At 47.6% G+C, this 539,775-nt stretch overlaps 13 protein-coding genes and 2 long non-coding RNA genes across 26 annotated transcripts in view; 7 read left to right on the top strand and 8 right to left on the bottom strand.

The window, feature by feature from the left end:
- Window positions 1-42,882, bottom strand: part of LOC144153045 (uncharacterized) — a 59,040-nt gene extending 16,158 nt beyond the window's left edge. For 4 of the 8 annotated variants that reach the window (XR_013319280.1, XR_013319281.1, XR_013319282.1 and 1 more), the window contains exons 1-10: window positions 42,659-42,882; window positions 38,877-39,020; window positions 36,314-36,429; window positions 26,474-26,563; window positions 20,910-21,148; window positions 20,392-20,633; window positions 12,730-12,950; window positions 10,596-10,723; window positions 9,469-9,649; window positions 8,482-8,559 (exon numbers count right to left, since the gene is read on the bottom strand). Coding sequence is in view for 1 of the 8 variants with exons in the window: in XM_077684679.1 (XP_077540805.1) it covers window positions 8,482-8,559; window positions 20,392-20,490 (177 nt within the window). In the remaining 7 variants the exon portion in view is untranslated. Of the gene's footprint in view, window positions 1-8,481; window positions 8,560-9,468; window positions 9,650-10,595; window positions 10,724-12,729; window positions 12,951-20,391; window positions 20,634-20,909; window positions 21,149-26,473; window positions 26,564-36,313; window positions 36,430-38,876; window positions 39,021-41,277; window positions 41,441-42,658 lie in introns of all 8 variants that reach the window. The other 4 variants (XR_013319285.1, XR_013319286.1, XM_077684679.1 and 1 more) reach the window with 2 other exon arrangements.
- A 10,666-nt stretch (window positions 42,883-53,548) lies between these two features.
- On the bottom strand, window positions 53,549-126,267 carry LOC144152251 (uncharacterized). Of its 3 annotated transcripts, none has more exons than XM_077683485.1 (10): window positions 126,023-126,267; window positions 89,098-89,169; window positions 81,854-82,219; window positions 78,175-79,282; window positions 70,919-70,983; window positions 68,760-69,089; window positions 64,328-67,087; window positions 62,077-62,178; window positions 56,964-57,068; window positions 53,549-55,478 (listed from the first exon to the last, which is right to left on the bottom strand). In XM_077683485.1, the coding sequence occupies exons 1-10, from the start codon at window positions 126,044-126,046 to the stop codon at window positions 55,113-55,115; spliced, it is 5,298 nt and encodes a 1,765-aa protein (XP_077539611.1). In that variant the 5' UTR covers window positions 126,047-126,267; the 3' UTR covers window positions 53,549-55,112. The 3 variants fall into 3 exon arrangements, with proteins under 3 accessions (XP_077539611.1, XP_077539610.1, XP_077539609.1); XM_077683484.1 differs by lacking the exon at window positions 126,023-126,267 and adding an exon at window positions 115,342-116,136 and having other exon boundaries at window positions 53,549-55,475; XM_077683483.1 differs by lacking the exon at window positions 126,023-126,267 and adding an exon at window positions 115,342-116,132.
- On the top strand, window positions 62,065-315,690 carry LOC144152252 (uncharacterized). The gene is made up of 4 exons (XM_077683486.1): window positions 62,065-62,198; window positions 311,933-312,043; window positions 313,656-314,015; window positions 314,602-315,690. The coding sequence occupies exons 2-4, from the start codon at window positions 312,035-312,037 to the stop codon at window positions 315,424-315,426; spliced, it is 1,194 nt and encodes a 397-aa protein (XP_077539612.1). The 5' UTR covers window positions 62,065-62,198; window positions 311,933-312,034; the 3' UTR covers window positions 315,427-315,690.
- Window positions 200,039-230,281, bottom strand: LOC144152253 (uncharacterized). Its single transcript, XM_077683487.1, has 3 exons — window positions 230,144-230,281; window positions 223,784-224,046; window positions 200,039-200,901 (listed from the first exon to the last, which is right to left on the bottom strand). Exons 1-3 carry the CDS (start codon window positions 230,264-230,266, stop codon window positions 200,676-200,678), a joined length of 612 nt encoding a protein of 203 aa, XP_077539613.1. The 5' UTR covers window positions 230,267-230,281; the 3' UTR covers window positions 200,039-200,675.
- Window positions 315,691-326,984: 11,294 nt separating the features above from the next.
- Window positions 326,985-330,313, top strand: LOC144152542 (uncharacterized). Its single transcript, XM_077683837.1, has 3 exons — window positions 326,985-326,993; window positions 328,471-328,938; window positions 329,521-330,313. The coding sequence occupies exons 1-3, from the start codon at window positions 326,985-326,987 to the stop codon at window positions 330,148-330,150; spliced, it is 1,107 nt and encodes a 368-aa protein (XP_077539963.1). The 3' UTR covers window positions 330,151-330,313.
- A 2,712-nt stretch (window positions 330,314-333,025) lies between these two features.
- On the bottom strand, window positions 333,026-334,992 carry LOC144152697 (kelch-like protein 10). The gene has a single exon (XM_077684100.1). The coding sequence runs from the start codon at window positions 334,919-334,921 to the stop codon at window positions 333,041-333,043; it is 1,881 nt and encodes a 626-aa protein (XP_077540226.1). The 5' UTR covers window positions 334,922-334,992; the 3' UTR covers window positions 333,026-333,040.
- A 10,065-nt stretch (window positions 334,993-345,057) lies between these two features.
- LOC144152541 (uncharacterized) lies at window positions 345,058-347,575 on the top strand. The gene is made up of 3 exons (XM_077683836.1): window positions 345,058-345,066; window positions 345,854-346,096; window positions 346,526-347,575. The coding sequence occupies exons 1-3, from the start codon at window positions 345,058-345,060 to the stop codon at window positions 347,030-347,032; spliced, it is 759 nt and encodes a 252-aa protein (XP_077539962.1). The 3' UTR covers window positions 347,033-347,575.
- Window positions 347,576-357,613: 10,038 nt separating this feature from the next.
- Window positions 357,614-369,193, top strand: LOC144152540 (uncharacterized). Its single transcript, XM_077683834.1, has 4 exons — window positions 357,614-357,970; window positions 368,026-368,134; window positions 368,219-368,274; window positions 368,546-369,193. Exons 1-4 carry the CDS (start codon window positions 357,614-357,616, stop codon window positions 369,056-369,058), a joined length of 1,035 nt encoding a protein of 344 aa, XP_077539960.1. The 3' UTR covers window positions 369,059-369,193.
- A 3,331-nt stretch (window positions 369,194-372,524) lies between these two features.
- LOC144151675 (uncharacterized) lies at window positions 372,525-377,639 on the top strand. Its single transcript, XM_077682789.1, has 4 exons — window positions 372,525-372,676; window positions 373,384-373,464; window positions 375,453-375,742; window positions 377,176-377,639. Exons 1-4 carry the CDS (start codon window positions 372,551-372,553, stop codon window positions 377,315-377,317), a joined length of 639 nt encoding a protein of 212 aa, XP_077538915.1. The 5' UTR covers window positions 372,525-372,550; the 3' UTR covers window positions 377,318-377,639.
- A 13,371-nt stretch (window positions 377,640-391,010) lies between these two features.
- Chico (insulin receptor substrate 1 chico) lies at window positions 391,011-425,225 on the bottom strand. 2 transcript variants are annotated; one of them, XM_077683295.1, is made up of 14 exons: window positions 424,936-425,225; window positions 419,647-419,781; window positions 417,937-418,252; window positions 412,666-412,814; window positions 412,353-412,495; window positions 410,999-411,211; window positions 408,914-409,012; window positions 408,157-408,228; window positions 407,333-407,439; window positions 406,838-406,978; window positions 406,126-406,398; window positions 401,118-401,233; window positions 398,244-398,330; window positions 391,011-395,560 (listed from the first exon to the last, which is right to left on the bottom strand). In XM_077683295.1, the coding sequence occupies exons 2-14, from the start codon at window positions 419,746-419,748 to the stop codon at window positions 393,980-393,982; spliced, it is 3,399 nt and encodes a 1,132-aa protein (XP_077539421.1). In that variant the 5' UTR covers window positions 419,749-419,781; window positions 424,936-425,225; the 3' UTR covers window positions 391,011-393,979. The 2 variants fall into 2 exon arrangements, with proteins under 2 accessions (XP_077539421.1, XP_077539422.1); XM_077683296.1 differs by lacking the exon at window positions 408,914-409,012 and having other exon boundaries at window positions 424,936-425,222.
- Window positions 425,226-426,072: 847 nt separating this feature from the next.
- On the bottom strand, window positions 426,073-435,743 carry LOC144151978 (uncharacterized). The gene is made up of 4 exons (XR_013319024.1): window positions 435,231-435,743; window positions 434,616-434,754; window positions 432,218-432,297; window positions 426,073-430,814 (listed from the first exon to the last, which is right to left on the bottom strand). It is a non-coding gene; the product is annotated as an uncharacterized LOC144151978 (long non-coding RNA).
- A 281-nt stretch (window positions 435,744-436,024) lies between these two features.
- Window positions 436,025-475,252, top strand: Asap (ArfGAP domain of ASAP). The gene is made up of 28 exons (XM_077683184.1): window positions 436,025-436,476; window positions 437,230-437,302; window positions 439,350-439,436; window positions 439,700-439,761; window positions 440,297-440,371; window positions 440,510-440,559; window positions 441,566-441,641; window positions 441,722-441,775; window positions 442,716-442,801; window positions 442,898-443,060; window positions 444,144-444,308; window positions 445,148-445,195; window positions 445,271-445,310; window positions 445,382-445,430; window positions 447,117-447,295; window positions 448,663-448,796; window positions 449,393-449,481; window positions 450,671-450,851; window positions 453,062-453,150; window positions 453,898-454,081; window positions 454,443-454,559; window positions 455,104-455,233; window positions 461,972-462,217; window positions 464,009-464,054; window positions 464,453-464,526; window positions 466,040-466,278; window positions 471,265-471,309; window positions 472,359-475,252. Exons 1-28 carry the CDS (start codon window positions 436,351-436,353, stop codon window positions 472,578-472,580), a joined length of 3,129 nt encoding a protein of 1,042 aa, XP_077539310.1. The 5' UTR covers window positions 436,025-436,350; the 3' UTR covers window positions 472,581-475,252.
- Window positions 475,253-480,932: 5,680 nt separating this feature from the next.
- On the top strand, window positions 480,933-495,505 carry LOC144151999 (ecdysone 20-monooxygenase-like). Its single transcript, XM_077683185.1, has 9 exons — window positions 480,933-481,682; window positions 483,096-483,333; window positions 485,406-485,599; window positions 486,721-486,922; window positions 487,078-487,240; window positions 487,362-487,504; window positions 488,678-488,756; window positions 491,197-491,397; window positions 493,612-495,505. The coding sequence occupies exons 1-9, from the start codon at window positions 481,481-481,483 to the stop codon at window positions 493,720-493,722; spliced, it is 1,533 nt and encodes a 510-aa protein (XP_077539311.1). The 5' UTR covers window positions 480,933-481,480; the 3' UTR covers window positions 493,723-495,505.
- Window positions 495,506-499,909: 4,404 nt separating this feature from the next.
- On the bottom strand, window positions 499,910-510,069 carry LOC144151711 (uncharacterized). Its single transcript, XR_013318946.1, has 5 exons — window positions 509,876-510,069; window positions 508,167-508,234; window positions 507,069-507,564; window positions 505,180-505,476; window positions 499,910-500,256 (listed from the first exon to the last, which is right to left on the bottom strand). It is a non-coding gene; the product is annotated as an uncharacterized LOC144151711 (long non-coding RNA).
- A 16,628-nt stretch (window positions 510,070-526,697) lies between these two features.
- On the bottom strand, window positions 526,698-531,227 carry LOC144151786 (uncharacterized). Of its 2 annotated transcripts, none has more exons than XM_077682921.1 (5): window positions 531,027-531,227; window positions 529,303-529,433; window positions 528,912-529,213; window positions 528,093-528,273; window positions 526,698-527,015 (listed from the first exon to the last, which is right to left on the bottom strand). In XM_077682921.1, exons 1-5 carry the CDS (start codon window positions 531,094-531,096, stop codon window positions 526,881-526,883), a joined length of 819 nt encoding a protein of 272 aa, XP_077539047.1. In that variant the 5' UTR covers window positions 531,097-531,227; the 3' UTR covers window positions 526,698-526,880. The 2 variants fall into 2 exon arrangements, with proteins under 2 accessions (XP_077539047.1, XP_077539046.1); XM_077682920.1 differs by having other exon boundaries at window positions 526,698-527,018; window positions 531,027-531,224.
- Window positions 531,228-539,775: the final 8,548 nt, after the last annotated feature.

The raw sequence follows: 539,775 nt of genomic DNA, 5'->3' as shown, positions 1-539,775 counted from the left end.
CGCCCGCTTACGCTCACTCACGCTCATTAACAACCGCCACTAATTCGCATTACAACTCGCTTTGTTCCTTTGCAGAACGGGAATTTAATTTTAACTTCGCTTTGTTTGTAAACCAGATAAATCGTTCCATTTTGTGGAGACCTTAAAGGGACCCTGCAACACTTGCCATCGACTACTAGTAATGTATTTTGGGATAAAGTCTATTGTCCCAGAAATCTCCTCCCGCAAGAATTATGAAAATCTGTTCACAATTAACGAAACTACGCGCGATGAGAAATCGCGCATAATCGTTCCCTCTCAACTCGACCGCGTACAACGCAACGAAAGCTGCGCGCTCTCTCCCGGAGAGGGGGGCGGCTCGCGGCGTTCTCTTCGGCGGCCTTCGATATATCACATGCCGGGTAGTTTTCTCCTTTTCTCCGCAACGCGGAGAGGCCTATTTCCGGTCTGGTGCCACAAAAAAGCAGGCATGGGTGCCTGCTCGCAAGTGCGCGCTCGGGCTGATAGGGCGTTTTTGAAGCAATAAACGTTTGTAGTCGAGTGGTCCCGTTGAAAGGGAAGTGTTGAGCTCATCACTCAAACTCCGCGCGCACTCAAAACACAAAATAAACGGCAAAACTGTGCCTACAGGTTCAGGCATAGAAGAGGTTCGTACACAGCGATGACGACAACGGAAATGGGAGAATCTAGCCGCGAAGTTGACCAGTGACAGCCGATCGGGCAGCCATGGCCTATGTGACGTCCCTCGGGCCATGCATAATGAGGACAACTGAAGAGAGAGCGGTTGGTTTTTCCGCGTCTTTCACATCGATTTGCGCGCTCACCGCTTCACGTGCACGTGTAATATTTGGCTCAGGTATTCCTCGCAGTGTAATCTAAACGTCGCGCATGTTTACTGGCACTGCTCAAAGAGTGTTGCAGGGTCCCTTTAAATGTGGCCATATTGACACCGACACCACAGTGATGTCGTTTCATGAAGCGAAAAGGAAATTCGGTGTTTTAAGAGCTTCACATTGGCTATGGGGCGTGCCCCATAACAATCGCTAACTCCGAAAAACTTGATTCAACTGACAAAAAATCAAACCGTTCGAGAATTAAAACTCGAAGCTTTCTCCCGTGCAAACTGAGTCAAAGCCTCAGTTTAAAATCCAAACGGATTCAACAGTGTCGAAATGGCGCATTCGGATAGACGTCGGCTTCATATCGCGGGGGACCCAAGCGCAATTCGCACCATGGGAAAGGTTTTTTTCTTGAGGCGCTTCATGTGCCTTCGCTTATCATCATCATTGCTTTGTGAAACCCACTATAAAGTTCGCTTTCCTGCGGTGCTTTTTACTCAGACGCCGACGCCACCAGTGAGGAATGGAAAGCTTCATTTCAAAAATGGCGAAGCTTGCATTAGGTCGTGAAAGGCTTGAACCACATCGAGCTGGGTGATTTCTTTCTATGAAAGCATTGATTGACCCACTAATACGCATTGCATTAGGTTCGAAATTATTTATTTACATGTTGCCAGAATGCAATCCGGGAGTTGTTTTCGAGATGTGCGATTTATGACTCTTCGAAGCACCCAAAGGTAGTCGTGCGTACTTGGATTAGGTCTGAAGCCGGTTAGCGATGGATGAAACCAACCAGTGCGCTCGAGATGGAACTGAAGTCGGTTGTTAATTAATCGGTCGATGACCTTGCACATGATAGGAGTTAGTGAAATAGGTCGCAGATTTTCAGGTTTTCGCTGGCGTCTTTACTAGGCTTCGTGATGGGATGAATGATGGTCGTCTTCAAGTGCTCGTGGACTTGTCCCGTTTCCCATGATTCGTTGACAACACTCAGAAGGACTTCATGGCCGTGCGTTGGCAGATTGCGGAGATCTTGCCAAGTGATTTTATCATGGCCTGGAGCGGATCTAGATTTGCCTTGAGCGATGGCAACGTGAAGTTCTCCCAGGGTAAAAGGAGTGTTGAGTTCGTCTAGAGGGTGTGGTATGTCTATGTCGGAAAGAGATTTTAGTGCCGTTTTATCCTTCGCAGCATGCGGAAAGAGAGACTTGATAATAGTTTCTTCTACGTCGTAATAGTCAGACTGCAGTCTCATTTGTCAATGATAGGAAGCTTTGTTTTCCCAGGGTAAAATGAGTGTTGAGTTCGTCTAGAGGGTGTGGTATGTCTATGTCGGGAAGAGATTTTAGTGCCGTTTTATCCTTCGTAGCATGCGGAAAGAGAGTCTTGATAATAGTTTCTTCTACGTCATAATAGTCAGACTGCAGTCTCATTTGTCAATGATAGGAAGCTTTGCTTTACCGCAAAGACTGCGAAAGATGCCCCATTATAAGTGAAAAAGGCCTCTCCCTCGTGCCGGAGCCGATGGCAAAGATTTTGCCAGTTTTCACTTTGTAATGTCTTTTGGTAATCGTTGATTTTCTTGTATAGTCGTTTCAGTTTAATGAGGTCAGGGTGACGTTTGCCACGTTCTTGATACTACCTGGTGGGACATTGAGCCGTTCGGAGCAACCCATGCTTATGGATATCTGGGTTGTCAACCTCAACAGTGCCGATGACTGATTCGGTAGGAGATGTACGAGCATCAGAGACGTTATGTATAAACACATTAAAGAAGTCAGCACGAGTGAATCCAACCTTGCCTTTGATAGCTTTCCATGCTCTCGCTTGCAACGCGTGGGCGAACTATGTACACTTCGGGGAACAAAGTAGGGCAGTAAGCGGGATGCGTATTGACCGTCTTGACATTGCTTTTGGCGTCACTCGCGAAGTGCTGTGAATGCATATTCTTGTGCCGCCTTTTGGTATCCATTCAGTGCCGTGAACCGTGAATGGCGCTAAAAAAAAGGTTACTGCTGATAAAACAATAGTGGCGGAAGCGGTAATACATTGTGTTATGCCACTACTACGACGGCATGCGCTATCACAGCGCGTGATATGTATGAACACTGAAAGCAAACGTTTTAGTTTTACGGGCCTTCGTGCCTGCGCTGCGCATAAACGGTAATCGTACTCATAAGTTTACTCCTTCTACTGACAAAAAATGTCATGACTTTTTTTATTTCCTTGACTTTTCTTACTGCTACAATCATTTCTTGCGACGCTTATTCTCCCACGGCTGCCCGAGCGAGAAACCTGTACAGAACGATGGCATGCTGCCTTTCGCGATTGTGTATGCCCTTCGCGCAGCAGTAGCGGCGCTGCCACTAATTCTTTCCTGCAGCCTTTTGATCCTTTCAGACCCTGCAACTTGCAATTATAACTATGTTTCTTAAAAAACTTCCGCAACACAACGTCGAACCGCACGCAGCGCGTGTGTTTTTACGTGCGCTGAACGTCCGGTCGCGACATCCACGACCCAGAGTTTCTAAGCGGCGGCGAGAGGCGGCGCTGGAGTCGCGTGCAAACTGCAGTGTCCGGTGCGAACGCGGGTTTTCTTCGGCGGCATACCGGGCATACGTCGCGTTGGCGATCGCGGAGGCGGCGATGTGGCGGCGGCGGTAGCGACCTGCACTTTCTCGTTTCTGCCGCGCAACAGATTGCCGCGCCGTCCGGGCGCCTGGTTGTAGCTTACGAGGGCTCTCCTACTTAGGTTGGCTTCCGAACAAATGCCGCCAACATCTCCTAAAGTTATTCTCTTTCTCTTTATGTATGGAGGGAGGTGGGGGCGCACAGTTTATCGTGTACGACTGCGCGCTGTGCTGACCTGCAGGCCTTCGGCGACCGTCAACAAAGTCCCGGGCAAAGACGTCCGTGTGTCTAGACGGGGGGGACAGTATTGCAAAGGAGTATTGGGGGGGGGGGGGGGGGGGGGGGGGGGAGGGGGGAGGGAGGAGGCGAGGATAAACGGCGCGCCAGCCAGCCCGTATGCGCGAACAAGCGCTGTTTCGAATATGCGTCGGTGTCGCCGACTACGAGAAAAGGAAAACAAAAAAAGCAAAGGGTGGGGAGAAAGCAGGCGCCGGCACCGAGGTAAAAAAAAAGAAAACTTCGTAGAGCGAAAGTGGTGGTGGGATCCCCCACTACAGATACCAACGGCATAGAAGCGCGGTTACGCGAAGAATGGACCCAAACTTAGGACATAATTGCAGTACGCGCGTTGCGCAGAAATGTACCGTGCTTTTGATCAGTTGAGCCATGTTAAAAATACTGCTTTACTGTTAAATTTGAGGTTGTGAAGGAATTATAGTACAGCGTGACGTCGTTATAACAAAAGCGTGTAGGAAGCTGCCAGATAATTCTAAGCGTGCAGCTGTGGCAAAACTGCAAAACAAGAAAATGTTTGTTGAACTTGCACAGTGCTTGCGATATATTAAACATTTAAAATTCTAATATTTGTACAGTAGAAAGATCTAAACAAAATAACAACTTTGCGGCCGCTGCAAATATTTTACTTTCTTAATGTGTCTTTTTTATGCTGTCCGTTTCTTTACCGATTTCAACAACTGATTTTTTACCTCTTACGCAACCTTTTCTTTACCCTCTGGTATTCTTTAAGAAAACGTGTAGTGAAAAGTTGAGTTTTATCTGCGCCATAACTGAACTTGCTTGTGTATATCTTTTTTTCTTTTTCGTCCATACTGCACGTGTTTGAAATTGAACGGTTTGGTTCATATTTTGCTTTATACTGTCATTTTACTACCAACTATTATTGCATTAACAATATAATTTGCCAATAGGTTTTCCATTTATTTGCATTTTTAAAAACAAATCCTTTCGTTTTTAAGCGAAGCTTTCTTTGCCTGGCTGATGGAGACCGTTTGCGAAAACGCACTGCAGGAAAGCCAACGTTTTGACGATGATGATCATGGCGGGTGAAGTGAAAGGAGTTTGAACCCCAGCGATCAAAATTGAAACCCCCAACGATCAAAATGCACGCCTCAAAAGCTTCGCGTTTCAACCTTATTTGTCGTTAGACAAATAGACAAGCGGCGCCAGCCTGCCGCACAGGAGCACAGCTTGATCCTAAACTACGCCGTCACGTGTTCATTTGGAAAGTTTCCGCGAAATAAGGGGAAGGACGGGAGGGAGGATCGGATTCACTAACACCCCTAAAAAAGCTACGCTTGAGAGTACTGACACTTCGTGCACCAGGAAGCGTCTGGGGCCATTTTGTTTCTGTCTGTCGTGCTGCCACCTCTTCCAACGAAACTGCTGCTGGTTGTGACGGGCAGAGTGCGACCGGGCGCTCTAGCGTCCGCGCTGTAGAGTAAAAGAGAAAGCAGAGGCGCCCAAAAACAAAATGGCTGCGCTAATGTGTAAATAATTATCACGTGGTGCCGACCGACCAATGAAAATGCTGGCGGCACACAACAATCAGAGAAAAGAGTGCCGCTACTCTAAAAGCCTTTATTTAGTAACGTTAGAATTAACCGGGCAGTCGGCACCATAGCACCGCACATTTCACGAGTGCACCCGCCACTCACGAGTGGCGAGCGGGGCTCACTACTTGCGAGTAGTGAGTGCACTCGCACTCGTGAATGGTGAGAGCACTCGCACTCGTGAGTGGTGAGTGGGGCTCACCGCGAGTGGAACTTGCACTCGTGAGTGGTGAGCGGGACTCGCCGCGAGTGGCACTCGCACTCGCGAGTGGCGAGTGGCGCTCGCCGCGAGTGGCACTCGCACTCGTGAGTGGTGAGCGGGGCTCGCCGCGAGTGGAACTCGCACTCGCGAGTGGCGAGTGGCGCTCGCCGCGAGTGGCTCTCGCACTCGCGAGTGGTGAGCGGGGCTCGTCGCGAGTGGAACTCGCACTCGCGAGTGGCGACTGGCGCTCGCCGCGAGTGGCACTCGCACTCGCGAGTGGTGAGTGGCGCTCGCCGCGAGTGGAACTCGCACTCGCGAGTGGCGTTCGCCGCGAGTGGCACTCGCACTCGCGAGTGGCGAGTGGGGCTCGCCGCGAGTGGCACTCGCACTCACTCGCACTCGCACTCACCAGCCCACAACGACGGCGAGGCTCACTCACCACTCACTCATGAGTGGTGAGTGGGGGGTGTGTGAGTGCACTCGTGAGTGAGTTTGCCGACCTATGCCATCGAGTGCTAAGTTTGATTGTACCATGCGAAATTCTGCACGCTCATTCTGTTTATTTTGACGAAATATTTGACATACGCTTGCCCAATATATGCGTATTGCGATGCACACAGAGTACTTAGTGACTCTGCACGCACACGACGATGAAGAAAAGAACCAACTAGCCCAGGTTCAAACCTTAGATCCGTGTAGTTAGTTTCCAAAATGGGAAAAGAAGAACTTTAGTGCGCAGTCAGTCTTCAAAATGTTTTCCCAGAACTCTACTAACACTAGTGTTCACCAACTATATACACTGCCTTGGTGAAGCTTTTGCACTGCAGGGGAACAGCTAGGCACCTCATGGTCGGACAGCTCCTCTTGTCACTCCGTGGGCAAGTGCGCTCCGTTTGGGATCCCCTCATCCGTAGACGCTGCCTTTTTCTTTTTCAGAAATCGCCGCCAAGTCTGCTTCCTCATCGAGTAGCTAGGAAGGTTGGGTAACTCTTTCGTTACAACGGAAAATTGACAGATTTTTAGGGGTCTAAGATAACATTTTTTCTGTGCTAAACATATTGGTTAGGAACATATAGCAGTGACATAAAATGCAAATGATTTAATGTCCTTTCTAACAACACCAGATTTAATAATTTTTTCATAAATAATGAATGCGAAAAAATGATCAAATTCAAAATTTTTGTTCAGTCGTCGAAGAAAATAGAAAAAAAAGAAGTTGTACATAGCAAACCACCAGTAGCACGAAAAATTTAGAATATACATTTTGTAGGTAAACATTTCAAAAACCCGTCCTAGAAAAAAAATTTTTTTGCTCAGTACAATTTGCCAAATATCAAAGAAAATGCTAGCATGCAAGGTGCCCGTGCCTTGTGGTGAAGCTCAACCTTTATTTAAAATTTCGCAACTTTGGATGATTTTCTGGGAGAAATTTAGTGGTTTGACATTACTAAAGCCACCAATTAGTCCCCACAGGACGTAAAAACACCTTGTCAATGATTACGGCCAGCGCAAGATTCAAGGCAAGCAAGCGATGCGAAAAAATCTACTTGGAGTTTAAAACGAAACTCTGCGGTGGATGCTTGGGGACGCTCTGATCGTCACTTATCAGTCAGAACTTTCGTTTGCAGTTTAATATCATCTACTGAATCACTATGGTAGCCCTGATTGCAGGAATAATGTGCAATGTTCTAGAATCATGCCCAGCAAGCTTTTACCAAGCAGCCATCACGCTATGAAGAGAGTTCAGCACTATGAGCCTCCTACATTGGAGCGCCAATTAACGTTTTCGAAAAGAAACTATAAAGCTTGTTCAGGACTCAGAATAGGCAGTTCTACTAAGCAGCAAAACTAGAACTCCGGAAATACCCTCGTACGGAAATGAAACTGGCCGATGAAAAGCTGGAGGTGTTCAAGGCCGACTGGAAGCGCTCTCCTCGTCTGAACTGATATCCATGACTTGATATTATCTTTCGACTTTCAGCTGAAACTGTTATAGCAGAAGTAAGGCATGAGTGGAGTGGAATCACCAGTGCCATGTATTTTTCAAGGAGCAGTAGCGGGCGACGGAGGTGCTATGACGAATCGGCTTGAGGTTGTGTAACTGCGTAGTAGCGCCAAATATAAATTTTGCAACGCAAAAACGAAATCGAAACTGCTGGAAACTGGCTGAAAATGCCAGATCCACTTGTCAGACACGCGAGAGACGTTCAGAAATAAGCTGTGACAGAATAAAGCTACCCTTTCTCCGAACCATAATGTGCACCGCGAACAATATAGGAAGGACATGCTTGGAAACCGAAACCAAAACAAGCGGCACTATCACCATTAGAACCAGCGGAATGTGGCGCAAAAACCGTGCCTGGAAAGCAAAATAATGAATTCACAAAGAAAAAAAGCAAAAACGCTGATGATGAAAGTGTGTTCACGCATTCTAGCGTGAGTTTAGCGAAGCAATGTTTGATACCTGGTGTCGTTTTCATGTAATTATCACATCTCAATGCTGTCTGATTACAAAGCCGAGAACATAATTTAGTATTTTACATCCTAGGAGCCCTTTGATAAAAAAATATTGAGGGTAATGCTGCATAACCCCAATTGATATGCTTTTTTGTCATGTGCAGTAGCCACGTCCCCTTTCGCGAAAACATGCGCACCTAACCTGGCTTTTTAAACGTCGTCAAAAATCTCAATGTCGCCGGAGCGGGAAAATTTAAACTAATTCTAAAAGCGCAGTGCCTAGCTAACCACTGGGGCGCATTAGGTGTACGAGAAACTACTACTACATGTTGAAATCGGCAATACAAAGCTTCAGTCACCGGTGATCGATTTGAATAGGTGCTGTAACGAAAGAGTTAACGGGAAATGCTCAGTGAGCCCGGTCGACCTGAATGACTTTACCATTAATGACATGCCTATACGTCTTCGCAATGACTTCTTCGAGAAAATGAAGGTCACATACCTTGCTCGTTTTGCTCAGCTCTTTGTCCGCGCGGGGAATCGCTCCTTTCCATTGGCTGAGAAGCTCCGTGTCCGATGGCTGCACAAAAAAGTGACTCTTCTGAGTGTTGCTTCTGCATCTGCTCATAAAGCCAGGTGCAAAGTACAGTGGCATTGCGGTAAGCCAGTTTCATCAAACAAAACACAGCGTGTTTAAAAGAGCCACAAAATCCTCGATGAAATTGGCACTGCTCAATAGCACCAAAAACCGAACGCACTGAAAGGGCATGGTTGGCACACAAAGTCAAGACAAAAGCAAACAAAAGGAAGAAAGTTGTACAGCAGACACGCAACTGCGGCACAACTTTGAGCTCAGCCGACTGGCACACGCGCATGTGCTCTTCTGCAAGAGTGGACTCAAAAGAACCACACAAGAGGAAAAAAATTTCATTGTGTCTTCTGTTTGCTGTAGCTGTTTGCTTTCGAAAATGTGCACAATTACCAGTTGTGTGTGCCCACCCATACATGCACGACAAATGTGCACAGCGCTTAACTAGCAAAAGTGCTTTTTGCTTTCCTGCTCCACTCGAAAGGAAAAGCATAACCGAAACTGCAAGTGAGCGTCGGGATGCCAGCACGCAAGAAAAGTTCGGTACGCTAGAACCGAGAACAGGTACAGAGAAGAATCAGCACCACATGAGAACGTCGACTTGCCAGAGCACGCGTGCAACGTTGGACAGGCCCTGGCAATGCACGCAAACGCAGTGCATATGCAAGAAAAAACAACGTAAGGAAAATATAACACAACATGCAGCAAAAAAATTGGCTGGCGATTATGATACTCCCTAATGCGATATTTGGACGCAGCTGTTTAGCTGTTTTGACTATGCAAAATATGTTGAGGCAAAGAATCTCAGATGACCATATTTGTATGGTTATAGAAAACTTGTATTTGCAGTGACTGACGAAGCACATGAACCGGTTGCCTCACTCATTGTTTAGCACTCACTCAGGGTTCTGGTGTTGGCAGTGCTGGGCCTCCGCTCTGGCAGCTCGTTCAGCTGCAGCGGCAGCTGACGAAGTGCACGACTGGTTGCCTCACTCTCAGTTCAGCACTCCCTCCTCATGGCTGTAGTGCGCTGAGGCAGCACTCACTCATGGGTTCTCTCGACAGCAGCCATAGTGAGCCTCTGCGTCGGCAATGAGAAGTGTGTCTCAGGAAGGGACTGCAAACACCGTCTTAAGCGAACGCACGTCATCGTCATGTGCACGCCCCCCTTACATTTTCGCCAAGTGTCGCATACTTGGGAACAGCATACTGCACCCCCCAACCCTGCTTACTTTCAGAGAAGCTTCTCACACCGCCACAGCGAACCTCTTTCCCCTCCCAAATTTGCGACAGCCTCCTCCTTTGCTTTCTTTCACTCTTCGGTCTTGCCATCATTCTCTCGACAGAAACGCGGCTCGGCCCAGAGACGGGCCAAAGGGCTGCGCCCTAAAAAAGTATGCGACATAAGTACGTGATTTTTTTCGCTCTTGGACTCCTTCACCCTCAAGCAAATGCCGGTAACCGCCTCCCGTAGTGTACCGCCCCGTCATCTCGAGTTGTGACCAGCTCTGGCTGCTTAATGAAAAAAAAAAAAAAAAAAAAAAACTGTTCTCCGAAGTTTCTTCGCATTCTGTTGCCGCTATTCCAGTCTACAATTTATTTGAACCGGGCCACATTATGCAAGCAGTAATGCATGTACACCTAGTGATTTGAGAGGTGGCTAAAATATCAAGAACGGCCACATTTTAAATGGATTTTCACGCAGCAGTGGCTGTCAAGTGTGCACACAAATTCGCTCGCCATGCAAATCACACAAATTCATTGCATCACGAATGATACTTTTTCAGAGCTGTGTGCAACATCTGCTTTCTTTATGCTAGACATCGCGTATAAAAAAATGAAATTGTTCCTCCGGTTAAAGGTAACCAAAAATCCCAGATAAATTAGGCAGTTTTGTACTCAGATTTGAATTGTATGTTTTCTAGTTCTATTGTGTTAGCATTAACAATTTTCGTGTTTTTTGTTCATTATTTCGCTTTGCTTTACTGATAGTTTTTTGCAAGAGGATATTTTCTCATTCTACTTACAGTTGTACACTTTGTAAAGGCATAAGCACGTGCCCCATGCACGATGCATGTACCCAGCCTCCTCAGACGCATCACTGCTTTAAGTGGGCTTGACAATCTCGTACAGCCAGCTGTGAGGGAGGTCGGCACTGCACCAAGCCCAGCACATGAAAGAAAGCATGTTGACGGAGTCACGAGATTCTTTTTTCGCCCGCGGCTGCAGTGCTCAATAGCACCACAAGCCGAATGCACTGAAAAGGCAAGGTTCTCACACAAAGGCAAAAACAAACGCAAGCGAAAAGAAGAAATTCGTAGAGCAGACGCGCAACTACACCGCGGCCGCAACTCTGAGCTAGCGGACCCGCACACGCTGTCATTGCTGCCGTCGTAGCTGCCGACACCGTGCAACTCGTGACTGCAGCACCCTCTCAGCGCCTAAGACAAAGTCGTGCCTGCCCGGAAAGGCACAGTTCCAAAACTAAAAAAGTATCTGTAATTGTTGGCCATGCTAGTGCCTGTTCAGTGAAACGTCACAAATAAAAACAGAGAATGTGGCTTTCTCATTCAGAAGGCTGTAAAAGGCTCAACGCTTCCTGGTTCTGCGGCGACACTTTTTGATAAACATGCAAATAAGAAAAGCACATAGAGGAAGAAATGGAAAAGCAGCAGACATGATGTAGTGCATAGCACAAAGATGCATCTGGAACACATGAGTTCAGTCGCCTAGAGCTTTAGGGTGAACAAAATATTGCAACATGTTTTCAGCAGTGTTGTTGCCTTCATTTAAGAGTCTGGCGTCCCTAATTTTAATAAAGATCAACCACGGTATTTTTATTTTTATTCTTTTATCTATGGCAGAATTGCAAAACTTCCTTTTTACTACTTACCGTATTTACACGATTGTAGGTCGACCCTTTTTTTTTTTTTTTCAAATTTGATAATCTAATGTTGGGGGGTTGACTTAGAATCGAAATCGAACAGTGTACCGCTAGTAACGGCAAGCGAAACGAGAAATCAGGGGTGCTACGAGGTGGGGATAGCTTTGCACCCTTGTTTCCATGGTTAAGGTCAAAGCATAGCGTATTAATTTACCATTGCATACATTCTGGTGTCAATAATGGTTGAAAGTTGGCGTTCCCGATCTGTGCCCTTTGTCCACCGTACTCTGAGCGACTAACCATTGCGTTTGGAAGTGTACTGAACAATGTGATGTGATTGTGGCTACATTAGCGCCGTGCATTGAATCAAGGGATTTGCTAAAACCTATTTTGTTTATTAGAGACGAACAAAACCTTCTAAGAAAATCACGAGCGGCCGCTTCTGTCAGCCGTCATGATTGTTTTGGTATTGCAAGGCAGTGGTGGCCGCTGCCGGTTGCTTCGATGGTTGTCATCTCGCAGCGAATGCGTTATAATTGAGAATAAAGCTGTTCGCTCAACCCACAATGCATGTTTACTCAGCGTGCTTATACAAAAGCTTTTCTTTATAACATCTACTGCGCGCACCACGATCACAAGGCTCTTGTGAGAGCATCGATCATAGATGGAAGAGCCTCCGAATGGGGCTATTGGTAGTTGACGGAAGAGCTTCTCTTTGTGATACGATTATAGGCGGCGCTCACTTTTTTTTTTTTGCTGGGGGGGAGGTGCAATTTGGGGGGGGGGGGGGGTCGAACTACATTCGCGTTGACTTACAATCGTGTAAATACGGTACTGTCACTCTGATCTAGTTTGTCGTTTTAAACAAATTTTACACTGAACTCTTATGCCTTGTGTGCAAAGCCCAAAAGTTAAAAAAAAATTGCAGCCACCAGAAACCAGAAACCCGCCGTCACCCATTTTTTTTTTCCTTGCGAGGTACACGCTATTGCCTGGCTTGTGCATAATTCATACAAATAAAACTACAAACAAGAATTCGCAGGTTAATGCAGTTGCTTCGAAAGGCTGTCACGTCATCAAATTCACGCAATGGTCCCATTTTATACAAACGTGTTTATATTAATTAAGCTTTTTTGTTGGGCAGTTCATTCTACCAAGAGCAGGCAATATGTAACCGTGATCTCAGAACCGTTTGTTTTTATAACATAGCTACACTTTTAAAATCCATGCATGCATCTCGAAGTGCCACATCGAAGCATTTGTGAAAACCTACATACCTGTAATGAATGACATGTGAAGGGATGCAGCTCCTTCACTCGTAGCTGTCAGTCCAAAGTTTGTACGTCTGTGCACAGACAGAAGTGTGGTCCTTTCTTGAGTAGGTCTTTTGCAGCTGTTTTCATGCACCTATGAACGTCAGAGATAGCTCCTCAGGCAAGTATTGTGCAATTGGGGAGATCTTCCATTGAGGTGACCTTGTTGCTTCACCAAGAAGTTACTTGAAAAAAAGAAAAACGAAAGTTAGACTTTCTGACAATAGATAATAGTTCATAACATTTCTGTACATTCATAATGTCCAAAATACATTAGTCCATCTTTTCCAAATGGGTCACACGTCAGTCAGATGTAATACTCGTGCCACACGTACACGAAAAATGACCTTAAGCGCTTAATGCCTTAAGTTTTATAGCCATTAATTCGCTGCTACACGCAAAAATCTAATGCCATTCACTATAATGTCATTTTTGGTTTAAAGGGACACTGAAGTGATATGTAAACATTGCGGGATTACTAGCGCAAATTGTAGTCCGGAGTCCCCGGGCCATGTTTCGACCATTCTGGGCGCGTTTACGTGGTTTTATTTAGTAGAAAAATTAATTCGAAAATGCTGTCCTCCTCTCTTTACGCTCACCCATTTTTTGTGGCGTTTTCGTGTGACGTCGGGAGGAGCCGAGCTCGCAATTGGCTGCGCTGCTGCACGGCTCCCTGGCCTTCAGACAGAGTCAGTTGGCCCAGCGTTTCGTCCGCCGGCCGCCGACGGGTCGCCGCAATTCGTTCACTCAGTTGAAACGAAGCCAGGACACGTTTGTGAATGGAAGAATGTGCCTTTCTTTACTTGGTTAGTTTCTACACTGTATCTAGCTCCAAGTCAAGGTCACTTCACACAAGTGCTGCACAAGTGCACATGCGACGCTTCGTTGACTGGTACGCCAGTACGAAAATATAAGACCTCCTGAAGGCGGGAGAAGAGTCAACGAAGTCAATATAGGTACTAAGGAAATAAAATCAACTGATAGTTCTACCGTACAGCGTAAAACTAGGGTGCGGGAAGCACTTTTTTGCGCTGGGCGAACAAGCACAGCGGCCAGCAGCACGACTACGCATCTGCGAACGCTTTTCCGTCTAATAAATGCAATTGCTAGACGTGAGATATTGTGGAAACTTGGGGGATGGTTACTGCACGAGCGCAAAAGAACAAATAGTCACCTAAGCTGCTTGGAATGCTAAAACTAAATAAAAGTGTAAACTGGTTATACATTATATACCTTACATTTCCAAGTACGGCAGAGCTCGCCTGTGGCCGAGTGGTTTGGAGCGCTAGGTATGTCATCGCAAGTGTTTTGCAAGTCACAAGTTCGAATCCCCGCAGGTACGTACTTTTTTTTTTTTCAACTTTTTCGTTTTTCGTTGATGTTTTCAGTAGTGCCACTGATGAACGGTGATTTGGAGCAATTTTTGTATCAGCAAATTATTAATTTTGGAGCAATTTGGAGCACCTAAATGCCAGTTTTGGAGCACCTTGGAGCAACTAAACATCAACTGCTAGATGTGTCCAAAGCATCTCTCAACACTAAAAATTGACCAGTATCGTCCAGTAATTGATGTGGAGGTCGTCATGGAATGCGCTTCAAGGTGCTTTTCCCACATGCGATCACAAATGGACGGCACAGCTCAAGAATAATCGTCTTCTTGTCCCTACTAGGGGAAGTCTTTTTTCAAGGAGTCACTGAAAACGCTTCATAGTTGGCAGGCTCGAACATGCATTAAAAATAGCTTTCACAGTCAGCTCTCCCAATAGCCCAAGAATAGCGAAATAGCCAATAAAGAAAAGTTCTACAACCACAAGAAAAAGAAGCCATATTTGGCTCTTTATAGCCCAACCTGTCATTCCTGGGGCAATGGGATTTTTTTTTTCCACTTATTTCGAAACAGTCGCTAGAAGTCGACAGAAGTTTGATGCAATTAAATCCCCTAAGTATCCACACAATAGCAAAAATGCGACAAAACATAATTTGCAAGGTATTTAGTTCCTTTCTGGTGTGGATAAAAGACAACATGCAACACGATAATGAATATTGAAAGGCTTCGACAAACCTGCCTAGCAAAAAAACAACGCGCCTCTCGCGCCTCTTCTCTAGTTTATTACCGTATTTACTCACGTAATCCTCGCACTCGCGTAATCCTCGCACCCCTAATGTGAGCCAGCAAAACTTGGATTTTTTGGTTCCTCACATAATCCTCGCACCCCCAACTTTGCAGCGGCGAAAGTTGCCTGCTCGCGAAACCCGCATGGTGCACGCGCTCTCCAACACGCGCCCTCCCCCGCCGCCTCTCTGTTCGGCGGAGAGCGCTGTGTATTCAAGGCCATCCAGGCGCCCTAACAACCTGCATGGCTACTCCCTAACAGGCGCCCTAACACGCTACTCACACTGTCCTTGAGCCGGTTCGCGTGCGCGCACCTAGACGGCGTTCGCGCAGCCCGCTGTCGTGTCGTCGTGTCGCCGTCGTGGTCCCGTAGTTGAGCAGCAGCAGTCAGTGAGTCACTCGCGTCAGTGGTGGATAGCTCGCTGCCATTATGAGAACTTTTTGATCGCTTTGTTTTATGCTTGGTGCCGATCTGTTTGTTTTGTGCTTGGTGCCGTTTCACCATGGGGAAGAACGCCAGCTACACTGCCGCTTTCAAATTGAAAGCGATAGAGTACGCGATCGAACACGGCAACCGCGCCGCAGGCAGGCACTTCGGTGTGCCTGGCGGCAATTTCATGATCGCTGATCAACGGGAGACTGTTTACAATAAGATAAAAAGAAATAGCTGCTGTTGGCAACACTGAGCTTACATATACAAAAAACTACCGCTACATTTAGCGGGATTGGCAGAAGGCAAATTGGCAACACTGTGCACCGGATTTTTTTCCCCCCGCATAATTCTCGCACCCCTAACTTCACATTGACTTTTCCGAAAAAAAAAGTGCGAGGATTATGCGAGTAAATACGGTAATTGTTGAGGCAAGCCCTCGTGTTTTACTTTTTTATTTTATTAGATGCAGGCGCTTGCTATCAGTCCTCGTGCGCATTTCCAAGCTAGCTGAAAATGTGCACGAGAAATGCGCATGGAGCACTTTTGCATGCGATTCGTGCGCGTCGGCGTTGCGCGTGCGATTTTTTCACGCCCGCATGCGGCAGTTTCTACCACGCTCAGAAAATGACGCGCGTCGCGCGCGGCAGTGGGAGGAGCCTGGCGACTTGCGCCAATGGGGAGGCGCGTGCCTCATGGCGGCTGTTTTGAAGCGCTCGAGACAGCCCGGTCACGGCCGGCTGGCTCCGTCGGCGGTTTTTAGGCTTACCACCCCGGCAGGTATTGCATGGACGTTTTCACTAGCGACGCGGATGATGTTTTATAGTACCGATTTCGCCCACATTATAAACTCCTTTACCACACAAGCAACTTCATGCGCGCCTTGAGCGGTGTTTTAGAGAGCGCTTAAAAGTGGTCGCTCGAGCTCCCCACACCACTTCGCGGCCGAAGCCGCCGCCATGTTGCCGCGCCGCGCGCAGCGTGCGGGTGCTTACGCGGCGCGTTTTCGCAAGCAGAAAACACTCCATGAGGTTCGTGCTTTAGAGAGACTGGCTGTTTTTCACGGCGCGCTTCACTTGCGGCGGTCCCCTCCGCGAGCCCAACAAGCGAAGCGAGAGCTTGCAGCCGACCGCATCACGCATGCCGCGAAACGGCGCTCCCGCTGGCTCTCGGAGCGGAGAGGGCTGGCAATAAACGCCACCTAAAACTACCTATAGTTTATAGCAGAAATTATTGGAAACCACAACAAGAAGGAAAGTTTTTACCCGCGGTACGCCAGCGCTGCAATGACTTGCTAGACGAAAACACTGTATCGGCGGTACAGTGACAGCGCCAACCAAACTCACCGCGGAAAACACGATTACGGGTGCGAGGGAGTTCCACGTTATCAACCCGATTTAGTTATACATGTCTAGAGACCACTGTGAAGTAGGGCTTGTAACAGGCTGCACGCGATTGGCGCGACACAAATTTTGGCGCACTTTTGGCGCACTTGCTTGCAAAATAGTGGTTTTTTATCAGGATGGCGCAGGATACCTCATTTGGCGCAAAGTGGCGCATTTGGCGCAGGAGTGGGAGCACTGTACAGTTTTCTATACTGAGTTCACCTTTTTTTGGGCCGCAACGTTCATTGCTCCACGAACTAGTTCACAGAACGCGCGCAGGCTGGCACTGGCACGCTAGCGAGTTGTCGTTGGCGTGCTGTTGCCATAAGCACCGACTGCTTGCGGGCGGTGGGCACAGGCCAGAATCAACAGACCCTTGGCCTGGTGCGAACACGCTTTTTACGATACAGGCATGAGTGAGGCCAGCTCCAAATATGGGGGAAAAGCGCATGGCATTTGAGCGTCTGCGGGGACGCGGAGGTCGTTCATGCACTGCGTAGGCCTCGGCTAGTGAATGCTACGATTCCAAGCCGTCCTGGGAGGCTTATCTTATGCATTTTACAGTCGACAACATGGCAGAAGCGCGGTACAATGATTACTGAGATATTGAGAATGCCCATCCAACAATGCCATCGGTTGTGTTTTACAGAACCGAAACTGAAACCGAAACTTGTTTGATTGCTAACCTTGGGTATCGTCCAATCACGGTGCCCCCTCCTCCCAACGTCACAGCCTTAGTTGGTGCGGCCACCGCAAACCGCGCATGGTAGTTTTTCTTCTTTCGTGCTTTGTAAAATAATTACCGATTTGTCAACCGGATAAACAATGAAAAGTGTGCTAATTTGAGCCAGTCTACGCAGTACAAGCAAATACGGGAGCTTGACAAATTCACTTCAGTGTCCCTTTAAGGAGTTGCGCACAACTCATTCACCTTCACGAACGCCTGCAATGTGCCTACTCTGGAACGCGATGAGCACCTAATGAAACCGACGAAAACTCTCACAGGGGTGAGACAGCCCAAACAGATTTGGGAGCAGTTTTCAGAGCAGCAAAATTTCGATTTTGGAGCAGAAGAATCTTGATTTGGAGCAGTTAGGGACATTTAATACTTCGTCTTGTGAGCTTAAAAAATCATTATTTCAGCAATTTGCAGGGTCAAGTGCACATTTCAATCAGTTTTGAATACACAGAACACTGAAACAGCCTTACCTGAAAGAGTTTTTAGGAGTATCATAAAGTACTAACTGCACTACCTATTTCCTAACTGGTGATATTGTATTGCGGCTGCACGCAACACTGACAACAAAACTGCCGTTAACATTAGAGAGTTTTAGCAGTCCGTCTGTTCTGTTGGTTACTTTGTTACCGGGTTGACCAGGACCGGTCTGCGCCTGCGTGCGCGGAACGGCGAGGAGGTGCGGACAAGGCGAAGGCAGGCCCGCGGAACTAATCCCCCTACCGCTACGAATGCCCAAGTGCCCAGACGAGTCCCGGTCAGCACGGTAACTACGTACACGATGGAACAGACGGACTGCTAAAACTCTTATCAAATTTAAGGGCTCCGCAATTGTGGCATTTTTTTGCCGTTTTAATGCTAAAATTATTATTTTTGTAATCCCAGGCTGCGTTGTACGAACCACTGTAGTCACGGCAACAGTTGAGCAACTTCGAGCTAACGGTCGCATAGCCCAACCAGCCTACCTGTTTCAGTCCCCGGGGCGCAGGTTCACCCTATGGTCATTTGAGTAGCGTTACTGTTTAGCCACCTAGATTTTGGCATTAAATTTCACTTTGCATACATCAAGTGTTATAGTCACGTTCTATGGCAACCGTGTAGTCCTGCAGCTATTGGGCGCAGCCTGAACAGGTCGCGGCGCCGCAGCACAGCCCGCAACTTTCGTATCGACCGTCCCATCCCCGAGGCTTGCGATCGCGCTTGGAAGCACAGCAGCACCTCAGCATTTTATAACACCACAACGAGCCAAAAAATTGACTTTACGACTCGATTATAGCCGCGCGCACCGCGTTTCGCACGCAAGGACAAACCACGCCGAAGTTGTAGGCCCCACATTTCAATGAACTTTTTTTTCGAGTCGCGAGCTTCCCGGAATCTGGCACCAATCTCAAACCATATCCCCGCGTTAACGTCCCTTTTCAGAGCCACAACAGATAAAATGAATAGTCTGGAACCCAGCTGATAGCGCAAAATAAACCAGGGAAACTATCAGCGATGCGCACTGAGCGCGTTGGTAGCAGCCAGATCAGGTGGCAGCCATGTTTGTTGCCACAGCGATGCCTAATCGAGGCCGTTTCAGCGAACCCGGACGGAAGGCGAATCGAGTTTTAGAAGCTATCGCTTGCTTCGTTTCAGTCTTTCTATTTGTGCCATTTCTGTGTTTGCGATTGACCGACGATAAAAGCGGTGACTGGGATGCGGGAGGCTTTCGTCCCCGCCGAAACTGACATGAGCATCAAAATCCGTGCCGTTGAGGCTCTTCTGGAGCAGTTTGGCGCAATTTTCGCCATTTTCGTGCTTTTGGAGCAGCTTGGCGCAGGAAAATGGAATTGTATCAAAAAGGCGCAATATGCGCAGCTGTCTCACCCCTGCTCTCAGCACCAGAGTGTTGACGCTGAAACGTAGCTGAACTTCGAAATAAGATGATTTTTTGTGCCCTCTTGGTGGCGAAGTTCTGGAGAATACCAAGTTCGCTAAAACAGCGGCAAAAGGCGGCACGTCATCGTTCTGAATATTTCAGATTTGGCTGCTGCTGGCAGGTGACAGCAGCTGCTGAAGCCACTTTTAGAAATGGCTCTCATCATTTTTTAGAAAACACCATTTCTCACACAACGTTTTCTTTCACAAAAAACACTCAAAAGTCGTTTGGTTGTATTCCTTAAAAAGTGTGCCCTTAGTAACCTCAAGCGCAGTTTTCGAACATGCTAAGCCAACTAGCCCAATTCCTTACCTTGCTGATTTTTAACCCTTGTAAGACGTTTCTCTCCATGTTAAAAACTTCTAAACTGTGAATGCATTTCTCTTTTTGGTCATTATCAACATCAAGCCTAACACATTTAACGCCTTCGCGATTTCGCGTTAGCAAGGCCCGCCCAAATAATGTCTTTCGGTATTTTAAGGCCTTAAACACTTAATGTCATTTTTCGTGTACGTGTGTCACGGGTATAAAACTGGCGAATCCATCAGTTTTTTGGGGCCCTACATAAACATAAGTTTAGACTTGGTAACAATTAATTTTTAATTACCTTTTTATCTCTCTTGCCCTTTGTAATTTTCCCAAATAAATGCTGGGTGCAAATAAGCAATATAAATGTACGGCACTGGCCTGCTATGGGGTGAATTACACATAAAGCCATACCTTTTTAGGACTTTTCCAACACCAAGTTACAACTGCTCAAATGTAGTTTATGTTACAACATGAACAATTAAACCGGTAACTGACAATGAGACAGCAAGAGAATACTATGCATATGGAAATGGTGAAGATTAAAATGCAGTACTCAATTCAGTGAACGGCATGCAAAGAAACTAAGTGCGAGCCACGATAGATATGATAAATATGTCCATTACCCCGTGCAAGGCAATTTGTTTTAAAAGTAGCAGGATTTTTTAGTTGGAACATGCACCGATATGGAAGAAACCTGAACGTAAAATTTAGCTTCCCTGTAATTGTTCACATTACCTGAAGCCCGGCTCCGTTTACGAGGTTGAGTGGAAGCAGGCTTCTCGCACGCCAAAGAACAAATCTCTCGCTAGTACGTTTTTTTGTTGCTTGAGCCATGCGGTCTTCGCCCCAGTGAGAAAAACCTTTTCAAGTTGTTACCCATCGGCTTCTTCTTTTCGCTGTGAACCTTATGGGCCTCAGTTAGGTGCCTCTGGAAGTCGCTGGTGCTCACCCCAGCAGCATAATGTGTCACGCTACGTCTGCCGAGAGGAAATGGAATTAGATGCCCATCAGAGCACATCCCAATTAGCACACACAATCGATAGGTGTTCCTTTTTTTCACAATTAAATTACTTTTACCAGAAGTGCTACAACGCAATAGAATTCACAGCTCCGCGTCTCCCTAGCGGCAGTGTGCGGTATGGATGCAAATACTCCAGAAGAACAGGCGCCTTGTCTAGCAGCTACAATGGCACGCCACCAGTCTACAAGTTAAGAAGCGTTCAAATGAGCAAAGTGGTAAAAATGGCACTTACTCCCGGAATGGTGTCTCCTCATCTTTGTGCCTCGCAGCCTCCAGGCATAGGGCGCAGAACTGCTAGTCTCCAATGGTCCTTTGTTTACAGTCCTTGATGCAGACAAGGTCGCCAAAGTGTTTCCTCCAAACATCACTGGTCCACCCGCCTTTCCGGTTGAATGATGCCCTCAATTAGCTCACTGGCTCCTTAAAAACATCAGCCGAATCCATCATAAGTTGCTGTCCAAGATGTTGTCTCTGAAAAAAATTAATTTGCCAGTGAGTTGTCGCAAATAATTATAAAGTCCCGGTGAAGCACGACAGGCGGTGAAGTCCGATAGAGGTGATCGTAGCGGGGACTCCGCGCCAATGAGGGCTATGTAACTGCCATATATGTATATACCATGTTTACTTGATTCTAAGCACCCCCTTTTCTCCACGATCGCGATGCCCAAAGTGAGCGGGGTGCTTAGATTCGAAAAACATAAATTACCCTCCGCACACACATTTTTTGCGGTGGCATCTCGACACATGGGCGCAAGGAATAATGTTCCATTTGGCAAGCATTCAAGAGAAAAATTTGTACAGACAGTGAACCCACTCCTTACGTCTGATACTCAGTCACTTTCACTACCGCTTGGGTCCGTTTAGTTCGTAATTGAACACTTCATAAATGACCTGGTGCATAGTTCTCCAAAAAAGGGCCATCGTTTTGAAATGACACGGTAGCGCCATAAAAATGCATGTGTTCTTGGGCTGGGGTGTTGCTTTGAGGGCCGGGAAAAGGGGGAAAAGCACACAGAGCAGCACTGTAGCAAGGGCACAAAGTGACGCGCACTGCCCCCCATCTTTTTGATTGATTGATTGTAGGGTTTAGCGCGCCGACGCAACGCAGGCGATGAGGCGTGCTGTAGTGGAGGGCTCCGGATTAATTTTGACCACCTGGGGATCTTTAACGTGCGCCGAAATATCGTACACACGGGCGTGTTTGCTTTTCGCCTCCATCAGAAAAGTGGCCGCCGCGGCCGGGAATCGAACCTGCGACCTCGTGCTCAGCAGCGCAACGCCTTAGCCACTGAGCCACCGCGGCGGGTTGCCCCCCATCTTTTGGCTGGTGACTTTGCTCCCTTGCTACAGTGCTCCTCTGTGCGCTTTTCCACCTTTTCCACATGGATTTGCATGGCGCTACCGTGCCGTTTCAAAACGACGCCCCCTTTTCGGAGAATTCAGCCCTTGGTGATGTCAACTTGGACCCGCTAACCCGCGTCCGAAATCCACTTGGCGATGGTTGCTTAGAAAAAGGGGGTGCTAAGATTCGCATGCAGAATTTTTTCCAGAATTTTATTTTGAAAGTAGGGGAGGGTGCTTAGAATCGCAATACGGTGTGTATATACACTGCGAAGAAAAATTTGGCATCCACCTCAATCGTACAGCTACAAGGGAAAGCTGTACAGCTTTCTCATTAACTTCGAAGTTAAAGGAGTACTGACACGAAATTTTTATGTTACGTTTTTTTCGCTGCTATGCGTGCCTACCAGCCCACTAATCATAGAATGACAGATTAGGCGGTCGAGCGCAGCGTAAACATTCATTTACGGCGTCGTTTATTCGTGCCAGTTTCGGTTTCGACAAAAAAACGCTGAGCGGCCGCCATGACAGCATGTATCACATGGCGTCACCATTCTTGCCGTATCGCTGCCTCTCTGGAAGCGCGCGCGAGCGAGCGCACGCGCGCGCCCAGATCGGCTGAGGTCTTCGCCGTCCCCACAGGCCCGGGCAGCTGACGTCAGTCCCAAAACCATGACGTGTACACACGCCCGAGCAGCGCGCGCCAACCACAGCCAGCGCGTCGGCTTCGTCACGGGAGACCCGACGTCGGCAGTTTGGGGCACGTAGCAGATGATGTCACGTCGGCCCGCTCCTCTGGGCTTTCTCGTGCGGGCGAAGATTAAAATGGATTTTAAATATGTTTCGCTGAACGGTTGCTGTTGAAACTTGCTGGGAGATATCTCCTGATAAAAAGGAAGTGTTTTACATAGTTATCTCAGCTTTGAAATTTCGTGTCAGTACTCCTTTAAAGAAAAATTTTTCCTGGTCCAGGATTCGAACCTGAGACCACCACCTAACCGGGGCAGTCGCTCTACCAACTGAGCTAACCAGGAGGCTAGCCATTTGTACCGCGAGAGCAAATCGATCAACAACTCAAAGTGATAGACAGTTGTTAATCGACCAAATTTAGGGGAAATCGCCAAGGTTGAGTAAGTTTCTGTGAAGAAAAATGTGACATCACAGAAACTTACTCCACTTTGGAGATTTCCCCTAAAGGTGGTCGGTATATACACTGGTGACATCAGCTGGGACAAGCAAGGTCAGCACTTGCGCTTTCCTACAAAGTCCCCTTCCAGTGCTTTTTCGTCCCTCTTATAAAAAGACTTCCTTCAAATGTTGCGTGCTTTTTCACAGCATCATCCCAGGTATTCTAAACTACTGTGTTCTTTCTTTTCAAATGCAGCTTCAGTTGGGCCAATTGTAAGATGGCAATGCTTACTCACGTTGTCTTATCTTTCTTTTCTTTTATGCACGTTTCTTATATGCCTCATATAAATGAAATGTGATCCACGTCTTTAGGCTGTTGATGATGATTATTATGACTGCCATACTCAGGCCCACTGCAGGGCAAAGGCCTCTCCCAATGACTTCCAACAGCTACTGCCCTGCGCCGCTCGAGTCCACCGTTTGCCACAGAATTTCCGTATTTCATCCCTCCATCGGGTTAATGGCCTTCCCCTTCTTCTAGACCCATCATCTCTTGGTATCCACTCCGTTACCCTAATTGTCCACCAGTTGTCAGTTCGTTTCAACACATGGCCAGCCCAAGTCCATTTCTTGTTCTTTACTTGAACTATGGTATCTTCTACTCGAGTTTGTTCCCTGATCCAGGAAACTAATTTCCTGTCCCTAAGTGTTACTCCTATCATTATTCGTTCTATGGCCCATTGAGCCGATCTAAGCTTGCTTTCCAGTTGTTCAGTAAGGCGCCAAGTTTCAGCTCTGTATGTTATCACCGGCAGTGTGCACTAGTTGAATGTTTTTCTTTTGCATGATAGAGGTAGCTTACTTTTCATTATTTGAGAGTGCCTGCTGAGTGCTCCCCAGCCCCTACCTACCTATTCTGCGTCAAATTTGTCCCTCGTGGTTGTGGTCAGCACAAACCATCTGTCCAAGGTAGCTATATTCTTAAAGTTCTTCTAGCGCTTCGTTTCCTAAGCTGGAGAGGGCGCTTTCGGCATGCTTATTCTCATTACTTTAGATTTATTCATATACATTTTTAGCCCCAAGGACGTGCTTTCTGGTTGTAGTTCCTCAAGCATTTTTTGCAAGTGTTCAGCAGTCTCACTCAGCAATAGTATGTCGTCTGCAAATCTCAAATGACTCAAGTATTCTCTGTTTATCCCTAATCCTGTGTTTTCCCAGTCAAGCTTTCTGAACACCCCCTCCAGACATGCTGTGAACAGTGTTGGCGAGATGGTGTCCCCGTCTTACTCCCTTTCGGATCAGGAATTTATCGCTTTGCTTGTGAAGTGTTATCTTGCCCCCCCATCCCTTATGTGTGCCGTCTAGAAGTCTTATGTAGGTGTCTTCTACTCCCTGGTCCTTTAATGCTTTTAGCACGGCTGCAGATTGTACTGAGTCAAACGCTTTCTCATAGCCTATAAATGCCATGTGAAGTGGTTTAGTGTCTTCTGCAGATTTTTCTGCCACTTGATTGACAACATGGATGTCATCCATGATTGAGTACACTTTCCTAAACCCAGCCTGCTCTCTGGTTTGTTGGGAATCCAGGTTGTCTCCAATGCGGTTAACTAATACTTTGGTAAACAGCTTGTAAACAACCGGGAGTAGGCTGATGGGTCTGCAGTTCTTAAGGTCTTTGGTATCTCAATGAGATGTAAACTGTACTCTAATGAAGGCAAGTCCTGCAGCCGATACGTGAGTAAACATCTTTGTTATTGTTCTTGCCATGTCTCCCACTATTTGCTTATAGTGAATATACAGTGGAGCCCAAGTTACACAGCCCCGGGTTTTACAACCCGAGTTTTACGACAAACTAGTCAAGACACAGCAAAGCCCCCGCAAAAAAAATGCATTAAAAACCTCGGTTTTCGACGCATTTTCATGCCTGACCCACGTTATCCGGCGACCCATGGGAAGCACTATCCGACGACTCATGCGAAGTGCGAAACCGATCAACGAACAAAATCAAAGTGCCACGGGCCTGTTAAGCGTGAAACACATGGGGCGTTTTCTGCTCGCGAAAACGCGCCGCGCACACCACAGACGCACTGACACTGCCGCGAAACCACCCGCATGCTGTGCGCGGCGCGGCCGGCACCGGCAACATGGTGGCGGCTTCAACCGTGAAGTGGTGTCGGGAGCTCGAGCGACCGCTTCTATCTCTATAATGCCGTCCAAGGCACGCACGAAGTTGCCTGTGCGGTAAAGGAGCTTATAATGTAGGCGAAAACGGTACTATAAGACATCACCCGCGCCGCTAGTGAAAGCGCACATGCAATATCTGCCGGGGTGCTAAGCCTAAACATTTCCAGCGGAGCCAGCCAACTGTCTCGAGCGCTTCGAAACTGCCGCCATGAGGCGCGCGCCTCCCCATGGGCACAAGTCGTCAGGCTCCTCCCACTGCTGCGCTCGACGCACATCATTTTCTGAGCAAGGCAGAAGCTGCCGCGCGCGCGGAATCGTCGACACGGGTGTCAAAAAATTGCATGCGCCGAATCGCGTGCAAAAACGCGCCATGCGGTTCATGCTTTACACAGACGTTGAGCCCACTCAATCGGTTCTCTCCGGCAAAGCTTTCTTCTCCATCTCCTCCTTTGTTTCTATTCTCTCCAGCTCCTCTGCACAACTGTTTTCCCCTCTCCTCGCTGGTGTCTCCTTTTGTTGCGCAGCAGTCACGAAGCCAGTGTGCAGGTGTTCATTTCTCCCACTCAGCAGTAAATCGCCAATGATGTCATGCTGACGAGCTTAGGCTTCCACATGTTTGTCATGATCCTGTGTGCCATGATTCGCACTGGCTGGCGGGAATCGTGGCAGTGGACTGTGGTACAAGGTTTGTTTAGATACAGCATGTTTGTCATATGCACTGCATTATTCTTTTTGCATTTACTTTTTCAGTGATTTGGGTTTCCGAGCCCTGCAAATCATTAGTATGTAGTTTACATTCAAGTTTCTAGCAAATCCGTCACGCGAAACTATAAGTTTCTTGCAAATCCGTTACGCGAAACTATATTTATAGGCAAAACTGTATTCATAGGCGTGAAACTGTAATTAGCACCACAGCAAACATTCCTCCTTGGTCAGGATGTTTATAATAGTGTTTTTGTTCCCATTGGTTTATTCATTAGAATTCATTACAAGCACTAACGGTAAGCTTATAGCTCAAACGACAAGGACATTAAACACAAAATGCTGTGGTATATGTCTTTTATCATCTAATTGTGCTCCAGGACTACTATTCAGCAACAGCCAACCAACCAAAGTGAGAGTTTTGCAGAAAAAACAACTAACCTTGACTCTTGTGGTCAGTCTTGAAAATACAGGACAGCAGGCGACAAGGCTCGCTGGATTACTCAGCGGCTGACATCTGCAACATGCGAGCTGTGGAGAAACATAGCATTAATCAGACATTCCCTCCAGACCTAGCCCAAGCTGACTAGGAGTCACTTCTACAAATCTGCTGTTCCACAGGATGGAACAGGATGCACTGCCATTGTTTCAACCACCTGCCCATCATCCTTCTTAGCAAATGTTACAAATCACCTGTGCTGCGAAAATTAATGTGTTCAAATGTTTTTTTTTTTCATGTGAATCCACCGATTATGTAATACCCCCCTACCCCCCAGTGGGGTACTTAAGGAAATAAAAATGAAATGAAACAGCAAATTTGTAGAAACACACATAAAGGGTGTTTCTCTCTGCAATAGTCCAGTTGGCACTCCGATGTTTCACATAGTTATACCTAGAGTTTCACAGTGATGTGATTGCACCGAGTCATTTTGGAGCAGCTTTTGGAGCAGCCAAAAGTAGGTTTTGCAGCAGCAAAATCGGCTTTTGGAGCAGCCAGAACGAGCATTAAGATTTGAGAAATATTGCTAGAAGGGGAGCAAAACAATCGAGAGGAGCCCCAAAAGCAGCATCCTGGGCACACAGAAATGTTTAAACAAGAAAAATTCCTTCGGTGCAGACGAGTTTTTGCCGCACAGATGTCTTTTAGCAGTAACTATGAAATGCCTCAAAACAAGCACCAAAAGGGCATGCGAGTGTGTACATGCATTCACTGCATGTGCCAACAGATCAAGAAAGAACTTGAAGTTTTATTTAAAAAATGACTATCGGGGTAGCATTCCAATTGATAGGCTACAGAAATTTTCGTAAAACCATAATGAATGGAACACAGTGACACGCGACAGAATGTACTGAGTGCATTTTATGTAAAAGCTTCTAGCGCCCAGCCTAAATGTCTGTTTCTCTCCGGGTTCCCAAGACGGAATCGCATGCTACATGTCCTCTCCGACCTCTACACTCGCTTTCCAATTCGCAGGGTACTACGTTTGCAACAGCAGCAACTCTCTGGCTTTTTTGAGCGGTAAGACTGTCTTCATGAAGCACCCACCCAGCTTGTGAAAGACCGTCACCTATGATGATCATTGAGTAGGTGGACCAACGGCTAACTTATTTGAAATGAAGATTGGCCAACTTGTTTGAAATGAAGACAAAAAAAATCAGTGAAAACGTCGACCACATTCTTCACGAAGAGTAGCACTGCAGTTTCATCATAAAATGCTTTCCTGAAGAACCCCTGTAGCGTTCCTCCTGAACGAAATGTTCAGTCAGGCAAGATCACTTTCTTGGAAGCTCAAAACTGTTCCATGAACCGGCTTACAGCCGGTCCCAAATTAAGCCGTTTTGAACTTTCGTCCCTTTCCTGCTAGCTACCCTTGCAATGCCCTCTCCATCTCGGCCCCTCTGAGTTAGTCACGTGAACTCCTGCCAAGCTTTCATCATCATCACCACCACCAGCCTATCCACGCCCACTGCAGGGCAAAGGCCTCTCCCATTAATCTCCAATTATCCCCATCCTAAGCTAACTCGCCAGGCTTTATTGAAAATTAGACACCGTCACTCGAGATCCCCACACCGCTTCGCGGCCGAAGCCGCCGCCATGTTGCCGCCGCCGGCCCCGCCGCGCGCAGCGTGCGGGTGTTCCTCAGCAGCGTCAGCGCCCCTGTGGCTTGCGCGGCACGTTTTCGTGAGCAGAAAGCACTCCAACATTCCCTCCTCTTCAACGCTCGTGGCGTAAAGAGCACGCCACATAGAGGAAGCCCTGCGAAACGAAGCTTCGGCGCAAGATTGGCGCAGATTGCTTGAAACCAAAGTCTTTGTAGCAGGATGTAGCAGGATTTACCTCTCGGCGCAGTTAGGCGCAATTGGCGCAGCTATCACATCACTGGTTTTAATATACACCAGTTGAAAAACTCCGCTTCAGAATCTGGGCGGCACGGGCACCCTTGCTTTGTTGAAACTGAGGGGCAAGTGTATTGGTACGGCACCTAGAGGGACAACCAGTGAAATTCACTAAACATTTACTTAATAACACAACTTAATACCCCTGTCACGCAAGCACTTTCAATCCGGATCGAAGTGAAGCGCGATTGACTTTTCGAGCGCGCTCGATGCACCACCACTGCTACAAGGCACGTTTCAATTCCGATTGAGAAGTCACACCACTACTGGTTGCACTCGCGTACGCCAGACGGCGCCGAACATGTACTTCGCGGCTGCCGTCTGGTAACTTTGCGCGGTCGCAGGTATACCTAACAATATAAATGTTACTGCACACTTATTTGGGTAACAATTTGTGGCGTTGGTTGAAGTTGTCACCTTCTGTGCCATTACTCAGCGAAGACAAGAGTATCGCCGCTTTCATTCAATCGCGCTTCGAAACCTCAATAGCGCTCAGGGAACCAGGATTGAGTTAGAGCCAGATTGGGCTCGATCCCGATTGAAACTGTCGTGTAGCAGCGCCCGATCCGGATTGAGCTTGATCCGGATCAACTCAATCGTGATTGAAAGTGCCCGTGTGACAGGTATATAATAAAATAAAGCTTGCTTTTAAAATTAGGAAACATTAAACTACTAGGTAATGTTTACTTATGTTTCCTCGGTTTCCTGCGGTACTGTATACCAGAAGATGGAGGTGTGTCATGCAGGGGACGAACCAATGCAGCACATGGGTCTTTCTTCAATGAAAAAAAATGTATGGAGCGCTGGCGTTCCTCGACAAACTCATGTAGCAGTCACCACCACTTAGAAGATTTTTAACCAAACTCAACAGTTATTCACGGTGTTTTATAAAACTTGATGCCATACAATGTAGTCATAAGAATATTTAAAGCAACAAATAAGGATGAATTTCACAAACAGCACTTGTGAAGCCAATTGGTAAGCAGCGGCCACCAGGGGCACTGCTTACAACAGGAGCTCCCCAGCAGCAATGTTCATCGCAAACTGAACCCCCCTCCTGATCAGCCCTGGACGACACACCTCACTTTTCTAGTACACCCTACCTATGCACTGGTTTTAAATACACGAGGCCTATCGGGAGTTTCACAACAGGTTTATATTCAGAGGTGAGACAGCCCAAGCAGATTTGGGAGCAGTTATTGGAGCAGCGAAATGTCAATTTCGAGCAAAAAGAACCTTGATTTGGGGCAGGTAACAACATTTAATACGCTGTATTATGAAGTTAAAAAAAAAAAAACATTTTCAGCAATTTTGGGGGACACTTTTCAATCAGTTTTTAAAATGCACAACACTGAAACAGCCTTTTGCGAAAGTGTTTTTTTTTTAAGTATTACAAAGTACTAAATGCACTGCCTTTTTTCTAACTTCTTTTGCTGTGTTGAGGCTGTACACAACATTGACAAGAAAACTGCCACGAACGTTATCACATTTAAAGGCTCCGCATCGCGAGATGCCTTTTTTACCATTTGAATGCTGAACTTGATATTTTTGTAATCCGAGGCTCCGTTGTGCGAACAAGTGTATAGTCACGGCAAAAGTTGTGTAAAGCAAGGTGACGGACGTTGCGCCCCACCAGAGAGAGAGAGAAAAGACTTTATTGACTAATAACGGTCCGGTGGCGCCGATGGCATCATCCGGGCCAGCCCTAGGAGCTTCAGGTCAGGCGTCCGGCGCTCGGCCCCAAGGGGCTCGCGCCGCCTACCCGCTGCCTCTCCAGGGCCTCCCGGACGCACTGGACGACTAATTTCTGGGTGTTGTAGTCTGACGAGGTGATAGCTCTTCGCACTGTCACTGGTAGCTGTCGGATGCTTGAGGGTGCGGGGTCTTGGGGTGTGCACTGTAGTATGTGGGCCAGCGTGCCGCGAGTGGCGCGGCAGACGGTACACGCGGATGTCTCGTAGATTGCGGGGGCTATGTGGCGGCCCAGTACTGGTGTGAGCACAGAGTCTGTCTGTATTTGGCGATAGAGGGTCCCCTCGCTTCGAGTGAGGTTGGGGTGTGGGGCCGGGAACCGTCTCCTGGTGTCTCGGTACCACCGTAGTATGGTGCCATAGTCTTCTAGTGGTGTAGGTAGCAAGTAGGGCGCATCTTCATGGGATCTCCGTCCGGGATTCAGGGGCATGGGGGGAGACCTCGCCTGGGGGGCCACCCGACTGGTGAGTTCGCGAGCGGCCCGGTCCGCAGTGATGTTGCGGTTGCGGGCGCGGTCTACCCCGGGGGCCTGCTCCTCGTGTGCAGGGAACCATTGCAGTCTCAAGGGTCGGGTGGTAGAGCCTGGAGCGTTGCCCGTTTCAATCCCTGAGGTGCACATTCACCCCTTAGTAATTTGAGTAGCGTGTAACTAGGGTATGTTTAGCCACCTCACTTGTGGCCTTAAACTTAACTCCACATATATCAACCGTTATCACTCGTGTGCTATGGTAACCAGTCCTGCTATCGGGCACTGCCTGAAGAAATAGTGATGATGCAGCGCAGGCCGCAACTTGCGTGATGATCATTCTATTCCCAAGGCTCGCGATCTCACTGTCAAGCACAGCTACAACTCAGCGTTTTATAATACTGCAATGAGTCAAAAAGTTCAGTTCACGAAACCCAATTATAGACGCATGCACCGCATTTCGCACTCAAGGACAAACAACGTTGAAGTCGTAGACCATACATTTCAATTAGCTTCTTTCGAGCCGTGCAACTTCCGGTAATCTGGTACCAATCTCAAACATCATCCCCGTGTTAACGTCACTGTTCCGTACCACAACTTATAGAATGAATAGGCCGGAACACAACTGGCAGTGTAAAATAAACTAAAGAAAATATCAACAAAGCGCACTGAGCACCTAAGTACGCAGTAGCAGTCGGATCAGGCGGTAGCCACGTTTGCTGCCACAGTGATGCCCAATAGGGAAGGCCGTTTCAGCGAACCTGGCCGGAGAGCCAATCGCGTTTAGAAGCTGTCATTTCCTTCGGTTCAGTCTTTCTATTGCTGCTGTACATTTGCAAGTGACCAACGATAAAAGTGACGACCGGAAGGTGGGAGGCCTTCCTTCCCGCTGAAACTGACATAAGCATCAAAATTTTTGCGTTCCAAGCTGCTTTGGCGCAGTCAGACGCAATTTCCGCAATTTTAATGATTTTGGAGCAGCTTGGCACAAGAAAATGGAATTGTATCAAAAGTGTGCAATATGTGCAGCTGTCTCACCCCTTTATATTGAGTAACTCTGGGTCTACCAACTTCGTCATATATCAAACACTATCCTTGAAACTGTAAAGCTGTGATGTACAGGCATACAGAAAAATTTCAGTCAGAGACATTCACACTACACAAAAGCTTCGATGCCTTTAATGAACTCTGGAAGCTGTCTTTTTCAATCTACACAAGCTCTTGCAGAGGTGCACAGCAAGCTAGGGCAGGCGCTTCTACCAGTGGTGGCTTCCCATTCATAAAAAAAATAGAACTAACGGTGTTATGTAAATTTGCAGAAAATACAGTGGAACCCCGGTTATACGTCCCGAGGTTTTACAACAACCTGGGTTTCACGACGGACTAGTCGAGTCCTGGCTAAACAATTCATTAAAATCCTCGGTTATCTGACGCAATTTCATGCCTGACCCAACATTATCCGACGATCCACGCGAAGCGCACGACCAACCGGCCGACAAAACGAAAGTTCCGCGAGCCTGTTTCGTGGGCCTGTTCCGCGCACCGTGAGCCCAATCGGTTCTGTGCTACATAGCTTCCTTCTCCCTCTCAGCTTCCATTTCTCTCCCCTCCAGCAACCACCCACTCCTCTGCACAATCGCTTTCCCCCTCTCCCCGCTGACCCCCCCTTCTGTTGCGCAGTGATCACGGGGCCAGTGTGCAGGTGTTCATTTCTCCCACTCAGTCGTGAATCGCCAACGAGGTTACACTGACAGGCTTAGGCTTCCACATGTGTTTGTCGTGATCCTGTGTGCCATGACTCGCACTGGCTGGCAGGAATTGCGGCAGTGGACAGTGGTGCAAAGTGCATTTTAACCTTTTGTTGGACAGTGGACCAAAGTCCCACTTTCTATTTTACGCTCTTGGCACTGTTGCTCCCTGACAAATATGGCGGCATTGCGTACAGGTCAATAACTTCACTTAGCGACCGTAGCAGAACATTCCCGATGCACTTTCGTAGCGTTGCCACTGAAGGGAAGTACGCTGCAAGAAAAGCAGAGTCCTTTGGTTTTTCACCTCCATGTCTCAATTTTTTGTTTCTGAGAGCTACTTTCAAGCTGGAAAAAGACCTCTGGTGAGCAAATATGGTCTTTCTTGGACTAGAGTAACAACTTACAAACAACCAATAGCTATATCTTGTTATTTCTGGGTGTGTATAGATAAACGAAATGATTTTTGTGAAAAGTGGTGCAATTTTGGGGGGCTGTTCATACCTCAATGATGTTATTTTTGTATGAAGTTCAGAAGAAATACCTCCCGGCTGAAGATAAGCTTCAGTGGAAGAACTTAACTGGGATACGCCAACAGTTAGCATGCCCACGCTCATGAATCAGAGCTTCACCTCGTGGTGGTGCCGCTAATGCTTAACCAGCAAAAAACAGAAGTCCACGCTAACTACACAGTGAATGTATGCAACGACCCGCTGTGTGAGAGTTTATTTGCATAATTTCTTTGGAAGAGGTATCTGCGCCAAGTCGGCAATGGGACGAATGGGCCCCACTTGAGCAAAGTGACCCAACTGGACAGCGGTACATACGGGTCCTGCTTTTTTCTCAGCAATGAAACACTTCTTAGCTTTTGGGTTTGTTTTGTTATAATCAAGAAGTGAAAATAGCTAACCTAGAATGTTTTCTGCTCGATACATTTGTTTTCTTGTTGTTTCCACCAAAGGGAGAATACAGCGTGATTGGCACCTGCACTGCATAATTCTTTTCACATTTACTTTTTCAGTGATCCGGTTGTCCCAGGACCTGCAAATCATTTGTTTGTAGTTTACATTGAAATTTTTTGGAAATCCGTCACGCAGAACTGTATTTATAGGTGTAATTATCGTTGTTCGGATTTTACGACGCCTGCATTATATGACGCTTTTTCACGGTCCCGAGAAAGTCGTATAATCGTGCTTCTACTGTAACTGTAACTCATTCTAAGATGGCTACTACAAAATACGTTACGTCTCAGCTTTCCACTGAGAATATGCTCCATAAGGATGGGAAAAACTTGCTAGCTACAAAGATACTTGAAGGCGCAGTTTAAAAAGAATGCTTCCCTTTGTCGTAAATGCCGACGCGTTATGACTGCTGGTATGACTATGGTACGACTACTGCTAGTAATACCATTCACTTGTTTTATTTGAGATGAGACAAACTAAAGATCTGTCAAAGCAAGTATTCTTCACGTGACCCAGACAATACGTGCTTCACATTCCTTGAACAATCCTCTCAGTGAGGCCTCTTCCAGCATATATTTAACTCAGAAACATGTTTTTGGTCGTCTGACTGTATGACTGAAACACTTTCGAAAGAAAGCCAGTGGAAGTTAGGAAGCCTGTTTGGTAATGTTTACTCACTGAAGTTTGCTTTTTACACATGTGTTCAGCACAAACTGCCAGGTACACTTCATTTGCATTTACGTGCACGTACTCCCCTATTCTTTTCAGACTGCTGATTAGATTCAGATTCTTTTCAGACTACTGCTTTCCCTACACTTCCCTTTCACCAGTCACACTCTGTGACGTTAATCACAGCAGGGGGACAATGGACAGAGCTGCAACGCCTGCTTTCGAACTATAGGCACCCTGTACATTAATAGACTACCAACGCTGCTGTTACGAGTGGTGTACATGTATTCTCAGCAATGCAATCTATGATATAGATGGTATTCACTGAAAAGTTTAGCTATCAATTTCTTCGCTTGGCAACACTAGAAACGGCCATGGACATGGCCGTTTTCAGGACACCTCCAGCCGCCTCGAGGTGTCCCGGGCACTGTGGAAGGCGGTGGCGGTACCGGCGCTCACTTTCGGGAACGCCGTGCTCTGCTTGTCGTCGTCCACCCGCCAGGCAATGGAGACACGGCAGTGAGAGGTCGGGCAGGCTGCGCTGGGTGTGCATGGCTCTGTGCCGAACGAAGCAGTGCAGGGGGTTGGTCCTCCTTCGAGGCGCGCAAGGCCGTGGCCAAGCTGGCTTTCGAGAAGCGGCTCAGCCAGATTCGCGATGGACGATGGGCGCACAAGGTGTTCAAGTATATCACCTACCGATGTCTGCGAACCAAGTGGGTGGCGCGCACCAAATGCCTCGGAGAGCGGTACGGTATCGCGGCGGCCCGTCTCACTGAGCCCCCACGGCACGACCGGCAACAAAAGGTGCGGGACCAGGTGGTGACCACCGAACTCGAGTGATGGAGGAAAGCGGCGCAGGAGAAGTCGGCTCTGAACATCTACAGCCGCAACAAGGCGGACATCGAGAAGGAGTCCATCTACAACAATGCCCGATGGAGCGGGCTCCCCTGCGAGGCTCGCAGCGGGGTGCTTCGCACTCACGTCCTATGTGCCAAGTTTATGGAGGGCCTCGACACCACTTGTAGCAGCTGCAACCAGGCCGAGGAGGCGGTGCACCACGTCGTTTTGGAGTGCGCAGAACTGAAACCTCCAGCTGCAGTGGCAGTAAACCCTAGACCCGTATGTTTCCGCATTCCTTAGTGCCGGTGCAGATGGCAGGTGGTGCTACCGGACCCGCTCGCGATGGCACTGGGCTTCTACGGACCAAAACAACAGCCTCACTGGGAAGCCGTCGAAGTCACAAAAAGAAGACTGGAGCACTGGTGGCGAAAGAGCATAACGGAGGGTATCAGAGGAAGTGGAGGACAGTAACAGACGTGTTCAAGAAAGCTAAAGCCAGATCCGGATTTCCCGTCGATCACCCGTTTAAAAGGGAACGGCAACAGACTATCTATCTATATCATCTATCATGGCACAGCTTGTGCTACTGTGCCCGCACACCGCAGAAAAAAAAAAAAAAAAAACACCGGTGTGCATCATCTGCTCCGTTTCAACCTAATTCTCAACGGTGGTGTCCACAGAAATGTTATTAATCTCACTCACATTGCAGTCAAGGCATTACTTTGCGTTAAGTGGGGTGCAGTTTGGACCGTCCAACACACATCATGTGCTTAGCACGGACAAGTACCGCCATACCGCGGAGCCCGACGTAACCAGTGACGGCACACTGGCATGGTTGCCTGCATGCGTGCTTTGCCAGTGAATACAACCTACAGAAGCAGCAGTCATGCGCAACATGGTGGCTCCGTTTTGATACAACATGACAGTCATACAAGATGGCAAGCTGTTTTAACCCGCACGGATAATGGAGCAATTATGATCTGAAAAGCACCTGCTGGAAACTAGATGAAGAGCATCATTGCTCCAAACTCCTCACTTGACAGAACTGGCATGCTCTTCAAGACGATAATTGGTCATTAGTCCAGGCTGCGCATCATTAGTGATCATTCGTGATCAGTTATCATTCAGGAACTTTGTTCACACATACTCCACCTCAGTGAAATGCAATTGAACAGTCCAGTGATATTCGCCGCTGACTTCAATTTGGATGTCTTCAAACCAGACAAGTGGTCCAACCAGTTCCGTTGGAAAGGTTTGGGCTAGAGTGGGCCAGCATTCCTAGCATAACGCAAGGAGCTTTCATTATTTTTCGACAAATTCCCTCCCCAAGTGTGTGTTGCATAAGCAGGTATTAGCCCGGGGTTATTTTGTTGACAAACGGAGACAAAAAATCCTGCCATTCTCGTCATACAAAGCTTTGCTGTGCACAAAAATAAAAACTACAAACCTTCAATCTTAGTGGCTCAGTCCCGCTGACAACATGTTCCTTGGCTATGTTCTTTGGCCGATGTTTCTTGGCTATGAAAACACCTCCACACTTGCAAGTTGCACAGCAGGCAGAAGCTGTAAGCATGAAAACAATGTACAGTGAATTAGCCATTATTAAAAATACCCTAGAATGCCCCCATTGTGTGATATCAATGTGACATCCCCAGTGGCGTAACTAGATGGGACGGCGCCCATGGCAAATATATTTTCGCGCCCCTCATGACGATAATGATAGTAATTACCAATATTATAACATCATCATTATTAACAGCTGTTGTAGAAGCCCGAAGTTCAGTGTTTCAAGAAAAAATGACAAGAAAATGCCGAGTGCTCGTGAGCGCATGCCTCACGGCGACCGCAGAGTTCCGGCTCGCGCAGTGGGTTTAACAAAAAAAATTCCAGCGGTGTCGTCAAGTGCTGTCATCAAGCACTGTCGTCAAGCGCTGCTGTGCATGTAATGCTTGGTATGAGGAACACGAGGATATCAATGACAGTAACTACTACAAGCACAGCGCAAAGTAACGACGGAACATGCAAATAAACAATTTCAAGCTTGTACAAATGCATGGTGACGTGTCCTTCAAGGATCACGAAGAAAGAAATCCTGCAGCTTCGCTATAGTTCAAGCCTTGCGTGACTTAGTGCAAGCTTGGCCAGTTGAGCTGGTGGAAGTCTACAATACTGAGGATGACTGCGCATCCACCAGTCGCCGCAAAGAAGACGACGACTTCTTCGAAGCATATGATGACGATTACTAGCACCGCAACTGTGCAAATAAGCAATTATACTGAAGCTTTACTATGAGTGCGGCAATGGTCACTACAACAGCCTCGTCATTCAGGTCTTGCGCCTGAGTGCAAGCTTTCCTGAACTTTTAATATCAATGTAAGTGCGAAAAATTCCAGGCACTATAGTTGGGTGACACGCCCGCAGCGCTAGACTTGGTCTGGCAACAAAATCCTAATGTTGCCCACGCGTCACCTGCTAGTGGCAGTACCAGAGTCCTTCAATGCTTCTCTGGTCATGAAACTCCCGGCCAAGTTTCGTACAGGGACAAAGGCTACCGCGAGGGGCGCCACCGCAGATCGGAGGGCATCGGGCGTGGCCGCCGCTGCTCTGTAGCCAGACCTGCAGGCAGGAACGCAGTAGCAGCATGTCTGTTCGCACCAAAGTTTTTCACCACTCACAAAATGATTAGTCCATTTGAGCGGCCCACGACACGTAAAGCGAAAGCGCACTGCTGATAAGGTGGCGAGCGTCTGTTTTATCTTACTCCATGGTCCGTTCCCACGCCAAACGCACTCTGACCACGCCCCCGGCTGCCCTCCAATTAACACCAGCGCCGCGCCGAGGCAGAGTACGAAGTTCTCCCATAGCGTGACGGCGAAGTTTCATGGCCAGAAAGGCATTGAAGGGACTCTGGCAGTACTTTCCTAGTTTCAGTTACTCTAGAGTGTGTGGGCCCCGGCACACCGTCCCTTGTGTGTCCCCCCTTTTCGTTCTTGTCTTCCTCAGCACTGTTCGTTTGTTACAATGTACCGACAAGTCCAAACTAGCACTCTCTTCAACGGCGACTTTTGGCACTGCGCCGCCCTGCTGCGATTTTTTCCCTCGGGCGCCAGTTGGGCGTACTCGACTCGGCGCCCCCTCCCAAGTAGCGCCCGGGGCAGTTATACCCCCCTGCCCCCCCTTAGATACCGCCACTGGACATCCCCCATGTACAGCTCTTTCAGGTATGCCGGCTATTTCAGTGCTGAAAAGCACTGGGAGTAGAAAAACAACTAATTTTTTTACTGAAGGAAACAGCTATATATACATAAAATTGTGCCAGGAGGTCACTGACAATATTATAGTCGACTGCTGATTGATTGTGGGCTTTAACACGCCAATGCTTCACAGGCGATGAGGCGCACCATGATGGGCAACTCCGAATTAATTTTGACCGCCTGGGGATCTTTAACGTGCACCGAAATCTCAGACACAGGCGTTTTCGTTTTTTGCCTCCATCAGAAAAGCGGTCGCAGCGGCCGGGAATCGAACCCGCATCTTTGGGCTCAGCAGCAACAACGCCATAGTCTCTGAGCCACCGCGGCGATTATTATCGTAAACTACTAAGCGGGAACTCTTTTTCAATGCTTGACAAGGCCACAGATGGCACATCGACATAGGCTTCTCCAGCTTCATATATCGGGGGAGGGGCATTTAATTACCATTTCACGAAGAGCACTGTAACAATATCACAGCACAAAAAAAGTTCATTTTTCGGAGCCTCTCACTGGTGCATACACATTGATAAATCCACCAATCACAAGAACCCGGTCAGCATAAATGTTTTTGGTTAAAAGCCAAATGACATTTTACAACAGCTGTTATAGCGCTCCCCAGCGAGCCTAGAGCCCACCAAGCTCTCTCTGTCGCTAACTGCATCTGTTCTGGGAACACAATTAGGTAACCCTCAGCAGTTTTCCCCATGACAGATGCATCACCAGCAACACAAAGAACAGGAAATAAAGCCTGCTCACCTTTTGCAGTTTGGCAACGAAGGCCCATGTTTGGAATCCACGCCCCGTGCCCTCGGCTGGTTGCCTCCTCACCCCGTCCTCACCAGGCCTGTCACCTTGCTGCTGTTGGTCTCAGCAAATATGTGCCGCAGAATTTGCCCCCACCTGCACGCAAAATTGAAAAGTGACAGTGTTAAAGGGGCCATGAAGATAAAACGCACCTCTGTTCAGTATTAAAGAACTACCATTTTGTAACTCACTTGGTTCCATCCCAGCCGCGAATGAAGTTTTTTCGAACTGAGAAAACGCAAGAAATATTGAAAAACGTTCAAATTTCATGTTGTGGTGATGTAATATGCGCATGAGTGACGTAATATAGGCCAGCACTGAAAACGTAGTTATCAGCGTGCTAACCGTACATTAGCATTTTAGTGATGCGATCATATGGGAACTAGAGGTAAGGTGAGGTGAGGTGAGATATCTTTTATTTAATTTTGTCGTTTGTATATTGCAGGGCCGACGATACAAGCTGCGTAGCAGCAGCTTGACAAGCCCGTCAGCCCGATTCAAATTCCAAGTAGCAGACGGCAATATGCATGCTGTACAGATTGTACAGGAATCAACACAGAACACGCCAAAGTATCGCAATTCTATTGCGGTAACAAAGGTATGCCAAGGAAAAAAACATGCACGCCAACAACTAAACAAAGAAACGATATGGCATTCTAAATATGTGAGAACGTTACACGAAAAACATGTTTTTGCTGAAAAAAAAAAACTACGATGTCAAATCAACCTCTCTATATACAAAAAAAAATACTGTCAGTCTACAAAGATGCACTGGTAAACAAAAAGTAATAAATTAGTATACATATGAACTACTGCATACAACAAAAACAAGCCCTTCAAGAAAAATGGTTACACCAATGAGGGTATTACGTACAGAGATACATGATGCATTACAACGTTACACAAAGAGAAAAAAAAGTAATGTTAGTTATTTAAGGCTCAAAAAATTGAAAAGTAGCAAAGAAGAGAAAAAATAAAAGGAGGCACCACTACAATCACCCAGTCATGTTTTTTTTTGATGGTGGCATATGTCGGCGGCCGAGAATCACACAAACAAGATTCTATGACATCATAGACGAAAAGTCAGAAAGGGGTTGCGGAGTTGCTACTCCCGTAATCTGTTTTCCCTGATGTTTTTCCAACATTTCTTATTGGAACAAAACGGACTTTTTAAGAAACCAAACTTGTATTTTGGGTCATGGCCCCTTCAATGACATTACAGGCCCACCTCTACTGGTTGTTAGTATCAGACACTGCAACAGTGCACTCCCACCAGAACACGTCTGTTACACTGAAGCTAGTTAGACCACGCCGATGGCATAGTAGTGACGCCCTGTTGTTTGCCGGCTTACAAAGCAAATGTGCGCCCGGAAAGTTTCAACTGCAAAGCTCAGGCCAGAAGACTAATGGAAGCAGCTAATGACTGCAACCACTGGGGTTGCAAATTGTCCTCGTTAGCCGATGCTTTTACTAGGAGGTAACTGTGGACTGTCCTCTATTTCAACACAAAATGATGAAATGGGAGTTCGCATACTAAACCACCAAATACAAAACACATTGTAAAGCTTAACATGTTGATCTTCCACTGTGCCACTGCTTCGCTGGGTGTGCAAATTACTGTGCATCCACTTAACTTCAGAAAGTAAACGTAACGTTGAGGCTTGGACAAGACATCTGCACTAAGTCGCAATTCGCACTAAGTCTTAAAGGAGTACTGACATGAAATTTTTGCGTTACGTTTTTTTCGCGGCTATAGGTGCCTGCGAGCCCACTAATCATAGAATGGTACATAAGATTGTCGAGCGCAGCATAAATAATTACTTACAGCTCCGTTTACTCGTCTCAGTTTTGGTTTCGGTGAATCAAACGCCGAGGCAGCCACCATGACAGGAAGGTGCATTTGACGCCACTGTTCTCATCGCACGCAGCCAATGCCAGTCTGGCCGCACACGCACGCATATGAGCGCCAGAATGGCTCGATCAGCCGTAGTCGCATGTGACGTCAGCGGCAAAAACTGTAATGTGATGCACAACGCGGAAAAGCGCGCGCCAACGGCCCCACGGTTGCCTCGATTTGTCACGGGAGCCCTGACGTCAGCCGTTCGGGATGAAGTGCAGATGACATCATGAGCTTGCTCGATGGTGCGGATGAGCTTTCTCCTGCGCACAAGTAGTTCCTGAGTTTCTTTTTTTTTTTAGGGAAGGGGGGGTACAGCTCACGCACACCAATGTTGCTTTTTATTACCATATCCTCCTAATGACCCAATGTGAGGTCAATGTAAGTCTTCCCTTCTAATAAAAGTATTCCCCCTCTCCCATAAACACAGGTATGGCCTTGTTGGAGCCAACATACCTGTCACGTCTGAAGTTCTTTTTTTTTTTTTTTCCAGGGTCTCGCTGTTGTACCATTTTGTCCCAATACATCCCACCATGCCTTCGAACAGTTGCTTGGCCACGACTGTTGACGGTACCAGTACTCCTGAGGCCGCAAGCATAATTGGGGCAGAAAGGGCTGGCTGCAAAACAGTTGATTGACATCTAGGCATCAACGTTAACCCTCTGGGACAAGCGGTGTACACAGGATTTCATTTCGGGAAGCCGGATTCCCCCTCAAAAAGTTGAAAGTACAAAGGTTAAAACAAAACAAAACAACGAAAAGAAAAGTACAGAAGTCAATTTAAAATTAAAAGTGAAAGAAATTTGGGGTGCTAGGGCATACTCCACAAGAAAGACCTTGAGGAAGAGGCAAATACACCAACCAAGGGCGTTTATTAAAAGCGGTCCCTACGTTTCGGAGCCTACCTGAGATGGCACGCAGGTAATTGGCACCGAAACCAATTACAACAAATATTCCTCGAGTTCTGGCACATACAAGGGACTCGAGAAAGCCTGAATAGATCCCTAGGAGCCCTTCCTGCCATTTTAGCCCCGATGCGAAAGGGCAAGATGCGAGTAAAAGAAAAAGAAGCCACCTAATATAACAGCTGCTTGCGGTCGAACACAGTCTCACCCCTGATGAGGGAACCGAGTAGGCTCCGAAACTCTGGGACCGATTTTAATAAACGCCCCTGGTTGGTGTATTTGCCTCTTTCTCAAGTTTAACCCAACCAGAGTTCTGTCGAAGATGTTCGCATTCAAGTCAACAAGACCATTTTTTTTTCAGGAACATTGCGGTCTGGCGGGTAGAGTAGACGCTGAAGCCACGTAAGGTTGGTCTGTAGTTTGCGACATTACCATAATTATCGGCACTCGTTATTCAGTAAAGACCGCATTGGTGGCCCCTCATGGCCATGCTCACTTTATGGCAAGTGCAGGCGCAGTTGGCTAAGTTTTTTTACCAACTCCGTCAGCCCATGCCTTGTTCACGAGAACACGCTTACCATAGCTTGCGTTGACGCCGATGCGGCGGGAACGCCTGGTTGAGGTCAGACGAAGCTTTATTGGCCATCAGTGCGAAAAGATCCCGTGCGGACCAACGAGACGATAGTGCTAAGATGGAGACTAGTTTAGTTGGCAATGGTTGATATTGGACTACGCTGACTGTTTACGTAACACAAGAAAACACACAGGGGACATTCACAGCGCTTGTCTAGTGAATGTCCCCTGCGCGTTTTTGTCTGCGGAGCCCAAACAGTCAGCGGAGCCCAACACCAGACAAACCCTGCACAACCCGGCCTTGTGGGATTAAAAAACGTTGTACAACTCCTCAAACTTCTGACAAACCGCCCACTCACCTGCTGAAGGGCTTGGTTTTAAGTTCGTCAATGGACATTCAGCTACAATTTATATATCTTGCGCCGCGGTAACACTGCACTTCAAAAGTTGTTTCGCGGCGCGGGACGATGTATGCGACTTTTTTTTTGTGCCGGAAGTGGCTTTTTCAATGTTGCCTCGCCACTCTTTCGTAAGGCTATTTGTAGCGAGTGGCCTCTCCTGTAGCCAAGTTCAGTCTAAAGCTCCTTAAAGGCCAACTGCACTCAAATTTCGCCTCGGCCAAATCTGTTTTTAATGCGTAGTAAGTACCCCCAAATAAGCTGAGACACAAGTGGTAGCCCCGTGAAACGCCTCGTTAATCAGTCAGAAGCGTTTAAAAAGGCTCCGCCGCAGACCACTCTGCACCTGCCGGCGGATCGCGTAAACAGCCATGACGCGCCTGTGACGTTCCAGCCGACGGTGGCTTTTTCCTCTGGCCAGCCACGCAGCGGGAGAACCCAACCGGTCGAGCTCTGCTGCCCCGTGCGCGCGTAGAGCTTGCGCGCAGACATTCTCCCGAACTGGTGACCGTCCGGCCGCTCGCTGTACGGCTGCAACGTCACTGCAATGGCCGCGCTCTCCTCGGTTTCGGTTTCAAAATCGCCGATTTTTGCTGGCCGCTTGCGGCGTCCACGTGCGTATTTCAGCTGTTGTATTTTGCATGTTGCTTTCTTTTTAAGCAGACTATACGGAAATAGGGTTTTCAAGAAGTCGAAATTTTGAGTGCAGTTGGCCTTTAAGTCCCCTCATACGCATCACAGAAATGCTTTCTAACTAAAAACTTCCAAGGCGGAATTTGTTGGAAGGGGAAATAATTCATTTGCTCTAGTGAAAGCATTGCCCCGTCGCTTTAACGTGGTAGTGGCGGTAGTGGTTCCATAGTCCGGGAAGTAGACCTGCTTGATCAAGCATTGAAGGACTCTGATCCTAGCCATCCTAGCCATAGATAGCTTTGCTAAAAAATGAGTCTGACAATACGGAATGGGGGGGGGGGCCTGGCAGGAGTTCGCGCGGGGCGCCAAATAAGAAAAAAAATTCCCGCGCCTTCCCGCGAGGGGAACACGAGGAAATGCAGAGCATTGGGGGTCGTTAACGCCGCGTGAAGTCGCGTTAGGGTGGTTGGGTCGTAGTTGCGTTGGTGTTGGTTTGGGGTAGAGAGAGGAGAGTAAAGTCGCGTCAGGGTAAAGCAAGCGTCAACCAAGGAAGGAAGGAGCAACGCAGTGACTGAAGCACGAGCGACCGCTAGCCGCTTTATATTTGCAGCGCGCGCAGTAGAGGGAGAGCAGTACGGGGGGAGAGCGCGCATGCGCAAGCAGCGCGCGCCCTTCCACGCCCCACCGCGCTGCTATCACGCACCTGTTACGCCGAGACCGCGACGGAGCGAACGGGCTGACTACGACGCATGCGCGCGCAAGCTGCTGTTGAGAGAGAGGAGGGAAGGAGGAGAGGCGCACCTGCTGCGGACGCGGAGCTGTGGACGCCGTCCGACGCAGGAAGAGGCGAGACTAAGAAATGCTCTGCATTTAAAAACCGGACGGGCTAGAGCCATCCTAGCCAATAACAGTTGGAACACCTAATCTAAAAACGTTGGTTGGAACATCAGACTGCTGGTCTAACTAGGGTGGCTAGAATAGTCTAACGTTACATGAAACTCTATTGGTTTAGGCGAGGTCTTTCTTCATGGCTCAGCCCATTTGAGCTTGCAGTGTCAAACAAACATTTGATCGTAGCGTTCCAAATGAGAACTGAGAAACCTGGCTGGCATCGAACGGATCGAGGCGCTAGCCCTCAATCAGGGACGCTGCTGGGAACCGTGGGATCTGTTTCGACTCAATGACGGGTCTAGACCACCAATTAAATACTTATTTATGTGTGAGTTAGACTGACCTCTGGGGAAGGAAAGGTGGCAGTGGCGTAGCCAGGAATGTTTTTTGGTAGTGGCTGGCGCTTGACCAAAAGATGGGAGGGGGGAGGTATGAAGGCAAGGCTTCCTGCGCGTTGTTTTTCAAACAAAGCTTGAAGTAACTCTCGTGAATTCACGTGCGATGTGTGTATGCTAAAACACTAACAGTAAATCCCACCTTAAGAAGCTTAGATGATGATGATGATGACGACGACGACGAATTCACGCTCGCAGGTCTGTAAGTAGGCCACGGGTGATTTGTTCGGCCAAATAGCAGACAGTTATGCGGGCGCCCGCTCGTGAACGTATTCGCGAGCGTACTCGTGAGCGTCGAGAGCGGCGTGCGGACACCAAAGTGCGTCAGGCGGAAGTGGAGGCCAACAAATTAAGCGACGAAAGCCTCAGTTGTAGTCATGCACGTGTTTACCATCAAGATTCGCGTATTTTACCTTTTTTTCCTTTATGAAAGAGACGAATAGTTTTTCTATACAGTCGAAGTACAGTCGAGCACGACTTGAAGGTTATCGAGCGAGCATCAGCAGGCCAAGCGTGCCAGGGGCCTAGCGGTTCGTTTCAGAACCATGAAAATCAAGGTTGCGCACTCTTCACTCCCTCTTTGGCTGTTCCATGCTACAACAATCCCCCCCGGGCCCCCGCTGACCAAATCGCCACCCTTTCTGCTTTATACAGACTTCCTTGCCTTTTATCTATGTATGTATGCATTTATTGTACTTAGAAAGAAAGGAAGGTCCACAAGCAGGCGTAAATTGTGTCGCCTAAGGGCAGACACCAGAACGCCTGCTGGTGTGTAATCAGGGATTTATACACACCCCCCTAACACCCCCCCAACACCACCCCCCGAAGGACTTCGACACCCCCCCAAAAAGATTCCACAACCGCAAGCACCCTGCTTAGGGATTTATACAACACCCCCCCCCCCCCAAACATCCCACCGACACCCCCCCAAAATCGAAATTCTGCATAAACCCCTGTGTGTAATGGAGGTGGGATAGGGAGGAAAGAGTACATAGGAATAGGGGGATAGGGTAGATGGGCTTACATGAATCATATATAACACATAGGCAAGATTGAGGAGGAACATATATGCAACATATAGGTGAAAAAAAAAAAAACGAGCAGTTAAACAATAGAGCAAAGGACAAGTACAAATAAACATCAAGGTACATAACACAATAGTGTAGTAGAAAAGACACCTGTACACATACACACGCACACACACATATACACACACAGGAAAGCTACACCAGCAGCAGCACTCCACTGCAACCTGGGCAGTTACATGATGTTGTAGTGGAGTGCGCTGTGGATCCCCGAGGCACCCAGGTACGCACCCAGGGCCTCGATCACTTTGTCCCTCTCCCTGGCCCTGCCTGGGGGCCAAAGCATGCAGTTCCTCGAGAACGCAGTCGACGAGGCAGGCGTGATGCCCGCACAGGCGGCAGGCCCCCTCCGACGCGCAGCCGCGGGTCTGGATGCCTGGTGCGGAGGTGTCGCTGGATATAAGCAGGCGGGCGTCGTCCGCTGCCGCCTGGGCTACCATGTCCGAGGGAGGCAGCGCGTGGGCCCTAGCCCGCTCGTTGCCATCCTGCCCGATGTGGGCGGGGACCCACTGCAGGCACAGCCGAGTGCCCCGGTCCACCAGCTACGCCGCTTTCTCCCGGATGCCCCGCACCAACAGGGAGTGCGATGTCACTTTCCCGGAGACGGGCCAGGGCCACCCGGGAGTCGCCCAGCAGGGCATAGCGCTCGGGCAAGGGTTCCATCTCCAGCACGATAACGAAATCGGCGGGGAAGATCTGCTAAAGCTGGTGTTTCGTCTGCTTCATTTGAACGAGCTGCGCTCCCGCGATACCCTTCAAATCGCGGCGGCTGTGCTTGTGGCACATTGGCATGATATGGCAGTGAAGCAAGCGAACGTGCGTCTTCGTCCACATGTAATCCCTTTTTTGTTATTTTTCTGTGCTCGTATACGCACTCATCGGATCACCTTAATTATTGCACGGCTGTTGAATGTACCTTGTTGAACGTTTGTTAAATGTCATTCTATTTCTAGTTGTGTAGTCGTACAGAGATGGTTTCAATAAAATTGCGGTTAGGCAAATACAGAACGCTGATTGTAACCAAGAGGGTGACCAAGGAATCAATGAAATAGTTCCAAAAAAGACAAAGACCGCAATAAAGAGAATTGTAGTTTTCTTGATGAGGATGCAATACAAGATGGGCAAAAATAAAATGTTTTTTTCATACAGAAAATTTTACTGAACTGCAGTAGTCAGTGAAATGCGATGTCAATTCGAAAATAAACATATCAATGATCAATAGCTGACTGCCCAAAATACAGTGACATTCTCTGTCATGTTATTACACTTTGTACCATAGTAAAGACCATAAATGACAGAATATAAGGCTTAAGGCCATACCACATGTATGTCCATATGAGGCTTTTTCTGCCGTTTTGCCGTTTCGGAGCCGTGCTGTTCCGCCAGTGAAACAGTACGACCGCCTCGATCGGCTCGCGGCGTCTTGCCGGCGCAGCTCGGCGCCTTCGGCTCGAAATGCAGCAGAAACTATCCAGAGCCGTGCGACGCCCGCGCGTCGCCCGGCTGTATATGCATGTACAGCATTTGGAGCGTCCACAGGGACTGTCTGGCCGCCGCAGCCAAGGGACTCCTGGACAAGCTAGGGAGCCCCCAATGCCGGGGACGAAGCACTAATGCAATTTTAGTTTAAAATACTCAAGTATAAAGTTTATTCCTACTCTTCTGATGCATTTAAATACGTCGCATCTTTGAAAATTGCTAATATATTACTCATCAAACTTGACCATGGCACACACAAATGGCTGTACTGCACGCATTTAGGTTCGCTTGTCCGCGCAGCGAGAAAGCGTTGCAAGAAAGCTACAGAACGAGCACTCATAAACTGCACGTGCGTAGCTAAATCATGCCAGCTGGTACACGTGCCGTCAGACGTAATTGGAGCACGGGAGCTGTGGCCGAACCGCATAGGAGCGCCGAGTAGCTACACCGGCGGTAAACGAAAGGAGCAGAACACGCATGCGCGCCTGCCGGCGGTGATAGCCCATTTGTACTTCTCAATCCACTTTTAACGCGACTTGGAGCATTATTCGCAGCATACTGGCAATACTGGCCTCAGCGATGGCGCTGATAGCAGAGGCTGTATCTGGCAGCGTCGCTCACGCACTTTCAGCGCATGCGAGCTGCTACGGAGTAGCGTCGCAATCGCAGGGATCTGAAGTGACAATTTTTTTTCTAATATTTTTAGGTGGTTCTGCTATCAGCGCCATCGCAGAGACCGGCATGCTGCGAACAACGCTCGTAGCCGCGTTAAAGAAGTGAGTTGAGAGGTATGAGCTGTCGGTGTTGGCAGGCATGTATGCGTGTTCTGCTCTTTTAGTTCACCGCCGGTGCAGCTACACGGCGCTCCTATGCGGTTCGACCGTTCGGCCACAGCTCCCGCGCTCCAATTACTACTGACAGAACCTGTACACAGGCTCCTGAGGAAATAAAGAATTTTTTCTACACAGATATAAGTAACGTTTACGTGAGCAATTTCAGCAAGTTTATTTTAAGCTGGAAGACCGTTTATAAATTCACATTTAGTCCATCCCAAACCTGTTTGGCGAAACTCCGCCTAAATTGCCCTCCACGGTCGATAGGGCAGTAATGGACTGGGGTTATGAACATTGGCACAGGTGGTGGAAGCAAGGAATCGAGGATCACTGTAGGCAGAGCTGGTATAACATATTCACCTTGATTACGAGTATATCAGCTATGCGCCCAAAAAAGCACGTGGACATGCTAGCTGGCCCTTCCTTTCAGGATCTAGAGCAACTGTGATCAGTTGTTTCAGAACATGTAGAGAAGCTCGCATTTCTCCGAGGCAACATTCAGCAAGACAACACTCGTGAATATCAAGTGGCTCAAAAAACCTCTTTTAACTCGTATCCCTGACTTTTCCCAATGAAGCTTTTTTCAGACGGTCTGTAAACATTGGAGGGATAGTGTCTCCTTGTCTCACGTTTAGTATCATTAGCTTTTCACTCATGCTGTAAAGGATAATACTGCCCGTGCATTCCTTGTATATGTGTCGTCCAAGAGCCTTACGTGCCTCCCCTATTCCCTGGTCTTTCAATCCTTTAGGTATTTCAGATGTGTATACTAATCAAACGCTTTTTTTAATGTATTAATGTCATGTAGATGTTTTGTTATACGCCGCGGATTTTTCTATTACCTTATTAAGGGTTCTCAGCCATGAGTGTGCCAGGGAACCGTTTCGGGCTTGCAATAGTGTTTGTGGACCACAATTAAACCATGTTGAACCGTGTCATAATGTCAAACAATAAATTGACATTATGACACTTTAGCTGCAAATGCAAATTTGCATTTGCAGCTTAGGTCGTACCCCAAATACTTGTTCAATTCCCGTCTTTTGTGTCTGACTTTTATTCTGATGCGTATCATATTGTCAAACAATTTGCTCTTCTAGCTAAAAGTCCCCCAAAGACAGATATACGTAATGCCTTTCGGGTGTCTGGCTTTTTTGCATGGCTGGCGTGTTGTGCTAAAAGCCAACGTTAAACATGGCAAAAAAGAACAGCGCACAGAAACGGAACGGAAGACAAGAAAGAGACAAACACGGGCGCTGACTAACAACTGAATAAATTTTATAGCGCTCAGGCAATACAAGGAACGTTAAAACGTGTGGCACGCGGATAAGATTAATGTACACGCGATGCGGCGAAGCCACTCTTTTTCATCGCCAGTTAGGTTTGACAAAAAGGAGAGAAGAATGGTGTGTGTGTGTGTGTGGGGGGGGGGGGGGGGGGGGGGATTTCGCGGACTCCTGAAATGCGCGTGCAAGCCCCCTGGGATTCACGAACACCATTTCAGAACCACTGATCTTATTGATGACATGAATATGATTGATGATATGAATATGAATTTAAGGTACCCCTTCCTAAAGCTAGCCTTTTTTTTTTTTTTTTGGTCGTTTTACGGCATTGTTTACCAGTTCTCTTTCTAGGTTGTCTTTCCCCTACAAATACTGCTGATTTCGTCATTATTAGAGTATATAAGTTCGCATTAACTGTCTACGCTCTCTTCATTCACTGATGCAAAAACTGCTCATTTGTTATGAAGAATTATTCTAAACCTTTAAGCCATGTCTTTTAGCCTGACTGTAAGTTGAGTTTCACAGATTTTGCTAGTTTCGCCCTTTCCTTTTTCCGAAGTAGCCTCATTCTGCTCCTCACCGTCCTGTGATTTCTTCTCTTGACCTTTCCTAGCATCTCAACAACGTGAGAAATACCTGGACTGTCTCGTTAAATTATGTCAATTTCTTTTTTTCGTTCCACAGTTCGGCCTTTTCATGTTAATTTCTTATTCCTTTCTTGACGGAAGAACGCATTCATTGTCGTGAGGTTATTTCTCTTTGCGAAACCCATCTCTCCACAAATCCCTGCAGCTATTCCGATTACCTATTTCCACAGTTTCCCACTGAACGCTCACCTGCCTGCTTCCCCCTATTTTTGCGCCAATCTCCCGTCACTGTCGTGTACTAAGTTTTGATTTATTTATTCGTAGCTCCTCATAAAAATCGCCAACAGCTTCAACCTGGTATAGGTTGAAAAATAGGTTGGTGCATATATAGGCTTGCACTACTAAGCTTGTTCTCCTTCTGCTAAAATGGTTCGTACACGTCCGCGCCGTCTCGTTATCACCGGGAGGCACACGCTCAAAATATCGTGTGGTTCTCTGTCAGTGAGCATGCTTGATTGCATTGCATTATATACCCTAAGTTCCTGGATCAGCGTTGCGCTGTTTCTTCTGTGCACTTCGAGGCAGTAAGACCGGAAATTCTGCCAGTGATGCGTAATTACCTTCGTGTTCGCGTGGCTTGCAACTGAGCCACGGGGACTAGATTGCCGGACTGACAAATGCAAGTTCTCCGCCGTTTTGCAGTGTGACCTGAGGCGCTGCTGGAGGAAGCCCACGAGCGCCGTGTGGGAGCATACAGCAAAAAAAAAAAAAGTAGCGAGCCAATGGAATTGCGGTCACTCCGTATGTGGACCAAGCGCCATATACAGAACAAGAAAGGTGGCCAGCCACGCGGGCGCGCGCATTTTCCCGTGCCTAAAAGCGCTCCAAGAACAGAAAAACCGTGAAACTAGCTGCACGGCCTGCGTAGGTTATGAAATTAAGCCGTGCAGTCACCAGGGAGCACTGCGTGTGTGAGCTTACGCTAAATCCAAGGGCAGTGCCTTTCTTTTTGAGGCTCGAGCAGGTTGCTTGAGAACTAGGAGCATTGTGGGGAAGTATACACAAAAGGATGGGGTATGCGTGGTGTGCCGAAAGGAAACCCGCGATTCAGTACATGGTGTTGGAATGCGATTGTATCCGTGTTCGACTTCCCGAAGCCCAAGAGTTTAGCGGTAGCACAGAGGCACTAAACTTCAAGGCTGTAGAGGGGACTAAAACAAGATTATAATCATGGTGAAAGAATAGCCGAGAGGAGACTATAGCATAGGCCAGTCACCAACAACGGACAAAGTTTAATTTGAGCCAGTCCTTATTTAATTGCATCGCTAGAATTAAACCAGTCGCATAACAGAGATAGATTCTTTGGTGAGCTGATACGTCTTCACCCCGCTACAAAATAAATAAATAAATAAATAAATAAATAAATAAATAAATAAATAAATAAATAAATAAATAAATAAATAAATAAATAAATAAATAAATAAATAAATAAATAAATAAATAAATAAATAAATAAATAAAAAATAATAAATAAATAAATAAAAAAATAAATAATCCGGTGGAGCTATCTCTAAAGTCGCCTATCAAGGCGCACACCGTGGATGATGGATGACCCCTAAATAGTTGGTAAATGTTCATGAGACTTCTCACTTAACTTGCAGTGCATTTGTGTGACTTTACGCTTGCAGCGGCGCCGCCATTACCAGAAATGCACTCGGTAGCAAGGACTGAGTCGCATGTGCCCAGTCGTGTAGATCCGCCGCTAGCGGAGAGCAGGTGCACGTCGGGCATCAACGTCGCCGAGTAAACGTAGGAGGTGGCAGACGATTCTCCCGCTATTCGTACAGATCCGTTATTTATTGCTTCGTATTATTTGTTATCCGTGGGTTTTACTTGAAACTCTGTCAAACATGCACGTTTTGTTGAGCGGTATAAGTATGCCCGACTGGAAAAAGAACGCTTTTGTTAAGAGAGTTTTCGATTTATCCGGAAGAGACAGTTGGAATGAATATTCGAGGGCAATAATAACACAGTATGTGTCTTGCATATCTCCGCAACAAAGCATGCTTTCATCACTTCCACGTTCGCAGCTCCGAGGTAAACATCACGTCCTCTGCACAAAAAACTGCCATCTAGCAGGATTTGTACTCGGAAATAACAACATTGAGTGCAGTGAGCCCACGCTTTATTTACAGGACTGAACCTGCACCTTATGGAAAAATTATGTACCATTGAAGAATCAAGACACTGACTCTTGGCTGCTTCTGTCTATGTACACAGGACGCTAGAATACATCAAACGGCCAGTAATTTTCGCTGGAGCTCCGCAGGGGTATTTCGTGGTGCAACTAGAGAAGTGAGCGGTTGAAAAAAAAAAAAAAGGGCATTGAAAAAGTTTTTTTTTTGTTTTTGTTTACATCCCGGATAACATTGAGTCAAATTAACAGAACTTCTCCGGAAAAATTCATTGTAATGCGATATCTCTGCAGCGAGGGAAACGCTTTCTGAAATCAATGTCTTGACGTGAAATCGTGCGCAGATTTTGAAAGCGGAACTGTGTTGGGACTTTTGTAATGCCGCATGTAACAATTAAATATTCTTTTCAGTGTTAACGGAAAAAAATTATCGGGCACTTAAGTCTCATAAGTGATTTGAAGACGAAAATCAGCGATTATCGAAGTCTTCTTTACTGCTGCATCGTGTTTGCGGTACCGCCACGTTCACCTGTCATGCGGCACGCATCCGGATAAATCTTGTTCCATCCTGGCACCGTACAGGGTTAGTGCTGTAGTTACACACTTGGCTGCGGCTCTTGGAGACCCCGGTTCAAATTCCATTCGAATCCAAATAAGTTTCAATGTATATTTTTTATTGTCTTCTTACAGCAGCCATAATTTGGTTTCATTCATGTAGTCGCCAGAAACTACGGTAAGTTTTCACGCTTTATGAGTCATCTATGGCTTTCGCCCCAAGAAGCAAGCCCGATTTTTTTATAGATCTGTGCGGGATCGTCTTCTTTCAATTTTTCATATTTTAGATGCGACGCTGAGAGGAGCATCTCTTGCCGGCGGCCCTGTCCTTCCTGCGTCGTCGTCGTCCACGTCCACACAGCTGCGTCTCTCCTCCGCTCACCCCCTCTCCTCTCGCCGTGATAGCGCGCCCTCTCCCCCAACATCTGTGGCGCGCGCAGTGCGGCGCGCTCACTCACTCCGCCGGTGGGCGGCGCAGCGCGCGGCGCAAGCACGCTGTGCGCATGTGCAGCCCCCTCTCTCCGCGATCTCCTCTCCTTCGGGCGCGCTGCGCATATAAGCGGAGTGCCGCGCTCCGGCCAGTCTCTTAGTCGATGGCCCTCCCCCCCTCCCTCCCTCCCTTCCTCCCCCCCCCCTCTCTCTCTCTCTCTCTCTCTCTCTCTCTCTCTCTCTCTCTCTCGCATTACCCGACGATTGCTCATGCAATTCGAGTAATCGACCCAACGCAAACGCACAATGGAACCCCCTTCAGCGTCGCATCACACCAGGGTTCCCGCGAGGGGAGGTGGGCGTAATTTTTTTTGAAAGAAAATGAAGAAAACCTGCTCTTTCCACGCCCCTCAAAATTTTACGAAAACTTACATCTCTAGGCGAAATTTCCATTCGCTATGTTGCACCATCATAGAAGGACACATACTTAGAGCAAAAAAACAACTTTTTATTCCACGTTTCAGCGATCAGTTGTATCATTGTTGCAAAGGTCATAAATGCACAAATGGAAGATGTGGTGATGACAAAAAAGAACATTTTCTTGTTCACGTATATTAAATTACCCCGATAAATGTTTTTTATTAAATCGAAAAATGAAACATGTCAGAGAGGGCCCTGTATCTTGTCATGAATGACTACTAGACAGCAGTTGCCAATAAAATGTTATGTAAATGCGCTTACTTTATAAATAAAAAAAGGTACGGGCCTTCCATTTTCTGTAAAACGATGAAAACCGAACGTCATTTTGATACGTCTATAAATACAGCAATGAAAAACACAGGCAGACGCGAAGCATGATTTTTCGAGGTCGGGTGTAAGGCTCGAAAATGGCATGAAATGTGTATGCTGACAACCGCGGCCAGTTGATGACGACACTCGCTTAATACTGCTTGATCCATCCTCACATGAGTAGTTACCGACAACAATGATAAAAGCGCTCCAGCTGTTTCACGCACGGTGGAGGCTACGCCAAAAAACGTGGGTAGGCGACGAAGATTCCGTAACCGCTCCGACAGTTCGTGCTGCTGCATTCCTAAACTATGAAATTTCTGAGGTTCGATGTGGCGCCGGCCTCAGCACTGGGCCTAATCGCGGACGAATTGTGGAGCAGAGGTTGTGGAAATGCATTCGGCTTGCATTTTTACGCGGCTCGAAGTACCAGTAAGCGCGATGCGATGTGAATGCCCAGGAAGCGCTTAAGCGTAAAATAGCCGTTTAAGGTCTGCCTCAAATCAGCAGTTGAGCGGAGAAATGGGGTATTTAGTCATTGTGATTTGTAAAAATGTTATTTCTTAAAACACGAAGGGTGATCGGACAAGTGATTGCAAATGGATAGAACGCGTTTGATGACGCCCGAACAGTTTTTATCCCGCGTCTTCAGTAAATCATGAAGATCGGTGTATAAACTACACCTGCGTTGGGTAAAATAAATCAACGTAAACTATCAACAGCAGTTGTCTCGGAACTGTTTGTAAATACAAACTAAATTCGACTTGTGACCTAGTTGTTAGGCAAAAGGCTGGGAAGATTTAACATCTAACGTTTAATTCAAATTGCGCACGTATGGCTGCACAGCTCACAAGAGCACATGTCAGGTACGTTTTTCGTACCGTCCACAGATCCCGGCTCCTACAGAAGCCCAAGGGGCTCTAAATTTGCTTTTGGGCGAGGTATTCTTTACCTTACCTAACCTAGTACACCAGCTTTAACGTTACCCTCAACGTTACCTTCAACGTTACCGTTAACGTTATCGCAGCTCACAGTCATAAAAACAATCCCGGCGCCCCGGCAGGTACACATAGCAAACACGCTATGGACACGTTCCCTGTGGCACTTGATTCGCGTGGCAGCATCTCCGTTGAAGGGCTCACGGGTGCTACTGCGTTGACAATGATGCCTGACACGGATGTGAAGAACGAAGAACAGCATTTCTACGCGCGAATGTTCATGAATCGCGTGAACACTAAGCGCAAGGCTGCGGTTTGCAACCATTAGCTCTTTTTCACGCTCTGGTCCACAGCGTCCAGAACTGGTGCGTCCACGTCATCGGCCAAGGCCTTTGCCGGTGTCTGCGGGGTGGGCGGAGGGTGTGGCATTCTGTTTTCGACGCGCATCTTCACGTCGGCCGGGTCTTGGTTCTCCGTGCCCTGCTCGTTGGTGTGAACGGTAGCCCGGAAGCCGTCTTTGTCGGCCACATAGTGCACCGTTCGCTTCCGGCCGTCCACGTCCTCGACGACGTAGTACCCGGTGACGCGGCCGCTGTCGTCCTTGGACTCGTGCCGCGAGACCTTGCTGCCCAGTCCGTCGTACGACGAGTAGCCGAACGAGTAGGGATTCACCCGCTGCTCACCGTCCTGCTATGTGGAATACAAAAATGGCGGCGGGCAGGTAAAGTAAGACACTGCGCAAGCACAGAGAAGGGCATGCGAAGGATATAAAATTGTAAAGCGTTGTATATGTCTGCTTAACCAGACGACTCGGTCTAAGCGATGTTTGATTAAGGGGAATTTATAAAATGTGCACGAAATGTAAAGGCATATTCCTTCTGAGAGCGGCGAAAACTAGGGCTTGTTGTTGCACTTCATTTGATACACGTGCAATGTACAAATGTGGAATGCCAGCGAGGCGAAAAACAAAAGGAAAGGAGCGCCACAAAAACAAACAAAAAAACACAGAAAGGATAGACCCTAGTCGTGTGTCTTTTCTTCGTGCTCCTGTATTTTTTGCTCCAGCTATAATGGCGAAGTTCACTAAGCACCAACTAGCCCCAAAGTCTGCATTCACATTAGTTGTACGGGCGATAGCATTATTGAGCAGAGCTTGTTAAACAAAGGGGCGAAGGGCGCGACAAAATCGTCTTCAGTCTAAGGCTGTTTGGTGTAACTTGGTAAGGATCTCCTCTCATCACCAAAACAACGTTGCGTTGGTTTTATTACACTTTTTCGCAGAGTCAACGTCAGGGTACAAGAGCGCTCGAAAAAATTGTTTCAGTTTAAGGCCATAAGATCAGCACCTGCCACGACTGACCCCCTAACGCGCACTCAGGGGGTCAAGTCACGTACGTTAACTCCTCACCTGCCTGGAGAAAGCGGTGACGAACTGGACAAGAAGTAAGACGAGAACTGCTCAATTAAGGCCCTTTTCCTTGCTCTGACTTTATGCTAGCGCGACTGAGACGAAGCTTCCAAACCGGCGCGTTTAAATCTAAGATCATACATTTGACGTTCCAAAGAAACACTCAGCTACGAGGCGTGTTGTATTGCAGGACTCGTGATTAATTCCGACCACCTGTTGTTCTTTAACGTGCACCAAAACCTTGACAGACGGGGCGTTTCTGTTCTTCGCCTTCATCAGAAAAACGGCCGCCGCGGGCGGTATCGAACACGTGTCCTTGGGCTCAGCAGAACAACGCCTTAGCCACTGAGTCTCCGCGGCAGGTGCATTTGACGTCCGCCGTGACTCGCCTCTCCTTAGTGACTCTACCAACTATCAGAGTCTTTTATGATTGTGCATTACACCACAGTTTATTGTTACAAAGTTGCAAACTGTTGGATACAGCTTGTTTGTCCGTTATCGAGATCAAGACATACCCTCATATGAACATGCCTACATAGGTGCGATAGAATTAAATTGCACTAAACTATTGTTTTGTTTTGAAGCCCATTAAGGCAAAGCGTTACATTACGAAGGCTTTCCTTACGAACGTAGCGCTTTCCTTTCATAATGGCCGTCATAACCCTGTGCCTTCACCTTCGTAACGTAAGCGATTGTAAGAGCCGTCCAATAAGATTCCGTAGACGGTCCTTTCTGGAAAGAACGGGTCGCATTGTACAAGAACTAACCTCTGGTCCTTCGCCGGCTTCGTTAGGCCCCGTTGAGTCGATACCACGCCTCAGCAACTCCTGGCTGGTGCCGTCACCTGTCCGGTCGACGTTTCCATCGATGGGCTGAAAGGTCAAGAGCTTCTGAAGGAGGCTGCACGGGGATTCATGTAGCATGTAACAGCGCGTAGACACGGAAATCGCCAACAAGAACGCCGACCTTCAACCGCTGAAACTTGGTTCTAACCACGCGATATTCTTAGCCAATACTGTGTGAAATGCGGTGACTCTACAGTTCGTATTACAGCCTATTTACCCGGGATCGCGCTACAGATAAAATGTCTAAGTATTTGGCAGAAATATTGCAGCGGAAGCTGTAAAGGGACCCTTTTGCCAATGAAATCGTGCCATGTGCACCATAGATCGACAGCTGATTCCCTAAAAACAAAATTTTAGAACAAGGCAAATTAATAGACTTCACGCTTCGCTTCCCAGGGCGAAGCAACATCTCGTCGAACTTATGTTTTTGTTTTCTCTAAGTTCTGGACAGATAAAGGAGTAGTAAAACCAAAAACCCACCCCCTGCCACTATGGATGGCCACCGATGAGTCACATTTGTTAACATGCTGTACTGAATTATGACAATTACAGCATCAAGTGATTACAAAAATATAATTGTTGCACATGGAAAAACGAGAAACTGGTTCCCATTTGGAAAGAATCAGACTTAACACATATATAGCAAAATATCCGGAGGCCGGTCAGGCGGCGGAATAAGATAAAATGGCCTCAGCTGTTCCCAACTGAAAAGGGTTTGGCGATATTGCATTTTTGACTGAGAACTCTATTTTTTAATTAAAATGCATTCACATGAATTAATGGTGCTATTGTGAATGGAATCATCGCGCTAACGAAACTCCGTCAGGTGAAAGGAGTAAGAGCGCACCGACACTCAAGCGGCTGGTTACGTTCGGAACGCCCTTTTCTCTATTCATCCAAGTCCTCCGCCGAAAAAAAGAATAATAATAATCTGCAGAAATTCAGAAAATTGTCTACTAAGGCGTAGAATTATTATGCCACTTGTCTAGAATGTGAGTCTATACAGCCAAGTATGGCTATGAATGGCGTAAGACGTTGGATTATATTAATATTTTATGTTTTATTTTGTTTATTTTCCCCATTGATGTAAATTTACACCATTATAGCGATGAAGTGCCTTTACTTCGATAAGTATGTATTTTTTCCCGAACATGCAAAGCATAGCGCAGAGTTAGTCCGTTTACGCTATTTCTCTATTCGTATTTCCAACGTTCCTTGCAGACTTTTTTATTTGCTCTTCTGTATGGGGGGGAGATGTGTAAAGACGTATTTTTTGTTAATTTTGTCTGATCATGTTGATTATTAACATTTTTGGTTTTTAACATGTTGATTATTTTTCTTATTTTTTGTTTTTTTAATTCTGTTCCACAAGTTATCTTTATTTCATCATCATCATCATCATCATCATCATCACCAGCCTATCTACGCCCACTTCAGGGCAAAGGCCTCTCCCATTAATCTCCAATTACCCCGGTCCTGTGCTAACTGCGACCAATTTATCCCCGCAAATTTCTTGATCTCATCTGCCCATCTAACTTTCTGCCACCCCCTGCAACGCTCGCCTTCTCTACGGATCCACTCTGTCTTTATTTACGCTATTATAAAAATTAAAGTCGTTACTTCCGCCAAATCTGCCTTTTTGTGGCTGGGAGGTACTCGGCAAAAAATGCCACGCATTAGAATTCCAGAATCTCCCCCGAGGGACCATTGTCGGATAATGCGTAAAGAAACACACCGCTCTGCTATACACGAGACGCTTTTGAAGTCGGCTTCGCTACTATCTACAAATGTACATCATGGAAGTCGCTTTTCAGGAGGAGGACAGCCTGATATTCATGGGACCTTCAAATAAATGCCTACGTAAGACGCCATATATCCCTCTGGAAAGCTATACACCGAACCTCTTGAGAGTCGACTTCACTGATAAGCTTATGCAGATTGCTAAAATGTTTTCGGGTAAGCGGTCCTGAATCAAAGTATGAATGCCCCAGCACCTTTTCCGCATGGCATTTTCTTATTTGCAGGAAGTGACATATCGAGCGCTACAGTCGAACAGACGGACTTACTCGTTGGGAACACATAGGACGTCATCAACATCACCAACAGGAAGTCTAAAAACTGCCTTCGGACTGGAGATTCCATACGAACACATGCGAAAATCGAGCGCCGGATCCCGTCCCGGGTAGTGCGCGGAAGGTCCGGAACTGATAATCGAGGACGCCCATAGAAACGCCTACGCATTTAAAGGGGCCCTGAAAGGCATTTTGAGCAAACTAAATGAACTAGCGCACTCGTTAGATTGGGTCGTCAACGTCAGCTGTGCCAAGTATTACTCTTTTACGCGCAGCGGAAAGCTCACACTTTTGTTACAAAGTCTGTCGCTTTTTTCTCACCCTTTCCTTCGTGTTTTTGGACGCCGCCATCTTCACATGTCTACATCACCAATTCCCAGATGTTCGTCATGAGCTAGACATCCTGCTATTGGGCGGCTTTTTCACGCACTTCCGGCAAAGAGATGAGTCGTCTGCTCAGCGTCGGCTCGCCGGCTGATCTGCCAGCGGAGTGCCGGTGTACTTGGACATTTTACGACAAACGAAACAAGTGTAAACAAACGCTTAACCGTTTGTATTGAATGCAACACGGCCATAACACGACATGGATTTTATCTTACGTGAGTACGTACCATAAAGAAAGCCCCGTGGCACTTCTTTCGTGCAATCGCAGACAACACCCTGAGCCGAATGTCTGGGTTTGACGCGTACATTTTATTCAACTTCAAAACAATCCAGAGATGCGTTTCGAACGAACGCAACGTCACAACATGCGTTGCAAGTCTGAACCGCGATTGACAGACGATGGGTTGCCTCCTCCTGCCCGTTGTAAATTCGGCACTCACCTCACACCCGGTTTCCGGGACGAACAGCAAGCCACTGAACTCTGGCACGCAAGCGAGAAGGCTTTTCGCCAGGCACACTACACATACCCCATGCGAGGTTGAGTCGTATGTCGTTCGAGAAAGTTAATCCAGACCATGGGAAGCACTATCCACCCGCAGTACAACGTCGCATTTCATCGCGAAACGAACGCGTCCACTACACACAGGAGGCGATGCACACACACACGCACAGCTTCGGTAGAGTGTACTAGAAGTTTCTAATACACTCTAGCTTCGGTCGCTGCATTGGCTTAGCTGCAGGCTTCGTTCGGACAGTCAGCGATGCTACGACGATACAAAGCTGCGTGAGGGCGACGTGCTAACCACTTCACGTATTTAAAAACACAGGGGCAAAGAACTTGGTTCATCGGAAGCAAAAAATCTTTCCTCCATTGTTGTGCCTGAAATATACTGGCTAGTGTGCCGAGGGCGGGCTCCAGGCGGGCGCCGGGAGCGATGTACGCGGCCGGCTGCCGCTTGGGACGCTGCCGTGCGGTAGTGCGCGCGTTCGCCCGGCCCGAGCAGATCGCGCGGTTGCCTCCGCGCTGCGTAGCAGACGGCAGCGGCAGAACTTTCCAATCCCGCTTGCGGCGAAAGCGAGCGAAAGCGACGGGAATTCTGACGCGCGACGAAAATTTCTCCCGACCATTCGACAAACACGATCGTCGCGCGACAAAGTGACGGAATTCCCATCGCTTTCGCTCGTTTTCGTCGCAAGTGCGAACGGGCCTTTATGCGCAATCTCCGTCCCACATAAAATAAGCTCTTGCTTGTCGCCTGAGCATACGGTTGATATGTGACTACGTTACACTGTGCTTGCGAGTGTATTTAAATGATGTCACTAGGTTTGAAACGTAAGCGCTCGGCGTGCAGCTTTGTAAACGCAAGCAGCCTCACGTACGCACGCTATTTTACTGCTAATAGAGAGTTTTAGTACAGCGTTTGTTGCCTTTGCATAAGCTAAACGCTAAATGTTTGCGTCCCGCTACGTAAACATCGCGAGGGGAGTTTTAGTAGAACGTCTCATCAGTTTTGCGTTGCGACATGCTAATGCATACGGCGCCATCTGTCAATTAAATGTTTTCCGAAACGACTCGCCGGCTCATCTGCTAGCGGAGTGCCGGAGTGCCTGGACATTTTACGACTATCGAAACAAGTGCAAACAACGCTTTCCCATCAGTGTGGAATGCAACACATGGGTGCAGCTTGTCAGAACACGGCTGCTCGCTGCTCGAGTGCGGCGTTGGTTTGCTCTGCGCCTTCCCGTTCATCGCCTCTGATAAAGCAATCCGATCCGGCGCGTTTTGTGCACTGGTTCTGTGTAGGTTTAAAATGTCTTTTTTCACATGCCGCCGGTAGTAGGAATTACAACCGCCGCAAAATAAGACCCGGCACCAGCGGGGCCACGTCTGAGACCGCGCTTTTTGGATAAACAGTGCGCTGTGCACCAAAGGGAACGAGCGCACGATTCTCCCCGCGCGGCTGCGAGTTCGCCGCCGATACCAACTGCAGCTACGTACACCGCGAAAGGGCAAGGCCAGGCCGCACACATGCGGCCAGGTCATTCGTTCGCTTTTCCAGCCTGTGTCCATGGTGTCTACAGAGATGAAAAAGCCGAAAGAGCTGGCCCGTAGCAGACGGCAGTCTGTGGGAGCGCAATAGCGGAAGTACGTCACCGCTGAGGAGCGGAGCATCACGGGAGGGGAGGCCAACAGCGAAGAAACAGTTGAAAGGAGGAGGAAATACGGCGCGACGATAATTCGCGGTTTTTGATTTACGATTTCTCAGCTAATACTCATCGCTTTAACAAAATTCTTGCAGGAGGAGATTGCTAATACATTGCTTTATTTGGTTACATGTACATCCATGCATCGGCGGAAGGCATTTCAGGACCCCTTTAAAAAGATAGCGTGCGCCGCCGTTGTTCCTTGCGCTGCTATTGCAGTGACAGCTAGTGGAGAGGGTGCCACCACGGCAATGCTCGCAGTTCGTAGCTGCTGAGGCTTGGACGCCCTTGAAGTGTCTCACGCAGTAGAACATTTGCATAATTGCTTTATGAAATGAAGTCTTCGCGCGGAAAGGATGGAATAACTGACATACCTGTACTCCAAATGCTGATCTGCCTGTCACAGAGCCGTCGCCAATAGCGGGTCCACGTCCCACGGGCAGCCTCTCAACGCTCAGAAGCACGGGTTGCCGACCCTGCAAGAATCCCATCACACGTGAGTGGAATGCTTATGCGTCATCCTTGTGGACACTGACCCCGTATACGTGTGGGTTCACCCTACCATGCTGGTTCAGCCGTCAGCAAGTTTCAGCAAGTTAAAAAAAAATACAGCTGAGAGATATTATGCTCCGATCCGTATTTTGGCATTACGCCCATAGCGCGATCCCGTTTTAACTCACGGACGGATGCACAAAGAATGGCGTGACGTCATCTCGAAATCTTCGCGTCGCCACCGCAAGCGCGGAACAATATAACGGCGAGGTATTCACCGAATATCTGCGGGTTAATAATGGCTGCCAAAGCGGAGCTGTGAGAACAGCGTAGATTAGGTGGACTTCCAGACTTCCAACAGCGTGGACTTCCAGCGCGAGGCTTATACAAGCGTAAAAATATATGCGTAGTCTAGTCTAGCGTCTAGTATTGAGGAAAGTTACAGTCTATAGATTAGATGATTCGCAGTAGTGCAAGCACAAGGGGAATTCCATTGTAGATCTAATGCGTGACGCCAGACACGACCCGAAAACAGACACTAGTGGCGGGCTCAGGCCTGAAAACTTTCCAAACAGTAATAGATTAACTGGGCCAGCCCATGGGACCTGCTATAAGCTTGTTCTCTGCCCACGTTGCCAAAGGATATACAACTCATATCTTCAGTGCGCAGCTGTGGACAAAATGAAACCGAATGCGGGTGCAGCAGCCCAGGTGGCCCAGGTGCGTCGCAATGCGCCCTCACTTGTACTATAACGGGAACCACGAGGCGTTGTGTGCAAACGCCCGGCCGCGATCGCTGCTAGCATCTCTTGAGCCTTTCTCTAATTGCCTTGAATCCGGCCCGTGTAGATGCTCGAGGGATCTGGCGCTGCTTCTAATTGCCAAGATGTATAGGATTCTTGGCACTGGCGGTAGCTTGGGGAAGGGGGGGGGGATGGGGGGGGAGGTGCTTGAGGCGCGCCTTGTTGGACACAATTAGCAGCCTCTGATGATAAAAAGTGCTTCGCTATTCGGCTGTTTTTTTTTTCGCATAAAGAAAAGCAAAACACTAGATAAACTCACCAAAACGAACGTAATAGAGTTTGCATAAGACCCCTTAGAGATGATCACGTGATGTGAACCATTTTACTCAATCAGGTAAAGGTATCGCCGCAAATTCAATTCAATTTCACTCAACATCTAAATGATATTTGGACCACATTATCTTTGCAGTCGTTTTATAAAAGGAGGCTGTAAAGTATGATTGCCACGAGCTGGTTTCCACGAGCCTCAGCTTCCTTAGAGACTGTTCCAATGATGACGCACAGGCAACAGTAAAAAGAGAGAAGTTGCGGAAGCTAAGCGACATGGAGTATAGATAGCTCCTCCGCTTCGGGGAGAATATCGAGGTACCGCAAGGCGACAGTGACTCATGCGGCCAACGCGCTAGGCAGCTTCTCTCTCTCCTTTCCCGCTCGGTCAGACATTAACCGAGCTGACCGGATCTAGGAACTCTAAACCACCCGAGCGCATTTATCTGCGCCACACCCATCAGCCGCTTGCGACGGAACCTTTTTCGTGTGCGCAATTCTTTTTTTTCGTCCAATCACCCGGACCGTTTCCTCCACAGTTCATTCACATGGATGGACTAGTCTTAATTTGTTCCTGTAACAACCAATTCAGCGCATATCTTTAATTGAAACAACGCTGCTCCCCTCGGTTTTGTACATGCAGTCTGCCTGAAATGTGTCGAAGGTTTCCTTTGCGCTGATAAGTTAGGTTACGTTGACCGTGCCACCAGTATTAGTTCAGAAAGTTTTTTTTTTGTATATGTACCTCGTGCTCGCAATCACTGTTGTGATTGAAATTCTGTTTGCAATGAAGCAGACACGTAACTGAAATTCCTTTCAAAAAAGCGACGCCAGAACCTGCAAGGGTTCAACATTATATAATTCGCATACAAAAAAGCGTATTGTCCTCGACAAGATAATTCTCCAAAGGACAATGCATATGTCGTAGCGGAGCCATTGAACCGGCGACTTAACGTATAAGGGGGGGTGGGGGGGGGTGGAGGGGCTTGGCCACCACCACAGGAATTATGGTTAACAACCAGGACGAAAAACACGAAAGTCGATACACAATAACTCTGTTTACCTGAAGCGGCTGGCGCTGCTGCTCTCCTTGAGGTACCAAGACAACGGGACCTTCGACTGCTCCGCCGGCAGGCCCATCAGTCGGTAAAAGCTGCTTGCGAAGCTCTTGGGGTGCACCCGGAAAGCCAGCTCCAGGGATGCCACCCGAATTACCGCCGACAGGAGAACCTAATACAACGGACTGTCCATCCCCTGGAACCGCTCCCACGCCTGGGCGTCCGGCCGTATTAAGCACCTGTGGTCGACTATCACCGACTCTTCTCCTGGCGGCCTCCAATGGTTTTCGCGTATCTACGAAGTCGAAGGGGCTCGGCACGCCACTCGGTACTCTCCTGTTCAGTTCCTCGTTGATTTTAGCGTTAGGCTCAAGTAGCGGCTTTCGTAGAAGGTCACCCCTTTCCTGAGACAGTCCTCTCCCGGGCTCTTGCAGCTGGCCGCTCTTATCAGAGTTGTCAAACCCATTCTTCACCCTCTTTCTTCCGCCGTTGCCGAGAGTTTGGCGACGAGGCACTAACGATGCTTTATTCGTATCCGAAAACGTGAACGTGGCTGGGGGCGTATTTTCATTTAAAAATTTCGGGCCGTTGCCTTGGCTGCCAGGAAACGTCGGACCGAAAGACCCGGCAGTAGGACCTGGTGAGATGAGCTGGCCTTCGGAATCTGGGGATGAATCTTCTCTTCCCACATTCTGCCCTTGTGGCCTCCTCAGTCCTGGTCCAAGCCTCCTCGAGTCAATGAAGTCAAACCTCGGCGGGGCGACGCCAGCATTGTCAAACGATCCACCGCCGCGATCATTCCCGCCAGGCTGGCCAAATCCGGCTCCTGGGTTTCCAAGCCTAGGTGCGCCCGGCCCCTGAACGGGAGAGAAGGGCTGCGAATCCCCAAGTCCGTTTACAGGACCACCAGGCCCGGGCAGCACGGCCTTGCGATGAAGTGGCGGAGGGGGGAAGATGACTTGTCCTTGTGGTGTTAGCTGTGGCTGAACGCCAGTCTGTACTCTTGGTGGACGCTGCGAAGGCACCAGAGACGCCGGATTTCTAGCACCACTCAGCCTCTGACCAAATCGCAGAGTTTGCTGGGGTGGTGGCGGCAAGAAAGGCGATTCTTCGGGAAGTCCTTCGCTTCTCCTAAGGGGATTTTGAGCATCCCTCCCACCGTTTACGTTGCCGCGGGGTGTATTTTGAAAGTTCAGCAAGTTTCCGTCTTGATGCCGAGGTGGCAACGGGGCAAATGGTCTAAATTGTCCGTCGCCGGGCCCGTCAAAGCCTCCGACCGGGCCGGGACTGCCGGGTCTGGGTTTCCTCTGACCACCGAAGGGACCTGCGAACGCTCCAAAGTCCGGCCGGAATGCGCCATCGTTACCAAAGCCTCGTCTTCCTTCAATTGGACCTTCTGCGCCAAGTCCGGGAACTGATGGCCTGTCTGGAAGACCAGCTTCGTTACCATTTGGGGAAAGTTTGTTCCTGTCCACTTCAACCGTTCCATCCAACTCACCACTGCCAGGTTTACTTCCGTCAACGAGCACTGGAATAACTTTCCCGTCTTTGTCTAAGAACGGGCGTCGGAAATTCTTGCCGTCTCTGTCGACTTTTTCCGTATTGCCGCGATCAGGTGTCGGCAGGACGCCAGAAAACGGGTTCCTGTAATTCAAGAACTCCTCGTCCGCGTCGACGGGTGGCTCATTTTGTTCTTGAGGTGGACTCGGGCCAACTCGGCCATCACCTTCTGGCTTACGCCTTCTTATGCAACCAGGCTTCTCCCCAGTTAATAGAGCGTCCACAGATGGACGCCTTGGGTCCGAGAATCGCGGGTCGTCGTCGTCACAAAGCAGCTCGCGATGCGTTGGAACTATTGGTTCGTGTATTACCGGTTTTCTCTCCCCGTCGCCTGCGGCTTCGTTGCCCTTCTTTCCAATATCTACATCCTTTTCGTAGAAAGGCAGCAGCTCTTCCAAGAAGTCTAGGTTGTCCCCAGGCCTGACAGAACCGGATGGCCTGGGTCTCGGTTTCAGCTCCAAGAGGTCTGGTCGCTCGTCTCTGATGAGACCTTCGAAGCCGCTCCCGTAGTCGCCCTCGGGCCCTTTCGGTTCAGACAGCCTTCTCGGAAATGGCGGCTGCTGGTGCGCTTCACCGTACAAGACTCGATTTACGTTGGGGCTGAACGGACGCGGAGGCCTTGGCACAATTCTGTTGGCCAGCAGTGGGTGTCTCTGGTTGCTACCTGGCGGGAAATTTGCCGGCCCTGAGGGACCGCCAATTTCAAGATTCTCCGGCGGTGCCAGGGAGCCAGGAACTGCGCTCCTGTTTAGGTGTTGAACTTGCGGACCGTGTGGGCCGTACCGAATAATTTCCATGCTGATCAATGATGGCGTGTGAATAGCCGGTCGACCGAAGGTACCGGCGGGAGTGCGGTCAAACTGGCGGTTTGCAAAGTGGTTTCGGGGGTTCGGAATGCTTCCCACATTGGCAACGGTAGGCACAGGAGGAACCCGTCCTGGTTGACCAAATGGTGTCAAAGATGGTCTTGGTCCCCTGCCGAAGTTGTTCTGCTCTGCGCCTGGCGTTGGCTGGCCACCAGATAATTGATTGGGGTAGAAGCCGCGCGTCGAAACTCCGGGTTTCCGCTGCCCACCGAAGTTACCCGAACGGTGGGGAGGCGCGAATCCGTCGATCCGTTGCGGGTCCCTGAAGTCAAACTGAGTGGGCCGGTTGCCTGGCCCGGAGAAGCTTTGGGGCACAAAGATTGGGTCGGGGTGGCCGCTCTGAAAGATAGGAAATGTGCAGCAGAGGTTAGGACTGGTTTGTTCAACACACTTATACAATGATGCTATGACAGCAAGGAAGGAAAGAAACAGGACTTCTGCAACCCTTGCGACATAGTGAAACTGCGTCATGGGCTATTTCGCCGAAAGAATATTTGTCCGAATGTGCTTGCTCTGTTCCCGAATTTCTGAACGTATGTACGGATGTACGGACAGTTGAGCGATTTGGTAAGGACTTATATAAAAATGAGCACTACAAACGGAGACAAACGAAGCGGTAGTAAGTCCGTGGCTTTTGAAGTACATGCGGTAAAACCCCGTCAATTCAGACCCGGTTAATTCGGAATTTCGGTTAATTCGGATGCGGTGTCTCGTACCGTCCGAATTCTGTATTTTTATGTGGCTGAAAGCACAGATTCGGCCGGAATTCGGTTAAATTGGACTCCCCACCGAGTTCACGTGGGGAAACAGCAGAGGAGCAGAAATCAAAGGCGCACCTAAGAAATTCGAGATGGGAACGGGATACTAACGAGATTGCATGGTTTTGCTTGTATGAAATTTGCATGGTTTCGCCGGACAGTGTGCGAGGACTGAACCGCCTCCAGAAAGTTCACAAAATAGTGATTTCCTCGCACACCACCTCTGCGAAGCAAACGGCAATCCCTGACTTTAAAAAAATTAAAAGTTTGGTGATGCTGAAAGCATTTTTCAGTTGCTATGACTGAACTCGCGATAGTTCGGACACTCGGTTCATTCGGCATTCCCTCCGGTCACTTGAAATACGAATTAACAAGGCTTCGCTGTATTACTAAACGCCTCGAAAATGACCTGCACAATTTTGTGGCCCTCACAACATGTTTCACCTACCCACCGCCTTCCTATCACTCCCTCACTCAATAAACTAAAATGTGGTTGATCCCTCTGTCATGGGAATCGGTAAAGCACGAAAGTGAAATGTGCAGCGAAATCTGCGGCGAAAGGAGCATCATTTGCGGGATGGCGGCTGTCTTGTCGGTGCGCTTGGTGAGCGACGTCTTGCTAGCGGGTCGCTTCAGGAAACATGCGACCACTTCGCGGTGTCTCCGTGGCGTACACGGCAGACGGTTGCGTTGCGACAAGCTCGCTTGTGGAACGCGAGAGGTAGAATTTGTAGCTTGAACCGTGCACGCACGAACGCGTTCCACTACCCGCTCGCGTTTCTCTTCGCATCAAATCAGTCGATTCGCCCGTCGGCGTCGCTACGACGTGGCTTACTCCTACTGTCGGCGCTTGTTAGCATCGTGATGTACTACTTCGCTTCACCTCTCCTAGACGGCAGCACCACCCTCGTCAATGAAACTTTTTCTAGCGTTTTCCTGTGTTCGTCGTGCTAGCGTCATTTCCGTGACGGATATGACGTCATCGAAATCTTGGAGTATCCGGGAATAAAACACTTTCGTGTAAATAAATAAATAAATAAATAAATAAATAAATAAATAAATAAATAAATAAGCAGTGCTGATTTTTCATCCCTTTTGGCGTGCACGTGTAAGTACGCCCTTCTACGTGCCTCTAAGAGCGACCCATCTGTGCGCTATGAAAACTAAAAAGTGTGAGTAAGTGTGAGTGATGCTGTAGACATGAAAACCTCTGCATGCACTTGCCGGACAGAGAGCTTGGTCTGCACGCATACCTCTATGGGGGGAGGCTTGTACGGCCTGAAACGGTCGTCACGCCGGGTGCCACCGAACGACGGTCGCCGGAAGGGTCGTCCTTGCACATTGCCTCGGCCAGGTCCGAATCCGGCGCCGGGGCCTCGGAACTGCCTGTTTCCCGGCTGGAAGTCTACCGAGTCGATCTTGCCGTTGTCCGCGTGGATGGCGTAGGTGCCGCCTTCGCGGCCAGGACCAACACTCCCGGGACCCGATGGACCCAGGTTTGCTGCCGGAGGTCGGGGCTCATTTCTAAAGAGGAACGGCCGCCGGGGGTCGTTCGGGGCGAACCCGTCCTCGTTGCTTGAGTCCTAAAATGGAATAGACGAGTTCATGCACTTCGCATCAGGTGCAGGCGGCTGTCCCATTAATTTAAGTTTGGTGCACACTTGTCCCATCGCTAACGCAGGAATTATCAATGGGCTTGCTTTCGCCATTTTTTAAAAGCGAAGGGTGTCGCTTTTCCAGAATCTTTCGTGACCCCTCATAAAAAAGAAAAAAAAAAAAACTTCCACAATTATTGCACACCCATCAACGGGCATTAGGCCCAGGACGGTGGCAGCTGTCACCACAAGTTGAAGAAGACAGCAAGGGTTCTTATTAGGCCGTGCGCGATCTATTCACCGTCGCTTCAGGTTCAGATTGGGTAGGATTCCCCTTCTGTTCTTTCAACATCTACAATGGGCACGAAGGATTCCGTCTTCAAGAGGGGCAGTGCCAGATCCCCCCGATCATCACGAGCGGATGACTCACTTCAGTTTCACTTCAGTCCACACATGCCCACCAAGGAAGATGGGCCAGTGAATACAATAACTGCCATTAGAATTAGGAGTTAATTGGTCCTCCGGAGTAGTTAACGCGGATACCCACCGCACGGTGCTCATAGCGTGAACCACATGTGACAGGTGACTATTTCGTGGCTATTTCGTGACTATTTTGTGACTATTTCGGTGAGTTGATTGTACAGTGGCGTTACGACTGTGGTTGCTGTGCAACGCCACCCCGTTATAAAAAGGAAGCCTCTAAACAACAACAACAACATCATCATCATCATCATCATCATCATCATCATCGACATCCACTCGATGTTAAAAGGAAAAGTAGATTACTCCTTCACACTGCGGAGCTCACGCTAGTGAGGCGTGGGGGAAACTGGAATTACGCCTTTTGGAGCTGGAATCTTTCATTTCCCTCGTCGATGTTGACAGAACAGATCACTCTTTCTCAGTCCGCTGATTGCTAAAATGGGAAGAGATTGTGATGGCATTGTAAGTCCCTTAGGAATACAGATGCCTATCAAAAAGAGAGGAGTGGTAGCTTCAGAGAGGACCAAGGGGACCGTCGCTGACTCATGTTGTTTGCCGAGTGAAATGTAATTCTACAATGAAATGATGGTCAGCTTTGTTGGACCATCATTCGATTAGCGAAAAAGGTACACCACTTTTCTGCCTCCGCACTATTTGCCAGAACCTAACATTCGGGAGATGGGCATGCGGAACAGGATGCTTTTAATGCCACAGCCCATAAATAACATCCAAGAAAATTTGTGACGCTACGTTTAGACGAAATTGTGCGGGTAAATGTCATCCGAATTGGGGCAAGGACTGACATTTCTTGTCGTAATGTATCCAATGACTTAAAACTAGCATTTTGGAGAAACAAAGTGCTTCAAGATTAGCCTAGTTATTATGTCTCTGTGGCGGAAACTAAACAGGCCACGCCATCTAAGTCAGAACTCTCAGTAGAGTTTCCGGATAAAGGGTAACCTACGCAGAAATTTGAGCAATGACGAGCTCGACCACGCCAAAGCAAATGCCCTAAAATATTACGACGTAACACCTTGCTCTTTAGTCCCAAAAGCTTCAATGTGCAGTTATCATTTTGTAGCCATGTTTTTACGAATTTTGACTGATGTCTTCAAGGCACTTATAGGTGCTTCGAGGAGTTAGAGCCATTTGCTAGAGAACGGAAGATGCAGTAGCAGCTTCGCTGGAAACATGGCTGTGATTCGACACGATGGCACAAAGATGCTGTGGTTGTTTCTTGTGTTCTCAGAGTAAGGTTTTCTTTACTATTTTTTTCAGTTCGCTTTGAAATAGTGTACTCGTATTAACTTGTGCCTACACAGCTGCGCACTTACCTCGCTGCTCCCGCCATCAAAGCCTGGTCTAGCGCCTGGCGTTCCCGGTGAAGGCGGTTGACGGCCTGCATTGAAAAAAAGCAAGGCAAGCACTCTTAGCACAGGTGCAATTCAGGACAGCAATCATTGACAAGTAAAAATGAGAAGTTAAAAACCACGTTGGATTTATATCATTATGTTTTTCTCTGTAGCCCAAACCTTGATCCCGAAAACTTCGTTCATTGGAAAGCAAAGCTTGCGCTTGCTGGAAACACTCTCCCGAACTGATGTTAAACTGCATCAGCACAGGATGAGGAAAACCAGAGAAATTCGCTTGGTCAGACACTGTGAGCTAGCTTTTTCCGAAAAAACACTGGCCCCGTTTACAGCAGTTTCAGATTACTGAACACACCACATACCACACACACCACGTGTGTGCACGTGTTGGGACGTGTAAACAGTGTGGGGGGACGGTTCTAGCGGAGGAAACAAATAAGACCAGGAAAGATCCAAACTGACCCTGTTTAAATTTATTGTTCCGAAACAGGGAACTGAATATAGTCAAAAATAATTTCAGACAATGTAACTAGCGCATGACTGTCATCGCTTGCCACTTCCGTCTCCGGTGCACTGCACACCTTCTCACGTTGTTCTTCTTGGAGTTTTTACTTCGCTTGGAAATGTGATGCAATTGTTGGACATCACATGAGTCGAACTGCATACCATGACCCATTCCCCTCCCATTTTGTGTTTTCTTACCTCTCTAAATCGAACTAGTCTAAACTTATACTGTTAATACAGTCCTGGACTTCAAATGACATCGTCGTCTCTTAATTAGAACAAGCCGTGAATGCATTGAAGTTCCAACGTCCTCATCATAAGTGCGAGAAGTGGGAGGAAATATATCGTTAAAGGAAGGAAGGAGAAGTCATTGCTGCTTTCCAAATACGTTGTCACGAACCATTTCGAAAGAATGGCTAGATGCATGGGTGGGGTGCTATAACATGAGAGGGGGGAGGGGGCGGGTCAATTATAAAACTAGAAAATGGGGAGAGAATAGGAGAGGGGTAAAAACTTACAGTGTGACGGGAAAAATGAGAAATAAAAATTGCGTGGCCATCAATTGCAGTCAAGACGTCAGAGCGTATCTGCGCAGGGAATCCGGGAGAAGTTTCTAAAGTTGACATCGACAGCTCCTGCCTCCAAGCGCAAACATAAGACTATCAGCTGGGGAAACATGAAGCTCTAGAAGTACCCGTATAAGACAACGGCACCCTTCACCAGTGTAGAATATATGCCCCGGAGTCCGTAGCACAGCACAGTTAGTGCGAAGGGAATCGAACAGGAGATCGCGAAAGGGGAAGAAAAAATGGCCGCGCATATCTGCTCCTTTGGTTGCAAATATCGCCGAAAGATGATAGTCGACTGGCGCCCTTGCAAAGTAAAGGCCTCTCTTCTCTTTTCCGCTCACTTCTCCTTCTGTTCCTTTTCCGTCTCGTTCCTCCAAAGAAAACACGCTAGAGGTTCACTCAGGTCAATTTAAATTTACCGCGTTTCACTGCTCCAAGTCGGGTGCCTCGATGCCAGCCCTGCCTTACGGCGCAGACGCGCGTGAATCGAGGCACCCGACTACAACGTTTATCCACGGTGCCCTACTGCACGAGCGTTCCAAGAGGGACGTGAATCCCATCTAGTGGAACCTTTCGTTGCTACTGCCATTTGATTCATTTGCTGCCTTATATTTGTGTAATGTCTTGTTCTTGTTCAACAATGTTGACAAGTATGAACACTGACACTGGACTTAGACGTTAGATTTGGCTGTGAGTATATAAGACTATTGCGCAGAATTTATTTCACTTTGGCCGGCTGGCTGAATCGAGTCACAGACAGACAGACCGACAGACAGACAGACAGACAGACAGACAGTCAGACAAATAGACGTACAGACAGACCAAAATTTCTTCGTTTAAGTAGCCCAAGAAAGACCATCGTCTTTAAAATTCCGCGGCGGAGGCAGGCTGCGTTACCAAGACGCAAAACTGACGACGGGGATGCCAGAGAAGAAATTTCAGAAATTTCAGCGGATGAAGTGGCAACGCGGATTGGGTTCATTGATTATGGTCACTATGAGCAGGACACTACCCGCCTACGGCAGGACGGAAGCCTTTGCCCACGGCTACCGCTCTGTTCCTGCTTAGAGGCGTTCCTTTTCCGCCAAAGTTCCTGCTTTTATAGTTATCTGCTTTCGCCGCGTGGTCCCTCCGTATCAAATCTTTTTATCTACTAGCCTCGTTCGGCCTATCTTACGCATCATATTTCCTGCTACACTGCCCTTCTTAATTTGGGCCCCTCACCCACGAAACCCGCTTTTAATCTCTGAAATTTACGCATAAATCCTTCCTATGTATGATTCCCGCGCCGTGATAATTCGAGGCAAATGCCGCTGCTTTTTCCTCTGCCGGTCAATAAATACGCCTTAAACGTAGGACCCTCTTTCATACATGGTAAGCGCAGAGGTGGAAAATGAGGGCGATTGCGATAGCCCGCCAGGCATAGCGACCACGGTGTGCATTAAAACACTGTAATTGTGCTCGTATACAACTATAATTACGCCATAATACTTTTATTGCGACATTGTACTAATTTGGTGCACATCTTGCATTCCTAAATACTCGCTTGGGTGGCCCAGTGGCTAAGGCATCGCGCAACTGACAATGAAGTAGCATGTCGGACTGCCGGCCGCATAGGCCGTTTTCTGATGGATACGGAAATCAAACGCTCCGGTGTGTCGATATTTCTGCTGACCTAAAAGATCCCAAGCAGGTCTAACTTAATCTGCAGCCCTACACTACGGCACGCCTCATACCATATGCGTAGCGTCGTTGCGTAAAACTGAAATTTCATTTGGGCATTTGCAAAATAGCTTCGGGAAATTGGCACAATAACCGATTTGTTAGTCCAGTTCACAACGCAATTCAAGTATAGTTTACTACTTCTGCAATTCAAACGATACAGCGTTATCTTTTTTTATTACAAGGCAGCAAATGGCTTTCAAGCAGTATTCGACGAGAAACTTCATGGCACCCGTTGAATTCTTAATGTGCAGGCTACGGTCAGCACTTCTCGTGCAGGAAGCAGTACTGGGCTGCCGAATGAACATTTCTGCCCTGTGTCTCCCCCGGCTCTGCACCAGGTGCATTTCCTGTGATATATGTGCTCGCCAAAATGCGAATCACGTTCAGGAATCTACGTAGGTGTCCATAATAGGGGTTGTACGTTAGTACGGTACGGAACAGAATCGCGTTGCAGACATTCTAGCTTAGGTGAACAGCAACACGACAGGGACCCGCCGCGGTGGCTCAGTGGCTAAGGCGTTGCGCTGCTGAGCACGAGGTCGCGGGTTCGATTACCGGCCGCGGTGGCCGCTTTTCTGATGGAGGCGAAAAGCAAAAACGCCCGTGTGTACGAGATTTCGGCGCACGCAGAAGATCCCCAGGTGGTCAAAATTCATCCGGAGCCCTCCACTACGGCGCGTCTCATCGCCTGCTTTGCGTCGGCGCGTTAAAACCCTACAATCAATCAATCAATCAATCAATCAATCAATCTACACGACAGGGGTATAGAGAGAGCGGAGTCAAGTTGTGGTTGAGGTTCTTATGTACGTACTTGCCAACGCAGGCAGAGATTTTGAGATGTAATTTCTAGTGCCGGTATTACAAGTACCTAGGTTGATTGATTGTAGGGGTTAACGCACCGACGCAACGCAGGCGGTGAGGCGCGCCGTAGAGAAGGGCTCCGGATGAATTTTGACAACTTGGGTATCTTTAACGTGCGCCGAAATCTCGAACACACGGGCGTTTTTGCCTTTCGCCTCCGTCAGAAAAGCGGCCGCCGCGGCCGGGAATCGAACCCGCGTCCTCGTCCTCAGCATGGTATCAGAAGCAAGCGCAGGTAGAGAATTCTAGGGAGGAACGAGATAAAAAAAAATCCTAGGGAAGAACGAATCAAAATGACACGGGATAGCAGTAACTGGATGCTTATGAGAGAGGCATTAATCGTGCAGTGGACGTCGACAAGATAATAACAATGAACATATATTTTCCGAGACCAACAGACATTCGATCTTCCTTGGTAAGAACAATGCTAAAGAAATCGCAAAATACGAATTTCTGATAACACAAGTCGTTTGTATCGTTCCCTCGGAATACGGGCGTGTGAAGCTTTAAACTAAACGCCAACATAAATCCCCCACAAAAAATCTCTGCACTGTTTGCGGCATTGCTTAGCCAAATTGGTCATAATGACTGATGCAAAGGCGATTTCAAAATGTCTGTGGCTTTTGAAAGCCCATCAAACATCTTGTCCACTGAATATAACGACCTAAAGCGAAAACAAACTTTTTTGCAACCTTGCGGCCCCACAGAAAAGTTCCGGGAGTCTTTCTGTTTGTTACCTTAGATGTGCTACCAACAAATATTTGTTAACGACGGAATGAATGCAGGAAAATCATGTGGTGGATGGAAAGCATGTTTTCCTTTGCGCAGGAAACGTAACAATATAAACAGTAAACGTCACGCGACCACGGAACACTTATCTCACGCTCTTTACAAAACATTGCGACACGCAGGAAATCATTAGAAAATAAAAATGGCCCCTGAAACACGAGGGCGCGCTTCATTGTTTCCGCTGATCACTCGCTGTGACGTACGGCTTATTGTACGCGCATGGAAGGATGCGTGACGCTAAGCCCATTGCGAGGGGTTCTCGTCTTCGCGTGGGCGTTTCCAACACGTGCGCGCTACGCTTCCGGTGCGTCTTCCGTGTGAACGAGGAAGACGTGAAAGAATCCTCTCCACTGATGACGTCACTGGGATCCGGCTGAGCGTGTCGCGAAAGCTGCTCGTACTCGACCGTCACTTCTACAGAAGGCGACCTAAGGATTTCGTTTCCTACCGGCCTGTGTGAACGTTTTCACTATGGGTGACTGATGACGTCTTTCCACTCATGGTTGCCTCGTTTTCCTAGATCTGTTTTAAGGTAGGTCACCACCTTCGAAAAAAAAAAATATTTACAAGTGTAGCCCAAACTTTACAATTATATTTTTGGCTTGTAAAGCTTATGCAGTTAGAAATTTTAAATGGTAAAATTGCTAAAAATGACTAAAAAAATAAAAATAGTTGCTAAAAAAATAAAAATTGCTAAAAAATAAAAATAAAATTGCAAAAAATTTATATAAATCAAAATGCGGAAAATATGAACGTTGCGCGAACAGTCATAACGACAAAATGGTAGGTGCGATTCAAACTTGACTTGGCAGGAACGTACTGAGGGTAATAACCTGTGCATCTAGCCTCCACGATTATCACATCTTTAAGCTAAGTTGCATAATCATAAAACAACTGAAAAAATTGATATCCGGCAGGTTTCGGTTTCACACAACTAGCCGTAATATAAAAAGTAATCAATATTTTTCTATCATTCTGCTTGGTTGCATAGTTTTATATGTAAAGAAACAGCATGCAAATTTTCCTACGAAAACAGTTACTACAAGCAAGGTTATCACTGTTCGCGTAACTGTAGGATGCAAAAAATCAAGTTTAAAGGCTCAGACCAATTGTACATGTAATCAACAACAGTCAATGCGCCTAAAATGCGCCAGGCTCATAGCTTGCGCTCTCCTGGGAACCGGCACAATTTCCTTTTGACCAAGCTGAATGGCCCTTTTTTTTGTTGTTGTTGCCGGTTTTGCGTCTTACAGTTGACTCACGTGCGGCCTTTTTCATACGGTGATAGTCAGTGGTCAGGCACGCTTTCCTCGTACTATAACTGTAACTGCAGAGTACAAAGTACTATAATTGTCTCCTTTCAAGGCTAGAACTAAATCCGCGAGTTCAAACTGGCATACGAAAACGCACAGACAACCAGACGCAAACGCAAGGCAACGCAAATGCGCGCAGTGTGAACACGCGAGTGCCACCCACTGCACTCTAGTGGAAATTTTGAAATAAATCGAATGCATAGTGTGCCACAAAATGCTTCCGAAAGCTTTAGAATGTACCTAAACAAATTAGCATTACGTAACATATATACGAAGAGACAGTTATGACGATATGGCAGATGCTATGGAATCGGAAACCTTCAGTTTCGGCTTCGGATGCGTCTGGGAGGGGTTTAAAAATTGATCACCACTTTTGAAGTGATTAACATAACAGCACATTTTTTTGCTAAATATTCTTCAATAGACCGGGATCTTTGAAATGCTAAATTAAAAGAAAGCCATTTCTTTTCCAAAAAATGCGTTTTTGAAGGTAGTAACCTACTTTAACACGCGCCACTTCATTCTACCTGTGAAGGGTAGCAAACCGGGCTCGGCACCCGGTTAACCTTCACTTCCACCGGGAAACCGTATTCTGTGTTGTCATTTCTAGATTGTCTGGCAGACGGTTTCATTCGCGATTTTCGAACGAGTTTTAGCCTTTTGTGCCGTTTTTTTGAGCAGGCACTCAGGTAAGAATACTCGGGTAGTGCTTTGGACTAATATTGACACCGGACTTTATGGTCATTTGTGACCGTCAGAAGCGTTGGGCCCTGTTAAGGTTGTAGAAAGCGCAGCTTTGCGCGTGAATTCAGGCCCCGGATTTGCGGTACCAGTCTTATTGAACTGAAGAAAGCCACCGCACATGTCCAGATAACACCACCCTCTTATGCATGGATTTTATCGACGACTTCAAGAACCACGCTCGTATTTCTGCTTCATCACAACGCACCCGGGATGACCAATAGTTGTGGCGAGGGTAGGGGAGGTGTGTTAACCAATGCTTGCTCTTGGAATTTTCAGTTGTGTGAGCATCTCATTGTTTCGTAACCACAGTGCAGCACACTCCCGCAGGGGCTTACCACCTTACCACCAGCGAGCCAGGCCACTCAGTACTGAAAGGTGGCCGTCTAAGCCAGTACACCACCGATACCGCGGAGTAAAACTCAAAAACATTTCTCGCTGCGCAACACTGCAAGGAGCACACAGTGCCTTTCAATTTGACATTATTGGTTTACATTCAGAACTCATACGAAGTGCATAGGTGTCCTTCGATTTTCGTCACATTTCCTGTCTTGGACGCAGCGATTGATAACTCAGGTGCATTGTGGCGAAGCACACCGATTTTTGATATTGGGCGACCCCGCTCATCTATCGTAAAGCAACTGAAGAACTGAAACGAACAAGCACAAGTCCATTTTTACTTAATTCAGTGAGCCTAAATATGGGCTAAAGGTCTCACCTGTCAGCGATGGTTGCCCAAAGTCATGTTGACTGCTTCCGCCGGGCCCTCCAGGTCTACCCAGTCCACCGGGTCCACCGAATCCACCAGGTCCACTGAATCCACCGGGTCCACCGAATCCACCGGGTCCACCGAATCCACCAGGTCCACCGAATCCACCAGGTCCCCCAGCATTCGGGGAATCTGAAGGCAGCCCCGGCACGCTGCCGCCATGGGGGACACCGGGACGGCCACTGAAGGGACCTCTCGTTCCAAACGATGGTGCTCTTCCGCCAGTCTGTCCCCCAGGAGCGCCAAATGCTCCTGGAGATCCTGGCTGAAAGCTCCCTGGATAGCTTGGCTGGGAACCGTAGTCCACTCGTCCGGGTACCCTTGGAGACCCTGGCGTGATGCGTGTGAATAGCGGCGCTCCAAGCGCTGGCAGCTGCCGATTTTGGCCTGAACCGGCGCCCCCACGGAATGCCCCAGCGTTGTCGAACGCTGGATTCTGGGATCCGAAGTTGCGAGGGGAGCCTGCGTTAACTCCGGTGGGGAAGGTGGACTTCGATCCTGGAGCCGAAGGCCCCGAGGAACCATCCAGGGGAAATGGGGCTCTGTCATCTTGACCAGGACGGTCGAGGGCTTGGGGGCCGGCAGCGTTGTCTTTCGGTGCTACCTGGGAGGGTGAGAAGATGCCTCCGGACGAGCCCGCTGGTATCCTAAACGATCCTTCATAAGAAGGATGGGCAGGACTGTCGAACCGGTTCGCACCACCGTCGAACTGGCCGAAGGGGTTCTTAGATGGCGCGTAGTTAATGTGTGGGCGAGGCCTGAAGCCGGGAGAACCACCGGGGCGACCTGGTACACGAGATATTTGGACGGGACCAACGGGGACGATGCCAGATGGCGGGGGTCCCGTCTGGAGGCTGTTCGGTGGGCCCTGCGGGTTCAGGTCAGACTCGAAGCCTGGCCGTCCTGGGTAGAGCTCCCCGTCAACAGGCTGATCCAGGGTTAGTATCCGTGAGGTGAGGAGCTCAGCGCCGTTGGGTCGCCTGGAGGCATTTGGCCTGTAGCGTTCGGGAAGCACGTAGCCGGGAGGGAGGCTGGTCGTTGTTTCGGGTGTCGGTTTCTGCGAAGTGTAATAAGGAAGAAATTTCAGGTTTATTATTCCCTCTTGAGGTCCTGCCTTAATAATACCTTAATAACACGAGCGCAGTGTAATGTCCGCGCCTCGCCCTGGGGGCTCGTCCTCGGTGATCAATAAGACCCCGGCACCGAGTATGCCTTTTCTTGCTTCGACCGACCACCCGACCCGATCAGACCTAGTATCTAGAGCTGGTGGCGGGTACTTGAGTGCTACACAAATTGTAACCCGTCTACAAGCAGCTTGTGATTGTGCTTGACAATTTCTGAAGCGGGCAGGGAGCGTTCCACAAATCTTTAAATCTTGTTAGTTTATTTTGAACCAGTTTTATCCATTATACACTGTTCTTTTAGTACGCGTTACGTTCTAGAGCGAGGCATCGGAAAACGAGTGTACGGGTGTTTTAGTACCGCGCCTACATGAGACGACGACGACAACAGGAGACGCTGACAGCCCTTACGGGGCTTCACCTCTCATTAAAAAAATATGTTCAGGAAATGCTACCTTATGAAGACAAACCAGTGGAATGAAGAAGTTCACGAATTGTCTTGAATGGTCACTGGCTCCGACTTGTACAGTTTCTTTTATTTTTAATGAAGGCAAGGATGGAGGAGGGAAAACGTTTATTTATATTTTTTAGTGGTTGGGCGGCACTCCACCGGGGTCAGCAGGGGTGGTACATAAAGTTTGTCCTTTGTTTCACATTTTCAACCCTATTATGTACACAGTTGAGTCCTCAGTGTCCTTATTTTGTTTTTGTTTGTATTGTATACAGTATTTCTGTAATTTTATATTGTTTTCATTGTTTCTTTTTAAAAGGGGGGTGGGGGGGGGGTGGCCTCCGTCAGGGGTTGCAACACCTCTTGCCTTCCTTCCGCCGTTTTGCCTTTTTGAGGTAAAACTTGAAATAAGGTAATTCTACTTCTACACATAAAAACTAGTTTTTAGCGACCACAACCATAAGCAAACATGACATTTCTGATGCGAAAATAATTGTTTGAGTACCTATTTAATGATTATTAACTCGAGACCTGGTTTTTGCCGATTTATTTTATAACAGTGAGGAATGGGCTATGCGAATTTGGGAAACGTGTATAGGTTTTCCAATATTTGTCATTTCTTAAGCGTAATGAAGCTGTCGCGGATACTGAATACCCCGGATACTATCAATCCGAGGAGATTATTCTCTAAGTGCCTCAGGGACCACTCGCCTATAAAATGACTTAGCAAACTTGCCAGTGGATAAAATTACCGCTAGGTAACTGGGAAATCCACGGAGCGTAACAAGCCTCCGTGTAAGTTAGCTCTGTCCCTAACAGCAGGTTAATTCTGCCACCGAAAGAAACGGTTTACAACCAACGCTTCCGTTGCTACCTTAGCAGGCAAAACTTTTGCTTGGGGTGAAACAAGCACCCCCGAAGAAAACATGCGCCAGCCCAACGGACCATAGAAAGAAGCATGATAGGAGTAACACTTCGGAATAAGCAAGGAGCGTCATGGACTAGGCAATAAATGCAGGTAGAAAAGATTGTAGGTCAATTTTTAGAAGTACTGCAGTTGGGCCAGGCATGCAATGCGGAAAACAGACAACCGGGGTAGCAAAATGGATGACAAATGGCGGGACTAGAAGTAAGGGAAGACAAACAGCTTGATATGAAAATTCGGAGTGAATCAACGATGAATTCTCGTAGCCGGGATATCAGCGGTTGTAATTTGTGGATGAGCTCTTCGTGCTGCAGTGTACACGATGATGATGCATGGTAATGATGATTATTATAAGATGACCTTAGGCACAGCAGCCGTCCACTGTTGGATGACGGACTGTTGTAACAAAGTTTGCGTGAATTTTGTTAAATTTTCGAAAAGATTTCTCAAGCTACCTTAATATTTTTTTATTTGTGCTGCAGGTTCTACATTTGGGGGCAAGGTGCCACATAATTAAAATAATATTTTCCGATCCAGAATTTTTTAAAATAAACGCCACTGTAGCGCTCAACATTGATGTTAGTATTTGTGTTAACCACTTGCATTTTGTCGATATAATACTGGCTGAACAAGAGCCAGAACCCCTTCTATGTCATAAAAACAGCATTGCTATTATTGCCTTAATCATTATTTCTCCACTCGCAGTGCACCTTAGCTGCGACTTTGCGCATTAGTAGCCATGATGAAGCAAATGTAAAACTGGGCCTCGCCGCGCAAAAAAGCTGTACATAATACGTAGGATGTTAAGTACTTCATCAAAGAAAGTGACAGCTGACACGTGCCCTAAGACCTGCTGACCTTACAAGATTCGACTGCTGCAGCACGCCGAAGACCGCCTCCTTAAGTGACTCGTCACGGAAACTTCAAAGCGATTGACTCATCCCCCTGCACGCAAACATATAGCCATGAACTCGTTTCCAGAATCCAGGATTCGCTCCGTGCCAAGCACACGGCTAGCCGCAGGGAGCCAAGACGGAAGAGTCTAATCGCCTTTCAAGCGGCGCATGCGCTTTAGCGTGCGTTGACTGCGAGCCTCGTATGCATGCATGCGAGAGTATACGGACAACTCACGGTCACGCCGCCGTCGGCCGGTAACGTGGTCTTGACGGGCCGCGTGGTGGCCGCGTTGGGCAGGGGCTGGTCCGCGGTGGCGGCCCCGCCGGCCGTCGAGACGATGGTGACGTCCGCCGGATTGGACGTCTTCGTGCCGGGCTCGTTGGTCTCGATGTGGGCGCGGAAGCCGTTCTCGTCGGCCTCGTAGAAGACCCGCCTCAGGAGGCCCTCCGGCGTGAAGATACTGTAGGAGCCCACGACGCGACCGGAGCCGTCGGCCGACTCCTGGCGCGTGTGGCCGCCGCCGTCCTCGCCGACCGCCTCGTACTTGAAGCCGTACGGCATGGGAGAGTTGATGCTCTCGCGCAGGTCCTCATGTGTGGGCTGCGCCAAAAGCAAACACGGAGCACGCGGTTATTTCATTATGCGAAGGCGTGAAATCCTGCGGATAAGCTTTCCTTTGAGGGAGGTATCTTCAGGTCAAGTGGTGAAAACATGGGGGGAATTTCATCGTTGCAGTCATTCTAGATCTCCCTTTGCTTTATACCATGGGTGACGGTATCGATGTCACACTTTCCTGGCTGCCACGGCTTCACGTGAAATTCAAAGGGACTAGTGAACTCCGGATGCGTTATACCATAATTTTGAAGACGCAAGAGCATTGCCGATTAGGTAACATTCTCGTTGCACCACTAACCCGCAACCAGAACGTTAGTAACATTTTTTTCTGGACGGACGCTATGTGTACAGACCCTACACTGCATCGCTCGCATATCAGTTCCAAGACTGAACCAAGACAGACGAAAGACCTCTTCACAGAACCTTTGAAGACTCTCAAAAGTTTACTGTTTCCCCTGTACTGATCCCCATCTCCGATTTTCCTAGTGACCCATTCCCCAAAACTTGGGCCATGGGTCCTTTTTTCCGCACTAAAACTAAGACTAGCATTCTCGGCGAAATGATCGGACTAATGCCGTTGTAACAACTCCATCTTTCGTTTAATGTCTATATTAACCCTTTCGGCCCTAAGGGGTGTTAATTGACGCCATCACATAAAAATTCATCGAAACCAAAACTGCTGGTTTTCTGTGGAATTATTCTTCAGTGATGCCAATTGCGATAGACGTCGCCGTTTTTGCGTTTAGCGGAGCTGGGCGCCACAAAGGAGAAGGTCCGGTGAAGTCAAAATTCCGACGTTCCTGCTTAAAAAAAAAAAAAAAAAAAAACAGAGGTCTCAGTTTTATACCCAAGCTTGTAAATCTATAAATACCTGCATTACGAAGCTAATTTCTTGTTTGTATGGTCATGTGGTCATTACGTTGAGGAAACCACGCAAAAAAGACGTTCCTGCTCAATATAAAATTTTTAATTAACAGGTGTTCAAATTACTTGCCTCATAATAGATCAAATAATACTTGCACTACCTGCGCTATTTCTTGTCTGTGGGCTTATGGGGACCCAAAAGGTAAAAAAAAAAAAAAACCCGAAAACATTGTCTTGCTGGAAAAACAAAATTCGTACCTGAAAGGGTTGATGCATTAAAATGCAATTTAACATTGATCTCACAAAAATTGAACTTAATTCGGACTGATCGACAATAACTAACGAATTCGCAAAAAAAAATGCGCTACTTAACAATCCTGGTTTTTGGCCACGTCGGTAACACGGAAACAAGAATATAAGCTAAGATTACTATTTTTATCCCTTTGTTTAAAATCTCTCTGTACGTCTAGCGGCAAAATTTCCTTAAAATCTCGAAATTCGCCATTCCTGCTGCACAAGCGCAATGAATATGCAAACATTTCAATGCAAGGGCCCGTCGGCACAGACCGGAATATCGTGAAAAGCTCAAAGGTGGGGTGTGTAAAATGCGCAGAGTAATTACCCAGTCTCCCGCTACTATATCCGACGCACGACACAGGTGAAGTTGGAGCTAAGTAGCGTCACCTCCACCGCAACTTCCTCTATTCCGGCTTACCTTTACACTGCTTCCTTTAGTACTTACACGCGCCCTGCAAATAAACCCTCAGAAGTGGGCCTCGCATCGCTTGCCCTTTCTATTTAAAGATGTCAACAAGGTTCGGGAGTCGTTGGCGCGCGTGACAAAGATCACGCCGTACGATTAAGTTCGCGTGGCAATTAATTCCACGCTAATTGCACCGACTACCCCACTCCCCTCATCTCGTTAGCCGAAGAACCTCAGCACCCCATCGCAATGAGGCAGGAACCGTGTCGAGACAAAGTAACCACCTCTGAGGCGGCCGTAACAGCTGCGTTGCTCTGCGGTTGTTAATTGAAAGCAGGAGACTCAGAAATAAGCGACTCTGCTGCGCCGGCCTTGTTCGCGAAGACAGTACCAGCTTGATTTGTGGCCACAGTAGCGATTAGACAGATGTCGTCGCGATCGAGGACGTTACCTGGGTCAAAACAACGAAACAAACGAGCTACGCGACTTCATTCAGCCCAGGACATCATCATTGGAAGCCAGGGCGAGGAATATATGCTTTGCGCCTTCGAGAGAGGCTGGTATTTTCGCGAGATGCCGTGGCGTGTACGCGTCCTCATTAATCACTCCGCTGGACGCCTGCGACTTCACGGTTCGTTCGATGGAAGGCAAGTTCAGCGCGTTGGAGCCGCGGCATTAATTGAATGTCAACGCGCACGCACGCGCTAGTCAATCAACCTGTTCGAGGAGGGCGCCGAACGTCTCAGTGCCGGAGGTTGGAACGTAGCGTTACGGAACAAGGGCACCGGCAAGGAAAAGAGAAGGAGTGCGGAAAAAAAAAAAAAAACGAAAGCGAGCGTTGATGCCTGGTTTGACCCCGGCGACGACACCGTCTTGCGGCCTCGACCGAGAAAGAGCCGAAAACAGGGATAGCGAGGGCGAGAGGCGGCGAAAACGTGAGAGTGTGCTAAAAGTGGTTCTCACGCAGAAACTAGCCCGAATGCGGAACGGGAACGGACGGACGCGATGAATGAGAGGGCCCCGGCGGTGGTGGATGCGTCGGCTGCGGAAGCGCGAGACTCGCGGGAACCGGGCCGCGTCCTATACGTGGAACCAGGAGCAAGGGCTCGGCCGAGATGCCACACAAGTGGCCGGCCCGGGAAGATGCGCGCCTCGAGACAAAAGAGCGACACTGCGAAGGCTGTCGCGCTGCCATTGTCTGACACCCCGCGGCCGCCACTTCGAGGATGGTTATAGCCGAGGAAGATGCGCTGGCTATTAACACGAGCCTTGCTAGCGGGCTAATCTAGCTGACAGGAAGGAATTCCTGCCTCCTGTGTCCGTTTTCCCCCCTTGTGAGATAAAGGAAAAAAGGGGTGCTTAAAAACGGAGAGTTGCATTACGGAAGGGCATAGTTGTGGACTGGGCTTCTTGGATGCAACTGCGAGCAATTAAATAAACAAAACTTGTTGAGCTAGTTGGTTCATGCTTACTGTAAAGAATAAAATGGGCGCTAAAGAGACGAAGACGGAATAGGCGCATAGAACACATGCAGGCGCCACATGCCACAGGCGCCACATGCCACATGCGCCACATGACGCCTGCATGTGTTCTATGTGTCTAAATAAATCAAGCACGCTGCATACGCGATTTCATGGGTGAAAGTACTGCTGGACAGCCTAACTGTAGGCTAGGGTGGTTGAATGCAAGGGATGAAAGTGAAGTTAGACGCGTATGATGCGTAACCTCGTTGAAAAAAAAAAAAAAAGCAAGATGCTCGTTCTTTCTAATAGCTGATTCAGCAATACTTTAGACAATGAAACGCAAATCGAGGAATGAGTGAAGGTCTTAAATCCCCCCCCCCCCCCCCCATCCCAATGCTTACTCAGCAAAAAAAGAACTTTTTACGAAGGCAAAGAGTATGGCGAACCCACCCATACGAAATGTTACATGTTAACATTCTCCACACCGTCCTTTTGAAACTATTAGCTTATTGCAAGCGGAGAATCCAACATTCGCTTTTTTTCCATTTCTCATTGAAGTGGGCACGCGCTTACGGTGGTCGATTGAGCGGCCAAGCGCGCCAGCGTCCGAATTCCCTTTCATCGATGTTGATCCGCGTTTAACCCCTTGTATCATTTCGTTCCGCGCCCCAGCGTTGCGTTTAGCGAACCGCGAACGAAATGATACGGTTCATTGATTTACCGCAGCTGGGCGGCGTTTGTATGCAACGAAGAGGCCGTCTCGAAGGTAGCCAGGCTGTAATAGACGGCGGCGTGTTGTACAGACCCGTCCCCTCCAATAAGTATTCACCTCGTCCGCGGGCACGTGAACCCTTGCCGATGCTGGGCCGTGCATAGACCGCCTCCGATAAGTGGGACGCGCAGGCAGCATAGCGGTCTTCTTCTCTTCCAAACTGCGCCCGTCGATTCCGTGTACGCGCACCGAAGGGCGACATTGACCCGCGCCACGTGGTATAATATAATAGAGGCGGGCTCACGACGCTGCCTTGGAGGACGGGTTTCGAGACCGCCGGGCGCTTCTCCCAGCGGCAAACGCGCACTTCCCGTGGGAAGGTGATTGTTCGACGGAGATTGCACACTTCGCCGCGAACACTACAGTGTATACGAACGTTTTCGCCCGCTCTTATTGCGGTTCCGCTCTCGCGAGAGCTTTCTTCTCGTGACCGGAAGACCTGAGAACAGTACCACAGTTCGGTAATCGATTGGCTTTACGGTCGGCAATGCTCTGGCGCCGCCGGTGCCGCGGTGTAACACGCGGAGATAACGGTTGATGATCGATTAGCCCTTGTCACTGAACAATTATGTTGGGCGAAGATTCGAGGGCAAACGAACACGGCCGTTTCTTCGTTGCGGGGAGCTGTTTCCGTTATCAAACAAAGACCTCTCCGAAGCTCTCGAATGAAAACCGGCTTAAATATTTTGAGACTAATGCGAAGCGGCTGGTATCAGCTGCAAAGGGGGCCTTTGTTAAAGCAAAATAATACACACGTTATTCCTTTGGCAGTGTTGATAATCTATCGAAATCTAACTCAGACCTTCGATAACTTGCATTTAAACACACTTGCTTTTGATGGTTAGGCAAGCAGAATACAGTTTCTCAGGGCCGCAACTTGTGCGGTTGTCGCTTCGGCTGAGACATCATACTGCCGATTCTCCTTTAATGACGCTGAGCCTCATAATAAGCTCTTTGTATTTCGTTCAACCCTAAATCATTTCAAAGTTAAAGGACACCCATAGATATGGAGCCACATAAGGCGGCAGCTAGCTTAGTGTCAACACCAAACCGATATTAACCCGCCGCAATGGCTCAGTGGCTGAGGAGTTGTGGTGCTGAGCACGAGGACGCGGGTTCGATTCCCTGCCGCGGCGGCCGCTTTTCTGATGGAGGCGAAAAGCGAAAACGCCCGTGTGTACGAGATTTCCGCGCATGTTAGAGAACCCCAGGTGGTCAAAATTAATCCGGAGCCCTCCACTACGGCGCGCCTCATCGCCTGTGAAGTGTCGGCGCGTTAAGCTCCACAAACAATGAATCAAAAGCGGAATTAGGTCTAGTGAGAGCAATAAACACGACATAGTGTGTACGCAGCGTTGCATAAATCTTGCTTCGTAGTTTTAATTATTTTTTCGAGTCTAGGTTAGACAGCTTCAAAGGCGGTATTTACTTGCCACGGCCATGCGCCGAGAGTCCGCTATAAAGGCTGTAAGCGAGTGACTCGCAGGAATAAAACGAAGCAACGCGCCAGCCTTGGAGGAGAAGGTTCGCTCCACACGAAAGCAAGGGTCGAAGCAACAACCAACATAACAGCAGAAAGCACGCCTCGAAAACGATCTCGGGAGCAACGGGTTGACTGGCCGGTGCCGCTCGCGTATGAAGCCCTCGACGGTCGCCCTCTTGATGGCCGAGGAGACGCTAAGCGCCGAGTCGCTGCTCTCCCCTTAATTGAGCCCTTGCGTGATGCACGTTGGGCGATTCGTTCCGGTGCGTCGACAGCACGCGAAGGCCTGCGCGCGCGCGTGGACGCGTGTGCGGTCTGCAACGACAGCCTGTGCGCCGAAAGTTTACGTTCTATCTTGTTGCTGGCTGATAGTTGAGCGGGCTGAATTTTGAAGCGCTGACGCAGTGTTGTTTACTTCGTATCAAGCCACCCACTGAATGCTCGAGAAAACCGCTTAGGGTAGCAGTTTGCACATAAAGGTTGGGTGTACCGTTAGCGCTGACTGGGGCCTCCACTTTTCACGTTTACACCTTTTATGACTGCCATTGAACGATTATTATAAGGGCAGCACATTATGGTTTTGCGGTTATGTTTATATGTAGGCTGGAACGCGAGATTTTATTTTTGTATGGGAGTTATGACGATGTTGTGCGTGCAAAGTTAGCACGCATATACGTGAGGTTTTATAAGCCTATCATATTGGGTAAACCACGGCGACTCAAGTATGGATCCAAGGGGTGCCTGTAGACCGCATGTGCATACGTAGCTGATGTTCATTGCCGTTTATAAGATGTCTCTCCTAATACGAGGGAGGTGCCGCGGAGTTTTTCATCTCGAACAAGAACTCTGTCTATAGGGTTTAACGCCTTATTCAGTAGTTCCTGACGAGTTCATACAACTAGGGTGCATGTTGACGTACCCAGCTCTCCACGCCTCGAAATGCGTTTCGGGGTAGTCAGTGAGCAAACTGCTTTTGGCTGTATACGTATGTTTGTGCATGTGCGAGCATGTGTGCTTGTGTGTAATCTTTTACGAGGGTGGAGGATGAGGAGCAAAGATGTCTCTTTAATCCTGCAGCCTATGTTGATGTCTAGCCACATGGCCTGACCTGACGCAACCGTTGGTCGCAGGATTTACATCTGAGCAAGCGGGGTTGCGCCCGGAGGTGACGTCAGGTCGCGTGAGCGTGCAATCTAGTCAAGCGAGCTCGGTTGGAGCAACGGACGCTAACGACTACGGCAGGTCAAGCGCCGGACGTCGTCCTCACGGCACAAGGCCGTTGCTCTAACAGGCCAAGAACCGGACGCGTCCTTCGCACAACTACCCCAAGAACTGAATCATCTCAGCCTTCCCAGCATGCTGTGCATACAACAGCAGGGTAGTGACCAACCGTGAACCAACGATCCCTCAGAGTTTTTTTTTTGTTTGTTTACATTGTTTTCTCTCCTTACCATCATCATAGATTATATCTTGCCCGTTAGAATCTCGTTGTCTTACCACTGCGCCGTGTTTGCTCAAAGAGACATCGTTTTTGTGATCACGCGAGGCTTGCGGGTCTTCCCCACAGGCACGACTCACCTGAGTAACGGGCTGAGAGAATCCCGCCGACAGTAGAGCGGCCGCAAGGAGCAGCTGCAGCGACCGGGCCACCTGCGAGACGCAAGACAAAGCGAGTGACGTGGGAGTGAATGGGTGCAAAGGCAGCGTCTTTCTTGGGGCACATTCTAAGTCACGTGTTGTAATCTCCGTACGGGTTTCATTTGAATATTCGAATCGCATTCTGATCCTAGTTTTGAAATGACGTTACGCCCATTGCTTGCAGCCAAAACATGCGGCTTAATTTTCAGTGGGAAAAACATGTCAACAAAATAGCCTGGCGTTGACAAAAGAATCCAGTAGCTGTTGTGAGCCTCCGTCACCCCCCTTCCCCGAATACTTGTTTTATGCCCGTGGAACTTGTTGCTATTGTACGTGACGTTCTTAGGAGTGCATCTATTAAGCCACAAAAGCTGATACAGCCGGGAAAGTACACGAATAAAACGAGCTTGTGTTCGTGCAAGAAAGTTGTTGTCGGCGATCATCAATTATTTTTCTGCTGACTCGTGCGACGCTCGGTGGAAAATATCCGGCTTGCATAGAAGCGCGCCTGCTACATTAGTTTGGTACGCGGGAAGAACAACAGAAAAGCGTAGATCAGAGGAGGGTTATTTTATGCTTGTTCGTAGCTTTCACGTCCAAGTCAGTCGCAAATAATTGATCATAAAGAGGCTGGAGAAGAGAGTTGCCAACGTTTTCTAGATTTGTCATCAAGGAATGATTCGTGGACATAAGCGAACATTCATTTCCATTAGGCACGCAGAAAAGACGGCTAAACGACAGTCATTACCTACGCCGTGGAAACTTGCGTATAGGAGGAAGTACCTCAGAGCCGACGGGCCTCTCGGGTTGCGCAACACTCTTCCAGGCGCGCCAACTTCCCTCCAAACCACCATGGTGTCCAAGCAACTACAGGCTGTGTTGTTTCTGCACACAATATGATTGCTTCTGTCTAACTACTAACTATGCGGTGGCTGTTCTTTTATTTTTCTGGGGCAGTTAGAAAAACAGGAAATTCGGTCTGTTCCAAGAATCCGCGACGCTTACAAACCCCCGTGTGGTGTCGCTTTAGCGCCCGTGCACAAAGGTGAGCCTTTAGCAAAAGTATTGCTTCGACGCTGTAAGCCACACATTTGTCTGTTCGCGTGGTTCCTGAAAAATGGCGAAGTGTGCTTAGCTTTAACCAAGTATAGAAAATGGCTGCGTATCTGCTCCTTTCGTTGCAAGTGTCGACGGAAGACGATAGTCGACTGGCGCCCCTGCCAAGTAAATGCATCCCTTCTCTTTCCCGTTCACCTCTCAAGCTGTTCCTCTCCCGTCTCGTTCCTTCCAAGATAGCACGCTAGAGGTTTGCTCAAGTCAATTTAAATTTACCGCGTTCGACTGCTACAAGTCGGGTGCCTCGATGCCAGCGCTGCCATATGGCGGAGGCGCGCGTAAATCAAGGCACCCGACTACAAGGTTTATAAAACCACATTGCCCTACTCCACGAGCATTCCAAGGGGAACGCAGAACCTATCTATTGAAACCTTTCGTTGCTGTTGCCGTTTGATTTTTTCGAATTCCGCCAGCTGTAGCGCGGGCAACAGCAGGCGACGGTTTTCTGCAGTTGATGTAATATTTCATTGGCGATCGCAATAACCAAGCATCCATAAGTTTTTCAATAAAGGGACACTGCAAATATCACTTATGTATTGATTTTCTGCCTTATATTTGCGTAATGTCTTGTTCTTGTTCAACAATGTTGACAAGTATGAACATTAACACCGGACTAAGGCGTTTAGGTTTGGCAGTGAGTATATAAGACTGCTGCGCAGACAATGTTTCGCTTTGGCCGGCTGGCTGAATCGATTGGCAGACGGACAGACAGACAGACAGACAGACAGATAGACCAAAATTTTCCCGTTAAAGTAGCCCAAGAAAGACTATCATCTTTAAACAAAGTGCTTTATATCTACAGATGTCCACCTGCTACTGCAACGTGCTAACTCAAATTGCCTTAACTTCTCTGCAATTCCACCGGCGTGACCAGCTTCCGTTGGAGTGCTTGGTGTGCTAGAATAGGACAATGCCCAATACTTTCTATTCTGCTTTTACTGCTTTGTTTTTCCATTTTCTGCCTTTGTTGTGGTTCGGCGGACCCACCATCATAACCATCAACCTATCTGTGCCCACTACAGGACGAAGGTCTTTCCCATGGACCTCCATCCACTCCTGTCCTTCGGAGAGCTATTCTATGCTCGAACTTCCGGCTCTTGAAGCTAAGGACACGTGCGCGCACGTTTCTCCTTCGCCTGACACCTTTTGTCTTCCCCGTTTTTCGGCGATGTTCGATTGCCAACGACAAGTCATACTATACGATAAGAACGTTCAGTTCGAAAGCCACTCGAAGCGATTATTCATCCTTTGTTGACTCGAAATGTCTGACATCGCTTAGCGCTGTTTCTCAACCGCGAACGCGCAGATCGTTCTAAGCGGCCAATATATCCGGCGCATCTCACGCCCGCCGCCGTCAACTGGGCGCGGCTCTGAAGAGGCCCTTCAGCCGCACTCGAGACGAGTGCGCGCTCGAACAGAATGATGACCGTTGCCCGCCGTAACGAGTAAACAACACGCGCCCACTCCTCCCACGAGAGAACTCGCCCGCACGCACCCTTCTGCTCGTCCACGTCAAGCAGGGCGGGGCGACGCATATCGTCCCAACGTCTTGCACGGAGCGCCAACAAATTTAGACGGGCATGCGATTCCCGGTGCGAGAGAAAGTTGGAGTTGACTGCATCGTCGTAGCCTTAACGGTATAAAGTACCGGCCAAGCCGAAGCGAATAGAAGACGGAGAAACCGGAGAGAAAACCAGCTGTGAACGGTGTTTGATACAGGCGTCTAGGAGGCTTTTTTTTAAAAAGCGGAGGAGCCGGTAAATGCATTGCGAATCTCGTGAAGTCCGAAGCGTACATTAACCGAGAAGCACGTAATTTTCAAACGCGCTACGTTTCCACTACATTTAAAAATATTATCTGCAAGTGTCCATCTGTTTCTTACGTAAACGACGCTTTGTGTACGTAACAGAAATTCAGATGGGTACATATACGTCGCAGGGTAAGTGTGAGAAGCGGTACAGGCTATGTGTTAGCAAGTGGACAATCGCCCTCTTCTGGGTGTGCATCCTATCATAATCGCATCACCTTAATCTCGGCGGCGACAGTGTCATCGACATCGCAATAAAGGTGATGTCGATGACACTGTCGCCGCCGTGGAGCCTCAAAATTCCGCCTAGTCTGTGTGTCTTATATATATATATATATATATATATATATATATATATATATATATATATATATATATATATATATATATATATATATATATATATATATATATATATATATATATATATATATATATATATATATATATATATAGGGAGTAGTAGAACTTTGAAGATGGTAGAGAACACAAGAGAAGAAAAACTTCGAACAAGGTAAAAGCACGATTGTGGCCTACGTTTCAGCAAAGAGAACTTGCTTTCCCCTTTTTCTTCTCTTGTATATATATATATATATATATATATATATATATATATATATATATATATAGACCTGAGGAAGACCTGTCTCAGGTCGAAACGTTGGAAATAAAGTCTCCGAAGAGCGTACTTCTACTTTGTGCGTATTCCTGCAGCAACTAAGGACTCCACTTCACAACTATATATATATATATATATATATATATATATATATATATATATATATATATATATATAGATCATCATCATCAGCCTATCTGCGCCCACTGCAGGGCAAAGGCCTCTCCCATTATTCTCCAATTACCTCGGTCCTGTGCCAACTGTGACCAATTTATCCCCGCAAACTTCTTGATCTCCTCTGCCCATCTAACTTTCTGCCGCCCCCTGCAGCGCTTTCCTTCTCTAGGGATCCACTCTGTTACCCTTAATGACCAGCGGTTATATTGCCGTCGCATTACATGCCCTGCCCACGTCCATTTCTTCTTCTTAATTTCTACTAATATGTCTTTAACACCAGTTTGCTCCCTGACCCACTCCGCTCTCTTCTTGTCCCTTAATGTTACACCTATCATTTTCCGCTCCATTGCCCGCTGAGTCGTTCTCAATTTAAGTTGAACCCTCTTAGTGAGCCTCCAAGTTTCTGCCCCGTAGGTGAGTACCGGTAAGATGCAGCTGTCATACACTTTCTTCTTCAGCGACAATGGTAGGCTGCTATTCATTATCTGAGAATGTCTGCCATATGCACCCCACCCCATTCTGATCCTTCTAATTATCTCTGCTTCATGGTTGGGATCTGGGGTCACAACTTGGCCTAAGTAGATATTCAATTGCCAATTTCACGGTCACAATATATGTATATATATATATATATATATATATATATATATATATATATATATATATATATATATATATATATATATATATATATATATATATATATCTCAACGTTTATTGAAATGTAGAAAAAACACCCGGGGGTCTCTTGGTAGTGCATCGACCCCCTTAGGGGTAGCGATAAGTTAAGGTTCACGACGGGTATGGGTGGGAAATAGCAAGGGAAAAATAGTGGGTCGGGATATGAAATGCAGGAGAGTGTCCCACACTGCCTTACACGGACATTTTCGTCGTTGAAAGTGGCCTGTTCCTACAGGATCCAAGGGAAAATTTGTCCGTCCGTACATCTCAACCTATCGCCATCGTCCTCACCTTTACCGCATCTTCACTAACTGGCGATTGATGACAGGTATCCGGCTCTTCATAAGAGAGGCTGATGAACCCGGCCCTAGGTGACTATAGGAGCAAGGATCGAGGTCTGGCTCCTGGTGAGCGACCGTTGCTGATTTCTGGACTCTAGAGTGAAGTGTCGCGCGAGTTGTTCCTCTAGAAAACCGGGACACTGATCCGCCTAGTGAGGAACAATAGCATGCCACCCAGTACCCATAGTAGTGAAGATGGGATAGAGAAGTGCGCGTGGGTGTGTCAGCGCGCATGACCTGTCATTACACCTTGCCTTCGCACTGCGTGCTCCAGTAATCTAAGTAGCATTTGTACGCAATGAAGATAATTGTTTTTATGTTCTCTATCGTTTCGGGAAGGGGGTAGGGGTAATATACTTCAGCTGGATTTCGAGCCATGGAAGTCTGCGGATTAATTCATACTAAGTTCATCACTGCCCCCCCCCCCCCCCCCCCCACTTGAACATGCGATGTGTGCATGCTAAACGCCATGCAGTAAAGCCAACCTTAAAGGGAAGGTGAAGCGGTTTTAGAATTAAAAGAAAAGTTGACTATCAGCAAGTACACATTGAATAGTTCATGTGTACGAAATATTTTCGTAATACATGCAATAGAAGCGGCGCAATGAGCAAACAAAAGTGGCCCGATGCCCCGCCCCCATCTCGCCGCGCGATGCCGGAAGACCGAAGAGCGCGGGCGAAAACCGGCTGAAAAACGTCATACCTGGACTTCCGGCCGGATCGGCCTCCCCGGCCATGCTCTTTTCGCCGTGTTTCCTTGTGAATGATACTTGTTGTTGTGGTTGATAGCACTCATTTGTACAATTTTCGTGTTCAAAAAGTATGCACGAACGCCAAACGAGGCATACGTTATCATGCCGTATTGCTAAGCAGAATAATGCCACGCCGGGATGCTTGATAACTTACGGAAGCGACAGCCGAGGTGGCTGTGCTTGATCACAGAGAGTATACTACACTACGTTAAATACTTTGTAAACCGCTCCAATGCGGGTTTTTTTTTTTTTTTTTTTTTTTGATGCGGCGGACGTGAATGTTCACATTAGATTCTAGATTTAGGAAGGATGGGGAATACTGCTGTACTTTGGCCGGGGATGTTTCGTTCCATTCCAGAAACCAAGTCACATTTGTTCAGGAAATACTTGTTTCGTTAGACGCGTCGGTTTTCTTTCCCTATGCGCTCAGGACAGTGTTAAAAAAAAACATTTTTTTGGTGAAACTAAAACAAGGGGCCAATCCTGACAGAAGTTCTCTCCCGGCTAAGAGGTAAACAGTATTCCTACGAAGTAAAAGAACCAAGACAACCAGATTACTTATTTTGCAAGTATACATGTCACGATAAGGTGATGTTTGTCTGGAATTAAAAAAAAAAAACACCACTCCGAACCACCACCGTGCCATAATGTGTGTTGACTGCGGGGGCCTAATTATTTGCCCAAGATTCCGTGTGCTTGCATATTATAACATGGCAAGCACTTGTTGTCACTGAACCTCAAGTGTGCTCCAGTGATCGTCGGTGATATATATAATGATGATACTAAAAAAATTAGGAGCGAAGAGTAACTATACGGCCTCTGTCCGACTAGCGCGGTAAATGCTTAAATCTAGAAATGCTGAAACAGGCCAACGATTCATTATCACAAACGTTAGGTGATTGTTACCTAAAGTAACGTAACTACAACGTAACTGCCTTGTCCGACTGGTCTGTTAATTATAACGAGGTGGCCGGAATATTGTAGCAGAATGCGCAACGCACAAGCGAAAATCAAGCCCTACTACAGCCAATAAAGCTGAGCAGGCACTAGTATGCTGCAGTGTTTTCAGAATAAATGCATGTGAAGCAGTAAGACGCCACTCATCGAAGTGCAGCTAGCAATCGCGGAGGCGCCGTAGCGCCGCTGCCGAAATGTCGCGCGCGTGTGGGTCTGTGTACGGGTATGAGTAACGGGGCTGGGGTGGGCGACAACGAACAAAGGAAATGCGGAAGCAGAGTCTGCTTGTTGGTTTATGCGTGTACCGGCAAGATGTGTCTCGCATATACGTTTACAGCGCATGAACGCTATTTTTTGCGAAGTGCACGTACGTGCTCTTTGCTGGTAGATTGTTTATAAAACGCCCAATATTCTTCGGCATAAATGGTTTTGTGTATATTATGAAACAGTTAAGGCAGTACCTAATATTAACATAAGGTATAAAATCCCCCTATGCTGGTTGCCTAATTCAAAAATATTTTGATGGAACCCACTAGTCGACGTCACAGTCACTGCTTTGGGGTTCTCTGTCGTTTAAAGCAAATTTAAGCTCCAAGATAATTGAACCAACAGCATGGGAAATTATAAAACAAACTTCCAGTCATGTGCGAAAATTAAACTGCAAGCTAAATTGCCGCAAAGGCAACCGTGCGATCGTTCGCAATGCTTCCAACAACCCGCGCGGCCGAAGGGTGTCCTCCTTTGACGTCATGACTGGCGCAACCAATCAGGGGCGTCAAAAGACGAAAAGCGCGCGTCTTTCAATCGGGGCCGCGCTTTTTGCAAGATAAATGCCACTTGAACTCATCTACGATAAATTTCAATGTGATATTCGGAATCAGCGCGCAAGAAACTATATAACTGTTAATCTAACTCAAATTTTTTGGAAAGCGCTTCAGCTTCCCTTTAAGGAGCTGTGATGATAATGACCAGAATTGATGTTAGCAGGTCTATGGGTAGGGTACGGCTGATTTGTGCGGCTGAAGAGCCGGAGGTTAGACAGGCACGCGCTCATGAGCGCAAAAAATTAATAATTAAAAATTAAAAAATTAATAATTAAATGCTAAAAAATTAAAATTAAAATAAAAGGGGTATAGAAGCAACATCATATTAATAGACAGTGACGGTGACGTATAAATAGAAGCAACATATAAATTTGAAAAAAGAAAAAAAAACAGAGTGTAGGCATACCTAGAAGCGATATTTCACATAGATGTACAACATGCCTCAGGCGTGTTGCATTGCGCGTTTACCATCAAGCTTCTTCGCGTGTTTACGTTTTTGTTCAAGAAACGGATGTTTGATTTTTTACTTATTTGTCTAATTTGTTGTTAGCCACTCTTGAGGTGTATAGCCACTTTTGAGGAAGTGTCGTCTAACACCTCCGTCAACTTTATTAAATTTTAGAACAACGCAGAAGTTTTTTTTTTCTTTCCCTAGTCGCAGATTTCGGCGGACGTTAAAGATCCCTTGGTGGTCAAAATTAATCCGGAGCCCTTAGCTACTACGGCATGGTACATAGCCCAAGTGTATACCTTTGCCGCGTTAACCCTCAGAATTTCACTGGTGAACAAATGCCGCCACACGTGATCACTTTCGATGTCGTCACACACCGCCATCAACTTTTTTTAAATCTTGGAAAAACACAGATGGCTTTTTATTTTCGTTCCCTACTCGCACACTCCCTTAGGTCTTCCTGCAAAACGGAGTAAAAACGTGTGCACGCAAATATGAAAGAGTAGAGTGGATACTCGGGTTCACAGCTCGAGGTTTTTGCAAACAACGCATTTTGATTACGGTGCAATGGATCATTCCAGCTTGCACCGTAATCAAAAGGCATTTTTTTCCGGTTCACAATGAGTTCATGGCTACCTTAATATGTATGAGCATATGTATGAGTGTCATCAGGTCGTGCGTTGGTAATGAACAGTTATCGACCACAGTGGCTCAATGGCTAAAGAGCAGTGCTGCTGAGCACTATGACGCGGATTCGATCCCGGCTGCATGTAGTTGCCGCTTTGTAAACGGAAGTGACAAAGAAAAATCCCGGGCCATCTCCACTAACGTGAAACATGGGGAGGGGCGAAGCAAGCATGCAGTGTAAAAGTGTATTATTAACGCCTTAGCGTTTTTACCAACGGAGATGAAACCGTTTGGGGGTAGAGGTATGCAGTTTTGCCGTAAAAGTCTCTTGTCTTTGAAGCAAGAAGTTCTCTATCGCGAGGCGTAAACGAGTGTCCCGGTGTCTTTTTAGTACGCGTTACGAAGCGCTCCAGCGCGAGGCGTAAACGAGTGCGCCGGTGTTTGTTTAGTACGCGTTACGTTCTAGCGCGCGGTGTAAATGAGTTTCCCGGTGTTTTAGTACCTTGACAAAATGGGACAACGATTACGACGAGACAGAAGATGCCAACAGCCCCAGCCCCTAAAATACCGTGTGTCAATTTTTCGGCGGACATTAAAGGTCCCCAGGTGGTCTTAATCCGGAGCATACAACGCGCCTCCTAGACCTTCGCTGCGTTAAACCCCAGAATTTGACTTCGGTAGTGAACAGGTGCCGCTACACGTATTCCCTGACAGGGACGTTAAACAGAAGCTTTTTCCATCAACACAGCAACCAGGACCCTCCTGCGAAGGAACTGTCCATTTTTGTTGCAAAAGTCGTCAGAAAGATAACAAGCGTAGCGTGTTTGGAGTATTTCCTCGCGTTAAAAAAGTGACTTGTGCGTCGCTTATAAACTTCGATGACTCGTAAAAATACAGCCTGAGATGACTCGGGACCTTGCTGCGCAATGGTTTCAACATAATTGCCCCCTTCTATACAATATATGACAATCGCATAACCGCACACTTCATCGCCAGGAGAGAAGCGAGACCCTTGATTATAGCTTTTAAAGCCTCCCGCGCAGGAAGTTATGCCACTTGCGCTGCTCACACAGTGAGTACGTTGCGAAACGTTTCGAAGAAATAAAAGAAGGAATGTTACCTCACCACAGCTCCGGCGAGCCAATCCAGAGAGCTGCTACCGGTTACTAGTAGCGATCACGAATGTGCCGCTAGTTACGCATACGGCAAAAATACGGTCCGTGGTCTCGGTGCAATTCGTACTCGCGCCTATGTATGCCAGCGATGATCACCCCCGCTGTATCACTTCTTTGTTCCAGCCTCCGTAACGTAACTTAGTGCGCCCGAAAATTTCGCAAGCCCAGGCGTTACGTCTTCGAGCAAATATCCCAGACAATTGGCAATTGGTACAAACCACGCGGGAGGACCCGCGGCACCGCATTGATGCGACAGTTAGCTGTGAACGGCATGTTGGGAAAGCAGCGCTCGGAGGTCGCCGTTACGGCTGATCCAGCGATCAGAGGTCGAGAGTAAGCTTCTGCGAAGCGACGGCACAACAGAAAGATCAAGTATAAACAATGTGCAAAGGGTCAAGCGACCAACACCGCTCCTCAGGCCCGTGACGGAGCAAGAACAAGGCAGGAGGGGCAACTTCGCGTCTTATGGTAAGCTAGTGATGCCACAAGCGCTTGACGCACGGTAAGCTAGCGGCATCCGCAGCGGGAGAAAAAAACTGCGGGGACGACACGATCGGCATTCCGCTATGCCGTCATGGAGGGAATGTGGGCGCTATCATCTCGTCCATCAGGTGCCATCTCCTTCGTCATCGCATCTGTGAAGCTCCATAGTCCGCGTTAGTTTTCATTGTGACATATCTAGTCGCTTGCCCACGCCCGCCGCAACGGGTGTTTCGCCTCCTATACACATTCTTGCTCCGTGATCGCAGTGCACCGGTCAGCAGACGACGGTGATGCAAGTCTCGTTTGCGGAGCTGACGTGACGCGGTTTCCTCATAGCTGTCCACGCCGCCCTTCTGCTGTGGCGTCTGGGAAGCGTGATGCGGCATCGAAAGATAAATAGACGAACGTGTTGCAGGAGAAACGCTTCGACACGTGGACTACCGGCTTGGTTGGTTGTGCAAATTGCGTTTGGTTTGTCGCCGTTGTTTCTCGCTGTTTCTGGTGCTGCTTTTGAGCTTATATTTCGTACTCGATAACGGCCGTACTGTCGCAACTAATGACGGCAGCTGACTGGCATGAGGAAGAGGAAGGACGCATGGATGCACATCAAGTCAGCGAAAGAACTCTCTAGGTTTGAAAACTTTTCCGACATTGTCTCGCCGTCTAAAGGGGCCGAGAAACAATTTACTAAACGACTAAAACATTTTTTTGGAACGTTGGGGAATGAAGACATCCATTCGTAACTTAATGTTAGCACGAAACACCTGAACTAAGTTTGTACGCATAGCGGAAAACTCAGGGACTCACTCAAACTACTATAATGTTCGTTAATTTGTGCAAAATTGTCTCGCGCAGTTGGCATAGGAGGTGAAAATTGCTTCGTGATGAACATAACGTTTTAAAGATGGGTTTACTAGGTTTCAGATAAAAGCCATCGGCCATAACCCTACACGCTGCAAATCTGGAGATTGCGGGCACATAATAGTTTAATATTTATTTTAATGCATCTCGCTTAATTAGTAAAATACGTTCTTGCTGTAAGGCAAATGTAGCCTTTGTAAAAATAGTTCACCAGGTTTCTGAAAGGATCAATATGTGGCGAATTTTGCTATTGGTAAAGAAATTCAAGATACCAGATTGGTGCTAAAATGTGAAAAAATACTGTTCCCTTTGGCTTTCGCAAATTGTAGCACGTTGAAATATTACGACAGCCCACAGCGGAGTCACGAGGCATCAAAGACTACAAAAAAGCTCATCTGAAGAAGCAATGCCATGTACGACACAAAAAAATACACCGCATGATTTATTCCTATATACCTTATACCACTGATAGAGCTCAGCACCGGCGCTCCGAGAATCGTCGTAATTCCTGCGGAAGCACGCTGACTGCGGAACGTCGGCATATATCGACGAGGCCACACTGCCGCATGTGCGTTGGCCTGTAACGGCTCCTCGTCCTATATAAGCCTCCGGGTTCGTCGCGCATATCCGACCGACATAACTTTGGCCAGCCCGCTTACGTATACGGGGGAGATGCTTGCGCACGAGCAAACGCCGTTGGAGCCATGACCCGGCGTGCGGGGTGAAACCCGGCGTCAGGGTTGTTGCCGCCAATGCCACGTGGTTTATCCCGCTCCAAGACTGGACTGCAGTTGTGTATCGCTCATTGACCCTCGCCTGGCCCCTCCAACGTTCGCTTGTGTATATAAAAAAGAAACAGACGAAGTACGCGGAGCTCATCTTACGCCGGGGATACGGGGGAGCGTGCAGGGACTATAAATTTTTCCCCAACGTCGGAAATGAGGCTTCTGGCAGCAATCGGTGGCGCCGATTGAACGAAAAGTGCCTCGACTCGCTTTTGACCGGCGGCGCTGTTAATGATGTATCGACGACCATGCATCATGCGCGGAGTCGTAACAGTTTGCTGTTGTAAACGGGACGTCTGAATATAATGTGAACTTGTACCGTGAAGATTTGCAGCTTTGTGAAGCAACGGGCGGTTTTTGGTGCCTAAAAAGCACTTTTGGACAGTAAACGACAGGTTCCTGATAAGACGTGGTATAGGGACGTCGGATACCGTCAACTCCGCAAATAAACTAGTGCAACAGTAGAATTACTGTTGCCAACGATTCAATAGAGAGGGCTAGTTGGTACGTATGGTTTAGGGGGGCAAAAAAGTGAAATTTTATCCAGAAAAGTGGAGGACGCGGTTAAAAGGCGTTTCGTGCCTTGGCCACGTCCATCATCAGCCTAGTCAAAACTGGAGTTTTCTCTGTAGTGTTATACACTTATTTATCGTTCCCTGTGGGGGGGGGGGATGTCGTCACCACGTCAGAAATCAAAACCAGTGACTCGATTACCAACTCTAGCTCTTTGAACTATATCACCACAGCCTCTTAGACTTCATTGCTGAAAACCACTTGTTCCAATACTTTTAGCCATACCCGCCTCCACCGTACTATGCTTCAGAGAAAACATTCGACAATAAACAGAATCGAGTGAACAAGGATATAAGGAGTCAACCAATAATGTTCGGGGGTTTGTGAGCACGCGTCCGGGCAGTAATGGACAGCACTGATCTCGTGCTTAAATCAACGTTGGAGGGACAGATAACGCGTCGCTTATCAGACGAAACTACTGAATCCTGTCTGCTTGTTTCTCCTTACACGGATACGAACAGGCCATAGTATCGAGCGATACTAGGGAGAGCGTTGGATTTCGAAAATGTTAATAAATGATGTTTGCGTGAGAACGGCAGCCTTCTTACAATGCAGATTTTAGGAAGTCATTAGCGGACTTACAGACGTAACTTAACGTCACTCGCTCGGCAACACAATGCGTAACTAAATTATTAAAGTAGCCCAGTGCGCTTGCGATTTCTTGATGTCATTGCCACAATACACAATGGAATAAGAATGGAAATCCCGAAGCCAGCTTGTCCACTCTAGAATGTGAATGTAAATAAAACATGAGGCATACAACCACTCTTCTCTTGTTACTCTATAGCATGTTGACCATTCAATTGACGTCTTTAACAACACTGTATACCTCACTCTGCGTGGGAAAGCAAGCAGCATCGCCAGTGGAACAATGTTGGCATTCATTTTTAACCCTAAGCGGATGCTACCCCCTGCCGAGAAGAAGCGGCTGGGAAATTCTCCGACAACGTAGTTCCTGTCGGCGGAACGGCGCTGGTCTTTTTCCTTGCATTCTTAAAAATCAAGGTCGCGCTAGTCGACCGGGATGAGGTGAAAGGAATGCCTTCGATGGCGCCAGTTTTTAACAAACTGAAATGATTGCGTAGTCTGGTCAGCGGCTTGCCCTTCGTTGCCTTGATTGCCCTTCGCAGTCTGGTCAGCGGCTTGCCCTGTGAAGGCCGTCCCACAGACGGCCTTCACAGCGACATTGCATTAATTTATCGCTTTCAGCCTTGAAAGACTGCAGTGCAGTTATTTTTAGCGATCGCAAAGGAACGTTAACTGCATATAAACTACTAGCCATTCGTTAACTTTACCTCCTTCTTGTGTTTTCTTTTCTGAACATAAAAGAGAGCGAACCAGTATTACAGGTGTTCTCGACATTCGAGTGAGCTTGTAGATCAAACTGCGTCCTACTAAGCACTAAGAACGGTTTGCACTGAACTACACTGAAAATAAGTGCGCGCAAATCGATCGGCGGTATGCCAATAGCTGACGAGGCCTGCACAAGCAAGCAATAACATACGTCGTTCAACTCATATCATATAAGGTTTTAGTCCTTCCTAAACATTCACCCATGCCGCTTTCTGTCTCAGCTGGTCCCCATCCCGCCTGGTTTCCATGGAACGGCCATTTTCCAAGACCCAACAGTTGCCTATACTATGGCTACCAGAGTTACTTAATATAGACAGTTGCGAAACTCCGCTTCAGAATCCGGGCGGCGCTAGCCCCCCCACTCCGTGGAAGCTGAGGGGCAAGTCGACGCGCGCGGCACCTAGGAGATAAAAACGGAACTTCGCTAAACTATTATTATTCAAAATTCTTCTGTAAAATAAAGATTGCTTTTTAAATTAAAACACAATAATTACGTAAAATTTACTTGTGTTTTTGCGGCTTTTCTTTTTATGACTTACGGCAGCAGCCACAAGCACTTGAGTACTGCTTCAACGTCCTGCCGACAGACGACAGGCTAGTCAACTTGCCCCGTGCTTGCCCCGGCGCAGGGGGGCAACCGAAGACCGGCTTTCGATACATGGGGCCTATGGGGAGTTTCGCAACTGTCTATATCCAGTAACTCTGATGGCTACTGTGTCCAGCACTTCCAGCCCCATTATCATCATTGTCATCATCATCGTCATCATCATTGTAGCCCTCGTCGTTGTCATCACTGTCACTGCAACAATGCAAATGTTAAAGCTGATGCGTCCATGATGATTACTGAAAATTTTGTTGTCGGCTTGTCACTGTTTGGGAAAGCGTACTGCGCTCCTACATAACGTACTACTTGTTGGAATCAAACTGTATTTCGATTTCTTATGCAACTCTCGTTTATAGGGCCTGACAGGAAATTATTCAAGCGACTCTCCCTATCTTGAAATCAGTCGCCGTCCGTGTATACCCATATATCGCCGGTAAATTGTCTTTCGCTTTTGCCGGCTATGGACGCAGTAGGATTTGGGGTTTTGCGTGCCGATGAAGCGCCTGGTGTAGGGGCAAGGAATTGCACTTTGCCTCTGATTATTATCGACACTCCAAGGCTGACTCCGTGGCGTGCTTTGAAATATAAGAACAGGCGTAATCCGGTATCTGACCTGAATAATAAATAATAGAGCGTCCATCCTGCCATCTTCCACGGTGAAATTTTTTCGTCTATGTTTTCTCATTGTTGCGGTGTTGCAGTAAGTACTCGTTGTAATAAACGTGAACCAATTAAGCAATCAAAAATTTGATCGAACAGTCGAAAACCACGCGGCTCTCGACCGAGACGTGCTTTGAAATATAAGAACAGGCGTAATCCGGTATCTGACCTCAATAATAAATGATAGAGCGTCCATCCTGCCATCTTCCACGGTGAAATTTTTTTCGTCTTTGTTTGCTCATTGTTGCGGTGTTGCAGTAAGTACTCTTTGTAATTAAACGTGAACCAATTAACCAATCAAAAATTTTATTGAACGGTCGAAAACCACGCGGCTCTCGACCTAGAGCCATCACGATTTTCCATTATGTGATAGTCCAAAATTCAATATATAAAGAAAAGGGTCGGGAGGTTGGGGGGAAGCTTGTACGTGCGACGTGTAGACCGTGGTGTAGACTTACGCGCGCTCGTTCGGCAACATAATCCCTTATATTGCGTCTGAAAGCAGGACCGCCTTTGCCAGTACATGACCGCGGGTAAGGCAGTAACGAAAAAAAAAATCGCTGCTACAATAGAGTTTAGAATTTCGAACAGCCAAACCAATAATGTGTACCAGACAAAGAAGGCGGCGTGTCTTTGTATTTCGCCGTCTGTTCGCTTGCCGGTTGCGTTGTTGCTGACAAGGCCCTTGCCTTCCACTTAAAGGTATATTTTCCCAGAAAAGACAGCACTACATTTTAGAACGTGCCCCTTTTTTCCCCTTTCGAATCCATATTTTAGGCGCTTTCTTATTCACCTTTTACATTCCAAGAAAAAAGGCGGGGGTCTTTGTCGTTTCTCCCAGAGTGTAACTCCAGCAATACCTCGGATTACACGCTTCGTGTCCAAGTACAATCTGCGAACCGTAAACGGCCAAAAAAATAAATAGAAGAAGAAGAGACGATAAACACGGGAGGGGAGAGAAGGCAACTTGTACGTGATGCGTGTACACACGGGCTCATTCTCAAACAGAATTACTTAAACGCGACGGGCGGTGCTGGGGGAAGACGCACACAAAGAGAAAAAAGTTGCAATTTCACGAGTAAAAACACAGGAAAACAGATCACACCCGTAATGGTCAGAGCAATGGCCACGCTTTCATTGCAAGTAACCTGTTGACTTTCCCCCTGCGCCGGTCCAACTTAGATATACCGGCCCAACCCGGTGCACGGCCGTATCTTCGCGATGCGCAAGACATTTCCCGCGTTCGCCGAAGCGTAAATACGCGGCTCTGTCACGGCCGGCTGCAGAGGCATACGTACACACGCTGCGGCCGCGGCCTTGAAATTCGCATTGAGAAAGAGCGAACAACCAGAAAAAGGAAGATGACGACGTCCCGCCGCAAACTTGTCGTCTGCGGCCAACCTTGGCAGGTTATTCTTTCCTCCGCATCGGCCCGCCGGCGAGCGAAAGCGAGATTCAGCCCGTTCGCTGCTGCCAGACATGCCCGCCTCCGCACACGAGTTCGGTGTCGTTTGCGTCACAGACAATTCGTGTCGGGACCGGAGTCATCATGGTATGCGGGCGGTGAGAATCCGCTTTCGGCCGGGAGTGGGCCGGGCTAACCAACGCCAGGTGGGAGATACCGAGCTTCGGAGGTGGAACCATCGCGACGGAAAGGGGGGGGATCTGACAAGTCGTAAGCCGCGAGGACGATATCGTCGCGGCTGAGTCCGTGTAGTGATGATTGATGACGTTCAATCGCGTACGTGTCTGACTACGCGAAGAACATCTGCGCCCCAAGAAGACGGAATGCGTGACGCAACTGGGTTGCAGGTGGCGAGTAACGTCTCCGGTACTCTGTGAGGAGCTTTTCAGCGTGGGATTGAAGCGTGTAAAAGGCGGGGACAACGGGCGGGAGAACTTCGGCGATGAAGGCGTCCAGGCAGGATTAAATCGGAGCCGCGAACACGTGTCTGCGGTTCCGTTCAACGTCAAGGAAGAATGATTGAACTCATCATGAGGACCGACGGCAGTGGTGACGAAATAGTTGAAAGGGGGGTTCCAGGAATAAAAAGCGAACACATTGTCCGGAAAATCCGTTAGGCGTAAACTTGGGCCGCCCGGCAGGCCTTCGGGGAGCCCATGCTGCACAGCCTCTGGTGGCACAACCACGAGACAACTTCTGGAGATTCTCGGAAGAGTGGAATCCTATTTAGAAAGACCTCCAACATACCTTCCTTTTCCCCGTTTGTTATTTCGCAGGTATTCGTCACCGCACATGCGGCAAGGATTTCCCTGCGGTTCACGGTTCCAGCTCGTTGCACCGCTTAGCGACACGTGTACACCTTTTATGCGCAGACAAAGTGGGATGAAATCCAGGAACTTCCTGCACAAAGCCGAAGGCTGTGACTTCACGCTTACGACGCTCATAAACGCATGCATGCGCGGCCAGGGGCCTGAAACGCGCGTACCCTTGACGCGTCAGCAAATGACGAAAAGCCGCGCGCTCTCGTAAAAGTCGCCGCACGAGGGCTGTCTTGCTGCAGAGGCAGCGTGGAAGCGCGTCTTTTCCCGCCTCGAATGGCTTATGCGACCCGCGTTGAAAAACAAACGCGCGCTGGTTGCTTGCAGGGACACGTAACTCGGGCACTGAGTTTCAGCTTTCTCCTGGAACCTCTCGGTTTGCGTGGAAACAGCGGTAAAGAAAGGGGACACCTTGCTCCAGTGTCTTAGCGAGTTTTAAATTACCCGCGCGCGGACCCTTACGCGGAAAAGCATCAAGGGAAACAGAATGAACTTTCCACTTCGTGGTATACATAAGATATTATCCCGTTACCGTTCGCTCTAACTTCTTTTCTTAATCGGTTTTTCTTAAAGAGCGTTCGTTTTCCGGATTAAAGGAAGCTGGGTTACCAGAATGCTGTCACAGGGTACGCGTTGCGGCCGCTCTATTTGCGTGCGAAGGGAGAACATTACGCGATACGACGCCTCCGACCCTCTGCACCGATTTTCCGTGTCCTGTTCGTTGCCAACTCTTCCTTAATGTCGCCTTTCGCTTTTACGATGATGCGTTCGTAATGACGCAACATCTAACCGCTGCATCAGGGAAACTGTAGATCAAACTTCGAAGATTTTAGAGCACCGTTTCTAGAAGCAACGTTGATCGTCGAATTTGTTGGCGAATATAGCCTTCCGAGTGCCAGGAACCAAACACGAACTCACGGACAATGTGTCCTGGGGAGGAATTCTCAGTGTTGTCCGTCCGTCCATTTCATGACTGTTTCCATTTCAAGCGAGCCTTGATTGGCTGGAAGCAGACGACACAGATGTGACACAGCTGATACAAGGTGGGGCGCCGTTTTTGTGCATTTCATTGGGTAAAAGCCTAGCAAGTGCAATATGTCATGATTGAAAAGGGCGCGAAATGGACGCTTGTAAAACGAACGCAACTCAGAATGCCGCCCCTGATTTAGCCGCAAGCGTCGGAGGGGAGAATATTGCGTCAGCTGACGTGTCTAAACAAACAGCTCGTGGTCGGTGGCAAATGTCGGCGGGGTCCACTCGCGAGTGAAGCGGTCGGCTCTAAATCAACGGGATCGGAAACTATAGCGACGTTTCCGATACCTCGGCAAGATGGACTAGGTATGCACCGTGGCATGCACGGCACTTGGAGGGCGCACAGCGTCACTGCCATGCGTATCAGGGAAGACAGACTGCCATGGCGTCCTGTCGAAACAGGTTTCTGCACACTCCGAGGCGAGGACCCCCCACTGTTCGCGCCGAGTTCGTTCTTTCTCCGCTATCTTCTTGATTGACCTTCTACGCATGCGCCGCGTTGTAGCGAAGGATTCCCAAGAGACAACACGCGGACAGGGATACACGCTTATGCGGTGCGTTTTGCTCTTGCCAAGGTCGTAAGCATGAAGACGAATGCGCTGAGAAAAGCAACGACCTAGTGAAGGATGGCCTGTGTAGATGGGCTGCGGACCTTGAAGGGGAGAGAGCATGCGCGTGGGAGGGGAGGGGGGATCTAAAACTGAGACAAATATATTTTGGTTAAGCGTGGCTAATACATCGACCTAGGACGTAGGGTTAGTAGAACTTTCGTACAACCGCGTTTTAATAAAGGCACTCAAGTCGAGCCGGAAATTCGTTAAAACGTTTAGCTGCCTCCGTTCCTGGCATGCGCGTGCTTTCTAATGCGGATGGCTTGACATCTCTCCATTTATTTTCAGCCACCGGAATGAAATAGCAGGTACGGCATTGTGGAAGGCTTACCGCCTCAGCCGCATTAAGGAATACGCTCCTTGTTCCTATTCTTGCATGTTTAGTGACGCAGGCATGAATTATTTGGCGTGACCCCCCGGTGTGAACGATCAGGTTGGAATGGCTGCTAGGTGGCTCCGGGCTGGGAAGCTCCGTTCCATTCGTGAGTAACATGACTTCAGAGGCAGTAACATATGAAAGAGACTTGTGCCTCTCTATAAACACCAGTCAGTGAATGGGTGTACAGAAGAAACTTACAACAGCTTACAAGTAGGTGTGGAATTCCCGAATCAGCTGTAATGTGTCTCCCTCCCAAGTACTGACCGAGCCCAATGCTGCTTAGCTTCGGTGATCGGACGAGAATCGGCGTATTCAGCATGGTATGGCTCCTCCCCTTTCTTTTTTTTTTCTTTTCTTTTTCTCCATATTTTCCGCTGTCATCTCACTGTATCCACCCCGTCTGGAGTAGCAAGCCCTACCGTTAGTGGGGCTGACCTCTTCAGCTTTCATTAAAGGTTTTCTCTCTCCCTCTCTCAGTAATGCGTGCTTGTACAGCTAATTAGTTGCTCGCGGCGGACCGCCCTTTATTTATTTATTTATTTATTTATTTATTTATTTATTTATTTATTTATTTATTTATTTATCTATTTATTTATTTATTTATTTATTTAAAGTACCCTAAGGAACAAAATTGGAATTGCATACGGGGGAGAGGGTGAATTAGTTAAAATCCAACGAAACTAAGAACATTGCAAAAAAAAAAGTAACATTTTTTACCACCCGCGCCGAAGACTACCGCAGTGGAGAGTGTAACGAGTTCAGTAGAGCAATGCATACGTTTGGATTACAACATTTAGGAGAACGCATACGAATGATATGCTGCGAGAATAATTTCATGCGGCGGACTAAGCGAGGAGAGCATGTTGAAGCTCATATCGCAGTCAGAATCACAGCCATCCCAGATTGCTGTAAGCGTCAGCTACCAAGGTAGAGTTGATTCGGGCTGCTGCTTGATAGTTATGCAACGTTTTTATGCGGTAGCCAAGGCCGCATTACTCGTGGAACCGAAAAACAAAACCACACAAGTGCACCAGATTTAGGTATGGCATTCTAAGGTGGTCCGAAATAGCCGATAACCTTCTACTTCGGCCTGCCCATCAAAACACACCCTGTGGCATTCATAATTGTTAAGCACTAAATTTCCCTATCGTCCTCCTAACCCTATATTTCGACAACGCCTTTAGTAACCCACCAAGGAGGAGGTATATATCCTCCTCTTTAGCTCCGGTGCCCTAGAGGGGCCACGTGGGTCCCTCGGCGAAGCAGCAGTGTTTACTAACACGCTGCAAAAGCGATTTCACCACCGTTAACGCGAAGGGGCGCATCTTTTCAATTTGATTGAAAGATGGATTCATATGTATGTTTTACAGTGTGTGATGTGTGCCTGGCTTTATGTAAAAATTTGCCATTACGAACACACGCACATGAACGCGCAAGTGTGTGTGTGTCTTCTGCGATTCAAGAGCAGCTCTTCAAGGCCTGCAACGTGCTAGCTTTTTCAGCTTTTACGGACAGCCCAGCGCAAAACGAAGTATTATCTGGCACACGTCGCTGGGCATTGCGTAGCCCTCCAGTGGATTCCAGAACACAGTGGCATCATGGGAAATGAGAAAGCGGATAAGGCTGCCAGCAGTGGCCTACAAACGAAGAACAGAAAGAAGATTAAAAAAAATTACACCATCTTCCCGCGAGGGGAACCATGGGGTAGATGCGACGCATCGGGGTTGCCGTTGCGTTTTCGTTATGTTAGCGATGTCAGCGTGTGGATTGCTGTTGTTGTGTATCCTATTTACGCAGCATGTTCACCCCCGATGCGTCGCATCTACCCCACGGTTCCCCTCGCGGGAAGCTGGTGTAAATTTTTAACCGAGCGCAAGCTGCGCGCTAACGCACAGCTGGCACGGCGACGGGAGCGAGCGCAGCCGAGCGCAAGCTGCGCGCTGACCGCGCTGACGCACAGATGGCGCTGCGGTGAGAGCGGCGGAGCGCGCAGCTGCCGCGGTGAGGGGAATGGGGGAGGGATGCGGACTACGCCGCGACAACGACGCGGGACAAGGCGAGTTAAAGAGATGCGTCGCATCTAAAAACATGACGCCTCAACAATTACGAAGACATTAGATTTGACGGAAAGGAACCGTCTATGGTCACTGCCGGAGGACCATCACGGTTTCTCTCATCACAAAGATACCTATATTAGAATGAGGCTGCCAAAACGTCTACCCCGCCGACTGGAGACGATACTTTATAGGCTCCATTTCAGCGCAGCATTAACAAACTCTTACCTACACCGGATAGGCCAACATCAAGCCCATAGTGTGATAATTGTGGCTCAACTGAAACAGTCGAACAGATATCACTGGAGTGCACTGCTTATGCCGAATCACGGGGCCGTTTACATTATAAAATTGATTGTCTGCACCCTGGACCAATGACACTGAGACTATTACTTGGACCATTGCCCTCTCCCTCTGCTTGTCAACGTAAAGCCCTGCCTGCACTTTCTCAAGGACAATCCTGCGTCCACGACGTTGTAGTCTTCCTGTCATTTCAAGAAACTTTTAACTCAATGCCCTGAAGCAGGACTGTGTTTTTTTTTCTCTTCTGCTACTCTTCTTAACTACACCTACTACCTTTTTTCGCTCTCCTGCTTCCCCTGCAGAGTAGCATGCCGGCGAACTGCTGTCGGCAAACCTCTCTGCATTTCCCTCCCTAATAAAGAGTCTCTCTCTCTCTCTCTCTCTCTCTCTCTCTCTCTCTCTCTCTCTCTCTCTCTCTCTCTCTCTCTCTCTCTCTCTCAATAAATAAATCACTTTATTCGTATTTTCTCTTCAACATGCTTTTCTCAGTCTTAACCACAGCGCGTGGAGAGCAAATCATCTCCGTTTCATCGAATTACTGCTTTTAACGAAGTCAGCTTCCTAACCCGATAACTATATGTTATAGCGATTGTTTACTGTACATAGAACCTCCATGTGCAGGCATCGCGTCCAGATATTCTGAAATTGTGATCTTTCCCTCGCCCTAGTTTCTAGATGCCGCCTGACGTCTCAACTGTGGCGTATATGTCCCGAAACACGTCTTGGAGACACGGCTTTACTTCCAGTCCAGTAAAGTCATGTCCCCAAGCGGGAAACAGTAAGCGGGAAAAAAAATTGTTATTTCACGCCCTCTGCCCAGCCCCGTGGACTAGGAATGAATCTATCACAAACACTGCATCTGGTTGTCCATATACGATCCCGAGTTTATCCTTCACCTTCCATCTTGGCATTCGTTCCCACTGATTGCTGTGAGGCCATAGTTTGAATTCACTTTGGTCGTCACTTTCGCACGACTTGGCACAATATCAGACCGACATGTCAGCTCCAACTCTTTACGAAAATTCTTCGGTGCACTTCAGCCTACTCGCGTGCTTTGGCGGTGAAAGAATTACGGCTTCCCCCAGCGACACTGATCAAGTACCTCTGTATACGTACTCTGCTACATCGTGTTTCTGTCTCTTACCTGTCTTTCGTTCCTTCGTCTTCTGCTGCAAATTACTTCTGCAGGCGGACTGGCGATACTCTACCCCAGAGACAGACTTCTCCTTGGCTGGGCTGCACCTGCTGTACTCCCAAGCCCCGAAATTCACCTGTCACGCGATATGACGTCAGCGACTCGCTGGGCTAGGTCTTGTTCCACCGCGTGGAACGTGCTTGCGTATAGTGATATAACGCACTCGGCTTCTACTCTAGTGACCCGGGTTTTTTATTACCCTTTACAGCTGCAGCCATTTTCTGTACCGGATAGCAACAAAAGAGCGTTTTTCGCTCAAGTGAGAACTTTCGCCTGAAACACCAGCGCCCTCTATTTTTTGTTCTTGCGTGAAACGAATTCCCTCGGGTGAAGTTGTGCGCATCTCTGAAGTTGATAAAAGGTGTTTTCTGGCCACTGATGCGCCAAAGCGCACTTTTTTTCCCGAATTACACAGCAGTTTGAAACATCTTTCTTCCCGTGGGAAAGCGCAACAAATCGTGCACGAAAAGACCATTTTCTGAGAATTGGTTAGGTAGAAGCAACAAAAAAAAAAGAGAGAGAGAGAGAGAGAGAGAGAGAGAGAGAGAGAGAGAGAGAGAGAGAGAGAAAGAGAGAGAGAGAAATTCCCGCTTTCTACTGAATTTGGAGTCGAGTGGCTAGAGTGATGCAAATGTTGCCTTGAATTTTTCTTACCCGCTGGTACAGCGTAAGCTAGCCAAAAGTGTTTGTACACCGGTAGAAGCAGAGATGTGTTCGGTGCGACTTTTTGTCAGAAGTATTTTCCACTCGGTGCCCTGGGTTCTCTCCGTATACGCTGAACGCTAATTCGATGAGCCATCGCTCATTCGTAGGTTCTTCTCGGAAGGCATCACGCTCAAATATCGAGAAGTAGATTTGGAGAACACTGGTCAGAAGCACCGCGAAATGGGGACGAGACGCGACCCAGCCATCAGCCCCATGGTCCGCCGAAGATAAATTGCAACGTGGAGACCGAAAAGCGCAAAACCCGTAGTCCCAGGATATGTTGTCTTTCTCGATCAATAGAACCCCGTGTTGTTAACCAACGCCGTATATGTATACTCCCCCTCCATTTTGCCGGTATTCACAGTGTCTTTTTTTATTTCAATGTGAAATTCACCAAATGTCCCAGATCATCTTCTCTCCGAATGAATTGCACCGAACCAATGCACCGCGCAATTTATATGTCCATCCTCCATCCCAATCATTTTTTAGTCACTTTAATCCCCCTCAAAAAATGAGAATGGGTGTTAAATAGCTGATAGCCAGTTCACAAAATGCACCTTCCTCAGAGTTTATTTTTTTTCTTTCTTTCTTTCTTTCTTTCTTTCTTTCTTTCTTTCTTTCTTTCTTTCTTTCCTTCTTGCTTTCCTTTTTATTTTATTTTTTTCTCCTGGCGTAGCATGTCAGGCTCTTTGCTGTACAAACATTGTCAGTACCATTAAACTACATTCTCTCTCTTAGAGTTTATTGATTGATTGCTAGTTGTATCCTCTGTAGCGGGGTGATGACCTCTGTCATCTCACCAAAGTACATCCCTCTCTACTCCGATTTGGAAACAGTTAAGTGATTATAAGCTTATTAGACATATTTTTACACGTAACACCCATGTAGGCATCAGCCAGAACTTAACCCGATGGAGGCAAAACCCCGTTAAAGGCTTGTGAAGTGGAAGTGTAGGTAACTAGTAGTGGCGCCGGAGAAAGGTCTGTAATCCTTGAGTTGTCTCATTCTGTCGGACCGAAATTAGATCCATTCAGGATATGTACTCCGAGCTGGCCGGGACGATGTAAAACGAAACGGAGTGAATGCTCGTACTTGGCAGGAGTTTTGTGATTGGACACTGTCATTTATTTATTGTATTTTTATGCACCATGTGGCTCACCATTGCTTCATGTCATTTGTTTGCTTGTTTGCTTGTTTTCATTTCTTCGTGTGTTTCTCAGGTCACGCCCAGGCAGGTATCCACTGACGCTTATATTCAAGTGTGCCCCGCCGAACTTGTGTGCCGGTATTTCCTTCATGTTTAAAATACACAAACGAAACGCCCGTGGGTCGAGATTTTGATGCATGTTTAAGATGTCCAGGTGGTCGAAACTAATTCGGAGCCCTCCCCTACGGTGTGCCCACCATCATTTTATTTTGAACAAACCAACGACTATACACATGCCTGTAGTGCAAATATCAGCCACTGTAGAGCAAATACCAGCTAGGAGCAGCTCACTTCCCCCTCCACAGACAAAGTTAGTGGTAACTCCAAAACGTAGCTGCCAGCGTCCGGGTTCCGAGGTGAATTTAGCTTAAAATGAAGAGCAAGCTGACTTGTTCAAAAGTGCAGTGAGACTGGCGTTCTCGTTGCACGAGCTTAACAAATGGGGGCCTAGCGAAAGATGCCTCCAAATTTAACGCAAAAGCTTTGAAAGACTTTTCACGGCGATTATACATGCAGATTTTGGCAGACGGTGCAGTACGCATTTTCTGTTCTGGTTTAATGCGTCCACTAATGCGCGCTGGAGTGTACCTGGAGTGTATCATCGACAAACCACAATTCCTGTCGTACAGGTATACTGTCGGCACCAACCGGCGATTCCCACGTATAAAAGAGCCCCATCGGAGTTATGTAGAGATGGGATAAGGGCTGTGGAGAAGCGTTTGTTAGAGGAACAAGTCTTTCCCTTCGTGTTACCTTCACAAAGCAAATATGAAAGTAGTGTGGGCCTCGATATATTTGCAAGGAAACGGGCTTTCTGCCTTGGATCGCGCACTCAGTAACGTAAGTCTGTCAGAGAAAACATATCGCACTAAAGAATAGCGCCGTTCTGCGTGATGAACGCTGCCTGCTTTCTAATATTTTTGCTATAATTACACGTTGTTTACACAATCGTTTACATGTGCAGGCGGGATGACGAACGCATCTAAGAAAGCTAAGATTTCTTCGATCACAGCCCCCGATGGATGAGCTGTGCTTCTTATGATCGTTGAACGAGATTGTCAATACTTAGCAATGAGCAAAAAGAAATACCTACTTTAGTGTGAACCTAACTTTTCATGTATATCACTTCACTGGTGAGCGGAAAATTGCTTCAGAGTGAGCATCTTGTCCTGAAATTTTAAGCGAGAAGCGGCAGAACTGAATTTTAGGCACCTCAGTCCCAAATAATTACCGGGCACTTGTTCACAGGAATAGCGGAAATAATTGGCTCGCTCGAATGATTGGCTTTTACTGTTCGACACTTCCTCCTTTTAGCATGCCGTTGAGTTTGAACTGTTGTGTCCGGTCGTTTAAGTTATTCAGGCGGATCTTTTGGTGCTCATTGGTAGAATGTGCAACATTTTTTCCAGCTAAGATGGAACGAAAAGCTACAGCTTGAACAGCACGAGAACACCTACCGAACAACCCACCAATGCACACTCCCCCTCCCACATAAATGTTTCTTGCCGGCACAAAGTTGAACTGTCAAGTGTGACATTGAGATTAGTCCAATAATGAATCAAGGGCTCACCCCAAGTGGTGGCGACATCGCAGAGAACATGGCACACGCCGGGGTATCCGAGATCCACTCCTGCGTCACCACAGGTTCGTCCGAGAGAGAACCGTAGCGTGACAGCGAACGATGGCTAGCGCAGAACCGCGGTCCGAAACATGGGACGGACGGAGTCGGGCCGTGTCGCCAGCGGCGTAGGGTGAGCTGGCAGCGAGCCGCCGCCTCGGTTGTCGAAAGTCAGCTGGTCTCGTCGGAGCGGAACGGAATAACAAGGCGCTGCTCCTCGTGCGCCCGATGCTCGGGTGAAGCGGGAGAGGACGACCAAATAGCACCGGCGGCGGGGCTTGCCGCACACCACTCTCACTACCGGCGCGGCGGCAGCACCCGAGGCACGCGGATACTCCCGGATGACCAACGCCAACGGCAACGCGAGGAAGTTCCTCTCCGGACTGCCCTTTATACACGTACCACAGACGAGGCTCTCGTCTTCGCTTGCCTCGGCCGCCGCTGGGGGAGGGGGAGAGAGAGAGGGTAAGCGCGCGCGGCCTAAACGTCTCCTCTCACCGCCGAATGCTACCCAAGAGACGGCGGCGCTCCCCCAAACGCTCGTCGCCTTCCACAGCAAGGTCCAAACGTCGCGTGGAAAGCCCTTCTGCCTCTTCCCTCATTCCATCCCCCTCCCCCTCTCTCTCAATCCGATCGGATACGAGCCGGCCCTCCTTCCGAAGCCTTCTCTGCTGCCGAGCATCAATCCAAAGCGACAAACAGACCCGCCAGACCGGTGCATCCAATACCATATCGGGACACGGGCGACGTAAACAAAGACGACGTGTCTCTGCCGACTGCTGCTTCGTCGAAGTCCGCGGCGTGTCCTGAACCTGGCTCTCGCGAGGCAAGCGACGTTGTCGACGGGGTATGCCGGTGGGCGGCCGGACATCCTCTAGAGGCATCCGCTGGAAAGAGAAAGATTGCATTTCGCTTGACGGAGGGGACGACGCAGGAGTCGCCTTGCGTCTCACGCGCGTACAGGGGTCAGAGGGCGTGTGTCGAGAAGAGTCCTTCGCGCCTCGCGTTCAGCGCGAGATCACACCGAGAAACGGGGACGTTCCACTCAGCGGTGAATCTTCAATCACGGAGACGGGTGCTGAAGGATTTCTCCGCAGGAAGTATTCTGCAAACTCGCCGGAGAGGCGACGGGTTCGACCCTGCGATGCGACATTGAGCTGCTGCTTAGGGTGTCTGTGTGTCAGCGAAGCGGGTATAGTGGTGCTTACATTTTGGTGGGGCGTCCGGGCTCGTTACGCCCGTCGTAATGAATGATATTCAGCTGTCACTCTTAAGATGTCGCTGGATTCCACTCCTGTCGTGACGAGTTGACCGAAGATGGACGTTTCGTGGACAGAAATTAGGGACGATTATCGCGCTTTCATCATGCGTGGCGTGGACATCCGGACAGCCATCTTGTGACTGAATGCCGTGTACCATTCGTTTTAAATACTTCATTTTATCGTTTTCTTCTTGGTTGAAAGCAAAAAAGTGACGCTTTTAAAGAAACGCCAAGAGAAAACACAGAAGATGTCGTCGTCTGACGCGAGAATGTCGTCATTCAAGACGCGCCTACGACGACGGACCTAGATACCGTATCGGGATAGGAAATGAGACTCGAGGAGCAACTTCCTGCATAAAAAAAAATGCTCGACTTACTGTTGCAACATAGCAGCTTCCAGCCGCAAAGGAAGATGCCGTGACCGGAGAATCCTTCAAGGCTACAATTTGTTCTAGTACCAGCCTTGTGGCGTATAGTAATAAAGGTCATGACTGGTTACCAACGGCACAACGCCCACCGAACTGGCCAGCACCAAAGAAGATAAGTCAGGCTAGGCTGCCTTTCGCTGCTTCTCTCATTATCGATGACTGGACTCGCGAACGCGGTGCTGTTTTCAGCAGATCGGCGCAGCCGCGATACACCGAAGCGTACATGAACGCGCTCTGAGGTGCTGCTGTGTGCGGAAGCGAATTGCCATTAGGGGACGCACCAGGGACGCCCTTTTCCTCCGAAATTGCAGCGCCCGAGCTCACGACATTGACCCCGAGTCAGGCCTGCTATTCCGAGGTACTCGCGGACCACCATGCTACCTTTTCTACTTTTTCCTTCTTTGACCCCCACGAGAAAGAGGAATCGGACGATTACCTCCCGGCGGCGCACACCGCGGACCATGAATACGGGAGCAGCGTTCTCCGAAAGGACATTGCACATTCGGCGGTGCACGCCGACTTGTTGGCTTTCTCAGCGGCAAAAGCGGGGTATCCCGAAAAGTGCGGATGCGTGAGCCGTCACGTACGGCTCTCTCAAAGTCTCCGTCCGCCTGATGATGTAGAAGGAGAATGCGAGGCGTTTACGTGTGCCATGGAGCCCGACGTGAGGATGCGACGTGACGTCATAAAACGCGTCGCAGGCGGCTTCCGCGTCGCCGCTGTGTAAGCTGTAAGGAGTGGGGTGGGCCAATGAACTTCATCATTACTACGCGTGAAATTAGGTTCAAGTACAGCATACATGGACCAACGCCTGCGGTTTCGTGTTGTCCGGCCTCCGGCCGATATTCATCCGCCCGTCCACAACCTTGAAACAGCATCTGCAGCAGTCCGTCAGCCGATAAAGCAATAGGAGGCGAGGAAGAAGATTTCACAAAGTCGGTGGAGGGTAACCCAAAATGTGTTTGCTTAGGATCAGTTACCAGGCAGATTCCTTCTCCTACTCTTACTGAGATCGCATAAAGACGCACTTTGAAGTTTGTTACACCGTGGGAATGTTAAAACAGCAGATGATACGAACATGGGGGTCACCATAAGTTTTATTTTTTTATCGTAAAAAAAGAGGTTGATAACCAATATCATGCTTGCGGGCTGGGAGCAGATATCACACCGTTTGTACCACAGCTCTGACTTAGCCCGGAAAAATGTGTTTTAGGAGATTTTTGCAAAACATGTCAATTCCCATGCTTTCTGACCTCGTTATTTTTCATGCAAGACTTCTATAACCTCCGGATGGATCTTGACACTATGCGCTGTAAAATATCTGTGGACCGGGTCACAAGTGGAATACGTCAAAGTGACATCAATCCCGAAGTAGCGCATAATTCTTTGGAGAGATGAACGGGCGTACCGACCCTTGCAAGACGTGTCAGCAATTGCTCCGCCCAAGCAACATTTTTTTCAAAACCGTCTAAAGCACATCACGAAGAGCCGCCAGAGACCAGATGACTAGGAGCGAAACATCTCGCCTAGGAATCCAGTGTCCGCTCGGGTATATTAGGTCGCTCTTCATCGCAATTCTGTTTTGGGTCCATGGTCGGGTCCCAGTCAGGCTGCGAGTGCAATCAAAGCTCTTTTGGAGTTTCTTCGGAGCACAGAACTGGACAGAGTTTTGTGATTGAAAATTTTGGCTGCATCAAATGACATCTTTTCGTTTTCACATTTTTTTCGCTTTTTTTCTTTTTGTTTTTCTTCTCTCATCTAGCGTAGCAAGCCAGCCCGACGGCTCGGCTAACATCGCTGGTTTTCATTAAAGTTATTCTCTTTCTCTCGCTCTCTTCAAGCGAAAGCTGGACGCTCCATAACCCGATGTGTGCCATTGGTAATAAAATGTCGGATGTACCTCGACAGTGGCGATGAGGCAAGGTTCAGTTTATAAGGTCATGCCGGTGCCATTGCCAAATTCGTCCAATGAAGCCTCTGCCCTGGCGATTCCCTTAGACACACGGGTGGTAATGTGAATGCCACAGCGAAAATGGGTACTGATGGCCTGTTTTAAAATGCCCACGTAAAGAGACATGACAGTTTTCCTTTTTTTTTTCTGCGTCGATCTGCCTGTGATGGCCCCCTTTGGCGGAGTCAAACCACAACTTTCGGATAGACCTCCTACACATAACTCTCCGGAATTCAAGAGGATTCTGATAACTTTTGTTCTCACGGTGCATTCGCCTGCCTTTGTGTCAGAAGAAGGCGTCTGCATTGCGCACCCAATACGTTCTGGTTTAAAATGGCTGATGATCTCTGTGATTGCCACGTATACCAGTATAGGCTGATAGCAAAGTGAAACGTACCTTACTGCTGGTGTCGTTACAATACCATCGGGTAGCCTGTGTTAAACTTTCACGTCACACTTCAGATAGCGAGTGACGCCGATCTGGTAGGAGCCTCCTACCGAGGATGCTTTATCGAACCACGAAACTAGTTTAACGTGCCAGTGCACCTTCCTGTCCTTTGTCTTTAGGATATAAACGTCTGGGAATTTTTGTGGTGCCGTGCATATGTCGTAGGGGTCGCCCATCACTCATCAATTTTCGTTTGGTTTCACATCACCCTTATTTCTTTAGTTTTATATAGTTTTATTTAAAGTTATATACTTAATATAGATCTTCTCCTGAGCTTCCTTGAGGAGACGGAGCTGGCAAACTTGTGGTAAAAGGACACTACCTTTGGCTAATTAGGAGGAGCTTGGGCGGAGCAATTGCCGGCATATCCAGCCAGGCTAACGCCGCCTGATCCCACAACAACAACCACCACCACCACCATTTCTACTCATCTGAAGTAGCAACCCCTACATCTAAAACGGCTGAGCTTTTTACGATTCATCAAAGACCCCAAACCTCCCCATCTCTATCAGGGCTAGGGCCACCACACTAACTACATAACATTTACTATATAAAAATTTTGTAGGCTATTGTGGATAACTTATTGGACTCACTCAGGGAGAGTTAAGAGCGGGTGGTGATAACGGAAACGACTGTGCGAAAATGGATGCTTGGTGCTGATATCATGTTCATCTTGTGGATTTAATTATCCCGTGAATGGATGATTACCTCAGACAATTGTGGCTCTCCGGTCGGTACACGACCCAGTTTCTATAAACCTGCAGTGTGTACTGCGACGGCATTTAAAATATTTTGGGTGACTAATGAGCAAGTGCTGACCATTCCACCAGGTAGAGAACAGCTGAATTGCGCAAATCCGCCAAACACGAACTGTTGTAAAGGCTAGGACGTATAGCTCTTTCTTCTGTACTGCCAACCAAGCCACCGCCCACATGGTGTTGAAGGTAAATGAAGAAATGCTTACTCATCGCTTATTTCCAACTTTAGCGCAATTTAAATATGCTGGGACTATAGGTGCACGCGCTCTCCGGAGAAACCTGCAGTGAAAGGGGCGTGTGTGTCAAAAATAAAACAAACATTACAACCAAAAACAATGAAACAGAACAAGAAACCTGCGTGTTTCTATATCCTGCAACCCCCGGGGACATTTTTTTGCTTGCGACATTGGGCGAGGCCGCACGGAGTCCTGCCGCCTCCGCGCGCGGTCTCGTCGCACGCATTTCGTATTCCGGTCGCAGCAACGTCAACAACGCGTGGTCGTCTTTCGTCATCCGTCGGTGGTGTTTGCTGAACGTCTTCGAGGGCGTCGCTGGAGGCGCTGAATGAGAGCCGAGAGAAGGCATTGTTTGACGTCGGCGATTGCTCATGCTTCTATAGAAAAGCATGCCGGAAAAGGGCGATGTTCGGTTAGGTTGTATACGCTGCCACCGCAAGCACATCAGTTGCCCCGAGTCTCGCAAAAAGGGTTGCTTAGAGACGCTGATCTTTATCCGACGCGGATACTTTGGCTTTCAGAGATATCCTTGTATTTACTTGGCTTTGAATGCGGTTTTTGCTGATGGGTTACCTGAGAGATAAAAATAGCACTTACTCTTGCCTAATATTTACTTTTCAGCGCGAAAAATCAAAGCACGTATACCTGCATGTCTGCTTAATTTATCGCCGAATGGGAGAATTAAACTAAGGGTAAACATAAGAACGTTTTATTGAGTAGAATGGTTCAGTTGTGCTGTGTAACTTCCGCGGTGTTTTCCACGCTTTAAGTTGGGGCCTTCAGCTAAGATTGCCCCGATTGCTGCAATATTTTTTCTTCTTATTGTTTTGATACCCTCCTATCGGCTGCGTGACGCGAAAGAAAGCGCCTCGCTCAAGAAGTAAACGGTTATAGCCTTTCTGACACTGCGCGCGTCGTCTTTCCTTGTGCCGTCGGTCGTCCAACCGCCAGATACATGACAGCTGCTGTTCTTTTAGAGACAAAAAAAAAAAAACAGTGTATTATTTAGCTGCTTTGAATGAGTGAACGTCTACGCAATACAGCACGAAGTTAGGTCACGTTTCTATCAACTTGAAGCCGGAATTGGTTTAGAGCTTAATAATATAAATTGCAGAATCTTTCAAGGGAGAATTGTCCGATAAATGACAAGCCGCGTGCTCCATAAGCTTGACTTCACCACAACACACATCTGCGCTGCTGTGAAGACATTACTTCCAGTTGGTCAAAGGTAGGAAGGATCTGACACCGTTTATTAAATGCCTGCAGAAGACCTCATATATCCTTACAAGATTCTACACTGCGAGCGCCTTTAAAGGAGACTTTGCTGCTACACGCAAATGCATTGCAGGGAAGACATTCATATGGAAATATGAAGGCCTTCGGGTCTTTTATCAATAGTATTTTCGCATGCGGCGAAAGAGTTACACATCAAGCGTTACCGACGGACAAGCGGGTTTCTTCGTGAAGACCACGTGAAAATTCTTAAGCACACAAAAGGGAAGCCTTGGAGCTTTACCTGTGCGATAAACGTTGGATACTGAAGAACCGCGGCAAGTGCGAGGCTCGGTAATAATTACGCGTTTGTATGGGAAATTGAAGTATGGGAAATCGAATAAAGCTAAGAAGCCTCGACAGAAACTACCTCACGTCGATGCAGCTTCCCTTTCTTGAAAAAATGTGCCTCTCCGCAGCACGCCCGCACGCACACGCACGTAATGTGGTATTTTTCTCAAGTACTGTTAATCGACTAGATATACAGCCCAAAGCATGCTACGATTGAGTACCTATAAAAGTGGAAAAATGAAATAAGTGGCAATTTAATTACATTCTCGAGCAACTTAGATTAGGTGTTCCTTCGTACTGGCAGTCACTGACCAGGAGCGAAAACGAAAGGTTAACTCTGTGTTATCATATCACCTTAACCGAAAGTATCACGCGTGGTGAATTCCAGAAGCTGCAATTCACCTTCACTTGGTAAGCGCGCGGGTATGCGTTGCCGGCTGCCCAGTTCCTGTGTTCCTGTTTTCCACGGCCGAACAACAGAGTAAGAACGGTGGCTACAGTCATATAAATGGCGCGAATATTTAACTAAGTTGCCGATGCCTAGTGTTGTGAGCCATCATTTGGTGCCTAACTTCCCAATATAGTCAGCGCCTAGCATCAAGACGTTACTCACCATTACGGGGGCACTCGCTCTCGTTTAAAGTTAAATTCGAAATTTGCGTGCCGCACCTGCACCTCGTCGCTGGGGGCTACGGACTAATTTGGATCGCAGAAGAGTTTGCTGGAGGGCCAGTTGGTACATTGTACTACGAAGGAAAACAGCGCAAAAAGACTGGACAAAGTAAGGAACCGCAAAACACAGGCGCTGTGTTTTGTGGTTCCCTAGTTTGTCCAGTCTTTTTGCGCTGTTTTTTTTTCGTAATTTGGATCACCTGGGAAAGCTTAAAGGGACCCTGCAACATTTCTTTCAACTTTATTTTGAAATCTTAAATGCTTGCAGAACGTAGTTACTCAACACGCCCACTACTTTGATTAGGGGGTCGCAAAGTACCTCCGCCATAAATTACTGCTCCTTGCTCATTAGATAACTTGTAAACTAGCTCAAAAGATTTTTCTCTCTTCTCGGTGTTGACGTTCTTCTACGGCGCGAATTACATCACTGAGACCATGTAACGGCTGTTGGCCGGTTTTTATTGAGTTGCAGCAATGAACGCTTCGATAGTAACTTTAGAAATAAAGCCACAAAAACGAAGCAGAAACGAGCGTATCTGTAGTGACGAGCAAATCACGCAGTGCCGCTCCGTGCTGGCGATAACTGTAGCTTTCGCAGTGCTTCCAGAAGCGAAGGAAAGAGTGAAAGCGTCTATCGAAAGTGTTGCAGGGTCCCTTTAAAAACGTGCGCTGAAATATTGACACACGGGCGTTTTCGTTCTGGACCTTCTTCAGAAAAACGGCCGCGTGGCTACGATCGAATCTGCGTCCTCGTGCTTTGCAGCACAACGTCTTAGCCAGTGAGCCACTGCGGTGGGTTCTCGCTGTCGCCACGTTTTTGAGAGTAATGTCAGCGGGGGTGCACGTAATTCTAGCCTGTGTAAAAAGTTTCGAAGCCCGAAATCAAACAGAATGTAGGCAAACCCTGCGTGAAACTCTTGATGAAGCGCTCTACCGGAATTATGAAAACGCTTCAGCATCAAAACAGATAACTGGGCGAGTTGGTTTAGATTCATCTTCACTAGGCGCAAAAATACACGGACAAACGACTGAGGTAAACAGTAGTTCTGCCGTGTCTTTTTGCGCCTAGTGAAGATGAATCTAAACCAACTCGCCCAGTTATCTATTTTGATGCAAGTTATTTCTAGTACAATGGGCTCTTTTCAATTTCATAACCTGTATTTAGCTAACCCGGTACTTTTAGTTTCCGTAATTGCAGTTTGTGTTTGCAAGGCAAGAATCTTCTCGTTAAAAAAAAAAAAAAGAGAAGGCGCCCTGTTTGTGTTTACCTCAGTCGTTCGTCCGTGTCTTTTGCGCCTTGTGAAGATGAAATGTTTCAGCGACGTAAAAAAAAGTGAGCTCACCCGTACTTTTCACCGTAAAATTTTCTCTCTCGTATTTAAGTTATGGTGTCTTCTCGGGCTTTCGGAAACAGGAAGATGCCACCAACTTTTCTTTTATTTTCGTTTACTTATTACCTGCTCCAATTAACTTTTTTTTTTCTTGCGCTCGTTTCTGCACTGGATGGTTTAGGCACACATGACCAAGGCGCAGCGCCATGACTTTACAACTTTCGCTAACGTGCTCTTCTCACCTGAACGTGATTGTGTTTTTAGATTAAATCAAGTCAAATAAAATGTTATTCGGCATTGGCGTTACAAACAAATGTCGATATAATAACGGCGGCTGATTGCGTTAGCTCCAGCGAGACAATGGACTGCTGTAAGGCACGAAGAAAACACGTAACTACACGATCATAAGCGTATGCGTGATCGTGCTCGAATTCGACGGCCGACCTTGCAAGGCTGAATAGCCTCATCGCCGTTACGAATCAGATGGCTATCCAAACCGCTGCAAAACAGCGAGGAGAACTGAATGCAACGCAGGTCAGAGGGCAGCAATTAACAAAGGAGGCGTGACGGGCAATATTTCCGTACTTACTGTTACGACTTTCCCATACAGCCCTCGTAACGGTGCTTTATACGAGTGAATAGGGCGACGCGAGGTCAATCACAGCGGGACTTCGCACGAAACGTCGTAACGGCCATCGGTCGAAGCAACAACAGAACACACGCAGACCGTCAGGTCGAAGTTATCCTGTAATGAAGAGGCGGAAGAACTGTTTCCTTCTCTTCTTTTCGTCGAGTATTTTGTTTTTAAGTTCAGGCGCCACTCGAAACGGGTTTGGCTCGTCCTTATCGAATTTCTAATCCCCGTCGCATCGTTATGGACGTCGACCATGCAGTCTGGACGTCATTCACTGAATGGAAAAAGAAATGCATAATTTTGTTGTTGGTTTAAGCCAAAGCCGGATGCAGTTCTTAGCGTTTAAAAGAAACCTGCATGATCAGATAGCTAGCATACGAACGTGGGCTCTTACGGAAGCGTTTTTTTTACTTCTGACTGCACGCGAATTTCTTTACTTGAGCACTTCATCATTTATTATATTGAGCCTCGTCCGTACCATTTTTACAGCACTTTATTTGCGTCAAGTCCTCTTACTGTTGATTATTCAGCAGCTCCTTTCAGAACATCTGCCCACTTTGAATGTAGCGTGCGTCTGACTTGACCCGCCCAGATCATGTGGATATCGCGGAGTTAAATCCTGTTTTACTTGTAAAAAAAATGTACGATATCGTACCTACTTCAATTTACAAAATAAATTTTTGGTTGGAGTGGCCGAATTTCATGAGCTAAACACTTTTTCCAAAGCGCATTTATTGGATCCAACTTCAAATGCAACTGTAGTTACTGTACTCACCCCGCTCAACCTTACCACGTTTCGTCAAATTTCGGCTAGCTCCCCACTGCCCATTGTTATGCTTAATACTTACCAGCCCGTAATTAAATAAGCTGACACCTGTTTGAGGGCTAGAATGCCCTATAAACTTTGAAAGCTATGCTGTGAACAACAGGAGTACCACCAGTGAAGGCCCCAGACCCATACATGCTTGTTTCGTAACCTGCATATTCCTCCTCCGTTTTCAGGCTGGCAAGCGGTGCGCGGGGCGCAACCGTTTCTGCATCGGCGAGCTTCCTTGACTGGCAAGCGCTCTCGCCCGTCGTTAGAGCGTCCCAGCCTCTTCCAGCGGGCACGGATAACAAGCCTCATTTCCAGAGAAGCAACCGAGCAGCAACGAGCCCCTAGAGGAAAAGATGCACCCGCGACTCAAAGCTTCCGCAACTCTCGTCCCCGAATATAGAAGGTCGCCGCCACGATGAGCCCGCTGCTTTGGCTAATAGGCTGAAAAAGAGCACGCTCTTTAACGCCGTATAAAAGCGCGGCCGCACCAACACGCCTCGCGCCAAAAGACAGCCCCACAGAGGTATCCCATACCTGAGTGTCGCTTCGGCCGTACATCGCTCCGCGCAACGGAGGCGCAAGCCGGCACGTCGTCCGAAGGTGTCGATCTCAGCTGTACGTGCGACTACGTCCCTAGCTTCCGGTCACCGGAGCAGAAGCAGCACGCGCCCATCCGCAGTTGACGCCGCCCCCCGTATACTGCCGTCGCTCAGCGGTTGCTGCCGCAGCGCACGCATCCGAGTCGGCCGGCGGCGGCGAAAACGGCTGCACCGTCTCAGTGCGCACAGCCAACCAGCCGCTCTGTGAGCATCGGGAATTCCCAAGCCCGCTTTCACCCGCTGCCGCCGTGCTCCGTGATGCTTGCCGGAATACATCAAAAGACAGGGGGCACGCTGCTGCCGGCGGCAGGAGAGCCACCTTGTTTCTACGCCTTCTTTGTGTTTTCCGTTTCGCTCGGGGACTTTCGCTTTGTCTTTTCATTCGGGCGGGCAGTGTGTTCACCCTTCTACGAAGGAAGGATGACGCCTCCCCGGTGGCTGCGTCTACCGCCGCCGCGCACCCCCTTCTTCTCACTGTCTCGGGGTTGCTCGAGGGAGGAAGGCGAGCGGCTTCTAACAACTGATCCAACGTGCTCATTAGATGCTCTTATGAACGCACGCTACGGCCGCGTCGCCCCTCAGAGGCACGGCCGCCGTACCCGCAGGCCCCTGCAAGCGGAACGACAAGGCTCGACATTCACGGGGTGTGGAAGGGTCTTGCAGCGGTCTCTAGCAACGAATTTGACGCCGTCAGCCCGACTCGGTGTTTCACGAGTCAGGCTGGCCGAGCTGTTTACTCCAAGCCCGCTATTATGGGAAGCAGGCACATTCCTTCGCGGCTGACCTCTTCTCGCGTTGCTTGATCCGGTTATTACAGTTTCGGATGTCAAAGGGTGAGTGCTAGCGTCTGTAGAGGGGAGACCGAGCCACCGGCATTCAACATTCCTCCCTTCCCCTTCCGCAGTTAGGGAAGATGCAGGCTGTATAGGCTCGCGAAGACGCCGTATCTGCGTGAATAGTTATAACCGCGTGCATTAAATCATGGTTGCGTCATCTTGAAAGTATTTCGGCAAATTGAATGGCTAATACGTTGCATGGGAGAGCTTGTCCTGCGGCTGATTACATGAAGGCGACTCGGTCATTCGACAGAAATCATGTCTGCCTGCAACAGGAAAGAAAAAAAAGCAATGGCCAATCAAACTACTCTGCTTTGTTTTAAGGCAGTAATGGCAATTAACTCCCTCTCAAAAATGCTTACATGGCATGTGGCTATTATAACCGAAGCTCGGGGAGCAAGAATGTCGAAGCAGGTGCACGGCCTGATAATGCTGCAGTAAACAACCATTGTCCCAGAATCACCCGTACGATAAAGTCATCGTTGCGCATGCATTATTATTGCGCCGTAGCGATTTCAACACCGTGGGCTCGCAAGAAATACCAAATGCACAAAGAGCAATGAAACAATGCCGAACATTAAATCTGCCAAATTTATATCCACGCCTGGCAGATGGGAGTGACGTTATGCGACGGAGGAACGCGGAAACGACAGAAGGAGAGTCTGTCACATGCCTGATTGCGCTTCAAATAACGCCGTGTGCGTCTTACTCCTGCGCTAATGCGTTGTGTTATCAAGAACAATCTAAACGTTCAATCTAAACGTTCAAGAACGATCTAAAGAGGCGGAAATAACGGATAAATGCAAATTCTAAAGGAAAAAAGGACTTCAAAGTTGGCCTGCATGCACTCTAAAGTATTTTTTACGACCGGTCATCCGTGGCATCCGTCCAATTGATGAAAGCAAGCCGGTTGCGTAACTCGCGAATGCGTGTCTCGGGACGCTAGATGCCGTGCCTAGAAACGGCACGCCGGAATCGTTGTTTGGCGTGACGGACCGTGCCGCGGCCTTGATTACGTGAACGCACCTGAGGATGAATGGCGAGAGAGGGGTCGACTCAAAAACGGCACAGTGTAGGTGTGTAGCTGAATGTACGGTGCACTCCAGGAATATCTAAGATCGTCCGGGCCATTCGCGCTTGATGTCATTCGTCGTTTTGCGTTTCGGCTGCCTCCCGCGAGTTCGTGCGAGCGCTAAATCAGTCTAAACATCGAAGCGTTCGTGCGCATGCATTCTAGATGGGCCAAATAATTTGAAGCCGGCAGTGCGGTGACCTCTGGTTTCTGAGCTTTGTGTTGGAGAAAAGCGCTTACTGCCAAATTATAGAACGGCCTCTGGAATTTTAAAGCGAAGCTTTCTTTGACACAATTGCGCTGTACATCATAACACCAAAAAGCACTGCAGGAAAGACAACTTTACACAATGTGTTTCCACGAATGGCTCAAGATGATGATGATGATGACGACGACGACGACGACGACGTTGATGACGACGATGAAAGGTGAAGCGCCTCGAGAAAAAACTGTGGTTGATTCCTCTGTCATAAGAATCGGTAAAACACGAAAGTGAAATGTCCAGCGAAATCTGCAGCTGAGCATGATTTGCGGGTCGGCGGCGGTCTTGCAGGTGTGCTTGGCGAGCGACGACCTGCTGGTGAATCGCTTCCGCAAAGGTGTACGGGTGTTATTTCTGTGACGGATAGGACGTCAGTGAAATCTTGGTGTATACCGGCATAAAACACTTTCATGTTAAAATATAAATCCCGAACACGAACAACCCTAAGTGTAGTGTACACTTTAGAACAAAGGTTGCTTCCCTGCAAGAACACCGTCTGGGCAGGGGACAGGGGTGCACCCTTTACAGGCCGCTTGCTTCGTTGTACTGACGTCATTTCCGTGACAGATATGACGCCAGTGAAATCTTGTTGTATTCCGGCATAAAACACTTTCGTGTTAATATATAAAACCCGAAAACGAACAACCCTAAGTATAACGTACTTTTTAGTACTAAAGGTTGCTTCCCCGCAAGAATACGCTGTGTGCAGGGGTGCACCATTTACAGGGCGCTTGCTTCGTTGTACTGGCCTCATTTCCGTGACGGATATGACGTTAGTCAAATATTGGTGTATCTAGGAATAAAACACTTTCGTGTTTAAAAAAAACTCCTCCCCCGGTCAGAATTGAACCTGGGTCTCTCGCGTTATGAAGCCCTGTTCTATCTAATTGCGCCATTCCGACAAGGTCGAAGCAGTTAGTATTTTCGACTCTGACTTTTCACTCAGGTTGCATGAGAGAAAGCTTCGCGTTTTAACCATCTTTCTCTGACGAAAGTGGCTTTGGATTTTTGATTGTGCTCGTGTTGGCGTTAATATTTTGGGCCATGTGACGGAGAAACGCATTCAAGTGCCGGTATTTGGCAAATCAAATTACTTTTGCGACTAATTCATTAGTCCTGCCAGTTATCCTGACAAGTAGTCAGCCGTTATACTACCGAAAGGGAAAATTGAGCTTTTAACAAAGCTCCGAGTCGTTTTAAATGCAGAGCATTTCTTTAACTCACGATGTCACCCGGCGTTGTCGGCGTGCCTCGGCGTCCGCAACAGCAGTTCCAGGTGCGCCCTCTCCCCCACTCCTCCTCTCCCGCATCACGCTACCCTCCTCGCTCTCAACAACAGGTCCGCACCCCTCCCCCTACACTATATAAAAAAAATAATACATACCGGCGCCTGGTTTCGATCCCACGACCCTGCGGGCGGAACGCAAGGTACATGGTGCTCTACCCACTGCGCCACAAAGCCGACACAGAATGTAGGGCTACGAACGCGCCTTATATCCTTGACTCATTCAAACTACGTCAAGAAGCTGCTGATACAACGCATTCACTACCTGTGGGCGGAACGCGAGGTACATGGTGCTCTACCCACTGCGCCACAAAGCCGACACAGAATGTAGGGCTACGAACGCGCCTTATATCCTTGACTCATTCAAACTACGTCAAGAAGCTGCTGATACAACGCATTCACTACCTGTGGGCGGAACGCGAGGTACATGGAGCTCTTCCCACTGCGCCACAAAACCGACACAGAATGAAAGGCTACGAACGCGCCTTATATCCTTGACTCATTCAAACTACGTCAAGAAGCTGCTGATACAACGCATTCACTACCACCAACTCCCCAAACACTAAACGTTAACGCAATACACCCACCCCCTATGCGACGCATTTACTCGAGTCCCCCTCGCAGGGAGATGGGCCCTTTCATTTTTTAACGACTGACCCGGACTTCACGGCCAAACGAGGCGCGTTGAGGCTCGCAATCCGACATTCATACCGAGGAGTGTGGAGGAAGAGGAGGCGGGAGGATCTACGAGAAGGGATAGGACGGGAAGGGAAGGAGGGTGGTTGGTGGCATTCTAGTACCAAGGCAAAATGCTCCGCGATATGCTGCGGGGGTGGGGGGGGGGGGGGGTAATAATAAAGGTAAAAGATTTACGCATCCGATATATCGCGTTGATGAAATATCCCTACGCCATGCCTGAAAAAATCCTTCCTCCGCGCGAAATTTCTGCGTATAGGAAATACCCTAATTAACCCGGAAAATACAGGCGGGGATCTGCGGATCCCGTACACTGCATCTGGTAAAAAAAAAAGAGCCGCGCTTGCAATTACGCTGTTTCTTTTCTGAGCCCCCGTAATTGTTTTGTGTGTGCGAGTATACACGGTGTGGCCGTGTCCAGCGGAGCGAGGATCATTCTGGCAGCGGCAGCGGCAGCGGCGGCGTGTGAACGCTACCTTATCAACTCCTCTGCAATTTTACAGGTTCGTTTGGTGGCTTCTACCGACCACAACTTTGCGTGAATTGCGTGCAATTTTTTGCCGTTGCTGCTGCTGCCCCGAGTGGGCTAACTCTCTGTTTGTTAATTGCACTTTGAAGTTGTTCTCTATACCTCACAAAGTTGTTCTCGCTCTGTCGGTGTCCTTCAGTAAGGTATGGGGGAGCGAAGTGCTAGCGGCCTCCATGACGTGACGAAGGCGATTGCTGAAAAGCAACCAAGCGGTATTAAGGAGGTTGTACAAATGGTGGGTGTTCTGCAAGCCGAGATTGAGGTATTTTCGAGTGACATTAAGAATGAGGTTGCAAAGGTAGCCACGTCCAATTGCGAAATTCATCCCGTTTTGGCGATATTCCCGAATCCATAAATTCATGGATGACTGCGTTGAGGAAATCAAAAAAAGATGTCGATGGTTTTTATCGTCAGATCGCATGAGGTACAGTTCCTGAATGCAGAATTCTGCAAACAAAAAGAGGATTTAAGGAAGGCGCTTGCTGTGTCTAAAGTCGGCTTTTAGCTAAGTAGCGACAACGATTGATGTGCCGACATTGGCTCCCGCTGCCGCCGGAGGGTTTTCGGTTCCGCCCTGCGTTTTCTTTTCCGGTCCGCCATAAACGATCAAGCTGGGCTCCGAAGGTGAAGCAGATCTCGTTTTTTGTGTGCGCCACTCGTAGTCGCCGGTGATTTTGCGGTACTTTTCAGGTGGATATTTTATTTCGCGTACGGTCTGTTCTCACCACTGTTCATGACACTTACGAAATGACGGGTCGTTGTGCATTTAGCTGCACGACACAGTGGGATAAGGCAAGGCTTTGTTGGCTACGCCGCAAGCTCAATTCCGAACGTAGGGAAACTTGGATGCGTAGGATAAAATTGAAAGTCATGAATCCTACCAAATGGAGCAAATTATGCCAGCTGAGTTCGTCTTACTGCAGCAGCCAATTGCTGCTGCACGGCCGCAACGCAGCTCGCGCGTGTGCGTGCATGTGAGAGCCGTGTTGACCGCGACCGCTGTGTTTTTGTGTGAAAAACTTGGAATTGTGAGGGTGTGTAATGCTATTACAGCGGTCGGTGGTCAGGCAAGCTTGCGTCAGTACGGATGATCCTTTGCACCAAGCTTTTACAGATTAACTTGCCCCGACTTCCCTGCGGAGGAAGGTTCAACGAGCAACCGGATAAAGTTATAAGTTCAATACAAGAATCGCCGAATGACTTTTGCTTGTTTAAATTGTTGCCGGTATTGTATGGACTGTAGGCGGGCAAGTTCGTGCATATCTGAGCGATATGTCTGTGTGTTTTTTGTAGCCTTTTTTTGTTGCTGTTAAACACTCAGCAACCTCAGGTGGAACGCAATAACAGCACCATTCCTTAGACTCCCAAGAGTTGGCTAAAAAGTCGCTTCACTGTACAGCAATAAAACATTTCGAACTCATCACGCGATGGTCTTCTATAGTTCAACTTTGTACACAACCGTTGTCATTTGTTAAACGAAGTGTATTCATCACTTGCGTTAAACAGCGTACTGTAATGCACCTTTCTGCGCACAAAGGTTGACAGCTACAGTACCATGACCTGCATTTCATGCTTCACATTCGCTTCTCAAGCTTTTTAGTGCTGCTCAAATTTTGGATTATAACTACAACCATAAAGAGCCTCTAATTGGTAATAGTTTTAGCTAAAACAGACGACTGCTTGAATTGGCACATTATTCCTAGTAACAGCGCGAACAACGTGAGACGATACGTTTTTGTCCTCTTCTTTATTTTGTTTCGCGTTGTTTGCGCTGTTACTAGGAAATAGTGCGAAAATATTCTGGTAATGGAAACTCTCAACACCAATGTTCACAGTTATATACGAACCCTTTGATGAACTGCAAAATCAAACAATCTTCTTATGTGACATATTTTTTCCCCTTTTTCCACCTCAACATGCAATCTGCTGTTAATAAGTCGGCCACCCTCGAACAACTGTTGAGTTATCTTGACATGGCGGATGTTTTTATGTTAACTGAATCTTGGTGTACCTGTCCCGAACAAGTTATTCAACTGCCGAATTATAACTCATTTTTTAAAGTAAAACAGTTGATGCCGATGGTGGAGTTTATGTTCTCTTTAAGAAATCAATTGCATATGACCCCCTGATTGAATTTTGTGAACTTGAACCTTATACTTTTTTTGTACGTAGGGTTGCACGGTCATTGCAGTTTGTTGCCGCCCTCCTGCTGGTCGTATCATAGAGTTCATTTCTTTTTCAGACAAATTTTAAAACTATGTAAATCTCAAAAAAGTGTTACGTGATGTCAGGAGGGGATTTTGACATAAATCTGCTTTCTGACAGTAGTGTTACCAGAGATTTTCTTGCAGTTATTTTAGCCAACGGCTGTGCGAAGTTCATTACATTTCCTTGATGTGTTAACTCCAATACTTACACACATACGTACTCCAATACTTACTTACATACAGTACTTACATTTAATATCTGCCTTAATTCAGTCGTTTTTCCCACCGAAATCCAAAGGGCAAAAGTGTCAGCCCTCCTCAAAATGGGATACAGAAGACGTGCGTCCAACTATCGGCGGGTGTCGATATTGCCGGTATTCTCTAAAGGGCTTGAAAAGATAATTCATATTCGGATGTCATCATTTTGTAAAACTCATAAATTAGTTTCTGATGATCGGTTCGGTTTCGTTACGCACAAATCTACAGAATTAGCACTACTCCATCAAAAAGAAAACGTGTTACGCTCCTTCGAAGAAAAGAAAGTTGTTTTATGCGTGTTCATAGATTTTTCTCAGGCGCTAGATTGCATTAATTATAATGTACTTATATCAAAACTTCATAGGTATGGTTTCTGGGGTTATGTTCACTCTTTGCTCGCCTCTTATTTAGCTAATCGTACACAGTATGTTTGCATTAACACCGACAAATGATTCGTTAAGCGTATAATAGCTGGCGTCCCACAGGGTATTATATTACGACCTTGGTTGTTTAATCAATATATTAATGATATTTTAAACATGTCAAAAAGCGAAGTCTATTTTGTACGCCGATGATATGACCATACTTCTTTCGTTGGACTCGTTAGAGAAGATCGGAAGGAAAACTAACGCTATCTTGCAGTCTATTCAATGCTGGTCAGTTACTAACCGCCTAAAATTAAGCGCAAATAAATGTTAAGTTTGTTGCGACCCCGAAATCAACAAATCATTTTTCCATAGTATGTTGAACTTGGTTCTGACTCAATAGAAAATGTGGAATGCCTGGAGGTATTAGGAGTGCACTTCAGTAGTCACCTCACTTGGGATGACCACGTTAATTCTGTAATTATGAAATTGTCCGGCGTTACAGGAATTCTTAGCGAACATCATCGCTTAATTCTAATAAAGATTAAGTTATTGCCTTATAACTTTTTGTTTGAAACTTATTTAAATTGCGCTCACCTTGTTTGGGGAACTACTACACTTGCTAATAAAAATAGACTTCATGTACTACAAAAAAAAAATCCTTACTTTTCCTTTGGAATCTCAGCTACTCGGCTCACACTGGTCATTTATTCCAGAAATACTGCATTAGAAAAATTTTCGATCTGTATAATTTTCGAGCTCGAAGAAGAAACTAGCGACAAATTGTAAAAAATTGTAAAATTAATCTATCTGAGATGGCCTTTCCTTGCCCGCATTCGTCTGTGGGCACTTGCAGAAGCAGTGAACGAGGGCACGTACTCACCTTTCGCACTTTATACGGTCTGCAAACTTTATCTAATACTTTACCGTGCTGACTGAGCAAACTTGAGGCAGGATATATATATATATATACTATATATATATATATATATATATATATATATATATATATATATATATATATATATATATATATATATATATATATATATATATATATATATATATATATCGATGCAGCCTTGCAAAACAGTTCCTTAATTGCTCTTCATTTTTGTTTCTTTTTCTTGTTTCTTTACTTTTCAATTTTCGGGGCCTTAAATAACTATTACTTTTTTGTCTACGCGTAACGTTATGATGCATTACGTATCTCACTGCGGGTATACCTTGATTGATGTAACCATTTTTTCATGAAGGGCTTGTTTCTGTTGTATGCCGTAGTTCACATGTGTACTCTTTTTTATCACTTTGTCTTGATCACTGCATCTTTGTAGCCTGACATTAATTGTACCTATACAGCGAATTTGGTTTCAATATGGGCTTCGTCGCTTTTTTTTCTTTTTTTCAGCAAAAAACATATTTTTCGTGTTGCACTGTCACATTTCTAGAATGCAATATTCGTTTCTTTGTTTAGTTGTTAGGGCGCATATATTTTTTTCTGTACATATGTTTGTTACTGCAATAAGATTGCTATACTTTCGTGTGTTTTATGTTGAATGCTGTAGAAACTGTACAGCATGCATATTGGCGTCTGCTTCTTAGCTCCAGAATTGAGCTGACGGGGTCGTACAGCTGCTTCTAGGCATCGTTTATGATCGGTCATGCCCCGTACAAACGGCGAAGAAAAACTCTTGAATCCTTGAATACATTATGCCACCTCAGATTGTAGTGTTTCTCTGTAATGCCAACTAACCTTAGGTGAGTTGGGCAACGGCGGCCTCTCAGGGTAACACCGCACACAAAGTAACAAGTACGAAGAAAAATGATACCCCACCCCTTGCAGGCGAGGAAATCACTCGCATTCGACAAACCCTCCAATTGGTTCTAAGGGAAAACAGGCAGCTCAAAGCTGAAATTGCTATGCTGAAGCGTAACCAGACAACTGCAGCTAACGTAACTTCCCTCACTCCCTCTCCACCAACTGCCAACATCGTGTGCGCCTCCGAAAACACCTCTCCTCCGATTAAAAGGAAAGCCGCGGATATTCCTCAGGGCACCGCCCAACAGCAAGACCTCTTGAATCTGGAAAATAATCTTGTAGGCCAAATCAACAAAATTGGCAGCATGGTTACGGCCTTAGCCGACACCTTCACTAAGCAACAAGAAGCCTGGAGCGCCAAATTTGTCGCCATAGAAGACACCATCACACGTATGCAACAGACTACATCCAACCGGCCCACAAAGGACAACAAAAATGTACATGCGTCCCCTTAATGTTGTAGCGGAAGGACCCAAGAAATCTGAGTCTACTGGCGACCGTCATGGAGCAGAACCGCAATAAAACATATCGAATTTGGCAATGGAACTGCCGAGGTTTCAAAAACAAACGAGGAAATTTGCAACAATACATCAATATGCTCACACCTGACAATCCTGATGTTATAGCCCTTCAAGAAACTAATGGCCAGGCGAAGCTTACGGGCTTTAGCCCATTCAGTTAGTTCCTCCCCCTCGTTGGCACACAGGAAAAAACGTATGGGAGTTACAACCCTCATTCGAAGAAACATCCCAGTCATCCAGCATTCAACGGATATCGAGGAACCAGAAAATGTGTTAACTGAAATTATTTCTGGGCGGAAACAAGGCGGAGGTAGTCTCTTTGTTTTAAATGTGTATAGTAGCCCTAGTAAGACGCACTCCTTCTCCAAGCTTCTCAGAAAAACTATGGACCTAGCCAGACGTCAACCTGTGGTTGTCCTTGGTGACTTTAATTCCCCACACCCGGCGTGGGGATACCCCAGAGAGGTCAAGAAAGGAAGAATATTATGAGAAGATGCGCAGTCATTAAGATTGACCCTGCTCACTGACCCTACATACCCCACAAGGGTGGGTAACAGCGTCACAAGGGACACCACCCCGGACCTCACTTTCACAAAAAATATCAAGGAGGCCATCTGGAACAACACGCGTAGAAACCTCGGAAGTGATCATTACATAGTCGAAACAATTATCCAGACCGGACCAGCTAAATCAATGGGCAGACGACATATGATTACCAAGTGGGACACATTCCGGAAATTACGAGAAGCAAATGTAGAACCAGATGGGGCAGCGATCGAAGACTTGGATGAGTGGATTTCGGAGCTACAAAGCCATGTTGACCTGGCCACACACATTATACCCGAAGAGGCAGACTTATGGCAGGCTGACTCCAGACTTCTACACATGTGGGAGGCTAAAGCCAGCATCCAGGCGCGGCTCCACAAGCAGAAACTGAATCGCCCCCTTCGCAGGAGATTAGCTAGACTGAATCGGGAAATTGAAGCACACGCTAACTATCTCACGAATCAGCAATGGCATACTGTATGCGACCGCATGGATTGCCAAATGGGGAAAATCAGCACGTGGAATACGTTAAGAAGCCTCCTGGACCCCAACGGAGGTAAAACGGTACAGCGAAATAACCTGCTAGCTCTCCTACATACATATGGCGGTGATGAGCAGCAACTTTTGAAAACTATTAAGGACCTCTACATTAAAGAGGGAGACCCAGAGCCGTTGCCAGAATACACTGGTCCTGAAAACTCCGAACTCGACAGGCCTCTAACGGAGGCTGAAATTCGAGCTGCACTAACAAATCTCCGGACCAAATCGGCGCCTGGCCCGGATGGAGTCACGAATAAACTGCTGACTAACTTGGACGATCCTTCCATAGCCGCCCTCACACGGTACATGAACCAGTGCTGGGAACGAGGGCAAATCCCGCCCGCCTGGAAAACAGCTAAGATCTTCATGATACCGAAACCGGGCAAGGAACTCAAGTTGGAGAACTTACGGCCTATTTCTCTTACGTCTTGCCTGGGCAAGCTTCTGGAGCATGTGGTGCTGAATAGGTTGTACAAGCACATGGAGACAAACCACTTGTTTCCTCACACGATGGTGGGTTTCAGGCCCAAGCTTTCCACGCAAGACGTTATGCTGCAACTAAAACACCAGATCTTGGACATTCAAGGTTCGGACCTTGACACTAGAGTTATACTTGGACTGGACCTCACCAAGGCATTTGACAACGTCAGACACGATGCCATTCTATACAATCTGGCCGAGCTTGGAGTCGGGCGCCGTGCCTATGCATACATCAAGGACTTTCTGTCTCATCGCATGGCACGTCTCACCCTGGGAGGACTTGAATCGGAGCTCATTCAAATGGGGAGTCAGGGCACACCACAGGGATCCGTACTGTCGCCCTTCATCTTCAACGTCGCCATGATCAAGCTGCCTCCACTCCTAGAGGCTATTCCGGGAATCCAACATAGCCTCTACGCAGATGATATTACAATCTGGGCGACTGGAGGCAGTGATGGGGACCTGGAGGAAAGGCTGCAGCAAGCTGCCGATGCAGTCCACGCCTACATCACCCCGAGAGGTCTTGCTTGCTCACCTCAAAAATCGGAGATCCTTTTCTACCAACCTCCCAAACAGGGAAGAAGAAAGAAAGACGTCCCGAACATTCAAGTGTATATACAGGGCAGCCTGATTCCACGCGTCGAGTGCATTCGCGTACTCGGCCTTCGTGTTCAAGCAAATGGAGCCAACACAGCTACTGTATCGACGTTGAAATCTAGTGCGGAGCAAATCAGCCGACTTATAGCCCGCATAGCTAACAAACACCCCGGCCTCAAGGAGGCAAATTTACTGCGCCTGGTTCATGCTTTTATTATAAGTCGCATCATATACGTGGCTCCTTTTCTGAACTTCAAAAGAGCAGAAATAGAGAAGCTCCAGAGCATCATCCGGAAAGCCTACAAGCAAGCTGTAGGAATACCCGTCATGGCATCCACGGAGCGCTTCCAAGCAATGGGGGTGCACAATACCCTGGAAGAGCTAGTAGAAGCACAAAGGATGGCACAGCTGCACAGGCTCTCGTGCAGCGAGACTGGCCGCGCAATTATAAGGTCCCTGCGCATCCCCTTCGCTTCTCAACACGGTATCAAATGCTCTCTGGATGACAGCACTCGATCATACATCCATTGTTCTCCCATACCACGAAATATGCACCCGGATCATCATCAAGACAGAAGAACCGCCAGAGCTACTGCACTTCACCGGCAGCTGTGCGGGAACCCACATGTCCTCTATGTGGATGCTGCGGATTATCACGACCGACCGGCTGCGGCCGTAGCCGTAGTAGACCAGCAAGGAAACTCAGTGACCTCGGGCACAATCATGACGACGCACCCTGAGGTGGCAGAAGAAGCGGCTATTGCGCTCGCAATAGCTAGCACGGAAGCCAAAATTATTGTGTCTGATTCCAAGACAGCAATAAGAAACTTCCTGGCGGGACGAATATCCCGGCCAGCGGCCAAAATTCTTTCTACGTTTATTGGCGACAGATGCAGGCATGTTCGCCTTGTATGGACACCAGCGCACTCGTCCCTGCCGGGGAATGAACTGGCTCACGAGGCAGCCCGAGATTTCGGCAACCAGGCTGACCTCGACGGAGACATCGGGCCTACGTTCACGGGGAGCAGAGACAGGCTGGCCACGTACAGGGAGATCACACACCACTACAGGTTGAGTCGCCTCAAGTACCCTGCACCACACTCTTCCCTCAACAGATGGCAGTCGGTTGCGTGGAGACGAATACAGTCGAACACCTTCCCCAACCCTGTTCTCTACAACCGATATTACCCAGACACGTATTCCGACAGATGCAAGTGGTGTGCAGACAAAGCCACCCTACAACACATCATATGGGCATGCCCACAGAAACCTCGTTCCCCTAATAGAGCATTAAACATCAGGACTCAGGAGCAATGGGAGGCCGCCTTGCTCAGCTCTCACCCCGACGTACAACAACTACTCGTCCAGCTGGCGGAAGATGCCGCTAGGGCCCACGGGCTCATGGCCGCCATCTAACGGGGAAGGCTAGGTGACTTCCTCCCTGTCACCCCCTTCCTTCTACCAGTTTGGGCTCAAATAAAGTTCCTTCTCTCTCTCTCTCTGTAATGCCAATTTCCTCAATGTGTAACTCCTTTTTTCTGTTTTTTTTTCTTTTGTGTTTTATATTTATTCTTGTCAACTTGCCCAGTGTGTTATATACATTATAATGTCAACCTTCTCCCCTATCCTTATATTCCTATGTATTCTTTCCTCCCTATCCCCCCACCCCTACACCACCAGGCGTTCCGGTGTCCGCCCCCTAGGCGAGACAATTTACGCCTGTTAGTGGATCTTCCTTTTCCAATGAACAATAAATGCATACATACATACTCAGATTTTCGCAAGCCACCTGGAGGGTGCACTGTTCCTGAGCGAACAAAAAAAAAAAAATAAGCAGCCACAACTCCAGTTCAGCGTTAGTTCATGCGAACCAGTCTTGGTTTGGTACTAGAACGGCACTTTGAATTATGGTTCGAGGAGATCAACAGCCCGACGCAGACTCACTAGAGGCTCCGAACGAGTCGTTTGCAACGTTCTTATTGAAATGGTAGTCCGCCGCGCGCGTACGCGACCGCTCGGTCTACTCGCTGATGCTCACCGACCCTGGATGCATGCTCCAGAACGGCCTGCCGTTATTGCCGCGCTTGGACGGCTGCTCGTTCACGCGTATATGTTTTGCCTTCGTTCTCGTAGCTATGGAAGCGCCAGCCCCACACGTCTTAACATAATAACGTCGGGTAGACTCGGCGCACTCGCGATTACAGACAAACTCGGCCTGGGTGAGCAGCATCGGGCGGGACTTTTTGGCGAGAATACTAAAGCGTTGATCGTTGCATGTACTCATGGAGACCGCGAGTTGCCATAGGCTGTCCCGTCTCTTTTAGGCAACTCTTTCTGAGACCGTTGAGTTGCCCAGCAGTCTTCTCTATAGAAATATTTCGAGCTCAATAACAAATAGTTGTCTGTTTACAGTGAGATGTCTACGAATTTTAAAACGACCATTTTATTTTCATTCAGTTTAGCACTAAAGAGCCGCCTGTCGCAATAATGCATCAACTTCGAACTACCGCGGATTTCCAAGAAGACGAGCACGTGGGTTTTAAGGTCACACGACGCACCCGACAATAAATTACTCACTGCACCCTGACATACGCACCCTTGACCGCGGGATCGCTTTGTCGTTTATCAGCGCGCAACTAATAATTATGAAATTATGATTACCGCCTTTGCCTTGGACCTAAATTAGTCCAGTACGAACGCTTAATAACGCGCGTTAAGGGGAGTTCCCCTGGCAGTCTGTAAACTCTTCCACTGTTGCAGCATAACTGAGTTGCTACTGCACTTTAATAAGTTATGTTGTGCAACCTTCGTATATGTCATGCTTAAAGAACGCACGGTAATTGCAGGTACCTTCCCGGGCTGTCCATTCTAAACAGTAAGTCGGCAGAGCGCGGGGTGGGTGGACGTTTGACCAACCGACGAGGCAGCAATAAAAACAAAACGAACAGAAAAATAACAAACAAAACAAGGTTTCCTTTAGCCCTGTCGCCATGGCTGTTTAGAAAGCAAAAAGCCACATGGTTTCTCGGAGAAGGATCAACAACCACGTTGTTTAGTTTCCCCCTCTCCCTCTCCTTCCACTCACGTAGGTGGTTTGGTTTTCCCCATGCTCAGCTTCTCGCGAGCGCTGCCCTCAGAGAAAGAACAAAGGGAAAGGCGCTGTTTGACGCGGCACTGGCAAGAGAGAGAGAAAAACACTTTATTGGTGAGACATCGGGTACGACAAATGGTTTGGTAGGTGATCGTTCATACCCGACGCGGGCATCGAACTCTGGCGATCATTCACCGGGGATCATCAGATAAGTCGCACTCGTTTCCCAGATACATACAAAAGCTCGATGGAAACGATCATAAGGTTCCTCCGATGCCCTACAAGCAAGATAAATCTACAAATACAAACATTAAACGTAAACGCACCGAAATGCGGCATTGTTTTCAAGGCGACGCCCGATAGGTGTCGGATGGAAGAACAAGGCGGTGGACACGGCAGCAGTCGGCTGACGACTCCCGTACATTGGCTGCACGGAGGACTGCACCATCTCAAAGCTGGCAACGTTTCGGCGCACTTGCGTACCCGCAAAGCGCCCTACCAGCGTTGAATGCGGGTGCTGACCCCACTTCGGCGAATGCATAGTGCATCGCGGTTCCCTGAGCACTCTCGAATAATGGTGGGTTCATGCACGTGTAGAATTTTGTGCCGGGATAATAGCACAGGAGAAAAAAAAAAAAAAAAAAAAAAAAAAACGAGAAACATGAAACATGCAACGTACTGCGTGGTGTCGTTTTTTGTCTCGTTTTGGATTCTTTTCGTTATTCAAATGTGAAGCACAGCCTTTAGTTCACCTTCTCAAAATATAGTCTACGCGACCTCTTAAACGTAGCTGCTATCGCTCGCATCTTTTATGCTAGTGCAGTCGGCCCCATGCGACCAATATGCAAGTAAAAACAATACGAAAATCAGAAAAGTTTGTTGTGGTCGTCAAAAAATGTACAAGGCGGTTTCACACGAGTACGAAGAGTACTCGTGTACGAAGAGTAATACAGAAGAGTACGAAGAGTAATACAAGAGTAGCAAAAAAAGGGCAGTAGCACTTAAAGCTGCTTGCGTGTTGGAAGCCGTAAGCCTTAGAGTCCAGGGGGTAAGATGTTTTCGAGTAATGTTTCTGCATGTATTACCTGCTATCTGTGGATGCGACGTCGGTGTGGCGGGTATTCCCCGTTGTTTTAGGGCTAGCACTTCACAAGTGGCGCATCTAGCGCTATGGCAATAAAACATCGTATTTGCTTCTTTTTCCTCGCTTTCGTTTCTGCGTCTTCTGGCGTAAATTACTTCGATAGGCAGACTTGTGCCACTTCCCGGCACAGCTTTCCCGGAATCCAGGTTCTCCATAGCAGAGGTGCAACTTTTTACTCACGTGCTGTCAAGTTCACTTGTCCAGCGATATGACGTTAGCGCCGCACGCTCTAGACTCTTAATCCGCTGCTGGCAGCGTGTTGATGTATGGTAACATAGTAACGGCTGCTATTTTACAGGCCCGGTATCGATTCCCATGCGAACTCCATTGTGCAGAATGTTCTTCTCAAATTAATTTACTTACTTTATCGAAATTAATACACATACGCACTCCCAGTCTAAAATGGCAACGGAAATACCGCCGAAACCTAACAAAAATTTCTGTCTTACGACAAAAAAAACTTCATTGTGACAACAGAAGTTCTGTTGTTACGACAAAGCCATCTGTTGTTACGGCACACATTTCTGTCGTAACGACAAAGTCAATTTTCTCAACGACAAACATTCCTGTAGTCACAACAGAACTGCCTGTCGCTACTACAGCCATGATGCTATCGTGGCATAGCCAGCTGTCATGACGACAGAATCTTGTAGTCACTACAGATGCGGCTGCCATGACAAAATGCGTCGCGATACATGAAGCTGTCCATACAAAAGACACCAGCCGCAACCAGACAATTCTCTCCTGAGGACAGGTTTGCAGCTGTTTGTTTCTTTCTTCCCGTGGAAGAAAAGTACTTTTACCACTTTTCTCTGCACACATTCAATGTAGAAATGAAACTTGCAATTTTAAAATTGAGGACGGGGCAGGAGAGTAGAGCAGAACTAGTTTGCCAATTCGCCATTTCCCTTCAACGGAGAAACGAACCTGTATTTCATTGTGAGGAGGGAGCCTTCAACACTCCATTCCATCACTTGTTACGAATTTACCTAGTGTTGTCAGTTAAAATTAAATGTGTTGCATTTACGCTGCTCTTTACAATGGGCCATAACATTCAAACCATTTGCAACTACTGATGAAACATCCGGATCACGACAATACAGGAATACAGGACGACGGAACATCAGAATCACGACAGCAATACGACACGCGACAGAACATCAGAATCCCGACACGACAAGAATACGACTAGACGACAGTACGACACGCAAAAATACGACAAACTACAGGAATGTTTCTTGTCGCCATTTTCGACTGGGTCAGATATTTTTGTGTTTCTGATTCTTTACAGCGGCGGCCACTTTCTGTATTAGACGACAACGCCGCTTTTTCGCACAATGGGACACGTGTGGCTTTCACCTCAAAAATCCCGTCTTTCAACACCGTTGCTTTTCACCCTTACGATCATCTCCGAGAGCTGCTATATTACAGGTACAGCTTTACCCACATCTAAAAGAGAGAACACTTTGTTATCTAAACAGCCCTAGTCCGGGCCATCGTGCCATGGTCTCTTTATTATACGGCCGGTCCGTAGATCTCCCAGAGCCCCTCACTAACCCTCCAGGAGTTCTTGCGTCCACTTGACGTCCACGTCATGACCCGGGTTCAGCCAATCCCGGTGAATGGCACCTCCCAGTCAAGGGCAGGGACTGATGGAGCGCACATACGACGGATAAACAAGTGTTTTGTTTTTTACTTAGATAAGTCGACACTCGTATAAAATTAACTTTTCGTGCTGCTGTGCCGTGCGCCTGTGTCTTTAGGCGGCTTTCTGGATGAGTGCAACGACTCAGCAAGTTGTGCTGTGAGGCGCTTTGCGGTTGTTATTCACTGTGTATTGAGGTCTTGATGATATTATAATAAGGTTTGTTATTTAAGAACCAGTTTTTAGAGAAGCTATTAATATACTCACTTTTTATGACAGCGGAAAGGCCTTCACCCACATATAATTCACTCCTCACTCAAACGAACTTCTTGCTCTCATTACTTTTGGTCCGATTTGATTTTTGTTTCTTGGCGAAAAGGGAGGCTGACATTAATCGCGCATGTGGACTGACAGAGGCCTCAGCCACCCGATTCATAGTGTCAGCAGCAAAAGTGGTGGTCCCAAATTTAAACAAATTTAAATATAATAGCACAATATAAAACTACAATAGCGAAAAAGCACAGCCATTAACGCATTTCCTATGTATTATACAAAGAATAGGTCTACAAAAGCTGTTAGTTTGTAAATGTTCTTAACTATATTTCCTTCTGATGAAGATGTCCACATAAGCTCGCGCAGAATTCCTTTTTGTCCACATATAATATATGCGCAGAATTCCTTTTTGTAATACAATGAGCCCGTTATAGTTTGTTTTAGGTGTGGTCCCCCACCAAAATACCGTAGCATAGTTTGAATAAATGAAGGCATTGTGTAAATTTTGCTTCATGGTTGGTTCTATATGCGGTTGGTTCATGGTTGGTTCTAAATGGTTGGTTCTATATGCGATACCTATACTTTTGGAGAGTTCGGTGGACATGTGAGCAATATGTGCATTTCAGGAAAGTTTTTCCTGAAACCAAAAACCTAAAACTTCTGTTCTGTCACTCGGTTTAACTTGGTTACGTTTAATATGATCGTAATTTCTTTCTCGACTTTTTATTGTACAGCCTAAATTTTATGTAAGTTGTATTTGCAGCGTTAGGTTGGAATTTCTTATTCAGTAACCAATTTGATTATTGTTTCAAATAAACATTTATCATTGAATGAAGACCTTTTATATCATGAGATGTGAAGAACACGTTAGTGTCGTCCGCATACATTACAAGTTTTTGTGGAACTTCTATATTAATGATGATCTATATAAACTATAAAAAATAACAGGACTAACGTCGAGCCTTGTGGAACGCCTCGTTTTAGCTTGATGAAATGGAGTTTAGTCGAACAAACTGCTTTTTTCTTAGTCAAATAGCTTTTTAAAAGGTTTTCTTTCAGCTCTGCAAACGTTTGCATCTCGCATTTAAAATAGAAAAGATACCTCGTTTCCCACCGCGCTACAGCTGGTGTTGTATTAAATTCTGTTGCAACGCTGTTGGCATTTGCTGAATGCACCAATAATGATCTAGTTATATTTTAAGAAGCTACGTCGATCATTTTGTCCCCCATTCCTGCTAATATTTGGCACTTCAGTAAAACGTGCTGTTGGGCTAGTTGGTACATACTTAGCGCAAAAAAGGACGAGGACGGTGGCAGACGAGACAGGTGCTTTTAATATTTAATATTTGCTTTTCTTTTAATATTTGGCTTCCAAGCTCTGACCTGGGAGGTGATATTGAGAGAACCATCCCACTGCGAGCAGACGCGTGAACGACAAACTGGTAAGTGTGATGTAAGCGCACTGTTGACAAGAAAGGGATAAACGCTATTTTGTATTTTTTTTTTCTTGGGTAGGGGAGGGGGAGTTAGAAAAATGTAGGCAATCAAGTCAAGTTTTTTTTCAGAATGGGATTTCTCATTAGAATTTAAGTGGATCGAATTTATTTATTGCGCCTTTTTTTTATTTTGATGGATGCAAAAATACCACACATAAGTGTCTTGTGCGTGTCCTAAACGTTGCATGTTTCAAGGTCCTTCTATACGACGAGTGTGCCTGACACAAAATGCTTAAGAAGTGATTCAGCAGTGGCCTTAAATTTCGCTTGGTTGATTTGATTCGGCCAATATCAATCAATCAATCAATCAATCAATCAATCAATCAATCAATCAATCAATCAATCAATCAATCAATCAATCAATCAATCAATCAATCAATCAATCAATCAATCAATCAATATGATTTCAATTAATGAAGAATAACTTTAGCTAACACCGAAACCAACAACACGATTGCATTGTTATTCCTGCGTTTTTTATTGTTTTTCGTTCGTTTTTTTTTTTCGCTGGAAAGTATTCGCTAAAACAACAAGTTTGCGACCTAGACACTCTCTTCGTTCGACTCCTCGTCATCCTGCAGACCCATCGTCGACATTTCGCTGACGACGTTCTTAACACCACCGACGAACATCCTGTTTGCTACCTCATTCACGAATAGCAGCCGGTTAGTCGGATTCGAAGCACCGTAGCTTTCCCCTTACGCGGCCACGTTCGCACAATGAACATTAGCAACAATAGGATAGACCGCAAGGAAGCGACAACGTCCCCCTACCCCCCATCCGACCGCTCTCAAAGGAAAAAGAAAAAAAGAAAGCAGACTAATGAGTACCGTCCTGAAATTTTGGAATCGAGTGTTCGTTCGGACTGCCTTTCCAAAATAATAATTAAAAGGGCCAGTCCCATCACTGTCCATCGCATGGATGACTAAGAAAGAGTGAGGGACGTGTTCGCAGGCTTTCTCCTCGGGAGGGCGTTGGTGTAGTTAGCGGACCATCTATTCCGGCCTCCATTTGTATGTGAGCACCGCCCTCACAACGGAGCTCATTCACGGCCAGCGGAGCCGTCCGAATAGCCTTCGGGACGCCTGCATAGCGGAGGATTCGCGCAGTCATGGTCGGATCTACTTGCAGGCTCTCCAGAGACCTTGAAGATGCTGCAGCGAGCCGCCTTTAATGCCTCGAAAGATCTGCTCCCTTGACACGCCGGAAATTTGTGAAGCAGCTAAGGTCGCTTCAAGCAGCAGGAGTGCGCGCATCGCTGAAACCTTGAAGAGGTAAAATAAGGATTCGTACAGTTACTGCTGAACGTGAAAAGGACAACTAAGAGCAACGGACGTCCATTTCAAGACTATCCTTATCAGCACCAAAGATACAAACAACAATCATGATACTTACAGTCTGCTTGACGCTAATTTGACGCGGCGTACGGTCGGCCGAAAAAAAATTGCGTTTACGAATGAAAGTTGTTTAACTCTAAGTATCTATGTCGACAATCATGCCAACAACGAAATAAAAAAAAACGGCAGTACCACATGTAAAAGTTTTATTTTTTTATAACCATGCATTTTTTTTATTTCTATTGCGTCGAGACGAGCAGCTAGAGGTAATGCTAAAAAAAAAACATTGTGCACAATGGCTTGTAATACCATTTTTTCATGAGTAGCTAAGTGAGTTTTACGCGGTAGTGAACGACAAGAACCAATGGCGTTTTGAGTATGAGCATGAATTGGTACTATCAAACTCCAGCGAGTAATTCACGCATGAAAGGACCTCGCCTATCCGAAATAGACCTGTACTGTCGTCCTAGAGCCTAAGGATTTTGGTGGATAGCAGAATAACGGAAGGAGGTAAATAGCAGATTTCTTCGCGATGTAAAATAATGATCAACATCATCATCGTCATCATCATCGTCATCATCATCAACAACAACAACAACAACAACTTTATTGAGATAGAAAACTATTACAGGTCCATACATACCACTGCGAGTGAATTGGTTAAGAATGTGCTGACAAATCCGCTACAGATCGGGAGAATCATCTAAAGGTGAACAAAACTTCCTGAGAACCCCACACAGAAACACGTACAAATGACACATACGGTGACGTACAAATGACACATTAGGGGAATCGGCCCAAGAATGGACAAAAGAATAGTACACCGCGGTTGGAATAGCGGCTTCTTTGCTGGCTCACTTTCTTCCTATTCTTTGGAGCACTCAGTCGGAAAAGTTATTTTGGAATATCACGCACTCGACAAGGAAACGTCAACTGGCATTGGCCTTTTCTGAATGGATTAGCAATATGTACGATTAACTTTATGGCAGTTTTTCTCAGAGCGCAAAATTCACGCTTTAAGGGCGTTTAGTGAACGTCAGCAAATCTAGAAGGGGTATACCCGCCGTGTGCCACTGCAGCATTTTTTGCGCCGCCTCTCACAAATCCATAAATAGTCGCGGGCTAGTACCTAGTCATACCTTCTTCACATACAAGTTAAATTTTATTTCAGGCACGAAGAGCAAGGCAGTTGTAAGTTCCTACATTTATTGGCGACACACCTGTAACAAATTTGGGGCACAAATAATGTTGCGCAACTTACCTTCTTCCCGACAGAGCTTAGAGAGGGCACAGCCAAGTGAAAAATTAAGTGGTTCAGCAATGGACGAGGTGTAACTTAAAAATATCCACACTTTTGGGGGAACAGGCGCTCATCATCATCATCATAGTCGTCGTCGTCATCGTCATCATCGTCATCATCAGCCTATCTACGCTCACTGCAGGGCAAAGGCCTCTCCCATGGATCTCCAATTATCCTGGTCCTGTGCTATGTGCGACCAATCTATCCTCGCATACTTCTTGATCACATCTTCCCATCTAACTTTCTGCCGCCCCTGCCACGCTTGTTTTCTCTGGTGATTCAATGTTACCCTTAATGACCGACGGTTATCTTGCCTTCGCATTACATGCCCTGCCCACGCCCATTCCTTCTTCTTAATTTCTACTAATATGTCTTTAACACCAGTTTGCTCCCTGACCCACTCCGCTCTCTTCTTGTCCCTTAATGTTACACCTATCATCTTCCGTTCCATTGCTCGCTGAGTCATCCTCAATTTTTAGTCGAGCCGTCTTAGTGAGCCTCTAAGTCTCTGCCGCGTAGGTGAGTATCGGTAAGATGCAGCTGTCACACACTTTCTTCATCAGTGACACTGATAAACTGATGACACCGACACTGATAAACTCTCACAAGATGACGCGACTAGTGCCGCTGGGTGTCCTAGTTACTTGGCGAAGCATGTATACGCTCGCAGCACCACAAAAGAGACAGAGATTGAGTATCTTGCCGTCGTAACGCTCAATATGCGCTTGAAGCTTTCGAATCTAATGGCTACAGCTTCCACCAGGTCGTTTTGTAGTCAGTTCCATCCACTCCGTAAAATATTCCTTTTTTGCCTGCCTTCAGTTAGCTTGCAGGTCTAACTATCTTTGCTGACGGAGTAAACTGGCGTTCAGAACTTGCTCCCGTGAATTCGTTAGTGTAGCTTGCTCAACAACTGCCGTCACACCACCAAAGAGGCTTTTCCTGCCGCCTGAGCTCTCGCCGAAGCAACCAGCGGTGCTGATCCATCGCCCAAGAGTTCGGCCGGAGAAGGACCCAGTTTTAATCCGACACAAACGCAGCATGCTAGGTATACAGACTTATGACAGAAAGGTGCGCCTCGCACCACGCGCTAACCCCGCAGGACCTCGAACTTTTCCGCATAAATTCGCCGCCCGCAACGCGCAAACCCCACGGCACCCCGCTCCCCAAGCGCCGTCGAAGACGCAGGCAGGAGAGTCACGTCCAGGATGGCCCCAAGGAGCGGCCTGCATGCGAAATGAGAAGGCGCCTCAATGGAAAACGGCGCGTTCACGTCACTCTGTGGAAAAAGCGCTGCTCTCGAGGGATTCCTGAAGTGCCGGTGTGGCAGCTATCTGGCCGCCGACGAAACACCGTTCCCGCAATACGATTGACAGCGGTGGCAGCGCGCAGCGTGGTAGCCGGCGTTTATTGGGAGCTGTGACTGCACCCGTCGGTTACGCAAACGACGAGGCCGGCCGTGGGGAGGTAACCGTAACGGGACGTGGGAGGGTAGCGCTTCGTCGCTGTCCGGTAGCCACCCACAACTCCTTCGTCGTTGTCTCCCGTCACGCGTGCCGGTGGGCAGCCGGGCTAAATATGTGCCGGACGACACTGGACCGGCCGACGGAGTGACCTCTAGCCCGTGGAGGCCGCATTCCGGCGTCGCTGATTATATCGGATGCCTGCCGATGTCGTCACACGGCCGCCCGGTAGCGAACAATGGCGGCGAACAATTATTTGAAGAGTGGAGAAGAGGTTCTCAGATGATCGGCTTATGTAGTTGACACAATATTGCACATCTGTTCTAACCTGTTCACGTGGGAGTTTTCGTTGTATCTTCCGTTGGGGAAACTTTTTTTATTTTATTTATTTATTTTGGGGTTTAACGCACCGGCGCTACACAGGCGATGAGGCGCGCCGTAGTGGATGTTTCCGAATTAATTTTGACCAGCTGGTGTTTTTAACGCTGGCGTATCTTCTCCACTCCGGTTTGATGTATAAGTGACCCATGATATCACAAAATGGCCACGAAAAAAGAAATACGAATCACTCTGTAACGTTGTTGCGTAGCGGCAGTTGTTCTAAACCCCAAAAGTTTCTTGTAACAATTCCTGGGTGCGCACCCACTTTGCTCCTTCGTTACATCTTGTGCTGGTGTTGACGTCATCCCTTACCATCATCATCCTTTTTTTTCATGTTCCCGACTCTGTCGGCATCTCTTTGATGATGCGGTAGATATATTTTCCCCAGAACATGTATATATCCCAGCTGTGTTCCGCAGCACGCCCACACAAAATCGCTCGGCGGCTCAAAAACGTTCACCACGCTCCGCACGAAACTGCCCCAGAGCAAAATTTCTTTTCCGTTAAACCGCACTCATGGGAGGCGGTACCCACCTACGGGGCAGAAACTTGGAGGCTCACTAAGAGGGTTCAACTTAAATTGAGAACGACTCAGCGGGCAATGGATCGGAAGATGATAGGTGTAACATTAAGGGACAAGAAGAGAGCGGAGTGGGTCAGAGAACAAACGCGTGTTAAGGACACATTAGTAAAAATTAAGAAGAAGAAATGGAAGTGGGCAGGACATGTAATGTGAAAGAAAGATAACCGTTGGTCATTAAGGGTAACAGAATGGATACCTAGAGAAGGCAAGCGTTGCAGGGGATGGCAGAAAGTTAGGTGGGCAGATGAGATCAAGAAGTTTGCAGGGATAAATTGGTCGCAGTTAGCACAGGACTGGGGTAATTGGAGATATTAATTGGGAGAGGCCGTTGCCCTGCAGTGGGCGTAGATAGGCTGGTGATGATGATGATGATGACGACACCGCATTATCGTAAGACAGGGGAGCAGGTTGATGCAAATTTTACATCCACAACCCCTTAACCTTTAAAAAAGAATTACTGAAACTAGGTTTTGTTGAAAATTATACACAAAGAAGCGCTGTGACGACAACTTCTTTCGGAGTTACGCGAATGACTTATTTTTGAAGTAACTCATTACATTGCTCATTACAACAAAAGGTAATTTAATTGCTGTAATTTCATTACTGCCAAGTCTGTATTTTTCCAATCATTCAAAGCTTAAAGAAGGTTCACTGGTTGCATGCCAACGTTTGAAGGGGCCCGCACCAAATCGGTATGTCGTGTTCTGTCTTATCTACTTGATGTCCCATCCCAAATGATGCCCCACCCTAAAATAAGAAAAAAATCTCGCTCAATTAATACACAAACCAAAAACGCAGTTTTGTTTTTAATAAAACCATCTCGTGAAAAAAAAATACTTAGAAATATTTGCAAGCAATCACTGAGGGCCACGACCTTTGTAGCGGTTCCCACACATTCACTTCAGCAATCTTACTCCCTGAATTCTATAAAAGCGTCGCGTACTAATTTATGCGAAAGCTCACCATGCCGCTAGATACGATCGTCCGATCACTGCCACATTTCAAATTTTCTTTGACGCTGTCCTTGCATTTCACCTTCTTAAAAATAACTCCTGCTCGCTTTCTCTTCATTGTGTGGTCAATGCATCGAAGACCCGCTTCATTACAAGAGCTTGGCCAGACGCACACCAGATGAGCCCCGGATATCCTTCAAGGGCTACTATCCAGTGCACAACCTTCTTAGGTTGTAACCAGAAACTCATCTTTTTTATGAGCCTGTATATACTCCAAGCCAATGCAAATGTGAGCGCCCTGACGTACGCTAGCCGACACGCACCCTTCCCGGACAACCTTAACCTCGTCAGCGCATTCGAGCGTGACAACATTCGAGACAACGAAGCGTGCAGTCAAAACACGTGGAATTAAGCAGTTGAGCTGCGTCACTAACCGATCCGGTGGAACGGGTAAGCGCGTACTGTAAAACCCAATGGTTTCGCGACCCCAGTAGATTACGAATCGGCACCTCTCCCCCCCTCTCTTCCCAATATTCATCGCTACCAAACTTCGTGATTTCAATCGTAAAGTTAACCTGGCACGAAAAATTCTCGTGCACCCTCGACTAATCCAAATCGCCAAATTACCGAAAATTAAGGGCGCTCGCATAAAGAGATTTTTTACAGTACGCGTTAGGGGGCGAAGATTCTAGTCTTGTATGAGCCAGACCGCTGGCATCATTCGTGGTTTAGCGGCGCTCGCAAAGAATCGCGATCCTGCAGGAATATGAGCGCGCAGCAAGGATTCTCGACGTGACAGCTACGCCCCACTCTCCAGCAAACGGCGCCATAATTCCCAAGCAAACCGGCGCCGCCCATGCGACCGCAAGACAGCCCAAATTGCGAATAATCACCGACTGGCTTCGTAAAATGTTGCGAAAGGCGCGTTTTGCGTCGCCGCATTCTGGCGTGATGCGTCCGACCCTCAACCTCCCCGCGTGACTGAGTATTGGCAGTTTCGGGGTCGAAGGTCACTAGCGAAGAAAGAAACTGCGGCGAGAAAGCGCAGCGCATGCACCGAAGTTCACAACAAAAGGGAAAGCGTTTGCCCAACAGATGGGGTCATTGTCTACCACGTTGCCGATCGAAACTGACTGCGCCGAGATTGCACTGTTGAGGCGACAACCTCTCGCCCGGGAGCGATAAATCAGTGAGCACGATTGGGCGGAGATAAACACTGTGACATTGTTATGCCAGCGACATTGACCGCATTCGGATAAAAGTTACGTTTCAGGCGAGCTCTTCAAACCAAACAGAAAAGGAAAACGTGTGGAATCTACGTTTGAAGCCAGAAGCAGTTGTCCGTCCGGTAGCTGGCGGAACGAAAGGCGGGAAAGCGTCGAACACGAATTCGTGGGCGCCGTGCATACACGCGTATACAGCGCTGCCGGTACGACATCGCGAGCCCCACTCCCGGCCTCCCAGTTCAAAAATCAGCGACGACGTCATAGCGCCGAAACTCGGGAAGCACGCACACCCGGTGCCAAACTGCCGCCAGAAACCTGTCTTCCTTTGTTGGTTTTCTTCTTTCCCGTCTATAACTTTTCCTCAGACCTTCGAGCGACCGAAGAAATCGGTCATGCACGGCCGTCATTTACTTTCGGAATCGGCCACGCCGCCGCCGCCGCCGCGCCCTTCCCAGTTGTGTCAAACGCCAAGCCGTAAAAGAGACGGCTAGCGCGCCCGCGTGGCCCCACTCTCACGGGAAACGACAAGTTCACGACCTCGCGAAGGCGAACTCCCATCCACGACTGAAAGTGAAAGGCGTAGAGGGCGTGCGGAGAACAAGCAGGGGAAGGGGGGGGAGAGGCCGCGGTGAAGCTACACGCGCTTGCAACACGTCGTATTTACAGAACGGGTCGATCGGCTGGGAAGTCAACGGCGGTAAGGGCCGACACCGAGGCAGCCGAGCCACATTCATCAGAACAGCCAAGCCGCCTGACCTGCCAGGGGTACGAGGGCCTTTGTCTGCGTGGCGTTTCCGGAAGATTCGATCAGGCCAGTGGCAAAGCGGCCTCTCCGTGCGGCTATCAGGTCGGAGGACGGCATCGCCACATTCGCCGTTCGCGTACGCGAGCGTCGACTTACGGCGTCACCCGCAGAATCCCGCAAATGGGCCACGAATCGGCGCTTGTCGCACGGCTCTGATTCGCGTTTCGCTTCCGGAAACACCGAAATCAATCGCCACGTTGGCCGTGTACCAACGCGGTCGCTCTTTCACCGAGCGCCTTGATGGTACCGAGCTCTTCCACGGCGCCCGGCAACGCACACATCAATCGTTTCCCCAAAAGAAGACGTCGCTCGCTCAGCCGCGAAGAAGAACGTGGCGTCTGCGGACGCCGCAAATAAACAGCCTTCTGGTAAAGGCGTCTCGCGCTGGCGTCGACCTTTATTGACCTTCTCATCGTCGGGGGACGTACAGCAAAGGCGGAAGACCCGATCGGCATCTCGCATGCGTGAACGAGGCGACCCCTACCACTTTAGGCAGCGACTCCCCAGTGCTCTCTGGAGAGGCCTCGTCCCCGTCTTTGCTGTGGCGCACCACGGTGGATCCATCGTGATATAGACAGCCTGCTTGGCTTACGGCGCCTGGAATGGGGTGATACATTCATCGGGCCTGCTGCGCGACGCCCTTGACCGATTTCCGCGTTTTAGGACCTCCACAAAGTCATTTTCTCCGCGGGACTCGTGCCTGGGAGCGACGGACCGTAATAAGTAAATATCCCCAACCGGAAGAAGTGGCGGGCACAGTGACCAGAAGCGTGAGCTGGCGGCTCTTCCATCATTTCAAGGCTGCGAGTTCATCGCGATGCCCTTTATAATGGCGGCTATGTCTGTGCCCGGGAGCGCTGATTGTGCGCAACCGCCGGGTTCCTTAAGGTTTTTTGAATACTGACTGTGTGGGTTGCTCAGTGGTTCATCCCGCGTGTGTATTACGCTTGCCTGATACACGGAAGACTCCACAAAATTGTGGACAAAAACGTTTCCTGGTTTGTCTAGATAAAGCTTAGCGTCTGGATAAAGTTTAGTCTAGATAAAGCCTAAGGGTAAGCAATGAAGGAATAAAAAATGGCCAGCTGTCAGCCAGGCTGTCAAGCAGCCCATCGGCGACGTGATTCCGGAGGAGAATTTGCTTGGGGTATACATGCGAATTGGGGCAGCACTCCAGAATAGCCGCTTGAAACGCCCTTCGGCCTCACAATATAAGATATACTTTTCAGTGCTCACGCAGCCGACAAAAAAAAAAAAAAAGAAAACCGACCAAAGATCTGTGGAAAGTAATGGGGTGTCATGTTTAAGGACTGAAAGTGTACATCATGAATTATCCAAAGCCGGACGCGATGTAGGTTTTTTTTTTGTTTTTCAAGTTAAGAAAAAAAAAAAATGCAGCAGGCTAGGTATCGGGAAGAGTGGAAAACAGTTGGCTGGTGTACAAAAATAACTGCTTGGCCGCCGTAGGTCGAGGTAATCCAAGGAAAGCAGAACACTAATGCGTTGATTAAAGAGGTATGGAAATTCGGGGACAAAGAAGGGTTTCAGAAGGCGCCACCGGACGAGATCAGATGGAGCCATTGGTTGTTTTCCGCCCAGCATGCTCTAAGCATCAGACAAGTGGTGGTGGTAGTGACGCTGACGGTAACGATGATGATGATGACACATGTTTCATAGGGAAAATGAGCAATTGGTAAGACATGTTATTATAAGGTGGCTGTCGCTCACACTGTAAGAGAAAGTGGATCCGAGCTTTTGAGGCAGCTATAAAACGCCAGGGAAGTCATCGCGCCTGTTCATGTAGTTATCTGGCATCACAGAGACGGCGAAATTTTCTCGGTGAACGCGCTGTGCATACCCGACAGTTTTTCAAGACATTGCCAAAATCTTATGATAACGCTCAATATCACGCGGTTTCATGTACTGGCTCGTAAAGACTGAGATGGTCCATGCGTTCGTTTCTTAAGTAATTTGAGCATGAAGGATGTGGTTCTCGCCACTGTTGCTGTACAGAGACCCTGCACTCACCTGTTGTTCATAGTGAAACCAAAAGCGACATGACGATCATGCCACCTGGGGCTCTGTGCCAGCACGGCCTTTACTGTTGTCCGATCTTTCATTTTACCGTACCCTCTATCAAGCGTGCCGTACTATGTCAGGTGGAGGCGCATAAATGTATTTCCTTGCTGCCGGTCGGTATCGGACCTCCAAAATGGTTCGACCTGTTCCTTACAAGCACGGGTTTAGCCTTGAGTGGCATTATCATGAAATAGGCACTGTTTCTGCCATCTTCATTGCGAGTGCTGGGGAAATGAGAGCCCAGTGACGTTTCAGGAAAGAGCACGCCGGTGTGAAGAGCGATGACTACGTAGACAGACGACTAGGTGAAGTAGAATTAATAAGGGAAAAGATCAGTAGGGTTCAGTCGCATCAAGGATACGTAGCACACGCGGAGAGGAAAAAGGAAAGGTTTTCTGGCTTATGCAAGCAGGCCAAATGCGATAGTGCGTCGTTTATTCGACAGAGTGAAATACGCAATGCTGTAGTTCATGTGAGGCATGCATTATATATGACGGGTATTTGTTCTTCCCGACTGTCTGTTCGTACCAGCCCTCATCGCTCTGGCTTGCCTAGGCCGCTGAGAAATGCATGGTTGGGCCGGCTTGTCAGTAAACGTCTGTTTCTTTCTTTCTTTCTTTCTTTCTTTCTTTCTTTCTTTCTTTCTTTCTTTCTTTCCTTTCTTTCTTTTCTTTCTTCCTTTCTTTGCACTCTTTGTTTATTTATTTATTTACGTCTGCCTGTCTGCCTGTCTGTCGCCGGTTTGGCAGTAAACGCCTGTTTCTTTCTCTCTTTCTTTCTTTATTTCTCTCTTTTCTTGTTTCTTTATTTCTTTGTCTCTTTACTTCTTTCTTTGTTTGTTTCTTTCTTCCTTTGCATTGTTTGTTTATTTATTTATTCACGTCAGTCTGTCTTATGTCTGTCTATCTGTCGATCGCAGGTTTGTCAGTAAACACCTGTTTCTTTTTCTTTCTTTCTTTGCTTGTTTCTTTCTTTTTTTAATTGTTTATTTATTTACGTCTGTATGTCTTCATGTCTGTCTGTCTGTCTGTCTGTCTGTCTTTCTGTCCGTTCGTCCACTCAACGTCTCCAACGGGCCACACTTTACGGTCCAACATAATTCGAAGCGTACCCATCAACGGCATGACAGAACAGTACTCTGTCCTCTTCATGTCAGAAGAAATGAAAAAAAAAGGCGCTTTGGGCGTGCCACTCCCGCTATAATGAGCCATTTCAAATCAATTTCTTATTCGTTTTTTTTATTTCATTATGCGCACATTTAGACACATCACCATCATCAGGAGCCTAAGCAGCGTCGTCGTCATCATCACCATCACACCCTCTCCGTGCTCCCTTGTCATAATGCCATGGCATTTAGAGCTTCAGTGACGGCCGCTATAAATGGTGGCAGAATTTTTTTTACATATTTCGCCGGTAAATACGTTGCCTCTAAGCATGGTTCAACATTGCGATTTATTGAACCGCTCTACAACGTTTAAACCACCTTGGTGAGGGAACTACCGCAGAATTTGCGATAAATTTAAGGTTTTTTGCTCTTTCGTGCTTATTGACATATTCGCCGTCATTTGGTAACTCCGTTTGGAGGTTGTGCCCACTCACTTGGAGGTTGTGCATATACTCACTTACCTACGCATTCTCACTCGAGTTGCTTACAATTAAGATCCTTCAGTGGCAAGCCAATAAAATAAAAAAATTTTGCCCTTCGGGCTGCCAAGGGCAACAGCAATGCTTCCAAGTGCCGTCGCGCTTGGCGAGATTTTATGGGCGAAGCCGGCTGACCGAAAGTAAAAGTTTCCCCGGCGGCCGAAGGACAGCCCTGAGCCCACCGCCGTCTGAGAACGGAGATTCAATGACTTCCGTGTCGTGACCACCCGCGAATCCGTATGCCTGCTACCGGCATGAGTGAATTCCCCTTCAAGTGGTCAGTGCCGTCCGAACGTGCTCGCCTCGTCTGAGAGCGGAGCGATTCCGGAGCGTTGACATTGAGGGCCGAGGAAACGATCACGAAGCCGCCCACTGAGGACGTCCCACGAAGAGGAGCGCCCCTTGTAGTACATAAGCTCATTTAAGTAAGCTTTGTTATTTGCCTAACTCCGAATGGCTTCCTGAGGTCACGGAAGGGGAAAACGCATGGCCGTTTTCAGACGCCTCGCAGCTTGTCGAGAGCGGCCAGGGAACAATGGATTGGTTCCACAGAAGCCAGAACCACTAAAACCCATGCGCTTAGAGTAAGGACTTCCTCGTCGATGCGCTTGCTTGGTAGCCCTGCTCCGTTCAATGCCTCGTTTAGTTTGCCGGCCTCGTTGAACGATTGTAGGACCGATAGGAAGTGTGTAATATCATGTATTTTGTCACCAGTGATGGGTTATACACTGTAAATACTAGTATTGTGGAAAATAATGCTGTCCGCGTAACTCCAGCCATTCGTCTGGACATGCTAGTCAGCTAAGCTCCTGAAAGCTGCTGCTAAAATATATTTCGCGCATGGTCAGCTCTTAGGATCATTGTTGTAGCTGCTATATCAAGATTCGCACCTTATCTCATATGTCAGATATACTTTAATGAACGCTGCGAGCAGCTTTGGCTGGTAAATAGGGCGCAGACGGCGGGCTATAACCCCGGAGCCCTGACTAAGGGCCCCCCACTGATCCGTAGTTACCACAACGGATGGGGATAAATAAAGTTCCGTCCGTCCGTCCGTCCGTCCCTCTGTCTGTCTGTGTGTCTGTCTGTCTGTCTGTCTGTCTGTCTGTCTGTCATTCTTTGTTTTTGTGTATATAAGTAGACTCAGGATGTATTTTATACGAACTGTGTTTTCTTTAAAAAATGACTAAATATGCTTTTTGTGAGTATTTCTTCCAACTGTTTACTCACAATACCTCGATGACCGAAAGAGTAAGCTGCCAGGATGATCATTGGATGGTAGTCCTCATTTTTCGTTGCGAAGTGAAGTCACAAAATCTGTGGTCTCTCTAATCTTAAGCACCAATAAAGTTTACCGTGAAAATCCTGTCTCACAAAAACCTATATATGAGGGGGATAACCGTTGCCACGACTTTATCGCGATTATTCGATGACTTCAGAACACAACGGTTGTCCAAGGGTATTATATTGCGTCGATCTGCGGCGCGCGCACGGGAAGGGAAACTACAAACTTTTTATGCCATCGGCAAGGACATCATTATGAAAACATCAGTGATTTCCCCAAGGTTACGCCATCTCGTACTATCCCCACCCAGTATACAACTAGCTGGTTTTCGCGACCATCCCAAGGGAGTTCCCGAATGTGTTCCGTGAAGTTACCTTCAATACGTAGCCATTCCAGTGAGAGCAAACACCCCATCACCTCATACCGCATAAAATGATTTTACGACATTATTTAGTTGTAAGTGCTTCGTCCCGTCCGGCCACAGCAACCATACTGATCAGTCAAGGTTGTAATTGCTGAGTACTGTTGTAGTAACGTAGACTAGAAATGAACGAAATGCATGGAAATTACCCACACCAGGAAATCGTTTAGATTCCCTGTTGTGAAGAAATGAATGAATATCGATTGAGTAAATAACTGTCTCACGTGTACATTTGACAAGCACAATTCGTAATGTTATTCATCACCTTTTAATATTGGATAGAGAAAATTCACCACCTTAATCAGTTTGCTATTTTAGAACAGATAGTTTTCGGCTTATTTAAGAGATGAGACGGGTACGTCATTCTGGCTAATAGCAAAAAAGAAAACGAACAACGAGAAGCGGCGCCTAGTATAACTGATTACGAGTGCATATTTTTTGGTGTTAGACAAAATTTATCGTAGATCGATACAACTTTCTAGGCCTTTGGTGCGTGGCCTTTATCTCCATGCCAGCCTCGTGAGTTTATTCCAATCGGGGTAACTGCCTCTTCAAGTTGACCCATCTCGTTAATTAAGATGCGACTCCGGTTCATACCAGAGCACGTCATGCGGGATGAAAATTTCGGACGTGCACACAAACAAAATACAGTAAACTCTTGTTCAAGCGAAATCATTTTATTCGACGTTTTCATTGCCCCCCTTCCAGATCGTGGAAAGCAATCGATTTTAACGAAATGGGACTTTTAAAGACGCCTGTCTTGTCCCAAGGACATCCTTGTAACGATGGTTTACTATGTCGGGATTGGTTCAGCCGCTTGAACTCATGGTAACAGTCCATCGGTGGTGGCACCGTGGCGCATATTTGAACAGAATGTGGAGCAAGCAAAAAGGACGCTGTAGGATAGGAAAGGACGCTGTAGAAGGCGCACACACAGCACCACTAATGTTGTGTTCGTGTTCCTCCTTTATCTTGTCCGGAGGCGTCATTTTCGCCGATTCCCCCTTCTCTACTTCTGAACCTACTAGCGCATCAGTTTACGCTCGTTACACATTTGACCGCGCCCCTCTTAGGCATAGATCTTTGGTAAACGAGATTTTGTAAGTGATGTCCTGTATGGCATCCGTCGCCCCAAGGGCATCCCACGAGCGGTCTTCGCATTAGTCACGCACGTGTGTACACGTGGAACGCGCAGAGGCGACGACCGCCCACTCGCCTCGCGAGCGAGTACGACCCAGACGCGCGGCCGGGCGACCAAACAGAGGGGCTTCGCACTAATGGTCCCCGCGTCAGCGAGCGCAGACTTCCGGTTCAACAGGTGACGCGCCGAGGTCCGCCTGAAGACCTCGCACAAACGACCTACGGACGCAGAAAGGCCGACCGACGACGACGCCTTGGCCGAGACCCAAGTCGTGCGGGCGTGCGCCTTCCTCGTACAATCATGCGAGGCATCAAGCAAAACGCAAAAGAGGAAAAAGACGGAAGAAAGAAAACACAGATCATTAGAAATTAGCATCGTGATTCTGTAACGGCGTTAGACCCGACCTGTCATCGCGTGGTCTACATTGAGGGGAAAACACGCTGCTCTCCTGCTTTTGTTCTTATTCTTTTTCTTACTTTGAGAGTGGCCTGCTAACAAGCCCTCTGGTGAAGAAAGAATCGGGAGAGAGGGAGAGAGGGAGCCCTCGCACTTCGCAAGATGATCCCTGGATAGGAAATTCCTCCCATTCATTAATCTCTTCTGTATGCGTCACACTTTTTTTGCCTGCGGGCGTGAGCGGCCCTTAGTAGTTGAGGCGAATCCGCGTTAGATGCGCAGCCTATTAATAATAGGTTAGAAAAGAACACGATTCGTAAGAGAAGAGACGAAGACACTCGCCGTGATGGTGCAGTCTTAATACTACATACCTGGTAGGTGCACTCACTGGCGCCCATTTCGCGCTTGTCGCTGTAATGGTGGGGTGGATCGCACGTAGGATTTTTACACGCGAGATTATGTCGCCCAACAGGCGCCGGACCGCTACGACGCCGATGGGTGCGTGTGTGCACCCCCACGCAGGGAATACTAATAAATATAAATGCTATTAAATCTAACTCAGAGCGCTCTTTTCGTGATAATTTATTGTGCCCCAGGTATTGCCTAGCAGCGGTTGTTTATAATCTGTTAATTCTGACCAATTTGCAATGGTGCAGCAGCACTAAGCGACGAGACGACGGACAGGGCGAGAAAGGTTCGCGCGGTTGCCCCTTTATGAATCTATAACAACTGGTTCAGTTCTGGATTTCTTTTCATTTTCCTGCCGCTACCTTGCAGTTCACATTCAGGGTTACGGGGGTGATTACTTACCCTCCCCCGTCTCTCTGAATCCCCGAGTGCGTTCACGTCAACAAATCCTCTCATGAAAAACACGTATCGAATGCATTGTGACCGACAAGGCTAACGGGAGATTAGGATGCCTCACGCGATACACCACGTGAATACTTCCCCGGCTGTAATATACGCTTCCATAATATAAGATCCAGGCAGTTTATATTAACACACGAAGTCGAAGCCGTGCACAGCCATCCCGTTCTCTTCATCGTAGATATACCGGGACAGCCAACAAATCGTCTATGAAAACGACATTACATATTTCGTAACTTCTGCTCCCGGAAAATAATACCGAACTTTTACCCTAAAATATTTCATTTTTTTAACGTTCTCTTTGAAATAACATTGGCAGATCTGCACCATACTGTTGCGATCAATCACAAAAATGTGCCTTGTTACAATACATCCCGGCAGCAACATTCGTTCCTTCCCCGAACCAGTAGTGACTGCTGGAATTACCTACCAGCCACACTGACGAGCCCAGCTGACCCCTTACACTACTACAAAAATGCTCTGTCTGATCTGGCTTACTTCCTTTCCATACAGTTTGTGCTGGGTATTGCTGCCATGTCACAGCGAATTTGCTTTAGATTAATGCTTGTGTGCCTTTTTCGATATACCTATTACTTTTCGCCCTTCCCCTCGACAATGTACACCAACGTGCCTGATGCCATGAATGAAGGGATGAGTGAAGCAAAAAACAGCGCCGCGGGTGAGTTTTCAGCTTTTCCAGATTGCCGTAAGCCTGGATTGTTTGCCATTAATTATTAATAGCTAACCTGAAAACCCATTCAACCTATAAAAATTATTCTTTGACTCGCTTCCTAATGCTTCGAAATGCGATCGTGTTGCTAGTGGTTGAAGTCTATTTAGGAAGCAGCCAACTCGCTGATTTGAAAGAGATTGCAGCTTAAAAGGTGTACCTCTTAAACGCTTCATAAATATTGTGACAGGGCTGAAGCAGATCATGCGATCTATTTAGACTACTTACAATGTGAAATATAGGTAGCAAGAGAGGTTGTGTACGGCAGCCAGAGCGTTCGTCGTCTTCCTCTAAAGGATCCCGGGAGAACATAGCCGTAGCCATAGGTCGGCAGGCTCAACTCACGAGTGCACTCACTCCCCCCCCCCCCCCCCCCCTCACTACTCATGAGTGAGTGGTGAGTGAGCCTCGCCATCGTTTTTTACTGGCGAGTGTGAGTGCGAGTGAGTGCGAGCCCCCGCGCAGTGAGCCCCACTCACCACTCGCGAGTGCGAGAACAACTTGAGGGGAGCCCCGCTCACCACTCGCGAGTGCGAGTGCCACTCGACGTGAGCCCCACTCACCACTCGCGAGTGCACTCGTGCTACTCGCGACATTTGCGGGGCTTACCGCGGTGAGCGCCCCTATTGCGCTTTTACTCGCAGTTGGCTATTCGTCGCAGGAGCCGCTCGCAAAAGCCGCTCGCCACCCCCCCCACCCCTTTTTTTGCCAGCTTGCCGCCTCTACAACTATCAGTCGCTACCGGACATGTACGATTGCGCCGTAGATGTAGTACGGCGAATGGCGGCGCGTGTGGCTTACACAAATGAAAACGGTGCGCACCCACTCGCGGGCATTCGCCAAGGTTTCAAGGTTTCAAGGTTTATTCAATAAATGTTTGGTTTACAAAATGCGTTATTCATGTTAGTACAGAAGAAGGTCCCAAAGTAAAAACTGTCGGGGGGACCTCCTGGCTCAAAATTCTTAAGACAATTAGTATAATGACAGAACGAAATGCACACAAAGTAAATAAAACCATTATCATGTCAGGGTCCGGTGACGAAAAATCGATTCTTTTTCATAATAACACTACATATTTTCGCGCGAGTTTGAGGCACAAAAATTCGAAAGTATACAATGCTAGACGATTAATCAAGGAATGCAAATCAGAGGCAATCAGAGAGGGGAATTTTATCCAACAAACACCACAAAAATGCTCGATAAAAAACCAACCAAAACGGGACGAGTGTAAGAAAAGGAGGACGAGGATTTACGTATAAATGCATGCATCAAATCAGAAAAAAATATATATAAAAAAGTAAAGGGCGTTGAAGGCTGCTAACGGGTGTGATTTGCAGTAGAGTCACGCGGGGTGAGAGCTTGTTTACTGCGGCCTGCCAATTGATCAAAAGTGTGAGGAACACTCAACCTCGAAAGTATACAATGCTAGACGATTAATCAAGGAATGCAAATCAGAGGCAATCAGAGAGGGGAATTTTATTCAACAAACACCACAAAAATGCTCGATAAAAAACCAACCAAAACGGGACGAGTGTAAGAAAAGGAGGACGAGGATTTACGTATAAATGCATGCATCAAATCAGAAAAAAATATATATAAAAAAGTAAAGGGCGTTGAAGGCTGCTAACGGGTGTGATTTGCAGTAGAGTCACGCGGGGTGAGAGCTTGTTTACTGCGGCCTGCCAATTGATCAAAAGTGTGAGGAACACTCAACCTTTAAAAGAAGTACATGTAAAAGGGCGGCACGAGGGGGCGTCACGATCAATCGGGAGTACCTGAGGGAATCGTACATGAGGGAAATGTACATGAGGTAAATGTACATGAGGGCAATATTCGGCTTCTAGAAGCCCTGGGATTTAAAGGTAGCACACAGTGAATTAACCTCAAGGCTGCCGAGGCGACGAAAATAAGTTTATAGTGCTGGTGGACAAAAAACTCCCAGCTCCCCTCGCGGGAACCCCTGTGTAGATGCGACGCATAAGGGGTTCACGTTGCAGCGTTGGACAGCGGAGGAACGGCGCTGGAACGATGGAGCGGAGCGGCGCAGGCACCGCGTTTTATAGCGCGCATAACGGTGAGGGAATGCGCCGGCGCCAGTGCGTCTGCCGTGGCTATGACGCAACACAATCCACTTCAATCAAATCCAATCCAAATACAATCCAATCCAATTCAATCCCATCCCATCCAATCCAATCCAATCGAATCCAATCCAATCCAAGCCAAGCCAATCCAAGCCAATCCAAGCCAATCCAATCGAATCAAATCCAATGCCCCTCGCGAGAGAGTGTTCGCTATCGGAAAGGAGAGGGGGTGAGCGGCGGAGAGCGCAGCTGGCGTGGCGAGGAGAATGGGGGAGGGGTGGACGCCGACGACGACGCCGGATGCAGGGACAAAGCGAGTGAATGAGATGCCTTCGCATCTAAAAAGTTGTAATAATTAGGCCTGTTGGATGCTAACGGCGCAAGGCCAACTGGACAAAGAGCGCCATAACAGTACTTATATACAAGAGATGAATACGTAAATACTAAAATCGGTCAGCAAGAACAAAAGTAAAATCCATCAAAGAGAATGAGGGTGGCTGGTGTAGAAGGCCAGGTTGTGATTATGTTTGGTATCAAATTAGGTCTAAAATTTTCACTTCGACTAAACAGTCGGAAACGCGCTTGATAGAAAACATGGGATCGTCAGAGAGAAAAAATGCTGGGTGTGGTGGGATGTGTTGTCTGTAGAGTTGGGGTGAAGTGTCTGTATCTTGTTGTGTCGAGTGCTTTGCATTGGAGTAGTACGTGGTTCACAGATAGGCTGTCTCTTCACCTGCTACACAGAAGTCTTGGAGATACCATAACAGGTGCGAGGGTGTTACATGTGTGCGGCCCATCTGTAATCTATCCAAGGCAACTTCAGTGTATCTGTTGCGTGTGTCAGTGGCGTGTGGTTCCAAGAGTGCCTTTAGTACGTGTAGTTCATTGACTGTTAATTCCAGATTCCAGTGTGCTTGCCATGTGTTGTGAAGGTGTTGTCTGATGAGTGACTAAAAAAACAATTCTATTAACTTTCTTGATTTATTCCATCTCTTAAATATTCACATATTTTTATTCTACCTCGTAAAACTAATCTCCACCAAATTGCGGGGAGCGACGTAACATTTTGGAGGGTATGGGTACACTGATTTCCATAAGATGCGACAGAAGAACAAATTTTTTTACCTAACGCCGACGCAAGCTCGAAAGATCAAGAGGCTATACCTGCAAGCCCTTAGTGCAGTTAGTCTAGGGCTAAGTGATTGATCGATTAACCTAGAGATTAAGCGATTAATGCATTGCTCGCGATTAAAATTTTAACCACTTAATCGGTTCAACCCACGTGAGGTGAGTGGACTAGATATTAAGCCCCCCAAACTCTGCCTAAGCATATCTGAGGGAATGGCTTTACAAAGCAACAACCCCTTCTTATAACACCGTGGCTAGAACCGCAACCGCATCTAGTGGCAACGAAGACGAGAGTCGCCGACCTCGCTCCTTCGAGAAATAGTGTAAACGTGCGTTCGCGCCACGCCTGTACCACGCGAGGGTCTGTTAAACCCACCTGGACACACATACACGTTATTGCCTGAAATTGTGATAATGTACAATATGATTTCGACTCCTCTGTGTTGATGACCCGATAGCAGAGAGAGAGAGAGAGAGAGAGAGAGAGAGAGAGACAGACTTCGAACTCGAAATGAGGTCTTCATTTTTTATTCTTTCTGTAAACCAAACCAAGCGATTCACCGATCAATTAATCGATCAATGCCTCATAATTATTCGGAATAAAATTGTTAATAGACGCCCAGCCTTAGTGGGTACGGGACTCCCACACCCCACGAAGGTGGTAGAACTTTACAAATGCAGCCAACTTCCACATGTATATGAAATCGTCGCACAGAGAGTTCGCAACGATAACGCAAGACACCACATCATGGGAACAGATTAAGCGCCAGGCACAACTGGATAAAGGAAAACTGACAGGAAAAAGGCGCACTAACAACTGAGCTTTATTCGCTCCGAAAGCGATTATAAAGGCACGAAAAACACCATGTAATACCAGTTTGCACCACGTGTGAAAGCGGTTACACCTGCAGCACCCTCCTTACTAATCATCCAGATAATCCACCCCGCCCGAAAGAAAATCAACTGAAGGCTGGCTGGCTACTTGAAGGCAGCTTTTTTTATGACGTAGGTCTCGATATTTCCCGTTTTTCTTCTTTTTTTGCGGTATGAATGTAGCACTCGGGTCCTATCGAACACTGGCACGCAGCCCTTTGGATTGCATTCAGTCTTACAGTGAAGCGCCAAATTGCTTCCTGTTCCCGTCTTCAGCGTCACCGCATGCTCCCGCTACCGGTCGTTATCCTACGTATACACGGCCGCTCTTCAAGGGAATTTCATACACTACGTTTTTTGTACACTCCACAAACGTAGTGGCATGCTTCTTGGTGCACACAGGAGGCCTAGGTTCACAGCGGTTAACTATGCGGCACATAGCTCCGAGTTTGTTGGGAGCGCTGAAGACCACGCGCACACCGGCACGCTCCGCATTTTTCTTTACACGAGGTGATATTCCATGTAGGTATGGGATGACGGCAATCTTCTGTCTTTGCTTTTGTCCGGTGTCCGACTGGCTGGCTCCTTCGTGCTGCTCACCTAAAAGCTTTCCCGCCAAGCCGCATAGCATCGATACAGAGAAGCACGCCTGGAACAGTCTCCCAACCTGCGAGACAAAACTCTCTTGTATCTGATGCTGGCAGGACCTTACGAGGGCGTTACTTAAGGCAGCGACCGTTATGCCCCGCTTGACCAACTTGGAGTGACCAGAGGGGAATGGAATCAAGGCTATCTCCGAGCGGGGAGAGTATACCCAACAAATGTGGCCCTCCAAGAACGTAAGCTCCAGGTCGAGGAACCTCAGGCGACGTTCAAGTGGCCGCTCCTGGTCAGTGTGAGGCAGTCAAGCGTCCCTTCGAAAACTGCCACAACCCGTCTAGCAGAGTCTTGAAGTACCAACTAGCTCGCATCGACATGTTAATTCAGTGCAAGGCGCCTCTTCACTGTACGAGTCCAGGTCCTCTATAAGCATGACGACAGAACGCTCAGACCAGCAAACTTTCAAGGGACAGTAATACCGTGGGAAGACATGATGGTGACCGGTGACAGACCTTTTCTCGTGAAGGTAACTGCGGAAGCCCATGTTCATCAGAGTACCACCAAGAGGGCCACCATCTGAATAGCTCCTTGAGGGGCGACCTATGTTTTATCACAATGGTCGCTACTGCCCCCCACATCAATGTGTGTATTGAACGTTTCACTACAACCGAGGTGATTTATTTAATTGAACTAGAATCCCAAGCCATCCTTCTATGGATGAAGACTGACACCTTAGTAAGGGGCCTACCTGAACAAAACGCGACACATTATCAGATAAAAGAGTGGAGAACACTTCGCTATAGCCGTAGTGGTGGAGTACAAAGCAGGTGGGTTCCCAGCCACAACGGGGACACGGGCAGTGAAGAGTTGAGAGACTCAAGAGGGAGTTTGTTTTGGCTCGCCCGTGGAGTCCCGGCCATCTTGTCTCCGGTAGCAACCAGAACCAGAAGAAACACGAGTGACACTGAAACAAATCGGCAATAAGATCTCGAAAATACGATTACCCCACTGAAGCATCCGGTACTGCGCACGATTCCAAGGGCGCCTCCTCTTTACCAAAACACGCACAGGCAACGCTATCAGTGACTATTGCAGCACGTTGGGCGCGCTATAGGCAACACAAGAACCGGCATATTCCACCAGTCCAGCTTGTATGTCAGGGAACCACCGACATTGATCATCTATTTGGTCGCGCCCGGAACTCGTAGATATCCGTGACAAACACAAGCATTTGCTACTGCGAAGCCTAAACAAACGGATCTACCCGAGATACCATTAAAAGATACGATACGAACGATGTTTTTTGTCCGCTTACTGCGCTGGTCTCCCTTTCTTGATTACGTGCGTTTTCCGTTTGCCTAGTTTCCGTTGGCTGCCGCCTCTGCTAGCGGTGTGTACGATACCGGGTGATTGAGGACGCTCGTCATTTAGTAAGCGCTCATTAAGTCTTTAAGGGCTTTTTTTTTTTTGTGCGTGATGCTCAACTCTTGTGGGCTGAGTTGACTGTTATGGTGTGGTGAGGTACAGGATGTGAGCGGTTACCGAAATCCCCGTTCGCCAAGTTGTGTGCCTCTTTGTTAAACGAGTCGGCGCAGTGTGTCGGCACCAAACCGACCGATATGCGTGTCTAATCTAAACCCTCATATTTAGGAGTGCGGGCATAAAATGTTTCAGGCGAAAAACGAGCAAACGGCCGGCGTATTTGCGAGCTGCCCCGCTTGCTTCCGGGCCGGTGTGAAAACGTGTCGCGGGCTTGCATATCGCTTCTACGCTCACTAGGCGACAAATAAAATTCGTCTTTACACGTATGCAGTGCCATCCAGGACCATCAAGGATAAGAATCGATCGAACATTAAAGTTCTCTCGCAACTGAGCCTCCTTAAACGTCACATCACACGTCTCAATTTGCTACCGGCCGAGTTGCGAAGTCAAGACCCACGCTCAGTATTTCCCGCGGCGTTCACCGTAAGCGCCTCAGAATGAGTACGCAGTCTCCGGGTTCACAATTTCGCGGCACTATAGAGAGTGCTTCCAGCCTTCCGCATGCCGCCGCTGCCACCGCCGTGGTAGCGCATACACTACAATCAGAGGCGATTGAACGCTACGCGCGGAAGCACATACAAGTGGACGAAAAGGTCAAGCAGAGAATACCTGCACATTGCGCTTTCGCGCTGCGTCCGACCCGAAGCGGAGCGCGACGCAAGAGAAAGGCCGCAAACAGGCATGCCGCCCGCGTAACGTCTGTTTTCGCGTGGCTACCACGCCGTCAACATTAATTGAACGTAAGCGCAGCCATGACTTAGAAAAACGGCGGCCGTCCGAAAGGCAATTAGGCTCCGCGTGTGCGTATACCGACAACACAACGGCGGAGTCCCCGCCATCAACCGCTTGCTTCCTGCACAGCCGTTTGCCACGCGAGAAGACCCCGCTGACCTCAAAGACCCTCCTGCCGCTGCCGAAGCGCGGTCATCAAAGATTTGCGCCACACCGCGACCATTGTGTGTGTGTGTGCCTTTGCGGTTTGTACAGCTTAAAATGCCCGCCCAAACGTCGGCCGGACGTTGAGGCTGTGGGAAGAGTCTCTAATTTCTGACTCTTCAAGGTGAAGACGCCTCGCGAATACAAGGAGGATGATATCGGGGAAAGTGTTGTGCGTTTACAGGTTACTGCATTCCCGAAGGGCGAATCGGTGAGTAAGTCATGTTTGGTGAGCGGTGCGGTTGGGGCATCGTCCGTAATTGAGGGCCCCTCGTCTAAAGATAAGTAAATGCAGCCTTATGTCTTTGCCGGCAACGCAGTGGTGTTGTCATAATTCCTCCGCTTTCTTTTTTGAGCCTCTGTAGAATCTTTCCTGGTGAGATCGCCCTCCTTTGAGTTATGTCACTAGAATCTGAGCTAAAACTTTGTGGCTCCTTCTAGACTGGTGATTTAGATGTTAGGGAAAGCATTACCCACATCCAAACAACATATAACCAACCTTCGGTGAGCGTTTAACTTGTGCTTCCGCTGATCAACCTGACGGCCTACACGAATAGCGATAGACAGATGCATAAACCAAGCGTGCGTTCTTTTTGACAGTTTTTATTTCTTGTTAATAGAACCTTAGAGACAGAGGGAAAGTAAACTTTATTTATCCCCATCCGTTCTGATTGTGGCAACCACGGAGCCCTCAGTCCAGGGCTCCGTGGTTGTAGCTGGCCGTCCGCGCCCTATTCATCAGCCGAAGCTGAGCAGAGGTCGCAGCTGGTCAGTGTCAGGGGTAGGATTAGGGTTGGCAGGGAGGTCTTGGGTATTGGCGCATGCCCACACTATGCATTATAGTGCTGGTAGGTGGGGCAAAAGAAAAGGTGCATTGACGTAAGTACTGTGTAGGGATACTAGGGAATATTTTATGCCGTGGTTAGGGGGGGTGGGGGGGAAGGTGTCAGTCGGAACTGGCGAGGTTTAATTCCTCCTTGTTCGGACATTCACTCATGTTGGTGAGGAAACTGCTGGAGGGTTAGTCGGTAGTGGGATAGTGCGTCATAATGGAAATAAAAAAAATATGCACATTTTAAGATTGGGAATTCGAAACCCATCTGCTTAACTCGCTAATGAGATGAGTACTCAATTAACAAAACAAAACACACGGCCAGATTTCAACCATTAAGCTCTTGCTCGTGATCATACATCAAGAAAACGTTCTGAGTGAAGGGGTGCGCTAACTCCTGTTCGTGTTAGGCGCGACACCGGGTGTAATCGGCACAGCGGCGTGCGAATAAGAGAGACGGCGCGGCGGCCAACGTTGACCTCAACGTAGAGTTCAAAAGTACCGCTCGTTTTTCGGCGCTCAGCAAATGTACGCACCGAGAAATAAACGACGCCTGCCTGGAATGTAGTTTCATGAATATGGCACGTTTCCCCCGAGTGTTCATTTCGCTTGATTGCTTCTTGCTTCCCGGCGGGCAGGTCGAAGAAGAAGAGTTAAGCCTCACGAGTCCTTGGCATGTTTCACATGCTATGCGAAATGAGTGTTAATTGGGGACGCTAGTTACGTGTTAAAGAACGTTACGTCACGCTACGGAGCGATGTTTTTTATCTTACTGTCTTCCCGTACGGCGAAGCAATTCGCGCCACATGCTTTTCTCGTGGGAGAAATAAGGAGCAAATTAGCCTGTCTTTTGCGAGGAATTGCCACAGCTTGGCATCACGCCAAGGCCACTTTGAACGTGTCCCAGCTATCATGCAGCAAGATTTAAAAAAGAGCAATGGTATTACTCGACGAAAGCCTAGTGCATAATGTTAGCAGTATTGTGGAGAAGCGGACAGATTTTTTTCGTTGATGAGAGGTAATTAATTAATTGTAATTAATTATCTAACTCGAGAATTACTGTCCTAATCCCTAAAGTGTCAATGAGGCACTTGTAGGTACCCACGAGGGGCATCTAACATCGGTATTTTCAGCGACGAACAAATTGCGTACTCATTTATTCTGACTGATAAAGAAAACCCGCGAAATACGAAAAATACCACGTGACGGCGCTCCCGCGCGCATCGTAAAGCAGCGCCCCAAAATAAGTTGATTGAAAGCAACTTCGCCTGTCACTCGCCCGAAGAGACAGCGCATCACCTTGACAATGGCATGCATTGAAGGAGCAGCAAAAGAAAGTTTCACGGGACGCGTGTGGCAGATAAGGCACAAACTCGGTCGCATTTTTTCATTCTTACTTTTCTTTATTTCATTCTGGCGAACTAAGAGGCAGCCTGTCTGAGGGTATTGCTTTACGATGCGCGCAGGAGGGCCATCAGGTGGTATTTTTCGTATTTCGTGGGTTTTCTTTATCAGTCAGAATAAATGAGTACGTAATTAGTTCGTCGCTGAAAATACCGCAGTTAGATGCCTCTCGTGGGTACCTACAAGCGCCCCATTGACACTTTAGTGATCAGGATAGTACTTCTCGAGTTAGATAATTAATTACAATGCATTAATAATCTCTTATAAACGAAAAAATTACTGTCCGCTTCTCCACAGCACTGCAAACGTTACGCACTAGGTTTCCTTCGAGTAACGCCTTTACTCTTTTTTAAAAACTCGGTGCATGATAGCTGGGACACCCTGTATATACATCGACAGTGCAGAGAAGAAAACACCGCGCACACACAGCGAAGAGGACGGAATGAACGCTGCGCTGGGATCAGTTGTGGCAGATATATGGTTGGACTAGTTGGTAACGAACATAATAAGACATGACGAACTTGACAAAGACGCAAAGAAGGGAGACGAGAAGACGTCATGGCATCGGCTCCCGAAAGCGATAACCCATCCTATTAATGGCTCCTGGGGTAAAGGAAAAAGTAGAAGAAGAAGTTTATACTTCGTCTGGCATTACGCGTAACCATATCACTCAAAAAACGGCGTAGACGAATCAATTTGTTTTACATCGTCATTTCCACAGCTGATGAAAGCTGACGCAGGCAAATGTAGCCAGAAAATAAAATTCGGGTTTCAAGCGCAGTGCTGCGCCTTGGCCTTATATGAGGCGCGCTGCATAGTGGAGTGCTGTGGATTCGCTTAGGCTACGCAGAGAGAGAGAGAGAGAGAGAGAGAGAGAGAGAGAGAGAGAGAGAGAGAGAGAGAGAGAGAGAGAGAGAGAGAGAGAGAGAGAGAGAGAGAGAGAGAGAGAGAGAGAGAGAGAGAGAGAGAGAGAGAGAGAGAGAGAGAGAGAGAGAGAGAGAGCAACTTTATTGTGTGCATTAACGCGTGCCATAATCTCGTACAGTACACGCCGACGTTCTGCCTCTTTTCCCCAAGCACTCCGTACAGTATTACAGCAACGTGTGGCTGGCTGTGATTCAGGCACGTCAACAACTGTTTTGACGCCCTTCTCGACCTATTTGAACCTTTTTAACCCGAAAGGGATTTATGCCGGGATCCACCAAGGTCTGGCTGACGCAATATCCGTCACGGAAATGACATCGCCAGAAAAACGCGGCTGCGCCAGGATTCGAACCGGGTGTTTCGTCACCAAAATGGGAGGTGCCAGGCGCTTTACCGACTCCGCTACGAGCTGAAACACAGACATCCATATGTACACGCCACATACCTTTCTTATAACCGCCTCTATTTCGATGATGCTACCGTTTAAGAGAGTTGAAGCGAAGTAGTGCATCACGATGCTAATGAGCGCCGACAGGTGGCGCCAGCTGAGCTCGTCGCAACGCATGGCCGGAAAGAAAAGCTCATTCAGAAAGTATGGGTCTTCTAAATAAGGGCGTACGCGTGAGTGGTCAATTTCATGTTTTCGAAATTACGTGCCAAAGAGGAAATAAAACGAGATTCCGAGGTGGACGGTGTAGTTACAAAATATAAACAACATATACCCAGTTAAGAACAGGATGGTCTTCTGCGACGTCCGGTTCAACAGCTGCCGAAATTTTTCTAGAGCTTCCTTAACTGCCGAATCAAACTTGCGTCAAGCGTTTGATACAGCAATCTTCGCTGCTTCTAATCAAAATCTTTTTGCGTTTGAACTCAAATCACAGGAAAATTTCTTTCCTCCATGTCGCAACGCAACCGTCTGCCGTACACTCCACGGAGCAGGGACGCAGTGGTCGCACATTTGCGAAAGCGACGCGCCATCCGGTTGTCGCTCACCAAGCAAACCCACAAGATAGCCCCGCAAATCATGCACTTCCGCTGCAGCGGACCGTAAGTTCACCAAACGATTCGCTGGCAACCCGTTTGGTTTCGTTCGCATGGTTTACGAGCGCGTGTGGTTTCATTCGGGTTTACGCGGTGCTCCGGCGCGTGCAATCAAGTGTCTAATGGTGCCCTGCCGACGAAATATAAAAAGCGATGTGCAAGTTTATATCAATGCAGAATAAACATTCAACTGATCCTGTGAAGCCACATCTCACTTACGTGTTTTTCCGATTCCTATGAAAGAGGGATCAACCACATTTCTTATAATTTGGGGAGACCGTTGCATAGCCCGTTCCCTTGACCTTCGCGCTGACCTCTGCGCTGACCCATAAAGCCCGTGAGTTGCTGTAGATTCTCTCGTCTCCCGTCGGGAACTCGTTCGGAGACCGTGGCGTTATTGTGCAGGAAGCCATCGCGAATATTTTTGAGCCTGTGTTGACAGTTGCTGATCAAATAACCGTAAAGGCCCCAGAAATCAAACAGAGTGATCTTGCTGGCAAGCAAACGCACTAACGTTTAGTAGCCGCGCTGTAAAAAGGGCAAGGTCGGGCGAGGGCACTAGTGAAAACAATAAACTCTTGGATTCATGGCTCTCGCTCTAATGTATAAGACCTCCGCCCAACATGAAAGACATGATGGTCACGCTGGCGCGTTTAGTGTATACACCCAGAACTCAAGAAGGATGCGAGTGCTAAGTAGGTGATAGATCCATTCAATGTTTAGACTATGGGGTGTTTATTGTTTTATGAGGTTGGAGCTTGCTTAAATTATAAGAAACAGTTTTTCCTGTGATTTGTGAAGTCCAAACGCAAAAAAGACTTTGATTAGAACCAGCGAAAATTGCAATATCAAACGCTTGACGCAAGTTTCATTCGGCAGTTATGGAAGCTGTAGAAAATTTTCGGCAGCTGTTGAACCGGACGTCGCAGAATACCATCCTGTTCGTAACTGGAGATATGTTGTTTATATTTTGTAACTACACCGTCCACCTCAGAATTTAGTTTTATTTCCTCTGCGACACGTAATTTCGAAAACACGCAATTGTCCAAACACGCATAGGCCCTTATTTAAAAGAGCCATCCTTTCTTAATGAGCGTATTTGCCTGTTTTGTTACATAGCCGAGAGTAGATTTTATGAATAGACGGTAATTTGTAGATCCGTCGCTAATTACAATTATTCGCGGTACCATAATATCGTTTAGCAGTTAGAAGCAACTAATGGGGGAAGTTGTTTTTTCGTAGCACTGTTAAACCGCGCGTGTGATAATAGCTTCTTCCAGAAGACTTCGTTTATACTTCGTCTGGCATTACGCGTAACCATATCACTCAAAAGGTGGCGTAGGTGAATCAATTTTTTTACATCGTCATCTCTACAGCTGATGAAAACTGACGCTGAACATGTCGCGCACATCGGCGTAGCTTCGTTACTGCATCCACCCACCCCGTTTCTGAGTAGTAAGGGGCCCTGATACGCGTTCAGGTTTCACTCGCCATAACTATCAGCTGTTGCATGTCACTACGGACCGAGGGTCCGTCTAAGTATCACGAACGGCTCCAGTCTGCGTCATAACCACCAACTCCATCTCAGAGAATGGTATTTTGCAGCAGAGCTGTATTAGGCTAGATTTGCATACATTTTTCAATGCCCTCACGTCAAAAATTGGGCCCATCTCCCCGCGAGGGGGACTCGAGTAAATGCGTCGCATAGGGGGTGGGTGTATTGCGTTAACGTTTAGTGTTTGGGGAGTTGGTGGTAGTGAATGCGTTGTATCAGCAGCTTCTTGACGTAGTTTGAATGAGTCAAGGATATAAGGCGCGTTCGTAGCCTCCCATTCTGTGTCGGCGTTGTGGCGCAGTGGGTAGAGCACCATGTACATTGCGTTCCGCCCTGTTGCGACCGGGCGGGGGCACCCGATCCGATCTCCGTGGCCTCCGACATACGAGTGGTAGCGTGTATGATGCGAGCGGCCAGCCGCTGTTGCAGCCGTGAAGAAGTCCAGAAGCCGTAGGCTAACGTAACTGTTTACTTCATAGCGAGAGGTGAGCCGAAGCCAAAGAACAATGACCCGACGGGCGAGGTTACAATACAGGACTCGAGCAGAGCGACTACATCGATTCGCTGCTCTAACAGGAATGGTTTACAACGCTTGGGAGCTCTATTTATACCCGAAAGCGGTAACGGTCAAACGCCAACACGCTGGAACACGCACTACACTCTTTCCAGAGTTCGTAAGCTGTTCATAGCCTCGGGCACGTTGAGTCCGAGAGAGGGGAGAGAGGAGGACTCCGTTGCGATCACCGGGGCCTGCCTCTGTGTCCTTGAAGAGCGTGGAGACGAGCCGTGCAGGCAGCCGCCGAAGTTCAGCCGCCGTAGGCAGCCGCCGAATGCGCAGAGAGCGAAGCGTCTGACGAGGCTTTGTCGCAACTTGTTGCCGACATGATTGCGCCTGTTTCCGAAGGCGCACGAGTGGCTTCGCCGCCCAGCCGAGGAGTGATGCGGGGAAGTACTGCGGCGCTGGCCCATTCGTAACAGCCCGCAGGGACGAGGGATCGAAACCAGGCGCCGGATAGTATTTTTTTTCTTTATATAGTGTAGGGGGAGGGGTGCGGACTACGTCTACGGACGTCAACGCGGGTGACATCGTGAGTTACTGAAATGCTCTGCATTTAAAACTCCCGAGGGTCCACATTTCTAGGAAGCTTGAGACATTCCATAGCTCAGGGTGTTTTATAGCACGCGCTTTATCGCGGCAGTAGCGCAAAAGGATCGAGCTGCACCGCAAGGTTTAGGAGAGAGATCGAAGCCACTCGAAAGCGCAAGGTGTACGCGAGATGCAACCGAGAACCCAGCGGCGCACGTGCATCGATTAGACATTGTCCAAGAAAGTGTCTGTAGTTTCAGGTATGCGGTCAGTGCATATCACAGCAACAACAAAGCCGTTGTGATCGTCGTTACTAAGTGACAATGTTTTTTACAGCTTTGCTCTTCATCCGCATTCAAGGCGCAATGCCTTTGAATTTTTCCCTCCGCATCTTCATAATCTTTCAAAGTCGCATTCCTTGATTCCCATTCCTCCGCTTGTGCAGTCCAGATTGAGTCCCTAACATTGCCATAGGCCAATTCGTAAAAGCTGTTGAACCGCTATCCAGACGCCTCATACACGCCATTCGGTTCAGCCTGCAAGCGATGAACGATTGCGCCGTAAAATTAAAGCTGGCCAAATTACGGGCCACTAACAGACTTGCTCCAGTCCCGTGCTTACTCTGCATCATCCCATCTCCTGCCACTACACGCTTTTCCAGAGATGTCTCTATTGCACAGGCGGTCAGCTTCTATCCGGTCAGCTTCTCAAATCCTGTGCTATTCTTCATCAGCCAACCCCGGGCCACTAGACCTTTTTTCCAAGAGACGTCTCCATTGCACCGGCGGTCAGCCTCTTCCATCCCACCCTCGCCCTCGGAACAGCAGTGTCCACTCTCTCGGGGCGCGCAAAGTGTTACAGCGCGCGCGCTAATGGGACGTCGGCCGCCGCGCGAGAGAACGTCGCCGAAATAAACTGCTCATCGGCATTCCCGACGCCCACGTGGCCGGATCGGCTTCCTCGCGGTGGCGGGTGTGTCGGCGGGGGACGACGCTTCCGTCGGAAGCTTCCGGCAGGAGCGCGCCCCGTGCAAAGTCCGGCGATGCGGAACAGAGCGACGACGGCGCGCCGTGTGTGCGAGCGGCGACGCCGGTGCGAAAGCAAAAGCATGCCAGGTCGCGCGTCCGCCCGTTGTTACCGCGGCACGGGTCGCCGCTCGGAAAAGCGCTGCCCCCCCCGGGCGGCCGAGCTGGTTGCTCCGGGTACCGTGTAATCCTGCCTGTAGCAGTACGCGGTCGAGGTCACTGCCCTAGCCTACACTGGCTAAGGCGTTGTGCTCCTGAGCGCCAGGTCATGGGTTCCAGCACCGGCCGGGGCGGCTTTGTGTTTGATGGTGGCGGGACGCAAATACGCCTGTGTTTGCTTTAGGTCGGCCACTCTCCGCTGCTAGTGTGGGTGCAGTAAACGTAGAAAAAAAAAATCGTGACTGCTTTCTTCCCAGAAAAAGTGTGCCGAACACAGCAATATGATTACAGGTGTTAGAGGAGTGAGCTCTCGCGCATACACGCGCACCCACGCCTTCCTCAAATAGGTCCTAACTGGCGGGTGACGAGGGAAAGGGGGGGGGGGGGGTGTGGACGTGACGCTATTACCATTCTTGTGGAGAGGGATGATGACTCATCACTCCGATCGTTATTCCATGGGATGACACGGGATTGTTTATCATAATGAGAGGGACCACAATCCCACGTTCCCAAAGGGGACCATGAAATGTCATTATAATTACTGTCTAGTCATCATCCGTCGCCGTTTCTCAGTCGCTCTCCTGCCGTGACCCTACACTGTTCGTGACGAGGAGTTGGTTCCTACTCATTACTGGGCGCCTCTCTTAGGTTCAAAGCGGTTCACCCAAGGGCATGCTGATGACTCCGATGATGATGGAAATGCCATGACCTACATACGTATACGAATGAATTTATATCGAAGTATGGAGGCTCCATGTGTCCCTACGAAACGCTAAACACGGTCTCGTGAAAGTCAGCTTCGCTGTTATACACAAACGCATTGCTAGAGCATTGCAGCACGCGTTTCTTTCTTTTTTAACAGCGGAGCTGTTGTAGCTGGCCGTGATGTGTGATGCGTAACGCGTATCACAAAGAGTACGTCACAAGAAACGCAATGAGAATGCATACTTTCAATGCGACATTAAAGCACCTGGCCACGTCGGGAAAGTTAAGAACGCAGCATTCAAACTATTTTCTAACTCGCACAAAATGCAAAGTTGGCGCCTCTGTTCATTTAGATCGCGCATCCTCCCCTGTCTTCGTCTTATTGTTTTTTTTTTAGTTCAGACGCGTTTAGGTTTCGTATAAGATGCCGGAAGTAACGCAGCGGTTACACAAGAGCTGTTGTGTCACACACGCAACCGTGCTCTGCACACCTACGAGCCTGTTGTCGTGACATGTTCTTATCCGGACAATCCAGATCGGCCAGCTCGTCAACACGGGTCAAAGCGTTTGTCTTCGGACAAGTTGTCATCCCAGAGGCACTCTTCTAACAGCCCCCGGCGCTGGGAGATAGCCGCTCTCATTGTAACGAGCACGCACCTCTCGCCAGCTGGCAGACGAAAGGAAGCAGCTCGTGAGGGGGAAAAGTCCTTTGTCTGCGAGCAGTGGCGTCGCGTATCATTCGTGCAATGCAACTACAAGAGACGAAGTCACGAAAGAGATACGTCAGCCGCAGGTCTTCTTACAGGGAAGACGAGCTGTTGCGTTCTGAAGGACGTACGGATGGCATGTCGATTGTCGGGCACCTTTATAGATGATTATCCTTGTCACTGTTTCAGCAAAACAAAGAAATTGGCGCGTTTTGCTTTTGATTTTTGCCAAACACGTTGTTTTCCTTTACGCATGTTTACATTCAAATGTGTGAACCTCCTTTTTGAAAAGGAAAAGAAATTCAATACCCCCGTAGGTGAACCTGTACGGATACCAAGCAATGCTATACAACTTTTCCAAAAGCTTTCCACCCAAGAAAAAAAAAATCGGCGCAGAACAGCAGCACTCCGATGAGGCAATTGATTGATTGATTGATTGATTGATTGATTGATTGATTGATTGATTGATTGATTGATTGATTGATTGATTGATTGATTGATTGATTGATTGATTGATTGATTGATTGTGGGGTTGCTTGATGCGCTGAAGATACTTCCGGGCTACGAGGCGCGCCGCAGTAGAGGGCTCCGTATTAATTTCGATTAGCTGGGGATCTTTAACGTGCGCCGAAATCTCGACACACTGCTGTTTTCGCTTTTCCCATCCATCGTTGAAGTAATGGGAGAATGGCAAAACTGGCGCCATCCTTTAAGGGCAACCTATTCGTATGTTCCCGCACCTTTTAAGAATACCCGTTGCGTTTCCAATTGAGTTGCCTTGTGTGGAAATACCCTTGGGCTATACGTTGAGCCGACCTATGAAAAGGGTGAATTAGGTACCTTAATTAATGGTATCCCGTCTCGAGCCTATACTTTTTCGGACAGAGTTACATTTTTCTACAATGGTCTATCAGGGTAGTGTTGCAAGGTCTACTGATATTTCCATAGATCGACCGATTTCTGTGAAAATCTACTGATTCTCTAATATAAGAAAAAAAACTACAAAGAGTAAAGCAATGCTGGTTAACTGTAGGTGTGGTAACGAACGACTGCCAAAGCATTGTCGCAAGCATTATCACTGATGTTTTTGGAGGAGATCCCTGAATATTAGTCGTGGAGACCCAGTTCTGAATTTTCCAATCCGTCACTATTTGTGTTTTCTTTGCTTAGTTTGCCCTTGCTCAAATGTAGCGGCGGTAAGAATCTTTAGAAGCATCGGCGCTCTCAAGGAGAAGCAGCGAAGTAACCTGAACATAAGCTATATTCGCCGGAATCCTTCATACTAGACGCATGGCTCACCAATCGACATGTTTCTCTTGTCAAGTCGGAAAGCGTTTAGAGATAATGGAAAGCTTAATCTGCGCCCAGTCTCAAATCACAACAGGAATACCGCAAAAACCTAACAATAATTCCTGTCGTACGACAAAAGGCTTTATTGTGACCACAGAAGTCCTGTCGTTACGACAAAGCCATCTGTTGTTACGACACACATTTCTGTCGTAACGACAAAGTCAATTTTCTCAACGACAAACATTTCTGTAGTCATAACAGAACTGCCATTTACGCTACTCTTCACAATGGGCATTACCAATCAAACCATGTGCAACTACTGATGGAACATCAGGATAACGACAAGACAGGAATTTGGTGCGACGGAACATCAAAACCAGGACAGGAATACGACACACAACAGAGCATCAGAATAACGATACGGCAAGAATATGACAAGACGACAGTACGACACGCGAAAATACAACAAACTACAGAAATTTTTGTTGTCGTCGTTTTCGGCTGGACGATGAAGTCTAAAAGAGAGGGCTTCTGATAAGCAAAAGCTCCGTAACTTCGCTATTGTTTCCCGGTTTAGATCTGATGCGGGACTTCAAACGCTCAACCTCGCGAGTAGGGGCAACGCTGCTTAGTCCCTAAACCCTGTGGGACCCAACAAACTATCCAGCCGAGGGAACAATTGGCGAAGATGTCATTGCTATTGCGAAGCGACATCACTTCGTCTGCGGTACCAGCCTTCCTAAGCTGGTATCGCACGTCCTAGCTTGCCGATCGCTGTTCGACATCGAATTGTAAGCGGTCAACTGTTTGCGGTGCTAACTGTCCCAGTGCACGCAAAACAGTTTGCACTCCCTTTCAGATGCGCTCCGGTAATTTAGCGCCCTACAGCAGCAGATTCTTTCCTTTTTGTGAGACGGATGCAACCGTACAGCTCAAACAAATGACAGAGCGAGGAAAGGCGCGCGATGTGCCGGAAGTAGGGCTGACGTCACGTAGACGTATCCGTGACGTTAAACCGGAGTTTTCTGGTCACAGTGCAAACTACTGACACGCCTCTGTTCGCGTGCCCAGAATTGACATGTACCTTTCCGTACTTCTGTAAACTATCGATGTCACTGTCCGTGCGCCCGTAAACGGTTTACCTTTAGCTTTTTCTGCCCCCCCCCCCCCCCCTCACCCGTTTCCCCATAATGTAAAAGAAGCCAGTTTTTCGCAGTGCCCCTGGGATTCTGCGAATTAGCGGCAGTTTTGACGGTGTGAAATGCATTGGTAATTTTTCAAAGATTCCTCAAGCAAAGGCTCAAATCACCCGAACACCAAAGTCGCGCACACAAAGTCGCGAAAACCAAAGGCGCTGCGCTGCTGAGCACGAGGTCGCGGGTTCGATTCCCGGCCGCAGCGGCCGCTTTTCTGATGGAGGCGAAAAACAAAAACGCCCGTGTGCACGAGATTTCGGCGCACGTTAAAGATCCCCAGGTGGTCAAAATTAATCAGGAGCCCTGCACCACGGCGCGACTCATCGCCTGCGTTGCGTCGGCGCGTTAAACCCTACAATCAATCAAATCAAGATCTTGAGAACGGCAACGGAAGTTTCCGCTGTGCTTCATCACCGCGGCCAGATGTTTCATCACCGTAGTCGGATGCGATTCATTACCGCCGCCGGATCATGGCACGAGCCGTTTCCGTGATTTCTTTGGGGGGCTTAATGTGCTTGTAAATTACTGCACCGACGACAAACAAACTACGTGAGCAAAGGCAGACGATATGACGCATTCATAGCAATCTCCTTTCAAAACGCGCGCGCTCGTTGTCATCCCGGTCCGTTGACTAAGCGGAGTGATACCGTGCATGAGCGATAGCCGTTCCTAACTTGTTCCCGGGTAGACATCCCTATGGCAGTGCGAACGCAGCGCCACTGCAGCCAATGCAGCCGCCGGCTCTGCTCAACGTCACTAGCTCGGCTGACGTCACCCCTCTCTACACACACTTGGTCTTTCTCTGTTGTTCTGTCTGAGTGTGTATGCGGATCGACGGCGGAAATATTACCGGACATACCCCATCTGTCGCAATAACAATTACTGTGTGCCTGAGAACTAGGTAAACCTGCTTGATGAAGATGCGACACATACAAAACACGCTGCGATATGACAAATTTTGAAATTTTTATACCTCCGCAAAGCCAGAAACCATCGCTTTAAGGGACGCTGCAACACTTTCGATAAGCGCTTTCATTCTTTCCTTCGCGTCTGGAAGCACTGCGAAGGCTATGGGTATATCCAACACGGAGCGGCACTGAGTGAGTGAAAAGACTTTATTTGATCATCCGGCGGACGACTACGCTATCCCCACGAGGGGAGGGTCATCGCGCGATGCGGCCACACATCATCTCGGCGTGGTGTCCTTCACACGGCGAGCAGCCCTCACTACTCCCGCCTTCTGGCTCCCGCGCCTGCCCCTGTGCTGGGGTGGTAGCGAGCACCTGGCGCTTTCGCTCGGGTGCTGCTTTTCGAGGGCAGCCGAAATCCACTGGACGGCCCGTGTCTGTTGTTCCCGTTGGTCGCTTCCCGCAGCGGCCGCAAGCCACGGCGGGATCGTCGTCACTGTCCGTGCCTCCCTCGTTTTTCGTTCACAGTACCACAAAATGTGGGCCGCAGTAGCCCTTTCCGATTCACACGCGCGACACAAGTCACTTACATATACGCTAGAGCACACGTGTTTCATGAGCACCGGTGTGGGTAGCGACCCAGTCTGCAGTTGCCGGAACGTCACCGCCTCGCTTCGGGTCAGGCCCGGGTGAGGCGTGATTTGCTTCCGTTTCTGGTTTGCTTTCGTGGCTTTCATTTTAAAGTGGCTATCAAACGCGTTCATCTCTGCAACCGAAGGAAACCGGCCAAAAGCCGATACACCGCTTTAATGACGTAATTTCGGCGCTAGAACAAGTCCAAGGCCGGGAAAGAGAGAAAAATATTTTGAGCAAGTTTCCAAGTTGTTTGATAGAGCAGTAATTTGTGGCGGAGGTACCTTGCGACCCACTAATCTAAGTACTGGGTGTGTTGGTTGACCACCTTCTGCAAGCATTTAAGATTTCGAAAAAAGTTGAACGAAGTGTTGCAGGGTCCCGCTAATAGAAAATAGCACCAGATAAAGGGGATGCGGCTGAGCCTAGTTGGCGCAATCCCAACAGCACACGCACGCAATTAATTCTATCAGTTTATGTTTTGAATCATCAGCAAACTCGCAATCACTGGTCGTAGGGATGTACGGAACTGGGCCAGGTGGGATGAAACTAAACATGACGAAATCTCCTCCTTTAGAAACAATAATCGGCAGAACCGAAGAAGCTTCGACTCGTGAGGCAGAGGTTGTTTCGTTGATGAGTAACAAGGCCCTTGTGTGTGCAACTCTTTCTGAGCTGTTTCTCTACCCTGCTAAGTGCGATTGTAATTCTTAACTCTGTCAGTCTTGTTTCACCGGTTTTGGTAAGACTATAGCAAGATTAGTAACATTAGTAAGAAGATTAGCAGCAAGTTCAGTGGGATTGTTTTGCCAGTAGTAGTAGGAACACACAATGCTGTTTACAAGTGTAGGAACTTTAAAGTTTCTATGAACGCGAAGGAAATACAAACTTCAGCAGAATCCACCTGCAATGACTGTCGATGCTATACCATCAGTATTATTAACTGGCCGTACGACAGATGTGGGTTGATGAACTAAATTTACTACACTCCCTCCACCTCCCACGAGATCTTTAGTCTCGTTTTTTACGGGCTATTTTAATGTTCCGAAGTTCGAGAAAGTACGCCATGGCGGAAGAGGTTAGAGCAGCTCGAAATGACGCCCGTCGTAACCGACGTTGGGGGGAAGCGGCTATGGATGAAGCTGCGGCAGCGACATGGCGAAAGCAACGTGATAGTTCAACAGCAGGTCAACAGAAGGTCCAACTACGCTTTCACCCTCACATTCTTAAAAAAGTTCTAAGAATTTCCCTTAATTCGCCGGATAGGCGGTAGAAACTACCCAAACTGGGGCTGTTCGAGCTGACAGCTCGAGACAGCGCCTTTTAAAGACGATAGACTTTCTTGGGCTACTTAAACGCAGAAATTTTGGTCTTTCTGTATGTCTGTTTATCTGTCTGTCTTGAAAAAATAAATTTATTATAAAAAAATCCTGGTATCAATGATACAACGTAACAACCAGAAACAATTACACAAGTGCAGCGCCTGTTGCTACAAAACTAATAGAGCGCAAAGGCTACCAGTTACAGACACGTACAGAAACACATAAAAAGTGTCAAGTTGGTTGTAGACAAAAGATTAACATTCAAACAATTTAAAGTTGCATACAACTAAAAGATTAGCATGCCGGGGAAAAAAGGATACAACAACATTCGTTTCAAGAATGCAGCTAGAACTGTGCACAGGCCGAAAATGAGGGCCCGAGCCCAGCCCGGGCCCGGTGCTTATCGCAGTAGGCCCGGCCCGAGCCGACGAAGAAGGCCGACGGGACGGCCCGGCCCGGCCCGAGACCTTAACTTTATAGCCCGGGCCCGGCCCGGCTCGGCTGCGGGTTTCCAACCCAAATACTGTAGGCACGTTTGGAAGCGAAAACTACCTAAAGGCGGTAAAATGCATCGTAAGGGAAATGATAACAGGCATAACCAACAATAAACGGGCAAAACAACCCCAATTAAACATAAAAATCATGCACATATCCCTACTGCAGCTGTCCTTCGCTCAGCTACATACAAAAGAATTGAAATCGACATAAAGGGGACCGAACCGCCCAACCTAAAAAAAAAAAAAAAGATGAACCAAAAACCCCCCATCCACGGACAAATTCGTGGTAATATTGAAAAATATTCTAGAAAAGTAGCCGAAACCGAAATGGCCCAAACCACTGACAAGTAAAAAAAAAAAAAAGAGCTGGAGCTCACCTAAAGGGAACAAAACCACCCGGCATTTTGTGCAGAATTTCATAATGTTCCATAAATGAATTAAAACAAGCAATTAAAAATACAATGGCACCTTGGGCATTTGAACCTGATTCTTGCGATTGCTATACCAGAAATGGAACCTGTATGCCAGGGGACGAGCCGGTTCGTGTTTGTTTAAACAGGGTGTCTACCTGCTTTGTTGTTTCGTCCGTATACGTTTCCTTTTCTCACGAGTATATAGGGCTGTCGGACTCGGTCCCTTCTTTTTATAGAGACGCAAAGTACACGCGTGCATTTATGCACCTTTTATCGTTGCCGCTTCACTATGTTCTATACCGACTCATATCGCTTATCTATAAAGTTTCAATCATATTAAGTGTTACAGTTTAGGCGGCTTTTGGCGAATTTAAACCACCCTACTCTCCTGTTGCGTTTTTCCTTTCGTCTTCGTCTGCCGGCCACGACGCCCGAAGGCACAGGCCACCTGCAACCACCAGCTACGCTCGCCAAGATGTTTTCCCGCCGAAACAAAGAGCAAAACTAAAGTTGAATTGTCACCTCAGTCTTTGACAGCATCACTTTTGTTGGCTCAGAGAAGGAAACGCAACTCTGAATAGGGCACTGCTACAGAAAACAGATGGAGGCGCAGGTTTCTCCAGCAGTGTTTGCAGTTCAAAGTGTTCCATCTTGAAAATTTGTTTTCGCCCGAACTTAGAGGCGGAAACTAGTCACGCTGAATTGTAATTCGTTGTACTTCCCTAGGCGGTGTGTTGCTGAGTCGCTTGTGTTGCTCAGTTCATCCCAAGACATGCAGTTGCAGATCTCTCACACTTACCGGCTTGCCATACGCCCACATGTGCCTCAGGGCCTAACGATAAGTCCCGTGGAATGTAAAAAAATCCCACTATGGTTCAGTCGATGCAGATCAAAAGTGGAGCAGCGCAGGGCGAGATGTTCCATGTTTACTTCACGCACGGTGTGACAAAGGGTACTTGTGCGGGGGGCAGTGGTACAATGCCCTTCTTCCGGTCAGCAAGCTCTGCCGTTTATGGCGGATATGAGGGGTAGTGGCCGTGCCGTGGGTAGTCCTTTGTTGAAAACAAAACTGAAACGACGTGCAACGGTAATAGCCGGCGATGATGATTGTCCTTGTGGTCAGAGGACAGGAAATGAACGAAATTAGTAGAAGGGCTTTCTGTTTCAGCTACGCCGATGCCGTCTGTCGCGATGTGTCCGCATCTGGTAATTGCGTAAATACATCTCATCTTCAATGCAACAATGCGCTCCTCATGATTTGGCAGTCGAAGGGGGCGTGAGAAGACGTCGCGTCTTCATTTATCCTGGAGAGAGATAATAAATTTGTTCTGTAGTGCAGAGCAATAAGGAGACGAGCGTCGCCAAGGCGGCGGTCCTTTTTCCTTCGAAGGGCAGTAGAGAGCAGTGCTGGCGATTCGGCGCTGGAGTCTTACTGTTGGCCGCACGGCTCGTGGTTCGTGCATCGCGGCTCGTGACAGTAGGCGCGAGCACGTGACAGTCATGCGGTGCACTGCTGCGGCGGCGCGAGCCCCCTCGCCAGCCGACAATAATTGAAATGGTAGTAGCTGGTGAGTGATCGAAAATTTCATTTTTTATATCTTGTAAACTTGCACAACAGCAATTAAAATCGAAATTCGAATAATAAATTTGGTTATAATGATTATCGAGCAAGAAATAAAAAAACGCCAGAGATAAAAGTACTATCATCATTATAAGAGGTTACCTACAAAAAAAAGAAAATGCTGTGGAATTCAAATTTGGCGCCCTTCGAAGACCGCCTCATAGTCTCTACAATGGCAGAAAGAGGGCGCCAGGAGTCCACTAGAAGTAGGAGTTCCTGTATAAACATCCCCCTCGCGAGGGGCACGATCAAATGCAGAGCATTTCCGGGGGCGCACGACGTTAAGTAGTTTGCGTTACGGTAATGTTATTGCACTTGTGGCAACTGCTGACGAGAGAGCGCTCGTCAGCAGTAATTTGAATGAGTCCACGATATAAGGCGCGTTCATAGCGTCCCGTTCTGTGTCGGCTTTGTGGCGCAGTCGGTAGAGCACCATGCACATTGCGTTCCGCCCGCAGGGTCGAGGGATCGAAACCTGGCGCCGGAATAGTGTAGGGGGAGGTGTGCGGACAAGGACGGTGCGGACTACGACGGGACAACGCGGGTGACATCGTGAGTTACTGAAATGCTCTGCATTTAAGAGAAACCTGACCCGTGCTTTTACCGCGTCAGCAACATGTAGTTCCTGTGGTATCATAGAAAACCTAAGTATTGCTTCACTGTGCTGGGCCAGCCCGGGCCGTCGGGACGGCCCGGCCCGTTCGAAGCATTTACATTTCGGCCCCAGTCCGGCCCGGGCCCGGGGGAAAAGTAATTAGGGTGGCCCGAGCCCGGCCCGCGGGCCGGGCCGGGCCGGGCCTGGGCTTTCGGGTAAGCCCGAGACCGTGCACACCTCTAAATGCAGCAATACACAGAACAAGGTTGTTGTTAATGTCACAACGAGTACTGTAGCGCACTAACACACAATTCTAACACCAAAATCAATTGTTACAATGAAAACCCGTAAGGACACAGGTCTGGAAAACTGGCATGAATAATGACCCTTTTGTTCGAAACCTCAATAAACCGGGTAGACTAATGTCGCAGAAACTCTTCCTCACCCAACAGGGCCAACTCGCCTTCCAGAAAGGTCACGAGGTGTCTGAAAAAGGAAAGCAAGGGCCACTGCATACGTAGCCTGCGCTTCTGTGCAACGGCCCTGCAGCGATTGCGCCGTAGTATATAATCGCCAATTACTACGAATAGTTTGCCTAGGGGTGTGCCAGGGCACTGTTACCTCAGTTGATACCGTGCAAGCCCCAAACTTCGAGCGGCACGGTGTATGATGCGCCAAAAGCAACACGCAACAGTGCAGCTTGAGAAAGTGTGTGCCGTGGATTCTGGTTGACCGCAATTGGGACAGGAAGAGTTCTGTGTTACTCCCCAGCCAAATAATCTGTCTTTTGTGGGAAGAATTCGCCACGCTTTTTGCCACTGGATGTTTTTGGCGTCCTCTGGCAGCCTACCCGAAGTCAGTCGTAACCAGGGGAAATATGGTGGATCCACACGCCTGCCCGACCTCGCAGTAACTATTTTTTTCACACAACCTGGCAGTTTGTACATTCACAAAATCGAGAATTCAGCCAGCCAGCCAAACTGAAACAGAAGCTGCACGATAGGTTCATATACCCACAGTCAAACCTAAACGTCTAAGTCTGGTGGCAATGTTCATACTTGTCAACATTGCTGAACAAAAACAATAATACATTACGCAAATATGAGGCAAAAATCAATACATAAGCGATATTTGCAGCGTTTCATTATAAAAAAATTCATTGTTGCTTGATTTTAACGATAGCAAATTCTACATCCCCTGATTGATTGATTGATTGATTGATTGATTGATTGATTGATTGATTGATTGATTGATTGATTGATTGATTGATTGATTGATTGATTGATTGATTGATTGATTGATTGATTAAACTTTATTCAAGACAGCAAGCGCGATATTAGGGCGTCCGCCCGGGGAGAGGCGTCCTCAGTCCAGGATGCCTTGGAGGTGACCCGCTCTCCGTCGCCTGCTGTTGCCCACGCTACTATAGCCCCTGGCAGCATTTTAGGAATCAAACGCCAATAGTTACAAAAGGCTCTACTAGATACGTTGCACATTCCGCTTGGAATGCACATGGACAACGGCAACGTGGTTCTATGAACGTTGAAGTAGGGCGCCTCGATTCAGGCGCGTCTCCACCGAACGGCAACGCTGGCATCGAGGCACCCGCCCGGGTGCAGTGGAACGCAATAAATTTAAATTGACTTGAGCAAACCTTTAGCGTGTTTATCTTGGGAGGATCGCTACAGGAGAGGAACAGCATGAGGGGTGAGCGGGAAAGCGAAGAAAGGCATTTACTTGGCATATATGGACGCAATACTATCGTGTTTCGTCAACATTTGCAACGAAAGGAGCGGATACGCAGCCAATTTTTTCTTTATATTTTCTGCTGTAAGTTTACCTCGTCTATCTTCATCGCCGGTTTTTACAGAAAAGCTGCCTATGGCTAGGATCCAGTAGATCGTATCCAGCAACCCAGCGATGTAGACAAGAATGGCACATGAGCGCAGCGCCACGTTGCGACGCCCAGTCTAATCCCGATATCGTAAAACTGTGCACCACACCTTCAGCATACGGAAAAACTCGTACAAAATTTTAAAAGGGCTTAGAGGCGTCATATATTATTATAGGCCGGCCTATGTGTCTCCTGAAATATTGTCTTTCTAGCAATGCCTTTGTGTTTAGACGTGAAGCCCAATTTAAGAAATCACTGTGAGCTTGGTTTTAGATGCGACTGCATCTCATTCACTCGCCTTGTCCCTCCATACGGTGTTGTCAGTCCACACCCCTTCCCCTACACTATAAAAAAAATGATAGTTAGCAGCGCCCGGTTTCGATCCCACGACCCTGTGGGCGGAACGCGAGGTACATGGTGCTCTTCCCACTGCGCCACAAAACCGAGACATAATCAAATGCTACGAACGCGCCTTATATCCTTGACTCATTCAAACTACGTCAAGATGCTACTGATACAACGCATGATGGGGCAATGATTAACACTTGCAATAAAAGAAAAGAAGCTCCCACTTACAGCAACAATGATGGAGTAAAGGTCGTTGCGACAGCGAAGCCCCAAGCATACCACTTAGAGAGATTGACCAAGATTGGCCAATAAAACATACTAATAATAATCCTAAAACATAATAATCATACGCGTTCCCGACACGTTTCACGCGATTTCAGAATCAATCCAACGGAAACACCAAGTGAACCCCACGATGCGTCGCATCTACACAGGGTTCCCCTCGCGGGGAGGTGGGCGCAACTTTTGTAAGTTGGCTTTCCACAGTAATCGTTGCACAGTGAAGCGCGTCCATCTTCGGAGGGAGTATCATTTCAGAGAGTGGCTCTTACTCTTCTTTTATTGTAGCTATCCGAAGAAAATTATACGACAATTAGCCGGTAAGACTAATCTAACATTACACCTAGTTTTATTTACTTTTTCAAAATTACACAGTTAACAGTGAAGTTGTAAATATTGTGGGATTTTCGTCTGCTGTCAATGCATGGGCTTCTACGGGAGGGAAAGCGACAGCCCCATGTTGTCCGCTGGAACAAAACTCTGGTTCGTCAAAGTTTCATTCAGGTAACTAACCAGGAAGTATGCTCAATCGCAAATTACAAGCAAACGTGTTTTGCTTCATGCACCCCTCGGAGTACGTACGACCTGGTCAAAACAGATTGTCGCTCACATTGAGACTCGGCATCACAGCTTTGCTGGTCATCCTTCTTCACAGAGTGGAAGGGCCCTCTATTTGTTATTTGTTTTCCTGAAAAACAAGTGTAATATGTAGTTTCAAAAAAAGGGCTCATAGTCCCGGTAATGCACTCACGTTCAGTTGCCTGAAAAACGCTATGGTTTCACTTGTGCTAAACAATGTTTATATATGTAGAGCCGTGCCAGCAGTTGTAGTAGTTTGGAACTGTCTTGTGCATGTTATGGCAGAAATTATTTTTGAGACGGCAGAAGGTTCTTTGAAAACGGCTCTAACCTTAAAGACGCTCCAAAATAAAACGACACAGGAAAAATAATCCGGCGCCCAAAATCCTTCTTGGGTTCACCAAGATATGCTTCGCGTATAAACTAAATTAAATACCTATTTGCATTATCACTTTTAAACAGCCTGTATTTTAGGAGGACAGCGTGATTAACAGTACACGAAAACCCGAATATTTGCAGTACGTCGGAATATTCCTCCGAAAACGAAAATTTGAAAATAATAAATACGGAAATATAGAGTCGATTATGAATTCAATAGCGCGAAAAAGTCGATCCGTATTCGTAATTTCGAACACTTGGACAGCACTGCCAACAACACTTCCTTTTTTGCACTCGGTGTGCCCTAAGATATATATGAACTCCCGCATTCTCCACGCTGAAAGCCCGCAGCGCCGTCTGTGTGAGGATAAGAGAAAGTCCCGTTACTTTCCCGTTAAGCGTCCCCGCTCGGCCGGCAGGTGGAAGTAGGTTACCGAGAACTCAGCTGTTTGGAAAACCGGTAGGCGCCTTCCCTCCGCTGGTACACTCTCCGCTGTCAAAGAAAGCGTTGCACTTGTGCTTTCACTCGCTAGAGGCCCTTGCTAGGAGTAGCTAGACCAACTCCCAGAGGTTTTAAATCCTCCCTCCTTTTTTTTGGCACCACTTATTAACGCGCGCTGCTCAGAGCAAAACGCAGACCTGTCGAAGGGCGAGCACGTTGCCATGAGGAGTTGAACGCAGTCCACTGAGCGCTCGCATAGTTAGACTATGCGATGGACTACCATTCATCATTGAGGGTGAACAAAATTGTCTGAAAACTTTGCCTTCTTTTATTGCTATATTAGAGGAATTTTTAAGGCAAAGTTTGCCATGGCTAGTTTTCCTATCTTATAACTGGAGCAAAGCGGTTCCATGAAGGTCCCGCTTAAGGAGTTTTATAAAATTGGAGGTCTTAAGCGCTGTAGCGCTATCGGGCCCCGTTCGCACAGCATTATCAGTAGCTTTCCACGTTCTCGAGTCACACAATGACGTGATAGTCATGACGCAACACTCCTTTATTTGTACGGCGCCCGCGATCGGTGAGAACTTACCGCCCCTTCTCGCACGCCATCTGTTTGGGCAGCGCCTTACGATCCCGGGGGTTTCAGCGGGAACCGTAAGGTGGTGCTTTGGAATTCATTGCTCACACCGATTTTTCGTTCAACGACACCGGCTTTTCTGCGACATGGGCATCCTTAAAGCTACGCTTTAAAATGCTTCGCACTCTGCGAACAAAGAAAAGAGTGAGTTTTGCTCCAATTTTGCCCGTCTCATGCACTTCCACTTTAACATTTGTAGGTACCGTGAGTTCAGGAGGAGTGTCTGGGGTGTTGCTGTATGCGTTGGGAGGTAGATGCGATTTTATTTTTGAATGTTCTATACCATATAAAATCCACGTGTAAAACGAATGCCACACCTTTGGGGTACCCCAGTTGGAGACCATCCCTAGCCATTCTCTGGATTCTCATACTCACGCCAAGATGCAAATAAACAAAGATTCAATATGTTAGGAATGCAAAAATCACTCACAGGCAAATTTGTAGAACCTTATCTGAAGGTTCCATTTCAGATCTACCATCATATTCTCTCTAAATGCCTGTAAAGCAGCCCCGAAAATCCCCCAAATACTTCTATAATTCGGAAACATATTTCGCCTTTCAACACCAACCGTAAACGTTGTCAAACATTACTATAAGACATGCGAATTAAAGCCCCCGCCTCTAAATTGTACTTGTTCTTGGCCGAAACTTCTGAGTACATTACGGACCCGCCGCGGTGGCTCAGTGGCTAAGGCGTTGTGCTGCTGAGTACAAGGTCGCGGGTTCGATTCCCGGCCGCGGCGGCCGCTTTTCTGATGGAGGCGAAAAGCAAAAACGCCCGTGTGTACGAGATTTCGGCGCACGTTAAAGATCCCCAGGGGGTCAAAATTAATCCGTAGCCCTTCACTACGGCGCGCCTCATCGCCTGCGTTGCGTCGGAGCGTTGAACCCTACCATCAACCTGAGTATATTACGGGCTTTTAACAGATGAGCATGATTCCAAAAGGCGGGCGTTAGATCGCGCCGTAATGCGCACATGTTCAAATGGGAGGTTCCCGTTTGAACCCATTCCCATTTCGCCCTTCCCGCTTGTTCCGTCTCGTTTCAACCCGGCGCAAAACGACCTTCCCGTTTCGTCCTTTCCCACTTGGCCCGTTCCCGTTTGAACCCATTACCATTTCAACCTTCCCGTTCCTTCCTTCCCATTTCAACCCGTGGCGAAAGAACCTTCCCGTTTCGTATTTTCCTATTTAGTCCGTTCCCGGAATAACGTACCCAGTTTATGAAACGTTATAAAAACATTTTCATTGTGTTTTTCATTTGGTTACAATTCAAGTCATACCAATTAATTATTTTAATCTTTTAAATTAACAAAGCCTAACCAACAAATTAACAATTAACAAATTAACAAACAAATCTTTAAATTAACACACCAATTAAAAAAATTAACAACAAATTAACAAATCAAAAACACGTCGCTTATGAAAACGAAAACAGCAAAATACCTAAATGCACTTAACTAAATGTATTTAGGCCGCGAGGGTCGCCCTGCGCCTGCCCTCGTTTGCACTTGTTTGGTCGACTGACTCGTCTCTAGCTTCTTTAGATCCACCCCCAAAACACCAGGCCCTTAAGTTTTATTACATTAAAACGACGCCATCATGGCCGTGTCCCGAAAGAGTGTGAGGAGGAGCTACTAACACACACGATCAACCAAAGGTTTATACACAAACATATATTTTATCCACACTCTAGAGCTAACTTTAACTCAAGCTTCAAGATATTCCTCAAAGGACGAGTAAATAACCAATTAAAACAAATATTTGAAATCCCCCCCTCCAGAAAAGACAACAAATGTTAGAAGTGAACTAAATAAATCAAAACTATCTGATACTCCGTTACCAAAAATGATAAAATCAAAAAGCCCAGAAAAGCGCCGCGGAAGCACAAATAAAAAATCGCAAAAACACCCCCACTTTGAAAGAAATCGTATTTGTCGGACTATCACATTTAATCGTTATAATAGCGCAAGTGTACATCAATGTCGAAAAGAAACAGACGAGAACTATAAAAGATAAAAAGATGTAATAAAATAACCCTATGTATCTGGGTACATCTGTCACATCTGGCTATAAAAAATCGTAGTCATGAGAAGCGGCGAAAATTATAAACTTAGCTTTGCGTTTTATTGATTCTGTTTATTCCCGTCCCTCTAGTGTACTCAATTTGCATAATAGAGCAAACCTCATAAACTTAAGCAGCGCAGCGTCGTCTCTAGCCTGATTTTTTTTTTACTACAGAAACTTAAAATTGTCGCGGGAATACTACCTCCAAGGGCCTTTCAGACGTTTAGCGGGAAGACATCATAGTAAGAATATTAGGCAGCCAATCAGCTAAATTACTATTCGAGAGTTCTCTGTTTCCTCGTGCGATTTCTTACTGGAATAAGTTAACTGAACGAACAAGAACTCGGTATCATTAGAAGAATTTTCCCCACGTATTGGAAATGTGTGTTCTGGTTGAATCGTGGTGTTTTAAAATTGGAACACATTACGAATGCATATCGTTGTTCGGACCCCTTTGCGTTCGGACCTCTTTGCGTCTATTACATATTTATGTCTTTTACTTATTTGTGTTGGGCGTTTTTAAACTACGCCAACCAATACTGATGTGTTTTATGTTCACTCCTGCATGAGCCCGACCAGGCCGTAAAGTATCGGTAAATAAATAAAAATATCTGCCCATTACTCACGCAGGAAAGGCATTAGTAGCCAATTCTCAGATTTATGCACATGTTTTTGCTTTTTTAAAGTCTCTCCTACAGACATCTTTGATCTATAGATCTCTCGAAACCGAAGACAAAGCTACGCTCGAAACAATGAGCATACGAGTGGCTAATAAATAAATTTCTGCCGCACGTACGAACACCAACTGCAGAAAAATCCAATGCGTGCATTACTCAAGATATTGGGTATCTTTCTAGTACACTTTCGCCGCTATAAATTTTGTGTCAAAAGGGCAGTATCGGCCTAAGGCATTCAGAAACTTTTATCGGCCGGAAATATCGGTCGATTCCGGAAAATTTCCTGCATACAAGTTTTCAGTGCATGGCCCGTTGCTTGTAAGCACATTTTGTAGAACAGTTTCGAAGACGGTAACACATATTTTCAGAAATACAAATGGGTTGGAACGATGCGGTCTCAAATGAGAAGGGCGCTTTGGGAGCGGGTTGTAACGGGAAGGGTGTTTTGGGAACGGGCTGAAACAGGAAGCGCCCAAGCGGGAAGGTCGTTTCGGGAACGGGCGCACACGGGACGGGTCAAGCGGGAAGGGCGTTTCGGGAATAGGTTCAAACGGGAAGGGGTCAAACGGGAATGGGTTCTTTCGGGCTACACCCGTTCAAATCAGTAATTTAGAGTCAGTAAACTGATATCCTTGTCATATTTTACGTCTTCTGGAATAATCTGACTTACCGGGTAGTTGTCGGTGTACCTACTGCTCTCGTAGTCCCCGGAGAATCGTGTTCTTTGCGTCTTTTTCCAGAAGCCAACAAACGATCGAGTACTCGCTCAGAGTTTCTCTGGTACAGTACCCTCAAAAAATAGAGCCGAGCCAGCATAAGCTGATAACCTGAACCCTAGGAGAGCGTTTTCCTTTCTCGAGTCGCCCTTGTTACGTCCTCCACATCCGTTTCTAGAATTCACGGTGGTGACTCTTAAAAGGCGACAGTAAACTGACATAAAACCTCAACGCCACAATCTCCCGGCCAGGCACATTAAGGACGTTCCTATGTAGAGGAACTCGGAGCCATTAACCATAAGCGGGGTTTTTTTAAAGACGATAATCTTTGTTGGGCCACCTAAAGCGACAAAATTATGGTCTGTCTGTCTGTCTGTCTGTCTGTCTGTCTGTCTGTCTGTCTGTCTGTCTGTCTGTCTGTCTGTCTGTCTGTCTGTCTGTCTGTCTGTCTGTCTGTCTGTCTGTCTGTCTGTCTGTCTGTCTGTCTGTCTGTCTGTCTGTCTGTCTGTCTGTCTGTCTGTCTGTCTGTCTGTCTGTCTGTCTGTCTGTCTGTCTGTCTGTCTGTCTGTCTGTCTGTCTGTCTGTCTGTCTGTCTGTCTGTCTGTCTGTCTGTCTGTCTGTCTGTCTGTCTGTCTGTCTGTCTGTCTGTCTGTCTGTCTGTCTGTCTGTCTGTCTGTCTGTCTGTCTGTCGACTAAAGTGCCCTGTCAAGAGTCCAACGAATTCTGTACAATAAGTATATATAAGCAATAACCCTGCAAGCCACTAAAACTGGCGCACGGAATCCCTCGTAGGTGTCAACATTGTCCAGCACCAAAAAAAACATTACACGTATTTGCGATAAAACGCAAGACATAACTCGGAGTAGCTGCGTGCTTTTAATTTAAATACGCGTGCTATCGGTTTTTCCGAGAACGAATTAAAGAAGAGGTTACAGAGGGCGTCGAAGACAGGCTAAATAAAAGCGAACACAGAAATAAAGCATAACGGCCCGTGCTGTTTCATGAACAATAGAAACGAAAGTTTCCAACATATTGCAAGATAACAGGACGGACGCGGGAATATTGAATTCAATTGAGCAAACATCTATTGAGTTTATCGCGAGAGGACCGAGTAAGGAGAGAATTGTGTGAGGGGAAAGAAATGAGGAGGGGTTCCAAGGAGGTAGGGGCAGGGGGAACAGAAGACTGCGTCTTTTGACGGCTTTGAAGCAAACCTCGCAGATACGCAGCCATTTTTTTAATTGTTACGATATACTTGATACCAGCAGAGTCCTTCAATGCTTTACATTGAAGGACTCTGATACCAGTAAATGAACGCCTTTTGTCCGAAGCGTTCGTATCATCCGGAGTTATATACAGTGGAACACTGCATGTACTTAACCTTACACAAGCTCGTGGGCCGGGCCCGGCCATGTGGAGTGGTGTTTTGGGATCCCAGGGCTTGTCCTGGCTTGTTGTGGTCTTGAAGCTTCCATGGGCTGAATCGCGACGGGTCTGAGTCAGGCCTCAAGTATTCCATTGTCATCGTATACGCTCGTGTAATCGACCTATAGGTAAATTACACAGGGAGCCTATTGTGCAGAGAGAGACATTCCGCGCGCCGGTATACCGACGCACAAGAAACGAATAAAACCAGAGAACTTGGCAAACAGCATCAACCGGCTAGCTCACAAACTATGTATTCAGATTAGGCACAGAGGTTAGAAAATAGCGCGCTAATACTTTAACCAGCAACACAACGCAGGTAGTGTTGCCCCTTTAATCGAGTCACTGCTGTCGGCTCTTATAACATGGGTACTATAAACGGACAGACAAGAGACCTATAGAAACCAAATAGATGCGCACGAGCACATAGTTGTGTTCTATTTTGACCAATGCAAGCCGGTATTTTTTTTCGTGCAGTGCAGTTTTTCGTGTGTTTATTGTTAGGCTTTGAAATCGCGTCCTCAGGCGCACGCACCGGTCGATCAGACACATGCATTTGAGCCTGGTAAGACCTGAACGCACAAAGACTTAAAGCTAAGAGCGGTACAGGCCAGGCCAGACTAAGGAATCTTCTGCGTCGCTGTGCTGGGTGTGGCAGTTTTCTAACCTATGTACTATCACATAACACCAGTCATTACCGCGAATACGCTTCCGTGAACAAACGAAAACACCAACGAAGCATTTCCATCAATTTTTTTTCATGTTCACTTTACCTATAATCCGAGGCGAGCCCTTTGCCTTGACCGTAGCGTCTTTGTTTCCAACCCCATGGGCGTTTTTAATGTCATGGCACACTGACGTCATGTCACACACGCTGAAGGATTGGCAGCCGTCATTCGCTTTCACTGCATGCTTAACTGCTTCCAGCATTTCGATGAAGGCAGCACACATGCCCAGTAATAAACCGTGTTAAAGGATAATGCCAGGTCTATCTACACGTGGGTGCGAGAAAAAAAGATGGCGCAGCTTGCAGTAGTGGTGCAAGGATGGAGAAACAGCAGAGCTGGCGGCCGCTCTCCCTTCGTCGGAGACCCGGCTACGTCGGCTGCGTTGGCTCCGGATACGTTGGAGCCAACGCTACGAATAACCGGAAGGAAATAATGCTGTGCGCCCAGAATGTGACGATACCTCTATCGGACAGACCCCGCTTTCATAACGCGAGGGACCCAGGTTCGGTTCCGACAACGGGAAGCGGTTTTTTTCTTTCATATTGGTGGTTTTCTGTTCGCGTTGGACAAATGACTTCCGGTTTAGATAGCCCCGCTGTTAAAAAGGAGTTTGAAGCTGCTGTGGTGTGCGAGCACTACGCTACTGGTAAGATTCCGACCGTGGTGGCTGTCTTTTTATGGAGGCATACAAACAAAAACTCCCGCCTATACGACGTTTCGGCGCTCGTTAAAGATCCCCAGGCAGTAGAAATTAATCTGTAGCCCTCGACTACGCCGTGCCGAATATTAAACTTTTGCGTGTAAAAACCACATTTTAATTTCAGTGAAAGATTGCAATTGCAAAGAAATATAACTGATCGAGTATTTTCTTTTTGCTTTCGGAACACTTATAGGTAGAAACAACTTGAAAGATTAAATAATTTGAATTAATTAATATTTATGTCACTCTTGCAGGTTGCGCATGTTTAGGAGTCCAATCTCTACACCACAACCTGCCTTGCATGACTGTCGCGGCTGCGAAATAAGCACAAAATATTAGCGTCTGAATTGTAATTTTGCAATGAGGATTTCGCTTCTGTACCTATTTAGCAAAATAGTCCTGCGCAGTTTTTGTGCAACCATATCGACAAAAAGCAGGAGGCGCCTAAATATTTGGTACCCCCTTCCCTTAGATAGAACGAAGTGTTTTCGGTGAAAGAGCTTTCGCTAATTCATTAAGAGTAATCACGAACAGAACCATTATCCTTGATGCTTTTTAGACTAACATAGCGAAAAGGAAATAACAGGCTAAGGCTGTTTTTTTTTCCCGTTGTGGGCCCCGCCCTTCGTTTTTGAACAAGCTCATCATGCTTGAGCGCTCGATATATTATTCTAACTTTTCGACAGTGTACTGAACCTTTCAAGCACAGAAATACCGCGCTCCTCCTCACAAAGTCAACATTTGTCACGCGCATGGCGCCACTAAACCACGATCCAATGAAAGCGTGCTGCAAACCCACAGGGCAAAATGGTCCACCGCAGACTTCCAGTCCTCGCGTTAAAACCTAAAACTACTCTTTCTTTTTCTCTCAGCATTCAGACCTCGTCGCAACCCTCGGTAACAAGAAAAAAATTCTCAAAACGTTGTTGCAGGTCTAACTTCCTTTCTCGTTTTGCTGTCCAATTTTTGAAAAGCTTTTATCCTGCATTAACGTTCGCTTCACGTTCGTGCTCCGCCAGTGGCAGAAATAACACAAAAAAAATGAAGGAATGGGAACGTGAAGCCCAGGATGTTGCAGAATGGCCGCAAACCATAACGCCCGTTGTGATATGTACAAGACTCACGCGTGTCTTTGCATCACAAACTAGTCTGCCAGGTACAGGCGTCAGGCAAGAACTAGTAGTTGGTTTTGCAGATCTAGTGCCGACTATTCCAGCTTGGCGTGCTTTTGCATCGCTTGTACCAAAACGCACCCGACGCAACGTGATTTTCTTTATTTCTGATAAAAAAGGGGCAAAGGCGAGATACAGGAAAGTTTCAAACAAAGTTCATTCATTAAAAATGGCCCCAACTATCCAAAGATTTGCTCCCGTCGAAACAGCTTTTGCGTTAAGCCAACGGGATCCCACATCCGTGACCTCATTATGAAAGCTCATAATGAAAGTACTAAAACAAAGTTCGTATGGAGTCTGTTCTCCCGCCATGCCCACAAGTGACTGTCCTGAAAAGGCAGCAGTGAAGTTTTCCGTTTTGCGAAAGGTGTAAAAGCAAACTGAAGCGCCAAGACATTCACGCTAGACTTTGCTGATGTGTATATGCGACCGTATTGATTCCCATGTTCTGAACGTTCATTTTTGCATGTTGTTGCATGTTGGGGCAGACGTAAAGCTGCGAATTCAAACCAGGGGGAAGTAAAGACAGGAAGACTTTAGTGAAGAAGTGTCGGTTTAATAACGCACAAACATTCTAGTTCATGGCAGGATCTTTAGGACCGGACAAACGGGCCGCTTAATTATACTGCCGCGTATTGAACAAGGGATTGTTTTATACGCTTTTTCATATCTGTTCGTGAATGCTATCCAAGCAACTAAATTAGCGATGACAACCTGTGAATGATATTACGGAAGCCACCCCTTGGACTTTGCAGTGCAAGCATGACCTTGCCAAAGGCCGAGGTCACCGAAAGGCCTCGTTGACCCTTTCGGAACACAGTTTCACAAACTGTTGTATACGCGTTTTTTTAATGCTAATCGACAAGGATCGGGAGTTGGAAAGCGGCAGCTAAGGGCAGGAAATACGTGAAGTAATAATTTATTTTAAATTTCTCGGGTCGGAAGGGCGCTGCCTGTATTGCAGACAACTGAAGAATCTACAATTTACTTCTGGATCTTTCCTTTGAACAACTTCATTAAAATAAATTATTTGGCTTCCAGCATGTATTGGATTCTTGGGTACTACCACTCCATGGATATAATCACGTTCTCACGCACTCACGCATACAAATAAGGTAACAGGAGGTTTCAGACAAAGGAGTCGGACGTGTTGGCCGTTGGCGGAGCGACGGGCTGGGTGCAGCAGGGAGTGCTGCTTCATTTCTCGGACGCCGTGTTCTCGTGTTCCTCTACGGGCACAATGATGGCCCTGTGTCCCGGCGGGACCGTGATGGTCCTAGACGGCCTCTGGGGCTGCGGCGGAAGCAGCACGGACACGGGCACGTAAGATGTGGCCGCCGACGCCGCAGCTGCCGATGCCGCGGCCGACGACGCTGCGCTGCTCGATGGTCCTCGGGACGGGAAGGGCAGCCTGGCGGAAGACCTGCGTTGTGAAGGGAAAGTACGCAGAAGATAGTCATTATTACATCATACTGCTGTCACGCCAGCCGAGAAACAAAACGGAATCGGTAAAACACGAAAGTAAAATGTGCAGCAAAATCTGCACCTGAGCATGATTTGCGGGTCGGCGGCTGTCTTGTGGGTGCGCTTGGCGAGCGACGTCCTGCTGGTGGGTCGCTTCGGCAAAGGTTTACTGGCGTCATTTCCGGGATGGATATGACGTCAGCGAAATCTTGGTGTATCCCAGCATAAAACACTTTCGTGTTAAAAAAACCGCCGAGTCTGTACACAAAGCAGCCGCGTCGGCGGATTGCCTCGAAAGCGCGTCATCCCTATTTCATATTTGCCGCGCTTTCGAGGCGCTTTTTCAAAGAAAGTGCTACGAGTTGTGCCGCGCCTCCGCCAGATGGCGCCACGGGTCCCGCGACCGAGAGAAGACGCAGTGAAACATCCCCCTCGCGAGGGGCACGATCAAATGCAGAGCATTTCCGGGGGCGCCCGACGTTAAGTAGTTGGCGTTACGTTAATGTTGTTGCACTTGTGGCAACTGCTGACGAGAGAGCGCTCGTCAGCAGTAATTTGAATGAGTCAACGATATAAGGCGCGTTCGTAGCGTCCCCTTTTGTGTCGGCTTTGTGGCGCAGTGGGTAGAGCACCATGTACATTGCGTTCCGCCCGCAGGGTCGAGGGATCGAAACCGGGCGCCGGATAGTATTTTTTTTTATATAGTAGGGAGGGGTGCGGTGCGGACTACGGACGTCAACGCGGGTGACATCGTGAGTTACTGAAATGCTCTGCATTTAATAAAAAACCCGAAAACGAACAACCTTAAGAATAGCGTACTGTTTAGTACTAAAGGTTGCTTTCCCGCAAGAATACACTGCGTGCAGGGGTGCACCCTTTACAGGCCGCTTGATTCGTTGTACTGGCATCACTTCGGTGACGGATATGACGTATGTGAAGTCTTCGTGTATCCGGGAATGAAACACTTTCGTGTTAAAAGATGTCGGGGAGGGGGGGAAGAGAGGCACGTTCGAAGTGGTTTGCTCCTTCACTACTAGTCGGCTTCACTGCTAAGTCTAAATTCAATGCTAGCGCATCGTGTGTCGCGTTTTCCATTATTCTTTTGACAGCAGAGCTGTTTAAGCTTGAGTTGGGTCTGTTGGCCTTAGCAAAAAAATAACGAAAAAAAAACTACCCAGTGCGAGGCGCCCGGCACTACCTTCGCGCGGTGGCTTTAGCAAAAAACAAATGCCGAGCGCACGTTAACGTGCGCCTCGTGAGGAGCGCTCGGCGTCGCCTAGGCTTGCGCGTGGGCTTACGCCACGTGAGGAGCTCCCGTCTTCGTCGTCGTCGTTGTCTTCGGCACGGCGGACTCGTGTCGCGCCGGTCGCTACTGCAGGGCTCAGCCACCGTAGAGGCGGAGGCCGTTGTGTTGCCCACGTGACGTTTTTGTTCGGTTGAGCTTGGGAATTCTGGGCGAGGTCGGAGGGAGGCGACGTAACCGAGCTTGACCTGGTCGGCAGCGACGACTTCTTGGCAGCCGTTAATGTAGAGGGTGGCAGTCTCGGGTTGCCGCTTGCCGTACGGAAAACGGGCAAAGACTTGCTCTTTCTGCTCCCTCTCTCATGGGATCCGCTGTAAGTGTGGGGAGAAGCTAGGTCGAGCCCGAGCACTGCCGTTTCTCCAACCTTGCACCACTAATTAAAGCTGCGCCATTTTTTTTGTTCAAATCTGCTTAATCAATTCTGACGGCACATCTTCAGCGTCTCCATTATAACGATTACCCGTGCTAACGGGACCAGTTATCCATTTATTTTGTAGATATAGGGCGTCACGCTATATCTACCTATGTACATAAGGAGAGCATTTTCAGATATCTTAATTTCTTTTTTTTTTCAGATCTTTCTGTCAAATATAAAGGTATGTATCAATAAACAACATATGCGCTATATGCCAATCACATGTATTAACTTGACGCAATATACATTTGTTTTGCGGATATAGGGCGGCTCACTTTTTCGGCCGTGTACTAGACAAGGAACACTTACGGGTTAAATATTAACGCACGAAAAGAAATAACAGAGATAAACAGACGTGGCATGCTTACCTACGACTTCTATACTCGATCAAGTTGTCTTTGAACGCATTTCCATTACTCCGTTCGATAAAAAATGGACGGCTGCACCGAACAGCTGCCAATATCCAATTGTGCCCCGCGGCAATTTTCGCAAATACGGCAAAGGTAGACAGCCCAACAAGACACGATGCAGGCCGCTTTGTTCTTTAAACTTCAAAACGACGCTAGCGCAACGTCGATAAGTACCGGTGATCAAAAAACAACATAGTCGCTTTCTAATTAAAAGAAATTTTTTGTATCGACTATTTCTTCCATTGCTTTTAGTTACTTTCTTGACTGCTCGCGTCTGCTGTTTTATTGTATTCGTTGCTGCTTGCTACAAATTAGTCTAGCGCGTGCCACGCGACAGGTTAACGTGGCGGCACGTGAGTAAAACAGGTGAACGTCAACCACGCAAAGTAGTGGGGCGAAGTGTCACTCCGCCCGCCTGTCCAAGTAATTCGCGACAAATGAGCAAAGGAGAAAAACGGGAAAGGAGGCACCAACAAGGCGTAGCAATAAAGAAGTGCTTGATAAGAGATAAGATAAGTGCTTGACAACACGTTTTTCAATTTTTTAAAATCCAAATCTTAAATGCTTTCAGAACGTAGTCAACAAACACAGGCAGTACTTAGAGTATAGGGGTCGCAAAGTACCTCAGCCAAAAATTACTCCTGTATGCCCATTAGATAACTTGGAAACCTGCTCAAACGATTGCGACCACGGGAAGATTTTTTTTTCTTTTCGATTGGCTGCACATGTTATTGTTCCCCGTCGGTGCTTTCCTCGCTCCTTTGGGCCATTTGGGTGGCTTAGTGGCTATGTTGCCGGTTTCACGGCGTAAAGGTCCCGGGTTCGATTGCCGGGACCTCCCTAACCACATTTTTTTCTTGAAGCTTCAACGTTTTTTGGGGCTACGGACGCACAAAGGTCGGCCTAAACAGCTCTGCTTCTAATAAAATGCTCACAAAATTTCGCTAGGGTGGGCGTCGTAGTACCGTTACTGCTCTACTATTCGAAGAGCGCATGGCAAGATTTGCCTTGCAAGTTCATACTTGAAAAAAAAAAAATGAATATATCCGCCGGCTTTGTCGACCCAATAGGCGTGTCCACAAGACGAACTCCTTTGACAGTCTTCCTAAAATTAGCAAAAAAATAAAAAAAAATTCCTCGGGGCCCTTAGGTCGGCTTTGAAGACGACAGATAATTATCCGGCCCTCTTATCAACTACATTTTTTTATTGCTACACCTTATTTGCCTTCTTCTTCTTCGCTGTCGTTTCCTCGTCTTTTGGCGCGGGTTATTTCGACAGGAAGACTGGCGACACTTCGTGCCACAGCTTCGCCAGAATAAGAGTTCTCCGTGCCTGGAGGTTATCTCTCTTACTTACGGGCCATGACGTTCACCTGTCCCGCAGCCCGCAATAGGCTAGCTCTTGTTCTGCCGCTGGAAAATGGCTGTGGTAGCGCAATAGTAAAATCCTCAGCTCGTACTCTCTGGGGGTCTGGGTTCAATTCCCATAGAAACTCAAGTGCGTTTTAACATGAATGTGTTTTATTCCATATACACGAAGATTTCGCTGTCGTCATATATGTCAGGGAAGTGGCGCCAGTAGAACGAAGCAAGCGGCCTGTAAAAGGTGCACCCTTGCACACAGGGTCTTCTTGCGGGGAAGGCAACCTTTCGTACCAAACAATACATTATACTTTGGGTTGTTCGTTTTCGGGTTTTATATTTTAACACGAAAGTGTTTTCTGCCGCGATACGGATTTCACTGACATATCAGTCCCCGAAATCACGCCAGTACACCTTTGCCGAAGCGACCCTCCAGCAGGACGTCGCTCGCCAAGCACACCCACAAGACAGCCGCTGACCCGCAAATCATGCTCAGCTGCCGATTTCGCTGCCCATTTCATTTTCGTATTTTACTGATTCCTACGGCAGAGAAATCAACCACAGTTTTTTTTATTATTTATTCTCAAAAGCGGCGGACATTCTAAGTACTGGAAATCAACAACACAACGCCGGTTTTTCCCACTATGGGCACGTGAGGCCTCACCCTTAATGAAGCGAATTTCAGCGCCAAAATTTTATATCCCTGCCGATACAGTTTTAGAAAACCGGCAACCGACACAGCCTTAGCGTTCCGCTCACCTCCAGCTAATTAACCAGTAATCGTTGACGTTTAACCTGCCTCTCTCAGTTTTGTTTAACAACAGGCGATGTTTTCGCAAGCCCTCCCGTGTCTACACACCATTGCGGAATGCAGGTAGCTTGAGGCAACCGGACCCCATGACCACTGCGCGCGCATCGCGTCAGCGGCCCGCACGTGATTGACAGCGGCGTCATAGCGGCGCGCTCCAAGCGCTGGCCGCCGCCGAGTCACGAAGACGACGGACGGGCCCGGAGCACCACAGCGCGCACGCCGGACGCGAAAGCAAAAAAAGGAAGGGAATGAAGGGGGAAAAAAGTAAGAAGGGAAAAAGAGAAGCGTGGTTCTTCGGAAGCGCACGACTGTTTACCATATTGACTGGCACATTGTAGGTCGCACTTCCGTTCGTGAGCCTACTGCCCTTAAAAAAAGCGGGCGCGTCAAATACTCCGGTCACGCGCCTCTCCGTCGTGTTGCAGCCTTTGTGCTCGCGATGCCCGGCCGCCCTGCATCGCATTATACGCAAACCGACGATGAGCGTCGCTAAATTGAAAGAAAACAAAACGGGTCGAGTTTAAGAGAAAACGCGAGTCGCACGAACGCGGTGCCATCCTATAGCTCGGCCGCTCGGAGGCCGACGGATTCCTCGGCGACACTCGTAGAGACGGCAAGCGACCTGCGACAGCTAGCAGCGACGTCGCGGGGAGTGGGTAATCCCTCGGGAGGATATTCGGTTTCGGGGCTCTTCGCTTGACGCGCGCGGCGCGGCTTTCTCGGGTGCGATGCAAAAATATTACGCCACAATGTCAACGCTCTCGCGTCGTGTATCCAACTGATCGAATGCGCCGTAGGTGGGCGCGGCATGCAGGCTGAGGCCGCCGCAGGAGAAGCATTGTTTGACTGAGTCCATCGTTCCCTGCCTCCGATGTCACGGGATAATAAATCTGTTGTCCTTTCTGCCCATCTGGCTTCTTGTTTGTGTGCTTGTTTGTGCGTTGCATGTTCTCGCGGAAGTTTTTGCGACGGAAGAATTCTCCGGCCCGCGTCCTCAACGTTTTTCATTACCGGCCTCCAGTTTCATTTTTGCTTTCTTCTCGGCGGGTTCGTGACGATTCAGAGCATTGGTCAATCCGTGCACATCTCTTTTCCTACCTTGCGAAGCATCAGAAGGGGATAACGCAAGCGGACATAGTACAGCAGCCAAGCCATGTTCAGTAAAAGTTGATAACAAAATCCACGCGCGAGTTTACAAAGAGTACAAAAGCGTGATGTTGGCTTGAAATTTTCACAACAATAAGCGCCCGTGAACGCTCAACCGACTCCTACGGTTTTATTACTTAACTTGGCTTCAAAACTACTCTAAAGCGTCGGAGGCTTGGCATCGTAGTTTCAACCCAGTAGCCCCCCCTCCCTGCTTCCACAAAAAAGTAACCCCAGTTCAAACTCCATTTAATTTTATTTCGGTATCAAGTATTAAACGCAATGTTTCACAAACAGTGATTCCAGCATTGCAGAACGGTGGGAGTGGTGCAAAATAATTCAGACACACTCATTTTCATTATAAGCTTGCGCAAAGCAAGTGTTCAAGAGTGCTGCCTAAAAACGAGGGATGGAAATACAAGAAAAGAAGCAAGGTGCACTACGGAGAGGCATGACCCTGTTAAAGTGCTTTTTATCACTCCGCGTGTATCACCTTACCTTGAACTAAGAGTTCGAAATACGGTGCTAACATATTCTCTAGATGAGTTTGCGGTACATATGGTCTAATGAACGAGCTTGTGAACTCGAAATAACAATCTGAGCTCAGCATCATTGTGCCGTTGCAGGTCAGCGTGGGTTCGTAACGCAACTCTATCAAAGCCTTCTTGTGGTTAGGAATACAATAGAAACCACTCTGGCCCTGGTGATTCATACTAGATCACTCCTGGCGCACGGGTTTTCGTCTAGCCTGAAAACCACAAACCCAGCTCCGAACTTTCTTTATACCGCGACCACACGGCCGCGGCAATTACTGGCCAACCAAAGAAGCCCATCCAATTTGTTCCTAACAACACGCACCCGACAAGGGCGATATAAAATAAGTGGCTAAGGACGCCGGCTACACGAGTTGAAAGCAGTAATACTCTATCGGATGTTAGGTAGCCTTGTTCGCGGCCTCCGTATACGCGAAGCTTTGTTCACTTTTACCGCCGCGTCTTATAGCTCAATCAGGCGCGCGGCGAGAGAGCGTGGCGAATTTGTTCCGTTCTGCAGACGTCCGGTCTTGGCCAGGCACCGTTCATTCTTTTCTTGTGCCAGCGTTCCCACAGCATAGCTTCTTTAGTGAACGTGGCATTATAGCTTGAGAATTGCCACGGCACCGGATGACGCTACTCCGTAACGCAACAACGATTCCGCGAGGACGGCGAAGAATAAAAATAGATTGGTCTCTGAAGTCCGGAGACAGCGCTCACGATTGACTATTTCTCTTTCTTTTTAATTTAAAGTGCGTTTCCAGTGTCTCACATTCTTTTGTAATGAGATTTCTCCCGGAGTTTTATTTTCGCGAGAAGAACATTTTTCAAGAACGTTTTCGCGGGAGTACAATGCACAGGCAAAGGACTGTTATGGACAAAATTTTGCACCTTAACGTACGGAGACGAAATAATAAATGTTTTAATTATGTATTTATTGATACTGCGATCTTTTAGATGATCATGGCAGAGGTGGTACAAATAAATGAACACCAATGATAAGCGACTAACAACAAATAAAAGCAATCAAAGTAGAAACATATATAACAATGATTCTTGCAGTGAATCTTGAAAACCTTATTATCTAGCTTTGTATATCAGCAGACTGAAGTGACGTTGAAACTAATGCGAAACGTAGTTTGAAGTGTTAAAGACGCACTGTTTTATTTTCTTACTCCCCGTTGCATTATTTGCGTTTGATGTTACCTGCATGAAAGTAGCCCTATGCGGTACGCCCTACGGCACGTATCCCGCGTAACCCACACCGACTGCGGCCTCTTAAATTGCTCCGGGCATTTCCTACTCGAGCTTTCTTTGGCTGGCACTCGACGCTCAGTCCTAGAATCTCTCTGCCCCCGAGCAGTCACGGTGGACGCTTTTTCGTTTAGAAACAACATTCATTTCTATTTGAATTAGTCCTCCCGGTTAGTAAATGGGCACGAATCTCGTTTTTTTTTTTTTTTGCTTTTCAGCCCTCCTTGTTCCGTTTCAAATATTAGCAGTATAAATTTATGAAGCAGAGCTCATTATGCACGGCTGACACAGATCATCGCTCGCTTCTCTGTACAGGTGCGGCATTAGCCTGCATTGAGCGCATCTTCGTGACGAATACGTTATTTTGCCCCAACTTCTTCCGCTCGCTGACCTCAGTGCTAGATCGGTGTGCTCCGAATTTGCCGGCATTTTTCGTTCTCACGGCAGCCACCAATCTCCTGTCGGGTTATCACATGCATACTGCGAATTACGCTCCTACAGGAAATGACGCACTGACAGCGGCCGTTTAAGGATATATACCTCCCTTTTCTACTGACTGTGTACCTTCTTTTTCGTACCTGTTCCTTGACTGACTTAAAAGAACAGTCTGGGAATGAGCGCATTCGTAGAATCGCAGTCGGTGTCAAACCTCGAAAGCGCGATTATTTCGTTGAATTTATAAAAAAAGAACTTGAAAGTGTATTCATTTTCTTCTCTCTTAAATATTACTTGGTCGTTTTTTTTTTTTTTTTTTTTTTTTTCACTGCGACGTAAATAATGGCTGCTCATCAATAGGAAAACCCGAACAAGTGTCACAGCGTCAGCACAAAGGCAGAATTACTGCCGGAGGTGTTCGCCCCGCTTCACACCGCCCGACGACACAGACGTGCATTTGCACATACACAGATTGTAAATTTAACGAGCCCCCGCGGAGTGTCGTCTATTCATCGCCGCCCACATTGTGCATATCTAACAATGATCACGAAAGCGCGCGGAAAACAGGACCGTGGACTTATCGCTCGTATCAAGCCGCCACTTTCTTTTCGTTACTGACTGGGTCTTTTCTTTTTTTCTACTTCTTTCTCTCTCTCCCTCAGTCGTAGTTGTCAGCACGCAAGGACGCCATTGTGTCAAACAAGCCAGCAGTGTCGCCTTTTATTATTACGAGTCCCCTCAGAATGCGGCCAGCCCCGCTATAAAGCCACAGTGTAAGGGGTCGTAAAACGCAGCGCGATACTTTCCCTAACACGAACATGCCCACAAGCGATCGACGCCACGCCGCCGGTTACACTGTCTCGCCTGCAGAGGTTGCGCCACAGTTCTCAGACCTCGGCCACGCGGAACGAAGTCCAAGGGCGAGAAATAAAGGAAGAGGGCATAGATCCGAGCCTTGTGGCACACCACACGCGAGTTACACTCGAAGGCGAGTCATGCGGTGTGCACGGAGAAGTGCGGCGGGCCTCTCGTTTCCGGGGTTGTTTGTGAGCCGACCGGACGTGGCACCGCATCGCCATCGATTCTGCTAGGCGGCCCATTGTGTTTGGAGAAGAATCTGCGTGCCGAGGAGGATTTTAAATCACTCTTCGCTGCGGCCGGGCGTTGAGAGGTGAATCAGAGCCCATTTGACCGGAAGCGGGCGCAAGCACCTGCAGCCTGCTCATCGTAACGGATGACTCAGGCCGCTCTTTTGAAACAGACTCCTTGAGATTAGTTTATTCATGCATATCACCACTACGTGCGAAAGACAAGAAAGGCTGAATGGAGTGCGTTGTTGTGATGGAGTGGCTCGCCTCAGAGGATTTCGCGGTGGCTTGAAGTGAGTTTTCGACAGGACTCAGTGAGTTTAGCGTGGATTAAATGCACGGATTTTTAAAGACGATAGTCTTTCTCGGGCTACTAAAACGCAGACATTTTGGTGTGTCTGTCTGTCTGCTTGCCTTCCTGCCTGTCTGTGACTCGATTCAGCCACCCGGCCAGAGTGAAACGAAAGCTGCGAAATAGTCTTGTATACTCACAGCCAAATCTAAATGTCTAAGTCCGGTGTCAGTGTTCATACTTGTCAACATTGTTGGACAAGAACAATACATTACGCAAATATATGGCATAAAATCAATATATGAGTTAAACGACCAGATTTAGGGGAAATCACCAAGGTGGAGTAAGTTTCTGTAAAGGAAAGGTGGATGTCAAACTTTCCTTTACAAAATCAATATATAAGTGATATTTGCCGTGTTTGGTTTTTGCGATAGAAAATGAAATACTATATCAACAGCAGAAAACCGTCGCCTGCTGTTGCCAGCGCTACCTTCTTGCGGCATTTAAGAAATCAAACGGCAACAGCAAGGAAAGGTTCCACTAGATAGGTTTCGCGTTCCGCTTGGAACGCTCGTGGAGTAGGGCAACGTGGTTCTATAAACCTTGTAGTCTGGTGCGTTGATTCACGCACGTCTCCGACGTACGGCAGCGCTGGCATTGATACACCCGACTTGGAGCAGTAGAAAGCGGTAAATTTAAATTGATTAGAGCAAACCTCTAGCGTGTTATCTTGGGAGGAACGAGACGGGAAAGGAACAGTATGAGAGGTGAGCGGGAAAGAGAAGGGAGGCCTTTAAATGGCAGGGGCGAAAGTCGACCATCATCGTTCGGCAACATTTGCAACGAAAGGAGCAGATACGCGGCCATTTTTTACCTTGCAAGTATAGCCAGCGCTTAGTCATTCAACAGTGCGCGCCTTTCATGCGAGTGGCATTTATCTGCACGCCTCGAAAAAGAAGGCAAAAGAAAAACAAGTCTCTGTAGGAGATAGGCGTCACTGGCTTGATTACGTTGATCTTTGTGACACCTCTCCTGCTCAGATAGCGCTGCATAAAAATAAGTCCATCGTCATTTTACAAGTTATCGGGTACCAAATGATATTTTAGAATGGTTCTAGACCTTCGCGTTTAGTGTCGCCAGCTACACCAGGAAACAACACTAAAATTAGGATCGTCAATTCACTTTTGACATTTCATACGTAAAAGGTCCAGCAGTAGCGTGACTGATTTAGTATAAAAGAATAATGAAAGAACATATTAATTGCTATAAATATGCCGGAATAGTGCGTTATTCCGGCCTTGCTTTAACTAACCAGAAACCTTGAAATTTATTAGTACAAGCGCTGTATCTGCCCATTTGCGTTTAGTTAAATGCTTGCCACTGCCGGCAACACTTAACGCGTCTTGTACGTTACACATATCACGCCACATCGCTTTTCCGAAGCGAAAGTGAATTCATGCGACTCTTCCCTGTCCCCCTTCCCGTCTCGATGTTTTTCGACGCCTGTTTCCATCTCCTTTTTTGGAAAATTCACCACCACCACCACCACCACCACCACCACCATCATCATCATCACCAGCCTATCTATGCCCACTGCAGGACAAAGGCCTCTCCCATTAATCTCCAATTCGCCCGGTCATGTGCTAACTGCGACCAATTTATCCACGCAAACTTCTTAATCTCATCTGCCCCCCCCCCCCCTCCCCGAAACGCACTAAGCACTATGACACCCATATCCAATTTAATGCCCTGTAATTCCTCGAAACACACCTCGAGACTCGCTTCGCTAGATAAGGTTCTCGCGTTAAACGTTGCCAGGTTCAGATTCCAATGGCGGCCTGTCCGGCTCCAGGGATTCTTAGCTCCCTCTGTTGCGTCACAGGTCTGACCGCCGCCGTGGTCAGTTGCTTCGCAGCCACTTTACCGAATGTCACAAATCAAGGCCACCAGATGTTTGGGAGCGGGCTGTAACCGCCGTGCCTATTTCCCAACCGAACGGTGTTTGTTCAAATGCCATTTCATCCGGCAATGTTTATGTCGTTGCAAAACACCGTCATTATATAACGCGTTTATTCGAAGGACACGGGGAAACAGCTGGGTCTGTTAATAATAAGGCACCCTGATTTCAAACAAATCATTTCCTTATACAATGTTGAGTATGCTTAATTCAAAGCAAGCATCTGTTCGTTCGTACCTACGGCCCGACGCATCGCCATCGTAGCCTACCCTTAACGTCAGTTAGGGACAATAAGTGAGAAGGTGGTGGGGATTCATGAGTAGCGGAGTCATAAGCTCTCTTCTCCTAACACCTCTCTGCAGAGGGACAACGAGGAGGATGTGTTTTATGTTTGCGTGTACAGGGGATCCGGACAGTTTATCGAACGCCGTTTTATCGAACGCCGTTTTATCGAAGTCGTTTTATCGAACGCCGTTTTATCGAACGCCGTTTTATCGACGGACGTTTTATCGAAGCCGTTTTATCGAAAGTGTTTTTCTCGGCCTTTTCGAGTAACATAATTTGCAGTACGTTTTTTTAATTTCCTCCTCGCTATGTAATTTGCAAATCTTGTCTCCACAGCAGGCCTATTTAAAAACATTTATAGTCTGTCTTCTAGTTGACTTTTATTTCCTGCGTGTTTTTCTTTGTTTGTTTTTGTGATGCGCAAAATATGTCACCAGAATTTTTTGCTGTGTTCATTGCGCAACTGGTACTGCCATAACGAATCTCCTTGTGTCTCTATCCCCTCTGATCCGAAGCATATCACGGCATTGTGGCGTATTGATTAAAATGCCTCGATATGCTTCGTACCTTTTTGTATAAACCGCTTTTGTGTCGACACATAATCTAATTATTTCGCCGCGTATGTTATACATAAGTCAGGCACTTCTTGGCGCTTGAGGGTCCAATGTCAAAAACCTAACTGGAACGCTAGCAAAAGTCTCTCCCGATTTCTGCATTCCTAATTCTTAATGGTATCTGAGTTCAGTTGCTAAGAGGTTACCAAGCCTTGCACTACTGTTCTCGTTGCCTTGCATGAACTAACGAGAAAAACGTTAGGTACAAAATTGTCACCGTACTGCAGGTTGGTTCGTTTTCATCTCCCTCTGGTTGCACCCCAGCAGACATGCTGGGGTGCATGCTCTTGCCTTTTTATCATAAGGCATAAAAACAGTGAGATAAAAATAGTAAACACCGAAAATGGAGAAATCATGAAGGTCTACTCAAAATACAGCGTCGTGACCCGATTACCTCTAAATAAAAATGGAAAAATTAAAAAATGAGAAAGAGCAATACTATGGCCCGTGCGATTACCTGAACAAGGCACACAAAAAACCAACAAAATGCGCTGCCTGGTCGGGCGTGTTCCTCCAAGGCCACCACGAAAACGTAAGGTTGGTGAATCAAAAGAGGGGCTAAGAGTTTTGACGCAAAAGTAGAAAATTATACGAAATCCTGTATTTTTTTTTTATTTGAGCATGATTAACAAAAAAACGTAAATTGTGATGGGATGGGCAATTGTCCAGCTGTACTAGCTTACGAGTTTCCCTAGTGCGAGATGACCTCTGACGACTTGTCCTACTTGACGAGTTCACCTATGACGAGTTGGCTGTGACAGGTTCCCTTGTGACGATTCTCCTAGACTCCACCACCTCTGTTGGGGTCTCACTATCACTGTCGGAACCCCCCTGTTCCAGTCACATAGCACTAATCTTTCAGAAGTTCTTGGCCCAACATTTCTCCAGATGCAAACAGTGTGACCCCAAGGTCCGAGTAGGAGTCGCGGGTAAACCTCGTGACTAGAACAATTGTGGGGTACAAGACTCTGGATCACGTAATGATGAACCATGGCGCAAGGGATATATTTTTCAACACTAACCTAAACACGCCGATACACATCTAAGGAATATTGCGCACGGGGTTCGGGTTGGTACTATAGGGGCAAATTCTGTAATATAAACAAGGGGGTCATACATGCTTGAGTGAAATCAATAAAGACTCGAAAAATAAAAATAATTTAATAAAGCAAAAGTGATCGAACACGGGAAAGGCGCGTCAACATATATAGATAGGTTTTTTATGTAATGCACGTCAGAGAGAATGTAGGAGGAAGGTTACTGCAGGTTAGGTTAATGCGATGGCCAGTTAAACAAAATAAACCCCGAAATTTACAATGCAAGCCGCAAAACCGCACTTTCGATAAAACGGACGTAGGTGGTTCGATAAAACGGCATTCGATAAAACGGCGTTCGATAAAACGGGCATTTTTTCGATAAAACGGCGTTCGATAAAACGGCGTTCGATAAACTGTCTGGGAACCGTGTACAGCACACCCTCGTGATAACAAAGTCATCGGGTCAGAAAACTGACTCGTTAAAAGCGGTACTCCATCAAAGGTGGGGATGATTTTTTAGAGTTAGAGAGATATCTACTACGCTAAATCTTTCAAGGTCATTCATCGCGTCGCAATGAACTTCAGCCGCAGGTGCGCGACCTGCGCCCTTCTTAACGCTCCGCTTGCTTGAAGCTCCACTGCTGCGGTACCTCGTGACTAGGAGAGGGTAAAAAGGTTGGTTCGCCAGCACCTTATCGGGCAGCGGCGACTAGGGCGACTGTTCGTGTGGTTCAGTGCAGGCGTGACAAGACGAAGGTTTACTCAGGTCCTGCAGTGGACCTGAGAAGGATGATGATGATGATGATGATGATGATGATGTGAAAACGCTGCGCTGACTGTGTTTACAGGAACGAAGACTAGAGAACCACATGATGCACGCACATGACAACGCTGCTTTGCCGGCGCTTGGTCCCTCACCCTTGCCACCAATGGTGCGCCAGCTGGTCTGTCTGTGTGCGCCTTTGAGAGCAAGTGAAAGGATGAATCCAGTACTCCATTAGATATAGCTAGATGCCATGCTGCGATATTCCAAGCAAAGGCAAACTTTCACGAAACGCTGTGCATAGTATGCTTTCGCTCGTGACAACTAGGTTTAAAAGTTTTAAATCTGAGCCATTTTCTTCCCTCCACTGCAGGTCGGACCGCGGAAAACTCTGAAGGAAACGAGAATCATCTATCACCTCCCGCTGCGGCGACGGAGACCCCAGTTCTAATCCTGGCGCCGCCGCGTCAAAGCAACCTTTTCTGGCGATGTCATTTCCGTGACGGATATGATGTCAGTCAGATCTTGGTGGACCCCGGAATAAAACACTTTCGTGTTAAAATACACCGATAACGTGTCGCTATATTAACGTGTAGCGTTAAGGGACGCGCTGCGCGAAAGCCCGCGATGTCTGAGAAAAATCGTGAGCGAGAAATTGGTTTTAGCGAAAAATCCCGTAGCGCCCCCTTACGGCGCGCACTAAAACCCTCGGTATCGTAACGTGCTGCCCCAACCGCCGCGCGAGCAGCAGCGGAAAGTTTTCACCGTTCGGGCACGATAAAGCTATCGCGTTCCACGTTTAAAAGCGAAGCATTTTCCAAACTTTGCGAAGCCCTTACCTATTCCCCCCAACTAGGGAGTAATCCTGTCCTTGTTTCATCTGTGGGTCTCCTCGATTATCAGTCCTGGATCGTCCGCGGACTGTCTGAGACGCGATCCGGCGCTAGATTTTCCCATGTATTCGTACTGGACTTCCGGCCCGAACGCAGTCCCTGGACTACCCGCGGACCGTCCAGGACTGGTAAATCCATGCACATTTAGCACCGGATCGCGTCTCGGACAGTCCGCGGACGATCCAGGACTGATAATCGAAGAGGCCCACAGATGAAACAAGCACAGGATTACTCCCTAGTTGGGAAGAATAGGTAAGGACTCTGCAAGCTTTCCCGGGCTGCCGTCAAAGCTGTCGGCACCCTCAACTTTCGCCCGCGACGTCGCAGGCGCACGGCGCTGCGTGACAACGCTGGCGTGTGCTGTTCACGATTGCGACGCGAACGAGTTGGCCAGCGAACGGGTATACGCAAGCGCGTGCGGATCGCCCGGAGCAAATCCATCAGCACGGCGCTCCGATCGATCCCGCCTTATCGGGCGGGCATCGGCCGGCCCGGCAGACGCCGCGAATGACCCCTAATGGAGCACGACTGCATACCGGAGCCGGAGCGTCTCACGCAGCGCTAAGTGAAACTCATATAGGAGAGACAATTGCCATTACGCCGTCCTCCTTTTCGTCGGGCTTGATTGCTGGGATTCGCGCACGGCAAACCGAGACGAGCGTGCTCGGGGTCGCAATGCGCGTAACGAATGAAAGCAGACCACTTTCATTCGCCCGTTTAGCGAAGGCTAAGGTGAGCACGTCGCGCTGTCTTTTGCTCGCGCCTCGGCAGCGTCCGAGGTAAGTGGGGAAGCGGACGTCGCAGCCCGTAGCCGCGAGTTGCTCTAGAAAACGCACGATGTGATGGCCGGAAGTGGGCTGTGGACGACCGCGGACTGCTAGAGTGTTACTTCCGCGGCGAAGTGAGGATGCGAGTCACGCATTTGTGGAGGCGGGAAAACCATTTTGTATCATAAATGCACATGAGTCTTGTCAGAATGAGACTAGTCGCGGTGATGCATACGAGACGAAATGTCACGCCTCAAGGCGTAAGGCCACTGGTTTGTCTGCCGGTAGCGAAATGCAAAAAAAAGATAGAAAAAAACGCGTAGACGGCGCTGTTGGTGCGTGTTAACAAACTCGGGTGGTTATGAGGTGCGCCACAGGAGCCTGGTATTGCTTGGCAGAGTCGAGAATCCCAGTGAAATGACGTTAAAACACCCGTCCGAATGGTCTTACCTTTGAACACCCGAATTTCCCTCTCCGCAGAAAACAGCACCTGTTTTAATAATTGAACCTACTCTGCTCTTACCCTAGATGACAGGGCTTACATTCTACATCGATATTTTCAGTCGTTTACAAATCCATTCATGACGGATGGTGCCAGTGAACACTGCGCCTAACCTTGAAGCACACGAAACAGCCATTCGAACGCACATCTCGGAAAGGGAGGGGGTAAACGTGTAAGATTAAGAAAGAATGCATAACAGAGTACGACATCTTTTCTTTAACCTGATAAAGTGATTAGACAACGTTTCCCACCGAAGTGACCACGGTGTTTTTTCAAGCAAATTTCAATTCTGCACCAAGTGTGGTTGAACAAGAGCAACATCATCTCGAACCATTATCCGACGCGGAGGAGCCTTTACGTCGCCGAGTACATTGCAAAGCACGGAACAGACGGCGGGTAGGAATCCTGTCAAATTACACGCGTGAACAGCTTGTCCACGGCTCGACGGAGGAGAGAAACGGGTGTCCTTATGGATACGGAAGATGCAAACGATTGCGCGTTCAGGGAGCCGTCACTCAGCGCCCGCGGCGGCGGCGACGCAGGCTTTGGCGGCCACACAGTGCGCCCGCGTTTTTCCCCCCCTGAGAGCCGTCGGCTGGGGTGACGACCCGACCTTGTCTGGCGCATCAGCGGGAGGCACGCATGCTAAACAGCTTCCGCGTGAGAAGGGCGCTTTTGCACTCCGCTAGTTCCGTGCAATGATGCGCGAGCGACGCGTGCGTGTGGAGAGCAGGGCTCTCTGCTATGCCTGGGAACAATGCCGCCCTTGCTAATGGCGCTAATGCTGATGTCAGCGTAGTCTTATAAGCAATGGAGGCATGCCGCACGAAATGCTCGTGGGAAATGAAATCTCTGGCCGTCCACCAAGAACTCTGAAAGCGTCCGTCAAGTGTTAGCTCGGGGTAGTTGCGGCCGCAGCAAAACTGCATGGACACGGATGATTTAGTAGAGGGCATGAGCGCTAAAAAAAAAAAAAAAACATCTTACTCCTGAGTGAGATGCCAAATACACAGTTTTCAAGGATGATAACAAGTGCCCATGGCAAGAGGGAATGAATTTCTCTCTCTCTCTCTCTCTCTCTCTCTCTCTCTCTCTCTCTCTCTCTCTCTCTCTCTCTCTCTCTCTCTCTCTCTCTCTCTCTCTCTCTCTCTCTCTCTCTCTCTCTCTCTCTCTCTCTCTCTCTCTACGTGGAGTTCTAGCCCTTGAAATTGCCTGCCTCAATTGACTGCCCGACAACGCCTGGACCTTTAAGCCCCATGCACGGAATTTAAACGAGTCCCAAACGAACATTACGAGTGACCCTCGAATGACGCTGTTCGCTCAACTCGCAAGCGGAGAAGGGCCCAGGTGCGAACGGTCGGCAGTGCTAATTTATGCCGCCCGCCCGATGACCCCGCACCTCCCCGTTGCGTCGAACTCTTGTACCCGCCGCGGTGGCTCAGTGGCTAAGGCGTTGTGCTGCTGAGCACGAGGTCGCGGGTTCGATTCCCGGCCGCGGCGGCCGCTTTTCTGATGGAGGCGAAAAGCAAAAACGCCCGTGTGTACGAGATTTCGGCGCACGTGAAAGATCCCCAGGTGGTCAAAATTAATCCGGAGCCCTCCACTACGGCGCGCCTCATCGCCTGCGTTGCGTCGGCGCGTTAAACCCTACAATCAATCAATCAAATCAGCGTCGAACTCTTGTTCCTTTCCGCTCCCATCGTCCGAACGCGCATGCCGCCAAAGCCGTCGTCAAGGGACGCGACACTGTCTGCCGGGGTACGCAGTGACGTGTGCGATTTCCTTCATTGCGCGCCATCATATCTGGCGCTGTTTTTAATTCTCTCGTGCCGTTCTACGGCTGTGCTGTTCTCAAGTAGGCTGGCAGGCAGCGCGAGCGTTGCAAAGGAAAACGAGGAAAAACATTCCCCAAACGAAGTCAACGAGCACGCAATGTCTGGCATGCTTCCGGGTTGCAGGTCGAAGCCGGCAGATACTGTGCTGCTGCGGACACTTCGACTTCATCGGCGACACCCCTGCGAAGCAAACTTTGTTGGTTTCACTTTACGCTTCAGTCATTTTTTAATCTTTAAACCTCTGTCCCTCGCCCCCCCCCCCCCCTTCTTTTTTTTTTTTTTTTTGTCGTGCTGTACCATGTGATTCTGTGAGTCAGCCAGCGCCGTTTGGTATGTCACGTTACACGTCGGCGTTGAAAGTAGCCAATATTATAGCGTGAGCTACACTGGCCGAGGGTGAGCAGTTTCGCGCGGCTTCTGGAGGGCCGTGCAGCGCATGCGCGAGGAGCGGTGACGTCTCACGGCGCACAGCTGGCGCACCGGAGCCGCCACCGCCACGACTGGATTGGATTACATTGAAATGGACTGAATTGGATTGAATTGGAATAAATTGTATTGTATTGAATTGTATTGGATTGAAAATCGTTGTAGCAGCAGTAAGCACGATAATCATGCTAATCCTAGACAACCAAGAAACCTAAGAATAACGAGCGGAACCTTAGCTCACGCCTACGTATATCCTGGCATAGGCGAGCTAAGCCGCTGCTAATTTTTTTTATGCCCCATCACCCTTCGTGGTTCTTGAACTTCGTTTAGTAATGTGTAGTCAGCAACTGATACTTGTAAGGCATGAATCAAGGCGTATGGACGGAGTAATTTGGCTCTATTATATGCGACTGCATCTCATTCACTCGCCTTGTCCCTCCATACGGCGTTGTTGTCCGTCCACACCCCTCCCCATTCTCCTCGCCGCGCGAGCTGCGCTCTCCGCCGCTCACCCCCTCTCCTCTCCGATAGCGAACACTCTCTCGCGAGGGGCATTGGATTGGATTCGATTGGCTTGGCTTGGCTTGGCTTGGCTTGGCTTGGCTTGGCTTGGATTGGATTGGATTGGATTGTGTTGCGTCATAGCCGCGCCACGTTGCGTCATAGCCGCGGTCGTTCCATCACCGGCCAAAGAAATGAAGAATACATCATACGCGTTCCTCACACGTTTCACGCAAGTAGAGAATCAACCCAACGGAAACACCAAGTGAACCCCCAAGATGCGTCGCATCTCCACAGGGTTCCCCTCGCGGGAAGGTGGGGTAATTTTTTTAGATAATCAAGTTTAAAATTGGCCTCTGGTTTGACCTATTGCATCATGGTTGTCCGATTGGTCGTCAACACGGTTGTTTGATTAAAAGGCTTGCCCAGCTGGTATCACAAATCAGATTTTTATTTTAGAAGTTCGGAAGAAATCTCATGCTTATTTTTAATTCAAGGTAGTGAATTGCTCCGCTGCAGACTAGGCCGAAAAGCGTTAACGCTAATGACACGTTCACCCTTCCTTGCGCAGCTAGGAGCTTGTGACCTTTGGCTATAGACGCGTCACGCTACTCCAGATGACTTTTGGCCTGACGTTTCCGCATTGCTTCGCAACGCGTCCTCCCTCCCAGAGAGAGAGAGAGAGAAATAAACTTTATTGCGATACGTAGTTAGGAGGGGGCGGTGACCGGTAGTTGCAGTTTGCCGGTGACCAAGGCAGCCCGTTCCGTCAGACTAGTTTGCATCTGCGGGTCGGAGCTACCCAGCGCCGCCTCCCATTGCTCGGTGGTACGGATTAATGGGAAGGGGTCGTTGTTGCATGCCCACATGGTATGGATGATGGTGTCTTTCAAGCCACATGCGGGGCAGTTGGGGACTGATACAGTGTGGGATGAATTAGGTGCAGTTTGGCGCGACAGGGCAAAGTGTTTGTTTGAATGAGGCGCCATAAGCGTTCTTCAGAGTGAGAGAGGGTAGGATGAGCCGGCGGGAATATGCGGCGGGCGAGGCGGTAATGCTCAGTTATTTCCCGATAGCTAAGCAAGCTGTCTCGGGCTGATCGGGCTCCGTGTAAGGGTACGAGGCTTGTGCCTGCTCGGACAGTGAGTTCTCGAGCTGCTTTGTTGGCTGCCTCGTTGCCCCCCAGCCCTGTATGGGCAGGAGTCCAGATCAGCTCCACGGGGTCGGTAGGGGGATTTTAACAAGAATTTGGAGCGCCTGAGGAGAGATGGTACCTCTGGCAAAGTTTTGAATGGCCGTTTTCGAATCAGAGATGATAATTGTGGGGGTTGGCCGTTGCGTTAGTGCTAGGGCGATTGCCGCTTCCTCCGCCGTTGCCGGATGACGGGTGCGTATTGTGAGGGAGGTGAGGGGTGGGGAGTTAGGGCTGAATATTGCTGTGACAGCGTACGCGTCGTGATGTCTATAGTCTGCTGCGTCTACGTAGAGGGTGCTCGGCTTAATGGGTTATTTCTCAGTCAAGGCCCGTGCTCACTGTTCCCTGCGTGCTTTGTTGTGCACTGGGTGCATATTGCGTGGGAGAGGGCGGATGCAGAGGTGCGCATGAATGCTTGGAGGAATGGGGACTTTGGGATCAGTGATTAGCGGAGCTCGCAGGTTTAATCTATGCATGATCTGTCGACCAGTGGATGTTGTCGATAGGCGCTTAAGTTGATTGAGTTGATGGGCCTCGACTATTTCTTCTGCAGTGTTGTAAACGCCCAGCTGTTCTAATCTGGCAGTGGGAGTGCTGTGGGGTAATTGCAATGCCGTCTTGTATATCCGGCGAATGAGACAATTAATTTTTGCCAACTCTGCTTGAGAGGGATTTAGGTATGGCAGAGAATACGTAATACGGCTTATTACAAACGCCTGTATAAGGCGGATTCTCTCTGCTTCTTTAAGGCCTTTGTTGCGAGCGGAAATTCTGCGTAATATACCCATGGTTTGAGTTACCTGGGATTTTAATTGAGTTATAAAGCAGGTGTTGGCGCGGTTGCGCTGGAGAGTAAGGCCCAGAATTTTAATGCTAGGCACCTCCAACACTTCCACGTCCCCCACGTGGACTTTTATACTGGGAGGCGTTTTTGAACCCGATTTAGCTGGAAGGAGAAGTAGTTGTGATTTATGCGGGGGAGCATTCTAATCCGACCTTGCGAGCTTCGTCAGTGACGATTCGGGCACCCGTTTGTAGGGTGTCTTCGATTTGGCCATCACTGCCCCCTGACGCCCACAGGGTAATATCGTCGGCGTAGATGCTGTGTCGTAAATTGGGAACCTGCGCAAGTTGCCGAGGGATGTTTAGCACAGCAAGATTGAAAAGAAGTGGTGACAGAACTGCGCCTTGTGGGGTGCCTATAGAGGGAAGAGTTATGGTGTCAGAGGTGATGTCACCAATCTGGATTATTGCCTCCCTCCCAGCTTCACGTCGACTATCTGCCCCTCTTCCAACCTTGTTACATACATCTACCTTGTGTGACCTAACTAGTAGTGCTGTATTCCGCGTAGGAGACTCAGGGTGCACTATTTTCGACATAACCAGAAAATCGGTGAAGAGGATGGTGTGGTCGCAAGCATTTTTGATTAGCTTTGAAATTTGTCGCGTGCTTCACATACGTGTGAAGTACCGAAATACGAGGGGGAAAGCACCCTCGTTCAATGGGGCAAAGCACCTGGTGAGGATCAGATAACACCAAACCTCTTAAGGTATGGCGGGCAAAGTGTACTAGTAAAACTGGCAAACCTGTGTACGCAATGCCTAATGACCGCGAGTGTACCGGAATCTTTAAAGAATGCGAACATCATCCTAATCCATAAAAAGGGTGACACGAAGGACTTGAAAAATTACAGGCCGATCAGCTTACTGTCAGTCGTCTACAAGGTACTTACAGAGGCAATCACTAACAAAGTTTCTGCCACCTTAGATTTCAGTCAACCTAATGAACAAGCAGGGTTCCGTAAAGGTTATTCAACAATGGACCATATTCACACGATCAATCAGGTTATAGAGAAGTGCGCTGAGTATACTCAGCCCCTATATATAGCCTTTATAGATTATGAGAAAGCATTTGACTCAGTTAAAACCTCAGCAGTCATGCAGGCATTGCGGAATCAGGGTGTAGACATGACCAATATTAAATTAAATCGGAGGAAATTTAAGTCCCTTTCTTTAGGGAAAGATGGTTAAAACGCGAAGCTTTCTGGCATGAAGCCTGAGGCTAAGTCCGAAATCCGAACTGCTTCGACCCTGTCGGATTGGCGCAATCGGATAGACGTCGGCTTCATAACGGGAGGGAACCAGTTTCGATTCCGACCAATGTAAGAAATTTTTTTTGAGGCGCTTCGCAGTTCATCGGGATCATCATCGTAATCGTCATGTTTGTGTAAGCCCATTGTGTAAAGTTGACTTCCCCGCAGTGCGTTTTGGTGTTGCGATCTACAGCGAACGTGACGCATAGAAAGCTTCGATTTGAAAATTTTCTGCCAGGAATTCCCATTTACAAGCTCGATGCAAGCAATGTATGCAGTTGAGAAACAACTGGCACCTATCCAAGCTCTTGGTGCAATCGCTCTATATGCTAAGGCAGAACCAATCAGCTGGACCCGGCTTCAAAAAGTCACGACAAAAGGCTGTTCTCTTTTCTGTTCTTATACTTCAAGTTGCTCCGAAATCTATAGAACACATGGCGTATTTAATCTCTGCCACCTACCGTGGCCCCGCATACATAACCCGCCGCGTCGGCTTGTGGCAGAAGTGGTTATGGTTCCTGCCTCGTGATCAGAGAAGCCCGACCATGACTTGCCAACTTCCCAACTGGCAAAATATTTTTTTTTTTTCTTGACCTGTGCTCGCTGGCGAATTCGCCGCGATACAGTGTCGGACAAACGGTGATGGGCACGCGGCCACGAACGCACTGTGAAAGACACTCGCTGAGAAAAAGTACCTTCTACAGAAGTGCCCCATATATATCGACAACTGCATCCGTAAAATCGAATTTGTTGATTAGTGTTCCGGAGCTACACCTGAGGCGCATCCCGGCATGGCGCATTAGGCTCCCGAGAAATAATTTACGTTACGCATGTGTTCTTCGACGTGCTTGAGCATCTCGCATTTGCAGGCGCTTAGCACTTCGCTTCTTCCATAAACGGAACTGCCTGGGGGTGCTCTCTCACCTGAAGACGACGTTGGCGGGGCTGAGGCTGGCCGTGCCGGGCTCGTTGGTGAGCACCTCGGCGCGGAAGCCCCTCTCGTCGGCCACGTAGTTGACACGGCGGCTGCGTCCGTCGGCCGTGCGCAGCGTGTAGAAGCCCGTGACGCGGCCCGTGACGTCGGCTGTTTCAGAGCGGCCGTGCGACGAGCCGTCCCGAGGGTCCGTCGCCGTGTAGCTGAAAGAGTAGGGCCGCCGAGGTGCCGACACCGCAACGGGCATTTCCTCCTGCGGAACGACGTCCAAGAGGGACGGGCCCACAGAAAGAGGGTCGACGGCGCAGGTGTCGGTCATTGTTCCCGCCAAAATTCGAACTTCGCGCGTGCATTTCAGCGCAAGCTTTTCCCAATCTGCCGGTTTAGCCAGTAAATACACTCTGCTTTAACAAGGAGCTAGCTTTACGGGAAGAAATGTGACAGGCGTTACACGGAGAGGCGTGCGCAACATGGGCTCAACTTTGGACGACAGCACGCGAAAATGAAACACACAGCAGTGACTTCTCACATGGCCTAGGCACAGTACTGTAACAACAAGGCTGCACCCAGTAGCGCATGCGGGATTTTATTGGAGCAGGACCGCCAAAACAAGTAGGAGAGAACATGATGAGAACAGAGCTTAAACGACAACAGAAATAAATTTCAAATTAAACGATAAAACCACGGGATACAGTGGGCTTACTCCAGATAACCTTCGGATTGTTTTCTGTATTTGTTCTTTTCTTCAGGTGCATTGCAAAATGGCGGATCTTCATGTAAAGAGCATCAGCCATTTATGCATGGTGCATCGTTAGAAGATTCTCTAGTGATTTGGAACGAATTATAGAAGGAGATTATTTGATTGTCGACACAGTTGCTTCCTCGTCAATCCCTCCCATAGAGTTTCATACTAATGTACACTAGAGGGAAATCTGGCGCTGCAATAGCGGGCCGCCGTTGGCGGCGCCATTGCAGCTAGCGACGTTCCTCGCCTACTTGGCTGAGCTTATGCTGTGGCTTCTTTTTTGTCTCGAAGCCAAAAAGGTAACATCTTTTTCTTGTTCATTGTGCATGAGGCTTCTAAATAATCACTGACAAATACATCTTTTTGGAGCTTCAATTTTATACTAACAGAACAAATTTGAATAGTCTTTTATAGTAATATTGTTGCTTTTTTGCAGCCAGAGCCAACTTTCCAGCCTGTTCATGAGCCATGTCAAGGACAAGTGGAACGTGCCTGCCTGGTACATGATGGAACGGTCGCTGAAGCGCGGCTCCCCTAGACAGTGCATGGCGCCAGATTTCCCTCTAGTATATATATTGTTATGTGAGTATATTTGCACAATATTTATTTGTTTCTAGTATATTTATTTACAGTGAGGTCGGACGGTGTAGGACGAGCGTAGATGGTAGAGCGGTCCGTGAATGATGGTGCCAAGCCGGAGTGCAACCTCGTTCTCCTCTTCTTCCAATCAGCTTGCTCAGATGGTTGGTTGACCGTTGAAATGTAATAAACGCATCCACGAATATACGGCACTGATGGCGTGCGTAACATTTCCCCCGTCGCAGACGAAGCCCCCAGGGCGAGTCAGCTTGTGGAGCGTTCTTCACAACGTTTGAGCCGGGCAACATGGACTACTTGCGTTCTTTTGCTCTATCCGCCAGTCGATGTCAATCGCGAGACGACGTATGTGACATCGCTGAGACGTTGTAGCACAACAAACGGACCCATGTAATGAGGCAGGAACTTCTTACACAAGCCGCGCTTACGCAGTGGTGTCCAAAGCCACACTAAATCACCCGGTGTGTATGTTACATCACGCCGACGACTGTCGTAACGCTGCTTAGAGCGCTTCTGGGAGGCCAGGATTCGCAGGCGGGCAAGCCGACGTGCTTCTTCGGCAAGGCAGAGCGTCCTAGCTAAGGAAGGATCGGCATGGTTGAAGAAAGGGAAAATCGTGTCGAGACAGCTACCGGGCTGCCGGGCATAAAGGACGAAGAAGGGGCTGTAGCCGGTTGTTTCGTGCTTCCCAGTATTGTACGCGTATGTGATAAATGGTAGCAGATCGTCCCAATTCTTGTGGCCCGAGCTGACATACATAGATAACATGCTCGCTAACGTGCGGTTGGTGCGTTCCGTCAGTCCATTTGTTTGAGGGTGGTACGGCGTAGCATGGCGAAATTGGACGGAACAAAGGCGAAGCAACTCTTCAACGTCATTTGCAGTTGGTTGGCTAAGGAAGCAGACTACATTGCAATAAATTAAATTTGGTGATAAGATTCGCGGGGAAAATAAAAACGTTCCACGGGACCGAACCGTTAAAAGTTCCAAGCGGTCTCATCCTAGTCGTAAAGATATAACAGCTGTTCACAATAATGAACTTTGAAATCAAGAATACCATTTAGGGGTGATGTAGTTCGACACCCGTAAGGCTAGACACAAGATCTCTGCCAGTTAGACTACACTTAAGTCTCCCTGATAGAAAGGGCCAGAAGCTCTATGCCTGGCAAACTGGCCGAACTCCTGTTGTGCTGTCCCATATGATGACGGTGGCAAAATCGTATGCTGATGATGTAATATCGTTACATTGAATTTCGTATCGGTCTGTAGTAAACTAGAGTACAGTTTTTATAGTTTTCGCTCTTTTTGTTCTCGTCATAAAACAAACTAGTCCGAGTTTATGAAATTTATGAGGTGCGTGAGGCTTGAGTACCTGTGCACAGTGGAAAATTTATTTGGCTTCAGGATGTGAACCTGATTTCAGTAACTCCCAAAATCTTTTGTGTTCAGTTTTGTTTTACAAGCATCGCCTGTATGTGTGCTGCAAGAGCCCACACACCCATACAAAAATAGGCACCAACTGCAGAAACCCCACTGGCTCTACCTTTGTTCTCCAGCCTCCTTAACTGGCGGTAACCGGATGGGTGGCTTTTCGAGTTGTGCAACAGAAAACACGTCACCGACTCCTATAAAGGGTGCCCACACGCTAAATAGGCCCCACTGCCAGTTAATATTACACTCTGTTATAAAATATCCTCTTTTGTGCCAACAATAAACCACCATGCGTCACATTTTCGCATCTATATAGCACATTTCAGTAACATATATGCCTATGTGGCGCACAGTCCAGAAAGGTCATTCTTGTTTAGTCGGTGTGACCGTATGCTAAATTTGTATAGAGCACTAGTAAAGAAACTGTGCAGGGCGCGTATGCTTCCATTTTTTCTTGCTTTCCCCATTTGTTCACTGCCCTCATGCTAAACCATCCATGGCGGCAAACTTGTACGACTCATGACTTCGAGACACCCGAATTGCTCTCTTCATTGCCGGCTTCCGGGCCCCGTAAAGAGGGCCGTACGAATTTCAGGCGAGCGGGGCAGTTCTCGAAGGTGGCGAGGTGTCCCTGACCGCAGTTCGCGCAGCGGACGGTGCCTACGGCGGTGCAGTCCTCAGTCGGGTGGGGTCCGCCGCACTGGCCGCAGCGCGTGTTGTAGAGGCAGTGCTTCGAGACGTGGCCCATTCTCTGGCAGTGAAAGCACTGCGGCACCTCGACGTTGCAGTCCTCCACGTCGTGCTCGATCGCGGCCAGCGTCACCCGCTGAGGCCGTTCGTCGCTCGGCATGAAGACGAGCTCCACTGCGTCCGAGGGCTCCAGTCGTGGCTCGGACTCTGGCGTTTCATCCTTGACGCGGCTGTTCACTCGCCTCGCCTGGATGACACCCTGAGAGCTTAGCTGGTCGGCGATCTCTTCGTCCGTGTACCACTTGGTGACGCCGCTGATGCGCCCGACGTTGTACTGATAGCTGCGCGGGATGCTGACGTCGACGGCGATGCCACACAGCGTCTCTCTCTTCAGAAGCTTCCTGGCGGCCTCCGCGGAGCCGACTTCGACGAGCAGACCGCCGCGCGAAGTAACGCGGGAACCAAGGGGCCTTCCGATCACGTCGCACGCAGCTTCGTAGAACGCCGAGGGGGTGAAGGACTCGATACTTTGACCCATCTTCGGTTGCACGAGCATGAGAAGACCTTTGTTTCTGGCCTGCCCATCGTGCATGGAACTGTTATTCGCGGCCGGTTCTCGGGCCCCTGGTGCCCAGCCCCTTCCACGGCCGACGTTGCCAAAAGGCGTGCGCCCTCTTCCTCTGGTTTCAGAGATGGGGAATGTCCTGACATTCCAACGTCTGCTAAAGTCTTCGTAAGTGTTGTAAGGGTGCGGCGGCGGCGGCGGAGATGGCTTACAGACTGCCGCACCGCGCGTGTTTGCATTCCTGGTGTCGACGTTATTATGCACACTACGTCCGGGCGTGACGACGCGCCTTCCGGAACGACCACCGGCACTCGAAGGCCGACGAAACGCCATCGGCGAACGCTGAACCTTAGTCGCGCGTGATAATTCTGAACCTGGAGGAAAGTGGAGCCTTGGGAAACGTAACTAAAGTTGTGTAGCGTCAACACGTAGACAAGAAATGTGGTTCTTGCAACACTGGGCATCCAAGAACAGTTCGGAGCGTTCGAGCCATCTGTACGCCTTCAGGTCGTTACTTTAGATCGTCTGCGGGTCAGGGCATGGTCACGGAGGGTACAAATTGCTCATATATTGTCGGAGTTAACGTTCCGCCGTAACCGCGTTTCCATACTAAAGCCGATCGAGAGCAGTTTACATTGTTCGGAAGCATGAGGCCGGTGGATTGTTCGGGGTCAGTTTATGGCTACGACGCACAGTTCCTTATATCTTGCAGCAGCTGCGCAATCTCAATTCCAGTCAGGTAGTTTGTTATCTGAGCAGGAATACAATACACACAACTTGCTATTCCACCAGTCTAACTGGCCCTTTTTGCCGATACGTAAAAATATTATCGAGCTTTTTCTTGGGATAATTAAGGAGCGTACGTCATCCGGGGGGAGAGGGGCTATTATATTTTGGAGTTTGTTCTACACCGGCTAGGCGTGAAGTCACCTGGCTTCTTTGTAGCATTTTGTAAAATGTAAATTAATAAACATGAAATGGGTATAATCTGTAAGAACAGAGAGCTGTAAGAACAGGACACTTGGTACAATTAAGTTCAGATGGTAACAAATGAAAAGGGGATGATTGAAACACATGTTGATAATGCTATTGATACTGACAAGGCCGATGGCAGAAAAGTTGTCCTTAAACAAGTCCCTATTCTTAAATCACGCCAAGAACCCTTGAATTCTGCTGGTCCAGTGCGCCGTGTATTGCAACGCCAGGTTCTTGCCTTGGTATGTACATGTGTTACTTGTAAATTCTGGCCATTGACCCCAAAATTAGTTTTTGTTGATTGACACGTAGAGGCACAAAAAATTTTAATACGTTCCCTCCGGAAACAGGGGTTCACGCGTAGCTTTACCTCAGTTGAAACGAGAACACTTCTGCCAAAATAAAAAGGCAATGACTGAGATGAAGGCGCAAAACCATCGATATACCAAAACGAAAACTTTTCAGCTCGCTGAGCTTTACCCGAACGCGAATGTTTGGTATACGTTATTGTAGATTATTTTCCTGCGGCTATCGAGAACGTTTACGTTAATCAATACGTTCGCCCCGCTCCCCCGTGGAGCGAACAACGCGCGGCCTACCCATGCCGCGCTAGAAGGTGAACTGGCCGACGAGAACGAGAAACCGCACCTGCGATTTGGAGTGTTGCGAGTGACGACGCTGATTGGTTTCCACGGTGGCGTGATAGCGCGACACTTGTGCTGTATCACGCCCAAAGGCTTAAGCTCCTACAGGGCACAGTCAAGTTAACACTTTATCCCTGGCGGATCCCCCCGAGTGGGTGCGTCTAAACACTTCAAGGACATCATCACCGCCGTCGCCGTCGTCGTTGCATCTCGTTCCATTTAAGTCTTCGTTTCACTAACTTCGTATAGAGCAGCAAAAGCGGTAAGACGTGAAAAGGTGCAGCCAGGATTGCGTAGGAAAAAATATTTACGAAGTTCATCGGATGTTTGCTCCTGATGGGGGAAGATGCAGCACAACCTAGAAATACAGAAGGCATGAATGATTCCTTTTCTGCTACCGACAAACATCATGGGCAGTGGGGAGATTGCATCTGATCATTGCATCTTATGGCGACCAACGAGCGCGCAATCTCCCTACAAGTGTGACGTCTGTCGGCATTTACATCAATTCGGTTTCGGCAGAAGCCGTAAGCAAGGGTTTTCGAGGAGTCTATTATTAACGGTGAATCTGTCGCCCTCATCGGCTGAAGCCGCCCCGCGTGCTCCCGTATTGGCTTCTTCCCGTTGTACCTTTGCCAATACTGAACGAAGTCCTTGACATGAAATAAAGTAGTGTATAGGGAACGTAAGCTCTAAGCCTCACCTGAGCGTCTTGGATTTGTTCCGGTGGCAGTATTTCGTCCATGTGCGCCGCCAGTTCCACTGCCCCAGGAAACGCCAAGCTTCCCGTCATGAGACCAATTAGGAGGGCAGTGGTCGCAGTCATCTCCACCTAGACGAAGGGGGCTTGTCACTTCAAGCGCCATTTCTGACCGCGAAATGAGATCGCGACCCCGCAACTTCCACAACGCACAGCAATAAAAGGATTGATGCCAGCTCTGAATCCGATGACTAGCCAAGTCGCGATGCATTTCAGATGTAAAAGGAGGGGAAGACGCAAGATGGTAGCTGTTGCTTGGAAGGATGAACGCACTCTTTTTACGACACCTGCATCAGTTTCTGCGCTACTTAACTTCCGGAACGGGACATGCTGGTTTTAAGAATTCATTTTCATATTCTTACAAGAAAGCTGTCTGCATGGCTAGAATAGAAGAGATAACTGTCGGGCACTCGTGTCATTCAAAGCATTACAACTGCGTAATGCTGAAGGCGCCACCGAAGGAACAACAAAAGGCATTATAGCAAAGAGTATTAAAAAAAGGCTACAAAAAACATGCGGCCCCGGATTGGAACCCAAGCCCACAACGTTCGAATTACTCGCCCAGTGCTTTAACGATTCAGCAACAACTTGATTTCCATATTCCCATACTTGGATTTTTTACTGTTGGCTTCCTTTTAAAAACCCTGCGGGGCAGCATGCGCTGCATGACTATTCATTACTTATTTATTTAAGAAGTACTCAAGCAGGAGGGGTGGTGCTACGCTGAAATTAATCAATTAAAGAATGTTGTCAGCATAGTTTATGTATTAGCAACAGTACAAAACGAGGATCACTTACATATCATATGAGGCATATATGAACATACTGCCATTCTAGAAGATTACAAAGTTTTATATTGAGACCCTGCTTAACTTCTTGCGATAGAAGATATGGAGGGGGGGATTTGATGGAAACTGTATGAATACGGAGATCACGGCAGCTAAGAACTCCCTCTGATATTGTTGAAAAACTGGCTTGTATCAGCTTGAGGACAAGGACAAACTCAGCAGTCGATACTGCTCTGCTGTCATGTCGTCCATTAGCCCTTACACAATGAGCAACGGATGTCGCTGTCATTTTCGTCTAAGCTAAACTACGAACCATTCATCAAATTCACTGTGTGGACTACAGCTAATATAAGGCTAAACGTTCCACCTTGAGCAGCTAGCCTTACATCATGTCTCCGGAAGCCGGGTTAACTAACACGAGGTCTTGCGAACTACCTAGTTCTCCAGCACGTCATCCTGAATATGGGGCGTGTCACGTTAGAAAAGTGAGCGGTAGCACAAAGCGGCGTACCATGACGCGCCGCTCCGGCGACCTTCGCTAAGCGGGGGCTGTTAAACAAGAGCGCGAAACGTGAAGTCGACGCATACACGCCCCCACTGCTTCCGGCTCGCGAGCGTCCTCCAACGGATGCACTATTTCCAGGTTAGCAAGGTCCTCCCCCCACACCCTGCGACCAGTTCCTTGGAGTAAGGCAAAGGCGTGAGACTAAAGGTAGAACCGTCGCTGAGACGTAAAGAACGCATCGTGCTGCCAACGCTGTTCGAAGCGGCTGTAAAACTGACGCCTGCGTCAAGGTGTGCCATTTGCGGTGGAGTGGAGCTTCGAGTACTTTCACTTCAAGTTCGCTTCTATTTGTAGCTGATACGTAATGGGGTGAAAAAGTACGTATCGCGTTCATTTTCTTTTCCCGTCGACCTGTGTGGCAAGTGAGCAATACCGCATAAAAACAGAGTCAGTAAAGAAGACCCGCGTATACATAAGATACTGCTCAGGTTCTATAGGATCTTACACTGTTTAAAGTAATTGGCAGCACTGCACTACGGCGCACATAATACCCTGTAGATGTTGTTTATTAATGCTGAATCCGGTATTTAAGGTTAAAATTTACTGTTTTCACCCTATTTCATGACAGCAACTCAGATACTACTCTTGGTAGCCGATACAAAAATCTTTCTGCTCGAAAACGGCGAGACAGGCATGTTTGATCGTAACACTATCCCTTTCCATGTCGTTCTTTTTGTGGTGTTAGCATACTCCTTAATTAAAAGCCAATCGTTTAGCTTTTTTGTTATTTAATTACTACCACAACAGAAACACTCAAGCCCGTTGAGTCAGACACAGATGAAGAGTTGAGAATACAGCGCTTAAATATCATCTTATCCCTTTATTTTTAAGGTCCGAGCAGAAAGAATATTTTGGTTTATTCTCGTTTTGTGCTGCATAATGCTTCCAATTACGGACGTCCGACTTGTTCCAACAAAATATAGGTCCCCTCTCGCCTTGTCCCCATACCGCAACAACCTGGCGCTGCAAGAGACGCCTTACAAAATCTGCAAAGCTTCACAGCATTTCGGCAGCGCATATCTCTTCTTCAACACAAGTGTCTCGATGTTAGAGGACGCGCACTGCTGGCCAGCCAGCGAGCTTTCTAAATAAGCCTGTTCGACTCAGCTTCCTAAACAGCTGTGGTTACAAAATAAGCCAAAGGATCCCCATCTCTAGCTGGACGCAACACAGACGCATGCAGGTCTAACCATCGTACGCCCGCTCCGTGATGGTCGGCGGAAACACGACAACAGAGGCCCACCTATTACGGCGGCATAGGAACCTGGCAGAATGCTGATGGCGCCGTGACTCAGTGAGTAAAACTATTCCTTTATCCAGACTACACCACGACGCGGGTGTGCGTTCCTTCACGACAGTAAGAGGCACCCACCGTCGAGGGCGGATGCGTTTCCAACACCGCCACCATGCACACAGACAGAACGTCGCTTTTCTTGATTCAATTTGTTCTTTCAAACTCCCCCTATGCTAATGCCTCCTCCACTGTCGTGCTCTCAGTGTCTCTGCCTCCACCTTCATCCGTTCCTACCATATATATTTTTTTCTTCCAGCAAGCGAGTTCACCGCCGCTGTCTGGAAGATGACATATGCAGCAGACCTTCGGCTGCGTTGGTGCTCCCCTACGCGTGGTGTTTACGAACGTCATCGCGCCGTTGCCTTTGTGCCTTGATCGAGCCAGACTTATGCGTCCTGTCCGGCCGACTACACATTGCGAGGCGAATTAGAATAATCCGACGCTGGGCGGTCTCTTTCCCAATTCGTGCCGCACTGGCGTTTGGCCGCCGGTACGCGCGGGTGTGCCTGTCGCGAGAGGGCGCGAATTATGCGACGGCCCGCGAAAACGCCGCTTAGTTTCGGAATGACCATTACCGCTCACTGAGCGTCGTACAACGCATACGAAACGAAGACGCGATTCCTTTGCATACGCTCGCGTAAACAATTGGTTTTGAAGATGCCTCCGAGAGCGCTGCGCGATGGTCTGCAGTATTCATACGCGGCTGTGTAACCTGTTATCCTGTTTCCGCTCCTGTCAGATGATGTGGAAATCTAAATCTGAGTTGCGAGAGGCCTTTGCGTCCTTGGAAGCTTTCCGTCGCGTTACGGTAGGAGTCGGGGTTCCTTATTAGAATTTAAGGATCATTGCAACCAACGCTGCCACCGGTTTGTGCATGTGAAAGCTGCGCGTGCTGTAATTTATAGGAATAAATTGACTGTCCGGCCCGTTCGAGTTCCAGCCTACGAGGCTTCACATCTCACTGATTGATTTCTTTTGGGTGCCTCCCCTCCCAACCCACCAACAGTACCATCTGAAAATAAAACTAAACGTCGTCTAAATTTGTTTTCAGGGCCGTTTTAGTAAATTGGAGATCGTCGGTAGGGTGTGACATGCCCCTTCAACTGCCACAACAAAAGACCTCATGGTCTTTTTTAATATATTTCAAATTAAACTAGATCGCATAGCCATAATGTCATTTATTACGTCAAAACGTTAATTCACTGAATAGCTAGAACACCGCGGCCGTTTTTCAGCAGGTCGCGTAGAATGCCCCTAAAAATGAAAGACTTGGTCCTTAAGTACAATGAGTTTCACCATGGCTGTAAAGGCAGTTCTCGAAAACTTTCAGAAAAAAAAAATCTGTAGTGTCTTTTACGGGGAATAGCATGCAGCTACTAAGTGAACATTTTAACTAGTTACAATATCGACTACATCCTGTCAATTGATTCCGTTTTTTGTCAGTGGACCGGCCTTCTGACCGACGCCGGGCCGATGACAAGCAACAAATACTTGAAAAAGCGTACCAACCGTTATGTAGATCGTCTTCCAGCAGTAGCCTTCTTGTCGATCAGCAATCCTCCACGTCGTCCGAAGCACGCACACACGTAGTAGCCACTCACGACAGGCGACGCAGGGAGAACAGACCCCCGGTGAAGGGCATCCTAGCCCTTATATACGGTTCGCAATCGCCCCGTGGGTCCGAGGGGGGAGTGCAGGACGTCCTCGGCGTCATTCTTCGAGCGGCCCGGAGCCCCGGGGCGAGTGAGCCAACGGGTTGGCGCCGCTGAAAAGCCGCGAGCGTCGCAACGCGGGCACCGCGGGGCTAATGAGTCGGTAAAGGTGGACCCCTTGCGCCACGCGCGGGACGCAGGCCCTGTGTCTCCCCGCGCGGTCGCCCTAACGAGACGGCCGCCGGGCGCCACAAAAGGGAAGGTCAGTCGGTGCTCGCATCGCTGTCGCCCATCTCGACGCGAGATGCGGTCAGCGCGGTCACCCGCGCGAGAACGTGTCGTCTCGGACGGGTGTCGAAAGGTGGCCGGTGTGAAAAAGCGACACCTCGCCACACGTGTATCGACCACGGTCACCGTGAGACGTGCTCTTATTCAACATGGCGTAGACCCACGGCGTCGGTGGCGAATCGTTTAGTCTCAGAGGAAGCGAGAATCGAATGGAGTGGATGAGTTTCTTCTGGATAGGAGTCCGAAAAGCCGTGCTGTGGGAAGGGGAGCACTGGGAGGGGCGAATGGTTCATAAAAAGTTTGTTCATGACACTTGGAGGGTTCACGTGTGCACTAGAGGGCGGGTGGCGCCTATAGGCGCACCGTATACCGACACGTTTGGAAATTTGGAAAAGTTATTTGGTACACTCGAGATATGATTAAAGGTCATTTTTGGACCCCGAAGGGCGTGCTCCAAGTCGTCATTTAGAGACGAGGTGACGATCGGCCATCATACTGCGTTAGAGACATGTTTGAAGACCAAAGTCCTTTTAAGACCAAACTAATTTTCTCTAATAGTCGAATATTGCCCCTGACACGCTGGACGTACGTCAAAACCTAAGCATAGACCGAACCCAAAAGTTATGTGTAGAGGCCGTATCTGTAGAATATAGCCACTTACTTCGTGTCTGAAAAGGGACAAAAAGTTCCATTAGTTGCGCAGGCGCCGCCCTAGATTGCTCAGCCAAGTCGGTTATTCGCTTTATTTCAGCTGAAGGGTGTGAGAATGCAGCGCGGTATAACGATCGTTTAGTTTGTTGGTTACATCCTCATCAGATTAGAAACTAGATTTCTGAGTTCCTTCCGTCTTCTCGTTTTTCCACCATTCCCTTCCCGGAGTTTATTAGGATTGCATGATAGCGCAGGCAAAGCAACAAACTTACATTTACCTCAGTAATGAAAATGTGTTTATTCGCTCGAAAAATGCCATGCGCGTGAAAGAAACGGCCAACCTGAACAGTATGATCTCCCGCCAGGCATCACATCTTCGAAGATGAAGAGTTTAGAATAAGCTGTAGAGTCCTCCAGCACAGCTGACCTGATAGCGGAAAAGCAAGAAAAGTTAAACTGATCAAAAGACCTGTCCGATACGAGAACACCTGCAGTTCAATAAAAACTGCGCAAGTATAATGCACCCTTTTTAATCCCGAAATACATTTGAATGATACAATGCTGACGTCACCTTATGGACTAATTTACTGCTATCAAGAAGATTCTCCAGGGACCAGCTGTGCCTCAAAGTCTGTCTGTCTGTCTGTCTGTCTGTCTGTCTGTCTGTCTGTCTGTCTGTCTGTCTGTCTGTCTGTCTGTCTGTCTGTCTGTCTGTCTGTCTGTCTGTCTGTCTGTCTGTCTGTCTGTCTGTCTGTCTGTCTGTCTGTCTGTCTGTCTGTCTGTCTGTCTGTCTGTCTGTCTGTCTGTCTGTCTGTCTGTCTGTCTGTCTGTCTGTCTGTCTGTCTGTCTGTCTGTCTGTCTGTCTGTCTGTCTGTCTGTCTGTCTGTCTGTCTCTCTCTCTCTCTCTCTCTCTCTCTCTCTCTCTCTCTCTCTCTCTCTCTCTCTCTCTCTCTCTCTCTCTCTCTCTTTTCTCTCTTTCTGCCGCTGCTTAAGAAATGGTCACGTTTCCGCTTTACCGAGTTCCGATGGTGTCAAATACTCTCGCCCAAGACGTTTCCATGTGGTTGGATTACTCATAGTTAAGAGCGTCTACGCATCATACCTAAGGACACAACAGAAGCGACTATTTTAGCGAGATCCACACGCTCCTTTTTATAACTACGCCCAGTACACTATCAAGTTGCAGCGCCTAACCAAAATGCGCGGATGTTGCGATCGACACCGCGTGGTTTAGTTCATGAAGGGGCCGACACAGCAAGTTCCACCCCTTATTTAGAATGCAATCTCCTCGGTTAACCAGAAGTACATAATCATGATTATTCGTGAAGTAAAAAAATTTAAAGCCGTTCCACTCAATGTGAAAGCTGTCGGAAGTGCAGAGCAGTGATTCGCCATAATGGGCTGTAGCGCCGTTATCCGCTCACTCCTACTACACAAATCAATTCAAATTTCCCGCCTTCGCAGGGCTCGCGCGCCCCCTCCCTGAAACTGCGCCAGCGAGAGTTCTGTTCTTTTTGTGCTTGCTTATCCTCCCGCACGTTACCGGGTTGCACTGCAACTTAAACTAACCCAACGAGCGTTCCTATCTAAATGAACGTGGGCGCTGCCGGTTAATTACGTATATTTTGCCTCAAATGTGCCTGCAGTTTTCTTTGCGCTAAACAACGGGGAAATGTAGGACAAGCGCCAGCGGTTTATTAGTTTCGAACGCTTGTGGCTATATAAACCGCTTGGCTTTCGAAGCCTCTGGGTTACACCGCGACGACAGCTTTTACGACAGGACGCCGGCTCTACTTGGGTCCAGTGAGCGCGCTACGACGACATGGCGAGCCCCTAAAGTGCTGTGCACGTAAAAAAATATACACCGGAAGTCGGAGCATCCATACCCGGTTTTTATGACACAGCCTCGGGCAGTAATGCGCCCACAGCCAGGGACATAACCCGTTATGGGTCAAATGCAGCCTCGGGGAGCTGAAAACACGTATTAGTGACAGGTGTCCCCGCTAGACCAAGCGGGGGCCACCAGTGCTGGTCTCTGTCAGGGAAAATGGTGTCAAACCGGCTGCGGCATTCGAGTAATTCACAACGCAGTTCGTCAATGTCTATACACTGTCGACGTGCCTGTCCTCCTTGTTTTATTTGGCGAACCGATATCCGGAAGCCCAAGTCGTTCGGTGGGGTGGTGGGGTGGCCCTAAGTGCACGCAGCTGCAAAGGTGATGTAATTATGAATGCAATATGCCTCAACCGGTGAATCAAAACCAAGGTTATCTACTAATTTAACAAAACTTGTTGGAGGGTTAGTTGGTTCATGATTCTTAAAGATGTTTTGTGCAAAAACCAAAGACGATACACAAGAAAGGATACAGGACAAGCGCTAACTTTAATCACCGGTAAATATAAAACTGGGGCATACGAAGCATGCGTCAGAGTAGGGTATCACAAGTACGCATATGCGTTACTCAAACAAAACTCTCGAAAAAAAATTTCTCTGAGTTAAACAGGGACACCGACTTATCACTGATACAGTAATCGCCTGCCCGAGCGTGGCATCTTGAGTGCAGGAAATAGAGCCAAGTGAACGCGGCAAGTGAACGCGACTTGCGGCGTCGGTACAAATACAATAGAGAGTTTTAGCTAACCGTTTTCCACGGTCCGCTCCGGTATCGGCGGCACGCTCAGCGCAACCGGAGCCAATGCCGTTCGCGGCCAAGCGCGCCACGCATGCGCAATGACGCTCCCGCTTGCTATCACAGCGGAGCGGACCGTGAAAAACGGTCAGCTAAAACTCTCTAATGATGGTCATTTCTTCCCGCAATTTTCTGTCCTAACGTTCAACTTGGCTTAAATTCAGCATCTTTCTGCGAACGTAATTTCAATTTTCACTAGGGGAGTCGGCTGCAAGGAATCCGTTTGCGTATATAAGCATCGAAAGCCCGCGCGCGTGTTCTAGAGTCAGAGCGAACGAACCTTGGAGAACGAACGATAGTACAACGCGACCTCCGAGAGGGAGAGATCAGCACCCTTCGCGCGTGCCCAGTGGAGGGGCGCGGTAAAGTTCTGCGGCTCGCCTCTAGAGTGTTTGTGTGTATGTACAGACACGGACAAACGAAACGCGAACACAAAAATATGAAACATAACACACAAATAGCGCGGTTTCTTTCCATGCAAGCCAAAATGACGCGTTACTTAGTTGCAAATGTGGCTTTCCAAATATACCAATAGCGCGCCCTTATTCCACCTGCACGAACAGGATTTTTGAATTTTGTGTGCTCCGGCTCATAATTTCGCGTTCGCATTTAATCTGTCCATGACTGTACGCGCACGGCCTCCGCGATTACCAACCACGGGAGGGAAGAGGAAGGCTTAGCGTGGATAGGTGGAAAGGGTGATAGACCTTCAAATAAAGGAGTGAAGAGTAGGAGTTGGCGAGCCGGCAGAGTGCGAAAGAGGCACGTCGCCTATAAAGCTTTTCGTTCGTTAATTTTTATTAAGATCAGGACATGTTAGGGGCTGTGTTGCGCATGCCCAGTTACATCTTACTGTCGACTGCACCAACTATAGGGCCGCTAGCACCACCCACTAATGAAATGGCAGTTTCCAGGACGAAGCCGCTAAAAAAGCCTGTATCGCAAATGACGCTCTGCGACAGGTCGCAAAACAACACACAAAAAAGATTCAACAGAAGTTTAGTCCCGTACACACACGTTAGAGAAAACAACCAAAATCCAATGGAGGCCCACTTAATGACGTAAACGAACCAGATGAGCTGTGCTCGCGCACGTAAAACAAACCTGCATCAAATCGTCCCATAGTTTTTCCTAGATTTTTAGCTACCCCGCCCAACAGCAAGCTCTATTACGAGACACGAAAGATTTGTGGGAAAGCCCACTCTTCAGCATATCAAGGATAAGTTAGGGTTCGCTGCGTAACATAAGCAGTTACGCCGTGAAATCTAAGAACTGTACCGCTTCCCCAGTGCTTTTACTACCATCTCCCCTTTCCCTTCCCCGGTTTAGACAAGTGATCTACCGTTTCAAAAAAGCTGTACTACTACTTCTCTCTATCTCTCCTTAAAGGCCAACTGCACTCAAAATTTTTTTTTTGTCCAAATAAGTAGTCTATGCTCTTAAAATCACCATGGCGAAATCCTTAGCTTCGTAATCACAAAGAGCGCTAGGTACCGCCGTTCAAAGTACCTCCGAGCAGACGACGTTTGCACCTGGCGGAGAGTCGCCGTAACAAGTTCCGAGCGGCCTGTGACGGAGGTTGGGGAACCTGTCCCGTTCCCCGCGCCGGAGAAGCTCGCGCTTCTCCGGCGACTTGCAGGGCGCTCCGCCGGGCGCAATGATGCGTTCGCCCGGGGTTTCTCTGCTACACCAGCGCGCTGTACCGGCGTCCCCATCAAATGTTTAAACTAACCGCATAGGCAGTAATATCCCCCATTTTTCTCAATGCAAAAAAAAATGATTAGAAGCCTAAACCTATTCAGGCGCTTGCGAACGTGTTGGAGTTAGCAAAACTTTTTTTACTTGAAAATAATATTTTTACTCAAAGAAAAAAATAGCACGAAAGAAGCACTTGCCTTACATTTGTCATTCCTATTGCATTTACCACAGAAGAAAAAAAGATCTATTATAAATTTTTGACCACTTGCACTTTCGCGTGCAATATTGGCCTCATTTGTGCTGGCCCAACGCCACCTCTATCCTTTAGACATTTCCAAAAGTTTTACGACCCAAATAGAGTTCTTGTACACGCGGCTATACACATTTGTGCGACTTTTGTCTCGCTTACTAAGTGAACCAAAATCAGCCTTTCTCGTAGTAACAAATACACCCGCACAAATATTGGCCATCGTATTTGGGAAGTGCGAAAACTAAACTGCTCCTCTCCTAAACAATAGATTATATTTTTGTTCCATTCCCAAGTGAAGTATTTACTTTGAGCGTTAGATTTAGTTTATTTGAAAGTAGGTAAAACGTTTTCAACAGTACCTGTCTCTGGTTAAAGTAGAAAACAGCGGTAGATAGGAAGTGTTTTCGTGTTTTAGTGCGTCATTTAGCTCTGGAGGCGGGCTTATACGCCTCGAGCGCGGCCTGTAGGGGCGCCACTGAAATCCCCCTAGCGGCCCGTTTCGAAAGCAGGCGCGGGAGTCGGCGTCGGGCTCCCAAGGGCCGCCGCTGCTTTTGCGGCACGTCCACGACTGAGATTTACCGTGTGCGGGTGTTTGAAATCCATGTTAATGTGAAGCAGTCACTCTGTTCGCAAATGAGGCGTGTTTACGAGAGTGTAAATGTTTCTGACGCGATTTTAGTGTGGTATATTCGGTCTGTATAAGCGCCAGGTATGTGTCACAGGCCAGCGGCGCGGAACCGGCGTGTGATGGAGCCGATGGTAGTTACTCTGACCTGAATTTACTAGCAGTGTCTCCGTAACCACTGGTTCCTCAGCTGTTCATGCTACGGCTATACACAACGATTTAAATTGGTTTTGTGCGCTTACATAATCAGCGGGGCACTCATACCTGACAGCACGCCAGTTGCGCTTGCCAATATTATACCTCAGGTATTGATCACCACCAGTTACAAGGCTGTCTGTGTTAATTTCGGGAATATTCAACAAAAGTAAAATGGACAATGCATAATTATACTCTGGGATCAGCACATGACAAAGTCGTCTTGTCGTGAGGTGAGCGCCCGCAAACATTCATCTGCTCCTCTGCGAGCAGCGCGGAGACGGGCTTAGAATATAATCCGCGTCCGAAACTAATGTTTCTTAGAAATATCGCCATATGGCACAGGGAGCCAGCAGAATAAAACGCAAACTGAAATCAGGGGGCCTTATCACATACCACTCTTTTCCTACGACACCTTTCATCGCTTGTTGAACAGCCTACCCTGTATACTTCCAAAAATGCGGCCGCCGTATGATCAGCTGTTCGTTGAAGTAGAAAAACAAAAGGAAAGGGAACGCAAGATTTGTGTGTGTGTGATTACTAAAACGTTCATTGCTTGATTCCGCTCCGCATTTGTACACAGCGTCCTCCTCCCCCCCCCCCCCCCCCCCCTTCCAACCGATGTCTCGCGAAATAGTGCATTTCGCGTATAGTTGGTCTAGTGAACCCTACCTGGCTTAAGTTTCGACGAACGTCTTTAGCATGTCAGAAGCTGCACTGTTTTTTTTTATTTCCGTTAGAGAATTATGTTTCTTAATACCGCACTTGCACAGCATTTATTTTTCTGTGGTTTCATTAACTTGCCTTGGTGTGTGGGCACATAATTAACGACGCACAGCTAGGCTTAGAATATACTTATATATACTTATATATATACTAGGCTTGGAATATGCTTATGAAAGGCATAAGTTATTGTCCGGGATTTGGTAATCACATCCCCGAAACACATTTTTCTGCCACGTATATATTCGAAACGAAGCCGCATTCGTTGTCCACGCTGCAAAATGAAGCCAACCTCTCATTGTGCCAGTATCAGGTCTCAACGAGGCGACAGCAGAGTTCATTTGTGCCTGATGTTTTGGAGGTGACAGGGGTGATATGTTGCTACCGTCGCCGACGCCCGGAAGAGCGCCGACGAAGCGCGCAGCACCGCGTCCACCGCGTCTCCGGGTAGCTCTTGCAGGCGATCGCGTACTCTACGAAGACACAGCTGCTTTTTAAGTGACCTAAACGCACTCTTTGCCTTAGACGTCACCATAACAAGTTTTTTTCAGGGCGCGGAAAGGCGAAAAGAAGCGAAACAGAACCTAAACACTGCACGCGGCCCTATCAGCCACGCAGCGCAAATCCCGTCAACGCCGCGGAGGAGCGGCGGCAGGCGGCGCAGCGATCGCGAAGCTCGAGGCGTATAGTTTCAGATCCCTTTTATAATTCGATTCTCGATGTGCACACAGGGGAAAAAATACTGGGCCGATATTCACGAAGTTGTTTGTATGTAATGTATAGTAGAAATAGTGATTTAACTCCGCCCGCGTGCGATTTGTTCCCTTCAGAGAGGGCGACGTGATAGCCGAGGGGTCGGCTATAATAAAAGCTGCTTTTCGATATCGTATACGAGCAAATAGCATTGTAAATCAGGGTCCGTTTTTTACTTGCAATGCAAAAAAATTGCCATTCCGGTAGTTATTATGATGAAAAAAATTACTGTCGGTCGCGTGGTCTACTTCATCTCGATTGATAGCAGCGGGATGCCGGAATTGCGCCCAACTCCATTATCATGGGCAAACGTTAGTGGAAGTTCTTCTGTGGAAATAAAAAAGCGAAACGCGGCGCTACCACGCGCATTTGAAGGCGGCTCTGAGCGGCCGCCGGCTCTGGCGCGGTCGCTTCCGTTCCCTCACGTACGTCACGTCCGGCCGCCGCTATGGCTGCCTTTTCTATTCAGTTTCGGTTCCGAAAACGCGAATGTCGCGAGCCGTTTTCGTCGCGCGCGTTGATGTTTGAAGCGCAATATTTTGCATTTCGAACCCTTTTTATATGAACTGTTAGGTGACATTATTTTTACGTTGTCGAAAATTTGAGTGCAGTTGGCCTTTAAGGCAATATCGAAGGCATAAGGCTGGCTTCGACCCCCACGTTTCTTTACTAAAATAGTTCGGTGCACTTAAGTCTGCTTACGTGCTTCAGGGCGAGAGCCTGGCGTTACTTAACGACTTCTTCAGTGTGACATCGTAATTGCGTCTCTTTTTACGGTTTAGTTTCTCCGCCTTTTGGCGCGAATTATTTCGCCAGTCTTTTTTTCAGCTACGCTGTGTTTGGGCCTCTTTGCTCGCTTCCGTTTATTCATCTTTTTGGCACGAATTACGTCGACAGGCCGACTAGGGACATACGCCACAGCTTCCTTAGAAATCGGAGCTTTCCGCGGCTGGGGTGAATTTGTTCTACTCACGTGCGGACACGTTCATTTGTCGCACGGCACGCAAGTTTCCTTACTTTTCTTCTACCGCTGGCACCGTGCGGATATAGCGCAGTGGTAACGCACTGGGCATCGACTGTGGAGACGCGGGCTCAAATCCTGTACGAGCTGAAATGTGCTTTGTACTGTTTATTACAGCGGAGACCTTTTAATGTTCCATGCAACAGCAACGACGACGACGATTTTTCGCACAATGTAGAAATGAATGAATTTGTGAATGAATGAATTTGAATGTAGAAATGAATGTGCACGTTAAACAAATGGCCGCTACCCCGCCCTGCGGCAGTGGATGTCCAGCGAAGCGTTGCGCTGCTGAGCACGAGGTCGCGGGTTCGATTCCCGGCCGCGGCGGCTGCTTTTCTGATGGAGGCGAAAAGCAAAAACGCCCGTGTGTACGAGATTTCGGCGCACGTTAAAGATCCCCAGGTGGTCAAAATTAATCCGGAGCCCTCCACTACGGCGCGCCTCATCGCCTGCGTTGCGTCGGCGCGTTAAACCCTACAATCAATCAAATCAATCAATGGATGTCCAGCGAAGCTTTTGTAAGCCACTACACATCCTGGTGTGGGAGGGTATGAAATGTTCCTCATCGTCTCGGCGGGCTTGTCACTTGCACTCGGCTTCTCTGGCGGGAGAGCCTGACGCATGCGTTCGCCCTGGAATGTCGTCGACACCCCTTTTCGCGAGCAGCTGCAAACATAATCTTTACCAGGAACACGTAGAAGGTCCCACTGTTCACAGGCGCCTTATCATTTGTCGTGCGCTTTCAATGCTTGTTTTATGGTTTTCTTTAAGGAATACTGAACTCTATGCTGGGCGCCTGATTGCAAAGAAAGATTGCGCTGGGCTTCTCTGGCGGCAAATGCTGGGTCCTGTCTGTCCTTACGCATGCGCTCAGCGTCTTGGGGGAGAACTGCTGAATCCTGTGTGGGTTTTTTTGTTTACGACACGAAGTTTTCCCACCAACGAGAGGCTAACAGCTTAGCTGTAAAACTACAACGAACTTGGGAATTAATCGTACTAGCGAACATAACACAGGGACAAAGTTACAGAAGACAAAGCTGCAGGGACAAAGCTACGTCTCTTCTGCCTTTGTCCCTGTGTTAATGTTCGCTGCAGTACGACGAACTCCCTCGTAAGCAATGAACTCGCCCGACTTTCCGCTTTAGTCACATAGCGAATTTTCATGCCAGAATGAAAGCACGTGGGCGTCACTGTGGAAAAAATTGGCAGTGGCTTAGCTCGGCTATGCCAGGATATACGTAGCGTGAGCTAGGGTTGAGCTGGTCATTCTAAGCTTTCCTGGTTGTCTTGGATTAGCTTGATTATCGTGCTTACTGTTGCTTCAATGACACACACACGGTATACGCATTATGCGACACGCGTATATTTATCAAGCGGCTCCGGCGCAGCGTCACCAATCGCTCCAGAGCTAAGCTGGTTCCACAGGCGCACGCCAGTGTTGCTTGGACGCACGAGCCATCGGTTCCACACACGGCCACCGCTCGCATGATCATCAAGTGGACCAGGCCGCCACGTGCGGAACAGGGGTCGGCGAAGACGCTGGGCGCGTGGGGTGGGTGAGAGACGCCGGGCAGCGAGCAACGTTCTGTGCGTCGCGTGACGAAACTGCTCCTCGCGCATGCTTAGCACGGCTCTCCAGGAGCCAAGCGAAACTGCTCAACCTCGGCCAGTGTAGCTCACGCTACAAAATCAAAAGCACACTTGTCTTCCGACTCGTCTTGAGGGCGCGGGCGGCGGACGGGCACTCCGTCGGCCGACGGGCTCGCGCGCGCCCTTGGAGAGAGGGGTTTGGCGTCGCGTCCAAGCGCCCGCGGGGATGCAGCGATGACCTCGTTCCAATTGCGACCGCGCGCCCCTGCCTCTTCATCAGAGACATCTCGGTGACCGCTTCTTTTCCCCGCCCAGGCAAATTAAATGGCGAAGGTCAGCGGAGCGGAACCACGACGCTGTCTCTGCAGCCGGGTCCGGCAGTCATGAATATGCAGCGGCGCGTCATTAGCGGCACGCCGTGGCTGGGCCCGATGCTCTTCAGTCGAGGAGAGGACGGGGAGCGGGTAAGCTCCGTGGAAAAGGGCTCGTGTCCCTTCGTCCCTCGTTACACAATCGGAAGGAACGCGCCAAAACGCCGCCGCTCTTGTCAACTGGCTCTGTTGATTTACGGCCCGAAGCTGGTTACAATGCGAGTTGTACGGCTCGCACGAGCGATTCATCAATGGCTACTCGCAAATGGAGAATGAGCGTGCTTTACGGAAGAAATTAGCGTAATCGGCGCCGCTTTGCTCTCCTTTCTTTGCTGATACATAAGTCTTAATCGTTGCTGCTGGGTCAACTATTGTGTGTTGGCGAAGCACAGTTCTCGCATATTTTTCCAAGCTTGCTCACAACGCCACCAAATAAGGTCAGATCTTATCAATTATAAGGTGAATGCTAATAGCTCGGAAACAAACGCCCTCCTGAACAACACTTGCCGAGAAGTCCCATCGCAGCTTCGCGTAAACGTGCGTGTCTATGGGTCTGTTAACCGGGCAAAAATTCCAAAGACTCTTACGAGTCCTTTTGTGTGCTGTGTGCGAACGCGTATACAGGTGGGCGGGTTTGTTGGCGTTACAACCAATGCGAATGATTGAATCAGCTGTGAGCCTCTGACGGTAGCTGTCATCGTCATTTGCCAATCCCCTTGAGTGGGTATGCGCGATTTGGGGGTGGGATTGTTGAATACGCATTGATGTATAGAAAGCACACGAGGGGCTAGACGGAAACGAGATGGCCGATGAGCGAGGTTCCTAACGTACCGCGCCGAGTCAGAGCACTCGTACAGTCGTCCCCCTCCTGAAACCCACCAAGAACTCCTCGCCAGGCTTCGTCTCAGCAGGCAGAAGTTTCCCCCTCCACACAAAGGCCTTAACTCTTATGAAAGCCAAACACTAAGGAAAATTCAAACAAACACCTTCATACACAAGTCTAGACTTGCTCTAATGTTCCCGAACTCCACAAACGAACACTGCAAAAAATGTGGAGAGGTGGCAAATCTCTTCCACGCATCCTGGGGATGCCCCGTTATATGGCCCCCGGAGAACGCCCACGAACCCAACACACTAGAGACATGAGAGGCAGCCCTGGCCAACTCCGCCCTCGGGACTCAGCGAGAGCTGATCCGAAGAGCGAAGATCGGGGCAGCTGAAACTGGGGCCCTGGAAAGAGGGCTCCACTCACTTCTCTAGCCCCACCTTACCCTTCCCTCCTCCCCTTTCCCATCAATAAAGTTTACTGAGTGACTGACTGAATACGCAGCCAAATGGGAATTGGTGAATCGGCTGTGAGCCTCCAGCGGCAGATGTGTCATCGTCAGTGGCCAATCCGTCTGAGTTGGTATGTCGCTATGCCTTAGCGTTAGTTAACCTTAACGTTGAGTCAACACGGAGCGAATCAGCGTCAAACTCGGTGTACTTCAATTTTCGGGTATATCTGTTGGCAATTTCAGACCACAAAGGGGAACTTTAGGCCTTACACAGGGCTGTTACATACAGAATGGGGACGTCAGGCCACGGTATACCGACACCCGCCGCCACATGACGCATCGTAACCAGTGGGGACCCAGGCCTGTGCATACCCCCGTCCTAGCCAATGGGGAAGTGAAGCTGGAACGTACCCGCGTTCGCAGCCAATTAGATTTTTTATGCTGTACGTTGTGATTTTTGATACCATCCTAATCAGGTCGCCGATGCCCGATTTTCTCAGAAGAGGCGGGACAGGCTCAGTGCTTTCTCACTAATCAATTGAGTACGATTACGCGCACATATCTAAAACTAATATCTAAATCTTTGGCGTTAGGTATACCCGGGGCTGTGGATCCATACGGCTCATTTCTATCAACTTGCAAATATACGTTGCGGTGTGTTCGTAGAGTGTTTATCTGCGCGGGATGTATTTCCGAGTTTCGTAGTCGCTGGAAACCGAAGTCGTGGCAATGGAGATTACCAGCCGTACACTGAAAGTGTATGGAATCCCCTTTATGCCATTCATCCATTTTTTTTTTGTTCAGCCGTATCACCGATATCGGCGACCGAGCGGCGTTCAGGATTGCTGACCAACAAACGGCACCCTCGCGTGCAAGGGCCGTCAGCTTATTATCTTTCTCGCATCAAGCTTACTAAGCAGACTTAAGGCGTTAAACTAACGCCTGTTTATGATCCCGAGCACTCCCGTTGTCAGTTTAGCCGGCATTAATCAGGACACCGACACTGAGACCGCACACATTTTCGCTCTGAATCGTATCGTCGCATCGATTGGGGACACCCGTCCAACAAGACCGGACACTTTCGCCCTCATCCGTATCACTTGTGGGCTTCTTCGTAACCACCCCTCACCCGAACGTCGAACCCTGGCACGAAGAACGGTGTAATAATCTATAGTTTAAATGTTTCATAATCCCCTGCTATCTCCCCATCGGTTCCTATTCGTCATCTCCGGAGGGTGCGCGGCTTTAAAATCAAAAGGCCTCACTGCAACGGAAGACGTGTTTCTTGGCGCAGGCGTAACATGCAGGAAAGCCGCACCTCCCGCCAGACTACATGTAACGGAACGGCAGCTGTAGGAAGTGCACGCAATGCGTGTCAGAAGTTCGTGTGCCGGAAGCTGATGCGATGGATGTGCATGCAACGGGAATGCATGCGACAGAGCTGGAGTGTGTGTAACGATGAACGTCCACTCTTTCCAAAGGAGATGGGTTGCAGCATGTAGAAAACACTGAGCTATTTCGATGGTGTGAAGAGCGCTGCGGATGGCCGTAAGTCTTGTAGCCATGGAAGTGGTGGGATGGGCTATCTTGTATTATGTGGAAAGTGATATTCGTGGTATAACAAATAACAACACCTGCAGAATTCGACGTTGTTACGGAGCCATCGGCGTAAATATGCGCTCGGTCGTTGTATGTCTCGGGAAGGTACAGCAAAGTTAGCTGCTGCAAGGCCGGTGTACGGAGATCACGTTTCTTATTTACTCCCGGAACATCGAGGCACACTCGGTGCTGCATCATACTCCAAAGCGGAAGGAGCGGCCTCATCGCAGGCGTATAGTTGGATGCCATGCTGGTGATGCGGGCACCTACAGCCCTTGCGAACGACGCACGAGGACAGCTCTCTGGTGTACCCGCAAGGTGATGTTCGGGTAGGCAGGTGAGGTGCCTAATATGTGATTCAAAGTCTGCACCTCAGTCATTCCAGTCATCCCTCTGATGTGGACTTCCCGAACAGCCACTGACAGAAATGAGAAATGTGTACGACCGTTCTGCCCTGGAGGGTCATGATGTCACCTTTCAGTGGCTTTCCAGTCACTGCGTGCGACGTTGTCAGAAACGAAAGTGCGGACGCTGCCGCCCGTTTGGCACATCAAAGAGCGACGACCGTACACATTCCATTATTTATAGGACGGACGCAGCTAGGGCCCTCGGCATACTTTCCCAGGAAGCAACACTCTCTGAATGGGCCTACCGAAGAATCGACCTGTGCACCCGCACCTGCAACGTCCCGGTCTAATGCAACATCTTTTTTGCAGTTTCTGACTGGGGTGGCGTTCACAAATGCTTACTCTTACTTGATAGAAATGGCAGCAAGCAAAACCTGCCAAACCCTGGAGACTATACGCCAACATCTTATGCGAGTGCCCACGTTATTCGTCCGAAAGAAAGAAGCTGTCGTCAGCACTGTGCAACCTGGACTCTCGGCGGCCATTTTCGGAGGAGTAGATTTTGTCACCGGCTTTCTCTGTCATCAGTTCACAAGGCGACTAAGCAACTCATACGCCTCCTGTGAGCGCCGAACTGAACACGAGACTAGAGTCTGAAAATCTCCAGTGTCAATCACTGAACTTGAACGTTTAGTGCCTCAGCGCTGGGCATACCTGTCTATACTATCTCTAACCTTTCTCCTTTCTTTGCTTTCTTCCTAGCGGGGGCCCCAACTGGACCCTCGTTCTCATCTTTTCTTCCGTATCTTTTTTCTCTTTTTTTTTCTCTCTCGTCTCTTCATTTCCTTCTGCCGCCCTCGGAGCCCACCGAGAAACAATAGTCTCCATCCAATCTACACCTCCACGAACTGCCCCCCTTCATGATGCCATCCCGGCTGCCCCTGTGCTCGGACAAGCGGCGAAAGCGTGCGCAGTGTGCGGGGCTGCAAATTCACAGCCCGGCCGCGAAGTGCGTGTGTGTGTGCGCGAGTGCGTCATCCCGTTAAACCGGACTTTCAACAAGCCTGAACGGGACTGAACATTTTGCCAGTGCACCCGCCCAATCCCGGACCACATAACTGCATAACCCGGACTCACAGTGGCATGCCCTGCCTGCAACAGCTGAGAACATAGACCTCAACCTGTCCAGTGTGTCTGTAATGTTCGCGTGTATGTCTGACTGGCTCGTATGTTTATTGTTTACCGTTTGTTTGCCCGCATTTTTAATGAGTTTATTGAGTTCATTTGTGCACTATTTCTTCGCTCGCATGTCCGGCTGCCTGGTATGTTTATATGTTCATTGTTTGTGCTCGCATGTTTAAGGAGTTCACCCGTCCACCTCCTCGCTCGAATGTTTAACCAGTTTACCTATTCATTCCTCGTTTGCTCTTACGTTAACTGAACTTATTTGCTCCTTATCCTTATACTTATTCATTACTCGTTTCTTCTACTGTTTAATCAATTCTATAGTTCCTTACTTGTTCACCCCCATGCTAATTGCGTTCACTTGCACATTATTTGTTCGTACGTTTAATCGATTCACTTATCCACTGCTCGTTTGCAGTCATGCATACTCAGTCTACTTGTCCCTTATGTTGTCTGCACCCTGTCTAACCAGCGTACTAGTACAACGTCGGAATAGCATACCAGTTTACTTTACCCTACCTACTTCTCTGTTAGCTTCTTGTCTTTCGTCACTGTTAACTATCCACTTCCCTCCCCACCACCCACTCTCTATCTATCCCCCCCCCCCCCCCCCACACACACACCCAATCCCCCTTCTTTCATCTTAATTATTCCTCGGCCGGTTGAGGTGTCGGCACCACGCCAGACAGTTACCGGCCACTATCTCCCCCCCGCCCCCCCTCCAACAATCACTTTCTTCTTCTATTTCTTGCCTATTTTTATTTTCCTGTGTGCAGGATAGCAGGCTAGGCTCTAGCCAGGTTTACTTTCTTGCCTTTCTTCTACCTCCTTCGTTCCTTCATGAGCTATTTCTATCTACTCAACTTCCACTGACACTACACTGTATTTTAATCTCTCAGGCCACTTGTATGTAACATTGAAAACCAGCCACTTTACCCAACTGCCCAGAGTATACTTCTCTTTTTGTATACCGCTGGAATTTTTTTTTTTACATTCGTCTCCATCAAAATTTTCTTGACATGGCCAATTTTCTACGCCTAGAGAGGGCGATTAAAATTCATTTTATATTGGATTTAATGGAAAAAGGTTTGCCTCACAAAATCTGTTGTCATGGAAATTGCACCAGGGACGCACAATGAAAAGAAGTTTTTTGTCACTTGTTTCAGTAAATTAAATTATAAAAAAAGAACGAATGTCTCTCGTTCATTTGCTCTTTCACCAGTACATTTGTACACATCAGTAAGCAATTACCCACGGGGTGGTGCAGAAAGATTTTAAAGTAGACTAGCCAGGAAGCTGTATGTAGCAGTTTTTATAAGTCATGAACGATGGGTTGTGCGACCTATGGCGAGAAAGATGACGAATAGAGATCCGCGCGAATGTCATGCGCTTGTAGGCATCACCACATTTCTATAAGCTGAGTTATAATGATATTATGTACCTATCACCTATATATTTATGCACATTAAACCATCCTGAAGACCCATAATATCCTGCCGCAGTTTTATGAAATTGACAAAGTAACAAATGAACATTTCATTTGAACCAGCGTTGTGAAGAACACCTTTTAGCAATTCCGGGCTATACCCGAACAAATTCTTCGCCTCCTAACAAATAAGAGCGGGAGAGGGCGTTGCTTTTAATAAATAAAAATAAATACCCTGATTACAACGCACGCTTACAAGTGGCACATACAATTAAAAATCGCATAGGGTGACAGCTAACATAAATATCGCAACTGAAAAAAAGTCATAAGCAGCAAAGCCGCCATCAAAAGAGTGGGTAAAACTCAGCGACATTAACGTGGTAATAACTACTCCCAATGATCTCATATTACGCATACGTTTAGCCAAATTTGAAAACACGATTTTCTTGCATCCGTGGGAATCAACCAGGTCAAACGAGACAAAAATTAGGCAATGATGGTGTACCGATAAGGGTAGAGATGCCTCGGAAGTCGTGTTCAGTGTTAAAATACACAGTGTGGTTATTTGAACCTTAGACCTCCCTACTCGGCGTTAATTTGCCGGCCAGTTTTTCCACTAGACCACAGGTAACAAGTAGCCTTTCTATCAGCTTGGCGTGTGTTTGTAGAGCTTGATTCTCCGTTATTACGTTCTCTGAAGCTCCCACTGTATTTTCTACGTTTACGGATACAAAACTATGCATCCCTGGGCTACATTTGTATTTCGCAACCATCTTCGTGGTCTTGTTTGTATTTTGTTATAACCTACCTATTCTGTTCTAAAGACCTAGTTGGGAAGCTCATTACGACCTGCGGTTTAAGGTTCGCTCTTCAAAGCCCCCAGAACACGTAAAGGTGGGCGACGTGCCGAAGGTCGCCTCTTTATCGCAACGTCCGTGTTTTAAAAAGCCCGCAGCTTTTCTCCGCGCTCATCTCGACAACACGCAGTCTGCGGCCTTCCACGCAGAAACTCGCAACAGTGATTCGTCACAAAAAAGGAACAGCCCGCGAATCGGCTCTTGTGGGCGCTTTTATCTTTCAGCCGATCTCGGACCGCTTTTGTCGGCTCAGTTTACGCGTCACGCAATGAACGCGCGCGGAACACAATCAGATGCTTGCGGAGCACCCCGAAAAATGGGGAAGGGGACTAAGGACGGCGCACTTTCACGCTCTGCTATCAAGACGAACGGGTTACGGCGTCCTCGGGGCACAAAGACTCCGGGCGACGAGAGCCATCGCGAAGAGAGGGGGGGAAACAACGGGCGATTCCTCGCCCCTCGGAAACGATCCCGCGCGCACGCAACACATGCCGGACGAAAGTGCGTGAGCAACAAGACTACTCTCATGACACAAATGACGTCTAAGTGGAGGACGAAGCCGCGCGGCCTCCTTGGGCTCGCGATCTCCGGGCGCGCTGCAACACGAAGTCCCGAGATCATCCATTATAATGCGCGCGTATCGGAGAGGGTCCGAAGTGAAAGTTCCCTCGTGGGCAACCGAAGCGGTGACGGCCGACCGCCGGAGTGTACGGGGCTGCATGCGTACCGCGTTCCGTGCTCTAAAAACGCGACGTGGGGCGTCTTTTGCCAAGGTCGGCGGGCCCTGTTTAACGAGAAGAGGAGACCGTGGCGAGTGGACGAATGCGGGCTCGGCGAAAACAATACGTTTTGGGGCGGGGGTATAATTTAGTTGACATTTCGGACGATCGATGCCGCGTTGCAGTGTTGAGCGTTATGTAATCAACCGGTCACTGCATAGCAGTTAACCACTTAAAACTAAGGAAGGGGTGGGTGAATAACATGTTGCGGTTTACGTTTACAGGAGAGTTGAACTCTTGACTGATCTTGGAACCATTGAACGAAGGAGTTGATCTCTGCCTCTATGAAACCGCTTAGTTCTGCGAAACGTTGCTCAGTGGTGCGCGGGCTGAATCGCAATTTTCTAGTTGTTTTCCTGCAAGGGACTGCTCTAGTAACTGGGGCCAACACTTTATCTAATGTATGTGCTGCCTCTCACGGCGCCTTGCACAGAACAGGCTGAGCGCGCTTACTCTTTCAAGCGAAGCTTGTATTGGCTCACTTGAGGTGTCGGTGGTGGCGTACGCCGAAATGCCTTGCGACAAAGCCAACCTTATTCATGTGCTCTAATGACGATGATGATGATGCCCTTGTGTGTGGAACGTACCCACTCGGGGGGATTGGCCAGGGATAAAGCGTTGAAAATGCCCCTGTTGGAAGGAAGGAAGGAAGGAAGGAAGGAAAGGAAAGGTTGTCTTTGCCTTGCGGCAAAGCCAACTTATCTATGTGCTGTTCGGTTTCAGCTTTCGCTCGGTCGCAGCACAAGTGTCGCGCTATAGTAGGAAACTTTATTGAGCCAAGAAGTAGACCTATCACGCCACAATGGAAGCCAATCAGCGTCGTCGCTCACATTACGCCACTTCGCAGGTGCGGTCACTCACTCTCGTTCGGGAGTTCACCTTCTAGCGCGACATGGGTATGCCGCGCGTGGTTCGCTCCGCGGGAGAGCGGGCAGCATAAACGCTCCCGATAGTCACAGAAGCATGATCCACAATAACTTATACCAAATATGTGCGTTCTGGTAAAGCTCAGCAAAATGAAAAAGTTTCGTCTCCGTCAAACCATGGTTTTGCGCTTTCATTTCAATCATTACCTTTGGTTTTGGCAGGAGTGTTTCCGTCTTGCGGTCATTGCGTTTTGATTTTGGACGTTTACGTGTTACTCAGGTCAAGCTTCGCGTGCGCCCGTTTCCGGAGGGAAGGGGTTACCTTTTTTTTTAATGGCGAAAGGCATTCTTGGGCTCGAAACGTGGCGGTCGAGGCGGTTACTTCTGTATGAGTCGCTTAGGAGGAGGTTAGCGCGCGCTTGCCTTTACACGGCTGAGTCCGGAAAAGTCGTACCCGAAAGGACGCGACTTCTCATCATCATCATCATCATTTAATTACCCTTAAAGGCCCTGGTTGGGCATTACATAAGGGGGGGGGGCAGAAACGAGAGCTTCCGATGGTCATGATGAAACAAGAGGAAAACACAGGGGCAATCGCAAAGCCCCGTAAACACGACAACAGAAGCTCCGTAAACAAAGCCCCGTAAACACGACAACGTCGCATTGAAGCTGACGTCAGTGCTTACATCTGCCGCACACAGATTATGTCATCTAATTAAAAAATTGGGCCCATCTCCCCGCGAGGGGGACTCGAGTAAATGCGTCGCATAGGGGGTGGGTGTATTGCGTTAACGTTTAGTGTTTGGGGAGTTAGTGGTAGTGAATGCGTTGTATCAGCAGCTTCTTGACGTAGTTTGAATGAGTCAAGGATATAAGGCGCGGTCGTAGCCTCCCATTCTGTGTCGGTTTTGTGGCGCAGTGGGTAGAGCACCATGTACATTGCGTTGTGCCCGCAGGGTCGAGGGATCGAAACCAGGCGCCGGATAGTATTTTTTTTATATAGTGTAAGGGGAGGGGTGCCGACTACGACTACGGACGTCAACGCGGGTGACATCGTCAGTTACTGAAGTGATCTGCATTTAAAAAAGCGTGTCAGATGCGAGAATCGAAACTGCGTTACAGGTACTCTAAATATCATCGAAAGGGTGCGAAGGTTGGTGGCAGGTGCCCGGTTGTCATGACTGCGACACACAGCTGGTATCGGAGCGGGAGCCACCTAAACAAAAGAAACGCCTTCGCGTTCTCATCACGTAAGAATATGCTAAGGGATCCACTGCAAGTTTTCTTCCTCTGCACCCGTAGTATGAACGCGGGATTCCGCTCCCCGTTCGCTTGCCGCGCGCCGACCGTCACTTGTGAAATATGACGCGGAACGCGAATGCACGTGAGGCGTCAACTTTGTGGGCGCATGTTTGTAATTTATAACTTCTCCTTTTTCCTTCGCGATTACTGCATTTCGCCTCTTCGTGTGTTACTTGCTGCATTATGGCACTTTTTTCTATGTCTATTCTTGCTGTTTCGTTCTTACCTCAGTTTGTAATTGTGTGCTCCCCATTACTCTATGCCCTACCACGGGCATGTAAGGTGCCTTAAATAAATAAATAAATAAATAAATAAATAAATAAATAAATAAATAAATAAATAAATAAATAAATAAATAAATAAGAAAAATAAATAAATAAATAAATAAATAAATAAATAAATTTGGAATTTTTGTAAAGTGTGGCAGCCGTGTTTTCCGCCTCGCTTCCATTTTCCACTGCAAACGTGTACCCGAAATCCTCCAGTTAGAAGGTTAACTAGCAGATTTTCAGTCATTTGTGTTAATTTTTGTGGTTATTATTGCACTCCCTGTGACGTTCAGGCGCATAGGCGTACGCAAAAATCCATGATACAAGTTTGAGAAAACTTTCGTTTTAATTTCATTTTATTTTCATTTCTATTTTTTTTTTCACGGCCCTTGTGGAAATGCGGGCCACGGTCGATTAGGTGGCCTTCCTCACTTATTCACAGTGCAGAAGCCTGTTTCAACTTGAGAGGGGCGACTTTCTAAAATTTCCCAGGATTTATTCATCGCGGCGATTGTTACGCCGCGCGTGGCTCAGACTTACGTGTAGTCGCCACTCGCTCCTGATGACAATGAAATCAGCGCATGCTTCATGACGACGATTTCGGGAGCAGCAAGAATGCTGCAGCGTGTATATGCGTGCGTGCGTGTGTGAGTGTGTGTGCGCGTTCAGTCGTGGGCGTGTTGCGCTCATGTCTTTGTTTGTCTATACAAGGGGCAAAAAATTCCGTATGACTCAAGCGACTCGGTCTAAGAGAAAGAAAGGGAGGAAGCAAGAATGCCAGCTGTCTAAAGGCTTAGGAGCAGCCATAAATCGACCACCACGCAAGCCAGAGTGGCTCCAGACGAGCAGTCGGCCTGGAGGAGCACGGTTAGAAAAAATAACGGCGGCGAAGCGGCGAACCAGTTCCCCGGCGATCCGCCTGCGAGATTCACTGCGCCTTCGCCCCACAGACACGCGTGGCTCGTTCGCCCCGCCACCGCTGCCACTGTGCTCTAACGCAAGCTGTAATGGTTTACGTAGGCCGTGCTGTTGTTACAAGGCGCCTGATATGAAAGCAGCGCGTGCCTCAAAAGCTCCTCGCGTGGGAGTATGCCGTTTGTCGCGCGGAGACGGAGAGAGATGTTGAGAGTGCAGGCATGGACGCGCGCCTCAAAACGAGCGACCAGAACAGCGCGGGACCACGACCGCGCATTAGGGGATGCATGGGGACTCTTCCGTAGCGATTTTTATGTTTCGTCATAAGCTGGCCCATGTCCGGGGGAAGATGTACCAACGTAACTACACGATGAACTTTTCAGTTGTCGAGCGATCACGCGGTAATCTTTAGAAAATGATTCAGGGACTGAAGTGTGCTTACGTTTTTAGTGTAAAGATTACTGACTCATGAGTAATCAAGGCCTCTGTGGGTGACGAAAGCCGGCTAAATAATAAGCTTTAATGTTCTAACCAACCAGAAAGAAAAAGACGCGTAATTTTTTTTTAACGTGAATGTTGTCAGAATTGGCTAGCTGCCCAAAATTACAGGGTAACGAAATATGAAGCTGAAAAAAGCAATGGCTAGAGAGGAGGTTAATGGATGGCGAGGAGAATGAATCACCGTGGATTTGCTGAAAAGTGAGAGGGGGATTAACACGCTGAGATGGAAACAGTAACCGGTGTAGCAAAAAAAGAAAAAAGAAAACAAAAATACATAAAATGCGAATGAACAAAAATAAAGATAAAAAAGACGACAAGTCGCTAGGACTTGATGGCTAAGCAATCAAGTTTCACGTACGCGACATTATTGCCGGACAATTTACTACACCTTTTTTAAACTTTTTTGGAGGTTCTGCAGTATTGGAAGCTTCAACTTCTATTCCGGTAAAGTAAAAAATACTGAGGGAGATGAAACGTTTCGTGTATGGTCCTTTGTGTTCGGGTCACGCCCGATATTGCACAACGCATTCAAGGGTTTTCTCTGTGGCCAACTGGGGTTTCTGACGCAGTGGTGTATATAAAATGTCACCTTTTTACTCCGCCGTCAAGGCGGTGCGATTATGGGTTCTCGAAAACAAGATTGTCGCACTTACATTCAATAAACAGCGTGAGCTTTCGGAAATTATTTCTGTATTTTGTGACCCCAGGTTCCAATTTACGAGTCAGCGGTGAACTCTGCGTACGGGGCATCTCTTCAATCCGGGTGGATGCACCGAAATCTCATTACCAATTCTAGCACATAACGTCAGTAAGCAAGGTCAAACAATTCACCCGCCGCAGTGGCTCAGTGGCTAAGGCATTGCACTGCTGAGCTCGAGGTCGCGGGTTCGATTCCCGGACGCGGCGGCCGCTTTTCTGATAGAGGCGAAAAGCAAAAACGCCCGTGTGAACGAGATTTTGGCGCACATTAAAGATCCTTAGGTGGTCAAAATTAATCCGGAGCCCTCCACTACGGTGCGCCTCATCGCCTGCATTGCGTCGGCGCGTTAAACCCCCACAATCAATCAAATCTAACAATTCACTCCGAAAAAACATTCATAGTAGCGACTTTAATTAAATACAAACATCTAGGGTTACGTCCTATATATAAAAATCAGAAGCTCCTCCGTCTAACGACGACGATGGTTGAAGCTTTCTTGTATGCGAAAATCAAATGGCGAATTGTCAAATGTCAAAATCAAAGCCGCTGCAGTCAAAGTCAAAGCGTCAACAATAAAAGTGCAAGCCGTCTGCTAGTCAACGCACAAACACAGACGGCAGTGAAAAAATCCCTCATAAAAAATCTGACTGCGTCCCCCCCCCTCCCCCAACCATCCATCGTCGTTGTTAGACCATCGCGGTCGTCAAAAATTCAAACTGCCGAAGTTCGAAGCGAACGTTCGCACAACGAAACCAAAGAAAATGCTGAGCGTCCCGAATTTTTTTCTGTGTACGTAAAGGTATGCCCTTTTGCACTCTGAAACATCTGCATCACTCCATGTGGCTCTGTATCTATATTTGTAAATAAAGTTACCCTTACAAAAATAACTGCAGCGATGGCGCAATCGGACAGACGTGGCTTCATAACGCGAGGGACCCCGGTTCGATTACGGCCACTGGAAGCGTGTTTGTTCCTGTTTCATCATCGTCATTGTGATCCTACCGTTGTGTGAAGTTGGTTTTCCTACAGAGCGTCTTAGTTAGACACTGCCGTCAGTGAAACCGAGAAAGCTTCACTTTAATAAAATCACGCTCATTTATTGGTTCGGTGAGATTCCGTGGATGTCAGGCATCGTGAGACACAGTGGCACACCGTGCTCTTAACCTTCAGCTAAAACAATCATTTTTGGTTTACTGTGGCTAGTGTCACTAGATAGGGTTTCATAGTAGCGCAACTGAGGCACGCAAGTAAGCAACGGCGGCCATTTTGGTGTTTATCAGCGTTGCGAGGTTGCCGCTTCTACGTCCTCGAAGTTAACTTCGACCGGGTCATTTGCTAACAACGCTGCCGAAGATGCAGCAAGACGGCATCTTCGGACAAACTTCTACTGCTGAAACGCTGCTACGCGCGTTATCTTTGATTCGTCAGTCGCGCGCAGCCGCAGAACAGAGAGGGCAAGCTAAGCCTACCAGAGTTGACCGACTGACACGGGTAAACAACAAAATGGCGGTAACCATGAACCGTCACAGTGTAAACAAATGTCACGTGATGCGAATCGACCAATGACCATGGCGGCGGCACTGAACAATTGGAGAAAAGAGTGCCCGTACTCTGCAGTGCTCTTATCTGGTGACACTAACTGTGTGGGTCGACACGCCGAAGTTACACCTGGGCTATGAGTCAAAGCAAAGTGGAGGGTTTCGGCTTAATTTTGACCCCCCCAGGGATCTCTAACGTGTACCCAAATTTACACACACGGGCGTTTTCGCTTTTTCCCTCCATCAGAAGAACAGCAACCGCCGCCGGGATCGATCCCGCATCCTTGGTATCAGAAGCGCAATGCCTCGGCCACTGGACCACCTCGGTGGGCCTACAACAATCGTTTTTGCTGTTTTGCCAGGATCTAAGAGCGCGAGCATGAGTAAATGCTTATAATTAAAACCCATCATATTTTGCGCCGCCACAAGGCGCCTAAGCGTCTCTGCGCAGCTGACGACCCACGACATGAGCGGGCCGGCCTGCTACTTACCTGTAATCACACGCCGATTCCTCCAGCATCGCAACGCGCACATTGGGAGCACTCGTCTCCACTCCGCATACCAAGGGCGCCTTCCGGTCGGCTGTTTAGCCATGCACGGCGGCAGGGCGTGTACATCGGCATTAGGAAACTGCTCTACTCGATCAATTACGCAATGCTTAAAGCACCAAAGGGTTCGCTCCCACACGTTAGGATGCTGCTCCAATTATGGGCTATTAGGAGCGCGTTTAGAGATGCCGTTATTTAGTATGATGGCGGTCTTCTAGCCCGCTAATTCCTGGAGGACACCGCCCTCGTGTATTTACTTTGTTAACCTACAAGTACAGTGTAATAGTGCAGGACATTTATACCACACTGTAGAAATGCAGAGCGGAATGCTTCCGCTGCACGCGCTTCCTCGCAACCGGAAGCAGTGATAGCCTCTCGGTAAACACTTGCGTCTGCGCACAGCGGCAGGGACGAACTACCGTAAAGAAGCAGTTTGCTTTTTCTGTTGCATCTTTCTGTCTGCATTCGACGCGGCTGGAGAGTAAGGAAACAGATTAAAGCGGTTGAAAAGCTTCCACACGAATGCCGTTTTTTTTTTTCTTTCTACAACGAGGAGAAACTGCCGGGGCGTTTTTTTACTGCGTCGCTTCCATCCGAAGCCCCGTGCATCTTTGAGAACTTAAGCCATGTCCGTTAACGTCGCTTCGAGAGCGGAAGGCAGCGATTTAGTCTCAAATGAAACAACAAAACAAACAACGCGGACGACCTTTGTAACGAATTCCTCGAGAATCACATTTCGATGCATCATCGCTTTTCGTCTCGAAGGACCCTGACTGGGTCGGGACGTATAGACTGCAGGCAATCGCATCGAGGTCTTTTCCGATTGTCTGAATGCGGTGGGGAATTTCTTTTGGTTTGTTTATGTGTGTGTGTGTGTGCGTGTTTTCTTTAAGCTATAACGTCGGCCGTGCACTTTCTCAGTTATGCGACCCACTTTGCTCAGTCAGCCATACAAATTCACGAAATGAATTTGAAAAATAAAAAGAACGAACGCAGCATACTATAGCCCACGAGTTGCGAGGAATACATATCGCCGTTCTATTGTTCTTGCGGGAGGCAGTCATCAACCGACGAGTAATGTCGGACGAGAACGCGCGACATACTTGTCTCTCATCCGAGGGAGTTCTCTTTCTCTTTCTCTCTCTCTCTCTCTCTCTTACAAATAGAACTAACGTAAGTTGAATTTAAGCTACGACAATGCCTCGTTATGCAGTACAGTAACGGGAGAACTGATTAGATTCGGATTCAGAAATAAAGAGTCGGTTCAATCCGGTTTCCTAAATTCTTAACGGCACTTCAGTAAACGTCTTCATCATGTGCGCTGCCTCATAAACAAAAAATATGTGTTATGGTTTGTTCTACGACCCCCCCCCCCCCTTACGTCATACCTAAGCGATTTTGATATAAAGTGCACCTGACCTGGTGCCACCCGTCTCACCAGACAAAGAGGGCCCAGACACGCACAAGAGGTAGTAAAAAATCAAAGTCATCGTTGAGTGAAGGGAAGCTAATTCAAAAATAAGCAGGCATACAACCAACGATGAAGAAGCAAAAATGACTAGTCAAAACTAAAACAAACGAAATTGGCTGCGGCAGCGATAAAGAGACGCCGCGGGTCCATTGTAGTGCCGAAACATCGCCTTAAAACGCCAAATGTTCTCACAGTCTCGGTCTACCGTAATGGTCTCAATGGGTTCTGCCGTGAAACTGACATCGCAGGTGGTGACCTGCGAAACGCTACCGCAGAACCGGATGGTGGGGAGCTGTCGGTGCGCTTCTGCGGTCGCCCTGAACGGATTACTTAATTCCCTCCGCGCTTTTGTCTCGGCTGCTGACGAGATTGCCGCTTTCTTTTTTTCCCACGGTGCGTCGCCAGGCAATTGGTTTCACACCTGCCCAGCAGCACGTTCCGACGGTGCAAATCTGCACGTGCCGACCGAATTTTACTTTGGCGAACACCAGCTGTTTTATTAAAGACGATAGTCTTTCTTGGGCTACTCAAACGCAGAAATTTTGCTCTGTCTGTCTGTCTGTCTGTGACTCAATTCAACCACCCGGCCAAAGTAAAACGAAAGCTTATATACTTACAGTCAAATTTAAACGTCTAAGTCCGGGGTCAGAGTTCATACTTGTCAACGTTGTTGAACAAGAACAAGGCATTGCGCAAATATAAGGCAGAAAATCAATACATAAGGGCTATTTGCACTGTTCCTTTATTTAAAAAATCATGAATGCTTCGTTTTTGCGATAGCAAAAAAATACTACATCAACGGCAGAAAACCGTCGCCTGCTGTTGCCAGCGCTCCCTACTGGCGGCATTTAAGAAATCAACCGGCAATAGTAACGGAAGGTTCCACTAGATGGGTTCCACATTCCGCTTGGAATGCTCGTGCAGTAGGGCATTATGGTTCTATAAATGTTGTAGTAGGGTGCCTCAATTCATACGCGTCTCCACCGTACGGCAGCGCTGGTATCGAGACACCCGACTTGGAGCAGTAGAACGCGGTAAATTTGAATTGACTTGAGCAAACCTCTGACGTGTTACCTTGGGAGGAGCGAGACGGGAAAGGAACAGCATTAGAGGGGAGCGGCAAAGAGAAGGGAGGCCTCTACTTGGCAGGGGCGCCAGTCGACTATCGTCTTTCGGCGACATTGGCAACGTAAGGAGCGGATACACTGCCATTTTTTTGTTTCTTTTTTAACTATGTTGTGTCACTTTTTTAGGCTGATTTCAGCTCCCGAAGACCGTTATGTTGCAATGTCAACCCTGCTTAGTGAGAAATGAAAGGAGGGGATAACCGTGGGTCGCAGAGTCATTTAAATTAAATATACACAGCGGTTTAGTGTTTACCGTAACTGTTTCGAAAAGAGGTAAAATTACTGCTTAAAAAAGAAAAGAGGCTGGCACGCGCTGGCCGCATGAAGAGGGCTGGTGTTCCTGATGACTATGAAACAAAAATTAGGCTGAATTTTTCTCTTCTGCTTAAGAACCTAAAGAACAATATGTTTCATGTTCACTGCCCCTTGCTTTCTGCATAAAATCAGAGTGCGTAATATTATGCATCGAGCAGCCAAGCAAAAGGAAGAAGTTCCAAGCTCCTCTGGTTACGTAAGGAGCCTGCCAACATTGTCCGCCTTTAGGCGCGAGGCGCCTTATTATACCGCCGACGCAGAGCCATCACGGGTGGGCAAAAACCTACGATTAGAAGATCAGACGCTCCAAGGTGAAGTGGCATGCACTATATGCGCAGTCGTGCGCTGCGAACGACCGTATACGGAGGACGTATATCGACGTATTATGCAACGCAACTTGCTAGACCGGCCTGCGCGTCGTAATTGCCACAGTAGCACACAATGGCTCCCGTAACGTTAAAAATTGAGCTCTTCATTCCTGCATTATCCATTCAGAACAGCCACTTCCCCTTTGGCAGATTACAGAGCGTAGGCTGTGCAGAGGCGAAATGCAGCGTGCCTGAATGCGTGCGGTCCTCTGCCTTCACTACGCACACGTACGAAACGAATGCTGGGAAGAACGCTCCCAGCTTCACTTGAAAGCAAATTAAGGGTGGGCGATTGACTAATTAACGTTCTAATTAATAAATTTATGCTTTAGTTGAGACTAATGTTTTTAACCGGTTAATCGGTTGAAGTTATGTGAGCAAAGTGAAACACGGGTGTCCATGTTCAAACAGCGCGCAAGCATGACGACGATCACGTTCGTTTCAAATAACCAGCCTCACGTCACAACAGAAAACAGTGGAAGTATGCTCAGAGATGATAGTGATTGAAACCGGAAGCTGATCACCAAGACAGACGGGAAAGTGGCTACTCTTAATGAAAATTTACACATTACAAAAAACGACGAGAGGGCATTCACAACGTTTACAGTTGTATTAACTAACTATGCGATAAATATGACGCAAGCAAAGTCCGATTAATTGGTGCCCCCTGCAATTATGGCGAGTGTCAATGTTCCTGATTCTGGAAATAGTTTGAGTTGCGAATTCGGGTATAAGCATCCCGCCCGCATCAGCGCCTTGATAATGACCTGCTTACCTCATCTGGAATGTTAGTGGTCTTTCGTGACTTATAAAGTGACTTACCGGAACTTATATAGACTTATAAAGTGACTTACCGGAACTTATAAGCCGTAGTCAACGTGACTTATCAATAATCCCTCTTCAAGGTAACCTTCATAGGGACTGATAATCTCCCCTTCAGGTTCATCCCCCCCCGGACCACAGGCCTTTCTTTCTATTAAAGGTGTCAACAACAGCAACAAGCCCGGAGAGCATGTTGATGCTATTTTATTATTACTATATTATAACTAGTATTAGTATTTTTATGTTTTCCTTCTTGAACCAAAGCAACCGATTAATTGATCAATTAACCGATTAAAGCATGCCAATTAATCGGATTAAAATATTTAACCAATGACCAGCTCTACAAATAGCAGATACATTTTCTTCCCTATTTTTGTTTGAAAGAACTGATGTGAGGATGCGTCGACATCACTTCCCACTGAGTTGTGTCGTCGAGTCATGTAGCTTAGTTCAGTGTCTCTGAGTTTTATGCTGCTGAGTTGAGTGGGGCTGAGTGTATGATGTGGCGAGTCACACAAGAACTCAAGTTTTGCTTGTGAGTAGGCTTCACTGCAATAAACAACGCGACAAAGCCAGCTTTACAGAAACCAAGTTTCGCAACAAGCCCTTTTAAAATCGGCTTTGCTACTTTACTTAAGTGCATTGTTGGGAAGACGTTTTGAGGGGCAATATATGCTGTGGTACTGAGATATATAAAAGTGATAGGACCTGTATTTTTTAATCGCGCGCCAAGTAGAACTTGCCGATATGTTCCGGTCGCGTCTTTTTCCGAGAGGTCCTGAGTCCCGACGATGCCGTTTGTGACCCGGATTTGGGGACGTCGCGTTTTTTGCCAGCTGAGTCAACTAACGCGTGATTGACACGCACTAAAAAAAACTCAGAACATCGCCTACTCCTTCTAATCTTAAATCTGGCCCACTAATGAGATAATGTTTGCAACTCACTCAAATGAAAGATTAGGCTATCACTGTTGACTTTTTGAATAACGAATTTCAGCGTAAACACGAATATAAGACACACGTATAGCAAAAGAAGAGAGCGAGCAGCAGTTCTGCAACACTTCATGCTTTTGCCGAAACAAAACACAGTGCAAATGAACTTCCTGTTATACTAAAACTTAGAGGTAAGACTAGCGCGTTTAGTTACACCTACCTTGCTAACAGTTGCTATGACATCATTAGGAGTAAATTTACGAATTTGAAAAATACAAGTTGTGCTGACAAGATTACACTATAGTGAATATTTATGACACCACCTCTATCTCGTCCAATAGATTAAACGAAGCGCTGGTGTTTTAACCTGCCATATAAGCGTACTCCGTGTACAGCAAATTCTTATACGCTCTTCGAGGAAATCCGTCTGTCCGGCTGTAACTCCTGATGTGTCACGCTTTCGCCGCACACGAAAATTGTATTGATGAAAGGGGCTATGGCCGAGATATAGTGGTATAAGACCGCTAATAGCGTCCTTGAATTAATGCTTTCCCCATCATTGCCTTTCTGTAACAAAGTCGACTTTAATGGAGATCTGTGTATGGCGCTCAACAGAGACACGTTCAATAAAGAGGCGCTAGGTCCTTCATACTTTAATATAAGGCTTTGATATTGACTCCGGAAGAATGTCTTTTCAGAAATCGTTTCTGTATAATATGGGGAGTCCTTAGGCTGACTTCAAAGGTACCCTGCTTAAAGTGTTTTGTAGGCATTCATGGGATACGCGCCCTGAAAAATGCATGCATTTGAAGCCGCTGTTGCCCATTCAGTACGGTATAGAAGTTATCTCGTGTTCGTGTTTTCCGTTCCCTTCCCATTTTCTACACTTGCACCGTTTGCCGTACACATACTCCCGTGTACCTATGTATGTGTGTCCGCACGTGTGTGTGCATGCATGCACGTGCACATTTGCCTGCACTTGTTCACCTTCACATGCACCCGCGTGGGCATGCGTGTATGTATGTTTTGTTTGCACTCACGAGCGTATGTGCCGTGCATAAACAAAAATTTTGCTTTATATGTACTTATTTCCAGTATCCATGTTCCCCAGTAAGTTACGACGGTGGATTGTACTGAACTTGCCAATGTACTTTGTAGTATACCTTGTCACAAGCCCTGTCTCCGCGCGTGCTAATGTACCTGACTGTAATCTTAATTCCTTAAATGTATAAATTGTGTGTGTGCGTGTGCGTGTGTGTGTGTGTGTGTGTGTGTATGTGTGTGTGTGTGTGTGTGTGTGTGTGTGTGTGTGTATGTGTGTGTGCGTGCGTGCGTGCGCGCATGCGTGCGTGCTTACGTGTGTGTGAGTGCGTGTGCGTGCCTGCGAGCACGCGCGTGTACGGTGGTACTATGTACTTTGTGACCCCTGCACTTCATAACCAGTCTCCATGTTTTACCGTTTGTTTATCTGCGTGTCGCCCTGTCCTTTTTGTGTGCACCACCCAAGAAGGCCTAGTGCTGTTGGTGGGCACCACCCAATAAACAACAATAAACAACAATACCGCTCACATGGCGCCTAAAACACTGTCTTTCAAGCAATGCATCTATGCCTAATGGTGAAGCAAATTTTGAAGGGGCTTGGTGTATGGCAGGGTGGATTACGCACTTACCCGACAACTGCCTCTCAGGAGTTTCCGCATATTTATCGTCGTTAAGACGAAGGTCTTAAGTACACCCGTCTGCGAAAAACCATCGTTGTCGCTGTTGCTGTTGGAAGTAGTAGAGAGTAAATAAAAACCCATTTGAGTTGACATGAGATTTGAACCCGGGTCTGCAGAGTAGGATCCCTGGGCGCTACCATGGTGGTCACTCCGCACATTTGCAGCGGTGGAACAGAAGTTAAAATAGCGAATGCCGCGTGACACGGGAACGTGATGGCACGTGGGCAGAATAGGTGCACCACAGCCGCGCAGAACTCTGATTCCCGGAACCTGTACCACGCATGTTACCAGTCTGCTTGTCGAAATAGTTAGCCCCAAAACACGTAGGAACTAAAGTGAAGAAAGAGACCCAAATAAAATGTAATAGAAAAGAAGCCGTTGCTAAGTATCGTCAGACTTTCGCCTTCAAAGCACGCAAGAAGACTTAAGTGCCCGGAGAAATTTTTGATGACACGACACCGATTGGCAAAGATCGCAGTCACGGAAGCAGTAACACCTTCGTCGACAGACGTGTACAAACGTGTTCCGGGTACAATCTACGCGTATTTCTTTTATTTTACGACGGTCATCAAAGATCGCGGTCGGGGCATACCGCCAACAGCTTCGGCGCGAAATTGAGTCGCCTCTCGGCAGCGATATCTTTCGAAGCGACACGCTCACCCGCGCCGACGCAACAATACCGATCGGTAGCGTTAGCACCGAAGCCCGATTCCCATAGCGTGACGGGCCGCCGTGTCTGGCCAGAAATACGGCGTGCCGCACCAAGCACCGCCGCGGCCCAAGGAGGCGGTGGATTCGTTCCGGCACGTGTTTGTGAGCCGCGCGTGTTGTGTGCGCATAGACCGCGGCTTACAACGTGCGAGATGAAAGGCCACAAGGGATGCGAGGAGCTCGTTGGGCCGGGCGCACGCACGGCGGATTGCCTTGGAGGCTTCCCACGCTGCCAAAGAGCCGGGAGAGGAGGCCCGCGTGCTGCTGCTGCTGCTGCGGCTGTGGCGGCCCGCATTCCGACAAGCGCGCTCTCTGCCCACCATCGTCTGCGTGCCGCCGTTGCGCGCGGAGCACTTCGACACGCTCGAAAGCGCAGAGCCGCTGACGAAACTGCCCCGCTGCGGCTTGTGTAGACATTGGGCTTGTCGCTCGAACCCGCATTTTGCCGCTTGTTTCTTCGCTGGTGCTTTTGCGAGGCGATGTGACGAGTTTACAATGCGGAACGCGTACAAAACATTCCGCTTTACATGGCTAACAGTCCAAATTTGGGGCCCGGTGCTTCATGCGTAGCACTGTAGACGTCTACCTTCGCTACAGTCATTACTTGCTGTGGATGGGGACTCCGTGGGGGCGTAATTGAGTAAATTATAGCGTACTCAGTGTTACGTCTTTGTTTTAGAGGTAAATGTCTACGCCGTAGTTTCTCGGAAGCCTTTGGGCTGTTCAGTTATCTGATAAATGACATCACAGTTTTCCGAGTTCTGTTTATTTGGAGGGAGGGGGGTTCAGATCTTTAGGCAAGTTTTCGAATAAGTAAATGCCTTATGCAACTACGGGCACGCGCTATTTAACAATTGCCCAGTGCAGCGGCAAATGAATTTTAAATAGTTATGTCTTGATAGGCATGTGTCAAAACAACTCTGGTACAACGATTGTCAAGCCTGCCAATAGTGCGGGAGGGTCTAGCAGCTCCCGTCGAATGCAAGCTCCTGAGTCATTTCTTTAATATTATCTAAAAAAATTGCAGAAACCCCCAAGTCTGTATTGTCGGAGAAAAGCATGAGCCGGTCTGCCACACACCGAGCCCCTTTCACGACGGCTTCACTGCTATATATACAAATGCCTTGTTCAGAAGACATCTTTCCTGGCGCCTTATCTACAGCCTTACGCCAGAGTAGGAAGGCCCTAGTGGTTACCTCCAAATTCCTCCAAATACCGCCAAATATTAAATACCTCCGAAACGCCCATGCATCTCTAAAAACGCTAATAACAAGACTTTTTAAAGTAACCCTCACTTCTGTACAGAAATTGCTTGCTGAGCAGAGGCATTTTTAGTGAACAGATAAGCCAAATATAGAACTATGATGGCTCAAGAGCGTTTTATAAATTATTCCGTAAGATATCTTGCATGCCCATGGAGCGCTATTGACCGAACCTTTTAAGGTAGCCGAACTACTATGCCCAAATGATTTGCCGGATTTAAATTTTATCAGGGGAAATATAAGGAGTCTTACATCGATGCATGCAGGCCTTTAATAAATATCTGCCCCATGTGTCTTTTGAAAACGCTATACATCAATCCCTTTAAAACTTGGCTTCACTGCTGTACACAAAAACCTTACTAGTAAGCCATCCTTAGGGCAATGTAAGCGGTCTCACGCGAAAATATTGAATCCCTAGGGCCTTTTGCTGCCCGCCCCCTTCAACAAAACAAAATGCGAACTGCAGTAATTTGCAGATAACCCGATCCAAGCACAAGTCCCCACATAGTCTGCTACACGCGCCTACTTTTTCCTGCAGTAGTTACCGTCGACAGGTAACCGCGCGCAATATTTTGTGTGGCGCCGCAGTACTCTACGCGGTAACTTTCCGCATTGCAATACGTGGACCGAAATCAGTAAACCCAAACATAACAGAAAATTAGAAATGAAAATACACAAATCTAGCTTGTGTCTACAGATATGTGTCCAGTTAGCGTTGACATATCGTACATCGTTCAATTAGACTAAAAGCATGCCGCTGTCAGCCTGTCACACATCTGTGTCCACACGCTGGGCCAACCGAAACGTCGGCATTTAGGGACTTTAGATTTAGCCACCCGGCCAAAGCGGGACAGATGTTGCACATCAGGTTTATACGCCCACAGCCAAATCTAAATGGCTATGTCTGGTGGCAATGTTCGTATTTGTCAACATTGTTGACCCAAAACAAAATATTGCGCTTATCTGGGGCAATACATCAATACATAAATGATATTAGCAGTGTTTTCTTTATTAAAAATACATGGATGGTTGATTTACGGAAAGATACGTCCAGAAAAATACAAACGCTCTGCCCGCGGGTTCCCTAGCTGCATTTAAAAAAAAAAATCAAAGGGCAACGATAACGAAAGGTTTCACTAGATGGTTTTCACGTTCCGCTTGGAATGCACGTGGAGTAAGTAGGGTGCCTCGATTTACGCGCGCCTCCACCGTACGGCAGTGCTGGCATCGAGGCATTAGGCGTGGAGCGGTGGAACGCGGTAAATTTAAATTGACTTGAGCAAACCGCTAGCGTGTTTATGTTTGGAAGAGTGAGACGGAAGAGGAACAGCATGAGAAGTGAGGGGGAAAGAGAAGGGAGACATTTACTTGGCAGCAGTGCCAGACGACTATCGCCTTTCGTCGACGTTTGCAAGGAAGTGAGCAGACACACGGCCATTTTTTTATATAATGTAGCCGCTTGCAAGGGAAGGGGTGAACACAGCGCTAACCAAAACAGAGCTTCGCATCAGCAATCCCACATCGGCAGTGACTGGCTAGCACACCTGATTTCTCAAACCGGGCGCTACAAATCAACCAAAACGAAAAAGAAAAAAGAACTTTAGGCTTCTTCGATGCGACCTCACGCAACGTTCGAGCCTCCCTCATTCTCAAATGCGCCGAATCGTCCGGTAGAGCTCGCGCAGCGCTCGTCTCGTTACGCCTCCCTCACGTAATGAGCGAGCGACCCCGATCGAAATGCGGCCCGTCGGTTCGAGTAAGCACCGCAGCCCGCGACGCAGCCGTCACGCGACATCCGCGGCCGAAGCCCCATCGGAAAGAGAAAAGTCGAGAGGTTCTTCGGAAGCACTCGAAGGACCCCGCGGCTGCGCCGGGCCGGCATCCTTCGAAGGCTACCGAAACAAAGCGCGGGCTGCGCTCGTGCGCATCGGCCTTAATGTGCTTCTTTATTTCTGTAATCGCCCGCCAGGAGTCGATGTAGGTCGGCCGCTGTTGGACGAAAGCGCCGCGGACTCCTCCGTCGTGTGTATTTCTCCTCGCTCGCCCTCGTTATGCAAACCGAGCTGGTCCGCGCTGCGTCAGTCGGCGTGGCGGTCACTTCCTGTTTCCGAACAGCGTTTAGACACCTGTAACATCCCGGGACTACTCCGCACGATCGCTGATAAGGCGCCAAGCGGCAACCAACGGACGGATCGAGGGTTCACACGCGCGAACGGAACTTGTGCTTCCAGGTGTTCTCGAGGAGCCCAGGATGCCCGTGCGCGCGCATTTCGCATCGACGTAGATACAGGGGCAGTCATAATGTTCTGCGGCCTTACACTGTTCCTGACGAATGAGTTGTGAGAGCGCATCCTTCTCCTCAACCCTCGTTACGAAATCGCTTCGTTCAAAATCTTACTTTTTCGAAACGGTTTATGGCCCCCACAGCAGTACAGTGGCAGGAAATCATATCCGTTTTTAAGGAGTTATCGCTTATAATGAAGTTTCACGTGAAATCCAAGTATTAATTTATCTTATCTTTGTTATCAGACGAAGTTATCTAAGGCTTCGTTTTAACGAGACTATACTAGCCTTGACTTCGTAAACATACTATTATCGCTTGAAACTTATACACTTATGCGCTTGCTACTTGTAGTTGTATACCTACATTTTCACCCACATTTGCGTTCTGGGGTATTTCTGTGATAAGTGCCCATCAAGGCACTGATCCAATAATATTGCAAGTTATCTTGTAAATAAATAATTAGCTTCGTGACCACACTGTTTGAACTTGCAGTGAAAGCGATCACAACACCACACGCCACAAAATTCAAGATAACATTTAATACAGTCACGTATCGCCACTCCAACACCCCTGGTGATCGTGCAGAGCGTGCAGGTCAACATCGTTCCATCAGCAGAAGGACCTTGATAGTATTCTCACTGTCACTCACGCATACCAGCGGCAAGTATAAAATGCATGCGGGGACAAAACATTTGAAACACTCGAAACCTTCCCACTCTGGCACATCTTGCGTCCACTTCTCCTGCATGTAAGGCATAACGGCATTACCGAGACACAAAGCGTATACTTAAGAGCTTTACCACCGAAACCGTTCTCGGCACAGTGCGGTCATCGTTCGTCATATAGCGTAGAAACCGAAGTCTATCGCTCGCTACCTCCCTTCTTACAACGTATCTCGACGATGTGAAATCCTAATCGTCCCCACCCTGTTGCCTGTCCAAAACGCCTTTCATCAAAAATCGCTCTATCGCGAACGGAAAGAAAGAAAGCGCGGATGAGGTCATCGGAGTGCTCTGTCGGGTCCCAAAACGATCATAATAGCGCTATTTCGTTTGTAGACATCAGCCTTCGAGCTGCGGCCTGAATATAATGTCCCATTGTGTTGACAACCTTCAAACGGTTCTGAGAAAGTTCTAAACACAAAGGCCACCGGCGGCGATCCTTTTTCTTCACTGGGTCGGAGCCAAGCGACGCGTCACCCGCCAGCAGCGATTGGCGGGGAATAGATAACGAGTCAATCCTCGCGAACGACACCCGCTTTGCATTTACTTCACTCCAATCGCCGCCGCTTTTTTTATATATAACAAATACGCACTGCATGAGTAGTGCGTAGGAAATTTAACTTTCCCAAGACCACACAGACATCACAATACTGCTGAGCTCTGAGTTGTACTTGCCCCACTGACGTACCTCTCTACAAAAAAACAAAGTGACATTAATGCCAATATAATTATAGTTCCGACCGCAACGTCGCTGTCTCCGCCGAACGCATTTGGGTCGGCCTAAACAGCTCCGCTGTAAATACGTAGAATCGAGCCCCAAGTTTGCCCAGGAAAGACGCACCAGTTTTGAACGTACCTAGACCATACCGGATGGGGAATGCAAACGTGCGTGGCCCCGCGGCCCAAACGCCCACTGTGTGGCCCTACCTGTATGCCCGCGGTCTACAGGGCCAAGCAACACATCTATCGCTTTTCCTTTGGGAAAGCTTCTTCATCTTGCGCCTCACTTCAAACTTGCCCTCCAGACTCGCCGTATCACTCAACTCCGAACTATTCAGGGTAACGTTGGGGTGAAGGTATTTGACCTGACCTGGGTAAAATCACACGGCACAACTTCTACCTCCTTAGCCTCATCTAAAACGGTGTGCATGGGTAGGGTGAATTCAAGACTCAGGTCGAATCTCTTTAAGTTACACTCCTTTGGACGGCACTATAAATTAACATAGGCATGCGCGCAGGCCGCGGGATCGTGACATGGCTGGCCCGCAACCGCTTAATCATAGACCTGCTGGGAGACAACGAGCACAGTAGCCCGTGCAAGACGAAATATGCGCCCGTTTACACGGGCGTATAAGCCGCTTGCTGCATGGTAAGGTTAGCTTCTCTTCACGAGTTTACCCTTACACATGACTGACATTGGTGTTTTACGGCGGCAAACTCGTTCGGCGCCATGTCGAACGCCTGACATTGAATTTTCCACCTTCACGTGAAGGCTGTCTGGGTGGTCTCGACTATAACGCAGTTTTCACTTCGAGAAACGAGCTTTTCGGACATGTGTGGAGGGAAATATAAAAAGTATTATCAGGGTGTTGTTTATACGGAACGGTCCAAATGCCTAACTTGCGAGTTCCTTAGGAAACTATAGCAGAGCACAGAACCGCCCACCCTACGCCACCCTGTAGTCTACCGGAGCCACTGCGCGTGGGCAAAGGGGTCAACCCGGTAGTGCGCGTGCGCAGATTGGCCACCAGTGTAACAGGCGCCGTACTAAGACCAATTATGAAGTACCCTCCGCGTTTTGCTGCGTTTTGCTAACCAAGTATATGGCCGGATGTAACTACACTGGCATCACAAAGGAAGACATAAAAACAGGAAGGTCCCTGCGGCCGGTAATGGACCTCGTCTATGGGTGTGCACCGGAACTAAGCCGCACAGTAGGTGCGGGCAATGGATCGAGGGCGGGAGATTAAACGGGGATGAAAAAGATAGATTAAGCCAGACGAAATACATAATTGTACGTTCTACTGTGTGCACGTCATCGAACACCTTGGCACGCATACACAGGTCACATGTCCTGCTGCACCCACATGACACAAATGCAAAGCCGGTAAACGTCGTGCTCTCTCAAGAAGGTTTAACACACGCAAAGCGCGGTGTCTTTTTGGGAGGCATGCAGCATCATAAAATCTTGCGAACGCTGGCGTGTTGTTCTAGGGCCACAGGAGATTGCGTTGGCAAACTTTCGCAATCTAAAAAAAAAAAAAAAACGACATCGCGTTGTCTAGGGTTTATTAAGAGGATATAAAAACCATAATGAATCACTCTTCACAGCAGTGGGAGAGAGAGCTGGCCAGCTCCGACACTGATCGGTAATTTCTAGTTGAGAAAGCAAAGACGGCAGCAAGCTCTACCGGTGTCCTGAAGTGCAATTTACTCACAGCTCTCTTATATGACTTCACAAAATGTTTTCCTTCCCGCCTCCTTTTTTTTCGTGGTTCTGCCCCCTGTCCGTTTACTAGTTCTTCTATCCCTGCCCTACACCTAAGGAACTTGAGAAGTCAGAGGTGTATGGATTTCATCTGCCCTCAGCGCTGACAGGCGGGCTTGGATGCCGTATGGTCGATTCCTTTCTGCAGTGAGCAGCATAGTAGCGCGCGGTAGTTTTCTGTACAGCACTGTGCTCAAAACAGATTTGTCTTTGAAGTACCCAGAAGCGAAAGAGAAGAGTTTTATGATTTTTATGAACCAACGTTTGTCACCCTACAAAATTTCATCCAATGACATTTTTTTTTTTAATTTGGCGCTCAGTGAATGTGTGCGGGGCACACTTTGTCAGCCTTTATTGCTACTATTTTATTTTATTTGCAATTTAAAAATAAGCTTACACCCAAGTGAACACTGTGAATTTTTTCTGTACATTACTCTATGAAGATCTCAAATTGTTAGTCCAATCGCTACTTCCGTCTTTTCAAGGTGACTTCATATAAAGTAAGCTGAGTTGGCACTTGGTGTGAGCCTTACGCATGCCTTGAACATATTACGGCACATTCGACTTCATATGTAAAGTTAAATTTGGAGCGAAACCAGCGTTATGCGTTAATACGAATGATGAGGTAACCAACATGCCTCTGCTCAATCATCCGTGACCAACATGGACCTGCCAGTACTGTGACCACGCGGAGAATAGCAAGGCGGCACTTCAGTAAAGCACGCTTTGTAGCGAAAGCTAATTCAGCGGTAAGGAACGGATATCCGCTGATGAAAACTACGACGTAACCAAACTGCGCCTGTCAGGGTGTGTGTAACGGACATGAACTTATCCGATATAATGTTATATAAAGTATGTGTCGTGTAATTTCCATTTGGAACGACCTGTTTCTTAAATAATTTGGGACGCTGCTATCACCACATAGGTAACCACAGGTCACACTGCACTAAGATTGATAGGATATGATACAAGTGCGTTGGCTGGCATCTTTCGCTCAACTCATAACCATACTGCCTTGATCGGTCGCTCACTTTTTTAGGATCCGAATAAACGACTGGGCTCCCCTTCAAGTCCTTTAAGTTTCAGTATTCTTAACGACGCTTTTTATTTTGAAAATTTTTAAGCCTCTGTTCTCGGAACTATTACAGTATGACTATAAGAATTTATTAAATTATGCCACAGGTTTCAATGAATGCATGAATGAATGAATGAATGAAGCTGGTACAATCCCTGTGTCAAACCTGCGACAATGGACTTTCGGACACTTTAAAGCAAAGCTTGCTATGGCCCACTGATGGCGTCGTTCGTCCGAGTAAAATGCACTTCAAAAAGCCAACTTTACACAATGGGTTTCACAAAAACGACGACGACGACGATGTTTGATGATGATGATGATGATGATTATGATAAGCCACGGGACATCAAACGCTTCAAGGAAAAAAATGCTTCCCAGGGTCGGAATCGAACTTGGGTCCGTCGAAAGCTTTGCGTTTTAACCATCTTTCTCTTAAGAAAGGGGCTTTGATCTTTTACTCTTACGCTGTCTTTTGTGAGTGATGGAGCGTCGAGGAGTAATCATTATAGGATGGGCCGCGTGCTCTGACAGGTCAGCACGACCATTTGATCACGCTTTAATTAGTTTAATGAATGGCTGTGTATATTAGAGAGTGGGGCCTTAGCCAGCTTTTACGGGACGAATGTTACGAGTCCCCGTGCGTTCGGCAGCACTGTTTTCTCGGCCTTACCTCCTTCAGTACAGAAAAGAGCGCGGCCTCTTAGGAGCTGGCTGCACGCAGTCAAAGCAAAATAAAACGCGGACACAAAAGCATGAACGGGAAAGCACTGATTCGGAAGCTTTGATCAAGGGTAAATAATGACGAAGAAAACAGCAGCGCGAACAAGACGATACAAAGAGGAGACAGGAATACAAACACACTAACGGGTTGCGGTTTTGTGTGTCCGTATTCCTGTCTCCCTTGGCACCGTTTTGTTCGCGCTGCAGTTTTCAAAGACGATGGTTTTTCTTGGGCTGCTTAAACGCAAAAAAAAAATTTAGTCCGACCGTCCGTCCGTCTGTCTGTCTGTCTGTCTGTCTGTCTGTCTGTCTGTCTGTCTGTCTGTCTGTCTGTCTGTCTGTCTGTCTGTCTGTCTGTCTGTCTGTCTGTCTGTCTGTCTGTCTGTCTGTCTGTCTGTCTGTCCGTCCGTCCGTCCGTCCGTCCGTCCGTCCGTCCGTCCGTCCGTCTGTCTGTCTGTCTGTCTGTCTGTCTGTCGGTCACTCATTAAACCGGACCGGCCAAAGTAATTCGGAACTACTAAACTGCTGGCATGCGTGTGTAGGCATTCAAAAGACAGATACGTCGAAATAGCAACGGCATTGGACCAATTTATATTTCGAATAAACAGTCGAAACTTAGCTGCATTCAAAGGACTTTAAATAATTTTCAGCCTTATTACAACTCAACAAACCGACGTTATAGCAAGGATGCGTACATATTGCATCATCCTTCAAAGCGAAAGTTACGAGCTTCGCGGCGTCTCTCTGCGTTGAAGGTTGCTCGGTGTGGCGCTGACTGAAGAACTCGCAGCGTCAAGCCTAGTTCTGTAATCAAATTGACCGCATGCCGCTGCTCACACGTAGCCTTCCACAACTATATGCACCCCATAACCGACGCCCGTAGCTTCTCCGCCGCGCTAAACCCAAACATTCGAGATGTCAAAGCAGACTTCATCTTTATTGCCCATTTTTTAAGGCTTAAGCTTTTTTAGTAGCACCGATGGCGTCCTGTCAAAAACTAATGCATTTCCCCATAGACCGGTTGGTCGACCGAAAAGCTCTGATAAGATCTCTGGACATTCGCCGCTCGCGTGAAACCGGGCTTCCATTGTGCCAAACGGTAACCTGAAAATCATGAAAATGTAGCGGTTTCATATCAGACAATATACACATCGATCACGAAGAAGGAGTACAATAGTACACCTTTATCTCATAAACCACGTATCGGCATACATTTAGACCATTGGTAGATGCGTTTACTTGGGGTGCAAAAAAATCATCGCATGAGTTCGTTCCTTGTTTGCGATGTGGGTCTTCGGAGGATAGACGATCCATTAGATGCACTTTGAGTGAAGTGTGGACGCATTTTTGAGTTTTGCCGCAGTTTTTATGTGAGAAAGCTTTCGCGCTTCTCTCGACTTTCTTTGGGAAGGGATGGGAAAGTTTCCTTTTTCCTCAACACTGCCCCGCTGTTACGAATAATTATAACTCATCAATACCAAGTGTCTATTCTGCTCGTATGCGCGATTCAACTTGCGAAATCTCGAGTGCACACTCTGCAGGGATGTGCGCATGCGCGAACGATGGCACACACCCAGGGCGTCACCGGTGGGCTGCTGCCGCGCCGCCAACTTTGCATGCAAAAAGCGCCCAGAGTTCGTCCGTGAACCGCATGGGCCCACGCACCTAAGAGACGCTCCCGGCCTGCCGCATCCGCAGTAACACCTTCCGGTGACCTACAGCGGCCGCATGACGCACAAGTAAGCTGCGGAGACACAACTCCTTCTTCCCCGTCCGGCAGCCTGGCAAGCGGCGCGTCGTCTTCGGCGGCACCTCCCCGCTAAGAATCTGCACACATCTGCGAGTGATCGATGACGCTGAATCAAGCCAGACAATGATTGAGGCTGCAATTCATGCCACGCTGCGTCCACTCGCAGCGGGGAAATTTCTCGGGGCACTCAAGTCTGCTTACGTGCTTTGAGGGCAACAGCACTGTGGTTCCCCCTGGCGGCACTTATATATATAAAAAAAAAAACACTTTACTTCTACATCGAGCTTGCGTATCTTTGTTCACTTTCGTTTGTTCACTGACCACACTTCCGGCCCCAGAATCAGAGGTTTCCGTCGCTGGCATGCACTTGTTCTACTCATGTGCTGTCGTTTTTACCCTTCAGGCAATACGAGCAATGTGTTGATGTAGCGCGGTCCAGAGATTTAACAGAATTCTTGTTTGCCGAGCCTCTGTATAGGACTCGGTTTCGTGCTGGCCCTGGTCAGGATGTTTTAAAAAGAGTTTAAAAATGACAGTACCGGGAGGGGTAAAGACCTTTTTTTACAAGCTGCACACAGAGACACTACCGGTTAAAACGAGAATGCAAAGCAAGAATCTTTATTTGCCATGGGGTGCCGATTGCTTCTTGTGCAAAAATCCCGAAAGTGTAGAATACGTTTTCTTGTATTGTTAAGGTGCCATCTTTTTTTGGGACGTCCTCTAACGATCTCTTTAAAAAGACCTCCCTCTAACCTCCCACGGCATTTGGTACTTATCTATCATGCCTTAAACTGTACCCTATGACTTGTTTTTTTTTTCTCTCTCTCTCCTGGGGCTGCACAGAATTTGGAGGAGCCTCATGGCTGTTAAGAATGCGATGTGGATGCTCGTTCAGTGTGCTATTATTTCCTGGAAAATGTTTGTAAATTACGCGAAGTATTCATTAAGGTTGTGATGATGACTTGCTGTCAGTAATGCATGACCTTGCTGTGATGAAAGCGCACGAATAACCGCCAGCTGAAAGTACGGCAGTGATGTTTGAGACAATCAACCACCCTGGTTTACCTCTCCCCTCTTTCTTTCTAAGTGTTCTGCCTTGGGCAATAAAGAAAAAAAAGATGTTGACGTAGCGCGATGGAAGGGCACTGGGCTCCTACTCTGGAGACCCGGGTTCAATCCCCACGCGAACTCGAATGTATTTTTTACCGTTTGAAGCGGCGGCCATTTTCTGTTCCGGGTAACAACATCATCGGTTTTTTTACACAATGAAGCCACTTAATGCTTTCGCCTTTAAAAAAAGAAGCGGTACAAAAGTAAACGACGGAAATATGGCTGTTGTGCCGTACAGTATACAAACGCCATACTGATCTTCCCCTCACGCAGAGATATCCCTACCGCGATCTTCCCTTCAACATAGTATCTTGGTATTTTATACCGGCGTAATCTCCTGTAATCTCGAGCCGTTTTTTCTGTTTTGTAAGCACCGGAGAAATATATTGCCGCTTCGCCCGCTCGTATAAATACCGGAGAATGCACCTCCGTGGCTGCAGTATACAAACGTCGTGTTTAACGACCCGCGAAGTTGCGATCTGTTTTCTCACCGCGTGATCTTAAATACCATCAAGTGGAAAAAACTCCCGCTCCAGTGACCCGCCCTCAGCGAACGTGGCGTCGAGCCATCGCTGCCCCGGCGCACGCAAATCGCTGGGACGGAAAGCGAATTTTCTTTTTAGCGAAGCATCGCCTGCCGTAATTATTCCTGTTCTTGGAACAGCTGCCTCACGTGTTCTTATCGAACATGCAACCGCGATGAAGGGGAGTGGCGTCCTGACACTTAAGGCGGGGTGTGGGTGAGATTCTTGATAGGTTTTCTTTAGCTTTTCTACATAGCGTGTACATATAAAGCATGACCAGGCTATAGACTTCGCGTTGTGACGATATTCTACAGCTTACGTATACATAGGCAGATTAGCTGCTAAAGAAAGGCGGCGACCGTTTCGCAAGCGACGTCGTTCCGTGTAAGCCGGCAAACTTCCCCCGATGATTGCGTGACGCAAGTTGGCACGATGCTAAGAAGCACTCTCTCGTTGACGATTGGCTGCCTTGACGATTAGGAAGGGACGCTCGAAATCCGGACGCAGGCTAAACGGGTTCGCAGGGCTCCGGGAGCGCCTCGGGAGCCTTGCATACAATGGTTTCTCTCGCGTAGCAGAGAGAAGGCCTTAACCCGAGACCTCTTGGCCCATTCCTGCCGAAGGTCAAGCTCACCTCGAATCAGCGTTTAGCCGGGCCCGTACACTCCCAGAGTTCCCCGGCTGCAGCAAACAAACGGGCTTGCGCAGTATGTGCATCCGGAATGATGAGAGTCGGCTAAAAATACGAGAATTTGGCTCTTAACGTATCGGGCGTCATTACGCTGCTCAATGGCGCGTGGGCCGAAATGCGCTCTTGCAGCTACGCTGAGTGCTACGAAGCTGCCCGTACGCCTCGTGGCGAGTATTAATACGGAATGCGTCTTATCAGCAGGACACTGCGACTGTGCGCCGTAACGAGGCGCGGCAGAAGAGCGATACATTCTCAGCTGAAACGGAAGTCGTAAGTGTGGCTCGTTGGATTGACACACACATTTTATCGCCAGATAAACAAAAGAAGACTTATGCTCAACAGGATTCGAACCTGTGTCTTCTCTGGTCAGCTTAACAAACTCTTGACATTTCCTAGCTCTAAGACTGCAGTATAGCTAATTCACGGGTCTAGGACGCAAACCCATTTCCAAGGACCTGCGGCTAGAACACTACGGACCTACCTACGGAACGAGATCGTATGACGCGGTGGTTCTGTGGTAGTGGTTTTCTGTGGTTTTACACTAATAAATGTTTTTTTTCTAATTTGAGTGATAATTCAACTCATCGAACCGGTTCGCGAACCGGTTCGGTACGTGATTTTGTCGAACCGGAACTAAACCGGAATGAAATCATTTCGTCTGAACCAGAACCGTACCCGAACCGGTATTTTTTTCGGTACGACACACTAATATATATATATATATATATATATATATATATATATATATATATATATATATATATATATATATATATATATATATATATATATATATATATATATATATATACAGTCAAACCCGGCTATAACGAACCCGGATAGAGCGAATTATGCTATATATTGAACAAAAATAATTCAGTTACAGAAATACATGGGAAACATATTCCTTATACCGAAGGTCACATCCGATATATCGAACTGTGGGCGCCTAGAATGGCCGCCGAAATGCATGATCTCGGAGCGGCAATTGAGATGTGGATTGGCCGCGACCACGGAGCAAGAGCCGCGACTGAGACATTGCCCCTCGCACGGAGCGATGTGACGCCCAATACTTCCCGGAACTGTTTCCGATGCGCGGGACTCGCGACGGAACCCGCCCAGTCAGTGAGTGTGGACCAAGACAGCAGCATCGGCGAACTGTGGGAAGAGCTCGCCAACTTTCCCGATGATGTCGCCAGTGAAATCCGTCCGACGCTTATAATGAAGCGCTTTCGGCAGTCGATGTGCTCCTTCAATGCTTGGATTTTTGAGGACGCGGACACGAACTGGTGGAAACAATGTTTCGTGTAGAGAATGCTGTGCTAGTTGAAGCCGCCAAAACGAAAGTGAAAACAAAGATCACTGTTTTTTGCAACGTGGGCAGTTAAGGTGGAAAGTAGCTTTGATACTTGCAATAAATGGAATATTTTGGTCTGATAATGGCTCCTGTACTGTGTTCGTTTCTGCATACCTGGTTGGCGGAGTTGGGGAGGGGGAGGGGGGCTCCCGGGGATTGCGAACTCGTAACAATGAGCTCGTTATAGGCGGGTTCGGCTATATCGAACTATTGGATATATCGAACTAATTCCGGTGCATATTGCAGTTCGCTATAAACGGGTTTGACTGTATATATATATATATACAAAGTAGAAGTACGCTCTTCGGAGACTTTATTTCCAACGTTTCGACCTGAGACAGGTCGTTGGCAGTAAAGAAAACCTCGGAAAGCAAGGGGGAGGTTGTGGTAGGCCATTTAAACAGATAAGGAGTTTGGAAAGAAAGAAAGAAAGAAAGCGGAGAAAAAATGCCCGCCAGGTGGGATCCGAGCCCACGACCTCAGCAGATCACGAAGATTATTCTAGAATGGTGACGTTAGTTCGCGACACTCTCTATATCAAAGGAGATAACGCGTGCGGCATAAAGAATAGAACATGCGCTTCCCTTGGCCCACGGATAACACAGATAACAAAGCCAGTCGCAGCCGGTTGGCAAAAACAAAACATAAACAAACCCAAAACATGGTTCGTGGCAATATATATATATATATATATATAGGAAAGAAAGTGGACAAAAAATTCCCGCCAGGTGGGATCCGAACCCACGACCTCCAGAACACCGGTCTGGCGCATTATTGGCGCATTATTATGTGGCGCACCTTGGCGCATCTTGGCGCATTATTGTGTGTGATATGGAGAGGTTCAGGGTCACGCACTTTGCATAGGTTAGCCGTGGCGACAATACCCTTGTGATCAACGTTGGAGACTTCAATGTTGGCGGTTCAAAACCACGCAACTAATAGTTCGCTCAGTTTGGGATAGAAGAGCTCGAAGCGCCACCCCAATCACAGTCACTCAACTGCTCAGCAACGTTCATGCATAGATTTTTTTTAAACTTTGGCACATGGGAGGAACTTGTAGAGGCCCACAAGGTTAGCCAAATTGAACGGCTGAAACTCACAGAAACAGGTCGCGCCACTTTACGCCGTCGCGGGTATGAGGTGAACTTGGATTCCCAAACCCAAAAAAGCCGCATCCCACTCTGTCTTCTGTCTGAGGGACTACATCACGGTTTCCAATATCCCTCGCAACATGCAGCCTCTTTACCACAAAGGAAGGAGAAATACCAGGGTAAAGGCACTGAAAAAAGCTTATGGTAAGGATAGCGGAACCAGGTACGTCGACGCCGCAAGATATTCAAGCACAAACCACGCAGCACACGCGATAACCGTGACTGACAGCAAAGGAAAGGAACTAAGCTCGGCAACTATCCCGACTGAAAACATTGACTCCGCGGAAGAAGCAGCGATTGCTCTCGCTACTATGACGATCAAGCAAAGCCAAGCTCGGATGATCATATATAATCACAGATTCCCAAACAGCATCCAGAAATTTTCAGAAGGGTCTCATCTCCACAGTAGCGCTTAATATACTCCTGAAGCTAAAGGATCAAAAAGAAGAAGATGTACCGGACATATACATCGTGTGGACACCGGGGCACGAGTTTCTAGAGGGTAATATGGCGGCTGATGCCGCTGCCCGAGATCATTCCCACCGGGCAACAACCGCTACCCTCACCCCCATCACAGAAGCTCAAGCCACTCCCCCGCCGATGTTCCCACCTATCCCACGACGCACCAGGGACATATTAGAACATTACAGATTGAGCAGACGGAAATATCCACCTCCTCATCCACAACTCACCAAAGAAGAAGCGACGCAGTTAAGAAGACTCCAAACTAACTCTGTCCCGCACGCCTCACAGTTGCACATTATTCATCCCAGCCTGTACAGTTACGACTGCCAATTCTGCGGCACCCCCAACACTCTCTACCACATGGTGTGGGAGTGCAAGGGTGTGAAGGAACTCCCACAGGTCCTGGCGCCATCGACGGAGCAGTGGGAGGCCCTGCTGTCCAGCGAGGTCCTGGATGACCAGCGCGGCCTGGTGATCCGGGCCAGACAAGCAGCTGAGGGCCATGGCATCCTGGACTAGGGACGCCACCCACCATGGATGGTCAACGCTACTACACTGAAGATCATCCAGCTCTCAATCTTCCTTTTATAGGAATCAATAAACGTTTATTCCTCCTCCTCCTTTGGCACAGATTCTGGCTAAGGTTGTAACAGAATCAGTCAGTGCGTATCGCCGTAATCACGAACGTCTCGTTACTTCCATCACCAAATGGTGAAAATAAATACATGTTTCCCTGTCTAACCATGTGTGATGTGCTACAGCTTCGCTGCTTTGAGTCTTTCGTTCCAGCCCTTTTGAAGAAGCGAAAGCACAAATATTTTTCGGCAATTGCCAAGTATTGTTCGCCTTTCTTATAGATGACGGATTCTTTTCGTAGCTGCATTTCGTCAAGAAAGTTTCCTGTAATTAGTACTGTGTTATAAATATAGGTTAGGCAGGGTGCTATTATATGAAGCACATATTTCCTTGGAAGACTTTGAAAATGGTGCATGATTCAAGGTCATTCATGTACTTTTTACTCTTAAATACACGAAAAACATAAATTTTGCCGGTCATTTCAATAATAGGCGATGCCGTAAGTGCACCACTCATGAAATTAAAGATATTCGCATTAAAATCACTGTCAAACCTATCCCAAAAGGAATCTATTAAATGGCATAGCCAGTGTTCTACCTTCTCATTCATTACATTTATAGGTTAATTGTGTAATGACTTCAGCATGCTTGTTCTTTTTTTTTTAAATCATGCTCAGCCGTCTCCATTTTTTATGAAAAGGGGTGGATGAAAAGGTTAATCATAATAAGTAGCCTTCGCTGGTCGAACTTCAAAATCTAAGCGGTTGAGCAAGGGTTTAAAGCATGCTAGAACATGTGTACTTGTAGTTTTGACGAAATGTGCGAATAATTGTTGTCCTTTTGATCGGCCAACTAAAGAAAGTTGGGATAGAGGGGATGGGGGGGTATAACCTGTTTGCATGCATTTCTACAAGGTTTAGCATCCACAACTGGAAACCAATCGTTATATATTAGAAGTAGTACGTGCGAGAAATCTGCTGTAACCCCTCTCAGTTCATGTCTCATTTTCTACGGGATCAAACTTAATTTCATACAAGGCCTGAATAGATTAAGGGTTCTTTGATAGATTGGCTGTCGACGATTTTTTTCCCTATTTAATTTCTGACCGTGTACTTTTCATTGCATAAAACTATAGGTACATGGGCACTGATATTCACGTCATAACGACCGGAAGCAAACATTTCGTCATTAGTGGTAATATATTGCAAAAGGAGACGTTTTCGGAAACGTTCATAGCTGCTAAAAAAGAAGTTTCGCGTTCAAATATTTGAAGAATTCCAGGGGGCCTTTGAGTCTGCTTATGTACTAAGATGACGAAAGTCTAGCGATACCTAATTACGACTTCTTTACTGCTACATCGTATTCTCGTATCCCTCTTCTCTTTCGTTTTCTTTTTTGTCTGATGGCGCAAATTACTTCGACCAGCTTCTTTTCTTCTACTCACGTAGCGTCACGTTCAGGTTTCACGGGCCAAACACCGTTCTACAACTTTACGTTTCCAATTCATAGTCGTGTGAATTTTGTGAACCGGGCACATTAGTCCCTCAACGCTCCTGATTCCCGGCCAATCTGCCGAGCGTGTATGCGCCACGAAGACAACAACAACAACAACAACAACGACGACGACGACGACGACGGCGACAACGACGATGACGACGACGACGACGACAGCGACAGCGACAGCAACAACAACATCAACAACGGCAACGACAACAACAACAACAACAACAACAACAACAACAACGACGACGACGACGACGACAACAACACCTTTTGGTCTGCTACTATGAACTGCAGCAAACCCCAGACAAGCGACCATTGTTTTGTTTTGCGCCGGGTTGCTGTGTTTTTTTTTTTTTTTTTTGGGGGGGGGGACGTTCTCCAGCGGACTGTTATGAAAGATATAGACATCACACCATAGAGTATTTGATTATTGCCAGTGACCAAATAAAGTTCTGTGCCATACCATCTTTTTGTGTTGATTGAAATGTTCAGCCTTTGGAAATGCCGCATGATTAACCGTAATGTGGAGGAACCTCGGGGCAGGAAGTAAATTTTTAGCGAACAATGTGCGCTTGTGCATAGTGTCTACGTTGCTCAACCACAGCAGCCGCACTGTTTGCATCTCCTCCAAGCGGGTGTGCGTCTGCCTGACTTTTAAAAAAACGTACAGGTGACCCTACTGTTGCTTTTTAACGGATATCAGTGAATGAACTGCTATTGTAGATAGCCTGCGATTTTATATCTCCGAGCAGTGTTGCGGAATGGGCGTCCCCATTCCATTCCGATTCCATTCCGTGGAATTACAAGTTGCCTAAATTCCATTCCTTTCAATTCCTCGGAATGCCGGAACATCGCCCATTCCCACTCCGGGAATTGCCGGGCAGTTCAATTCCATTCCTCTAATTCCTCAACGTTTTATCGGGTGATTATCAAGTTACCAATGAACCCACAATTAGGCTGATGTTATTACACGCGTTAAGAACTGCTAAAATACGCAAAACACGTAACCAAGGTCGAGGGATAGTGGCTTAGTGGCATATCTCGTTCAGTGCAATCACCCTACTAATTCCCACAAAGGCAGTTCTCCAGGTAGTTATTATAGTATTTGCATGGTCAGCACGTCTTTACGAGTTGTGATGCCTTAGTATTGTTTAAGTGTGAATGTGTTAATGCTAACGTGACGACATGTTCTATTTTTGTGCTGACAAAAGTATGGTTGAAGAAGACATTATATTCCTTAAATAGTTAACACGCGTATGGAGTGGTCATGAGCATGGTTAAAATTATATTTTGTTAACGAGGAACCGAACCTCCGGATCTGGTGGTATAAGTTGGAAGAATTACCGCTCGAACACCTTGTCCTGCCTTTGCACCAAATACGGTTCACGGGCCGCACAGGTCGTCAGCACTCATGCATGTCAAGCGCGCCTTGCAAGCACGGATAGGTTCAGAACTTCCTGTGTTTGCGTGATCTCAGGTATGCAATATCGCCCTTGCCGAAAAGCTTAATTACGTGCGTCAGGTATCATCCACTGCGCACGAGCGAACGTTCAGGCTGTGTTTAGAGTAGGCGCGACCTTTGTATGGGTGTTTTGATGAGAACCAATGCGCAGGTAGAATTCTTTTTTCTCTCGTTAGTGTATACTGGTATAGTGCATTGGTTCGTATACTAATCTGCGTCATGTTTTTTTTTTTTTTAGAAATTGGGAGATTGTTCACACTTTAGCATCACGCAACCGTTGGCTCTAGCTAACTGAAGAAGGACTTAGAGAAAGCGTTGCGGCCTTGGACTCAGAAAAACTGAGTCCAAGGCCTGCGTAACTCATTGTATAACTGAGTCCTGTATAACTAATGTGAGGAGTTGCATGCAGTGGAGTAGCAATGAAGGTTCCCCCAAGTGTCCTCTGGTCTCGGCGATCAACAGAAAGAAAAGATGTAAAGAAAAATGATAACGATAATAATAAAAGGACACGTTCGGCAGCTTGTCAGTCTAGAGTTGTGGAAATCCCTACGCCAGAAAAAAAGTTCCTAGGTATCCTCATTGATATATTGTAGGGTTTAACGCGCCGACGCAACGCAGGCAATGAGGCGCGCCGTAGTGCAGGGCTCCGGATTAATTTTGACCACCTTAGGCCGTAATCTCGTACACACGGGCGTTTTTACTTTTCGCCTCCATCAGGAAAGCGGCCGCCGCGGCCGGGAATCGAACCGGGACCTCGTGCTCAGCAGCGCAATTAGGTCTCCTCGTGAATTTTATATGCTGCAATAAAGGTCTCTAGCTGCCGTGAAAGGTCGAAAAAAAGTTTATTTTGGTTTCATTCATCAAAAATACTTAACAAAATGGTGTGAGCCAAATGGGCGCTTCGCCGTTCAGTTCTGAAAACACGAAGTGTAAATGACGGCTGCTTCAACAATCAGTTCTAAAAAAAAAAAAAAAAAGTGAACTAATACAGTTGCCTTCTGCCTGTGTGCTGCGCTTCACAAACGAGCTGCTTAAAAGAGGTGTTTGAGAGCCGGTTTCGCTTCGCTGTCTGTCCCTAAAAAAGATGTGGAAAACACGCATTCCACGTTAGCTGACGTAACATTTACAACGGAAACTGCCCTTGCGAGTCGGGAAAGCAAGGGAAAGTGGATAGCGTTCGCTTTCCGTTAGGTCGGAACGCTTAAACTTGCCGCGTGCAGCTTGCAGGCGCAGGCGTGACCGCAGTTCCTATCACATGGGCTCTCCTGCTTCGGGTGGATTCTCGAACCAATATTTTAAGCCTTCGTAGACGCTGCTTCGGGCAAAGGCATCCGAGTGTCTAGACAGGAGGGCCAGTATTGCAAAACGTCCTGGGGAAGGAGGGGGGAGCGCGAAGGGACATGGGGCATAAGCTGATATGCGAAATTTCGCTGTGAACACAAGCACCGCACCTGCGTCCCGATGACGGCGAGGTAGGATGCGATCACCGACGGTTCCGGACGCAAAAAACAAAAGTGAAGCGTGGGGAGACAGCTCGCAGCCGGGGCGAAGGCGCCGCCAAGGTAAAAAATCACAAGGCGAAGTTGGTGGAAAAGGTAGGGGGGATGCCACCGCGATAGTTCCCCACGACGGATACCAACGGCTTAGAGCCGCGTTTATTAGGCGGAGAATCGCGACGAACTTCGTAGCAGCGCTGTATTTAAGGACATAATTGTAGTAAAATCGCTGCTTATAAATATACCGTGCTTGTAATCAGCCAATCGATTTTAACAGTACTTATTTATTGTTAAATTCAAGGCTCCGGCTTACTAATGTTTTAACTTGGGCTGCTGGGGTCTTTTGCGTATATTTGCATATTTTGACAAAAGCGGCGCGTAGAAGGAAAAGTGCGCTTTACTTTGGGAAAAATACGTGTAATTCCATTCCCATTCCATTCCGGGCAAAAGGCGCTTAATTCCATTCCCATTCCATTCCTTCAAGTATTGTCGCCATTCCGTTCCCATTCCATTCCGGGGTCGCGAAAATGTGGAATGATTCCGGACTCATTCCAATTCCGGAATTGTAACTCCGCAACACTGTCTCCGAGCGGTATTTTTTTGTGATGAAGAAAAAAGTGCAAAAAAAAAAGGAGATAGTACGGTGGTAGCGCGTCGGGATGCTACTTTGGAGGCCTGGGTTCGAATGCCATCGGGTCACAATATGTGTATGTCAGCCCACCTAAAAGGTTGCAGGACTGGATTGAGTTGGATTTGGATTGGATTGGATAGGATTGAAATGGATTGGATTGAATTGGAACGGATTGGAATGGGGTGGATTAAATTGGCTTGTATCGGATTGGATTGGATTGGAATTGTATATACTGCACACGCGTTGTCACTCATTTACATGCGCGAGCGGGCAATGCCATGGGCGGTTTACGGTAAGAACGATCCCCAGTGCTTCGCCCACTCGTCATGATTCACTTCGTGGAGATGCGTGGATTTTTTTTTTTCATTTATTTACTCTGTGCAACGGCCGCCTTATCTTGATCGGACGTCAACAACTATGGTTTTATGGGGGATTCATTTTCCAGAATCACTTTTCCCGATTAGTGTATGGTGGTTTCAGTTATTTTGAAACGGTTGCTACTGGTCACCATTAAAACCACTGCGGTCATTGTAAACAACTCAAGGTAAATTCCAAACGATTCATTTCGAGACTGTTCAGACTGGGAACAAGGTGTCGCGTACGCGGAACGGCCTTTTCGTTCATCGTCACTTGACAGGGCCGATTCTGTGCCATGGTCGTTGCTTACGTAAGAGCGATCTCCAGTCCGGCTGCAAAGCCCTTGCAACACATCCTCAGATTTGATTGCGGATTTGACACTTGGAATCATTAACATCAAAGCCGTGCTTATCAGAGAACGGGATCCCAGCGACGAGAAAACAAATCAACCGCAATGTGGCAGCCGCTTCAGGTGCTCCCGTCCCGGCAGTGGGCATACGGCGATGTTAATCAGTTTGCGCTTCCATGCTCTTGTCAAGATGAGTACTGAGCCTTCGACGCGCTTGAGCACTAAAGGACAGCCCGCCGCTGCACGAGAAAGTATTTAAACGAGAAGGGGCGGTGCGTAAAAAACAAAACGCAGCTCTGCTCCAGAATCAATTTTTACTCTTCCTGTAGCGGCCGCTACACGGCACTGTCCCTTCAAGGACGACAGGTGTCTCTGGCCCTCTGACTTTCGGGTGCCGACAGCAGCTACGACCGTCGCAATAACCCTAACCCATAGGTCGGCGTACTCACTCGTGAGTACACTCATTTGTACTCATTTGTACTCAAACTCACGAGTGAGTACGATGATGAGTGAGTACACACCCAGAAAAAAAAAGTGAGTATGATGACGAGTGAGTACAGGGGTAAGTCAACTACTCGTGAGTACAGTACTCATGAGTACACTACTCATAAGTATGAGTACTCATGAGTACAGCATTCATGAGTATGAGTACTCACGAGTTTGAGTACTAATGAGTATGAGTACTCAGGAGTACACAGTACTCATGAGTACACAGTACTCATGAGTACACAGTACTCATGAGTACATAGTACTCATGAGTACACAGTACTCATGAGTACACAGTATTCGTGAATACACAGTACTCATGAGTACATAGTACTCATGAGTACACAGTACTCATGAGTACAATACTCATGAATACTGGTTTTGCGACCGCTTGCACTCTTGATTATGCGCACTCGTGAGTACAGTACTGCTTATCACGAGCTCGAGTTTGGACGCGCGTGTACGAGTCGCAAACATTAGCAGTGCCGCTGTGCAGCTTAACTGTCAAGGATGTCAAAATTAGACAACGAAAACTGCACCTCCCCCCTTTCCCGGTCCATGTTTGGCGCTGTAAGCGTTTCGCGGCGGTCGCTTGCAAAGGGGTCACGGTGAAGAGGGAAAAACGAGGGGGTGAGGGCCCGGCGGGAAACGCGGCCTCAGTTGCTCTTCTACGGCACTTGTTGACTGCCGCAGTTATTTTTGTTGACGCGGCCTGTGAACGCATGGCGGCTTCATTGCGCGTGCTCCCTTCCAGTTGTTTTAGGGGAGAGGTGGTGGAGGCTGCTAACAATGGACGCATTAGGCGTACTGAAATCCCTCTTTTTCGGTTTTCAGAAGTTTCCGTAGACGCATGTCGCGCTGTGTAGTCGTTTTGTGAACCGAACCACTCATTTCAACAGTCGCAGTTAGTTTACGTAACTCGCGTCAAACCGACTACGTGGTTTGTAACGTTTGTCTCACCGAAATTGTCCGCACCATTTCGCTGTGTGTATTGAAGCGACAATTTGGCTGATGTACGTGCGCTCATATGGTTTTATTAGGTTCCCGTTTTGAAACATTTTGCTCAGGTTCGCTAGTAATATGGTCTCGTGTAGTGCCATTTACAAGTGAGCATACAGCCCCACCGTGCAACCGCGGCGGTGGAATTTGCCCCAGCAATGGAAATAAAATATCCGGGTACACCTAAATACGTTTGTGAGCTGTGAATCGGACATCATAATATCCAGTTGAACGCGTGAGACGCCTTGTTTAGCCTCACATATTTTGTCGCAGAGCTCTGGCATCTTGCCGCTGGAGGAGCGTTTTGCTTTCGAATGGCTTTACTTTCGAGTGGCAACCCCATTCGCCGCTTTTCGTTTATGCCACCGTGTAATGACGACGCTGACGATGATGATGAATTTCGGTGGTTGTTATTCCCCTACCCTTCACTACTGTTCACAGGCGGGCGCACACCCCTCGCTAGCAGCTACTGTCGAGTTTAAGCTCGCACTGTGGGAGGCCTCGTGAAGGAATCGTTTTGAAGTGATGAACGCCAACGCCAGACGCTGGGATTGTCGCTTAAGCTCACGTCTTGGAACATCTCGTAAAACATGTGGATTGCACATAACGACGCCACCGCTTTTTTTGATCGATCGCTGTCAGCTTCATCCGCACTGCTCGAAATAAGAGCTGGAGATTTCCACGGTGCAACCAACCAACCAACCAACACGGCAATACAGTGACGTCAGTGCAAGCTATCACGCCTCCAAAAAACGCGTCTGCAAACTTTGTTCTCGAGTGCACGAAGCACGGCAGCGCAGTTCGACACTGCTGGAACGGCTGCCAAGCACCGGCAGCAACTGGGTGCCCTGCGGCCCTCGACTGCGAGCGATACCCCCTCCACGCCCCCCCCCCCCCCCCCCCCCCCCCCGAACACACACGCGGCGCAGAGCAGAGCGATGAAGTTGTCGAGCCGACAGCGATTTTAAGCTGCATTTATATACACTATAAACAAAGGTAGCAAGAGTGTTACATGGCTCGCACAAAGGCGATAGCACTTCTTAACTCAGTGCCTCCAATGAAATGCCGCTGCACAGCCGCTGCTTCAGGGCTGGTTTTATCCCCCGGGGTTCCGCCGCAGCCGCGTGCAGTTCGAATCTTTCCAATCAGGACTATCACTGGCCGCAGTTTGAAAGCGAAGGGATTGCGTCAGCCGAGCCACGACAAGAAAGGGAAGGCTACTCAGCGGCGCCGTCTCCAGGGTCTACTTGCTGCATGTCTTTTTCGGGCCAGTCGTCCCAGGCATGATTTGGTGCGGCCGTCTCGATGGGAAAAGGAGAGTAGACTCGGCGGCGCTGTGTGCCGCCAAGTCGCGGCACGTCTGCCGCGAGCTGTTTGACCGAGGCGCGAATCGGGCCCACCGTCGTCGTGTCGCCAGGTGCAGCAAATTTGTGTCGGGCGCTCTGGTTAACCGCACACACACGCACACAAAAATAAGTGATTAAGGTCAGACCCGTGGGGGTTTTGACCGTGCTGTTAACGGAAATAGACACAACGACGCGTAGCGCCCCTGTCCTGTCCCTTTCTCGCGGGGGGACTTCCCTCTTTGGCTTTTCGCGCGGTAGCCGGTTTTCGTCTTTCTGTTTATCTGTTACATTGCGGGCTGGCGGCGCTTGCGAGGGGTACGGTTGCGCAATGTTCGCTGAATGCGGAACAGTGGCGGCAGCGTCTCTTTCCAGCTGGTTTTAAAGACGATAGCCTTTCTTTGGCCACTTGAGCGGGACAATGTTGGCCTGTCAGTCTGTCTGTCTGTGTCTGTCATAAAGATAATTTATTATTGCAACTTAATATCACGCCCCGCTGTATACATGGGAGCTACTGGGGTCACCGTTAAGTAGCTTTATGTACATAATGTGCCCTCTCTACAACTGGCCAACTGCCCCGCGATTCAGCCGCTCGGCCAAAATTTAAAAGAATCCTTAATCGAGGGCTTCATATTGGCAAAATATTCCCTCGCTACTAAAGCTGGTACCATGCTTCCTATTTATCAGCTTTGTTCAACAAAAATAAAACAGGGATATTTGAACCCAGACATAAATACGAAAGTGATATGAAAGTGAAAGTCTCAGGCTACAACCCCGCGCGCTTCGAAGACACATGGAGTCTCGGGAGTTCTTATTTACAGGCATGAATTATACACGGAACAGTAGCCATACAAGCTTGGCTAACAGCCGTGCGCTTTCTGACGCTACGGGCGTCGACAGTGCATTATTTATATGTACAATGGAGCACACAACGACTAAACGTTGCCGCGCTTTCGAGCTATTACGGGAACTGTACGTCATGAAACTAAAAAAAAAATAAACACCAGAGCACGGAGTCAGAAATGCATCTGAAGGGCGATTTTTTTTTCCCTCTTCGCTGAGCCGCCTCATTGGCGCGCCGGCACCGGGAGCGCGAGCGTGAAAGTACAAAGAAAGAGTGTGCAACCGGTGGCACAAGGCGGCGAAAAATCCGCTTTTTTGTTTGTTTGTTTTGCTGACCTCGGTTAACCCACGCCATCGACCAATGAGAGGCATCCCATTACCTGTTGCCCTCAGCTCCTTTCCTGGCACCGTGATAGCATCCCTGAAGAGAAAGAAAGAAGCGACGCGCCACCCTGACGCCTTTCCTTGCGTCCCGAACACACGACGGACCGAGTCCGCCGTCCAATCGGTCACGTGATGAGACGTCACGGTCCGCCGCGGTCCGATCCAAAGCAGAGCGCATCCACACGGCGGGCCGGCTGAGCGGACTGCGAATGGCCGACCGTCTGAACTCACAAGCCAGAAGGGTGAACACAGGAGCCGTTTGGCCGCGACAACATGTTGTAAAGCACGAGCCTGCACGAAACCTTTCATCCCCACAATAACGGCCACCCGCATGCAAGACGGGCGGGCGTGCTCACGCAGCCGCCGCCGTCGTTCGCATGAAGGCGACACGACGAGCGGCGACGGCGGGGCGATCCGGGCTGCATACGGCTCGTCACCGCTCGCTGGAACCGAACTCTTCCCTAAATTGAGGTCCACATGCGTGAAACAAAGTGATAATCATAGCTAACATCGCACTAGTAAGAGTCAGGACTCAAGAAGAAGCGCGAATGAAGTATGCGTAGCGATTGTAAGCCTAGCCCGTCGCTTATCCAACCGCGGGTGATTGACAGGCTCCTTCGAGCGCTTCGAAACAGCCGCGCTGCCCGCGCTATTCTCTATTGGCGCAACTGGATGCGGCTCCGCCCACGCGACGCGGCCGCTGTTATGATGTCGTGGTCCGCCGTCGAGACTGCGGGCCGAAAAGCCTCGGCGAATATTTGGACCGCGAAGGCCGCGGTCCTGCGCGGTCCAACGGCGGCGCGCGAACTGGTGACGTCTTATCACGGGATGCGCGGACCGCGGTCCAAATAATCGTTTTGGTCCGCCGTGTGGATCGGCGAACACGCAAGCCTTAGCCAAGAGGTAAACACATCAGGGAGGGAGTACTTGTGGCGGTTGCGCCGTGAAACTTGCAACTTCGCGCTGCGTAGCGCGAGGTATTGCAGTGTCGTCCGTTCCTCTTTCGCCCGTTCCTCTTTCGTGCTGTCCCGGCGCCGGTCCACGCAACCAACGACATCGCATCCGGATTTTTAGATATGGCCCCGACAAGCGAGCAAGACGCACGGCGCCCGAAATGCACCATACGTGCCGAACGACCGCACACCAATTATAGGGGAGTGTCCTAGACAAAACGAGGAGCACAGCGCACGAAACGCACCAGAGGTGACGAACGACATCCAACTGGAACCAGTCGAGCTGACCACGGCGAACGAAATGCACAGCGCATGGAACGCCACCAAGCCAGCACGCACAGAAGAAACTGCTATTCGCGACATCCTCCGCTCGCGCTGCTGCTATCCCGACTTGGCCAGCGAATGTTACAACCTCAGAAATCACGTGGCCACAAGCAACAAAAGACCCAGCGCACGCGGTTCAACCCTACCGGAACGTACGAGCTCTCCGACACCCGCTGCTTGAGCCCGAGTCCAGCGGACGAACGACATCACACTCGTGCAGGTAGGTCCGTCGACGAGCAACGACACGGCCAGTGCATGCGGCATGTCCGAGCCAGAACGAACAAGATCCCCGGCATCCGCGCTCCGACCGAGACTCACACGATAAACACTATTTCGTACAAGAGGACGCAACCGCGAGCAAGCGGACTCGGGACGAACGGAGCCTGCTTGTATGGGAGAGATAGCGATTATAGCATTCTCGAAACAACGGGCTAAAGACGAGGGCTTGAGCGACGACACGGACACAACAAAAACGACAACGAATGAACCCGATCCAGACGAAGGCATCGAATGCCCTAACAATGAAGTCACGCTTGCGACGCCAAGGAATGTGGGACCGAACGGACGGCACGAACTACCCCCGCTTCCCCACCACAATGGTTTCACTTCCGAAACAACCACGGCAACTGCGAGCACGGAGCCGCAATGACTTTGACCGATCAGCCATGCCACCCTACGAAAACGCCACGCTACCGCACACTAACTCCCGCATCATACGCAACGCACACGCCAATTCAAGCAACGTCCTCAACACGCCGAACTATGCCATCCCTACACAGCGCAGCTCGCCACCGGACGTCTACGCCCCCACATGCATCAAGCACGCGACGAGTTACACGAACACAATCGCCGACGGAAGCGGCGCGACTAACGCAACGCCGTAAACACTGTCAAGTTCAGGTTTGACGAAGTGAATCCCATGGCACACACACAATAAAAGAAAGCAGATTTGAAATTCACCGAAGCTCAATGAGACGAACACCCTCCTAATGAAGTTTCTAGTATCCGGAACAACAAAAAACAAACGCCAGCATCGAGCATCTGTGAATAAGCGGACAGTGATCTCGATACGAACGGACGTTAATCTACAGAAACGCTTCATTGTGCCTGGGGGAAGGCACAATTCTGATTTGGAGCACGATTAGGAGAGTATCAGCGCGCCTGGAAACGAAAACGGGCGACAAAAGCTGCCACCCGAAGACACGCAGAAAACAGCAGTTTACGGCCACGGCCGCACCGACAAGCCCCGAGCTCCCCTGAGCCCGATCCTGTGTTTTTCTAATCAATTAAACATTTTATTTTTTTCTATTTAGTCTTTCATTCGATATACGACCTAGCTAACAGTGCAGATAAGTTGATTATTCGTGAGTAATACAAATTAAGTACTCATGAGTACAGATTGAGTACTATGAGTGCATAATGAGTAGTACTCATGATTGCAGAATGAGTAGTACTCGTGATTGCAGAATGAGTAGTACTCATGATTGCAGAATGAGTAGTACTCATGATTGCAGAATGAGTAGTACTCATGAGTACAGATTGAGTACTCATGAGTACTGGGTGAGTACTCATGAGTACAGATTGAGTACGAATACTCGTGAGGACAAATGAGTTTGAGTACAAGTGAGTATGATTACAAATGAGTATTTGATGAGTGAGTACGAGTGATTTTGTGAACAGACCAGCTTTTTGAGTCTGAGTTTGATTGAGTACAGCGTGAATGAAAAAAATTGTGATTGAGTTTGAGTGAGTTCTTTCAGTTTTGCCGACCTATGCCCGGGGCCTAACCGCGCATTCACAAAGTGCGGATGCAAGAGTTGATCTCTCGCGCAGGAGTCGGTGGCCGGCACACAAAGGATCGCTGCCCGGCTCGCTTCTAGAGCGCAGCTCCCCGTGAAGCCGGCCGATTTCGCGCATGCCTGCTTGCCGACAGCTTTCTTGTTTAAAGACGGGCCATCCTTCAACCGAAGGCGCCCGCGTGGCAAAAGCGAAAAGATCATTAACGAGTGAAATCCCCCCCCCCCCCCCCCCCCCAGCTGCAGCCGGTCAAACGGCAAGGTGACGAGAACTGTGGCGCAATTAAAAGAAAACTCCGCCGTCGATGGCGTAGTAGCTTCGTGCGCGAGATGTAAAAAAAAAAAAAGTTTTCGAGGGGTGCTTCATGGGCGGCAAGGCCGCCAGACCTTTTCGTGCATAGGCCAGAAGCCCGGCGTTCCTTTGTGCGTGCTCAGAGCAGACGTAGTCGTTTTGCAAGTGCGTCTTATGAGAATGGAGAGGGGAGGGGAGGCACAATGCTGTCTAGTGTCAGCTGGCATCCTGGGGGGTTTCTGCCGCGTTTTCTCTCTTCCAGGCGCTTACTTTCGCTGCGCCCCCGATACTATACTGATCGTTTAGTCGTTGGTTTCATTCTCCGCCGCGGAGGTCGCTAGGAAGTGACCCTTGGAACGCAGGAAAGCCCTTGTGATGTAACCCCTTTGGTGAAATAGTAATTAACATCAGATGACTGAGTTTAAACGGACCCTGAAACACTTTTTTCAACTTTTTTTGAAATCTTAAATGCTTGGAAAACGTAGTCACCCAACACACCCAGTATTTAGTTAGGCGGCCGCAAAGTACCTCAACCAAAAGTCACTGCTTTATGCACATCAGATAACTTGTAAATTCGCTTAAAAGATTTTTCTCTCTTTCCCCGTCTTGACATTCTTCGACGGCTCGAATTACGTCCCTAAGGTCATGTAATGGCTGTTGGAAGGTCTTCTTTCAGTTGCAGCAATGAAAGCTTTTTGATGTCAACTTTTAAAAAATGGAACAAAAACTAAGCAGAAATGAAGGCGTATCTGGTGCGACGAGCAAATCACGCAGTGCCGCTCCGTGCTGGAGATTACTATAGCTTTCGCAGTGGTTCTAGACGCGAAGTAGAGGGCTTATCGAAAGTGCTGCAGGATCCCCTTAACCCACGGCATGGTTTGGGATAAAAAAAAGGCACCAATGCTTGAATCGAACGTTTTCCTTGCGCTCAGTCGTGCTGGCGAAAAAAAAAGATAATTTCTCAATTTCTTTTCGTGTTACGTAAGAACATTACACACGCATAAATGTATGTTTCGGTTCATGATAAGTACAGTAAGCATAGAAAAATTAAACCCACCTTGGTATATCTTGCCAACGTATGTTTGAATCTGTGAGTTGGACTATGTTCTGGCCCCACACATGAAGATTTTGTTGATTGATTGATTGTGGGGTTTTAACGCGCCGACGCAACGCAGGCGATGAGGCGCGCCGTAGTGGAGGGCTCCGGATTAATTTTGACCACCTGGGGATCTTTATCGTGCGCCGAAATCTCGTACACACGGGCGTTTTTGCTTTTCGCCTCCATCAGAAAAGCGACCGCCGCGGCCGGGAGTCGAACCCGCGACCTCGTGCTCAGCAGCGCAACGCCTTAGCCACTGAGCCACCGCGGCGGGTATGAAGATTTTGTACTTAGCCCTTGCCAGTGTCCCTGCACAGACTACACTGACGTTTTGAGAAGTACCGCAAAGTTCCGAAAGAATTCCCACCCAAAGTACAGAGATATTAAGTGAAAAATACGGGTTGGGCGATGTTTCGGGTCAAGTGCGAAAAACTAGAACAAAGTGGCCGCACCGCCAACCAAAACTGCGGAGATATCAAGAAAAAAATACCAGATGGGCGAACTTTCAGCTCAAGTGCGGAAAGGATAGGTAAGTTATCGAATCAACACATGAATAGACGATTCGCGTTTATTGTGTTCACTCATCGGCCTTCGATTTTAGGGGATGGGCGATCTTTGGGGTCTTTCACTAAATTGAATATTTCACCCCTAAAGGGGGATTGGGCGTTCCCTCGGAACAATACGGTAGTTCCGTAAGTGGCGCGGAACAGGATATCTTGAGTAGGCGGTAAGTAGATGAAGCGAACTCCTAGTGTGGCAAGCGATCGGGGAAAAACCGCAGCTGCTTTACATGCATCCTTTCTTTGTTCAATCATTGTTTTCACTCGCCTTAACAGCAGTCGGATACGCTGCACGTGACGTAAGGTCACATGGAAATACACAGCGCTGGTTGAGCCCTCCGTCGAGGCTTGTTTAAGGCGCTGGTGCGCGCAAGCTCCGCCGGTGTTGCGCCAATAACGGTACGCGTCCCCATTAGCTCCGTGGCCATCAGGGAGGATGGTGCTATTGAAATGGCCCCGCAAGGTCGCACGAGCGTGCCTTCGGGCGCAAACAATACGGGCCCCTGAGACTCCTCCCCTTGAGCTGAAAACAGCACGTGCTCTTTGTTGGCGGCCCAATGGTATGTACACGGCGTCACTAAGACAGCAGCCCCGTACGGTGGCCGTAGAGGCGATCCCATGGCGAAAGAACTGCAACATATATGTACACTACAAGTTTAGGAAGAGGCAGTGGCATAAAATACCTCAAGTTGTACAATAAGATGGTAAATTGGGCGAGGTGTACATGACCACGAAACCAGCTTTTTACAAATTGGCATAAAGCGACAGTTACAACTTAAATCTTCTCCAGTACCCGATGGTTTACCCAACGCTTTCTTGCGTCGCTATGCTGAACCCTTAGCCAATTTTCTCGTTATTGTTTTTCAGGCGTCCATTAGATCTGCTATTATACCTCAGTATGTTAAAGTGGCGCGGGTTGTTCCTATCTTTAAAAAAGGTGGCCCTCTTTCTTTCGCTAACTATCGTCCAATTTCTATTCTGTCGTCCTCATGGAAACTTCTAGAGCATATAGTAGCAACTCTTATCTTAAATTTTCTTGATGAACACCAGATTCTATCTCCACTGCAACATGGTTTTAGGAAGGGCTGTTCAACCACAACTCAATTATGTTCAATTGTTCATTCATTTGCTTCAAGTCTTGATGATGGTGGGCAGGTAGATGTAATTTTTTTAGACTTCACCAAAGCGTTTGATTTAGTACCGCATCATAAATTAATTCATAAACTGCATCTCATCGGGCTTCCTTCTTTTCTTGTAGCATGGGTTTCGGATTATCTATCTAATCGAAGTCAATATGTAGACATCGATGGTTCTGTTTCTAGTACGCTTCCAGTCACCTCCGGAGTCCCACAGGGTAGCGTTCTTGGCCCCTTACTTTTCCTAATTTACTGTAATTATATTGTCTCAGTAATCAAAGAACCCGTTCATATTCGACTTTTCGCCGACGATTGCGTTATCTTTAATAATATTCTTTCTATTAGTGACCAGGAAGCTCTAACTCCTTTCTTGCTGCAATCCTCTCCTGGAGCCTTGAATGGGGCATGGTACTAAACCCGGATAAAACCGTCTTCCTCCGCATCACCAATAAACGGATTCCTCACCAATTTCCGTACTCTCTTGCAGGAAATCTCTTAAACCAACTGCAGGAATACAAATATTTGGGCATAACTTTAACAAATAATTTAAGCTGGAACTCGCATGTTACTAACGTTTCTTCCTCTTCCTTTCGTAAATTATGTTTACTTCGGCATCAGCTTCGAGACGCTCCAGCTAATGTTAAACTACTTGCATACACAACGCTAATTAGACCTAAACTAGAATATGCTTGCGCTGTTTGGGACCCTCATGCATCAAAGAATATTGACTTATTAGAAAAGATCCAAAGGAGAGCTATTCGGTTTGTTTATTCAAAATTTCGTCGCACAGATTCTGTTTCCGAGCTCATGCGTGACAACGGAATTCCAACCGTGCAGTCCAGAAGACAGTTTCTCCGCCTTGTATTCACTTTATCACCGCTATAGACTGTAGTTCTTTCTTGAAACCCCTTGCTACTCGCCGTACTCGTCATTCCCATTCTCTGTCCTTAACCCCAATGTTCGCCTCCACCAATCTGTTTAAATTTTCCTTCTTTCCCCGCACCATTAATGATTGGAACAATTCACCCGAAAATTGTCTAAATTCTCTTGGTTCATTTGAGGCAAATGTTTAGTTGTGCCTTTGTAGTTGCCTCTAGCGTTCACTGTTTTATACTTCAGTTCTTGTTTCTGCTCTTTGCTGTTTACTGTTTGTATTTGGTTGATACTGTTACCACATTATGCCCCTCCTGCTTGGGCCTACATGGCCTGCAGTATGTTATTAAATAAATAAAAATAAATAAATAATTTACCATAAGACAAACCAAGATAATTAACCGGGGAGGTGTATTACAAAGGCATGCATAGGTAGCAGTGTGATTTATGAAGCAATATGCAAGCAAAAGGGTAACATGTTTTAATAAATTATGAAAACACATGAGCTGTGTCTTAGTGTGTTTGTGGTAGTATGCAATCTCAAGAATCAATAGCTAACGTTGTCGCAGAAAGGACCGAGGCGGGACCACGAACGGAAGCCGCTGTTTTAATACGGAGAACTGGAGCCGTGTACATTGACGGAGAGACATGTTGCAAAAGCCCCATCTTTCTCCTCAATACAGTTTCTGACAAATGTAGCGGAATTTTGTTACTAGGTATGGCATCAAAATTACTTTTGGTGCGTGATACAGTGACAGCGTTATCAATGCATTGTAACGAAGATGTGGATACAGATAGATCGTTTATGCATATATTAAACAGCAAGGGACTCAACCGAGGCCCTTGAGGTACTACTGCAGAGCATCAACAGCCTACTATGAAGAATCTATGCACTCAATCAATGCAGAATGTACGCAGAATCTACGCACTCAAAGACGAAGCAGGATAACAATAGCACAACATGGACGAGATAATAAAAGTAGCCGAACGATTGCACACCTTACTGTCTGCCAGCGACGTTAGATCGGAGGAAACTACTGAGAATACAAACTTAGTGCTACAAACTTGCCATGTACCACTAGTTACTAAAGCGGAAGTTAAAAAGGCTCTCAAAGGCATGAAAATAGCAAAATCTGCAGGCGACGATTACATAACCGTAAATTTCTTGAAGGATGAAGGAGATATAGTAGTACTGGAAAAGCTTGCTTCGCTATTTTCAGAATGCTTAAAGACTTAAAAAGTACCCATAGCCTGGAAAAACGCCAACATTATTCAGATTCATAAAAAGGGAGATACCAAGGACCTTACGAATTACAGACCCATCATCCGACTTTTGTTGTTTACAAGCTGTTTACTAAAGTTAAGCATAACCGCATTTGAGACAGCCTGGATTCCCAACAACCCAGGGAGCAGGCTGGGTTTAGGAAAGGGTGCTCAGCCATAGATCGCATCCATGCTGTCAACCAGGTGATAGCCCATGGGCCATGGAACGAACGAGTAACACTTGTGGACAGGAAACGAGCCACCTGGGTCAGAGAACAAACTCGAGTAGATGAAATCTTAGTTCAACTTAAAGAAAAAGAAATGGACTTGGGCTGGCCATGTAATGAGACGAACCGACAACCGGTGGACAATTAGGGTAACAGAGTGGATACCACGAGATGGGTCTAGAAGAAGGGAAAGGCCAATAACACAATGGAGGGATGAAATACGGAAATTGGGTGGCCGACAGTGAACTCGAGTGGCGTTGGGCAGCAGCTGTTGGAAGTCAATGGGAGAGGCCTTCGCATTGCAGTGAGGTATTACGGATGTAATTTAAGTCTATTCTATTACAAATGAGCCAATAGAAACGAGTGCACGATACCTGTGATGTGAAAAAAAGCGAATGCGAAATTTTGTTAGCAATAAATGATGCCACACGCTATAGAAAGCCTTGTTTGCGTCTAAAAACGGTGCGCATGCGAATAGGTTATGATCAAAGCTGCATTTAGGGCGCAAGAAAAGTCTTGAAGAAGCCCCTCAGCCCGACGTGCTTGATTGAAGCCGTAGTGGCTCAGGAAAAACAACGGGGGACTGGGGGAGTAATTCCACTCAGTGAAGGAGAATGGCCAACGAAGTTGTGTAAAACCTCGTCACTGGCATGGTTAGATAACGTACACGTATTTATCTTTCTAATCAGTTGGTAAGGGCAGGGACTATTGCTTTGTGATTACTTTACTTAATGAAACGTGGAAGGGCTAGAGTTTTAACCTATCAGAAAGACAGGTGCGTCTGTTTCCCTACCGTAGAAGCACACTTATTTACAGCAGGCGCAAAATCCACAACATTTGCAGCATCACTGTAACCTCTTAATACTGAAAGGTAAATGAAAATCGCCCTAATGATATGGTCGTCTTGGCGGCCAATTGAAAGCAATTGTTTTTGGGAAAGATTTAATAAAACAAGAGTTACAACCATTTTCTGCTGAGCATTCTCGATAAAGGTGGTTTTGCTCACGCATAACGAAAATTCACAGAACCCTAGCCTTCGTCAGTCCAGAACTGAGACCAGTTCATCATGTTAGTGGCAAGGATGAAAGAAATGCTTTCTCAACGCTTTCTTGAGACTCCCGAAGACACTATCCGGAGAAACTGCTTGCCAGTAGCGGTCATGGCGTGTGCGGCGATCAAGCCCAAGTCCCGAGCTCCTTCCGCAAGGAAAACGAACATCTGGATGTGTGCTATAACGGTGCGGTCACCATTAAAGTCATAGTGACACATGATACGGACCCATGATACAGAACTCTATAGTCAATCGAGGGAGCCAAGGCTCCCTAGCGGCGCATTCTTTCTCAAAGAGAGGGCATACAGGGTTTTGTTGACGGACCAGAAGAAAAGCCTTATACAGCTCCGCTGTAAAACCTTGCGCATATTCAAAAGCGTATATCTAAAAAGCTCGGCATGGTCACGTGCAAATATTTTTTTACATATGCAACTGCAATAAATTGAAATTAGCCAAAAATTCAATCAATGATGATTTAATTCGGCTCTGAAATTCGCAGCCTTCTGCGTAGCTTTCTCTCAAACACTGCTACAGGAGCCCCGACCTAGCACGGGGGATTGGCTAAGGTATGGGGAAACGACTGATGGAATTAATAATCTCAATCAATTCTAACATCCACCTGACACCGTGGGTCGCACCCCCCATATTGAAAAGCTGTTTGTTTATACTTTGGCCGCCCCCATCGGTTAGCTGGAACCAAGCGGACCTCCAAGCAAAAAAAAAGTGAGATAAACACCGGCAGTTTTGTTCCCCCACAAGGGTTCTAAACGCTTAGCATTTACTCCGGCAATCGCGACACTTTGTAGGACGTACTTGTGCTGCTCGACACTCTCTTTGGTACACTGTAGGAGTTCCGCTTTAGTCCGTTTATTTTCCTTCATACTTTACGACACAGACACATCTTTAAACTAAATTGGTCAGCTAAATTGGCCTGCATCTACATCTAGTCGAATCACAGGCTCAACGCACCCCCCCCCCCTCTTAACCTCCCCTACAACAAACGGTTGGGGTCTAACTGCGGGATGGTTAATTAATATTTCTATTTATTTTTGTACCAGCAGCATTGATTGATGACGCTTGCAAAGCTCTTGGTGTTATCTTCTTGGCTTCCCTGTCTCCATCCGTACGTAGTGAGGCGGGGTATCTGAGGAATAGGCATGCGTGACTTGATCGCCAGGCAGCAGACCAGAGTGTTCCGTGTGGGCAAGAAAACCTACCGCGCGGTATTTAAAATCTGCCCGATGGCGCGTGCTAATAAACATTCCTGGAGAAGGAAGTGGACCCGTTTTCACGCTAAGCAGCTCGAGTCCAATTTCATGTTTTGTCTGCGGAGGCCGCCGAGCCTGACAAGCATGGGAGCAGGCTAGCGACCAGTAGGCCGCAACACCGCGTTAGGCGCATCTCGGATGCAAAGCCCTTCGGCTACGCGATGGGAAGGAACACAGCGCGTGCGCGGACTGCGACGCTGACAAACATACATCATGTAGAATTCAGGACGCCACGCATTGTCCCCGTTTTCTTTTTTTCGCGCCCCGGTCTTTGTGCGCGTATTCCCGCCGCCGTCACCGCCGCGGCCGCGTCACTTTCGAGCCCACAAGCGAGCGCTCCCGGGAACGCATTACAACTTTTCTGTGTCGACACAAGACGCGCGCCTTGCGAGACCGTGTCCGCGAACCGCGTCACGTGACGGCTGCAAAATTCAAAAAAGGGAAACTGGTCGTCGTCGCAACTGGGTAGCACTGTGTACGTCCGGAGTGGGCTCCGTCGACATCAATCCCACGGCGAGTTTGCAGTGGCCAAGGCGTGAACTGACGTCCACCCGATGTTGTTACACCAGCGGAGGAGACGTGCGCGATTATCACTTCCGGCGGGTTTCACGGCCCGCTTGCGACAAGGTGGGCGCGCTGCGTGCCGAGGCGTAAATTTAAATTCCCGTACCTCCTGCCGTCGGCCGTATCTCGAAGGCGTGCTTCGGATGTCGTGAGAATTAAATGCCAGTAGGTAGGCGGCCCGCTGCGATTGAATGAATTCATCGGCAATGACATTGGAAGTGGTCGGCTGCGATTAAGATTGCTGATCACCTGGGAGGGAATGGAGGGAGCTTTGGGAAGGTTGTATGAAAGGTAAAATGCGAGGAGCTAAGAGAAATGTCTATAGCTGCGGAGAGATATGCAATACACGATTTTCAATGTTTTTAAAGTGTAAATTAGTTGTAGAGGTTTACCTATTAAAGACGTCGGTTTAAGGGCATTGGTGTTTCTATAGAAACATCAGTGATTATGTATATTGGCTTCAAATCTTCTGGAACAACAATTGGTCGCCTTCGAATTTAAGCGCATCCACTTCGCCTGATGAGCGAGGGTGTCATTTCGCGGCTCCTATCGTCACAACAAGATCCACATCGTCTTACGCAAGTACCGGAAATGACGTCATGATATGTCTCACCACACGTGCATTCATGGCTTTCACTACAAAAACGGAGGTCAATTTGACGAGAAAATTCAAAGAATTCACGTTTGGAAGTTCCGAAAACCAAAAGAAGGGGTCAGCATAGCGAATAGCGAACACTCTCACCCAAACGGACTCAACTAGCACTACACCCACACACACCCACACCCACACCGCACCCACACACGCGCACATACGCACACACACGCACGCGCTCACGCGCACGCACACACACACACGAATGCACACACAAACGCGACACTATATATGTATACATACAGTCGAAACTCGACCTAACGAAACCCGATCTTTCGAATTTCTCGATCTAATGAACAAATTGGGATTCCCCCGCAGGTGCTTATAAGTCTCAATGCTTTTATGAACTCGAACTAACGAAATAGATTCAGCGCCATTGCCGATTTAACGAAGTGTTTTGAGAAACAGACATTTAAAAAAGAGCAATTTCGAATGCGTTTCGTCAGAACGCCATGAAGATCATTGTTAAACGTCAAAAAAAAAAAGATCAAGGCACCTAGTTTTGTTTTAATACTGCTCTACGAGATAAACTCCGAATCCCGGTTCTCAAACGTTTCCACCAAAACTCCTGTTGTTATATTATCATTTTCACCGTGCCCTTTTAGGGCATTGCTAAATTATCGGCTTGGGAGCGCCACGGCCGTTGCAGTTAAGATGTAATGGTAGCTGCTGGGATACGCCTCACTTTATACATCGAATTTATGGAATCAACTGCTTTTAAAAAGACAGTAGATTTTACGAAGATCTCGATTTAACGAAAATGATTCGCAGTTTCCGGTGATTTCGTTAGATCGAGTGAGTTTTAACTGTATGTGCTACTGTAAGAAAAAGTTGTACGGAAAGTAACATGAGAAGTGATGAATTGTCCTAGATTAACTTTTCTATTCAGCTTTGGGGCTGTAAATAATCGACCTTTTACAGTGAAGTATGTTGCAGTTGTAATCAGTTACTTTCTTTATCACACAACGCAAGGTTCCAACCACTATGTGTATGACAGCTGCATCTTACCGGTACTCACCTACGGGGCAGAAACTTGGAGGCTTACTAAGAGGGTTCAACTTAAATTGAGAACGACTCAGAGGGCAATGGAGCGGAATATGATAGGTGTAACATTAAGGGACAAGAAGAGAGCGGAGTGGGTCAGGGAACAAACGTGTGTTAAGGACATACTAGTAGAAATTAAGAAGAATAAATGGACGTGGGCAGGGCATGTAATGTGGAGGCAAGATAACCGCTGGTCAGTAAGGGTAACACAGTGGATCCCTAGAGAAGGCAAGCGTGGCAGGAGGCGGCATAAAGTTAGATGGGCAAATGAGATCAAGAAGTTTGCAGGGATAAATTGGTCACAGCTGGCACAGCACCGGGATAATTGGAGGCCTTTGCCCTGCAGTGGGCGTAGATAGGCTGGTGATGATGATGATGACTTTCTTTAATAACGTGTACAAGAGTGCCTATCATCCACCGCTTCCTTTGAAGTGATCGTGCCTCTCTACCCTGAAACGGGACCACTACACGCCACCAAGTCGTCTGAACATTACACCAATGAACCATAGCAAATACAGAAGCAAGACTGATATTACGTTCGCCAATAAAGTGGGGAAAAATGACTTCACTGTATGCGTGCGAGGAACACACTGTGTCACTGCCAAGACCAGACCGAGATCTTGAACTCAGTCCACCCGAGGCGTTCGACCTCCGCCATTCCCTAAATAAATGTGTTCAATCAATCAATCAATCAGTCAATCAATTAATATTGCGGCAGCCAAATTTTGAGAAACGCTAATCAGAACTTCTGTGCCGAGCGGCCCCACACGTGCGCATGCTGAGCTTCACGCGCTAGGGAACATGCACTGGCAATCGATTGGAGAATGCTGGCAACGCCTGCAGCAGACCACTCCACAGGTATTCAATGCCAAGGACACGCAGGTGACAAAATAGTTTAAATAATGCAGAACGCTGTTAAACGCGCAAACACCCATATAGTCTTGACGCGCGTCCTAGCAAAGGGCTCCGCGGAATGCACACACTGAGAAGTAATCGAAGTGTTCAGTGTTGCGATTGGAGGAAAGCATTTCGAAAACGTCATGAATTCCATCTTAAAGCCGAGCAATCGTCCTGCGTGACTTAGTGTGAATGGAATCTTTATACAGTTCGCATGCATTCTGTACGCATTTATTATGCTCCGCCATGTGCCATGTAACGCATAGTTATCTTCCTTCTGAATGGTATTTGCCGTCATGGTACATCTTCTCACTTATGCATCATCGTACACGTCAGCTCATGTCGCTGTCATAACCCATCAAAAAATATAAGCAGCAAACGACGCGCGCACTCTCGCCATTCCGTTCTTGATCTCAACAAACTGCAAAGTCTGCTTAAAAACCTCGGTCCTCGTTTTACGGAGATTAATCTTCCCATAACTATCTGGGTGGACGCGATGCTGCGTAACGGCTGCCTGTCTCGCGTGTCCCGTCAGCGGAGTAATGAGACCCGCTCCTCGACAAGCGCGGGGTGCACCTGTGCGGGAGAAAAATATTCGCGCCGTGCGGTGAATTTCTAAGTCTGGGAGGAGACCGAGCAGCCATTGTTGACGCTCGCTTCGTGAGGCAGAGCTCGCGCCTGTAATCGTTCGAGGCGCGCTTGTATTTCTTCGCGGCGCAGCTGCGCTGTCATCACTCGGGCTCATCGGAGGCAGGCGCGACGGCATTCCCCGCTAAGCGAAACACGCCTGGGAGCTTTAGCGCTTGCCGGCGCGCGATTGCGAGAAATCAAGTTATTCGAAACTCTGCCTACCTGCGTTGCTCGAGCGCCAACCGCCTCGGAATGCGGGCGTTGTTTCGCAGACGTGGTAGTTGTACGTCGAGTGAACGCTCCTCACCGTTTTCGCTTCCCACTCGAAAATGACGACAAGAAAAATTCCTGTAGTTTGTCGTATTTTGGCGTGTCGTACTGTCGCCTTTTCGTATTCTTATTTCGTGATTCTGGTAGCTGTCTATGTCATGACAGTATGATGGCAACCGTAGCGACAGGCAGTTCTGTTGTGAATACAGGTACGTTTGTCGTTGGAAAAATTGACTTTGTCGTTACGACATAAATGTGTGTCGTAACAACACGGCTTCTGTTGTCGCAACAAAGTTTTGCGCCGTGCGACAGAAATTCTTGTTAGATTTCTACGGCATTCCTGTTGTCATTTTAGACTGGGTTACGTTCACGTTAATAGTGCCTTACCGCTTTACGTCTCATCGTTTCTAGTGGGAATAAGGGGGATAGCTATTGCAGTTAAGTGACCTTGAATAGCTACAGATGGCATGGTGTGAACAGAATTTTGTAACGCAGTGAAGAACTATCCGACGTTCTTGTGGACAGAACGTTTACTCGAGATAACTTGTGCCCCGCAATAAAATAGCAGAGAACACAAACATTGGAGAAGCAGTCAATAAAGCGACATGCACAGTCCAGCGTCGACGAATCGAACGCCAGGATGTTCGCTGTCCACGCATTTACCTCGAGTGCTCGTGTTTCTGGTAACATCGAGTTAGATCGAGAACATCTCCTCATCGATCAAACAGAAACAGTCTGCGACGATCACCCCGAAGGTACACCCTTTCCCTACCAAACACGATTGCCGGCGCGGCATGTGAAAGAGGGAGAAAACTAGTGTTTCGCTTGAAATGCACGATAAGATAACCTGGCGCGGCCACGCCCTGGTAACCGCACATAAATAAATTAGAAGGCATGGTTCGCGGTAATATACCTAAAAGCGCTAGGCCGACGTTGCGTTTTATTTGGTGAATGTCGGTGGTGTCTGCGTTATGTTAAATAGCAGTTACAGTCATGGAAAAATTAAACGCAATCACGAAAAGGTGAATGACAATAAACACACATATCACGAATTCTTTCCATGCAGGTCAAATTGATGCGTGGCTTAATTACGGTAACAAATTTGGGAAATGTGGCTTTCAAAAAAAAATGTATACCAATAGCACGCCATTATTGGACCTCCACGAACAGCATCATTTTTTTCAATTTTGCGCGCTCTGCTTCCCATTTTCGTGTTCGAATTCCATTTGTCCGCCCATGACTGTACGCATCATTCCAAGTTCGGACTAGGACTGTGGCCCCCGTGTTCTGCCTGTAGGCCGTAGGTCAACAGGAGTAAAAGCATCTGTCAGCCATTTACTCCGGCTCTTAATCTTCGCTTTCTTTTTCTGTAAAAAAAAAAAAAAAGCTTCAAATCACGGGCAAATTTTGTGCGAAGCGGCGCTAGGAACAAGAAGAGATGATGACCTCGGCGAGGAGAAAATTGACGACCACTAACTTGCAACTCTCACCGAAAATGGGAGCCACTCTTATTACTTTGGCGTCAAAAAAGGGAAGAAAAGACTGGTTCGTTGTCACGTTGAGAAAACGGAAGCACAGGTAACAAGGTGCGATGACAAATTCCCAAGGGCTTGTTAAAACACATGCGATTGCTTCGTTCGCTCAACTATTCGTTCACACAATCTTAGCTTCGATATCCAATAAGTGCCATTAACCATTTAATTCCGAAGCAGTTGGCATGGCTGCTTGAGTTTGCATGTTTCTCGAAAAACTCCAGTCTTTCTACGTACGAACACATTACGAAAAACAATGCTCCACGTCTGGAAAATAAGAGCTTGTGTCTCCCGCGTAGACTCTCGATGATTCGAGGTCGCTTAATTTGGATTTCCGGTTAATCAGAAGTGATGTGCTGGTCCTGGCAATTTTACATGCAATCCAACGGAAGAAAATGTTCGGTAATTAAAAGCTGAACCCCATTAAATCGGTTAATTGGAAGTTATTTTGAATAAAAGCATCGAGGTGACCGCTACTTCTCGTAAAAACTCAAAATTTTCAAGCGCAAAACAGCGCCCTTTTTTGTGATTATGTCGGCGCCATCGCAACTGGGGCAGCGCCAATCTCTTTTGAGGTCCTCAACCTCCTTCGTTGAGCACAGTGCCGGGTGAGCAGTTTGGGCGGTTGACGCTTCAGGCTTCGATTTTAGCCATGAGTCTCACCTAAGATGGCAGTCCGTGCCGTACGCTCGACTTGGAGACGTAGGTCGAGATTTCGTATGATATTATGAAAGGAGACCTGCTGCGGACTAATAGCAAACATGTCCTTGCGCTTTTTGTTTAATATGAGGTTCGGTTGATTTACAAGTGTTTTGTGGTCCTCATGAACTTCTCATTAATAGGAGTCGACTCACTTATGAATGGCTACAGGGGAAGCTTGGGCATTCAAACTATTCCTCAGCAAGCAATTTCACAGGTGAAGGGTTATACATCTAAACAACCGGAGTTCAGAGATCACGTCATCTGGTTGCCCTTCAAATCATGACGAACAGTGTCATGTAACGAAGTTAATGTATTCAATTGACACGCATCACTGTGCATACTTTTTTTCAGTTTAAGGACCTGATAGAAAATCCAGTTTTGGAAGCACATCTTGTAGGCTTGGCCGGCAGTTTATATCACACTTGTGTAGAATAAAAGTAAGGCAGAAATAATTAAAAAAAAGCTTCCTCGGACAGGTGCGCCCAGTTCGCTACGCAGCAATTATCGGGCTTCAAATTAGCCATGATATCAACTCCGGATGTTTCGCGTTACGCACCCGTTATCGCCACGCTTACGAACCTACCCTGGTTTCTAGTAGTCCTCTATGCAAGAAGGGTTAGTTTTCAGTGAGTACAGCGCGTGATTTGGTAAGAGATGTCCCTTTCCATGGATGCCTCCTCAAATAAAGTTTATGCTACTTCTACTGATGTATATGAAGGGAAAATAAGAGTGCTTTTCCACCTCTACTTGAATGAATCAAAGCCGAAAAAAAAAAGAAATTTCCTGCAATGGCGCCGCAGAACAGGGGGTGTCTTAACGTAACGTTTTAAGCAGACGTTTTTCGCGCGCTCAAATTTGCGTAAGAGGCTTGAGCTCAGAAATGCACGAAAAAAGGAGAATTCTCGCTCGCGCAGTTCCGGCAAGAAGCGACGCCGGTCCCCCTTTCTAAACAGCAAAAATACACAGAGCTTGGTGCATTCTCTTAAGGGAAATAGAGCACGCATTAGCAACAGGAGGAAAAACAAAATGCGTGCGGGCGAGATATTTACGATCCTCCTGCTCCCAAATCCTCCTCCGACGCGTGTTTTCGTCCGCAACCTTCGACTTTTACCACCGTTTGTTACGTCACCCGGTCGTGTCTGGGAAAAACGAGACGATCGCGACCGCCGCTGTGGCGGCTCTCGCAGGGAATAAAACGCTACACGCGACGTTTTCCCCGCTACGACGACTTCGCCGCAAGGCACGCGAGTGTGAAGGGCGTGCTGATCCGAAGCGCGGGACACGTGGGCGCATCCCCGAAGCTCGCGCTCCGACTCGGGTTTCGGATTCCGCGCACGCACACCTGCGGGTCATCCCGCGTGTACGTCTCCGCTGGGCCGGGCGGCGTACACAATTAACGCTTGCGCAACGGCGGCCGGCACGCTCGCCCAAGGCAGCCGTCGGAACGACGAGGAGAGCGTCCGCCGAGAGGAGGTAGTGGGGGAGAATGGGCTCGGGAGGAGGGCCCCCCCACCCCCTTTTCTGACCATTTGCATGGGGCTGCGTTGTTTGGCGGCTGACGGCAGCCTTGAAGTCATCGATGACCAGCGGCTGTGTTTGATGAACGAGTCCGGGGCAGCCCGCTCAGTTCGGAGTCCCTTCCTGAATGACTCCATGTCCCCCTCCCTCCCCTTCTTCGCCACGCGGTCCCGTTAGGCGGAAGAGACGCGGCGGAGCAAGGGTGGCCGGCGAGGAGGGGGCGAAAGCAGCCCGGCGCCGGAAGCGAGAAGGGGAAAGCACAGAAAGAGAGTGATCACCGCATCTGGATCGTCCCCGCCTTTTTTGCATGCATCCTGACCAGCGCGCGGCCACACCGGCGTGGCCCGTATAAAAGGGCCGCGGCCTCTCGGGTCTGGACACAAGCGATCTCACCACCGCACTGGCACCAGCAGCAGTGAGCACCATGTGGCAGGTGAGCGCAGCAGCGGCAGCGAGCAGCTCGCAAGGCAGCCCCGTGCTTACCCCGGCGAAACCCAGGACTACGCGACGCCCTCACGAGTCGCGGGACTGCCTTGCGAGCAACGGCCGAGCGGCCGAAGTCGGGATCTGTAGACCAAAGCTTTCGACAGCGAACGCTCCCATGACAAGCTCTAAACTTATCGGATAGCATAGAAGTGAGGGACAAGATCGCATGCAGCAGGTTCATCGCAGACGAGTGGAAACGATGACAGGGATTAAGAGACGGCTGTGTGATTCTACGTGAGGGTGGAAGATGAGCCGAAAGACAAGGAATCCCGCCAAGTAATACTTTCAAACTGAAAAAAAGAAGATGTTGACTTTAAGTGGCCTCAGTTATAAGGGCATCAATTCGTCTGACATCTCGCATGTTTGGTTTAACGGTGTCGCAAGGTCCAGGACGTGTCTTATCAAGCAGGCTCTGTATAGCGCATTTAAGCTATGGCGCTTGTACAGTTTTTCCAGATTAAGCAGTTGTCAATTTTTCGAATGCTCTTCATAATTGTTCAGAAACACTTTCCATATGGCCGATGAATACTAGTGGTAACATGTGTTCAAGTTTGTTAACAATATATAGGTACTTTGAACCGACACCTTTAAACTCACAATGGGATCAGGCTATATTAAAAAAAAAAAAAATCCCGGGCCATCTCCAGTAATGTGAAACCTGGTGTGGGGTGAAGCATGCAGTGTATAAGTCTATTCTTGGCGCCTTGGCGTTTTTGCCGACGGAGATGAAGCCGCTGGGGGGTAGAGGTATACAGCCTTGCTGTAAAAGTCTCGTGTCCTAGAAGCACGAAGCGTTCTAACGCGAGGCGCTGGAAAACGAGTTCCCCGGTGCTCTTTTAAAAAAGTACGCGTTACGTTCTAGCGCGAGGCGTAAACGAGTTTCCCGGGGTTTTAGTACCGTGACTACATGAGACGACGATTACGAAGACGACAGGAGACGCCAACAGCTCCAGCCCCTAAGGGGCTTCGCCCCTCAAAATTGTGCGGTTGCGGAGCCCACTAAAGCAAACTAGCTGACTGGGTGGTCTGCGTCGTCAGTAGGCCATCTGAATTAACTAGGGACCGTCCCAAAACAGTAGTATGAAAACAAACGGCCGGAGGTCATATTCGAAGGATCATAACGGCTACAACAAATTAATAGGCCTTAATCAACGCAGTGCTGCTCAAGAGTTTTCGAGCTGGTGAGAAAGCGAGCCGAATGACTGTAGGGATGAAACAATAGGCGGGCACAGGCTACGCGGAACAGGATCCAAAATGGTGTCATGATTGAAACGCGCACAGTGAAACGCGCACAAGCGCCTAACTATAGGGGTTAAGACCATTCCAAAGGTCCCCGTCGCACGGTTTGCATCCGCGCACTGCGAAGGTTGTTCTTTTTGAGAGTGAGCAGACGGAGACAACAATAACCGGAAGAGAGACCGCGTTTATGCGTTAAATTGCTCGTTCACGCCACTTAGCGTAAGACGTCGGCGGCGCGCAGTGCGTACCGTGAACAATGTAAATGTTATGTCCGGACCGCTTGGTCGTTGAGTGGGGTCACGTGTGGCTTTTATTCCCAGGTAACAATTTCCGCGCTCTTCTTCGCCGCTCTGGCTAACGCCGGTAACCTGCGCGGCGGTGCTGGTGGATTCGGTGGCGGCGGTTTCGGCGGCCACCATGGTGGCGGCGGCGGCGGGTTCGGCGGCCACCACGGGGGCGGCGGTGCCGGCGGGTTTGGTGGCCACCATGGTGGCGGCGGAGGCTTCGGTGCCGGTGGCCTCGGAGGACTTGGCGGTGGTCTTGGAGGTGGCGCATTCGGTGGACACCACGGCGGTGGTTTCGGCGGCCACCATGGCGGAGGCGGCTTCGGTGGTGGACTCGGAGGAGGAGCTGGTGGCGGCTACTACGGAGGCGGTGGTGGCCGTGGATATTATGGTGGAGTAAGTAGCAGCGCTTAAATTATATATCGTTATTAGTGCACAACTAAGTTACAAATATGGGCCTGCCAAAGCCAAAGAGAGGCCTTTTTGGAAGCACATGGAAGCTTGTAACACATCAATGGTAGTGAGATCCATAAATAGTTCAAAAGAATGGAAAAGAGGGGAAAATAACTAAGAAATAGGGCATAACAATTAGATGGGGAATATAGTTACCCGCCAATGTCAAAAGCATCAGATCTACTTCTTGCCCGATTACTAAAACAAAATATTTCAAAAGGCAATACACAGGGGAAAGATGGGACGCGATGCCTTTGTGGGCTTACCAATTATAGTACGGACTGTTTTGGAATAAAACATTCTGGCATTCCCCAAGCGAACGTCCGTACACCTCTTTCATGCATGTAAGGGAATAAAATGCATTTTTTGTTTATAAATAACGCCTCTCTCCCCTGAATCATGACGGCACGGCTGCCATTGACACGTTCTCGCTGGTAGCATGTCCAATTATAATTACGTTGTGCAATGCCTCAATCACTGACCCAAGAGCTACGAGCCGCGACACTGATTCTTTTGCCTCTGCCCGCAGGGTGCCCGGTACGAAGATGTGAGCCCCAAGCCGTACAACTTCGGCTACGCCGCTCAGGGCCCCGACGGTTCAAGCTCGCGCCAGGAGGTCGCCGACGGACAGGGCAACGTCCAGGGAGTCTACACCATCACCACTGCCGAGGGCGGCTCGAGGAAGGTCAAGTACACCGCCGACGCGTCCGGTTTCCGTGCCAGCGTGGACACAAATGAGCCCGGCACAGCGAACGACAGCCCCGCCGACGTGTCGCTCCAGTCATCCCAGCCACCCGCCGCCGAGCTGTCCGCTCAGTACACGGCCTCCGGCGCAGGTGGATACAAGGGCCGCGGAGGATACGGTGGCGGCGGATATGGAGGTGCCGGAGGATACGGAGGCGCTGGATACGGTGGACACCATGGTGGTGGTGCTGGCGGATACGGTGCTGGCGGCTACGGTGGCGGAGCCGGCGGGTACGGTGGAGCTGGCGGTTTTGGAGGACATGGTCTCGGCGGAGGCATAGGAGGCTTCGGCCGCGGCGCTGGAGGCTTCGGTGGCGGAGCTGGAGGATTCGGCGGCGGACCCGTGTCTGTTCAGAGCTTCAAGGTTCACCACACCGGAGGTGCTGGTGGAGCCGGCGGCTACGGAGGCGCCGGTGCCTACGGCGGAGCCGGAGCTTATCGCGGTGGTGGAGGCTATGGTGCTGGAGGCTACGGTGGTTCTGGAGGCTACGGCGGCGCCGGAGGCTACCGTGGGGCAGGCGGCTACGGTGGAGCCGGAGGATACCGTGGCGCTGGAGGCTATTCCAAGTACGGCGGTGGCGCTGGCGGCGCAGGAGGCTGGCAGTGGTAAAGTTAAATCTGTCTGTGTCTGTGCGGAACTGGGTGTGTGTGCGTGGAAGTTTGTGTCTCCGTCAATGTGTCTCCGTTCCCACCTGTATGTCTTTCGTCGTCGTGTGTTTCATTCAAAACTGGTGTCAGAGCTTTCGGAGGGCCCGTTTCTTGGACACTCCTTCTCGCGGTGTATGCACAGATGTGGTGCGGTCACACTACTTGTTCACTGTATTTAGGAAATAAACGTTATTGTTGATTTAAAAAGCAACCATGCCTTTGCCTGGATTCCTTTAGGTAGAACGAAAATCCTCTTATTAAACGGCACTTTTCATTTCCATAAATTACCCAAAGCTCCACCAGCGGCTACTTTAAGCAACTGTGGCTACACTGTGAAGCACACTGAGGAGCAGCGACCGAAGCAGTTGACATACTGCCCTTGTGTAGTCTCGTTGCTTCTCAGCGTTCGTGGATTTCGCACGGTACGCCAACGAACGCATACCCGTCTCTCCATTTTCGGAGAATCCCCACTACACTGATGCGCTGTTCTGCACGCGATTAGCAAGCAATATAAAAATCAAAAGGCACGAAAAGCAGGATGGAGAATAGCTGAAGAAACCCTGGATTCCGCCGCTCGCCTTCTTGAGCCTTTTTTTTTCGGCAGTGAAGGGTTACGACTGTCTCCCAGCATGTTTCTTGACTCCGTGATACCCCTGACATATGATATAAAAATAGAACCTGTTAGCCCTATTCTGAGTTTGAAACGGCAAGCCTCACCTTACGGTAAATATCGAATACAATCTAAGCGGAAGGCACCCGCCGGATTACAGTTCCGGAACCAAAAAAAAAACACCATTCAAACTCCCCCCAGATTTTAAATCTAGCCTCCGCGATACACTCATTGCTTCTTTATGCCTCGTTTTCAATATAGAACCCTCCTGCCCTTTCTGCTCACTTTTCTACGATGTGCCTACCTTCATATCTTCCAATCTTCTTATTTCCTCCTTCCTGCCCGTCTCCCACCCCTTATTCCCATCTCTTCTCTCTCTCTCTCTCTCTCTCTCTCTCTCTCTCTCTCTCTCTCTCTCTCTCTCTCTCTCTCTCTCTCTCCTTATTACGTGTGGTTACGTCTGGTTATTGTGTATTTTGGTCTGGTTACATCTGGTTATTAGAACTGGTTACGTCTCCTCCAACTGGGCCGCTTCTCCCAACCACTTCCGGAGAGTCCGCGGGAGCTCGATTACTGTTCTTACACTATAGTTCATACCACAAGCTACATTGGCTACATTGGCTACAAGGCTACATTGTTGTCAACAGCCTGCCCCCTCAGGGCGCTTAACTCACCGCGAAGGAAGCGACAAAATGTGCCTGGGCCTTGCGGTTACACTTGCCGAGAGGGGAGAAGGGAATGTCCTTTCAGGGCCCCCTTCACGGCGAGTTACGCGCCCACAGTGGACTCGAATTCTCTCGAATTCAAGACTACACCAACTAGCCCCTAAACATGCCTTTGTTAACCACAGTGGACGCACTGTTGAGAACAATGTAGCCTCCACAGTGCTGCACCTAGCTTGTGGTATGAACTATAGAAAAGCGCACGCTGTATTGCAACCAGGTGCTTTGCGGCGAGTGCAGGACTGATAATCGAATAGGCGTACTGGTACCACGTCCGGCCATCATATCCTACAGCCTGATCTTCCGATAGCCAGGATTTTGAAAGAAACATTTGTTGGGATTCTGCAAAATTATGTCAATTCATACATGTACGCCATGAAAGAAGTTTTCTTGTGAGGAGTTGGCGTGGCTGCAGGGTGTGTTCTTAACATGCGGAACTTCGGACAGCTACCTTATCAAGTGTAAGGGATGTGCTAGAAACCGAATGTGGCGTGCCCCATTCTTCTTTTGACGTGAGCTTCTATGGGAGCCAGCGAAAGAAACCTAGGCATAATTAAAACAAGCGGTAAGACGAGGACATTTTACAGCTTATTTTAATCACGTCTTCTTTCTTCCCCGTTATCCATAAAAGTGCAGGCCAAAACAACCGGGCCATCTCCACCAACGTGAAACCTTGTGAGGCGCGAAGCATGCAGTGTATAAGTGTATTCTTGGTGTCATGGCGTTTTTTCCAACGGAGATCAAACCCTTGAGTGTATAAGTATACAGCTTTGCTGTAAAAGTCTCTCGTCTTTGAAGCACGAAGCTCTCTAGCGCGAGGCGTAAATGACTGTACCGGTGTGTGTGTGTGTTTTTTTTTTTTTGTACGCCTTACAATCGAGCGCGAGGCGTAAGCGAGTTTCGCGGTGCTTTAGTACCGCGACTACATGAGACGAACGACGACGACTATGACGATGTCGACAGGAGACACCAACAGCCCCAGCCCCTAAGGGGCTACGCCCCTAAAAGAAAAATGGGGTACCAGCTAACCGACCAAAAGCTCTTGTTAGTGCGGTAAATTCTGCACGGTGGCTGGCGTGGCATTGAGAGCCCGTGTACCAGCACGTCCGATCTTTCCTGGATGATCGGACCGCAACCAGAGGGTTAAACCAACACCACCCTCCCTCCTCCTCCTTCAAAAAGGAAGGCAAAGAGTCTAGGTTCTACTCCCAATCCGTTTAACTCATCCCAACTAATCCCAACTCTTCAGTTTAACTGTGGCTAAAGCTGCCTCCACTGCTCGACGCAATCCCCGACCTCCGACATCTTCTGTAAGCTGATGACGGCACCATACAGACAACGCGCGACTTAAAAATTTTACGATGCCCTCTAGGAGGCGGCTGGTGTATCTCGTCAGAAATTTGAATGTTTCAGAGTTGAATTTTTGAATTTTTCAATTCGTCAGAGTTTGTATCTTTGTGGAGGATGACCTAGCTAACAGGTTGTTGCCATTATGCAAATCGTATGTTTTGAACCATGCTGCCCATGCTCTACTTCCGATATAAATTTGAAGATGTGCTCTGAAGTAAAATTAGTTAAAGTAGCGTCAGATCGGTCTGGCTCCGTTCGGGTGTAATGTTTGTTCGGCGCTAACTTATTTTTTGACTAACTAGGATAACCATGAGGTCACCAGCAGCTGCAGAATAAGAAAACCTGAAAAGAAACTGGTAAACCCAGAAAATTATGGAGGGTATTACATAAATCGCGACTGCGAAAGTGTTAGAAATGGAGGTGCAGATCGAATTCGCGGAGCTGCTGGAAATTATTATTAAATGTAAGTTTGATGGCATCATTATACGTACAACATACAAATATTAAAAAAAAACGGTAAAAAAGTGTAAAGCTCAAGTGCATTTAAGAGGTAGCAAGCTATTGGCAAAGATGATAGGTAACACTAAAACACGGAAAGAGTAACATCGCAAACAACATGGATGGGTTAAAAGAAGTATCGAAAAGCTTTATTCTGAGTTGTATTTTAGCAAAGTTACGCCAAGAAATAGTGCTGGAAGGCCTTTCTTGGTTAGTGAAGTCGTAACAAAAGAGGATGTGGAAAATGCGTTCAAGACTTTGAATAGGAGAAAGACTGCAAAAGACGACGAGAAAACCATGTATCAGTCAAACGATGGAAAAACGTCACTGTAAAACTTGCAGAATTATTTTCGGAATGTTTCCCAGTTCTAAACGTACGATTAGCCTGGAACGGCGCCAACATGATTCCAATTCACAAGAAGGCTGATGTCATAAATCTTAAGAAATGCGGAACCACGAGGCTGCTTTTTGCACTGCGCATATTGTTTACCGAGGCAGTAGCCTATATTAGCAATAACCGCGGAAACAGGCCATATTTATGAAAGGATACTCAACAATGAGTCTCATTCACAATATCCAAAATCAATCAATTCGCATTATCACCAGGAGCCATCCTCAGTCCAATTCCCAGGATTTATTGCGCGATTATAATGTGTTACCAATCAACAAGTTGTAGTATAATTTAAGCATACTATTTTTTAAGTCTCTATGTTCCCAACTACATTTCAATTTTGTCGACCCAAACTTCTTAGTAAACCAGAACACCACAAGATTTGCCTCAAATAAAAATTTTCTGCTACCACGTGTTTTAACTAATTACGGCAAAATGACTCCAACTTTCACAGCCATATCAATTTGGAATAGTCTACCAGCTGCTGTTAAATTCACTAAATGCGTGTCTTCATTTAAATCATCCTTGAAAAACCATCTGTTGTCTTATTAATTGTGTTTCTATCGCTTATTCTTTTTCTTGTTAGTCTTTCCCATTGTATAATTGATATGACGGCCTTGTACGCCTACCTCGTACTTTTTCTCCTTCTATGGTTTCCTCAAAATGTAGTTTTTTTATGTTGTAATTGCCATACATTTCCAATTGAAATTTTTTTCTGCTATTTATTGTTGTTTTGGATCATAATTGCTTGTCGCTGTTTATTGTTTGCTGACTGATAATTTACTTAGTGATTACCCCTGTTGTTAACTTACCGAGGGTCCCGGTACAGTCTTCGACTTTGGGACCCTTGTCTGTAAAATTTTGTACTGTTGTATCACTTGCCTACTGCATTTTAATAAACTTCTTCTTCTTCTTCTTCTTCTTCTTCTTCTTCTTCTTCTTTTTCTTCATTCATGTCATCAGCAAGGTGACAAAGTAGCTAATACGTGGAGTTTAATAAACCAATTTACATCTTGACATTTACAGATTACGAAAAATCAGAGCCCTTCAACCTTGTGAAGGAAGAAGTCCAGCGGAGCTGGTGCTCTGTAGGGATTTCCTGTGTTGGGGTTCTGCTGTATTTGGGATTTGCTGTGTTCTATTTTAAGGGCAGTGGCGTGATTTCCACGTCACAGACTAAAGACACACACGGTTCGTGGGTAGAGGCAATGACAGGAAAAGGCCGCGCGTGGCAATGAGTATACCAGTACCACCTAGGTGGTCTTGAATAGTGTCACTAGATAAGATACAGAGTACCGTCACTGAGGCACGCAAAAGAGCAACAGCGGTCATATTGGTGTTGCCAGATTGCCGCTTTTCCGGCTTCACCTCTAACTTTAACGAGGTCATTTGCTAACAGCACTGTCGAAAACGCAGCAACACGGCATCTTAGGACACACTTCTGCAGCTGAAATGGTGCGAAGTGTGTTATCATTGATTCACGTTCGGAACGGCGCCAGTCACGCGCAGCCGCAGAGCAGGGACAACAAGCTGTCACTACCACAGTTTACCTACAGGAAACGCATGAACAACAAAATGGCGGTGCCCATGACCCGTCGCAGTATAAACAAATGTCATGTGATGCGAAGTTGCCAGTGATCACGTTCGCGGCATGGAAAGATGGGAGAAAAGAGGGCTGATACTCTGTAGCCCTATCTAGTGACACTAGTCATGAGTATACACGACTGGGGGAAAAGGCGGTGGCGTTGAAGAGGAGTATACTGTGGGGCTGTAACCATACCACCTCCGTGGATGGCGTTAGCTTCACTGTGCAGCAGTAGATGTGGGGAAGCCAGCTAACAAAGACCAACATTACACCGATCCTCTTAAAATCAGCTTCACTGTTAAACACAAATGTATTGCTGGGAATGTATTTTCCCGGAAAATACCAGCCATTTTATATACAAATATGCATGACCTAGGACATTTTTTTTTGTTTTATTAAGAATGTTTTCCATAAGTTCAAAATTGCTAGGCACTCGGCCTGTCTCCGGGATGATCTGCGGGAATCCCGCCACAGACAGCTTCGCTATGAAAGCATTTGATCCACGTGACTCCGCCGAGGTGATGGAAGCATTGAGAGGCGAGAGAATACCGGAGACAGTGCTCCTGCAGAACATATTCATATATAGGATGCAGGAGCAGGATATTGCAAAGAATGGATTCAGGCATCGCAGGAAAAGAGCTGTTGAAAGCTATGGGAGAGGCCTCCGTTCTGTAGTGTGCGTAACGACGGCTACTGCTACGGCGATGACGAAAAAGATGACGATGACGATGACGATAACGGCAGGACTGTCCTACTTCCGTTCCTTTTTTCTAGTTGTTATTTACTGTTGAGATATACGCCCGTCAACACGTCTTTTTGTATTTGTTTTTATTATGCTTGTCATTTGCCCCAGCAATTGAACCAATGTTTATATTCACGCCGATTCTTTGCCTTTCTCTGCGCAGAATTTTGCACTACGTCCGTGATGTATGCTTGAAGTTTCAAGTGCTTGCAACATTTATATTTAGTCCGTATATTGTTTGTTTTTACAATGTGTCTCCCCTCCTATAATAATCCCATAACGGTATTGACAGTATCCTGAGATAATAAATAAATAAATAAATAAATAAATAAATAAATAAATAAATAAAACCTGAGTTGGAAGTCAGTGACCGGTCGCCATCACTTCATCTTGCATCTCGTAAAATGAGCCCTTTTTTTGCTTCGTATAACTGAAAGTGTAAGGCTTAGTTTGCCCACAAGGTTCATGACCGACTTTTTGTACCTTATGGGGGCGCTAAAAATGTCAGAATAAAAAAAGCGAGTATAAAAAGCACTTGTACGTTGCCACGATCACCGAGCAGTTCAAAATCATTTCCGTCGTTAAGATCGGTCGGTCACTGCACCCGTAAAGGGCTGAAAAAAAAAAAAAACTCGTATTCCGCAGGACAGGACTACGCTCCAACTGCAGTCATGGACAAATAAAACTCGAACAGAAAAATGTGAACCAGAACAAGCAAAATAATAAAAAATATGGATTGTGGAGATCAAATAACGGCCCGCTAGAGGTATATCTGGAAAGACATTTCCAAACTTTGTTGCTGTAATAAAGCCACGCGAGAAGATGACGTGCATTGAAAGAAATCGCGTTATTTGCGTGTTCCGGTCCATATTTTCGTGTTCGAATTTGATTTGTCCATGCCTGTGCATAGCTTCGCAGCTGTAGCAGACACTGTCCAGGAGGCCAAACAATCACCCCGGAACACTGGTGGCGGATCGAACCCAGAATAGCAAATGATTAAAATGCACTGCACATCGACGTGAAGGGAGTCACAACAGGTTCAATCTAAGAAAATAACTACCGAATGCAGGTCAAGAATTAAGGTGTATGTACAACATCACGGCGGAGGCGGCCAGGATGAGTGTTCAAGGGTCGATCAACTGGCCATATCTTTCTCGATACGAAGGTAAAGATTAATCATGCACAAACATAAGTCTGCTTCATTACGACAGCTGTACTCCCGAAGCCGTTACCGCATTCTACGAAGAAGCTGCGTGACATCGTACAGTAAATTCCCCCAATAGCTATCGCATGAAGCTGTGCTGTAAAAAGGCAAATATATCAGCCTTTTCGTCACCTGCTGTGCCTGCGCGTATGGAGATTCACTGAAGCGCAAGCTCCTGGACCTCTACAGACGTAAGGGTGAAGGTGCTTAATGTTTCGTAAGCAACGTTGCCGGTTAACCCCCCTGTCTTGTATTTCTCTTGTACTGTTCCTTCCTTCCTTCTTTCTAGCGGGCTCGGAAAGTATAACTGAAGGAAACTCTTGCGAATGCTTATGAGTCGGAAAAAAGACGCAGCTTTGCAAACTGTTGATCCTTTATAATTTTACCATTCTATCCCGATAACGCTTGATATGCACCATGAGTGAAAAACGCGGCCCGTTTATGAATCCACCCGAGAGAAAAAATTAAAGCCGTTCACTCAACGTGAAAGCTGTCGGAAGTGCAAAGCAGTGATTCGCATGGGCTTCAGCGCCGTTATCCTCTCACTACTACCACCCGATGCAATTCAAATTTCCGCCTTCGCAGTGCTCGCGCGTCCCCTGCCTGAACTACGCCAGCGGGAGTTCTGTTCTTTTTGTTCTTGCTTTTTCTTTCGCACGTGCCGGCGTTGCATTGCCACTTTTTTTCGCTTGCTATCATAAAAACCAACCCAACGAGTGTTCCTAACTAAATGAGCGCGTGCGCTGCAGGTTAATTACGTATATTTTGCCTCCAATGTACCTGCAGTTTTCTTTGCGCTAAACAAAGGGGAGATGTATGACAAGCACCAGTGGTTCACGAGTTTAGAACGGTTATGACTATTTAAACCGCATGGTTTTCGAAGCCTCTGAAAGATTCCCTACGAAAGAACGCCGGGCTCTACTTGGGTCCGTTATCTCGCTGCGCCACCTGATTCCGGCAGTCGCTTGGCATCGATCTAGCGTTACAGCGAGTTACGACGACAAGGCAAGCCCCTACAGGGAACTGCACTTTATTAATGCTCCAGGAAATAATGGCGAGCCAGCATTGGCTCATCTCCGTTGGTAGGTAACGCTGAGCGAATTCCGAGTCCGCAAGTAAGAGCAGGCGGCGTCTTCGTTGCCAGGCAATACAGCGAACAGTGAGACACTGCACTATGCTCCCCCAACTTCGGGGAAGATGAAACGCACTGTGGAGTAAAGTTTTGGCTGTCACGGCCACCCATTAAATCATCCCATTACCGCCACGTAATACCGTATTTTCACGACTCTAACGTGCATTTTTTTTTCTTCTCAGGAATTGGCTTAAAATTTGCGTGCGCGTTACAATGGGGCCTGAAACCGAATTTGGCTTTCAATGCTTCCCGATTTCGTTTTAATGCCAGCAACAGTTGGATAAGAAAGTTTATGAAGCCCGAAGGATTTTCAATCGTACAGTTGCGTACGTCAAATAAAATGTCTTCTGCCAGTTACGTGTTGTCGTGTCCTTTTTACATGTGCGTGGTAGAATTCGCTTCAAACTTCTTTTTCGAGTTTTTATACGTAAACTTCCTGCGCGTCACAATCGGGGTCGCGTTACAATCGTGCAAATACGGTATGTTCCAGATTATGTGTACCCTCGGCGCTTAACGCGCCCAGAGTACACATGCATGAGCAGTTAGCCGCGTGGTAGTGGACGGCTCTGGATTAATTTTGACCACCTGGGGATCTTATAACGAGCACCCAAATCTCGACAGACAGGCGTTTCTGCGTTTAGCCTCCGTCTGAAAAGCAGCCACCGAGGCCGTGATCGAAGCCGCGTGCTCGGGCTCAGCAGCGCAAAGCCTCAGCCACTGAGCCACCACGGCGGGTGCGAGTATTACGTTCACGTGTCGCACTCGTCACTTTGCATCAACCTCGACCGAAACACCCCCCCACCTCCGCCCTAGCGGGGGGAGGGGGCTAGAAAGGGGGGTTATGCCGTGTCTGGTAAAGAGGCCATGATGAAGCAAAATACAAATTCGTGTAGTTTGGCAGAAATAGCCGTTGGTAACTCCCCCACCTCCACTGCTGCCCCGAAACACGTTTTCCTAATCGAAAAACCCACGAAACGTTTAAAAATATTCAAATTTCTACCAACAGCAACGCAATATAGGCTGGCCTTAAAAATATAGTGTGTTAACTGCCCGTTAACGTTCAAGTGATATGTTCAAAGGAAACAAGAGGCCCCTCTGCAATCGCCCAGTCATGTTTCTTGGCGGAGGCTTTGGTCGGTGGCAGCCAATCACGCAAACAAGAGCCTGTGACGTCAGAGTCACATAATCAGAACGTGGCTGGGGAGTCGTTACTGATTCATTTGCTTCTCTCGTTATCTCCATTGATTGAAGTTTGCGATTATATTTTTATCACTGTTGTTGGGACAAAGGAATTTTTTTAATGAACCAAAATGATTATATTTTGTCTTCACATACCACTTACGGGAAAAAGCGAACTGTGAAACACGCCACCATGTTCACCCACCTTCGAGCGATATCAAGCTCGGTGTGGTGCAAAGTTTCTAGCCCCATAAAAAAAATCACGCCATATCCACGGAATGAATGATGATAAGTGGGGCGAAGCTCGAGAGGGGGAGATCATCGGTAACCGTAACTCTCCCGTGAAAGTTCGCCCATTACATCATTAAGAAAGACGTAAGACTGTGTGCGTACATTGTACAAATCAACTTTTATTTTCGGAGTCAAAGCTCCCAGGCCCAGACCTGGTGAAAGACCCCGCGCCATCGAGGACTACCCCGCACCTCCACCACAATTTGTCACGTACGATGGGACACAACGGTAAAGAAATAACTTTTATTTAGGGCGAACTTGTGCCCGAACAAGACGAGAGGAAACGAGCAAAGGTCCTTGCGTCTCGTTCGATCTCCGAGAACGACTGCCTGCGTTCGTGGCGTGATCTCTTGCGTGATCTCCTCCCCCTCGCAGTGCACGTGCGCTCGCGCCTACGTTGGCGAACACAGACAAGCTCGCGCTCCCGGTGCCGAGTTTGCGCTGCCGGTTGCAGCCGGTTCTTGCGCGTGCAACGCGGCCCACTTTGCGACATCTCCGAAAACATGCGGCGGTCACGTACCACGAGACACAAGGAATGGACAGACCCATGGCTTTAGGAGCTTCGCCCCTAAAACAGAGCGCGACACGTCTCTCTTGCTAGGAATTGTGCAGGCAGGTTGCTGCCTCGCTCCGTTCTCAGAGCTCGCTGCTGTCGGACGCGTGTGCCAAGTGCGAAAGCGTGTCTGCTTGGCCGCTGTCCGGCAACTATAGCCGCGCCGATAGCATCACCCCGAGGCGTGCGCTCAAGCCCGCTTATACAAGCTGTGTGCAGAGTGCCATAAACTAAACTGCAACCACGTAGAGATCTTGTCAATCGGCAGTTAATCCTGCGCCATAACTCCGTGCTAAAAAGGCGGAGCAGCAACGCACGAGAAAAGGCCGGTAGAGATGCTGCTCGCAATCAGCTGGTGCTAAATTCAATCTTTAACTTTGCCAGCTACGCTTCGCTTGCAGTGCGACCTGTTACTGCCGGCATATAACTCACCACTCCTAACAATGTACCTGGTACGTACCGGCAAGTCCGGATCCACCTCTTAGCTATACAGGCATTAACATCAACAAACAAACATTCCTGGTGATGCATCCGTCACTCGACCAGAATGCTATCTTAATTTGGGACAAATTTTAAGCTGTCTGACTGCGCTTGCTAATTCATGTATGCACAACTATTACTAAACAAAGAGTAACCAACGGATAGCATCTCTCCTTCGCGCAAATGTCGTATTGACCGCGTGGAACGACGTTAATTTTGTCTTCCTTTAGCCACGCAAACTAATGCACGGGAAATCTCCATAAACCGAATATCTAAGTGAGCAAGCCTTCACAAAGCATCCTGTTTATGTAATTGCCGACGCAGGCTATACCTTGCGGAATCGGTCGCCGCTTCCGCAAGGAAACACTGATTCGCCTGGGGTGCACAGCGATGGGCGAGCAAGCACCTCCTTGACTTCGCCCGCTAAGAACACGGCACGAGGATTCAGCGGACGCGCGCGCAAGACGGTTTGAGAGCATCCAGGACCACCGAGTTAGTTCGACGAAGTAGTCCGCGACACCGCCGAGTGTGTCCCCGCCGTCTTGACAGATTTCGCTCTTCCCACGCGGTCCAGTTACGCGGAAGACAGGACGGTGAAAGCCGGCTGGAAACGTGACCAAATGACAAGGGGAAGAGGGTGATGACTGCATCTGGACCGTACCCTCCTCCGCGTGCATCCCGATCAGCCGGCGCTTGCTCCGTGTATAAAAGAGCCGCCGTTTAGTCGCAGTGAGGACGCAACCCATCTCACCGCAGCACAAGCAGCGGCAACAGCAAGCAGCCATGTGGAAGGTGAGGACGTCGCGCTCACGCAGGCCCACTCGGCAACCGGCGCTTCCGAACCGCGGCGAACACCAGGACTATCGAACGCTGTCGGAAGTCGTCGGGACTGCCTTGTGAGCCATCGATCCGGTGGGAGTATACGCGGCGGAAAATAGCTAGGGAGTGCGCAGCGAGGCTTCTAGAGCGGATTGATCCACAGCAGCGAAACCTCGAGCAGCCAAATTTCTGGCTACTAAATTACCTGTATTAACTATTTAAATGTTTAGCGTTACGTTTGTAGCGGTCAAACGCATTGGCTTGAGTAGCAGCGAGGATTTTTTTTTCTTCCTTGCAGGGACCAAACTTGTTCAGAGTGATATCAGTGACGCCAAGCTAGGCTCCATTTCGAACGACAATATATCCCACGAGTGCTATATGTTTCAGGCTGAGTAAATGGAATCACTGTCACAGCAATGAACCGCTTACTGAGTAGCGGACGAAATTGCTTAGGGAGATCAGAGGGTGACGAGCAATGCTACATGAGAAAAAAACTTTCGCAGTATTATTACTGACAACATGCTTCCGCCGTAGCGCTACCAAGCTATTTACGCTCGCACAACAGATAAGAACTAGCGATATTGATAACTTAGAAGGAAACACCCAACCATAAATCTAACCCGCTATTCAGAGATAACACACAATTATACTCCTGGCTGTCTCAAATACGTGTCCTAACAAAATATGTTATATCGTGTTAAGCGGTCGCAGGAGCTCAGAGCATAAATCAAAAACACCAAAATAACGTCAGACTGCATACTAACACTGCTATAACTACTCTCGAAACCTGTGGAAACCACACTGCGAGCAGAAAACTTCATAGCGCAATGCAATACCAATGCAACACTAACTCGCAATGTTACAATGCAATGCAACACCAACTCGCCCAGGACACCGTACTCGTGCACACTGCGAGCTAAAGCCCACGACCAGAGTAGGCGCTTAAAACGTATAAACATCTCTTCCAGCTGAGAACTAATTCTGCGCATAATCAGGAAATGGTGTGCCTCCATCATGTAAAGGCCGGGAGCGTGGTGCTTACATTATTTTTCCCCAAATGCTATATACTCCCACCATGCAGCAGTGTATTCAGAAATACAAATTGTACCAAACAGCAGCAACCATTTGACGTGCCTTGAATCGCGCACTTCCGGGATGGCCTACACTGCAGTTTAACCCCTTGCGGTTGCCTGATTTTCGTGCAAAGCACGAATTGCGATAGTGATAACGTGACGCACAAAATACTGCATGAATTCGGTAAACCTTTTTGGCCGGGCATTTTCTGATTGCGCTCCCTGCCTCTTGTTTTGCCTTCTCTTTCTGCCTGATGAAATTTCAACGCCTTTTTTCTTATGCACCAGGCTGTATATTCCGAAGCCGGGATGTTTTTATTATTAGCGCGTTAGGTGGAGGCGCTGGTTGTTGAAATGCCTCTTATATTTACCCACAGGCACCAGTGTCAGCCCTATTCTTCGCCGTCTTCGCAAGTGCCCGCCATGCTCACGGTGGCGCTGTTGGGTACGGAGGCGGCTACGGTGGTGCAGGAGGGATCGGCGGTCTCGGCTCTGGACTCGGCGGTGGCGTATACGGAGGGCATGGAGGCCACGCCGGGCACGGAGGGCATGGAGGGCTCGGAGGGCTCGGGGGTGTCCGGGGTCTCGGAGGTGTCGGAGGACTTGGAGGCGTCGGAGGGCTGCGAGGAGTCGGAGGGGTCGGGGGTGCTTATGGAGGGCACCATGGTGGCTACAAAGGTGGCTTCGCTAATGGACTTGGCCGAGGTCTCGGAGGAGGACTCGGAGGAGGACTCGGCGTAGGACTCGGTGGAGGAATTCGAGGAGGAGTTGGAGGTGGCTACCTCGGTGGTGGATACCTCGGAGGTGGCTACATCGGGGGTGGTGGACGCGGATACTACGGCGGGGTAGGTGCTCAGACATGTGTACATGTCTCCATAGCTGCCGATACCTGACCCATGTTCAACTTGTTTGCAAAGTCGCGGCGTTCGCTAGAGAGAAGTTTATGTCGTTTGAGAGCTGCAACTGTCAACTATAGTGTCTGATGTGCTAGAATTGCCTGTGGAAAACAATACCCTAGATAAATTGATCTCGCATAAATGCACAGCTCGCCTCTTTTGTTATAAGATATGAGTTAGACCGACTCCCCTGTTTTAGATGCAAGAACGGTTATTAAGACCAACGATCGGAGGAGCAAACTCAGCAAGCCAACACGAATAGGATATTTTCGCAATCTATTCCCCATCCAGTGGTGCAACCATCGTTTTATGCTCACTGAAACCCAAGATGACAGCGGCCTAAATTACACACCTATTCTACAGGCGGGAGTCAGTTAAGCAATGCCTGCAACAGTATTTCTTTCCCAATATCTTAACTGTAAAACTGTATGTCTCGAAGTGTTTCAGCTGCAACGAATCGCAATGTTATTACACTTTCATTGGCGAACCACCCAGTAATTGTGACCAATCTTTCTCCCGTTGTCTCCACAGGGCGGCAGGGCCTACGAAGACGTGAGCCCCAAGCCGTACCAATTCGGCTACGTCGCTCAGGGCCCCGACGGCTCCAGCTCGCGCCAGGAGGTGGCCGATGGCAGCGGCGCTGTTCAGGGAGCCTACACCATCACCACGTCCGAGGGCGCCCAGAGGAAGGTCCAGTACGCCGCTGACGCGGCCGGCTTCCGGGCCGTCGTCGACACCAACGAGCCAGGCACAGAAAGCGCAAGCCCCGCCGAAGCAGAGTTCCGCTCTTCTGCCCCGCCCGCCGCAGAGCTGTCCGCACAGTACACGGCGTCTGGTGGAGGCGGTTACGCTGGCAAGGCTCGCGGAGCGTACGCAGGCGCCGGATATGGTGGAGGAGTGTACGGAGGTGGAGCTGGCGCGTACGGTGGTGGCTACGGAGGTGCCGGAGGTTACGGCCGCGGCTACGGTCTCGGTGGAGGCCTCGGAGGGTATGGTCTCGGTGGAGGTATCGGAGGTTACGGTCTCGGCGGAGGCATCGGAGGCTACGGCAGAGGGGGATATGGCTACGGCGCCGGAAAATACGCAGGTGTTGGTGGTGGCTACCGGGCAGGAGTCGGGGGTGGTTACGGTGGCGCTGGGGGTGCCGGGTGGCAGTGGTAAATAAGCATCCGTGTTTGCGTGAGAGCTAGTGTGTGTGCATAAATGTCCGCGTTAGTGTATAGTGCCTTCGTCCTTATATGTAAATTTGTGTAGTTTGTTGTCTGCGTGAAACAGGGGTTACACTATTGGGAGCGCCGGGAATAATGGCGCTTTACGTTGCGGTGCTGGGATAAATGCAGTGTTGTGCTTTCTTGGTTTTTAGGAAATAAACGTTATGTGTTGACAACTGCCTGTCTCCGTGCAAATTCAATTTCTTATTGCCTTTAACAACGCACGAACAGTTGCAGTCACACACAAGGAAGCCAAGAAGACTGGTTTTTGCTCTTCCCTTAACTTTTTTTCATCATGACATCCATCTTGACGCAACGGAAGCAACGCTTGCTGCATGACCACCATTCCCGTTATCCTCTATATATTTCATGTCGCAGCGGAGAAATATTATCAAGATAAACACGTATAGCCTCCGAAATCCCGCTGGAATAAATAATCTGTGGCTGTTCACTTGGAGCTACACTGAAAAGTAAAAGGAATGAACAAAAAATATATACGGAGCCGGCAGGGCTGTGCTATATTTTTAAGAAAGGGGCTGGCTTATTTGACGGCAATAAATTATTCGTAAAAGCAGAATGATTGCTTTTGCATGCAACGAAAAGAACACCAGATGTCAAGACTTCATTCAGGGTTATGTTTCCTTCGTATTCATGTGTAGCCTCCGGGAGCTTTCTCCCAAGCCGCTTGCCAGCGAAGGAGGCGGCATGAAGAAAACATGCTTTAATTCTCGCTACAAACTTACAAAGCCTGCAATGTATGGTGCAAGTATTCAGGATCATGACACGGCGTTCCATAAGCAGTACTGCAAAAAATGCTGAACCTGCGGGTTGAGCAGGGGTTGAGCGTCCTGATAATGATGGCTGACCATACTACAGTGTATACGTGGGCCGAGAGTATGTTGAAAACGTACAGGAGTAATAGATGGCATATCTAGCTTTCTCGCTCAAAATTGCAACCTCTCAGGAACCTAGAAAAAACACTTCAGGAAAGTCACACTTGGCATAAAGCACGAAGTCAACGTGAATCCAGGATTCTGAATATTTTCTGTGTACTTTGCTGTCAAATCTTACTCCCCATGCATTTTTATGGGATAGTTTCCGTGGCTCTGGAATTTAGTCACGCAAGGTGCGAGACTTCAAACTGCACACAAAGCAAGTTTTCACCACCAATATTTGCTGCGCAAAATCTTTCCGTTTCGCTAGAAAACTACATAATCACTGTTGGGAGGACTGCCATGAGCGGGAAAGCTGCACATGGAAATACAAATTATGAAGCGCACAGCCGTCGAGACATGCTGAGCTATCTGGCTGTCGCGTCTAAAGTTTATGCTACGGCTTATGTCAGATCGGATGCCTGTTCAGCGGGGTGACACTGTATTGGAATTATTTAGTTACGCCACTTACCACTCTCGTAGCACCAAGCGGGAAGGACGTTTTGGTCGTCGACATCCCTCAACACGTTTTCTTTTCGTCTTCGCAAATTTCATTTTTGATCGAATGGAAAAAAAGAACCGGCCACAGTTTTGTGTTTAACTTCAAACTCCGCTTTTAAATACAGGGCTTCATGCACGGCTCCTTTCGATAACGACGAGCTAGATTGCTAAGCTGCTCGCTCCGCGAGCGGTATCGACATTGACGGATGCGAAAAATTAGGCTCGCAACATGCTCCTCTCATGTGCAGTGCAACGAAGTTGAAATTCGCAAATAAACATACCGCCTCATTACACTCACCAGGCATTCGGGGACCTATTCTCGACTTCCTGAATCCTCCGTAAATTGTCATTTTTTTTTTTTTTTTGCGTAGGCAAAATGTAAGCAATCAGTGAAGTGTGCACGTATAGCACTGACGAAATGTCGTGTAATTGGACGCTTAGCTTACAGAAATTGTTACTAAGCTACTTGACATTGCGCTTAATTGATATACACTTGATACGTACGTATTTTAAAAATATGGAGGGAAGCTGAGCTTGTCAGAAACATTTTGTCAAGGTAATTAGCGTCAATATTACAAGGGGACCAACGAACGTTCATCAAATTCGTACGAGCGAAAGGCAAGCGCTAAACCAAAGAACACCCCACAATCTTTTTTGCTGTTCATATGACTTTTTATTGCTTTAAGTGACAATTGAGTTACCTGTCTTTACGTGCACTTTCAAGCTGTGTTTAGCGTTATCACCTTCCCGGTCGCCACCGCCGTCACGGTGTCTTCCACTGCTATGTTACAAGAAGTTTATGCCATGACAACCGAAAAGCAAACCCGTGACTATAGGTTTTGTGATGCAAGGACGCTACACGCCTAAAAACCCAGAACATGGATGGTGCCAAATCAGGAAGCGGTTTTCACCCTGGTGAAAGAAGGCATTTTTCTGCTCCGCTGCAGCAGACGATACAATTTCTATTGTTCTCTGATTACGCGCACAAGTATAGACTTTTTCCTCGAAATATTTGCTCAGTGATAAACCGGCATCTGCAATCCGTAGAACCACTTTCCGCCTATAAAGGCGGACAAATTTCGTTGACAAATCAACCACGCAACGCGACATGGATCTTCAAACACGAATTCTTCAGTTTTCTGCCATTCAATCAAAATGTCCGTGGCCAATCCGCGCACGTTAAATTACGGTGAATGAAAAAAACTTGACCGACAGAAATGGCGTTTGCTGATAGGGAAAAATAAGTCGAGTCCCTCAAAAAGCGTACATCTTTCGCTTCAAAGCAGCAAGCGCTGCGACGTGCATGGGGCGACGGCATGCGCGAGACTGACCCACATGCAGCCATGTCACAATGCGCTCGGCGGTGCCGTTTGGCTTCTGCGCTTTCGAGTTCGAAGAGAGTGCGACTCAGAACCAGCGCCTGGCGTTGGGGACGTTGTGGTACACGTAAGCAGCAGCAGCGCTGCACGTGATGCTCAGGTCCGTCGCGCGGTGCCACTGGCGGGTCTCGATGTCGTAGCGTTCCACGAGCGACACGGTGGTGGTGCCGCTGAATCCCCCGGCCGCGTAGATGCTGCCTTCGAGCAGCGCGGCCACAAAGTTGCTCCTCGGGAAGGACATACTGGGCAGCGGGGACCACCGCTCCTTGCGCACGTCTAGTTTCTCGGCCGAGTCGAGCCGCTGGGCGCCGTCGAAGCCTCCCATCACGTAGACATCTTCGCCGTGCACGACTGCCTTGAGACCACTACGGGGTGTCGACATGCTCCGTACTCGCGTCCAGGTGTCGGCCGTCGGCTCGTAGTACTCGACGGTGTCCAGCACGTCGAGGCCCGTGAAGCCGCCCATGACGTAGATGCGGCCGGCGGCCGCCACGGCACTGGCGTCGCTGCGGACGTCGTGCATGGAGGCCACCAGCTCCCACTGGTTTCGCGAGGCATCGTACCTTTCGCAGGACGACGTGCGGCCTTCACCGTCGAATCCGCCCATGGCGTATATGTGCCCTCGCAGCAGGGCCACGCTGACGTAGCAGCGAGCCATGTGCATGTTCGACTTCGAGGTCCACTTCAGCTCCGGCACGTTGAGACAGACGACGGAATGATAGCACCTCCTGCCGTCGAAGCCTCCGATGAAGTAGACGAGTCCGTCGAGCATGGCCACTCCATGATAAGCCCTCGGCGGCGTGTACTGGTTCGGGTGGAGCACCCAATGGTGCGAACGGCAGTTGTAAGTGAGCAGGTTGTTCGTAGCGCCGCCGGTCCAGCCGCCGAACATGAAGATGACGTCTTTAGGTGTACGTGGTCGGAGCCAGCGACGATCGGCAAGGTACGGCCGGAATCCCCAGTCTCCGTCGTCCGACACCTCCATGTCCAGCGACAATTTGATGACATTTAGGACCTCGAGGGCCTTCTCGTCTTCGCGCACCAGGGGTTCAGCCTCCACGTTTTGCATGTCCTCGTTGCTGCCGAACGAGAACCTCACAAGGGGCAAAAGGCGAGACAAGAGACCTCGTCTGACGTCGGGGTTCCAGGCGATCCACTTGAGTATAGCGCCGAAGGAACCCTTGACCTCGTTAGTGACGTGCAGTTCGTCGTCGTGGAGCACACTCCACAGCTCCTCAAAGGTCAGCGACTGGAACTGCGGGCTCGTGGTCCACACATTCTCGAAGTTGCGCACCATGAAGCGGAAGGCCTCGTGGTTGAGCGGCCAGTACCCTTTGCTCATGGCCAGCTGGTAGGTGCCGACGCAGTTCCCCGGTTCCAGGCTCTCTCCCAGCAGCTTGAGGCAATGGTCCCGTACCGCTGAGGAGCTAAGCGCTTCTGCGACCTCCAGCACTTCGAGAACGTTGTGTGGGCCGACGAGCTCCTGGAGCGGGACGTAGTATGCGAAGTCGATGGCCAGCGCCAGCATTTCCTCACTCAGGTCACTGACGAAAACTTCGCTGATGGGTGGCCACTTGTCTTCATTCGCCTGCTCTCCCTGCACGGCGCCAACGTCGGTTCCCGGTGCCTCCCATATTTGGGCGAAGAGCGCGCCGCAGCCGGCGTACCTGGCGGCGAGAACGAAGCGGTGGGCCAAGAACTCACCTCCATCGGACGTCCTGAGCGTGACGTCGCAGTACTGGCCGGCTTGCCTCTGGGCCCTCAGCATGGGCATGCAACGAGCCACGGCGCCTGGCGGGAATGTGGGCTGGCGGCCGTCATCGCTGAAGAGCTGCTGGGCGGAAGCGGTCGCGGTGGCGCCGTCGTAGCAGCGGCCAACTTCCTCGACGCCATCCCCGGCGGCCTCCATGTGGGCTCCGGGAAGGGCGAAGACAGGGGCACGAGCTGAGCGAGCGCCGCTGATCAGTCAGACAGCGGGGTCGGTGGCGCACCCGATCCGCTCGACCAACGCCAGACCAAGTGGCAGATTCGAAGCTGCGGCTCCCGCGCGCCACCGCTTACCGCGCGGTGCGTGGTCATCGTTGTCGTCTAATTGTCCCTGCTGATGCTTGTTACCGTAAGGGGATATTTTGTTCCCTTGTGGGTGCAAGCGAGCCACTTGCTGTATCGCCAATTCGAGCACTTATTCTCTTGTTTTGAGTAACTGATAAGAGGGATCCATGTTTCGGCCTCAGTAGGGCAATTAGAACCACAGGTTCTGACGTAAACGGTCTGGGTTCGAGCCTAGCTGTACGTAAGTTCTTTGAAGAACCGTGATTTTTTTTTACTGTAAAATGTTCGCTTAGCTCAATTCTGCGCATTCCTTCCACAAAAAATGGTGGTTTGGTATCTTTCAGGCCGGTTTAGAGTTGAGGCGCGTTATACCAACACGCTTAATTCACGTGTTTTGCATCGCACCGGTAGTGCCTGGCTTCTACCCGTCTGGAAACGGAATATCGCTACCGTAATGCGGCCCGTTCCCAACAACCGAGGCCTCGACTGCCTTTCTGGAATGAAGGTCAGTTGAACGTTCAATGCGCAAACTACGCGAAGACGAAGAAACAAGACGAGATAACGCGCAATTGTTTACGCATTGTCTCGTCTTTCTTCGTCTTCGTGTAGTTTATGCATTTGACGTTCGAGTATGATATACCAACTCGCCCAAACCTATACCTTGTAGGTCAGTTGGTTTAGTTAAGGGGAAAATTGAAAGCTACGAGGCCCGCGGCTGGATTTAATGATGGTCCAAAAGCACGCTCAGAAAAAAACACATGGCAAGAAAATTTGATGAGTTCAAAGAAAAGGAAGAAGTGATGTCAACAGGAATACACGTTTTCTCGTTTTTAAATGCAGAGCATTTCTTTAACTCACGATGTCACCCGGCGTTGGCGTGCGTCGGCGTCCGCAACCGCCGTTCCAGGTGCGCCCTCTCCCCCACTCCTCCTCTCCCGCATCCCGCTACCCTCCTCACTATATAAAAAAATAATACTTACCGGCGCCTGGTTTCAATCCCACGACCCTGCGGGCGGAACGCAAGGTACATGGTGCTCTACCCACTCAGCCACAAAGCCGACACAGAATGGAAGGCTACGAACGCGCCTTATATCCTTGACTCATTCAAACTACGTCAAGAAGCTGCTGATACAACGCATTCACTACCTGTGGGCGGAACGCGAGGTACATGGTGCTCTTCCCACTGCGCCACAAAACCGACACAGAATGAAAGGCCACGAACGCGCCTTATATCCTTGACTCATTCAAACTACGTCAAGAAGCTGCTGATACAACGCATTCACTACCACCAACTCCCCAAACACTAAACGTTAACGCAATACACCCACCCCCTATGCGACGCATTTACTCGAGTCCCCCCCGCGGGGATATGGGCCCTTTTTTTATGAGGTAGGAGGTCCGAACGTGGAGGAAGATAAAACGGGAGCCGATTCGACTCGTGTTCGGTGGCATTGACCCTCATACGGACACTACACGCAGTTCCGGTAAGTCTTCTGGAACAAGTAAAAATTTCCCCGCATTTCCCCGAGGGGAAGAATGTGAAAGTGCGAATGCACGAGTTGAATTTGCGCGGTTCGGTAATGTTCGCGAAAGATAGATCACACACACACACACACACAACTACAAAGAAAGAAAGATGCATTTATTCACAGACACCTATTTGTGTTGTCGTTGTACTTGATTGCTAGAGCGGATCTCAGCTTTGAAATTTCGTGTCAGTACTCCTTTAAGCGGGTGCATTAGCCCTTCTCACGCCCGATTCCTGGCCAATCCCCCACGTGGGTATGTGCCATGCACAGACACCTATTTGTGTTGTCGTTGTACTTGATTGCTAGAGCGGATCTCAGCTTTGAAATTTCGTGTCAGTACTCCTTTAAGCGGGTGCATTAGCCCTTCTCACGCCCGATTCCTGGCCAATCCCCCACGTGGGTATGTGCCATGTCAGCGGCCAGGCAGCGCGCGCCCATCTCCCCCCGTTGCCAAGGAAGACGAGGAGATTCCTGGCCAATCCCCCACGTGGGTATGTGCCATCTCCCCCCGTTGCCAAGGAAGACGAGGAGCGCGCGCACCCGCAGCTGTTGCTATGTGGACGGACGGCGGTCAACGGAATTCAGGGTCGCTTATAAAGTGCATTCGCACTTAAAACAGCCGACTGACACCCCAGACTCATAAAGAACGGAGTGAGCGTCCACGTCATGGTCTTCTACCTCGCCAGCCGCGCTAAACCTCGTCTCCAGGCCTATAGCGACACCATAGTTCCTGCCGTGACATCTGCCGCCACAATGCCGGGGCAGAGGGACCCGTCGACGTCCCACCAGCCAGCACCGTCAACATGGAATTTGACGAACTAAGTGGTCGCACCATCCCCCATTAATACTTGAGTATTTACCACCCGACAGGAACTTCCCATGCAGGCCCAGCAGCCGCGACACCATCCGCCGTTTACCTTGAACGTGCGCTCGCGCTTTACGAGGAGCGTCCGGCGTCGTCCAGGCTTGCGCGTGGCGCTCGAAAAGAAATACCAACATAACAGTTCAGGTGCGCCCGCGCCCCAAGGGGGGAGCACAAGACAGCTCGCGCTACAGACGCCCAGTTCGCGAAGCCGGTTGCCGCGGTTTTCGCGCGGGCTGACGCGTTCCACTTTGGGAACGCGTCATGTGAAAGCCGGCGGACAAAACGATCCGAGCCCGCCAGTCATGCATGAGGAAGACTACGATATAGATGGATATGACGACGACTACTACTACCACAGCGAAAAGCGACGACGGAACATGTAAATAAATAATTTCAAACCTAATGCAATGCATGGTGCTGTGTCCTTCAGTGCTTACACAGAAAGAAATCGTCCAGCTTCGCTATGGGTAAAGCCTTTCGTGACTAGTGTGAGCTTCGCCTTTTTTTTCTTTTTTGTATTCCTCCTGTATAGAGCTCTTCTAAGCACTGAATGCATCTATCTGCGGCTTTGTAACACCGCGCTAACCCCTCATATAGTACCCAAACTAGTCCACGGAGCCAGCTCGCACATTCATCGCTGCCAGTAGCGTTACATACATGCTTGCATCCCTAATCTATACCATTTGATATGGCACTGTACTAACTTCACGACTGGTCGCCAGCCACTATTGGAACTCGGTTCCCCACTTGCAGACTAGGAAGCACATCTGCAACGCGTTCGAGCAGACCCCTGATCGCTGGTAAGAATAATTGAATTGAATATGCACAAGCACGTGTGATAACCTGGACTGACTCCTGACATAAACACCCTTGCGCGTGTCTCTTCACGAAACACGAACTGCTATATGATCTTCAAAGAACCATAAACTTCAAAATGATCTCTAACAATTCAAGTGACTTGCGACCTCACGAAACTTGCACAAGCCACGTAACCTTGAACCGTGATATCTTTTAGATCCTTCCCTCTCTCCGTGTCCCTCTCTTACCCTACCACAGCATTATTGCCCCTCAGACAATAAAGCTATACTCTCTCTCTCGCTTCCCGACAAAACAGCCACGCATAAATATAAATCGGCAATGCAACCTCCCATTGATCAGTTCACTAAGTCGACAGGACAGATCCCTGCGTTTATTTTAAAAAAAATCCGGGCCATCCCCACTAACGTGAAACCTGGGAAGGGGCGAAGCATGCAGTGTACAAGTGTATTCTTGGCGCCTTGGCATTTTTGCCCACGGAGATGAAACCGTTGGGGGTAGAAGTATACAGCTTCGCTGTAAAATTTCCTCGTTTTAGAAGCACGAAGTTCTCTAGCGCGAGGCGTAAACGAGTCTCCCAGTGTTTTAGTACCGTGACTACATGCGGCGACCATTATGACGACGACGACGATTAAGACGACGACGACAGTAGACACCAACAGCCCCAGCCCCTAAGGGGCTTCGCCTCTAAAAAACCACAGAAACTCCACAATGGGTATTGTAGAGTAATTTTTGCTCAAGCCACTCTGTTATACACCGAGCCTCTTTAAGGTCGTCTTCACAATTACCCACGCATGCGTTGCTAGGGAGATGTGTTCTCAGGCGCCATATAAGCAGTAGGAAGGCTCTAAGGACTTAAGACCCCATGTATACCAAAAAAACAGAATATACAGAGTCCCTTTAAAGTTGGCCTCACGCTATACACAACTGCATTGCTGGAAGACATCTTTTCAAGAGCAATATGAGAAGCCTGAAACCGGAGTATGAAGGCCCGAGGTCTTTTATTAATATCATTTTCGCATACGGCGAAAGTGTGGCATATAAAATGTTACAGACGAACAGACGGGCTCCCCCATTGAGTCCTCATAGAAGCGCTTAAGCATTTATAAAACAATGTGGAACTTTCTGATGCAGATCCCTTCTTGGAGCGCAAGCATGCCTCATTTACCTCATTGGCCTCAACAAGCCGACCCAAATGGTTCGATTCCACATTTTTTTATCTATTTTTGTGCGGTTGTGGAATCTATCGTAGAGCCGATACCTCACAGGGGTCTTCAACGCGTTCCGCGCCTCCTTCGCACTGCGCAGAATTGACTACTCGTCCCCTCCACTGAGTCTTTCTGCACCTACCACCATTTCCTCCTGTAGGCGCGACGCTTCTTGCCGTTTCTGATCGCGGAGGCCGTGTGCATACACACAAACACTCGCGCGCGGAGCTGCGCACCAGAATTTTAGCGCGCAATCCCCAGTGTGGAGGCGTGCTGACATCACGTGTCATCTCTCCTTTCGCTGTGTGCTTTTCGAGGCTCAGGCCCCAAGGAAGCCCCCCATGCCCAAGCATTGACACGCCGACGCCCGTGTAGCCGACAGCCAAGGAATATCGAAACAATAATCTGCTTCAGAATGAGTTTCGCACGCACTAGCCGTCAAAATATAAATAAATAAAACCACGTGGCACAATAAGCATGTGCAGCGATCTTCGGGAGCCGAACACAACGATCGTTGTAGGCAGTTTTTCACTTCCACGCATACATAACTTGCTGCAGAAGCTAGCTACATGGAGTTCAATACCTCTTCAAATCAGATCGTGCGTCTGCCCATAATTAGGTACCACTTCATGAGAATGGTAGGAATTTGAGTGCACTTGTCACACATCAAGGCCTTTTCTGGTTCAAGAGAGTTGGTTTTAGTTTGGCATCGTCATTAGCAAATTCCCTGCAGATGATGCAACACATTCGTCGTCGGTGTAAAGTTGTCCAGGCTTACACTGATGGCATAATTGTTTATTAAAAAACGTCAAAGGAGCATGACTTCAACTTCCGCAAAGTCTGTCATCGCATTTCGCAGTCAGGCATGAAGTCGCACCAAATGTCTTTTTCATGTCGAACAATCGTCTTTCACAGGACACGAAGTCACTGCTCAGGCAATTGTGTCAATTGAGAACAAAAATCCAACTATCACATTTTCCAAGACCTAATAACTTAACTCAGCTGACATCTTTCCGATGTCTGGTTGGATAATGCTCAGAAAACCTCACATTGCCACTTTAGCAGAACCCATGCGTTGTATGTTACGAAAAAACCCCGGCCATTCGATCAAACCCACGCAAGGTGCAAGAACATGTCTTTTGTCGAGACGTTTGTTGGATAGGCCGTCCAAGAAAAATCCTTTTGTCTAGATCAAGGAATTTGAAGTAAGCTTTCAAAAAATAAAGCGCCAACTGGGTTCATGCCCGATTACTAGGTACGGGTTGTCGTGAGGTTGTGTAAGTGTTAAGCCTGTAATGGATAGCCGAATGCGAGTAACCCGAACTCTAAACGAGAGAAACCTGGATGACCCTGCCGCAGGGTGCGGTGCAGTCCTGTAGACGAACAATACTCTTGTACGACGACTGGAAAAGATCCATTCCCCGGCATGGCACTGAATGAACGTTTTTTTTTAACTGTTGAAATGTTCAACATCACCACTGATTTGTGGATGACAGAGCAACGATTTAACGTTACGAATTTGCTTCCCCCCCTCCCTCATATAAGTTTCAAAAGTTGGGGATACGAATTGTGGACGATTATCGGGAACCTTTCTCCTAGTAGCCCCTGTGTATAGGAACTGGACCACAACAGCAAAACTAACGAAGGAGATGAACAGCCTTGTAAATACGGCTAAGCATGGCCTCGCCCCTCAGAGCCTAGCCTAACAAAAACATCGAAAAACCTAGCAAAACTTTGCAACAGCGGAAGAAGCTAGGTCGACACCTAGCTCCGCTAGTTTTTTTTTATGTTTCTTTTTGCAGCTGAACAGTTATTTCACACCCTTTCAACACCCTACAAAAACCGGAGGGTGTTCCAGTCGGTCAACGCCCTTTTTGCCACACAAAAAGAATGTAAAGCTATGAATTAGGATGCTGGAACATAAAAAAGGGTGTATTGACTCCTAAACACCCTTATTCCACTTAAACTACCCCTTTTATTTAGCCGATGAGGGTGAAAAAAAGTTTCGTTCGTAGCCATCCACGGAGGGAATATACAGAGCCACTTTATACTCCGCGGCGGCCGCTTTGCTGATGGAGGCGAAAAGCCAAAACGCCCGTGTGCTCGAGATTCCGGCGCACGTTAAAGATCCCCATGTGGTCAAAATTAATCCGGAGCCGTCCACTACGGCGCGCCTCATCGCCTGCGTTGCGTCGGCACGTTAAACTCCAGAATCAATCAAATCAATCACTTTATACTTCTCTCCACCACCGCCACCTATTTCCCGAGTCGTGCATACTGCTTGCCATGCACGGCGTTTATCTCCCCCCTACCATTTTTATGCGTGCATTTAGACTGCTCTCCCCGTTGACATACCCGTACTGCTGAGGGGTCTTTCTACGCTTGCGCCTCACGGCCCGATGCGGCCTGAATGCTGTCCTCCGTGGTCGAGCGGCTTGGGTTGGTGTGTTCACAGACAGGACGATGTCTACGACGCGGGAAGGAAACGAACAGCCCCATGATTGTCCCCTAGATTAAAGCTGTAGTCCTTCCAAATTTCATTCGGCTAATTAGGTAGTAAGAATGCTCAATCGCAAATTACAGACAAACGGGCTTTGTTTCGTGCACTCCTTGCACTGCGCCGAGCTTCGCTGGTCATCATTCTCCACAGAGTGGAAGGAAACTGATTTTTTTTGTCTAATAAAGCCTTTTTTGGTCGCCCCTTTCAAATGTACTGACTCTACTCCGTGTCTGTCAGCAATCACGCCGAAGGGTGCCGCAAGGCGAACTAAATGACATGCTGCTCGCTTGCCAGACAGCGGAACAGTGGGCAGAACGGCAGTTGCAGCAGCAGCAGCGAAAAACGGCTCCCGCCTACCACGGCGGCCAACGCTTGTACTTCCTTGCCCAGGCGTCCCTTCTTATAGTATTTTCTTTCCTTCCCCTCGTTCACCAAAGGCTTGCCAACTTAGCGAACAAGGAGGAGCCCGAGGTTCCCTCTTGGTACTTTCTTGGAATGCAGCAGCCGGCGTGTATTACCAGGCTTATTTAGTCTAGCAACGAGTTGAGGGCAGCGCCACTCAGTGAACTTTTCCGAAAAGTTGGATCATTCTTGGTTCTCTAGTAAATGACAGCTTTTAATATAGAGCACTGCTCTGCCCCACACGAGATCTTGGTTGGAGTCTCAAAATCCAACAAGAAGTGAAAGATGGGAAGCGAAGCCTAGCAAGCACCCCGCACACTGAAATAGCTTGAGAAGAATTCGAGATAGCCGAAAATGGCCCTCCCCCTCCCCAAGCAGGAAGAGCCTCTCATACGTTTTAGATACAGCGTGGTATGACAAACCACTCAGAATGTTGGTTCTGCGATATCCTACAATTCCTTCATCGTGACCCACCGTTTTAGTTGCGCGTATGCCGTAGAAGTACTAACAACTTCCACTCATAGTGGAAGTTGTTAGACATTGTTTTAGCCATGGGTGTCCGCAACATCACTCGCTCGGTACTTGGCTCATTTGGTGAAAAACGCGCCGTCCCCGTATCTGCACAGCCGCAATGGGAAGCCGGGAACCTGTCTTCAAAATTCTCCAGGAATTAGCCTGGTGCGTGCCGCGTGGCAGATACGGTACGTGAGTAGGAGAGCTGCACGTGGAGGAGAACTCTGAATGTGACGTCTGCCTGCCGGAGATTTCCGCGTCAAGAGACGGATAAACAAAAGCAAAGTAGGTGACGCAAGCCCGATGTAGCACAAAAGAAGTGTTTGATAACCGCTAGGCCTTCGCCTTCAAAGCACGAAAGCGAACTTAATAACCTCCTGAGACTTTTTTTCTCGCATAATAGTTCTCCGACGCGGAAGTTTCAGAGAACGCTGGCTGAAGCAAAACACTAGTTCTGCAGGTGTGGTTCTACTCTACAGGAATGGGTGGTAAAGGCGCGGTATAACATGGCGGATTTCAGTAGAGCTCTGCGTAACTGGTTCGGTACAAATGAAACGCAACGAGGGCAGAAAAGGCATGGGCTGGAGAGCATTCGGCAAGCAGTCCCTAATAATGAAAAGTAAGCTACCTCTATCACTCAAAAGAAAAATGTATAACCAATGCATACTGCCGGTGACGACAGACGGAGCTGAAACTTGGCGCCTTACTAAACAACTGGAAAGCCAACTTACATCGGCTCAACGGGCCGTTGAAGTAACACTTAAGGACAGGAAACGAGCTTCCTGGATCAGGGAACTAACTAGAGTAGAAGATACCATAGTTCAAGTAAAGAAAAAATGGCCGCGTATCTGCTCCGTTCGTTGCAAATGTCGACAAAAGACGATAGTCTTTATCGACTTTTTCCAAGTAAAAACTTCCATTCGCTTTCCCGCCCACCTCTCATGTTGTTCCTCTTGCGTCGCGCTCCTCCCAAGGTAAAGGCGCCAAAGGTTTGCTTAAATCATTTTAAATTTCCCGCGTTCCACTGCCCCAGGCCGGGTGTGTCGATGCCAACGCTGCCCAAGTATTATGTATTCCCAACTGGAGCAACTTTCTGGTTGATGTCTTTGATGGTAGTCCTAAGGCGACTTTGTGAGCTTTTAGAATTATAGTATTTAATCTTTCTTGGACAATTAAGGTAACAGAGTGAATGATACAAAGAGATGGGTCGGAAGGGAAGGCCAATAACACGATGGACGGATGAAATAGGGAAATTCAGGAGCCAACCGTGGACAAGAGCAGAGCAGGACAAGAGTGGTTGGAAGTCAATTGGAGAGGCCTTCGCCCTGCAGTGGACCTGAGTAGGCTGTTGATGATAATTATGTTTGCAGACTAGGCGTAACACGCGCTAAGTTTGTCAAACAAGTGGGTCACCAAAAATTAAACAAGTCGGTACACATTCCGTTTTCTCCGTTTCCTTCGACATTTTAATACGCAATATGTGGAGCTACATTCTGATAAATCAGATGTGGCTGGCCCCATTTTCAGTTCAACTTTGGCGATAAAATCATTCTGAAAATACCAGCGTTCGAACAATTAATTTATTATTAAATTTTGCTGATGAGTAGTGCAGTAATCATTTCGTCTGTGACTTAATCGTCTCCCTTCGCATTTATTTGAAATGACGGGAGAATAAAAGCAATAAAAGCACTCCCCAGCCATTATACTCGGGGGCTGCAACGCAACGACAGGTAAGTGCCATAACGCGCCGATTTAGTTAGCCTATTAAAGCGCCATCGAGGAATAAATTGTCAGGCGAAAGCGGGTTTGAGGACATCGACGACCGCTGAGTGTGTGTGTCGAAGTAGTCCGCGACACCGCTGGAAGTCCGCTCTTGACAGATTTCGCCCCTTGCCGTCTGGTCCAGTTACGCGGGCGACACTGCGGGAGAGGACGACAGCGCGCCCAAAGCGTGACACGAAGAAAAAAAGTAATAAGAACAGCGGGAAGAGGGTGATGACTGCATCAGAAGCGCGCCTCCCTTCTTGCACGCCCCTTGAGGTCCAGCGGGCGGCCATAACGGCGGGATTGGTATAAAAGCTCCGCCGACTCTCTGGGTGGACACAAACCAATCTCACCTTAGCATCACCACAGGAGCAGCAGCAGCCGCAGCCAGCAGACATGTGGAAGGTGAGAATCCCAGCTAGCACGCACCCGGCCGGCAACCTTCGCCTCCGAAGCTCGGCGAAACCCAGGATTATCGGATATTTCCACCAAGGATTATCGGATATTTCCACAGGCCTTGCTAACCCGGTTTAAGTGCCTGCGCATAGACTCCCCTAGAGGAGCTCGTATTTGCGGCAAAAGCAGCCTAGAGTGTTTAATTATAGACGAACATTGCGTAAAGACGTTTGGAGCCGACTAGATCCCGAGTGTGCCTAACACAAAACCTTAAGCTGCAGCGAACTCCGTCGTATATGACGAAAGTATGCAACTACGGAGGAGGGAATACCAACGGCGTCATACCAGGCTGCTCTTGTGTAAAAAAAAAAAACAATCCCCCATACACTCTGCACAAATAGTTAACCAGAGACGCCGTGATGTGAAGCCAGTATCGCGTCGCTGGTGGATCAGTACCTTATCACGGTGGGACGCTGTGAAATGGGCGCGAGTAGTTCGCATTCGCGGAACGATCCCACTAGTGCAACTGTCGTCTGCTGGGCTATTCCCGCAAGCACGACACAATCCCTTTCCGCTGGCAATCAGTTTGCTATCCTTGTTGCCGTGGGCAAGGTACACGCGATAAACCCAGCCAATCTCTCTCACCTTCCGAAACAGATTAAGCGTAGGAGACATCGCGTGAGCTAGGTTAGTACCTCGCCTTCGTACCATGGCAAAACAGCACCAGGTTCCCAATCGTTTGAGCATGTTCCCCATTGAGCGCCAAAGTGGCGCTGAGTGGAGTGGTCTTTGAGAGCGCCATGTATTGTTACCTCACCCACAGGTAGCAGTATCGACCCTCTTCTTCGCGGCTCTGGCCAGCGCCGGTAACGTTGGCGGTGGCGCCGTTGGATATGGCGGAGGCTACGTGGGCGCCGTCGGTCTTGGCGCCGTGGGCGGTGGACTCGCAGGTGGCGTCGGAGTGGCTCATCACGCTGGCCTTGCTGGCGGACTCGGAGGCGGCTACGTCGGCGGTGGTGGACGCGGATACTACGGCGGGGTAAGTGGTGGAACGGAAAGCAAAACAAAAAAGTTTTGAAACAACAGGCCCTGCCACCAAAGGTTTGAAAATACTTCAATCTTGTACATAATCCACCCGGAAGATTTAAATTCGACCAGGTCTAAAAAACAATTCTTGCTCTGGCCTCGTGGTTCTGCTTTTTACTGGAAGGTTTCAGCTGAAGCAATAAGCAACGTAGCTTCAAATCTGACAGAGTCACGCACAACCCCGGCAGTTTTCGGAGCGTGTTTCCTAGTTTGTAAATTGTATAAAACTAATTCCGCACAAGACATGGCTGACACCTCAAAATTTTCACTGGCTTGACTTAGCACAAAACAAACTTAGCGCAAAGATTACGATTGCCTCCTATCTGCTAAGTACTCAGTCAACCGTCATGAGTGCTAACCTTTTCACGCCGCTGTCCTGCAGGGCGGAAGGGCCTACGAGGATTACCGGCCCCAGCCGTACCAATTCGGCTACGTCGCTCAGGGCCCCGACGGTTCCAGCTCGCGCCAGGAGGTCGCCGACGGCAGCGGCCGCGTCCAGGGAGCCTACACCATCACCACCGCCGAAGGAGTCCAGCGTAAGGTCAAGTACGCCGCTGACGCTGGTGGCTTCCGCGCCGTCGTGGACACCAACGAGCCCGGCACGGAAACCTCAAGCCCGGCCGACGCAGCCTTCCAGTCGTCCCAGCCGCCCGCCGCCGTGCTGTCCGCCCGGTACGGCCCCGGAGCCGGTCGCTACGTCGTTGCCAAGGCTGCGAGGGCGTACGGAGGCGCTGCACTCGGGGTTGGCGGATACGGCGGCCTCGGGGGCGTCGGTGGCTACGGCGTCGGCGGAGGTTACGGTCGTGGCGCTGGAGGACTCGTCGGTGCTGTTGCGGCCTTCAAAGGGGCCGCTGTTCACGGCGGCCATGGCGGCGCTGGGTGGCACTGAAGAGCACACTGCGCGGTGACCGATGGGCACGCATAAGGGTCTTCGCCCATCTTGCTGTGCCTCCCTCTTTATCTGTCGGGTTCTGTGCTTCGTTTCGGTCTTGAAACTGGGGTTTCAGCTTTGAAAGTGCCCGCTTTCGGGGTGCTACCTTCCGCTGTGCTTGTATAGAGCTGCTGTGGTGACTTCTTCGTGGTGTTAGGAAAATAAACTATATGTGTCCGGATATGCACGTGTCTAAGCCTGCTTAATTCTCACTCCATGTGCTCAAGTCGGGTAAGTCGCCAAGGGAGACTGAAGAGTTGTCATCGACTCTGCCACACCAGCGTGCAAAAATGCATGGGAAACTGCTAGGATATTCTCGTGTGCCAACGGGAAACATTCCGGCGTAGGGCAACATTTTGGCCGAATACTGGCCATGTTTCTCTGCTTTGGCAATGAGCATAACGGATTGAACTTATGGCATCACTTGTGGTCTACTGGCGCAGGATATGACGTCACTTGTGATCGACATTCTTTCTGAATTGAGGCGTGCATTGTTGGATTGTGGTTTGGCTGAGGGTGAATAAGACACCCCCACCCCCACGGCCAAGGCGTGACTGCTGGCCTAAGAAGGCTTCACGTTGCAAAAAAAAAATATTTCATAGGCTTCAGATAACTGTGGCTTTTATACCTTTAAATAGGCCGTTTCATGACAAATCACTTCACAAGAAATATTTTGCAGGAACTGCGAGCACTTGGTATACATTCGCTGCAAGAACCCAACAGGACGTGAAAGCTTTCCAACTAAAAAGTCAATGTGTACATCGCATGGCATGTTTGCAAAAAAATAGACGCCCACAGTTTTAAATGACTGCATGTATTCAACCGATGTACCATTGATAAATACCGGGTACGTGGCAGACTCTTCTTTTTGACGGGGCTGAAACAACAATGCCTTCGTTTTGCCAACATTTAATCCCAGGTGGTTTTGTAAGGACCATTTATGAAATAAACCTAGAATGATGTTGGCATGATTTGCTAAATCAACAGTGGAACGACCAGAGAAAAAAAATCAGCGTAGATGACGTACTTAACCGTCTCGTCAATGGCGACGATATACCGTATTTGCTCGATTCTAAGCGCCCCGTTTTTTCCACGCCCGCGATGTCCAAAGTGAGGGGGTGCTCGATTCGAAAAACGGAAATTATCCCCACCCGCCCGCCATTTTTCGCGGTCGTATTTCTACGAGACGATCGCAAGAAATGTTGTTTTATTTTTGGTGAACGTTCAGAAGAAAAATAGGTAGAGACGATGAACCCACCGCTTACGTATAATACTCAGTCACCCTCCCTAACTCGAGTCCGCTGTGCCACGTGGGCCGCCGCTTTCAGTATCCTCCAGCAGGTCGTCTTCTTTTCCGTTGAAGTGGTTTGTCAGTGAAAACTTCATAAATGACTTGGCCGCAATGTCAACTCGGGCCCGCTTCCACGTGTCTGAATTCCACCTTGCGATGGTTGTTTAGAAAAAGGGGTGCTTAGATTCGCACGCAAACTTTTAGATGCGACTGCATCTCATTCACTCGCCGGCGTTGTCCGCACCCCTCCCCCTACACTAAAAAAAAAAATAGTTACCGGCGCCCGGTTTCTATCCCACGACCCTCTGGGCGGAACGCGAGGTACATGGTGCTCTTCCCACTGCGCCACAAAACCGAGACAGAATCAAATGCTACGAACGCGCCTTATATCCTTGACTCATTCAAACTACGTCAAGATGCTACTGATACAACGCATGATGGGGCAATGATTAACACTTGCAATAAAAAAAAGAAGCTCCCACTTACAGCAACAATGATAGAGTAAAGATCGTTGCGACAGCGAAGCCCCAAACATACCACTTAGAGATATTGACCAAGATTGGCCAATAAAACATACTAATAATGATAAAACATAATAATCATACAAGTTCCCGACACGTTTCACGCGATTTCAGAATCAATCCAACGGAAACACCAAGTGAACCCCACGATGCGTCGCATCTACACAGGGTTCCCCTCGCGGGGAGGTGGGCGCAATTTTTCCCAAGATTTTTTTTCCCCCGTAAGTAGGGGAGGGTGCTTAGAATAGGGGGGGGGGATGCTTAGAATCGCAAAAATACGGTATGTATAAAAGAAATAAAACAATGCCTAGGATGCTTCCTTGAGGTACGCCTAAATTAACCTGTCTTAAAAAAGATGGGTATCCATTTATTTCTTCATATTGCGAGCCGCGTCGTAGGTACGAAGATACTAAAGTGTGCGCATTTCCTCTGATGCCATAGTGATAATGCTTCTGTAAGAGAATGCGATGACTGAGGCTATCGAAAGCCTTTGTGAAGTCTAGAAACACACCTAAAACTACGTTGTGATTTTCAAAGTTTTCGGGTATGTACTCTTTTTGTGCTAGAAGGGTAAGCTCTGTTGATTTGTTTCTCTGGAAACCATATTGTACTGGGTTTAAAATATGGTATCAGTCAACAAAAGATGTCAGTAGTTTAGGTATTATTTTTCTAACCCTTTTGAAAATGCTGGCATGACAGAAATAGGACGGTAATTGGAAGAAAGGTTTTTGTCACCTTTCTTGTATACGAGGCTCCAAGGCATCCGTGCAATGTTCTTGGCGCATGTGTGTGTTTGAGCAAGATGGATATTTGTTATGGTCTGTTAGAAAAGTATCGGAGGAATAAACATTTATTCAACTGTATGAGTTCCGTTGTGGGAGGCCTCCTTAGTCCACGAAGCCTTGGTCCTTGGCTGCCCGGCGGGCCTTGTCCACCAGTCGTTGCTGGTCTTGAGGGCGTGAGCTGGTCAGCTGGTCCTCCCACTCCTCCAGTGTTGGGTTTGGTAGGGGGGTTAAGGATGGTGACTGTCTGCACTCCCAGACCATTTGTTAGAGAGTGTTGAGTGTCCTTTTTTTTTCGAACACCTGATGGACATGAAACAAGCGCGATTGCATGAGCCGACCTTGAACCTTCGTGCGAATGCGTAAATTTTTTCCCGCCTGCCGATAGCGTCAGTCGCTGGGACGCAGCGTTTGAGTGAAGTAGTGCGCACTAGTCTCGTCGCTTTTTTTTTTATTGCAAGAAAAACGACGGAGCGACCGGTGCAGCGCTACTGCATCAAATTTTGCCAGAAACTGGGCGACAGCCAAGTGGAAACCATTCGGAAGATTCAGACGGCTTTCGGTGACGATGCTATGAGCAGCATGCAGATTAAGGAGTGGTACAACCGGTTTAAAGACGGCCGCACATCGGTGAAGAGCAAGCCACGCTCCGGTCGGCCATCAACACGTCGAAATGACCAGGTCACTGCCGAAGTGAACGCTGTGGCCATGCGGGACCCTCGTGTGACTATCAGAAAAAGTGGGGAAGAGATGGGCAGCAGCACCTTTTCTGCACATTCCATTATGACCGAAGATTTGGCCATGAAGAGAGTTGCGGCGAAATTCATGCCGAAGCTGCTCACAGTGGAGCAAAAGCAACTTCGTGTTGACGTCTCACAGGACATGCTGGGTTCCACAAACAGTGACCCCGAATTCATAAACATCGTAATCACTGGTAACGAGTCTTGGGTGTACCGGTACGACCCGAAAACCAAATTCGTAATTGGGCGAAACACACGTAAACACTAAAAAGATTTCACAGTTCATTTCCTTGATGGTTAAAATGCACACTCCGCCTCCTCGCCTACTATCATGATTTAGGCAGTGACAATTATACTCTGGGACACGGAACGCTTCCGCATCACTACGAAACCAAGTTTCTGTAAACATGAGAACGTGAAATGGAAAACATGTATCCCAAAATAAACATTCAACTTCTTTGTATATGTTCCTTGCAGAGCGCAGGTCTAAATGAAAGCAATTCACACTCTCATTGAAGTCGGTATACCCATAATTTTCAAGCTGCTCTGAAGAGTCGATAAGGTGGGGAAGAAAAGACGCCATTGTAAGCCAGAGCTACATGAATGCGACCACCGTGTCCTATGAAGCAGATAGCCCTAGTAAATCGCTTTCACGTCGGATTACAACAGCGCGTGCACCCTCAGCTTTCCGAACTAGAACCCGCCCATTTGAGTGCCAGGTAAAACGATAACCTCTTTCAGCCGCCCATGCTCGCGTACAGCGCAGCAGGTCCCTGTTTTGCTTGGTCATGTTTTCGGCGATGGTTACTGTTGATTTGAGGTTCTTCAGGACCTTTCAACCATCAAGCCATATGCCACGCAGCGACTGTCGCACAAATATAACAATGATGCCAGGCTTTTTCCCTGGTTTTGCACGGAGCCTGTGAACAGTGTCGACATCGTTTACATTCAACTCAGGAAGCTTTGTGGACTCTGCGATGTCATTGAGCTTTGGAAGCAGGTTTTCGTTCGAAGTCCATGGGACACCATGCAATTCTATGGGATGCTTTCTGCTATTCACCTTGAGATTATTTAGGGATGCTCCGAGGTCCTTAATCTCTGCAACACCGCAGCGGGGTTTCTTTTCAAGAGTTTCAACCCGTTTTCTTAAGCAACCAATTTCCTTATCCTGCTGCACATGCTTATTCAAAATTTCATCCTATTTGTCAGGCATCAACTGTAGCGATGCCCTAATCTCTTCTACCTGTACTGGAAGGCCTGCGAGAGCGGCAAGCCTCTTAAAAATGTCAGCCAAACTAGCAACGAGCTCAGGTTCCATATTCTGTCTTGCGGTGCCTTTTTATTGCGCGTTACGGCACTTGGTGCACCGCCATACACTTCGCCCTGCGTCTCCCTTGCTTTTGAACGGGCTCTCCGATCAGCCTGAGCAGTTTCCCAAATGGTAGCCGTACTCACATTCGGTGCCCTTCAACAGACGACGATCAGTTGGCAAAAGCCTCGCTGCAGGCGGGTCATACACCACTGACAGGCATTGTGGCAGAAAGAAGCCCGTGCGCACTGAAAAAGAAGTAAAACACGGCGGCACAAAAGCACCAGTTGCAGCAAGCGGTGAGGCAGCGGCAGCGGAAGGGTTAAAAAAAGAAAGTGACAGTAAGCTCTAGAACTCAAGATAACGATATCACCAACCTGTGAAATGAAGATAACAGAATTAGGAGTGCACGTCCTTCCGCCACCATCGCTGCTGCCGTGGGGCGCAGATTTACATGCAGCCGCCAGGAGCACAAGCAGAAGATAGTTCAGCGTTACGTCAGATCCGACGGCTTCCGGAATCTGCCTGGAAAATGTCCAGGAGACAAAGAATTGTCGTTGAAATCCAGAGGTATAGTCAAGCGAAGAAATTTCGAGCTTGTAGTAGGAAAGGGCACATGCAACTTGGAATAGCTGATAGTAGAAACAGCGAACCTGGGAAATGAAGATAAACAGAATTAGCGCTGCACGTCCTTCCGTCACTGTCGCTGCTGCCGTATTTTAGGATGATTAGTAAATATTTGCTCATTCACAGTCGAAAATGAAGGAAAGAAAAATTTCTGTAGTTTGTCGTATTTTCGCGCGTTGTACTGTCGTCTTGTCGTATTCCTGTCATGTCGGAATTCTGGTGTTCTGTCGTGTGTCGTATTCCTGTAAATCATATTGATGATCCGCCATGTCGAATTCCTGTCTTGTCGTGATCCTGACGTTCCATATGTATTGCACATGGTTTGAGTGGTATTGCTCGTTGTAAAGAGTAACGTAAATGGCCGTTCTGTTGTGAGTGCAGAAATGTTTGTCGCTGAGTAAATTGACTTTGTCGTTACGACAGAAATGTGTGTCGTAACAACAAATGGCTTCGTCGTAACAACAGGACTTCTGTTGTCACAACAAAGTTTTTTGTCGTACGACAGAAATTCTTGTTCGGTTTTTGCGGTGATTGATTGATTTATTGATTGATTGATTTTATTGATTTGTTGATTGATTAATTTTATTGCCTGATTAATTAATTTTATTTATTGATTGATTGATTATAGGGTCTAACGCGCCGATGCAACGCAGGTGGTGAGGCGCGCCGTAGTGGAGGGCTCTGGATTAATTTTGACCACCTGGGGATCTTTAGGGTGCGCCGAAATCTCGTACACACGGGCGTTTTTGCTTTTCGCCTCCATCAGAAAAGCAGCCGCCGTGGCCGGGATTCGAACCCGAGCCCTCGTGCTCAGCAGCACAGCGCCTTAGCCACTGAGCCACCACGGCGGGTGGGTTTCGCAGTGTTCCTGTTGTGATTTTAAACTGGGTTGTTTATTACGGTTATTAATATCTTTCCTTGCGATATCGTATGTTCGTCTGAATACCGCTGTTATGTTTACGGCATTGCTGCGGACTGAGATTCTTCATATTTTTACTTTTTTTAGAATTCACAGCCGCTTTCTTCTTAAGTATTTCAATTATTGTCCAGAGCATTCTGTACATTTTCAATATAAAGCAAGAAGCAAGATGCGCTGGCTGCCACTCCGTGAGACCAATGGCGGAAACATGAACGTTCCCTGGAAAATCAGCTGTCCTCACAGCCTCTTGCCTTACGCGTTACACTGTTCTAGTGATGGTCCGGGCGTTGAGGGCCTACGCTCCCTGGCTTACGCTGGTTTCATTAAGTGTAATAAACTACTTGCGAATCTTCAGAAATGCCCACACCGAATATGCCCATTGCAGCGAAAGGAAAACTCACCAAAGAAAAAGCAACAGAGCTAAGACGACTTGAGACGAAGACAAACTTTTCCTTACCCGCCATACAGTTAGTTGCACATGATTCAAGCTGGAGGAAAGGGCCGTTGCAGCAGGGGTTTCCAATGAAATCCTGGACTGAGGACCCTACCCCACCTTATAATGCTCGTAATAAAGTTTACTCTCTCTCTCTCCCCAGTGTCACAGTCTCTACAGTTACCACAGCAAATTCTGCGCCCCTCCCCCCAACACTCTCTACTACATGGTGGGGGAGTGCACGGGTGTCAAGGAACTCCCAGGGGTCCTGGCGCCATCGACGGAGCAGTGGGGGACCCTGCTGACCAGCGAGGCCCTGGATGATCAGCGCAGCCTGGTGATCCGGGCCAGACAAGCAGCTGGAGGCCATGGCATCCTGGACTGGGGAAGCCACCCACTCTGGATGATCAACTCCACAAGCTTGAAGATCATCCACTGTTCAATCTTTCCCCTTTACAGGGATCAATAAACGTTTATTTCTCTCTCCCTTTTAGTCTAGGGAGGCCCCTTTCTTCATCGCCCCTGAAGCAGGGAAACTGCAAACTGAGCAGCTCGTGGTTTGAAGTTAAAAAAAAATTGGGCCCATCTCCCCACGAGGGGGGACTCGAGTAAATGCGTCGCGTAGGGGGTGGGTGTATTGCATTAACGTTAGTGTTTGGGGGGTGGTGGTGGGGTGGTAGTGAATGTGTTAACTATTATTGCTTATTACTATTAATTATTATTATTTCTTTCATATATTAATTATTACTTTCGTGATTTTGCGACTCGAGTCCCCCCTCGTGGAGAGATGGGCCCAATTATTTTTTTTTTGTGACGCAAGAAGTGAAGGCAAGGAGTAGGTTGTTGTAAGTCGTTATTTATTTATTTGTTGCTGTTGTCGTTGTATTGGACGCTGAGAACGACGGCTTCGTGGTCGCTAAAGTGTACTGTTAAGGGGTCTTTAAGTAGTGGTCGTGTGTTGCAGCAACTGGTGAAGACCAGAGTTACTGGATATAGACAGTTGCGAAACTCCCCATAGGCCCCATGTATCGAAAGCCGGTCTTCGGTTGCCCCCCTGCGCCGGGGCAAGCACGGGGCAAGTTTACTAGCCTGTCGTCTGTCGGCAGGACGTTGAAGCAGTACTCAAGTGTTTGCGGCTGCTGCCGTAAGTCATAAAAAGAAAAGCCGCAAAAACACAAGTAAATTTTACGTAATTATTGTGTTTTCATTTAAAAAGCAATCTTTATTTTACAGAAGAATTTTGAATAATAATAGTTTAGCGAAGTTCCGTTTTCATCTCTTAGGTGCCGCGCGCGTCGACTTGCCCCTCAGCTTCCACGGAGTGGGGGGGCTAGCGCCGCCCGGATTCTGAAGCGGAGTTTCGCAACTGTCTATATTGAGTAACTCTGGTGAAGACGAGATCGATGCAACTGCTGCCGTGTATCAGCAGCTTCTTGGCGTAGTTTGAATGATTCAAGGATATAAGGCGCGTTCGTACCCTTTGATTCTGTGTCGCTTTTGTGGCGCAGGGTCGTGGGATCGAAACCAGGCGCCGATAACTATTATTTTTTATATAGTGTAGGGGGGGGGGGGTGTGCGGACGTGTTATTGAGAGCGTGTAGGGTAGCGTGATGCGGGAGAGGAGGAGTGGGGGAGAGGGCGCACCTGCGCGCTGAGCTGTTGCGGACGGACGGCGGACGCTACATGTGAGTTAGAAATGCTCTGCATTTAAAAAAAGAATACTTGATTTTACGGGTCCGACAGGCGGTGACAGCGCGCGTTTTTCTCGACTTAGAAAAGGCCACTCGCCCTTCAGGGTTTTTTTTATTTTTATACAGCCTCAGTAAACGTTTTACTCACTGACTCACTCACTCACTCACTCACTCACTCACTCACTCACTCACTCACTCACTCACTCACTCACTCACTCGAGATGCCGAAACAACAAATTTGACTTTCCTGCCAAAAAATGATCTTAATTTTTACGCAAGCGAACACTTTTTATGAACACAATTTTCTTACGAACAAGCGAACTAAATTTTAACGCAAGAGAACGCAGAACAAGTCTACAATGTTCATACAAAAATGTTTCGGCGGAATTTTTACAAAATCTCCGTGGGGGATAAAATTTTGGCCATCATAATTCATCAGTTTATTTCTCAAGTACGGCAGCCAACATTGTACGGCGAAAGCACCTAACAAGCATCATAACAGAATGAAGGCTTACACGATACGAAAATAGTAATAAAAAATAACACATGAAAGCACATGACTCCTCGAAAATATGCAAAGGCATAAATTAACATTTCGCTGTGAATTTAAAGAGGCAAGCAGGTATTAAAAGAAACATTAAAAATATATTTGTTACATCGAGCGGCAAATAACTCATCACGGGTCATGCGACGGTGGCGGAGATCTTTCTCGTAGCTTACGAGCTAAGTTACTACGTATTTTGTTTGAATAATACTGTTCTGGAAATTACGGAGAACATTGAAACGCTATCCCGTTAGGTCACCTGTTTCGTTTCCAGAAAATGAGATACTTACAAGATTCGGGCTAGACCAAAAAAAATAGCCCCGCAAGTGTCCTGTCAAGCATGCTTCGCAGTTTATTTCGTGGGCAGTAGGGGGTCGTGCATAGCGCTTACCCGCAGAGCCTGCAAGTGCTGCGGTGATGCTACGGCCACATTCGAGTAGCCTGCAATGATAAACGCCGCCAACTCCCTTTTGCTTTTTCCCTGGCCGCCGTAGGGGGCCGCGCGGGACAGTAACACCTCACACTGGCTCCGCTTTGTTTCCGTCCTAGTGACAAATACTTCCGTAACCCGACCTCGTCAACCAAGGAATCACCTTCCCAGCGTGACAAGGAACTCGGGGAGACCAGTAACAAGTATCTGGACACCATCAAACCTTGTTACCGGCCGCACAAGGTGGGTTCCACACCGCCGCTTCGCTGAGCCTAAGCGAGGCGGTGCCGATGCCGGCTTCGGCATGCCGGAGCAAGCACGTGCGCCAGCAGCTGCAGCAGGGGACCATGGCGGCGCGGAAGCCACATCGGCAGTGGTGGCAAGCACGCCGGGCGATGCTTCCACGTCGCAGCAAGTCATCGGCGCAGCTCTAAGGCTGGTAACAACGGTCACCGGTGAATCCATCTCACAAGAAGAATATGAAGACAACACGGGCTGGCTCCAATGTTACGGGCGCAAGCATGGCCGCACCTCACCACGTCATCCCATGGATGCATCGGACGCGCCGTCCGCCGATCACAGAAGCGCACACTCCGCTACGCAACCAAGCCACGAGGCAAAGGCACAGCACCAAAATCGCCCCATTCAATGCCCGCGATTCCCACGCTTACCCAAGGACGACATCAAAGTCGTGATTCGGCCGCGGGACGGTCTCAATGTTGCGCGCATCAGCGAAGCTACCTTGAGAGACAGCATCCTACGGGCTGCCGGCCTAGAGCAAGAACTGGCCTCAACTGACATTTTCCGAGCGAACCAGACTCAAAACATTGTGATTATCAGCACAGCGCTTCTCGAAAGAGCGGTGAGATACTCTCGCATTGAACAAATCAAGATCGGCGAAAAAACGTACGCTACCCGAGCCTACGTGACTCCTCCAGAATATTCCGTAAAGGGGGTCATCCACAACATTCCCCCTTACGACTCACCTGAAGACATAGCAAGAAGTGTTGTGTATTCCAGAAACCCCACAGCCCTCCACGCCAGAAGGATGGGACAGACAAACTCGGCCATTATAGCCTTCTCTGGGAGCAAGGTGCCCTACTTCGTATACTACCGCGGAGCGGAGTACCGCTGCTACATACATAAGAAAAAGCATGAGGTGTGCTCTGCCTGCGGTAAGTTGGGGCATCGGAAGGACGTGTGCCCTTGGCCAGAAGACGCATTTTGCAGCGTGTGTGGCGTCGCTAACCCCATGGAAGAAGAGCACGAATGCGTGGTAAAATGCGCCCTGTGCGGAAAGGACCACCCAACCGGAGACAAGCAGTGCAAACAGCGCTATCGCACCCCCTTCGTCCTCAAGCAGCGACAATGGCGCCGCCAACGATCCCGCAGCCAGAAACGAGACTCTTCCAGACGGCGGAGGGACCGTTCGGTTTCATTCCCACGGCTACCTCCGGTGGATTCGTCGTCTCAGAAGTATAACAACGAGAAGTCCAGCAAGCCTCAACGACACTCCCGCTCCAAGTCCAAGAACCGGAACCCTGATTCAGCCGAGGCAGCCCCACTACGGCAGCCCTGCAGCACCGGAACACCAGACTGCACCACGCAGGTGAGCTGGTCAGCAAAGGCCTCCCAAACTGCTAGAGCAGGGGCACAAACACACGGCATCCACATCCGTGCAAAACAAGATAACGAACAGGAAGAGTTGCAGAGCATTAGGGCTATACTGGACCAGGTTCTAGCCGAGAATAGGCACCTCAAAGCCGAGCTCGCGCAGATCAAACGTAGCTGTACCCCGGCAACATCGTCAGCCGGAACACCAGCCTCACACTCTTTTGAGGAAAACCCTCCTCGTAGCAAAAGACGGGCTGAGGAGGCGGCTGATAGCCCATCGCAAGAAAGCCATCAGATGGAACAACTGGAGCAGCGCTTCAAGCAGGGATTTGAGGAGCTTCAATGCGCAGTGAATTCTCTAGCCACTGCATTGGCGAATTTCAGGGAGACTATTGACCTCAAGGTCACCGCTCTCGAATTTAAGGTAGCTCAACTCCCTTCGGCGTGTACATCGTCGCCAACACCACCCCCGCAAGTCGGTCCTATTCGCTCCTCTCTTTTCCCAAGGGGACATGGTGCACCCCCCTACGCCGAAGCCGTACAAGTGTCTGCCGTTCAAACAGCCTCTGATCACCATGGCGCAAGAACCAGGCAAACACAATGATAACCACTCTTACTGCAGCTGGCAGTGGAACTGTAGAGGATACAGGTCCAAACGAGGGCTCCTACAACAGCATATCAACCACATACGGCAAAACCACCAGAGTGCACCAGATATCATAGCGTTACAGGAGACAGAGGTCCCAGCTAAACTCTCGGGATACACGGGTTACCACTACGTTCCTACAGATGCCGGTGCACCCTCGCCAAGAGGGGTCACTACCCTCGTGCATCGAAATATTCCAGCAAAGCAAATATCGCTTGAATGTCAGGGGCCGGAATATGTTTTTCTTGAAATCCTGCCCGCTACCGCCAAGAAGAAGCAAAAGTTGTACGTCCTCAATGTATACAGCGCCCCAAGACTATACCGCAATGTCGGGTACTTACTCCAGATGGCTCACCAGGTGTCCAATGGTCATTCTTTGGTTATCGTTGGGGATTTTAATGCGCCCCACCCAGCTTGGGGATACCCCCGACCCACAAAAAAGGGTCAGCAGGTATTTGATACCCTGCAACAGCTGAATCTCAGCGTCTTAACGGATCCGGCGCACCCAACCAGACAGGGCAACAGCGTCCAGCGCAATACCACGCCGGATCTGAGTATTGTAAAGAACGTGAACAGCGCACAATGGAGAAACACGCTTATCGACCTAGGCAGCGATCATTATATCGTGGAAACACTCCTCGTAGCCGGGCCGACGAAATCAGTGGGGCGCAAGCACACAGTAATTGACTGGGACCTCTTCCGGAAAATCCGACAAACGCAAGACTGCCCTAATATCGAAGATGTCGAGGAGTGGGTGAAAATCGTACATGAGCACATCGACTTGGCCACTAAAATCGTTCCTGAAGAAGCAAATCTCGAACAAGTAGACTCGCGGCTGGTTCATATGTGGGAGGCGAAGGAAAGCATACAGAAACGCCTTCACAGAAACAGACACAACCGCCCCCTGCGGCGAAGGTTGGCTCGTCTAAACAAGGATATAGAAAAGCATGCCGCCTATTTAAGCAATCAGCACTGGAATGCCGTGTGTGATCTCATGGAGAGACAAATAAGCACACCACGCACGTGGCACACGATCCGAAGCCTGCTAAATCCCGAAGGAAAGCGCATCGTTCAACGCAACAATATGCTAACCTTGCTGCATTCCGAAAAATCTGATTCGCAAACGCTGCTGGAAAAACTACAGCACCTGTACATACCCCAGAGTTCAGAAGAACCGCCACGACCCTACACGGGGGAACCAAACTCAGTGCTGGACAGTCCCATAAGTAGAGCTGAGGTGTATGCGACCATCACCAAACTAAACACACGATCCGCGCCCGGGCCCGATGGCATCACTAATAAGGTCATCGCAAACCTCGATGTCTCATCCATAGCCGCGCTCACCGACTACATGAATAGGGTGTGGGATAGAGGTAAGCTCCCTTCTGTATGGAAACATGCCTTGGTCACCCTCATCCCGAAGACGGGCAAGGAGCTGAAATTGGAAAATCTCAGGCCCATCTCACTAACATCATGCCTTGGTAAGCTACTGGAGCATGTAGTTCTCAGTCGACTGCACCAGCACATGGAAGAACGACAGTTATTTCCTCACACCATGGTAGGATTTAGGCCCGGCTTATCTACTCAGGATGTGATGCTGCAGCTGCAACATGAGATAATTGACAACCCTGAAGCATCCCCCCTCGACGCGCGGGTAATCATGGGGTTGGATCTTACGAAGGCTTTTGATTGCGTGAGCCATGCGGCCATACTTAATAATCTCAACAACCTCAACGTTGGTGTCAAGACATATACCTACATTGCGGACTTCCTTTCGCAACGAACCACTCAACTGAACATCCAGGGTCTCAAATCGGACTCCATAAGCCTGGGCAGCAGGGGGACACCACAAGGCTCCGTGCTTTCCCCCTTCCTTTTCAATGTGGCCATGCTTGGGCTGCCTCCTTTGCTCGACCAGATCCCCAACATTCGCCATAGCTTGTACGCCGATGACATTACGGTGTGGACAGTAGGTGGTAGTGATGCGAAGATACAGGAACGCCTGCAAGCAGCCGCTGATGTTGTACATACATACGTACACGATAGAGGTTTGGCCTGTTCCCCAAAGAAATCAGAGATCCTTCTGTACAACCCCAAAAGGCCAGGCAGGCGCCCATCATCTGCTCCAGACATTCAAGTATTCCTCCAAGGGAATGCCATCCCCAAAACTGACTGCATTCGCATTCTGGGTCTGCGGATTCACGAGAAAGGCACCAACACAGCAACCATTCAAGCATTGCACAATGCAGCTGCCCAGATTAGCAGATTAATAACAAGGATCGCAAACAAACAGCATGGCCTCAAGGAGCCCAACCTCCTCCGCCTTGTACAGACCTTTATAATCAGTAGAATTACGTACGTCGCCCCATATCTCAAGTTCAGGAAAGCAGAAATAGAAAAAATTAATCGAATTATTCGAAAAGCCACCAAGGCAGCAGTCGGCGTCCCTATCAGCGCCGCCACAGACCGGCTGCTAGAGATGGGCATCCATAACACCTTGGACGAGCTCATTGAAGCCCAACGTACGGCCCAATACAATCGTTTAGCAGCTACCACCACCGGAAGAACCATCCTAGAATCCTTGCGCATTCCTCACGCCCATCAACATGGACACAAGACCACCTTACATCGGGAAATCCGGGAGCACATCAGTGTGGCACCGATCCCCCGCAACATGCATCCATCACACCACCAGGAGCGCCGACAAGCAAGGGCCATGGCACTGCACAAGCAGTACCACTCTAACCCAGAGGTCTGCTACGTCGACACGGCAAGCTACCCTGGTCGAAGCGCGGTAACGGCAGTGGTGGTTGACCACCAAGGTAATGCAGTATCCTCGTGCTCAGTCAACACGTCCCGCACAGATACGGGAGAAGAAGTGGCCATCGCCCTCGCCATCACGGGTACACGGGCCAGCGTAATCATATCCGATTCCAAAACCGCCATGCGCAATTACGCAAGAGGGATAGTTTCTACGGAAGCGGCGCATATACTACGGACCCGCTCTGAGAACACATCAAGACAAGTCCGTCTGGTTTGGACACCAGCGCACTCGTCCCTCCCGGGGAACGAGATGGCACACGAGGCAGCCCGAGGATTCTGCAACCAGGCTGACTCCGAGTCCGAAGAGGTGCCGTCTGACACGTGGGGGAGGGATCGGCTCTGGACATATCAGGAAATTACCCAGCACTATAGGCTGAGTCGCCTGAAACTTCCGGCAGCTCACAGATCCCTCACAAGAGGACAATCAGTAGCGTGGCGTAGGCTGCAGACATTCACTTTCCCCCACCCCGCCCTATGGCATCGACAGTACCCAGAAAGGTACCAGGGCACATGCAAATGGTGTGGACTGCCAGCTGCTTCACTGACCCACATGGTTTGGGCCTGCCATCTCAAACCCCAGTCCGCCAACCCCGGATTCCACATCAGTAATTCCGAGCAGTGGGAGGCCGCGCTGCTCAGCTGCATTCCCGAAGTACAAGCTGCGGTCATCCAGCTGGCGGAAGACGCCGCCAGGGTCCATGGGCTCCTGGCCGCCGTCTGACGAAGCGCCCACCCGGAACCTCCCTCTCGGGTGGTTACGCTCAGCAAAGATGACAAATAAAGTTTTATCTCTCTCTCTCTCTCTTCCCTGGCCGCCTGCCTTACAGAAGGAAAAAGGTTGGGACGTCTTGGTTTATAGTTTTCCCATAGCACACATTGATCAGAAAGAACAAATGATAGGCACGTGTGTGTAATGTCTTTTTTAATACTGATTAGAAAAAGATATTAGAATACTGTGGAGGAAAGGTTGAGAGGAGGATAACACAACAGCCTCGTTTAGAATAACCCGGTAACATTTAATGAAGTTTTTTTTATCTTGTGCAGCGTGGTTTCACATGTCACCACCCCTGTAAAAATAAGAAAACCAGTGAAATTATAGGACGCCTAAGCACTTCCTATGATGTGGTGAATGCGAAAAAATTAGTGTTGAATTGTGGAACGGGTGTTCTGGCATTGCATGTGCTGCCATGTTTCACAGCTTCTGCTGATGTAGATAGTTCAGAGTCCATCACTGCATGCATTGCACCGATAAAACCTGAAGAAAGGACGTGGATAAAACCTGCGTAAAGGACAGCGCGTTCATTCTATGCCCTCTAATGACACGTGTCCAGTGGTTCCTATCCATGTGAACGGGCTTTGCAACTCACCTAACTGCTTTTTGTGTTATTACCATGCTCAAATTCTATATACTGTCACGTGGCATGGCGGACAATGACGACAACGACGATGAAGCAGTGGCTGGTGTGCAGCCTACGCGCGCTCTGTAATGGTAGCTTGTACATATTGTAAATATATCATCCATCATCTGCCACGGTTCCTCTCACCTGTATCCGGCCACCACGTAACCTTTTCTGCTAGCTTCAAACGGTCCGTGGTCTTCTTCCTCTTTCTCAGCCTTCGGAGCGCACTCCTCGTCCTCTTCCTTGTCTTCGAGCAACGCCTAACACCCAAACAGGAAGGTACACCGCTATGGACACGGCGGGGAGTTAAAACTGTACCATAGGAATTGCTGCAATATATTCCATGTATATATAACCCATTCTGTATATATTCTTCGTTGAGATCCAGATAAAAAAATGTGGAACTTACATGGAACCAGATTAAGAGCGGAGGTTAACATTTAGCAGACTAGATTCATCAGGGGTTCCGTGCTCGTATCGCATTCTAGAGGACCATGGGTCGAATCCCACCCAGTCCAACACTTACTCATTATAGTCTTTTCAACTCAACAAGGCAGCTTGTTTATAGGAGCCTTCCTGAGAAATGTGGAGCCATTCCAAGCATTCACTGCCCCGTTTTTTACCCTTTTAGCAGTGAGCCATTTTGTGTACCGTTGGTCAGCCATTTTGTTTTTGTGTGCCATGGACTCCGGGTTTAGAGAGAGAGAGAAACATCTTTAATGAACAAGTGAGGTCAGCCAGGCGGGGCGCCCGACTTGCTACACCAAATGGGAGTGAAGGTGTGATGAAGATTAATGAAAACTCTCACTTACACATGAATACTCAAACACACAAACTCACACAAAAAGCACACACACAATCAGGCGATATAGTCATTTGTCTGAGAGTTCATAGCTCACTGATAAGTCCAGTGCTCCGGAGGAACGTTAGGAGCACTGTTGTTGCGCGACTTGCCATGCCGGTTGTAAGCCAGGGCCCAAGGAGGTGACTCGAAGATATCTGGGCGGACGCGGGAAGGCCCAGAGAAAGCTTTGCCGTGGTACGCTCAAGTTCGTAGCGAGGACATGCGCAGAGAACGTGTTTCAGGTCCTCGCGAACTGCACAGGTAGGGCACAGAGGTGAGGAAACTCGACGTAGTTTAAAAAGGAAATGCTTAGTGTACGCCACATTCAGTCTTATTCGATGCAGGACAGCTTCATCTCGCTTGCACAGACCACTTGGCATCCGAAATCGACACTCTGGGTCTATTGTGTGCAACAGATAGTAGGTATTATTTGGGTCTGTCCACAGCAATCGCTGAGAACTCTTGGCAAGCGATGACGCCAGAGTCGCTCCGTCTCGCCTTGTGAAAGGCACAGGCGTAATAATTGGGCTGGAATGCGCTGATGCAGCAGCTCTGTCGGCTTCGTCGTTGCCAGCCACACCGCAGTGAGATGGAAGCCACTGCAGAACAACGATGTGGCGGTTGTTTATTGCCTGCGTGTGCAGGCCATTAATTTCTTGAGAAAGCTGCTCTTGTGGCAGCACCATGAGGTGCTGAAGGGCTGCTCGAGAGTCGGTGAAGATTGCCCATGCCTGAACTGGAGCAGTTAAAATGTGTTCCAATGCAGCACGTAGGGCCGTAAGTTCAGTAACCATCGACGAAGTTTTGTGACCTAGTTTTGCGGTAATTTTTGTGTGGGTTGATGGGATCCATATTCCGATGGCAGATGACGTATCCATCACTGATCCATCTGTGAAAATGTGAGTGTAATTTGCTATCAACATAATTAACCTACACTTTCGCACGATGATGATGATCATCCTCATGAGGCCGCATGGTTGCGCTTTCATTCTCGCCATTTCGGTATTTTCCCCTCTGCATATGAACATTGGTGGAAATTAATAATTTGTGAGTGATTGATTGATTGATTGATTGATTGATTGATTGATTGATTGATTGATTGATTGATTGATTGATTGATTGATTGATTGATTGATTGATTGATTGATTGATTGATTGATTGATTGATTGATTGATTGAGTTTATTCAGTGTTTTATACGTGGGAACTTGAACGTTGCATCAATATTGAACTAGGAGGGCATGGCTGTTTGAGCTAAACTAGGTATTTCTTTTAAGTTCGCATCTCTGTCCCCACGGATGTATAGCAAAGGTTCTGGATTTTATAAAACTATATCTTCTACTAAGTAAACTGGATTGAATTCAATTGAATCATACTGTAAGTTCAGGAAACAAAAGCATGCTGCGCACAAAGAATGAAACCCGGAAAGCCATTCAGGCTTTCTAGGAGGCAACAAAAATGCAATCATGTTGTGTTCTACTGCCCTGATAGAGGAAGAGAGAACACTTTATTGTCAAAATATTTATTTCCAGGTTCTAGTGATGGTCTTCAGTGCAGTGGGCCTGGAAAATGGTAAAGAATGTTTGCGGTGGTCCGATGCACACATTCACATAGTGATAACGGGTCATGCATCCACTGATTACAAAGGTAGCTGCGCGAAAGGTGATAACCCGTAACGTCTCGTCTCACTCTTTGCAGTGTCACGTCTGAAGTTTGTTTGCTTCAGCCCTTGGGAGGAAAATATCATGCATCGTTTTTTTCTTTGGACAGTACGCATAGAATATTTTGTTTCAATAAACACTAAATAGTCCCTTCCGTCGTGTTTCCAGTCTGCTTTCACACCGAACAATTTGTTCTGCAAGCTTTCAGTTCAACTGTATGCTAACTGGCTCTCTGTTGCGCCGCTGGCCACGGCAAAGTCAAATATAAGTCACAGACAGACAGACAGACAGACAGACAGACAGACAGACAGACAGACAGACAGACAGACATTAACTGACTGGATAGGAAGATTATGTCGGGACGAGAAGAAATATTTTGGACATCGAGATTTTGGAAACTGGGAAAAAGCAGTCTTTGATTGGTTTTAATGGTATTCACCATCACATTGAAGAATGCGTTTTGCTTTTCGAAATGAAGAATTTATGATTTCTCTGGTTGCTGAAGTCAAGAAAAGCCAGGCATTACTTTTTGATTGTGTAGCTTAATGCAGCTTTTCTTGCTGCTCCGCCAACCCTTCCTGCGTACCCATAAATTAACAGTTCCAATCACCTTGATGCTAAGTGGGAAAATTCTTCCCGATTTAGAAAAGCGGAAAAAATGCGATTTTCTGTATTCGCGCAGCGGCATTGCAGCGCTTACCAGCAGTGATTTTGTAGAAACATCAGCTATGCACAGATTTTGAGGGAAAGAAAACCTGACCATTGATTAATACACTCAAACATTACGTGGCATACGTCAATCATTTATGTTTACAGCCATCTAAGATTTTAGGAAACAATCAAAGAAGCTCAGGTACCGCGGTAAATGGTGCAATAAAAAATAAACAGACACAAAACACATTCCGCCTCCAGGCAATAACATTGATCTGCCCCGGCAGAATTACTGCGCAACGGCGGCGGCGGGCGAGAGTTATAACGTGCCGCCTTTAATTAGCCTATATTAACACGCGCTACAACGAATAAGTTTGACGGGAGAAAGCGGGTTTGAGGACGTGGACGACTGCTGAGTGTGTTTGATGAAGTAGTCCGCGGCACTGCTGGCAGTCCTCCCCTGACAGATCTTGCCCTTGCCGCCTGGTCCCGTTGTGCGAGCCGCAGACACGCGGGAGGCGAGACGTGACGAAAAAAACAGCAGGATGGGAGTGATGACTACAACTGGACCGCCGCCTCCTTTGCATGAGCACTGGCCAGCGGGCGGTCGCAACGGCACGGCCCGTATAAAAGGACTGGCGCCTCTCTGTCCGGACACAAGCGATCTCAGCACAACCGTAGCAGCACCGCCAGCAGCACCAGTCAGCCATGTGGAAGGTAAGAAGTGCGGCGCCCACTTGCACGGACTCTCTCGCTGACTCGGGCTTCCGAACCTCGGCGCAAGCAAGGGCGCGAGTTTCAAACTCGAATCAGAGTCTATAGCACACCGAAGAAGCCCCTAACCCATGAGACGCACTGTAGCGCAGGGCTGCTGATTAATTGTGACAGCCAATGTGGCGAAGCCAAAAATTGTCATGCGTTCGTTGAATCGCGGCTTCTATTTATACACCGAGCGATTATGACTTAATGGCAACGCCTGTTAGCAGTTTGTGGGAAGACCTTCGGATCTCAGGCACGTGGTGCGTTAAACTCGCGACACTCAAGGATGCGAGATTTTGTCGAACAAATCCTGGGGATCCACGCCACCAACATTTTTAATCAAGTGATATGTTTAAATAACGTGCAGAGCTACGCTACATCTGTCAATATCATGATTTGTACACCATAAAACCTGTTTCTCATAAGGCGGCCCGGTGGTGTACAACAGAATTTATGAGGGAGGCCTATACTACTGCCAGGAAACCGTTAAAGGGGCCGTGCAACACTGTTTTCAACTTCTTTCGAAATCTTAAATGCTTGCAGAACGTAGATTAAGGGGTCGAAAGTACATCAGCCAAAAGCTACTGCATTCCCTATGCCCATCAGATAACTTTGAAACTTGATCAAAAGATTTTTCTCTCTTTCTCGGTCTTGGCGTTCTACGACCGCTGTAATTGCGTCATACAGTGGTGTAGCAGCTATTGGCCGGCATTTCATCAATTGCAGAAATGAATGCATTCGGTAGCCGCCTTAAAAAGAAAGCCACAAAATGGAAGCAGAAACGGAAGGCGTATCTGCTGCGATGAGCAAACCACGTAGTGACAGTGTGCTGGCGATAACTATAGTTCTCGCAGTGCTTCCAGACGCGAAGAAAAGAGCGAAAGCGTTTATCGGAAGTGTTGCAGTGCCCATTTAAATTTGAATTTGCAAATCTATGCCTCATAAGCTAGGGAATGGGCAGAAAAGCGGTAGTATTTCTGTTAAAGACACGAGGGGTGACCGAACCCCAACCTTACATTTTCCTAATATGGCATGGCGACCTCCGGATGCGTTGCACTGCTATCAGAGCTGCCCTTAATTGATTACCGGGCATAGAAAAAACAACTATAACAACTATGGCCGATTACTGGCAAGCTCGTGTTCATGTATGAATGTCGCCGCCTCACCATAAGCGAAATATTCCCAAGTTTGGAAGGTCTCAGTTTACTACTATTCGGCAAAGTGATGTATCTGGTAAATGTTAACTCATGTGTGGCGTCATCCACAGGCCGCAGTATCCGCCCTCTTCTTCGCCGTTCTTGCCAACGCCGGTAACGTTGGATATGGAGGTGGCTACGTTGGCGCCGGTGGCCTGGGTGGTCTCGGCGGTGGATTCGGTACTGGCCTCTATGGAGGGTACGGAGGTGCTTACGGCGGACACCACGGTGGCTTCAGGGGCGGCCTGGTTGGCGGACTCGGAGGTGGCTACGTTGGAGGTGGTTACCTTGGAGGCGGTGGACGTGGATATTACGGCGGGGTAAGTGGCTGCACAAAAGGTTATACTGAAACAACTAGTAATCGCCTACCCGAGGCTTCATGCGCTGCAAAATAACTTACATGGGTTATTAAAAATAAAAGCAACAATAGGCTCACACTGGGCTCCAATAGACGCGTAGATTACCTTTCCATTTTGCAGCATGGAACAAACCCTATCCGCTCCCCCCAAAATCTTACGTCTTACCGCTGAAAGCTTCGCTTGTAGTGCAGATTTCATGATTGGCTGCTTGTGTTCTTCGGCCTGTTTTCAGGGCGGCAGGGCCTACGAAGACTACCGGCCCAAGCCGTACCAATTCGGCTACGTCGCTCAGGGCCCCGACGGTTCCAGCTCGCGCCAGGAGGTCGCTGATGGCAACGGTGCCGTCCAGGGAGCCTACACCATCACCACGTCGGAGGGCACACAGAGGAAGGTCAAGTACGCCGCTGACGCGGGCGGCTTCCGCGCCGTTGTGGACACCAACGAGCCCGGCACAGAAACCTCAAGCCCGGCCGACGCAGCCTTCCGGTCGTCCCAGCCGCCCGCCGCCGTGCTGTCTGCGAAGTACGGCCCTGGAGCCGGTGCCCGTCGGGTTTACGGAGGCGCCGGATATGGTGGTGGACTCTACAGAGGAGCTGTCGGCGGATATGGGGGTTACGGAGGCGTCGGAGGTTATGGTCTCGGAGCAGGACTCGGAGGCTACGGTGGGTACGGCGGTGGAAAGTACGGAGGCGTTGTCGGCGGCTACGGAGGCGTCGGGGCTTACGGCGGCCATGGCTGGCACTGATGAAGAAGGCTAGCCTATCTGTATGAAGCTCTGTGTGGCTGAATGAGGGCCTGAGTCCACGCGTCTGCGCCTTCAACAGAAGCTGTCGGTATCTGTGTTTCATCTTCTTTGCGAGACTGGTCTTTCAGCTCGGGAGTGGTTTCCTGCGGCGTTCCCTTCGTGCGGTGCTTGGTTACATGTGATGTCTTGCATTCTTCATGGTGTATACAATAAACGTTAACTGTTAACCACGACTTGTCATCGGTTGTTTTTTATGGTAACGCAGACTGGGTACTGGGCTCTCCCACGAAGAACTTACGCAACGCAGAGAGCGTTACGAAGGGAACAAACTGAAACAGCTGGCGAGACACTCTATGCGATATGCAGCTATCATCGGTAGGAATATCACATCTGCAGTCTGCACCAGCTGCCATTGCGGAAATAAAACAGTGTCACCGCGATATTTTTTAATAAGGATGTGCTCATGAGTGACAGTTGCTCCGGTTGCTGGTACAGTGTGTTTGAATCGTAAATTATTTTTTCTTTAGTTAAATGTGCTAGAACAATGCAAAGCACTTTTGCGAGCAGGACACCAACCCTGAACATTCTAGTTCAAAATCCGTGTCCTGCCGAGCCCCCTAACATCGGCACCTGTTCTGTTCTGCTAAACCGACTGCAATGTAAAACTAGTGCATACTTAGTATTAGCGTCTGGTGTTAGAATTTTTTCTACCCTCTATCCTGTCGCAGGGCGCACATGAAGGTGCATGATCAGATGATGAGGAAAGGTGATCAGATGAACATTAAAAGGTTCGATTCACGGATGAAGTAACCTTTTAGCGCTTTTGCTAAAAGCAACCAATTCGTCTTTCGGTGCCATTGGAGCTAACAGCCACGTGAGGATTACACTGTATACGTACAAAGCCAACTACGGAGATTCTAAGCCGTGAAAAGGTGACTTGGCGTCTGTTGAGCACCCTTGCATAAAAAAGTGGACTTTAACGGGTACTTTGTGGAGATTCAATTCGTCTAGCAAAAATAGAAGCGGTGTAAAACAACTGAATGCGGGCAATAATGCCACAAAAGCAGGATTGTCGTGCAGCGTAGTAACGAGTTGCATTTACTAATTCCTTACGAACTTTGCTACCCCCGGAACGGTACGTAGGTCCTGCCACTAAGTATGAAACCTAAATCGTATCATTACTAGTTTAGACCGTGCACTTAGTAACTGCTGCTTGTTTGATACTAACACTGATAGTAAATTCTATGAATTATTAAACATAATAACTACAGCACTTTTCCCACTCCAAATCACGGTTAAAACATTTTTTCAAATCCACATGCTGACTTGTATATGCTCACATTAAAATGCGTAATTGTGAAATTATCGCTAAAATATTTGATTTTTGCGATAGGCTCACTGGACTTTCGGCGGCTGGCTATAAGACAAGACGTATTTCTAAGGTAACTAAGTAATACTCGCTCTCCTCGTGCATCCCGTCGGTTTTCTAGCTCAATTTATTTGTTGTCTAAGTGCGTGTTGAATGTGTTTGTATGTCATGCTGCGCGCTCAGTCGATCCACATTGTCACGAGTAGTTTCTTTACTAGGTTATGCATGACCACTTAGTAAAAGCACTGAGTACTTAGTGGATACTGTGACAAGTAAATGGTTAGTGTTCTGTTAGTAAGTGCCACGACATTTTACAGAGAAGCTGTTAGCCTCTAGTTGGTCGGAAAATTTCGTGTCGTGAACAAAAAACTCAGGCAGGAGCCAGCAGTTCTCGCTCAAGACGCCCAGCGCATGCGCCAGGCTATGTCAGGCGTGCAGCATAGAGCTCAGTATTCGTGTAAAAAAAACAACAAAACAAGCATCGAAACCGAATTATCGATGAGCAATAGGAACCGACTCCCCCTTGTGTTCCTGGTAAAGATTAGGTTTGCAGCTGCTCTTGAAAATGGGGTTGACGTCCTTCGAAGGCGGAAGCATGCTAGATCAGGCTAGGCAGGACCCAGCATCTGCCGCCAGAGAAGCCGAACGCAAGCGATAAGCCCGCCGAGAAGACGAGGAACATTTCATACCCTTCCCCATCAGCATGTGTAGGGGTTTACAACAGCTTGGCTGGACACCCACTTTCGCAGGGTGGGAAAGCGTCCACTGTTTTTAAGATCGAATGTACCCGGCACTCGATATTTTGTGCGTGACTCGACCGACCAGGGGCGTAGCCAGGGGGGCGGGGTGGGTGGCGGTGTCAGAACGTCCCCAAAAATTTTCTGAGTGCTGCGTGCCACCTCTCGACTGCTTTCAGCCTCTTTTAGCGCATAGAATTTACACTCCTCATCGATATATTAAAACAGTAAACATTTGATAAGAACACTGTCAATTTGGTGATAAATGGTTCCTGGGAGCACTCTGTGTACTCTTATTTTTTTATGTAGGCATACAGCGAACGAGGCATCTAATTTATTTTCTAAGGAAAGTGACTAAAACATTTTTTGGGCACAGGCACTTATTCTTTTCATTTTTTTTTTACCGGTGGCGTATAACACCCCCCCCCCCCCCCCTTCCTCTAAAAATGTTTCTGGCTATGCCACTGCGAAAAGCGTTTTTGTTTCACAGTCTCCCCGACACAGGTTCAATCATGGGCATCGGCAGGGCTTTTCTTGTGGGGTGCGAATCAGGTGCATAGCATGCAAGCGTAGATAGAGAGGACGGAAATGAAGGAAAATGCCCTTCTACGCTCCCCTGCCGACGCCCCCGGGTCCAGTTATACGTTCTTCCTGCTTCTGACCATACTCATGGAGAAGATAACGGTAACATCTCAGTCTCTTTTTTTTTTTTTTTTTTGTCTCTCAACGCATCCCGCGAAGCGCGAGGGGCCGAACAGCTTGAACACGTACTCTCAAATGTTGCTCACGGGCATCTGCAGGCTCCCGGACACAGTTTCCGGCTAATTAGGCGAAACTATTTAAGCGACGCTACCCTAGTCCAGAATGCCAAGGCCACGGCGTCGCCAGCGACGCGAAGAACTCGGCCGAGCATACGCGGCTGCCCCGAGAGACAACTCATTCTCCCCGTCATCACTCAACGACACCGGAATGCAGACCGGTGGAACCTGCGGAACCGTGATGCCTGGAAAGGCGCCAGTGAAGAATGAACGCCGCGTACGCGCGCACGCCAGGAGAAGCGCGCGAAAGCTGTCTGCGGGATGCCGCGCAGGCAGAGAACCGCCAAACAAGAAGGCAAATTCGAGACACACTGGTAGGCTCGTTGGCGCGGGCGCTGCTCAGGAGGCGGGCAGGCCAGCGTTCTTCTTCCGATCTTGGCGTGACATCGGCCGCGAAAAAGGGCGTAGGAGTGGCACCGCTCCCACGGAGCCCGACGCGCACGCCGTGGAGGATGCCTCTTCCCGCGCGGCGGTCTTTTGTTGTTTCTGCAGCGGCTGCGTCTTCCGCCCTAGCATCTTCGGAGCGCTCTGGCCTAACATTCCTCCTCTCCCTCGAAGAAGCACCGAGATGGTGCACCCCCTATATAAGTTCGGGGCAGAACACCACGGCTTTGCAGTCTGCAAACCGCGATTGGAAAGCTGTGTCTTCTTCCGACCCTGTGCTAAGCTAAAAGAAACGGGCGCTATGTTGAAGGTGAGTATTCGAGTCGTGAGTCGCGGAGAGACGCTTTTCGAGCCACCGACGCTACTGGAGCCTTGGATACCGACGAATCCGTCCTTTTTCGGCCTTCGTGATGACGCTGCAGACCCCAGTCCTACTTTGACCATTGCTGGAGCTTTTTTTTTTTTTTTTTTTTTTTCTAAATCTATTTTTTATGGCACAATTAAGGTCGAGACGTTCGTGAGGAGAAAGAAAAACTTGCAAATTTTACGCAAATAGCGGGGGACGATGGTATATTTGTTTCCCTTCTTTTGCCAATCTTTCACAATAATCAAGGCACAAAACGCAAAGAAAATTGGATCTAACGGTAACATGTTTAGAGCATGTTGTTTAACATGCAGTAAACCCTCACTAAAGCGAACCTTCGTTACTGCTTTATTCGAAGTGGTTTACGGTCCCGACTGCAATGCATTGAAAGCAAGTCCCCCACCCCCTACCCCCGCTTTAAAAAAAATCGTTTATAATGAAGGCGTTTCCTGTCCCAAGGGCTTCGATATAACGAGGGCTTGTAACTGCACGCTGTTCAGATCATGTCGCCGCCACCGTGTGGCGCAGAGTAATCGCGATTCTACTGCGCTTAAAGCCGTGTCTGTACGTCGGTTACAATGCGAGCACGGGTTGGGCGGTGTCGGGGCGGAGCCTTCAGTAGGGTTAAGCGCTTCCCATGTTTGGCTTTGAAGGCGGTCATCATCGCGGTGTGCCTCGTCCACCTGGCCAGCTGCCAACTCCCTCTGTTCGGACCCCAGGGACAGCAACGATTCGTGAGTACAAGGCAGTGTGCCTCATCAAGTTTGCGTAACATTTTAGTGAGGAACGCCGTTGTGGTGCGGTGCAAATGTCATCTTGCTGTTGGATGATTGGCTCACTTGGCCCTATTGCTATTTTGTCAGCTCCCAGTTCTCACTTGCTTTCCTTGGCACCCGGCCTCTATACTATCAAAACGCCGCCTAATGATGTACAGGTGCCGTCATAAGTAAATGGAACAAGAATTTGTGATTATCGCAAAATATTTGTCTTACTGGCTTTATGGCAGCCACTACCGGTTTGCAGGAAGCTTTCTCTATTAGGAAGGACTCCTTTAAGCCCACACCAATGCATCCAGGCAGTTTCTGGAAGAAGAAATTCCTGTAAATTTACGAGACCGTGTTCCAATTACTTTTGGCGCCACCTGTGCGCACCGCATTACGCTCATTGTATTTAATTGGCTGCTCGTAAAAAGAACAGCTGTTTTTTTTTTGTGTGTGTACGCGTTAAAGACACTATATATGTCTAAACATTTTTGTTGTAATGCAGTAAAAAAGGAAATTTACTAATGTGGTAGATTTCTGCAGGGAAAAATACATACTCCCTCAAAGTGCAGCCGTGTGCTTAAGAAATGAGCTTATTCTGATTTGTGTGCGCGTAAAGTATCAGAAGCGATTATTCTCGAGTAAGTTGAGAACACGCTGCCCGTACTCGTAGAAGCCGCAAAGGAAATATCGGAAGCAGAACCACCATCAAGAGATCGGCGGTCGAAAGCGCCGCAGATTCTTGCTGGCATTGCCCTAAATAGTAACCGCTTGAATACTCGAGGCTACTCGATTCGAAGACTGGGTGCACACTTGTGCGGGCTGTAACAAAATGCGCTTACTTGGTTTTTAAACGCCTTTTCTCTCTCCCTTTGTCACAAATTATATTCAGAGCGCCTACGGCGTTCATGTTCTTAGTGTGTCAGGAATCGCAGAAAATGCTTAGCATTTCTGTGTTCACCTGTTACGCGATTTTCCATTAGATGTAGTTTCAATGCTTATCATTAAAAGGAAGCGCATAGCTAAGGAAGCTCAAAATATTTGCAACGTATTTATTTCACGCAATCTCGGATCACACCCAGAAGCTTAATTTCATGTAATTACAGCATTGTACGAAATCTCTTCACTACCGTTGATGCTGGTACACGGAATCTTGTTTTAGGGATACATTTATTATCTCTCTCTCTCTCTCTCTCTCTCTCTCTCTCTCTCTCTCTCTCTCTCTCTCTCTCTCTCTCTCTCTCTCTCTCTCTCTCTCTCTCTCTCTCTCTCTCTCTCTCTCTCTCTCTCTCTCTCTCTCTTGTGCTTTCTTAACACGGCAGTCTATTCATGAGGGAAACGCATTTCATTAGTGATCCTTACCTGACCTGATACACCCCCCGTTCATCCATGTTTTCAGCGATATACTTTTACGGAGACTGACCCGGGGACATACTTTAATGCTTTCAGCCCTGAGTAGCCATACTGGTCAACGTAACACAAAGGCCTGCAAGCCGTTCCTTCGCGCATCTGCCTGCCTTTCTCGGAAAGCGGCGGCTCCTCACCGCCTGAGGCGCCCATCGCCTGGCGTCCTAACGTAAAATAAAGCATGCCGCGAGTGCAGGGCCAAGTACCCGGCAAAAGAATATGGAATGGGGTTGACGGCAACGAAATGCCGATACTGGTGGCCAGAAAAAAAGAGCGACACGCAGCCAAAGCCGCTGCTAAAGCGAGTAAACGTGACAACTGAGACGGTTAGAAGGCAAAGCACGGTTGGCGCGGTGCGCGATTGGAGTGCGAGAAACGCCGTGTTGCGCGCTTCTAAAGCCGATACAATGCGTGCGCATCTGGCCAAGCCTCGAGTTCTGTGGGGAGAGCGATATGATGTTCACGCATTCTTAAGAGCCACCAGCGGATCTTGCGTAATTTCAAATGTATGCAGGGTGTGATAACGCCTTCCCTTCCTTCCCCCCTACATCCAGCTTCCACAAACTCTGCCAAGGCCCGTGCTGGTGGCGCCAGTGCCAGGCGGCCAACCCCTGGGCTGGGCGCCGTACCAGTTCGCGTACGACGCCATCGGCGCCGACGGCTCGAGCACCCGCAGCGAGTCCGGGGACTCACAAGGCCGCGTCACGGGCTTCTACACGCTCACCACTGCCGAGGGCTCACGCCGCCGCGTCAGCTACGTGGCCGACGAGCACGGCTTCCGGGCCACCGTCGACACCAACGAGCACGGCACGGCCGACGAGTCGCCCGCCGACGTCATCTTCAGGTACGCCCGTAACACGGCGCTGTAGCACGTCATTTTCACGGGCGAATAGTTCGTTTCCGTGTTGCACGTCGACTGTTCACATATAACGTTCAGCCGGCACGGAGCGAATCTCGTGCGTACGCCGCAACCCGTGACAGCGAGAAGGAACGAAGACCCATGTACACTCAGCCACTGGAAATGACCATAATATAAAAATATTAATCAAAAATACCCAAAAACTGACATAAAAGAGGCAAAACCACAAAAACTGACAGAAAATAGTAGCTGAAACTGACCTAAAGGTAACAAAACTACCCGCAATACCATTTATAATGCATAAAGGTGTCACAAATACATTATACGCATGATTAAACGTAACTATCAGGTATGACAGACCATAGAAAAATGAATAAAACACAGCTCTAACGGGCTTAGAATTTGGACGCTCGCTACGCAGGAGCGGAACCACTAGACTGCGAGACCAAACTATTCTGATCAAATAAATAGAGTGCACAAGCACGTGGTGTGTCGGTTGGCTGTGCTCTCTAGGAAACGCCTATACAATTCCGGGAAAGTGACCCAAGGCTGATTTTGCACCAGGCCCTAACCTCCAAAAGCCATTTGTAGGAGGTTTGAATCAACTCAACTATGTGGACATGTCACGCACAAGTCATTTAGAGGGCGTCTGGGTTTCAGAAGTCGAAATCTGAAGGAAAAAATCCGACTAATGTGCACTGTGTGATCATTACATAATTAACCCTGAACGGGTGCTAAGATATAGAACCCGATCTTCAGCAAGTGAACGCGTTAACTCACATGAACGGAACACTGTGTACTATGCCCATTGCGTTGCACTGGGGCGTGATTATGAGTTCTGTCCGTTTCAAAGTTTCCATTACGAGCGACTGGCAGCGAACTCTAACCGCAGCTTGAACTTGACAGTAATTGGGCAATGTGTACAACTATTTTCGGTGCCCATATAAAATTATTCTTATCTTGAAGACGTCATTGCTCCTTCCTGGCGTGTTTCGTTATTCGTATTGCTACAGCCTGAGTATGTTACACACGCAACTTCGGTCGAGCAAGCACGGCGGAAGATTGTCAATGGTCCTCAGAATTTCACCGAAGTTGAATCACGTAAGAAATAAACTGGGCCCTGAAAAGCCGACCACGGCAAGCGCTCAAATAATGCTCGCGTTATCGTTTCTATCTGGGTGGGCCGATCTGTGAGATTGTTTTCTCTGCACACGTGCTGGCGCGAGGCTGGTGATGGACAGACAATCCTTTTGTCTTGTTCAGCTGCTCTACCATGTCATGACACAAACTTCCCTCCCGAGGCGAGAGCAGCCATTTTGCGTTGGCTAAAGAGAAAGTAACTACACGGTTCGCCACCCTAGGCTGCCCCAGTGGATGTCAGACGCATCGTCATTGATCTAAACGTCCCATCTTCGCAGGTCTACCGCGCCCAAAGTCCACGGCGGCGGCCTCTCGCGGCCAACCAGCGCGTCCGGCGGTCAAGCAGCCTTCTATCCAGCCGGCGGAGCCTCGCAGCAACCGGAGCAGCAGGCGTTCAGATATCCTTTCTCCAAGGCGTGATTAATGAACCTTCGCCACTGCAAACGCGCAGTAGCCACGACTTAAACGAATGCGTCGCGGAAGCACTCGGAAACTCGTGCGCGTTGCGCACACGCAGGATTAGGCAGGTGTATCTGCCACGAAAGCGAATGCGTATTGTTCGTGCAAAGGATGAAAAGAAAATAAAGACTGCCGACACACACCTGATCATTTGCTCAAGGTGGGAATTGTAGGAAATTGAGTTCGTCCTCCGGGATAGAATCTGTATGTCTTTCAAGCTTGAACTGCCGTTTTTTGCCCCAATAAAAACAACAGCATTCAGTTAAATGCCTTTCGGTGCCTACTTCTGTCGTCTTCTTATATAAAAAAACTGTGGTTGATTCCTCTGCCATAGGAATCGGCAAAACCCGAAAGTGAAACGTGCAGCGAAATCTGCAGCTGAGCATGATTATCGGGTCAGCGGCTGTCTCGTGTGTGTGCTTGGTGAGCGACGTCCTGCTGGCGGGTCGCTTCGGCAAAGGTGTACTGGCGTCATTTCCATGACGGATATGATGTCAGTGAAATTTTGGTGTATCCCGGCATAAAACATTTTCGTGGTAAAATACAAATTCCGAAAACAAGCAACCCTAAGTATAAAGTACTCTTTAGTCCTAAAGGTTGCATCCCCGCAAAAAGACCCGCTGTGCAAGGGTGCACCCTTTACAGGCCTCTTGCTTCGTTGTACTGGCCTCACTTCCGTGACGGATATGAAGTCAGTCAACTCTTTGTGTATCCGGGAATAAAACACTTTCATGTTAAAAAAAGTTACACTACTGCACCTGGTACGACCCCCACATCTGCCGAGCTGGATGACATCACTGAACCATCCGTGTATATATTCGTGTTGTTGTGTCCTCCGTGTAGTGGCCACATCGTAAGCTGTTTCAAGTTCTGTGGTATAGTGAGTGGGCTTTCTTCCAAACACAAGGAACACAGATACAAATCTCACGTTGAACCCGCGACGGGGAGCATGGTCGGACCGCGTATGCAGGTCGGCCCCGATGGTGTTTCAGCCCTGTGCGTTGTAACAATGGCCAAGAAGGATTATTGTCGTCGACTCCGGTGGAGCAGTGCACGATGTTGAGATGGCAGCCTAGTGAGGAACCTAACGTATGCACGCACAGCGACTCGGTTGATACGTAAGTTGGTTGCTATCGGGTTGTCTTTAACATCAATACTATAGTTCCCACTTCCGACGCGTGCACATATACAGCGGCAAACCATGACGTGCGCGGAAAGCCTGCGCTTGGATGCTCTGGATCGCCTAAAGGTAAGTGAAGCTTGCATTAGAAGTCACTGGAAAGCCGTGCACGGTACAACTGCAGCCTTCTCCTGATCAATGTGTCCCACGTCTTTCTGCCAAGAAGTTTGGAGGTATGGGTAATGGCTGTGAGTTTTCTTATTAGGAAACGTCACTTGTGCGCTCCATGAAAACGTCTTTTTCGATAATAACGCCAAGGAATTTGTGATTTCTCGTGTGTGGTGTCGACATCGAAGAGCACACTTTGTACCTGTGTACACGTGTGCGTGCGCGCGTGCGGGAGTGCGAAAGATTTGGAGGACTCACGTCTCATTGACGCGCTAGGGGAAGGCAATGTAGGTGGGAATAAAAGAATAGGTTGGGAGAAACAATGTTAAAACACGTGTGGAGGGTCCAAGACGGCGTCCAGTTGCGCGTTCGTTCTACAGCAGAAGTGGCGCTAGGAGGTCGTCTAGTTCGCGGTGAAGTGAACTTGACGACATAAGTCCAACCATTCGGAGTTTGCTGGGAAGGGACCAGCGCAAACAAGCGGGTGCTGTAAGTGGAAGCCAAGGCTTGATGGCCCAGGAAATACAGCCGCGTGGTCAACAGGGCATCCCCCTGAGACCTCGATGAGTGCCGCGAAGAAGGCTTTTGAACGTCTTGGTGGCGGCAACAAAACTCATTACTACGTGAGGACCACTCTGTCCCGTTGTCTTATCCTAATAAACCCTCTCAGAATCTGGTGTGGCTCGTGTTCTATAGGGCGAACTAAGCTTCTTTTATTTGTCTGACTCTCATCCAGCGGTCGCGGCTGTGAAGTCACGTTTCCGCTGCCGGTACTCGCATCTCCCCATTCTAGCCACCTTACCCTGGTGTACACCCCTAGGTTCCGGGGCTCCATCCCTCTGCGTGGCACTGATGGGCCGATTTTCCAAAAACATTTTGACCCATTTGTGGGCTCACGGGCTGAGGTAGGCGAACGCCGGTTCATTTAGGATGGCCGATTAATAGGCGAGGTCACAGACCATCCTCTTACCGACCGCCAAAACGTAATTTGGGTCACCACCAGCGCGGGAAATTCGATTGAGAACCCGGCGCATAAGCCAGAAGGTGGGTGCCCAGGTTGGGCCGTAAGCCTGTCTGGGAAGAAGGGGCGCACATACACCGCCCAATGCTGTATGCGCGCGCGAATGAGTCATTTAATGAGCTCGCGTACGGTAGGAGTACGGGAGATATAGCGAAGGTTTGAAGGTAGAGAATGGTCTTTGTTAGGCTTGGGAATTGGGTGAACGACCGTGAGCGTGCTCGAGGGCCTTCGGGGTGCTGCCGTTTATCCAGTGGTCATTAATGAGGTTTAACAACGCCAAATGAGTAGCATCGTTTAGACTGCGTATACGTGCTGACGAGTCAACCATCGCGACCGGGCCCGAGCAAGATTTTTCTTGATGAAGAGCGGCTTGCAGTTCCGCTTGAATGAACGGTCGCTCCAGATTAGCGCCCGCTGAGGGCAGCTGGATGGTCAGTAATAACGCCACTAAATAAGGATTTTTTTTTTATTGTAGGGTTTAACACGCCGACACAACACAGGCGATGAGGCGCGCCGCAGTGGAGGGCTCCGGATTAATTTTGACCACCTGGATATCTTTATCGTGCGCCGAAATCTCGTACACACGGGCGTTTTTGCTTTTCGCCTCCATCAGAAAAGCGGCCGCCGCGGGGCCGGGAATCGAACCCGCGTCCTCGTGCTCAGCAGCACAAAGCCTTAGCCACTGAGCCACCGCGTCGGGTAGCCACTAAATAAGCTCCCTGCAGTTACCGACTAGTGTCGGTAACGAAGGGAGGGTAGTCAAGGAGGCATGGGTGAAGAAGCTAGTGATGACGATGTGCTTAAAAGTTGCTGGTGTATTTTTCTTTGTCAGTGTGTTGAAGAGAGCGTGGAGCAGCCTTTACCCTTGCCGCGAAGTCAACAACAGATACACCAGAGTTTAGACAGGCCACGTTCTCGGCTGTGGTCGGCACATAGGTTACTCCATCACTCGTAAGCCAACGAGCTCTGAAATTCCAGAACTCCAGAGATAATTGTATTTTACCGTTGTGAGATACCGAGTGTTTTTTGTTTGTTTGTTTGTTTGAGCGCCCTTCCAATGGTTAGCGAAGGGAGTCTAGCGAAACTGGGATGGAGTTGCACCCTGCCATGCCTCTGGCACGTTCGAGGTATGCGGGGAAGTGATGTGGTGATAGTGGTTCAAGGGAGTAAGCATATGAGCTAACGTTAGAGAGAGAGAGAGAGAGAGAGAGAGAGAGAGAGAGAGAGAGAGAGAGAGAGAGAGAGAGAGAGAGAGAGAGAGAGAGAGAGAGAGAGAGAGAGAAAACTTTATTTGAGTTCAATGGGGCTAGTCTGGGTGGCGTGTGACCGGCGGTGGTAACCGGCCGGTGACCATTGCAGCTCGCTGGATGACCTTAGCCTGGACCTCATGGTCCGAGCTGCACAACGCCTTCGCCCAGTGCTTTCCGTTTGAGAAAGGGGGGATGGGTTTTTGGGGGCACTGCTACATGCGCTGGTCTTGGGTATCGAGGGACTCGCAGTCGGGGCACAAAGGGGTGGGGTACAAAGAAGGGTAGATTAGGTGAAGTCGATATCGGCAGGGGAGTGCGTGTGTCTGGGTGAGTCGCCATAGGCGTCCTCTTTATTGGAGAAGGCCGGAGCGGCCGGGGGTAGTTGGCGGCGGGAGGGGCGGTAGTGCGAGGTTATGTCATGTAAGGTAACAAGTCTGTCGTGGGCTGATAGGGCTCCGTGGAAGGGCTCAAGGCCAGGACCAGCTCGGGCGGTGAGCTCTCGGGCGGCCCTGTGTGCTGCCTCGTTCCCCCCCACACCCGTATGGGCCGGAGTCCATACCAGCTCGACTGGGGTGGTGGGAGAATTTTGAAGAAGGATTTTGAGGGCCAAAGGCGAGATCATTCCTTTGGCGAAATTTCGAACAGCCGTTTTGGAATCGGAGATTACGATGGAAAGGAGGGGGGGGGGGGGGGGGGGGGGGCTGAGGGTGAAGGCGCTAGGGCTACTGCCGCCTCTTCCGCGGCGGTCGACGTTCGAAAAGCGTTGCCAATTGTCACGAAGGAGTAGCTTCTTGGTCCGGAAACGCTTGTCATGCAGCGTGATGAGGATAAGAGAATTGTCACCGTCCTAGAAGCTTCCCTTCTAATACCAATAAAGGCGGCTCGTCGTCATCGTCATCATCATCATCATTGTAATTCAGGGTACCTGGGAGTGCGTGAGTGATTCGGTATACATAATGAAAAGGGAGGGAAGTGCACTGAGGACATCTGGGAGCTCACCTGTAATCAACTCAGGGGAATGAGTTAGGGGGAAGGGTTAGAATATAGGGCTTGGAAAAGATAAAATGAAGTGAAGGAAAGCTCAGAAAATGGAGAGGAGAGAGAGAGAGAGAAAACACTTTATTGGCTGAGGAAGCGACCAAGGAGAATTGAAGTCCTTATGTTGGCGACGGGGTAGGAGAGGGTTTGGCCCTGTGGTTTGGATCACCGCGCACAAAGCGCATGTACGCTGGGCTGGCGTCGTGCTGCGCCCGGGAGATATGAGCCTCTTCGACACGGGGAAAAGCACGACGAGACGGGGACGCAGAATTGACACTTACACAGGACGGGCGCTTTATTTATTTATTTATTTATTTATTTACGTGCCCTCAGTACCAGATGCATTAAAGAGGGGAGTGGGTTTACAATATTTACAAGCATATTACTAAACAGAGCACAAAAACGAGAAATAGCAAAACCAGGAACATACAATGTAATACAATGTTTCTGATTATACAATGTTAGCTACTGTGGTTGTAAAAAGTTGGTGTTTCGAAATTGTTTCCGCCAGTGGGGATGTGTGGTTCTATTCTTGTAATGTACGCGGTATGAATGACTGGAAAAAAAAATGTTAGTTCTGCAGGGCGGAAAACAGACTTAATGGGCATGATTTATGCAAGCTGAAATGTACCGAGGAGGCAGAGCGGCTGGTTGTGATGGAAAAGCTTGTCAAAGAGACAAAAGCGAAGCATTTTTCTACGAGATGCTAAGGAAGGTATACGCCGAGGCTGGATTTCATAGTATTTATGTTAGCAGCCCGGTTGTGATTGATTTTGAACCATTTCAAGCGAGGGTATTAGATTTTCTTGGTTGGGATCCCAAACTGATGCAGCATATTCCAGTTTAGAGCAGACAAGTGTTTCGTAAAGCGCTTCAACCTCCGGAGGGGTGAGTCGGTGTCGCAAGGCGCTAGTGCAGTGCTAGTCCTGTACATGTGGTCTTTCCTTATCGACCCGTCTTTACCGCGCTAATTAACCGTGTTTAGATGCTGCCCTTTCGCCTTCGACACCGACTCACCCCTCCGGAGGTTGAAGCGCTTTTCTGTCCTTGCCATCCTTCGCTGCGGCATGGCACAAGGATCCCGAGATACTAAGGTCGGAACTGAGGCGACAGGTGCGTTATCTGCATGACTGCCGTCGGGTCTATTGTGCGTCGGTTGTTCCACTGCTAGTCCTGTGTGGTCTTCCCATGTGCAGCTTTCCCGCTCATGGCAGTCCTTTCAACAGTGAGTACTCTGTAGCTATTTAGCGAAATGTGAAGTTCTTATGCCCAGCTAATATTGGGGGTGAAATCTTGGATCGTGCACAGTTTCAAGTCTCGCACTTTGCGTGACTAGGTTCCTGAGCCATGGAAACTATCCCATAGAAATGCATGGGGAGTAAGATTTGACAGCGAATTACACACAAAATATTCAGACTCCTGGAAAGCTTTTTTAGTGTTTTCATCTTCACGTTGACTTGTTACTTTATGCCAAATATCACTTTCGTGTAGTGGTTTTGCTAGGTTCCTGAGAGGTCAGAATTTTGAGCGAGAAATCTGGGTATGCTTATTGTTCTGTCTTTACCGCGCTAATTAACCACGTTTCACAGTTCAAACCAACTAGCCCACATTTATGCGTTGACTGGCTGCAGCATTCAAAGGGGCCCAGCGATAGCGGCGCCGTACTGTTCAGTGCTTCGTGCGTCATAGAGGCTGCGTCATTGCGAAAAATTTACGTCAGATTGCGGCGTAGGTAAACAATTAAGGGAGGAAAGGAAGATCTTTTCTGCTTTACGCAGAGGTGTAATATTTGTAAGGTTGTTCATTTTCGGGTTTTATATTTTTTTTTTCAAAATGGGGGGTTAAAAATCGGGCGCTATTTATAAAACTTATTTACTATGGTAAGCAGTACAGGCTGCTCTGGGACACCCTGTACTGCTTAACATAGTAAATAAGTTTTATGCGGACATAGAAAACGATCTAGTTTAAACTGCATTGGAGCAATAACCTATATGCTGTATTGCTTACACATATGAAACATGACATTTTCTTTCCTCCATGCTTTACGCAGACCGCATGTGCCCGTGCTTATCTGCCCGTGCTTTTGAAATGTGCGCGCTTACTGCGCTTACTGCTCATTCTGGTCTATGCGGCGATAACAAATTCTGAAAATTCAGTGAAAATAAAATATTTGGTTGATCGCAACAAGAACCTACGCAACATATATTGTAGTATTAACTTTATGATATATTGTGTTTATGCGTTTTATGCCAGGAGAATATTTTCAATCTTTGACCGCCCCTTTCTGATTAGCGCTGCGGTCGGTCTCTGCTTTCGCTTTTCCGCAGCCCTCCATCCAACATGGCAGTCCTTCACAAAGTGCTACTTGCTTGGTTCTTGTTTACAGTATTTCTTGTACTTCTTGCGCTCAGGTTGGACGAAAAAACTGACTGGAATTGGTTCATTGTGTTTGTACCCATGTGGGCGTTCGACATCAAACTCTTCCTTTACCTGACCATCCGCCTCATGAAGTCGTGCAAGCGACGGCACGAAAACTCGCGCGAGATACGTCGGCGGCTGTGGGCTCTCTTCTGCTTGCTTCTGAAGTCCGCATTCCAGATATGCCTCTGCACGCGGCTACAGTACGCGCCTTCGTTCCCGTGGGTGTTCGTGGCGTTGCCATTGTGGATTCTTCTGCTAAGTGTCTCGTGCAACGTGCTCGTGGATCTGATATCTCCGAGTTGACATACGCCACGGGGAGACGGTGCTGTCGAACTGCTAAGCTTCAGAACATGTCGCCTGTGAATGTCACTTCTTCGTCGAATTTCCGTTCAGCCGATAGGAGACAGGACTGATGCTCTGATGATTCGTGACGATGGCTTGCCAGATCTCTCCGACAGAGACTTCACAATATTGAATGGTGCTCGCGGCATTTTATCCTCGTTGCTGTGGCATTGACTTTACTATCCTTGCAAGCAACTTGAGGTTGCCGCAGGGACCTGTGGAAAATTGTGGAAGACATTTTTTTTTGCACCAGTGCTAACACCGCATCATGTTGGCTGCGGCTTTTGGTGTGGAGTTTTAGATGTGGAAATTTGGCTCCTGAAGCCGCCCACATTGGTGATGTTGAATGCTGTGGTCGCCGTGCCTGGCGCTGTGTTATGTAAAAATGCAATGCCCTTACAGGTTTCAGCGGTGCCAAGAAAACTGAATCGCTTATTTCTTTGCGCTACGGTGACCCACACTAGGGTGCTGAATGCTGTGTAGTTCTAGTCATATTTAAAGAAAACATTCAAGCTTCTGCTGGCTGAGTTTTTGCGTCTTCATTTTCGCCGTGAAACTCGCGCAGCCACCTTACTTGACCTACCATGGAGGCGACACAGAGTCACCAAGGCACCAAATGTTAATGTACCTAACCTTTTTTTTGATGTCGATTTAAACATCCCTACCGAAACTTTCTGGTTGCTCAAAGCCACCGGTAGGTCAATCACAATAAAGTGTGCCCGCAGTACAGCTAGCAAGAACAATGGCCTGTTCCTGTGGCCTGCATTTTGCTTTTGCGAACTGCAGCTCGTGGTAATTTAGATTGAATTCTCATTCTTCATTGATTTAGTGCGAGCACAGGCATTTTTACTATGAGGAAGTGTTCACATATATTCATGTTTGCAATGTCAAATAGGAGAACATGTTTTATGCATCGTATAATTTTTTGGTTCAATGTGCGCTGGTCGTGGTAAAAATCCGGTCGAAGTATTTTGATCTTTTTTTGCCCCACACAGAAAATGAAATGAAGGTCAGTGCGAAGGCCACCCGGGTTGCCTGAGGCATCTTGAACCCTGGCATATATACTTTTTTTTTGCCTGCTTTGGAAACACAACTGCAGGAACTACATAAAGGCAGCACCTTTGACCATAGCAGAAAAATGCCTCATCTATGTTACCAGGGTGTGTAGTTTCAATTTATTGGAAACCTGCAAAATTATTATCCATGGAAAAAAGAATTGAGGCCTGACCAGCCAGACCTGCTGTTAACTCCAGCATTAGTTGAACTTGCTATTGACTGAAATGACTGGCTGCTTAAATTCAGTAGGAGTCACGTCGTTCTTGGGCCTGTGAAACCAATCAGGCTGTCTCAAAAGTTGTGCTTGAACAATCGGTCAGTACAGTGTTTTCCTTTGGCTTCAGGGGCAGAAACTGCAGCATCATGGTTGGATGATAACAAATGATCAGGCTTTGTGTGTCCTGGACGATGTGAGGGCGCCAGAAACTTTTGTTAAACAGCTGACACGTAAAACTGGTAGAAGGTATAAGCAATATCAAATGATGGTGATGATAACTGTGGTCTTCACAAAGGACGGTGCCACTTTTTTTGGCTCCCAATGTGAAAAGCAAGATTATAAACCAGTTTTTCCTGTTTTTTTTTTTTCCCGCATTGGGACAGACACAAGCAGAGACATCACAACGTCTGACTGAAGAATAGTAGACCACCAAGGCGATGTCATACTGTACGGTAGGCCAAAAGTGTAATACAAAGCTGAAACAAGCGAAAAAGGCAGTCATTGTGAAGCCAGTTGCTAACATGCTGAAATACTCTTTGTGATAACATCTACCTGCCTTTCTTAATGCTTGTTGACCTGGAGGCATTTCGGTGAACTTTTTCTTAATAAACGCTCTTCCATGTCGAAGCCAGGTTGGGTTTGTCTGCACCACTTGTATTGCACCCTAAAGGATGAGCTAGTGTTGTTACACTTTGATGAAAGTTAAACAATAGTAAGAAAAACAAGTAGAAGTAGTCCTGAAATTATTGCCAGAATTGGTGAGAACTTAATTTTAGGTTTGATGATTCTAGTGATAGTTGTTCGACTAAACGTGGCAGCCATCCCACAGTGCCTGAATTTCATATTTGGCTACGAATTTAGAATATTGGTCTATTGTTTCACCAGCTATGAATGTACAGCAAGGACTTAAAACAACCTTGATTACTTGACAAAGGTACCACCTGTAGGAAACTTTCAATTTACAGTTTATCAGACTTGCAAGTGTGCTCTGCGCAAACAATGCGCCACTCAGTAGTCAATGCGTTTCCTCGAAACAGCCGTTTAGTACAGGTATGAGACACAGAGAATGTTTCTTGGCCAATTCTTTTTGATGGAACATGCACCTGATAGCCGAAGTTGATGGGCATCTCTTAGCCAATGCTGACATCGGGGCGGAAGGTCACTTTGGAAATAAATTGGCCATTTCTAGCTTGGCCAATCCCCCTTATTGATACATGGGATCTTGTGGTGCATGCCAATAGCCTTAGCTATGATATGAAGGTCGTTGACGATCACCGTCATGGACTGCACAAGTGAACTGAGACGGGCGAGTTGATGCATGATGCCACTTAGAAAAAACAGCGCCAAGAAACGATACGGCAGGGATACGACATCAGCGCAGTGTTTGTCTTTACTGCCTGCCGTATCGTTTTTTGGCGCTGTTTTTTCTAAGTATCACCGTCATGTTTCGGGCTCTTAGGTTTATTCTTCTTACAGCTAATGGCCAGAAAACCTCGGACGTTTCAAGCATGCGCACTGCGAGGTACACAAAATCTGGATGTACAACAAATAGGGGCATGAGCAGCTGGGGGTGCGTGCCAGGAAAGGGAAACAGCAGTGCCAAAGAAAGGTAGGCCGCCGCCGTCGCCGCACATGCAATACGAGCTGCCTTAAAAAGTGAAGGTACCAGCAGGTGAATAGGAAGCTCCTGGTGATGCCGAGTGAGAGGGAGGCTGGTCAAGTGGTGACAAGCACGGCCGCAAAGTTCAACAGCAGATCCTATTCCTAGAAAGTTTCAAACATCCCCCGAAATTTTTAGTTACTTCAGCCAATTCCATGTGCCTTATTATAGCCATAACATATTTAAAAATGGCTTTTTTGTCCCTTGTTTCTCCTCTTTTTTGTAAGGAGTGAACAGTTTGAATATTCTCTTTTTGTTTGTTTTCCTGATTTTTTGTGACTCTTATGCAATATATGTGCAAATGTAACCCCCCTTATGTAATACCACCTCACTGTGGCCTTTAGGTTTATTGTGAATAAATAAATAAGTAAATAGATAGCACCTAACAATGGGGCTGTGGTGGCTGAACATGCTCCACAGTCAATAGTAGCAGTCCTTAGAACTATCTTTTACACTCTATTTAGCGCAATTGTAGGACAAGTATCTTGTCACTGGATGGAGTTTTTGTTTCTGCGAGACCTTAAATTTTGTCAGCCAAATTTGTTGCACTTACATCACAGCTTAGCATGTTGGATTCTTGGGGAGACGGATACAGAAAAATTTTAGGGGGAAGATGATTAAAACTCGAAGCTTTCTCCTACAGCCACTAAATAACCTGATCTAGTGGCTCTACTTTCTCCCATGTAACCCGAGTCAAAGTCGAAGTCCCCAGTCCAAACTGTTTCGGCCGTGTCAGAATAGCGCAATTGGAGTGACGATGGCTTCATAACTCGAGGGACCTGGGTTCAATTGTGACCACGCAAAGCATTTTTATATTGAGGTGCTTGATGTGCCTTCATTATCATTATTGCTCTGTGAAACCCATTGTGTCAACAACGCTGCCTATATTAACTGTAAAGATGGCTTTCCTACAATGCTTTTCTGCTTTTTGACGCCACAAGTGAGGCATAGAGAGCTTTGCTTTATGAAAGCTCCAGGTACACCTATGCTCTTATTATGTGTTTTGAATTTGAAAGCATGATTGATGCCCAATTGAACGCAGCAGAGTGCTCCTTCAAGAGGATATGTTGACGTTGCTGCCAACGGGATTTGGCGAAGCAGCCAAGAGCCCCTGACAGCAGCTGTCGTCGTTACTCATCAGTCTCACCGAGTGGGTATGCATGACTGGGTTGGTTATGCCGATGTCACCGCCACATTGGAATTGGTGAATTGGCCAGGAGATTCTCACGACACCTGTCATCGTCACTAGCCGGTCCCCTTCAGTGGCTATGTGAGAACTGTTGGTAAATATTGGAGATGTCACAGCCAGACAGGAATTCACGAAATGGCCGTGAATTTTTGACGGCAGCTGTCATCATCACTGGCCAATCCACCCAAGCATGTATGTTGCGCCTACATTTAGCCTTAAAATGTGTTAGCCTTGTCAAGCAATGTCAAACTCCTAGTACATTGACTTGCATGTAATGGTTGTCAACGTTCTCCAGTCGAAGGCAACATTGCGTTTACTCCATCCATCTTCAGTCAGCTACAGCTATGGAGTCATAATGGTGCAGAGGATGTTTGCGCGGCACATTACAGAGGCCTGGCTCAATTTCCCTCCATTCAGTCCCAGATTTTCCAGATTTTCTTTTCGATTACTTTACTTGTATACTTTTTGCACTGCCAATAAATTATCAGTAAATTATTTGTTGAAAGTTAACACTTGTGCTGTTAACTTCTACGCTCCCCTCATCTGCTTTTGTGCTAAGGAATTCCATGTATGTCAGTGTTTCAGCATTTACAATTGTTTTCAACGTCACATTTAAAATTTTCAGCGGGTGTAGCAATGAAGACGGAGATGGACGTAGACAAGCGCATCATAATGCATCAGCTGACTTACAGATGTAAATCAATAACATAAATAGGCCCATGCGGTCATACGGCCACCCATGTTGCGTAAACAAAAAAGCTTACTGGAGGTCTTCATCAAGTGTTTTATCAACATCATTCTCACCTGCCATGGCTTTTACTTTAATGCTTTCTTTGCAGGATGAACACAAATGAGTTTTTGTGACAGCTTTAGCATTAAGCAAAGGACTATGACTTGTCACTCCTTTCATTTTCTGTGCACTGTAACATGTCACACCTGCAGTAGATGTTTGTGTGCTTCTAAACCTGCAACATCTGCAGTGGGCCGTAGGAAAACCCGTTTCACTCGTCATGGTTTCAGGCATTTCATTTAATGCATTATTTCCTTATGCCTAAGTCTACACTGCATTTGCACAAGTCCTCTGGCCTGTCAAAGGAAGTGTCATCTGCAGAAAGCACTGAGGGTGTCACCTCTTCAGGTCATTTGAGACTTTCTTTCCATAATTTGTCGCTAGAGAGAGAGTAGGGTTTCCACCTGCCCGGTTTTGGACCAACCCGACCGGTTTTTTTAAACAGCGGGCCGGTTGCCGGTCTATACTTAAAACCGGCCGTCATTGGCCGTTTTTTTTTTGCCCTCTTGCCGTGATTATGTCCATGTTGGCGTTTTATAAGCGTCAATTCAACAACTAAGACAATAAATATGTGTCCACAAGCTGCGCAAAGACACGCGAGCAGAGAAAATACGCGGGCGAGCGCGCTGCCTTAGATGGAGGGGGACCTAAGATAAGAACAAAACGAAATGCTGCCGCCGTGGTCAGCAATTGCGGCTACTTTTCAGTGAAGCACATGCAGAGCAATAATTCCAAGCTCTCAATCACTTTCAGTACACAGGTTATGTTGATTTCTCTCTAAGAAAACGCTACAATAAATGGCACTGCATGTCAAAAACAAGGCGTCTCTTTTTCAACACAAATTGAATGTACCCCCGCCCCCCCCCCCCCCCCCCCCCGCCCCCCAAGGGCCGTTTTTTTTTTTCGGAGAAAGGTGGCAACCCTAATAGAGAGATCAAACTTTATTCTGCAGCTCAAGTCAGAGCCAATAGAGGTGCTATGTCAGTAGAGGATCAGCGGAGGTGACATCCTTTACATCGGCATTCACATACTTCTCTTCAGGGCACACGGTTTTTCCCTTTTCTATGCTACCTGTACGCCAACTTCCCTGGCTATGCCCTTACCGAATGTCCTTCTTACTGAATACAGTTAATCTAATGCAATTTCACTTGGAAGTTATACTCCATATACCGAAATGATAACAATCGTCTTTACGTGTTCAGCTGTATGGAACTATTGTAACATATCAATATCAATTTAACTACAGCAAACCCGCTGTAGTTTGCTATAAACTGGTCCAACAGCACACTGGGATTGTGCAGGACTCCCAAATTCTCCTACGCAGCTCTTACATGAAAGTTGCCCATCACTTGCAGAGTGACCAGTCATAGTACAGCAGCGCACAGCCTGTTCCAAGAGCTTTTATTTGGCTAGAGCAACAGAAAGGAGCAGCTCCCATCCAATGACAACAATCACACAACTGGCAAGCATAAACAGCGCCAACCCCACAGACTGCAAGGTACACCAATGCCTGGCATTCGCTTTGTTCACAGTCGTAAATGCTCGAGGCCCGTCCATTTGTACATAAATAAAGTGCGCCACAAGTGGACTCCATTGCCACTGCTGTACAAGTAGGGGTCACACCTCCAGCCTTCCACACAGTCTTCTCAGGGTGCTAAAAGGGCGATGCTACGAGCTTCCCCGCCCCCCTCCCACCCCCTCTTCTTTTTGCAGCCTGCAGTATGCAAAGTCTCTGTTCGCAGCATGAAATTTGCACGGATGCCACAAAGTCAAGTGTGGACAAAAAGCGTCAGCCGCAATGTCACAACTGCGACATTCATGCTAGCCACGTAGCAGCCAGTGTCACAAGCAAGGTGTTTTTCACACGCCGGTTTCTGTAAACATCCAAATTGAATCAGGTAAATTCAAATGCTCTAGAGTTATCAAGGACACTCACTTAACACTATAACACTGCTGAAAGGTAACTCGCCCACCCTGACCAACAGCATTCTTTGACCAGGTTTGTCATTCGCACAAAACTTTCAGATTTTTTTGTTGTGTAAAAAAAAAAAAAATGCAAGCAGCAGCACGTTAACTGCGAAAGTCTGAGGCTGGTTGAAAGACTTTTTGAATTACTGCAGTCTAGCGTCAGCACAAATAGAAGCCCCAAAATAATGAGAGCGTGTCTGACAGATGAACCAACCTTTCAGCTGAAGTGCAGACGCTAATTTGTGGAGCTGCCTTCCCACGACACCACCCTGCTCACAACAGCTAGCTGTGCTCTCACAGGGGGAGGCCCACAGCCCACATTGAGGCAATGTACATCTTTGAAACTTCCAGGCAAGGTAGCTCAGTAGCTTGAACGAGTCTGCGATACCTTCAAGATAGCAAATTACGACCAACCGTCAATGAAACACTGGACAACAAAGGAGCGATGCTTCTTCAAAGAAGCACGTCAGCCACAATACTTTTGTGCACGTGTGTATGTGTGTGCGAAGCACCAGATACCCCTGCCACAGCAAGCAATAATGTGGGCAAAACATAATGCTCAAAATATCAGATTACACATCCTTATGTTACAGCAATGCAGCCTAAAAAAAAAAAAAAAAAAAAAAAAGTGGGGCATGTGGCACCCCTAGGAGGAGCCACTTGAAAATCCTTTGAAGCAGAGAATGAGAGGCGCCAAAAGACTGTCCTCCAGTGGAACGCAGTCATTCGTGGTGTCTGAAGACATCGAGAGAATGTCTGGCACCGCTTGTGACCATGGACTAACATTTCACCGGTGTACGTCGTCGTGTTAAAAAGAGAAAAAAGAAAAGAAAAAAGAGAAAATAACACGCTCTTGCCAATGCGATCGCATCAAATGCCTGTGCAAAACTCGCTCACGATAAAAAGGCCAAATTATTAGACAAAAAAAAGAAGGAAAGGCAATGGAAGTAACGGGAAGGGTCTAAGAAGATAGGCACAAAGATTGTACCCAAAGCTTAAATGGAGGAAAAGCAAGCTGTAGAACTTGCACGGCCCAAAAATGCAGCCAGCTCAACAATTAATCAGTCACCGGCATGACATACGAAACAGGGATGCCACTAGAAAGTTACAGGCACTTCAAGCTGTTGAAATGTCGCCGCTTTTTCCACACATCACTGAACACTGGTGGCTTTCCTGGATGGTGGCGAGAGAAGCTGGTGACAAAGCTGCTGTCAACAAAGCCACACGGTAAATACAGATCAGGCACTGGAGAGGGATAGAGAGATGGAGAGAGCGTAAGTGGCAAGTTGTGCCAACCACTCGTGTGCCAACTGGACACTAGCGGGCAACAAGAAAAAATGCAGTCGCTCGATGGCGCAGGTACCATTAGGAGAAGTAAAAATTTAGACACAATTGTCAGCTTTAAAGGCATGCAAGCATTTTTTTTTTTTGCCACCTTGAAAGCCAAAGCAGGTAATATGTGTCGGCGTAAATTTCGCCTTCCCCGGACATTTTGCAAGCAGCTCTCAGCACCTTCCCGGATCATCAGCATCTCGGTAGTTTATTCACAAGTTAAGGCCTCCCAGTACAGGTCACTTTCTTTGTTTTCCCAGCACAAAAGAAAAAAAAAACAAGGGGGGAAACCATAACAAAAGAAAGGGCTGCTCTTGCTACAGCTCAAGCCCGATGTTGGCCATTTCATAGCGCCGACCAGCCATTTCCCGCCTTGCCACCTCGCATTATGAATACCGTATCATAAACAACAGGTATAGATCACAAAACAAGAAACAAATGTACATACCCACACACATATATATGCATGTATAGAACACACCCACAGTTTAAAGCTCGGACACTCAGGGTGGATATGCACATATACACAGTACACACGCGCAAAACCAATAAGCCTGTAGTCAGTGATATTACGGCAGCGCGTGCTTACACACTGTGCCACGCCTTGTGCCATCTATTCTGCTACGATACACAAAGTGCACTTTTGTACATGCTATTCAGCAACTCCAGCCACAAAAGCGAGACAAGAAATAGAAGCCAAGGCTACTGCAACTCAAGAGTAGCACACAAACATACAAACACACACACACACGCACACACTTGTCACTTAGATTATACACTCCATCGAAACAAAACAGAAGGCGGGTATAATGCGCACACCCTACTGTGTAGCAGCCTGTCACCAGTACACACATCCTCGGCTCCAAGTCGCATCTCGCCAGAAAGTGCCACCCCACTGGACATCACCGGGAAAGTCGCCCCAACCCGCCCCGTTAACCCCTGAACCCGAGTGACAGGGTGCGCTGATCGTTGCCTAAAAGCTTCAGCACTTGACTAGTGAGTCCGGAAAAAAAGAGAGAGAGAGACACGGGGTATGACGGCATGGGGCCAGCTACAATAGGCGGCCCTCCCGCACGGCGCCTGAAATGTTGCGCAGCCCCTCCGATTTAGTGAAGTCTATCTCCGCATAGGTGAAGCTGGGCCCTTCCTCGGTGGCCGCGTCCATGCCGGTTGCACGCGGCGAGCGTTGCACGGCCGCCACGGAGCCGTCGTCACCGCCACCGCTCGGTGGCGCCAGATCCAGCGACGCGTAGTTGAGCACTCGTTCCACGGGCGCCTCGGTGGTGGCGCCCCCGCCTCCCTTGAGGGAAATGTTCTCGTAGTTGGCCTCCGGCGGCAGCTGCTGGCTCGCGCCGGCCAGCCCATCCGAGGGCCCCCCCAGCTGGACGTAAGTCTCGGCGACCGCGAGTGGCGCACTCGCCCGCGTGAAGGTGGGGCTGTCCTGCTGCGGCTTGGGGTAGGCGCCCCACGGGGCGGAGCCGTTGGGGCCGGTCGCTGTGGGCGTGGTCTCCCCGCTTTGCACCTTCATGGGCTGTGTCCACTTCCAGGTCTTGCTCAGGTCCAAGTTGACGTATTCTCCCAGCTGCTGGCCCTCTGGCGAAGGAGGACGCAGCGACGGAGCAGCAGTGGTGATCGCCGTCAGGTGGGGTAGCCCCGACTTCCCCCGAGTGACGGTGCCGTTCGAGGTGCTCAGAAACGCCACCCCTTTCTTGGTCATCTCCGTGGCGACATACTCGCCAGCCCTCGATATGTTCAGACCGTTGGCTGGCGGCGGACTCGACACCGACGCTGCGTTGTCCTCCCTGAGGGCTTGCTGCGTCGTCGAGCTCCTTCGTGTCATGCCCGCGTAGCTGCTGCTGCGACCGCCGGGTTGGTTCTCCTTTCCCAAATCCTCTTTTCGCTGCCTGACACTGGAAGGCATGCTCAGCTTGCGTTCAGGCGCTTCAAAGCTGGTCGGGGTGTCAAAGGCGCGCTGGTAGCTGCTGTTGACGCCAGCACTGGACTCTGAGCCACCCATTACCATGTAGTCGTCACAAGCCTTAGGCGCGCACGGGGCGCTAGTTGTACCCAATTTCCTCGCGGGCTCTGCCACCTCCACCTTCTTGGTGCTTACAGAAGGAGGAGGGGTAGCATTCGTCTCTGGAGCATGCTCGGTCAGCTCGCTGCGGTTATAGTTGATCTCCATAAGGTCAGTGCTCACCATCACCATGTAATCGTTGCACGCCTTAGCTGTGCTCGGACTGCTCGTACTGAGCTTTCTGGCGGGCTCAGGCGCCTCCGTCTTCTTTACGGAGCTGGCGGCCGGCGGGGCCGCCACCACACTGCCCACATCTGGGGTGCCCTGCCCCAGATCACTGCGATCGTAGTTGATCTCCATGAGGTCCTCGTTGTAGTTGAAGGCCCGGGGCACCTGCTGCTGCTGCTGCTGCTGCTGGGAGGTGGCAGCGTCTTCCTGCAGTGTGGGCACACTGGACGACTTCTGGCCGTCCAGGCGATGCACACCGTGAGGGTCCAGCTCGGCGTCCCGCTTGAGCCGACGCCGGAAGGCCGTGGGCGCCACTTGGCTGCCCACGGAGTAAGCTCGCACCCGCGACTGGTCCATGTGGCCGCCCGCAAAGGGGCTTTTCTTGACCTGCCACAAGGAAGAGAGGAACAGGGAAAAAAAAAAAGTAAAGTTTATATATATCTTTTTCGTTTCTTTTGTTAACCCTTAAAGGCCTGAGGGCGTTAAATGCAGAAACAGGGGGGGGGGGGGGGGGGGGGGTTCAGCAGCTTATCAAGGTGCACATCGCACATACAGTATCACATTCCACAAAAACAACAATAAACAGAAAAAACTTGCAGATGAATAGGGTGATAGATGCTAAAGCAAGAACAACAAGAAAATACACAGGTTAAGGTCAATGTATAGGTTGCATTCACTGGCGAGGCAAACATGCAGGCAACCATGCGAGGGCGCCGTCACTGGTTACGTAGGGCTCCGCGAGATGGCAGTGCTTGTCCATGCTAAGCACATGATGTTTGTTGGACGTTCCAAACTCTGCCCCACCGAACGCAAAGTAATGCCTCGACTTCAGAGTGAGTGCGATTAACTCTTTCGCTACCCGCCGGAAAATTGACTAATTTTAGGGGTCCAAGAAAACATTCTTTTTCCTGCTAAAAAATTGGTTAGGCACTAATTGCAGGGGCACAAAATGCAGATTATTAACGGCATTTCTAATAATACCAGTTTTTTTAAAGGTTTTTATATATCATAGTTGTAAAAAAAAATATCAAAACCAAAATTTTTGTCAAGTTGTCGAAAAAAATGATAAAAAAGGAGTTGTGTATATCAAACCACCGGTAGTAGAAAAAAATTAGAATATACATTTTGTAGGAAAACATTTCAAAAACACGCCCTAGAAAAAATGTCGACTTGCGTGGAACAGTTTGTCAGATATAAAAAAAAAAATGTTAGCATGCACGGTGCTCGTGTCATGCGGTGAAGCCCAACCTTCAATTCAAAATGTGCAATTTCGGGTGGTTTCCTGGAATAAATCTGGTGGTTTGTCATTATCAGAGGCACCAATGTGCCCCCACATAACGTAAAAACATCTTGTCAATGGCTGAATTTGCATTTACAGCGAGCACAATATTTGGGACAAGCACGCGATGCGGAGAAAAAAAACATGCATGAAGTTGAAAACGGAACGCCGTGGCTGACGCTTGTTGTCGTTCACGGTCAGTTATTTCTCAAAACATAAAGCTGAGCTTTATCATCATCTTCTTACTCATAATTGTAGCCTTGCTCGGCAAAAATGAGGTACGATGAGCTAGAATCGTGCCCTGCGATCTTTGGCCGAGTAGCAGTTGCGCGCTGAAAAAGATCAGCACAACGAGCCTCCTCTATTGCAGCGTCACCTTACATTTTTCAAATGAGACAGTACAAAAACTTATCAGAGACTCCGTCTGAATAGACAGTTCAACTAAGCAGCAACATTAGACACCCGGATATGCCCTCGCATGGAGACGAAACTGGAAGGCAAACAGCTGGCAGTGTAAGGCCGGTTTGAAGCGCTTTCCTCGGTGGAACAGATATCTGGCGACTGGGTGTAACCTTTTGACTTGCATCTGAAGTTCTTATCGCAGAAATCGGGTTATGGTGGGGGGAAATCAGGAGCGCCGTGCTTTGTTCGAGGATCAGTCGCGGACGCTCCAGGCGCCATGGCAGGTAGCCTTGAAGTTGGGTAACTGCGTAGTAGCGCTAAATATAAATTTCGCGATGCAGAAACGAAACCGGAATTGTTGTAAACTGTTTGCGAATGGTCCTGGGGTAAGTAAACTACCACAGTACTTAGAACAACGTGCGCAAAGGCAATAAAACTGCCTAAAATCATAAAGTAGCTTTGCAACCAGGCACTGCTTGACATTTTCAGCCGATTTCTGGGATTATTACTGTCAGAGCGCAACCTGACGATTGAAAATCGTTTGCTAGTTCCCCATTCACGCCCTGATAGCAAAAAACAAGCACTGGTGCAGAGTAATTACGAGTTGCACGCATTCTTCGTTGGTAGCCATGACGCGCGATGACCACGCCCCTTTTCCACACCCAGGTGATTCAAAAGCGTGTCAAAAATCACGTTTCCGTTGCAAAAATGAAAACAAAACCGATTTTGAAAGGCTATTTTCTGATCTAACTCCGAACAGCTTTACTTGTTCGAGAAACGCCTGGAACGCTATGAAAAGGTGCTCCCAAAAGTATCGATCAAATTGATCGATTTTGATAGGCGCGGTAGCGAAAGAGTTAATAACGTCTCTGTTGACACCACTGTTGAGAATCTGGTTGAAACAGCACAGACAAGGCATGCCGGTGTTTTTTCTTTTTCTCTGCGCTGTGCGGGCACGGTAGCACAATTTGCGCCATGTCCATGGTACTTCGGACATGTCGTTGGCCGTTTCCAGTGTTTCCATGCGAAGAAATTGACAGCTAAACTTTTCAGTGAATACCACCTATAAGCGAATGTATTAAAAAAAAAAAAAGAAAAGCTAGAAAGACAGCATTATGACATGGGTAAAACACTTTGAATGTTAATGTTAAGGCCGCATTTAGGCTTCTGCAACAATGCTATCTGCTACCCCAAAGAAGGCGATGACAAGATGCCCAAGCATTCTGCCTAGCCACAATTAGGAATGGTGGCAGTACCATGAGGAACCGTCTGCAGAACTTCCTCCCCAATCATCCGCAAGAGTGCTTACACCTCCCCACACTTGCGGCCAACAGACAGAAACCATTCTTGGCTGCATCCCCTTTGCGAAAAGGCCAGCCGTTTACACACCTGTTGCCTGCTTCCGATTGAATAGGCACGAACGGGCTTGATGTACGCTTCAGAGTCATCTTCCGATGGGGAGAAGTACGACTTCACCTGCACAAGAAGTACGATAAAGCCTCATTATTACCTGCACTCGCAAAGCATCCTCATTAACACTCTGTCTCAGCACTAGATCAGCAGGAAGGAAGGAAGGAAGAAAGACTTTGTTGAGTGCCTGCAACAGACACAGTGTGTACACTGCGCCCGGACGTAGCCACTCGTCGATCCCGACGTCACCCCTACTCAGACCACACCTTCGCTACTCCCTACGGGGTTGGACGCCGCTGCCCCATAAGAGAGGGCGTCACCCCGCAGCTTTCGCTCCGGTGCTGCTTTTCGAGGGCCACCAGGACCTGCTGGATGGCTGATAGTTGGGTGTCCTTGTCACAACTGCGCACTGCTTCTTGGATCCACGGTGGTAGGTCTGTCCTGGTTGCCGCCTCGTTAGGTCGCACTTCACAGTCCCAGAGTAAGTGGGCGGTCGAGGCCCTAGCATTGTTACATAACACGCACGTGTCGTCCGTATAGAGTTCTGGCCTTTGCTAGAGATCTAAGCATGACAGCTGTTGTTGAGAACAAGAAAATTGAAGGGAAGCCGACATCTGGAAATTAGACCGTGTCAGCTGCACGTCGCAACACAACAAAAAGCCAAGAAATGCAACAGCTGCTAATAACCATCGTTCTGGAGACGGAGTCAGAAAAGAAAGAAGACTATAAAACAGGGTGCAATGCAAAATGTCAGAGAGATCATAGCATGTTTGTCCCCTGAAAGAGAGCTATAAACCAGCTTAATTTCACTATGCTACTCAGAAGCATAAGAACCAGCAACTTAGGGACAAACGTAATTAATCCCACCCTTATCTGGTCAATATCATGCCAACAAGAGCACTGCTTGAGAAGCCTGCCCGTTTTCCACTTCCAGTCGCAGCAAGATTCCACCACAAGAACTGTGCTACACACAAATTCAGCGGATTCTTCAAGGCTGCATTAAGTACAGTGGAACCCCAATTATAATATGTCCCCTGGTTTTACGATCACCTGCTTCTTACGACGAATCACCGCAGTCCCGGCAAACTACCCACAGAAACAATGCGTTAAAAGCGCCGATTATACACCGCCAGGGATAAATTGGCATTCTTTCCATCTTTTACGCCGCTTAACTGCCTTGTTTCGACATTTGTTTTGTAAACCCCGTTTGGCGCACTGCGTGATGTGCGATGGTAAAGAATCTGTGGCGGGCCTGACCACTTGCTGAACAGACTCAAGCAGGCGGGTACTAGCGGGCGGGGAACCTTCAACGGGGGCCGGCCGCCAGCAGACAGGCAATCTGAAGATCCCATTAGGCTGACAAATGTGAAAACATACCGTATTTACTTGTGTAACGAACCCTCCCACCACTTTTCTTGTTGAGAATTTAATTTCATGCCACTCTGCAGAATAAAAATGCAGTCGGAATATGTTTTTATCTCAGCATGGTTGCTGATGCCATAGACAATCACAGTAACTTGATATCACGCCACAGTACGCGCAGGAAAGCTAAAAACGCATTCCAACAAAAATAAATCTTAACAGTAGCCGGAGATATGAAGTAGCCGGAGTGCGAATGCTGCGGCTAACGATTTAAAAATTGCATGCTTGCGGAGCACCACCTGCTCAACACACAACAAACATTCTTGCACCATGAAAATGCTGTGGCGTGCGAACAAAGCACCAAATGTACTCTGCACTCCTTCCCTGCTCTGTGCTGCTCCACAACTTTGCCATTACACTCCATGGTTCTGTTCAGCTGTGTTCCGACCTTGTTTTGTGCTCCTGGTGTGCAGCGTATGATGGGCCAGTACATGAGCTATGCAGCCGGATTTAAACTGCACGTGGTGGAGCATGTGTTGAAGCACATGGAAACTGCATGGCTGGTGACCCACTGCTTGCACGCTACGGGTGAAAACGAGGTTTTTGGGTGGTGAACAGGGATCGCTGTGTGTTTCGTGGGCCCAAAGAAGGGAAGTTTCCCGGTGTGGGAAAAGAAGTTTTGGAGTGCCTCGACGGCACGGAAGATGACCGGGAAGCCGCAAGTGACTTCAGTGCGGAGGTCAGCTCAGATTCCACCAAAGGGCCACTAGCATGTTGCGATTAAAAAATAAATTTCATTACATAGTTACCTACTTGTTTTTACTAGAAATGTAAAGCTTTGACAGCACTTCTCTTAGCATCTTTATTGTATGAAATACCAGCTTTCAAAAATCTATCGGAACTTTTTCCTGCATAATGAGCCCTCCCCCCAAATTCATGCCGAATTTTCAGGAAAAAAATAAAAAGTTGGTTTATTACATGAGTAAATACCGTACGTAATGCCTGACGGCAATGACCGACGGCAATAACTTGTCTGCAGCCTTGGCCACACTCTCACCTCTACCCAATCTCGCATTGGTCGGCTACGTCGGCCTTCTTAGCTTACCTTGAGTGCAGGAGGCACGTGGCTGGCGGGGTAGCACAGACGCCGCGAAGAGGACACAAAATAGGAGTTTTTCTTTTTTTTTTTTTGGAAACTTGGGGCTTTTAGTTTGGTGTCTGCACATCACAAGAAAACGCGCTAAATATAGTAATTTAAACAAGTTCTCAGCCCACCTGTCGCTTAAAACCACCTACTAAGGCGGCACTGACCCGTACCCTGATCATGCGACACACCGGTATACGACACTCTAGCGCGGTACCTTGAAATTCGTACTGTATCGGGGTTCCGCTGTACTTCCCGAGGATGCGTGCAGTTTAGCAGGTATGCAGGTCATCCCAGTGCATGTTAGGCCTAAGCAAGACCAGGCAACACTGTGGCATTGCACCCACCTTGTCCAAATGAAAGCCCTCCAAACTGGCTGACAGCGGAGAGGCCGAACTTGGCACGTCCTGAAGGCTGTGCGCCGAGCACCAACTGCCACTGAAGTCCGTGCAGCTCTCTCCAACTGCGCAGAAGCGAGAGCACAATCACCCTCGCTAGCACTCCTTGCTGCAAAGAGATGTGTTTTTCTTTTGTCCGCTGAACCTCATTAGCCGTGTAAAAGAAGAGACACCAGTCACATGGTGTGCTGTGCATTGCATACACTGTTTGAGCATGCTTTGAGCTCACTTTGCATCACACAAAGCAGACGACCTGGACGACAGCTGGGACCATGTGGCAAATTCTATGGTGGCCTGATATTCTGCCGGAAATCAAAAGTGCTAACCACATGGAGCGATTTTTCCAGCGACGCGACTAGGATCCGCAGTCGCCGAACCGAAGTCGCTCGCCTAGGCAACCACATGACAGCGACGGCTCGAGCGACTGAGGATGGCAATTTCAATGTTGCCGCACTGCGCGCTTGGTACGCTGGTTGTTTGCAAACATTTTTTTTGCTCATTTGTCATAAAAAGCATAACTAAAACGTATTACGCCTTTCTACCTTGCTTTTTGCACTTCATTGCATCTCTAAAACCGGTTTGGGTGAGCGATAGCGCACGCTTTTCCTTCTGCACCTCGTCTCTCGGCTCCAACATGAACGCCGTGAAAAATTCGCTTTCTTGACGTCGTTTTTCCCACACAGGTCTCACCCAGTGTGTGCGGGAGCCTTCTTGCTTCTGCTTCAGCGTGTACACAAGCTTTGCCATGCAAAGCTTTCTTTGCCGCTACACCGCAAACACCGTCTGCGTGGATTTGCAAAATCTTCCTCCCTTTCTCTTCCAAAACCGGAGGTTGCGTGCTTACGTAGGGGCTCTCCTATTGGCTAGTCGCTCAGGCCACTTCCGGGAGGCGAGCGACTGTTTCTGGCGACCCAGAAGCGAGCGATTCGATGAGCGACTTGGTCCGCGGCGAAAAGTAGTTCGTCGCTAGTCGTGTCGCTCCCCAAGTCGCTTGCAAAATCGCTCCATGAGGTTGGGGCTTAAGCGCATTCTGCTCAAAAGGAAAGAAAACTTAGGATGACATAATGAGCTATTTAACGAAAGGTGATAGTAGTGATGCTTAGGAACAGGAAACGAGCATCTTGATTAGATAACAAGCTTGCGTGGAAGATATTGCAGCTCAAATTTAGAAGTGAACTCGGGCTCGGCATGCATATGCTACAAAATGACAGCCAGTGGACCATCCGGGTTACACAGCAGCAACTGAGAGACAGGGCCCGAAGCAGGGGAAGACTATCGACTCGATGGAAGGGCGAAATAAGAAAGTTCAGGGCAAAGGATGGACTTGAGCAGCGCAAAGTGTGCGCAGTTGGATATCTGAGAGAGGCCTCTATCCTGCGGTGCCTCAGACAGGCTGATGATGACGATAATTGACAAGAACAGCAACCAGACTGTGTAGACAGTTTTCCATTTCCCACGAGACACGTAGTTAAAAAAAAAATGTACAGCACAAAACGTCTGGAACATGACGACTCACTCTAAGCACAGAAAGACACAGAAGGTGCATATATTAACCCTTTCACTGTCGGATGTTTCTGGTCATGATGCACCCACAGTGTCGGCTTGGGTTCCTAAATACAGTTGAACCTCGATATAACGAATTTTTTCAAGTTTTCTATCAAAATTTTGCTAAATGCATCTATTTTTATCTCGATTTTACGAAGTAATTTCATGCGGCGCTTTCGATTTAACGAAGTCACGGCCAGAAAGGAAGAACGAAATTCCGGTCGAGGCACGTTTCATTTTGCCTCTCAGAGCCTACATTGAAAACATTCAGTACTCGCATTAACTCTTAAACGGCTAAAATGAAAGAAAAGCGGTGAAATCTGCGGTTGACAACGATTCAAAGCGATGAAAGAAGCTGCTCAAACCGCTAGTGGTCATAGACGGTCGAATAGTGCGGCCACCATTTCGACGTCTCCGTCGTTGCCTACGCCAGCGCCCTCTATGCTTAGGCTGCCGAAGCCTATTTCAAGCTTTTTTTCTACGTGTCCTTTCTCACGGTGCTGCTGCTCTAGGTTGTGCTTGCTGATAACCACATTATTATTTTGTTCGCGCATCACCAGGCGAGTCCTGTAAGCAGCGTGAGCACTCCAAGAGAAAGAAAAGTGTTCTGAACAAGAACCTGAGGAAGTGTCAGTGAAACCGACAGTAGACCGACGGCCACCGAAGTGATGGATGCCATCGACGTTCTGCGGTGGCACGCAGGCGCACGGGAATGTTTAAGAGCAAGCCTTGTTAGCTCTGTCAGCATACAAGGTCAAGAAACGCCAAGCACTGCTTACGGACTTCTTTACGGCTTGAACATCGAGTGCTGGTGGCAATAAATTGCTCTCTTTGAACGTGGTCATCTTCGTTTCACCCGTGTTCATTAGACAGCTGCGATGCGGAGAAATCGGTTTCTTTAGGGCTCAGTGGGCATAAAAGTAATTGCTTAATCGAATTTGGCCGGAAGATATATAATGTAAGCTGCGCTGCGACACGCAGTCGGTCCACGTGTACTCCGCTCGACTTACAATCATGGCTATCTCTAGTGTCGTGGTTGCTTCACGCGCCCATACTGCAGAGTTTTTGTACATGAAAAAAGTCTTTGGAAAGTTTCATAGCACCCTTCCGCTGTTGGCCCGCCGCACTCCTCAACGCCGTGCCTAAGCCTACCACTGAACGGACGAAAAGAGGCGTAACTTCGGACCAGCACCTCGCTGGGGTGAAGTTCATGGGGCATGGACGCGGGTTCAATTGACTAACAGCGGCGCTTAGTATTAACCGAAATGAAAAAAAAAAAAAAAAAAAAAAAAAATAAATAAATAAATAAAAAGTGGAAACCTAGTCTGCTATCACATTTAATGAGGCGTTGCGGAAAAAGCACCGGTTTTACGAAGACACATGAACTACCGTCGGCTATCCGAATTCCATTGCCTAAGTGTTGAAACTCTTAATTCACACAGTTTTCGCGGCCAGTTTTAGTACAAATTTCACTTTAAGTGGAGAGGTAACTACATAGCAGTTGTTTCTGGGCGATGGGCAAGGTTTTGAAACCTCAACGACTGGTTAAATGAACTGTAAAATCGAAACCTCGATTTTATGAAATTCTCGATTTTACGAAATTTCCACCCACATCTACGACTTTGCTATATTGAGGTTTAACTGTATTCCAAATGGTTTTTATGTCTACCATATGCAAAGTAGCATTCAAGTTTTCATCATTTTCTTTTATTTTTCTTACCTTTTTGGTTTCCACAATTTTTTGATAAAATTCCTTATGCATCTGTTGCTTGAAATTATTACTGTTGGAAAGCCCCATTCTTCCTCTATCATTTCGTAACTTACACTTTAGCATCCATCATTTTCTGTGGCAAGGAAAAAAATTTCCTGGACTACCCAAAAACAACCAATAAACACTAGTGTTTATATAATTGTATGTATGTATATAACTTTTGTACTTACAGAGCTCATTTTTGCAGCATTACTTCATAAGGCCCATATGTTCAAATTATATATTTCAAATTTTTTTGTGTGTACCCTGTGCAAAGTGGCATTGATGTTTTTATCTTTTTTTTTTCTTTTTTTGTTATAAAATTTTGTTTGAAATTTGAAATCTCTTCGAAATTATTACTGTTAAAAAGCCCCATTCTTTCTCTATCATTTCGTATCTTACACTTCAGCATCAATCATTTTCTGTGGCAAGGAGGAGGAGGAGGAATAAACTTCATTTCTATATTAGTTCTGGTCTTCCCAGTCCAGAAGAAAAAAACATTTCTGGAATGTACAGCTACTGCTACCCAGGGCCACATTCAGACAAATGCCACCAATGTAAAGAAAGGGCAAACCTAGCACATATGCTATGGGCTTGCCCGCAGGTGGCTACACCTGTGTGCTGAGTTCAGGCGGAGCAATAGATCGTGTTGCTCAGCTCCGACCCAGCGGATCGAGTCTTGGCCATCCAGCTGACCAAGAGCGCTTCAATCGAAATCTTTCTGGTGCCATTTACTCATCCATCCAATCAGGTTAGCCCAGGCTGGCAGCTAAATATGCACGCATGCCACACACGGTTTCAAGGATGCAAGTTAAGAAGAAAACAGTGCAGGTCAAGCAGGCCCCAGTTTCAGCTAGAATATCAGAGAGCAGTACCCCCCCCCAGATGTCCCCATATTCCTGAAAGGGCCCCTTGCTTAACCTCTGGATGATGCTCCTTATTGTATGGGCACTTGTGGAGCACAGTTCTCCAATATACGCCAGTTGCGGAAATCCCCTTCACAATCCGGGCCATATGCGAGCACCACTGCTTTATTGAAGCTGAGAGGGAAGTGTATTGGCGGGGTGCCTAGCGGACAAGAACTGAGCTCTGCTAAACATTTACTTCATAACAGAGCTTACAAAAATAAAGCTTGTTTTTTGAGCTAGGAAACATTAAATTAGGTAATGTTTACGTGCCTTTCCAAGGTCTTTCTTTAATGACTTACGGCAGCAGCTGGAAGCACTTGAGTTACTTCAATTTTTGTTGACAGATGGCAGTCTATAATCAACTTGCCCCACACTTGCCTCTCTATGCCCCTGGTGCAGGGGGGGGGGGGGCTAACTGCGGACTGGTTTTTGATACATGGGGCCTATCGGAAGTTCTGCAACTAAGGGCCGTACTGCGAGTCCCTCCTCCACTCAATTTGCTCCCTCCACTCGGCGGCTGAGGGGAGGATTCCGTAATGCTTAGTTATGCTGAAGGATTCAGAATACCAGGGTAACTCTGCTTGTGGAGTGCTCCTTCTTGCCCACCAGAATGGACAAGAGGCAACCTGTCTGCCGAGGCTTAAATTTGCAGCATCGCAGCATAGTAGCCCCTCCGCTTCTCCTGCACCACCTTCCGCTTGTAATGGAAACGCTGTGCTTCCTCCTCTTCTGTGGGAAACAGGGGGGCACTCACCGGACTTTGGCAGCGAGGAGGAGAGCGGCGCCATGTCCATGTACTCGGCGGGGGGCACGGCCAGGCAGGGGAAGCCCGCGTGCACCACGGTGGGCGAGGAGCAGCCGGCAAAGCCCGCCAGCCGGGCCGTCGTGCAGGGCACGGCCGCCGTGGCCCCCTGGGGCTCCATGCTCAGGTAGCCCATGTCGGCCGCGGACGAGGGCGGGGCCGTCTTCTCCAGCGAGCTGCTCAGGCTCATCGACCCTACGGGGCTCATCGGAATGTAGCCGTCCCCTGGGGGAGGGAAAGCAGCAGCAGCAGGAGGAGTGAGCCCCTGCCCGAAAGCCACACTGCTAGCAAGAGATGACACCACGGGTTGTCAGCTACACTTGTTGCTCAACTCTACTCGCCTGGTCAAACCACTCTGTACCTGCAAACAGCATTGCTTCGGTTATGTTCATTACCAATCACGTACCTGAATGCCCCCTTCATTTTGTACGTGCTGGCAAGGAAGCTGAAGCACATTTTCGGAAAAAAAAGGTCGACCTATATTCGAATAAATACGGTACTTAGCGGCCAATCATGCCCTAATTCTTTCCGAGACTACTTTCTACGTTAGCTTCAGAGCTACCACAGCTTTCGCGCGAAATTTGGCTTAGTAGCAAACTGGATAAACGACATGAAAAATTTCGACCAAAGCGCCCCTAGCAGGTTTGCTGCGAAAAGCACTTGCCGTTTCCTTCAGGTACAGTTGACGCTGGGGACATGGACATCTTGAGGTAATCGTTGGGCTCCGACAGAGCCGCCTGTTGGTGCGAGCCCAGATTGCTGACCAGGGTTGTCGGACGAGGGTAGTGGGACCCTTTACTGCTGCCTGCAAGACAGAAGAGAGAGAAGCCGTTTTCACCGTAAGCCAACCTACACCTTGTACTAATCGGATTAATGTTAAGAAACACCAAGAAGGGGCCGGCTTGACAGCCTTTAACACTACCAAAAGCATGCAACGTGAGTGGGACAACACTGACAGCAAGTACATCAACAGACACGCCTCGTCCACAGGGCGGTGCTCAATTCTGGAAAGCCTTAAGGTCACAGCGCTCAAGCAATGTCTGCAACAACCACTACGTTTCAAAGGTGCGATATGGACCTATTTCGTGGCATCATAGTTCCCCCAAACACAGCATGCACCCTTTTGAAGTTCAGTGAAGGGCACGTGAACAGAACGCACCAACAGGTGAAGACATCATCAAATATTCGTCGACAGCAGCTTCTTCCTTAATGGTGGGCTCCTTGGGACCGGCCATGATGTCCATTGGCAGTGAATGGCTGTAGCGGCTGCAGTGCAAGAAGGGCACAGCACTCGCACACATATAGCACACAAGTGCAAAGCACATAAACACGTCACTCAAAATGTCAGGGAGAGAGTCCCATCCAAATGTTTCAGAATTTCACTTTGGCAACAGGTATGCCAGCAAAGCTATAAGCTTGGGCGGCTTATATTTATGCAAACTTACAATCGTTTTGTAAATATAGTACAAGGCACTGCTAGACAGATACGGAGCATACTGCCTTTGAATTTTTTACATTTTTACATAATACAAAAATTTGTTTTTAACCGCAGCCACTGCGATGTGCTGCACATGCAATACCAGTGCCTCTCTAACGTTAAGGCACCTACTGTGGGACTGCCCTCGCCTTTTACCGCTGAGGAACAGGCACAAGGGCGCCGGCATAACCTCATTGGAGGATTGGACAACCCCGCCCCCTCACTTGGACGCCGCGAGCACGATCCTTTCCTTGTGGGAGTTCGTGCGAGCGGCAGACCTGACCGGACAACTCTGACAACCACCCCACTCCCTTTCCCTTCTTCCCTCTTCCCCAACTAGGCTACCAAGCCCCTGTATCGTTAATAAAGTTTCATTCATTCAACATTATGGGAAGTCTGGTCGGTGCCGTCAGCTTTCTAGAGAAGCGATGCACGGCGTGGTGTCACGTTTCATTGATGCCGAGGAGGCAGCAGTGCTTACTACGCGAAGGGACAAAGGGACTCACTTGAAATACTCTGCCTGTCCATCAGACTCCTCCATCGACAGCACGCTGCTTGTGCTGTCAAACGAGCCGACCCTGCAAAATAGAAGTTGACACAGAGGTCAACACCCACGCACCAGAGCTTGTCCAGAGGCATAGCTGCTAAATTGTACTGGCATAAAACTTAATAGCCCTCCGCTCCATTGAGGACACCTGCAAAATGCCGTTTTATGTCGCTCCCCAGTTGTAGCCTCTCAAAATTAACAAAGCTGTAGCATATGTGGCTAGCCGTTTCTGAAACAGTACTCACTGCTTAGCATATCGCTGGTGCTTTCATCACAAAAGCTAGGTGCTACTACAATGAACATGCCTTGCTTAAAACCCCACAAGACTACTGATTCTTTCATAGCTGCTGAATTTCCTTTTTTCTGTCATGACTGTTCGAATACATGCCAAGGTGTTTGCACAAGCGAAATAACAAGGCAATAAATTTAGATTTGGGTGTAAACTCGGCCTTAAACATTAAAAGTTAGCTACATGGTCTGAGTGCCCTTATCCCCACAGCCAGCACATGCAACTACTCGACAAAATTCAGCACTGCAAGAAGGTACTTTCAACAACTGAAGTTGCATTTTATGCAAAGCTGACTTTCAAACAGACCCCCACAGGTCGAACGGCCAGAATTCAAACCCAGCACCAACAGTGCAGTCGGCACGCACGCACCCACACACACACACCCATGCAGGCACGCACACACACCCACATTGGGGGAACGACCTACGTGATGGGGTTGTTAGACGGTGGGGAGACCGAATAGGTCCTCCCGTACGCACTATGGGGCCTGGCCGCTGACTCTGCAGTGTGGGTCCGACCAAGCCCACTGCAAATGCCACCCCCAACAGGAGGGGGGGGAGGAGGGAGAAGGGGAGCACGTAGTTTAGCGGGTGGCAATGCAGCGGCAAGAGAAACAAAAAGAAATGCACAAAACGAAGAAAAGAAATGAATGCTCAACGGGATTTTGCAATGCCTCGAAAAGAATAAACACACAAGCAAACCTGTGAAAAGAACTCAGATAAACCAGAAAACGCCACCGACTGGTTAAAACTATAGATTTTTGCAACCTCGATAATGATAATAATAATTAATAATAACAAAACGACACAAAATAAAGTGCTGCTAAGGAAAAGAAAAGCTGCATAAAAGACGGAACAGATAGAAAGAGGTTTACGGCCACAATGGCCTCAGTAGTGAAAATGGCTGCGTGAAGTCAGCGTTATGGAAAGAAAGGCTGTTTAAAGAAAGACTGCTCACATAAAAAGTGCATTCACTGCCAGTCTAAAATGGTAACTTACAAAAGTTATACCCTTTCTTCCTCCCTACACAAAATATCTGCAGAAAAAAAAAAAAGAAAAAAGCACCTAGCACATTTGCAAAAGAAAGGAAGAACCAAATGAGGACATCTTTTGAATATTTTGGGACTGAAGATTGAACCACGAGGGGTACCTGGCAGAAACAAGTGGACAAGTGACACAAAGCTGGAGGTGACACACCAGATGCAGCCTCAGCACTCAGGTTTCCTTTCATACAACACACGGCACATGGACGCAAACATGACTGTGCTGCCACAAATCTGCGCATTACTTGAGCAGAAAAAGAAAAACAAAGGGTGACAAAAGAAATGTCAGAATAGCAACACAATTACGCCGTTCAATACTTAGCCAACAAGAGATTAAACATCCTAAGCAAGAAACTTTATGCAAGAAAATGAAGTTCACTAACATAGGAACATCCAATGTGAATTGTGAGGCATTTGAATGCCTCACAATTGCATGACTCATATGTGACATTGCACCTTCACAAAAGCCTTTCAGGTTAGTTTTTACACTGTCCTATTCATATTTCATTCCTCTTTCCAAAGTTTGGCACCGTGGTCCAGGCACAAACAAAAGCCAGCCATACACTATGAACAGAAAATGCTGCACCACTCGAAGAGACAGGTAAACAGAAAACAATGTGTAGTAGATCCCTGGTGCACAGCAACCAACACACGTATCTGTAGTTGTCAGCATTTCTGCCCCAAAGAACACAAGCCATGGTGCCAGCCTGTTTCCTACATTTAAAGCATTCAGAAGCTACAGCCAAATTTCACTCACAATGAAAGCTCGAGCAGATGAGAAGCTCCAATAAATGCATGAGACCAGTTGGTGGTGTGCATTTATTGAAATTGGAGGGTCGAAAAAAATACCCATCCACCCGCACAGTGTGCTGCATTGTAAGCTCCCTGAATGTGGCAGACCGAGTTGAAAATTTGCTTCGATGAGCTGGCCATCAATCAGTACAAGGGACCAGCCACATTGTCGAGTAGCGAGATTGCCCGATTTTATTTATTACGATTACGAACAGAATGCCAAGAGTGCAATGCATATTCTAAATTTGACCGAAAATCAATGCCTACACGTGTGAGGAGCCAAACACCAGTCGTAAGGGTGCACAAGCCAAAAAGTACAGAAAAAAAGAAAGAAATGGTTGCATTGGAAGATATCATAATGCACATGCCCAGAAAGTGCTGAAACAAGCTCAAGCTCAGTTTCATTGCTTTTTGTGGCCCAGTGCCAATCGGCCTCATGTTGGTCGTTCCGAGACATGCCCCAAAGTTGTTTGTCTACATCTGGGTTCTGCATTTAGCGAACGGCAGGGAAGAATATATGGGGAGTCCGGAAATGAGGCAAAGCATTGCTGACTAAGCTGTTGGGGTACGTAGCTAACACCCTTTCTACCAACAGGGGCACACGATGAACCTGCCCCTGTGCACACTCCCAGAGGAGGAAGAAAGCGTAGACAGAAAGAGCACGCAAAAGTCACCCACCTGGTCTCTCCGTGCGACTCGCTGCTATTGCGGCTGCGCGAGGTGGGCATGGAGTCGCAGCGGTCGCGGCAGCTGGTGGAAGCGTGGGGCGCCGGACCCACCGCGTGTGCGGGCCGCTTGTGCGTGATGGGCTTGCTGTTCTCGCTGGTTGACGAGCTCCGGGGACGTGCAAAGGCGCCCAGTTCCTCCTTGTTGCGCGAGGTCTTCATTGCACTGAAAGCACAGGGAGGGTGTCGCGGGGGGAGCAACAAAGTTGTTTCAAATTGCGCTCGACAGGAACATGACGCCAACATCTCTGCAGAATGGTAATTTAGTGCGCTTGAAAGGGCAACAGCTTTCTAAACAATGACTGATTTGACTTGATTTGATTGATTGTATTGTTTAACGCGCCGACGCAATGCACACGATGTGGTGCGCCGTAGTGGAGGGGTCCTGATTAATTTTGACCTCCTTGGGATCCTTAATGTGCGCCGAAATCTCGAACACACGAGTGCTTCAATTCGTGGCCGGGAACTGAACCCGCATCCTCGTGCTCAGTTTATAAACAAGGAACGTACAGCTGTAACATTTTGAAAGTGCATTCTTTGGCACTTGTGTAACACGAAATCAAGTTTACACAGAAAAATTAAGTTTTCCCAACATTGGTCTTTACTGTAACAGCTTGCTTGGTATGGCAGAATCTGAAACAGGAAATATTCCTATGCCCGCAACAAAAAGAATAAAGAAAGCAAAATACGCATTGTATTTCTGTTCTATTTCTGCCGCCGTACATTTTATAAAAACAAACATTCCTCTATGCTTGTTTGTTTCACTCCCCTATTGTTACAGCCACCACTGAGTCCTAAGCCAAACAAGGTACAAGGCAAACACAAATCTTCTCAACTCATCCATGCTGGCAGGCAATTGTAGCCTTTGTTTCCCCCTCTAGTGCATTTATGTAAAACTATGGCGAGGAAATTGTGGTGCCGTTGCATACGTGTGGGAACACAACCAGTCAGGCTGGTTGAAACCAATTCGATTCATAGTGAAAAACTGCTGAACAGAAGATTAAAAACCACGGAAGTGACACACTAAAATGCAATCAAACAGGAATAATAAAAAGACAAATATAAGGTACAGCAAGTCCCTTTCACCTCCCTCGCCCTCTTTTGCTTGTGTGTCCTCCAATGTGCATTTCAGACGGCACACGCTGTCAACAGCTATGTGCCAGGTGCCATAGCAGCCCCCAGCGATACTTCCAATTCCGCACATATTCATACAACGCCCCTCTGCACGATTTCCTCCTATATGCTCCGCGGCCGAATGGTCACGAGGGCCCTCTGCCTTCAGGTGCAACATGGGGGGAGGAACCCACCCCAGGATGGTCTCGTGCATGTTCTGGGCAATGACCGTGTCCTCGGTCTGCATCCAGAGCTCCCCCGAGCCGGTCACCGAGGAGCGGCCGAGCTCCATGAAGAAGAAGCAGTCCGAGTGGCCACACCGCCGGATGCTCATCAGCTGCACAGCGCGGACGCGCAAAACAAGTCAGTTCGCAACACTAGCAATTGGCAAGCGACTGTGTTTGGGAAGAACGGTTCAGCAAGAGCGATGGCTTTTGTGGGCAAAACAAAACTGTGCCCCCCCCACCCCCAAGCTTCCCAAAGGCAGTTGGAGGCAGACCGACGCACCGGGAACTCGAGTGTCTCGGGGTTCTCCTGGTCCGTGTGCATCTTGACGAGGGTGAGGGCGCTGGCCGTCAGGCAAAGCCGGTGGGGGCCAGTGATGTTGCGACTGCTACCCAGGCCCTTCGTCTTGACGTTCACCTGCCAAACATGTTCTGCAAGGGCACGCGCAATGCGTTGCACGTTAATCAAGTGCTTTACGACACACCCCTCTTCCAACAGCAACATTGTTTCCTTCAAGCAGCGCAAGTGTGAAAAGCACACAGGATGCCACAAATTCGAGCCTGGCGTTCAATTCTGTCAGCTTTGAGTTGGCGTTTTGCACCTACAAATCTGGGCTATACCATGCACCACGGTGGAGGGCTATTTAGATTACCTGAGAGTCTGATGCTGGCCGAAATTTTGACACTCATGACAACCTTGTTATTCGTCTCAATCGGAAAAACAGCCACTGTGGGGGAGTAGATACTACTATCTTGTGTTCAGCAAGTTTCAGCCACCCCGCAAAGTGATACCCGAACATCAACCTACTGCCACATAATGACTGGCTGCAGCATTAGACATGGCATGGATATGTAATAACAATTGGTGACAGCAGGTATGAAAGTGCACAATTACCTAATTTATTCCTGCACACAAGTTTTTCATATCTGCAGAAGCTGCTGACTAAAGTTGAAAAGCATGCCACACTTCTGCAGGAAGACTGTAAAAGAGCTAAAAATTGCCTCTTAGTTTTGTTACTTCATGCTATTTCTAAAATCAAAACATTACGTAAGTACCACCTTTTCTACATGTAAGGCACATTCGCTCTGACAGGTCACAAAGGTACTGCAGATGCTTTTTTTTGTTTCTCTGAAACAGTTGCGGATCAAAAGCGACAGTGGGGAGTCTAAGCATCTACACACCACTTGGTCGAGTTACACGATGCAAGTCGCAAAGCCAGTTAGCCAGCCATGCTGCCCATTATTTTCAAGTCCCAGGTGGCAAACTGTCAATACATGAGAAAGGACCACGTCCATTCCTCGTTCGTTTTGATGTACCGCTTTAAAAGACTGCCAACACCTAACCTACAAATACGTCCCTATCACTTTAAAACCAAGAGTGCATCATCTCACAAATGGCCGTCACTGATTCATGCAGCACTGGTAAACTGCGATGCTTTAATTACACTTGCTCTAAGAAAGGTTACTCCACCTGGGAGCCTTTTCATGACCAAACAGAGCATGCTGCTGTCCATCATGGGTGAATTGCGAGCTTTCGACAGGTTCACAACAGTCCATTTCCCCGGTTCGAAAGTAGAGCATGCACAAATCCTTAAGAGTACAGTTTTCCAGCAATGAAATTTGGTGCGTGCATTCTGCAAGTGAGCTAAGTTGGTTTTTTCCCTTGTTAACGCACATCCTTGCAAGCTTAACTCGTTAGGACAATAGTATTTTCAAAGCAGCCAATGTCTCCATTTTGTTTTGCGTACATCAAAGTTTTTTACCGTATACGCCTCGAGCGCGGCCTGTAGGGGCGCCACTGAAATCCCCCTAGCGGCCCGTTTCGAAAGCAGGCGCGGGAGTCCGCGCCCCGCTCCCCAGTGCCGTAGCTGCTTTTGCGGCACGTTCACGACTGAGATTTACCGGTTGTGGGCGTTTGAAATTCATGTTTTTGTGTAGCAGTCACTCTGTTCGTAAATGGGGTGTATACGAGAGTGTAAATGTTTCCGACGCGATCTTAGTGTGGTATTTTCGGTCTGTATAAGCGCCAGGTGTGTGTCACAGGCCAGCGTCGCGGAACCGGCGTATGATGGAGCCGATTGTAGTTACACTGACCTGAATTTACTAGGCGTGTCTCCGTAACCACCGGTTCCTCAGATGTTCATGCTACGGCTATACACTACGATTTAAATCGGTTTTGTGCGCTTACATAATCAGCGGAGCACTCATACCTGACAGCACACCAGTTACGTTTGCCAATATTATACCTCAGATATTGATCACCACCATTTACAAGCCAGTCTGGGTTAATTTCGGGAATATTCAACAAAAGTACGATGGACAATGCATAATTATACTCGGGGATCAGCACACGACAGAGTCGTCTTGTCGTGAGGTGCGCGCCCGCAGACCTTCATTTGCTACATATATCCTCTGCGAGCAGCGCGGAGACGGGCTTACAATATAATCCGCGTCCGCGACTAAATGCTTCTTCAAAATATCGTCATATGGCACAGGGAGCCTGCAGAATAAACCAGAAACTGAAATCAGAGGGCCTTATCACATACCATACTCTTCCAAAGACACATTTCATCGCTTGTTGAACAGCCTACCCTGTATACTTCCAAAAATGCGTCCGCCGTACGATCAGCTCTTCGTTGAAGTAGAAAAACAAAAGGAAAGTGAACGCTAGATTTATGTGTGGGATTACTAAAACGTTCATTGCTTGATTCCGCTCCGCATTTGTACACGGCGCCCCCCCCCCCCCACCGATTTCTCGCGAAATAGCAGTGCATTTCGCGTATAGTTGGTCTAGTGAAACCTACCTGGCTTAAGTCTAGACGAACGTCTTTAGCATGCCAGAAGCTGCACTGTTTTTTTTTTATTTCCGTTAGAGCTATTATGTTTCTAAATTCCGCATTGGCACAGCATTTATTTTTCTGTGGTTTCATTTTCTTGGTTCTTGCTATATGGCGTGTGTGGGCACATATTTAATGACGCACAGGCTTGGAATACACTTTACATTTTCGCATGGTTTATATTCTTATAAAAGGCATAAGTTATTGTCCGGGATTGGGTAATCACGTCCCCGAAACATATTTTTCTGCGGCGTATATATGCGAAACGAAGTCGCATTCGTTGTCCACGCTGCAAAATGAAGCCAACCTCTCATTGTGCCAGTATCAGGTCTAAACGAGGCATTGTGCCAGTATCAGGTCTAAACGAGGCGTCAGTAGAATTAATTTGTGCCTGATGTTTTGGAGGTGACATGGGTGATATGTTGCTGCCGTCGCCGACGCCCGGAAGAGCGGCGATGAAGCGCGCAGAACCGCGTCCCCGGGTAGCTCTTGCAGGCGATCGCGTACTCTACGAAGACGCAGCTGCTTTTTAAGTAACCTAAACGTACTCTTTGCCTATAGTCGTCACCATAACACATTTTTTATGGCGCGGAAAGGCGAAAAGAAGCGAAATAGAACCAAAACACTGCACGAGCCCCTATCAGTCACGCAGCGCAAATCCCGTCAACGCCGCGGAGAAGCGGCGGCAGGCGGCGCAGCGATCGCGAAGCTCGAGGCGTATAAACCGGTATATACGTAGTTTTTTTTTCCAAAAAAAAATCCGCTCAAAAGTCACCCCTCGTCTTATATAGCAGTCATTGGGAGAACGTAAATTGTTGCCTGGCAACAATGTGCAAGCGTAGTCTGTTGCCATCGCCCTTTGTGTCGGACTGCTCTCTCACTACCAAGCCTTTATTTGCTTTACTCTTGTTTTTCGTCTTTTACTCGTCTTGTGTGTGTGTGTGTGTGCATTTCTGTTTGTGTCAGCTCCGAGATGAGTGGCGGAAGTCGACGCCAGTTCACCGCTGCGTTTAAGCTGAAGGCGATTGAGTCGCCGAGCAGAATGGGAATATGGCAGCGCAACGCCAGTTTGGAGTTTCAAAGAAAAGTGTGCGGTACTGAGAGAGCCAGAAAGCTAAGCTGTGCATGTGCGACCCCCGGAACAGATCGTTCCATGGGTGTCAAGCGGTGCACCCCGTTGGAGAACAAAGTGGTGGACTTCGTTTGGGAACTTCGCTCACGATTGCTCCGCGAACTGTATAATGAGTGGATAGCCGGCGACGCGCTCAACGGCACTGAAGATGACAGTGAGAAGCAGTCACCCTCGGACGACTCTGACAGCTCGAACGAGTGACTTCAACAGGCATAGTGGGTGGCAGTGACGGACGGGCGTCGAAAATGAACAGACATTGTGGGGCCGCTTCTGTGCTGAAATATTTTTTGTGTCAACTTTTCCCAACTCAAGGTAGGGGGTCGACCTATATTCCTATATAGGTCGACCCCTATATTACTATATAGGGGTCCTATATAGGTCGGAATATAGGTCGACCTATATGTAGGGTCGACCTATATTCCGGTTTATACGGTATGTTTGTTTCCTTTGTTGCTGTTTTTTATTTTTTATTTCTTTATGTTACAGAATGTGTGTTGCCTCAGCGTTCTAATTATTTTAACATTCTTTTTAAAGCGAAGCTTTAAGTGTTCTCATTGATGGCGTTTGTAACACGAAAATGCCAAAGTGAAAGAAAAAAAAAAAACTTTCGAGTGGTCGGAATCGAACCTGCGTCCCTCGCGTTATGAAGCCGGCGTCTATTTCTCCATTTTGACATGGCCAAAGCGGTTTGGAAAACTTATACCCCTGTCACACGGCAGATCTAATGACATTTACAGCAAATGTCATTCGCTCTAAATGTCATTAATTGAGCGCCACACGAGAATACCGAATGACATTCAAGGCGAATGACATTTACCGGCTAACTGAGGTCCCGGACCTCAGTTACACCTCAGTTGGCGGCCGAATGAGTAGCCTCGACAGCAGTAGCGCGTCCCTAGACAGGAAAATTCAGTAACAAACCAAAGAATACTGTTTCCAAAAACTGTCAGTAAACTTATCTTTTCTTTTTTGTATTATTGTTCTAATAAAGAAAGACCAGCAAGTACTAACAAAAAAGAAAATCTCGTCCCCAGTGCGCGCGCTACCCTAATCCGGATTTTTGCAGACTTGTCTCAGCTTGTGATGTCTACTGATGTCACCTAAATCACTGGTTTTCTTGTTTTTATTTTTAAAAATATTCCTTTGTTACGTTTTTCTTTTAAATTTTACGTGTTAAAACATTCTATATGCACTTGAAATGTAATTTTGCGAGCTCGCTAATTGTCACCGCTATCACAATCAAATGACATTTGTTTCGCCGTGTAGACCCGCACGGCCGAGCCGAATGTCATTAACAGTAAATGTCATTCACTTTGAATGACATTAGATTTGCCGTGTGACAGGGGTATTAGACGACAACCAAAGCATCTGTCACAAGAAAACTTCGCGTTCAACCATCGTCATTGTTCGATGAAGGGTGCACGAATTTTTTTTTTTTAATTGGTTCAGCATAGGCCGCAATAAGACATCGCTGTTTTCGTTCTGCCAACCGGCCTGAAAAAACATTTTTTGCCTGCACCCTCACGTTATCGCTTTACCTGCAGGCTTGTAGTGCCAAATAAACTCGAAACTTGAAACCACTGACCGAAGAGGGGCTTGGGCCTGGCGTCCCCGTCGACCTCGCCGGAGCCTCGCTGCAGCAGCAGCAGCTCGTTGAGCCACGCCTCGAGCTCGGCTTCGTTCTCGCACACCAGGGCGAAGGAGTCGTCGCGCGTATACAGGGCCAGCACGTGCCGCTGCTTGGCGTCCGCCCGCCGGTTGATGTTGAAGCACGAGCGCAGCGCGATGGTGCGCTTGGGCAGCACGCCGGCCTTCCACTTCTTCTCGCTGTCGTAGACCTCCAGCCGGGCCGGACCGGCCTCCGACTCCCGCCGCATCACAAAGAACTTCTTCTTCATGGTCTGCACACCGTCGGAACATCGCTACTGGTAGCGGCGGCACCCTCAGGTAGTCGAAAACTAATCACTGGCTCCAAACAAATTAGCATGCACGGGGAGGAGGTCACGCCGCTCTTTCTACTCTTTCCCCTCCATACCTCCTGCCACACATTACAGTAAAATCGGTTGTACTGAAACCTAGCTCGAGCTTACAAGGCTAGATCCACGACCTCTACCTCCTTTAACAACGTCCCTTTGTTCAATGCTGCCCTGTAGCAGCATGGAGACGTGGAAAAACCATTTGCACTTGCACTAGAAGGAGGAAACACAAGGAGGAAAATAAGTCAAGGACAGATCCTCATGCCAGCGTAAGCCAATCGGGGTGCAAGCGGCACAAAAGATAAGTGGTGGTGGTTGCGCGGAAGTTAAACTACTGAAAAAATTGAAGTGCATCATCAGCCCTAGCCCAAAATCCCTCCTCAATGCCTACTAGCTCTGAAGCAATTGTCCAGAACACACGCCTTCCAATAAGCCTCAAATACAAATACATAACTATTTTCTCGCTAATAAAATCATGGCTGCAGATGCCCAAGATGAACGCTGAAAGTTTTGAGCAATATTCTGTAGAGGCTATTTGAAATTTCAGCCCAGGTACCATAACTCACGCGTCAATGTCAAATGGCTGCATAGCTTCCAAACGCATGCTACACCAACGCAGACATTCAAACAAATTGTCAAAACATTAACAAACCAATGTTATGGTAGCTGGCTGGTGCAAATGCACAGCATTCATTCAAATATTTTAAAGCTACCAAATCAAAAATTTGATATAACTTCACAGTCGTAAACAAAATAATCATGTCTGCTTTATATCAAGGCCACTGACACTAGGAAAAACAGCTTTGTCTAGCAATGCACTTGAGTGTCGTATGAAACAGGGCTATACCGTTCATAACGAGCTCATGCATCACACAAGACGACAGCTGACACTACAATCTCCAAGTGAGCCAAAGTCAACGAAACACACTTCTGATACAAAGCAGCTTTCATAAGTTGCATGTGCATTCTATGTACAAAACTGCAGAAGAAAGCCCAGAAATTCCCTACGGCAACAACAATACCAAAAGAACCGAGAAATTCCTTTAAGCCTGACAATGGCAAGCTAGCATAAGGCTACCCGTACTTTACTGCCCAGCACTTGCCATAATAAAATTACCTCCCGCTTTCATCACCCTAAATGGGGCCCTACTACATACATAATGCTAGCCCTGCATATGCAGCCTAAATATGCAAAAGGCAAGAAAAAAGACTGCTCCCAAAAGACCCTACTACCAACTCTGCGTCCAGGCAGCACTAAATCCTGCAAACAACTCCGACCGGACAGTAGAGAGGGAGATGGAGGGGGAAAACCCGCTCACCTTAAACTTCCTCAGGTATCCCGTCTTGTGGATGTCCGTGGCCTGCTCGGCCAGGGAGACCACCCCGTTTCCCCGCGACGCATCCTTCGACTTGGTCGACATGGCTTGTGTCAGTCTGGTCCCATATTCAACAACCTGCCACAGGAGATGCCCAGCCATGAGGCCACAAACAAGGCAACTCACAAACGTCCCAGCCACCCACACCAGATGACAGCCAGGAAAGCAACAACACACGAAGCAGCCTTTCCAACATCCACAGAAGAGGAGTTACGATTCATTTTTTTTTTCCCCCCCTTAACCTCTGTCCCAGGTGAGTCACAGAGGAGCACGGCCAACACACTGACGCCAGCTTCTCACAACACGGGCGATCACACGCAATGCTCGCTGTTGATCACGCAGGACGTGGCATATCAGTGGGCCAAGGCCGCCTTGCATATTACCTTCTCTCCCCTTGCACTTACCGAAGTACAACAAGCACGTTTGCGAGATAACAGAGGGAGTGCGGGCTTGATAAGAGCAAACGTAAGTAATAGCGTTGTCACAATCTACCGGGATCGAGACAGGGGCAGTGGAACATAACCAATCACGGCACACGCACACACACACAGAAGAGTGTACGATGAAATAAGCTATCTAGCTAATCTATTCTTTTTTTTTTTTTAGTATTCATCAGTCACATGCTCTTTTGCTCCCGCTGAGGATACTGTGAATCTGATCTACCTTTGCTTCAAAAGAGACTTGGTGGCAGTCCCCGTATACCCATTAAGCTGAAGTGCTGCCGTGAGTTAAGCGGGATGAAAACTGGTGTTTATTCGACACTCTCACCGCCAAGGAGACAAAATTCTCACCCCTTTCAAGAAAATGTGTGGGCAGTGCAAAGTACCAGGTACAATGGTGCAAGGTACAATGAACGATCAGGTAATCAAGTAGTCTAATTGTGAAGCATGACTCACAGGGGAGATAGAGAGCAATGGAAAAGCGGCTGCAACTTTGACCTTTCACACAGCTATTAACTAGAGCCCTGATAACTACACCACTTTTCATTTATAGTTTTCACTGCATTTATAGTTTGCCACTCCTATGCCTATGGCAAACTTAAGATTCACAAAATTCAGATTCAAATGCATGTCCTCATTTATATTATTAAAGTGAAGCTTTCTATGCCTTACTGATGGTGACGCACCAAAACCCACTGAAAGCCAACATTTTCTGACGATGATGATCGCAGGTGAAGTGAAAGATGATGAAATGCGAAGCATTTTCTTTGGGAGAAAGCCAATCCAAATCATTATGTTCAAAATGTACCGTGGGAAAGCCAACTTACACAATGGGTTTCTTCAAGGGCACATCAAGTGCGTGAACCTACGTCCCTCACGTTATGGAGCCAACATCTACACCGGATTGCGTCATCCCAACAGGGTCGAAGCAGTTTGGATTTTGGACAAACTCAGGTTGCATGGGAGCAAGCTTCACGCTTTAACCATCTTTTTTTTTTTAAGAAAGGGGCTTTGATTTTTATGTTAAGCTTCACTGGTTTCCATGCATAAGATTCACAAGCAAGCATGGCCGACTTCCGATTGACAAAAACTGTTTTCTGCAATTGTGGCCCCTCTCTATGACACCAATAACATCCCAAACGAACAAACAAACACACGCACGCAGGAACCTCCCAACATTTTCTTCCTTCAGCTGATGTATGTGCAGCCAATTCCCCACTACTACTGGCCCTTGGGGACAGCCACATCAAAGAGGGTTTTCAGAGAAAACCTTGCACCACTCTGAGCAGGTTACCAGGCAAAAACTTATCAAAGACATCACAAACTCTTGATAACTGCCTGCGAGTACCCTCGCATGTTTATTAAGAATCGCACCAAGTTCACTGCCAGGCACCACCACATTGGGCCATCGTCTTGTTGTATGTATAAAAAATATAATCAATTTCTTCAATGTAAGCACTGCACTCCAAGTTAAGTGCCACATTAAAATGAACTTTCAGGCAAGGACACCAGGGAAGGACAGAAATTAGGGCGGAAGAAACCGCAATGAATATAAGAGCGAAATCCCATTTTAACGACAACTTTCGTCAGCGGCTACTAATCACACAAACTAGACCCTGTGATGTCATAGGTGCAGTGAGAAAAAATGTGGCTGCCGAGTCTCCACTGTCTATTTGGAGGGTGGAGACTCAGCAGCCATGTACATCTACCTGATTGTGAGAATGTGAATGTATATTCACATTCTCACTATCTAGCGCAACTGTTTAACGTTTGTGTTAAATTGGCACGATTGTTACTCCAATGAGCCAAACTCCAATGAGCCTTTTAGCACAGCAAAACAATGTGCAAGACAACAAAACCGATCTATTTGGGTCATAGAAAATTTTGTAACTCGTGAAAGTGAACTGCATGGTGTAACTTGTGACGGATTGGGAGTTCATCGTTTTTCAACTTCAAACGTGGGAAATTTTCTAACATCCCTTGTTTGTCGTTAAAAGATGGGGGTCAATGCCAAATTCCACGCTGACCATCCATGTTCACATTTCTTTGTTTAAATGTAGAAAATCATATTCACATTCACTCAGGTTATGTAGAATAAAATCAGTTGTTAGAGTGCGCTCATCCGTATGTTTCTTCCTGCGTCCCCGTTTGTTCAGTGCAAGTTTATAAATGCAGAATTTCATTCACATCCTACGCACATGACAAGAGGAAACAGCTGGGCTAAAGTTTTGCTCTAGAATTGAAAAATAAATTTACAGCTGATGCAGCAGTCTTATTGGTGGGCTAAATATACGGCAAGGTAGACTTTTGAGCTGCCTTACGGCACACCTTATGGGCGGCTCACTGCCGACGGTTTTAAGCTACCTCCTGAAGGCTTGATTGTGCCTGGAGATGTGCAAATAAACGACACACTGCTTCAGTTAAAATCTTCTCCACTACTAGCAGAGAAGGATGTGGTTTTGGACAGCAGCAGCTGCAATTGGAGAATGTTGCAACTGCAGAAACCTACTAACTCGGTGTGAATTATGTTTACATACTGTTCTCAAGCTGTCTACAACCTAACACAGTATTCGGACGTCTTATTGTGTCAAAGGCTTGATGTACTGCTTACTACGGACGTTTTATTGCATCAAAGGGCAATGACTTCAGCTTCGCCCATTTACGCAATAAAATGTTATTAAAATATGGTATGTGGTATGCCTCGCATAATTTATCTCCCACCCACGCAATGAACTACATAATCAAGGCATAGCCCGAAATTTTTTTTGGAGGGGGTTATGGGTTATCGGAAAGGAGCAGTTCTGCTGAAAGGAACACTAAGCCTCACTTACACACTGCCTGGAAAAAATTTCCGAGGGGTTCAAACTCCTGAACCCTCCTCTCTGGCTACGTCCCTGTTCATATACTTACACCAGCGTGCCGAATCAAAGTTACAGACGTCTAGTTTACAAGCTTAAGATTATCCAAGAGCTGAGGTCGAATGCTATTGGACTAAAATCATAATAGCTTTATGTAGCAAAAACAAACGCCAGATTGGCATCCTAGACAATAGATCTAGTGCGGAACTGGTATTCCCCAAAGGCCCTTTTCTAGCAAGGACAAAAAGAAATAAAGAAAATTTGTCAAATAACACCCCAAACCCGACATTTGATGTGAATGCTGCACCGTTCTGGCTGCTTCAAATGATAAAACCCCCGTGAAAACAGAAAGAGCATTTCTAGCAAGAAATCATAATTTCCCGCTTCATTTCTGACTCGATTATTAGATTCTAGCTGGAATCGACAGCTTAGATCTAACTAGAAAAATTCTAAGTCTAGCTAGAGACGATTATTTCCAGCTTGCTGTTTTTTTTTTCTTCTAGCTGGACTGACAAATGCTAGCTGGAAGTAAATCTCAATCCAGCTAGAAATAAACTAGAAACTGAATTTCTAGCTAGAAATTCTGCTATTTCTTGCTAGAATATTTCTAGCAAGAGGAAACTTTTCGTTCAATAATCCAGCTAGAAAAAAAACATATATTTTCACCTGGGAAGCAAAGCAATTTAGCTATGTTTTCAGAATGACAAGTTACTTTGTATGGTATACACCACCTCTGCTCCAAAACGTTTTTTTCTTCCATTTTTTTATTATGTACGATAGCCAAAAGTAAATTCTTGCGGCTCGTTCTACAGCTCAACCGCAGAGCTGTGAAACGAGCTGTGATCAAGCATCCACAATCGTTGGTCTGAACGACTTCATAAATCGGACACGTTTCCGCCGCCACAACGATCGTTACAGGATGAGCATATTTAACTGCATTTGGAACGTTCTCCCAAAATACCCACTATGGGTAGTGAAGCAGACCACACAGCGACAGCGTAGTTTCACAGACGGCAGAGCGTGACGTAGTCGGTCAAAAGACGAACAGAAAGCCAGGCACTGTAAACAAGTCGGCTGACCTTGAGTAACGAGCTACAAAGCCGCTTTGTTGGCACGGTGCGATTGGGACAAAACAGGAAAGAATGAATGAAGAAGCAAAAAGTCCGGGGCTGACTTGTGGCGACAAGAGATTCGGGTCGATTGAAAGGAAAATTACGGGCGGATTTCCGGGTCCGCGCCGAAATAAACAAGCGAGAAAGAAAGCATTCGCCATTCCATCCGTCTGTCGCGGCGGAAATAGAATGCTCCAGACAGAGACAGCGTGCTGGCCGCGTGCACGGAATTCGAAAAATGCAGACCGGATAAACGCGAAACCGAACGCGAGCAAAAGAAAGATGAAAACTTCATAGTAGTTCCGTGCTGGATCGACTTTTTTTTTTTTTTTTTTTCTCCCCCTTCGCGCCCCTGACTGCGACTCCTCCGCTCCCAACCTCGCCTCCCCGATACGCGATCAAGACGACCATGTCGGATCGCCCACACCTCGACGCAGTCCACTCCCGACCGATTCGCTACGGCTGCTGAACGTAATGCCACCGGATTCGCGGAAAACAAACAGCCGGTACACACGCTTCTACAACGGCGCTTGCTAATCGGACCCTCCGGTAGCAATGGCGCTGTCACGTGGTAAACGCGCTCGCCTCGGGCCATCATTAGATTGCTGCAGTCCACGCTGGATGAAAAGGCGTTCGCCTGACAGGAGTCGAGACGAAGCGTGCCGATGGGTGCACATCGGCGGCGGTACAGCCTCGGCACGCCATTAATCCGGCACAACTAACCCTCCACCCCCACCTCTCGGCATTGCCTTCCGCAGGGGCGCCCCAGGCCCGTGTCAGATAGCGGGCGTTGCGCGGAAAAAACTCGGAAACGTCGCTCACCTGAGCCTTGTCTCGCAGCAGCTTCGTGGACCAAGCTCCTCCGTTCCCTGCTCCCTCGGTTGGACACGTCAACACGCCGTTTTAATGATCCTGCTTTTTCTGAGGAAATCACGGTGGCCCCACGACCGCTTCCACGTCTGTTTACGTTTTTCTTCCGCAGACGCTCACTGCACGGCGCTGCGGCCGGTGTCTCAATTCGCCTTGTACTCCGCCCTCGCCTACGCAACTCGAATCGAATGCCACTCTTTTCCGGAAGGAAGCGGCACTTCCCGGAACAGTTTTCGGTCCGCACTCCGCAATTCAGCGGAGCGCGGTTTACCTTGCCGCGTCAACTACGGGTCTTCCCGATTTGGCATTTTAGACTGGCCAGAACGGCCCGAGCGCATTTTGTTTTGGTTTTTTTTTCGCCCACAGAATTTTTATTGCAAGATCGGTCGTAAACTGCCCGCAACTAGAAGCACTAGCGTACGTAGCTTATTTAATGGCTCTATTAAATCTATTCTTGACTGGAAAATCGAAAAGGCCCTGTGTGGTTGACGGGTTAGAAATCTACTCAATTCGTCTGCTGCAAGCGTGCGGAGCACTCGCGTATGCGTGCTGAAGAGCTATTATGTTCGCCTCGCGATTATCCATAGCAGCGCTCAAGCGCCACGAAATGGAATAAACGTGTTTTCAACCAATTCATCGGCGATATTTATGCTTCTAAACAATTTCTCAGAAGAAAGCGAACGTCGTTTTCAGCTTGCTCCGCAATCCTACTCGTATTTAGGCTCTACAGCATAAAAGAAAAACACATTTAAGCAGTTATTCTCAGGTCGTGCAACCAAAAATCCGGCTTTATGCCATTTTTGTACATGTTTGTATCAGTGCAGACAGGCTTAATTGTTTGCAGTAACAAATATAATTGTGTGAAAAGAATTAATGTACACCATGGTGCACATGCAAATGTAACAAATAAGGCTTTTGTGCTAATTGTGCGGCATATGTGACAACCGCATCAGTTAATGAGCGACTTGTAAAAGGTGTGACAATTATCCACGCAATTTTCCAGGAGGGGAGAAAGGGCAGTAATAGAAAGTGAGACCTGGGGAAAAACACACTTGCAAATCAGAGGTCAGTCTGTTTTTGCTCTTTTGACACAACTTTATTAGAAGCCAGAGTACTGAAATTACAGCCCTCTGCTTCAGGATCGTCGGCTCAGGACTCTTACAACAGGTGATTGTCAAATGGGTCAACACCAAACAGTTTGATTGGAAGAACCAATTAAGGCTTATGGAATCTGAAAAAATGTATGGCAAAAAATGTCAAATAAATATCTTTATTAATTATACACTTGCCTCAAGTCATCCTCATGTCGATGGCAATGGGCCAAGGAAAAGACTGATAAATAAATGGCAGCAAAGTAGAGTGCAACTTTTGCTTTGGGTAAAGGGAGCACAGAACTTGCAATGGCTTAGAGAAAGTTTTCAAAAGTCGAGGAAAAAATGAAAGAATACTTCAATCAAGAATGTCCTAAAAGTTTTAGCCCCAGCTCGCTCACTTCTTACTAAAGAGTTAGAGGGCCTCCATGTATTGGGGCACATTTCCATGTAAGCTGTCGCATTGCACTGCCACTAACCGTGTTATGTTTGAAATAGTAGATCACTTTACATCACTCCTTTTGAAGAACATTTCACAATATTAGATACTGGATAATGTGACAATTTACTGGAAGGTTTTTGGGCATTTGTGCATTTCTCTACACCCATTTGGCCTGATAGCAGTCACACATTTATGGGCGTGTCCTTCAGTGGACTCAGCCAGAAAGCGACACCTGAGAGGCACAGGCCTCCATCCTGGAAGAGCCCCCGACCTCCAGCGGGGGCTTCGGGGACCCCACCACCACTCCCTTCTTGCCTTCCTGCTAGAGACGGGTGCCCATCTCTACCTGTAAATAGGTTTTTTTATGCCAACGGGCATTCTATTGCAAATAAAAAAAACTAATATCTTTATTCTAAAGGTAAAAGCCTGCAGTTCATGCAGTGGCGCACCCACGGGGGGTGTCTTGGGGGTTGTAACCCCCCCCAGATGTCCGTCGACCCAACCCCCTCCGCACGCCTCTCCCACCGAACCGAAACCGAAGTTCACCGAGCGCAGTGTGTAGTCTCAGAAGCTTTTATTATTGGACATTCGCAGCTAAATCTCGAAGAAGAATATTGTATGACCGGCATTAAAAATAAAACTAGAGCACGAGCTTTTAGGATTGTGCTTTTAAGACAGTGCAGACCAACTTGCGTATAACTTGAAATAGTTTAAGAAAAAGAATGAGAAAAAAATTTTAGTTACACAAAAAGTGTCCCTGGACAGGAAATATCTGAATGCTTAAGAATCCCTGGGGGTTTTAAATGATTCCGTAGCCCCCCTCCCCCCTACGGCACGCCTCATAGCCCATGCTAAACCACAAATAGTCTCACAATTTTTGTAGGGCCAGATCATACCACTTTCTGAACTTCTGTGCGGAACTTCCATCACAAGATTTGAATCACTCGTCGTCTTCTAGAAAGAAAAAAGACGCTGAAATTTCCCATAGGTTGGGACTCAGTATTGTCGAGCTTGCCTTCTCGCCTCAAATCAAATCTAACAAGATCAAATCGAAGTTGTTTTATTTCATTTGAAAGCTTAAACAACTGTTTTTCCTTCAATACTAAGCACTGTACGAGCCCTCCCTCTCCCGTTGAATAAAAAAAGGTTCAGTTTTCCTTTATATAATCGCCTGAATTTGTAACATTATAGTGAGGAAAACAGGAACGCTTCGTGCGCAGTAAAGAAAACCTGTGATCACGGATAACAATGATGTTTTGTTGAATAGGCTTTCAGAAATATGTGTTAATTTGACTGTTTAGTGCAAATTGTGCCAGCCTATACGAACAGATTTCGTGCGTTACTCTTGGCTTGACTTCACCAGTGAAGAAGGCATTAATTGTATTTCCTCCCCAACCTCATCTCCCATCATCCCTTCCTTCCAATTCTACTTCCAAACTTGGGTCCAGGGCTTCGGGAAATGGCAACAGGCCTCGCGTATCTTCTATTTTCATGTGAAGGTGCATCCATTATTATATTCCTTCTGCAGGCGAATTGTATAAGTTATGTCAGCTGATTTATGCGTAATTTTTTCGCGTAAAAAATAATGAAAACTCGGCTGCTCTTTATAGTTTTATATATTTTATTCTTTGTGGTTATTTATTTTTATTTTTTTGTATTACTTACATTTGTCTTTATATTTGTTCTTTTACTTTTTTACATTTATATATTATATTTTATATTTGTTGTGAAAATTTCAAACCCCCCCTAGACAAAAATTCTGGGTGCGCTAATGAGTTCATGCGTGCCTGAAGCTTAAAAAAGTGGTAATTTTCAGTCACTGCTGTTTTGCACCCGCAACGGTGACACAGTGGCCAAGGCATCGTGCTGCTGAGCCCAAGGACGTGGGTTCAATCGTGGTTGTAGTGGCCGCTTTTCTGATGGAGGCGAAAAGCGAAAACACCCTTGGCTGGAGATTTCAGCGCACGTTAAAGACCCCGAGGAGGTCAAAATTAATCTGGAGCCCTCTCCTACGGCACGTCTCAAAGCCCAAGTGAAGCTTCGGCACGTTAAACCCCATAATCCACCTTGCTTTGCAACCTGAAGCCACCCATTTCCACCATTACAGTTTTATATCTGTGCTAAAAATGTCCACACCTGTATGCATTTGTGACAATGTTAAGATGGTTGGTTAAAGGCACTTCACGCCTATACACACAACGTTGCATCTGCAAGCAACTGGCAAATGCGAATACAATCGGGAATAGCAAAATTCTCACAGGAAAGGTCTTTACGCACCATAATAGTGAGGCAGACAAATTAAAATCAGATGGTAAAATGAATGTGCCTTTATGCCCACGTTTGCAGCAGGCAAGTTTCATGCTTTCTCACTTTATGTGCCAAGGCAACCACACCATCAGCAACCTCTAGCTACAGAACTTGTGGCCTGTTGTGTCTGGAAAGCAGGAGATCCAGTTTATCTATGATAAGCGCTTGCTCTCGGCAATGGTAGCAGAAAAGGACGGTTTAAAGTTACTTTCAATAACCTGCCCCCGAGCGTAATCCGCCCCTGAGGGTAACCTTCACTGCCATGCAATGATGTACAGAAGGACGCACTGTGCACTAAGCTCGCAATAAAAAAAGGCCGGTTAAGTTTTACACCTGTGCGTATAAGCTGGGACCAATGAGCTAACTCCAAAACCATGAAGGAAAGCACTTGCATAGCCACGTTTGTATGCAGCCTCCAGCAATTGACAAACCTGAAATAAAATATCAGAGTTCAAAAAACTGCAACAGCAAGCCGAGTGCTCCATTTGGGTCTGTGAATGATGCAAGAATTATGCAACACTTCAATGGCCATCTGACAGAGCAGAAAATCTGACCGTGTTCCCAAGGTCCTTCAGATATCTTCACGCACAGCTGTTCACCACGGCGCTATACTATAATAGCAGCAGCTTCGAAACACCGAGCTAGTGCTAGCACAGTTGTTAAAATCACCGTGCTACAAATTTTCCAACAATGCCTATTGCCAAGGCAGTGTCATACCCAGGGTTGTGACATGCCCTTGATGCAAAGATGAGTGTTCCTGTCACAGACGAGGTAGCAATTGATGTTATTCACAGGTAGCTCAGTGCCCTGCTGAGATTGCCGCTCTACTAACAAGCCTGTCCTTCAACACATCACTGACGACACCCCAGGAAGGCAAAACTGAGAAGACGGAATAAGAAAACTCAGAGAGACACCTAACAGTACTTAGACGGAGAAATGCGGAAACATTTCACAAGTGCCACTGAAATAGACATTATAATAGGATCCATTACACTCACTCACATGTGCTGCAAGTATATTGAAAAGGTGGGAGACAGTCTGCTCCCTTTTAATGTGAGCGCTACTTCCCCAGAATCAGTGTTCCTCATGGCTGGGGTGCACTAGCTGTTCTCTTCACGTGTCACCACTTGCACCTATCACGCGATATGACATCAGTGCCGCATGCACTTGGCTTTCTTCCTCTGCCCCGGTCAACATGCGGATTTAACATCGTAGTAACACACTCGGCTCCTACTCTGGGGACCTGGGTTCCATTCCCATGTGAACTCTAATGTACACAATTTTGTTTTCAAACTAACTGATACGTTTCTTTACTCTAGACAGCCATTTTCTGTATCGGGCAACGATGACAACACCAGCTTTTCACAGAACGGGGACACCTAACGCTTCCGCATTAAAAGAGACACAAGTAATAATGTGAAAGAATAAAGACATCCATGATATTACATGTTGTACTATAACTATATATGTTGTACCATAACTGAGTCTGTCAAAGAAAAGTACTGATGCACCTGTGCAAGAGGTTGTAAAGTCCTTAGTGCTAGGTAGTTCCCATACAAATCACCACATTTATGAACATCTGTCAGTACTTTACAGTCTGTATTGAGGTGCCAAAAGTAGAGACTTGTGCAAAATCACTAAATAAAAACTTGCATTCAGTTGTCGCTACACCCTGTTTGCTGCTGTGTCAATTTGAAGCCGTGCTAGAAACTATACATTTTAATTTTCCAGGCAGGAAACCCCATTCTGATCCCACTGAACCCTGGAATAAAACAGTGAATATAACTTCCATGGCACATTTTTCTTTGTACCATTAATCTAGCAATGCGACTTTACGTGGCTTACTGGCATGCGTATAACACTTTCCCAACATGAGGCCTGAGACAATAAATTGAGATACAAGCATACATTTCTGCTTGAGCAATGAAAATACCTGTTTGTTTCTTGCTGGTGTACGACTTCTCAAAGGCCTGCAGTCAACCCACACATGCCTGCGAAAACCAGCCTTGCAGGTACATTGCACTGAGACAATGACAAGCACTTCTGCATTTTGCTCTTGAAGCATTATATCCCACGACACAATGAGTTGATAGGTGACAAATTGAGAGAAAGAGAAAAGTGCATGATCCTGATGCCTGATTCAATAGGCAAGTCAGGTGCTAAGACTAGTGGGGTGGCCAAAGATATAGGATCAACACCCCTATGCAATCGTGCTGGAGCCAGATAGCGATTAGTGTAGTTTAGGTGCACACACTCGATTTAAACAGTGCAGGACACCTGCAGTGGACGCAATACAATTAGGCACACAGCTATGCTGACAAATTTCACAATAAAACGGGCAAATATGTGCCTCCTATAAACATGGAAACCACATGTACAAATCCTGTGCACAAGGGAGGAGTGTTGAGGGGGGAACTTCAGTTTTTGTTAGCTAAATGTATTTCTCATTGGAAGGTGGTTACACAAGTTTAAGCATCCTGCATTTGTAAACACAAAAATATTGCAAGCAGGCCTCAACTCTGAGCAGCTGTCAGATAGTTTTTAGATGCTCTGTAAGTTGTAAAGCTTGCTTTAAGGAAGTATGGTAATGCTAAGGGCAACATACCTTTTTTTGTGGGGTAATGTTAGAAAATTAGTTTGATCATTTATACAATTTATTTCAGCCCAGTAATTTTTAGCCACCAATAAAAACAGTGAGGAAAAACTAGGAGCTATAGCAGGAAAGGTTGCTCTGAAGAAATTATGGGTGATGCTTAGAACTCTCCACGAAAGTGAAGATGAAAGCCTAGTTGAACATTCTGTTGAACTTATTATAGAACTTTGCAGCTGTACCCATCACAATTTAACCAGCCCTCTGGACAGCACTTTCTGAGGCCCGTTCTGCTCTCCAGCCCTCACCAGAAGCTTCCTATTCACACCCATTCATGTTTGAAGCGCGGACAGACGAAACACAAGATGAGGACAACACGAGCGCTTTCTATCAACTGTTTGTTGATAGAAAGGTAGATATCAACTGTTTGTTGCTCGTGTTGTCCTCTTCTTGTGTTTCGTCTGTCCGCGCTTCAAACATGAATCAGATCCAACTAGCTCAACTTTCTGTTCTACTGCAGTTTATTCACACCCGTTGGTACCTGCACCTCTCAAGGTGGCTCCTATTGCACACGCAATAACGGCCTACTCTTCTTTGGTGCCTCTGTTTCCCTTTTTAGGCAAGCTGCCCGGATTGTGAGCCAATATTTTTGTGTGATTCCGTATAACACACAATGCGCTCTCTGTATCTCACAACGCGTTCCATAAAACATAGAGATCTAAGACTTTCCCCTTAAAACAATAATCTCGTTGGACGATCTGTTGCAGACCCATCGTAGGTGCATAAGCGTGGAATAACACTCACCATGCCATGTGGCATCACCCTTCTGCACACTGTGCACTTCTGCTCCAAGGCCTCCTAAAGCAGCAGTGCACTCCACGAAGCTGATCAAGAAAAGGAAATCCAAGAAGATGATAACACATTCGACATTCTTTCTCGCACTGTAATAATAAATAGTATACAGCAGTAAGCATGCCCTCCTCACTTGTGCAGTTTTTACATTCAGTTGGATGTCACACATGATTTCTGGATGTTGCACATGACCACCCTCAGTGGTTAACCTTAATGTTGATAGCATAACAGCGATGACTACCCAGCTTTTGCAGTGAACTAAGCTTGCTTTAAGTTTCAAGTTTTAGGGCAAAAATTTATATTTATAGCTCAACGCCTCAAAGCCATAGATGGCCTGTGAAATTGTGAAATGTGTTGTAGTGGCAGGTTTCAAAATAATTTGGCTCATTCAGGCTTTTCCCCACGCACCAAATTATACAGCACAAGGGCATATGGTGTTTCTGAAAAACAATTAAAAAAGAAATTGCAACCAAAGGTACAAACGAGGAGCCAGACGTTTTGGAACCAGCTCAGTTATTTCTTTGAGGGTGACTTGGCCTTATGTAGCATAGTCATTAGCGTGGGTGGCCACTGGCCAAGCACCCTGTGGTGAAAAGCAGTCCACATGCGCAAGCAGTCTGGGAGAATTTCAAGGCAACAGTTTAGGTTTTGTGTGTTTTTTAAGCCACAACTTGGGCAAAAGTGTTTTTCTCTAATTTGTGTCATTTTTCCAAATGGCTGCTCCACCAAATTAATTTTGCGGTCGGTTGTTTCACAGTATTCGGTTACTGCGCTGTGTTGTTTGCTTAGCCACCAGATGTCTTTGTGCTGCCTGCATCGTTCCAATAAATGTTTTGCTCCGCCGATGCACGAGGCGGACCACTCGATGCGTGGGATCCCGAGGACCCAAAGTGTCCTCTCCAACGTCGCAAGCTCTTTAGAGTAGGGATGAATGTGCCCCACCATACATGAAGGCTTGTTGTTCACAAGGTGCACCCTTTTGTTTTTTTCAGCATCCGGGTCGACAGGTCAATGCCTCATTCGCTCCTTGCAAGTACAGAATTGGTGCGAGTTCTGGAGCAGGCTGAATTGATGACATTTTGTGTTCCTTTCTGCTCCGTGCTGTGGGTGGTGTTTCAAACGAAGGCTACCGGGTATTCAATTTTGCCGAGATCATAACCTTGCAAGCCTTTTCCTTCTGGCTTTCGGTAAGAACAGGTTTCTTGCTCAGTGGATTCAAGTGGAAACAAGAGAGGCCTCGTGGCTGACATGACAAAATGGGAAGAACCATGAAAGTAGCGAGCGGCATGTGTCGGCTTCTTCTGAACAGAAAACTTAAGACTGTGTTAAGTAACAAAAGCCTGACCAAGGCTAGTTGGTTGATGCTCGTCTGTGTTTACGTGTTTCTTCTGGTCCCCATTGTTTAGCGCCTCAAAGTATTCAAGACTGTAGCTTTTATTTTTCTCTTTTGGTCATTTGGACGCGGAGGAAGATGACAGTGATGTCGTACTCATGCATAACCATGACTTGGATGGCTGGGTGAACTAAATTAAGGCGTTATCTTCAGTTCTCATTGGCTAAGGTTTTCACTACGCAGAAACAATCGCCCATGTAGCGAAAAATAGCAGGAAGGAACTGAGGAATTTCTCTTCCATATACTCCGCAGCCAAGTTTGTCATAGTGACGGAGGCTCCCATTGTGGCTACACATTCTTGACTGAAAATTATTGCCTTCTAGAAGAAGCATGTGCTTGACATGCAGAATTTCAAAATGTGGCAGAGCTAGTCAGCATTTAGGGGTGTTTTTTTAGTTCGGCTCGTGTCATTTGTGATGGCAGCACTAGCAGTGCATACAGCCATGAATACAGACATGTCAGCAAGCTAAGACACAAAGTCAAACAATGTCTGCAACTCATGTCCACAATTTCAGCTACTCTGTGCAGCATGCATCAGAGAAAAGCATAGATTAAAGCGAGAGCCTGATCTCATGTTTAATAGCCTCTTATGGTCTATGAGCTTGGAAGTAAACAGCAGATCACAGTACGGCAATCGAAATAATGCTTGACCACTTGAATTCAATTTTGGTGTTGAGGCAATGGAAGTTAAAAAGGCAGAAGCATAAGTCACTACCGTACAGATGGATGGACAGTCAGGCGAGTTGATGACCTAACATTGAGACCATCATATATTTAAGTTACACAAAATAACGATCTTGGAATCCAAATAAATTAAACTTCACACTGTTTGAATTTGTGAGAAAGATTTTGATCATTGATGACTTTGATTTAGCCAGACTGGAACTGGTGGGTATGCGGCAGGGAGAAAATTCACAAGACATAATACATGACGAAGTGGACAATTAACTGCCCTACCTCTACCGTAGGGGCCTTCATTTCCCTATTCTTCAATGCTGTACCACTTCCTCTCGAGTTTGTTTCGCTTTTTCAACTTCGTGTGTCGGGGTAATGCTTGCTTGTAGCCTACTTGGACCATGCTTAAACTTCGTAGAGCCTGCGAGAGAAAAAAAAAACGACGATTTCAATGCCGAGGAGAATTTCATGTAGGGTGATCAAAGCCAATTTTGTTGGATCATATGCTGTTACCTCAAGGCTTACAAATCAATTTCCTAACGTCTAGCTAGGTTCTCGTGGTTTCCTTTTCAATGCAATGACAAGCTGGGCGATACACCTCAAGCACAAAAGCAATAAAATTTACATAACCGTATTGAAGGAAGTGTGGATGCAAATTTTTGGCTTTTCTTTTTGATGCTTAATTGCGTGCAACGTAGTCCACTTTTTTCTTTAATTCCTCAAACGTGCAAGTGCTTTGACAAGACAATACCCAAGCTGATGGCATAGAATTTAACAACTCGTTCGGGGCCTAGTTGGTTCATGATTCTTAAATATGTTTAGCGCAAAACAAAGACGGTACACAAGTAAGCTAGGAGACAAGACAAGCGCTATGGCATATGTATGTACAACTCTCACCTGGAATCCAGCCAATTGTGCACCCCAGATTTGACTATATTGCTATTCGTGGTGGATATGTCCGACTGTTTATACTTTGGGACTTCATGCCTTATATGTGGTAGCCTAAAACATGAATGCTTCCAATTATGCCATTCGAATTTTGGCGCTCATCTGAGAGGCGGCGACTGAAAAATTGGGCATCATCAAAGCCTTGCCGACAAAGACTGCTTCGTTTCACGAACTGGACGTGACCCTTACAAACTTGAAAATAATAAAAAAAAACAGAGAAAACACATCACAAAGATTTTCTTCTCCTTGGACGGAGAAACAACCAATGATCGCCAGCTGTCCCCTGTCCCCGCATTGCCCGCATGTCGGTCGGCGCAAATAAGTCGGTCGAGTAGATCGCCAGCCTGACGCACTTAACCGCGATATAAGAGAGAAACAGGAAGAATTTGGCAGTTAACAATTTGCGCTGGTAGAATGAGACGCAAAGGAATATACATGGGCCCACTTGCACATGCCGGAAGAAAAACAGGCCAAAAGCAGCAAAAAAGAAAGCGAAACTCAATATGTAGTAGGCCACAGACGCGGCAGCTCAGTTTCGTAGATAAATTTGTGCCTGCCAAACAAATTTTTTTAAAACATAAGTAAAACATTTAATTTAAATGTCGACAATAAATGTAAATTTTAATACAAAGGTAACATTTTAATGAATTCAGTTTAATGTAAGGGCTAGAGGCTAGGCTTGTAGCTCGCTTCGAGCAGCCTTGATTTTTTTTGCCGACCGGAACGACGCCATCGGCGCTATTGCAAACAAATCCTCATTGCATCGGCGGGGCTGCGATAGTCGCTCGACGTGCGCTTCACTTGACATGTCAAGCGACGTATGTTTTTGTTTTGATCAGCCTTCAAGAAATGGCCCGCTGATTGCCACGATCTAAGATGTTGGAGCCACGGCTCTATATTTTGGTTGACCGCCCTGGCCGCCGTTCCTGAGAGTTGCAGCCTCCGAATAATACACCACCGGGGAAGTGCCGACGCAGCCTATCGGGTCCGACCGATTTCGCCGAGAGGATATCCTGTCCTGTCGTCTTCTGATCGTTCTGCACCGCGCCCAGCGGCTGAATAGTACGCGATGCCCGGGATCATGAGTGTCGACGAGTTCGTCTCCGAGACGCAGGAAGACTACAACTCGCCGACGACGTCGACTTTCGTCGGCAAGATGAACCACTGCCGCCAAAGCGTCAACCTACTGGAAGAGGTGAGATGGACGATCATCGGCCCCTCCGAGCGTGACCAGTCGACGGCGGGCTTGTGAAAGTTTGAGAAGCTTCGCCGCAATCTGAGACTTATTTTATTGGCGTGAAGATAGTTCGGTGGTTCGTGAATAATATCCACCTGCTGAGGGAGAGAAAAAAAAAATCGTAGATGGGGAGTAGGAGGGCGAAGGGAACACACCCACCTTTCAATAACACGGCTTGCGCAAGTCAACCGAACGTATTCTTGCGGCGCGCTTCCTTGTACGTCGTTTTGTGCCGGCCTGCTTTGCTTCACAGCCAATTTTTGTTTCAACGGGTCGTGTAGCAGATGCTGCCCGAGTGATTTTATCCCTCTAATTGTAGGCCCCACCGCTAGGTCGGTAGATTTTTTTTTTTTTTTTCGGCACAGTTGGCGCTAATCTCATTTGGGCGCTCAATAGTCGGCCGCCTGTTTTCTCCACAATTTTCAGCGCGGTGCGCGCCGAATAATGTATGGCGAAATAATTTAAAAGTAAACGTAATAGCTGTGTCGCACTGTCTGTCAGCGGAAGGTTCCTCGTAAGCGTATATGACTCGGAACTGCTGACACAACTCGCTAAGTAAACGTTAGTTTCGGTTCTGTTTATTTAAGCAGCGCATTTTCTTTATTTCGTTGGCATGTTGCCAACACTGCAGGTTGCAATCGTGAGCTGTGCACATTCTTGAGCAAAATGAGAAGGAAGCCAGGCGCTTACAATGTACTTGAATCGTTGCAGACATTGGATTTCGATCGGGATGGCCTCACAAAGATGAAGAAGGCTGTGAAGGCTGTTTACAACAGTGGAAACAGTAAGTGATGACAATGTTGGGCAGCTTTCTTTGTATGCTAATAATTTTTTTACAAGGAACAAGCATCATCAAACAGTTCAAGTGAATTTGCTATGAAACTTTTAGTTGCAGTGATGATTTATGCATGTGTGTTTGTTCAAACTGGTTTTATGTGAGCTTTAGGTGGTGTCATGACCCGCCGTGGTGGCTCAGTGGCTAAGGCGTTGTGCTACTAAGCACGAGGTTGCGGGTTCGATTCCCGACCGTAGCGGCCGCTTTTCTGATGGAGGCAAAAAACAAAAACGCCCGTGCGTACGAGATTTCGCCGCACGTTAAAGATCCCCAGGTGGTCCAAATTAATCCGGAGCCCTTCACTACGGCGCGCCTCATCGCCTGCGTTGCGTCGGCACGTTAAACCCCAGAATCAATCAAGAAATCAGTTGGTATCATGAGGGACACGATCGAAGATACACATTAGGTATGGTTAATCGAGAGCATGAAAGGGTCTTGCAGCTCTTTATAACATTTCCATACATGCCTGATATGTGGTAGGTGGGCTCCAACAATAACTAATTCCACTCTCATCTTGCAAGTAATACATTTTACTGCAATATTTTATCAGAACATTAGTAGTTCTGCTGGAAACAGTATCGCCTGAAAATCTGGGCAGATTATGTTAAATTATTTTCTTAAACTTAGGGCTAGCAATCAAATTTATCGGCAAAACATATCTGGCTGAATCTGACATTTCTCACTGTTGCTCAGCAGCGCATTCATCCAATAACGAGTTGATGCGAAATGACCAGTGAAATGTGCAAACCCACACTTGATCAATTACAGTGAATTTTGCTGGATTGGTTGGACCAGCACACGGATTTATCAAAGGCGGTGGGATCTGGCATAAAGTGAGCAAATTTGAGTCTACCAGAAAGCCCAGTTTGGCTCTGGCTGAAACCATTGATTTGGCTGGATAAAAGGTTTCTCATGCCACAGAGCAAGTTGATCTGCATTGGCTCATTTTTTGCATGACCATTGCAACAACAGAGTCCGTTTTCTCATGCGCAATCATCTTGTGTGGATGAAGTCTCTCCTTTGTAGCCAGCCTCCTTTACCGTAATGCCTTGGGCCAAGGTGTAATATTTTCTAATTGAGTAACGCTAACATAGATAAAGGAACCTGTTGCAGAAAGAAAGGAAAGCATTTCTCGGATCATCCAGTGAGATTCATTATTAGTGCAGCATAGAAACCTGCATGGTATGAAAAGAAAAGAAGAGGGGGGCATAGGGATGGTGGAATACACCAATAGTATTTAGGGCAAAAAACAAAAAGGTTAATTTTTCTTTTGAAGGAACTTGGAGCAAGGTCACATGATATTCCGTCAAAAGAATCTGACATTAGCAGGCAGGCTCAAGTGAGGAGTCATTGAAGTGGACGAAGCTCTATTACGGAGTGGGGCTTTGAATCTGGCAGAAACAGCATGTGGAGCTTTGTAGCGTTCTCGGCCCATGTGGTGACACGTCTTCAATGCACAACAATGTCCTGACTGTCGACTATTGGCCGTTGAGTACACTGGAAGTAAATGCCAGTGTGGCGGCGCTGAATTATTTTATATAAAACGTTTACCTGAATTGCATAAGGAAGTGAAACCATGTGGTCACATTACGAATAAAAGTATGCCAGAAAGGCAGGCCTAATATTACAGCTTCAAAAAACAAGGAAGTGTTTCAATTTGAAGTTGGAAGCCATCTGTTCACACTAGGAGTAAATAGCAAACAGTAGCACAGCTGTAGCAGAAAAGGCCCGGCTGTACGTCAATTTTGAAAAACATTTTTCTTTAGTCTCCAAAAACTTTATTTCTTGTTTTTGTCCCTTCTAGTTACCTTTTTTTATATCGGCAGTGTCCCTCCTACTTTGTTTTGTCATTGAAATAGGATGCAAGCATTTATAAAAATAGAGGGTAAATTGTGATCTTGTTATAACTGCTACTTTGTCATAGCCAGCCTCATTACAGCAAGTAGCATTGCTTCAGTGAGCATTGCAGTAATGTTCCTCCTGTCCTGCCACACAGCCCACGTGGACAATGAGGTGTACCTTTCCAAGGCGCTCGAGAGGCTAGGGGCCAATGCGGTCACAAAAGACCAGGAGCAGGACATCGGTACGTTGGACATATGCCCCTGTGCAAGGGGCTCGTTTCTTTTTCTGTCAACGTAGCAAGCTTTGACACAACAATACCTTTCCACATATTCTTTTTACAAGTGTACTTGTCCGTAAAATGTCCGAGTTACATTTAATGTTCTTTTTTTTGTTCAATTAGCTCCCACACCAGATTATCGGCAAACACTGATACCCGTTGTACTGACACTTACCCTGTGCTGGTCGCAAGCAGTGCTGTCGTGATACTTGTGTTGTCTTTTCCAGGGGCTGCATTTTTAAAGTTTTCAGTCGTGACAAAAGAGCTCTCTGCACTCATGAAAACGCTGGTAAGTTTCTAAGCTTTTTGTGTATTACCAAAACTTGTTATTTGATCTTAGGTAGAAAGAAAGTGATAAAGCGCATATGAAATGCAATTGTTTAGAATAGGCAAACAGTGATTCACCGGAGCAGTGGGTTTTTGAGGTGCTTGGTATGCAAGTTTCAAGACAAAACCTGCCTGTTGTGCTCGAAGGACTATTTTTTTTTAAGACTTGAAGGAGGGGAACAGCGCAAATTTGACAGGCACAGAAGAAGGAGACGACACGCACAGCGCTCCTTCTTCTGTGTCTGTCAAATTTGCGCTGTTCCCCTCCTTCAAGTCATGAACCAACATGCCCAAGCCTCAGTCCTTGCAAGCTTATTTTTTCTAGACCTTACTGAATTTCAATCTTTTTTCATAAGTTGGGAAAAATGTTAGTGGGGAAAAAAAGTGCTTTGACATATCTATGAATAAAGTAGTCTTAAAAAGCACACATCTTCATTTCTAATGAGGGAGTGTTACGAGAGAAAAATATCAACATCTTTGGTGTTAATCTCTTGCAGATGCAAAGTTTGCACAATATTATCATGTTTCCCCTGGATAACTTATTGAAGGGCGACCTGAGAGGTGTGAAGGGTGTAAGTATTCTTACAGGAATCTTATTTCTATGCGCAAAATGAGTTTTCTGAGCTTCACTCGCTTGCACCGCAACTGCCACCCTTAGATGTTTAGATTTCTTGCTTGCAAATGTATTGTTATTAATGCTGTGATTCCAGGACCTCAAGAGACCATTTGATAAAGCATCTCGAGATTACGAAGCCAAATCGTAAGTGCACAGCATTCCTACTTTTATAAATAGGGCAATTTTCTACTAGACGCTACCTATCTAATTAATAGCAAATGCACATCGTAAAAAATAGCCCTTTACTTTTTTTAAAGATCTGTGCAGTAGAATTCAATTCTCGTTCACTGTTACTTGTGTATTGGTGTAATAGTATGACAGCTTAACGTGTTTATTATACGGCAAACTAATAAAAAATTGGCCTCAGTTTATGTTGCATAAGTCTGCAGCATTTAAATTTATAGGTGACGTTAATGCATGCAAGTTTTGGCACTTATTACATTAACAATAGCGAAACATACACTATGGGATATTAATTCAATTTTAGCTGTAATCGCCGTTTTTCGGATGGAGGCAAAATACGAAAACGCCCATATGTCGCGATTTTGGTGCACGCTCGAGAACCACAGGTGGTTAAAATTATTCTGGAGCCTTCAAATGCTGCGCACCTCGTAGCCCAGCTATAGCTTTTCTGCGTAAACCAGGAAAAGTTTTGAATTTCTTTTTAATGTACACTGGGACGAGCTCTGCAAACACCAGACAGTGGAGTGATGTCATGGTTCCTTTTTAAAAACCTTTTTATGATAATCTGTGATTGTGGGCTGTATAGAAAGGGGGAATGTTGATCTTCGAACCAGCTTGACTTTTTGTTAGTATGTTTCGGTAGACCAGTTTCACCACCTTTAAAATGAATCAAACCAAAGCAAATCTCATCGAAAAATGGAAGGTTACATTGTACAGCAACCGACCTTAAGAAAAGCAAATCAAGTCCTGAAGAAACCATAGGCAAAGTTTCATTTATTTACCAGCTAACAGAAGTTTATTCCACCAAATCCCAAAGACTTGTCATTATGTGGGACTGTTTGGTTGTACACACAGTTGAGGCTTTACAGTTACTTGAATCAAAGTCTGCTGGTCTTGAAAAATTTGTACAAGATTTCACGACGAATGAATGTTTCTATTCTAAATTTATATGTATTTTTTTTCTCAGAACGAAAATTGAGAAGGAAAAGAAACAACAGGCAAAAGAAGCTGGGCTAATTAGAACAGAGATTTCGCCGGCGGAAGTAAGACCTATTTCGTCGTCGCTTGTTTCCTTTTGTCCAAGTGTCAACTTGGTGCTGACATTTTAATTTCCTTTTGAAAGATTGCAGATGAGATGGAAAAAGAGAGAAAGATGTTCCAGCTTCAAATGTGTGAGGTGAGAGTTTTCTGCATCAACCACTTTCCTCGTTGCTTGTCGCCATTCGCTTTTCTAACAAATTTCGTGTCGAAAATTTCATTGAACGCGCCCCGTATTTAGTGCATTGCTATTTTACAGGTTTCAGGCGTCTTATTTCACATAGAGCATTCCCCTTATGCTAAAAATAGCAACTCCAGACATATAGCAAAAAATGTCCTACCTTGGTACAAACTTTCATCAACTGAAACATTCTGGGGTTTATGGTTTGCTTTTGTAAAGTGTAAAGCAGAAAGGCATATATGCTTGAAGGTACCGGTGCATCATTCGAGCTGAGTCACTTCATGCAAGGTCAGCCACTCGCATCCATCTCTTCATGCTTCAGTGCTCATTTGCAATAGTGTGTGACATGGAGTGTGTGATCTTGAATTTCTAATTAATGTGCAGGGCTGTAGAGAGAGCAAAGAAACCCTACTACGTCGACCTACGTCTCTCAGGGACATTCTTAGCTGCAGCCAACCCACAAAGCCATATAATTTAAGCACTGTATTGTTGTTTTGATTAACATCGGGTTGTCGTCATGGTCATATCGTATTTATTGAGGTCAGTAGGTATTGAGATTTACATAGTTGTAAGGCCCCGTGGATACAAGGCTGTCGTGGTGAATACACTCTAAAGTCACCAACAAATAAAAGCCAAACTCTGCATCATGGAAGTTTTCAAATTTCAGTTCATGTAGCTCTAATAAGCTTGTATTTTGAGTATATTTGCAGGTTGTAGAAATGAAATTTGATAGTTACTAAGGAATTTTGTTTCTATTGTACAACCACTAAATGAAGTGTCAGAATTTGTTTCTCAGGGTTCAAATTTCCCTTTACGTTACACATTTGCTGCCAGCAGTACATACACGTGTAGCACGCGAACACATGCCAAAGCATGATATATGTGTAAACGTTCGCAGTACCTCATCAAAGTCAACGAGATCAAGACCAAGAAAGGGGTGGAACTGCTGCAGCACTTGGTCGAGTTCTACCATGCACAGAACAAGTGAGGGTCTTACTGCACTCATGCTGACTCTAAGTCAAATTTTCCGCGCCAGAACTACATTAGTGTGCATTACGTGCGCTCTTCTCTCGTCCTCAGCTTCTTTCAGGACGGACTGAAGACGATCGGGCACTTCAACAACTACATCATCGAGCTCTCGAGCAAGCTTCAGAGGGTCAGGCAGAAGCAAGACGAGGAGCGCAAGAAACTCATTGACCTCAGGAACACGCTGAGAAGTTCCCCCTCCCTCGACATCAAAGACGTGGGTCCCCCGTTGGTCTTTCCTCTTTTATCGTGGTGGTGGCGTGCAAACGTTGCAAAACGGTGCGATCACTATTAAGAAACTAGTAGAGCCCCAAGATTGTTTTAAGCTTTTTTTAAAAAGTTTGGACGAAAAAATAGGTTGGCAAAGGTCACTGCGTGTTTCTCTAAGAGAAAGCTAGCTCCAAACAGACTCGCTTTCATCCTGTCCCACCCGGCTATAGAGCTAAAGTTGCTTTTGCTAGCAATTTCTACGTGCTAGAGAATCCCTGATAAAAACGGTCTGAACAATGCTGCTGACTGGTCTACCAGGCCTGAGGCGACCATTCAGTGGTTTTATCTCTTATCTGGCTTTCTTTACACAATTATCAATCCAGTTCTTTTGTTTATGTTATCTTGTGTGTGATATATTAGTGGAACGGCCATGACACATTTCCCTGGCAGCATAGACGGGAAAACACCAATGATTGCACATTTCTTTTTCCTCAAAACACAACAGAATACTGCTTATTCAAAATTCCCTGTAGCAATTCCTGCAAACCAACATGCAAGCAATCATTTTGAGTTAATTAAAAATTCGCATGGTCTAAAAATTTGCATGAAAAAAATTCCTTAGTGGTTTGACAAACTTCTAGTTGGCCAGTCTGTGTTGTAGGAACATAACAGATTTGTCTTTAGATGGTGAATTCATCAGCTGCTTCGAAAATAAAACAAAATGAAATATTGTTTCTTGGGTTTGTTGTCTAAATGCTGATTGCTTACTATGCTTTTCATGTCGTGTGGATAAATAAGCACAAATGTCACTACCTTGAATGTTTTTGTGTAATGGTATCACTTCAGCTAAGTTACAGTTGAAGCTCTATCATAACAGGAGTAATAAGTGGACATCCAGTTCCCTTATGCATACTGTGATGTTTGCACTGCCTTTGTTTCTAATATGCGAGCTTTCATTATCAAACTCGACTGTAGTACGCTGAAAAACAGCAATGCTTTGAGGTGATAACCTGAACTTCCTGGTTCACATGAGCAGCAAGCAGTTGTTACAGGAGGCTGCATTAGCCTTTCATATTCCTCTCTGGAACAGGTCAGCTCTGTTGGCTACAGCCTACACCAGCCACAGGGGAACCAGCACTACGGCTACACCAAGATTGGCTACCTGCACAAGAAATCTGACGGAAAAATGCGACGTGTCTGGCAGAAGAGGAAGTGTGAAGTCCGGGATGGATATTTGTACATCTCGCACTCTGACGTAAGCTTCCTGTTTGCGGCATATCCTCTTTCCGCCTTTCCTTGTGCTTTTGTCACTTTGAATCACTGAGGAGCGCTTTGTTTCAATGCTTGTTAACCGCTGTTTCCCTCCCTATTTGCGAAATGGGAGGAAAAGCCGAGAATTACGCACAAAACAGCAAGCTTTCCCGCGGCCAGACTTTTACATCTGCAGGGCTGTCTGCAGAGCTGAACAAGGAGTTTCACTGCTTCGTTCAATGAATGTGCTGTTCTAGTACATACCTGAAAAGCATTTAAAGCCTGAATGTATTAATCGCGCCCCGTTTCTTCCCTAAGTTGCGCAATTTTACTTCAGTGAAAAATTTTGTTTGCACTTCATAATTTATGCGGGGTTGTTCGTGGAGTTGCTGAGGACAATACCCAGAAGCAAAACATAACTGTGTTGCAAAAGGGTTTGCTGACGAGCCAGTTGGTACATTGTAATACATTTTTTTCGTTTGTAATGCTCTTTCCATTTTTTTATCTTTCCTTATATATATGTTCCTCCTGCAATAAAGCGCTCAGTTGTTGGTCAGCGGCTGTAGTTGGTGGTTTCTTTCATCGTCCTGTCTTTTGCACTGTTTTTCTTCATATAACTGTGTTGCAGTGTCATTACGGCATGATATAGCATTAGTGTGGTGGGACCTTAAAAATATTGCACCCATGTCAAGTAAACACTTGGAAGCAGTCACAGTTTGTGCGTATCCTATTAGAGAAACGAAATGAGGTTTTTATTCAGCATGCAGCACTGGGGTATGCAACCTCATTCACACAACCCAGCCCCTTTCTTGCGTAGTCACCTTTGTCGCGACTTTTTTGCAGGAAACCAAGCCACCCACAAAGCTCAACCTTCTGACGTGCCAGGTGAAGGTAGGTTTGGCGTAAACCCACTCTCATCCTGTTTCAACGCCTTGTTCTGACTGCGCACCCAATCTCCCTTTGCAGAGTTTGCAAGAAGAGAAGCGATCCTTCGACCTCATTTCCTGTGAGTATTTGTGGGGAAGCCTGTTTAGACTCTGACTCACCTGTATACGTTTTCTTTCTCCCGCTACGCAGACAATCGGACATACCACTTCCAAGCCGATGATGACACAGAAATGGAAGCGTAAGTAACTGTGGCTGCTGGCTGCTTCAGTTCAGCTACCGTATTTGTGCGATTCTAATGTGCACTTTTTTGCACTAAAAGTAGCCCTCGAATTCGTGTGCGTATTACAATCGGGTGTAAAGCTGGAATCAAATTCAAAGCGTCCAGCGGCATTGCCATGGACACTATAGCTCTTTAGCTCTTCCCAAAATCCAACTCAATCCAATCCAAGGCACTCCATCAACATCACGCAAGTAAATTTTGGCATACCCATTCCTCGGTGGCCACCTTCGCCAGTTGTTTGCAAATATTTATTCTGAAATTATTTTTTCAGATTTTTATGAGTAAACGTACCAGCGCGTTACAATCAGGGGCACACTAGAATCATGCAAATATGGTATTAATACAGTACAATTATCGCTTCAATTCAGTTATCAAAAATCAGTTCAATTATAGCAACTTTGCCAAACATTCAAACTTGCTTATAGCAAACATTGCCTCTGATTGACTTGATTAGAGTGACCCCTGGTGTGCATTTTTGGTGTCAATAAAATAATTCTTAATTTTAAGGAATGAAATTGAAGTTTGTTTACCTGTCCAAACTCATTCGTCCCATCTATCTTTTTGTTCGTACCACAGTGCCAGCAATGACCCACCAACTAGTAGCCCCCTTTCCAGGCCTACCGTATTTATTCGATTATAAGGCAGTTGCGATTATAAAGTGTAGTTTGGCAAGTAAAAAAAAATCGCCACACACACACCACACACACACACTTGTTCAATTCTAAACACCCTCTTTTTTTCCACGATCGCGATGCCCAAAGTGAGGGGGGTGTTTAGATTCGAAATGCCTAAATTACTCTCCTCCCCCTCTTGCTGCTGTTTTTTGCAGCCGTATCTCGATGAGACAGCCACAAGGAATAACGTTTCATTTGGCAAACATTACCAAAATAGGCACAGATAAGGAACCCACTGGTCACATCTGATACTCGGTTACCCTCACTACCATACGAGCCCATTGTGCCGTTTAGGCTGCCACTCTCTGTTTCCCAGCAGGTCGTCTTCTGTTCTTTTGAGATGGTTTGTAATTAAAAATTTCATAAATTACTTGGCCACAACGTCAACTAGGGCCCGCTTCCATGCGTCTGAAATCAGCCTTGTGATGTTTACTTAGAAAAGGGGGGGGGCTTAGATTCACGTCCTAACATTTTTTTTTTTTTTCAATTTTTTTCCCTAAATTAGGAGAGGGTGCCTAGAATTGCGAAAATATGGTGTGTGTGTGTGTGTGTGTGTATATATATATATATATATATATATATATATATATATATATATATATATATATATATATATATATATATATATATATATATATATATATATATATAAAAAACGCAAGTTTACTGATGATCTTTCAGGAAGAGGACTGTAAACTTGCGTTTTTTTAATGTTTTTCTCGTGTGTCTCTGTCCTTACTTACCTTATTTTCTCGTGCTCTTTGTGTGTTTTTTTGTTTCCAAACCAAAGATATATATATATATACACATACACACACGCACACGCACACACTGAGCTTCAAATATAAGGGGGCGGTATGACTTTGAGACTGCAGTTTGGGGAAAAACCTCACCTTATATTCGAATAAATACGGTAGTTAACCTACTGAGTATATCCGAACTGTCTCCTCCTCCACCCCGAACGATGCAGGTGGAAAGCAGTGCTGGTCAACTGCAAGGAAGGGGCCCTGCGCAAGGCCTTCACGGAACCTGGGCAGGTGGGCGGCTGCACTGGGAACCAGAGCCTGCTGGAGTTCCAGCAGTCCATCATACGGCAGGTGCAGCTGCTGCCTGGCAACGACCGCTGCTGCGACTGCAACTCCACCAAGGGTGAGGAGGGCCACACTGGCACTTCGTGCAAACGTCCTATGACCGTGCTTCACTAGACCGTGTGGTGATCTGCACGTAACTTGCTACATTTAGCATGAAAGCTTTCACCCTAACAGTAGGGCTGGATGGCCTACGATCAGCCTGACCATTAAATCTCGTAGCAACACATGCTATATATCTCTTTTAGTCACCGTGCCTCCATATGGAGACACAACTTCCTTTGTCGTTTTTCTCATGTTCGAAGCCTTCGAAGCTAATGTTCGAAGCCTACGAAAGTGAAGGTAGCGTCATCTGATGTGAAACGGCGGAACCACACTTATAAACCTTGTTTCGAAATGGGCGTCACCACATTTAATGGGAGCTTAGGTGAGCTGCCGTCCTAAGTTCTCTTCTACTGCAACGTAAATCATTTATAATGGCTAAAAACACCTGTTTCATGTGCAATAAATATTATTTCATCTCCTTGTAAAATGGCTCAGGGTATTCGTTAATTTTTTATAGGGAAAAGCAGGATTGAGTCAGTGTTTTTATATGAGGATGCGAGGCCATTTGCATAATAGCTATTCTAGAGAGACGGAACCTATTTTCCTTACCTTTAGACACCTAAAACTGCAAAACCTGCATGTATGGAATTTGTCAGCAGTGTATATAATGATTCGGGACTGAACGGGATACGCAGTGATGCTACTTCTAGCAACACTGTTTGCCTTTTTTCTCTGTGGTTTTGGAATCAAAGTACCGTAAATTGGAAAATAAAATGCTGCCATTAAACGGAGCTATTTTGCTGGCAAAGGGGAGAGTGTGCAATGTTTTTATGAGCCATCCACATTCGGCACATTGTTATAAAAAAGAAGCACCAGTAGATGAGACTAAACTGTGCCAACATTAGGCAAACTGTTAAAAGAAATGAGGGTGGCGTCTCTTTGTTTTTTTTTTTTAATTTGGGGAAGGATGGCATTAAAATATGCATGCCTGCATGTGTGTGTGCGTGCAGGCATGTGCATGCGTTAACTTGTGGCACTGGGGTTTGACGTGCAGTTTTCCTAGATGGCGTAGTGTTTTATTGACTAGCATTGGTGGCTGTTACTTCCCAACCACTTCTATTGGCCATCATTTTACTAAGCTGCTTGTTTGACTCCCCCGTTGCACTTCTGCAATTTGACCTAAATATGAGGGTGGCACATTTTGGTTTTGGCATTTCCGAGGTTCAGGGTGCGCACGTGCTCACAAATGCAAACTTTCACAACCAGCAGCTGCTAAAGGCCTGCCACATAACTGACGAAGGTCAAAATTTGTACTTTTTTTTAATTTATTTGCATGACATCCATGGCCGCTTGGCACCCTAATTGTGTTTCTCTTGCCAACAGACCCAACGTGGCTGTCTACGAACTTTGGCATCCTGACCTGTATTGAGTGCTCGGGAGTTCACCGAGAGCTTGGTGTGCACATCTCTAGGATACAGTCCCTCACTCTGGACAACCTGGGAACATCGCAACTCTTGGTGAGCCGACACTGATGTCAACCCTTTTTTGGTGATCTTTGGGCGGCTGCTAACAGTGCCGATATAAATGCCAAGATTAGGTCTGCTGTGCTCTGCGTCAATTTTCCGATCAATGTCAGATTTTGGGAGCTGCTTTGTTATTTTTCTACTTCAAAGCTTGGTAGGGCTTATACTATGCCTGCTTGGTTTTTCAAAAAAACAAAAAGAGGGGACATCACAAGATTTCTGCATGCATTAACCTTCAGTCAGATAAGCCCAAACTAGTATCTTTGTCCAATACAAACACTAGAAAACAAGCACAGCTTTGCACTCAAAAGCAAAATGAGGCGCAGACCTTTGAACTCGCACAAAGAAGCATGGTGTATACAGAACTGTCATAGCAAGCGATAAAGCATAGCAGAGCTGGTTTTAGCAAAACAGAGCACTTAATTGCCGACACAGTCTCTCGCTACCTGCTCGCACCCAGGTGCAATTTTGTCACAAAAACAAAAATTACAATGATGGGTGCAACCTTTTGACGGCTGACTGCACCTTGCATTACTGGGGGAACTGCTGTGGCGTCATCGCTTTTGTTCACCAGCATTGTTTGCTTGCAGCTGGCGAGAGTAATGACCAACAATGGTTTCAACGAGACAATGGAGGCCACAATGACGCAGTCGAGGAAACCAAGCCCAACGAGTCCCATGTGAGTTGCTCATTAAGGCCATTAGGTGCTTAAATCTCTGCATGTGTTCATTGAAAAAAAAATGGGCTGTTGCTTGCCCATTTGTGCAACTCCTTAATGAGAGCCAAGTTTTAGTTGTGTTCACCGTAGGGGCAAACTTCCTTCAGAGAAGGTTAGGTGGAGTCTTGCCAACGTCCCGTGCGATGAGAGTTGCATACGTTTAATTAACCCTTTCCTGCTCACAGGAAAAGCAGTGATTTTGGGTAGTCTAGCAAACAATTTTTTCCCGGTCGCAAAACAGATGCAACATATAAGTGTAAGGGATCAAATTGTAGAGGTGGTGACTGTTTGAAACAGGAATTTTTATTTAAAAAAAAAAAAAAAGCTGCACAGAAAAGTTTCGGGAAAGAAAAAAAAGCAAAAACGTCGGTGTTCAGTTCAGTTCAGTTTAGTGTTGCTCCACAAAGAAAAATGCACAAAAAAAGTTTAAAATATACATTTTCTACATATTATGTACTATCAATGCAAAACTCCTGCAAATATCAAACACCTAAGTGTAAAATTTCTTGACTTACGAAAGAAAATGTTAGTGCTAGTGGGTTTCATGTCACTTTGCAAAGCAGTTCCTCGAACTTGTGAAGCATAGAGTGGCCACACATGCATCACAGTAAACCTTGGTTTTTCTGCTCCACTTTTTTTTTTTGGTCGTAGCACAACTTACAGTTCTGATACTTCTGCAATTTTGGGGGCTTGTGTTGAACCAGGGGTATCAGGAGGGGGCAGGAAAAGGTTGGGGTCAATGAATTTAGTGTTGAAATCTGATGACAAAAAGTTGTCCTTGGAGTCAGTGCTGCTAATGTCATCCAGAAATTTGTGTGTAGGATCGTCCAGATCGCTAACAATGCGGCGTTCTGCAGCACCGTAGCGTGCGATGTCGATGCCATCTAGGTATCATCCGAGCGCCTGTCACGTGACAGCGGTGGTGCTTTAAAAAGTCGCAGTGCGCAGAAAAATAAACCAAAGGGGATGTAAGTGTCTCAACTACCCAGTAGATGGCGCAAGCTGTCAGAGCGCACTTGAGAGCGCCAAACTCAATTGGGAAAACGTCAATTTGAACTTGAAAGCGTCGGTAGTGTACTATCAATTTGAATAGGCGTGGGTCCTCCCTGAAAGAAGGGCTGCTCTGCCCCATTGCAATGGCTGGTTGCAGGGAGGAGCGGTGCGAATTCATTCGGGCCAAGTACGTAGATCGCAAGTTTACCGTGCGGACCTGCTCGGACGAGAACGATCTTCTGCATGACTTGGAGCATGCTGTCACGGCCAGGCATCTCTACCAGCTTCTACAGGCCTTTGCAGAAGGGGTGATTCTCACGGCGGTCCTGCCAAACTACGTGAGTGGTGCCGTTGCATTGCGCAGCGCGCAACATGAAATGTCAAATTTCTAAATGCGACTTCAATACGGACAAGAAAAGCATTTTAGAGTCAAATGGAAAAAAAGAAATACTGTTGACTCCTCTATCATTCCATTAGTTCAAGGTTATTTAAATAAATGCAATTTCCAGCTTGAGCATGTGAAACTGAATACTGCTGGTGACTGGTGAACCAAATATCAAAATTCAGTGCGGTACTAGGGGGGGAGGATCTGGGCTTCATGCTGCCATGTGCTACAATATTTTTCGTTCCTTTAATTTAAGAGGAGGGAGGGAAGGGGGGTTGGGGGGCCTGTTAAAAAAGTGAAACGTCTTAGTGTTCGGTTTCAGTTATGGGGTTTACATATATTGTTACTTCCATTCTCTGCAAAACTTGTTTCCTTTAATTCCTTCATGGGCCTGAACTATCATGGGCAAGCTTTATGCATGCCGGGCTTTTTTACACGGCTGTGGAGCTGCTTCGAAAGAGGCAAACAGGGAGAATCGTGATGTACTGTGAATTCTGAAAAGATTGTGGGCTTTGTGGCAAACCAGAGTTTTATTTGCAAATTTGAAAGTTCGATTAACTTGGATAGTTTAAGCTGTGAAGTGTGATGCCAATTCATTCGGATAGCAAATGCTACTAAATTCTGTGAGGTTTTCATTATAGCTAAAAATTTAGATGGGCACTCAAAATCGTTCCGCTCAAAGTGAAACCGGACTAAAAAGGATAAAAGCATGCCTATTAACAAATGACTATTATTAACATGGTACATAATTAGGGTTGTTCATTTTTGGGTTTTGTATTTTTTCTAAATCGGGTGGTAAAAATCAGGTGCTATTTTCCAAAGTGACAATCGGGGAGAAATCGGGTTTTCTTGTAAAAACCATTCCGACATTCGGGTTTTTACGGGTTAAATCTGCAGATGTACTAAGTAATACACTCAGTTATTTTAGACGGTATTACGAGCTTCTTAACTTATTAGTGTTTGTTTCAACCTGGTAATCGGGGGGGGGGGGGGGGGGGGGACATCAGGGTTTTCTATCAAACGCTCTCCAAAATGTGGTATTTGTTTGGAAATGAATCAGTAGTGATGACAGTAAAGAGCATTGACAGCTTCTAAGAAATGAAACATTTTATTTATGAAAGACTGGTTGTCAGTTCCTCATTCATCCTTGTTTACATATATCATCACCTGCATATGCAAAATGTCGGTCGCCATTTGAAACCTCTCTGACCGTTGAACGTATCTCAATGTTTCTTCGACAACACAGCTTCTATTAGCTAGGCAGAACAATGTCAGTGCAGCATTTGCCAACCTGGGGTAGAGAGTGTTAGAGTCATGCCAATACTCAATGAGTTCAGAAGTTATGCTTGTGGCGCTTGCTTGCAGCAAGTACTGGTCGAGAACGGCGGACCGTCAGCACACGATTGTACAGATTGCTACTTTGAGAAGGTCCATTCGGGGAGAGATCAAGTTTAACCCAGTCCTCCGGAAACATGTTTGGGGTGTCAGAATCGGGTAAAATAGGGTTTTACCCAAAAATGAACAACCCTATGCATAATCTAGTAGCAGTGATGGCAATTGTACAAAGCCTCCTCATTATCTTCGGTTTTCAAAAATGGGAAAACTGCTTGATTTGAAATGATGGCTGCATTCATTTTGGAGGCTATTCATTTTAGTGCCTTTTATAAAATCTCAACATTCAAATGCTGGTCAGCAGTGCAGTACCTAGTCTTTTCTAGTCCTGTTGTTCCTTTTCATTGGGAAGCTGGAACAGCAATGAAAGAACATAAATCGGAAGAAAGCCTCAACTCGAAACCTGCATGTAACAAAAACTTTGATGTAATGAAAAATTGCGAACTCTTGTCAGTTTCGTTACATCCAGGTTTAACTGTAGTTGCTTCAAAACAGAAAGCCTAAAACACCACTCGGTCTCACTGCCACTAACAACTTCACTGCGCCAACCAAATAACCTGGTTTTGCCATTGCTTTCAAAAATGCACATAGGTAGCAGTAATCTGCAGTAAACTGGTTTTGAACTACACTAAGAACCATGACGCCATTGCATTTGATATCGATTCGAGGAGGCTACAGAGTGGTGTTATGTAGGCTAACGTACTGTCCAGTCTGTGGCTGGTCAGGTGCATGAAATGAACAAACTGCATTCCCCTTTGTCCCCTAATGCAGAAGAACACGGCAGACACAGCGCTACACGTGGCGGTTGCCCAGGAAGACGGCACCTCCCTTCACATTGTGGACTTCCTTGTTCAGAACAGGTGGGAGGCCTTCTACTGTGCCTACGGCGCACAAGTAGTGGTATAGTACCTAGTAGTAGCACAAGGGTTGTTATTTTTTGTTTGATGCTGGTGAGATTATTTTTTATTATTGATTTATACAAGGTATGCGAGAACACTGTCAAAGAGCATGTCCTGTTTTCTCATATAAAGGGTCGTAACAAAAAAAAGTGTGCAATGCACTTGCCGACAGCTGCATCACAAATCGCAAAAAGCTCTGCTCCCACTTCAGCTAGGAAATAGTGCTACTAGTCACTTTGAATGCTTTTTCGGTGTGATGCAGTCATGCCCAACCTTTGAGCTGTGAGAGTGGGCTAGCAGCAGGGGTTGGTTGTGTCTTGTGCCGGAGTGAGGGAGTAAAATGTTTAATAGATCTGAGTAAGAATAAATGAAGCTACAGATGTAATGAAAGAGGTCCCTGTTGCTGATTTAGAATACAATGTTTTATGGCCTAGTACATGGTAACCTAGTTGCCAATATGGCAAACTTTGTTGTTTTGGCATGCGACTGTAATTTCTTGTGTAGCAACCTTCACTGCCAGGATGGTAGAATTAACGTATTTCATGCTGAGACACCAGCTTCTTCAGATTTACACCCGTTGTAATAGCATTGTGGGTAAGAACTTACTTTGTGTGAGGTGTGGACAGCGAAACACATGCCTGTTTTGCAGGGGGGAGATTGTTCATTGATTATGTAAATACAGCATATCATTTTCTGTTCTGTTGACAGCCCGGGTCTCGACGTACAGAACAAGGCGGGCAACACTCCAGTGCACACTGCAGTGCTGCACAACCAGACCGAGTGCATGAAACTGCTGCTCCGGAGCGGTGCTGGTGTAGACGTCAAGAATGCGGACAACAAGACACCACTGGACCTTGCCAAAGAGAGGGGCTACCACACCTGCCTCGAGCTGGTGAGTACTGCTTGGCCAAACCAACTCAAAGCTGAGATAAGATGTGAGGTAAGAATGTCTTCTAATCTAAGAGGATAAAAAGAAACTAACACACCTGGGAACTGTGTGGCATTCGATCTTGCACCTTCAGCAGTCTACGTAAACACTTTTTTGATTACCCAGCTGCCCAACTGTACCTTGTGGTGGCTCAGTAGCCTTTGCTTTGCTGGAAAGCAGTGGGTTTAATCACTAGCTTTTAAATCGTTGGTGCCCCACTCCAGCGTGGAAGCATAGCCGAGCTGCTGCTTATAGGTGTTTTAGAACTCACAAAAAAAGAGATGTCTTGTTGATTACTTACATATTGTGCTGTCTTTTTCAACAGATTGAGCACTCGCTTCAGAACAAGAAAACGCTTTTCGAGAATGTCAACATCGACTGGGGTCTAACGCAAGAAGACGGTTCGACAGACTTCAGCGACGATGACTATCCAGAAGATCGCGTGAGTCTTTGAGCGAGATTAAGACACGGCTGTCAGCGGGGTACCATGAAATGGGCGCTTCCATTCATTTCTTTTATTTTTTTTATTTTTTTACTTTTTAAAAGAGAGAGAGAGAGAGAGATAATTTAACCTCACTAAAGCCGTGCAAGCTGTGCATGCATAGTTTACACAATCTGTTTAATGGACTTGCACCATTGCAAATATTTCACGTTGTTTCTGATTTTGTATGTTCAATTGCGTGGATGTAAAAAGTCAGTTGCACCCCACTGACACGTTCCAAATTGTGTTTCGTCAGTGGCTGCTTGGTGAAAAAATTGTCCTGCTATGGCTTCAATAAATTAATATATGTAGGCCATGAAAAATATATTAGCAAGGCTTTTCGGTAGCTGCTTTGATAAGCCTTGTTAAAAATGAGATGCCAAATCAAGCAAAGCTCTCGGTGCAGGTCTGCCAACAGCATAGAATAAAAGTGACTGTGCAAAGGGGGCACACTTGTCATTCTGTCCCCTCTTTTTTTTTTCTTTTTTTCCCCCCCCCCTCTCAGCTCACATCAGACTGGAAAAGGTCCCGGCCTTCGAGCGTCATTAGCAACGAGTCGACACGCCCGGAATCTGCAAGCCCACAGCCCTGCCCCAAACCCCCACCTCCGCCGCCCCAGAATCGCAAGCCAGTCAGTGAGTGAACGCACCAGTGCAGTTCAGGAGCTGCACCTGTTCAAAAATAAAAAAAAATCATAAAGTTAGCTGAAACTAAACTTTCTGAAGTGGAGACGTACTTTTGCTCTCTTCTGCAACAACCTTTACAAACAACTTTCTTTTGTAGATGTGTAACTGTCGTTTGGATGCAGGGAATAGTACTTTTGCGGTTCTGAGCACTTGAGCACAAATTATAGACAGGGACTGAAAAAAGGACACAAAAAGTCTCTGTCTATTCTTGCGCTCAACTGTTCAGAGCCATGGAATACCAACTAGGCCAATCGATCACGTTACTTTTGCGGTATTCTTTTTTTTTTTATGTATAGCTTAATCAATTTGTTTACGGGTATCGACAGTATTGAAGTCATTACTAATCATTGTTCCTGGCAGTGTGATGGCTTCCCTTGCATTTTAGTGGCACCTTCATGCAAAGGCATGAAGGTGCCACTAAGGTGTCACTAAGGTGTCACTAAGGCATGAAGGTGTCACTTTCTCATCACTGATGTGATTACACAGTTACTCAGCCTTGCACTTGCTAAAATGTGGTGCTGTTGTCACTGGTCGCCTGGCAGAGGAAATCAGGTTCCTTGCTTCTCTAGCATACACGGCCGTATATCTTATCATCGAATCGAACTTGCAGCTATGTGCACGTGCTGTAAAGAAAATTTGTGCACGACAAGTGACAAGATAACAGCTGCTGTGCAAAGGGACTTAGAACACTTGCTGGGGTTTATTGGCATCAAGCGAGCACCATGCCCCTGACCAAGTGGAAGGTAAAAGGCTGAAGGCCAAGATATCCCCTTTTGCTCAGCTAATGAAACATGTATGCCCTTGTTGAGGGAAGGGAAAAAGGAAAAAAAATTAGTGCCCTTCTACTCTGTGAAAAAGGATTACTGGAGCAACTGTGGTTTTTGCAATGTTAGAGTCGTCTTAGTGGCGAATTGTCATATGCCGGTAATTTGTTTCCGAATAGTTCTGGTAAAGCAACAGTTACAGTGTAGACCATTTGTAATGTAACCGTTTATGGTGCGGGACCGCATATAACACGGGTTTTCCTGGCCACCGGTAGCCCTCCCATAGACCTGAATGCATAAGCATACCGCTTATTATGTGGTTGCCCGAAGCACAATACCGTTTATAGTGTGGTTTTTTGACGGGTCTGCTGATCGACCGGTGCAGCTGGGGCATCATTTTAGGGTCGCAAGAAAGAGAGAAAAAAGAAGATTGATTCAGCCATCCCAGGCAGCCCGCGCTCCCTGCACTTCTCTGACACAGAAAATAAAATTAAAAAAATAGGCATGCATTATTAAGTTTGCAGTCCATTTGCACTCGCACCTCCGAAGAAAGCAAGCCCGCAGTAATTTGTTGCGATTAGAACTTGTGGAGATAAGCAACCACCCTCCTCCTTTTCGAACAGCTGGCGAGCGAGCCCTTTCCACTACCTGTACATTAGGCTGATAAGCAACTGCCTTCGGCATCACGAACGCAAGGCACTGATGAAAAAAAAAAACGGCTTGCATTCTTATGTTGTCTCCCCAGCATAAGCTGGGCTGCTTCCCTCTCTGCAGCATCTGTTCTTCCAGACGCCAAGAAATGCAGCTTCGTTAAAACATAAATGCGAAGCATAAGTTAAAGCCGTGCTCCGGGTCTGTTAGACTGTGCAGCAGCATCTGCTGCGGGGAAAAAAAACGACGAAATAAAGACTGAACCCCTGTTTTAAGGTGGCATTCGTTTGAGTGATGATAAACATAGAACGATTGAAAGGTAGCTTGCGATATGGTTGAATTTTTGCATGTTTTGTTTATAGTGCAGTACCGCTTATAGCGCAAATTTTCACGGCCCCCACAACATATGATATAAGTGGTCTACACTGTACAACAGTTTTCTGTAACCAGACTCCATCCGTAGGTGGCCATGTATCGACAGCAGACAGTAACTCTGTAACGTTTACAACTTCATTGTGAACTAATTATAACAAGTAAATAAAATTAAGTGTAACGGTAGAGTAGTCTCAGCAGCTTATTTTCACATAATTTGTTCCAGAATGCTTTCCATAACACCAGAGTTAGAGCCATTTTCTGTAACCATACTCTCTCCCTAAATGGCCATGCTTCGCTGCGCAACAGGCAATGTGGAAAAGCCAGCTTTCAAAGACCAGGTTCACACCAATTTCCCTAAAGTTGGCTTTACCTCTGAGAACAAAGCATTGCTGGGAAGATGCGTTCTTGGGTCCATTATAAGTAGGGTTGTTTGTTTTTGGGTAGAACCCGATTTTACTCGATTTTTACACTCCGAACATGTTTCAGGAGAATTGTTTTAAACCCGATTTCTCCCCGAATGGATCTTTTCAAAGTAACGGTCTACGCAATCGGGCGCTGACGATCTGCCCTTCTCAAGCAGTACTTGCTGGAAGCAAGCCCCACAGAAGTGCTGCACTGACATTGTTGCGCTTAGCTAATGCAAGCTGTGATGTTGAGAGAACTTTCTCGGGGCCGAGGTACGTTCAATGATCGAACAGGTCTCGCATGCTGTGCATGCGGATAATTATTTATGTAAACAAGGATGTGTAAAAAATCGATGACCAGCTTTTTGTGAATAATACGTTTCACTTAAGAGTTATTAATGCTCTTTGCTGTCATCATTGCTGATTAATTTCCAAACGAGCACCATATTTTGGACAGTACTTGCTGGAAAACCCTGATGACCCCCACCATTACCAATTTGAAACAAACCGCAATTTTAACACGTTAGAGTTGGGAAGCTCGTGATACCTTCTGATAAACTATACTGAATGTATTACTTAGTACATCTGCAGATTCAATCCGAAAAAACGTGATTTTTTCCCGCTCATTCGTTTGAAAAATACCACCCAATTTTTACCTACCCCCCCCTCAATTTGAAAATATAAAGCGCGAAAACGAACAACCCTAAATATAAGCCATCATATATGAAACAACGAAGGCCCCAGGACCGTTTTTTATTTCTTATGAATTTTTTTCTATACTGAGGATTGGCTTTTGTGCGGTGGGGAAAACTGCTGCGAAGGGAGCGTGAGCCGATACCAGCAGAGACAGTCGTCAGGGCCAGCCCTAGAAACAGATCCGCTGTTGAAAGACAAGAAATCAGCCCTTGGGCCATTGACTGCGATTGGCACCGTGGTTGAGCTTGGTTTCCAATTGGCTGCATGACTAATTATGATCTCAGGCTACCCACAGTTGTTCGACCACCGATTGCTGTGCCTTGTGTGCTGACAGAAGGCCAATCCTCGTGACAGAGGGCAGTTGTAGACACCTCCGTGGCAAAGGGGAAAAAAATGCAAAAAACCAGAGGGCAGCAGGCGTCATTGTCTTTCTGCAGAGCATGAAACATAACAGAAACGGGAGATAAGGATTTACTTTCTGGAGCCGAACCTTACGTGCACATCACATGTTACTTCTGAACAGTCATGCAGTAGTGTGTGCTGAAGTTGAAGAATGGCCCTGAATTTGTGACTTGTAATGAATGACTTGTAACGAATCGTGAAAAAGGAGGACAGCTGGTTTCTTGTACCGTTGGAATGATCAGCAGAACCAAACCAATCACATTTTGGCAGCGCTTAGCTCGACGAATTCAACCCACAGGAGGTAAATTGTACAAAGAATCAGCGTGGAATAAACTTCATGTTGCAAGTGCTTTCAGCCAATGAGCAATAGTTTACCCCTGTCACTAACGATAGCACAGAATCGTGTGCTTTCAGTGCGCACTTTAGAGGCAAAAACTGTTGTAGCACCTTGAAAAAAATCCTCGGATTGACCTCCCAAAAAAACGATTAAAAAAAGAAGACAGGCATCACATTTGGTGTTAGAAATGGACATTATTAATTACTCAACACACCTGGGTGAAGGACATCCTAGTCAAGAGAAGTAAGTAGAGTTACACAGGATTACAGTAGAACCTCGTTGATATGTTCCTGGTAGATACGATTTCCCAATTACTAGGCTCTTAAAGGGACACTGAAGTGATATGTAAACATAGCGGGATTACTTGCGCAAATTGTAGTCCGGAGTCCCCAGGCCATGTTTCGACCATCCTGGGCACGTTTACGCGATTTTGTTTAGTATAAAAATTAATTCGAAAATGCTGTCCTCCTCTCTTTACGCTCGCCCATTTTCTGCGGCGTTTTCGTGTGACGTCAGGAGGGGATAAGCTGGCAATTGGCTGCGCTACTGCACGGCTCCCCGGCCTTCAGACAGAGTCAGTCGGCCCAGCGTTTCGTCCGCCGGCCGCCGACGGGTCGTCGCAATTCGTTCGCTCAGTTGAAACGAAGCCAGGACACGTTTGTGAATGGTAGAATTTGCCTTTCTTTACTTGGTTAGTTTGTACACTGTATCTAGCTCCAAGTCAAGGTCGCTTCACACAAGCGCTGCACAAGCGCACATGCGACGCTTCGCTGACTGGTATGCCAGTAGGAAAATATAAGGCCTCTTGAAGGCGGGAGAAGAGTCAGCGAAGTCAATATAGGTACTAAGGAAATAAAATCAACTGATATGTTTACCGTACAGCGTAAAACTAGGGTGCGGGAAGCACTTTTTTGGGCTGGGCGAACAAGCACAGCGGTCAGCAGCACGACTACGCATCTGCGAACGCTTTTCCGTCTACGAAATGCAATTGCTAGACGTGAGCTATTGTGGAAACTCGGGCGACGCTTACTGCACGAGCGCAATACAAGAAATAGTCACCTAAGCTGCTTGAAATGCCAAAACTAAAGAAAAGTGTAAACTGGATGTACAATATATACCCTATATTACCAATGCCAGCCGAGCCCGCTCCGTGGCTGAGCGGTCTGGGTTGCTAGGTATCCCACCGCAAGTATTTTGCAAGTCACGAGTTCGAATCCCCGCGGGTACGTGCTTTTTTTTTTTTTTTTTTGTAAGTTAACTTTTTCGTTTTCCGCCGATGTTTTCTATATTGAGTTCACCTTTTTTTGGGCCGCAACGTTCATGGCTCCACGAACTAGTTCACAAATCACACGCAGGCTGGCACTGGCGCGCTAGCGAGTTCTCGTTGGCGTGCTGTTGCCATAAGCACCGACTGCTTGCAGGCAGTGGGCACAGGCCAGAATGAACAGACCCTTGGCCTGGTGCGAACACGCTTTTTACGACACAGGCATGAGGGAGGCAAGCTCCAAATATGGGGGAAAAGCGCATGACATTTGGGCGTCTGCGGGTACGCGGAGGGCGTTCATGCACTGTGTAGGTTTCGGCTAGTGAATGCTACGATTCCAATCCGTCCTAGGAGGCTTATCTTTATGCATTTTTACAGCTGACAACATGGCAGAAGCGCGGTACGATGATTACTGAGTTATTGAGAATGCCCATCCAACAACGCCAACGGTTGTGTTTTACAGAACAGAAACCGAAACCGAAACTTGTTTGGTTGCTCACCTTGGGCATCGTCCAATCACGGTGCCCGCTCCTCCTAACGTCACAGCTTTAGTTGGTGCGGCCGCCGCAAACCGCGCATGGTAATTTTTCTTCTTTCGCGCTTTGTAAAATAATTACCGATTTGTCAACCGAATAAACGATGAAAAGTGTGCTAATTTGAGCCAGTCTACGCAGTGCAAGCAAAAACGGGAGCTTGACAAATTCACTTCAGTGTCCCTTTAATAGTGAACACTACAAATGCCCTGTAGCATTACGGTGTTTTTTTCCTGGTTACTACGTTCGTGGATAACACGATTTCCCGGTAAGTAGGTTTAAATTTTTTAAAATTGTATCCAACTACGACCAGGTGATACTTTTTACGGCGAACAAAAAACGTGCTGATGTGTGCGCGGACCGAGCCTCAGCACGCGCGGCGCAAAAAGCAGGCGCCGAGCGGCGGTCGGGCCCCCTGGGTTACCGTGGTGGCTTTCCCACAGTGCTGGGCCTGCTGGAGTCAGTTCGTAACATGGCTGCCTTTAGCCAACCTCGCCTGTATAATGGCGTCCCAGCATGTGAAACGGTGACCTTGGAAGAAATTGTTACGGTATCACACCATGAAGCAGCGCCAGCCCTGGATGAAGCCTCCAAGAAAGATGGCGGCGACGGCGGGGTGAGACAGGTGACATCTCCGGCAGCCATGTATGCTCAGGCTGCAGTCAGCTTGGAAATAGTGTGGAGTTACTTTCGCGCGAAGGACAAGTGCGGTGCGGACAAGTATGCAATCTTTAGAAAAGGGGTTCTTGCTCTCAAAGGGCCGCAGCATGCGCCAGCAGATGTTGATAGACATGAACAAGTGAAAAAGGCCATTAAATGCTCATGTTCGTCTTGCGATTGTTTTTTTTTTTTTTTTACTGTGGCAGATTATGTGTTTTCTCAAATAGTACGTTTCTCCCTCGCGCATTTCTTTTTTAAACGTATCAATGAGGTTCTACTGTATATGATGCCTAAGGTCGAAAAACCACAAGCGTGCTGTGTACTGGATTGGGCATAAGAAATCAGAACATTAGAGAAGAGAGAATTAAGCCGTTGGGGAACAGAAGCATTCAGAGGTCACTGGCAGAGGCCTTTGTTGCACAGTGATCAGCAATTGGCTGTCTGTGATTGTGGCAATGACAGGTGCGTTGTAGCTGCACCACGCCTCTCTCTGCTTCGCCTTCAATGTCCTCCCAGTGTTTGAGTTGGTGTAGCATGGGCAGTGTTAGGATTACATGAACTGTTGTCCAGTAAAGTCTGACCTTTGACCTTCGCCTCTCAGTCCCAGGGCTGAATGCGCACGGCTCCATGAAGAAGCGTGCGGCCCCGTTGCCGCCCCCGGCCTCCTCCACGAGCCTGCAGCAGCAGCAGTCGTCTAGTCACTCCCGCACGCCCTCCGACCCCTGCTTCTCCCAGAGCGCCCTGGGGCTGGTGCACAAGCGGAACCCCTCGGTGGACATGGCCTCCAGCTCCTCAGTGGACTCCTCCTTCGACCTCAGCTCCTCCAACCACTCCACGCTCGGATCAAGTGAGGGCCCCCTTTGAGTTCGGCCAAGAGGGGGACCTTTCTGCCTTCGTTGTGGAACACATTACAGATTGAAGGCTGATGAATACTATAAGACAGAACACGGGGAAAGCACTTGTTCTGTTTTGTAGTCTTCGTCTCTGCCTTTGCGCTGTAATGTTTTTCACAGCTCAGTACCAACTTGCCCAACAACATGTTCTTTCTGCCTTACTTTAAAAGGACTTGTGTTTAGAGTGTCTCTTTGAGTGTATCCAACTATAAAAGTTAAAATTTTCATTTGCCATTGTTTCTGGTATTACCTGATGTGTTCATTAAGCCATACCTGCACTGCGCTTCAAATGTGTGGTGACCTACATGCCTGGTTAGTTTTGCAACACACACTGAGATATATGCAATCTAGATTGGGCAGTTCCATGTGTAATAAGCTACTGCTCATGCTAGTTGCTTGCCGCACTTGTTCCTCGTTATTTGTTCCTGATAGCTACTCAACTTAACTCTTTCGTGACCGCAGAAAAATGGCCAATTTTAAGTGCTTCAGAAAAAAATTTTTTTTCCTCCTGAGCTACGGGATGCATTTAGCATTGCTGTTCATGAAAGTGTAGCTTATAGAATTCTCTTCCAAACACACAACAGCAGTTTTGTGAAAGGTGTAGTTACTGAGAGTTCATTGGTCAACAAAACAAAAAAAAGCGCAAAAAAAAAGCATATACAAAACACAAATAGGCAATTTTACTGAGCCTAAAAATAATTTTAGGAATTCTAAGACATATGAAATGTTTCTATGTTCCTAAGCTATGATTGAATAATGTACATCAACGCTGTACACCAAGTTCTGGATTTTTGCGGGCCCACCAACCTAACGGCCCTGACGGCTGTGCCACTCTGTGAAGCCACTCGAGAGTGAGTTGTTCTCTCTAAAATATGCATCCAAGCATGCTTGTTTGTGTTCTCACACAAAATCCTTATCACTGCAGTGGTAAAAAAAAATTACTGCTCCTGAGAAGCATCGCGCGTAGCTCTGCAGCTCTAATTTTACACGAGTGCCAGGCCATCTTAAAGGTGATAACGCAGTACAGTGTGGTGCATTTGGCAAAATATCCCCACTGCATGTTGTCCAGACCGTACACATGAAAGTAATACCGCAGTCATCAGATATCACGCACATTTTGTTTATAAATACAGCGCGATGGGAAAAATAAACCTTCCCTGGCAGCATTTGCCGAAGTCTGAGGCTGTTGAACGGGAGAGTCTTCATTAAAACTAAAATCTGAAGAATTCACATTGTTGCTGGAGGCGTCGCTGCTGCTGGGGTTAAAAAAGAATAAGCAGCAACAGTGGCTGAAGTCCCTGAAACTGCTGTCCACCATTGCAGAGTGCACAGTGAAACAGGACGCCATTTTCGCCCAACTTGCTGCTACCTTCGGTTCAAATTTCACTCGCGACGCTGTCTACCCGCGTGAAATGCAAACAAACAGCAACAAAACTGAAAAAAGGGGTTTCCAATAAACACGCCAGATGGCGTTGCTTGTCCGAATAGTGCTGTTTTTAGTTTTTGTGGGAGGTTTGAAAATCATTGTTCACCCGTGAACAATGGCGTGGTCGCGAAAAAGTTAATACTAGTTTTCAGTTTGTTCAGTTTGTATGTTGCTTTCCTAGGAACACTCTCACACTCTCTTGCCTTTGCCCATTCACAGGCTACATCAACTCAGCTGAGCAGGGTATTGGAAATGTAAATAGTACCACGTCTGTGTCTATGAAAAATGTCCCTCGTTTCTCTCTTTATCTTTTCCACAGGTTCCTCCCGACAAAACCTATCCCAGGGATCAGATGTACTAAAAGGGTATGTCCTTTCTTCACTACACTTGTCCTTTAGTGTGTGTAAAGATGGCGAAGGCGTGAGCGCGTGCCACTGCGCTCTCCTACATTGGCAAGACTTCATGTATTTCTTTATTGCGGAGCCAGAGCCTGCCATAAATGCACAAGAACACACATAGCACATACCAGGAATGTAGCAGGTCTGGTGAGATAACCGAAAATTTCGTGAAATGGAGGCCACAACAGCTTCAACTTGCTGTAAGAGTTAGGCTGTGTGCACTGCCGACCACATGAGCCAGACTGCTTGGGAAGGCTCGTGGCGTGTTGTTCAGCACTCGGACGAGCAGTTTCACTGGGTGTTGTTGCACAGTTCCTCGTGCATGCTCCCTGAGCCAAGCTGTGTGCTGTTCTCCTCTTGTCCAGAATGGAGGAGCGGCCCAACTACAGCACCTTGCAGCGGCCCAAGTGTCCCCCGCCTCCTGCCCCAGCGCCAACAGGTGAGCCTCCTTTTTTGAAAAACGAAGCTCTTCAGCAAATCGTAATTTTTCGTGTCCGCAGTTAAAAATACCAAGAAATTGCCAAGTGCGCGCACGTGAGCGCGGGCCTCACGCCGACTGCCCGGCAGTTAGCAAAACCAATAAAATGCCTAGTGCCTGTGTGTGCGTGCCTCGTAATGACCGCCCAGCGTCCCCTGCGCATGTTTTGCAAGCCAAGCTACCCACGTAGAGAGATTGGCCAAGATTCTGGTGACTGCCCAGCGTCACAGACGCACGTTTGTCAAGCAAACATACTCACTTAGGGAAGTTGGCCAAGATAAGACAAAAAAAGAAAAACTGCAGCGTTCACCGTAATTATGGCAACACTTGCCCAAATTGAGAAAGACGCATCATTGCATACTCTATTCCAAGGTGTTGTTCAATGATTATCGCTTCCAAAAAAGTGAAGGAAGGCAACATCTGTAGCAACAATGATGGTGTAAAGGTTGGTACGGCAGTTAAGAAGAAGAAAATTGGCTGCAATCGTGGACTTGAACCGTTGTAATGTTCGTGAAGGCTGTGTGCAGATTCGCAACATTCAAGTCTTTTGCGTTAGTGTGACCTTCCTTCATTTTTTTTTTCTTTTCCCCCTCTGTGTGCCACAAACTCTGTGTATGTGCTGTGGCATTGCTGCCTAATGATAACTACAGGCAGTGCACAAAGGTGCACTGTTGTCAAGAAAAAAGTGTCCCTAACTCGGGGTTTATTGTCTGTGGCAGCATACACACAGTTTCCCACAAAGAAAAAAAAAAGTTTGTTAGTTTTAACTGCATTGTTCTTGTTCGAAATGTAGTAATAGCATTTTTGGGGACTGCCATTGGCAGTTTTGTGGCTTTACACTGTAATACTGTTTGCCACCGTAACCAACATGAATGTTGCAGAGGAGCGTAAAAAAAAAGCTATGAGCTCTATTTTTGGTGCTGTTCTTTAGCTCCTTCCTCTCAACCGCAAATAACCATGATGGAAATAATGAGCAGCACCATCCTCTTCTTTGCTATGGCCAGAGCATCAGTATCCATTAGTCAAGTGCAATGGGAGAGTTCCCACTAAACTGCGAGCCCCTTGGCACCCCTAGTGGAGGTACAGACAGTTTTCTCGGTTGTCTGCGCAAATCAAGGTTGCTTGCGGCATCTGTTTTGTCTGAAGCATGAAACATAAAGAGGGGTGCATGAATGCTGGTACTGTGTGGACCAGTGGCATTTTGGTAGCCCAGGGGCAGAACTCTCGGTTGTGTTCATTTCGAAAATGTCCGGGTTGCGTCCATTTAAATCATGCAGTTGGTGCACTTGCAAGTCCTCTTACCAATGATGGCACAGAAACTGATGCTCCGCCGTGCTGGGGCTGCATGACATCTGGTCACCTGCTTTCAGCCAGTCGGGGCTCACTCGAAATAAACAAAACTGCGAATTCCACGCCAGGTGTAGCAGACTGAACTGTGAGGTGGCTGCCTTTTCCATTTCTCCCACCCCCCCAGCATCGACTGGCCTGGCCTGTAACAGTGTCGGTGGTGGGGAGCAGCACGCGGGCAGCGGCGGCAGCAGTGGGGGCAGCAGCAATGGCCGCCTCTGCCTGATGGAGCTGGCCAGTCAGGTGCCGGGGAAGGCTGAGCCTGCGGCGGCCGCCGAAGTGCCCGTGCCACCCCCGCGGAAGGTGGGCCACGCCCTTGTTCACCTTTGGTACACTGGACTCTGTCCCAGGCCCTCCGCTGCCAAGGTTCTTGCGCTCTCTCTTTCTCTCTCTCTCTACCCACCCCCTCCTTGCAAGCCCGCTTGCCTGCCTGCCCCTCCCCCACCCCCATGCACCTCTCTGTGCTTGAGTGTCACCGCTTTCCCCTGCCTGCCCCTCCGCTTATACCCTTTTGTGGTACCATTAACCGACGTAGTGCTTGCTGTACTGACATTGTGCCAGCGATCCATCAGAGGGTACATTAATACCTGTCACTGGGCGACATTGACGGGGGAAACGGGTGCAGTTTGAACAGCAGTCTAGCTGCATTTGCAGGCACCACAAAAGATTACCACGTAACACGAGGTGACACGAGGTGACACGAGGTGACAGTGCGACTCACCTGATTCAGAGCCTTAACCCTTTCGGACCCGATTTTTTTTATTTATTTCAAGCAAAACAATGTTTTCTGCGTGTTTTCCTAAATTTTAGGATCTCACAAACTCAAAACAAAAAATTGAGCTGGACGTCCAAATATTAACATATTTATAATTGAGGCAATTAATTAGGACATCTGGCAATTAAAAATTTTATGTTGAGCAAAGGCATCACTTTTGCATATTTTCTTAGACCTTATGGCTACATGAACCTACAAACAAAAAAATGGGCTTTGTAGTGCACATATTTATAGATTTACAAGCTTGGGAATAAACCTCGGACCGCCATTTTTTTTTTTCAGCCTGAAGGCCATAATTTCGTCTTCACCGGAGCTTATTCTTTTTTGTAGCGTCCAGCTCCACTGAAATAAAACAAGTGATATCTTTCGCAATAGGCATCATTGAAGAACAATTCTCCAGGAAACTAGCAGTTTTGGTTTCTTTCTCTATGCGCTAGAGGAACTTTTAGGTCAAGGCATCAATTGACACCACCAGGGCCGAAAGGGTTAAAACAGAGCACATAGCTTCCCCTGCCCCTTCCCCCCCTTTAAGTCATCTATTGCCTTGTCTGATTCCTTTTCTGTGGCTTTGACTGTTAGCTGCAATCTCAGCCCCACTTGCGTGTACCGCTGCCACATTTTCCTGCTTTTAATTGATTTCCTGTTTGCTTGCAACACACCATGGGTTTTCACACTTGGACAAATATCGAGGGAAGTGGAGTGTGTCCTGCAGAAAACGAGCAAGTTTATTAAGTTGCTAATGTCACTTATCAGTGTCAAGTTGCCTGTCGACAAGGGCCACATCCACTCCACTGTGCAACAAACACATTTGGAAAACATAAGCAAAAAGCTGATTGCAATTTGTGCCATGAACAGTGGGTCCAGAAGAGGAACAGTTTAACCTGTTCAATGCAACTAAATGGATGGTAGAGTGTTAATTTATGTTAATAATGGGTGCAAGCTCGCCACCTCATTTGATGTGGCCTTGTCATAAAACTTACTGACAGGAACCAACTACAGTTTTCAAATGCTTAAATAGGGCCTTTTACTGCATCAATAAGAACACTTGAAGGCACATATATACAGGCACAGCTTTTAAAGTAAGTAGAGTGCATGTTCATGAACTTAAGAGAAGTTCTCTACTGTATAGCTGCTAGCAAGTAATAATGGGGTGATGGCAGTTTTTTGCTCAGGAGGGTTCACTCAGAGACTGCTGACCAGGCCAGGAATTTATATTTACCAGTTTAATTTATTTAAATTTTTGGCCTGCATTAGCATTCACCTTGGCTGACCTAGGCAAGCCTATGGAGAGGAAAGAATAAGACTCACAAATTCTTCCCATCGTGCTACTACAACTGTTTTCTCATAAAGAAAATCTCACATGAATATGAAGTGAACAGTGGAAGAGACGTAGATTCTTGCTGCGGGTGACGTGATGTTAATGGTGCGGACATTACAATGAGCATCAACATCACACCTAAATTCAATGCTTGATGTTTGGTATTGAATCCAAGTGTCATCACAAATCACAGTTGAACATGGTTCTTTAATAATTAATACTTACATTGCAGTATTACAGTGTGGAAGAATGCACTTTGACCCTAATATATGTGCGTGTAAGTTTTCTGTTTGTAATGCATTGAAATTGCCGTCATGTGGGGAGATCTTTTTTCTTCTTTAAAGGGGCCATGCAGACAAAAAATACAAGTTTGTTCAATTCAAAAGATTTCATGTTTTATGGTGCCCCAGCACTTCTCCGGCAGCAAACGATGCCGTATTTACTGAGAAATTAATAAATTTATGCTGAAATTTTCATTATCCTGCAAAATCGTGTGTTTCTGTGACGTCTGCCATGATTTCATGAGGGCAGGTATTCAAACGAACTTCCATTGTGTCATTAGGCTCTGCAGCCTTGCTTACTGTCAGTCCTCCCAGACGGCACTACCATAGTCAGGCGCGAAGACCGTTGGCCGCCGTTGCTTTGTTTTTGACCGTAGGTATGTGCCCCTGGCTTGTTTTTGTTACAGTAGAAAGTAATCGTCTCGCAAAAACATGGGGTATGCTCGACAAACAGGGTCACGTAAGACAGCGTCGCTTATGCCAACTGGCCAGTGTCGTGTAAGGCAACCCCAAAGCGGCGGGCTGTTGTGCAGCTAAAAAAGGCATAGTGCGCCCAGTACCAACAGCGGTGTGCATCGGTACTTCTATGTTTGCGTGTATTGCCGCGAACCATGTATAAGTTTATTGTTTGTTTTTGCTGCCCGGCCATGCCCGGCTGTGTTATCTGCGTCCCAAGCAAAGTGCGTCTTCCATTCTTTATTTTTATGCCGCACGGGCTATCACATTCAGATAAGCAGACTGTTTCGCCCTAACGTCACTAGCCCAGAATGATCTTCGATCTACAATGTTCTGGATGTAAATCGACGGTTCCAGAAACACTTGCGCCAAGAGATAAAAGCCTGCAGCGTAGACGCCATGGCATTCGAATCGCGAAAACCAGTTTACGCACGTCACTTTGTTGATTGCTGTATCGCCGCCATGTATTCTTTGAGTTGTTAGGGGAGCACAAGTTCGCTCCAATAAACTTGTTTTTCTTGAAGACAACTGCGTCGTCTTTGGCAACTTTACAGTATTTTTGTAACATTCATTGTTTACCCCACCATTCTTACTGCTGTAAGACAAATATGCATTACATTTAAGCGGAAATAGCTCCTTCGGCAAGCTCGTAAGCCCTGCCTAAATTGCATTTGCTTTTGCCGGCCTCAGCTAATCGCACAGCTCAGCGTATTAACATCATAGGTTCTGTAGTGGGAAATGAGCTAGTGGGTCGCATGGCCATTTCCTGTCTTCCTAATTATATAGCCAGGGGTGAGACAGCTGCGCATATTGCGCAGTTTTGATACAAATTTGTTTTCCTGCGCCAGGCTGCTCCAAAAGGTTGAAAATTTCGAAAATTGCACCAAACTGCTCCAAAACGGTCTGATGGCCAAGGATTTTAACGCTCCCGTCAGTTTCAGTGGGGAAAAATACTTACTGGTGGCATACTTTTCCAGCATCTGCAAGGTGATGCTGTTTGTAACGGTTTAATTGAATGAGCATTCAGTAAAAAAACCCAAGATAGCTTTTCGAAAGTTGCAATGTCAGGTTTCATGTGAGTTTTCCCATCGAAAATAATTGCAAAGTCTTGTAGAAAAAATACTTATGTGTACTGAGGTAGCCAACTACTTGTGCAAGGTGATGAAAAAAATGGCAATTTTAGGAGCGATGTATCTCCGGGAATCTGAAAACGTTGTCTGGAACGACAATACTGGGCGCCGCCATCTTGGGGTGGTGAAGATTGGAAAACATGGCCGCCGGGCGAAGCAGTTGCTTGTGGTTCAGGCAGAATGCTCTGCGCCGACTTCTGCCATTGTTTTGGTTATGGGGGTGGCTGGGTTCACACTTAGTCGTTTGATCTGTTGCGGGGAGTTGCGAGACTACAAAGACAGGATTTCATCCAAAACAACGTGGTGCCTGCGAATTCGCCATGTTTCGGCCTTGAGTGTGAGGTGCATTGCGCGCTTGAAGTGAAATTTCGGACTCATTGCGGTGTTAGAGAACGCCGAGTTATTGCTGCCTTTGACAGCGAGCTTGCAAGCGGAGGGAATGGGACGATTGACACTGCACAAGTGGTGGCGCAGGCTACATTGCCGGAAAATGTTCAAGCAGTGCCCGATACAGGGTACAGACTATGATTGCATTCTAGTAATAATGGTTCATCTATCTGAAGTGAAATTTAATGCCAAAAGGGAGGGGGCTAAACGTTACTCAAATTACGATCTTAGGGAACGTGCAGCTTGGGTATTGAAATGGGAGGGCTGGTGCGGTGCAACGACGTCACCTTGTTTTGCGCAACTTTTGGTGTGAGGAGTCTACACTTGTGCGTAAAGCTGAGTCTGGGATTACAAAACAATTTCGCAATTCACATGATAATAAAAGTGCCTTACGATTCCTTAGTTTTTCAATTCGATATTTTCAATGGACCCTCACTCTATCTATGCATAGAGGCTAAGAATTTGAAAGTGGTTTGTAAAAAGGTAGTGCAGTTCGTACCTTGTGAAATCAGGTAGAAAAAACTTTATTGAAAGGCTGTTTCAGTGTTATGTACATTCAAAACCTATTAAAAAGTGCACTTTTTCCCCCCCGAGTTTCCAAAAATTTGATTTTTTAAGCTCCAAGGGTGACATATTAAATGTCGTTCTTCTGCTCCAAAACCAAGATTTCGCTGCTCCAAAAACTGCTCCCAAATCTGATTCAGCTGTCTCACCCCTGTATAGCTTATTTGAGTGAAGTGTGCATTGAAAGTGGTGTCAGTATTAATCTGACGAGGCAATCTTTCGAATGAACCAAACTTGTGTTTTGTCTGCATGGCCCCTTTAACTGGTGAAATGAGCAGTGCAGTTACCTAGGCATCACTCCCTTCCATGTGGAATTGAGTGAATGACACCTCACGGTATTGAGTGATTGATCTGTGGCTGTACAGCAGTCTCTGTATTTTTCTTCCCACTGTCTGGGCTATGCTTTCATGTTAGTGAGCACTGGTGGCGCTTGAATTGCAGATACCGCCAGCGAGAAAACCCTCAGATCCCCAGGCTGACCAGCAGGTATGTGATGGTGCCAGCCTTATGTTATATGTAAGCCAGGCCTCGCGGGAAAGAAATGAACGTAGGCTGCTAATATCAGGGCCCCACTTATGTGCAGAATTGTGAAAAGAATGGTCCACCGGCACTTCGAGAGGAGGAGGGGAAAGAGGACCTATTGGCATTAGAGTTACGTCTCCCTGCATTGTACTGTACTGAAACAGTTACGTAGTGCTCATTTTTATAATGCTTTTTTTTTATTAATGTCACTGCAGTTCTAGCAGTGCTCAAGGTATCTCCGAAGCATTTTTTTTCTTTCTCCTGGGAGGTATGAAGTGTATTTGTGCATTTGAGGCAAAACGTATTCCCAAAAACATCTTTGAGGCTTAAAATTGAAAGAGCTGTGGCCAACTAAAAACTACTCTCCTCCTGGTCAGATGGCGTTGGCCTCTGATGGGGCTTAATCAAGATAGGGGCATGCTTGTATATTTTTAGGATGTCTGTGGATGCATGGTTTTTTAACCCGAAACTTGGTCAGAAGTATAATTGGTCACTGCTGATCAGCTTGTGCGAGCACACAGCTCTTTATTGTAACCTCAAGGAACGATTGTTTAAGGCAAGTACCGTTGTGCATTTAACGGTCTATTACATTGTGTCAGCATGCAAATCGACTGCATGGTAAGTTCTTGCGGAGAATGTCTTTGTTAATCATTGGTGCATAGCAGGCAGCTCAAACAACACTTGAGTGCTCGCAAGTGTTGATTGCTTGGGAAAAGTTCATAGCGTTCACCCTTTTATACATTTATGATTGTGCTCACTGTATCTTCATTAGTTAATTTTAGTTTTACTTCAATTCAGTTAGTTTAGTTTAGCGAACTGGAAAAAGATGTTTTTCTGGATAGTACGTTTTTGTATTAGAGTGCCACGAAAAACCAAATGAGTTTTTACTTTATTGTAGCGATCAAGCATGTTTAATCAGTGGAAAGTAAATTGCAAAGACCTTTTGACCAGCTGTTACGATACTATGCTACGTGCATGTTTTGATGGGCACCTCACTTTTGTACCAAACGCAGTGCAACAATGACCGTGTCGCCACGAAATTGCGGCGTCGGTGCCGGGCTCTGTACGACTGTTGCGCCGACCAGCAGGACGAGCTGTCGTTCAGCGAAGGGGAAATCATTGTCATCATCAGCGAGATCACCGAAGACGACCAGTGGATGGAGGGGATGATCGAGGGCGACCCCCAGCGCAGGGGAGTCTTCCCCACCAGCTTCGTTCACATGTTGTCTGATTAGCGTGCATGGCGTGCCCTCTCCCTCTAGCGTGTGATTACTGTCCCCCCCACCACCATCCCCGGTCACCTTCTCGCTGCCTGTGCTTGCATCTTACTCTTGTACACTTCTCCTTTCCTTGCGAGTGTGAACTGAACTGGCAGTGTTTTCGCCATACCTTGGTCTTTTGCCAACACCTTGATGCGGGTAGGATGACACAGCATGCACAGAACTTAAGCGCGAACTTTCGCGTGAGGTGTACCTTACGATTTTGTTTGCCCTGATACAAATGGAGCAATGGCGATAGTTTTAGCGATTTCGTAAGGGAGCTGCATGCAAGTCAAATTGGCGGTGCCACCCTGTAATTCTAGATTATACATGTTTACTGCGGTCGTTCCAGGTTGCTCCCAAGAGACTCGTGCTTTAGCGGGACCTCTTGAGGCCATTATATACTTTGATAATCGGCGTATCTTAATAGATGGTAATGTCAGCGTTTATTGTGGTGCACTGTCACACATGATTCTTTAAGTTTTCTCGGTGTGCAGAAGCTGTGATATTGCACAAACTGTTGTACTGTCAAAAATTCAACGTTTTTGGTCCTTTAAAAACTGCATGTGCACTTAGAAAAAAAAAGTCGAAGCAACTTACAAGACAATTGCACTTTCTTTTCTGGGGCCCATACCCCTGACGCCGTGCCACATGTAGCTAAATGTGATGGTTGGCTGCTTTGTTTGGTAAGGATAATCCTTAGTTTTTGTCGATTGAAGAGATCAGACTGCTCTAAAACCACGCACGGTCTGTTTGTGCACCAAGAATCGTAATACAAAGAGCAGGTCTCTTTCATTTTGCAATTGCACATCGTGTTTTGCCTGCAAGAAGCCAAGACAAGCACCGTAACCTTAAAAAGCGTCTTCCAAGCACGTAGTGAGACTAGCCTTGCTGACGTTTTCGTTGTGCTGATAGACTTTTGATCAAAGCCCCACATGAGAACACACCTCCAAACTTTCAACGATGCCTGAGTGCATGAGCTCAATAGCACGTGCTAACCTTTTATGTGGCCCTTGCATTGTCTCCCAGCAGTAACCCTCTTTTTTTTTTTTATAATAGTTATCGCCGTGTTCAGAAGTTTTCGAAGATAAGCCTGAGATGGAACTGTGTCACTAGAATGTGACTGCGGCTTGCTTTGTAGAGCAATGCCTGTAGGATCAGTGTCTCTCAACAAAACATTATAATTGCGGTGATTGGACTTTCAGCGTTATGACTAGGCCATGTTGCTGTTATTTTCACTTTTTTTTAACTACAGAAACATAGTGATAGATTTTTCAGTCTTTAAGGGCACGAAAAATAACTTCAACATTCTCAAAAAGGCGGGTTTGTTTTTAGGGACTTGGAATTGAAGCTAGGATTTACTGTGGGACCCTAATAAAAAGATAGTCATGTTATCTGCTGGCTAAGTTTCGCTGTCACAAGAAATATGATGTGAACCGCTGAGTGCACCTTGAAGGCTTTGAATGACACCTTAACTTCAAGTGTGAGACTGACGTACATGCCATGCAAGCTTTTTAAGAGAAAATTTCTGCAAGCAGTTGCTCTTTATAGCATGGTCCTAGAAAGTCTGGCCAGTGTTGCCAACCTGTTTATAATAGCTACAAAAAGCCTGGTGCCAGGGATGATTTTCTGATGTGTTTTGTGCCAACACCACACAGCATGTGAGAACAGCAGAGGAACAAAGCATAATGTACATAGCGATCGGTGTGAAAGATTAAGCGGGACAGACAGCATCTTGTCGAAGCGGTACTATAAATACGCGGAAACTGCTCAATGATGTGATGGTTAGTCAGTTGTTGTACAGGGTGTTTCCAGCGAGCCAAGTGTTGTGACAATTTCCCTACTACTTCCTCCACGCATTACTCTGCCCCTGTGTCCTTGCTGCCTTCTCAGCTACTACTGCACAGAGCACTAAACCCTGTCTTGCACATTGAGTCAGGCACACAGTGGATGCTGCGTTGCGTATTTACAGCCGCTGGGGTTTTTTAGCAGGCTGCATTTTATTCTTGGTATTGTGGTTGGTGCCAATGACTATGTCAGTACATTCTTCCTGCAGTTGAGGAATGATCGCGCAGTATGTATCTTTTAAGCCTAGTGCCCAGAAAGCTTGTCTTAGTTGGCGCAAAGGAATTATCGTTATCTGCTTGAAACAACTCCGTATTTTTCTTCTGTTTTCACATGAAACTCTGTCTGAAATATCAGTCTCTGCGAAGTAGCTAAAACTTAATTTTCTTCCATCTGTCTAAAATGTGGCCAGAAAAGAGGACTCTTCAACCAACTTCTGTTTCCTCCACCTTTTTTATGATGTGTTGTCACAAAATTGTCGCTTGGTAGCATTGTCAAGTGCATTGCACTTAACAATGTCATTGTCACCTTGTTGGCCAAAATTTAAGACTGTGCTGGTGCAGTTGTGCTTGTGGCATCTGCTGCACACCACCAGTGCTGATGTGTAATAGGCGAAACACGATTTCTTATCCTCATTTAAATTGGTTTGTAGGTGTTAAAAAAAGGAGTGCATTGATTTTATTCACAAATTCAGTTAAGCTGTAGGCTCAAAAGCTGCCTAAGACCTGCAGACAGCAGATTCTGCCCTTGCAAACATGTCACTTGCTTGGACAGAGTCCAGCATGTTGTTTTATAGCTTCCTACTAGCCAGGCCAAAAATGATGTTCCGAGTTTTCGAAGTTTTGAAGCAACGAACAGCTACCACAGAAACGGCGAAGAGATCTGTGTTGTTTATTGTTCCACCCAATTCCCTTTGCTTCGAATCTGAAAAGGTTAATTACCTCGAGCTCACTTTTTCCTCTGTAGCCTTATTTGATGTCAGGCCAGTAACAAAGTTTCTCCTTACAATTTTTGTTTTTTCGCCTGTGCGTGTGCGTGTGCGTGTGTGTGTGCTAATAACAGTAGCCCGCTTTTCCCCCTTATCTGTAGAGCGAGCGACAACTTGTTAAAAACTGTGATGCAAGTACAAGTACGAAACATTCTAGTCTGAACAAAGAGAGAGAGAGAGAGAGCGAAATGAAAGGCACGTGTTGTTTTACCCCACTTCCTGCACAGTCACCATACATATATATATACATATAAATATATACTATACAATGCTACTGCCAAACTGATTTTATATATGCAGAGAATGTGAGAGCCCCCCTGTATATAGAGCCTCTATGTTGCCTTCCGCCTATAGTAAGAAAGCATTTACCACGTCTGAAAGTTTGCACTTTTTCACTGCAAGGTGTTTATATAGACTAACATGTTTCACGTCGTTCTGTGTCGAAACAAAACTGCAGCTGTTGTGCATCCTTTGGACACGCCCCTCTTGCTTATTCAGAGAGTTGTCGCTTTGGGCCACGGCTCGAATGTCTTCCTTTCCTTGGCCCCTTCCTGTATTGTCCCATCATTTGTGAGTAGCGTATGCGTGGGTCGAGTTCTATACCTGTCCCTGCGTGCACAAGAAGCCTGGTGTTTTGGGAGGTGGCAAACCACATGGGAAACCCCCCTCTCTATTATTTTTCCCTTCAATCCCATAGCATGTCCCCGGTAGTGCAGGCACACTGTTTAAGCCATGTTGTGTATTTGTGAATTTACAATAAATTACGAAATGGCAAAGGTTTGTTTCCTGGTTTTGTGAAATGGGGCTGTCACTGAATATGCGCAGCAAGTTTGGACAGTGGCTTGCACTGTGCAAAACAAAGTAGAGCCTTGTCTGAACTGCGTACAGTGCTCGCTAAGCCAGGATTTATAGATTTACGCAGGACATACATTAATACCGGTGCCACACGTACACAAAAAAATGACATTAATAGGGCCTTAAGATACTGAATGACATTATTTGGGCGGGCTGTGCTACGCGCGACAACGTGAGGACATTCAGTGTGTTAGGCATGATGGTGGTGATGGCCAAAAAGAGGAATGCACTCATATTTTAGAAGTTCTCAATGTAGGTAAAAACGTCGTACAAGGGTTAAAAATATTTTTTGAGGAATAGTGTTTTCTATAAAATGGTGTGAGCCGTTTCTAAAAGTGGCTTCAGCAGCTGCCATCGCCTGCCAGCGGTAGCCAAATCTGAAAAATTCAAAACAACGAGTAACATGATGCTTTGCCTTTTGCCTCTGTTTGAGTGAACTTCATCTTCTCCAGAACTTCGCATCCAAGAGTGCACAAAGAATTGTCTTATGTCGAAGTTCAGGTACGTTTCCGCGTTAGCACTCTGGTGCTGAGAGTTTCGTTGGTTTCATTTGGTGTTCATCGCGTTCGAGAGTAGACAAATTTAAGGCGTTCGTGAAGGCGAATGAGTTGTACAGAACTCTTTAAACAAAAAAATGGCATTAGAGTGAATGGCATTAGATTTTTGTGTGTAGCAGAAAATTAATAACATTAAAACTTAAGGCATTAAGCACTTAAAAGTCATTTTTCGTCTACATGTGGTATGGCTATAAGTCAGACTGGTATGAAAGCCAACATTGATTGCAGTCTGTACCTTTAGTTTGGGAGGTTTTTGGATCATCCAACATGCCTAGAAAGGTGTGCACAATGCCCATGCTGCGAGCACATTTTATACAATGTGTTCATTCAACTAGAGTGTGACATGTTGCAGGAATTCAACGATGAATCTAGTGAAACTCCCTCTTGTACGAGATGCGCCTACCAGGCTCCAACCAGTGCTCTAAACCATGATTCACATTATCGCATTAGATGGATACACTAAACCAGGCTCGTGGGAAAACACTTATTGTTGTTTGTGTATATATAACTTGGTACTGTCAACACAACAGGAAAAGACTGCACATTGTACGCACTGCAATTGACGTGAGACTGCAAGAGATTTGGAGGTTTTGTTGAAGTTGGAGAGATACAAGCTTAGTTTGTTTACTGGTTTGAAAGTTGTCTGACAAGCTCCTCGTGCATGGTTAGTTGATGACAATTTACAATGAAAATGAAACGTGCAGCTGCTTTGTATTGAAGCAAACCAACACATGTGTCCAAGGCACCACAAATACATGGCAACAACCCACCATGCGAGAAGCGCACTACAGTGTGCACGCAATGGTTATATTGAGAGCCATTGATAATGCGAAATTCAAAATTTCTATGGAACATAGCAAACAAGCTCACAAGCCATCCAAGGATGTGATCTATGCACACAAAACGTTTGGTTCATTCGAAAGATTGCGTCGTTAAAATCATACTGACACCACTTTTAAGGTAAACTTTGCTCAAATAAGTTACATAATTAGGAAAAAAGGGAATGGCCATGCGACCCACTAGGTCATGTTCCGCAACAGAACCTATGATGTCATAAGCCCTGCTGTGCGATTGGCTGAGGCCGGCAAAAGCAAACGCAAATTCGGCAGGGCTTATAAGCTTGCCGAACGAGCTATTTGCGCTTAAATGTAGAGCACATTCTTTTTATAGCAGTAAGAATTGTGGGGTGAACAATTAGTTACAAACAAACACGTAAACACCAAAGCGGTTAGTGCGGCACTTTGCCGAATGAACACTAATACAGACGTCGGACGTGCTGGACCAATCTAAAACAACACTGACCAACTGACACAAGAGGCACGATCGCTTACGCCACCATGTTTGTCGAGTAGTATTTTAAGTTTTAGGAAACAATTAGTATGAACCGTAATAAAAGTACGGCAGGTGTAGAAGTCCAGCCAGAAGCAAAGTGCGACCACTGGCACATCAGCAGTATTGCAGCACCATCTATGAAAGTGGTCATAAACAAGATAACCAAACACTGCCATTTCAGCAGTATTGCAGTGCCATCTATGAAAGTGGGCGATAAACAAGTACGCAAGGGATATTTACAGTGTTCCTTTACTAAAACATTCATGGATACTTGGTTTTTTGATAGCAAATGATATTCTACATCTACTGCAGAAAACTGCCACCTTTCTGCAGTAGCACCTGTGAGATGGGAGCAGCCCTGGTCAGGAGGCTATATTTTAAGGTCCTGCTCTTAATGCGTCATTGTCGACGTCACGCAAACACACGATTTAGAGGGACATTTGAAATTTGGACTTAAAATATTCAATTTTATGAGTGAATAAATGATCGTTTGCTGCCTAACAAGCATTTATGGCCCTATAAAACACTAAATCTTTCGAATAAACAAACTTGTATTTTGTCTGCATGGCCCCTTTAAGCAGTATGCACCTAGCTGACGTGTGCTTAGCCCTGATAATGAGGTAGGCCTCAACAATTGACCTGATTTGATGTTTCCAAATAGCTAAGCATAATTTTTTTTAATTGGAATTCAAACTGCGGATATGACTGGCACGTTTCCAGTAGCGAATGTCAGCCATTACAGCTTGAAAAGAAGAGAGAGATAAAACCATTTCCACATACAATTAACCTGCAATGCAGTGTTTGTGAACAAACAATCATGTATGCAAACTTAATGATTAGCACAAGGCACTGGAACCCAGAAGTGGATAAACTCGTTCCCAATGCCTAAAGTGCTACTAGTGCATCTTATGACGTGCACTTCACATCGTGTTTCATCTCGTTCCCGTCATTTTGTGCAATTTCAAGTGCAAAGTTTCTTCTGAGCAATGCACCAATTAACTATAGCCCAACCCCCGGCGGTATTGCTGCTATGGCCAGCAATGGAAGGATCACCACAAGCACCAATGACACTTCTGATGGACTATCAAGCAAACCTTTAGACATGCTATGCATTGTTACAAGACAAGGAAGAAGTGGGGAGTGGTGTACTGTGCCGTGGAAGCCAGACAGATGACGACAACGTTCTGAGTGGGGCCCAGCCCCTATTCAATCATTCAATCGTACTATCTTGCTCCATCTACCATAGTACGTGTCATTTGTCCTGCGGGTGCGTAAGAATACTAATTTCATAGTTAATGATATTGACTTACTAAATGCTTGTACTTGAAAAAGCGAAGCTAGAAATTTTGTTTAACAAAACTTGTTGGGGGGCTAATTGGTACATGATTCTTAAATATGTTTAAGCGCAAAATAACCAAGACGATACACAAGAAGGAAGAGACAGGACAAGTGCTACAGGGCTAGTGCTTGTCCTGTCTCTCCTTTTTTGTTTTGTGTATCAACTTTGTGATTTTGTGCTTAAACATATTTAATAACTTTGTTTGATGTCGTGTCTAGTAGTGGAAAGCTTTATCTGCTGAGCCACTGAGGTGGACACCCGTATAACGGGCAAAGTCTCACGGGAGTTCCTGTACAAATGGTCCCAATTGCAAGTTGCCTGGTAATTAATTTATCCTATCTGGTTCTAATTCGGAGTAGCGTGGCTGCTCCAGCTAAACATGGCTTTGTTCTATCACTCTTACATATAGCCAGCTCGACCTGAAACTATTCAATCGGTACCAGCAAAATGAAAAAAAGAAATGCATCAATCACTATATAATTACAGCTTTCCATCTAACTGTTACAAAATACAACTTCTGTCTAATTCAAAGACAAGAAATGAGGTTAATTCATTTTATAGCTGTTCGGAGAAGAAATGATTCGCCAACGAGATATTTTTTTGCGCAACGTAGGTGCTGCACAACACTTACGCAAAAATAATCTACAGAATGCAACTTAAACTTAGCCGGCAGAAAATGTAATCACGCGTTTGTGGCTGGCAACTGTTTCCGGTGAAGCTACTTGTGGTTAACAAACAAAACTTCCCAAAGTTGACTTTTTTCTGCGCTGATAAATCGGACATTTTCAGTATTACAACACGAAAAGAGCGAGAGAGGCAGGCTAGATACGTTCCGGAACCATCTGTGTCGCTTCCGCGGCAATATAATATACAAGTGAACTACTTTCGATGTTCAAAAACTGTCTATCCGCATCCGCCTGCCACAATGCACAATACACGCGCAGTGGCAGCCGTGTGAAACCTAGTACCCCTCGCCCCTTCCGGTGCATTCAATGCAGTGACCTTTCGCCCCTGCCTTGGAGTTGGGGCGCAATCACGCGCAGGTTGAACGCTCGCCGGCCAGGTCACTGGCCGCTGCCTCCGCGCGAGGTAACTGCGGCGCGCCTCGGCAGCGCTGTAAGGATTCACCGCCGCGCATTTAAAAGAAATGAATGATCAAATGGTGCACTTCAACCGAAGAGGCCTCGTCCTCGCCGTATTCTTTCCCTCTCTTCAGGCCGTGGACGAAAGGAACGGTCAAAGCGTCGGAGGAGGAGCCGCGGCAAGCGGCGACGTACTACGCGCGTGAGGCAACGCCGAGTACCGCGAACTCCGAAGGCACGCGCGATGAACAGGGAGGGAAGCGCGAATGAAGCAGTAAATGATAGGCTTCGAGCAGCGGCGGTGTGCGACAAGTGATGACGGCCTCGGCGGGCATCCGATACGGCGGCCGATAAAGGCGTCATTGTTTGGTCGAAAGGCGCCACCCGAGCACAACAGCCGTCAAACGCTTCTCGCAAGCCAGACGCGCGCACTTGGCTCGCTGCCGCCCGCGGGAGAGGTGTGCCGCCGCCTGTAGCGCTCCCTCGTCGACTCCTCGCCTTCGGGGCGGCCCGGCCGCAGCTGTGTTTACTAGGAAGTGTTCCCATGCAGGTGAGCGACATTATCAGTCGCGTCACGTTCCCCCCGCGGCGGTTCCCGGCCCTTTTCCCGTCTGCTCTTCTCGGGTAACCCGCGCTGTCATCGCCGACTGGCGCACCGACGTGACTGACGTGCGCGTGGTGCGTTTAGTTGGCTTTGCGAGGCGCGAGAAACGAAAGCCGCTATGGACGCCTCGACGTGTGCCCCTGGTAACAGCGACTGCGGACCGCGTTTTGGTGCCTGACCGCGAGCGAGCGCGCCCCGCTCGACTCTCCTCGACCGCTGCTGGGCTCCCTCCGAATTCGCGCATGGCCCGAGCAGGAGAGCGCCGAGCCCGGAAATGAAGCAAGGCGTCCGGGCGCTGGCGCGGAGCGTCGCCTCGGAGACGTCCGTCTCGCTCGGAACACAACAGCCCGGCAGTGCCGCCGCAAAAGCGCAGGAGTTACGCCGGGCGGAGGTGTATCCAAAACCCTTCCACAAGATTCCCGGTCCCAAGCCTTCCCTACCTTTCATCGGGACGAGCTGGCAGTACTCGAAATGGGGTAACTACCAAATGTTTTCATTGTTGTTACTTCCGCCGGAGGACGTCGTTCATCAATCATTAAGCTTTGGTGCCTTGGTGCACGTGGTTATGCAGCGAAAGGAGCTTTAAAAATAGCGTATTGTCACTTGACAATGCCCCTCGTGCTGTTGAGGTCTGCCGGCTTACAAATGCCAGATGTCAAACTCATGAACGTTGGAGTACTTACGTAGATAAGTTGCATAAAAGGTTGTACAATGTCTCTTGAATTATATATGAACAGATTTCGAGTGAGAGCAAGGTATAATGGTATAATATGCATGCGCAGCAGGTAGATTTTAATATGTCGAAAGAGGCAATATAATGGTAAATATGCATGCGCAGCAGGTAGATTTTAATATGTCGAAAGAGCCAATTACTTCTTATATATTTGAGTGTCATTGAGATGCAACTGCAGTTCTTTAAAAAAGTTGCATTGCAAATTACATGTTTTTAATGTTCCCTAAATATTCTACAGATGAGCCCCAAAATACCTGAAAACAAACTGCTTGTTTTACTCAAGTGTACAACATCTATAAATCGCGTGCAAAAAAAAAAAAGAGTATAGATTTGAGGTAAAAATTTTGTTCACAATCTCTTCCTTCTATTATGACGACATAATTAGAATAAACCGCATAAAAAACTGGAGAAGTATTGCAGTTGCTGCAGCTTTTCAATACTGGTAAACTCTGAGACATATCCATCTATGGATCCCTAGGCATTTGCCAAATTCACCTGAGATCTATCTATTTATGGGTGGTGTGCTTTCACCCAGTGACAGCCATTATTGCAATTGCTAACAGGGGATAACAATTGGGTAATAGCTGCAATATGTCCAGCAAGGAGCTCAATTACGGCTGCACCAAAACGTCATGAAGCGTGTTGTAATTAACGTGAAATTTGTGGGAAAAGTTGTTGGACAGCAATGATGTCATTATGAGAGCAGCACAAAAATATAACTGATTTTAATAAATTGCTGGCGGGCACATATTCTTGGCTGACTCGAAATTCTTTCCAAATGAAAGTCAGCGTGTTTTCCATTGTATAGTTCTTTCCACTTTTCCAAAGTAGCTGTGAAGTTACAACAACTAGAACCTTTCCAAGATGTAAAGGTCGGTAAACAAGCCTACCTTTGTGAAAGGACACGACATGTTATCCTTTATGGTTTAACATTAACAATGTTAATGTAAATGTTATTTACATACTCGTACCAAGCATAGCTTCCTTGCAAATGTCTGACATTCTAAGGAAATACGGAGAATAAATTTATTATTGCACTCTGTGGTATGCTGGTGTACTTAAGAATAAGATACAGAAATCAGTCTCAGCACTCGTTAAATGCCTACAGCTGGCTGCTGTCCTGTGTACGGAATGAGCCCTCAATGTCTTGGTGCAGGCCGGTACAACCTGTACCAACTTCACGATGCCAGTACAGACAAGTACCACCGGTACGGCGACCTTATGAAGGAGGAGTACCAGTGGCGAAAGCCTGTCGTCCACGCCTTCAACCCGGAAGACTTCCAGGTCATATTTCGGAGCCAAGGACGCTGTCCGGTTCGACCCCCCAACGAGTTTGTCTGCAAGTACCGCACCGAACATCCTCTCAAGTACAACAGTGTGGGTCTCTCCAATGCGTAAGGGCCTTTTCTTATTGGCACACTAACCACGTATCGATCATGTACAGTTAGTTCAGCGCAAAAAGAGACACGGACCAAAAAAGACGCAACACAAGAGCGCTCCTGTGTTATGTCTTTTCTGGACCCTGTTTATTTTTGCTCTAAACTGTACATAATGGAATACCAACTATCAGTACGGGGCTAATACTATATTTTATCAGTGGGCTAGTGCGTGGCATTCAGCATCCCGTTTAACCTTTCGCTACATTTGGCAAACCAACAGTTCAAATCCCTGACACACACACAAAAACAAAAATCTTCCGTTCTCTTTTTTCATTTCGTCTCTCAAAGGTTGTGCAGGTATTAAATAAAGGTAAATGATTAAAGTTACTCGGCTCATGAACTTGACTTTTTTTTTTCAAATATTTGGTTATTAATAATAGAAAAATGTGCATGGGAAGGAAAAAAAGGAAAGTAAAAAAAAGGGGGAAAAGAAGCAACGGGGTTACAAACAGTGCTGGAACATGACGATAGGAGGATAGCACAAACGCGGCGCTGTTTGTAACCAAGTTATGTACGAACTGGCCCGCCTGCAATCCGTGAAAAGAAACAAGCTTGTGTACTGTTGTAAACTGTGCTATCAAAATGTCTGCTATTTCTTCCAGAATTTGGCTCATTGTGGTTGTACAATGAACTGCGCGACCATAATGAGCCAAATTGTCTTGTAAAGGTTAAAATTCTTATTCTTCTGTATTCATTTAGACTGTTGCTGTCAGCTTTAAGCAAACCACTGCACTATAAAGTTAGTTTCAAGGTTTTTAAGGTTTATTCAATAAATGTTTGGTTTACAAAATGTGGTATTGATGGAGGTACAGAAGGAGGTCCCGAAGTAAAAACTGTCAGGGGGACCTCCAAGTGGTACAGTCTAGTTGTGCTGCAGTATAGTGGTACAGTATAATTAGTACAGTAAGTGTTACAGTATAGTTGTGATACAGTCTCGCTAGCTAGACCTGAATGCAAGCGTTGCTCGGAAATTTGTTTTTGATTGGAATATAAAGGCTGGAAAAAAAAGGCTGGTAAAAATCTTAGGCATCTATATACTTGATATACGAACTTGGGTCTCCAATTCCTTTTCTAATGGCTTCTAAATACCTGACCTCATCACCGTCATCAGGCTACCTTATTGAACACACCGGAAGAAACAATACAAAAATATTTAGGCCTATATGGCTAGATACTGGTGCGGCATGTAAAGCGTCATTACACAGCAAACCAGTTAGGTCAACACAGCAAAAAAAAAAAATAAATAAATAAAATAAAACAGCAAAACAAAGGAACTGTTGAAAACTATGCGGCTTGTTTGGGCTAGTAAAAAAAAATTACATGTTATCCCAAAATGTCTTACTGCCTTGATTTCAATAGGCAGTACATCCCAGATTTCCGCAGCATTGAATGGGTTCAACCTTTTTTTTTTTTTTTTTTCCACATTTGTAAAAATGCAGTGCTTGAATGGGTTAACGAGCTATTGCCCCCTCTCGATTTTTTTTTTTTTTTAAGTGCTGACACATATCTGCCGAGATGTCATGTTTTAATTCTTTCATTTGCTTTATGTGGTCTGAAATTGTCTTACACTGCCTTCTTTTTTTTTTTATCATCAGTACCCACATGTCTCGTCTGAGGAGGGAATTGTAAAACAGGATTTTGGTTCTACAAATCCTCTCAACAACTGCTCTAGAGGCAGTTGTGAAATGAGGGGCTCAGTGGCTAAGGCATTGCGCTGCTGAGCACAAGGTCACGGGTTCGATTCCCGGCTGCGGTGGCCGCTTTTCTGATAGAGGCGAAAAGCAAAAACGCCCGTGTGTTCGAGATTTCGGCGTGCACGTTAAAGATCCCCAGTTGGTGAAAATTAATCCGGAGCCCTCCACTACGGCACGCCTCATCGCCTGCGTCGCGTCGGCACGTTAAACCCTACAATCAATCAATCAAAGTTGTGAAATGAGGAGTTGCCTATAGGAGGCGTCAAGTGCTGTGTTTTGAATTAGGTTGAGATGTTTGCGATGCCTCAAGCAGCCCTGTTTCTTCGTGTGCAGAATTGGCCCCGAGTGGCACACCCTTCGCATGGCGTTGGCACCGGCGCTCCTGCAGATGAAAAACATGGCCGGGCTGGCCCGCTGGCAGGGGGAAATCTGCGACGACTTCGCCGAATACGTGCGCTGGGTCCGAGATCCCGACACGCAGGCCATAGGCAACGTCCAGGATAGCCTCTCCCGGTTGGCCCTGGAATGTGAGTGGCTGCAAGGTTGGCTTACGTTCGGAGGGAGGAAGGGGCATTGCAAAGCGTCGAGCCTCCTGCTAACCTGAAACCATGACCAACATTCTTTTTGCTGACAGGGTTTGTAGACTATCGGCACACGGAGGCGATTGGCTGTTGAGGTTTGCTGTGAAAGTTCAGGGCATATACCAACAGTACATAAATTTAGCAAGGCTTTAACGAGGGTCCTCTTTGTTTCAGCGACTGGATTTATATAAAAATAGAATTGCAAAATGCTGCTTTTATGTTTGTGATGTACCAGTGACATGCACGTTGGAGGTGGGAACTGCAGTTTCAGGTTTAGTGGCCAGATCTGTGACGTAAAATGTGTTCAGTTGGCAGCTGCCTAGGATGTCAACCTGTTGGCGTCCACTCCCAAAAAATGGCCAACGCTAAAAGATATTTTTAGCCTATGAAGTTGTACAAGAGAGTGTATGTGCATGGGCTTTAGACTGACTCTGTGTTTATTAGAATGACCTGAATTTTAAATTTCAAGCTGCTATGCAGGAGAAAAGTGAAAACACCTATGTACAGAGATTTTGGTGCACATTAAAGGTCTCCACGTAATCAAAATTAATCCGGAGCTCTCCACTATGGCACGCCTCATTGTCCAACCCCATAATTTGGAATTTCAAACCGCTTCCTCATGATTCAGTGGTTTGCTTTTGATTTAATGTATACACAACACTAGAATGATTTCACTATTCATGCGCATGTACTTGTGTCTATACTTGGGTACAAGTTAAGAACAGCAGCATCTCGTGTAGTGGTTACTCTGCCAAAGCAACAGACCCGGATGTCAACGCGAGCACGCGTTTTGAAAAGAAGATTGTGGTTCATGCATAACATCGTCTTCTTTTTCACACCTAGTCTTCAAGTGCAAGAAATCACAGAAACAACTCGTGTTGCGTTAAAAATACTCTCAGTAAGGCACTTTTTGTGCTGCGCGGAGTAACAGCCAGCTTGGTGATGAGGCGCAGGGTCAACTTCTGTTGTCGTTCCTAAGTTGTCCCCGTGCATAGTTTTCCAACGTACCCATATCACCTTTAAAATACAGTAGCCTCCTTTGCATCAACGTGCGATCTCCTTTGCAGCCATATTTATGCTGTGCCTGGACACACGGCTTGGCTGCCTCGAGCCATCCGAATCCGAGCCTGGCCAAGCGTCCACGGTCATCAAAGCCGCCCAGCAGCTGTTCTCAGCTTACCAGGAACTCTACTATGGGCTTCCTCTGTGGAAGTACATGAACACTCCGTCTTACAAGAAGTACACCGAAGCTGAGAGTGTTTTGTACAAGTGAGTGGACTTTGGTTCTCCTCTTACAGCATACGCTAGATCAACATTTGATGCCCCGCTGTGTGGTGGTAAATGCATAACAATATGTGAACTGCGTGGCACACACACTTGTAGGTTAAATTACCTGCTGACAGTTTGTTGTTTTTTTCTTTTAGTATAACGCTTGGCTACATCCAGCACTACGCAAAACAGAAATCGGAGGAGTCCACAAACATAGAGGACAAAAGTCTCCTCCAGGCACTGCTGAGTTTAGACGGATTCTCCGAAAAGGATGTTCACCTAACAGTCATGGACTTCATTGCAGGAGGCGTGTTTACAGTAAGCACCAGACTTTTTTTGTGTGTGTTTCCTAGTGGCATTCTTTGGGGGCATTCCTCCGGGCCTGTACTATGTTCACTGATGACCCCTTTTTGTGTGTTCTTTTGTGTGCCTTACATAGAGCAGCATTGCACTGTGCTTCCTACTACACCACTTGGCTTGCAATCCAGCCGTCCAAGAAAGGCTTTACACCGAGCTCAAGTCTGGCAGCAAAGATGTCGGCAGTTGCTCCTACCTTCGGGCATGCATTAAGGAGAGCTTCCGGTGCGTGACATGCCTTTTTTGCATTATTACCTCATGTCCACAATAGAAGCTTACTGCTGAAAAAGCAATCTGATGTTCAGTGCAATGTGTGTGTGAGTGTGTGTGTGTGTGTGTGTGTTTGTATGTTCTCCCTATATACTAGGAGCCAGCAATTCCACTTTTCCACTCACTATGTCAGTCGATTTTGTCTCTTTTAGGAATGCACCTTGGCATCGCAAAGATGAAGCTCTTTTTAGCACTTCATGGTGTCACATGTGTGCATGCATTCTCTGTTGCCATTATAACATAAAGCAGTCCCAGAAGTGCTTGCTCAAGGTTGGTTTCTCCTGACACGCTTCTCTCTGAAGGCTGTCTGGGCAAACGCAGACTGTTGATCAAGCACTTCCGCCTCTCTGGCCGACTGCACACATTTCAGCTGTCGTAGAGCGGCACGCAGTACCCTGCAATCTAGTGACGTAATCCAGTGGCAAAGTGGAGCCGGTTTTTGATTAGGTACGTCTAGGGCCGTTTTACATTGGAAAAAGTGAAAGTTGGCTTCGCGGGGTCTAATTGGCGAGAGAGGTTGTTTTAAAAGCCTTAATATACCTAGAGGACAGGGGGAGAAAATAAGCAATGCTGTTAGGTTTTTAGCATCTAGTATAATTGTTTTTGCACTCTATGTGTGCTGTTCTGGGGGCGCTGCGTTTGTGCTAGAACCAGGTGTTTGTGTTAAACTACATTGCCATTTTTTGTTGCGTGTTCTCTGGTATTTTTTCCCTTTTTCCTTCTCTGTCTCTGTTTTTTTTTATTGCGCACCGTGTGAGTTCATGTAATCAATTTAAATATGCCTTCTAAAAACAAAAGCTGATGTTATCCTTGCGCTCCATAGTGCAAGTATTAAACAACAAAATCACAAACTTGAATATGCATGGAAACACTACTAAAAAAGAAAAGAGGTTAGATGCAGGCTGCTTAGTTTTCTCTAGCGACAAAGGCACTGCAATCTATGAACTCTAAAAACGGAAAAGAGGAACTACAGCTAATTGCTCTGTAAACTTTTGTGCGAAACATTGCATCCTAACAGTACGAAGTCATATTGAGTCACGTGCAACACCTTCAGTTTTTTTCATTGCGTCAAGAATGGATCTGACCTCTCTTGTTCCTCCTCCTATTTTTCTTTTCTTTTCTTTGCAGATTAAGCCCAACAGTTCCGGGCGTAATGAGAATCCTGCCAGAGGATGTGGTGCTCTCTGGGTACAGGGTACCAGCGGGGGTATGTTGTTTTTTATTTTTTTATTTTATTGTTTAGCTTCTCATCCAACTTTTTTTTTTTATCTTCTTTTTCTTCCACGAGCAAGTGAAAAGCAAGCTATGTAACAAGTGCTACAATAGGAATTCCAAACCATGTCCACTCATCTCAGACAAGCACAAAAATACAGTGGACTCCCGTTAAAATGAACTCGGTTAAGACGAACAACATTTTTGCTCTCTTGTAACATCCGCAATGCAAAAAACCTCCACTTAACTCTTTTACGATGGCGCCATAGGCAATCAGAAGCCGGCGTCCGATGATTTTAAATCTCCCGCAAAATCTGAAACCCGCGCTCCACAGACAACTATCGCCATCTGGTGTGTTCATTGGCAACTTCTCTTTCAATTTCGGTTTCGTTTGTTTATGTGTCTCGTGTGGTGGCGGCGTAGCAAGAGAAATTTGAACCGAAGGGGAAGGGGAGGAGGAAAAATGGCGTCAGGTTCGCGCCGCACTCCGCGCAGTCGGACTGCTGTAGCAAGCAATTCGGCAGCTCCTGCTGTCGATTTTTCTGATTCCAGCAGCAGTGAGGGGTCAAGCAATGATGTGGGATCTTCAGATTTCAGTTAGGACGACGAAGCTCCGGTTCAGGTGCCTCGCACTTCAACAAGCGCTGGCAGGTAATTTCGTTGTGACTCCGTGCTGTATTTATAAGCAAAACGTGCTTCTTATCTGATGACTGCGGTTTTGATTTTGTGTTTAGGGTCTCGAGAACGTACGGCCGGGATATTTTGCCAAATGCACTGCGCCGTATCGCACTATCACCTTCAAGATAACCTGGCGCTCGTGTAAGAGTCGCGCTGCAGGGTTCAGGTGCGACGCTTGTTGGGAGCGCTCAATTTTTTTTCTTGTTTTTTACCACCTAACTGATAAGAATTTTGTGCGAGGACACAAAAGAGTTTACCGTAATTACCCGATTCTAACGCGCACCCGATTTTCCTGACAAAAAAACTAAAAAACTTGCACCTCCGATTGTAACGCGCACGGAACTGTGTGAGCAAGAAAAACGAATGCGAGAGAAACGGGTGATTTATTTCCTGAAGTAATCTCACTAATCTCACTCCTCGTCGCTCTCCGCTGACCACAACATCTCGTCCTCGGTGCCGTCAAGCACGTTCGTGATGCCACACTTCTGAACTGCCGTTCAACCATGGTCGATGGGATCGTGGCCCACGCCTCACACGCCCATCCCGCGAGCTTCTCCAGAGGCACACGCTTCAGCCGACCGCTAGTTTTGAACGCGTGAGAGCCACTGCTGCCATTGCTGTTATCAAGCGCGCAAGTGGAACGATTTGACGATTTGTGTGAACGCCGATAGAAAAGCCTAGGCGCCTATGCTTCCTGCGTCCGAAAAATCGTTGCTAAAAGCTTTAGCGCCATCTTGACATGGCGATGGCGATGAGTGGGATGAAATTTCCGCTGTTTCGGTTCGGTTTCGTATCCGATTCTAACGCGCATGCGATTTTTCGACCTATTTTTCCGGAAAAAAAGTGCACGTTAAAATGGGGTAAGTACGGTACTTGGATGCACATTTTACAGAGACTCATTCACCCTTGAGTGCCCTCGCGGCGTGGCACAGCCGTCAGTTGCGCTAGGTTGACGGGCCCTCAAGAATCCAAAACTTGGTGTACACTGTTGATTTATTTATTGAATCATAGCCAAGGAACGTAGGAACAATTTGTACATCTTAAAATACCTGAAGTAATTTTGGGTCCCGGTAAAAGTGCCGATTTGTGTTTTTCGTATACTTTTCTTGGGGGCGTTTTTCTGATTACTTGGCAAATAAACTAAGTAATTGTGCCTTTAACAAAACTGCTGCTTTGTGTTTGGAAGAGCCATCTATAAGCTACAATTTCATGCATAGCAAGGCTACGTGTGTCCAGTAGCTCAAGAGAAAAAAAATGTTTTGTGGAAGCACTTAAAATCGGTCGTTTTTCCGCCGTAACGAAAGAGTTAAGACGAATTTCTGATAATACAAACAGACTTTTAGACTCCCTTCAAGTTCATCTTTACACGGGAGTCTACTGTATTGCCATGTCGGTTGTAACTAATTTTGAAAGCTACAAAATTACTTCGGTCTTACTGCAAATAAAGTAATGCTTAACACCTAACAATATTGTGAGCTACTGAATGCTTGCACATGGTGGAAGAAAACTCAAGGATGCATGGAAATAGTTTAGCCAGAACAATTCTGTAAAATAATATACCGTGGACTTGAACCCTCACATAATACAGTACTATGCTGTTTTGCTACATGCGTAGTGACGAGATGCTCAGACGGCTGAAACAGCTTGCTTGGCCAACTTTGTCTGACAGAGCAGAAGCCCAAGTGGACATTCACATGTGTGAGGTAGAAAGAGCGATGGTTTTCTTCCAGCAGCTCCGTTCTGCTTCTCTGCGACAGATCCCGGTGTTTGCCAACTCCCTGGTGACCTGTCGCCTGGAGAAGTACTTTCCGCAGCCAGAGCGGTTCCATCCCGAGCGGTGGTTGGGGGAGGCTCGCTGCCGCATCCACCCCTTCAGCATGCTGCCCTTCGGACACGGGGCACGCATGTGCGTTGGCCGACGCTTTTCCGAGCTCGAGCTGATGACCGCGGCCGCCAAGGTGAGGCCTAACGCAGGCAAGGCTTGCAGAAAAAGCTAGGAGCTTTGTAGTAAGCTAAATATTTGCTTCAGTTTGAGAATATACACTTCGATTTACAGCTGTTTGAGCAAAAACATTCGCATATAGGATTCGTTTTGAAAGAAAAAAATCACCATTCACACTTCTCTATTTATTCGCAATGTGAAGACATGGTTTGGCTCGAGTGAAAAGTGAACAGATTTTCATTTCAAGGAGCCGGAGTTCCCCTTGTGTGGAAGGCATTGGTTCAATATGAGCTGGTAGAACATTCATTTACACAACATCTGTACAAAACAAAGTTGCTGCTAAATGTGTGTGTACAGTTTTTCGGAATAAATGAATTGATGCCGCAAAAACATGGGACGTTTCTATCTTCCCATTCAGATTTGTGTGAAAAATTAATAATGAAGACACAACAAATAAAAAAAACGTAGGTAGTATACAATTTAGGTTTGTGAAGTTTGTGTGAAAAAAGTAACATTAAACGAATAAACTTATATCGTTGAAAGAAGTTTTTCGGCAAGCCTTCTGGGCTATCAAAGTAATTTTGAAACAGAAAAATTTGGCTGACATCATCTGAAGATTACCATTATATACAAGTATATACAAGTATATAAACAGCTTAATGCAGGATTTGGTGACCATAGGTGGTGCGACAAGCAGAAATGTGCCGATGCTCTTGCTTCCTAATGCTATACATGGGAATGTTGACTTCTATGTTCAGTATATGTCAGAGTTGAGACAGCTACGCATATTGCTCAGTTTTGATACGAATTTGCCTGCTTGCGCCAGGCTGCTCCAAAAGCTTGAAAATTGCAAAAATTGCGCTAAACTGCTCCAAAGCAGTCTAAGAGCCAAGGATTATAACGCTCCCGTCAGAGTCAGTGGGGGAAAATGCTTACTGGCTGCATAATTTTCCAGCACCTCCAAGGTGATGCTGTTTGTAAAGGTTGAATAGATTGATCATTAAATAAAATCCGGCATAAAATTGTCGCAATGTCGGGTTGTACATGTTATACTCTGTGAGATTTTAAAGTTTTTCCATCGAAAACCACTGCAAAGTCCTGTAGAAAAAATACTTATGTGTACTGAGGTGACAAATTAGTTGTGAAAGTTGATGAAAAAACAGCAATTTTCGGAGCGAGCGTCATTTCTCCGGACATCGCCTCCGATGCTCCGGAACGACATTACTCGGCGCCGCCATCTTGGTGTGGTGAAGATTGGAAAACATGACCACCGGGCGAAGCAGTTGCTCGTGGTTCCAGCAGAGGGCTCTTCGCCGATTTCTACCGTGATTTTATTTATGGGGGTGGCAGGGTTTACATTTAGTCGTTTGATCTGCTGCGGGAAGTTGCACGACTCGGAAGACAGTCATCAAAAACAACATGGTGCACGCGAATTTGCTGTGTTTCGGCCTTGAGTGTGGTGTTTTTTTTTGTTTCCCCCCAAGGCTTCAAGAGTGATTGTTTTTCCGCCTAGCAGAGCTGTTGCAGCAGTCTGGGACAAACATAACAATTTGTGGTTAAAATAAAAAATTTTCCATCCTGGCTGTTGTATATATAGTCTATTTTAGTACTCTCGGAAAAACCATCACAATTGAAATGGGTCTATTGTTAGTCTTGTCATATCTTTACCGAACAATTGTCCAAGCACTGGTTTTATTTATTTCTGTTTTATTATTTCGTTTTTGCCGTACGTTATTTTTTCTAAAAACAGATGAAACAAGCTACAAAACAAGTGTTGCAATACAGATGCTGAACTTCTGTGTCCCAGCCTTACTATGTTTGACAAGCAGCTGCTAGAATCACCCACTGATCTCTTGTAAACTTGCCTACACTTTTTCATGGCTCAGGAGCAGCATTACTTGAAGCTAATGAATGCGAATGGTTAACAGGCAATCAATCTGGTTGCCTGTTATACGGCTTCTTCATGGCACATGGCTTCTTCATGGCACAAAGTTCCTGCGCACATCAAAGCCCAATTATCAGGTTGCTTTTACAGAAAAATAAGACGTATAGCAATCCTAGTATCGTGCTAGTGATAGTTTCTTTCCATGCAAGTATTTATGATGCAGGCAATGACATAGCTTTTCAAACGCAATGAACGTATGGTTGCGGATGTTTTGATGAAATCGTCTTGATAAAGTATAATCGGGCTCAAGCGTTTTTTTTTTTCTTTTTCCCTCTTTCTGCAAAGATGGTGGAGAACTTCATCATCGAGCCATGCACACAACACATCAACACCAGCTACGTCTTCGTGGTGGTGCCAAGTCACCCAGTGGCCCTGCGGTTCCGCGACCGAAAGTGATGACACCGCCCTCTTCCAATCATCATACCCGCTGGCTCACATTCCTGCTTGTGCAGATTGTTCCACTCGCAGTGCTGGCTCTCGAGTCAGTGCGTCTCTGGGCCGTATTCTGAGTCCCTCCTCCTCGCCGTTTCCTCCCTTCACTCTGCTGAGGGGAGGATTCTACACTGCTTATGCATAGAGAAACCGATTTCAAGGATCTCCTCCAGCGGCGACTCGAGTGGAAGAAGGACTGAGAATACCAGGGTCTGCCTCTGTCTCGCAGCCACCATCTGCAGCTGGCTCTGTCTCGAGCCAGCTGCCTTAGAACAAGTCATCGGGTGGTCCTGCCCGTGCCTTTGTGCCTGTTGTGTTTTAAGAGTGAGAGTGCCTACGAACGGTCACTGTTTGATAGAATTGTGGGCCGCAACTTTTGTGAAATTTTGTTGCTAGTGCCACAGTCTTACACTGCCAATATTAAATAAATGTCTTTCGAGGGATGTCGCATAGTACATGCTAGACTATGGTTGTAATGGTTCTTGCGTCCTGTTTTTTTGTTTTGGTTGTTTTATATATATAAATTTGGTACCGCGTGCTTGATGCATGTTGTGTTTTTAGCTGAATGAATTGTAACTGCAATTTGCACCGTTTTATTTAAGACTCGCCTGTGCTCTGGACATTTTTAATTCATGTTCTTCCACACCGAGTAACCTCAATCACTTGTATCTAGTCTATCCAAACAGTGAGCAACTGTAAAACAGCTCATGCAGTTTATGTCTCTTTTTGCAGGTCACATTTTATGGTCTTGTATGGCAACAAACTAGGCAGCTAGCTGAGGCACGTGCCTTGCCCCCTGCTGCCATGCACAATGTAGAAGTGCATTTTTTTGTTTTTTGTCGGTTTAAACGCTGACGTCAAGCTAACACGTGTGTAATCCTTTGAAAAAGACATTGTTCTGTCAGCCTCATATTGGCTTCTGTATGCCTGCTTATTTTTTTAACGTTGTCAGAAAGCACAATTGCACAAAATCAGGACGGAAGTGTGTTTATTTCTGGTTAGCATTGCATCCGCATGCTTTTTTTTTTTTTTTTTTTTGTGATTGCAGACAAATTGGCTGTTTCACAAGTTTTTCACGAATATGGGACCTGTTCAAGCTAAATATTTGAACAGGCTATTGTTTTGGTTGCAGCTTGTATCGCAGGGACGGAACATGTGCGCTCTAACCTCTTTTTTTTTTTTTTTTTTCCCACAAACTTTTCAATCGACAAGACAAAATATAGCTCAGAATTTGCTCAAACAACAAAATGAGGACTGCAGTGTGCACTATGTCATCAAAGCTGATTTTTATTTTCTCTGTGTTTTAGCTTTTCTTCATAAGGTTTTATGTTATTAGTACTGTGTGTAGCAACATGTATGTACCCACATATTTTGGTAAAAGCTGGCAAGCTTTAATAAATGTATGCCTTCCTTTTTATACGGTTATCATTCAAGGTTCACTATACAAGTTTTTATATACTCACTTTTGTATTAATTGCATAATGGACATGCACGACAATCACTAATGGTTGTGATACTTCGGCGCAAGCTGTTTTTAATTATGTTTTCCCGGTTTTATGTGGCAGCGGCTTCTTTGTAAAGCTGCAGTAAGTGTGATGTCCTTTCTGCGTACTAGTGCCTTTTGCGGCAGAAGGATGCAAGTGCGTACTTGTTCATGACTTGTTCATGCGTGTATATCTCAGCCAAAAAAGTGCCCCCTGCCAAAGGAAGATTTTTATCTCAATTTTAATGGGTTGTAATTGAGCCATTTGCAAACTACTCCGCAAATAAATATGGCTTCAATTTTGCACAATATCAAATCTGTTGTATTCTTTGCAAACTGAAAACCTCTCGGCAACCATTTAAAAAAAAACGTTGCTGCGAAGGTCGGGTGATAGAAACGTCACATCACGCTGCTCTGGTGAATTCCTTTATTTCAGATAGCCGGTCAAGTACCCCTGAATGAAGAGATACAAAAAGGCTCCCCCAAAGAGCAACACACTCAGAAGCAAAGCAGCAAAGTACGTGCAGTACTTCTGCTTAAGTGGCATTTGACGTGACCCACTTTTAGAAGGTAATACAGCACATTTGAAGCTTCAACAAGGAACCTGACACTGCCTTATCTGGGGGAGCCTTTTTGCTTGCATCGGAGGTTTAGATAGCGAGCGATAAGCCCATGGCTCTCGCCATACTGTCTTCTCGAGTCTGATAAAATACTGGACTACGTTTTTTACCCCAAATTCTGTCTTCAGGCAATTTTTCGTGTAATAATTGCCAAGTCCAGTTTGTTTGCTTCATTCCCAGTTCACAACTGTCCTGCTGGCTTCGAAAGAAATATTAGCTCTTGAGCAATGCAAGATAAATGAATGGAGCAAAGAAAGTGACATTAAAATCTTTTTTTCCACTTTTCCGGATTAAGTGCCCATTTCCACACTTTCTAACAAAGTTCTGCTGGCTCCACCTCTCCCCATTTGAAGGGCAACCCATCTGCTTTCACCATGGTTAAGCAGTTTGAATCGGGTACAGAATTTCAGTTTCGGCGAACACACCATATATCAGTTAATGTCGCAGTGACTAAGTATCATTGAGTTCCACTGCAAGCGTCCATGCAAATTAGCAAAGCATTATACTTTAAAGCTGACATCAAGACCAGGGGCCCTATTCTCGACTGCACAAATTCACAGTGAACTGTGAATATGCCGGAAGTCTTTTCTGATTGGCTTTCAGTTTTGGTCACGCGCTTCCGGTTGACAAAACGGTTGTGTGTGCGTTCGTCATTTTGACGTTTCATGATGTTTACAGGCACCAGTTCTAAAGTTTTCCTTATTTCTTGTTACTGAAAGCACATAATTCTTGGCCAGCAATGATGAACTAGACTTAATGCAGCGGGCATGACAACGTACACCTGTCTTTTTTATTTAATAGCAATACGGCTTGTATGTCACGCGTTCTCTGTGATTGGCTGAGAAGACGGGACATAATTTAAACAGCTGGCGGGAACGATTACGTCACACATTGGCAATTTCAGCCTGCGTAAGAGTGATTTAATGTTACGTAACAGCTTGAAAATGGTGGCTGCTGCCGCCGTGAAATAGGGCAAAAAATTTCACCGACCTTCGGCGCCGTGAAAACCCTGTGAATTTGCAGCAGGCACAGTTCGCATGACGCATGGTTTAAAGTATGTTTTCTACCGAAATAAATAATAGTTTTGGCTGTTTCCAAGTCAGCGATCACGGAGCATACAAATAACGTGCCGTAGTTTGCTTTTATGTTTGGCAATAAAATGAAAATTATTTGTTTGGCACAACAGCTACATAAGAGAGCAGTACAAGCCTCTCTATAACAAAGAGAATCCAATGCATGGCATTTGTCCACACTCCCCCTAGTAAGCTGCAGGGTCACATGATTGAACTCAACAGAAACATAACAAGGAAATGTGACTGTTTTAATCATTACTGCGCTAATCGAAGAAATCAGCGACATCGGTACGCTCCGCAGTTATGTATCAGGCATAGCGCTTCGCTGCTGTTATGTGTCATACAAGCGATGGTCGCGGCCGTCTTTTTCTGTGATCATGCCATAAACTTGTAACATAGCAGCAGACGATAACGTGGCGGTGGTGGCGGCCAAGAAGGTGATAACGCAACAAAGCTTGCATTGAAGCAGAGAGCTCAACTATAAGCGATTGAAAGAAATAGACACTGTAAAAAAATGTGTGACGTTCTTATCTCGACAGCCCCATTTCGCTCGCTTTTGGGCAACGTTACTCGATCGCTTTGTGGTGTTGACGCCAATTTTGACCTGCAGAAATGTGTTTCTTTTGCCAGCCTCAGCTACCGTCTTATTTTGATAATACATGCCAAGTGTTTTTATATCTTTCTTGCACAATATTTGATACCTTGCTTGTGATCTTTATGAGTGAAGCGTCAAATTACACTGGATTGTGCTTACGCAAAAAACATGGCGAATTCACTGTGAATTTGTGCAGTCAAGAATAGGGCCCCTGCAGTGCAGAATTCCTAGAAGATGTGGGTGGATGTTTACCCTTGCACAATCATCAGTGAGGTGCTTTGTACAGCTCACCAAGCTATTCCAAGCATCTGTTCCTGCACAAGTCTACATGCGGCGTGGAGCAGGTGTTTCTTATCTGCATCGCCTTTTCCTCTGCATCTGAAAAGGGGAGGCCAACATATTTGATCGTGTACAATTAAGAGACCTAGGGAGGTGGTGCGGAATGTAAATAGCTCTTGTCGATAGAGTCTTCTGGGAAGTCTGCAGCTGACGGGCGTGAGTCATTCAGGGCGTGAGTCATTCCAAGACTGCCGTCGGCCTCGCGGAAACTGGTTCCCAGAATCACCGTAGAAAGCGCAGTGGTCTCGCAGGCGCGACTTCCTCTCCCTCCCAATAGGGACCGGGCGGCCGTTGTATGGCACCACCGTCGTTTCAGCGAACAGCGCCGCCCGTGGCGAACCGCTCGTCAGTGGAATGCCGGTGGCGGTCAGCGCAGCGTAGTTGTGCATGGCTTTCTGTCGTTTTTCTGCGGTGCGGCTTGCAAAGCGAACGTAACCCCACGTGCATTTTTCAGATTGGTAAATCTTGAGTGTGGATGTGACGTTTACGAGGCATGTCATGTGTGTTATTTACGCCCATACTCAGTATTTACAAATAGCAGACGACACTCAATGCGCCAAGCTGGAAGTCAAGCTGGAAGTGGAAGTTCGTTGCTTCATGCAATTTTTTCATGCCTGCATGCTGTTTCGCGAATCGAGGAGTATATTGCCGCTAAATGCTCCCACAAAGCCGATGTGTGCAACCGATCTAGGAATGCTGCGGCGCTGATGACGAAACGGCGCCGACGTCGTGCACAAGCGAAAGGCAAAGTTGGAGGGTGTCTTCGAAGATTTACCTCAAAACAGAAATTGTGACGGACGACGCTTCCGTATCTTCATTACCTACGGCTGAAACGTGTTTAATTTCACAGAAATGCTCTTACTGCAGTCATCGGGAATCGCTGATGGAATAAATACCGCATGATAGTAGGATGTTATTGCTTATCGTGGAGAAGCATTGCTTTACAAAAATTGCAATGGTTGCTGGCTAGTTGGTAAGTGGTTTTTCAAAAACCAATTCCTGCGTGGCTGAAGGACGCAAGACAGGAGGGTGCCCGAAACCTGTACTCAGCTTCACAACTGAATGCTGCGGTCGGTTTACAAGCTGCCACCTACGCTTGAAAAATCATGCACACCTCCGTCTAACGACGATGATGGTTTATCGCAAAGCTCTATCGTATGGGTTTCCTTGGTTGCCTTCTGGATTTAAACTTTGACTAGATAAGCGTCGAATTTGACCAGCACGCAGTTTGGTCTTTTGAACGCAGCGTCTTTGACTTTGACCATTTCCCATTCGATTTCGCACGAAGAAAGCTTTGTGTTCAACCATCATAATTATTAGACGGAGGGCTAGATGATTTCGCTGTTTAATTTTGAACTTCCATGCCCCCTCTCCAAATCTAAACTTTTTCCAGTGTGTCGGAAATGTGTCTCTTGTGGAGGACTCGGACTCATGCACCCCCATGAAACGCAAAAAGGGCTATTGTAAATCTAAAAGACATCTACACAAGACGATTCGAACTGCTTAGAGACATCTTGGCGAAGAAGTTATTTATAAAAGCCGTCCTGAAGAAGTCTTGTAGCTGTGCTAACGCGACGCTTATAGCCGTCTATCTGGGTGCTTGCAAGACATCTACAGGACTTCTTGTAGGATGTCTCAGCACCTTCTTGTTGACGTCTATACAACTTCTTTTCAAGGAGTTTTAAGACCTTTTCAAGAGCTTTCAGGAATTACGTTATCCACGTTTACTCAGGGGTTCCTTCGTGGCACCCACTAAATTCTTTCTCTGAAATATCGCTACGAGCTGTCCCCACAACTGACGCACCCAGCAGCTGCTTTTGGAACACCGACTCGACTGCCCGCTGTTCTCCGAATAAATATCTTTGCTTAAACTGGCACGCAGTTTCAAAGATACTTAATCGGAGAAGGGCTGGTCATTGCCGAGTGTTCTGGAAGCAACCACTGGGTGTGTTAATTGTTGACAGCTGGCAGCAACATCCACAACCGGCCTGTGTGAACAGAGAAAGCATCAAGTGGGCAGCACAACTGAGGGTGATGTTAGCACAACATAAATAGGGGGTATTCGCATAAACTCTTAAGAATAGAGTTGCTTGATGCCAGCTAGGTCTCATTTCACATGTTTTGTGTCCTGTGTACAAAATGATAAAATCAACCTGTAATCTTTTGAAAACCAAGCTTTATTTGTAGTGCAACATTAGGTATATGCATTAAAGCAGAAGGAATTACAGGAGAAAGCTCTCACAAAAAAAGGTAACCGTCAACCCACTATATACTTGTAAACAGGGATGATAGCTTCATGTGGCAGTCATCAGCAGTCTGGCTTGTTCCCATGAAGCTGAGTGTCCTTGCTTCTTGCCTCCAGCCGTGTTGCCCGTGCCAGCAGGATGCCTGGGTAGAACACAAGGCACTGCGTCACTTACAATGTGTACCAGTAGTGAGCAGTGAAAGGTATCAGACAGACAGCTACTTATTAAATTTCGTTGATGCGAAAGCAAGCTAGACAAATGGTTCGTTGGGGCGAGGACTGTGTTGCACTGACTTCTCTGGCTAACTGATGGGGAATTGGAAATTTTTCGTCGAAACGGAAATTTCGTTGAAGCGGAGTTCGTTGTAGTGGGGTTCGACTGTATTATTGATGGGTATAGGTGCCAGAAAGCAAGTATAAGAATTCAGGTCGCAGTAATTTTTATCCTTTACCAAAATGAATGAATTTCCAGGAAGGCAGAAAGGAATGTGCACCAGCAGCTGTAAATTGTCACACTTAAGGATGGACACCAGTATGTCCACTCGTGTGGGGAGTGGGGGAGGGCATGACAGGCAGATAGAGAGGAGACAAAGGCACGAGGGGGTATTATGTTTTACGCGCCGACGCTACACAGGCGATGAGGTGCGCCATAGTGGAGGGCCCTAGATTAACATTTTGACCACCTGCACGGGATCTCGAGCACAAGGGCGTTTTTGCTTTCGACCTCTATCAGAAAAGTGGCCACCACAATTGAGAAGTGAACCTGCGACCTCAGGCTCAGCTGCGACCTCAGGCTAGCCATTGACGGCGGGTTGTAGGACACCGAAGTGAATTTGTCAAGCTGCTGTCTTTTTTGTTTGAACTGCGCATAATGGCTCAAATAAACACACTTTTCATCGTTTATCCTGTCGATAAGGCGGTATTTATTTTATGAGGCCTGAAAAGGGAAAAACTGCCATGCGCGGTCTTAGGCAGCCACAGCAACTAAAGCAGTGACGTTCATACAAGTTACTACGTAATTGGACAATGTCCAAGATTAGAATTCAAACCAGTTTGTGTCGGTTCTGTAAAATACCGTATTTACTTGCATAATTTGCACACCCTTAAGTTTTGCTAGGTTTACAGAAACGACAAAGTTTTGCCAGATTTACAGAAACAGCACCAAAATTGTGAATTTAGTATAGAAAATACCGCCCAAAAACAAATAAACCACTTAGTGCTATGGGATTTGAGCTTGCGAATTGCATAACAATATACCTAGTGCTCCAGATCACTCCGCCATAAGCCAGTGTTGGCAAGGGCATAAGTATAATGTATATAATGTATACCCAGTTCACATTTTTATCTAGGTTCGGCATTCCAAGCAGCCCAGACGACTATTTCTTGAATAGCGCTTCTGCAGTAAGCATCCCTCAAATTTTCACAAATACCTCACCTTTAGTGACTGCATTCCTTTAGCAGAAAAGCGTTCATAGATGTGTGATCGTGCTGGTGACTGCTGTGCTAGTTCACCCAGCACAAAAAAGCGCTTCATGCACCCTGATTTTTCCCTGTATGGCAAGTTTCAGTTGACATTATTTTCTTAGTACCTATACTAAGTAGAATAGAATGCAAGCTTGGGCTAGTTGGTACATTCCGAAAAAGAAAACTGCGATTAAAACGAGGACACAAGAGAAGACGACTAGACACACAGGGCGCAGACTAGCAAGTGATTTTTTATTTGAGTGAAAAACACATCATGAAGGAAACTGTGATCTACACATGTGCGATAACCTAGGGCACAGGACTAAGATGAACAACCAAATCACACCCAAAAGTCCAGTCATGAAACGCAATCTCGGTGCTTAGTAGAGACACCGACGGTGAACTGACGCAATCTTCGCCTTTTTTTCAGAATCGCGTACTGCAAAAATCTCCCTCCTGCGCGCACCCCTGTAATGCTTTGTAAATTCGCGTGCTTCGAGGCGTGGCGCACAGCCTTTGCAGTTCTTTAAAGTGGGTGGCCAGGTTGCTGCCAGTAAAAGTGCGGAGGCTGTCGGCATGTACCCTCAGTCGATCATTAATGCATCGGCCCGTTTAGCCAATCTGCGATCATCCACTGGACAAGGGGGTTTTGTAGACGACGCATGCTTGACAGTTAAAAAAGCACTTCTCATGTCTTTTCCAGCACCCCGCATGTCTATTTTCTTCGGTGTTTACATGCCTACACAACTTGTGTAGCTTGTTAGGTGCCGAAAAAACAACACGAGCCCCCACCTTTTCCCTAGCTTTCTTGATCCTGTGCCCAACATTATGAACGCAAGGTAAACGGCCATCTTGTCGCCCTTGCCCCGTTCACACGTCGTCTTCTTGGTGCGTGACTCGACAAGAAGCTTATCGCCAACTGCCAAGATAAGGTCGCAAGGAAACCCTGCTTCCTTCAGTCGCTCCACCTGTGAACAGAAACTCGCCTCAGCTTGGTGTGTGCACGAGCGTTGCAGCGCATTCCCGAGAGCTGACGTGAAGTGAAGCAGTCCTTTCTGGATCGAGGGGAATAGATCCAACACACATGGTCACAGTTCACCTTGGGCTCCATATCCAAAAACTGCATCAATCCCCCGACCGGTGCTTCTATTGTTTACGAAAAGACATTGAGGGTGGAGCGAAAGAGTTCAAAACACTTCTTCAACTTGATGTGTAGTGCCCTCTGGATTGAGCTGCTACAGCACTAGGAAGTCGTCAACGAAGCGGAAAATCTTAATGACGTTAGTGCGAGTAGGAGGTCACTGAATATTGGGGCAAGACACGACCCTATACGTACGCTGTCCTTAGGAACATAGGAACGACTGCACACCCCTTGAATTGGCTCAGCTGGTTGGGCCGCTGCCACCGTTGCAGACGCCACCATCGCCACCGTCGCAGAGTCAACACCGCCGGTTGTGCCAAATCCTTCGGGCCTCCGTATGAAAGATTCGGCACAACCGGCAGTTGTGACTCTGCAACGGTGCCAGTGGGCTAACCAGCTGAGCCAATTCAAGGGGTGTGTAGTCGTTCCTATGTTCCTAAGGACAGCGTACGTATAGGGTCGTGTCTTGCCCCAATATTCAGTCACCTCCTACTCGCACGTTTCGACAACTTCATCAGTTGCTTCCCTTGCTCCGCACTAACGTCATTAAGATTTTCCGCTTCGTTGACGACTTCCTAGTGCTGTAGCAGCTCAATCCAGAGGGCACTACACATCAAGTTGAAGTGTTTTGAACTCTTTCGCTCCACCCTCAATGTCTTTTCGTAAGCAATAGAAGCACCGGTTGGGGGATTGATGCAGTTTTTGGATATGGAGCCCAAGGTGAACTGTGACCATGTGTGTTGGATCTATTCCCCTCGATCCAAAAAGGACTGCTTCACTTCACGTCAGCTCTCGGGAATGCGCTGCAACGCTCGTGCACACACCAAGCTGAGGCGAGTTTCTGTTCACAGGTGGAGCGACTGAAGGAAGCAGGGTTTCCTTGCGACCTTATCTTGGCAGTTGGCGATAAGCTTCTTGTCGAGTCACGCACCAAGAAGACGACGTGTGAACAGGGCAAGGGCGACAAGATGGCCGTTTTACCTTGCGTTCATAATGTTGGGCACAGGATCAAGAAAGCTAGGGAAAAGGTGGGGGCTCGTGTTGTTTTTTCGGCACCTAACAAGCTACACAAGTTGTGTAAGCATGTAAACTCTGAAGAAAATAGACATGCGGGGTGCCAGAAAAGACACGAGAAGCGCTTTGTTAACTCTTCTTGAACCGCGCGGTTTTAAAACTTAGACAAGGGAAGAGCACACAAGGATGGGACTCGCGCTTTGCCCCGTCCTTGTGTGCTCTTCCCTTGTCTAAGTTTTAGAACAGCGCGGTTCAAGAAGATGTATAACCAACTAGCCCCCATTTTAGCCTTGCTTTTTCAACTGTCAAGCTGCGTCCTCTACGAAACACCCGTCTTGTGGGTGATCGTACATCGGCCAAATGGGCCGATGCATTAATGATTTACTGAGGGTTCACGCCGACAGCCTCCACACTTTTACCGGCAGCAACCTGGCCACCAACTGTAAAGACTGCAAAGGCTGTGCGCCACGCCTTAAAGCATGCAAAGTGACACAGCGTTACAGGAGTGCGTGCAGCAAGGAGATTTTTGAAGCGTACGCGATTCTGAAAATCAAGGCGAAGATTGCGTCAGTTCACCGTCAGTGTCCCTACTAAGCACCGAGATCGCGTATCGTAACGGGACTCTTGGGGGTGATTTTTAGTGTCCTTGGACTACCCCGGCCCTCACCTTGTTTGTTTATGTGCGAAGCGATTGCACATGCCTAGTGTAGGGTTCTTTGCCCCCCGTGTTGCGCTCAGTCTTTTGGCTGTGGTTTTGGTTGTTTACCTTTGTTCTGTGCCCTAGGTTACCGCAGTTTCCTTCATGATGTGTTTTTCACTAAAATAAAAAATCACTTGCTAGTCTGCACCCTATGTGTCTATTTGTCTTCCCTTGTGTCCTTGTTTTATGTGCAGTTTTCTTTTTTGTACATTTATTAACTTTGATAAAGCTTCTCCCACCTTCAATTGGCCTTTGATTTTTTTCACTAGCGTACCAGTCAGCGGAGCGTCGCATGTGTGGAGTGAGTTAAAACAGAATACAGTCTACAAACTAACAAACTAAAGGCAGATATTTCCAGGCACAAACGGGTCATGGCTTAGTTTCAACTGAGCAAACAAATTAAGACGACCCGCTGGCGGCCAGAAGACTATACGCTGGACCGACTGACTCTGTCGGAGGGTCGGCGAGCTGCACAGTAGTGCAGCCAAACCATCTTGTTTTGATGTCACACAAAATGTCAGGAAATCAGCAAGAAGTATGCGGAGGAAGGCCGCATTTTTGAATTGATTATTTCTACCGAATAAATTCACGTAAATGCCGCGAGTCGTGAAAATATGGCCTAGAGACTCCAGACTACAATTCGCACTAGTATTCCTGCAATATTTACAAATCACTTCAGTGACGCTTAAAAAGGGGTATTAAAAAAGACGCACACACACATGCACAAGAGAAGATAAACAAACAAACCCTCAGTTCCTCAATGTTGTTCCAAATCAACCCGGCTGGGAGGCGAGGCATGGGGATGACTCCTGAGGCATCCAGGTAGGAGCCCAGGACCTTGTGGACTTTGTCCCGCTCCCTGGCACAGCCCGGCAGCAACAGCAGCTGGTCCAGCAGCCGAAGATTCCGCCGTGCGGCCAGCAGCTCGCCTCCCTGTTGTTAAATCTGGCCACTCTCCATGGCCAGCAGGCAGGGCTGTCAGCCACCTCCAGGTGGTGTTTCTCTGCTTGGAACCCACATGGGGCACAGGACGGCTGAGAGCTGCTGGAAGGGGAGGAAAACAACTAAGAGGAGCCCCAAAAGCAGCATCCTGGGCACACAGAAATGTTTAAACAAGTAAAATGCCTTCGGTACAGACGAGTTTCTGCCGCACAGACGTCTTTTAGCAGTGACTATGAAATGCCTCAGGACAAGCACCAAAAGAGTTCATGCGATGTGTACATACACCACATGAGCCAACAGATCATGAAGGAACTTGGTGGTGGTGGTGGTGAAACTTTATTTCCAAAAAGGGTCCTGAAGGACACCTGACCGGTGTCAAGGTGTAGAGGGCATCTCCCACGTCGGGACAGGGAGCCCGAGACTCTCCGCCGCTACGCGGGCCTTCTGGACAGCCCAGAGTTGAAGGAACTTGACTTTCGGGGTAGCATTCAATTCGGTAGGCTACAGAACTTTTCATGAAACCAGAATGACCGAAACACAGTCACTTAGTGGACAGTTTGATGTACACGAAAACAACATCCTGAAGCTAAAACGACTACATGGCAATAAAACACAATATGACTAAATTCCCTGAAAACACCTTTGAGCTTGTTTAAGTAAGCAGAAAATGTAACGAAACAAAACAGATACTTGTGCTAAACCCACGTTTCTCTGGTTAAATATGCATGAAAGTAGAACTATCGTGACAGGTCCAAAGTTGTTTTTTGTGCCATTTTGTCCAGTGCTGCCACCATTCTAGCTTTACCCTCAGGTAAAAGAGACTGCCCACTTTCGACATACCCGAAGCTCTTGGACCTCATGTCGAGGCTAATTAGATGCTCCGTATTCGCCACCATGTTATTTTTGTGGTCTCCACTTCTTGCTGGACCCTGTCTCGGTCATCATGACTAGGACCAGCCTTGGCTGGGTCAAGACACCACTGCTTAGCTGCCTGAGCTTTTCAGCCGCAATGCGCTCTTGGCAGTCTTTGCTCGATGTTTGTACTGCTCTCAAAACCTCTGGTGTCACATTGAAGCGACTTGCATCTCCGTCAAAGCGCTTGAAGAACGAAACAATGTGCCTGATGCCATGAACAGTTTGTATCGCACACTGAGCCCTTTCATTAAGGTGCCGGCAGTTCTTATTGAAGCCCATTTCCCCAACCGCTTTTCTATGTGGAATGCACAGCAATGCCTTCACTAGCCAAGCCAAGAGAGGGAATTTGGTTTTGTTGTTAGCCTCCTTCTCAAAACTCTACTGCCAATACTCGTTAATTCGTGTAGACGGATCTGATCAACATGTTCAAGCTGGACGAGCATGTATTCATCCATCAAAGTCAATTCATTGGTTAGATCACTTGCAGCACCCTAAAATGAGCTCTAGAGGACTTTTCTTTCCTCAGCTGTGGGCTTAAGAAGCGCAGGCTCTGCAAAATGAAAGGCAGTCGTTGAAAGGCAGTCGTGCAGAAGGCACTCAGCACATTTTATGTAAAAACTTCCTTCCACTTCATTTTACGTAAAAGATGCCTTCAACGCCCGTGGCGTAAAGGACTCCTCCCACCAGAGCCAACACATTGCGGAAACCCGGCGAAACGAAGTTTCGGTACAAGATTGGCGCAGATTGCTTGAAATGAAGAAGTATGTAGCAGGATTTACCTTTCGGCACGGTTCGGCGCAGATATCACATCACTGGTTCGTTGCCCTTGAGCTCCCTGTGTCTGGGCTCCCACTGCGGCCGCAGCCAGGCGCCCCGATACAGCACTCCATGCACCACGAGTGAGCACAAGTCGCCCTCCGGATGCGCAGCAGGGCCACCCGGGAGTAGCATTGCAAGGCACAGCGCTCGGGTCAGGTCCAGGCTGACACCCACCAGCTCGGCTGTGGCTGAGGATACAGCACACTACAGCAGCGCCTGCCGGGTGACCTCCCCTAGCATGGCGCCTGCTGAGGCCGAGCCCTGTCGCTGCCGCACAGAGCCGCCCGAATAGGCCAGGGTGTGGCCCTTCAGGTCATCTCGGACGATGGCCCAGGCCAGCTGAGCTGCCCACAGTGGGGCCGTCCGTTGTTTGCTGCGCTTGCCCAGGATTTCCAGTTGCACCTCGGCCACCAGAGCAGGAGACCAACCAGGGCCTTCCCATCCAGAGGCCACCACCTGGGACATTTTATGATTACTGGACCAATAGGTGCAAATAGCAGTTCGGAAGGGGAAAACTCACATTTACCTTAGGAAATAGGATATAACGGTGTGATAAACATTGCTAAGCCACAAGTGACAAAGCTCTGAGGTTTGCAAGCCCGTCGAATTGCCCTGCAGCTGGCTAAACAGCAACCACTTGATCTCCCAGGTACGACGCTGAAATTGAAGCCTTTGTCATCTCCTGCCCTAACATCATTTTGACGCCACTTTAAGCCACTAAACCTAGGACAACCCAATGAACGTAGTTATAAATATTCCTAGGTGAAACCTGAAGACAAGAAAACTAGACACAAGGGCAGCTCTATGCAAAGCGGTAACATGAAGGGCAGTGAGCACAAATTGCACAGCTTCTCTCTCATTTAGTGCACACAAATTGCATACCACATCCTGCCAAAACCTGATGCACCCAGCATAACCGGTTAATTGCACTGTAAACACATCATGGGTCTGCAAGGAAAATTCCAATTGCAACATCAGCTATACACAAAAAGTGGTTACCTTCTGTAAATGAGAAACGTCCTAATTGACCCTGTGCAAGCGCGGCTTGGCCTACTCACACATGGACAGGTTGATCAGCGACACCTCCTTGGCAGCTTTGTTGACATCCAAAGCTTGAAAAGGCGCCCTGAACGCACCGACCAGATGCCGGCAAAAATGCGAGATAATAAAGTGTACACAACTAAAGCACTGAGAATTAAAGCAGTTTGAAACTTAAGGTAAGCAAAACTTATCTCGAGGTAAACAAGGATGCAGAGGGGTTTTACTATAACATGAAAATATCTACTGCACAAGGACAAAAAAGAAGTCAAAAGCTCATTCACCGGCCTTTGCCTGTGAATGAGCTTATCTTATTCAAAAATCTCAAACCTGCTACAGTGAAAGGCTTGGAATGAATAAAACTCTAGGGCAGTGCCTTGAACATGCACACAATATTTCGGGAAGGTCTGGTACTATTCATAACTCAAATGGGAGTTAGCAGAAGAAAACTAAAATATGTCAGACACTAGCAATACCATTGCAAACTTTCTCCATAAACACACGTTTGCAGCTAGATAATATGCCATTCTCCTTTTGTCATACTGTTTTACATGACAGGATACAACTAAAATGGAACAAGCAGTAAGGCAAATGTGCAGTCTATTAGCTTCATTTTTAGCTCAGACAGAAATTTACTAAATATGCCCATCATGAATATCTCAAGACAACTGATCACATCAACAATAAATGCAGCATGGAGATATGGTAACGGTCAGTGGCAATGCAAATTGTCTTAAATTGGCCCCACTCCAGCTTTATTTTTGGTCCAGATTACAAAATCGCACGACATGCATTTCATACGAGTTTTTGGAAACAGATGGTGTATTAACTCCAACAATTTGTGTTCAGAACAACGACAATTCCTCCGTCATTTCCATTGTTTTCTTTGGAGTTATGAGTAGGATTATTGTATTGTTGAGTTTTAGTTTGCGGACGCACCATAATGCGCAACAACTGTCTAGTATTTGTAATGTCCATACGCTAAACTGTGCTCTTAAACGCACTGACCTATGTAGGATTTTATCACATCAAAGGGGCCTTACAAACGATTTCTGATTCAGTCTCTGTAGTCACATGCGTTATCTACTGGCTATTTTCCGGAATCTGTGAGAAACATTGCGTACATGCGGACTTACTACAAACTTCTCGTTTTTTTTTTTTGTTAGTGTCATCTTGGTAGCAGTGACAACAGACAATGAGTGGAGCCTGGAAGAAACTACAACTCTGTCTGGTCAACGTGCTCTCAGACGCTTTCTTTTACTATTATTTCTTCTCGGCCAATGCGTCATATATAATCTGAGAATGTGAGCGAAAAACAAGAAAAACGGGGTTACAGCATGAAAGGCGCCAACTATAAAAAAAAAGTACAGTTGCTCCCCCCCATTTTGCCTTAATAGGGTATTTACATTGCACTCCATCGTTGTGCTGTGACATCACCAAAATTTATGAAAGTTTTGGGCATCACTAGTCCATAAAGGCTCAGCGCGAGCTCGGCTGATAGCCTGTGCATTCGTTGTACTGCTTGTACCATTTCAACAGTTTTCTTTAACGAGAAAGGTAATGCCAAAAGTTTGCAAGCCCAAGCGTGTACTTCTTCACAAATTGTGGTGCTGGGCACCGGCGTGTGCTGCGCACAGAATTCGCCAAACTACGGTACTGTGCAGTGATAGCTCATTAACGACGACCGCAAGAAACTCTGCTACTACTTATCACGCTAGTAGCTACTCACCTTTGTTCGTGCAGAGTCGTTTCCGGACGCTTGGGGAACCGTGGCAGTCTTCACGCATACAAAGGCTTGAGCAAGGTATTTTGGAGATGCATTTAAAACACCATTTACCTATTTACTCTCTCAAAAGCATTTTTTTTTGCGCAAACAACCTTACAAACGCAAGAGCAACTCAAACGCGACCAACGGTTGTTGTGTTTGAATTGAAGCGACAGAGGAACCCCTGGTGGTGCTGAAAACTACTACCACAAATGCATAAACTAAAAAGTAAAATATTTTCGCTTAATAAAAAGCAAAAAACATTTTATAAGCCAAGTTTTTTTTAAATGCAACAAATTACTCCTTTATTGCAATGTTTAACGACTTTTTATCTTTTTTTTTGAGTGAGCACTCAGCGCGCGCTTTTTGAAGTTTGCAGCGGTTCGGTTCTACAATTTTGGATTGAATCAGTTGGAGTTGCGCCTGTCAAAATGCTTCTTTAAGTCTTCGGTACTTTGCCCATGCGTTATCGGGCACTCTGCCTATCTTCGGCACCGTGTGGAGCAAGGAAGCAACGAGTTATTTTCCAGAAAGGTGGAATAGGGTCGTCTGCTTCGCTGAACGCTAGCGAGCCTTTTTGGTAGAAAATAACTTTCGCTATCCCAAATGTTCCCAGTTGGGTGCATAGCTGTTCATTTTTTCAGCTCCGGAAGATGCTGCTTGATGTGTGCAATGTGAACGCCAGCCTAGGCCATAATTACTAGCTAATCACTAGCGCTACCTTTAGTGCTATTACGCCGACGCAGCGCAGCTCCAGCCCAAGCGAGGTCTGGGACGCGCTCGTTAGTGCGCGTGGTTCAACCAGGTTCAACTCCACAGTTGCACAAAACATTGCAGTCCGATTCGCCTCGCCATGCCTCTTCAATGCTCCAGCCTTCACGCCAGCCCTCACATCTTGCGCAGTCGATGCCCGAGCCTCTGTGCAACCACGCAGCCACGCAAGTACGCCAACGCTGTAACTAAGCCGGCCTTCGCCGTTGGACCAGTGCGCCATTTTGTCTTCCTCGCCCAAGCGTTTTGCACCGTTCACTCGCTTGCCGCCTTGTGCGCGTCTGCGCTTGCTTGCTGGCGGACGCTCCAGCAAGATTGTGTTTTGTGTGTGACCGCCTGCGTGTATCCGGCTCGGCGGCATATCATGCCGGGCATTGTGTGGGAGCGGCTCGTCTCAGTGACAATGTCGCGCCTATTCATCGACCTCATACGGGAAGAATTGGCACGGCGACAGCTGGACACTGCCGGTTTCAAAGAAGAGATAATTCGGCGACTGGAAGCCGACATTCGGCAGCAGCATGAAGCTAGCCCCCCCGGTTGAACCGAAGGCTTCTGCCTCGTCCGCCGCGGTGCCTTTGACGCTCCAGCCACGGTACTTAACCTTGCCAGACACAGTGCCAAAGACTGCCTGCAACATGATCCGTTGGTTTTGCCAGAGCAGCCGCCATGGCAAGTGTTAGTAGCCCAAACATTGCCCTCACGAAGTGCCCCTGTCGCATGACACCGTCGCATCCGACGTGGTGTTCGCGCGCCATCATCCCAATATTCCATCGTCCCGCTTCGCAGCCAGCACGCAGTTATAAAAGGTACATTGGCCGAACACAGAGCTGTTTTTGCTTGCCACAGCGATGATCTTGACCATATCATTGATATGAAGCTCCGTGTTTACCTGCTAGCGTGTTGCCCTACAGTCGGCGCTCATACCGGTACGATGGTGAAGGCAAGCAGTTCCTGAAAACTCAGGGACCCTAATGAACCATGGCTTTAAAGGGGAATGTAATGAGCTACAATCAAAGCCATCATCCGTGCCTTGCTCATCGCAGCCAAGCAGCCGCTAACTCTACAGCTTCTGTGCGAATTCAAAACGAGTAAAGGCCAGGAGCTTCCATTCAAACAGTACGGCGTCTGTGGCCCCTCCGCTTCCTTCTGAGCCTCCCGGATGCCGTATGCTCGACACGGGTGGGTGGCGAAACCAAGTTCTGTCAGGCCAGTTCTCACAAAGGAAGTCAAGCACATACAGAATTCCTTCAACAGCCAGAAAGAGGTCATACCGTCGGTGAACCACCTGCCAACTACTTTCAGCCCAGCCAACAGCAAGCCCAGCATGCCGAAAACTTTGTCCATGGACAGAAAAAGGGAAGAACGCTCGTGAGCCAGCCACCTACAGGTTCCAAGCCCGTCAACAGCGCCAACCAGGCGCGAGCTGTGCAGCAGCCAACGCCCAACTCGAGCCATCTGTGGTACCATAAGAGATTAAGGACAACTTGTGCCGCACCTGGCTGACCACTTCGTGAGTGGCATCGATGTACTTCAGCTGGACAAAAGCCCATGCCTGAAAGTTTTTGCAGCAGCACCGACCATTCAGCATTTGGCTACAAGACGAGCAAGGACTTCCTGCGTAGCAATTGTGGCATACTGTGTGCCACATGCAGCTCTATGAGACTGTTTGAGAGGGTGTCGGCAACCTCCTGTCCAAGGACAACTGGCACGCCTTTCACGAACCTCGAAGCCAAGGCTAAGGCCCTTACCATGCTTCAGTGTGCATGAAACTGCCAGTGCAAGGAAGCAGGACAGTGTAGACTCACATCTGCAGTCAGTGCAGTCACAGCTTAAACGGTACAATGCGCTTATTGGCTGTCTAGCCACCTAGATGACTTGGTGCACGAGTGAAGCGTGTGGCAGTGTTTCCCCCGCATGTATGAGTGTTGTGCCTGTTGTGGACAATGTGCGGATATTACTGTCCACGAGACGTGGTCAACCAAACTGGTGGGGCGGGGTGCGAGCAGCCAGCCACATGTGCTGTAGTCATTGGGGGATCACTAGCGTCACCTTCAGTGCCATCACGCCACGCAGCTCCAGGCCCATTCGAGGTCTGGGACATGCTTGCTTGTTTGTGCTTCATTTGTGCCCGCCTCCGGTGTGGTCAATCGTGTTGTATAATGTTCAAATAAATGCGTTCCTTTAAATAACTCCCATTCGCCTCGCCATGCCACCTGAATGCCCCAGCCTCCACGCCCAGCCCTCGCAGTACCGCATACGGTGCAATTCATGAATTGCGAGGAGGACCAGAGATAGTGCAAATAAAAGTAATGTGGTTTTAGCAGCACAATATTTACAACAATCGAGGCCTAAACCTAAAAAATAGCCGCAGTGATTTCATTGAATCGGCAGATTTGAAGATCCACGGCGGGTAAAATGGATCACAAAAAGAATCTGGCTTAGATGTTTTTAAAAAAGCATAGTAGAGATAAAAAATGGAGGTGATTTCTTGCTGAATGGATGTCGGGATTTTTTTACTATAGAAGTGTAGAGCATGTGTGTGCTTAAATTTGTTTTGAGATGGGGCGTGTTCAGACGTATTTAAACGCAAATGTCAAGGAAAGCATTTCTAGTAAATTTATCATGAGTGGTTTTCAAAGTGTCAAGACGCGTAACAAACAAATAGGCTCGGGTAACACTTCTTTACCATGTCTCCGGATAAACCTCTCTCAAGCGATGTTTTTAAAACCTCTTGGTGTAGCATATGCTTGTGTTGTTCTCAGCAAGACATCTTTTACACGTTTACAAATAAACTTCTCGAAACTGCTAGCGGTAAACGTTTGCAAGATGTCTTCACGTAGAAGTAGACGATTGTAGCTCTTTCAGGCTGTTTCAAGACGTCTTCAAGACAACTTGTGTTTCATGGGCCCTTATTTGAGGCAACTGATCGCGCGTTTTTGGTGTCTTCAGCAGGCATTACACGATTTTTTTTAGGTACTCTGTAAAGAATACTTAAGCATTAAAAAACACCGGCTGACGTTAACACTGCCACATTTTTTAGCTATCGGTGCCAGCCTTTATTTTACGCAGGTGGTAAAACGGGAAGAGGAGGAGGGGTGGTTAAAATTGTAGCTTGGGCTGTTGAGTTGGTGAATTAACTTTGGCTCTTGATAAAATGACCACCAGAAACGTGGGATTTCCACTTCGGCTTTCAGGCTCCCATGCTGTCACAGTGTCGCTCACCAAAACTGGAGGTAGAAAGCTCACGATTACAGAAAGTGTAAACTACCGCAACATTTCTACGGCTACACGGAAATCCATCTCGTATGCAGGTGCAAGCTTTCTATTTCAAGCACACGTATCGAGGTACCCCAGCGCTAAGGCTGGCGTGGAAAGCGTAGTCATTGAAACCAGTGAAGATAATTTAAAGTGGTGGAAATTAATTCTAATATTGCTAGTAGTTTTATTCCTACTCAGATCGCGCGGAGACAGGCGCAGAGCGCTGCAAAAAGCGCTCGTGTCAATGTAGCCCTTCCCTAACCTTACAAGCATCCGTAGCCGTGAGTGCATTTAAGAAGAAAATAATACTAATAATAGTAGTTTTATTGGTACTCCGAACGGGTGGAGCCAAGCGCAGATTGGTGCAAAAAGCGCTCATGCCATTGCAGCCGATACCCAACTTTAGACGCGTCCGACAAGTTTACGTAGTCATTACTGCATCTAAGAACCCAACACATATGTTTAGACTTCGTTTCATCTCACATGTCTGCTCACAACGCCACCAAAACATACAAAGCACCGAAGCAAACACGACAAAAACAACGGGAGGCTGTGTAGTCCAATGCACCGGCTCATTCCACTGACGAGGGGAGCGCCGAGTGGTGGCGCCACCCGTCCAGCTGCCCGGAGCCTCCCGCCGCTGGCGTTTACCAACACCCTCTCAATTTTAGAGAGGGTGTTGCGTTTACCCGCCGATTCCTTCGCGCGAACCGTAGCAATGCATTTGCGCGGCGACGGCGGCGTTGCCGTTCTCGGCCGGGCAAGCGCCCAGCCTCGTGACAAGAATTATCAATTTCCGGCAGTCTTGCATTCCATGTGGGCATTAGAAAAATAATTAACCTGCAGCGACTGCAGTATCACAAGGAACCACCGGACGTCCTTCGGCCGTCCATTGTACGTCAATTCCGGCCTTAGCAGATGTCCGCAGAAAGTCAGTTTCAGAGCCGAGGAATATACCATGTCCGTCCGTGGGACGTACGGATTTAACAGACTGTTGTACATCCATTAGGACGTCCGAATTAAGTTGTATGTATTTTGGACGTTCAGTAAAAATTTAAAGAATCAGGAATCTTGCATTAACATATTCTTAGAACGAATACTCCGCACAACGCGCACTACCGGGAAGAAAAGTACGAAAGGAGAATTTATTACAAACCATACATCAGGGCGCAGCGAATAGTGGTAACAGCGCTGTAAAAACAGAAAAAAAAGGAAACAAGCTACTGCAAAATTAATCCACAGAAATTTCAGAGGTGTTCAAAGAAAGAAATCAGAAATTGACTTAAACTCAATACGGTACTATAGATTTCTCAGGATGTTGTTACTGACGGCTATTATATGAACCGCGAAACCATCGTAACAGAAAGGCTTCTTCGCCCAGAGCTGCCAATTCGGACATCACCCGTTGCGGTCGGGCGCGAAGACAACAGCACCAGCACGCAACAGTACGTTCATCAACACGTCATTTGAACGTGGGCTCATTCGAAGTGTGAGTGTGAGTACGTCCTAAACGTTGCCGCTATATATATATATACACGACTCTAAAACAAGCATGTTCTAATGTTTCAGTGTGACCGCACTGCATGCTCCGTGAGGAACGCACAACGCCGAATCTCGCCAGGCGGTCGCATGTCGGGAGAACTTCCCAGCCACGTAATCCGAAATCCAACGGACGCCTCAATTTTTCGCCCAGTTCGCTTGCCGTACTAGCTTTCCCTAAAATTTAGGCTTGGCAAGGTAGACTGGACTAGTACTAGTCCAGTCTACTTTGCCAAGCCTAAATTTAGTGACACCTTATTTAATGACACGTGTCACTAAATAAGGTTTGACACTAGAATGGACGTTTCTCAGTGTTTTGACATCGCTGGTTTTGACAACGTAGGCATAAAATGGCGGCGACTGCTCATCTGAAAAAATCCCGCGCCAATGCCACGGACGAGAAAATCGTGCGACCTGACACGCTGCGCGTTTGCGCTTGGCTGGTGTACGCTAACCCGATAAACTTGCTTCACAGGTTTTGTTAGCGGTTCTCAATTCTTGAATATCGTTCCCCACAGTGATCATCGTTGGAGCCGGTGACGTGCTTCAAAAAAAAAAAATTAAAAATTAGTAGGTTGAATTTTAGAAACGCACAGAAACTTGCAAAATGCAATTGCTGATGTACAAAATATTTTTTACTTGAAAAGCAGAGTAGATTTTCTGTTATTGCTGCTATGTTCAATTTACGCCATTATTTGGTGCTTCCGGGTAACTTTGCACGTCCAGGGGCGGATGTTCTTCAAACAAACGGAAAGGTAACTCCTTTGTACATAGGTGTCCACTGTACGTCCGCAAATGTGCATCCAAACAAGGACGTACAGTGGACGTCCAACCATTGGATGTTCGGCTGTTTTTCGGACGTTCCACGGACGTCCGTGGTTGCTTGTAATGTTGCGCTCATGTTGTCTGGTGGGAGCGATGTCTGATATCAAAGGCCCAGTCAGGAGGCTTGCAGTGCGAGAGGCTTTGGACGTGTTTTGAAGGGGTCCCAATAAATCAATTATGATTATGATGATGGTGACGACGACGATTTTAGGGGCGAAGCTCCTTAGGGGCTTGGGCTGTCGGCGTCTCCTGTCGCCGTCGTCGTTTCATGTAGTGACGATACTGAAACACCGGGACACTCGTTTTCCAACGCCTCGAGCTAGAATGCTTCTTGCTTCAAAGACGAGACTTTTACAGCAAATCTGTACCTCTACTCCCAAACGTTTTCATCTCCGTGGGCAAAAACGCCAAGGCGCTAAGAATGCATTGCATGCTTCGCCCCTCCCCTGCAGGTTTAACGTTAGCGGAGATGGCCCGGTTTTTTAAGTTCAGGGACACCTTTTGCTCGATTCCCATTTGCCGCTGCAGAATTCATCCGCGCCAACTTTCCGCCTTGTTTTTAGAAAACCACAAAATAAATTGTGGTTTTGAAAAACCAGGGGAGTTTTCTTTCTGCGTTAATTTCAATATAAATTTATATTGAAATTATTTAATTAACAGCTTTCTATGTACTGCTGTCCCGCACAACCTAATAATTACGGCTTTTCTTCGCTCGTTTAGGGAAGCACCCTCCCCGTGGCACTCGAAATGCACTTGCAACTTGCAATTAGACTTCACGCGTGATACAGCCGGAATCGTGAATAAAGTTAAGCAACGAAAATTATTTACTCTCTTTTATAGTAACAGCAGAATACTGAATGTTTAGTGACAAATTACAGAAATATAAGAAAGAAGGTGAATGGGGAATTAAGTAAAAATTAGCTGTGGCAGACGGAGCGTGTGTTCTGCAGGCAAAATGGTTCAGTCGCTCTCAGTCGTGCCCTTTAGACCACACCAGCTAGAAAGGAGTTACACACGATCATCTGACCGATGCCATGAAGTTGTTCTCTCTCTCTCCTCTTGTATTGCAACTTTATGCGGGATACGGCTTGGAATTATACAGAGGTGTCCGAAGCTGGCAAAATAACTGAATTATACTGGAACTACGCTTTCTAATACGCGTCAAGAATACCCATAAAAAAATTACTCCCACCTCCCCTCGCGGGAACCCCTGTGTAGATGCGACGCATAGGGTGTTCCGCTATTGCTTCCGTTAGGTTGATTCTCCCATTGCGTGAAACGTGCCGTGAACCCCCTGCCGCGGCTATGACGCAACGTGGCGCGGCTATGACGCAACACAATCCAACACAATCCACTTTAATCCAATCCAAATCCAAGCCAATCCAATGACCCTCGCGAGAGAGTGTTCGCTATTGGAGAGGGGGTGAGCGGAGGAGAGCGCAGCTCGCGCGGCGAGGAGAATGGCGGAGGGGTGTGGACGGACAACAACAACGCCGTATGGAGGGACAAGGCGAGGGAATGAGATGCAGTCGCATCTAAAAGCGAGGGATTTCTAGAACAGGCACTGCTGGCCCTCACAAGCGGACGACAGTGGCGCGAGTGTAGCAGACGACAGCGGCGCGAACCCCTAAGCTGACGTCACAACCAGGTGGCGCCACTCAAACTAATGTCAGAAATGTCATTCGAGAGTGATGGCGGTGACAATTAGCGAGCTCGCAAAACCGCAAAATTACATTTAAAGTGCATCTATATAGAATGTTTTCATACATGCTATATATTTAAAACATAATAAAGGATTATTTTTAAAAAATAAAAATAAGACAGTCACCGGTTTAGGTGAAATCAGTAGACATCACAAGCAGAGACAAGTCCGCGAAAAATATGTGGGTCTATTCGTTTCACCTGCACCGCGTCATAGAGTTTCATATTAGTATGAAACTCTATGCACCGCGTGAACCAGTTCAGGCGGTGCGTCCGGTGCGTGCCGCACTTCGCCATTCGTTTCAGCGGTGCAGCTCGCGGCACCTGAACCGCGCCGTTCGATTCACCGGTGGTGCCGACGGGTGCAGGACGGGTTCATGGCTTTGCCTGCACTCCCTGCCGAGGAGGTGCAGAAGCAGACGAAAAATGTGCAGGTCTGGTTCCGCCGGTGGCGGAACCCGCTTTGCACCGCTGTGAACTGGTTCAAGAGGTGCAGGCTGAATCGAATAGACCCTGTATTAGGGTAGCGCGCACATTTGGGGACGAGATTTTCTTTTTGGTTAGTCATTGTTTGTCTTTGTTTGAAAAACAACATGAAGGGTGAAATATAAGTTTACCAACAGTTTTTAGAAGCGGTATTCTTTGGTTTATTACTTCACTTTCTCCTCTAGTTGCGCGCCACTGCTGTCGAGAAACTCAGCCGCTAAATGCCATTCGCCTCAAATGTCATTCGGTATTCACGTGTAGCGCCGAATTATGACATTTAGAGCGAATGAAATTTGCTTCAAATGTCATAAGCTCTACCGTGTTATAGGGGTATTACTGTCGGCGGAGCGTGTTTAGGAAATTTCGGTACAGGACATTTCAATGCGGACATTTCGTGCACGGACATATCGGTGTATACGGACATTTCGCTACGCAAACTTTTCGGCGCGCGAACTTTTTGGCGCGCGAACTTTTCGGCGACTGAATTATCGGGTGCATGCTTTTGTGAAGCAGCATATATATTTTCATGTCCGCGGACAACAATCTGGTGCAGTGATTGCACTTTTAGATTGATCCCGTGTTCGATTTTTGCCTGTTATTTTTAGAAATTGCACATTTGTATATATTTCGTTTAACAGCTCGTTCAGGGAACACCTGTTTATTATTAGGCCAACTGATTGAATTCTTTTGAACATGCTTTTTTTTTTAATTTACGACAAGACGTTAATTTATATTCGCTCTATTTTTGTGGCATGCAAATAAGCTAAGACAATTAAATTAGCCACTGTTTACGATGGCATAATGCATTTTTTGTGCAATTTTCTCTAAATAAAAGGCACACTCTCACTATCCAAAGAAAGCAGCTTTACAAACATTTGGTTGCCCCCAAAAATGAAGAAGAGTTTTATGTACGCTGCGCTGTCACGCTAAAATGAATTCAAACACAGTTGTTGCCAGCTTCTTTTTAACAGACAATTCTAGGATATTGTCGTGGAGAAAGAACGGGTCTTTTTAAAAACAGCTGCAGCTTCTGAATCTCCGAAATGCCAGCGTATACGGGCTGTGCGCACAAATATCATTCTTTCCCGTGTTCGAGCAGAGCAACCTTAGTTTTGTGATTTCACGCTTACGTTCATTTTATTTTAATTCCTTGTACAACCCCGCCCCCTTCCCCCCTCCGTCCTCAAGCTTCAATTTCCCCCAGATTTCCTTTTCAGTCGTCATTTTCGGATTCCCCTGAAAATCTTACAGGCTTAGCGGAGTTCGCGGTCTCCGAAGCGTCAACGAATTGATGCAAGAAAATGCGATACATTCACCATGAGCTCACACAACCTCTCTAATGCGCAACAAAAAGCCACCCAAAAACCTCTGAGGACACAATAACCAGTATGGTTGGCCTCTCTCTCTCTCCTCGGCGAACAAGCTTGCTGGTGGTCGTACCGACGGCGCCCCCTCTCCAGGAGTCGCTGGGTAGGGAAAGTGGGGTATGCACAACAGGTAAAAAATTACGCCCACCTCCCCTCGCGGGAACCCTGGTGTGATGCGACGCTGAGGGGGGTTCAAGCGCAAGCGGAGAGCAACCGTCCACCGAAAGGCCGTCGGAGAGCGGCACACCGATGCGCAGCGCGCCCGAAGGAGAGGAGACCGCGGAGAGAGAAAGTACTGCACATGAACAGCACCGCGTGCAGCGCCGCCCAGCGGCGGAGTGAGAGCGCGCTGGGCCGCACACGCTCTCACCTGTGCACGCGCCGGCGCCAGTGCGTCTGCCGCGGCTATGACGCAACACAATCCAACACAATCCACTTTAATCCAATCCAATCTAAGTCAAGCCAAGCCAATCCAATCGAATCAAATATAATGCCCCTCGCGAGAGAGTGTTCGCTATCGGAGAGGAGAGCGGGAGAGTGGCTGCGGACAACAACGGACGCACGCAGGAAGGACAGGGCCGCCGACAAGAGATGCTCTGAGCGTCGCATCTAAAAGCAGGTAAAGGCAGCAGAGATGACGAACTGGGCACAGAGAATGGAAGCGAAGAAAACCCTGGAGACTTATAGAATAGAAAAACTAGAAACTAGAACAGAGTGACTAGAAACTAGTCACGGAAATACGACTGGCAGTGCATTGCTCGTTGAAGCGCGGACAGGGTGTTCGAGAACGCGGGCATACAGGCAGCAGGATGGAACGTGTATGCCGCGGCAGAGATCGGGAAACCATAGACCATATTGTCAGGGACTGATGACCGCCGAGGGTCGACGGGGCAACAAACTTTGGCGGAGGCTTTGGGGTTTGGGGTGAGGGGGAGCCTCAACTTCAGGGCCATAGAAGCGACGAAGATGCGGCTGGAATGGTGGTGGAGAAGAAGTAGGGAAGGGATGGGTACGTAGGGGGAGTAATCAAACGGATGAAAATTTAGAACAGCGGGGAAGAGGGCGATGGGAGTTTAAAACAGGGGTGAGGGGGGGGGTCGGCAAATCTATAGTAGGGCAAGTGGAATAAAACAGGCAATTCGGTTGCTGACAGCCGACGTCGCGATTCAAAGGGAGAGCCACTAATCATCATCATCATCATCATCATCGCTCCTTCTTCGCCTTCGGTATGCCTTCGGTTGCCCCGTCGGCAATTGACTCAAGTCGCGCAAATCATGGACACCCAGACATACTTCCCTTTGTTCCATTATAACAAGAAAAAAAATTGAATAGGCTGGTTGGGCGAGAGCTGCGATAGTGTGTTCAAGTTTTCGAGGTTTAGTTCACACATTGGAGAAGTACAAGTGACACCCCCCCATCCCGCCTCTCTCCCCCTCACACCTTCAGTGACACCACTGTAAGTGCGATTGTTAGGTTAGTTTTTCAGTAGACCCGACACTGAATGCAACGAAGATGAGGTTGATAGATAAAGTAATGAAAAGGGAATCCACACGCGCTGAAGCTAGCTCGCTTCCTTTTCTTTTTTTTTTTTTTTTCATGGCGATTTTGCGGGTGGATGGGGGAAGGAGAGAGAGGAATGGGCTAAAAGCAGCAGCGTCTTGCAGCGTTGGGTAAAGTGAAAACAAAACGCTTCAGTAACACCTAGATTAAAGGATTAAGGCTGTTCACAGGAATGATAAAATAAAAGAAAGGTTGAAAGGAAGTAAATGAACAACGTTAACATTTTTAGCATCTACCATCGAAATGGGGTTTTACGCGCTGGTGCCCCGCCTTGGCTTACTGTTCGTTTCCACGCAGTACGACCCAAACACAACTCTCGGACATTAGAATCATATCGCCTGACGAAATTACAATGGTAAAGCTAAAATGTTAAAGGATTGCCTGAGTAATCCCATGCATCGAAATGTCCGCACCGAAATGTCCGTGCGTACACCGAAATGTCCGTGCACCGAAATGTCTCTACGGAAACGTCCTGCACCGAGATGAATCATATATGGTTTCGCACTACTACTACTACTACACCGAGATGTCCTCCACCGAAATGTCCGGATCCCCTGTGTAACGTACACCAATCCACAATCCAAACGGCTAGACCACAGAGGAACGCAGTCAGGTCGCATCGGTCTGTGAGACGCCCGCGTTGAAACTTCCCAGCAGCACGTACAATTGTTACGATCATGTCATCGGCGGGCGCACGATGCCTGTCTTGTGTTTTAGGTTTAGTGTATTAGCTCAGTGTAAATCATGTGTTTAGGTTCGGTGCGTTGAATTGATTGATTGATTGATTGATTGATTGATTGATTGATTGATTGATTGATTGATTTATTGATTGATTGATTGATTGATTGATTGATTGATTGATTGATTGATTGATTGATTGATTGATTGATTGATTGATTGATTGATTGATTGTGAAGTTTAACGCGCCGATGCTACACAGGCGATGAGGCGTGCCGTAGCGGAGGGCTTGGGGATCTTTAACGTGCGCCGAAACACACGGGCGTTTTCGCTTTTCGCCTCCACCAGAAAAGAGGCCGCCGCGGCCGGGAATCGAACCCTCGTTCTTGGGCTCAGCAGCACAAAGTTGAACTGATGAAGGTGAACGTGTGTAGTGCAGAGTCATAGCATAACATCCATAATGTGCAGCCAATAATTTTGCGATAAACTATTGGAAATAAGCACAAATCAGACGCTCGCATCTGCCAGTTGTACATTTGCATACCTCACTTTTATCCGTCCTTAAAATTGTACATACATCTGCTATCTGGGATTTAAGTCAAGAATAAATTTTACGCGATACTGAATCCCTGAAAAGCCGGGCTCTCCGTTTTATTTTTAGATGCAAAGCATCTCTTAGTCGACCCTCCGTCGTCCGGCGTCCGCACCTCTCCTTCTCTCCACAACAGCTGAGATAACGCTGCTATCTCTCCCCTCCTTCTCTCCACACCACCTGTGCGCTAGCGCGCGCTGCTCCTCCTCTCCCATTTGCACACCAGCTGTCCAATCACGCGCATGTGCGCTGCTCCTCCTCTCCTCTCCACTCCCTCTGCTCTGCAACTAAACCCGTCCGCGCTCCGCTCAGTTGCTTCTTCGGTACTGCGCCGGCCGATGACTGCAAATGGACGCCAACGATTCCGTCAGCGAACTGGCTGGCACACCTTCAACTAGCGCCAGCCAGCACACTGTCAGAACCGCGAGCACCTCTGAAGACAAGGCTGCGCAGAGGAGAGCTCGCGACGCGTAAACGGCAGCGTCGAGCAGCGGATTACTCGCTTCGAGAACGAGAAGCCGCAAAACGTTCCCCACTACTCGATGAATAAAGACATTTAATACGCTACTATACGTGTCTTTACTCTAACAACCAATTAACACGCTACTACTTCACGGCTTTGCATCACCTCAGGGTTCCCACGTGGGAAGATGGTGTAATTTTTTCTGATTATTCACCTTACTCAAGCGTCACCGCACTAAAAAACCGCGTCGTGTTTTTTTTTATTGTCACTACACCGCCAACATGCGCGCCTAACACTTTTGCATTTTATCACCATGAACGTTTACGCGACGACTTCTTTCACTCACCCACTGTTACATTTCCACGGTGCGATCATTCTTGCAAAGTTAAACGTATCTCACGTCATTCGTTTATGTTCGCGAACTCATTCGTCCCGCGCACAATAATAGAATGGAATAACCTACCACAGCACATTCTGAATATAACATAACAAAATTTCAAGACTTATTAATGACTTAATTCTGTTTTTGACTGCGTATTTCTTTTGCGTTGCAGATATATGTGGTGAACAGTTCCTATTGCTTGTGTTTTCTACATTATTGATTTGTGAAGTTTTGTTAGCACGTATGCTTTTTGGTTTGTTTTCTTGTTGTTCTTGTATGCACATGCTCCCCCCTATGTGATACCCTTCTACCAAGGGCTTTTAGGGGTACCTGTGTAAATACCAAAAAGAACTAGCGTTTCGACGAGTCTACGCATCGTACTCGGAACCATCGAGGTTCGGTGTCGTGCACGTGACCAGAACAGCCTCTTTTCAATGCTGTGAATACCTAAATTATGTTTCACTTTCAGGCCGAGCACCGAACGCAACAATAAATTATGTGGACACGGCGGGCACTAGAAACGCTGCATTTTCGTTTCTCTTGCTGCATTATAGGAAATTATAACTTTGCCTGCCCTATAGTCCCTACAATATCGCCGTGCTTGGCAATATGTAGCCAACCGTGTAATTACTATAGTTTGTTTCGCGTAATTTAAAATTAATTGGCATTTACTTTAGTCGACCCGGTGCTGTTGAACAGGATCACGCCACGGACCCGGACGGGCTGGGTGAGTGTTATTTCCCGAAGGGAGCGCTGGCCCTGGTGTCACGGCTCAGTGTCGCCCTCTTCACCGCCGCATATTGGCCACCGGCTGCGGTGGCCTATTTTCTCAGTCAATGAGCCAGATCTCTTAAGGAGCTTTTTGCTGAATTGCAGTGGGGCGTGGTCGTAGCTGCAAAAAATATGGCCGCTATCCCGCCCTGCGAAAGTGTGTGTCCAGCGCAGTTGTTGTAAACCACTGCACACCGGGGGAGGGTTTGAAATGTTCCTCCTTGTCTTGGCGGGCCTGTCGCTCGCACTCAGCTTCTCTGGCGGCAAATGCGGGTCCTTCCTAGCATGACGCATCCACTAGCCTTCGAATGACGTCAACCCCCCCCCCCCCCCCCCCCCTTCCCTGAGCAGCTGCAAACCTAATCTTTACGAGAAAACATGGGGGGAGGGGGTCCCATTGTTCACCGGCGACTTATCATTTTGAAACCTTCAGAAAGCGCAACACCGAAAAAACGCGAGACGAAGCGCTTACTCACAACTAAAGTTTAATCAGAAAAGACGGAGAACATATACCCTCCCAGTCATCAGACCACGCATGCGTCTCCTATAATCAGATGAGAACAACCCAAAAACCACAAAAAATAAAAAAACCCACAAAAACAAAATCACACCTACATCACCAACTGCCACAGGGTGTACAACTCAGCGACTACCAAGATACGCAATCTCTTTCTCGTGTAAAGCAACAGATGCCTGACTATAACACAATCATCCGACTAACACAGTCATCCCCTCTCTGGGTTATCTCGAACACTTCAGCTACTTCCCTCGTCAACTGCCCCACATGCCTGAACACAATCTTTGTATCACGGAAAAGCGGCCTGCAACGTGCACGATGCCGGCATTTGCTGCAATGATCCGCAAGATGTGACGATATAGCCCCTTTCAGGCACAGTTCATGCTCTCTGAGGTGCACGTTTACGCATCTGCCCGTTTGACCGACGTGTTCCTTACCGCAAGACAGTGGAAGCACACTAACACTGCCAACATTGCACTTGACATACCGTTTTTCACGTTTCGCACTGCATTCATTCCTGCCTGCGCGATGATCAGCGGACAATCTTTTTTCAACCAAAGAACAAACCCTGCCATCTTTGTTTCGGGCTGTAAACAGAACCTTCGCATTGTACCTGGAACCAACTTTTTTCAACGCATACGACATCTTGTGAAGATAGGGAATTGCTGCCGGCCTCCTAGTTCCTACCGTCCAATACTGCAACCGTACCAACGTCGTCCTTCCTTCTTTGCAGGCCGCTTCTCTGTGATACAAGATTGTGTTCAGGCATGTGCGGCAGTTGACGACGGAAGTAGCTGAAGCGTTCGAGATAGTAACCCAGAAAGGGGATGATTGTGTTAGTCAGGCATCTGTTGCTTTACACGAGAAATAGATTGCATATTTTGGTAGTCATTGAGTTGTACACCCTGTGGCAGTTGATGATGTAGGTGTTTGGTTTTGTTTTTGTGGGTTTTTTTTATTTATTTTTTGCGGTTTTGGGGTTGTTCCCATATGATTATAGGAGACGCATGCGTGGTCTGGTGACTGGGAGGGTATATGTTCTTCGTCTTTTCTTCGTCTCGCGTTGTTTCAGTGTTGCGCTTTCTGAAGGTATCAAAATGCAATTTCACCAACTCGCCCTTCTGAGGCGGTATTCTCGTAACTGTCCCTTGTGCGTCCCTTTTATCGTGACGTACTTCCGGTTAAGCAATGAGCATTAACAGTAGGTTTGCCGCGCTTGCGTTACGTCACTTACGGTTGTTTGCTTTTAGACAATCAGGGCTCGCCAAAAGGGACGCTTTTGAAATGGGCGCAAAAGGGACAAAACTCGAGAATACCGCCCCTGCTGAGACTTCATTCACCATGCTGTTTCGATGCTCGTTCTAAAGCGAAGGTTTAGTGTTCTCACTGGTGTCGTCTGTAACGCAAAAACGCCCTCCAGGTACAGCCAATTTTCTTTGGCGATGATGAATGATCGTGGGTGAAGTGAATTTAAAAAAGTTAGAGCCCTTCCACTCTGAAAAACGGATGACCTGCGAAGCTGCACGCCCTCCACGGCGTGCACGAAACAATTAAAACACGCCTGTTTGTAATTTACGACTGAGCAAACTTCCTAGCCAATGTCACGAATGAAATTTTAAAAGACGCAAGCTTTATCTTAATTAGCGGACAAACCTAGAGGTCTCTTACCCTCCCGCGTGTTTGTAACACGCCAACCCAATCCACTCTACCACTCAGGGCAGCGGACAGGACAGCTTTCCATGCAATTGCTCATTGCTTTGTCCACATCAGGCCTGTGCAGTTGGTACCCACACGAGTGACACGCAGCAGTGGTTGGCAAGACGCCATGTTTTCGGCTAGTGTCAAACGCGCGAAAAAAATAATTCCAAGGCAAGTATCAAGAGATTATGACGATGCGTTTATTTTCTTGGGCGGTGTCAGAACGATAAAAACGACAAGTAAAATATGCAATTTGCGCATTTGAACTATGTGAAATGTGATAACAACGTGAAATGTACGTCTAAAACCGAAGGATGCCAGCGGGCTAAGTTGTCTGAAATCGATGGCCGCGCGGGACCAGTCAAGGGCGTTGACGCACAGTGGACACCCTGTAGCCTCGGGACCGCTGGCGCCCGATCCACCGAAGGAAGGAGGGCAGCCGGTGTCTCCTGGTGCCATTGCAGGATCGTCCGACGCCCGGTGCAGTGGGGCTCGACTGCTGAAGGCACAAGAAGAAACGAGCACAATGCGGCGTGGCACAGTCCTTGGAAATTAACAGCGGCTACATGGGACATATAGGACAACTGTCAGAGTTGCAGTTAACAAATAAGACCTGGTACCACGAAGTGTGAAATCTGCTGAAGCAGGGGAGCTGGGGTGCACCTGGGTCGGCTCTAACGTCAACCGGCGCTAGCCAGAGGCCAGTAGCGCCGTCGTGGCGCAAATTGTATACTGTTCGCGCAAAGGAATCAGCAGCTAGACGTCAGTGGTGGAAGGCTCCCTACCCCGACGAATCCGCCCCTCCTACAGACAGCGTAGCTTATTTAGTGGCTCTAGCCCCTCTGAAACCGCTGTACCCTCTATCGGTGGGTCGGGAAACTTTCTCCGAGGCCGCTCCTTTGGGCGTGACGCACGGCCTTTAGCACACTTACGAAAAGGCCCGACTAGCGTCACCAAACAAAGGCTTTTTAGAGTATCGGCACTCTTTTCTTATTGTTATGTGCCGCCAGAATTCTCATTGGTTGGTCGGCACCATGTGATATTTGTTTACATATGGGCGCAGCCATTTTGTTTCTCAGCGCCTCTCCTCTGCTGCGCGGACGCTAGAGCTATGGTCCCTAGAAATGTCTAGAGCGGCCGGTCGCACTCTGCCCGTCACAACCGGCGGCGGTTTCGTTTGGAGAGATGGCAACACTGCAAGCCAGAAACAAAATGGCTCCCGGATGCTTTCGGGTGCACGAAGTGGCGGTACTCCATGGAGGAAAGAAAAGGTATTATTTCCTCCATGCGGTACTCTTAGCGTAGCTTGTTTAGTGACGCTAGGCGCGACCTACAACAGCTCCGCGGTTAAAATGAGAGCGCCGAGACCCGGATGTTGCAAACAGAAGGCACATGTACGCAGAACACAACAGCCATTGCGGCAGGAACTGTCAGCGCAGCAGTGCTGCGCTTGTGAACCATTCGTACGACTGCATCTGTTTCCTTTCTGTGCACACGGGCGCCATTTGTGGAAAGCGCGCCGCACGAGCTATGGTATGGGGGTATGGTTTGTCGACGTGATGGCCGCGGTCACCTTTGGCGTGGCCGTGAAGGTGAGCCAAGCGGGCCAGATGCCTCGCGTGAAAAAGCGGTCCTCGTCCGCCTGTGACCCTCGCATCCTGTCCGGCACCAGTCGTCCGAGAAGGGCAACCATCTTGCTGCGAGAACGTCGCCTCGGTGTTCGCGCCTTCGGTGAAATCGGGCTCAGGTCGCATCTGCAGAGTAGCAAGAGAAGAACGCGCTTGCTGTTAAGAGCCATGAGCGGGGGGCACGGAAGAAGTGCTTCAGCGAGACAAGAGACAAAGCGTTTTGGAAACGGCGCACGCTGGTTGCCCTACCGAGACCGGCAGGAATCTCGCTGTGTCGACATGAAATCGCGAGCTCGTGCATTGATAGGCATTGCCAGTAGACATCCCGCGGTTGCGTCAGTCAAAAGAATTTACGAGCATTGCGCGAGCAACCAGCCTGCCTGTGGCTGAATAAGCGTGTAGTAAGGTGGTAAAACCTAGATTGAAAAGGGTAAAAAAAAAAAAAAAAAAACAGGGTTCGCTTGTCAGTTCAGGAGGCCGCGCTCCGGCGCTGCTCGTGTGGGCCGGCTGGATCAGGCTGCGTTGCTCCTGCAGGTCAGCTGATCAACGCGCATTCCCACTGCCCGGGAGATAAGGTGTAAAAACAGCGGTGTTTGCGATAATATGGAATGCAGTATTTTATGCGGTATGCACTATACTCGAGAGCATTATGCAGCTACACAGAACGCTGAGAACATGTTGGATTATCGAGGACTTCTTACCGGGAACGAGACTGCCCGATTAAAAGCAGAATGATGGTGAACCCGAAGGCATGTCAAGCGTACCGAGACAACCTGAAGGTCTTGGGAATTTTGCACGGCCGCTTGGTGGGCGCGGTTTCCGCTGGAAGGTCGCCATCAAGGGCGTCTGCTTGTGAACTGCTCACGTGCACAGTGGTTGCTGGCGACGCGCGAAGAAAGGAAGTCTGGGCCGATTCGTCGAGCGACAGCTCCTCCCAGGAAAGCTGTCGCGCAGTGTGGAACCGGGATTGTGACGAGAGGCACGTGAAGTCCAGGCAGGACCCGTATAACTGTCTCGACGTGCGGTCGTGCAATTTGGACAGCGTCAGCCAGTCAGACTGCTCCTCCTGCGCAAGAACCGGCACGCATGCAGTTGACGAACGCGTGTACTAGCCAGACGGAGCGAGATATGCTTTTATTATGCATGTCCTCTCACCTTCATGCGCTCGATGAAGAGCCACAGCTCTTCCTTGTGGCTGTCGTCCAAGTGCACTCCCCGTTCGGCGGCCAGCCTTCCGATGCGCTCGAAGGAAAAATCGAGGAGCTGCTCCATCTGGATGCCCTCGTCTGCGCCATGACCAGAGGGGTACGGCACATTTAAACTACGCACAAGTCGAGCAGCGTAATGAAGTCCACCCTCCAGGGCGGAGCATTGAGAAGAAACGTTTGGGAGGGTACCTCGGACACGAAGAATGCGCTTTCAACGTCGACAATCCGGAATGGCGGTTTACGGTACACCAGTGCCTTTTAGACAATTGCAAAGCGGGGTCTTCGTTGATATTTTGGTGGAAGTAGCAGCCAAAGTAATCCCGCGTGTGCGCATATTCCCTCGCACTTTTGCTACCACCGTCTTTGTCAAAGCAAGATGCCGGTGTGTTTCGACAATGCTCTTAGCTGCGCTGGGAAGGCCCACATTCTTAAAGGAGCCATGAAGAGAAAACACAAGTTTGGTTCATTCGAACGATTGTCTCGTTAGAATCACTGACACCACTTGTAACGTAAACTTCCTGAATTAAGCTATACAATTAGGGAAAAAAAGGGAATGGCCATGCGACCCACTAGCTCATTTCCCGCAACAGAATCTATGATGTCATACCAGCCAGTTCTGCGATTTGCGGAGGTTGTAAAAAGCAAACGTAAATTAGGCAGAGCTTATAAGCGTGCGGAACGATCTATTTGCGCTTAAATTTAGGGCGCATTGTGTTTATAGCGATAAGAATGGGGGGGGGGGGGGGGGGGACAAACAGTGGAAGTAACGAAAGCACACGTAAACATAGAAGTACCGATGCGTGCTGTTGTTGGTACTGCGCGCACTATGCTTGTTTTAGCTGCACAGCAGCCCGCCGCTTTAGAGTTTGTCGAGGATATTCCATGTTTCACGAAACGATTCCTTTCTGCAGTAACAAAAACAAGCCAGGTGCAAATACGGTCAAAAAACAGAGCAACGGCAGACAACGGTCCCTGCATGAGTATGGTAGGACCGTCTGGGAAGACGGACGGCAAGCCGCGTCGCAGCCGAATCGCGCAGTGCAAGCTCGTTATGACTTCATTGCTCACGTCCTGAAAACGCACGATTTGGCGGGGAATCAAAATTTTAACCTAAATTGATTAATTTCTCAGTGAATACGGCATTGTTCGCTGCCGGACAAGCGCTGCGGGCACAATAAAACACGAAACCTTTCGAATAAAACAAACTTGTTGTCCTCATGGCTCTTTTAACTTTGTATATGAAGCAGAAAAAAGGCACGAGCGCTCTTCTCTCCTGGGGTTCCCACGAATTTCGCACTGTAGCCGCGAATGTATTTAACCTGCCCGTTTCACCCTGCCGTACGGCAACGAAAATTACCAGGTACGAGATATGAGACAGCATAGCGCTGAAAATTGCTCTTAATTGGATTTGAGGAGCTCGCGGGCCTAAGTAAACATTCTCGTTTACGAGCATCCCTTCGTTCACACGATATCGCGAATCTGCAGCATGTGCTGCAGGCAAAAACAAATAATAAAAACAGGAGGGGGGGGGGGGGGGGGGGGGCGAATAGTTAGCGGAGCTCGTAAGCGAGAAGTTCGTAATGGAACAACGGAATAAGCAACGGAATAATATGCGGCGGAAAAACTTCTGAAGTGAGGAATAATAAGCGACGAAAACAAGCTTTAACTTGCCCCAGAGTAACTGCAGCGTCTTCTCGTCCAAGCTGAAACATGGAAGCGAAGCCGCGCTGACATCAGCCATGTTGCTGCGCAAGGGGCACGGTTTGCACAGTACTGTAGACGCTGCCCGCGGCGAACCAACTTGCACAACTGGCAAAGAGCGCTTTCGTCAGGTGCTTTATAGCTACTCACTGCTGCCAGAAGCGCCACCAAAATAGTGAGGACATGTGATTACCTTAAGGGATGCTCGCCCTTTTAAATGATGAACGTCACGTTAGTGCTAGGTAGCTCGCTTTCAGAGATAACAGAAGCATAGACGGCGACCAGCGGGAACCACGGAGCGCGCATCCTAGCGTGACGTTTGTAGTTGGGAGAGAAGGGAGGACTCCGGCCTTCTTCCTTTCCAGACGGTGTTAGGAAACCGCGATAACTGGTATGTACAGTGCGCGTCAGGCTTGTCTAGGGCAAGCGAGCGCGCGGCTTCGGAGCGTGCTGGCGACATCTGCTGATAGCACTGATAGCTGCTGGGTTAGAGATAGCTTGCCATTGCGCGTGCGCCGATCTCGGACAGGGTCAGGCCGCTCGTCGTTTCGCATGTGCCTCTCGAATTTGCAGACGCCACCACCCTCGAGGGGCGCTTGTCTTTCACAGTGGCAGCTGGGAGCGCTGACAGGCCGTCGTTCGACGCGGTGCAATAACCCAGCAGGCGGTTACGCAATACTACAAAACGACCTCCGCTAATCTTCTGAATCTCGCGTTTAGCAAACGTAAAGCACGCAACAAGAACGCAGTGCAGCGCTTTCCGTCGGAACTTTTGAGCGATTAAGTAACGGCTGCACTGATAATGCATCGCTTCAAATTACGCGTTTACCCCGTGTCACCGCCTTCGATTGGCACTGCAGAAAAAATCGCCCCATGTGGGGCGTGGCGTCTCTAAGTTTGAGGGGCTCATGCTATAAGACGACTGACCTGAGCCTGTCCGAGATCCACGCACGCGCAATGGCAAGCTATCTCCAACCCAGCCTTTATCAGCAGATGTCGCCAGCGTGCTCGGAAGCCGCACGCTCGCTTGAGATCCACGCACGCGCAATGGCAAGCTATCTCCAACCCAGCCTTTATCAGCAGATGTCGCCAGCGTGCTCGGAAGCCGCACGCTCGCTTGCCCTAGACAAGCCTGACGCGCAATGTACGTACATATGCTGCTTCGCTGCAGGCTACCATCCTCGAAGCGGTAGAAGCGGCGCCCAGACCCAAGCCAAGATCATTATCACAGACTCGCAAGCGGCGTGTCGAAAGTACATAGCCGGAAGGATTTCCACGAAAGCCCTACGCACCCTAGCCTAAGCCCTCCTGAAAGAACAATCAAAATTATTTGGACGCCTGCCCACTCATCCCTTCGCGGCAATGCAGCGGCTCACGATCATGCCCGAGATCTTGCTCGCCGGGCACCGCAAAAAGGACGACGAGAGGACCAGACACTCACTGATTACATACAACGACATCAACCAACACTACATGCTCACTCGACGCACCTTCCCGCCACCGGCAGAAGAATTAACAAAGGAACAACAAGTCACCCTCCGACAACTTCAAACAAACACATTTCCACATCCCGCACACCATTCACCCCGCATTATACAACCCACTGTGCAGGCACTGCAGAAGCCCAGCAACGCTCCTCCAAATGGTTTGGGCATGCCCTTCAAATCCAGATCCTACGTACGAGCAGTGGGAGAGTGAACTTGCCAGTTCGGTCATAAGTAGGCAGCTTTGGCTCGCTGAAAGGGCGAAGACGGCAGGCCACACCAACGGAGTCCTGAGGACTCCGCCCAGTTACGAGCTTGATCTCACTGTTAATAAAGTTTTCTCCTCCTCCTCCTCTACATAAATTTAGCTGGCGTACGGATACGTTGTCGTCACGGCGTTCAAGCGGAAACTTGTGACTGTAGAGGAACCTCTGCAACGACGAAAACAGCAAAAGAAAAACGCACCGAGAACTAGACGAGGCGCCGCGAAAACGTCGTGCGGAGAAGGAACAGCACCGGCTTCAGAAAGTGCCCGGACTAACAAAACGCAGCCTCCAAGCTAACAAAAAATACTACAAAATGGAAGAATTGAATGTGATTGATTAATTATGAGGCTTAACTTGCCGACGCTACACAGCGATGAGGCGCGGTATTGGAGGGCTCCGGATTAATTTTGACCACCTGGGGATGTTTAACGTGCGCCGACATCTCGAACACGCGGGCGTTTTCGCTTTTCGCCTCCATCAGAAAGCGGCCGCCGAGGCCGGGAATCGAACCCGCAGCATTGAATGTGAAATAAATAAAAACAGCAGGGTAAATAATTAAGAAAATTACAAATAAAAACCATACAAGAAAATAGGAACAAACAAGCGAGCCAGCATATCACAACAAAACTAACAAAAAAACGGTAACGCAAATAAGAAAACACGAAGTAAGAGCACATTCTGTGAATAAATTTCCCCCGAAAGCCGGCAGGTGACGGCCTGACGCCAGTCATAAGCGATTGCATTCCGTTCAAAATCTGTGCGGTGATTCCGGCTACATTTTTCTTTTAGGTGTTACTTGCTGCACAATTCTAGTGTTAACAAACGACCCGGTCGAAGTTAGCGGTGATGCCGTAGAAGCGGCAATCTCGCCACACCGGTAAACACCAAAATGGCCGCTGTTGATAACTTGCGTGCCTCAGTTATACCTTATCTAGCGACACTAGGATGGGCCATAAAGTTTCATACAAATTGTATGAAACTCTATGGGATGGACTATGCGCCTCGGCACTTTCGCTGCCCCAAGATTTCCGCTGTCGCCCGGACATTTTTGATTTGATTTGATTGCTTGTAGGGTTTAACGCGCCGACGCAACGCAGGTAATGACGATGAGGCGCGCCGTAGTGGAGGGCTGCGGATTAATTTTGTCCACCTGGGGATCTTTAACAAGCGCCGAAATCTCGAACGCACGGGCGTTTTCGCTTTTCGCCTCCATCAGAAAAGTGGCCGCCGCGGCCGGGAATCCAACCCACGACCTCGTGCTCAGCAGCGCAACGCCTTAGCCACTGAGCCACCGCGGTGAGTGACATGCACTATGCGGCGCAAAAAAATGTTGGTCGAGTTCCAAATAACCTAGTGTGTGTATAGGCGCCTGCTGGTTTTATACCAGGCTTCTAACCAGTATGGAGGTTTATATTGAGCGAAACATAAGCAATTGAGAACGATACCAATGACGCCGTCTGTTCAAGCTTATAGAGGCTGCGCTCGTATACAGGGCCCGGCGCCATAACCGCTTCACCCACAAAGCAATCGTAGTTTCAACTTCGTCTCAGATTTGTAGGTGTAAACCAAATCATAGAGACTTAGTAACGACACACCCATTTTTCATTACTGCTTTTCTGTCCTTATTAAAGGCAGTACGGAGAGAAGCTGGTGCTAGTCGGTTTCCATAATTTTTGCAGGTGCGCCGTCATAACATGTTTCCGCCATAACATACACACACACGCACGTGCACGCGCACACGCGTGCATGCACGCACGCACACACTCACACGCGCATGCACACAAGCATGATAATCACGTATACAGTAAAAATACAGTAACACTATGTTTACACCTGGAGCGATATATCTTACGGTACATTTCCCACACCCATATCTTCCCCGTATTGTATTCAGATATGCGTTATAGTAAAACTGCACTCAAGAGAGCAAGATTTTCTTCAATTCATGGAACGCCATCCTGAGTAGTCATGGAACGCCATCCTGAGTAGGCCAGGGTTTGTTCTTCACGCCTGAAAAGGTTGGAAAACAATAAAGAGCTGCTTGGACATGTTCATCGGTTTCGATTCTTGTCATACTGGAAACCGCACGTATAGTATTTATTTCAATTGTTAGGAAGGATATGAAGCCTTCAACACAGTAATCATGTCATAGCCGTTCGGTTTCAGAGTCAGTTCGTGATGATAACGATGGTTACGATAGAAATTTGGGGTAAAAAAGCCGCATTCGAGTACCCCGTGCACGGGCAACGTTGTCTGCGCCGTTTCGTGGTGGCGTAGCACAAACCTTCTTATTGTACTTGCATGTGAAAAAACAACGCACGCTGCGGATATATGCACCTTCTCGCACGCAGCCATACAAAAACCAATTTGTGAAGAAGGTACTGTATGCTTTACAGCATGAAGAAAATATCCGCACAAACTTTGTGAGCCTCCCAAGCATACCCAAACCTCCTAATGAGACGTTTGCAATGGTGCAGAAAAAAGGAAAGCGTTGGGTAGAAAAAAAGACAATGATCTGATACAAGTCAACATCGAAAGAAACAGAAGACAGCTGTATCATTTCCTGCTGTGCGATGCGCGGGTAGGGACCCGGTGCTTGGGGCGTCGCATTGCAGTCTGTTGAGTCTTCATAAGAGCATCTCAAGAATACTTTTGGGAAGCCTGCGCATTTTTAAGAATAATTAAGCATCTCTGAGCACCAAATTTCGTAAATAAGCTTAAAAGTACGAGTCACTCATGATCTTCTGACCGATGCTTTTAAGAAAGTTGTTCTCTATTTCCTCACGCGTTGCAAAGTTGGGCGGTATACAGCTTGAAATTATGCAGAGGTGTCAGAACCTGCAAAAAAGCTGAATTACTGGAAATATGCTTTCTAATGCACTAAAGTATCAAAAAGGGCGATATTTTAGCGCAGGCACTGCTTCCCCCCACAAGCGGGGTGTAGCAGACGACAGCGGCGCGAATCCCAAAGCTGACGACAGGAGCTAGGGGGCGCACTCAAACATCTCACCGCACATAGCCTTGCACTTTCGCTGCCCCAAAATTTCCACTGTCGCTTGGCCAAAAGCCTTAGCAGTAGCAGGGTCCTTCAATGCTTTACATTGAAGGACTCTGGTAGTAGTTTCGCTGCCCCCAAATTTTCGCCATTGGCTGGTCTATAGCCTTGGTACTTTCGCTGCCCCAAAATTTACGCTGAAGGCTCGATTATAGCCTTGTTGCTTTCGCTGTCCCAAGATTTGCACTGTCGGCTGTACTATATCCTTGGCACATTCGCTGCACCAAAAATTTCCGCTGTAGGCACGACTAAAGCGTTGGCGTTGTGGCTGCCCCAAAATATCCCCCACCGGCTGTACTATAGCCATGTTGCTGCCCCAAAATTTCCGCCATAGGCTGGACTATTGCGTCGGCACTGTCACTGCCACAAATTTCCACCATTTGTTGGACTAGAGCCTTGGCGCTTCGGCTGCCCCAAATTTTAAATGCAGAGAATTTCATTATAACTCACGATGTCACCCGCGTTGACGTCCGTAGTCGTAGTCCGCACCCCTCCCCCTACACTATATAAAAAAAATACTATCCGGCGCCTGGTTTCGATCCCTCGACCCTGCGGGCGGAACGCAATGTACATGGTGCTCTATCCACTGCGCCACAAAGCCGACTTTTTTCTTTAATGCATGGAAATTTGATAAAACTTCAAAAGACAAGACACACAGAATGGGAGGCTACGAACGCGCCTTATATCCTTGACTCATTCAAACTACGTCAAGAAGCTGCTGATACAACGCATTCACTACCACCAACTCCCCAAACTCTAAACGTTAACGCAATACACCCACCCCCTATGCGACGCATTTACTCGAGTCCCCCTCGCGGGGAGATGGGCCCAATTTTTTTTGCCATCGGCTGGTCTAAAGACTTGTTACGTTCGCTGCCTCGAAATTTGCGCTGTCTGCTGGACTAAGCCTTGGCGCTTTTGCTGCCCCCAATTTTCGCTGTAGGCTGGACTATAGCATTAGTACTTACGCTGCCCAAAATCCCCTCTGTATGATGCGCTATATCCTTATTACTTTCACTTCCCAAAATTTCCACTCTCGCCTGGACTATATAACCTTAGTACTTTCGCTGCGCCAAAATTTCCGCAATCGTCTGAGCCTTGATACTTTCACTGCCCCAGAGTTCTAACTGCCGGCTGTGCTATAGCCAACAGGACCCACTGTTTCTTGAGTACAGTATGTTTAAGGATGACCAAATTTATTAGATGCAGAGCATCTGAAGATCGGCTTCGCCGGCTGGTTGCTTTTGCTGCTCTTCAGTTTTTCCGTTTTTTGTACCGGTGGTTCTACGCAGTGCCTACAATCCTTTGCGCTGCCTCCTTACCACCACCCAGTGACTTCAAAAAGCCGGATTCGCCGTGTCAAACGGCTTCAGCGAAGCTGGGAGCGGACCCTGCAGCCTAGCAGGGTGCCGCCATCGCCTGCGCTTCATGCTGTCGTAATGGACGGAACTCACCAACGTCTATCTCCTCCGAGCGGACCACATCAAGGTATTCCCACAAGTACATGCGACTCCACTCCCGATGACAACCCAGAAATCCCACCAGCCCCTAAAAAGCGTGCTGTTGACCAGCAACCTGATGGTCAGAACGTGTCTTCAGAAACCACTGACATGGAAACAAATCAAGGAGAGTTCACGCTGGTCACTTACAAAAAAAAGCGAGCCGCTGGGATTCCCGTCGTCTTTGAACCAGCTGAAGGCTGCAGTTTGTGGAGAGTCAACCCCAACGTATTGGCGTCAGAAGTCGTGGCAACGGCACAAGAAAAGGTTTTAACCCATCGCCTAAACAAGGATGGAAGTCTTATTGTGACTGTGTCGTCCCTTGCCGCTGTCAACCGACTTCTTCACGTCTCCTCCCTTGCTGGCATGACAGTCGAGGCGCGCGTGCCTCGTTCATACATGGCGACGTATGGGAAAATCCAAGGCGTGCCCCTGGAGTACACGGATGAGGCACTAGCGAGTTACCTGAGCGATCAAGGTGTGGTATCTGCCCGTCGGCAAGTCACCTACTCACGCGATGAAAATCAAGTCGTCGCTGAGACCCGCCGACGCTCTGTCATCTTGGAGTTTAAGCCGGGTTCCCCTCTGCCTGCTAGGGTGTTCCTTGGTTTTTACAGCTTCCCCGTGACAGAATACATCGGATCTGCCACACAGTGCTTCAAGTGCCAGAAACATGGCCACATCGCCAAGAATTGCAGAGGAAAGCTTCGCTGTAAAATATGCTCTGGTGACCACTCCCACAAGGACTGTACTTCGCGCAACCAACCCCGCTGCGCGAACTGTAACGGCCCACATCCCGCGTCGTTTGGTGCTTGCCCGAAGAAAAAGGCAGCTACTCTTGCACGCAGTATCGAGCAAATACAAGGGAAAGCTCCTGCACGACGTGAGCCGCCGTCGAACCCTGAAGTCGTACTTTCAACTGTTATTGTGCCTTCAAGTGACCCTCCGCTTAATGGTGAAGTTCCCACAAACAAGTCCTACGCGCAAGCTACACGGGATCAATCTTCCAGCAAAGCTTCTCAGGTCACACCTGACGCGCGCCCACAGGACGCAGCCTCCCCACCAACTCGACGTCCTCGCAAAGAACAGGAACGGACGACAGGTCAGCCCACGCAGGCCGATATCACCGGTATGCTGATCCCAATGCTGTTCGCAGCAATCAGGGCTCTACTACGTGCCCATCCCGGCCGGTTGAGGTGTCGGCGTAACGCCAGACAGTTACCGGCCTCTGTCCCCCCTCCCCCCCCCCCAACAACCACTTCATCATCATCATACGTGCCCATCCCTCGTATGGACATATCCCTGAAGTTGAAGCCGTCTTGTCCCTGGAACCTCTCGTGGCTGCGTCTTCAACTTCGCGATATGGGTCCGGAGTACACAGAAGCTGACTTCATCGGACACCCCTTCCCCGAAACCGCTCATCAACGAAAATCTCAAGACCTGTACAATTTTCCAATGGAACGCTCGCGGTCTACGCTCAAAACTTGCCGATTTTCGCCAACTTGTGCGTACATATCGATTTCCATTTATTGTAATATCTGAGTCTCGTGTTGAGGATGACTTTAAGTTAAAAAACTACAATTTGCTGCATTCTCAACGCTCGAACGGCATCAGTCGTCTTTTTATTGGTGTCCGCAATGATTTGCCAGTAGCCAGAGTCGCTGTGCCTGCTCATGAAACTGAAGAATATGTTTGTGCCAAAACCATGATTGGAAGACAGCAATTTACTTTTATTGCTGCCTACATAGAGCCAGGCAATGCCTTTGACGCCTCGAGGCTACAAAGCATTCTCACTAGCACGGCCCCGCCTTACCTAATCTGCGGTGACTTCAACGCGCACCATGAGATCTGGGGTAGCGCACATTCAAGTGCCCGTGGAACGAAATTAGCGGAGCTGCTTATCAGAAACTATATTGGGCCCATGAATGATGGCAGCATCACATACATGAAAAACGCGACAGTGAGCAGCTGTATTGACGTTTCTTTCGTATCAAGCTGCATCGCTCAAAAATTTTCCTGGTGCACAGACCTGGAAACGAGGGGGAGCGACCACTTCCCAGTTCTACTATCCTATCTCGAGAAAGATGCACTCCGATTGGGAAGGAAGGTAAAGTGCACAAACTGGGATGCTTATGAACAGAGCGTGGACCTGAGGATCACTGCAGCGACTTCAGATGACGACCTCATTCCCTTCATGGCTCGATGTCTCAGGGAATCAACGTGTGTCACACGAAGGTGTTCAAACATCAAGACAGATGGGGAGTATGAGCGTTTACGAGCCATTCGCAGGCGTGCGGAGCGGAAGGCGCGTCGCACCAAAACTTTAGAAGACCTGCAACAAGCTCGCAGGGCATATAGACATGTAAGACGCCATCTGGAAAAGTTGAGCAGGCAGCAATGGAAAGATTTTTGTGC

This window comes from Haemaphysalis longicornis, unplaced genomic scaffold, assembly GCF_048455015.1.
Source record: "Haemaphysalis longicornis isolate Haplotype H1 unplaced genomic scaffold, Haemaphysalis longicornis Haplotype H1 scaffold_9, whole genome shotgun sequence".
Lineage (NCBI taxonomy): Eukaryota > Metazoa > Arthropoda > Arachnida > Ixodida > Ixodidae > Haemaphysalis > Haemaphysalis longicornis.
This window is presented reverse-complemented; position numbering and strand designations above follow the sequence as displayed.

Coding starts and splice junctions, on each gene's coding strand:
- Asap (XM_077683184.1), top strand. CDS start 436,351: ATGCCCGGGATCATGAGTGTCGACGAGTTCGTCTCCGAGACGCAGGAA. Junction 440,560..441,565: donor CGAGATTACGAAGCCAAATC/GTAAGTGCACAG, acceptor TTTTTTTCTCAG/AACGAAAATTGAGAAGGAAA. Junction 445,311..445,381: donor ATCCTTCGACCTCATTTCCT/GTGAGTATTTGT, acceptor CCCGCTACGCAG/ACAATCGGACATACCACTTC.
- LOC144152253 (XM_077683487.1), bottom strand. CDS start 230,266: ATGACTGCGACCACTGCCCTCCTAATTGGTCTCATGACGGGAAGCTTG. Junction 224,047..230,143: donor AACAAATCCAAGACGCTCAG/GTGAGGCTTAGA, acceptor GTCGTTCCGCAG/GAGGAAATGCCCGTTGCGGT. Junction 200,902..223,783: donor CCCGCCAACGTCGTCTTCAG/GTGAGAGAGCAC, acceptor TTCACAACGCAG/GTCTTCCGCCAGGCTGCCCT.
- LOC144152540 (XM_077683834.1), top strand. CDS start 357,614: ATGGAAGAAGAGCACGAATGCGTGGTAAAATGCGCCCTGTGCGGAAAG. Junction 368,135..368,218: donor TGGTCTCGGCGGTGGATTCG/GTACTGGCCTCT, acceptor GCGGACTCGGAG/GTGGCTACGTTGGAGGTGGT. Junction 368,275..368,545: donor GACGTGGATATTACGGCGGG/GTAAGTGGCTGC, acceptor GCCTGTTTTCAG/GGCGGCAGGGCCTACGAAGA.
- LOC144151675 (XM_077682789.1), top strand. CDS start 372,551: ATGGTGCACCCCCTATATAAGTTCGGGGCAGAACACCACGGCTTTGCA. Junction 372,677..373,383: donor AAACGGGCGCTATGTTGAAG/GTGAGTATTCGA, acceptor TTGGCTTTGAAG/GCGGTCATCATCGCGGTGTG. Junction 375,743..377,175: donor CCCGCCGACGTCATCTTCAG/GTACGCCCGTAA, acceptor CCATCTTCGCAG/GTCTACCGCGCCCAAAGTCC.
- LOC144152542 (XM_077683837.1), top strand. Junction 328,939..329,520: donor GACGCGGATACTACGGCGGG/GTAGGTGCTCAG, acceptor TTGTCTCCACAG/GGCGGCAGGGCCTACGAAGA.
- LOC144152697 (XM_077684100.1), bottom strand. CDS start 334,921: ATGGAGGCCGCCGGGGATGGCGTCGAGGAAGTTGGCCGCTGCTACGAC.
- LOC144152252 (XM_077683486.1), top strand. Junction 314,016..314,601: donor GCCGTGGATATTATGGTGGA/GTAAGTAGCAGC, acceptor CTCTGCCCGCAG/GGTGCCCGGTACGAAGATGT.
- LOC144152541 (XM_077683836.1), top strand. Junction 346,097..346,525: donor GACGCGGATACTACGGCGGG/GTAAGTGGTGGA, acceptor GCTGTCCTGCAG/GGCGGAAGGGCCTACGAGGA.
- LOC144151786 (XM_077682920.1), bottom strand. CDS start 531,096: ATGGCTGATGTCAGCGCGGCTTCGCTTCCATGTTTCAGCTTGGACGAG. Junction 529,434..531,026: donor GACGCTGCAGTTACTCTGGG/GCAAGTTAAAGC, acceptor GTCATGGCGCAG/ACGAGGGCATCCAGATGGAG. Junction 527,019..528,092: donor CCTTCACGGCCACGCCAAAG/GTGACCGCGGCC, acceptor TTGTGCCTTCAG/CAGTCGAGCCCCACTGCACC.
- Chico (XM_077683295.1), bottom strand. CDS start 419,748: ATGTCGACCAAGTCGAAGGATGCGTCGCGGGGAAACGGGGTGGTCTCC. Junction 412,496..412,665: donor CCGAGACACTCGAGTTCCCG/GTGCGTCGGTCT, acceptor CGCGCTGTGCAG/CTGATGAGCATCCGGCGGTG. Junction 406,399..406,837: donor AACTGTACCTGAAGGAAACG/GCAAGTGCTTTT, acceptor TCCCTCCCCCAG/GGGACGGCTACATTCCGATG.
- LOC144152251 (XM_077683483.1), bottom strand. CDS start 115,371: ATGTTCTCTGCGATGTCGCCACCACTTGGG. Junction 70,984..78,174: donor TGGGCAACCATCGCTGACAG/GTGAGACCTTTA, acceptor TTTTCAATGCAG/GCCGTCAACCGCCTTCACCG. Junction 62,179..64,327: donor AGCAGCGCCAGCCGCTTCAG/GTAAACAGAGTT, acceptor GGATTCTTGCAG/GGTCGGCAACCCGTGCTTCT.
- LOC144151999 (XM_077683185.1), top strand. CDS start 481,481: ATGAAGCAAGGCGTCCGGGCGCTGGCGCGGAGCGTCGCCTCGGAGACG. Junction 483,334..485,405: donor AGTGTGGGTCTCTCCAATGC/GTAAGGGCCTTT, acceptor CTTCGTGTGCAG/AATTGGCCCCGAGTGGCACA. Junction 491,398..493,611: donor TGATGACCGCGGCCGCCAAG/GTGAGGCCTAAC, acceptor CTTTCTGCAAAG/ATGGTGGAGAACTTCATCAT.